The sequence below is a fragment of the Pongo abelii genome, chromosome 13 (assembly GCF_028885655.2).
Source record: "Pongo abelii isolate AG06213 chromosome 13, NHGRI_mPonAbe1-v2.0_pri, whole genome shotgun sequence".
Lineage (NCBI taxonomy): Eukaryota > Metazoa > Chordata > Mammalia > Primates > Hominidae > Pongo > Pongo abelii.
The window spans coordinates 8,738,545-9,315,260 of NC_071998.2; positions in this window are offsets into that span (position 1 = coordinate 8,738,545).

Below are 576,716 nucleotides of genomic sequence, written 5' to 3' on the forward strand. Positions count from 1 at the left end.
ATGTGGAATGGAATGTGGAATGGAATGGAATGGAATGTGGAATGGAATGTGTAATAGAAAGGGCAATAGAATGGAATGGAATGTGGAATGGAATGTGGATTGGAATGTAATGGAATGTTGAATGGAATGCAATGGAATATGGAATGGAATGCAGAGTGGAATTCAATGGGATGTGGACTGGAATGTGGAAAGGAATGGAATGGAAGGAGGAATGGAATGATATGGAATGTGGAATGGAATTAAATGGAATGGAATGGAATGCAGAATGGAATGGAATGGAATGTGGAATAGAATGGCATGGAACATGGAACAGAATGTGAAATGGAATTAGAAATGGAACGTGGAATGTAATGAAGAATGGAATGTTGAAAGGAAATTAATGGGATGTGGAATGGAATGGAATGGAATGTGGAATAGAAGGGAATGGAATGTGGAATGCAATGTGGAACGGAATGCAACGGAATGTGGAATGGAATGTGGAATGGAATGGAATGGAACTTGGAATAGAATGGAACTTAGTGTTATGGAAAGAGGAATGGAATGGAATGTAATGTGGAATGCAATGTGGAATGGAATGCAATGGAAAACGGAATGGAACTTTTAATTGAACTTGGAATGGAAAGTCGAGTGGAACGTAGAATGGAACATGGAATGAAATGTGGAATGGAATGGAATGGAACGTGGATTGGAAGGGAATGGAATGGAATGGAATGCGGAATGGAATGGAATGGATTATGTAACGGAAAGACTGGAATTTGAAATGGAATGCAAATGTTTGGAAACTGGAAGGCAATGGAATGGAATGGCATGTGGAATGTAATGGAATGGAATGTGGAATACAATGGAATGGAATGTGGAATGCAATAGAATGGAATGTGGAATGGAATGGAATGGAAGGTGGATTTGAATGGAATTGAATGTGGAAAGAAATGGAATGGAGTGGAATGGAAGGTGGAATTGAATGGAATGGAATGTGGAATGCCATGAAATGGAATGCAGAATTTAATGTAATGGAACGTGAAATGTAATATGGAATAGAATGGGGAATGGAATGTGGAATGAAATGGAATGGATTGTGGAATGGATTGGAATGGAATGAAATGTGGAATTGAATCGATTGGAATGTGGAATGGAATGAGATGGAATGTGGAATGGAAAGTAATGGATTGTGGAATGCAATGGAATGGAATGTGGAATGGAATGGAATGGAATGGAGAGGAATGTGTAATTGAATGCCACAGAATGTGGAATGGAATGGAATGGAATGGAATGTGGAATGTATTGTGAAATGGAAGAGAATAGAATGTGGAATGGAATGTGGAATGGAAAGGAATGGAATGTGGAATGGAACGTGAAATGGAACGTGGAATGGAACGTGAAATGGAATGTGGAATGGAATGGATTGGAATGTGGAATGAATTGTGGAATTGAAAGGAATGGAATATGGAATGGGATGGGGAATTAAATGTGGAATGGAACGTGGAATGGAATGTGGAATGCAATGGAATGGAACGTGCAACAGAAAGTGGAATGGAATGTGGAATGGAACGTGGAATGGAATGTGGAATATAATGTGGAATGTAAAAGAATGGAATGCGGAAAGGAACGGAATGCAATGTGGAATGGAATGGAATGGAATGTGGAATGGAATATGGAATGGGTCGGAATGGAATCTGGAATAGAATCTGGATAGGAATGGAATGAAATACCGAATGGAATGTAATGGTATGGTATGGAATGAGGAAAGGAATGCAATGGAATCCGGAATGGAATGTGGAATTGAATAGAATGGAACGAGGAATGAAACGTGGAAAGGAACGTGGAATGGAATGTGGAAGGGAATGGAATGGAATCTGGAATGGAAGGAAATGGATGTGGAATGGAATGTGGAATGGAATGGAATTTAATGTGGCATGAAATTCAATGGAATATGGAATGGAATGGAATTCTGTGTTGAATGGAAGGGAATGGTATGTAATGTGGAATGGAGTGGAATGGAATGGAAAGGAATGTGGAATGGAATGGAATATAATGTGGAATGGAAAGGAATGTGGATTGGAAAAGAATGTGGAAATGAATGGAATGGAAAGTGGAGTGGAATGGAATGGAATATGGAATGGAATGTGGAATGGAGTGTAATGGAATGTGGAGTGGAAAGTGGAATGGAATGAAATGTGAAATGGAAAGTGGAATGGAATGTGGAATGGAATGTAATGGAGTGCAGAATGGAATGTGGAATGGACTGTAGAAAGTAATGTGGAATGGAATGTATTGGATTGTAGAATGGAATGTGGAATGGAATGTGGAATTGAATGGAATGGAACGTGGAATGGAATGTGCAAAGGTATGTGGATTGGAACGTGGAATGGAAGGTGGAATGGAATGGAAAGGAACGTGGAATTGAAAGTGGAATGGAATGTGGAATGGAACGTTTGATGGAATGTGGAATGTAGGGGGGAATGGAAAGAAATGGAATTTGGAGTGGAATGAAATGGAATGTGGAATGGAATGGAATGGAATGCAGAGTGGAATGGAATGAATGGTGGAATGCAATGGAATGGAAGGGAAATTGTAATGGAATGGAATGGAATGGAATGTGGAATGGAATGGAATGGAATGCAGAATGGGATAGAATGAAATGTGGAATGCAATGGAAAGGAATGGAACATGGAATGGAATGGAATGGAATGTGGAATAGAATGAAACTGAATGTGAAATGGAATGCGGAATGCAATGGAATGGAATTTGGAATGGAAAGTGGAATGCGATGGAATGGAATGTGGAATGGAATGTGGAATGGAATGTGGAAAGGAATGGCATGGAATGTGGAATGGAATATGGAATGCAAAGTGGAAAGCAAAGGAATGGAATGTGGAAGGGAATGTGAAATGAAATGGAATGGAATGTGGATTGGAATGTGAAAGGGAATGTGGAATGGAATGGGATGGAATTGAAGGTGGAATGGTATGGAATGGAAATTGGAATGGAAAGGAATGGAATTTCGAATGGAATGGAATGGTGTGGAATGTGGAATGGAATGTGCAAAGGAATTTAACGGTATGGGAAATGGAATTTGTAATGGAATGTGAAATGGAATTTGGAAAGAAATGTCGAAAGGAATGGAACGGAACATGGAATATAATGGAATGGAAAGTGGAATGGAACGTGGAATGGAACGTGGAAAGGAACGTGGAATGGAGTGGAATGGAAAGTGGAATGGAATGGAAGGGAATGTGGAATGGAATGCGGAATGGAATGTGAAATAGAAAGTGGAATGGAACGTGGAATGGAATGAGTAATGGAATATGGATTAGAATGGAATGCAATGTGGAATGGAATGTGGAATGTAATGGAATGGAAGGTGGAATGAAATGGAGTCAAATGAGGAACGGAATGTGAAATGGAATATGATATGGAATGTGGAATGGAATGTAATGGAATGTGGAATGGAATGTGGAATTAAATGGAATGGAATGGAATGTGGAATGGAATGTGTAATGGAATGTGGAAAAGAATGGAATGGAAAGTGGAATGGAATGTGTAATGGAATGTGGAAAAGAATGGAATGGAAAGTGGAATGTAAAGTGGAATGGAATGTGGAATGGAAAATGGAATGGAATGGAGTGGAATGTGGAATAGAAAGTGGAAGGGAACGTGGAATGGAAAATGGAATGTACTGGAATGGAATGTGGAATGGATTGTGGAATGGAATGTGGAATGGAACGTGTAATGGAATGTGAAAAGGAATGCAATGGAATGTGTAATGGAATGTGGAATGGAATGGATTGGACCATGGAATGGAAAGTGTAATGGAAAGCAATGGAAGGCGGAATGGAAGGAAATGAGACGTGGAATGGAATGTGGAATGGAAAGTGGAGTGCAATGTCGAATGGAATGTGGAATGGAAAGATATGGAATATGGAATGGAATGTGGAATGGAACGTGGAAAGGAACGTGCAATGGAACGTGAAATGGAATGTGGTATGGAATGTGGTATGGAATGGAATGGAATATGGAAGGGAATGTGGAATGGAAACGAATGGAATGTGAAATGGAATGGAATGGAATGTGGATAGGAAAGGAATGGAATTTGGAATGGAATGGAATGGTGTTGAATGTGGAATGGAATGGAATGGAATGTGAGATGGAATGTGGAATGGAATGGAATGGAATGTGGAATGGAATGTGGAATGGAACGGAATGGAATGTGGAATGGAATGTGGAATGGAATTGACTGGAATGAAATGTGGAATGCGGAATTGAATGGAATGGAATGGAATGTTGAATGGAATGGAGTGGAATGGAATGTGGAATGGAATATGGAGTGGAACGTGGAATCAAACATGTAATGGATTGAGGAATAGAATGCGTAATAGAATGGAATGGAATGGAATGTGGAATGGAGTGTGGAATTGACAGGAATGGAATGTGGAACGGAAAGGAATGGGATGTGGAATTCAAAGAAATCGGGAATGAAATGCAACGTGGAATGGCATGGAATGGAATATGGATTGGAAAGGAAAGCAATGGGGAATGGAATGGAATGGAATGGAAGGTGAAATGGAATGTGGAATGGAATGTGAAGTGGAATGTGGTATGGAATGTGGAATGGAATGAAATGGAACGTGGAATGAACAGTAGTGGAACGTGGAAAGAAATGGAATGGAATATCAAATGGAAAGTGGAATGGAACGTGGAATGGAAAGTGTAATGGAACGTGGAATGGAATGTGGAATGAAATGGAATGGAACGTGGAATGGAATGTGGAATCATATGGAAAGGAAAGGAATGGAATGCAATGTGGAATTGAAAGGAAGGGAATGTGAATTGGAATGTGGAACGGAATGGAATGGAATGTGGATTGGAAGGGAACGTGGAATGGAATGGAATGGAATGTGGAGTGGAATGGAATGGAATGGAATGTGGAGTGGAATGGAATGGAATGTGGAGGGGATTGGAATGCAATGTGGAATGGAATTTGGAATGGATTGCAATGGAATTGAATGCTATGTGGAATGGAGTGGAATGGACTGTGGAATGGAATGGAATGGAATGGGGAATGGAATGGAAAGGAAGCTGGAATGGAATGTGGAATGGAATGCAATGTGGATGGGAATGGAATGGAACGTGGAATAGAATGGAATGGAATGTGGAATGGAATGGAATGGAATGTGGAGTGGATTGGAATGCAACGTGGAAAGGAATTTGGAATGGATTGCAATGGAATGGAATGCAACGTGGAATGGAGTGGAATGGATTGTGGAATGGAATGGAATGGAATGGGGAATATAATGGAAAGGAAGCTAGAATGGAATGTGGAATGGAGTGCAATGTGGATGGGAATGGAATGGAATGTGGAATAGAATGTAATGGAATGTGGAATGGAATACGATGGGATGTGGAGTGGAATTGATTGGAATGTGCAATGGAATTTGGAATGGATTTGCATGGAATGGAGTAGAATATGGAATGGAATGGAACGTGGAATGGAATGGAATGGATTTTGGAATGGATTGTTTAATGGAATGTCGAATGAAATGGAATGGAATGGGGAATGGAACGTGCAATGGAATGGAATGGAGCTTGGAAAGTAATGGATTGGAATGGAATGTCGAATGGAATGGAATGGAACGTGGAATGGAACAGAATGGAACGTGGACTGGAATGGTGTGGAACGTGGAATGGAATGGAATGGAACATGGAGTGGAATGGAATGGAATGGAATGGAACGTGGAATGGAACATGGAATGGAACGTGGAAAGGAATGGAATGGAAATTAATGGAATGTGGAATGGAATGTGGAATGGAATGGAGTGGAATGGAATGGAAGGTGGAATACAATGGAATGTAATATGGAATGGAATGGAATGCAATGCATTGGAAAGTAGAATGGAATGGAATTGAATGTGGAATAGAACGGAATGGAAGGCAATGTGGAACGTAATGGAATGCATTGTGGAATAAATGAAATGGAATGTGAAATGTAATGGAATGGAATGTGGAATGGAAAAGAATGGAATGTGGAATGGAATGCAATGGAATGTGGAATGGAATGGAAAGTATGTGGAATTGAATGGAATGAAATGTGCAATGGAACGGAATGGAACGTGTAGTTGAATGGAATGGAAAGTGGAATGGAATGTGGATTGGAATGGAATGGAAAGTGGAATAGAATACAATGGAATGGTATGTAATGTGGAAAGGAATGGAATGGAATATCCAATGGAATGTGGAATGGAACGTAGAATGGATCGTGAAATGGAATGTGCAATGGAACGGGGAATGGAATGTGGAGTGGAATGTAAAGGGATGTGGAATGGAATGTGGAATGCAATGGAATGGAATGCAGAATATATTGGAATGGAATGCAGAACGGAAAGTAATGGAATGTGGAATGGAATGCATTTCTATGGAATGTGGAAAGAAATGGAATGGAATGGAATGGAATGTGGAATGGAATGGAATGGAACTTGGAGTGGAATGGAATGTAATGTGGAATGGAATGAAATGGAATGTGGAATGGATTGGAATGGAATGTGGAATAGAATGGAATGCAATGTAATGGAATGCGGAATGGAATGGAATGATATGTTTAACGCAATTGAATGGAATAGATCGTGGAATGGAATGGAATGGAATGTGGAATAGAATGGAATGGAATGTGGAATGGAATGTGGAATGGAATATGGAATGGAATGTGGAATGGAATGTGGAATGCAATGTGGAAAGTAATGGAATGTCATGTGGAATGGAATGTGGAATGGAAAGTGTAATGGAATGGAATGGAATGTGGAATGGAATAGAATGGAACATTGAATGGAATGTGGAATGTAATGGAATACAATGGAATGTGGAATGGAATGGAATGGAATGTGGAAATTAAAAAATGGAAAGTGGAATGGAATGGAATCGTATGGAAATTGGTATGGAATGGAAAGGAATGGAATGTGGAATGGAATGGAATGCAATGAAATGGAATGTGAAATTGAATGTAAAGGAATGTGGACTGCAATGTGGAATGGAATGAGAAATGGAATGTGGAATCGAACGCCTTTTAATGTGGAATGGAATGTGGAATGGAATGTGGAATGGATTGTGGAATGGAAACTGTAGTGGAGTGGAATGGAAAGTGTAGTGGAGTGGAATGGAATGTGGAATGGAAAGGAATGGAACGTGGAAAGGAACTTCGAATGGACCGTGGAATGGAACTTGGAATGGAATGTGGAATGGAACGTAGAAAGGAACTTGTAATGAATGGTGCAAGAGAACGTGGAATGGAATGTGGAATGGAACGTGGTATGGAACGGGGAACGGAATGTATAATGGAACATAGAATGGCATGGAATGAAAGCTAGTATGTAACATGGAATGTCATGGATTGGAACGTGGAATGGAATGTGGAATGGAATGTGCAATGGAATGCCGAATGGATCGTGGAATGGAAAGTGGAATGGAATGAAACGCAAAGGGCAATGGAATGTGGAATGGAATTTAATGGCATGTGGAATGGAATGGAATGGAATAGAATGGAAAGGAATGGAGTATAATGGAATGGAATGTAATGTGGAATGGAATGTGGAATGGAATGTAACGTGGATTGGAAAGGATTGTAAAGTGGAATGGAATGGAATGGAATATGGAATGGAATGCAATGTGGAATGGAACGTGGAATGGAAGGGAATGCAACGTGGAATGGAACTTGGAATCCTACATGCAAAGGAACGTGGAATGCAATGTGGAATGCAGCATGTAATAGAATGAGGAATAGAATGTGGAATGGAATGGAATGGAATGTGTAATGGAAAGGAATGGAATGTGGAATGGAATGTGGATTGGAATGGAATGGAACGTGGAATGCAACATGGAAAGGAATGCGGAATGGAACGTGGAATGCAATGTGGAATGGAAAGGAATGAATTGTTTAAATGGAATGGAAAGGAATGTGGAAGGGAATGTGGACTGGAATGGAATCAAAGTGGAATGGAATGTGGAATGGAATGGAATGGAATGTGGAATGGAATCAGAAATGGAATGTGGAATGGAAAGGGATGGATCGTGAAATGGAATGTTGAACAGAATGTGGAATGCAACATGGAATAGCATGGAATGGAACGTAGTATGGAACATGGAATGGCATGGAGTGGAACGTGGAATGGAATGTGGAATGGAAGGTGCAATGGAATGTGGAATGGATCGTGGAATGGAAAGTGGAATGGAATGAAATGCAATTTGCAATGGAATGTGGAATGGAATGGAATGGAATGTGGAATGGAATGGAATGTGGAGTGAAATGTTTCATGGAATGAAATGGAATGTGGAATGTATTGGAATGGAATGTGCAATGGAATGGAATGGAACGTGCAATGGAATATAATGGAATATTTAATGGAATGTGGAATGGGTTCGGTTGCGGAATAGAATAGATTGTGGATTGGAGTGAAATGGAATGGAATGTAGTATGGAATGAAATGGATTGAAAAATGGAATGGAATGGAATGGGATGTGGAAAGGAATGGAACGTAATGTGGAATGCAATAGAAATTGGAACGAAATGGAATGGAACAGAATGTGGAATTGAATGCGTTGGAATGGCATGGAATGTGGAATGAAATGGAATGAAAAGTGAAATGGAATAGAATGTGGAATGTAATGAAAACGAATGGAATGCGATATGGAATGGAACGGAATGTGGAATGGAATGGAGTGGCATGTTGAACGGAATGGAAAGTAATGGAATGGGGACTGGAATGCGGAATGGAATGTGGACTGCAATGTAGAGAGGATTGCAATTGAATGTGTAATGGAACGTGGAGCGGAATGGAATGGCACAGGAAATATATCCTAGAATGGAACGAGGAATGCAACGTGGAATGGAATGTGGAATCGATTAGAATGGAATGTGGAATGCATTGGAATGGAATGTGGAATGGAATGGAATGGAATATGGAATGGAATGTGGAAAGGAATGCAATGCAGAATGGATTGTGGAATTGAATGGAATGTCGAATGGAATGTGGAAATGAATGGAATGGAATGTGGAATGGAATCTGGAATGGGATGAGGAATGGAATGGAATGCAATGTGGAATGGAGTGGAATGGAATGGAATGTGGAAACGAATCGAATATAATGGAATGTGAAATGGAATGGAGTGGAATGTGGAATGGAATGCGTTGGAAAGTGGAATGAAATATGGAATGTAATGGAATAGAAAGTGCAATGGTATGGATTGGAATGGAAAGTGGAATGGAAAATTGGAATGGAATGGAATGGAAGGTGAAATGGAATGTGGAATGGAATGTGGAATGGAATGTGGAATGGAATGGAAGTTAATGGAATGGAATGTGGAATCGAATGGAATGGAATGTGAAATGGAATGTGGAATTGAAAGTGGAATGGAATGTGAAATGGAATGGAATGGAATGTGGAATGGAATGGTATGGAAATAAATGGAATCTGAAATTGAATGGAATGGAATGTGGAATGGAATGTGGAATGGAATGGAATGGAATGGTATGGAATGGAATGTGGTATGGAATGGAAAGGAATGTGGAATGGATAGTGGAATAAAAATGTAATGGAAAGTGGAATGGAATGAAATGTAATGGAATGTGGAATGGAATGTGGAATGCAAAATGGAATGGAATATGGAACGGAATGTGGAATGGAAAGTGGAATGGAATGTGGAATGGGAGAGAATGGAATGGGATGGAATGTGGAAAGGTATAGAAAGGAAGGTGAATGGAATGGAATGTGGAATGGAATGTGAACTGGAATGGAGTGGAATGGAATGGAATGGAATGGAATGGAATGTAGAATGGAATGCGGAATGGAATGGAGTGGAATGCATGGCAATGGAATGCAATGGGGAATGGAACGTGGAAAGGAACATGGAATGGAATACGAAATGGAAAGTGGACTGGAATGCAGTGGAATGGAAGGGAAGTTGTAATGGAATGAAATGCCATGTGGAATGTAATGGAAATGAATAGTATAGAATGGAATGGAGTATAATGGAATGGAATGGAATGTGGAATGGAATGTGGAATGGAATGTGCAATGGAATGGAACGTGGAATGGAATGGAATGGAATGTGGAATGGAATGGAACGGAATGTGTAATGGAATGGAAAGGGATGGAATGGAATGTGGAAAGGAAATTGGAAGGCAACATGGAATGGAACATGGAATGGAACGTGGAGTGGAAAGTGTAATAGGACGTGGAATGGAATAGAATGGAATGAGGAATGGAATGGAATGGAAGGTGGAATGGAATGGAAGGGAATGTGGAATGGAATGGAAGGGAATGTGAAATGGAATGGTATGGAATGTGGAATGGAATGGAATGGAATGTGGAATGGAATGCAATGGAATGGAATGTGGAACATAATCGAATGGAATGTTGAATGGAATGGAATGGAATGAAATGTGCAATGTAATGTAATTGAATGCAATGTGGACTGGAATGAAATGGAATGCAATGGAATGTGGAACAGAATGGAATGGAATGTGGAGTGAAATTCGGAATGGAATGAAATGGAATATGTAACGGAATTGGTCAGAATGTGGAATAGAATGTAATGGTATGTGGAATGGAACGTGGAAAGGAATGTGGAATGGAATATGGAATGGAATGGAATTTGGAAAGGAATATGGAATTGAATGGCATAGAAAGTCGAATGGAATGGAATGGAATGTGGAATGGAATCAAATGGAACGTGGAATGGAAAGTGTAATGAAACGTGGAATGCAATGTGGAATGGAATGTAATGGAATATGGAAATTAATGGAATGGAATGGAAAGGAATGTGGAATGGAATGTGGAAGGGAATGTGGAAAGGAATGAGAAATGCAAAGGAATGGAATGTGGAATGGATTGTGGAAAGGAGTGTGGAATAGAACGCGGAATGGAACAGAATGAAATGTGTAATTGAATGTGGAATGGAATGAGAAATGGAGTTTCGAATGCAATGTGGATTGCAACGGATTGGAGTGTGGGATGGAATGTGGCATGGACCGGAACGGAATGTGGAATGGAATGTAGAATGGAAAGTGAAATGAAATGGAATTGAATGTGGAATTGAACTTGGAATGGAAAGTAATGGGACGTGGAATGGAATGTTTAATAGAACGTGGAACATGATGAAATGGAAAGTGAAATGGAATGTGGAATGAAATGTGGAAAGGAATGGAATGGAATGTGGAATGGAATGGAATGGAATGGGGAATGGAATGGAACGGAATATGAAATATAATGTGGAATGGAGTGTGAAACAGAATGTGGAATAGAATGTGCAATGAATTGTGGAATGGAATGTGGAATGGAACGGAATGGAATGTGGAATGGAATGTGGAATGAAGTGTGGAATGAAATGTGGAATGTAACGGAATGGAATGTGGAATGGAATGTGGAATGGAATGGAAGGGAAAGTGGAGTGGAATGGAATGGAATGTGCAATGGAATGGAATGGAATGGAGTGGAAGGTGGAAAGGAAAGTGGAATGGAACTTTTAACGGAACGTGAAATGGAACGTGCAGTGGAACGTGGAATGGAACGTGAAATTGAATGGAATGGAATGTGGAATGCAATGTGGTGGAATGTGGAAAGTAATGGATTGGAATGTGGAATGGAATGTGGAATGGAATGGAATGGAATGTGGAATAGAATGCGGAATGGAATGTAATAGAATGGAATGTGGTATGCGGAATGGAATGGAATGGATTGGAACGTGGAATGGAATATGGAGTGGAACGTGGAATCGAAAATGGAATGGAATGTGGAAGGGAATGGGGAATAGAATGCGGTATAGAATGGAATGGAATGGAATGTGGAATGGAATGTGGAATGGAATGGAATGGAATCTGGCATGGAATGGATTGGGATGTGGAATGCAATGGAATGTGGAATGAAATACAACGTTGAATGGAGGGCAATAGAATATGGATTGGAACGGAAAGGAATGTGGAATGTAATGGAAAGGAATGGAATGCGAAATGGAGTGTGGCATGGAAAGTGAAATGGAATATAGTATGGAATGTGGAATGGAATGAAATGGAATGTGGAATGGAATAGAATGGAATGGAATGTGGAATGGAATGGAATGGAATGTGGAATGAAATGGAACGGAACGTAGAATGGAATGTGGAATGGAATTCGGAATGGATTGGAATGGAAAGGAATGTGGAATTTAACCGAATGGAATGTGTAAAGGAACGGAATGTTATGTGGAATGGAATAGAATGGATCGTAGAATGGAATGTGGAATTGATTGTTTAAAGGAATGTGGAATGGAATGGAATGAAATGTGGAATGGAATGGAATGGAATGGAATGTGAAATTGAATGCGTAATGGAATGTGTAAACGAATGTGGAATGGAATGAACTGTAACGAGGAACGGAGTGCAGTGGAACGTGAAATGGAATGCAATGGAACGTGGATTGGAACGTGGAATGGAATGTGGAATGGAATGTGGAATGGAATGGAATGTAGTGTGAAATGGAATGTGGAGAGGAATGGAATGGAATGTCGAGTGTAATGTAGAATGGAATGGAATGGAATGTGGAAAGGAATGTGGAATGGAATGGAATAGAACAAGGAATGGAATGTGGAATGGAATGTGGAATGGAATGCAACGGAATGTGGAATGGAATTGAATGGAATGTGAAATGGAATGTGGAACAGAAGGTGGAATGGAATTTGGAATGGAATGGAATGGAATGGAATGCGGAATGGAATGTATAATACAAAGGAATGGAATGTATAATAGAAAGGAATGAAATCTGGAATGGAAAAGAATGTGGATTGGAATGTATAATGGAAAGGAATGGAATGTGTAATGGAATCGAATGGAATGTGAAAAGGAATGTGGAAAGGAAGGTGGAATGGAACTTGGAATGGAATGTGGAATGGAACGTGGAATGCAATGGAATGGAATGGAATGCGGAATGTAATGGAATGGAATGAGAAATGGAATGGAATGGAAATAAAAGTGTAATTGAATGGAATGGAATGTAGAATGGAATGGAATGGAACGTGGAATGGTATGTGAAAAAGAATGAGGAATGGAAGTGGAATAGAATGGAATAGAAAGTGAAATGGAATGGAATGGAATGTGGAATAGAATGGAATGGAATGGAATGTGGAATGGAATGTGGAATGGAATGTGGAATGGAATGGAATGGAATGTGGAATGGAACAGAACTGAATGTGGAATGGAATGTGGAATGGAATGGAACGTGGAAAGGAATGGAATGGAATTTGGATTTTAAATAAATGCAATGTGGAATAGAATGGAGTGTAATGGAATGTGTAATTGAATGTGAAAACGAATGTGCAATGGAATGAATTGGAACGTGGAATGGAGTGTAGTGGAACGTGGAATGGAATGTAATGGAAAGTGGATTGGAACGTGGAATGGAATGTGGAATGGACGGTGGAATGAAATGGAATGGAATGTGGAATGGAGTCTGGAATGGAATGTGGAATGGAATCTGAAATGGAAAGTGGAATGGAACGGAATGGAATGGAATGTGTAATGGAATGGAATATAATTTGTAAAGGAATGGAAGGGAATGGAATGGAATTAAATGGAACTTGGAACGGAATGGAATGAGAAATGGAATGGAATGGAATGAGGAATGCAATGTAATGAAATGTGGAATGAAATGGGATGGAATGTCGAATGGAATGTGGAATGAAATGAAATGGAATTGGAATGGAATGTGTAATTGAATGGAATGGAACGTTGTATGGAATGGAAAGTAATTTGGAATGGAATGTGGAATGGAAAGTGGAATTGAATTTATTGGAATGTGAAATGCAATTGAATGGAATATGGAATGGATTGTGGAATGGAATGGAGTGTGGAATGGATCGTTGAAAGGAAAGTGGACTAGAACGTGTAATGGAACGTGAAAGGGAATGGAATGGAATGTTTGGGAAAGTGGAATGGAAAGTGGAATGGAATGGAGTCGAACGAGAAATGAAATGTTGAATGGAATGAAAAGAGGAATGGAATAGAAATGAATGGAATGTGGAATGGAATGGAATGGATCGTGGAATGGAACATGGAATGGAACGTGAAATGAAATGGAATGAAATGTGGAATGGAATGTCTAATGAAATTCAATGGAATGTGGTATGGAATGAGAAATTGAATGGAATGGAATGTGGAAGGGAATGTGGAATGCAATGAATTGGAATGTACAATGGATTGTGGAATGGAATGGAATGGAACGGAATGTGGAATTGAATAGAATGTGGAATGGAATGGAATGTGGAATTCAATGTAACGGAATGGAATGTGGAAAGGAATGGAATGGAATAGAATGTGGAATGGAATGGAAAGGAATATGGAATGGAATGTGGAATGGAATGGGATGCATTGTGGAATGGACTCTAGAATGGAATGTAATGAAATGTGAAATGGAATGGAATATGGAATGGAATGTAGAATGGAATGGAATGGAATGTGGAATGGAATGCGGAATGGAATGAAATGGGAAGCGGAATGGAATGTGGAATGGATAGGAATGGAATCTTTATTGGAATGCCATGGAATGTGGAATGGAATTAAATGGAATGTGTAATGGAATGGAGTGGAATATGCAATGGAATGCAATGGAATGGAATTGAACGTGGAATGGAATGTGGAATGGACAGTGGAATGCATTGGAATGGAATGTGGAATGGAATGGAATGGAAGGTGAAATGGAATGGAATGGATTGGAATGGAATATGGAATGTAATGGAATGTAATGTGGAATGGAATGGAATGGAATATGGAATGGAATGGAATGGAATGGAATGTGGAAGAGAATGGAATGGAAAGGAATGGAATGGAATGTGAAACGGACTGGAAATTAATGTGGAATGGAACGGAATGCAATGTTGAATGGAATTTGGAATGGAATGGGATGGAATGTGGAATAGAATGTGGAATGGAATACAATGGAATGGAATGTGGAATGGAATGGAATATAAAATATGGAACCAAATGGAATTGAACATGGAGTGGAATGGAAAGGAATGTGGAATGGAATGTATACGGTAATGGAATGGAATGTGGAATGGAATGCAGAATGGAATGGAATGGAATGAGGAATGGAATAGAATGGAATGTGGAATGGATTGTGGAATGGAATGGAATGGAATGTGGAATGGAATGGAATGGAATGGGGAAGGGAATTGAATGGTGTGTGGAATGAAATGGAAAGGAATTTGGAATGATATTGAATGGAATGGTATGCAATGTGGAATGGAATGTGGAATGGAATGTAATGGAATGTGCAGTGGATTGTGGAATGGAATGGATTGCAATGTGACATGCAATACGGAATGGAAAGGAATGGAATGTGGAATGGAATGTGGAATGGAATGTGGAATGGAATGGAATGGATTGAAGAATGGAATATGCAATGGAATGTAATGCACTGTGGAATGGAATGAGGAATTGAATGTGGAATGGAACGTGGAATGCAAAGGAATGGAATGTGGAATGGAACGTGTAATGGTATTGAGTGGAACGTAGAAGTGAACACGGAATGTAATGGAATGGAACTTTGAGTGCAGTGTGGAATGGAATACGGAATGGAATGTGGAAAGGAATGTGGAATGGAATGGATCGGAATGTGCAATGGAATGGAGTGGAACGTAGAATGGAATGTGGAATGGAATGGAACGGAATGTAGAATGTAATGTGGAATGCAATTGAATGGAATGGAAAGTAATGTGTGATGGAATTGAATGGAATGTGGAAAAGAATTTAATGGAATGTGTAATGGATTGTTGAATTCAGTGGAAAGGAATGTGGATTGGAATGTTCAGTAGAATTGAATGGAATGGGGAATGCAATGGTGTTGAATGGAATGAGGAATGCAATGGAAAGGATTGTCGAATGGAGAATGGAATGGAATGGGATGCAATGTGGAATGGAATGTGGAATGGAATGGATTGGAATGTGGAATGGAATGTGGAAAAGAATGAGAAACAGAATTGAATGGAATGTGGAATGGAATGTGGAATGAAATGGATTGAAATGTGGAATGGAATGTGGAATGGAATAGAAAGAAATTGATTGGAATGTGGAATACAATGTGGAATGGAATGGAATGGAATGGAATGTGGAATAGAATGGAATGGAATGTGGAATGGAATGGAATGGAATGGAATCTGCAATGGAGAGGAAAGGATTGCGGAAAGGAATATGGAATGGAATGGGATACAATGTGGAATGGAATCTGCAATGAAATGAAATGGAATTTGGAATGGAATGTGGAATGGAATGGAATGGAATGGAAAATGGAATAGAATGGAATGGAATGGAATGTGGAATGGAATGGGATGGAACAGAATGTGGAATGGAATGCAATGGAATGGATAGTGGAATGGATTGTTGAAAGGAATGGAATGGAATGCGGAATGGATTGTTGAAGGGACTGAAACGGAATGTGGAATGGAATGTGTAGTGGAATTGAATGGAATGTGGAATGGAATGGAGTGGAATGCAATGTGGAAAGGAAAGGAAAGGATTGTCGAATGGAATTTGGAATGTAATGTGATGCAAAGTGGAATGAAATGTGTAAAGGAATGGATTGGAATGTGAAATGGAATGTGGAATAGAATGAGAAATAGAATTGAATAGAATGTGGAATGGAATGAGGGATGAAATGGATTGGAATATGGAAAGGAATGTGGAATGGAATGGAATGGAATGTGGAATGCAATGGATTGGAATGTGGAATTCGATGGAATGGAATGGAATGTTAAATGGAATGGAACGGAATGGAATGTGCAATGGAATGGAAAGGATTGCAGAATGGGATATGGAATGGAATCGCATGCCATGTGGAATGGAATGTGGAATGAAATTTAATGGAATGTGGAATGGAATGGAATGGAATTTGGAATGCAATGGATTGGAACGTGGAATTCGATGGAATGGAATGGAATGTGGAATGGAATGGAATGGAATGGAATGTGCAATGGAATGGAAACGATTGCAGAATGGGACATGGAATGGAATGGCATGCCATGTGGATTGGAATGTGGAATGAAATGGAATGGAATGTGGAATGGAATGTGGAATGTAATGGAATGGAATGTGGAAGGGATTGGAATGGAATGGAATTTGGAATGGAATGGAAAGGAAAATAATGTGGAATGGAATGGAATGGAATGGAAAATAATGTGGAATGGAATGGAATGGAATGGAATGGAATGTGAAATGGAATGTAACGGAATGTAGAATGGAATGTGGAATGGAATGGGATGGAATGTGGAATAGAATGTGGCTGTAATGGAATGGAAAGGAATGTGGAAATGAATGTGCAATGGAATGTGGAATGGAATTGAATGGAATGTGGAAGGTAATGGAATTGAATGTGGAAAGGAATGGATTGGAATGTGGAATGGAACGAATGGAACATGGAATGGCATGGAATGGAATGTGGAATGCAATTGAATATAATGGAATCGAATGTGGAATGTAATTGAATGGAATGTGGAATGGAATTTGCAAAGGAAAGTGGAATGGAATGGAATGGAATGTGGAATGGAAAGTGGAAAGGAATGGAATGGAATGTCGAATGGATTGTTGGATATAATGGAACGGAATGTGGAATTGAATGTGGAGTGGAATTGAATGGAATGTGAAATGCAATGGAATGGACTGACAAAAGGAATGGAATGGAAAGGAATCTAATGTGGAATGGAATGTGGAATTGAATAGAATGGAATGTGGAATGGAATGTGGAATGGAATGGAAACGAATGTAGAATGGAATGGAAAGGTATATGGAATGGAATGTAGAATGGAAAGGAATGGAATGTGGAATGAAGTGCCGAATGGAATGGAATGGAATGCGGAATGGAATGTGGTATGGATTGGAATGGAATGTTTGATGGAATGCCATGGAACGTGGTAAGGAATTGAATGGGATGTGTAATGGAATGGGGTGGAATGTGGAATGGAAATCAATGGAATGTAACGGAATGTGCAATGGAAACTGGAATGGAATGGAATGGAATTTGGAATGGAATGAAATGGAATGTGAAATGGAATGGAATGGAATTTTATGTGGAATAGAATGGAATAGAATGTGGAATGAAACCGAATGGAATACGGAATGGAATGGAATGGAATGGAATGTGGAATAGAATGGAATTGAATTGAATGGAATGGAATGTGGAAAGGAATGGAAATTAATGTTGCATGAAATGGAATGGAATTTGGAATGCAATGCGATGGAATGTGGATTGGAATGTGGAATGGAATCGAATGGAATGGAATGTGGTAAGGAATTGAATGGGATGTGTAATGGAATGGGGTGGAATGTGGAATGGAAATCAATGGAATGTAATGGAATGTGCAATGGAAACTGGAATGGAATTGAATGGAATTTGGAATGGAATGGAATGGAATTTGGAATGGAATGAAATGGAATGTGAAATGGAATGGAATGGAATTTTATGTGGAATAGAATGGAATAGAATGTGGAATGAAACCGAAGGGAATACGGAATGGAATGGAATGGAATGGAATGTGGAATAGAATGGAATTGAATTGAATGGAATGGAATGTGGAAAGGAATGGAAATTAATGTTGCATGAAATGGAATGGAATTTGGAATGCAATGCGATGGAATGTGGATTGGAATGTGGAATGGAATCGAATGGAATGGAATGTGGAATAGAATGGATTATAATGGAATACGGAACCGAATGCAATTGAATGTGGAACGGAAAGTAGTGGAATGAGAATGGATGGTAGAAAGTAGTGGAATGGAATATGGAATAGAATGTGGAATGGAATTGAATGTAATGTGGCATGGAATGTGGAATGGAATGGAATGGTATGTGGAATGGAATGGAATGGAATGTGGAAAGGAATGGAATGGAATATGGAATGGAACAGAATGGAATGTAGAATGGAATTGAATGGAATGTGGTATGAAATGGAAAGGAATGTGGAAAGAAATTGAATGGAATGGAATGGAAAGTGGAATGGAATGTGCAATGGAATGGAATTTGGAATGGATAGTGTAATGGAATGGAATGGAATGTGGCATGGAATGTGGAATAGTAAGGAATGGAATGTGGAATGGAAAGTGGAATGGAATGGAATGGAATCTAGAATGGATTATGCAATGTAATGGAATGGAATGTGGAATGGAATGTGGAATTTAACGTGAAATGGAATGTGGAATGCAAACGAATGGAATGTGGAATGGAATGTGGAATGGAATGCAGTGGAAAGTTTAATGGAACGCCGAATGGAAACGAATGGAAGTTTGAGTGCAATGTGGAATGGAATGTCGAATGGAACACGGAAAGGAACGTGGAATAGATTGGAATGGAACGTGGAATGAAATTTGGAATGGAATGTGGAATGTAATGTGGAAAGGATGTGGAATGGAATGGTATGGAATTTGGAATGGATTCGAATTGAACGTGGAATGGAACGTGAAATGGAACGTGGAAAGGAATGGAACGTAATCTAGAAAATAATGTGGAAGGCAATTGAATGGAATGGAAAGGAATGTGGAATGGAACTGAAGGGAATGTTGAATGGAATGTGGAATGGAAACTGGAATGGAATGGAATGGAATGTGGAATGGAACTTGGACAGGAATGGAATGCAATGTTGAATTGATTGTTGAATGTAATGGAACGGACTGTGTAATGATATGTGGAGTGGAATGGAATGGAATGTGGAATGGAATGGAATGGACTCAGGAATGGATAGGGAGGGAATGGCATTTAATGTGGAATGCAATGTGGAATGGAATGGACTTGCATGTTGAATGGAATGCAATGGAATATGGAATGAAATGGAATGGAATGTAGAATGGAATGGAATGGTATATGGAATGGAATATAGAATGGAATGGAAAGGAATGTGGAATGGAATGCGGATTGAAATGGAATGCGGAATGGAATATGGAATGGATAGGAATGGAATATCTAATGGAATGCCATGGAATGAGGTAAGGAATTGAATGGAATGTGTAATGAAATGGAGTGGAATGTGCAATGGAATGCAGTGGAATGGAATGGAATGTGGAATGGAAAGTATAATGGAAAGTGGAATGGAATGTAATGGAGTGTGGAATGGAATGGAATAGAATGTGAAATGGAATGGAATGAAATGGAAAGTGGAAGGAGATGGAATGGAATGTGGCATGGAATGGAATGGAATATGGAATGTAATGTAATGGAATGGAATGTGGAATAGAATGGAATGGAATGGAATGGAATGGAATGGAATGTGGAATGAAATGGAAATAAATGTGGAATGAAATGGATTGGAATGTTGAATGGAATTTGGAATGGAATGAGATGGAATGTGGAATGGAATGTGGAGTGGAACGGAATAAAATGGAATATGAAACCAAATGCAACTGAATGTTGAACGGAATGGAATGGAATACAAATGGAATGTAGATGCTAATAGAATGGAGTGTAGAATGGAATGTGGAATGGAATGGAATGGAAGGTGGAATGCAATAGAATGGATTGTGGAATGTAATATAATGGAATGTGGCATTGAATGTGGAATGGAAAGTGGCATGGAATGGAACGGAATGTTGAAAGAATGGAATGGAATGTGGAATGGAATGCAATGGAATGTGGAACGGAATGGAATTGAATTTGGAATGGAATTGAATGGAATATGGAATGAAATGGGAAGGAATGTGGAATTAAATTGAATGGAATGTAATGGAGTGCAGAATGGAAAGTGGAATGGAACGGAATGGCACGTGGAATGGATTGTGGAATGGAATGGAATGGAAAGTTTAATGGAATTTGGAATTGAATGTGGAATGGAACGTGGAATGGAATGGAGTGGAACGTGGAATGGATCAGGAATGGGATGGAATGGAACTCTGAGTGCAATGTGGAACGGAATGTGGAATGGATCGTGGAATGGATTGGAATGGAATGTGGAATGAAATGTGGAATGGAACGTGGAATTAAATGTGGAAAGGAATGTGGAATGGAATGTGGAATGAAACAGAATGGAATGTGGAAAGGAAAGTGGAATGTAATGGAATGGAATGTGGAAAGGAATGGAAAGGAATGTGGAATGGATTGTTGAATGGAATGGAAAGGAATGTGCAATGGAATGTAATGTGGAATGGAATGGAATGTTCTGAGGAATGGAATAGAATGGAATGGAATTTATTGTGGAACGCAGTGTGGAATGGAATGGAATGGAATGTGGAATGGAAAGGAATGGAATGCAATGGACTGGAATGGAATGTGGAATGGAATGGAAAGGAATGTAGAATGGAATGGAACAGAATGTAGAATGGATTGGAATATTGAATGGAATGTTGAATGGAATACCATGGAATGTGGAAAGGAATTGAATGGAATGTGTAATGCAATGGAGTGGAATGTGCAATGGAATGGAAGGGAATGCGGAATGGAATGTGGAATGGGATGGAACCGAATGTGCAATGGAATTGAATGGAATGGATTGGAATGTGGAATGGAATGGAATGGAATGTGGAATGAAATGGAGTGGTATATGGAATGGAATCGAATGGAATGGAATGTGGAATAGAATGGAATGGAATGGAATGGAATGAAATGTGGAACAGAACGGAATGGAATGGAATAGAATGGCATGTGGAATGAAATGGAGTGGAATAAGGAATGGAATCGAATGGAATGGAATGTGAAATAGAATGGAATGGAATGGAATGGAATGAAATGTGGAATGGAATGGAAATTAATGTGGAATGTAATGGAATGTAAAGTTGAATGGAATTTGGAATGCAATGAGATTGAATGTCAAATGCAATGTGGAATGGAATCGAATGGAATGGAATTTGGAATGGAATTGAATATAATGGAATATGGAACCGAATGGAATTGAATGTGGAACGGAATGGAATGGAATGTGAAATGGAATGTAGAAAGGAATGGAATGGAATGTGGATTGGAATGTGGAAAGGAATAAAATAGAATGCGGAAAGGAACGTGGAAAGGAAAGTGGAATGGAATGTGCAATAGAATGGAATGGAATATGAAACCGAATGTAGAATTGAATGGAATGGAATGTGGAATGGAAAGTGGAATGAAAAGGAATGGAATGTGGAATGGAATGGAAAGGAATGTGGAATGGAAAGGAATGGAGGGAGGAATGCAATGAGGAATGGAATATAATGTGGAATGGAATGTGGAATGGAATGTGGAATGGAACGTGGAATAGAACTTGGAAATGAATGTGGAATGGAATGTGGAATGGAACGTGGAATGGAACGTGCAATGGAAGGTGGAATGGAACGTGAAATGGAATGGAATGGATTCCGGAATGGATTGGGGAATGGAATGGGGAATGGAATGTGTAATGGAATGGGGAATTGAGTGCGGAATTGAATGGAATGGAACGTGGAATTGATTGTGGAAAGGAATGTGGAATGGAACGGAATGGAATGTGGAATGGAACGTGTAATGTAATGCAATGGAATGTGGAATGGAACGTCGAATGGAAAGAAATGGAATTCAACGGAATTTGGAATGGAATGTGGAATATAATCTGGATTGGAATGTGGAAAGCAATGGAATGGAATGTTGAATGGATTGTGGAATGGAATGGTATGAAATGTGGAATGGAATGCGGAATGGAAGGTAGAATGGAACGTCGAATGGAACGTGTAATGGAATGGATTGGAATGTGGAACGCAATGTGGAATGGAATGTGGAATGGAGTGTGAAATGGAGTGGAATGTGGAATGCAATGTGGAATGGAAAGGAACGGTATGTTTAAATGGAAAGCTATGTGTAATGGAATATGGACTGGAATGGAATGCAATGTGGAAGGGAATGTGGAATGGAATGGAATGGAACTTGGAATGGAACGTGGAATGGAACGTGGAATGGAATGTGGAATGGAATGGAATGGAATTTGTAATGTAAGGGAATGGAATGCGGAATGGAATGTGGAATGGAATGGAATGGAAAGGAATGCGAAGTGGAATGCAATGAAATGGAAAGTGGAGGGGAATGGAAAAGAACTTGGAATGCAATGTGGAATGGAACGTGGAATGGAAGGTGGAATGGAATGGAATGGAATGTGGAATGGAAGAGAATGGAAATTGGAATGGAACGTGGAATAGAACGTGGAATGCCACGTGGAGTGGAATGTGGAATGGAATGTGGAATTGAATGGAATGGACTGTGGAATGGAGTGGAATGGAATGTGGAATGGAATGGAATTTAGAATGTAATGGAATGTAGTGTAATGCGGAGAGGAATGGAATGGAATGTGGAATATAATGGAATGGAATGCGGAATGGAATGGAAGGGAATGTGGAAGAGAAAGGAATGGAATGGAATGTGGAATGGAATGGAATGTGGAACATAATGGAATGGTATGTGGAATGGAATACGGAATGGAATGTGGAATTGAATGTAAGGGAATGTGGAATGGAATGGAATGGAATATGGAATTGAATGGAATGGAATGGAATGGAAGGTGAAACTTAATGTGGAATGGAATGTGAAAAGGAATGTGGAATGGAATGTGAAAAGGAATGTGGAATGGAATGTGCAACAGGATGAAATCGAACGTGGAATGCAATGGAATGGAACGTAGAATGGAATGGAATAGAAAGTGGAATGGAACGTGGAATGGAAGATAGAATGGAACGTGGAATGGAATGTGGAATGAAAGTGGAATGGAATGCAATTGAATGTGGAATGGAATGGAAGGGAATGTGGGATGGAATGTGGAATAGATTGTGGAATGGAACGGATTGGAATGTGGAATGGAAAGTGGAATGGAATGTGGAAGGGAACGCGGAATGTGGAATGGGACGAAATTTAACGTCGAGTGCAATGGAATGGAACGTAAAATTGAATGGAATAGAACGTGGACTGCAACGTGGAATGGAACATAGAATGGAACGTGGAATAGAATGTGGAATGAAAGTGGAATGGAATGCAATTGAATGTGGAATGGAATGGAATGGATTGTGGAATGGAATGTGGAATGTAACGTGGAACAGAATGGAAGGGAAAGTGTAATGGAACGGAATGGAAAGTGGAACGTTATGGAATGGAATTCGGAGTGGAATGTGAAATAGAACGGAATGTAATGTGGAACTGACTGTAGAATGGAATGTGAAAGGGAATGTAGAATGCAATGTGGAATGGAATGTGGATTTTAATGTGGAATGAAATAGAATGGAATGCGTAATGGAACGTGGAATGGAATGTAATGTAATGTGGAATTGACTGTGGAATGCAATGGAATGGAATGTGGAATGGAATGTGGAATTGAATGGAATGGAATTTAGAATGGAATGTGAAAAGGAATGTGGAATGGAATGGAATATGGAATGGAACATGGAATGGAATGTGGAATGGAATGTGGAATGGAATGGAAAGGAATGGAATTGAATGTGGAATAGAATGGAATGGAATGCAATGTGAAATGGAATGGAATGCAATGTGGAATAAATGAAGTTGAATTTGGAATGGAATGGAATGGAATGGAATGTGGAATGGCATAGAATGTGGAATGTAATCAAATGGAATGGAATGTGAAACGGAATGGAATGGAATGTGAAATGGAATGGAATGCCATGTGAAATGGAATGGAATGTAATCGAAAGTGGACTGGAATGTGGAATGGAACGTGGACTGCAATGTGGAGTGGATTGGAATTGAATGTGTAATGCAACGTGCAACAGAAAGGAATGGCATGTGAAATAGGACCTGGAATGTAATCAGGAATGGAACGTGGAATAGAACTTGGAATGGAATGGATAGGAATGTAGAATGGAATGTGGAATGGAATGGAATGGAATGTGGAATGGAAAGTGGAATGGAAAGAAATTGAATGTGGAAAGGAATGTGGAAAGCAGTGTGGAATGGAATGTAATGGAATATGGAATGGAATGTGGAATGGAATGTGGAATGGAATGTGGAATGGAACGGAATGGAATGTGGAATGGAATGTGAAATGGAATGGAATGCAATGTGGAATGGAACGTGGAAAGCAATGGATTGGAAAGTGGAATGGAACTTGGAATTGAATGGGAAGGAACGTGTAATGGAATGTGGAATGGAAAGAGGAATCAACCGTGGAATGGAACGTGGAATGGAATGGAATGGATAGTGGAATGGATTGTGGAATGGAACACGGAATTTTCTATGGAATGTAAAGTGGATTGGATAGGAATGGAATGTGGAAATGAATGGAATGGGATGTGCAGTGGAACTGAATGGTGTGTGGAATAGAATGTGGAATTGAATGGAATAGAATCCGGAATGAAATGGAATGGAATGGTGTGGAATGTGGAATGGAATGGAATGGAATGGATCATGGAATGGAACGTGGAATGGAACATGCAACGAAATGTGGAATGCCATGAAATGGAATGTAGAATCGAAGGGAATGGAATGTGGAATGGAATGTGGAATGGAATGGACTGGATTGGAACGGAATGGAATGTGGAATGGAATGGAATGGAATGTGGAATGGAACTTAATTGAATGTGGAATGGAATGGAATGCGGGATGGAATGGAATGGAATGTGGAATGGAATGTAATCGAATGGAAAGAATGTGGAATTGAATGGAATGGGAAGTGGAATGGAATGGAATCTAATGGGGAACAGAATGGGTAATGGAAAGGAAAGGAAGGTGGAATGGAATGTGAAATTTAATCTGGAATGGAACATGGAATGGAATGAAATGGAAAGTGGAATGCAATGGAATGGAATGTGGAAAGGAATGGTATGGAACGAAGAATGGAACGTGGAAAGGAATGGAATGGAACCTAGAATGGAAATTGGAATGGAATGTGGAATGGCATGTGGAATGCATCGTACAATAGAATGTGGAATTTAATTTGGAATGGAATGTGGAATGGAATTTGGAATGAAATGGAATGGAATGTGGAATGGATTTTGGAATGGAATGCAGTGGATTGGAATGAAGAGTGGATTGTAGAAAGGAATGGAATTTAATTTGTAATGGAATGGTATGAAATGTGGAATGGAATGTGAAATGGAACGTGGAATGGAATGTGAAATCGAATGAAATAGAACGTGGAATGGAATGGAATGGAATGTAAAGTGGAATGGAATGTGGAATGGAACGTGGAATGGAATATAAAGTGGAATGGAAGGTGGAATGGAATTTGGAAACTAACTTTCAATGGAACGCGGAATGGAGTGGAACCCAATGTGGAATGGAATGTGAAATGGAATGGAATAAAATGTGGAATGCAATGTATAATGGAAAGGAATGGGATGTGGAATACATTGTGGAATGGAATGGAATGGAATATGGAATGGTATGTGGAATGGAATGGAATGGATTGTGGAATGGAATGTGAAGTGGAATGGAATGGAATGTTAAATGGAATGTGGGATGGAATGTGGAATGGAATGGAATGTGGAATATAATGGAATGGAATGTGGAATTGAAAGTGGAAATGAATGGAATGGAATGGAATTAGGAATGGAATGTAGAATGGAATGGAATGGCATGTGGAATGCAAAGAAATGGGATATGGAATGGAATGGAATGCCATTTGAAATGGAATGGAATGGAATGGGGAATGAAATTTAATATAAAGTGGAATAGAATGTGGAATGGAATGTGGAATAGAATGAAATGGAATGGAATGGAATGGGAATGGAATAGAATGAAATGTGAAATGCAGTGGAAAGAAATGAAATGAAGAAATGAATGCAATGTAATGTGAAATGGAATGGAATGGAATGTAGAATGGAAGGTGGAGTAGAATGTGGGATTGAATGTGGAATGGAATGGAAAGGTAAGTGGATTGGAATGGAATTGAATGGAATGGAATTTGGAATGGAATGGAATGGAATGGGGAATGCAATGGAATGGAAGGTGGATTGCAATGGAATGGAAAGAAATGTGGAATTGAATGGAATGGAATGCGGAATGGAATGGAATAAAATGTGGTATGCAATGGAATGGAAAGTGGAATGGAATGCGGAATGGAATGTGGAATTTTATGTAGAATGCAATGTGGAATGCAAAGCGATGGATTATTGAATGGAATGGAATGAAATTTGCAATGGAATGTGGAATGCAATGGAATGGAATGTGAAATGGAATGCAATGGAATGTGGAATGGAATGGAATGGAACGTTTAATAGAATGTGGAATGGAATTTGGAAGGGAATGTGGAACGGAATGGAATGGAATGTGGAAAAGAACGGAATGGGATGGAATGGAATGTGGGATATAATGGAAAATTATGTGGAATGGAATAGAATGGAATGTGGAATAGAATGGAATGGAATGTGGAATGGAATGTAGAATGGAATGTGGAATGGAACGGAATGGAAAGTGGAATGGAATGTAATGGAATGTGAAATGGATAGGAACTTGGAATGCAATGGAATTGAATGTTGATTGGAAAGGAATGAAATATGGAATTAAATGGAATTTAACGGAATGGAAAGTGAAATGCAATATGGAATGGAATGTGGAGTGGAATGAAATGGAATGTGGAATGAAATGGAGGGGAATGTGGATTGGAATGTGGAATGGAATGTGGAATAGAATGTGGAATGGAATGTGGAATGAATTGTGGAATGCAATGTGGAATGGAAATGAACGGAATGTGGAATGGAATGTGGAATGGAATGTGGAATGGAATGTGAAATGGAATACTGAATGACATGTGGAATGGAATGTGGTAAGGAACGGAATGGAATGTTGAATTGAACAGAATGGAATGTGGAATGGAATGTGCAATGAAACGTGGAATGGAAGTGGAATGGAATAGAATGGAACGTGGAAAGGAATGGATTGGATCTTGGAATGAAATGTGGCATGGAATGGAATGGAATGAGGAATGGAATGTGCAATGGAGTGTGTAATGGAATGTAATGTAATGTGGAAAGTAATTTGAAGTTGAAAGGTATTGAATGTGGTATGGAATGGAATGGAACGTGAAATTAAACTTGGAATGGAAAGGAATGTTATGTGGAATGGAATGTTGAATGGAATGTGGAATGGAATGTGGAATGGAATGGAATGGGATGTGGAATGGAATATGGAATGCAATGGAAAGGAATCTGTACAGCAATGTGGAATGGAAAGTAATGCAATGTGGAATGGAATGGAATGGAATGAGGAATGGAGTGTGGAATGGAATGGAATGGCATGTGGAATTGAATGGAATGGAATGTGGAATGAAATGGAATGGAAACTGCAATAGAATGTGGAACGGAATGTGGAATGGAATGTGGAATGGAATGAAATGGAATCTGGAATGGAATGAAATGGAATGTGGAACAAAATGGAATGGAATGGATTGGGAATGGAATGGAATGGAATGTGGAATGCAATGGAATGGAATCAAATGAGGAAATGAATGGAATGGAATGTGTAATGGAAATGAATGGAATGTGGAATGCAATGGAATGGAATGAAATGAGGAATTGAATGGAATGGAATGAGGAATGGAATGTAATGGAATGTGGAATGGAATGGAATAGAACGTGCAATGGAATGTGGAATGGACTGGAATGGAATATTGAATGAAATGAAATGGAACTTGGAATAGCATGTGGAATGAAATGTGGAATGGAAAGTGGAATGGGATGGAATGGAACGTGGAATGGAATGGAATGGAATGCAGAATGAAATGGAATAGAATGGAATGGAATGCGGAATAGAATGGAATGGAATGTGGATTGCAATGGAATGGAATGAAATGTGGAATTGAATGGAATGGAAAGTGGAATGGAATGTGGAATGGAATAGAAGGTGGGATGGAATGGAATGGAATGTGGAATCGAATGTTGAATGGAAAGTTGAATAAAATGTAGAATGCAATAGAATGGAATGCGGAATGGGACATGGAATGGAATGCAATAGAACGTGGAATGGAACTTGGAATGGAACTTGTAATGGAACGTGGAATCAAAAGTGGAATGGAACGTGGCATGAAATGTGAAACGGAATGTGGAATGGAATGGAATGGAAGTGGAAATCACAGTCGAATTGAATGGAATGGAACGTCGAATGGAAGGTGGAATAGAATGTGGAATGGAATGTGGAATGGAAAGGGGAAAGGAATGGAATGGATCGTGGAATGTAACGTGGAATGGAATGGAATGCAAAATGTAATGGAATGTGGAATGGAATGTGGAAGGGAAAGTGGAATGGAACGTGGAATGTAATGGAAAGGAACGTGGCATAGAATGGAATGGAACGTGGAATGCAATTTGGAATGGAATGTGGAATGGGACGTGGAAAGGAATGGAATGCAATTTGGAATGGAAAGTGGAATGGAATATCGAATGGAATGAAATGGTATTTGGAATGTAATGTATAATGGAATGTGGAATGTAATGTGGTTTGGAACGGAATGGAATGTGGAATGGAATGGAATGGAACGAGGAATGGATTACGGACTGGAATGTAAACGAATGTGCATGGAATGCGGAATGGAAAGGAATGGAATGTGAATTGGAAAGTGGAATGGAATGAGGAATGGAATGTGGAGAGGAATACAATGGAATGTGGAATGTAATGAGGAATGGAACGGAATGGAATTTGGAATGGAGTGTGAAAAGGAATGTGGAATGGAATGTGGAATGGCATGGAAAGGAATGTGGAATGCAATGTAGAATGGAACGGAATGGAATGTGGAATGGAATGGAATGGAATGTGGAATGGAATGTGGAATGGAAACGAATGGCATGAGGAGTGGAATGGAATGGAATGTGGAATGAAATGGAATGGAACATGGATTAGAATATGGAATGGAATGTGGAATGGAATGTGGAATTGAATGGAATGGAATGTAAAATGGAATGGAATGGAATGTGGAATAGAAAGGAATGGAATAGAACGGAATGGCAATGGAATGGAATGGAATGAGGAATGCATTGGAATGTAAGGAAATGAGGAATTGAATGGAAAGGAATAGGGAATGAAATGAAATGGAATGTAGAATGGAATATCGAATGGAATGAAACAGAATATGGAAAGAAAAGTAATGGAACGTGGAATAGAATGTGGAATGGAATGGAATGGAATGTGGAATGGAATGGAACGTGGAATGGAATGTGAAATGGAATGTGGAATGGGATGTGGAATGGAATGTGGAATGGAATGGAATGGAATCTGGAACTGAACAGAATGGAATGTGGAATACAATGGAATGGAATGGAATGTGGAATGGAATGGAATGTGGAATGCAATGTGGAATGGATTGTGAAATGGAATGCAATGGAAGGTGGTATGGAATGGAAAGGAATGTGGATTGGAATGCAATGTAAAGTGGAATGAATTGGAAAGTGAAGTGGAATGTGGACTGGAATGTGAAATGGAATGTGGAAAGGAATGTGGATTGGAATGTAGAATGGAGTGAAATGAAATGTGGAAAGGAATAGAATGGAACGTTTAATGGAACGAGGAATGGAAACTACAATTGAAAGTGGAATGGAGTGTAATGGAAAGTGGAATGGAATGTGCAATGGAATGTGGAATGGAACGTGGAATTGAACGTGGAAATGTATGTGGAATGGAATGGAATTGAATGTGTAATGTAATGTGAAGTGGAATATGTTATAGAATGGAATGTGGAGTGGAATGTGGAGTGGAATGAAATGGAATATGGAATGGAATGCCGTGCAATGTGGAGTGGAATGTGGAGTGAAATGGTTAGAATGTGGAATGGAATGTGGAATCGAATGTGCAATGGATTGTGGATTGGAAAGTGGAATTGAAAGTGGAATAGAAAGTGCAATGGAAAGTGGAATGGAATGGAAAGGTATGTGGAATAGAACGTGGAATTGAATGGAATGGAATGTGGAATGGAAAGTAGAATGCAAAATTTAATGGAAGGTGGAATGGAATGTGGAATGGAATGGAATGGAATGTGGAATGGAATGGAATGGAATATGGAATGGAATGGCACGGAATGTGGAATGGAATGTGAAATGGAATGTGGAATGGAACAGAATGGAATGTGGAATGGAATGTGGAATGGAATGTGGAATAGAATGGAATGGAATGTGGAATGGAATGTGGAATGGAATTTGTAAAGAACGGAATGGAATGTGGAAGGTTATGTGGAATTCAAAGTGAAATGGAAAGGAATGGAATATGGAATGGAACTTGGAATGAAATGGGATGGACATGGAAGGGAATGTGTAATGGATTGTGTACTGGAATGGAATTGAACGTGCAATGTAATGTGGAAAAGTATGTGGAAAGGAAAGGAATGGAATATGGAATAGAATGTGGAATGGAATGGAATGGCATGTGGAATGAAATGGAATGCAATGTGAAAAGGAATGTGGAATGGAATGTGGAATGGAATATAGAATGGAATGCAATGTGGAATGGAATGTGGAATGGAATGTGAAATGAAATGGAATGGATCGGGGAACAGAATATGGAATGGAACATGGAATGGAATGCAGAATAGAATGGAATGGATTGTGAAATGGAAAGTGCAGTGAAATGGAATGGAATGTGGAATGTAACGTGGAATGGAATGGAATGGAATGAGGAATGGAATGTGCAATGGAATGTGGAGTGGAATGGAATGGAATGTGGAATGGATCGTGGAATGGAATGTAATGGAATGTGGAAAGGAAATTGTAATGGAAAGTGCAAAGGAATGGAAAGGAATGTGTAACGGAATGTAGAATGGAATGGAATGGAATGTGGAAAGGAATGGAATGGAATGTGGAATGGAATATGGAATGGAATGGAATGGAATGTGGAATGGAATGGAATGGAGAGAGGAATGCAATGTGAAATGGAATGTGGAATGGAATGGAATGGAATGTGGAATGGAACGTGGAATGTAATGGAAATGAACGTGGAATGTAACTTGGAAATGAAAGTGGAATGGAATGTGTAATGGAACGTAGAATGAAATGTGCAATGGAATGTGGAAATGAACGTGGAATGGAATAGAATGGATTCTGGAATGGATTGTGCAGTGGAATGTGGATTGTAATGGAATGGAATGGGTAATGGAATGTGTAATGGAATAGGGAATGCAAGGGAATGAAACGTGGAATGGAGTGTGGAATGGAACTTGGAATGGAACTTGGAATATAATGTGGAAGGAATGGGGAATGGAATGGAATGGAATGTGGAATGTAATGGATTGTAATATGGAATGGAATATGGAATGGATTGCAATGGAATGTGGAATATAATGTGGATTGAAATGGAATGCAATGCCATGTGGATTGTAATGGAATGGAATATGCAATGGAATGGAAATGAATGTGGAATGGAATGGAATGGAATGCGCAATGGAATGGAATAGAATGTGGAATGGAATTGATGGGTATGTGAAATGGAATTAAATGGAATGTGGAATGGAATGTGCAATGGAATGTGGAATGGAATGTGCAATGGAATGGAATGGAATGTGGAATGGAATGGAATGGAATGTGGAATGGTATGGAATGGAATGTGGAATGAAATGTTTAATTGAATGGAATGGAAAGTGGAATGGAATGTGGTCTGGAATGGAATGGAAAGTGGAAGGGAATGTGGAATGGAATGGAACGGAATGAAATGGAATTTGGAATGGATTGCAATTTAATGGAATAGAAAGGAATGTGGAATGGAAAGGAATGCGTAACGGAATGTAATGGAATGCGGAATGGAATGGAATGGAATGTGGAATAGAAAGCGCAATGTGTTGTGGAATGGAATGTGGAATGGAACGGAATGGAATGAGGAATGGGATCTGGAAAGGATTCTGGAATGGAATGTGGAATGGAGTGTGGAACGGAATGTTGAATGGAATGGAATAGATTGTGGAATGGAATTTTGAATGGAGTGTGGAATGGAACGGAATGGAATGTGGAATGGAATGTGGATGGAACGGAATGGAATGTGGAATGGAATGTAGAATGTAGTGTGGAAGGGAATGTGGAATGGAACCGAATGGAAAGTGGAATAGAATGTGGAAGGGAATGTGGAATTGAATGGAATGGATTGTGGAATGGAATGGTTTGGAAGATGGAATGGAATGTGGAATTGAATGAGGAATGGAGTGGAATGGAATGTGGAATGGAATGTGCAATGGAATGGAATGGAACGTGGAAGGCAACATCTGATGGAACTTCGAACGGAACATGGACAGGAACGTGGAATGCAATCTGGAAAGGAAAGTAGAATGGAATGGAATGGAATGTGGATGGGAATGGAATGGAATGTGGAATGGAATGTGGAATGCAATTGAATGGAATGTAGAATGCAATGTGGAATGGAATATAATGGAATTTGAAATGGAATGGATTTTAATGGAATGTGGAATGGAATGGAATGGAATGTGAAATGGAATGAGGAATGAAATAAAACGGAATCTGGAATGGAATGGAACGTAATGGAATGTGGAATGGAATGGAATGTGGATTGGAAAGGAATGGAATGTGGAAGGGAATGGAATGGAATGTGGAGTTGAATGGAATGGAATGTGGAAGGCAAAGGAATGGAATATGGAATGCAATGGAATGGAAAGGAATGGAATGCGGAGGTGAATGGAATGGAGTGTGGAATGGAATGCTGAAAGGAATGTGGAATCTTAAGTGGAATGGAATGGAATGGAATGTTGATTGGAATGTGGAATGGAAGGTGTAATGGAATGAGTAATGGAATGAAATGGAATGGGGAAAGGAATGTGTAATGGAATCTGGAATGGAATGTTGAATAGAATGGAATGGAATGTGGAATTGAGTGGTATGGAATGTTGAATGGAATTTGGAATGTAATGCAATGGATTGTGGAAAGTATTTTGGAATGGAATGTGGAATGCAATGGATTAGAATGTGGAATGTATTGTGTAATGGAATGGAACGGAATGTTGAATGGAATGTGGAATGGAAAGGAATGTGGAATGGAATGGAATGTAGAATGGAATAGAATGGAATGTGGAATGGAAAGGAATGGAATGTGGAATTAAATGGAATGGAATGCAATGGAATGTGAAATGGAATGCGAAATGGAATGTGGAATGGAAGGGGGAATGGAAAGTGGAATAGAATGAAATGGAACGTGGAATGGAATGGAATGGAAAGTGGAATGGTATGGAATCGCACGTGGAATGGAAGGTGGAACAGAACGTCGAATGGAATGTGGAATGAAATAGGGAATGGAATTCAATGGAATATGGAATAGAATGTGGAATGGAATGGAATGTGGAATGGAATGGAATGGAATGTGGAATGGAATGTGGAATGGAATGTGGAATGGAATGGAATGGAATGTGGAATGGATTGTGGAATGGATTGGAATGGAATGGAATTGAATGTGGAATGGGATGGAATTGAACTTGGAATAGAATGGTATGGAATGTGGTGTGGAATGAAAGGGAACGTGGAATGGATTGGAATGGAATGTGGAAAGGAATGGAATGCAATGGAATGGAATGCGGAATGGAAAGAAATGTTATGTGGAATGCAATTGAATGGAATGGAACGTGGAATGGAATGGAATGGAATGTGGAATAGAATGGAATGGAATGGAATGTGGAATAAAATGGAATGGAATTTGGAATGGAATGGGGAATCCAATGGAATGGAATGTGGAATGGAAAGTGGAATGCAATGGAATGGAATGTGGAATGGAATATGGAATGGAATGTGGAATGGAATGGAATGGAATGTGGAATGGAATGTGGAATGCAATGTGGAATGGAACAGAGTGTAATACGGAATGGAATGTGGAATGGAAAGTGTAATGTAATGGAATGGAATTGAATGTGGAATGGAATGTGGAATGGAAAGGAATGGAATGTGGAATGGAACGTGGAATGCAATCGAATGGAATGGAATAGAATGTGGAATGGAAAGGAAAGGAATGTGGAATAGAATGTGGAATGCAATGGTTTGCAATGGAATGTGTAATGGAATGGAATGTGGAATTGAAAAAATGGAATGTGGAATGGAATGGAATCATATGGAATGTAGAAACGAATGGAAAGTTTTGGAATGTAGAATGGAATGGAATGGCATGGATTGGAATGTGTACGGGAATGGAATGGAATGTATAATGGAATGGAATGGAATGTGGAATGGAATGGAATGGAATGAGGAATGGAATGGAATGGAATGTGGATTGGAATGCAATAGAATGTGGAATGGACGGAGTGGAATGGAACGGAATGTGCAATGGAATGTGGAAAGGAAATTCAAATGGAATGTGGAATGGAATGAGAAAAGGAATGAATTTAACATGGAATGGAACGGAATGGAACATGGAATGCAATGGAGTGGAACGTGGAATGGAATGTGGAATGGAACTTGGAATGGAACATGGAATGTAATCTGCAAGGAATGGGGAATGGAATGGAATGGAATGTGGAATGTAATGGAATGTAATATGGAATGGAATATGGAAAGGAATGCAATGGAATGTGGAATATAATGTGGAATTGAATGGAATGGAATGTAATGCCATGTGGATTGGAATGGAATGGAATGTGCAATGGAATGGAATGGAATGTGGAATGGAATGGAATGGAAAGGAATGTGGAAAGGAATTGATGGGTATGTGAAATGGAATGGAATGGAATGTGGAATGGAATGTGGAATGGAATGCCGAAATGAATGGAATGGAATGTGTAAAGTAATGTGGAATGGAAGGGAATGGAATGTGGAATGGAATAGAATGGAATGTGAATTGGAATATGGAATGGAAGGTGGAATGGAATGTGGAATGGAATGGAATGGAACGAAGAATGGAATATGGAATAGAATGGAATGGAATGCGGAATGGAATTGAATGGAATATGAAATAGAAGGTGGAATGGAAGTTGCAATGGAATGTTGAATGGAATGCAATGGAACATGGAATGGAATATGAAATATAACTGTATGGAATGTGGGATGGAATGGAATGGAATGTGCAATGGAACGTGCAATGGAACGTGCAATTTAACGTGTAATGGAAAGTGTAATGGAACATGGAATGGAATGGAATGGAATGCGGAATAGAAGGGAATGTGATGTGTAATGTAATGTGGAATGGAATGGAATTGAATGTTTAATGGAATGCAATGCAATGTGGAATGGAATTGTATGGAAAGGAAAGGAATGTGGAATTGAATAGAATGGATTATGGAATGTATTGGAATTGGACATGGAATGGGACGTGGAATGGAACATGGAATGGAAAGTGAAATGGAATGGGCAATGGAAAGTGGAATGAAACGTGGAATGGAAAGTGGAATGAAACGTGGAATGCAATGTTGAATGGAATGGTATGGGAAGTGGAAAGGCACGTGGAATGGAAAGCGAAATGGAACTTGGAATCGAACGTGCAATGGAACATGGAATGGAACGTGGAATGGAATCTGGATTGGAATGGAATGGAATGTGGAATGGAAATTGAAATGGAACGTGGAATGGAACGTGGAATGGAAAGTCGAATGGAAGGTGGAATGGAACGTGGAATGCATCGTGGAATGGAGTGGAATGAAAAGTTTAATGGAATGAAATTGAATGGAATATGCAATGAAATGTGGAATGGAACAGATCGTGTAGTTGAATGGAATGGAATTTGGAATGGAATAGAATGCAATGTGGAATGGAATGTGGAATGGAACGGAATGGAATGTGGAATGGAAAGTGGAATGGAATGGAGTGTAATGAGGAATGGAATGGAATGGAATATGGAATGGAATGGAAAGGAATGTGGAACGAAATGGAAATGAATGTGGAATGGAATGGAATGGAATGTGGAATTCAATGGAAAGGATCATGGAATGGAACATGGAATGGAAAGTGGAATGGAATGGAAAGGAAAGTGGAATGGAAGATGGAATGGAATGCGGAATGGAATGGAAAGTGGAATTGAATGGAATGGAATGTGGAATTGAAAACAATGGAATGTGGAATGGAATGGAATGGAACGTGGAACAGACTGTGGAATGAAATGTGGAAAGAAATGTGGAATGTTAAGGAACGCAATGTGGAATGGAAAGAAATGGAATGTGGAATGGAATGTAACGAGGAATGGAAAGGAATGGAATGTGGATTGGAATGGAATGGAATATGGATTGTAATGGAATGTAATGGAATGGAATATGAAATGGAATGTGACATGGAATTTGGATTGGAATGTGAAACGGAATGTGGAGTGCAATGTAGAATGGAATGAAATGCAACATGGAATGGAATGGAATGGAACGTGGAATGGAATGGAAGGCAACTTGCAATGGAACTTAGAATGGAACGTGGAATGGAATGTGGATTGCAATGCGCAACGGAACGTGGAATGGAATGGAAAGTGGTGGGGAATATGGAATGGAATGGAATGGAAAGTGGAATGGAATGTGGAATGGTATGGAATGCAATCGAATGTCAAATGGAATGTGGAAAGGAATGTGAAATGGGATGTGGATAGGAATGTGGAATAGAATGTGAAATGGAATGTGGAAAGGAATGTGGAATGTAATGAAATGGAACGTCAAATGGAATGTGGTATGTAATGTGGAATGGAATGGAATGGAATGTGGAATGGAATGTGGTATGGGATAAGGAATTGAATGGAATGGAATGTGGAATGGAATGGAATGGAATGTGGAATGGAATGGAAAGGAATGTGAAAGGGAATGTGGAAAGCAATGTGGAATGAAATGTGGAATGGAATGTGGAATGAAATGGAATGGAATGTGGAATGGAATGTGGAATGGAACAGAATGGAACATGGAATGGTACGTGGAATGAAACATGTAAGGGAATGTGGAATGGACCGTGGAATGGAATGTGCAATGGAATGTGGAATGGAACGTGGAATGGAATGCAATGGAAAGTGGAATGGAACTTGGAATGGAATGCAATGGAAAGTGGAATGGAACAGGGAATGGAATGTTGAATGAATCGTGGAATGGAACGTGGAATGGAATGGAATGGAATGTGGAAGGGAATGTGGAATTGAATGTGGAATGGAATGTGGAAGGCAATGGAATGGTATGTGGAATGGAATGTGGAATGGAATGGAATGGATTGGAATGTGGAATTCAAGGTGGAATGGAAAGTGGAATGGAACGTGCAATGCAATGTAAAGGAATTTGGAATGGAATGTCGAATGTTGTGGAATAGAATTTGGAATGGAATGTTCAATGGAATGTGGAATGGAATGGAATGTGGAATGGGAGGTGGAATGGCATGGAATGGAAGGTGTAAATGGAATGGAATGGAATGTGTAATGGAATGTGGAATGCAATGGAATGCAAAGTGGAATGGAAGGTAAGGGAATGTGGAATTGAATGTTTAATGGAATGTGGAATGAAATGCAGAGGGAAATATTTAATGGAACGTTGAATGGAATGGAATGGACCGTGGAATGGAACGTGGAATGGAACGTGGAATGGAAGTTGGAATGGAGAGAGGAATGGAATTGAATGGAACGTGGAGAGGAATGTGGAGTTGAATGGAATGGAATATGGAATGGAATGTGGAATGGAATGGAATTGAACGGAATGTAGAATGGAAAGTGGAATGGAATGGAATGGAATGTGGAATGGAATGTAGAATGGAATGTGGAAAGAAATGTGGAATGGAACCTGGAATGGAATGTAATTTAACGTGTAATTGATTGGAATGAAATGTGGAATGAAATGGAATGGAAAGTGGAATGGATAGTGGAATTTAAAGTGGAATGGAAAGGAATGGAACGTGGGATGGAACGTGGAAAGGAACTTGGACTGGAAAAAGGAATGGAATGTGGAATGGAACGTGGAATGGAATGGAATGGAATGTGGAATGGAAAGTGCTAAGGAACGTGGAATGGAATGGAATGGAACGTGGAATGTAATGTGGAATGGAATGCGGAATGGAATGGAATGGAACATGGAATGGAATGGAATCGAATGTGGAATGCAATGTGGAATGGAATGGAAGGGAATGTGTAACGTTATGTGGTATTGGATGTGTAATGGAATGGAATGGAATGTGGAATGCAATGTGGAATGGAACGGAATGGAATGTGAAAAGGAATTTGGAAAACAATTTGGAATGAAATGTGGAATAAAATGGATTGGAATGTGGAATTTAATGTGGAATGCAATGGAATGCAATGTGTAATGGAATGTGGAAATGAATTGAATGGAATTGGGAATGGAATGTGGAATAGAATGTGGACTGGAATGGAATGGAATGTGGAATAAATTTTGGAATGCAATGCAATGGGATGTGGAAAGGAATGTAGAATGGAATGTGGAATGGAATGGGATGAAATGTGGAGTGGAATGTGGAATGCAATGGAATGCAATGTGGAATGGAATGAGGGATGGAACATGGAACGGAACATGGAATGGATTGGAAAGGAATGTGGAATGGAACGTGGAATTGAATGGAATGGAAAATGGAATAGTATGTGGAGTGAAACGTGTAAGGGAATGTGGAATGGAACGTGGAATGGAATGTGCAATGGAATGTGGAATTGAACGTGGAATGGAATGGAATGGAAAGTGGAATGGATCGTGGAAGGGAATGGTATGGAACGTGGAATGGAACGTGGAAGGGAATGTGGAATGTATCGTGTAATGGAACGTGGAATGGAATGGAATGGAATGTGGAATGGAATGTGGAATAGAATGTGGAATGGAATGTGGAATGCAATGGAATCGTATGTGGAATGGAATGTGGAATGGAATGGAATGGTATGGAATGTGGAATAGAATGTGGAATTGAACGTGGAATGGAAAGTGGAATGGAACGTACAATGGAATGTAACTGAATATGGAATGGAATGTGGAATGCTATGGAATCGAGGGTGGAATTGAATGTGGAATTGAATGTGGAATGGAACGGAAGTTGGAATGGAATGTGGAATGGCATGGAATGGAATGTTTAAAGGGAAAGTTGAATGGAATGGTAGGTGGAATGGAATGCAGAATGGCATGGAACGGAACGTTTAAATGGAATGGAATGGAATGTTATAAGGATGGTGGACTGCAATGGAATGCAATGTGGAATGGAATGGAATGGAATGTGGAATTGAATGTTTAATGGAATGTGGAATGAAATGAGGAGTGGAACGTGGAATGGAACGTGGAATGGAATGGAATGGATCACGGAATGGAAGGTGGAAAGGAACTTGGAATGTAAGATGGAATGGAGCGAGGAATGGAATGGAATGGAACGTGGAATGGAACGTGTAATGTAATGGAATGGAATGTGGAATGGAATATGGAATGGAATGGAACTGATTGGAATGTGGAATGGAATGGAATGGAATGCAGAATCTAATGGTATGGAATGTGGAATGGAAGGTGGAATGGAATGTGTATTGGAATGTGGAATGGAACAGGGAATGGAATGGAATGGAAAGTGTGATGGAATGGAATGGAATGTGGAAGGGAAGGTGGAATGGAAATGAATGGAATGTAGAATGGAACGTGGAATTTATCGTGGAATGGAAAGGAATGGAACGTGGAGTGGAATGTGGAATGGAACTTGCAATGGAACTTGGAAAGGAATGAGGAATGGAACATGAAATGGAATGGAATGGAATGTGGAATGGAACATGGAATGGAATGTGGAATGGAACATGGAAAGGAACGTGGAATGGAACGTGGAATGGAATGTGGAATGGAACATGGAATGGTACGGAATGGAATGTGGAATTGAATTGAATGGAGTGGAATGTGGAGTGGAATGGGACGGAATGTAATGGAATGTGGAATGGAATGGAAAGGAATGTGAAATGGAAATAGAATGGAATGTTTAATGGAATGGAATGGAATGTGGAATGGAATGGAATGGAATGGAATGTGAAATGGAATGTGGAATCGATTGGAATTGAATGTGAAATGGAATGGAATGGAATGGAAATTGGGATGGAATGTGGAATTTAATGTAACAGAATGGAGTTTAACGTGGAATGGAATGGAATGGAATGGAATGTGAAATGGAAATAGAATGGAATGTTTAATGGAATAGAATGGAATGTGGAATGGAATAGAATGTAATGTGGAAAGTAATGGAAAGGAATGTGGTATGGAATGTGGAATGGAATGGAACGGAACGTGGAATGGAATGGAATGGAATGGAACGGGAGGTGGAATGGAATGGAATGGAATGGAACGGGACGTGGAATGGAATGGAATGGAATGGAACGGGACGTGGAATGGAATGTGGAATGGAATGTAATGGTATGTGGAATGGAATATAATGGAATGTAGAATGGAATGGAAAGGAATGTTAAATGTAATTGAATGGAATATGGAATGGAATGGAATGGAATGGAATGTGGACTGGAATAGACTGGAGTTGAATGGAATAGAAAGTGGAATGGATTAGAATGGAATGTGGAATGGAATGGAATAGAATGCCATGTGAAACGGAATGGAAGGGAAGGTTTAATGGGAGGGAGCGGAATGTGGAATGAAATGGAATATGTAATGGAATGGAATGGAATGTGGAATGGAATGGAATATGTAATGGAATGGGATGGAATATGAAATGCAATGTGTAATGCAATGGGATGGAATGTGGACTGGAATGGAATGGAATGTGGAATGGAATGAAACAGAATATGGAATGGAATCGGATGGAATGTTGAATGGAGTGTGGAGTGGAATGGAATGGAATGCAATGTGGAATGGAATGTGGAATGGTATATAACGGAATTTGGAATGGAACGTTGAATGGAATGGAATGTGCAATGGTAGGTAATGGAATGTGGAATGGAATGTGGATTGGAATGTGGAATTTAATGTGTAATACAATGTGGAATGGAAAGGTATGGAATGTGGAATGGATTGGAAAGGAATGGAATGGAATGTGGAATGGAATGGAATGGAATGTTTAATGGAATGGAATGGAACCTGGAATGGAACGTGGCATGGAATGTGGAATGGAACGTGTATGGAACGTGCAATTGAACGTGGAATAGAAAGTGGAATTGAAAGAGGAATGGAATGGAATATAATGTGGAATGGAGAGGACTGGAATGTGGAATGGAATGTGGAATGGAATGGAAAGGAATGTGGAATGTAATGGAATGGAACTTGGAATGGATTGGAAAGGCAAGTGCAATGGAATTGAATAGAATTTAATGTGGAATAGAATATAATGCAATGAGGAATGGACGAGAATGGAATGTGGAATGGAATGTGTAATGGAATGGAATGGAAAGGAATGGAATGTTCCATTTTACGTTCCATTCCACAATACTTTCCATTTTACGTTCCATTCCACAATACTTTCCACTTTCCATTGCACTTTCTATTCCGTTCCTTTCCACAATCCATTCCACATTTTACTCCACATTCCCTTCCACATTCCATTCCGTTAAACTCCAAGTTTCATTGCACATTGCATTCCACATTTCATTCCATTCCATTTCACATTCCATTAAGTTACATTCCACATTCCTTTCCTCATTCCATTCCACATTCCTTTCCATATTTCATTCCACATTCCATTCCATTCCATTCCATATTCCAATCTATTCAACATTAGATTCCATTCTATTCCACATTCGATCCCATTCCATTCCACATTCCATTCCACATTTCATTCCATTCCATTTCACATTCCATTCCATTACATTCCACATTCCTTTCCATATTCCATTCTACATTCCATTCCACATTCTGTTCCATATTCCATTCCACATTTCCTTCCATTCCATTCCATTATCGTTCCATTCCATTCCACTGCATTCCGCATTCCTTTCCATTTAACAATGAATTCCATTCCACTCCACATTCCATTCAACTCCATTCCGCATTCCATTCCATTGCATTCCACATTCCATTCCATTCCACACTCCATTACATTCCATTGAATTACACATTCAATTTCACTTTCCAATCCAGATTCCATTCCATTCCACATTCCATTCCATTGCGTTCCACATTCAATTCCATTCCACATTCCATTCCATTCCGTTCCACATTCAATTCCATTCGGTTCCATATTCCATTATATTCCATTCCATTCCACATTCCATACTATTCGTTTCAATTCCACATTCCATTCCACATTCCATCACTTTCCTTTCCAAATTTCATCAACATTTCATTCCATTCCATTCCGCATTAATTTCCATTCCATTCCCCATTCCAGTCCATTCCATTACATTCCATTTTATTCCACATTCCATTCCTTTTCATTCCATTCCGTATTGCATTCCATTCCATCCACATTCCATCCCACTCCATTCCACATTTCATTCCCTTCAATTCCATTCCATTTCACATTCCATTCCATGCCATTCCACATTCCACTCCATTGTTTACCACATTCGATTCCACATTGCATTCAACATTGTTCCACTTTCCATTCCACATTCCATTCCACATTCCATTCAATTCCATTCCTCTTTCCATTTCAACCCATTCAATTGCATTCCACATTGCATTCCATTCCATTCCATATTCCATTCCTCACCATTCCACATTCCATTCCTCACCATTCCGCATTCCATTCCATTCCATTACACATTCCATTATGTTACGTTCCACATTCCATTCAATTCCATATTCCATTCCACATTCCATTCCATTCCATTCCAAATTCCATTCCATTCCGACCCAAATTCAATTCCATTCCATTCCATTCCACATTCCATTCCATTCCATTACATTCAGATTCCATTCCACTTTCTATCCCTTTCCATTCCACTTTCCATTCTACATCCCATTCCATTCCACATTCCATTCTAAATTCCATTCCATTCCATTCCACATTCCATTCTATTCCATTCCATTCCATTGCACGTTCCATTCCATTCCATTCCTCTCCATTCCATTCCACATTCCTCTGCATTCCATTCCATTCCACGTTCCATTCAATTCCATTCCACATTCCATTCCAAATTCCATTCCATTCCATTCCACATTCCATTCCACATTGCATACGATTGTATTCCACATTCCATTCCACGTTCCTCTGCAGGTTCCATTCCACGTTCTTTTCCACTACATTCCATTCCATTCCTTTCCATTCCGTTCTGAATTCCTTTCCATTCCATTCCAAATTACACTCGACATTCCGTTCCATTCAATTCCACATTCCATTCCATTCCATTCCACTTTCCATTCCGTATTCCATTCAATTCCATTCCATTCCACATTCCATCCCATTGCATTCCACATTCCATTCCATTCTATTCCGCTTTCTATTGCATATTCCATTCCACATTCCATTCCCTTCCATTACATTACATTCCACATTCCACTCTATTCCATTACAAATTTCATTGACTTCCATACCACATTCCATTCCACGCCATTAAACATTCCATTCCATTCCATTCCACATTCCATTCTGCATTCCATTCCATTCCACTCCACATTCCATTCCACATTCTATTCCATTCCATTATACATTCTGTTCCATTTTCCATTCCATTCCTTTCTACATTCCATTACATTCAATGCCAAATTCCATTCCATTCCATTCCTTTCCATTCCACTTTACATTCCATTCCATTCCGCATTCCATTCCATTCCATTCCATTCCATATTGCATTTCACATTCCATTCAATTCCATTGCAGTCCATTCCACTTTCCATACTATTCCTTTACACATTCCATTCCATTCCATTCAACAATCCATTCCCCATTACATTACCTTACATTCGACATTCCATTCCACATTGCATTCCATTCCATTCAACATTCCATTCAACTTTTCATCCCAATCCATTCCATATTCCATTCCACATTCCCTTCCATTCCATTCCACGTTCCATTCCATTCGATTCCATTCCAAATTCCATTCGATTCCATTCCGTTCCATTCAAGATTCCATTCCTATCCATTGCACATTCCATACCATTCCACGTTGCCTTCCATTACACATTCCGTTCCACGTTCCATTCCACTATCCATTTCACGTGCCATTCCATTCCATTTCACAGTCCGTTCCACATTCCAATCCATTCCACTCCACATAACATTGCATTCGATTCCACGTTGTATTCCATTGCATTCCCTTACACGTTCCGTTCCACGTTCCGTTCCACAATCCATTTCACGTTCCATTCCTTTCCATTCCACACCCCTTTCCACATTCCAATCCATTCCGTTCCACATTATATAGCATTCCACATTCCATTCAATTCCATCGCATTCCACATTCCATTCTACATTCCATCCCATTCCATTTCACATTCCATTCAACATTCCATTCCATACCAATCCACATTCCATAGCAGATTCCATTCCATTCTACATTCCATTCCATTCCGTTCCACATTCCATTCCATTCCGTTCGACTTTCCATTCCACTCCATTCCATTCCATTCCATATTCCATTTCATTCCATTACATTCCAGATTCCATTCCACATTCCATCCCATTCCATTCCACATTCCATTCCACATTCCTTTCCAATCAATTAAACATTCCATTCCATTCCATTACGTTCCATTCCACATTCCATTTCATTTCGTTCCTTCCATTCCACATTCCATTCCATTCCATTCCATACCACATTCCATTCCACATTCCAATCCTTTCCTTTCCACGTTACATTGCATTCCATTCCACTTTCCTTTCCATTCAATTCCATTCCTTTTCATTCCACATTCCATTCCATTCCATTCCATTCCGTATTCCATTCCATTCCGTTCCACATTACATTTCATTCCATTCCACATTCCATTCCATTCCATTCCACGTTTCATTTCACATTCCATTCCACATTACATTCATTTCATTCCACATTCTATTCCACAGTCCATTCCAAATTTCATGCCACATTCCATTCCATTCCATTCCACCATCCATTCAACATTCCATTCCATTCCATTCTACATTGAATTCCACATTCCATTCCGTTCCATTCCACTTTCCAATAACCGTTCCATTCCACGTTCCATTCCACTTTCCATTCCATACCATTCCACGTTCCATTCCACTTTCCATTCCATTCCATTCCAAGTTCCATTCCACATTCATTCCACGTTCCATTCTATTCCATTCCATGTTATATTCCACGTTACATTCCATTCCATTCTGCATTCCATTCCACGTTCGATTCCATTCTGTTCCAGGTTCCATTTCATGCCGTTCCACGTTACATTCCACATTTCAATTCACATTCCATTCCATTCCATTCCATTCCACACTCCTTTCCGTCCCATTCCACATTCCATTCCATTCTATTCCACACTTCTTTCCATTCCATTCTTTTCACCATTCCTTTCAATTCCATTCCACATTCCATTCCATTCCATTCTGCATTCCATTTCATTCCATTCCGTATTCCATTCCACCTTCTGTTCCACAATCCATTCCATTCCTTTCAACATTGCATTCCACACTCCATTCCACATTCCATTCCACACTCCATTCCACATTCCATTCCGTTCCATTTCACATTCCTTTCCATATTCCATTCCACATTCCATTCCATTCCATACCACATACCATTCCAAATTCCATTCCATTCCATTTCACATTCCGTTCCATTCCATTCCTCATTCCCTTCCACATTCCATTCCACATTCCCTTCCACATTCCATTCCCCATTCCAATCAACATTATAATCCATTCCATTCCACATTCCGTTCCATTCCATTCCACACTCCATTCCACATCCGATTCCACATTCCTTTCGGTTTCGTTCCACATTCCTTTCCACATTCCATTCCACATTCCATTGCATTTCATTATACATTCCATTAAACATTCCATTCCATTCCATTTCACATTACATTCCATTTCACATTCCATTCCGTTAAATTCCGGATTCCTTTCCACATTCCATTGAACATTCCTTTTCACATTCGGTTCTACATTCTGTTCCACATTCCATTCCAATCCATCTCACATTCCATTCCATTGCATTCCACATTCCATTTCACATTCCATTCCGTTCCATTTCACTTTTCTTTCCCCATTCCTTTCCATATTCCATTCCTCATTTCTTACAACATTCCATTCCACATTCCATTCCATTCAGTTTCACATTCTGTTCCACATTCCATTTCACATTCCATTGCATTCAATTCCTCTTTCCATTCCATTCCACATTCCGTTCCATTCCATTCCCTATTACTTTCCATTCCATTCCACGTTCCATTCAATGATCCATTCCAAGGTCCAATCAATTACATTCCACGTTCCATTCCACATTCCATTCCTTTCCATTCCAGTTTCCTTTCCACATTCCATTCCACATTAAATTCCATTCCATTCCGCATTGCATTCCATTCCATTCCACATTTCTTTCTATTCAATTCCACATTCCATTACACGTTCCATTCCATTCCATTCCACTTCCCATTCCACGTTGCATTCCACTTACCCTTCCAAATTTCAATCCACATTCCATTTCACATTCTATTCCACTCCATTTCACATTCCATTCCACATTCCACTCCATTCTGCTCTATTCCACATTTTATTCCATTCCATTCGACATTCCATTCCACATTCCATTCCACTCCTTTCTGTTCCACATTCTATTCCATTCCATTCCACATTCCATTCCACATTCCATTCCTATTCATTTTATTCCACATTCCGTTGCATTCCAATCCACATTCCATTCCTTTCCATTCCACTTTCCATTCCACATTCCATTCCACATTCCATTCCACGTTCCATTCCACATTCGTTTCCATTCCATTACACATTCCATTCCATTACATTCCACATTTCATTTCACATTCCTTTCCTCATTCAATTCCATTCCAATCATTTCCAAATTCCGTTACATTCCATTCTGCATTCCATTCCATTCCATTCCACTCCACATTCCATTCCATTCCATTAAACATTCCATTCCATTTCATTCCATTCCACATTCCATTCCATTCAATTCGCCATTCCATTCCTTTCCATTGCACATTCCATTCCATTCCATTCCATTCCACGTTCCATTCCATTCTATTCCACTTTCCATTCCATTCCTTTCCACAATGCATTGCACATTCCATGCCATTCCATTCCACATTCCATTCCGCATTCTGTGCCATTCCATTCCATTCCACATTTAATTCCATTGAATTCCAGGGTCAGTTCCATTCCATTCCGCATTCCATTCCATTGCATTCCACATTCCTCTCCAATCCATTCCACTTTCCATTGCAATCCATTCCAAGTTCCATTCCAGTCCATTTCGCATTCCATTACATTCCATTCCACGTTCCATTTCACATTCCATTCCATTCCATTCCACAGTCTTTTCCATTCCATTCCGCGTTCCATTATACATTCCATTACATTTCATACCACATTGAATTCCATTCTATTCCATACCGTATTCGATTCCATTCCATTCCAATCTATTAAATCTTCCATTCCATTGCATTGCATTCCACATTCCATTCCACTACATTCCATTGCACGTTCCATTCCACATTCCATTACACACTCACTTCCATTCCACATTCCATTCCACATTCCATTCCATTCGATTCCTTGTTTCATTACATTACTTTCCACATTCCATTGCATTCCACATTTCATTCGGTTCCATTCCATTGCATTCCGCATTCCGTTCCATTCCTTTGAAATCCGCATTCCATTCCATTCCATTCCTTTCCACATTCCAATCCACGTTCCATTCCATTTCATTAAATATTTCATTCTATTTCCATTTTACATTCCATTACATTCCATTGCATTCCACGTTCCACTCCATTCCGTTCCATTCCTTTCTGCATTCAATCCCACTTTCCATTCTATTCCATTTCACATTCCATTCCATTACATGACACATTCCATTATATATTCCATTACAATCCATTCCAAATTCCATTCCATTCCATTCCACAATCCATTCCACATTCCATTCCACATTCCTTTCCATTCCACATTCCATTCCATTTCATTCCACATTCCATTCCATTCCATTAAACATTCCATTCAATTTCCATTTCATATTCCATTGCATTCCACTCCTTTCCACATTTCATTTCATTCCATTCCATTCCATTCCACATTGCATTCCATTCCACATTTCGTTCCACATTCCATTCCATTCCATTCCACATTGCGTTCCACATTCCAATACATTGGTTTCCACATTGCATTCCCTTCCATTCCACATTCCATTCCATTCTACATTCCATTCCATTCCACAATCCATTCCATTCCACTCCACATTCTCTTCCATTCCATTTCACATTCCATTCCACATTCCATTCTATTCCAATCCACATTCCATTTAACATTCCATTCCACATTCCATTCAATTCCATTCCACAGTTCTTTCCATGTTCTACTCCTCGTTCCACTGCACTTTCCATTCCATGTGCCATTCCACTTTCCATTCCACGTTGTATTCCTTTCCATTCCACATTTCATTCCAATCAATTCCACATTCCTTTCCTTTCCTTTCCACATTGTATTCCATTTCATTCCACTTTCCATTCCACATTCCATTCCATTCCATTCCACATTCTGGTCCACATTCCATTCAACATTCCATTCCATTCCACGACACATTCGCCATTCCATTCCAAGTTCCATTCCATATTCCGTTCCATTCCATTCCACGTTGTATTCCACCTTCCATTCTTTTCGATTCCACATTCCATTGCATTTCATTCCGCTTTCCATTCCACATTCCTTTCCATTCCATTCCTTTCCACAAGCCATGCAATTCCACTCCACAATCCATTCCATCTCATTCCACATTCCATTCTATTCCATTACACTTTCCATTCCACATTCTATTCCACGTTCCATTCCAATCCACGTGCCACTCCACGTTCCATTCCACTTTCATTCCACGTTCCATTCCACGTTCTATTCCATATTTTATTCCATTCCATTTCACATACTTTTCCACGTTCCATTCCGTTCCATTCCACTTTCAATACCAGGTTCCATTCCATTCCATTCCACTTTCCATTCCATTTCATTCCTCGTTCCATTCGATATCATTCCATTCCACATTCCATTCCATGCCATTCCATTCCTTTCCACGTGCCATTCCACGTTCCTTTCCAGGTTCCATTCCACCCCATTCCACATAGCATTGCACATTCCATTCCATTCCTTTCCACATTCCACGGCACATTCCATTCCATTCCATTCCACGATCCATTGCATTCCATTCCACATTCCATTCCACATTCCATTCCATGTTCCATTCCTCTTTCCATTCCACGATCCTTTCCAAGTTCCAGTTCTCATTCCATTCCACCCTCCATTCCACGTTTCATTCCTTTCCATTCCACATTCCGTTACACATTATATTCCATGCCATTCCACATTCCATTCCATTCCAATCAATACCACATTCCATTCCACCCCTTTCCACATTCCGTTCCATATTCCATTCCATTGCATTCCACATTCCATTCCATTCCATTCCACATTCCATTCCACATTCCTTTCCACATTCCATTCCAAGTTCCATCCAATGTTTCATTCCACCATCCATTCCACATTCCATTCCACGTTCCATTCCACATTCCGTTCCAGGTTCCATTCCACGTTCCATTCCATGTTCCATTCCACATTCCTTTGCACATTCCATTCCATTCCAGGTTCCATTCCACGTTCCATTTAACTTTCCATTTCACATTCCATTCCATTACATTCCACATTCCATTCCCCGTTCCATGCCAGGCTATATTCCACGTTCCTTTCCACATTCCACTCCCTTCCATTACACATTCCATTCCACGTTCCACTACATTGCATTCCACATTGCATTCCACATTCCATTCCATTCCATTCCAAATTCCATTCCATTCCACATTCCATTCCATTCCATTTGATATAGCATTCCACATTCCACTCCATTCCATTCCACATTCAATTCCACATTCCATTGATTCCATTCCACATTCCATTCCAGTCGATTTCAAATTCTATTCGATTCCAATCCATTCCTTTCCACATTCCACTCCTTTCCGTTCCACATTCAAATCCATATTACATTCCATTCCATTCCATTCCACGTTTCATTCCATATTCCATTCCATTCCATTCCAGAGTGCATTCCACATTCCTTTCCATTCCATTAAACATTCCTTTGCTTTTCATTCCACATTCCATTCCGTTAGATTCCACATTCCATTCCAAATTCCATTCCATTCCATTCCACATTCCATTCCTTTCCATTCTATTCCACATTCCATTCCACTTTCCATTCCATTCCATTCCATTCCACATTCCATTGCACATTCCATTCCATTCCATTCCATTCATCTTTCCATTCCACATTCCATTCCATTCCATTCCATTCCACATTCCATTGCATTCCATTCCACTTACCATCCCACATTCCATACCATTCCACATTCCATTCCACATTCAATTCCAATCAATTCCACAGTCCACTCCATTCCTATCCACATTCAATTCAACGTTGCAATCCATTCCATTCCACATTCCATTCAATTCCATTCCAGATTCCATTAACATTCCATTCCATTCCATTCCACATTCCATTCCACGTGCCACTCTACGTTCCATTCCACTTTCCATTCCACGTTCCATTCCATCTTCTATTCAACATTTTATTCCATTCCTTTTCATATACCATTCTGCGTTCCATTCCATTCTATTCCACATTCAATCCCAGGTTCCTTTCCATTCCATTCCACATTCCATTCCATTCCATTCCATTCCACAGTCCATTCCATTCGATTCCATTACCCATTCCATTCCATTCCATTCCACATTCCATGCCACATACCTTTCCACGTTCCATTCCACGTTCTATCCCACGTTCCATTCCACCATCCATTCCACATTGCATTCCACATTCCATTCCATTCCTTTCCATTCCTTTCCATTCCACGTTCCATTCCATTCAATTAAACAATCCATTCTGTTTCCATTTCACAGTCCATTACATTCCATTGCATTTCACATTCCACTCCATTCCATTCTGCATTCCATCCCACTTTCCATTCCACTGCATTTCATATTCTATTCCATTACATAACACATTCCATTCCACATTCCATTACAATCCATTCCAAATTCCATTCCATTCCACTCCACATTCCATTCCACGTTCCATTCCATTCCATTCCACATTCCATTCCATTCCATTCCGCATTGCATTCCACATTCCATTCCACATTCCATTCCATTCCATTCCACCTTCCTTTCCAGATTCCATTCCATTCCATTCCATTGCATTCCACATTCCGTTCCACATTCCATTCATTTCCTTTCCATTCCATTCCACGTTCAATTCCACATTCCATTCCATTCTAATCCATATTCCATTCCATTTAATTATGCTTTCCTTTCCACATTCCTTTCCATTCCATTCCATTCCACAAGCCATTCAATTCCACTCCAGAATCCACTCCATTCTATTCCACTTTCCATTCCACATTCCATTCTATTCCATTCCACTTTCCATTACACATTCCATTCCACTTTACATTCCTTTCCTTTCTACATTCCTTTACATTCCAATCTATTCCATTCCACATTGTATTCCATTCCATTACGTTTCACATTCCATTCCATTCCATTTCACATTCCATTCCATTCAATTCCATTCCTCATTCCATTCCATTCCACATTGCATTCCATACCATTCCACATTTCATACCCTTCCATTCCAAATTCCATTCCATTCCTTTCCATTCCACATTCCATTCCATTATATTCCACATTCCATTCCATTCTATTCCACGTTCCATTCCTCATTTCATTACACATTCTGTTCCATTTCATTCCACGTGTCTTTCCATTCCATTCCACATTCCATTCCAAATACCATTCCATTCGTTTCCACATTCCATTCCATATTCCATTCAGTTCCTTTCCACATATCTTTCCATTCCATTCTCTTCCATTCCACATTCCATTGCAAATACCATTCCATTCGTTTCCACATTCCATTCCATATTCCATTCCGTTCCTTTCCACATATCTTTCCATTCCATTCTCTTCCATTCCACATTCAATTTAATTCCATTTCACATTCCATTCAATTCCATTCCCTTCCATTCCAACTTCCACTCCATTCTATTCCACATTCGATTCCATTCAATTCCATTCCGTGTTCCATTCGTTTCCATTCTACGTTCCATTCCATTCCATTCCACTTTCAATTCCATTCCTTTCCACATTCCATTCCATTCCATTCCACATTGCATTCCATTCCATTCCATTCCATTCCACATTCCATTCCATTCCATATTCCAATCCACATTCCATTCCATTCCATTCCATTGCACATTCTATTCCACATTCCATTCCACATTCCATTCCATTCCATTCCACATTCCATTCCACATTCCATTCCACATTCCTTTCCACATTTTATTCCATTGCATTCCACATCACATTTCACATTATATTCCATTCCACAGTCCATTCCTTTCCATTCCACATTGCGTTCCATTGCACTCCATTCCATTCCACGTTCCATTGCACATTTGATTCCATTCCATTCCACTCCATTCCATTCCATGTTCCATTCCACATTTGCTTCCATTCAATTCCACTGCATTCCATTCCACATTCCATTCCATTACACTCCATTCCATTCCATATTCAATTCCACATTCCATTACAAGGCATTCGAGATTCCATTCCACACTATATTCCATTCCATTCCACATTCTATTCCACATTCCATTCCATTCCATTCCACATTCTTTTCCAAGCTTTACACATTCCATTCCATATTCCATTCCTTTCCTTTCCACTTTCCATTACACATTCCATTCCATTCCATTCCACATTCCAATTCATCGCATTCCACATTCCATTCCACATTCTTTCCATTGCATCAACATTCCATTCCATTTCATTCCACATTGCTTTCCGCATTCCATTACATTCCAATCCACATTCCATTCAATTCCATTCCACATTCTATTCCTTTGAATTCCACTTTCATTTCCATTACATTCCCCATTCCATTGCATTCAATTCCAAATTCCGTTCCATTCCAATCGACGTTCCATTCCATTCCATTTCACCTTCCATTCCATTCTATTCCATGTTCCATTCCATTCCATTTCACGTTCCATTTCACATTTCATTCCATTCCATTCCATCCCATTCCACATTGCATTCCATTCCTTTCCATTCCACATTCCATTCAGCTTTCCATTCCATTCCATTCCTCATTCCATTCCATTTCATTCCACGTTCCCTTCCACATACCATTCCACATTCCATTCCATCCAATTCCACATTCCATTCCACATTCCATTACATTCAATTCCACATTCCATTCTGCAGTCCATTCCATTCCATTCAACATTCCATTACCCATTCCATTCCATCCCATTTCACATTCCATCCCACATTCCATTCCATTCCTTTCGACATTCCATTCCATTGCAGTACATATTGCATTCCATTCAATTCCACGTTCCATTCCACATTCCATTCCATTCCATTCCACATTCAATTCCATTCCGTATACCATTCAATTCCATTCCGTATACCATTCCATTCCATTCCATTCCATTCCACATTCCATTCCAGTACACGTTCCATTCCACATTCCATTCTATACCATTACATATTCCATTCCATTCCATTCCACATTCCATTCCATTGCATTTCACATTCCATTCCCCATACCATTCAACATTCCATTCCATTCCATAACACATTCCATTCCAAATTCCATTCCATTCAATTCCACATTCCATTTTGCATTCCATTCCATTCCATTCCACTTTCCATTCCACATTCCATTCCATCCCATTCCGTATTCCATTACACTTTCCATTACGTTGCATTCCACATTCCATTCTAATTCCATTCCTTTCCATTCCACATTAAATTCCAAGTATTCCACATTCCATTCCACATGCCAGTGCATTCCGTTCCACATTCCATTCCACATTCCACTGCATCTCATTCCACATTCCATTTCATTACATTCCACATTCCGTTCCAAATACCATTCCTTTCCACTCCACATTCAATTCCACATTCCATTCTTTTCCATTCCAAATTCCATTCCATATTCCATTCGATTTCATTCCACGTTCCATTCCACATTCCATTCCATTCCATTCCAGATTCCTTTCCATTCCATTCCGCATTCCATTCAATTCCATTCCACATTCCATTCCACATTCCATTCCATTCCATTCCACAATCCTTTACATTCCATTCCACATTCCATTCTACATTGCATTCAATTCCTTTCGACATTCCATTCCATTGCAGTTCACATTCCATTCCATTCTATTCCACATTTCATTCCACATTCCATTGCCTTCCATTCCATATTCAATTCCATTGCGTATTCCATTCCATTCCTTTCCATTCCACATTCCATTCCTTTCCACGTTCCATCCCATATTACATTCTATTCCATTCCACATTACTTACCATTCCATTCCACTTTCCATTCCATTGCATTTAACATTCCATTCGATTCCATTTCAAATTCCATTCCATTCCACATTGCACTCCACATACTATTCCATTCCGTTCCACATTCCATTCCACTTTCCATTCCATCTCATTCCACATTCCATTTCATTGCATTCCACGTTCCATTCCTTTCCATTCCACATTCAATTCCACATTCCATTCCTTTCCATTCCAAATTCCATTCCACATTCCCTTCCATTCCATTCCACATTCCTTTCCGTTCCATTCCACGTTACATTCCCTTCCATTCCACGTTCCATTCCCTTCCATTCCACATTGCATTCCACATTCCAATCCATTTTATTACACATTTCATTCCAGATTCCATTCCATTCCATTCAGCTTTCCATTGCACGTTCCATTTCAGTTTCCATTCCACGTTAAATTCCACATTCCATTTCACGTTCCGTTCCATTCCATTCCATTCCACATTCCATTCCATTCCAATCCACTTTCCATTCCAAATTCCAATCTATTCCATTCTACATTCCATTGCATTCCATTCCACTTTCCATTCCAAATTCCATTCCATTCCATTCCACATTTGATTCCACAATCCTTTCCATTCCATTCCACATTCCATTCCATTCCATTCCGCATTGCATGCCAATCCATTGCACATTCCATTTCAGATTCCATGCCATTCCATTCCATTCCTCATTCCATTCCCTTGCATTCCTCTTTCAATTCCATCACATTCCACATTCCATTGCCTTCCATTCCATTCCACGTTCCATTCTATTCCATTCCATTCCACGTTCCATTCTATTCCATTCCAATTTCCATTCCATTCACTTTCACGTTCCATTCCATCCCATTCCAAGTTCCATTCCATTCCGTTCCATTCCAAAATCCATTCCATTCTATTCCACATTCCATTCCATTCTATTCCAAATTCCATTCCGTTCCATTCCACATTCAATTCTATGCCATTCCTTTCACATTCCATTTTATTCCATTTCACATTCTATTCCATACCATTCCATTGCATTCCACATTACATTCCAAATGCCATTCCACATTCCTTTACATTCCATTCAACATTCCACCCTACATTCCAATCCATTCCATTCCACATTCCATTTCATTCATTTGCGTTCCATTCCACATTCCATTCCATTCCATTGCACCTTTCATTACATTCCCTTCCATGTTCCATTCCACATTCCATTCCACTTTCCATCCCACTTTCCATTCAATTTTCCATTCCCCATTCCATTCCACGTTCCATCACACGTCCCATTCCATGTTCAATTCCAGTCCATTCCACATTCCATTCCATTCGATTCCATATTCCATTCCACTGTATTCCACATTGCATTGCATTGCCTTCCACATTCCATTCCATTCCACTTTCCATTCCACATTTCATTCCATTCCATTCCACATTCCATTCCAAATTCCATTCCATTCCATTCCACATTCCATTCAACATTCCGTTCCAAATTCCATTCCACATTCCATTTCAGAATACATTCATTCCATTCCATTTCATATTCCATTCCCCATTCCATTATATTCCATTTCACTTTCCATTCCACATTCCATTCCATTCCTTTCCATGTTCTATTCTACTCCATTTCAAATTCCATTCCATTTCATTTCATTCCACATTCCATTCCATTTCACTTTCCATTCCATTCCACATTCCATTCCATACCATTCCACATTCCATTCCTTTCCATTCCACATTCTATTTCATTCCATTTCATTACATTCCACACTCCGTTCCACATTCCATTCCTTTCCATTTCACGTTCCTTTCCATTCCATTCCATTCCATTCCACAATCCATTCCATTCTATTCCGCATTCCATTCCTTTCCATTCCGAATTCAATCCCGTTGCATTCCACATTCTATTCCATTCCATTACTTTACACATTCCATTTCATTCCATTCCACATTCCTTTCTATACCACTCCATTCAATTCCACTTTCCAATCCACATTCTATTCCACATTCCATTATATTCCATTACACATTCCACCATATATTCCAATCCATTCCATTCCACATTCCATTCCTTTCATTTCCATTCCATTCCACATTCCATTCCATTCCTGTCCTCCTTCCATTCCATCCCCTTCGATATTCCATTCCACGTTCCATCCCACTTTCCATTCCACGTTCCATTCCATTTTCCATACCACATTCCTGTCCACGTTGCATCCCACATTCCATTCCAATTTCAATTCCAGTCCATTCCACATTCCACTCCTTTCCATTCCATATCCCATTCCATTCCATTGCGCATTGCATTGCATTGCTTTCCACATTCCATTACATTCCATTCCTCTTTCCATTTCACATTCCTTTCCGTTCCATTGCAGATTCCATTCCACATTCCCTTCCAATTTCCATTCCACTTTCCATTCTACATTCCATTCTACATTCCATTCCATTCCTTTCCACATTCAATGCCATTCCATTCCATTCCACATTCCATTCCACATTCCATTACTCATTCCACTATACATTCCATTCCATTGCATTCCACATTCCATTCTATTACATTCCATATTCCATTACAAATTCCATTACATTCCGTTTCACTTTCGATTCCACATTGCATTCCTAATTCCATTACATTCCATTCCACATTCCATTCGGCATTCCATTCCACATTCCTTTGCATTCCATTCCACATTCCATTGCATTCCACATTACATTCCATACCTTTCAACATTCCATTCCTTTCCATTCCAGATTCCATTCCATTCCATTCCACATTGCATTCCACATCCCATTCCATTCCATTTCACATTCTGTTCCACATTCCTTTCCATTCCATTTTACATTCCATTCCATTTCATTCCACAATCCATTCCATTTCTTTCCACATTCCATTCTATTCCATTCCTTTTCACATTCCATTACTTTCCATTCCACAATCCATTGCGGACCATTCCATTCCATTAAACATTCCTTTCCACATTGCATTCCACTTTCCATTCGATTGCATTTCACAATCCACTCTACATTCCAATCCTTTACATTCCACATTCCATTGCATTTCTTTCCATTCCATTCCACATTCCATACAATTTCTTTCCACCTTCCGTTTCATTCTCTTGCACGTTCCGTTCCATGTTCCACTCCAAGTTCCATGCGACTTTCCATTACACTTTCCATTCCCTTTTCCATTCCTCGTTGCATTCCACATTCCTTCCCACATTCCAATCCATTTTCAATTCTGGTCCATTCCACATTCCATTCCATTCCATTCCATTCCACATTCCATTCCACATTCCATTCCATTCCATTCCATTCCATTCTACATTCCGTTCCAAATTCCATTGTATTCCATTTCACATTCCATTCCATTCCATTCCATTCCATTCAGTATTCCATTCCTATCCATTCAAAATTCCATTCCGTTCCATTCCTTTCCACATTCCATTTCTTTTCATTCCACATTCCATTGCAGCCCATTCCATTCCATTCCACATTCCATTCCACATTCCATTCCACATTCCATTCCATTCCATTCCACATTCCACTCTACATTGCAATCCTTTCCATTCCGTTTTCCATTCCATTCCACATTCCATTCCATTCCTTTCCCTTCCATTCCAAACTCCATTCCATTCCATTCCACCCTCCATTCCATTCTCTTCCACGTTCCATTACACGTTCCGTTCCACGTTCCATTCCACATTCACTCCCACATTCCACTTCCTGTTCAATTCCAGTCCATTCCACATTCCATTCCTCTCCATTCCATATTCCATTCGATTCCATTCCACATTGCATTGCATTGCTTTCCACTTTCCATTCCATTCCAAACCACTATCTGTTCCACATTCCACTTCATTCCATTCCATATTCCATTCCAAATGCCATTCCATTCCATTCCACATTCCATTCCATTCCATTCCGCCTTCCATTCCATTCCCTTCCACGTTCCATTCCAGCTTCCATCCCACGTTCCATTTCACTTTCCATTGCATTTTCCATTCCAAGTCCCATTCCACGTTCGACTCCACGTTCCATTCCATGTTCAATTCCAGTCCATTCCACATTCCATTCCACATTCCATCCACATTCTAAACCATTCCATTCAATTCCATTCCACAATCCATTCCGTTCCGTTGCATATTCCATTCCATTCCATACCACATGCCATTCCACTTTCAATTCCATTCCATTCTGCATTCCATTCTAGATTCCATTCCATTCCATTGCACATTCCTTTCCATTCGACTTTCCAATCCACATTCCATTTCATTCCATTCCACAATCCATTCCATTCCATTCCACATTCCATTCCATTCCGTTTAACAATCCATTCCATTCCACATTCCATTTCATTCCATTCCACATTCCATTCCACATTCCATTTCATTCCATTCCACAATCCATTCCATTCTATTACACATTCCACTGCATTCCATTCCATTCCATTCCATTCCATTTCACATTCCTTTCCATTCAATTCCACATTCCATTCCATATTCCATTTCATTCCATTCCAAATACCATTTCGTTCCATTCCACATTCCATTACTTTCCATTCCATTTCGTTCCATTCCGTTCCATTCCATTCCATACCATTTCTTATTCCCTTCCATTCCATTCCATTCCATTCCATTCCACATTCCTTTCCATTCCATTCCATTCCATTCCAATCCTTTCCATTCCACATTCCATTCCACATTCCATTCCATTCCATTTCACGTTCGATTCCATTCCATTCCATTCCATTCCATTCCACAATCCATTCCATTCTATTCCACGTTCCATTCCATTCTGTTCCAAATTCCATTACATTCGAGTCCACATTCCATTCTATGCCATTTCTTTCCACATTCCATTTCATTCCATTCCACATTCCATTCCATACCATTCCATTCCATTCCACATTCCATTCCATTCCATTACACATTCCACCCTACATTCCAGTCCATTCAGTTCCAATTTCCATTCCATTCATTTCACTTCCATTCCACATTCCTTTCCATTCCATTCCACCATCCATTCCATTCCCTTCCACGTTCCATTCCATGTTCCATTCCACTTCCCATCCCACTTTCCATTCCACGTTTCATTACATTTCCCTTTCCCCATTCCATTCCAAGTTCCATCCCATTTTCCATTCCATGTTCAAATCCAGTCCATTCCACATTCCATTCCGTTTCATTCCATATTCCATTCCACTCCATTCCACATAGGATTGCATTGCTTTCCACATTCCATTCCATTCCTGTCCATTCCACATTCCATTCCACATTCCATTCCATTCCATTCCGCATTCCAATCCAAATTCCATTCCATTCCATTCTGCATTCCATTCCTTTCCATTCCACATTCCATTTCATTCCATTTCATTACATTCCACACTCCGCTGCACATTCCATTCCTTTCCATTTCACGTTCCTTTCCATTTCATTCCATTCCATTCCACAATCCATTCCATTCTATTCCACATTCCATTCCATTCCATTCTATTCCACATTCCATTACATTCCATTCCGAATTCAATTCCGTTGCATTCCACATTCTATTCAATTCCATTACTTTACACATTCCATTTCATTCCATTCCACATTCCATTCTATACCACTCCATTCAATTCCACTTTCCAATCCACATTCTATTCCAGATTCCATTACATTCCATTACACATTCCACCATATATTCCAATCCATTCCATTCCACATTCCATTCCATTCATTTCCATTCCTTTCCACATTCCATTCCATTCCTGTCCTCCTTCCATTCCATCCGCTTCGATTTTCCATTCCACGTTCCATTCCACGTTCCATCCCACTTTCCATTCCACGTTACATTCCATTTTCCATTCCACATTCCTGTCCACGTTGCATCCCACGTTCCATTCCAATTCCAATTCCAGTCCATTCCACATTCCACTCCATTCCATTCCATATCCCATTCCATTCCATTCCGCATTGCATTGCATTGCTTTCCACATTCCATTACATTCCATTCCCCTTTCCATTCCACATTCCTTTCCATTCCATTGCAGATTCCATTTCACATTCCATTCCAATTTCCATTCCACATTCCATTCTACATTCCATTCCATTCCATTCCACATTCATTGCCATTCCATTCCATTCCACATTCCATTCCACATTCTATTACTCATTCCATTATATATTCCATTCCATTGCATTCCACATTCCATTCTATTACATTCCATATTCCATTACAAATTCCATTACATTCCGTTTCACTTTTGATTCCACATTCCATTCCTAATTCCATTACATTCCATTCCACATTCCATTCGGCATTCCATTCCACATTCCTTTGCATTCCATTCCACATTCCATTGCATTCCACATTACATTCCATACCTTTCAACATTCCATTCCTTTCCATTCCAGATTCCATTCCATTGCATTCCACATTGCATTCCACATCCCATTCCATTCCATTTCACATTCTGTTCCACATTCCTTTCCATTCCATTTTACATTCCATTCAATTTCATTCCACAATCCACTCCATTTCTTTCCACATTCCATTCTACTCCATTCCTTTTCACATTCCACTACTTTCCAGTCCACAATCCATTGCAGACGATTCCTTTCCATTAAACATTCCTTTCCACATTGCATTCCATTTTCCATTCGATTGCATTTCACAATCCACTCTACATTCCAATCCATTACATTCCACATTCCATTGCATTCCTTTCCATTCCATTCCACATTCCATACAATTTCTTTCCACCTTCCGTTTCATTCTCTTCCACCTTCCGTTCCACGTTCCATTCCAAGTTCCATGCCACTATCCATTACACTTTCCATTCCATTTTCCATTCCTCGTTGCATTCCACATTCCCTCCCACATTCCAATCCATTTTCAATTCTGGGCCATTCCACATTCCATTCCATTCCATTCCATTCCACATTCCATTCCCCATTCCATTCCATTCCATTCCACATTCCATTCCATTCCATTCCATTCCATTCCATTCCATTCCATTCTACATTCCGTTCCAAATTCCATTGTATTCCATTTCACATTCCATTCCATTCCGTTCCATTCCATTCAGTATTCCATTCCAATCCATACAGCATTCCATTCCGTTCCATTCCTTTCCACATTCCATTTCTTTTCATTAAACATTCCATTGCAGACAATTCCATTCCATTCCACATTCCATTCCACATTCCATTCCATTAAATTCCACATTCCACTCTACATTGCAATCCATTCCATTCCGCATTCCAATCCATTCCACATTCCATTCCATTCCTTTCCCTTCCATTCCAAACTCCATTCCATTCCATTCCACGCTCCATTCCATTCTCTTCCACGTTCCATTACATGTTCCATTCCACGTTCCATTCCACATTCACTCCCACGTTCCACTTCATGTTCAATTCCAGTCCATTCCACATTCCATTCCTCTCCATTCCATATTCCTTTAGATTCCATTCCACATTGTATTGCATTGCTTTCCACTTTCCATTCCATTCCAAACCACTTTCCATTCCACATTCCACTTCATTCCATTCCACATTCCATTCCAAATGCCATTCCATTCCATTCCACATTCCATTCCATTCCATTCCACCTTCCATTCCATTCTCTTCCACGTTCCATTCCAGCTTCCATCCCACGTTCCATTTCACTTTCCATTGCACTTTCCATTCCAAGTCCCATTCCACCTTCCACCCCGCGTTCCATTCCATGTTCAATTCCAGTGCATTCCACATTCCATTCCACATTCCATCCACATTCTAAACCATTCCATTCAATTCCATTCCACAATCCATTCTGTTCCATTGCATATTCCATTCCATTCCATTCCACATGCCATTCCACATTCAATTCCATTCCATTCTGCATCCCATTCTAGATTCCATTCCATTCCATTGCACATTCCTTTCCATTCGACTTTCCAATCCACATTCCATTTCATTCCATTGCACAATGCATTCCATTCCATCCCACATTCCATTCCATTCCGTTTAACAATCCATTCCATTCCACATTCCATTCCACAGTCCATTTCATTCCATTCTACAATCCATTCCATTCTATTACACATTCCACTGCATTCCATTCCATTCCATTTCACATTCCTTTCCATTCAATTCCACATTCCATTCCATATTCCATTTCATTCCATTCCAAATACCATTTCGTTCCATTCCCCATTCCATTCCTTTCCATTCCATTTCGTTCCATTCCGTTCCATTCCATTCCATACCATTTCATATTCCCTTCCATTCCATTCCATTCCATTCCATTCCCTTCCACATTCCTTTCCAATCCATTCCATTCCATTCCAATCCATTCCATTCCACATTCCATTAAACATTCCATTCCATTCCATTTCACGTTCGATTCCATTCCATTCCATTCCATTCCATTCCATGCCACAATCCCTTCCATTCTATTCCACGTTCCTTTCCATTCTGTTCCAAATTCCATTACATTCGATTCCACATTCCATTCTATGCCATTTCTTTCCACATTCCATTTCATTCCATTCCACATTCCATTCCATACAATTCCATTCCATTCCAGATTCCCTTCCACATTCCATTCCACATTCCATTCCTTTCCATTACACATTCCACCCTACATTCCAGTCCATTCAATTCCAATTTCCATTCCATTCATTTCCATTCCATTCCACATTCCTTTCCATTCCATTCCACCATTGATTCCCTTCCCTTCCACGTTCCATTCCACGTTCCATTCCACTTCCCATCCCACTTTCGATTCCACGTTGCATTACATTTCCCTTTCCCCATTCCATTCCAAGTTCCATCCCATTTTCCATTCCATGTTCAAATCCAGTCCATTCCACATTCCATTCTGTTCCATTCCATATCCCATTCCACTCCATTCCACATAGGATTGCATTGCTTTCCACATTCCATTCCATTCCAGTCCATTCCACATTCCATTCCACATTCCATTCCATTCCATTCCGCATTCCAATCCAAATTCCATTCCATTCCATTCCGCATTCCATTCCACACTCCATTCCAAATTCCATTCCTCATTCCATTCCAGATTGCATTCACTCCATTCCATTCCATTCCACATTCCATTCCAAACCATCCCATTCCATTCCAGATTCCATTCCACATTCCATTCCACATTCCATTCCATTCCATTCCACATTCCACCCTACATTCCAGTCCATTCCATTCCAATTTCCATTACTTTCATTTCAATTTCATTCCACATTCCATTTCATTCTATTGCACCTTCCATTCCATTCCTTTCTACATTCCATTCCACGTTCCTTTCCACGTTCCATTCCACGTTCCATCCCACCTTCCATTCCACTTTACATTCCAGTTTCCTTTCCCCATTCCATTCCAAGTTCCATCCCATGATCCATTCCATGTTCAATTCCAGTCCATTCCATATTCCACTCCATTCCATTCAATATTCCATTCCACTCCATTCCACATTGCATTGCATTGCTTTCCACATCCCATTCCATTCCATTCCATTCAACATTCTATTCCACTTTCCATTCCATTCCATTAAACATTCCATTCCAAATTCCATTCCATTCCATTCACATTCCATTCCACATTCCATTCCAAATTCCATTCCAAATTCTATTCCACATTCCATTCAAGATTGCATTCATTCCATTCCATTTCGTATTCCATTCCACATTCCATTATATTCCATTTCACTTTCCATTCCACATTCCGTTCCATTCCGATCCACATTCTATACCATTCCATTTCAAATTCCATTCCATTTCATTCCATTCCACAATCCATTCCATTCCACTTTCCATTCCATTCCACATTCCATTCCATACCATTCCACATTCCATTCCATTCCATTTCACATTCCATTTAATTCCACTTCATTACATTCCACTTTCCGTTCCACATTCCATTCCACGTTCCTTTCCATTCCATTCCATTCCATTGCTTTCCATTCCTCATTCCATTCAATTCTATTCCACATTCCTTTCCAATCCATTCTGTATTCAACTCCATTCCATTCCACTTTCCATTCCATTCCATTCCTTTCCACATTCCATTAAAGTCCATTACACATTCCATTCCATACCACTCCATTCCATTCCACTTTCCATTCCACATTCCATTCCACATTCCACTCCTTTCCATTCCACATTCCACCCTCTTTTCCAATCCCCTCCATTCCACATTCCATTGCATTGAAATCAATTCCATTCCACATTCCGTTCCATTCCATTCCACATTCCATTCCATTTCCTTCGACGTTCTATTCGACGTTCCATTCCAAGTTCCATCCCACTTTCCATTCCAAGTTCCGTTCCATTTTCCATTCCACATTCCATTCCACGTTTCATCCCACGTTCCATTCCGTGTTAAATTCCAGTCCATTCCACGTTCCATTCCATTCAATTCCATATGTCATTCCATTCCATTCCACATTGCATTGTATTGCTTTCCACATTCCATTGCATTCCATTCCACATTCCATTCCACATTACATTCCATGTATTTCCACATTCCATTCCAAATTCCATTCCATTAAATTCCACATTCCATTCCACTTTCCATTGCAAATTACATTCGACATTCCATTCCACATTGCATTCCACATTCCATTCTACATTTCATTCCATTCCATTACACATTCCATTCCATTCCATTCCATTCCATTCCACATTCCATTCCACATTGCATTAGTCATCCCATTCCACATTCCTTTCCATTGCATTCAACATTATATTCTTGTCCATTCCACATTCCATTCCATATTCCTTTCCATTGCATTCCACATTGCATTTCATTCCATTCCATTCCGTTCCATTCCACATTCCATTCCACATTCCATTCCACATTCCATTCTATACCATTGCACATTCCATTCCATCCCATTCCACTTTCCATTCCATTCCATTCCATTCCATTCCATTCCTCAGTTCATTCTACATTCCATGCCATTCCACGTTCCATTCCATTAAATTACACGTTACATTCCACTTTCTATTCCATGTTACTTTCCATTACATTCTACGTTCCATTGCGTGTTCCATTCCACTTTGCATTAGATTTCATTCCACCTTCCAATCCACTTTCCTTTAAACATTACATTCCGTTCAATTCCACATTCCATTGCACATTCCATTCTATTAATTTCCACTTTCCATTGCACATTCCATTCCATTCCATTCCACTTTCCCTTCTGTTCCATTCCACATTATATTCCATTCCATTCCACATTCCATTTGACATTCCATTCCTTTCCATTCCACATTCCATTCCACATTCCATTCCATTCCATTCCAATTTGCTTTCCACACAGCATTCCATTCCATTCCATTCCACGTTGCTTACCATTATATTCCATTCCTTTCCACAATGCATTCCATTCCGCTACACCTTCCATTCCACATTCCACTCCAATCCATTCCACATTCCACTCCACATTCCATTCTATTCCACATTCTATTCCATTCCATTCCATTCTGTTCCACATTCCATTCCATTGCATTCCACATTCAATTCCACATTCCTTTCCATTCCATTCCATTCCACATTCCATTCCATTTGACTGCACATTCTTTTCCATATTCCATTCCATACCATTCAACATTCCATTCCACTTCGCATTCCATTCAATTGCTCATTCATTTCCAAATTCCATTCCATTCAAGTCCACATTGCATTTGATATTCCATTTTACATTCCATTCCACATTCCATTCCATTCCATTCCATTCATTTCCACATAACATTCTATTCCATTCCACATTCCGTTCTACTCCATTCAACATTCTATTCCCTTACATTCCATTCCACATTCCATTCCATTCCATTCCACATTCCATTCCACATTGCATTCCATTCCATTGCATATTTCATTCCATTCCATTCCACATTCCATAACATTCAATTCCACATTCCGTTCCATTCCATTCCACATTCCATTCCATTCCATTCCACGTTACAGTCCACATTCCATTCCATTCCATTCCACATTCCATTCTATTCCATTTCATTCCATCCCCACATTCCATTCCATTCCATTCCATTACAGATTGCATTCCATTCCACTCCATTCCACGTTCCATTCCATACCACGTTCCATTCCGCATTCCATTCCACATTCCATTCCACATTCCATTCCATTCAGTTACAATTTCCATTCCACATTCCATTCCACGTTCCATTCCACATTCCATTCCATTCCATTCCACATTCCATACCACATTCCTTTCCATTCCATTCCACATTGCATTCCACATTCCATTCCATACCACGTTCCTGTCCTCATTTCTTTCCATTCCATTCCACATTCCATTCCATGTTCCATTACATTCCATTCCACATTCCATTCCACATTGCATTCCATTCCTTTCCATTCCATATTTTATTCCATTCCATTCCACATTCCATTCGATTCCATTCCATTCCATTCCATTCCACATTACAGTCTAAAATTCTATTCCATTCCATTCCACATTCCATTCCACATTCCATTCCAATTCATTCCACATACCAGTCCACATTCCATTCATTTCCATTCCACATTACATTCCACATTCCATTCCATATCACGTTCCATTCCAAATTCCATTCCACATTCCAATCCAACTTCTTTTCCATATTCCATTCCATTCCATTCCACATTTGATTCCACATTCTATACAATTCCATTCCACTTTCCGTTCCATTCCATTCCACATTGAAATCCGTCTCAATCCAAATTGCATTCCATTCGATTCCACTTTCCATTACATTCAACATTACATACCATTCCGTTCAATTCTACGTTCCATTCCCTTCAATTCCATTCCATTCCACATTCCATTGCTTTGCAGAATCCATTTCACTTTACATCACTCATTCCATTCCAATCCATTCCACATTGCATTCCTCTACATTCCACATTCTATTCCAGATTCCATTCCATTCCATTCCACATTCCGTTCCATTCCATTCCACATTCCCTTCCATTCATTTAAACATTCCATTCTATTTCCATTTCACATTCCATTCCATTCCATTCTATTCCACATTCTGTTCCATTCAATTCCACATTGAATTCCATTCCACATTCCATTCCATTGCATTCCACATTGCGTTCCAATTTCCAATCCATTGCTTTCCACATTCCTTTCCATTGAATTCCACTTTCAATTCCATTCCATTCCATTCCGCATTCCCTTTCATTCCATTCCGTTCCACATGCTGTTACATTCCATTCCATTCCATTCCACATTCCATTCCATTCCATTCCGTTCCACGTTCCATTATATTCCCTTCCACATTCCATTCCACATTCCATTCCATTCCTTTCTACTTCGCATTGCACATTCCCTTCCCTTCCATTCGACTTTCCATTCCACACCTTTCCACATTGTATTCCATACTCCATTCCATTCCACATTCTTTTCCATTCCATTTCACACTCCATTCAATTCTATTGTTTTCCACATTCCGTTCCATTCCATTCCACATTCCGTTCAATTCCATTGCATTCCATTCCACATTCCATTCCACATTCCATTCTACATTCCATTCCACTTTCCATTCCATTCCATTCCACATTCCATTCCATTCCACATTCCATTCCAAATTCCGTTCCATTCCATTCCTCATTGCATTCCACATTCCATTCCTTTCCATTCCACATTCTACTCCATTCCAGATTCGATTCCATTCCACATTCCATTCCATTCCAATCCATTACACGCCACGTTCCATTCCCACATTCCCTTCCAATTCATTCGACGTTGCATTCTATTCCATTCCACCTTCCATTCCATTCCATTCCACATTCCATTCCATTCCATTCCACATTCCATTCCACTTTCCACTGCATTCCATTCCACATTCCATTCCACATTCCATTCCATTTCATTCCACATTCCATTCCCCTTTCCTTTCCTTTCCATTCTAAATTCCATTCCACATTCCTTACCATTCCATTTCAGTCCACACACCATTCCATTCCATTCCATTCCACATTTCCTTAAAATCAATTTCATTACACGTACTATTTAATTCCATTACACATTCCATTCCATTCCAAATTCCATTCCATTCCATTCCACTTTCCATTCCATTCCATTCCACATTCCATTCCACATTCCATTTCACTTTCCATTCCACTTTCCATAACAGGTTCAATTCCACGTGCCATTCCATGTTCTATTACACATTCCATTCCATTCCATTCCATTCCAGATTCCATTCCATTCCAATCAAAATTCTATTCCAATTTGCAATACATTCCATTCCACATTCCATTCCATTCCATTCCACATTGCATTCTATTGCATTCTGTTCCATTCCATTCCAGATTCCATTCCACTCCATTCCACATTCCATTCCACATTTCACTCCATTCCATTACAACTTTCGTTCAATCCCATTCCATTCCACCTTTCCTTCCATTCCATTACAAATTCCATTCCATTCCATTCCAACTTTCATTCAATCCCATTCCATTCCACCTTTCATTCCATTCCATTCCACATTCCATTCCATTCCATTCCACATTCCATTCCATTGCATTCCACATTCCGTTCCATTCCATTCCCCATTCCATTCCATTCCACTCCATTCACCTTCTATTCCATTCCATTCTTTTCCATTCCTTTCCACATTCTTGTCTACATTCCATTTTATTCCATTAGTCATTCCATTCCACATTCGATTCAATTCCTTTCCAAAATCCATTCAATTCCATTGCACAATCCATTCAATTCGATTCCATTTCCATTCCATTCCACTCCACATTACATTGTAATCCATTCCTCATTCCATTCCACTTTCCATTCCACATTAGTTTCCATTCCATTACACAATCCATTCAATGTTACATTCCATTCCTTTCCACATTCTATTCCACTCTGCTATCCTTTCATCCCACATTCCATTCCATTCCATTCCACATTCCATTCCTCATTCCATTCCACCTGACATTCCATTTCACATTCTTTTCCATTCCTTTGCACATTGCTTTCCACATTCCATTCCATGCTATTTCACATTCCATTCCACATTCTATTCCATTCCAATCCACATTTCTTTCCATTCCATTCCATTCCACATTACACTCCATTCCATTTCACGTACCATTCCATTCCATTCCACGTTCCATTCCATTCTCTTCCACTTTACATTGCATTTCCTTCCATGTGCCAATCCACGTTGCATGCCACATTCCATTCCACGTTCCGTTCCACGTTCCATTCCATTCCATTCCACGTTCCATTCCATTCCATTGCACCATCCATCCCATTCCATTCCACTTTCCATTCCATTCCCTTCCACATTCCATTCCATTTCATTCCACATTCCATTACCCTTTCCTCTCCATTCCATTCTAAATTCCATTCCACATTCCATTCCATTCAATTCCAGTCCACACACCATTCCGTTGTGTTCCGTTCCACATTTTCTTCCATTCCATTTCATTACGAATACTATTCCATTCCATTACCCATTCTTTTCCATTCCAAATTCCATTCCATTCCATTCCACATTCCATTCCATTCCATTCCACATTACATTCCATTCCACTCCACATTCCATTCCATTCCATTCCACTTTCCATTCCATTCCAATTCCACATTCCATTGCATTCCTGTACAAGTACCATTCCATTACATTCCACTTTCCATTCCTTTCCATTCCAGATTCCATTCCATTATATTCCTCCTTCCATTCCATTCCATTCCGTTTCACATTACATTCCTTTCCATTCCACATTCCATTCCACATTCCATTGCATTCCATTCCGCATTCCATTCCATTCCATTCCACATTCGTTACATTCCATTCCAAATTCCATTTCATTACATTCCACGTTCCATTTCATTCCATTCTGCTTTCCATTCCATTATATTCCATGTTCCATTCCATTCCATCCCGTTGCACATTTCATTCCATTCCATTCCACTTTCCATTATGTTCCATTTCTTTCCACTTTCCATTCCCACATTCCCTTCTGATTCATTCCACATTCCTTTGCATTGCATTCCACATTCCATTCCACTCCATTCCATATTCCATTCCATGCCTTTCCACATTTCATTCCACATTAAATTCCATTCCATTCCACTTTCCATTCCATTCCATTCCTTTCCAGTTCACATTAAATTCCATCCCATTCCCTTCCAAGTTCCATTCCATTCCATTTTACATTCCGTTCCATTCCATTCAATATTCCATTCCATTCCATTCCATGTTCCATTCATTTCCAATCCACATTCCAATCCATTCCGTTCCACGTTCCATTCCACGTTCCATTCCACGTTCCATTCCTTGGTCCATTCCATTGCATTACACATTCCATTCTACATTCCACTGCATTCCACATTTAATTCCATGAATATCCACTTGCATGTTTTTCAAATAGAATGATGCACAACTTCTCTATGAAAAGGTGTATTCAACTCTATGAGTTGGATGCACACATCACAAAGTAGATTCTTGGAATGCTACTTTCTATTTTTTAGTTGATGGTATTCCCGTTTCCAACAAAGGCTTCAAAGCGCTCCAATTATCCACTTGCAGATCCTAAAAAAAGAGTGTTTCAAATCTGCACTATCAAAAGGAAGGTTTATCTCTGTGAGTTGAATGCACACATCACAAAGAAGTTTCTGAGAGTTTCTGTCGTGTTTTTATGTGAAGATATTTCCTTTTTTGCCAAAGGCCTCAAAGTGCTCCAAATGTCCACTTGCAGATTCTACAAAAGAGTGTTTCAATACTGCTCTACCAAAAGGAAGTTTCATCTCTGTGAGTTGAATCCACTCATCACAAAGAAGTTTCTGAGAATGCTTCTGTCTAGTTTTTATGTGAATTTAATCCCGTTTCCAACCAAGGCCTCAAATCGGTTCAAATATCTACCTTTGAATTCTACACAAAGAGTGTTTCTAAACTGCTCTATCAAAAGGAAAGTTCAATTCTGTGAGTTGAATGCACCCATCACAAGAAGTTTCTGAGAATGCTTCTGTCTGGTTTTTATTTGAAGATATTCCCGTTTCCAATGAAGGATTCAAAGTGCTCCAAATATCCACTTGCCGATTCTTCAAAAAGACGGTTTCAAAACTGCTGTATCAAAAGGAAGCTTCAACTGTGTGAGTTGAATGTACACATCACGAAGTAGTTTCTGAGAATGCTTCTGTCTAGTTTTTATGGGAAGAGATTCCTGTTTCCAATGAAGGCCTCAATATGGTCCAAATATCCCCTTTCAGATAGTGCAAATAGAGATTTTCAAATCTCCTCTATAAAAAGTTATGTTCAACTCTGTGAGTTGAATACACACATCACAAACTTGTTGCTGAGAATGCTTCTGTCTAGTTTTTATTTGAAGATATTCCCATTTCCAATGAAGTCTTCAAAGCACTCCAAATATACACTTGCAGATACTACAGAATGAGTGTTTCAAACCTGCTCCATCAAAAGAAAGTTTAAATTCTGTGAGTTGAATACACACATCACAAAGAAGTTTCAGATAATGCTTCTCTGTAGTTTTTATTTGAAGATCTTTACTTTTCCACCATAGCTCTCAAAGCGTTACAAATCTCTATATGCAGATTCTACAAAAACTGTTTCAAAACTTCCCTGTCAAAAGAAATATTCAACACTGTGAGTTGAATGCACACAACACAAAACAGTTTCTGAGAATGCTTCTGTCGAGTTTTTATTTGAAGAAATTCCCATTTGCAAGGAAGGCTTCAAAGCGCTCAAAATAGCCATTCACAGATTGTACAAAAAGAGTGTTTCAAAACTGCTCTACCAAAAGGAAAGTTCAACTCTGTGAGTTGAAGGCACACATCATAAAGAAGTTTCTGAGAATGCTTCTGAGTAGTTTTTATGTGAAGAGATTTCCCTCACCACCAAGGGCCTCAAAGCACTCCAAATGTCCACTGGCAGATTCTAAAAAAAAAGTGTTAAAAAACTGCTCTATCAAAAGGAAGGTTCAACTCCATGAGTTGAATGTACACATAACAAAGAAGTTTCTGAGAATGCTTCTATCTACCTTTTATGTGAAGATGTTTCCTTTTCCACCAATGGTCACAAAGCACTCCAAATGTCCAATTGCAGATTCTGCAAAAAAAGTGTTTCAAACGTGCTGTATCAAAACAAATGTTCAACTCTATAAGTTGAAGGCGGACATCACAAAAATGTTTCTGAGACTTCTTCTGTCTAGTTTGTATGGGAAGGTATTCCCTTTTCTACCATAGGCCCCAAAGCAGTCCAAATATCCATTTGCAGATTCTACAAAAAAAGTTTTCAAAACTGCTCTATCAAAAGAAAGGCTCAACTCCATGAATTGAATGTGTACATCACAAAGTAGTTTTGGAGAATGCTTCTGTCTAGTTTTTATTTGAAGATATTCCCGTTTCCAATGAAGGATTCAAAGTGCTCCAAATATCCACTTGGAGATTCTACAATAAGAGTCTTTCAAAGCTGCTCTATCAAAAGGAAGGCTCATCACAGTGAGTTTGAATGCACACATCACAAAAAAGTTTCTGACAATGCTTCTGTCTAGTATTTGTGTGAAGATATTTCCTTTTGTACCAAAGGTCTCAAAGGGCTCGAAATGTCCTCTTGCAGATTCTACCAAAAATGTGTTACAAAATTGCTCTATCAAAAGAAAAGTTCACCTCTGTGAGTTGAATACACACATCACAAAGATGTTTCTAAGAATGCTTCTCTCTAGTTTTTATGTGAAGGTATTCCCGTTTAAATTGAAAGCCTCAAAACGGTCAAAATATCCCCATGCAGATTCGACAAAAAGAGTGTTTCAAAACTGCTCTATCAAAAGGAAGCTTCAAATCTGTGAGTTGAATGCACACATCACAAAGAAGTTTCTGAGAATGCTTCTGTCAAGTTTTTATCTGCATATATTCCCTTTTCCAACGAAGGCCTCAAAGTCATCTAAATGTCCACTTGAAGATTCTACAAAAAGAGTGATTCAAAACTGCTCTATGAAACGTTAAGTTCAACTCAATGAGTTTAATGCACACATCACAAAGAAGTTTCTGAGAATGCTTCTGTCTAGTTTTTATGTGAGGATATTTCCTTTTCTATCACAGGACTCAAAGTGCTCTAAGAATCCACTTGCAAATTCTACCAAAAGTGTGTTTTGATACTGCTCTATCAAAAGTAAGATTCAACTCGTGAGTTGAATGCACACATCAGAAAGAAGTTTCTGAGAACCCTTCTGTCCAGTTTTTATGTGAAGATATTTCTTTTTTCAAGAAAGACCTCAAAGCCTGCCAAATATCCAGTTGCAGATTTTACAAAAACAGTGTTTCAAAACTACCCTATCTAAAGGAAAGTTCAACTCTGTAAGTTGAATGCACACATCACAAATAAGTTTCTGAGAACACTTCTGTCTAGTTTTTATGTGAACATATTTCATTTTCTAGCATAGGCCACAAAGCTCTCCAAATATCCACTTTCAGATTCTACAAAAAGAGTGTTTCAAAACCGCTCTATCAAAAGGAAGGTTCAATTCGGTGAGTTGAATGCGCACATCACAAAGCAGTTTCTGAGAATGCTTCTGTCTAGTTTTTATGTGAGGATATTTCCTTTTCCAGCATAGGACTCAAAGTCCTCCAAATATCCACTTGCAGATTCTACAATAACAGTGTTTCAAAACAGCTCTATCTAAAGGAAGGTTCAACTCTGTCAGTTGAATGCCCACAACACAAAGAAGTTTCTGTGACTGCTTCAGTCTAGTTTTTATGTGAAGATATTTCCTTTTCCACTGAAGGCCTCAAAGTGATCAAATGTACACTTGCAGATTCTACAAAAAATGGTTTCGAAGCTGCTCTATGAAAAGTTATGTTCAACTCTGTGAGCTGAATGCACATATCACAAAGAAGTTTCTGAGAATATTTCTGTTTAATTTTCTTTGAAGATATTTCATTTTCCACCATAGCCCACGAAGCGCTACAAATGTCCATTTGCAGATTTGACAAAAAGAGTGTATCAAAACTGATCTATGAAAGGTAATGTTGAGCTATGTAAGTTGAATGAGCACATCAAAAAGCAGTTTTTGAGAATGGTTCTGTCTTGTTTTTAGTGGAAGATATTCCCGTTTCCAATGAAGGTTTCAAAGTGCTGCAAATGTCCAATTGCAGATTCTACAAAAAGAAAGTTTCAAAGCTGCTCTATCAAAAGGAAGATTCAACTCTGTGAGTTCAATGCACACATCACAAAGAAGTTTCTGAGAATGCTATTTTGTAGTTTTTATGTGGAGATATTTCCGTTTCCACCGAATGTCTCTAAGCGCTGCAAACATCCACTAGCAGATTCTACACAAAAAGTGTTTCAGAACTGCTCTAAAAAAAGGAAGGTTCAATTCTGTGAGTTGAATGTGCACATCACAAAGAGGTTTGTGAGAATGCTTCTGTCTAGTTCTTATGTGAAGATATTCCCCTTTCCAACAAAGGCCTCAAAATGGTCCAAATATCCCCTTGCAGATTCTACAAAAAGAGTGTTTCAATCTGCTCTATCAAAAGTAAGGTTGAGCTCTGTGAATTGAATGCACACTCCACAAAGAAGTTTCTGAGAATGTATCTCTCCAGTTTTTATGTGCAGATATTAACGTCTCCAATGAAGGCCTCAAAGGAGTGCAAATATCCACTTGCAGATTCTACGAAAAGAGTGTTTCAAAACTGCTTTATGAAAATCTATGTTCAACTCTATCAGTTGAATGCACACATCACAAAGAAGTTTCTGAGAATGCTTCTGTTTAGTTTTTTTGTGAAGACATTTCCTTTTCCAGCATAGACCTCAAAGCATTCCAAATATCCCCTTGCAGATTCTACTAAAAGTGTGTTTCAAAACTGCCATTTCAAAAGGAAGTTTCAACTCTGTGAGTTGAATGCGCCCATCATAAACAAGTTTCTGAGAAAGCTTCTGTCTGGTTTTTATGTGAAGATATTTCCTTTTCCAGCAAATGCCTCATAGCACTCCAAATATCCACTTTCAGATTCCATTAAAAGAGTATTTCAAACTGCTCTATCAAAAGGAATGTTCAATTCCGTGAATTGAATGCACTCATCATAGAGATGTTTCTGAGAATTCTTCTGTCTAGTTTTTATGTGAAGATATTTCCTTTTCCAGGGTAGGCCTCAAAGTGCTCCAAATATCCACTTGCAGATTCTACAAAAAAGAGTGTTTCAAAACTGTCCTATCAAAAGAAAGTTTCAACTTAGTGAGTTCAATGCAATCATGACAAAGAAGGTTCTGAGAATGCTTCTGTCTAGTTTTTATGTGAAGATATTTCCTTTTCCAGCCTAGGCCTCAAAGGGCTACATATATCCACTTGCATTTTCTACAAAAAGGGTGTTTCAAAACTGCTCTGTCAAAAGGAATGGTCGATTCTGTGAGTTGAATGCTCACATTACAAAGAAGTTTCTGAGAATGCATCAGTCTAGTTTTTATGTGAAGTTATTTCCTTTTCCAGGATAGACCTCAAAGTGCTCAAAATATTCATCTGTAGATTCTACAAAAAGAGTGTTTCAAACCTGCGATGTCAAAGGTAAGGTTCAACTCTTTGATTTGAATGCATAAAGCACGGGGAAGTTTCTCAGAATGCTTCTGTCAAGTTCTTATGTGAAGATATTCCTTTTTCCAGTGAAGGCCTCAAATCACTCCAAATATCCAACTGCAGATTTTACAAAAAGTGTGCTTCAAAACCGCTTTATCAAAACAAAGGTTCAAATCCATGAGTTGAATGCACTCATCACTAAGAAGTTTCTGAGAATGCTTCAGTCTAGTTTTTATGTGAAGATGATATTTTCTTTTCCAGCATAGGCCTCAAAGTGCTCAAAATATCCACTTGCTGATTCTGAAAAAAGGGTGTTTCAAAACTGCTCCATCAAAAATACTGTTCAACTCTGTGAATTGAATGCACACATCACAAAGAATTTTCTGAGAATCCTTTTGTTTAGTTTTTATGTGAAGGTATTTCCTTTTCCAGCATAGGCCTCAATGAGCTCCAAATATTCACTTGCAGATCCTACAAAAAGGGTGTTTCAAAACTGCTCTATCAAAAGGAAGGTTCAACACTTTGACTTCAATGCACTCATCACAGAGAAGTTTCTGAGCATGGTTCTGTCTAGTTTTAATGTAAAGATATTTTCTTTTCCATCATAGGCCTCAAAGCTCTCCAAATATCCACTTGCAGATTCTACAAAAAGAGTGTTTCAAAACTGCTCTTTCAAAAGGAAGGTTCAAGTCCATGAGGTGAATCCACTCATCACAAAATGTTTCTGAGAATGGTTCTGCTTAGTTTTTATGTGAAGATATTTCCTTTTCCAGCACAGGCCTCAAAGCACTCCAAATAATCTCTTGTAGACTCTACAAGGAGAGTGCTTCAAAACTGTTCTATGAAAAAGTATGTTGATCCCTGTGAGTTGAATGCAATCATCAAAGAGAAGTGTCTGAGAATGCTTCCGTCTAGTTTTTATGTGAAGATATTTCCTTTTCCAGCGTAGGCCTGAAAGCGCTGAAATATCCACTTGCAGATTCTACAAAAAGAGTGTTTCAAAACTGTTCTATCAAAAGGAAAGTTCATCTCTGTGAGTTGAATGCACTCATCACAAAGAAGTTTCTGAGAATGCTTTTGTCTAGTTTTTACATGAGGATATTTCCTTTTCCAGCATAGGCTTCAAAGCCCTCCAAATATCTACTTGCAGATACTGCAAAAAGAGTGTTTCAAATCTGCTCTTTCAAAAGGAAGGTTCAAGCCTGTGAGTTGAATGCATAAAGTGCAGGGAAGTTTCTCAGAATGCTTCTGCCTAGTTTTTATGTGAAGACATTCCTTTTTCCAGCATAGGCCTCAAATCTCTCCAAATGTCCACTTGCGGATTCTATAAAAAGGGTGTTTCAAAACTGCTCTATCAAAAGGAAGGTTCTACTCTGTTAGTTTAATGTAGTCATCACAAAGAAGTCGCTGAGGATGCTTCCGTCTAGTTTTTATATGAAGATATTTCCTTTTCGAGTATAGGCCTCAGAGCCTTCCAAATATCCACTTGAAGATTCTACAAAAAGAGTGTTTCAAAACTGTTCAATCAAAAGGATGTTTCAACTCTGTGAATTGAATGCACTTATCACAAAGAAGTTTCTGAGAACACTTCCATTTAGATTTTATGTGTAGATATTTCCTTTTCCATCGTAAGCCTCAAAGAGCTCCAAATATCCACTTTCAGATTCTACAAAAATAGTGTTTCACAACTGTTCTATCAAAAGGAAGGTTCAACACTGTGAGCTGAATGCATTCATCACAAAAAAATTTCTGAGAAGGCCTCTGTCCAGTTTTTCAAACCACTCCAAATATCCACTTGCAGTTTCTACAAAAAGAGTGTTTTAAATCTCCTCTTTCAAAAGGAAGGTTCAAGTCTGTGGGTTGAATGCATAAAGCACAGGGAAGTTTCTGAGAATGCTTCCGTCTAGTTTTTATGTGAAGATAATCCCTTTTAAAGCATAGGCTTCAAATTGCTCCAAATATCCACTTGAAGATTCTACAAAAAGGTTGTTTCAAAACTGTGCTATCAAAAGGAAAGTTTTGCTCTGTTAGATGAATGCACGCATCACAAAGAAGTTTCAGAGAATGCTTCTGTCTAGTTTTTATCTGAAGATATTTCCTTTTCCAACTTAGGCCACAAAGCACACAAAATATCCACTTGCGGATCTACAAAAAGTGTGTTTCAAAACTTCTCTGTCAAAAGGAAGGTTCAAGTCTGTGAGTACATTGCACTCATCATAGAGATGTTTCAGAGAATGCTTCTGTATAGTTTTTAGGCGAAAATATTTCCTTTTCCAGTGTAGGCCTCATAGGGCTCCAAATATCCACTTGCAGATTCTACAAAAAGAGTGTATCAAAACTGCTCTATCAAAAGGAAGGTTTAAGTTTGTGAATTGAATTCACTCATCAATAAGAACTTTGTGAGAATGCTTCTGCTTAGTTTTTATGAGAACATATTTCCATTTCCAGCATAGGCCTCAAAGCACTCCAACTATCCACTTTCAGATTCTATAAAGAGAGTGTTTCAAAACCGGTCTATCAAAAGAAAGGTTCACCTCTGTGAATTGAATGCACTCATCACAGAGAAGTTTCTGAGAATGCTTCTGTCTAGTTTTTAGGTGAAGATATTTCCTTTTTCATCATAGGCCTCAAATCTCTTCAAATATCCACCTGCAGATACTACAAAAAGAGTGTTTCAAAACTGCTCAATCAAAAGGAAGGGTCAAGTCTGTGAGTTGAATGCATAAAGCATGGGGAAGTTTCTGAGAATTCTTCTGTCTGGTTTTTATGTGACGATATTCCCTTTTTGCTGCATAGGCCTCAAATCGCTCCAAATATGCACTTGCAGAGTCTACAAAAAGGGTGTTTCAAAACTGCCCTATCAAAAGGAAGGTTCAAGCCTGTGAGTTGAATGCATAAGGCACAAGGAAGTCTCTGAGAATGCTTCTGTCTAGTTCTTATGTTCAGATATTCCCTTTTTGCAGCATAGGCCTCAAATTGCTCCAAATATCCACTTGCAAATTTTACAAACAGAGTGTTTCAAAATTGTTCTATCAAAAGGAAAGTTCAACCCTGTGAGTTGAATGCACTCGTCACAAAGAAATTTCTAGGAATGCTTCTGTCTAGTTTTTATGTGAAGATATTCCCTTTTCCAGCATAGGCCTCAAATTGCTCTAGATATCCACTTGTAGATTCTATAAAAAGGGTGTTTCAAAACTGCTCTATCAAAAGGAATGTTCAAGTCTCTGAGTTGAATGCACTCATCACAAAATTGTTACTGAGAATGATTCTGCTTAGTTTGTATGGGAAGATATTCCCTTTTCCATCATAGGCCTCAATGCGCTCCAAATAATCTATTGTAGATTCTACAAAGAGAGTGATTCAAAACTCTTCTACCAAAAGGAAGGTTGAACTCTGTGAGTTGAATGCACTCATCACAGAGAAGTGTCTGAGAATGTTTCTGTCTAATTTTTATGTGAAGATATTTCCTTTTCCAGCATAGGTCTCAAAGCACTCCAAATATCCACTTGCAGATTCTACAAAAAGAGTGTTTTGAAACTTCTCTATCAATTGGTAGGTTCAAGTCTGTGAGTTGAATGCACTCATCACAAATAAGTTTCCGAGAATGCTTCTGTCTAGTTTTTATGTGAAGATGTTTCCTTTTCCAACATAGGCCTCAAAGCGCTCTGAATAAACATTTGCAGATTGTACAAAAGGAGTGTTACAAAACTGTTCTATCAAAAGGAACGTTCAAGTCTTCGAGTTGAATGCACTGATCAATGCACTCCAAACATCCACTAGCAAATACTACAAAAAGAGTGTTTCAAAACTGTGCTTTCAAAATTAAGGTTCCTCTTTGTGACTTGAATGCATAAAGCACAGGGTAGTTTCTGAGAATGCTTCTATCTAGTTTTTATGTGAAGATATTTCCTTTTCCAGCATAGGCCTCAAAGAGTTCCAAATGTCGACTTGCAGTTCCTACGAAAAGAGATTTTCAAAACTTTTCTATCAAAAGGAAGGTTCAACTATGTGGATTGAATGCAGAAAGCACAGGGATGTTTCTGAGAATGCCTCTGTCTAGTTTTTATGTGAAGATATTTCCTTTTCCAGTGTTGGCCTCTTTGCACTCCAAATATCCACTTGCAGATTCTATTGAAAGAGTGTTTCAAAACTGCTCTATGAAAAGGAATGTTCAACTCTGTGAGCTGAAAGCACTCATCACAAAGAAGTTTCTGAAAATGCTTCTGCCTAGTTTTCATGTGATGATATTTCCTTTTCCAGCATTGCCATAAAAACCCTTTAAATATCCACTTACACATGCTATTAAAAGAGTGTTTCAAAACTGCTCTATCAAAAGGAAAGTCCAAGTGTGTGAGTTGAATGCACTCATCATGCAGAAGTTTCTGAGAATGCTTCTGTCTCGTTTTTATGTGAAGATATTTCGTTTTCCATCACAGGCCTCAAAGCGCTCCAAATAAACACCTGCAGATTCTACAAAAGGAGTGTCTCAAAACTGTTCTATCAAAAGGGAGGTTCAAGTGTGTGAGTTGAATGCACTCATCACACACAAGTTACTGAGAATGCTTCTGTCTAGGGTTCCTGTGAAGATATTTCCTTTTGCAGTGTAGGCCTCAAATTGCTCCAAATATCCACTTGCAGATTTTACAAAAAGGATGTTTCCAAACTGCTCTATCAAAAAGCAGGTTCAACTCTGTGAGTTGAATGCACACATCACAAAGTAGTTTCTGAGACTGCTTCTGTGTAGTTTGCAGGTGAAGATATTTCCTTTCCCAGCAAAGGCCTCAAAACGCTCCAAATATCCACTTGCAGATTCTACAAAAAGAGTGTTTCAAAACTGTTCTTTCAAAATGAAGGTTCAAGTCTGTGACTTGAATGCACTCATCACAAAGAAGTTTCTGAGAATGCTTCTGTCTAGTTTTTATTGGAAGATATTTCGTTTTCCAGGATAGGCCTCAAATCGCTCCAAACATAGACTAGCAAATTCTACGAAAAGAGTGTTTCAAAACTGCACTTTCAAAAGGAAGGTTCCTCTCTGTGACTTGAATGCATAAAGCACAGGGACGTTTCTCAGAATTCTTCCGTGTAGTTTTTATGTGATGATATTTTCTTTTCCAGTATTGACCTCTTAACACTCCAAATATCCACTTGAAGATTCTACTAAAAGAGTGCTTCAAAAAAGCTATATAAAAAGGAAGCTTAAACTCTGTGAGTTGAATGTGCACATCACAAGCAAGTTTCTGAGAATGCTTCTATCCAGTTTTTATGTGAAGATATTTCCTTTTCCAGCATAGGCCTCAAAACGTTCCAAATGTCGACGTGCAGATTTTATGAAAAGAGTTTTTCAAAACTGTTCTATCAAAAGGAAGGTTCAACTATGTGAGTTGAATGCAGAAAGCACGGGGAAGTCTCTGAGAATGCTTCTGTCTAGTTTTTATGTGAAGATATTTCCTTTTCCAACATAGGCCTCAAAGCCCTCCAAATAAACAGTTGCAGATCCTACAAAAGGAGTGTTTCAAAACTGTTCTATCAAAAGGAACGTTCAACTCTGTGAGTTGAATGCACTCATCATGAAGTCGTTTCTGAGAATTCTTCTGCCTAGTTTTTATGTGATGAGATTTCGTTTTCCAGCATTGGCATAAGACCCCTCCAAATATCGACTTACAGATGCTGCTAAAAGACTGTTTCAAAACTGCTGTATCAAAAGGAAAGTTCAAGTGTGTGAGTTGAATGCACTCATCACACAGACTGTTCTGAGAATGCTTCTATCTCTTTTTTATGTGAAGATATTTCCTTTTCCAGTGTTGGCCTCTTAGCACTCCAAATATCCACTTGCAGCTTCTTCTGAAAGAGTGTTTCAAAACAGCTGTATCAAAAGGAAGCTTCAAATCTGTGAGTTGAATGCACACATCACAAAGAAGTTTCTGAGAATGCTTCTATCTACTTTTTATGTGAAGATGTTTCCTTTTCCAGCATAGGCTACAAAGCGCTCCAAATATCCACTTGCAGACTCCACAAAAAGAGTGTTTCAAAACTGTTCTATCAAAAGAAATGTTCAACTCTGTGAGTAGAATGCACACATCATAAAGGAGTTTCTGAGAACGGTTTTATCTAGTTTTCATCTGAATGTATTTCCCTTTCCACTAGATGCCACAGCGCACCAAATATCCACTTGCAGTTTCCACAACAAGAATGTTGCAGAACTGGTCTATGAAAAGGAAGGTTCAACTTTGTGAGTTCAATCCCCAAATGACAAAGAAGTTTCTGAGAATGCTTCTGTCTAGGTTTTATGTGGAGATATTTCTTTTTGCAGCATAGGTCTCAAATCACTCCAAATATCCACTTGCAGATTTTACAAAAAGGCTGTTTCCAAACTACCCTATCAAAAGGCAGGTTCACCTCTGTGAGTTGAATGCACACAACACAAAGAAGTTTCTGAGAATGCTTCTATCTAGTTTTTATGGGAAGATATTTCGTTTTCCAGCATAGGCCTCAAACCGCTCCAAACATCCTCTAGCAAATTCTACAAAAAGAGTGTTTCAAAACTGCGCTTTCAAAAGGAAGGTTCCTCTCCGTGACTTGAATGCATAAAGCACAGGGAAGTTTCTGAGAATGCTTCCCTCTAGTTTTTATGTGAAGATATTTCCTTTTCCAGTGTTGGCCTCTTAGCCCTCCAAATATCCACTTGCATATTCTACTGAAAGAGTGTTTCAAAGCAGCTATATCAAAAGAAAGCTTCAACTCTGTGAGTTGAATGCCACATCACAAAGAAGTTTCTGAGAATGCTTCTGTCTAGTTTTCAGGTGAAGATATTTCATTTCTCAGCAAAGGCCTCAAAACGCTTAAAATATCCACTTGCAGATTCTACAAAAAGAGTGTTTTCAAAACTGCTCTTTCAAAAGGAAAGTTAAAGTCTGTGAGTTGGATGTACACAGCACAAAGAAGTTTCTGAGAATGCTTCTGTCTAGTTTTTATGGGAATATATTTCGTTTTCCAGCATAGGCCTCAAATCGCTCCAAACATCCACTAGCAAAATCTACAAAAGAGTGTTTCAAAACTGTGCTTTCAAAAGGAAGTTTTCTCTCTGTTACTTGAATGCATAAAGCACAGGAAAGTTTCTGAGAATGCTTCCATCTTGTTTTTATGTGAAGATATTTCCTTTTCCAGTGTTGGCCTCTTAGCCCTCCAAATATCGACTTGCAGATTCTACTGAAAGAGTGTTTCAAAACAGCTATCTCAAAAGGAAATTTCAACTCTGTGAGTTGAATGCCACATCACAAAGAAATTTCTGAGAATGCTTCTGTCTAGTTTTCAGGTGAAGATATTTCATTTCCCAGCAAAGACCTCAAAACACTCAAAATATCCACTTGCAGATTCTACAAAAAGAGTGTTTTCCAAACTGCTCTTTAAAAAGGAAAGTTGAAGTCTGTGAGTTGAATGCACAGAGCACAAAGAAGTTTCTGAGAACGGTTCTATCCAGTTTTCATGAGAATGTATTTCCTTTTCCACTATATGCCTCAATCACACCAAATATCCACTTGCAGTTTCCACAACAAAAGTGTTCCAGAACTGCTCTATGAAAAGGAAGGTTCAACTCTGTGAGGTCAATCCCAAAATAACAAGAAAGTTTCTGAGAATGCTTCTGTCTAGGTTTTATGTGGAGATATTTCTTTTTGCAGCATTGGTCTCAAATCGCTCCAAATATCCACTTGCAGATTTTACAAAATTGATGTTTCCAAACTACTCTATCAAAAGGCAGGTTCAAATCTGTTAGTTGAATGCACACAGCACGAAGAAGTTTCTGAGAATGCTTCTGTCTAGTTTTTATGGGAAGATATTTCGTTTTCCAGGATAGGCCTGAAATCGCTCCAAACATCCATCAGCATATTCTACAAAAAGAGTGTTTCAAAACTGCGCTTTCAAAAGGAAGGATCCTCTCTGTGACTTGAATGCATAAAGCACAGGGAAGTTTCTGAGAATGCTTCCATCTAGTTTTTATGTGAAGATAATTCCTTTTCCAGTGTTGGCCTCTTAACATTCCAAATATCCACTTGAAAATTCAACTGAAAGTGTGTTTCAAAACAGCTATATCACAAGGAAGCTTCAACTCTGTGGGTTCAATGCACACATCACAAACATGTTTCTGAGAATGCTTCTATCTAGTTTTTATGTGAAGATATTTCCTTTTCCAGCATAGGCCTCAAAGCGATCCAAATGTCGACTTGCAGATTCTACGAAAAGAGATTTTCAAAACTTTTCTATCAAAAGGAAGGTTCAACTATGGGTTGAATGCAGAAAGCACAGAGAAGTGTCTGAGAATGCTTCTGTCTAGTTTTTATGTGAAGATATTTCCTTTTCAGTGTTGGCCTCTTAGCACTTCAAATATCCACTTGAAGATTCTACTGAAAAAGTGTTTCAAAACTGTTCTATCAAAAGGAACGTTCAACTCTGTGAGTTGAATGCACTCATCATGAAGAAGTTTCTGAGAATGCTTCTGCCTAGTTTTTATGTGATGATAATTCCTTTTCAGCATTGCCATAAAAACCCTTCAAATATCCACTTACAGATGCTACTAAAAGGGTGTTTCAAAACTGCTCTATCAAAAGGAAAGTTCAAGTGTGTGAGTTGAATGCACTCATCACACAGAAGGTTCTGAGAATGCTTCTGTCTCGTTTTTATGTGAAGATATTTCATTTTCCATCATAGGCATCAAGACGCTCCAAATAAACACCTGCAGATTCTACAAAAGGAGGGTTTCAAAACTGTTCTATCAAAAGCAAGGTTCAAGTCCGTGAGTTGAATGCACTCATCACACAGAAATTCCTGAGAATGCTTCTGTCTAGGATTCCTGTGAAGATATTTCCTTTTGCAGCATAGGCCTCAAATCACTCCAAATATCCACTTGCAGATTTTACAAAAAGGCTGTTTACAAACTGCTCTATCAAAAAGCAGGTTCAACTCTGTGAGTTGAATGCACACTTTGCAAAGTAGTTTCTGAGAATGCTTCTGTGTAATTTGTACGTGAAGATATTTCATTTCCCAGCAAAGGCCTCAAAACTCTCCAAATATCCATTTGCAGATTCTACAAAAAGAGTGTTTCAAAACTGCTCTTTCAAAATGAAGGTTCAAGTCTGTGAGTTGAATGCACTCATCACAAAGTAGTTTCTGAGAATGCTTCTGTCTGGTTTTTATTGGAAGATATTTCGTTTTCCAGCATAGGCTTCAAATCGCTCCAAACATCCACTAGCAAATTCTACAAAAAGAGTGTTACAAAACTGCGCTTTCAAAAGGAAGGTTCCTCTCTGTGACTTGAATGCATAAAGCACAGGGAAGTTTCTGAGAATGCTTCCATCTAGTTTTTATATGAAGATATTTTCTTTTCCAGTGTTGACCTCTTAACACTCCAAATATCCACTTGAAGATTCTACTAAAAGAGTGTTTCAAAACAGCTATATCAAAAGGAAGCTTCAACTCTCTGAGTTGAATACACAAATCACAAGCAAGTTTCTAGGAATGCTTCTATCTAGTTTTTATGTGAAGATATTTCCTTTTCCAGCATAGGGCTCAAAGCGTTCCAAATGTCGACTTGCAGATTCTATGAATCCTCATTCTATTCCACATTCCATTCCACATTCCATTCCTTTCCGTTCCACATTCCATTAAATTCCATTCCATTCCACATTCCACTCCATTCTTTTCCACATTTCATTGCATTCCATTCCATTGCATTCCACATACCATTTCATATTCCATTGCATTCCATTCCACACTGCATTCCACATTCCATTCCATTCCACATTATATACCAATCCATCCTATATTCCATTCCATTCCACTACATTCCACATTCCATTCCATTCCATTCAGTTATACATTCCATTCCATTCCACATACCATTTCACATTGCCTTCCACTTTCCATTCCACGTTCCATTCCAATGCATTCCACATTCCATTTCATTCCATTACACATTCCATTACATTGTATTCCACATTCCATTCCATTCCATTCCAAAATCCACTTTACATTTCATTCCATTACATTCCACATTCCATTCCACATTCCATTCCATTCCATTCCCCATTCCATTCGACAATTCATTCCATTCCACATGCCATTCTGCATTCCAATCAATTCCTTTCCATTCCACATTCCATTCCACATTCCATTACATTACATTCCACATTCCATTCCATAGCATTCCACATTACATTCTATTCCATTCCACGATCCATTCCACTTTCCATTCCACATGCCATTCCATTCCGTTTCATGTTTCATTCCTCATTCCACTCCATTCCATTCCACATTTCATTCCATTCCATTCCACAGTGCAGTCCATATTCAATTCCATTCCATTCCATTCCACATTCCATTCCATTCCACATTCCATTCCATCCCATACTATTCAACATTCCATTCTATTCCATTCCACATTCCATTCCCATCCATTCCACATTCCGTTCCATTCTACTTCACGTTCCATTCCATTTCATTCCATTCCACCTTCCATTCCATTCAATCCCACATTCCATTCCATTCCATTCCATATTCCATTCCATTCCATTCCATTCCATTCCGCATTCCATTCCATTCCACATTCCATTCCATTCCATTCTACATTCCATTCTATTTCATTCCATTCCACATTCTATTCCATTCCACATTCCATTCCATTTCCCTCCACATTCCATTCCATTCCATTCCATATTCCATTGCATTAAATTCAATTCCACATTCCATTCCAACCTATTCCATATTCCACTCCATTACATTCCACATTCCATTCCATTCATTTCCACATTTCATTGCATTCCATTCCATACCATTAAACATTACATTTCATATTCCATTGCATTCCATTCCACATTGCATTCCACATTCCTTTCCTTTCCATTCCATTCCACATTCCTTTCAATTCCATTCCACATTCCATTCCATTCCATTCCATACCATTCCATTCCATTCCATTCCATTCCACATTCCATTCCATTCCATTCCACACTCAATTCCATTCCACGTTCCATTCCACATTCCATTCCATATTCCATTTCATGTTCCATAACACGTTCCATTCCACATTCCTTTAAACGTTACATTTCACGTCTAATTACGTTCAATTCCTCTTTCCATTCCATTCCATTCCACATTGTATTCTACATTCTATTCCACATTCCACTCCACGTTCCATTCCATTCCACATTCCATTACATTTCATTCCACACTGCATTACATTCCATTCCACATTCCATTCCACATTCCATTCCACATTCCATTCCACGTTCCATTCCATTCCACATTCCATTCCATTTTATTACACATTCCATTTTACATTCCATTCCATTCCATTCCATTCCACATTCCATTCCACATTCCATTCCTTTCCGTTCCACATTCCATTAAATTCCATTCCATTCCACATTCCACTCCATTCTTTTCCACATTTCATTGCATTCCATTCCATTGCATTCCACATACCATTTCATATTCCATTGCATTCCATTCCACACTGCATTCCACATTCCATTCCATTCCACATTATATACCAATCCATCCTATATTCCATTCCATTCCACTACATTCCACATTCCATTCCATTCCATTCAGTTATACATTCCATTCCATTCCACATACCATTTCACATTGCCTTCCACTTTCCATTCCACGTTCCATTCCAATGCATTCCACATTCCATTTCATTCCATTACACATTCCATTACATTGTATTCCACATTCCATTCCATTCCATTCCAAAATCCACTTTACATTTCATTCCATTACATTCCACATTCCATTCCACATTCCATTCCATTCCATTCCCCATTCCATTCGACAATTCATTCCATTCCACATGCCATTCTGCATTCCAATCAATTCCTTTCCATTCCACATTCCATTCCACATTCCATTACATTACATTCCACATTCCATTCCATAGCATTCCACATTACATTCTATTCCATTCCACGATCCATTCCACTTTCCATTCCACATGCCATTCCATTCCGTTTCATGTTTCATTCCTCATTCCACTCCATTCCATTCCACATTTCATTCCATTCCATTCCACAGTGCAGTCCATATTCAATTCCATTCCATTCCATTCCACATTCCATTCCATTCCACATTCCATTCCATCCCATACTATTCAACATTCCATTCTATTCCATTCCACATTCCATTCCCATCCATTCCACATTCCGTTCCATTCTACTTCACGTTCCATTCCATTTCATTCCATTCCACCTTCCATTCCATTCAATCCCACATTCCATTCCATTCCATTCCATATTCCATTCCATTCCATTCCATTCCATTCCGCATTCCATTCCATTCCACATTCCATTCCATTCCATTCTACATTCCATTCTATTTCATTCCATTCCACATTCTATTCCATTCCACATTCCATTCCATTTCCCTCCACATTCCATTCCATTCCATTCCATATTCCATTGCATTAAATTCAATTCCACATTCCATTCCAACCTATTCCATATTCCACTCCATTACATTCCACATTCCATTCCATTCATTTCCACATTTCATTGCATTCCATTCCATACCATTAAACATTACATTTCATATTCCATTGCATTCCATTCCACATTGCATTCCACATTCCTTTCCTTTCCATTCCATTCCACATTCCTTTCAATTCCATTCCACATTCCATTCCATTCCATTCCATACCATTCCATTCCATTCCATTCCATTCCACATTCCATTCCATTCCATTCCACACTCAATTCCATTCCACGTTCCATTCCACATTCCATTCCATATTCCATTTCATGTTCCATAACACGTTCCATTCCACATTCCTTTAAACGTTACATTTCACGTCTAATTACGTTCAATTCCTCTTTCCATTCCATTCCATTCCACATTGTATTCTACATTCTATTCCACATTCCACTCCACGTTCCATTCCATTCCACATTCCATTACATTTCATTCCACACTGCATTACATTCCATTCCACATTCCATTCCACATTCCATTCCACATTCCATTCCACGTTCCATTCCATTCCACATTCCATTCCATTTTATTACACATTCCATTTTACATTCCATTCCATTCCATTCCATTCCACATTCCATTCCACATTCCATTCCACATTCCATTCTACCATCCTTTACACATTCCATTCAGCATTCCTTTCCACATTCCATTTCACATTTCATTCCTCGTTGCATTCTACTTTCCATTCCACGTTCCTGTCCACGTTCGATTCCATTCAATTCCACGTTCCATTCCACTTTCCATTCCATTACATTCCACTTTCCTTTCCACATTCCATTCCACATTTCATTCCACATTACATCCTATTGCAATTCCACATTCCATTCCTAATTCCACAGCACATTCGATTAAATTCCACTCCATATTCCATTCAACATTCCACTCCACTTTCCATTACACATTCCATTCCATTCCATTCCGCATTGCATTCAACTTTCTGTTCCATTCCATTCCACATTGCATTCTACATACCATTCCATTCCATTCCACAGTCCATTTCACACTGAATTAAATTCCATTCCATGTTCTATTCCATGTTCCATTCTACATTCCATTCCAAATTCCATTCCACGTTCCATTCCATTCCATTCCAGGTTCCATTCAACACTCCATTCCATTCAATATCACGTTCCCTTCCATATTCCATTCCACATTCTATTCCTCATATCTTTCCACATTCTATTCCACGATACAAACCACGTTCCATTCCACGTGGTATTCCATTCCATTTCACGTTCCATTCCACATTCCATTCCACTTTCCATTCCATTCCATTCCACATTCCATTCCACTTTCCATTCCATTCCATTCCACATTCCATTCCACATTCCTTTCCATTCCATTCCACATTCTATTCCACAATCCATTCCCCATTCCATTGCGTTCCATTCCACATTCCTTTACATATTCCATTCCTCGTTCCATTCTATCTTCCCCTTCATGCTCCATTCCACATTCCATTCCATTGCATTACACCTTTCATTTCATTCCGTTCCACATTCCATTCCGCATTCTTTTTAACATTCCATTCCACATTACACTTCACCTTACATTCCATTCCATTCCAAATTCCATTGCATTCCATTCCACATTCTTTTCCATTCCATTCCACATTGCATTCCACATTCCCCTCCATTCCTTTCTATTCCACATTCCATTCCATTTCATTCCATTCCACATTCCATTCCATTATATTCCACATTCAATTCCATGCCATTCCATTCCATTCCATTCCACATTCGAGTCCATTCCACATTCCATGCAATTATATTCTGCATTCCATTCCAATCGATTCCATTCCATTCCAAATTCCACTACATTCCATTCCATTCCACATTCCATTCCATTCTGTTTGACATTCCATTCCATTCCATACAACATTGCATTCCACGTTCCATTCCACATTCCATTCTGCTTTCCATTCCACATTTCATTCCATTCCCTTCCACGTTCCATTCCATTGCATTCCACATTCCATTCCACCTTCCATTCCACATTCCATTCCACATTCCATTCCATTCCCTTCCACGTTCCATTCCACGTTCCATTCCACAATCAATTTCACTTTCCAATCCACATTCCATTACATTCCACTCCACGTTCCATTCCACGTTCCATTGCCTTTCATTCAACATTCCATTCCACATTCTATCGCACATTCAATTCCACGTTCCAGTCCACTTTCCCTTCCACGTTCCATTCCAATCCATTCCACGATCCCTTCCACGTTCCATTCCATTCCATTCCACGTTCCATTCCACAATCCATTCCATTCCATTCCACATTCCATTCTACATTCCATTCCTCGTTGAATTTCACGTTCCATTCCATGTTCCATTCCACATTGCATTCCCTTCCATTCCACATTCCATTCCATTCAATTCCACTTTCCATTGCGGGTTGCATTCCACGTTTCATTCAGCGTTCCATTCCACGTTCCATTCCTTTCCACTCCTCATTCCATTCCATTACAGTCCACATATCATTGCATTAAATTCCACATTACAGTCCACATTCCATTCCATTCCACATTCCATTCCACATTCCATTCCATTCCATTCCATTCCACATTCCATTCCATTTCATTTTATTCAACGTTCCATTCCATTCCATTCCACATTCAGTTCCATTCCACTTCACATTCCATTCCATTTCATTCCATTCCACAATCAATTCCATTCAACATTCCTTTCCATTCCATTCCACATTCCATTGCATTCCATTCCATTGAATTCCATTCCACATTCCATTCCGTTCCATTCTATATTCCATTCTATTTCATTCCATTCCACATTCTGTTCCATTTTCCATTTCATTCCATTCCACATTCCATTCTATTCCATTCCACATTAGATTCCATTCCATTCCACATTCCATTCCATTCCATTCTAAATTCCATTCCTTTCCTTTTGACATTCCATTCCATTAAAACCCATATTCCATTCCATTAAACATTCCCTTCCATTCCATTCCATTGCAGATTCAATTCCATTCCTTTCCTTTCCACATTCCATTCCACATTCCATTCCATTCCATTCCACTCCATTCCACGTTCTGTTCCATTCCACTCCATTCCACATTCCATTCGATTCCATTCCATGTACCACAGCACCTTCCATTCTAATCCATTGCACATCCCATTCCAAACCATTCCACATTCCTTTCCATATTCCATCAAAATAAATCTCATTCCACATTCATTTCCATCCCATTGTATTCCACACTACATTCCATTCCACATTCCATTGCCACATTCCTTTTCATTCCATTCTATTCCACATTGCATTCGATTCCATTCCATTCCACCTTCCCTTCCGTTCCATTCCACTTTCCATTCCATTCCATGCCACATTCCATTACATTCCACTCCACATTCCATTCCACTGCATTCCACGTTCAATTCCACTTTTTGTTCAGCATTCCATTCCATTCCATCTATTCCCCTTATCATTCCATTCCATTTCACATTCCATTCCATTCCCCATTCCATTCCATTAGAAACCTCATTCTCTTCCATTCCACACTCCACTCCATTACTTTCCATTCCACTTTCCATTCAATTCCACATTTCATTCCATATTTCATTCAATTCTATTCCACATTATATTCCATTCCATTCTATTCCACATTCCATTCCATTCCACATTCCACTCCACATTCCATTCCATTCCGTTTGACATTCCATTCCACATTTGATTCCATTCCATTCCACGTTCCATTTCACATTCCATTCTATTCCAATCCACATTCAATTCCATTCAATTCCATTCCATTCCACATTTCATTCCATTCCATTCCACATTCCATTCTACTTTCCATTCCAATCCATTCCACATTCATTCTGTTCTGTTCCACATTCCATTCCATTCCGTTCCACATTGCATTCGGTTCCATTCCATTCCATTCCACATCCCACTTCATTCCATTCCACATTCCATTCCATTCCATTCCACATTCCATTCCATTCCATTGCTTTCCACACTCCATTCGACATTCCATTCCAATCCACTCCACATTCCATTACACAATCCATTCCACAATCCATTTCACATTCCATTCCACATTACAGTGCATTCCATTGCACATTCCATTCTATTCCATTCCACATTTCATTCTGTCCCATTCCATTCCACATTCCCTTCCATTCCAATCCACAGTCCATTCCATTCCATGCCACGTTGCATTCAATGTTCCATTACACGTTCGATTCCATTTTCCATTACACGTTCCATTCCATTCCACATTCCATTGTACATTCCATTCCACATTGCATTCCACATTCCTTTCCACATTCCATTCCATTCCATTCAACATTCCATTCCTTTCCATTCCACATTCCATTCCACTTTCCATTCAATTACATTCTATATTTCATTCCATTGCATTCCACATTGCATTACATTCCATTCCACTTTCCATTCCATTCAACATTCCAATCAATTCCATTCCATTGCATTCCACATTCACTTCCATTCCATTACATTCCATTCCACTCCAAATTCCATTCCATTCCACTCCACATTCCATTCCATTCCATTCCATTGCACATTCCATTCCCTTAAATTCCACAATCCATTTAATATTCCAGTGAAATGGAATGGAATGGAATATGGAATGGAAGGGAATGGAATGTGTGAAAGGAATGGAATGTTATGTGGAATGGAATGGAATGTGGAATAGAATGGAATGGAATTGAATTGAATTTGGAAAGGAATGTGTAATGGAATGGAATGTGGAATGGAATGGCATTGAATGTGGAATGGAATGCAATGCAACGGAATCTGGAAAGGAATGGAATGAAACGGAATGTAGAATGGAATGGAACGAAATGGAATGCAATGGAATGGAATGGAAAGTTCAACGCTTTTGAATGGTATATGGGATGGAATAAAATTGAATGGAAATTGGAATGGAATGGAATGGAATAAAATGAGGAATGCAATGTGGATTGGAATGGAATGTGGAGTGGAATGGAATGTGCATTGGAATGTGGAAGGGAATGGAATGGAAAGATGAATGGAATGTGAAATGAAATGGGAACCGGAATGTGGAATTGAGTGGAATGGGATGGAATGCGGAATGGAACGTGGAATGGAATGAGGAATGGAATGTGGTAGGAAATGTGGAATGGAATGTGGAATGGAGTGGAATGGAATGGAATGTGCAATGGAATGCGGAATGCAATGTGGAGTCGAATGGAATGGAATGTAGAATGGAAGGTGGAATGGAATGGAATGGAATGGAATGTGGAATGGAATGCACTGGAACGTGGAGGGGAATGTGGAATGGAATGGAATGGAATGTGGAAAGGAATGGAATGGAATAGGTAAAGCAATGTGGAATGGAATGGAATGGGATAGAAGGTGAAATGGAAGGTGGAATAGAATTTGGATTGGAATGTGGAATGGAATGGAAAGGTAAGGAATGTGGAATTTAATGTGAAATGGAATGGAATGGAAAGAGGAATGGAATGTGGAATCAAATATGTAATGGAATGTGGAATGGAGTGGAATGGAATGGAATGTGGAATGGAATGTGGAATGTAATGAGGAATGGATTGTGGAATGTAATGTGTAATTGAATGTGTTATGGAAAGTGAAATGGAATGTGGAACGGAAAGGAATGGAATGTGGAATGCATTGTTGAACGAAAAGTGGAAAGGAGTTTACTGGAATGTGGAATGGAACGTGGAATGGAATGGAATGGAACGTGTAATTGAACATGGAATAGAATGTGGAATGGAATGTGGAATGGAATGGAATGAAAAGTGGAAAGGAAAGTGGAATGGAATGGAATGGAATGTGGAATGGAATGTGGAATGGAATGTCGAATGGGATGAGGAATGGAATGTGGAATTGAATGGGATGGAATGTGGAAGGGAATTGAATGGAATGTGGTATGTAATTTGTACTGGAATGAAATGCAATGTGGAATGGAAAGTGGAATGGAGTGGAATGGAATGTGGAGTTTAATGGAATGGAATGTGAAATGGAATGGAATGGAATATGGAATGGAAAGGAATGGAATGAGGAATAGAATGGAATTGTATGTAATGTGCAATGGAATGGAATGTTGAATGGAATGGGAAGTTATGTGGAATGGATTGGGATGTGGTAGAATGGAATGGAATGGAAGTGAATGGAATGTAGAAAGGAATGGAATGGAATTTGGAATATAATGGAATGGAACGTGGAATAGAAAGTCGAATATAACGTGTAATGGAACGTGGAATGTAAGGTGGAATGGAGTGGAATGTGGAATGGAATTGAATGGAATGTGGAATGGAATGTGTAATTAAATAGAATGGAATACAGAATGGAAAGTGGAATGGAATGGAAAGGAATATGGAATGGAATGGAATGCAGTGTGGAATGGAGTGAAATGGAATGTGGAACAGAATGTGGAATGGAATGGAATAGAATGTGGAATGGAATGTAGAATGGAATGGAATGGAATGTGGAATGGAATGTGGAATGAAATGGAATGGAATGTGGAATGGGATAGAATGGAGTGTTGAAAGGAATGAAATGGAATGTGGAGTGGAATGGAATGGAATGGAATAGAATGTGGAATGGAAACAGAAATGGAACATGGAATGGATTGGAATGTGGAGTGGAAAGGAATGGAATGGAATGGAATGTGGCATCGAAACAGGAATGGAACGTGGAATGGAATGGAATGGATCATAGAATGGAACATGGAATGGAACGTGGAATGGATTGTGAAATGGAACATGGAAAGTAAAGAGGAACGCAAGGTGGAATGGAGCGTGGAATGGAATGGAATGAAACGCTGAATGGAATGTAGTAGGGAATGTTTATTTGAATGTAATGGAATGTGGAGTGCAATGTGGAATGAAATGCAATGGAATGTAGACTGGAATGTGTAATGCAATGGAATGGAATGTGGAATGGAGTGGAATGGAACGTGGAATGGAATGGAATGGAATGAGGAATTGAAATCAATGGAATGGAATGTGGATTGGAATGGAAGGGGCATTGGAATGTGGAATGGAATGGGATGGAATGTGGAAAGGAATGGAATGGAAAGTGGAATGGAATGAGGAATGGAAAGGAACTTGGAATGGAATGGATCGGAATGTGGAATGCAATTTGAAATGGAATGGAATGCAAAATGGAATGAAACGTGGAATGGAATGTGGAATGTGGAATGAAATGCAATGGAATGTGGAATGGAATTGAATGAAATGTGGATGGGAATGGAATTGGATGTGGAATGGAATTGAATAGTTTGTGAAATGGAATTGAAAGGAATGTGGAATGGAATGTGGAATGGAATGTGGAATGGAACGAGGAATGGAATGTGGAATGGAAAGTGGAATGGAATGGAACGTAGAATGGAATATGGAATGGAATGTGGAATTGAACGTGGAACCGACCGTGCAATGGATTGGAATAGAACATAGAATGCAACATGGAATGGAATGTGGAATCGAACGTGGAATGGAAAGTGGAATATAATTTGGAATGGAAAGAAAAGGAATGTGGAATGAAATGGAATGGAAAGTAGAATAGAATGGAATGAAATGTGGAACGGAATGGAAAGGAAGGTTGAATATAATTTGGAATAGAATGGAAAGGAATCCAGAATGGAATGGAAGAGAATGGAATGGAATGGAATGGAACATGTAATGGAATGGAATGGAAAGTGGAATGGAATCGTGGAATGGAATGTGGAATGGATCGTGGAATGGAACATGGAATGGAACGTGTAATGGAACGGAATGAAGAATGGAAGGGGATGGAAAGTAGAATGGAATGTGTAGTGGATTGGAATGGAATGGAATGAAATGCAATCTGGAATGGAATGGAATGGATTGTGAAATGGAATGTGGTATGGAATGTGGAATGGAATGGAATAGTATGGGATGTGAAATGGAACAGAATGCAATGGAATTGATTGTGGAATATAATGGAATGCAATGTGGAATGGATTGGAATCGAATGTGGAATGGAATGGAATGGAAAGGAATGCGGAATGGGAGGGAATGGAATTTGGAATGGAAGATGGAATGGAATGTGAAATGGAATGTGGAATGGAACACGGAATGTATTGAAATGGAACATGGAATGGAATGCAACAGATAGTGGAATGGGATGGAGAGGAAACCGGAAGGGAACATGGAATGTAACGTCTAATGGAACGTGGTATGGAAAATTGAATGAAATGGAATGGAAAGTGGAACGGAATGTGGAATGGAATGTGCAATGTACACCAATGGAATATCGAATGGAACGCGGAATGCAAAGGAATGGAATGTGGAATGGAAATTGAATGGAATGCATCGTGGAATTGAACGTGGAATGGAACGTGGAATGGAATGTGGAAAGGAACTTGGAATGGAAAGCACAAAGGAAAGTGGAATGGAACGTGGAATGGAGTGAAATGTAACGTGGAATGGAATGTGGAATGGAAAGTGGAATGGAACGGAATGGAATGTGTAATGGAATGTGGAATGGAAGGTGGAATTGAATGTGGAATGCAATGGAAAGGAATGTGGAATGGAATGTGGAATGGAATGGAAAGGAATGGAATGGAATGTGGAATTGAATGTGAAAAGGAACGTGTAACGGAAAGTGGAGTGGAATGGAATGGATTGCGGAACGGAATGTGGAATGGTATGGAATGGAGTGTGGAATGGAATGTGGAATGGTATGGAATGGAGTCTGGAATGGAATGTGGAATGGAATGCAAGGTGGAATGGAATGTGCAATGGAATGGAATGGAATGTGGAATGGAATGGAATGGAATGTGGAATGGAATGTGGACTACAATGGAATGCAATGTGGAACGGAGTGGAATGGAATGTGGAACGGAATGTTTAATGGAATGTGGAATGAAATGTCGAGTGGAGCGTGGAATGGAAAGTGGAATGGAATGGAATGTATAGTGGAATGGAAAGTGGAATGCAATGTGGAATGGAAGGTGGAATGGAGAGTAGAATGGAATAGAATGGAACGTGGAAAGGAACGTGGAATGAAATGTGGAATGGAATGTGGAATGGAATGTATTGGAATGTGGAATGGAAAATGGAATGGAACGGAATGGAATGTGGAATGGAATGTGGAATGGAAAAGAATAGAATGTGGAAGGGAATGTGAAATGGAATATAATGGAATGTGATATGGTATGGAATGAAAACTGGAATGGAATGTGGAATGGAACGGAATGGAATGTGGAATGGAATGTGGAATTGAATACAATGGAATGTGAAAGGGAATGTGGAATGGACTGCAATGGAATGTGGCATGGAATGGAATGGAATGTGGAATGCAATGTGGAATGGGATAAGGAAAGGAATATGGAATTGAATGGGGAGGAATGTGGAAGGGAATTGAATGGAATGTGGTATGGGATTTGTACAGGAATGGAATGCAATGTGGAATGCAAAGTGGAATGGAGTGGAATGGAATGTGGAGTTTGATGGAATGGAATGTGAACTGGAATGGAATGTGGAATGGAAAGGAATGGAATGAGGAATAGAATGGAATTGTATGTAATGTGCAATGGAATGGAATAGAATGTTGAATGGAATGGGATGTAATGTGGAATGGATTGGAATGCGGTGGAATGGAATGGAATGGAATTGAATGGAATGTAGAATGGAATGGAATGGAAGTTGGAAAGTAATGGAATGGAACGTGGAATGGAAGGTCCAATGGAACGTGTAGTGGAACGTGGAATGGAATTGAAGGGAATGTGGAATGGAATGTGTAATTAAATAGAATGGAATGTGGAATGGAAAGTGGAATGGAATGGAAAGGAATGTGGAATGGAATGGAATGGAATGTGGAATGGAATGTGAAATGAAATGGAATGGAATGTGGAATGGGATGGAATGGAAAGTTGAAAGGAATGGAATGGAATGTGGAGTGGAATGGAATGGAATGGAGTAGAATGTGGAGTGGAAACCGAAATGGAACATGGAATGGATTGGAAAGGGCAGTTGAAAAGAATATAATGGAATGGAATGTGGAATCGAAACAGGAACGGAACGTGGAATGGAATGGAATTGATCATGAAATGGAACATGGAATGGAATGTGGAATGGATTGTGAAATGGAACGTGGAATGGAAAGAGGAATGCAAGGTGGAATGGAGCGTGGAATGGAATGGATTGAAACGCTGAATGGAATGTAGTAGGGAAGGTTTATTTGAATGTAATGGAATGCAGAGTGCAATGTGGAATGAAATGCAATGGAATGTAGACTGGAATGTGTAGTGGAATGGAATGGAATGTGGAATGGAGTGGAATGGAACGTGGAATGGAATGGAATGGAATGAGGAATTGAAATCAATGGAATGGAATGTGGATTGCAATGGAAGGGGGATTGGAATGTGGAATGGAATGGGATGGAATGTGGAAAGGAATGGAATGGAATGAGGAATGGAATGGGAAATGGAATGTTGAATACAATGTGGAATGGAATGGAATGGAATATGGAATGGAATGTGGAATATAATGTAATGGAAAGTAATGGAATGTGCAATGGAAAGTGGAATGCAACATGTAATGGAACATTGAATGGAAATAGGAATGGAACGTCGAATTGAATCAGGAATGAAATGTGGAATAGAATGTGGAATGGAATGGAATTTAATGGGGAATGGAATAGAATGGAATGGGGAGAGGAAGGGAATGGAATGTGGAATGCAATGCAATGGAATGAGGAATGGACTAGAATGGAATGTGGAATGGAATGAGGAATGGAATGTGGAATGGAATGGAATGGAATGTGGAATGGAAAGTGGAATGGAATGGAATAGAACATGAAATGCAACGTGGAATAGAATGGAATGGAACGTGGAATGGAATGTGGAATGGAACGTGGAATGGAATGTGGAACGTGGAATGGAATGCAATGCAATGAGGAATGGAATGGAATAGAATATGGATTGGAATGGAAAGGAATGTGGAATGAAATGGAATAGTATGTGGAATGCAATTGAATGGAATGGGGATTGGAATGGAATGCAATGTGTATTGGAACATCGAATGGAATGGAATGTGGAATGGAGTGGAATGGAATGTGGAATGGCCTGGAATGGAATGGAAACTGGAGTGGAACGTGGAATAGAATGGAACGGAAACTGGAATGGAATGGAATCTTGAATGGAATGGAGTGGAACGGAATGTGGAATGGAAAGAAATGGAAGGGAGTGTAATGGAATGGAATGGAATGCAATGGAATGTGGAATAGAATGGAATGGAATGTGGAATGGAATGGAAAGTGGAATGGAATGGAATGGAATGTGGAATGGAATGGAATGGAATGTGGAATGGAATGGAATGGAATTGAATCAGGAATGAAATATGGAATGGCATGGAAAGGACTGTGGAATGCAATGGAATGGAAAGTGGAATGGAATGTGGAATGGAATGGAATGGAACGTGCAATGGAATGGAAAGGAAAGTTGAATTTAATGGAATGCAATGGGGAATGGAATGGAATGTAATTTGGAATGTAACAGAATGGAATGTAGAATGGAGTAGAATAGAATGGACTGGAACATGGAAAGGAATGAAATGTGAGGTGGAATGGAATGGAATGAAAGGTGAGGTGGAATATAATGGTTTGGAATGTGGAAGGGAATGGAATGGAACGGAATGGAAAGTGGAATGGAATAGAATGGAAAGTGGTATGGAATGGAATGCAACGTGGAATGTAATGGAATGGAACGTGGAATGGAAAGGAAATAACTTGGAATGGAAAGTAATGGAACTTGGAATGAAATGCACTACAGTGTTGAATGGAATGGAATGGAATGTGGAATGGAATAGAATGGAATGTGGAATGGAATGGAATGGAGGATGGAATGAATTGCAATGGAATGTGGAATAGAATGTGGAGTGGAATGTTGAATGGAATGTGGAATGTTATGGAATTGAATGTAGAATGGTAATTGGAATGGAATGGAAAGGAATGTGGAATGGAATGCAATGGATATTGGAGTGGAATGAAATGGAACATGAAATGGAATACAAAGGAACATGGAAAGGAATGGAGTGAAATGGTGTGGAATGGAATAGAAAGTGGAATGGAATGGAATGTGGAATGGAATTGAATGGAATGTGGAATGGAACGGAGAGTTTAATGGAATGGAATGGAATGTGTAATGGAATGGAATGGAATGTGGGCTGGAATCAAACGGAGTTGAATGTGGAAAGGAATGTGGAATGGAATGGAATGGTAAGTGGAATGGAATGGGGAATGGAATGGAATGTAACGTGGAATGGAATGCAGAATGGAACGTGGATTGGAATTTGGACTGGAATTGAATGGAATGTGGAATGGAATGGAAAGTGGAATGGAATGAAGAGGAATTTGGAATGCAGTGGAATGGAATGTGGAATGGAAAGGAATGAAATTTGGAATGGAATGGAATGGAAAGTAGAATGGAATGGAATGGGATGTCGAAAGGAATGTGGAATGGAATGGAATGGAATGGAATGTGGAAAGGAATGTGGAATGGAATGGAATGGACTGTGAAATGCAATGTAATGGAATGTGGATTGCAATGGAAAGAAACGTGGAATGCAATACAATGGAATCGAATGTGGAATGGAACTGAATGGATTACAATGGAATGGAATGTGGATTGGAATGGAATAGAAAGCAGAATGGAATGTAGAATGGAATGGAATGGAATTTGGATTGGAACGGAATGTGGAATGGAAAGGAAAGAAAAGTGGAATGGAATGGAATGTGGAATGGAATGGAATGGAATGGAGAGAGGACTGGAAAAGAAAGGAATGGAATGTGGAATGGAAGGGAAAGGAAACTGGAATGTAATGTGAAATGGAATGGAATGGAATGTGGAATGGAATGGAATGGAATGTGGAGTGGTATGGAATGGAAAGTGGAATGGAATGGAATGGAATGGAAGGTAGAATGGAATGGAAAGGAACGTGGAATGAAATGGAAAGGAATTGAATTGGAATGGAATGGAATGCGGTATGGAATGGAATGTGGAATAGAATGGAATGGAATTGAATCTGGAATGGAATGGAATGGAACGAAATGTGGAATGGTAAGAAACCGAATGGAATGAAATGGAATGGAATGTGGAATGCAATGTAGAATGGAGTGGAATGGAATGTGCATTGGAATGGAATGCAATGTGGAATGGAATGTGGAATGGAATGGAATTTGGAATGCAACTTGCAATGGAATAAAATGTCCAATGGAATGGAATGGAATGTGGAATGGAATGGAATATGGAATATAATGGAATTCTCTGTGGAATGGAATGGAAAGTGGAATGTAATTGAATGGAATGTGTAATGGATTGGAATGGAATGGAATGGAACGGAATGTGGAATGAAATTTAATGGAATGTAGAATGGAATGGAATGGAATGGAATGTGGAATGGAATGGAATGTGGAATAGAATCAGATGGAATTGAATTTGAAAAGGAGCGTGGAATGCAATGCAATGGAAAGTGGAATGGAAAGTTTAACTTAACGGAATGCAACGTCGAATGGAATCTGGAATGGAATAGAATGGAATTTGGAATGGAATGGAATAGAATGTGTAATGGAATGGAATGGAATTTGGAATTGAATGGAATGGAATATGAAATGGAATGGAAAGGAATGTGAAATGAAATGGAATCGAAAGTGGAATGTAATGGAATGGAATGTGAGATGGAATGGAATGTTATGTGGAATGAAATGGAATTGAATGGAAAGTGGAATAGAATGTAATGGAATGGAATGAAATGTGGAATGAAATGTGGAGTGTAATGTAATGTGGAACGGAATGTTTAATTGAATGGAATTTGTAATGGAATGGAAAGGAATGTGGAATGGAAAGGCATGGAATGTGGAATGGAATGGAATGGAATGTGGCATGGAATGGAATGTGGAATGGAATGGACTGGAATGGAATCTGGAATGGAGTGGTTTCGAATGGAATGGAATGGAACCAAATGGAATGGAATGGAATGGAATGGAATGGAAAGGAATGTGGAATGCTTTGGAATGCTATGAGGAATGGAATGGAATGGAATGGAATGTGGAAGGGAATGGAATGGAATAGAATGTGGAAGGGAATGTGGAATGTAATGGAATGTGCAAAGGTATGTGGAATGGAATGGAATGTGGAGTGGAATGGAATGGAATGTGGAATGGAATGGAATGGAATGTTTACATGGAATGGAATGGAATGCGGAATGGAATGTCCACTGCAAAGGAATGCAACGTGGAATGGAATAGAATGGAATGTAGATTGGAATGTTTAATGGAATGTGGAAGGAATTGTGGAGTGGAAAGTGGAATGGAACGTGCAATGGAAAGGAATGGACTGTGGAATAGAAAGTGGAATGGAACATGGAATTGAAGGTGGAATGGAGAGTTTAATGGAACGGAATGGAATGAGGAATGGAATGTGGAATGGAATGGAATGGAATGTGGAATGGAATGTGGAATGGAATGGAATGGAATGTGGAATGGAATGGAATGGAATGTGGAATTGAAGGTGGAATGGAATGGAATGGAATGTGGAATGGAATGTGGAATGGGATGCAATGGAATGTGGAATGCAATGGAATGGAACGTGGAATGGAATGGAATGGAATGTTGAATGAAAAGTGCAGTGGCACGTGGAATGGAACGGAGTGGAATGTGGAATGGTTGGTGTAATGGAGCGTGGAACAGAATGTGGAATGGAAAGTGGAATGGAATGGAATGGAATGAGGAACTGATCGTGGAATGGAATGAAATGGAACGTAGAATGGAACGTGGAATGGAATTTGGAAAGAAGGTGAAATGGAAAGTGCAATGGAATGTGGAATTGAACGTGGAATGGAATGGAATGGAAAGTGGAATGAAAAGTGGAATGGAATGTAACGGAAAGGGAAGTGGAATGGAAAGTGGAAGGTATTGTGTAATGGAACGCTCAATGGAATGGAATGCAATGTGGAATGGAGTGTGGAATGGAATGTGGAATGGAATTTGGAAAGGAACGTGGAATGGAATGTGGAACGGAATGGAATGGAATGAGGAATGGAATGGAATGGAATGTGGAATGGAATGGAATGAGGAATGGAATGGAATGGAATGTGGAATCGAATGGAATGTAATGTGGAATGGAATCTAATGGAATGTGGAATGGAAAGTGGATTGGAATGTGGAATGGTACGTGGAATGGAATGGAATGGAAACAAATGGATTGTGGAATGGAAAGTGGAATTGAATGTGGAATGGAAAGTGGAATAGAATGGAATGGAATTTGAAATGGAAGTTGAATGGAATGAAGCTTGGAAAGCAACGTGGAATGGAACGTGGAATGGAATGGAATGGAATGTCGAATGGAACGTGGAATGGAATGTGGAAAAGAAAGTGGAATGAAACTTGGAATGGAATGGAATGGAATGTCGAATGGAATGTATAATGGAATGTGGAATGGAATGTGGAATGCAATGGAATGGAATACGTAATGGAAAGTGGAATGGAATGAAATGGAATGGAATGTGGAATGGCAAGTGGAATTGAATCATACGTGGAATGGAATGTGGAATGGAATGGAATGGAATGTGGAATGGAATGGAATGGAATGTGGAATGGAATGTGGACTACAATGGAATGCAATGTGGAACGGAGTGGAATGGAATGTGGAACGGAATGTTTAATGGAATGTGGAATGAAATGTCGAGTGGAGCGTGGAATGGAAAGTGGAATAGAATGGAATGTATAGTGGAATGGAACGTGGAATGGAAAGTGGAATGGAAGGTGGAATGGAAGTTGGAATGGAGAGTAGAATGAAATAGAATGGAACGTGGAATGGAATGTGGAATGAAATGTGGAATGGAATGCGGAATGGAATGGATTGGAATGTGGAATGGAAAGTGGAATGTAATGGAATGGAATGTGGAATTGAATGTGGAATGGAAAAGAATGGAATGTGGAAGGGAATGTGAAATGGAATATAATGGAATGTGATATGGTATGGAATGGAAACTGGAATGGAATGTGGAATGGAATGGAATGGAATGTGAAAGGGAATGTGGAATGGACTGCAATGGAATGTGGCATGCAATGGAATGGAATGTGGAATGGAATGGAATGGAATGTGGAATGGAATATGGAATGGAAAGTGGAGTGCACGTGGAATGGAACAGAGTACAATGTGTAATGGAATGTGGAATGGAATGTGAAATGCAACGTGGAATGCAATGGAATATGGATTGGAAAGAGGAATGGAATGGAATGGAACGTGACATGTATCGTGGAATGGAACGTGGAATGGAATGAGGAATGGAAAGTGTAATGGAATGAAATGGAATGTGGAATGCATCGTGGAATGGAATGGAACGGAACATAGAATGGAACGTGGAATGGAACGTGGAATGCAATGTGGAATGGAACACGGAATGGAATGTGCAATGGAGTGTGAAATGGAACGTGGAATGCAATGGAATAGAAAGTGGAATGGAACTTGGAATGGAATGGAAAGGAACGTGGAATGGAATGTGGAATGGAACGTGAAATGGAACGTGGAATGGTGTGGAATGGAATGTGGAATGGAATGTGGAATGCAATGTGGAATGGAACGTGGAAGGGAATGTGCAATGGAATGTGTGATGGAACGTGGAATGGAAAGGAATGGAAAGTGGAGTAGAACGTGGAATGGAATGGAATGGAAAGTGGAATGGATTGTGCAATGGACTGTGGAATGGAACGCAACATGGAACGTGGAATGGATAGGAATGGAATGTGGAATTGAATGTGGAAATGAATGTGGAATGGAATGCAGGGCAATGTGGAATGGAATGTGGAATGGAATGTAATAGAAGGTGGAATGGAATGTGGAATGTAATGTAATGGAATGTGGAATGGAATGTGGAATGGAATGGAATCGAATGTGGAATGAAATGTGGAATGGAATGGAATTGAATGCGGAAAAGAATGTGGAATGGAATGGAATGGAATGTCGAATGGCACGGAATGGAATGTGGAATGGAATGTGGACTAGAAACTGCAATGGAATGGAATGGAATGAGGAATGGAAGGTAATGGAAAGTGTAAAGGAATGGAATGGAATTGAATGGAATAGAACGTGGAATGGAATGGAATCGAATGTCGAATGGAATGTGGAATGGAATGTGGAATGCAATGTGGAATGGAATGGAATGTAACGCAAACTGGAACGTGCAATGGAACATAGAATGGAGTGGGGAATGTAATGGAATGGAAAGTGGAATGGAAGGGTATGGAATGTCGAATGGAATGTATAATGGAATGGAATGGAATGGAATGAAATGGAAGGGATTGGAATGGAATCGAACGTGGAACGGAACGTGGAATGGAACGTGGAATGGAATGTGGAATGCAATGGAATTGAATGTGGAATAGAAGAGAATGGAATGTGGAATGGAATGTTTAACGGAATTGAATGGAATGGAATGGAACTTGGAATGGAATGCAAAGGAATGTGGAATGGAATGTGGAGTGGACTATGGATTGTAATGTGGAATGTGGATGGAATGTGGATTGTAATGGAATGGAGCGTGGAATTGAATGGAATGCACTGCGGAATGGAATGTGGAATTTAATGGCAAGGAATGGAATGGAAAGTGGAATGGCATGTGAATTGGAATGCAATGGAATGTGGAATGGAATGTAGAATGAAATGCAATGGAATGAGAATGCAATTTGGAATGGAATGTGGAATGGAATGTGGAATGGAATTGAATGGAATGGAATGTGGAATGGAAGGTGGAATGGAATGAAATCAAATGTGGAAAGGAATGTGGAATGGAATGGAATGGAATGTGGAATGGAATGGAATGCTATGTGGGATGGAATGTGGAAAGGAATGGAATGCATTGTGGAATGGAATAGAAAGGAATGGTATGGAGAGTGGAAAGGAATGCAATGGAATGTGGAATGGAATGGAATGGAATATGGAGTGGAATTGAATGGAATGGAATGTGGAATGAAACGCAGTGTAATGGGGAATTCAATGTGGAATGGAAAGTGGAATGGAAAGGAATGCAATGTGGAATGGAACATGGAATGAAATCGAATGGAAAGTGGAATGGAAGGCGGAATGGAATGTGGAACGGAATGGAATGCTATGTGGAATGGAATGTGGAATGGCGTGTGGAATGGAATGGAATGGAGTATGGAATGGAACTCGGAAAGGAATGCAATGGAATGTGGAATGGAACGTGGAATAGAATGGAAAGGAACGTGGAATGGAACGTGGAATGGACCGCGGAATTCAATGGAATGGAAAGTGGAATGGAATCTGGAATGGAGCCTGGAATGGAATGAAATGGAATGGGAATGAAACGTTAAATGGAATGGAATTGAACATGGAATGGAACGTGGAATGGAACGTCGGATGGAATGTGGAATGGAATGTGGAATGGAACGGAATGGAAAGTGGAATGGAAATTGGAATTCAGTGTGGAAAGGAACGTGGAATGGAATGGAATGGAATGGAATGTGAAATGGAACGTGGAAAGGAATCCAATGTAATGTGGAATGGAACGAGGAATGGAAAAGAATGAAATGGAATGGAAATGAATGTGGAATAGAATGTGGAAAGGAATGTGGAATGGAATGTGGAATGGAATGGAAGGAAATGTGGAATGAAATCTGGATTGGAATGGAATGGAATTTGGAATGGAATGGAAGGAAATGTGGAATGCAACTTAATGGAAATTGGAATGGAAAGTGGAATGGAATGGAATGGAATGGAATGTGGAATGGAATGGTATGGAATGTGGAATGGAATGTGGAAAGGAATGGAATAAAATGTGGAAAGGAATGTGGATAGGAATGGAATGGAACGTGGAATGGAATTTAATGCACCGCGTAATGGAATGTGGAATGGAATGTGGAATGGAATGTGGAATGGAATGTGGAATGGAATGGCGTGGAATGGAATGGAAAGTGGAATGGCATGTGAATTGGAATGCAGTGGAATATGGAATGGAACGTGGGATGAAATGCAATGGAATGAGAAAGGAATGTGGAATGGAATGTGGAAAGGAATGTGGAATGGAATGGAATGGAATGCAATCTGGAATGGAAGGTGGAATGGAGTGAAATCAAATGCAGAAAGGAATGTGGAATGGAATGGAATGGAATGTGGAATGGAATGGAATGCTATGTGGGATGGAATGTGGAAAGGAATGGAATGGATTGTGGAATGTAATAGAATGGAATGGTATGGAATGTGGAATGGAATCGAATGGAATGTGGAATGGAATGTGGAATGGAATGTGGAATGGAAAGTGGAATGAAACGGAATAGAATGTGGAATGGAAAGGGGAGTGTAATGGAATGGAACGAGGAATGGAAAGTGTAATGGAACATGGAATGGGACGGGGAATGGAATGGAATGTGGAATGGAACGTGGAATTGAACGTGGAATGGAATGTTGGAATGGAGCGTGGAATGGAATGGGCAATGGAATGTGGAATGGATCGTGGAATGTAATGGAACGGATGGTGAAATGGAACGTGGAATGAAATACAATGGAACGTGAAATGGAATGTGGAATGAATTGTGGAATGGAAAGTGTAATGAAACGTAGAATGGAATGGATTGTAATGTGGAATTCAATCTGGAATGGAATGGAATACAACGTGGGATGGAATGTTGAATGGAATGTGAAATAGAATCGATTGGAATGTGGAATGGAATTGAATGGAATGTGAAATGGAATGTAGACTGGAATGGAATGCAATGTGGAAAGGAATGTGGAATGGAATTCAATGGAACGTGGAATGGAATGTGGAATGCCATGTAGAATAGAATGTAATGGAATGTGGAATGGAATGTGGAATGGAATGTGGAATGGAACGGAATGGAACGTGGAATGGAATTTAATGGAAAGTGAAATGGAACTTGGAATGGAAAGTGGAATGAAACATGGAGTGGAATGTGGAATGCAGCATGGAAGGGAATGTGGAATGGAACGTGGAATGGAACGTGGAATGGAATGAAATGAAACGTGCAATGTAATGTGGAATGGAAATTGGAATGGAACGTGGAATGGAATGGAATTTAACTTGCAATGGAACGTTTAATAGAATTTGGAATGGAATACGGAATGTTATCTGGAACGTAAAGTGGATTGGAAAGGAATCGAATGTGGAATTGATTCGAATGGAATGTGGAATGAAATGGAATGTTATGTGGAATAGAATGTGGAATGGAAAGGAATGGAATTAGGAATGAAATTGAATGGAATGGTATGGAATGTGTAATGGAATGGAATATAACATGGAATGGAATGTGGAATGGAACGTGCAATGGAATTTGGAATGGAATGGAATGGAATGTGTATTGGAAGGGAATGGAATATGGAATGCAATGTGGAATGGAATGGAATGGATTAGAATGGAATGGAAAGTGGAATGGAATGGAATAGAATGTGGAACTGAATGGAATGGTATGGAAATTGGAATGGAATGGAATGGAATGGAATGTATAATGGAATGGAATGGAATGTGGAAAGGAACTGAATGGAATTTGGAATGGAATGGAATGGAATGGAACAGATTGAGGAATGGAATGGAACGTAATGTGGAATGGAATGTAATGGAATGGAAAGGAATGTGGAATTGAATGGAATGGGAAGTGGAAAGGAATGGAAAGGAAAGTGGAACAGAATGGGGAATCGAAAGGAATGGAAGTTGGAATGTAATGTGAAATGGAAGGGGTAATGTATCATGGAATGGAATGAAATTGAACGTGGAATGCAAGGGAATGGAACATGGAATGGAATGGTATGGAACGTGGTATGGAACGTGGAATGGAATGGAATGGAACATGGAAAGGATCGTGGAATGGAATGTGAAATGGAATGTGGAATGGAACGTGGAATGGAATGTGGAGTGGAATGTGGAGTGCAATGTGGAATGCAATGGAATGGAATGTGGAATGCAAAGTGGAATGCAATGGAAAGGAACGTGAAATGGAAGGTGGAATGGAAAGGAATATACAATGGAATGTGGAACGCAGTTCATTGGAATGTGGAATGGAATACCACGGAATGTGGAATGGAAGGGAATCGAATGCAACGTGGAATGGTATGTCGAACGGCATGTGGAATGGAATGTGGAATGGAACGTGGAATGGAATGGAATGCAATGAGGAATGGAATGTAATGGAAATTGGAATAGAATGGAACGGAATAGAATTTGGAATAGAATGTGGAAAGGAATGAGGAATGGTATGGACTTGAATGTGGAAAGGAAAGGAATGGAATGTGGAATTAATTGTGGAATGGAATGGAATAAAATGTGGAATAGAATGAGGAATGGAATGTGGAATATAATGTAGAGTGGAATGAGAAATGGAATGGAAGAGAATGTGGAATGGAATGCGGAATGGAATGTGGAATGGCATGGAATGGAACGTGGAATGGTATTTGGAAGGGAATGTGAAACGAAATGGAATGCAACATGGAATGGAACGTGGAATATTACGTGGAATGGAATGTGGAATGTAGTATGAAATGGATCATGAAATTTAATGGAATGGAATATTGAATGCAACGTGAAATGGAATGGAGTGGAATGTGGAATGGAATGTGGAATGGATTGTGGAATGGAATGTGGAGTGGAACGTGGAATGTAATGGAATCGAACGTGGAATGGAGTGTACAATTGAATGGATTGGAATATGCATTGCAATTTGTGGAAAGGAATGTGAAATGCAACGTGGAATGGAGTGGAATGGAATGTGGAATGGAAAGTGGAATGAAATGGAATTGAATGTCAAATGGAATGTGAAATGGAAAGTGGAATGGAATGTAATGGAATTTGGAATGGAAAGTGGAATGGAATGTGGAGTGGAACAGAATGTAACTTGCAATGGAATGTTGAATGGAATGTGGAAAGGAAATTCGAAAGGAATGGAATGGAATGTGGAATGGATGATCGAATTGAATGCAATTGAACGTGGAATGGAAAGTGGAATGGATCATGGAATGTGATGAGGAATGGAAAGTGGAAAGGAACGTGGAATGGAATGTGGAATGGAATGTGGAATAGAATGGAATGGAAATCGGAATGGAATGGAACGGAATGTGGAAAGGAATGGAAAGCAATGTTGAATGCAAGGTGGAAAGGAATGGACTGGGTTGTGGAATTGAATGGAATGGAATGGTATGGAATGTGCAATGGAATGCGAAGGAACGTGGAAAGGAATGTGGAATGGAATGTGGAATGTAAAGTGGAATGTAATGGAATAGAATGTGGAATGGAACAGGGAATCGAACGTGGAAAGGAACGTGGAATGGTAAGCGGAATGGAATGTGGAATGGAATGGAAAGGAATATGGAATGGATTGTGTAATGGAACTTGGACTGGGAAGTGGAATGTAATGGATTGGAATGTGGAATGGAATCTGCAATGGAATGGAATGGAAAGTGGAATGGAATGTGGAAAGGAATGTGGAATGGAATGGGTTGAAATGTGGTATGGAATGGAATGGGATGTGGAATGGAATGTGGTCTGGAATGGAGTGCAATGTAGAATGGAATGTGGAAAGGAATGCATTCCACATTCCATTCCACATTCCATTCCATTCCATTCTTGGAATGTGGAAGGCAATGTGGAATGGAATGTAATGGAATGTGGAATGGAATGTGGAATGGAACAGAATGGAATGTGGAATGGAATGTGGAATGGAATGGAATGCAATGTGGAATGGAACGTGGAATGGAATGGAATGGAACGTGGAATGGATCTTGGAATGAATCTTGGAGTGTAACGTGTAATGGAAAGTGGAATGGAGCGTGGAAAGGAAAGTGCATTGGAATGTGGAATGGAACGTGGAATGGAATGGAAAGGAATGTGGAATGGAACGTGGAAAGGAAAAAAATGAAACATGGAATAGAATGCAGAATGGAACACAGAATGGAACACAGAATGTTATGTGGAATATAATGTGGATTGGAAGTGAATGGAATGAGGAAATGAATGGAATGGAATATGGAATGAAATGGAATAGTATGTGGAATAGAATGTGGAATGGAATGGAATGGAATCCGGAATGAAATCGAATGGAATGGTATGCAATGTGGAATGGAATGGAGGGGAAAGTGGAATGGAAAGTGGAATGGAACGTGGAATGGAATGTGGAATGTAATGAGATGGATTGTGGAATGGAAGGGAAGAGAATGTGCAATTGAACGGAATGGTATGGAATGTGGAGTCGAGTGGAATAGAATGTAGAATTGAAGGGAATGGTATGGAATGTGGAATGGAATGAAATGGAAAGGAATGTGTAATGCAATGGAATGGAATGTGGAATAGAATGAAATAGAATGGAAAAGAAGGTGGAATTGAATGGAATGGGAAGTGGAATTGAATGGAATGGAATGGGAAATGGAATGGAATGGAATGGAATGGGGAATAGAATGGGGAATGGAAAGAATGGAAGGCAGAATGTTATGTGAAATGGAATGTTCAACGGAACATGGAATGGGATGAAATGGAATGTGCAATGCAATGGAATGGAAAGAGGAATGGAATGTCATGGAACGTGGAATGGAACGTGGAATGGAATGGAATGGAATGTGGAGTGGAACTTGGAATGGAATGCGGAATGACATGTGGAATGGATAGTATAATGAAATGTGGAATTGAATCTGGAATGGAATGTGGAATGGAATGTGGAATGCAATGGAATGGAATGTAGAATGCAATGTGGAATGGAACGGAGTGGAATGGAATGTACAATGGAATGTGGAATTGAATGGAATGGAATGTGTAATGGAATGTTATGGAATGCAGAATAGAATATAGAATCGAAGTTGGAATGGATTGTGGAATGGAATGTCCAATGGAATGTGGAATGGAATGTAGTACAATGTGGAATGGAATGGAATGGAATGTGGAATAGAATGGAATGGAATAGAATGTGGAATAGAATGTGGAAAGAAATGTGGAATGAAATGGAATGGAAAGTGGAATGGATTGGAATAGAATGTGGAAAGGAATGGAATGGAATGGAATGTATAATGGAATGTGGAATGAAATGTGAAATGGAATGTGGAATGGAATGTGGAACGGAATGAAATGGAAAGTGGAATGGAATGGAATGGAAGATGTAATGGAGTGGAATGGAATGTGGAATTGAAAGTGGAATGGAATGGAATGGAATGTGGAATGAAATGTGCAATGGAGTGGAATGGAATGTGGAAAGGAATGTGGAATGGCATGGAATAGAAAGTGGAATGGAATGTGGAAAGGAATGTGGAATGGAAAGGAATGGAATATGGAAAACAATGGAAAGGAATATGGAATGGAACATGGAATGTAATGTAATGGATCATGGAATGGAACGCGGAATTGAACGTCTAATGGAACGTGGAAAGGAAGGTGGAAAGGAAAGAAATGGAAAGTGGAATGGAATGTGGAATGGAGTATGCAATGGAAAGTGGAATGCAATGTGGAATGGAGGGGAATCCAATGTGGAATGGAATGTGAAATTGAATGGAATGAAATGTGGAATGCTATGTGGAATGGAATGGAATTGAATGGAATGTGGAATGCAATGTGGAATTGAATGGAAAGGAATGTGGAAGGGAATGTGGAATGGAATGGATTGGAATGTGGAATGGAATGGAATGGAATGTGGAATGGAGTGGAATGGAATCTGTAATGGAATGTGGAATGGAATGTAATGGAATGTCGAATGTAATGTGGAATGGAATTGAATGGATTGTGGAAAGGAATGAAATGGAATGCGGAATGGAATGTGGAATGGAATGGAATAGATTGTGGAATGGAATGGAATGGAACGGTATGGAATGTGAAATCGGATGGAATGCAATGTGGAAAGAGTGTGGAATGGAATGGAATTGAACGTCGGATGGAACGTGGAATGGAACATGGGATGGAATGGAATGGAATGTGGAATGGAAGAGATTCGAATATGGAATGGAATGTATAATGGAATGGAATGGAATGGAATTTGGAATGCAATGGAATGGAATGGAATCTGGAATGGAATGGAATGGAATGTGGAAAGGAATTGAAAGGAATGTGGAATGGAATGGAATTGAATGGAATTTGGAATTGAATGGAATGTGGCATGGAACGTGGAATGGAATGGAATGGAATGTGGAATGGAACGTGGAATGGAACGTGCAATTTAACATGGAATGCAATGTGGAATGCAGTGTGGAATAGAATGTGGAATGGAATGTGCATTGGAATGGAATGTAATGTGGATTGGAATGGAAAGGAATGTGGAATGGAATTTGGAATGGAAAGGAATTTAATGTATAATAGAATGTGGAATGGAATGGAATGGAATGGAATAGAATGGAATGTTATGTAATGTGGAATGGAATGTTATGTAATGTGGAATGGAATGGAATGGAATGTGGAATGGAACGTGGAATGGAGTGGAATGGAACGAGGAATGAATTGTTGAATGGAATATGGAATGGAATGGAATGGAATGTAGAATAGAATGGAATGGAAGGGTATGTGGAATAGAATGGATTGGAATGTGGAATGAAGTGTGGAATGCAATGCAATGGAATGCAGAATGGAATGTGGAATGGAATGGAATGGAATGTGGAATAGCATGCAACGGAATGTGGAAAGTAATGGAATGGAACGAGGAATGGAATGTGGAATGGAATGGAATGGAATGTGGAATGGAACATACAATGGAATGTGGAAAGGAATGGAATGGAATATGGAATAGAACGAGAAATGGAATGGATTGGAATATGGGATAAAGTGTGTAATGGAATGGAGTGGATCGTGGAATGGAATGTGGAATGGAACGTGGAATGGAACGTGGAAAGGACTGGAATGGAAAGTGCAATGCAATGTGGAAGAGAATGGAATTGAATCTGGAATGAAAGGGAATGTATGTGGAATGGAAGGTGGAATGGAATAGAATGGATTGTGGCACGAAATTCCATGGAATGTGGAATGGAAAGGAATGGAATGTGGAAAGGAAGGGAATGAAATGAAATGTGGAATGGAATGCAATGGAATGGAAAGGAAAGTGGAATGGAATGCAATGGAATGTGGAATGGGATGAAATATGGAATCAAACGGAATGTGGAATGCAGTGGAAAGGAATGTGGAATGGAATGGGATGGAATGAGCAATTGATTGTGAAATGGAGTGGAATGGAATGTGGAAGGGAATGTGGAATGGAATGGAATGGAATGCGGAATAGAATGTGGAACGGAATGTGGAATGGAATGGATAGGAATCTGTAATGGAATATGGAATGGAATGTGGAGTGGAATGGAATGTGGAATGGAACGTGGAATGGAATGTGGAATGGAACGTGGGATGTAAAGTGGAATGGAATGGAATGGAACGCGGACTTGGAAGTGGAATGGAATATGGAATGGAACGTGGAATGGAGTGTGGAATGGAATGGAATGGAACGTGGAATGCAATGTGGAATGAAATATGGAATGGGACGTGGAATGGAAAGTTGAACGGAATGGAATGGAACGTGGAATGGAGAGAAGAATGTATTGTCGAGTGGAACGTTGAGTGGAATGTGGAATGTAATGTGCAATGGAAAGGAATGTGATGTGCAATGGAATGGAAAGGAATGTGAAATGGAATGGAATTGAATGCGGAATGGAATGTGGAATGGAATTGAATGGAATGTGGAATAGAATCTGGAATGGAATGGAAAGGAATATGCAATGGAATGGAATGGTATGGAATGTGGAATGGAATGGAATGGAATCTGGAACGGAATGTGGAATGGAATGGAATGGATCATTAAATGGAAGGAGGAATTGAATGTGGAAGGGAATGGAATGGAATCTGGAATGGAAGGGAATTTATGTGGAACGGAATGTGGAATGAAATGGAATGGAAGGTGGAATGAAATTCAATGGAATGTGGAATGAAAAGAAAAGGAATATGGAGTGGAAGGGAATAATAAGGAATGTGGAATGGAATGAAATGCAATGTGGAATGGAATGGAATGGAATGTGGAATGGAATGGAATGCAAAATGGCATGGAATGTAATGTGAAATGGAATGTAGAATTGAATATGGAATGGAATGGAATGGAATGTGGAAAGGAACGTGGAAAGAATTGAGTGGAACGTGGAATGGAATGTGGAATGGAAAGAAATGGAGTGTGGAATTAAATGGAATGGAAAGTGAACTGGAATGTGGAATGGAATGTGAAATGGAATGTGGAATGGAATGTGGAATGGAACGGAATGGAATGTGGAATGGAATGTGGAAAGTAACGTGCAAAGGAATGTAGTGGAATGTGGAATGAAAGGTGGAATGGAATGGAATAGAACATGGAATGGATCGTGGAATGGAACATGGAAAGCAACGTGGAATAGAAGGTGGAATGGAAGGGAATGGAAAGTGGAATGGAACGTGGAATGGAATGTGGAATCGAACGTGGAGTGCAATGTAGAATGGAATGTGGAATGGAAAGGAATGGAATGTGGAATGGAATGTGGAATGGAATGGAATGGAACATGGAATGGGACATGGAATGGAATGGAATGGAAGGTGGAATGGAAAGGAATGAAACGTGGAATGCAATATGGAATGGAACGTGGAGTGCAATGTGGAATGCAATGTGGAATGGAAAGGAATGGAATGTGGATTGAAATGTGGAATGGAATGTGGAATGGAAAGGAATGGAAAGTGGAGTGCAATGTGGAATGGAATGTGGAATGGAAAGGATTGGAATGTGGATTGAAATGTAGAATTGAATGTGGAATGGAATGTGGAATGTGGAATGGAAAGGAATGAAATGTAGATTGAAATGTGGAATGAAATGTGGAATGGAATGTGGAATGGAACGTGGAATGGAACGTGTAATGGAATGTGGAGTGGAGTGTGGAATGGAATGTGGATTGGAACCCAATGGACAGTGGAATGGAATCTGGAATGAAATGTGCAATGGAAAGTATAATGGAATGGAAAGGAATGTGGAGTGGAACGTGGAATGGAATGTGGCAAGGATAGGAATGTGAAAAGTAATGGAATGGAATTTGGAATGGAATGTGGAATGGAATTCTATGGAATGTGGAATGGAATGTGGGATGGAATGGAATGGAATATGGAATGGAATGTGTAATTGAATGGAATTGAATGTGGAATGGTATGTGGAAGGGAATGTGGAATGGAAGAGAATGGACTGTGGAATGGAATGTGGAATGGAAATTGGAATCAAACGTGGAGTGGAATGTGGAATGAAATGCAATACATTGTGGAATGGAATGAAGAACGGAATGTGGAATGGAATGGAATGCAATGTGAAATGGAACTTGGAAAGAATGTGGAATGGAATGGAATGGAACATGGAATATAATTCAATGGAATTTAATGGAACATTGAATGCAACGTGGAATGGAATGTGGAATGGGATGGAATGGAATATGGAATGGAATGCAGAATGGAATGGAATGATATTTGGAATGGAATGGAATGGAATGTGGAATGGAATATGGAATGGAATGGAATAGAATGTGGACTGGAATGTGGAAAGGAATTTGAAATGGATTGTGCAATGGAATGGAATTGAATGCGGAATGGAATGGAATGGAATGTGGTATCAAATGGAATGGAATGTGGAATGGAATGTGGTAGGGAATGGAATGGAATATGGAATGGAATGTGGTATATAATGGAACAAAATGCGGAATGGAATGTGGAAGGAATGAAATGGAACTTGGAATGGAATGGAATGAAACGTGGAAAGGAACGTTGAATGGAAAGTGGAATGGAATGTGGAAGGAATGAAATGGAACGTGGAATGGAATGGAATGAAACGTGGAATGGAACGTTGAATGGAAAGTGCAATGGAATGTGGAATGGAATGGAATGGAAAGTGGAATGGAATGTGGAATTAAATGGAATTTAATGTGGAAAGAAAGGACGAATTGAATGTAATGGAATGTGGTTGGAAAGCTGAATGGAAGGGGGAATGGATTGTGCAATGAAATGTGGAATGGAATGTGTAACGGAACGGAATGGAATGTGAAATGGAATGTGGAATGGAATGGAATGGAAAGTGGAATGGAATGTGGAATGGAATGAAATGGAATGTGGAATTGAATGTGCAATGGAATGTGGAATGGAATGGAATGCAATGTGGAATGGCATGTGGAATGGAATGGAATGGAATGTGGAGTGGAATGCAATGGAATGGGGAATTGAATGTGTAATGGAAAGGAATGAAATGTGGAATGGAATGTGGAATGGAATTTAATAGAATGTCGAATGGAATGTAGAATGTAATGTGGAATGTAAAGGAATGTAATGTGGAATGTAATTTGGAATGGGAAGTGAAATGGAAGGGAATGGAATGTGGAATGGAACGTGGAATGGAATGGAATGGAATGTGGAGTGGATCATTGAATGGAACGTGGAAGGGAACGTGGAATGGAATGAAATGTGGAATGGAATTTAATGGAATGTGGAATGAAATGTGAAATGGATTGTGCAGTGGCAAGTTAAATAGAACTGAAAGGAATTTGGAATGGAATGTGGAATGGAATGTGGAATGAAATGTGGAATGTAATTGAATGGAATGTGGAATGGAATGGAATGTGGAATACAATGGAATGGAATGTGGAAAATAATGGAATGGAATGGGGAATGCAATGTAATTGAATGGAAAGTGAAATTGAATGTAATGGAATGTGGAATGGAATGGAATGGAATGTGGAATGGAATGGAATGGAATGGAATGGAATGTGGAATGGAATGGAATGGAATGCGGAATAGAATGTGGAATGGAATGACATGGAATGTGGAATGGAATGGAATGGAATGTGGAATGAAATTGAATGGAACTATAAATGGAAAGAGAAATGCAACGTGGAATGGAATGTGGAAGGGAATGGAATGGAATCTGGAATGGAAGGAAATGTATGTGGAATGGAATGTGGAAGGGAATGGAATGGAATCTGGAATGGAAGGAAATGTATGTGGAATGGAATGTGGAATGAAATGAAATGGAATGTGGAATGAAATTCATTGGAATGTGGAATGGAATTCGACGTTCCATTCAACGGTCCATTCCACGTTACATTCCATTCCATTCCATTCAATTCCATTCTGGATTCCTTTCCATTCCATTCCACATTATATTCTTATTCCATTCCATTTCATTCCACATTCCATTCCATTCCATTCCATTCCACATTCCATTCGATTCCATTCCACATTCCATTCCATTCCATTCCACATTCCATTCCATTCCATTCCACATAACATTCCACTTTCCATTACACATTCCATACCACATTACAATCTATGTTCCATACTACATTCCACTATATGCCATTCCACGTTCCATTCCGTGTTCCATTCCACGTTCCTTTCCACGTTCCATTCCATTCCTTTCCATTCCATTCAACGTTGCATTTCACGTTCCATTCCGTAACCTTCCACATTCCATTCTATTCAATACCGTTCCATTCCATTCCACATTCCATTCCACATTCCATTACCTTCCATTACACATTCTTATCCATTCCATTCCACATTCCATTCCATGTTCCAATCCATGTTCCATTTCGCGTTCCATTCCACATTCCGTTCCATTACACATTCCATTCCGTTCCATTCCACTTTCCATTGCACGTTCCATTCCACATTCCATTCCATTCCATTACACATTCCATTCCGTTCCATTCCACTCTCCATTGCACGTTCCATTCCACCTTCCATTCCACATTCCATTCCGGTCCATTCCATTACAAGTTTCATTCCACATTCCATTCCATTCCACATTTCATTCCATTCCACTCCACATTCCATTCCTTTCCATTCCACATAGCATTCCACTTTCCATTACACATTCCATACCACATTTCAATCTACGTTCCATAATACGTTCCACTCCATTCTATTCCACGTTCCATTCCGCGTTCCATTCCACGTTCCATTCCACGTTCCATTCAGTTCCATTCCATTCCATTCAGCCTTGCATTCCACATTCCATTCCATATCTTTCCACATTCCATTCCATTCAATTCCGTTCCATTCAATCCCACATTCCGTTCCACATTCCATTACCTTCCATTCCACATTTTTTACATTCCATTACACTTTCCATTCCACGTTCCAATCCACGTTCCACTTCGCGTTCCATTCCGCATTCCATTCCGTTCCATTCTACTTTCCATTTGACGTTCCATTCCACATTCCATTCCACATACCATTCCGTTCCATTCCATTACATTCTACGTTGCATTCCACATTCCTTTCCGCATTTCATTCCGTTCCATTCAATACTCCATTCCACATTCCTTTCCACGTTCCATTCCACGTTCCATTCCATTCCATTCCACATTCCATTGCACATATCATTCCACATTCCATTCCTCATTCCATGCCATTCCATTCCACATTCCATTCCATTCCATTCCACATTCCATTGCATTCCATTCCACATTCCATTCCACATTCCATTCCATTCCATTCCACGTTCCATTACACATTCCATTGCATTCCATTCCACATTCCATTCCACATTCCATTCCACGTTTCATTCCGTTCCATTCCTTGCTCCAATCCACCTCCCATTCCTCGCTCCACTCCATGTTCCATTCCATGATCCATTCCATTCCATTCCCCGCTCCATTCCATGTTCCAGTCCACATTTCATTCCACATTCCATTAAACATTCCATTACTCATTACCATCCATTGCAGCCCTCATTACGTTCCACATTCCATTCCATTAGACTTAAGCTTTCCTTTCCTTTCGATTCCACATTCCATTCCACCTTCCATTCCATTCAACATTCCATTCAACTTTCTATTCCACATTCCATTTCACACTCCATTCCATGCAATTGACATTCCATTCCACACTCTATTCCATATCATTCCACATTCCATTCCGTTCCATTCTAGTTTCCATTTCACATTCCATTCCACATTCCATTCCATTCCATTCCATTACTTTCCACATTGCATTCCACATTCCTTTCCACATTTCATTCCGTTCCATTCAATATTCCATTCCACATTCCTTTCCACATTCCATTCCACATTCCATTCCATTCCATTCCTTTGCATTACACTACACATTCCATTCCGCATTCCATTTCACATTCCCTTCCATTCCATTCCACATTCCATTGCATTCCATTCCACATTCCTTTCTACATTCTATTGCACATTCCATTCCATGTTGCATTCCACATTGTATTCCATGTTCCATTCCACATTCCATGCCATGTTCCCTTCCATTCCATTCCACAATCCATTCCACATTCCACTCCATTCCATTCCGCTTCCCATTCCACATTCCATTTCATGTTCCATTCCGCATTCCATTACATTGTAATCCACGTTCCATTCCACATTCCATTTTATTCCACGTTCCATTTCACATTCCATTCCACATTCCATTCCACATTGCACTCCGTTCCATTCCACGTGCCTCTCCACATTCCCTTCCACATTCCATTCCTCATTCCATTCCAGTCCATTCCACATTCCACTGCATTCCTTTCCACATACCATTCTTCATTCCATTCCCTTCCATTCAACATTCCATTACACATTCCATTCCACTCCATTCCACATTCCATTCCACATTCCATTCCACATTCCATTCCATTGCATTCCAATCCATTCCAAATTGCAATTCGCATTCCTTACCACATTCCATTCCATTCCATTCCACGTTCCTTTCCACCTTCTATTCTACGTTACTTTCCATTCCACTCCACTTTCAATTCCACTTACCATTGCATTCCATTCCACGTTCCATTCCACATTCCATTGCACATATCATTCCACATTCCATTCCACATTCCATTCCGTTCCATTCCACACTCCATTCCATTCCATTCCACATTCCATTGCATTCCATTCCACATTCCATTCCACATTCCATTCCATTATATTCCACGTTCCATTACACATTCCATTCCGTTCCATTCCACATTCCATTCCACATTCCATTCCACGCTCCATTCCGTTCCATTCCACGCACAAATCCACCTCCAATTCCTCGTTCCATTCCATGTCCCATTCCACGATCCATTCCATTCCATTCCCCCATCCATTCCACGTTCCAGTCCACATTTCATTTCACATTCCATTAAACATTCCATTATACTTTGCATTCCATTGCAGCCCTCATTCCATTCCACATTCCATTGCATTCCATTTAAATATTCCATTCCATTGGATTCCACATTCGATTCCACCTTCCATTCCATTCAACATTCCATTCAACTTTCTATTCCACATTCCATTTCACACTCCATTCCATGCATTTCACATTCTATTCCACACTCTATTCCTTATCATTCCACATTCCATTCCACATTCCATTCCATTCCATTACATTACATTCCACAATCCATTCCACTTTCCTTTCCGTTCCATTCCACGTTTCATTCCACATTCCATTGCTCATTCATTCCACGTTCCATTACACGTTACATTCCAATCCGTTGCACGTTCCTTCCACTTTCCATTCCATTCCATTCCACGTTCCATTCTACATTCCGTTGTACATTCCATTCCATGTTCCATTCCACATTCCATTCCGAGTTCCATTCCACATTCAATTCCACGTTCCATTCCATTGAAGTTCCAATCCACATTCTAATCCATTCCGTTCCACATTGCATTCAACATTCCATTCTACGATCCATTCCACATTCCATTGCACATTGCATTCCACGTAACATTCCACATTCCATTCCACGTTGCATTCCACATATCATTCCATGATCCATTCCATTCAATTGCACTTTCCATTCCACATTCCATTCCACTGCATTCCACGTTCCATTCCACATCCCATTCCACATTCCATTCCACATTCCATACCATTCCATTCCATATTCCACTGCATTCCTTTCCACATTCCAATCCTCATTCCTTTCCATTCCATTCCACATTTCATTACACATTCCATTCCATTCCATTCCACATTCCATTCCACATTCCATTCCATTCCTTTTCACATTCCATTCCACCTTCTATTCCACAGTCCATTCCATTCCATTCCATTCCATTCCAAATTCCATTCCACATTCCTTACCACACTTCATTCCATTACATTCCACATTCCATTCCACATTCCATTCCACCATCTATTCCACATTCCATTCCATTCCATTCCTTTGCATTACACTACACATTCCATTCCACATTCCATTCTACGTTCCATTCCACATTCCATTCCATGATCCATTCAACATTCAATTACACATTGCATTCAATGTAATATTCCACATTCCATTCCACGTAGCATTCCACATTCCATTCCATGTTCCATTGCGTTCAATTACACGTTGCATTACACATTCCATTCTACTCCATTCCACGTTCCATTCGACATCCCATTCCACATTCCATTCCATTCCACATTCCGTTCCACATTCCATTCCATTCCATTCCACATTCCATTCCACATTCCATTCCATTTCATTCCACATATCTTTCCACATTCCATTCCATTCCATTCCAGATATCATTCCACATTCCATTTCATTCCATTCCACATTCAATTCCACATTCCTTTCCAATCCATTCCACCTTCCATTCCACATTTTGTTCCATTTCATTCTACATTCCAATCCACATTCCATTCCACATTGCATTCCACATTCCCTTTCACATTCCATTCGACATCACATACCACATTCCATTCCACATTCAATTCCATTCTATTCCACTTTCCATAACACATTCCATTCCATTCCATTCCACGCTACATTCCATTCCATTCCACATTCCATTCCATATTGCGTTCCACGTTCCATCCCATTCCATTCCATGTTACATTCTACTTTCCATTAGACATTCCATTCCATTCCATTTCACTTTCCATTCTATGTTCCATTAGAGGTTCCATTTGGTGTTCCATTCCACATTCCATTCCATTCCATTCCACGTTACATTCCGTATTCCATTCCATTCCATTAAACATTCCATTCCTTTCCATTCAACATTCCATTCCATTCCATTCCACGTTCCATTCCACGTTCCATTCCACTTTCCATTCCATTCCATTGCACCTTCCATTCCATTCCTTTTCTCGTTCCGTTTCCTTCCATTTCACTTTCCATTCCAGGTTCAATTTCACATTCCATTCCACCTTCCATTCCATTCCATTCCATTCCACATTCCATTTCAATACATTCCACTTTCTATTTCATTCCATTCCACATTCCATTCCATTGAATCCCATTCCATTCCACATTCCATTGCATGCCATTCTGCATTCCATTGCACTCCACTCCATTCCATATTCGATTCCATTCCATTCCATATTCCATTCCATTCCATTCCACATTCCTTTCCACATTCCATTCCATTCCATTTCACATTCCATTGCCTTCCATTCCTCATTCCATTCCATTCCTTTCCATATTCTATTCCACGTTCCATTCAACGTTCCATTCCACGTTCCATTCCATTCCCTTCCATTCAATTCCATTCTGGATTCCTTTCCATTCCATTCCACATTATATTCGCATTGCATTCCATTCCATTCCACATTCCATTTAAATCCATACCACTTTTCATTCCGTTCAATTTCACATTCCGTTCCATGCCATTCCATTCCGCATTCCATTGCATACCATTCTGCATTCCATTGCATTCCACTCCATTCCATATTCGATTCCATTCCATTCCACATTCTATTCCTTTCCATTCCACATAACTTTCCACTTTCCATTACACATTCCATTCCATATTACAATCTACGTTCCATACTATGTTCCACTCCAATCCATTCCACATTCCATTCCTCGTTCCATTCCGATCCATTCCATTCCATTCAACGTTGCATTCCACATTCCATTCCGTAAACTTCTACATTCCATTCCATTCAATTCCGCTCCATTCCATTCCACATTCCATTCCAGGTTCCATTACCTTCCATTCCACATTCTTTTCCATTCCTTTCCACATTCCATTCCACGTTCCAATCCACGTTCCATTTCGCGTTCCATTCCACATTCCATTCCATTCCATTCCACATTACATTCCGATCCATTCCACTTTCCATTGCACGTTCCATTCCACATTCTTTTCCACATTCCATTCTTTTCCATTCCATTATATTCCACGTTCCATTCCACATTCCATTCCATATTCCATTCCACAATTCATTCCATTGCATTCCACATTGCATTCTGCATTCCATTGCACATTCCATTCCACGTTCCTTTCCACATTCCATTCCACGTTCCATTCCACGTTCCATTCCACGTTCCTTTCCATTCCATTCCACGATCCATTACACAGTCCACTCCATTCCACTCCACTTTCCATTGCACATTCCATTCCATGTTCCATTCCGCGTTCCATTACATTGCAATCCACGTTCCATTCCACATTACATTTTATTCCATGTTCCATTTCACATTCCATTCCACATTGCACTCCGTTCCATTCCACGTGCCACTCCACATTCCATTCCACATTCCATTCCATTCCATTCCACGTTCCACTGCATTCCATTCCACATTCCATACCTCATTCAATTTCATTCCATTCCACATTCCATTACACATTCCCTTTCGTTCCATTCCACTTTCCATTCCACATTCCATTCCATTCCATTAAATTCCATTCCAAATTCCATTCCACATTCCTTACCACATTTCGTTCCATTCCATTCCACTGTCCATTCCACATTCCCTTCCACATTCTATTCCACGTTCCTTTTCATTCCATTCCACTTTCAATTCCACTTTCCATTCCATTATATTCCACGTTCCATTCCAAATTCCATTAAACATACCATTCCACATTCCTTTCCATTCCATTCCACATTCCATTGTATTCCATTCCACATTCCATTCCACATTCCATTCCACGTTTCATTCCATTCTATTCCACATTCCATTCCACATTCCTTTCCATTCCATTCCACATTCAATTCCACCTCCCATTCCTCGTTCCATTCCACGATCCTTTCCACCATCCATTCCATTCCATTCCCCGATCCATTCCACGTTCCAGTCCACAATTCATTCCACTTTCCATTAAACAACCCATTCCACATTCCATTACATTCCATTCCAAATTGTATTCCATTGCAGCCGGCATTCCATTGCACATTACATTCCATTCCATTTAAACATTCCATTCCATTCCATTCCACATTCCATTCCAACTTCCATTCCATTCAACATTTCATTCAACATTCCATTACACATTCCATTCCACACTCCATTCCATGCATTTCACGTTCAATTCCACATTCCATTCCACATTCCATTCCATTCCATTCCATTCCACATTCCATTCCACATTCCATTCCACATTCCACTCCATTCCATTCCACGTTCCATTCCACGTTCCATTCCACATTCATTCCAAGTTCCATTCCACGTTACATTCCAATCCATTCCACGTTCCATTCCACTTTCCATTCCATTCCATTCCATGTTCCATTTCACATTCTGTTGTACATTCCATTACAATTTTCTTTCATCTTTCCATTCCACGTTCCATTCCACATTCAATTCCACGTTCCATTACACGTTCAATTCCATTCAACTTCCATTTGAAATTCTATTCCATTCCATTCCACGTTGCGTTCAATATTCCATTCCACATTCCATTCCACGATCCATTCCACATTCCATTCCACATTGCATTCAACATAACATTCCACATTCCATCACAAGTTCCATTCCAAATTCCATTCCATGTTCCATTCCATTCAATTCCACGTTCCATTTGACATTCCATTCCACTCCATTCCGCGTTCCATTGCACATCGCATTCCATATTCCATTCCACATTCCTTTCCATTCCATTCCATTCCACATTCCGTTCCACATTCCATTCCATTCCATTCCACATTCCATTCTATATTCCATTCCATTTCATTCCACATAATATTCCACATTCCATTCCATTCCATTCCAGATATCATTTCACATTCCATTTCATTCCATTCCACATTCCATTCCACATTCCTTTCCAATCCATTCCAACTTCCATTCCACATTCCATTCCATTTCATTCCACATTCCAATCCACATTCCATCCCACATTGCATTCCACATTCCCTTTCACTCTCCATTCGACATACCATACCACATTCCATTCCACATTCAATTCCATTCTATTCCACATTCCATAAAACATTCCATTCCATTCCATTCCACACTACATTGCATTCCATTCCGCATTCAATTCCACATTGCATTCCACGTTCCATTCCATTCCATTAAAACGTTCCATTCTACTTTCCATTAGACGTTCCCTTCCATTCCATTTCAGTTTCCGTTCTACGTTCCATTAGAGGTTCCATTCGGCACTCCATTCCACGTTCTATTCCATTCCATTCCACATTACATTCCATATTCCATTTCATTCCATTCCACGTTCCATTCCACGTTCCATTCCACTTTCCATTCCATTCCTTTGCAAGTTCCATTCCATTCCTTTTCACGTTCCATTTCCTTCCATTTCACGTTCCATTCCAGATTCAATTTCACATTCCATTCCACCTTCCATTCCATTTCATTCCACTTCACATTCCATTTCAATACATTCCGCTTTCCATTTCATTCAATTCCACATTCCATTTCATTCCATTCCACATTCCATTGCATACAATTCTGCGTTCCATTGCATTCCACTCCATTCCATATTCGTTTCCATTCCATTCCAGATTCCATTGCATTCCACTCCACATTCTTTTCCACATTCCATTCCACATTCCTTTGCCTTCCATTCCACATTCCATTCCACATTCCATTGCCTTCCATTCCTCATTCCATTCCATTCCTTTCCACATTCTATTCCACGTTCCATTCAGCGTTCCATTCCATGTTCCATTCAATTCCATTCTGGATTCCTTTCCATTCCATTGCACTTTATATTCACATTTCATTCCATTCCATTCCACATTCCATTTCAATCCATTCCACTTTGCATTCCATTCAATTCCACATTCAATTCCATTCCATTCCACATTCCTTTGCATACCATTCTGCATTCCATTGCATTCCACTCCATTCCATATTCGATTCCATGCCATTCCTGATTCCATTCCATTCCATTCCACATTCTTTCCACATTCCGTTCCACATTCCTTTGCATAGCATTCCACATTCCATTCCACATTCCATTGCCTTCCATTCCACTTTCCATTCCATTCCTTTCCACATTCCATTCCACGTTCCATTCAACGTTCCATTCCTCGTTCCATTCCACGTTCTATTCCCCGATACATTCCGCGTTCCATTCCATTCAATTCCAAGTTCCATTCCACATGCCATTCCATTCCACTTTCCTTCCCACATTCCATTCCACATTCTATTCCACATTACATTCTGTTCCACTCCACATTCCATTCGACATTCCGTACCAGATTCCATTCCATTCCATTTCACTTTCCATTCTACGTTCCATTCAACATTCCATTCTACATTCCATTCCATTCCATTCCACATTCCATTCCACGTTCATTCCATTACATTCCAAATTGCATTGCACATTCCTTTCTATTCCATTCAACACTCCATTCCACAATCGATTCCATTCCATTCTGCATTCCATTCCACTTTCTCTTCCAGATTCCGTTCCACATTCCATTCAACGTTCCATTGCATTCCATTCCAGTTTCCATTCAATATTCCATTCCATTCAATTTCACGTTCCATTCCACACTTCATTCCACATTCCATTCCACATACCATTCCATGTTCCATTCCATGATCCATTCCACATTCCATTCCATTCCACATTCTATTACATTCCATTCCAGATTCCATTCCTCATTTAATTCCATTCCATTCCACGTTCCATTACACGTTCCATTCCACAATCCACTCCACTTTCCATTACATGTTCCATTCCATTCCATTCCACGTTCCATTACACTTTCCATTCCGTTCCATTCCGGGATCCATTCCACGTTCCATTCGACTTTCCATTCCACGTTCCATTCCATTCCACTCCCCATTCCAGTCCACATTATATTCCATTTTATTCCACTTTCCCTTCCACATTCCATTCCACATTCCATTCATTTCCATTCCACATTCCATTCCATTCCATTCCATTCCAATCCACAATCCATTCCATTCCTTTCCAGATTCCATTCCACACTGCATTCCATTCCATTCCACATTCCATATCATTCCATTCCATTCCATTACAGAATCCATTCCATTCCATTCCACATTACTTTGCACGATAAATTCCACATTCCATTCCTCGTTCCATTCCATGTTCTATTCCACGATACATTCCACGTTCTGTTCCATTCTATTCCAACTTCCATTCCACGTGCCATTCCATTCCACTTTCCTTTCCACATTTCATTCCACGTTAAATATTATCCACTCCACAGTCCATTCCACATTCCATTCTATTCCATTTCACTTTCCATTATATGTTTCATTTCATTCCATTCCACATTCCATTCCAAATTCCATTCTATTACATATTCCTTTCCATTCCATTCCACATTCAATTCCATTCTATTCCACATTTAATTAAATTCCATTGCATTCATTATTACATTCTATTTCATTCCACATTCCATTCCATTCCATTCCATTCTATTCCAGATTCCATTCCACATTCCATTCCATTCCATTCCATTCCACATTCCATTCCATTCCTTTCCACATTGCATTTCATTGCATTCCATTACATATTCCATTCCATTGCACATTCCATTACATTGCATTCCTTTCCACATTCCATTCCACATTCCTTTCCACATTCCATTACACATTACTTTCCACATTCCATTCCACATTCCATTCCATTGATCTTCCCATTCCACATTCCATTACATTCAATTCCATATTCCATTCCATTGCATTCCACATTCCTTTCCATTGCATTACACATTCCATTCCTTTCCCTTATACATTCAATTCCATTCCTCATTCCATTCAATTCCTTTCCATTCAAATCCAAATTCCATTCCAAATTCCCTTCCATTCCGTTCCACATTTCATTCCATTCCTTTCCATTCTATTCTAAATTCCATTCCACATTCCATTAAACATTCAATTCCTTTCCAGTCCACATTCCTTGCCATTAAATATTCCATTCCATTCCATTCCACTTTCCATTCCATTCCATTCCATTCTACATTCCATTCCATTACTTTGCACATTCCATTACATTCAATTCCACTTTCCATTCCACTCCATTCCACATTGCATTCCATACCATTCCATTCCACACTTAATTACATTCCATTCCATTCCACATTCCATTCCATTCCATTGCATATTGCATTCAATTCCATTCCATTCCACCTTCCATTCCATTCCATTCCACATTCAATTCCATTCCATTCCACATTCCATTCCGTTCCATTCTATTCCATTCCATATTCCATTCCATTGCATTCCACATTCCATTTAATTCCATTCCATTCCATTACACATTCGATTCCACATTCCATTCCGTTTCATTCCACATTCCATTCCATTCCATTCCACATTCATTTCCATTATATTCCACATTGCATTCCATTCCATCCCTTTAAACATTCCATTCCAAATTACATTCTATTCGATTCCACATTCGATTCCATATTCTATTCCATTCAGTTGTACATTCCATTCAACATTCAACATTCCTTTCCTCATTCCATTCCACATTCCATTTCATTCCATTTCACATTTCATTCCACATTACATTGCCTTTCATTCCACATTACCTTCCACATTCCATTCCACGTTTCATTCCTCGTTCCATTCCACATTCCATTCCATAACATTCCACGTTCCATTCCATTCACTTCCACGTTCCATTTCATTCTATTCCACGTTCCATTCCACAGTCCATTCCACATTCCAATTCGCAATCCGTTTCACATTCCATTGCATTCCATTCCATTCCATTCCACATTCCATTCCACATTCCATTCCGCATTCCACTTCGCATTCTATTTCTGATTCCATTGCACTCCATTCCATTCCATTCCATTCCATTCCACTTTACATTCCACTTTCCATTCCAGATCCATTCCACATTGCATTCCATTCCGTTCCACATTCCATTGCACTTTCCATTCCACATTCCATAGCACGATCCGTTCCGTTGAATTCCACATGCCACTCCACGTTGCATTCCACATTCCATTCCACATTCTATTCCACATTCCATTCCACATTCCATTGCATTCAATTTCACTTTCCTTTCCATATTTCATTCCATTCCATTCCACTTTCCATTCCACATTCCTATCCTGTATATTCCATTCCACATTCAGTTCCGCATTCCATTCCGCAGTCCATTCCACATTCTATTCCAATTTCCATTCCTCGTTCCATTCTCATTCCATTTAATTTCATTCCACATTCCATTGCATTTCGTTCCAACTTCCATTCCACAATCCTTTGCATTCCAATTCACATGCCATTCCATATTCCATTCCATACCGTTCCATTCCATTCCACATTCCATCACACACTCCATTCCACATTCCATTGCGCAGGCCATTCCATTCCATTCTACTTTCCATTCCATTGCAATCCACGTTTTATGCCACTTTTCATTCCATTACATTCCACATTCCATTCCACATTCTATTCCACGTTCCATTCCACATTCCATTCCATTCAATTCCAAATTCCATTCCACATTCCATTCCATTGCACATTCCATTCCACGTTCCATTAAATTCCATTCCACATTCCATTCCATGATCCATTCCATTCCATTACACATTCCTTTTCACATCTCATCCCTCATATCTTTCCATTCCATTCCATTCCACATTCCATTTCATTCCACATTCCATTCCATTCCACATTCTATTCCATCCCATTCCACATTCAATTCCCTTCTGTTCCACATTTCAATACACATTCCATTCCTTTCCACATTCAATTCCATTACACATTCCTTTCCATTCCACATTCCATTCCATTAGATTCCATTCCACATTACATTCCTTTGCGTTCCACATTCCATTCCATTCCGTTGCATTTCACGTTCCATTCCACATTCCATTCCACTTTCCATTCAGCATTCCTTTCCACTTTCCATTCCATTACATTCCACATTCCCTTTGTATTCCATTCCATTCCCTTCCAAATTCAATTCCATTCCATTCCATTCCATTCCACATTCCATTCCACTTTCCATTCCTCTTTCCTTTCCGCATTCGATTCCACATTCCATTCCATTCCATTCCACACTCCATTCCTATTCCATTCCGTTCCTTTCCACACTCCATTCCATTCCCTTCAACCTTCCTTTCCACATTCCATTCCATTCCGTTCGACATTCCATTCCAAAGACCATTCCAATTCCTTTCTATTCCATTCCACGTTCCAGTCCACTTTCCATTCCATTCCAATCCACATTCAATTCCACGGTCCATATAAAATTCATTACATTCTATTCCACATTCCACTCCACATTCCATTCCACATTCCATTCCATTCTATTCCACATTCCATTGCAGATTGCATTTCATTCTATTCCACAATGCATTCCACATACCATTCCATTCCAATCCACATTCCATTTCACATTCCTTTCCATTTAATTTCACTTTGCTTTCCATCCCTTCGAAATTACATTCCATTCAATTCCATTCCACATTCCATTCAATTCCATTCCACTTTCCATTCCATTGCATTCCAAATTGCATTAAATTCCTTTCCCATTCCGTTCCATTCCACATTCCAATCCATTCCACATTCCATTCCGTTCCATTCCATTCCCTTTCAATTATATTCCATTACACTCCATTTCACTTTCAATTCTATTCCTCATTCCAATCCATTCCATTCCAGTCACTTTCCATTTCATTCCATTCCACATTCCTTTCCATTCCACATTCCATTCCATTCAGTTCCACATTCCATTCAATTCCTTTGCTTTCCTCTTTCCATTCCATTCCACATTCCTTTCCATTCCACATTCCATTACACGTTCCTTTCCACGTTCCATTCCATGTTTATTTCCATATTCCATTCCATTCCATTCCACATTCCATTCAATTCTCTTCCACCTTTCCTTCCATTCCATTGCATTCCACTTTCCAGTACATTCCTTTCCATTCCACTTTCCATTCCACGTTCCATTCCACGTTCCAGTCGGCATTCCACACCACCTTCCAATCCATTACTTTCCAGGTTCAATTCTGCTTTACATTCCATTTTATTCCACATTCCATTCCTATACATTCCACATTCCATTCCATATTCCGTTCTATTACATTCCACATTCCTTTCCACATTCCATTCCAATCCATTCCACTTTACATTCCATTCCATTCCACATTCCATTCCACATTCCTTTCCATTCCATTCCACATTCCATTCCACGTTCTATTGCATTCCATTCAATTCTACATCCCATTCCATTCCATCTCACATTCCATTCCATATTCCTTTCCACATTCCATTCCATTCTATTCCACATTCCATTCCATTCCATTCCACATTCGATTCCACAGTCCATTACACGTTCTGTTACTTTCCATTACATTCCAAATTCCATTCCATTCCATTTCACATTCCATTCCATTTAACATTCCATTCTACGTTCCATACCATCCCATTCCACTTTCCATTCCTCATTCCATTACATTTCATTCCACAGTCCATTTCAAATACCATTGCATTCCAGTCTACATTCCATTCCATTGCATTTCACATTCCATTACATTTGCCATTTCATTCCATTCCATTCCACATTCCATTCCGTTATGTTTCATTTCATTCCACATTCCATTCCATTCCATTCCACATTCAATTCCATTCCTTTGCCTTTCATTCCACATTCCATTGCATTACATTTGACATTCCATTACACATTCCATTCCACACTACATTTCACATTCCATTCCGTTCCGTTATACATTCCATTCCACACTCCATTCCACATTCCATTCCACATTACATTTCACATTCCATTCCATTCCGCATTCCATACCACATTCCATTCCACATTCCGTTCCATTCCACTCCACTTTCCATTTAACATTCCATTCTATTCCACTCCACATTCCATTTCAAATTCCAGTCCATTCCATTCCACATTCCATTTCACAATCCATTTAACATTGCTTTCCATTCCACTCCACATTCCATTTCACATACCAGTCTATTCCATTCCACATTCCATTCCTTTCCATTCCATTCCGTATTCCATTACATTCCAATCCACATCGATTCCATTCCATTCAACGTTTCATCCATTCCAGATTCCATTCTATTGCATTCCACATTCCATTCCATTCCATTACACATTCCATTCCATTCCACATTCCATTCCACATTCTATTCCATTCCATTCCACATTTCATTCCATTGCATTCCACATTCCTTTCAACCTTCCATTCCATTCCATTCCACATATCATTGCATTCCATTTCACATTCCATTCCATTCAATTCCACATTCCATTCCATTCCATTACATTCCTCATTCCATTCTATTCCATTCCACATTCTGTTACATTACATTCCTTTCTAATCCACATTGTTTTCCATTCCATTCGAGATTCCAGTCTACATTCCATTCCAAGTTATATTCCACATTACCTTCCATGTTCCATTCCACTTTCCATTCCACATTCCATTCAATTCGATTTCACATTCCATACAATTGCATTCAATTTCATTACACATTCCATTCCATTCCATTCCGCATTCCATGCCATTCCATTCCACTTCATTCCACATTCCATTCCATTCCATTCCACATTCTAATCCACATTCCATTCCATTATACTCCACTTTCCATTCCTTTCCGTTGCACTTTCCCTTCCACATTACATTCCACATTCCATTCCACATATCATTCCACAATCCATTCCACGTTGCATTCCACGTTCCATTCCTAGCATTCCACGTTCCATTCCACGTTGTATTCCATTCCATTCCACGTCCCATTCCAAAATCCATTGCACATTCCGTTCCATGTACCATTCCACATTCCATTCCAAGTTCCATTACACTTTTCGTTCCATACCAATCCAAGCTCCATTCCACATTCCACTCGATTCCATTCCACGTTCCATTCCACACTCCATTCCGCATTCCGTTCCACATTCCATTTCACATTCCATTCCAATCCGTTTCACATTCCATTTCACATTCCATTAAACATTCCATTCCATTCCACTCCACATTCCATTTAACATTCCATTCAATTTAACTCCACATTAAATTTCACATTCCAGTCCATTCCATTCCACATTCCACTCCACATTCCATTTAACATTCCATTCAATTTAACTCCACATTAAATTTCACATTCCTGTCCATTCCATTCCACATTCCATTCCGCATTCCATTCCATTCCATTCCACTATCCATTTCATTCCAATCCATGTTCCATTTCATTCCATTACACATTCCATTCCACATTCCATGCCACATTCCAATTCTTTCCATTCCACGTTCCATTCCACATTCCATCCCTCATTCCATTCTATTCCATTCTATTCCATTCCACATTCCATTCTATTCCATTATACATTCCATTCCAAGTTCGATTCCATTTCATTCCATTAAACTTTTCATTCAATTCCATTCCACATTCCATTCCAGGTTCCATTCCATGTTCCATTCTACGTTCCATTTGACGTTCCATTCCACGTTCCATTCCAGGTTCCATTCCACGTTCCATTCTACGTTCCATTTGACGTTCCATTCCACGTTCCATTCCAAGTTCCATTCCACATTCAATTTCATTCCATTCCACATTCCATTCCACGTTCCATTCCAGGTTTCGTTGCACGTTTGATTCACCTTCCATTTCACTTCCCTTTCCATGTCCCATTCCACGTCCCTTACCATTCCATTCCACATTCCATTCCACCTTCCATTCCGCGTCCCATTTCACGTCCAATTCCAATCCATTCCATATTCCATTCCATTCAATTCCACATTCCTTTCCATTTCTTTCCATTCCTTTCCACATTGTATTGCATTCCATTCCATTCCACATTCCATTGCATTCCCTTAAAAATTCCATTCCGTTCGATTCCACATTCCATTCCACATAACATTCCCTCCTATTCCACGTTCCATTCCATTCCATTAAAAGGTTCTGTTTCCCGTTCCATTCCACGTTCAATTGCACGTTCCATTGCACGTTCCATTCCATTCCATTCCACTTTCTATTGCATTCCATTCCATCTTCCGTGCCATTACGTTCGACGTTCCATTCCATGTTCCATTCCACATTCCATTCCACATTCAATTCCTTTCCATTCCACATTCCATACCATTCCATTCTATATTCCATTCCACGTTCCTTTCTATTGCATTCCACATTCCATTCCACGTTCCATTCCACATTCCATTTCACATTCCATTCAAATCCATTCCATATTCCATTCCTTTCCATTATTCATTCCATTCCACATTCCATTAAATTCCATTACGTATTCTATTCCTCTTTCCATTCCATTTCATTCCATTTCACGTTCCATTCCACTTTCCATTCCATATTGTTTTACACATTCCATTCCATTCCATTCCACATTCCTTTCCACATTCCATTCCATTACGTTACTCATTCCATTCCACATTCCTTTCGATTGCATTCCACATTCCATTCCATGTTCCATTCCACGTTGAATTCTATTTCATTATTTTCCAATCCACTTTCCAATTCATTCCATTCCACATTCCATTCCACATTGCATTTCACATTCGTTTCCAGATTACATTTCACATTCTATTCAATTTCACTCCACATTCCATTCCACGTTCCATTACACGTTAAATTCCATTCCATTCCATACCTTTCCACTTTCCATTTCATTCCATTCCGCATTCCATTCAGCATTCCATTTCACATTCCTTTCCACATTCCATTTCACCTTCCATTCCACATTCCATTCAACATTCCATTTCACATTCCTTTCCACATTCCATACGACATTCGATTCCAATCCATTCCATTCCACATTGCATTTCATTCCATTCTACATTGCATTTCACATTCCGTTTCACATACCTTTCCAAAGTCCATGTCACCTGCCATTTCATATTCCATTCCTTTGCATTCCATTACTTTCCACATACCATTCCATTCCAATCCACATTCCATTCCTTTCCATTCCACGTTACAATACATTCCACATTCCATTCCTTTCTATTCCACATTCCTTTCCACTACATTCCACATTCCATTCCACGTTTCATTCCATTCCATTCCACATTCCATTGCATTCCACTCCACATTCCACTGTATTCAATTCCACATTCCATTGCAATCCATTTCACCTTCCATGCCATTCCATTCCATTCCATTCTCTTCCTTGTTCCTATCCATGTTCCATTCCAATTTCCTTTCCATTCCATTCCATTCCACGTTCCATTCCATTCCGTTCCATTCCAATCCATTCCATTCCATTCCACGTTGCATTCTATGTTCCATTCCAAGTTCCTTTCCTTTCCACTCCACATTACATTTAACGTTCCAATCCACGATCATTTCCAGTGAATTTCACATTCCATGTCATTCCATTCCACGTTCAATTCTATTCAGTTCCACATTCCATTGCATTCCATTCCATATTCCATTACATTAAATTGCACATTCCATTCCATTCCATTCCATTCCATTTTCCATTCAATTCCATTCCATATTCCATTCCATTCCTTTCCACATTAAATTCCATTGCATTCCATTCCATTCCACGTTGCTTTCCACATTCAATTCCATTCCATTCCACATTCCATTCCATTCCATTCCATGTTCCATTCCATTCCCTTCCACATTTCATTCTATTGGATTCCACATTGACTTCCATTACATTCCATTCCACATTCCATTCCGTTCCATTCCACATTCCATTGCATTCCACATTCCATTCGATTACACATTCCATTCCATTACACATTCCATTCCATTCCATTCCACATTCCATTCCATTCCACATTCCATTCCATTCCACATTCCTTTCCATTCCTTTCCATTTAATTCCAAATTACATTCCACATTCCATTCCATTCCATTCCCCATTCCATTAGATTCCAATCCACATTCAATTCCATTGCATTCCACTTTCCATTCCATTCCATTCCACATTCCATTCCATTCAATTCCACATTCCATTCCATTCTTTTCCACATTGCATTCCATTCCACTCCGTTCCACATTCCATTCCACGTTCATTTCCATTCCATTCCACATTCCATTCCACCTTCCATTCCACATTCCATTTTGTTCCATTCCACATTCCATTCCACATTCCATTCCATTCCATTCCACAATGCATTCCGCATTCCAAATTGCATTACATTCCATTCCACCTTCCATTCCACGATCCATTCCATTCCACGTTCCACTCTACATTCCATTCCTTTCCACATTCCATTCCACATTCCAATCCCTTCTATTCCACATTCCGTTCCATTCCATTCGATTCCATATTCCATTCCATTCCATTCCACATTGCATTCGATTCCATTCCATTCCACTTTCCATTCCACATTCCAATTCGCGATCCATTCCATTCCAGCATTTCTTTCCATTCCATTCCACATTCCATTCCACATTCCACTCCATTCCATACCACATTCCTTTCCTTTCCACTCCATGCCACATTCCATTTGACATTAATTCCATTCCATTCCACATTCCATTCCATTCCATTTCATTCCACATTGCATTCCTTTCCACTCCATTCCACATTCTATTCCATTCCATTCCACATTACACTGTGTTCCTTTCCACATTGCATTCCATTCCATTTCTTTCCACATTCCAATCTATTCCTTTCCATATTCCATTGCATTCTATTCGAAATTGCATTTCATTGCATTCCATTCCACATTCCATTCCATTGCAGTGCACATTCCATTCCATATACCATTAATTTCAATACCACATTCCATTCCATTCCATTACATATTCCATGCCATTCCACATTATATTCAGTTCCACTTTCCATTCCATTCCTTTCCATTGAAATCTATATTCCATTAAACATTGCATTTCATTCCATTCCTCATTCAATTCCATTCCATTCCACATTCCACTCCATTCCATTCCTTACCATATTCCATTCCATTGCATTCCACATTCCATTCCATTCCATTCCACATTCCACTCCATTCCATTCCACATTCCATTCCATTCCAATCCATTCCACATTAAATTTCATTCCATTCCACATTCCATGCCATTCCCTTCCATTCCACATTCCATTCCATTCCATTCCTTTCCATTCCACATTCCTTTCAACATTCCATTCGATTCCATTCCACGTTCCATTCTACATTCCATTCCATTTCATGCCTCATTCCATTGCTTTCCATTCCGCATTCCATTCCACATTTCATTCCATTCCATTCCACGTTCCATTCCACATTCCTTTCCATTTCATGCCACATTACATTCCACATTCCATTCCATTCCATTCCACATTCCATTGCATTCCATTCCACATTGTATTCATTCCATTCCATTCCTCATTTCATTCCGTCCAATTCAATTCCATTGCACATTCCGTTCCACTTTTCATTACATTCCATTCTACATTCCATTCCATTCCATTCCACATTAAATTCCATTCCACATTCCATTCCATTCCACCTTCCATTCCATTCCACATTCCATTTCATTCATTTCCACTGAATTCCAAATTCCATTCCACATTCCATTCTACGTTCTGCACCCTTCCATTCGATATTTCACTCCATTCAATTCCAAATTCAATTCCCCATTCCATCCCAGTTTCCATTCCTTTTCCATTCCATCGCATTCCACATTCCACTCCACAATCCATTCCAGATTCCATTCCATTCAATTCCACACTCTACTAGTCATTCCATTCCCCATTCCATTTCACATTCCATTCCACCTTCCATTAAACAATCCCTTCCAAATGCCATTCCAACCCATTCCATATTCCATTCCATTCCATTCCACGTTTCATTCCATTTCACTTTCCATTACATTCCACATCCCATTCCGTTCCATTCCGCATTCCATTCCATTCCTTTCCACATTCCATTCCACATTCCATTCCATTCCATTCTATTCCACTTTCTATTCCACATTACATTCAACATTGCATTCCATATTTCATTCCAGGTTCCACTCCATATTCCATTCCACGTTCCATTCTATTCAATTCCATTCCACATTCCGTTCCATTCCATTCTGCTTTCCACATTCCATTCAATTCCGTTCCATTCCACATTCCATTATATTCCATTACACATTCCCTTCCATTCCATTCCACATTCCATTCCATTCCATTCCACATGACATTCCACATTCCATTCCATTCCATTCCATATTCCATACCATTCCATTAAATTACAAATTCCATTCTTTCCATTCCACGTTCTATTCCATTCCATTCCATTCCACATTCTATTCAATTCCATTCCACATTCCATTCCATTCCATTCCACGTTCCATTCCAAATTAAATTCCAGTCCATACCACATCTCATTCGACATTCCATTCCACGTTCCATTCCACTTTACATTCCACCTGCCATTCCACATTCCATTCCATTCCATTCCACAATCCATTACTTTCCATTCCACATTCCATTCCACGTTGCATTCCACCTTCCATTCCACATTCCATTCCACGTTTCATTCCCTTCAATTCCACCTTCCATTCTATTCCATTCTACGTTCCATTCCATGTTCCATTCCATTCCATTGCAGTTTCCATTCCACTTTCCATTCCATTACATTCCACTTTCATTCCACGTTACATTCCACCTGCCATTCCACATTCCATTCCATTCCAATCCACATTCCATTCCTTTCCATTCCACATTCCATTCCGCATTGCACTCCATGTTCCTGTCCACATTCCATTACACGTTTCATTCCCTTCCATTCCACCTTCCATTCCATTCCACTCCATTCCTCTTTCCATTCCATGTTGCATTCCATTCCATTCCACTTTCCATTCCACATTCTATTCCATTCCATTCCACATTCCATGCCACGTTTCATTCCACATTACATTTCACGTTCCATTCCATGTTCCATTGCACAATCCATTCCACGTTCCATTCCTTTCCATTCCAAGTTCCATTCCATTCCATTCCACCTTCCATTCTACATTCCATTTCACATTCCATTTCACATTGCATTTCACATTCCATTCCATTCCATTCTACATTCCATTCCTTTCCATTCCACATTCGATTCGACTTTCTATTCCTTTCCATTCCACATTCCATTCCACGTTCCATTCCACGTTCCATTCGACTTTCCATTGCAAGTTTCATTCCATTCCATTCCACTTTGCATTCCACATTCCATCCCATTCCACATTACATTCCATTCCACATTCTATTCTGTTCCTTTCCATTCAATTCCAAATTCCATTCTACATTCCATTCCATTCCATTCCCCATTCCATTGGATTCCTCTCCACATTAAATTCCATTCCAATCCACATTCCATTCCATTCCATTCTAATCCATATTCCATTCCATTCCATTCCACATTCCATTCCATTGATTTCCACATTACCTTCCATTCCATTCCATTCCACATTCTATTAATTTCCATTCCACATTCCATTCCATTTCAATCCACATTGCATTCCATTACGTTCCATTCCACATTCCATTCACATTGCATTCCATTCTATTCCACATTGCATTCTGCATTCCACATTCCACTGCATTCCATTCCACTTTCCATTCCGCGATCCATTCCATTCCACATTCCACTCTACGTTCCTTTTCTTTCCACATTCCATTTCACATTCCAATGCATTCTATTCCACATTCCATTCCATTCCATTCCATGTTCCTTTAAACATTCCATTCCACATTCCATTCCGTTCAATTCCACATGCCATTCCAATTTCCATTCCACATTCCCTTCCACAGTCCATTACATTGCATTCCACTTTCCATTCCACATTCCGTTCCATTCCACGTTCCTTTCCACATTCCATTCCATATTGCATTAGATTCGATTCCACATTCCATTCCAAATTCCATTCCATTCCACACCACTTTCCATTCCACATTCCAATGCATTCCATTCCACGTTCCTTTAAACATTCCATTCCACATCCCATTCTGTTCCATTCCACATGGCATTCCAATTTCCATTCCACATTCCATTCCGCATTTCATTCCTTTCCATTCCATTCCTCATTTCATTCCACATTCTATTCCACATTCCATTCCATATTCCAATCGATCTCATTCCACATTCTATTCCACATTCCATTCCATTCCATTCCACATTCCATTCCACTGCTTTCCAAATTCTATACTATTCCATTCCGCATTCCTGTCCACATTTCATTCTAATCCATTTCACATTGCATTCCACATTCCATTCCATTCCATTTCACATTCCATTCCGCATTCCACTCAACGTTCCATTGCATTCCATTCCACGTTGCATTTCACGTTCCATTCCGCGATCAATTCCATTCCATTCCATTCCACGTTCCATGCCATTCCATTCCACGTTCCATTCCATTCCATTCCATGCCCCATTCCACCTGTAATTCCACGTTCCATTTAACGATCCATTCCATTCCTTTCCATGTTCCATTCCATGTTCCACTGCATTCCATTAACTTTCCATTCCAAATTTCATTATATTCCATTCCACATTGTATTACACATTGTATTCCATTCCACTCCACATTCCATTAAACATTACATTACATTACATTTAACAATTACTTTCCATTCTATTCCACATTCCATTCTACGTTCCATTCCATTCCACATTCCATTCCACTTTCCATTCCATTCCATTCTGCATTCCACTCCACATTCCGTTCCTTTCCATTCCACAATCCATTCCACTTTCCATTCCACAATCAATTCCTCTTTCCATTTCACATTTAATTTCATTACTCATTCCATTCCAGATTCCATTCCATTGCATTCCACATTCCATTCCGCTTTCCATTCCACTTTCCTTTCCACATTCCATAGCATTCCACTCCATTCCATTCCGTGTTCCATTCCATTCCATTCCACATTTTTTTCCACATTCCATTCCATTGCATTCCACATTCCATTGCATTGCATTCCACATTCTATTCCTTTCCATTCCACATTCCATTCGTTTCCATTCCACATTACATTCCACATTCCAATCCACGTACCATTCCACATTCCATTCCACGTTCCATTCCAAATTCCATTCCACGTTCCATTCCACGTTCCATTCCATTCCAATCCACGTTCCATTCCAAGTTCCATTCCATTGCATTCCACGTTCCATTCCGCATTCCATTGCACATTCAATTCCATGCTCAATTCCACCTCCCATTCCATTTTTCTTTCCACATTCCATTTCACATTCCATTCCGTTTCATTCCGTATTCCATTAAATTCCATTCTATTGCATTCCATTCCTTTCCATTACACATTCCATTCCACATTCCAATCCCTTCCTTTACACATTCCATTCCATTCCATTCCACATTCCATTCCACGTACCATTCCACTGTCCTTTCCACTTCCAATTTCATTACATTCCCTCCATACCATTCAGGCTTCATTTCCATTCTATTCCACATTATATTCGACATTCCATTTTATTCCATTCCACATTCCATTCCATTCCATTCCACATTCCATTCAATTCCATTTCACATTCCATTCCTTTCCCTTCCACAATACTTTCCACTTTCCTTTCCATATTCCATTCCACATTCCATTCCACGTTCAATTCTGTGTTCCAATCAATTCCATTCCACGTTCCTTTTCACGTTCCATTACACATTCCATTCCATGTTCCATTCCTCGTTCCATTCCTTTCCATTGCACTTTCCATTCCATGTTCCATTCCATAACATTCCACATTCAATTCCATTCCATTCCTTTCCATTCCATTCCACATTCCATTCCACATTCCACTTACTTCCATTCCAAATTCTTTTCCATTCCATTCCACATTCCGTTCCATTCCATTCCAGATTCCATACCATTATCTATTCCATTCCATTCCATTCCACCGTCCATTCTACATTCCATTCAATTCCATACCACTTTCCATTCCATTCCATTCATCATTCCATACAATTCCTTTCCACGTTCCATTCCATCCCATTCCAAATTCCATTCCATTCCATTCCACATTCCATTCCATTCCATTCCATTCCCTTTCCATTGCATTCCGTTCCACTCAATTCCACTTTCCATTCCATTCCATATTCCGTTCCATTCCATTGTATTCCCTTTCCGTTCGATTCCATTTAACATTCCATTCCATTCCACATGCCATTCCATTCAATTCCACATTACATTTAATTCCATTACATTCCTATTTCCATTCCATTCCACATTCCTTGCCATTCCACATTCCATTCTACTTTCCATTACACGTTCCATTCCACCTTCCATTCGATATTCCATTTCATTCCATTCAACTTTCCATTTCATTCCGTTACACATTCCATTCCATTCCATTCCATTAAACCATCCATTACATTCCATTCCAGTCCGCGTTCCATTCGACATTCCTCTCCACCTTACAATCCTATCCATTCCAGTTTCAATTACGCATTCCATTCCATTCCATTCCACGTTCCATTCGAATCCGTTACACATACCATTCGACATTCCAGTCCATTCCATTACAGATTCCATTGCACATTCCATTCCATTCCATTCCACATTCCATTCCACGTTCTATTCCTTTCCATTGCATTCCACATTCCATTCCATTCCATTCCATTTCACATTCCATTCCAAATTCCATTAGACATTCCATCCCATTCCATTCCTCTTTCCATTCCATTCCATTCCACATTCGATTGCACATTCCATTCCACGTTCTTTTACTTTCCATTCAATTCAAAATTACATTCCATTCCTTTCCACATTCCGATCCACATTCCATTCCATTCCACATTCCATTCTACATTGCATTCCATTCCATTACATATTCCATTCCTCATTCCATTCCATTTCATTAAACAGTCCATTTCAAATTCCATTGCATTTCATTCCACATTGCATTCCACATTCCAATCCATTGCATTCCGCTTTCCATTTCACATTCCATTCCATTTCATCCCACATTGCTTTCCATTCCATTGTATTTCATTCCATTCCATTCCATTCCACATTAGGTTCCATTCCATTCCATTCCGCTTTCCTTTCCATTGCATATGGAATTCCAATCCTTTCCATACCACATTCCATTCTTCATTGCATTCCTTTCCTGTCCAGTTTCCATTGTACATTCCATTCCACATTCTGTTCTACAATCCCTTCCATTCCATTCCACATTCCTTTGCATTCCATTCCACTTTCCATTCCACGTTCCATTCCATTCCATTCCACATTATATTCCATTCCATTGCACATTCCATTCCATTCCACTTTCCTTTCCACATTCCATTTCATTCCATAGCACATTCCATTCCACATTCCATTCCGTGCTGCATTTCACATTCCATTCCATGTTCCATTCCACTTTCCATTTCAAGTTCCATCCACGTTCCTTTACATTCCATTCCAATTGACATTGCACATTCCATTCAATTTCATTCCACAATCTATTCCACATTCCTTTCCACTCTCTATATCACAATCCATTCCGATCACTTCCACATTCGATTCCACATTTCATTCCACATTCCAGCACATTCCATTCCACATTCCATTCCATTCCACTCCACATTCCATTACACATTGCCTTGCATTTAATTCCACATTCCATTCCACAGTACATTCCACATTCCATTCCAATTCATTGCACGTTCCATTTCACGTTCCACTCCACAGTCCATGCCACATTCCATTCCAGATTCAATTCCATTCCATTCCACGTTCCACTCCACTTTCAATTCCTTTCCACTTCACATTCCATTCCACATTCCATTGCACATTCCATTCCACGTTCCATTCAATTCCATTGCACGTTCCATTCCATATTACATTCCACATTCCATTCCACGTTCCATTCAGTTCCATTCTGTTCCATTGCACATTCCATTCCAGATTCCATTCCACATTCCATTCCATATTGCACTCCATTCCATTGCACGTGCCACACCACATTCCATTCCACATTCCATTCCATTCCATTCCTCATTCCATTCCATTCCGTTCCACATTCCATTCCACATTCCATTCCATTCCATTCCGCATTCTATTCCACATTCCAATCCATTCCATTCCACATTCCATTCGATTCCATTCCACATTCCATTCCACATTACATTCTACTTTCCAATACTTTCCATCCCACGTTCTATTCCACATTCCATAACATTCCATTCCACATTCCATTCCATTCCAATCCATATTCCAAACCATTCCATTCCATTCCACTGTGCATTCCATTCCATTCCATACCACATTGTATTCCACATTTCATTCCATTCCATTCCACATTCCATTCCACATTCCATTCCACATTGCATTCCAAGATCCATTCTACGTTACTTTCCATTCCATTACACGTTCCATTGCACAATCCATTCCATTCCATTCCACTTTCTATTCCACATTCCATTCCACTTTCCATTCCACATTACATTCCTTTCCAGTCCACATTCCATTCCATTCCAGATTTCATTCCATATTCCCTTATATTCCATTCCACATTCCATTCTACTCCATTCCACATTCCATTACACATTCCCTGGCATTACATTCCACATTCCATTCCACATTCCATTCCACATTCTATTCCAATACATTCCACTTTCCATTTCACTTTCCATTCCACAGTCCATTTCACTTTACATTCCATGATACTTTCCCTTCCATTCCTTTCCATTCCACGTTCCATTCCACATTCCATTGCACATTCCATTGCACATTCCATTCCATGTTCCATTCCACGTTCCATTACAACCCATTCCACGTTCCATTCCATTCCATTCCAAGTTCCATTCCACATTCCATTCCACATTCCATTCCACAATCCATTCCGTTCCATTCCATTCCATTCCCCATTCCATTCCACATTGCATTCCACATTCGATTCCACATTCTATTCCGTTCCATTCCACATTCCTTTCTATTCTATTCCCTTCCATTCCACATTCCATTACATTCCATACTACATTCATTTCCATTCCATTCCTTTCCAAATACTATTCTATTGGTTACATTCCACATTCCATCAATTCCATTCCACATTCCATTCCATACCATTTCACATTCCATTCCATTCCATTCCGTTCCATTCCACATTCCATACCATTTCATTCTATTCCACATTCCATTCCTTTCCATTCAACATTCCATACCATTCAATTCCATTCCACATTGCATTCTTTCCATTATATATTCTATTCCATTCCATTCCATTCCATTCGACTTTCCTTTCCATTCCATTCCACATTCCATTTCACATACCATTTCACATTGCATTCCATTCCATTCCACATTCCTTTCCACATTCCATTCCACCTTCCATTCCATTCCATTCCATATTCCATTCCATTCCATATTTCATTCCATTCCATTCCACATTCCATTCCATTCCACATTCATTCCACTTTCTATTCCTCGTTCTGTTCCACATTCCATTCCAGGTTTGATTGGAATCCATAGCATGTTCCATTGCACGTTCCAATCCACGTTCCTTTCCATTTCATTCCACTTTCCATTCCACTGTACATTCCATTCCATTCCACTGTACATTCCATTCCATTCCACTTTCCATTACATATTCCTTTCCATTCCATTCGATGTTCCTATCCACATTCAATTCCATATTTCATTCCTCATTGCATTCCATTTCATTCAACGTTCCATTACACATTCCATTCCACATTCCACTCCATTCCACTCCATTACATTCCACTTTCCATTCCACATTTCAATGCACGTCCCATTCAACATTCCATTCCATGTTCGATTCCATGTTCCATTCCACGATCCATTCCACTTTCCATTCCATATGCCATTCCTTTCCATTCCACATTCCATTCCATTCCATTCCACATTCTGTTTAACATTCCATTCCATTCCATTCCACATTCCATTCCACATTCCATTCCACATTCTGTTTCACATTCCATTCCTTTTCATTCCACATTCCATTCCATATTCCATTCCACATTCCATTCTCATTTCGTTGCATTTCATTCCACATTCCATTCCACATTCCATTGCATTCCAATTCACATTCCATTCCACATTCCATTCCATTCCATTCCAGTCCGCATTCCATTCCACATTCCTTTCTCATTCCATTGCATTTCATTCCACATTCCACTCCACGTTCCATTGCATTCCAATTCACTTGTCAATACACTTTCCATTCCATTTCATTCCGTTCCATTTCAGATTCCCTTCCACATTCCATTCCATATTGCATTCCGCAGTCCATACCATTCCATTCCACATTCCATTCCATTCTTTTCCACATTCCATTCCAAATTCCATTCCACATTCCATTCCATTCCATACCACATTCCATTCTTTCTATTCTGCTACATTCCATTCCACGCTCCATTCCACTTTCCATTAAATTCTATTCCACATTGCATTCCTTTCCATTCCACATTCCATCCCATTCTACACCAGATTCCCTTCCATTCAATTCCATTCGACGTTCCATTCCACTTTCCATTTAATTCTAATCCACATTCCATTCCATTCCATTCCACATTCCATTCCATTACAATCCACATTTCATTCCACATTTCATTTCATTCCATTCCACATTCGATTCGACTTTCCATGCCTTTCAATTCCACATTCCATACCATTGCTTTCCATTCCATTCCACATTTCATTCCATTCCATTCCATTTCATTACATTCCACGTTCCATTCCTAATTCCATTCCATTCAATTCCACGTTCCATTCCACCGTCAATTCCACATTCCATTACACATTCCATTCCGTTCCATTCCACATTGCATTCCACATTCCATCCCACGTTCAATTCCACATTCCATTCCACGTTCCTTTCCACGTTACATTCCATGTTCCTTTCCATTCCATTGCAAGTTCCATTCCACATTCCATTGCATTCCATTCCATTCCAAGTTTCATTCCATATTCCATTCCAGTTTCCATTCCATTGAATTCCACTTTCCATTCCGCATCGCATTCCACATTCCATTCCATTCCATTCCACGTTCCATTCCACATTCCATCGCATTGCATTCCAAGTTCCATTCCACAGTCCATTCCACATTCCATTCCACATTCCATTCCGTTCCATTCCACATTCAATTCCACAATCCATTCCACTATCCATTCCACATTCCATTAAACTCCATTCCACATTCCACTTCACATTGCATTCCACATTCCATTCCATTCCTTTCCACATTCCATTCCACATTCCATTCCACATTTCATTCCACTTTCCATTCCACGTTCCAGTAGATTTAATACCATGTTCCATTCCACATTCCATTCCACATTGCATTCCATATTCCATTCCACATTCCATTCCACAATCCATTCAGTTCCATTCCACATTCCTTTCCACATTCCATTCCACATTCTGATCCATTCCATTCCACATACATTCCACATTCCATTCCATTCCATTCCACATTCCATTCTCATTCCATTGCATTCAATTCCACATTTCATCCCACATTCCTTTCCATTCCATTCCTCATTCAATTCCATTTTAAATTCCAGGTTCCATTCCATTCCATTCCACGTTCCATTCCATTCCAATCCACGTTCCATTTCATTCCGTTCCACATTCCATTCCACATTCTATTTCACTTTCCATTCCACATTCTATTTCACATTCCATTCCATTCCATTCCATTACACATTCTATTCCATTCCATTCCGTTTCACATTCCTTTCCACATTCCATTCAATTCCATTCCCTTCCACATTCCATAAAATTCTTTTCTATTCCACATTACATTTCTTTCCATTAAACCTTCCATTCCATTGCATTCCTTTCCACATTCCATTCCCTTCCATTCTACATTCCTTTCCATTACATTCCACATTGGATTCCGCATTCGATTCCGCATTCCATTCCATTCCACATTCCATTCCATTCCAGTAAATTTCACATTCGATTCCATTCCATTCCACATTCCACGCCAGTCCATTCCACATTCCATTCCATTCCACTCCATTCCTTTCTACGTTCCACAACTTTCCACTCTATTCCACATTCCATTGCTTTCCATTCCACAATCCAAACCATTCCATTCCATTCCTCATTACATTCCTTTCCATTCTACATTCTATTCCATTCCATCCCAAATTCCAATCCATTCCATTCCACATTCCATTCCCTTGCATTCCACATTCCTTTCCATTCCATTCTACATTCCATTAAACGTTCCATTCTACGTTACATTCCATTCCATTCCACGTTGCATTCCACTCCGTTCCACATTCCTTACCTTTCAATTCTGCATTCCGTTACATTCCATGCAGCATTCTGTTGTCATTAAATTTAATTCCATTCCACATTCAATTCCACATTCCATTCCACACCATTCCACATTCCGTTCCATTCCATTCCATTCCATTCCATTCCACATTCCATTCCTTTCCATTCCACACTGCCTTCCACAATCCATTCCAGTTTACATTAGAGGTTTCAGTCCTAGTTCCATTCCATGTTCCATTCCATTCCATTCAACGTTCCACTCCGCATAACATTGCATTGCATTATACTTTCCATTACACATTCCATTCCACAATCCATTAGACATTCCATTGCATTTCTTTCCACATTCCATTCCAAAATCCTTTCCACATTTCATTGCGTTACTTTGCACATTCCATTTCACATTCCATTTCACATTCCATTCCACGTTCCATTCCATTCCATTCCACTTTCCTTTCCAATTTCCATTAAACATTGCTTTTCACATTCCATTCCATTCTGTTCCACATTCCATTCCACATTGCCTTGCATTCCAATCCACTTTCCTTTCCACGTTACGTTCCATTCCATTTAATCATTCCAATCCATTCTTTTCCACATTCCATTACACATTCCATTCCATTCTATCCCATTTCACATTGAATTCCACATTCCATTCCACATTCCATTCCACATTCCATTCCATTCCATTACATGTTCTATTCCACGTTCCATTCCATATTCCATTCCACATTCCATTCCGCGTTCCATTCCATTCCATTCCACGTTCCATTCTACATTCCATTCCATTCCATTCCACATTCCATAACATTCCATTTCATTCCACTCCGCATTCCATTCTTTTCCATTCCACATTCTGTTCCGCATTCCATTTCATTCCATTCCACATTCCGTTCCACATTCCATTCCATTCAATTCCACATTCTATTCCATTCCATTCCACATTCCATTCCACGTTCCATTGAACGTTGCATTTCACATTCCATTCCACTTTCCTTTCCACGTTCCATTCCAAGTTCCATTCCACTCCATTCCACGTTCCATTGCACATTCTATTCCATTCCATTCCCCTTTCTAATGCACATTCCATTCCACATTCCATTCCACATTCCATTCCAATACAGTCTATGTTCCATTTCACGTTCTATTCCACAGTCCATTCCACATTCCATTCCCCGTTCCATTCCATTCCATTCCATTCCATTTGATACCACATACTTTTCCACATTCCATTCCATTACATTCCTCATCCCATTGCACGTTCCGTTCCATTCCATTCCAAGTCCCATTCCATATTCCATTCCACATTCCATTCCATGCTCCATTCCACATTCCATACCATTCCATTCCATTCAATTCCGCATTCCATTCCATTCCCTCCCACATTCTATTCCACATTTCATTCCATTCCATTCCACATTCCATTCCATTCCTTTCCACATTTCATTGCATTCCATTCCCCATTCCATTTAGTATTCCATTCCACATTGCATTCCACATTCCATTTCACGTTCCATTCCACGTTGAATTCCAAGTTCCATTCTACGGTACTTTCCATTCCATTCCACGTTCCATTGCACAATCCATTCCATTCCATTCCACTTTCTATTCCACATTCCATTCCACATTACATTCCTTTCCAATCCACATTCCATTCTATTCCAGATTTCATACCATATTCCATTATATTCCATTCCACATTCCATTCCATTCCATTCCACATTCCATTCCACATTCCCTGGCATTACATTCCACATTCTCTTCCAATACATTCCACTTTCCATTTCACTTTCCATTCCACAGTCCATTTCACTTTCCATTCCACCGTCCTTTTCACTTTCCATTCCACGATAGTTTCCCTTCCATTACTTTCCATTCCACATTCCATTCCACATTCCTTTGCACATTCCATTGCATGGTGCATTCCATGTTTCATTTCACCTTCCATTACATCCCATTCCTCGTTTCATTCCATTCCATTCCACATTCCATTCCACATTCCATTCCATAATCCATTCCATTCCATTCCATTCCATTCCACATTCCATTCCACATTGCATTCCGCATTTGATTCCACAGTCTATTCCGATCCATTCCACATTCCATTCTATTCTATTCCCTTACATTCCACATTTCATTACATTCCATTCCGCATTCAATTGCATTCCATTCCATTCCACATTCCATTCCGTTCGGTTAAATTCCACAATCCATGAATTCCATTCCACATTCCATTCCATTCCATTCCACATTCTATTCCATTCCATTCCTTTCTCTTCCACATTCCATATCACTTCATTCTATTCCACATTCCATTCCTTTCCATTCCACATTCCATACCATTCCATTCCACATTGCTTTGCTTTCCATTATATATTCTATTCCATTCCATTCAACATTCCATTCCATTCCATTCGACTTTCCATTCCATTCTATTCCACATTCCATTTCACATACCATTCCACATTGCATTCCATTCCATTCCACATTCCGTTCCACATTCCAATCCAACTTCCATTCCATTCCATTCCACATTTCATTCCATTCCATTCCACATTCCATTCCATTCCACATTCCATTCCACTTTCTATTCCTCATTCTATTCCACATTCCATTCCACGTTTGATTGCAATCCATACCATGTTCCATTCCACTTTCCAATCCACGTTCCTTTCCATTTCATTCCACTTTCCGTTCCACTGTACATTCCATTCCATTCCACTATCCATTCCATTTTCCTTTCCATTCCATTCAACTTTCCTCTCCTCATTCTATTCCATACTCCATTCCACATTGCATTCCATTTCATTCAACATTCCATTACACATTCCATTCCAAATTCCGTTCCATTCCACTCCATTCCATTCCACTTTCCATTCCACAAACCATTGCTCGTCCCATTCCATGTTCCATTCCATGTTCGATTCCACGTTCCATTCCACGTTCCATTCCACATTCCATTCCATTCCATTCCACATTCCATTCCATTCCATTCCACATTCTGTTTCACATTCCATTACATTCCATTCCATGTTCTCTTTCACATCCCATTCCATTCCATTCCACATTGCATTCCACATTCCATCCACATTTCGTTCCATTTCCTTCCACATTCCATTCCACATTCCATTGCATTCCAACTCACATTCCATTCCACATTCCTATCCATTCCATTCCAGTCCACATTCCATTCCACATTCCTTTCTCATTCCTTTGCATTTCATTTCACATTCCATTCCACGTTCCATTGCATTCCAATTCACATGCCAATACACTTTCCATTCTATTCCATTCCATTTCAGATTCCATTCCACATTCCATTCCACGTTCCATTCTGCAGTTCATACCATTCCCTTCCACATTCCATTCCATTCTTTTCCACATTCCATTCCAAATTCCGTTCCACATTCCATTCCCTTCTATACCACATTCCATTCTTTCCATTCCATTACATTCCATTCCATGCTCCATTCCACTTTCCATTAAATTCTATTCCACATTGCATTCCTTTCCATTCCACATTCCATTCAATTCTACACCACATTCCCTTCCATTCAATTCCATTCGACGTTCCATTCCACTTTCCATTAAGTTGTAATACACATTCCATTCCATTTCATTCCACATTCCATCCCATTCCAATCCACATTTCTTTCCACATTTCATTTCATTCCGTTCCACATTCCATTCCACTTTCCATGCCTTTCAATTCCACATTCCATTCCATTTCTTTTCATTCCATTCCACATTTCATTCCATTCCATCCCATTTCATTCCATTCCAAATTCCATTCCAAATTCCATTCCATTCAATTCCATGTTCCATTCCACACTCAATTCCACATTCCATTTTACATTGCATTCCGTTCCATTCCACATTCCTTCCCACGTTCAATTCCACAATCCATTCCACGTTCCTTTCCCCGTTACATTCCATGTTCCTTTCCATTCCATTTCAAGTTCCATTCCACATTCCATTGCATTCCGTTACATTCCAAGTTTCATTCCATATTCCATTGCAGTTTCCATTCCATTGAATTCCACTTTCCATTCCATATCGCATTCCACGTTCCATTTCATTCAATTCCACATTCCATTCCACATTCGATTGCATTGCATTCCAAGTTCCATACCACAGTCCATTCCACATTCAATTCCACATTCCATTCCGTTCCATTCCACATTCCATTCCACCATCCATTCCACATTCCATTCCACTATCTATTCCACATTCCATTAAATTCCACTCCACATTCCATTTCACATTGCATTCCACATTCCATTGCATTCCTTTCCACATTCCATTCCACATTCCATTCCTCATTTCATTTCACTTTCTATTCCACGTTCCAGTAGATTTAATACCATGTTCCATTCCACATTCCATTCCATTGCATTCCACATTCCATTCCATATTCCATTCCACATTCCATTCCAGAATCCTTTCAGTTCCTTTCCACATTCCATTCCACATTCCATTCCACATTCCGATCCATTCCATTCCACATACATTCCACATTCCATTCCACTCCATTCCACATTCCATTCTCATTCCTTTGCATTCTATTCCACATTTCATCCCACATTCTATTCCATTCCATTCCTCATTCAATTCCACTTTACATTCCACGTTCCATTCCACCTTCCATTCCATACCATTCCACGTTCCATTCCATTCCAGTCCACGTTCCATTTCATTCCGTTCCACATTTCATTCCACATTCTATTTCACTTTCCATTCCACATTCTATTTCACATTCCATTCCATTGCACTCCATTCCACATTATATTCCATTCCATTCCCTTCCGTTCCACATTCCATTCAATTCCTGTCCGCATTCCATTCCATTCCATTCCTTTCCACATTCTATTCCATTCCATTCCATTCCATCTTCCATTCCATTCCATTAAATTCCACATTCCTTACCATTCCATTCCACATTCCATTCCATTCCATTTCGCATTCCTTTCCACGTTCCATTCCATTCAACTCCCTTCCACATTCCATACAATTCCTTTCTGTTCCACATTCTATTTCTTTCCAGTAAACATTCCATTCCATTACATTCCATTCCACAATCCATTCCCTTCCATTCTACATTCCTTTCCATTCCATTCCACATTCCATTCCACATTCCATTCCATTCCATTCCATTCCATTAAATTTCACATTCGATTCCATTCCTTTCCACATTCCATGGCAATCCATTCCACATTCCATTCCATTCCACTCCATTCAATTCTTTGTTCCACACCTTTCCTCTCTATTCCACATTCCATTGCTTTCCATTCCACATTCCAAACCTTTCCATTCCATTCCTCATTGCGTTCCTTTCCATTCTGCATTCTATTCCATTCCATCCCAAATTCCAATCCATTCAATTCCATTCCATTCCACATTCCATTCAATTCCATTCCACATTCCTTTCCATTCCATTCTACATTCCATTAAACGTTCCATTCCACGTTCCATTCAATTCCGTTCCACGTTTCATTCCACTCTGTTCCACATTCCTTACCTTTCCATTCCTTTCCATTCCGCATTCTGTTACATTCCATTCAGCATTCTGTTGTCATTACGTTTCATTCCATTCCACACTCAATTCCACATTCTATTCCACACCATTCCACATTCCATTCCACACCATTCCACATTCCATTCCATTCCGTTCAATTCCATTCCACATTCCATTCCTTTCCATTCCACATTACCTTACACAATCCATTCCAGTTTATATTAGAAGTTTCAGTCAAAGTTCCATTCCACGTTCCATTCCATTACATTCAATGTTCCATTCCGCATAACATTACTTTGCATTATACTTTCCATTACACATTCCTTTCCACAATCCATTCTACATTCCATTGCGTTTCATTCTACATTCCATTCCACATTCCTTTCCACATTTCATTGCGTTACATTGCACATTCCATTCCACATTCCATTTCACATTCCATTCCACGTTCCATTACATTCCATTACACATTCCTTTCCACTTTCCATTAAACATTCCTTTTCACATTCCATTCCATTCCATTCCTCATTCCATTCCACATTGCATTCCATTCCAGTCCACATTCCATTCCATTCCATTTAAGCATTCCAATCCATTCCTTTCCACGTTTCTTTCCACATTCCATTCCATTCTATGCTATACCACATTCTATTCCACATTCCATTCCACATTCCATTCCTTATTCCTTTCCACATTCCATTCCACATTCCATTCCTTATTCCATTCCACAACCCATTCCATTCCATTACACGTTCTATTCCACGTTCCATTCCATATTCCATTCCACAATCCATTCCACGTTCCATTCCATTCCATTCTACGTTCCATTCTACTTTCCATTAGACGTTCCAATCCATTCCATTTCACTTTCCATTCTACTTTCCATTTGAGGTTCCATTCGGCGTTCCATTCCCCGCTCCTTTCCATTCCATTCCATGTTACATTCCACATTCCATTCCATTCCATTACACATTCCATTCCTTTCCATTCAACATTCCATTCCATTCCATTCCACGTTCCATTCCACGTTCCATTCCACTTTCCACTCCACGTTTCATTCCACTCCATTACACGTTCCATTCCATTCGTTTTCACGTTCAATTTCATTCCATTTCACATTCCATTCCAGATTCAATTTCACATTCCATTGCAACTTCCATTGCATTCCATTCCATTCCACATTCCATTTCAATCCATTCCACTTTCCATTCTATTCAATTCCACATTCCATTCCATTCCATTCCACATTCCGTTGCATACCATTCTGCATTCCATTGCATTCCACTCCATTCCATATTCGATTCCATTAGATTTCAGATTCCATTCCATTCCATTCCACATTCTATTCAACATTCCATTCAACATTCCATTCCATTCCATACCACATTCCATTCCATTCCATTCCACTTTCCACTTAATTTCATTCAACATTCCTTTCCATTCCGTTCCATTCCACATTCCAAACCATTCCTTTGCACATTTCATTCCTTTCCATTCCACATTCCATTACATTCCTTTCCACTTTCCATTCCATTCCATTACACATTCCCTTCCACGTTCCATTCCCTTCCAATCCACATTCCTTTCCATTCCATTCCACGTTCTATTACACGTTCCAATCCACATCCCAATCCACTTTCCATTTCAAGTTCCATTCCATTCCAATCCACCTTCCATTCTACATTCTATTCCGTTCCATTCCACATTCCATACAATTCATTTGCGTTCCATTCCACATTCCATTACTTTCCATTCCACATTCCAATCCATGGCATTATGCATTGCATTCCAAATTCCATTGCATTCCACTTCCCATTCCACATTCCATTCCATTCCATTTCACATTACTTTCCACTTTCCTTTCCACTTTCCGTTCCATTACATTCCACGTTCCATTCCACATTCCATTCCATTCCTTTCCACATTCCATTGCACAATCCATTCCTCATTCCATTCCATTCCATTCCACGTAACATTCCACATTCCATTCCATTTCATTGCACTTTCCATTCCACAGTCCATTACATTCTATTCCACATTCCATTCCACATTGCATTCCAAGTTCCATTCCACATTCAATTCCACCTTCCAGTCCATTTCATTCCACGTTCCATTCTATTCCATGGCATAACATTCCATTCCATTCCATTCCACTTTCCATTCCATTGCATTCCATTCCATTCCACATTCCGTTCCATTCCATATTGAATTCCATTCCATTCCATTCCACATTCCATTCCACATTGCATTCCGTTGCATTCCAGATTCCATTGAACATTCCATTTCGCATTCCTTTCTAAAATCCCTTCCGTTCCATTCCACATTCCATTCCTTTCCATTCCACTTCCCATTCCACATTCCATTCCATCTCATTCCACAGTACGTTTCAAATTCCATTGCATTCCATTCCACATTCCATTTCGCATCCCATATCACGTTCCATTCCACGTTCCATACCTTTCTATTCCACATTCTATTCCATTACATTCCACATTCCATTCCATTCCATTCAATTCCATTCCACACTCCATATCATTCCATTCCACATTCCATTCCATTCCATTCCACATGCCGTTCCACATCCCATTTATTTCCAGTCTACCTTCCATTCCACATTCCATTCCATTCCATTCCACATTCCAATACATTCCAATCCACATTCCTTTCCACGTTCCATTCCATCCCATTGCCCATTCTATTTCACATTCCATTCTACATTCCATTGCATTCCGTTGAACATTCCATTCCAGAATCCATTCCATTACATTCCACGTTACATTCCACGTTCCATTCTACATTCCTTTCCAGGTTCCATTCAGTTCCGTTTCCCATTCCATTCCACATTCCTTTTCATTCCATTCCACATTCCATTCCATCCCACTCCACATTCCATTCCACATTCCTTTCCATTCCATTCCACATTCCATTCCACGTTCCATTCGATTCCAATTTACGTTCCATTCCACGTTCCATTCCACATTCCATTCCACATTCCGTTCCACATTCCATTGCGTTCTATTCTACATTGCATTCCACATTGCATTCCACATTCCATTCCACTTTCGATTCCATTACATTGCACTTTCCATGCCACATTGTAATCCATTCCATTCCACATTCCATTCCAAAATCCATTAGACATTCCAATCCATTCCATTCCACATTCCATTCATCATTCCATTCCACTCTATTCCACATTCGATTCCATTCCTTTCCACATTCCATTTCACTTTCCATTCCACGTTTCTTTCCCCATTGCATTGCATTCCATTCCACATTCCATTACACATTCAATTCCACATTCCATTCCACATTCCATTCCATTCCATTCCACATACCATTCCACATTCCATTCAATATTCCATTCCCCTTTCCATTCCATTCAGTTCCACATTCTATTCAATTGCATTCCATTCCATTCCACATTCCATTGCATTCCATTCCACATTCCATTCTATTCCATTCCGCATTCCATTCCATTTCATCCCACATTTCATTACACTTTCCATTACATTCCATTCCACATTCCATTCCACGTTACATTCCATTCCATGTCACTTTCCATTCCCCGTTCCATTGCAACTTCCACGCCATGTTCCTTTCCACGTTCGATTCCACATTCCATTCCATTCCATCCTATATTCCAGACCATTCCATTCAATTCCATCCCAAAATCCATTCCATTCCATTTGACATTCCATTCGCATTCAACTCCACATTCCATTTCGTTCCATTCCACATTCCAATCCACACTCCATTCCACATTCCATTCCACATTCCATTCCGTTCCATTCCGGATTGCATTCCACATTCCATTCCACATTCCATTCCACATTCCATTTTGCATTCCATTCCTTTCCATTCCATTTCATTGCACATTCCATTCCATACCAATCAATATTCCGTTCCATTCCATTCAAACTTGCATTCCATTCCACATTCCAATGCATTGCCCTTCCCATTCCATTCCATTCCACATTCCTTTCCACATTACACACCATTCCATTCAAGATTCCATTGCACATTCCATTCCTTTCCATTACACATTCCATTTAACTTTCTATTCCAAATTCCATTCCACTTTCCATTCCACAGTCCATTCCACATTCCATTCCATTCCATTCCACTTTCCTTTCCACAGTCCATTCCACATTCCAATCCATTCCATCTCACCTTGCATTCTATTTCATTCCATTCAACATTATATTCCATTCCACATGCCATTCCATTGCATTCCATGATCCATTCCACATTCCATTCCACATTAGATTCCCTTACATTCCACATTCCATTCCACATTCCATTCCACATTCCAGTACACATTCCATTCCTTTCCTTTCCACATTCCATTCCACATTCCATTAATTTCCATTACAAATTCGTTTTCACTTTCCATTCCACGTTACTTTCCACTTTCCATTGCACATTCCGTTCCACATTCCATTCCATTCCATTCCACATTCCATTCCACATTCCATTCCATTCCATTCCACATTCCATTCCATTCCATATTCCATTCCAAATTCCATTTCATTTCATTCCACATTCCATTGCTCATTCCTTTCCACATAACATTCCATTCAATTCCACATTGCATTCCCTTCCATTCCACGTTATATTCCTTTCCATTCCTCATTCAATTGCACATTCCCTTCCACATTCATTTACATTACATTCCACTTTCCATTCCAGATTCTCTTCCATTCCGTTACACATTCCATACCACAATCGATTCCCTTCTACTCCACGTTACTTTCCATTCCATTCCGCATTCCATTCCACATTGCGTTCCACGTTCCATTCCATTCCATTCCTAGTTCCATTCCACCTTCCATTTGACGTTCCATTCTGTGTTCCATTCCACTTTCCATTCCATTCCATTCCAATTTCCATTGCACATTCCATTCCATTAATTATTCCATTCCATTCCATTCCATTCCATTCCATTCCAGATTTCATTCCATTCCATTCCATTCCAATTTCCATTCCACATTCCATTCCATTAATTATTCCATTCCATTCCATTCCATTCCAGATTTCCTTCCATTCCTTTACACATTCCATTCCTTTCCTTTCCACATTGCATTCCATTCTATTCTAATTTATATTCAATAGCATTCTATTCAATTGCACATTCCATTCCCCTCCATTGAGAATCCTATTCCATTCCATTCCATTCTGTTCCATATTCCATTAAATTTCATTCTGTTCCACATTCCATTCCCTTCTATTACACATTCCATTCCATTCCATTTCACATTCTATTAAATTCCATTCCACATTCCATTCCACAATCCATTGCATTCCATTCCACATTATATTCCATTCCATTCCACATTTCATTCCACTTTCCATTCCATTCCATTCCACATTTCATTCCAGGTTCCATTCCATTCCATTCTGCATTCCTTTCCACATTCCATTCCACATCCCATTCCATGTTCCATTCCAGGTTCCATTCCACTTTCCATTCCATTCCATTTCACCTTTCACTCCATTCCATTCCACGTTATATTTCATTCCATTCCACATTGCATTCCACATTCCGTTTCACCTTCCATTCCATTTCATTCAATTCCATTCCACGTTCCATTCCATTCTATTCCGCATTCCATTATATTCCATTCCACGTTCCATTACATTCCATTCCACATTCCATTCCATATACCATTCCACATTCCATTCAATATTCCATTCCCCTTTCCATTCCATTCAGTTCCACATTCCATTCCATTGCATTCCATTCCATTCCACATTCCATTGCATTCAATTCCACATTCCATTCTATTCCATTCCTCATTCCATTCCATTTCATCCCACATTTCCTTACACGTTTTATTCCATTCCATTCCACATTCCATTCCGCGTTCCATTCCACTCCATGCCACTTTCCATTCCATGATCCATTGCGAGTTCCAAGCCATGTTCCTTTCCAAGTTCGATTCCACATTGCATTACATTCCATCCTATATTCCACACCATTATATTCGATTCCATTACGCAGTACATTCCATTAAATTTGACATTCCATTCACATTCAATTCCACATTCCATTTCATTCCATTCCACATTGCATTCCACATTCCATTCCACATTCCATTCCACATTCCATTCGATGTTCCATTCCTTTCCATTCCATTTCACATTCCATACCATTCCATTCAAAATTCCATTCCATTCCATTCCACATTCCATTGCATATTCCTTTCCATTCCATTCCATTCCACCTTTCATTCCACTTTCTTTTCCATTGCATTCCACATTCCATTCCATATTCCATTCCACATTGCTTTTCACATTTCATTCCCTGTAATATTCCACATTACATTCCACATTGCATTCCACGTTCCATTCCACGTTCCATGCCATAACTTTCCACGTTTCATTCCATTCCATTCCACTTTGCATTTCATTCTATTCTAGGTTCCATTCCACATTTCATTTCCCCATTCTAATCCCCTTTCCATTCCGTTCCATTCAACTTCCAATTCCATTCACTTCCACATTACTTTCCATTCCATTACATTCCATTCTACATTCCGTTACATTCCATTCAACATTCAATTCTATTCCATTCCATTCCACATTCTGTTAAATTCCATACCACATTACCCTCCATAGCATAACACATTCCATTCCATTCCATTCCATTCAAGTCCACATTCTATAACATTATATTCAATTCCACATTCTATTCCATTCCATTCCACATTCCATTCCATTCCAATTCATTCCATTCCACATTCCATTCCATTCCAATTCATTCCATTCCATACCACATTCCATTCCATTTCACTTTCCGTTCCATTCCATTCCATTCCATTCCACATTCCATTCCATTCCATTCGACAATCCATTCCTCATTCCATTGTGTTCCATTCCACATTTCATTCCACATATTTTTCCACATTTCCTTGCGTTACGTTGCCCATTCCATTCCACATTCCATTTCACATTCCATTCCACCTTCCATTACATTCCATTCCACATTCCTTTCCCCTTTCCATTAAACTTTCCTTTTCACATTCCATTCCATTCCATTCCACATTCCATTTCACATTGCTTTCCATTCCAGTCCACATTCCACTCCGCATTCCATTCCATTCCATTTCATTCCACATTCCATTCTACCTTCCATTCCATTCCATTCCACGTTCCATTCCACATTCCATTCCATTCCATTCCACATTCTATACCATTCCATTTCATTCCACTCCACATTGCATTCTATTCCATTCCACATTCTATTCCACATTCCATTCCATTCCATTCCACATTCCGTTCGACATTCCATTTCATTCCATTCCATTCCACTTTCTATTCCATTCCACTCCACATTCCATTCCACGTTCTATTCCACTCCGCATTCCACATTCCATTCCACTTTCCATTCCACGTTTCATTCCACGTTCTATTCCAGGTTTCATTTCATTCCATTCCAAGTTCCATTGCACATTGCATTCCTTTCTATTCCCCTTTCTGTTTCACTTTCTTTTCCACATTCCATTCCACATTCCATTCCAACACATTCCACGTTCCATTTCACCTTCCATTCCACCGTCCATTCCACATTCCATTCCACGTTCCATTCCATTACATTCCACATTCCACTCCACTTTCCATTCCTTTCCATTGCACGTTCCATTCCTCATTCCATTGCACATTCCATTCCACGTTCCATTCCATAATCCATTCCATATTCCATTCCACTTTCCATTCCATCCCATTCCACGTTCCATTCCGCATTCCATTCCATTCCAGTCCACCTTCCCTTCCATTCCATTTCATTCCATTTGGTTTTCCATTCCATTCCATTCGACCTTCTATTCCACATTCCATTCCATTCCATTCCAAATTCCATTCTACATTCCATTCCATTCCATTCCAGATTCCATTCCATTCATTCCACATTCCATTCCACATTCCATTGCAAATTCCATAACACGCCGCATTCCACATTCCATTCCATGTTCTGTTACAAATTCCATTCCATGTTCCATCCCATTCCATTCCAGATTACATTGCGCATTTCGTTCCATACCATTCCACTTTCTATTCCACATTCCATTCCACATTCCATTCCACATCCCATTCCGTTCCATTCCACATACCATTCCACTTTGATTTGCATTGCATTCCATATTCCATTCCACATTACATTACAATACTTTCCACGTTCCTTGTCACGTTCCTTTCACAGTCCATTCCACATTCCATTCCACTTTCCATTCTATTCAATTCCACGTTCCATCCACTTTCCATTCCTTTCCATTCCACTTTCAATTCCACATTCCATTGCATGTTCCATTCCACGTTCCATTACACAGTCCATTCCACGTTCCATTCCATGTTCTATTCCACATTCCATTCCATTCCATTCCACCTTCCATTCCACATTGCATTCCCTCCCATTCCACGTTCCAGTCCATTCCATTTCACGTTGCATTCCACATTCCATTCCACATACTATTCCACAATCCATTCCTTTCCACTCCATTACATTCCACTTTCCATTCCACATTGCATTCCACATTAATTTCCACATTCCATTCCATTCCATTCCACATTCCATTCCACATTCCTTTCCACATTCCATTCCAGATTCCATTCCATTCTACATTCCTTTCCACATTCCAATCCATTACTTTCCACATTCCATTCCAAATACCATTCCACATTCCATTCCAATAATTTCCACGTTCCATTCCTCTTTCCATTCCATTCCATCCCCTGTTTCATTCCACATTCCATTGCACATTCCATCCCACGTTCCATTCCACGTTCCATTCCACATTCCATTCCATTCCATTCCACTTTGCTTTCCATTCCACGTTCAATTCCACATTCTATTCCACATTCCATTCCACATTGCACTCCATTCCTTTCCACATGCCACTCCACATTCCATTCCACATACCATTCCATATTCCATTCCATTTAATTCCACCTTACATTCCATGCCATTCCACATTCCATTCCGCATTCAATTCCTTTCCATTCCACATTCCATTCCACATTCCATTTCATTCCATTCAATATTCCATCCAACATTACAATCCATTCAATTCCACAATCCATTCCATTCCATTCATATTCCATTCCACATTCCATTCCACATTCCATTCCATTCCTTTCAACGCTCCATTCGTCCTTCCATTCCACGTTCAATTTCACGTTCAATTCCACTCCATTCCACCTTGCATCCACGTTCCATTCTACGTTCCACACCATTCCATTCTATTCCATACCGCATTCCATGCCATTGCATACCACATTCTATTCCGCAATCCAATCCATTCCATTCTCATTCTTTCCCCTTCCATTACACATTACATTCCACATTCCATTCCACCTTCCATGCCACGTTCCATTCCACATTCCATTTTGCTTTGCATTCCATTCCATTCCGTTCCATTCCGGATTCCAATCCATTCCGTTACACATTCTATTCCACATTCCATTCCATTCCATTCGACTTTCCATTCCACATTACTTTCTATTCCATTCCATTCGATTCGACATTCCATTCAACATTACATTCTATTGCATTCCACATTCCACTCTTTTCATACCACATTCCTATCCTCTCCATTCCTCGTTACATTCCACTTTCCATTCCACCTTCCATTCAACATTCGATTCCACTCCGTTCCAAATTCCATTCCATTCCATTCCACGTTCCATTCCACACTCCATTCCACATTCCATTCCATTCCATTTGATTACACATTCCATTACATTCCACTTTCCATTCGAATTTCCATTCCACATTCCTTTCCACTTTCCATTCCACGTTCCAGTCCATGCCATTCCATGTTCCATTCCATTGCATTCCACTTTCTATTCCACTTTCCATTCCACATTACATTCCACAATCCATTCCATTCCATTCCATTCAATTTCAAGTGACATTACACATTCCATTCCACATTTCATTCCGTTCCGTTCCACATGCCATTCCACATTCCTTTCCACATTCCATTCCACATTCCATTCCTTTCCATTCCATTCCACATTACATTCCGCATTCCATTACACATTACATTCCACATTCCATTCCACATTGCATTCCATTCCATTGCACTTTCCATTCCATTTCATTCCACGTTCCATTCCACGTTCCATTCCTCATTCTATTCCACATTACATTCCACTTTTCATTCCATTCCATTCCACATTCCATTCCTTTTTCCATTCCATTACATACCACGTTCCATTCCAAATTCCATTGTCCATGCCATTCGAAGTTCCATGCAACATGACATTTCACTTTCCATTAAACGTTACTTCCAAGTTCCATTCCGTTCCATTCCACTTTCCATTGCACTTTCCATTCCACATTCCGTTCCACGTTCTGTTCCACGTTCCCTTCCACATTCCGTTGTACATTCCATTCCAATTTCCATTCTGCATTCCATTCCACTTTCCATCCCAAGTTCCATTCCACGTTCCATTCCGTTCAATTACATTCCCATTTCCGTTCCATTCCATTCCAAGTTCCATTCCACATTCCTTTCCACATTTCATTCCACGTTCCATTCCACATTCCATTGCACATTCCATTCCACATTCCCTTCCACATTCCATTTCACATGCCATTCCATTCCATTCTATTCCACTCCATATTCCATTCAATTCCATTCCAAATTCCATTCCATTCCTTTCCACATAACATTCCATTCAATTCCACATTTCATTTCACATACCATTCCACATTGCATTCCATTCCATTCCACATTCCTATCCACATTCCATTCCACATTTCATTCCATTCCATTGCACATTCCATTCCATTCCATTCCACATTCCATTCCACATTCCGTTACATTCCACATTCCTTTCCACTTTTAAATTGTAGTTCCATTCCTCATTCCATTCCACGTTCCATTCCAATCCATTCAATGTTCCATTCCACGTTCCTATCCACGTTCCATTCCGTTCGATTCCACTTTCCATTCCACATTCCTTTCCATTCCCTTCGACGTTCCACTCCACATTCAATTGCATTTTCCATTCCACATCTATTCCATTTCATTCAACATTCCATTCCACATTCCATTCCCCATTCCATTCCATTCCACTCCATTGCATTCCACTTTCCTTTCCACATTCCATTGCCCATCCCATTCCAAGTTCCATTCCATGTTTGATTCCACGTTCCATTCTACATTCTATTCCGTATCCATTCCACATTCCATTCAATTCTATTCCACATTCCATTCCACATTCCATTTCATTCCATTCCACATTCTATTCCACATTCCATTCCACATTCTATTCCACTTTCCTTTCCATTCAATTCCACGTACCATTCCACTTTGCATTCCAACCCTTTCCACGTTCCATTGCACATTCCATGCCACGTTCCATTACACATTCCATTCCACCTTCCATTTCACATTCCATTCCACATTCCATTCCATTCCTTTCCACGATGCATTCCATAATCCATTCCATTCCATTCCGCTTTCCATTCCATACTCCATTGCACATTCCATTCCGCGTTCCATTCCATTCAAATCCACGTTCCATTCCACATTGCATTCCATTCCATGTTCCATTCCACATTCCATTCCACATTCCATTCCACATTGCACTTTGTTCCATTCCACGTGCCAGTCCACATTCCATTCCACATTCCATTACACATTCCTTTGTATTCCATTCCACATTCTATTGCATTCCATTCCACATTCCATTTCACATTCCATTCCATTGCGTTCCACATTCCATTCCACATTCCATTCCATTCCATTCCACATTCCAATCCATTCCATTCCACATTCCATTCCATTCCATTCCACATTCTAGTCCACATTCCCTTCCACATTCCATTCCATTACATTCCACCATCCATTCCATTCCATTCCATGTTCTATTCCACGTTCCACTCCAGATTTCATGCCACATTCCATTAAACATTCCGTTCCACATTCCATTCCATTCCATTCCACATTGCATTCCACTGCAGTCCACTTTCCATTCCACATTCTGTTCCATTTCATTCAAACATTCCAATCTATTCCATTCCAAATTCCATTCCAACTTCCGTTCCATTCCACTTTCCATTCCACATTCCATTCCACACTCCATTCCACACTACATTCCATATCATTCCATATTCCATTCCACATTCCATTCCATTCCATTCCACGTTCCATTCGACATTCAATTCCACATTCCATTCCACATTCCATTCCACATTCCATTCAGTTCCACATTCTGTTCCACATTCCATTCCATTGCATTCCACATTCCATTCCACATTCAAATCCACATTCCATTGCACATTCCATTCAATTCCGTTCCACGTGCAATTCCATTCCATTCCATTCCACATGCCATTCTACTTTAAATTCCCCATTCCATTCCACTTTCCATTCAACATCGCATTTCATTCCATTCCACTTTCCATTCCACATTCCGTTTTACACTCCATTCGAAGTTCCATTCAACATTCCATTCCACGTTCCATTCCACTTCCCATTACATTCAACTTCCATTTCACTTTCCATTTTATTCCATTCCATTCCACATTACATTCCAAATTCCATTCCACATTCCATTCCCCGTTCCATTCCACATTCCATGGCCCATTCCATTACACGTTCCATTTCACATTCCATTCCATGTTCCATTCCACGTGGCATTCCATGTTCCATTCCAATCCGTTCCACCTTAAATTCCATTCCATTCCAATTTCCATTCCACATTCCATTCGACATTCCTTTCCATTGCATTCCACATTCCATTCCACATTCAATTCCATTCCATTCCATATTCAATTCCATTCCATTCCACATTACTTTCCAAATTCCGTTCCATTCCATTACACTTTCCTATCTACATTCCATTCCATTTTATTCCACTTTCCATTTCACATTCCATTCCACATTCCATTCCACATTGCATTCCACATTCCCTTTCACATTCCATTCCGTTTCATTCCACATTCCATTCCACATTCCATTCCATTCCATTCCACATTCCATACCACATTCCATTCCATTCCATTCCATTCCATTCTATGTTCCATTCCATTACATTCCACATTCCATTCCACACTCCATTCCGCGTTCCATTCCATTCCATTCCACGTTCCATTCTACTTTGCATTAGAAGTTGCATTCCATTCCATTCCACGTTCCATTCTACATTCCATTAGAAGTTCCGTTCCACGTCCCATTCCACGTTCCATTCCATTGCATTCCACATTACATTTCATATTCCATTCCAGTCCATTCAACATTCCATTCCATTCTATTCAATATTCCATTTCATTCCATTCCATTTCATTCCATATTCCATTGCATTCCATTCTATTCCACATTCCATTCCATTCCGGTCCAATCCACTTTCCATTCAACGTTCCATTCCACGTTCCATTCCATTTCATTTCACTTTTCTTTCTATTCAATTCCATTCCATTCCACATTCCATTCCACATTCCATTCCCTTCCATTCCACATTCCATTCCATTCCATTCCACATTCCATTCCATGTTCCTTTGCAAGTTCCATTCCATGTTACCTTCCAGTACATTCCATTCCATTCCATTCTGAATTCCTTTCCATTCCATTCCAAATTATATTCGAGATTCCATTCATTGCATTCCACATTCCATTCCATTCCATTCCACATTCCATTACTTTCCATTCCACATTGCATTCCAGGGTCCATTCCTCATTCCTTTCCACGTTCCATTCTGCGTTCCACTTCATGTTCCATTCTACGTTCCTTTCCATTCCATTCCAAGTTCCATTCCATTCCATTCCACGTTCCATTCTACTTTCCATTAGACCTTATATTCCATTCCATTCCAAGTTCCTTGCTACTTTGCTTTAGTGCTTCCATTCCACGTTCCATTCCATGTTCCGTTCCATTCCATTCTACGTTCCATTCCATTCCATTCCAAGTTCCATTTCATTCAATTCCACTTTCCATTCCACATTCCATTTCACATTCCTTTCCACCATCCATTACATTACATTCCGTTCCACATTCCATTCCTTTCGTTTCCACTTTCCATTCCTTTCATTTCCAAATTCCATTCGATTCCATTACATTGCATTCCACTTTCCGTTCCATACCATTCCACATTCCATTCCATTCCATTCCACTCCACACTCGAATCCATTCCATGTTCCATTCCACGTTCCATTCCAGTTTCCATTATATTGCATTCCATTCCATTCTGGTGTCCTTTCCATTCCATTCCAAATTATATTCAACATTCCGTTCCATTCCATTCCACATTCCATTCCTTTCCATTCCAAATCCCATTCCATGTTCCATTGCACTTTCCATTCCACGTTCCATTCCACATTCCATTCCATTCTATTCCACGGCCCATTACACTTTCCATTCCATCTTCCAATCCACGTTCCATTCCATAACATTCCACATTCCATTCCATTCTATTCCATTCCACATTCCATTCCACATAGCATTATCTTCCTTTCCACATACTTTTCCATTCAATTCCACATTCCATTCCATTCCTTTCCATATTCCATTCCACATTTCATTACCGTCCTTCCCACATACTTTTCCATTGCATTCTACATTCCTTTCCATGTTCCATTCCACGTTCCATTTTGCGTTCAATTCCATTCCATTCCATTGAATTCCATTCCGAATTCCGTTCCATTCCATTCCAGATTCTATTCTACAATCCATTCCATTCGATTCCACATTCCATTCCACATTCCTTTCCATTCCATTCCATATTCCACTCCGTTCCATTCCACATTGCATTCCTTTCCATTCCACGTTACATTCCACATTCCATTCCACCTTCCATTATACATTCCATTCCATTGCATTCCAAATTCCATTCCTTTCCATTCCACATTCCATTCAAATTTCCATTCCATTAAATTCCACTTTCCATTCCACATTTCATTGCCCATGCCATTTCACATTCCATGCCACATTCCATTTCATGTTCCATTCCACGTTCCATTAAGAGTCCAATCCATTCCATTCCACGTTCCATTCCACATTGCATTGCTTTCCATTCCACATTCCATTTCATTTTCCATTCCACATTCCATTTCATTGTATTCCGCATTCTATTCCACATTCTATACTATTCCATTCCACATTCCATTCCACATTCCATTCCGTTCCATTCCACATTCCAGTTCCTTCCATTTCACATTCCATTCTACATTCCATTCCACTCTGCAGTCCCCATTCCTTTCCACTTTCATTTGCATGTTCCATTCCAAGTTCCATTCCACGTTCCATTCAATTCCATATGACGTTCCATTGCACATTCCATTCCATTCCACTCCAATTTCTATTCCACATTCCATTCCGTTACATTCCAATTCCATTACATTCAATTCTGCATTCCATTCCACATTCCATTCCACTCCAATGCATATTCCATTCCACATTGCCTTGCATTCCATTACACATTCCATTCCACATTCCATTCCAATACTTTCCACGTTTCATTTCACGTTCCATTTCACAGTCCATTCCACTTTACTTTCCACGTTCCATTCCATTCCATTCCACGTTCCACTTCAGTTTCCATTCCTTTCCATTCCACGTTCCATTCCACATTGCATTGCACGTTCCATTCCACGTTCCATTCCGTGTACCATTCCACGTTCCATTCTATGTTCCATTCCACGTTCCATTCCCTTCCATTCCACGATCCATTCCACTTTCCATTCCATTCCATTCCACGTTCCATTCCACATTGTATTCCATCCCATTCCTAGTTCCATTCCATTCCATTACACGTTCCATTCCTCATACCATTCCACATTTGATTATACAATACATTCCATTCCATTCCATTCCATGTTCCATTCAGCATTCCATTTCACATTCTATTACTCATTCTATTCCGTTCCTTTTCACATTCCATTCCACATTCCTTTCCTCATTCCATTGCACATTCCATTCAATTCCATTCCATTCCATTAAATTCCATTCCATTCCTTTCCACATTCCATGCTACATTCCATTTCACAGTCCTTTCCACATTCCTATCCATTCCATTGCACTTTCCATTCCACATTCCATTCCACTTTACATTCCACTATCCTTTCCATTCCATTCCACTTTTCATTCCACTTTCCATTCCATTCCTTTCCACGTTCCATTCCACATTCCATTGCACATTGCATTCCACGTTCCATTCCACATTCAATTACATGTTCCATTCCACGTTGCATTCCATTCTATTTCACAATCCATTACACGGTGCCTTCCATTCCATTTCACTTTCCATTCCACATTCCACTGCACGTTCCATTCCACATTCCATTGCATGTTCCATTCCATTCCATTCTGCATTCCATTACACATTGCATTCCATTACACATTCAATTTCCCATTGCATTCCACATTCAATCCCACATTGCACTCCTTTCCATTCCACGTGCCACACCACATACTATTCCACATTCCATTCCACATTCCATTCCATTTCATTCGACATTCCATTCCATTTCATTCCACATTCCATTGCATTCCATTCCACATTCCATTCTGTTCCATTCCACATTCCATTCCACATTCCAATCCATTCATTTGCACATTCCTTTCCATTTCATTCCACATTCCATTCCACTTTCCATTCTATGTTCCATTTCATTCCATTCCAGTCTCCATTCCACCTTCCATTCCACGATCCATTCCATTACATTCCACCTTCCCTTCCACGTTCCATTCGAGATTTCATGCCACATTCCATTGAACATTCCATTCCACATTCCATTCCATTCCATTCCACATTCCATTCCACATTTCATTCCATTCCAGATTCCATTCAAAATTCCATTCCACATACCATTACACAACCCATTCCATATCATTCCACATTCCATTCAGCATTTCATTTCATTCCATTCCACGTTGCTTTCCACATTACTTTCCACATACAATTCAACATTCCATTTCACATTCCATTTCATTAAATTCCATTCCATTCCACTTTCCATTCCATATTCCTTTCCACATTCCTTTCCATTCCATTCCACTTTCCATTCCACATTCCATTCCACATTCCATTCCATGTTCCTTTGCATTCCATTCCACTTTCCATTCCATTGCTTTCCACATTCCATTCCACGTTCCAGTCAACGTTCCAGTACACTTTCTATTCCATTCCATTACATGTTCCATTCAACGTTACATTCCACGTTCCATTCCATTTCATTCCATTCTGGATTCCTTTCCATTCCATTCCACATTATATTCGCATTCCATTCCACATTCCATTTCACATTCCATTCCAATACTTTCCACGTTTCATTTCACGTTCCATTTCACAGTCCATTCCACATTACTTTCCACGTTCCATTCCATTCCATTCCATGCTCCATTGCACATTCCGTTCCATTACATTTCACATTCAATTCTACATTCCATTCCACATTCCATTCCAGATTCCATTCATCATTGCATTCCACATTCCATTCCATATTCCATTTCATTCCATTCCACATTCCATTCCACAGTCCATTCCATCCCACATTGCATTCCATTCCATATTCCTTTCCTTTCCATTCCACATTCCATTGCACATTCCTTTCCATTGCTCATTCCATTCCAATCCACATTCCGTTCCATTCCATTGCACATTCCGTCCCGTTCCATTTCACATTCCATTCCATTCCACTCCACTTTTCATTCCATTCCAGATTCCATTGCATTCCATTCCACATTTCATTCCATTCCATTCCACATTGCCTTCCATTCCATTCCAAATTCCATTCCATTAAATTGCACATTCCATTCCACATTCCATTCCATTCAATTGCACATTGAATTCCCCATTCCATTCCCTTCCATTCCACATTATATTCCATTTCAATCCATTCCATACCTCATTCCATTCTATACCAATAAATTCCACATTCCATTCCTTTCCATTTCACATTCCATTACATTCCATTCTATTCCATTCCATTGCACATTCCATTGCATTCCACATTCCATTCCTTTCCACTCCATTCCACATTCCATTCCACATTCCATTTCATTCCATTCCACATTCGATTCCATTCCATTCCACATTCCATTTCATTCCATTCCATATTCCATTATACTTTGCATTCCATTCCATTCCACATTACGTTGCACACTCCATTCCATTCCATTCCATTCCACATTCCACTCCATTCCGTTCCACATTCCATTCCATTCCATTCCACTTTCCATTTCTTTCCTTTCCACATTACATTCCACTTTCCATTCCACGTTCCATTCCACAATCAATTCTACGTTCCATTCTATGTTCCATTCCAAGCTCCATTCTACATTCCATTTCTTTCCATTCCACGTTCCATTCCATTCCATGTCACGTTCCATTCCACTTTCCATTAGACGTTCCATTGCTTTCTATTCCGCGTTCCATTCTACATTCCATTAGAGGTTCCATTGCACATTCCATTCCAGATACCATTCAACTGCATTCCATTCATTTCCATTCCATTCCACTACACATTCCATTCCATATTCCGTTCCCGTCCATTCCACATTCCTTTCCATTCCACATTCCATTCAACATTTCATTCCACATTCCATTCCATTCCACTTAAATTTTCCATTCGTTTCCATTCCACCTTCCATTCCATTCCACATTTCATTCTACCTTCCATTCCACATTCCATTTCACATTCCATTCCAAACCATTTCACATTCCATTCCACATTCTGTTCCATTCCATTTCACCTTCCATTCCATGTTCCATTCCACATTTAATTCCACATTTCATTCCGCATTCCATTCCATTCCATTCCACTTGCCATTTAAAATTCCATTGCATTGCATTCCACATTCCATAACTTTCCATTCCATTCCACGTTTCAAACCATTCCATTCCATTCCACATTCCATTTTTTCAATTCCACAGTCCTTTCCATTATATTCCAAATTCAATTGCATTCCATTCCATTCCGCAATCCATTCCACGTTACTTTCCCTTCCATTCCACATTCCATTCCATTCCATTCCATTCCTATCCACATTCCATAGCATTGCATTCCATTCCACATTCCATTCCATTCCATTCCACATTCCATTACACATTCCATTCCACATTCCATTCCGCAGTCCATTCCATTCCATTCCACTTTCCATTCCATTGCAATCAACGTTTCATTCCACATTTCATTCAATTCCATTCCACATTCAATTCCACATTCCATTCCACATTCCATTACATACAATTCCTTTCCATTGCACATCCCATTCCATTCCATTCCACTGCATATTCCATTCCATTCCATTCCACTTCCAATTCCTTTCAATTCCACATTCCATTCCATTTCATTACTTTGCATTCCACATTCCAGACTATACCATTCCGCATTCAATTCCATTCCATTCCATTCCATATTCCATAACGTTCCATTCCACATTCCATTCCATTCCATTCCTTTCCACATTCCATTCCATTCCACTCCATTCCATTCCACTTTCCACATCATTCCATTCCATTCCACATTCCATTAGTTTCCATTCCACATTCCATTGCATTCCATTCCACGTTTCATTGCATTCCGTTCCATATTCCATTCCACATTCAATTCCCTTCCATTCCACATTCCATTCGATTCCATTCAGCATTCCATTCCACGTTGCATTCCTTGTTTCATTTAATGTTCCATTCCATTCCATTCAAGATTCCAGAACACAACGTTCCTTTCCATTCCGGAATCCATTCCATTGCATTCCACATTCTGTTCCTCATTCCATACCATTCCATTCCATATTCCATTCCACATTCTATTCCATTCCATTCAACTTTCCATTCCATTCCATTCCACATTCTATTCCTTTCCTTTCCACATTTCATTCCACATTCCATTCCACGTTCTATTCCTTTCCATTACACATTCCATTCCCCTTTCCATTCCATCTCATTCCACTTTCAATTCCACATTCCATTGCCCATGCCATTCCACGTTCCATTCCACATTCCATTGCACATTCCATTCCAAGTTACAATCCAAGTTCCATTCCATTCCAATCCCGATTCCATTCCACATTCCATTCCATTCCAGGTTGCATTCCATTACACTCCATTCCATTCCACTTCACATTCCATTCCACATTCTATTCCACATTCCATTCCATTACATTCCACTTTCCTTTCAATTCCATTCCACGGTACATTCCCTGTTCCATTCCACGTACCATTCCATTCAATTCCACATTCCATTCCGTTACATTCCACGTTCCATTTCACATTCCACTGCACATTCCATTTCATTTTCCTTTGCATTCCATTCCACATTCCATTCCATTCCTTTCCACATTCCATTCCATCCCACATTGCATTCCATTCCATCCGCATTCCATTCCTTTGCTTTCCACTTTCCATTCCCTTCCACAATCCATTCCACATTCTATTCCACATTCCATTCCATTCCACTCCATTCCATTCCATTCCATTCCGCATTCCATTCCACTCCATTCCATTCCACATTCCATTCCATTCCATTCCACATTCCATTCTTTTCCATTCCGCATTACATTCCACTTTCCATTCTACGCTCCATTCCGCATTCCATTCCACGTTCCATTCTACGTTCCATTCCATTCCATTCCACTTTCCGTTACCTTCCATTGCATTTCCATTACCTTCCATTCCACATTTTTTTCATTCCATTCCACATGCCATTCCACATTACCTGACCATCCATTCCACATTTTTTCCATTCCATTACACATTGCATTCCATTCCATTCCACTTTCCATTCCACATTCCATTACCTTCCATTCTCATTCTTTTCCATTCCATTTCACATTCCATTCCACCTTCTATTTAACGTTCCACATTCCACATTCCATTCCATTCCATTCCGCATTCCATTCGACATTCTTTTCCACATTCCATTCCATTCCATTCTATTCCACATTCCATTATATTCCATTGCTCGTTGCATTCCATTCCATTCCATATTGCATTCCACATTCCATTCCACATTCCATTCCACGTTCCATTCGTTTCCATTACATTCCACTTTCCATTCCCTTCCATTCCACATTCCATTCCATTCCATTCCATATTCCATTTGACATTCCATTCCATTCCACATTCCATTTCACAATCCATTCCATTGCATTGCACAGTGCATTCCACTTTCCATTCCACATTCCATTCCACACTCCATTCCACGTTCCATTCCACATTCCATTGCCTTCCAATTCACATTCCATTCCACATTCCTTTCCATTCCATTACAAATTCCATTTCACATTCCAATCCTTTCCATTGCATTCCACATTCCATTCCGCATTATATTCCCCATTCCATTCCACATTCCATTCCACTTTCCATTCCACGTTCCATTCTCATTCCATTGAATTTCGTTCCACGTTCCATTTCATTTCGTTCCACATTGCATTCCACAATCCATTGTATTCCAATTCACATGCCATTCCACATTCCATTCCATCCCATTCCACATTCCATTACACTTTTCATTCCACATTCTATTCCGCCATCCATTCCATTCCATTCCACTTTCCATTCCACTGCAATCCACATTTCATTCCACATTTCATTCCATTCCATTCCACATTCCATTGCACATTCCATTCCACATTCCATTCCACATTCCATTCCATTCCATTACATAATCCATTCCACATTTCATTCCATTCCATTCCACATTACATTCCATTGCATTCCATTCCATTCCACATTCCATTCCATTCCATTCAATTGCACTTTCCATTCCAATTTCCTTTAAATTCCATTCCACATTCCATTCTATTCGATTCCACATTCCATTCCATTCCAATCCACGTTTCATTCCACATTTCATTCGTTTCCATTCCACTTTGCATTCCACACTGCATTAAAATTTCCTTACCAGGTTACATTCCACATTGAATTCCACATTTCATTCCACATTCCATTCCACTGCACATTCCACTCCGCATTCCATCCCATTCCACTCCACATCCCATTCCTCATTCCATTCCATTCCTTTCCACATTCCATTCCGCATTCCATTCCACTTTCCATTCGGTTCCATTCCATGTTCCATTCCACATTCCATTCCATTCCATTCCACATTTCATTCCATTCCATTCCACATTCCATTGCACATTCCATTGCACATTCCATTCCACATTCCATTCCATTACATTACATAATCCATTCCACATTTCATTCCATTCCATTCCACATTCCATTCCATTGCATTCCATTCCATTCCACATTCCATTCCATTCCATTCCACATTCCATTCCACGTTCCATTGCACTTTCCTTTCCACAATCCATTCCATTCCTTTCCACGTTCTATTCCACATTCAATTCCACATTCTTATCCACATTCCATTCCGTTCCGTTGCACATTCCATTCCACATTCAATGCCACCTTCAATTCCTCCTTTCTTTCCAGGTTCCATTCCACGTTCCTTTTCGTTCCATTTCACGTTCCATTCCATTCCATTTCAACTTTCATTGCACATTTCAATCCACTTTCCATTCCACGTTCCATTCCATTCCATTCCATGTTGCATTCGATTCCATTCCACGTTCCATTCGACATTCCATTGCATTCCATTTCAAGTTCCATTCCACATTCCATTCCACATTCCATTCCACCTTCCATTCCGTTCCATTCCACATTCCATTCCAGAATCCATTGCACATTTCATTCTACTTTGCATTCCACATTCCATTAAAGTCCATTCCACATTACATTCGGTTCCATTCTACATTCCATTCCACATTCCATTCCATTCCGTTCCATATTCCATTCCATTACACTCCACATTTCATTGCACATTTCCTTCCATTCCATTCCACATTTAATTCCAAGTTCCATTCCATTCCATTCCACGTTCCTTTCCACGTTTCATTCCACTTTCCATTCCACATTCCCTTCCGTTCCATTGCGCATTCCTTTCCACATTCCATTCCACATTCCATGTCAGTCCATTCCATATTCCACTGTCATTCCACTGCATTACATTCCACATTCTATTCCACATTCCATTCCATTCCATTTCACTTTTCATACCACATTCCATTCCATTGCATTCCACATTCCATTCCACATTCCATTCCATGTTCCATTCCGCGTTAAATTTTACGTTCCATTCCATTCAATTCCACGTTCCATTCCGTTCCATTCCACGTTCCATTTCATTCTGTTCCACATTCCATTCCACATTCCTTTCCACATTCTTTTTCAATTTCCTTTCCATTCCATTCCTTTCCATTCCACATTCCATTCAATTTCATTCCACATTCCTTTCCACATTTCATTCCTCATTCATTTCCATTCTATTAAACAAACCATTAAACAAAAGAATCCATTCCACATTCCTTTCCACATTCCATTCCATGTTTCATTCCATTGCATTCCATATTCCAATCCATTCCATTCCACATTCCATTCCATTCAAATCAACATTCCATTCCATTGCATTCCCTTCCATTCCAAATTCCATTCCATTCCATTCTACTCAATTCCACAATCCATTACATTGCATTCTGCATTCCATTCCATTCCATTCCTTTCAATTCCACAATCCAGTCCATTCCTTTGCATTTCACCTTCCATTCCATTCCATTGCACATTCCTTTCCATTCCTTTAAACAATCCATTCAACATTCCATTCCATGTTCCATTCCGTTGCATTCCGCATTCCAATCCATTCCATTCCATTCAAATCCACAATCCATTCCATTGCATTCCATTCCATTCCACATTCCATTCCATTCCATTCCATTCCATTCCACATTCTATTCCATGGCATTCCACATTCCTTTCTATAACATTCCATCCAATTCCACATTCCAGTCCATTCCATTGCATTCCACATTCCATTCCATTCCATTCCACAATCCATTCCATTCCACAATCCATTCCATTACATTCAATTCCATTCCATTCCACATTCCATTCCACTTTCCATTCCACGTCACATTCGATGTTTCATTCCACGTCCCATTCCATATCCCATATTCCATTTCTTTCTATTCCTCATTCCATTCCATTCCATTACAAATTCCATTCCATTCCATTCCACATTCCTTTCCACGTTCATTCCATTCCATTCAACGTTCCATTCCATTCCATTCAAAGTTCCATTCCATGTTCCATTGCACATTGCATTCCTTTCCATTCCACATTCCATTCCATTTCATTCCACATTGTATTCCATTGCATTTCACATTCCATTCCACGAACCATTCCACGTTGAGTTCCATGTTCCATTCCACGTCACATTCCATGATCAATTAATTTCTGTTACAGATTCCATTCCATTTCATTCAGCATTCCCTTCCATTTCATTCCACGTTCAATTCCACCTTCCATTCCACTTTCCATTCTACATTGCATTCCAAATTCTCTTCCATTTCTTTCCACATTTCATTCCATTCCATTCCAGGTTCCATTCCACGTTCCATTCCACGTTCCATTCCACATTCCATTCCAGATTCAAATCCCTATTCCATTCCATACTTTCAAAGCACCATCCCACAATTTCCAAATTCCATTCCACTTTCGATTCCATTCCATTCCACGTTCCATTCCATATTCCATTGCTCATTCCACTCCACATTACATTGCTCGTTCCATTCCATTTTCAATTCCACATTCCTTTCCATTCCATTCCACATTCCATTCCTTTGCATTCTACATTGAATTCCACATTCCTTTCCATGCCATTCCACATTCCTTTCCATGTCATTCCACATTCCCTTCCGCATTCCATTCCACATTCCATTCCATTCCATTCCACGTTCCATTGCATTTCTCTCCACATTCCATTCCATTTTCCAATTCACATTCCATTCCTTTCCCTTCCACATTCCGTGCACATTCGTTTGCATTCCAGTCCATATTCCATTCCTCATTCCATTCCATTCCATTCCACATTCCATTCCATTCCAAATCACATTCCATTCCATTCCATTCGACATTCCATTCCACATTCCATTCCAAATTGCATTCCACTTTCCATTCCACATTCCATTCCACTATCTATTCCTCCTTCCATTTGACGTTCCTATCCATTCAATTCGACTTTCCTTTCCACTGCCATTCCATTCTATTCCACTTTCCATTCCACATTCCATTGCACACTTCATTCCAGTTTCCATTCCACATTCCACTCCACGTTTCATTACACGTTCCATTCCAAGTTCCATTCCACGTTCCATTGCATTCCATTCTGCGATCCATTCCGCATTCCATTCTATTCCATTCTACATTTTATTCAACATTCCAGTCCATATTCCATCAAATTCCATCCCACCTTGCATGCCATTCCACATTTCATTCCATTCAATTCCACATTTCATTCCTTTCCATTGCAATCCACATTCCATTAAATTCTATTCTGCTTTCCATTCCATTCTATTCCATTTCATTCCGCATTCCATTCCATTCTATTCCATTTCATTCCACATTCCATTCAATTCCATTCCACATTCCATTCCGTTCCATTCCACTTTCCATTGCACATTTCATTCCACATGCTATTCCAAGTTCCATTCCATTTCATTCAATATTCCATTTCAGTCCATTCCACTTTCCATTCCACGTTCTATCCCATTCCATTCCACATTACATTCCATTCCATTCCACATTACATTCCATTCAATTCCTCATTTCATTCCATTCAATTGCATTCCACATTCCATTCCATTCCATTACACATTCCATTAAGTTCAATTCCGCATTTCATTCTATGCCATTGCATTCCACATTCCATTACATTCCATTCCCATTCCATTCCATTCTATTCCATTTTGTTCCACATTCCATTTCATTCCATTCCACATTCAATTCCATTCCATTCCACATTCCATTCCGCATTCTATTGCACTTTCCATTCCATTTCAGTCCACATTCAATTCCATTCCATTCCACCTGCCATTCCATTCCATTCCACATTCCACTCCTTGTTCCATTCAATTCCTTTCCACATTACATTCCTTTCCATTGCACATTGCATTCCGCATTCCATTCCATTCCATTCCACATTCTATTCCACATTCCATTCCATTCCATTCCACATTCCATTCCACATTCCATTCAACATTCCATTCCACATAACATTCCCTTCCATTCCCAATTTAATTTCACATTCCATTCCATTCCATTGCACACTCCATTACACTTTCCGTTCCTCATTCCTTTCCCTTCCATGCCACATTACATTCCAAGTTCCAATCCATTCCTTTCCACGTTCCATTATATTCCATTCCAGTCCACTTTCCATTCCACGTTTCATTCCACATTCCATTCCACATTCCATTACGTTCAATTCAACATTCCATTCCTTAACATTCCACTTTCCATTCCACATTACATTCAGTATTCCATTCCACAATACATTCCACATTCCATTCCACATTCCTTTCCACATTCTATTGGATTCCACTCCACACTCCATTCCACAAATAATTCCACATTCCATTCCACTTTCCATTCCACATTCCATTCCACATTCCAATCCACATTCCATTCCATTCCATTCCACATTCCATTACATTCCATTCCACATTCCATTCCAAATTCCATTTCATTTTCCATTCCATTAAATTCCATTCCTTTCCATATTTCATTCATTTCCAATCAACATTGAATTTCATTGCATTCCATGTTCCATTCCATTTCACATTCCATTCCATTCCATTCCAATTTCCATTCCATTCTATTCCACATTCTATTGTACATTTCATTCCACATTCTATTCCCCATTCCATTCCACATACCTTTGCATTATATTCCGCATTCCATTCCATCCCAGTCTGTTCTTATCCACATTCCATTCCATTCCATTCCAAATTCCCTTCCAAATTCCATTCCACATTCTATTCCATGTTCCATTCCTTTCCATTCCACATTCCATTGCATTCCATTCCAGTTCCCATTCCATTCCATTCCTCATTCCATTCCACATTTCATTCCATTCCACTGAACTATCCATTCCATTGCATTCCACATTCCATTCCACATACCATTCCCCATTCCATTCCACATTCCATTCCACGTTCCATTCCATTGCATCCCACATTTTATTAAATTCAATTCCACATTCCATTACATTCAATTCCACATTTCTTTCCATTCCATTGCAATCCACATTCCATTCCATTGCATTCCCCATTCCATTCCATTACACATGACATTCCATTCCGTTCCACTTTCCATTCCATTCCATTTTGCTTTCCATTCCACATTCCATTCCACATTCTACTCCACCTTCCATTCTACATTCCATTCCACTGCATTTCACATTACATTCCATTCAATTATTCATTTCATTGTACTGCATTGCATTTGAAATTTCATTCTATTCCATTCCCATTCCGTTCCATTCAATTCCATTCTTTTCCAAATTCCATTCCATGCCATTAGGCATTCCATTCCATTCCACATTCCATTCCCCATTCTCTTCCACTTTCCATTAAATTTCATTCTGCATTCCATTCCATTCCATTCCACATGGCATTCCATTCCATTCCACATTCCATTCCATTCCATTCTACATTCCATTCCTCATTCCATTCCATTCCATTCCACATTCCATTCCATTATATTCCACATTTCATTCCATTCCACATTCCATTACACACTACATTTTATGTTCCGTTCCATTCCACTTCACATTCCATTCCACAGTCTATTCCATTCCATTCCACATTCCATTCCATTCCATTCCACGTTGCATTCCACATCCCATTCCATTCAATTACACATTGCATTCCACATTTCATTCCATTCCATTCCACGTTCCATTCAACGTTCCTTTCCACATTCCATTCCATCTTCCATTCCACTTTACATTTCATTACACATTCCATTCCACATTCCATTCCACATTCCATTCCACATTCCATTCCTCTTTACATTCCATTCCATTCCATCCACTTTCTATTTCATTCCATTCCACATTGCATTCCTTGTTTCATTCCACATTGCATTCCACATTTCATACCATTCCATTACAAATTCCATTCCATTCCTTTCTACATTCTATTGTTCATTCCATTCCACTCCATTCCATTCCACATTCCATTCCACTTTCCATTCCATTGCATTCCACATTCCATTCCACTTTCCATTCCATTGCATTCCACATTCCATTCCACATTCCCTTCCAAATTAAATTGCACATTCCATTGTACGATGCATTCCACATGCCACTCCACGTTCCATTCCAATTTCCATTCCAGGATCCATTTCATTCCATTCCACGTTCCATTCTACGTTCCATACCATTCCATTCCACTTTCCATTCCATTGCATTTCACGTTCCATTTCATTCCATTCCATGTTCCATTCCAGATTCCATTTCACATTCCATTCCAGCTTCCATTCCTTTCCATTACGCATTCTGTTCCCCATTCCTTTCCATTTCATTCCACCTCACATTGTATTCAATTCCACATTGTTTCCATTCGATTCCATTTCATTCCACATTCAATTAAGTTCCATTCCACTTTTCATTCCCGTCCATTCCACATTCGATTCCGTTCCAATCCATTCCATTCCATTCCACATTCCATTCCCTTCCATTCTACATTCCATTTCATTGCGTTCCACATTTCATACCATGTTCCATTCCACGTTCCATTCCATGTTCCATTCCATTCCATTCCACATTCCAAACCAATCCATTCCATTTCATTCCGGATTCCATTCCATTCCATTCCTCATTCTTTTCCAAACACCATTCCATTCCACTCCACATTCCATTCCATTCATTTCCACATTCCATTCCTTTCCAATCCACATTATATTCCACATAACATTCCGTGTTCCATTCCACAGTCCATTACACGATCCATTCCATTCCATTCCACGTTCCATTCCACGTTCTATTCCTCTTTCCATTGTACATTCCCGTACACGTTCCATTCCATTCCATTCCTAGTTCCATTCCATTTTTCAATCCATTGCATTCCACGTTCCATTCCACATTGCATTCCATTCTATTCCACATTAAATTCCATATTCCATTCCATATTGAATTACATTTTATTCCACATTGCTTTCCACATTCCTTTCCACATTCAATTCCATTCCATTCCACTTTCCATTCCAGATTGCTTTCCACTCCAGACCACATTCCATTCCACATTCCATTCCATTCCATTACAAATTCCATTCCACATTGCAATCCATTCCATTCCACCTTCCATTCCTCGTTCCATTCAAGGTTCTATTTCACATGCCATTCCGTTCCATTGCACATTGCATTACACATTCAATACCAATCCACTCCACATTGCAATCCACGTTCCATTCCACATTCCAGTCCAATTTCGATTACATTCCATTCCATAATACATGGCGTTCCATTCAATTTCACATTCCATTCCATTCCGTTTCACATTCCATTCCATTTGATTACATTCCACATTCTATACCATTCCATTCCACATTCTATTCCATTCCATTTCATTCCAAATTCCACTTTATTTATTCCACATTGAATTCCATTACATTCCACATTGCATTCCATTCCATTTTACTCCACATTCAATTCCATTCCTTTGCATTCCATTCCAAATTCCATTCCAGATTCCATTCCATATTCCATTCAATTCCATTCCATTCCATTCCACATTCCATTTGACATTCCATTCCACATTCCGTTACATTCAATTCCACATTCCATTCCACATTCCTTTTCATTGCATTCCACAGTCAATTCCACATTCCATTCCATTCCATTCCACATTCCATTCCGCATTCCATCCCATTTCATTCCACATTTAAGTCCACATTCCATTCCACATTGCATTCCAAATTCCCTTTCACGTTCCATTCTACAGTCAATTCCTCATTACATTCCAATATATTTCACAGTCCATTCCGAATTGCATTCCATACCATTCCAGTTTCCATTCCATTCCTTTGCACGTTCCGTTCCATTCAATTCCACGTTCCATTACACATTCCATTCCACATTCCATTCCACAATCCATTCCGTTCCATTACATTCCATTCCACGTTCCATTCCACATTCCATTCCACATCCCATTCCACATTCCAATCCATTCCATTCCACATTCTATTCCACATTCCATTCCACATTCCCTTCCACATTCCTTTGCATTGCATTACACATTCCATTCCACGTTCCATTCTATGTTCCATTCCACGTTCCATTCCAAGTTCTATTCCATTCCATTCCCCGTTGCATTCCATTGCATTCCACGTTCCATTTCATCCCGTTCCACATTTCATTGCACATTCCTTTTCACATTCCATTCCACATGACGTTTCTCCTTCCATTCCATTCCATTCCATTCCATATTCCATTCCATTCGATTCCACATTCCCTTGCATTCAATTCCGCATTCCATTCCATATTCCATTCCACCTTCCATTCCATATTCCACATTCCACATTCCATTCCATTCTTTCCATTCCATTCCACATTCTATTCCATTCCTTTCTCTTCAAAATTCCATTCCTTTCCATTCCACATTCCATTCCATCATATTCCACATTCCATTCCATTCCATTCCACATTCCACTACATTCCATTTCATTCCAAATTCAATTCCATTGTACAGTCCATTCCATTCCATTCCAAATTCTTTTCCATTCAATTACACAGTCCATTCCACATTCCACTCCACGTGGCATTCCACGTTCCATTCCTCGTTCCATTCCACTTTCCATTCCCTTCCATTCCACATTCCATTAAATCCCATTCCACTTTCCATTCCACGTTCCATTCCACGTTGCATTCCGCGTTCCATTCCTTTCCACTCCACATTCCATTCCATTTCATTCCACATTTCATTCCTTTCCATTCCACTTCATTCCACATTCCATTCCGCATTCCATTCCCTTGCATTACAGATTCCATTTCATTCCATTCCACATAACATTCCACGTTCCATTCCAGTTTCCATTCCAAGTTCCAATCCATTCCATTCCACATTCCATTCCACACTGCTTTCCATCTCAGTCCATATTCCATTCCACATTGCATAACATTCCATTTAAACATTCCATTCCATTCCATTCCACATTGCAATCAACCTTCCATTACATTCTACATTCCATTCCACATTGAAATTCGTTCCATTCCAGATTCCATACAAAACAATTCCATTCCATTTCACATTCCATTTCATTCTATTACGCATTCCATTACACATTCCAATCCATTCCATTCCACATTGCATTCCACCTTCCATTCCACTTTCCATTGCATTCCACTTTCCTTTCCACATTCCATTCCATTCCATCCCACATTGCATTCCACATTCCATTCCATTCCTTTCCACTGTCCATTCCATTCCATTCCACTTTCCATTCCACATTCCATTGCATTCCATTCCACTTTCCATTCCAACTTCCTTTCCAAATTCCTTTTCACATTCCATTCAATTTGATTCCATATTACATTCCTTTCCATTATACATTCCATTCCACATTCCATTCCATTACCTTCTACATTCCATTCAACATTCCATTCCATTCCGCTCCATGTTCAATTCTATTAGGTTCCATATTCCATTATATTCAATTCCATTCCACATTCCTTTGCATTCTATTCCATTGCACATTTTATTCCACTTTCCATCCCATTCCATTCCAAATTCTATTCAACATTGCATTCCGCTCAATTCCACATTAATTTCCATTCCATTCCACATTCCATTCCATTCCATTCCATTCCATTCCATTCTCTTCCACATTCCATTCCATTCCATTGCAATCCATGTTCCATTCCATTCCATTCCACTTTCCACTCCATTCCGTTAAACATTCCATTCCAAACCATTCAATTCCTTTTCACCTTCCTTTCCATTCCATTCCACATACCATTCCATTGTATTCCACTTTCAATTCCACATTCCATTCCACGTTCCATTCCATTCCATTGCATTCCATTCCATATTCCACTCCGTTACATTACGCATTCCATTTAATTCCATTCAACATTCCATGGCATTCCTTTAAATATTCCATTCCAATCCATTCAACATTCTATTCCGCATCCCATTTCATTCCATTCTTCATTCCATTCCACATTCCTTTCCATTCTATTCTATGTTCCATTCCATATTCCATTCCATTCCACATTCCATTCCATTCCATTCCAGAGTCTATTGCAGATTGCATCCCATTCCATTCCACGTTCCAATACACAATCCTTTCCATTCCATCTCACATTCCATTCCATTCCATTCCATTCCACAATCCGTTCCATTACATTGAATTCCACGTTCCAGTCCATTACATTGAATTCCACATTCCATTCCATTCAATTCCACATTCCATTCCATTCCATTCCATTCCACATTCCATTCCACATTCCAATTCATTGCATTCTATATTCCATTCACATTCCATTCCTTTCAATTTCTCATTCCATACCACATTCGATTCAATTACATTCCACATTCCATTCCACATTTCATTCCATTCCATTCCACTTTCCATTCAATGTTTCATCCCATGATCCGTTCCATTCCATTCCACATTCCATTCATTTCCATTCCGTTGCACATTTCATTCCATTCAACATTCCATTTCTCATTCCACTCCATTCCATTCCACATTCATTTCCACTTTCCTAGCCTTTCCATTCCATTATGTTCCACATTCCATTAAACGTTCTAGTCCACTTTCCTTTCAACTTTCCATTCCACACTCCATTCCATTCCATTCCTCTTTCCATTCCATGTTTCATCCCATGATCCATTCCTTTCCGTTCCACATTCCATTCATTTCCATTCCATTGCACATTTCATTCCATTCAACATTCCATTTCTCATTCCACTCCATTCCATTCCACATTCATTTCCACTTTCCTAGCATTTCCATTCCATTACGTTCCACATTCCATTAAACATTCTAGTCCACTTTCCTTTCAACTATCCATTCCACACTCCATTACATTCCATTCCACATTCCATTCCATATTCCATTCCATTCCATTCCACATTCCATTAAATTCCATTCCACATTGAATTCCATTCCATATCCATTCCATTCCACATTCCATTCCATTTCATTCCACATTCCATTCCACATTTCATTCCACATTCCATTACATTGCATTCCTCATTCCATTCCATTCCATTCCATTTCCCATTCCATTCCGTTCCAAGTTCCATTTACATTCTACATTCTACATTCCATTCCACATTCCATTCTACATTCCATTCCACATTCCATTCCTTTCCATTGCATATTCCATTCGACTTTCCATTCTATTCCATTCCACATTCCATTTCACATTCCATTACTTTCCATGCCACATTCCATTCCTTTCCATTCCATTCCATTAAACATTGCATTCCACTTTCTGTTACTTTCCATTCCACGTTCCATTCAACATTCCATGTAACATTCCATTAAAATCCATTCCACATTCCATTCCATTCGATTCCACGTTCCATTCCGCATCGAATTCCTGTTTCCATTCCAAGTTGCATTCCATTCTATTCCACGTTCCATTCCGCATCGAATTCCTGTTTCCATTCCAAGTTGCATTCCATTCTATTCCACGTTCCATTCCATCTTCCATTCCATTCCATTCCATTCCACATTCCATTCAACATTCCATTCCACATTCCATTCCACGATCCATTCCATTCCACCATCCATTCCACATTCCATTTCATTCCATTCCACCATCCATTCCACATTCCATTTCATTCCATTCCACATTCCATTCCACATTGCACTCCACATTCCACTCCACATTGCTCTCCACATTCCATTCCATTCCATTGCAATTTCCATTACACTTTCCATTCCACATTCCATTTCATTCCATTCCACATTGCACTCCACATTCCATTCCATTCCATTCCATTCCAATTTCCATTCCAATTTCCATTCCACATTCCATTCCACATACCATTCTTTTCCATTCCACGTTACATTCCACGTTCCATTCCATTCCATTCCACTTTCGATTCCACATTCCATTCCACTTTCCTTTCCATTCCACATTCCATTCCAAATTCCATTGCATTCCTGTCCACATTTCACTCCACTTTCCATTGCATTCCATTCCGCATTCCCCTCCATTTAAATGCACATTCCTTTCCACATTCCATTCAATTACATTGCTCATTCCATTCCACATTCCATTCAATTCCATTCCACATTTCGTTCCACTTTCCATTCCATTGCATTCCACATTCCATTCCACGACCAATTCCACATTCCATTACACGTTCCTTTCCATTCTATTCCACTATTATTTCCAAGTTCCTTTCCATTCCATTCCACGTTCCATTGCGCATTCCATTGCACATTCAATTCCACCTTCCATTGCACCTTCCTTTCCACGTCCCCTTTCATTTCATTCCACGTTCCATTCCATTCCACTCACGTTCCATTTCACTCAATTCCACGTTCCGTTCTACATTCCATTTCACATTCCATTCCACATTCCATTTCAAATTCCATTCCATTCCATTCCATTTCATTCCATTCCACATTACATTCCATTCCAATTCACTTTCCCTTCCATTACATTCCACATTCCATTCCACGTTCCATTCCACGTTCCATTCCACTTTGCATTCCACGTTCCATTTCACTTTCCGGTCCATTAAATTCCACATTGCATTCCACATCCAATCCCATTCCATTCCACATTCCACACAAACCAATTCAATTCCATTCCACATGCCATTACATTCCATTCCACATTCCATTCCACATTCCAGTCCATTCCATTCCACATTGCATTTCATTTTCCATTCCACATTCCATTGCATTCCAATTTCCATTCCACATTCCATTCTATTCCATCCCACATTGCATTATACATTCCACTCCATTCCTTTCCACATTCCTTTCCATTCTATTCCACTTTCCATTCCACATTCCACTGCATTCCATTGCACGTTTCATTCTACGTTCCATTCCACGTTCCATTCTACCTTCCTTTTCACATTCCATTCCGTTCATTTCCACGTTGCATTCAACACCATTCCACCTTCCACTTCATTCCATTCCACATTCCAATCCACATTCCATAAAACTTTCCATTTCTCCTGCATTACATTCCATTCTATTCCATTGCACATTTCATAAAATACCATACCGCATCACATTCCACATACCATTCAATTCCATTCCACATTCCATTCCATTCCATTCCATATTTCATTGCATTCCATTCCAAATTCCATTCCATTTCATTCCACATTCCATTCCATTCCATTCTATTCAACATTCCATTCCATTCCTTTCCACTTTCCGTTCCACATTCAAGTCCATTCCATACTACATTCCATTCCACATTGAACTCCACGTTCCATTCCACATTCCATTCTACGTTGCATTCCATTCCATTCCACGTTCCATTCCATTCCATTCCACGTTCCATTCCATGTTCTCTTCCATTCAATTCCACATTCGATTCCACATTCCATTCCATTCCATTCCACATTCCATTGAACATTCCTTTCCTTTCCACTTCACATTGCATTTCACTTTCCATTCCATTACATTCCATTCCACATTCCATTCCACATTCCATTCCACTTTTCATTCCACGTTCCATTGCATTCCTTTGAGCGTTCCACTACCCTCCATTCCTCGTTCCAATACATTCCATTGCACATTCATTTCCACATTCCGTTAGACTTTCCATTTCACATTCCATTCCATTACATTCTAATCCACATTGCAATCAATTCCAATCCACATTCCATTCGCTTCCATTCCACGTTCCATTCCATTCCACATTCCATTCCATTCCATGCCATATTCCATTCAGTTACATTCCACATTCCATTCTATTCCATTCCACATTCCATTCCACATTCCATTCCACATTCCATTCCACATTCCATTCCACATTCCATTCCATTCCATTGTATTCAACATTCCATTCCATTCCATTTCACTTTCCATTCCATTCTTTTCCACATTCCATTCCATATTCCATTTCACATTCCATTCCACGTTCCATTCCTTTCCATTCTACATTCCATTCCATTCAATTCCAAATTCCTTTCCATTCCATTCCATTCCTCATTCCATTCCATTCAATTCCGCCTTCCATTCCATTACATTGTATTCCATTCTGCATTCCATTCCATTCCATTCCACGTTCCATTCCACATTCCTTTCCACGTACCATTCCACGTTCCATTCCACGGTCCATTTCACGTTGCATTCCACATTCCATTCCATTCCATTCCACGTTAAATACCATTCCATTCCATAGTCCATTCCACTTTCCATTCAATTCCATTCCACTTTCCATGCCTTTACATTTTACATTCCATTTCACTTTCCTTTCCATTTCATTCCATATTCCATTCCTCATTCCATTCCATTAAATTCCACATTCCATTCCACCTTCCATTCCACATTCCATTTCACATCCCTTTCAATTCCAATCCACTTTCCTTTCCATTACTTTCCACATTCCGTTCCACATTCCATTCCATTGCATTCCACATTCCACTCAACATTCCATTCCATTCCATTCCACATTCCTTTCCACATTCCATTCCATTCCATTACACATTCCATTCCACGTTCCATTCCAATTTAAATTCCATTCCGTTCCATTCCGTTGCACTTTCCATTTCATTCCATTCCACATTCAATTCCACGTTCCATTTCACATTCCATTCCATTCCATTCCACATTCCATTCAACATTCCATTCCACATTCCATTTCTTATTCCTTTCCACCTTCCATTTCCCATTTGCTTCCATTACATTCCATTCCACATTAAAGTCCATTTTCCTTTCCATTCCATTCCACATTCCAGACGACTTTCCATTCCATTTCATTCCACATTCCATTCCATGTTCCCTTCTATGTTCCATTACACGTTGTACTCCATTCCATTCCACATTCCATTCCATTCCATTCCATGTTGCATTTCATTCCATTCCACGTTGCATTCCACATTACGTTTCACATGCCGTTCCAAATTCCATTTCACATTCCACTCCATTATATTGCATTACCATCCACATTCCATAACATTCCAATGCACATTCCATTCCTTTCCATTCCACGTTACATTCCATTCCACATTCCATTCCATTTCATTCCACATTCCGTTCCATTGCATTCCACATTCCTTTTCACATTACATTCCGCATTCCATTCCACTCCATTCCACATTCCACTCCATTCCATTTTGCATCCCATTCTATTCAATTCCACATTCCATTCCATTCCATTCCAATCTGAATTCCATTCCAATTTAAATTACACGTTCCATTCCATTTCATTCCACCTTCCAATGCAATCCATTCCACTTTCCAGTGAATTCAATTCCACATTCCTTTCCATTCCATTCCATTCCATTCCATTCCATTGTGCAATCCATTCCCTTCCATTCCGCATTGCATTCCATTCTATTCCATTCCATTGCCTTCCAAATTCCATTCAATTCAATTCCATTCCTTTCCATTCCACATTCCATTGCATTCCATTCCACATTCCATTCCATTCCATTCCACATTCCATTCCATTCCATTCCACATTCCATTCCCTTCCATTCAATCCCATTCCGCATTCCATTCTGTTCCATTCTGCACTCCATTTCATTCCATTCCTTTCCATTCTAAATTCCGTTTCATTCCATTCCATTCCACAGTCCATTCCATTCGTTTCCACATTCCATTCCATTCCTTTCCACAATCCATTGCATTTCATTCCAAATTCCATTCAACATTCCATTCCATTTCATTTAATTATCTTCTATATTCCATACCATTGCATACCATATTCCATTCCATTCCATTCCACATACCTTTCAAATCCACTGCACATTCCATTCCACTTTCCTTTACACATTCCATTTCACTTTCTATTCCACGTTCCATTCTGCATTGTATTCCGTTTGAATCCACATTCCATACCATTCCCTTCCATTACATTCCACATTCCATTTCATTCCATTCCATTCCAAATTCCATTCCATTCCATTCCATTCCATTCCATTCCATTCCATTCCATTCCAGATTCCATTCCATATTCCATTCCATGTTCCATTCCACATTCCATTCCACGTTCTTTTCCACGTTCCATTCCAGGTTCCATTCCGCATTCTATTTCACATTCAATTCCATTCCATTCCATGTTCTATTCAACGTTCCATTCCTCATTGAATTCCAGTTTGCATTGCACGTTCCATTCCATTCCATTCCACGTTGCATTCCATCTTTCATTCCATTCCATTTCATTCCAGATTCCATTCCATATTCCATTCCATGTTCCATTCCACATTCCATTCCACGTTCTTTTCCACGTTCCATTCCAGGTTCCATTCCGCATTCTATTTCACATTCCATTCCATGCCTTTCCACATACCACTCCACATTCCATTCCTTTCTATTCAGTATTCCATTCCACATTCCATTCCCCAATCCATTCAATTCCACATTCCATTCCATTCCATTCCATTCCATTCCACATTCCATTCCACATTGCACTCCACATTCCATTCCATTCCATTCCTTTCCAGTTTCCATTCCACTTCTCATTGCACATTCCTTTCCCCATACCATTCCGTCCCATCCCTCTTTACATTGCCCGTTCCATTCTATTCAATTCCACTTTCGATTTTGCATTCCGCTCCACGTTGCTTTCCATTCCACTTTCCAATTCCAATTTCCATTGCATTCCTGTCCACATTCTATTCCACTTTCCATTATATTCCATTCCACATTCCCCTCCATTCCAATCCACATTCCATTCCACATTCCATTCGATTCCTTTGCTCATTGTATTCCACATTCCATTCCATTCCATTACACATTCAATTCCACATTCCATTGCATTCCTTTTCACATTCAATTCCAAATTCCATTCCATTCAATTTCACTTTCCATACCATGACAATTTCCACATTCCATTACACGTTCCTTTCCATTCCATTCCACGATCCATTCCACGTTCCATTCCAATGCATTCCACGTTCCATTCCGCATTCCATTGCACATTCCATTCCATGTTTCATTCCAACATCAATTCCACGTCTCATTTCATTCCATTCCACATCCAATTTCATTCCATTACACGTTCCATTCCATTTCATTCTACGTTTGGTTTCATTCAATTCCAAATTCCATTCTACATTCCATTTCACATTCCATTCCACATTCCATTTCACATTCCATTCAATTCCATTCCATTCCATTCCACATTCCATTGCATTCCAATCCACACTCCCTTCCATTACATTACACATTCCATTCCACGTTCCATTCCAATTTCCATTCCACGTTCCATTTCACTTTCCATTCCATTCCATTCCACATTCCATACAAACAAATTCCATTCAATTCCACATTCCATTACATTCCATTCCACATTCCATTCCGCATTCCAATCCATTCAATTCCACATTGCATTCCACTTTCCATTACACATTCCATTGCATCCAATTTCCTTTCTCCATTCCATTCCATTCCATCCGTCATTGCCTTCCACATTCCGTTCCATTCCTTTCCAGATTCCATTCCATTCTATTCCACTTACCATTCCACATTCCATTGCATTCCATTCCAGTTTCCATTCCGCATTCCATTCCATTCCAATCCACATTCCATTCCATTCTTTTTCACGTTCCATTCTGCGTTCCATTCCATCTTCCATTCCAGAATCCATTCCATTCAATTCCACGTTCCTTTCCATACCATTCCGCATTCCACTTCATTCCATTCCACCTTCCAATCCACATTCCATTACACACTCCATTCCACATTTCATTTTGCATGCAATTTCATTCCATTCTATTTCATTGCACATTCCATTCAATTCCATTCCACATTCCATTCCAAATACGATTCAATTCCATTCCACATTCCATTGCATTATATTCCACATTCCAATCCACATTCCATTACACACTCCATTCCACATTTCATTTTGCATGCAATTTCATTCCATTCTATTTCATTGCACATTCCATTCAATTCCATTCCACATTCCATTCCAAATACGATTCAATTCCATTCCACATTCCATTGCATTACATTCCACATTCCAATCCATTCCATTCCAAATTCCATTCCATTCCATTCCATTCCACATTCCCTTGCATTCCATTCCACTTTCCATTCCACACTCAATTCCATTCCATACCACAATCGTTTACACATTGCACTCCACGTTCCATTCCACATTCCATTCCACGTTTCATTCCATTCTATTCCACTTTCCATTCCCTTCCATACCACGTTCCATTCCATGTTCTATTCCATTCCATTCCACATTCGATTCCTCATTCCATTCCCTTTCATTCAACATTCCATTCGACATTCCATTCCATTTCACTCCACATTCCATTTCACATTCCATTCCATTCCATTCCATTCCACATTCCATTCCACATTCCATTCCACATTCCAATCCACGTTCCATTGCATTCCATGCCACGTTACATTACACTCTCGTCCACGTTCCAATTCATTCCACTGCACATTCGTTTTCACATTCAATTACACATAGCATTTCACATTCCATTCCATTCCATTCTATTCCACATTGAATTCAATGCCAATCCACATTCCATTCTATTCCTTTCCACGTTCCATTCCATTCCACATTCCATTCCAAATTCCATTCCCTTCCATTCCCCATTCCATTCCATTCCATTCCACATTCCATTCCACATTCCATTCCATTCCATTCTATTCCACATTCCATTCCATTCCATTTCACTTTCTATTCCATTCTATTCCACTTTCAATTCCACATTCCATTTCACATTCCATTCCACATTCCATTCCTTTCCATTCTACATTCCATTCTATTCAATTCCGCATTATTTTCCATTCCGTTCCATTCCTCATTCCATTCCATTCCATTCCGCATTCCACTCCATTGCATTTTATTTCACTCCACATTCCTTTCCAATCCATTCCACTTTCCATTCCACATTCCATTCCACGTTGCATTGCACGTTCCATTCCACGTTCCATTCAATGTTCCTTTCCACATTCCATTCCATTCCCTTCGACATTTCACACCATTCCATTGCATAGTCCATTCCACGTTCCATTCCATTCCATTCCACGTTGAATTCCACCTTCCTTTCCCCATTCCATTTCACATTCCATTCAATTCCATTCCACATTCCACTCCTTTCCATTATACATTCCATTCCACATTCCATTCCATTCCATTCCATTTTCCATTCTTCGTTCCATTCCATTGCATTCCACATTTCATTCCACCAAGTATTCCGCATTGCATTTCATATTCCATTCCATTCCATTCTATTCCACACTGCATTCAATTCCAATTCACATTCCATTCCTACTACTTTCCATTCCATTCCACATTCCATTCCACGTTCCAATCCATGTACCATTCCATTCCATTCCACGTTCCACTACACTCCATTCCACGTTACAATTCATTCCATTCCACATTCGTTTCAACATTCCATTACACATTCCATTTCACATTCCATTCCATTCCATTCTATTCCACATTGCATTGAATTCCAATCCACATTCCATTCCATTCCATTTGACTTTGTATTCCATTCCACATTCCATTCCATTCAATTCCACATACCATTCCGTTCCATTCCACGTTCCATTATATTCCATTCCACATTCCATTCCACATTCCAGTCCATTTCATTCTATACCACATTTCATTCCATTCCATTCCACTTTCCATTCCATTCTATTCCAAATTCCATTCCACATTCCTTTTCACATTGCATTCGACGTTCCATTCCATTCAATTCTACATTCCATTCCATTCAACTCCAAATTCCGTTCCATTCCACTCAATTCCTCATTCCATCTCATTGCATTCTGCTTTCCATTCCATTCCGAATTCTATTCCACATTTCATTCCAGTTTCCATTCCATTCCATTCCACATTCCATTCCACGTTTCATTCCACATTCCATTCCATTTCATTCCACATTCCATACCACCTTCTTTTCCGCATTCCATTTCACATTCCATTCAATTCCATTCCACATTCTGTTCCATTCCATTCCACATTCCAATCCACATTCCATTCCATTCCGTTCCACTTTCCATTCAACATTCCATTAGATTCTATTCCACTTTCCATTCCACATTAAATTTCACATTCCTTTCTACTTTCCATTTCGCATTCCTTTCCATTCCATTACACATTCCATTGAATATTACATTCCACATTGTATTTCACATTCCTTTCATCATTCCATTTCACATTTGATTCCATTCCATTCCATTCCACATTCCATTCCACCTTCAATTCCACTTTCCTTTCCACATTCCATTCCACGTTCCATTCTATGTTCCATTACACGTTGCATTCCATTCCATTCCACTTTCCATTAAATTCCATTCCACGTTGCATTTCTTTCCATTCCACATTGCATTGCACATTTCGTTTCACATTCCATTCCAAATTCCATTTCACATTCCGTTACACATTCCATTCTATTACATTGCATTAGAATCTGCATTCCTTTACATTCCAATCCACATTCCATTCCTTACCATTACACGTTACATTCCATTCCACATTCCATTCAATTGCATTCCACATTCCATTCCATTCCATTCCACATTCCTTTCCAGATTCCATTCCACATTCCATTCCACGATCCATTCTATTCCATTCTACATAACATTGCATTCCATTACACATTCCATTCCATTCCTTTCCACTCTCCATTCCATTCCATTCCACATTCCATTCCAAATTCCATTCCGTTCCATTCCACATATCATTCCACACTTCATTCCACATTCCATTACATATTCCATTCCATTCCATTCCACATTCCATTCCACAATTCATTCCACATTCCTTTGCACTTTCCATTTCACACTCCATTCCACATTACATTTCATTTTCAATTCCATTCCATTGTCCAATACATTCCATTCCATTCCACAATCCATTCCACATTCCATTCCTTTCCTTTCCACATTCCTTTGCACATTCCATTTCACTTTCCATTTCATCACATTCTGAGTTCCATTAAACGTTCCGTTCCACGTCCCATTACTTTCCATTCCACGTTCAGTTCCACATTCAATTCAATTTCATTTCACTTTCCATTCAACTTTCCATTCCACATTCCATTCCGGTCCATTCCACAATGCATCCCACACGGCAATCCGTTCCATTCCACATTGCATTCCAAATTCCATTCCACATTCCATTCCACATTCAGCTACACATTCCATTCTGTTCCATTCCACATTGCATTCCACACTCCATTCCACATTCCATTCCACATTCCATTCGGTTGCATTCCTCATTCCTTTCTGCATTCCATTCCACAATCCATTCCATATTCCTTTCCATTCCATTCCATTCCACATTCCATTCCATATTCTTTTCCATTCCATTCCATTCCTTTCCACATTCCATTCCCTTCCATTGCACATTCCTTTCCACATTGCATTCCAGGTTTCATTCCAATTTCCGTTCCACGTTCCATTTCATTCCATTCCACATTCCATTCCATTCCATTCCGCATTACATTCCATTTAATTCTACATTCCATTTCACATTCCATTCCATTCCATTCAACATTCCATTACACATTCAATTCCACATGCCATTCCACATACAATTACATTCCATTCCAGATTTCATTCAATTCCATTACATATTCCATTTCATTCCAATCCGCATTTCACTCCACATTCCATTCCATTCCATTCCACATTCCATTCCATTCAATTCCATCCCACATTGCATTCAAATGCATTACATTGCACATTCCATTTCATTTCATTCCATTCAACATTCTGTTCCATTCCATTCCACATTCCAATCCATTGCATTCCATTCCACATTCCATTCCATTCCATTCCAGATTCCATACCATTAAATTTCACATTCCCTTCCATTCCATTCCACATTCCACTCCATTCCATTCCTCATTCCATTCCATTCCATTCCATTCCACATTCTATTCCACGTTCCACTCCACGTTACATTCCATGTTCCATTCCTTCTTCCATTCCACTTTCCTTTCCACATTCCATTCCATTCCATTTCATTCCATTACACATTCCATTCCATTCCATTCCATTCCACGTTCCAGTCCATTCCACATTCCATTCCACATTGCATTCCACTTTCCATTCCACATTCCATTCCACTTTCCATTCCACATTCCATTCCATTATACTCCATTCCATTGCATTCTATTCCATTCCATTTCATTCCACATTGCATTTCATCCCATTCCAACGTCCCTTCCATTCCACTGCATTCCAGTCCACATACCATTTCGCATTCCATTCCACGTTCCTCTCCACTTTCCATTCCAGGTTGCATTCCATTCCATTACATTCCATTCCACATTCCATTACATTCCTTTCCTTTCCATTACGCATTCCATTCTACTTTCCATTCTATTCCATTCCACTCCATTCCACTCCATTCCATTTCAAATTCCATTCAACTTTCCATTCCATTCCATTCCACCTTCCTTTCTATTCCATTCCACATCCCATTCCACTCCATTCTCTTCCATTCTACATTCCATTCCACTTTCCAGTCCCCATTCCATTCCACATTCCAATACATTCCAATCCATTACACATTCCATTACATTTTTCTTTCCACAATCCATTCCACATTCCATTCCATTCCATTCCACATTCCATTCCATACCTTTCCATTCCATTCCATTTCAAATTCCATTCTAAATTCCATTCTATTCAATTTCACATTCCATTTCATTCCATTCCATTCCATTCCACATACCATTCCATTCAATTCCACATTACTTTCCACTTTCAATTCCACATTCCATTTCACATTCCATTCCATTCGTTTCCACATTCCATTCCATTTCCTTCCATTCCATTCCGCATTCCATTCCACGTTCCATTTCACATTCCATTACATTCCATTATAATTTTCCATTCCATTTAGCAATTCAATCCATTCAATTCCACATTCCATTCCATTCCATTCCACATTCCATTCCACGTTTCATTATACTTTCCATTCCACTTTCCATTCCACTTTCCGTTTGACATTCCTTTCCATTCCTTTCCACGTTCCACTCCTGTGCATTCCACGTTCCATTTCATTCTATTCCACATTCTATAACACATTCCATTTCACATTCCAATCGTCATTCCATTTCGCATTCCATTCCTTTCCCTTACATTCCACATTCCTTTCCATTCCAATCCATATTCCATTCCATTCCATTCCACGTTGCATTTCATTCCATATTTCATTGCATTCCACATCCCATTCCATTCCATTCCACATTCCATTCCTTTCCTTTCCATGTTCCATTCCACATTCCATTCCATTCCTTTCCATTACACATTCTATTCTACATGCCATTACATGTTTGATTCCATGTTCCAGTCCACATTCCATTCCATGTTCCATTCCATTCCATTCCATTCCATTCCGCATTCCACATTCCATTCCATTCATTTCCACTCAACATTCCATTCCACATTCCATTCCATTCCATTCCACGTTCCATTCCACATTGCATTTCATTCCATTCCACTTCCCAGACCATTCCATTCCATTCCAAATTCCATTCATTTCCATTCCACTTTCCATTCCATTCAATTCCACATTCCATTGCATTCCATTCCACATTCCATTCCATTCCATTCCACATTCCATTCCACGTTCCATTCCACATTGCTTTCCACGCTCCATTCCACGTTCCACTCCTATCCATTCCACTTTCCATTCCACCTTTCATTCCACTTTCTATTCCATATTCCACTCCATTCCATTCCACGTTCCATTCCACATTCCATTCCACTTTACATTCTACATTCCATTCCATTCCTTTCCACATTCCATTCCACATTCCATTCCACATTCCATTCCACTTTCCTTTCCATTCCATTCCATTCCACATTCCATTCCACATTCCATTCCACATTCCGTTCCTTTCCATTACACATTCCATATCATATTCCGTTTCACATTCCATTCCTCATTTCACTCCATTTCATTCCACCTTCCATTCCATTATACTGCACATTCCCTTCCATTTTGCATTCCATTCTTTTCCATGTTCCATTTCTCATTCCATTCCGCGTTCCATTCCACATTCAGTTTCACATTCCATTCCACATTCCATTCCATTCCATTCCATATTCCATTCCACATTCCATTGCATTCCATTCCTCTTTCCATTCCACTCCATTCCACGTTCCTTTCCGTGTTGCATTCCACATTCCGTTCCACTTTCCAATCCATTACTTTCCATGTTCCATTCCATTCCTTTTGACATTTCTTTCCACATTCCATTTCACATTCCTTTCCAAATTCCATTTCCCATAACGTTACTTTCCCTTCCACATTCAATTCCACATTCCACACCATTCCATTCCATTCCAAATTCCATTCCTTTCCATTCCACGTTCCATTCCATACCATTCCAAATTCCATTCCATTCCATTCCACATTGCGTTCCACATTCAATACCATTCCATATCACATTCCATCCACAATCCATTCCAGGTTCCATTGCATATTCCATTCCACGATCCTTTCCACATTCCCTTACACATTCCATTCCATTCCATTCCACATTCCATTTCTTTCCGTTCCACATTCCATTCCACACTGCACTCCATGTTCCATTCCACATTCCATTCCACGTTTCACTCCCTTCCATTCCGACTTCCATTTCATTCCATTCCACCTTTCATTCTATGGTCCAATCAATTCCATTCCACATTCCATTCCATTCCATTCCACATTCCATTCCACGTTCCATTCCACATTCCATTCCACGGTCCATTGCTCGTTCCACTCGATTACATTCCACATTACATTCCACGTTCCATTCAACATTCCAATCCATTCCAGTCATTGTTCCATTCCACATTCATTTCCACCTTACATTCCACATTTCATTTCATTCCTTTCAACATTCCATTACACATTCCATTCCATATTCCTTTCCATTGCTTTTCATTCCATTCCTTATTCCATTCCACATTTCATTCCATTCCATTCCATTCCATTCCACATTCCATCCCACATTCCATTGCATTCCATTCCACTTCCACATCATATGCCATTTTACATTCCATTCCTCATTTCACTGCATTTCTTTCCATCTTCCATTCCATTCCATTCCACATTCCATTCCACATTGCATTCTGTTCCATTCCATATTCCATTTCTCATTTCTTTCCACGTTCTATTCCACACTCCATTTCACATTCCATTCCACATTCCATTCCATTCCATTCCACTTCCCATTCCATTCCATTCCACATTCCTTTCCACTCCTTTCCACGTTGCTTTCCACTTTCAATTCCACTATCCATTCCACGTTCCATTCCATTACATTCCATGTTAATTTCCATTCGTTTTAGCATTTCTTTCTACATTCCATTTCACATTCCATTCCAAATTCCATCTCACATACCGTAACATTCCCTTCCACATTCCATGCCACATTCCAATACATTCCATTCCACATTCCATTCCACATTCCATTCCACTCCATTCCACATTCCGTTCCATAGTACATACTATTCCATTCCACATTACATTCCACGTTCCATTCCACTTTCCATTTCATTCCGTTCCACATTCCATTCCACGTTCAATTTCACATTCCATTCCATTCCATTTCATTCCACATTCCATTCTACATTCCATTCCATATGACTTTCCATTCCATTCCACATTACTTTTCCTTCCATTTCATTCCATTCCACATTCCCATCCACATTCCACTAGACATTCTATTCCATTCCATTTCAGATTCCCTTCCACATTCCGTTCCACATCCCATTCCGTTACATTCCACATTCCATTACACACTGCATTCCACATTCCATTCCACATTCCATTCCATTCTATTCCACATTCCTTTCCACATTCCATTCCATATTCCCTTCCTTTCCATACCATTCCACATTCAAATTTCAGATTCCGTTCCGTTCCATTTCACATTCCATTCTGTTCCATTCCACATTCCTTTGCACAATCTATTCCACATTCCATTGCATTCCATTCCGCATTCCATTCCACATTCCATTCCACATACCCTTCCATTCCATTCCACATTCCATTCTATATTCCATTCCACATTCCATTCCATTGCTTTCCACTTTCCGTTCCACATTCCATTCCACATTCCATTTCATTCTGTTCCACATTCCATTCCATTCCATTCCACATTTCATTCCATACCATTCTACATTCCATTCCACATTCAATTCCATTCCATACCAAATCCCATTCCACATTCCATTCCACGTTCCATTGCACGTTCCATTCCCAGTTCCATTCCACATTTCATTGCACATTCCATTACATTCCATTTCACATTCCATTCCTTTCCATTCCACATTTCATTCCTCATTGCACTCCACGTTCCATTCCTTATTGCACTCCACGTTACATTCCGTTCCATTCTGCCATCCATTGCATTCCATTCCAAGTTTCATTCTATGTTCCCATCCATTCCATTCCACATTCCATTCCACATTCCATTCCACGTTCCATTCCACATTCCATTCCACGTTTCATTCCACGTTCCATTCCATTCCATTCCATTCCACGTTCCATTCCACGTTACATTCCACATTCCACCCCATTCCATTCCACTGTCCATTCCACATTTCATTCCGCCGTGCATTACACATTCTATTCCATTCCTTTCCACATTCCATTCCACATTCCATTCCACATTCCATGCCACTCCACTCTATTCCATTCCACATTCCATTCCAAATTCCTTTCCATTCCATTCCACATTCTATATCATATTCCATTTCCCATTCCATTCCTCAATCCTTTCCATTTCATTCCACTTTCCATTACATTCCTTTCCACATTTCATTCCGCATTGCATTCCGTTCCATTCCATATTCCATTTCCATTCCATTCCACGTTCCATTCCATATTCCATTTCACATTCCATTCTACATTCCATTTCATTTAATTCCACATTCCATTCTACATTCCGTTCCATTGCATTCCACGTTCCTTTCCACTTTCCATTCTACCTTCCATTCCAAATTCCATTCCATTACATTCCACGTTAAATTCCATGCCTTTTGACATTTCTTTCTACATTCCATTTCACATTCCATTCCAAATTACATTTCACATACCGTTACTTTCCCTTCCACTTTCCATTCCACTTTCCAATCCATTCCATTCCACAATTCATTCCACATTCCATTCCATTCCATTCCGCATTCCATTCCATATTTCATACCATTGCATTCCACATTCCATTCTACTTTCCATTCCACTTTCCATTTCATTCCATTCCACATTACATTCCACTTTCCACTTCCCATTCCATTCCACATTCCATTCTAATTTCCATTCCACTTTCCATTTCATTCCATGCCACCTTACATTCCACTTTCCATTTCACATTCCATTCCACATTCCATTTCACATTCCATTCCATTCCATTCCATTCCACATTCCATTCCACATTCTATTCCATGTTACATTCCACGTTCCATTCCACGTTACATTCCATTCCATTTCAAGTTGTATTCCATTGCATTCCACGTTCCATTTCATGGTGTTCGACGGAACTTTCCACATTCCATTTCTCTATCTAATCCAATCCACATTCCATTCCAGTCCAATCCAAATTCCATTCCATTCCTTTCCAGTCCAATCCAAATTCCATTCCATTCCATTCCACATTCCATTCAACATTCCATTCCACATTCCTTTCCACATTCCATTCCTTTACACTCCACATTGCATTCCAAACTCCATTACACATTCAATTCCACATTCCATTCCATTTTCCATTCCATTCCATATCACCTTCTATTCCATTGCATTTCACATTCCTTTCTACATTCCATTCCACATTCCATTCCAATCCATTCCACATTCCATTCCACTTTCCATTCCACGTACGATTCAGTTCCATTCCACATTCAATTCCATTACATTCCATTCCATTCCACATTCCATTCCATTCCATTCCATTCCATTCCAAATTCCATTCCACATTCCATTCCAATCCATTCCACATTCCACTCCACTTTCCATTCCATATACGATTCAGTTCCATTCCACTTTCCATTCCACATTCCATTCCACATTCCATTCCATTCCATTACACATTCCATTCCACATTCCATACAAAGAAATTCCATTCAATTCCACATTCCATTACATTCCATTCCACATTCCATTACACATTTCATACCATTCCATTCCACTTTCCATTCTACTTTCCATTCCACTTTCCATTTCATTCAATTCCACATTACATTCCACTTTCCATTTCACATTCCATTCCACATTCCATTTCACATTCTATTCCACATTACATTCCACGTTCCGTTCCACGTCACATTCCATTCCATTCCATGTTGTATTCCATTGCATTCCACGTTCCATTTCATGCCGTTCCATGTTCCTTTCCACATTCCATTTCGCATTCTATTCCAATCCACATTCCATTCCTTTTTCCATTCCATTCCATTTCACATTCCATTCCATTCTATTTCACATTCCTTTCTACATTCCATTCCACATTCCATTTCAATCCATTCCACATTTCATTCCACATTCCATTCCACATACGATTGAGTTCCATTCCACATTCCATTCCACATTCCAGTCCACATTCCATTCCATTCCACATTCCATTCCACATTCCATTCCACATTCCATTCCACATTCCATTCCATTCCATTCCACATTCCATATCATATTCCATTTTACATTCCATTTCTCATTCCTTTCCATTTCATTCCAAATTCCATTCCATTCCATTCCACCTTCCTTTCCATTCCATTCCACATTCCATTCTGCATTGCATTCCGTTCCATTACATATTCCATTTCCCATTCCATCCACGTTCCATTCCACATTCCACTTCACATTCCATTCCACATTCCATACCATTCCATTCCACATTCCATTCTACATTCCATTCCATTCCATTCCACATTCCTTTCCACGTTCCATTCCATGTTCCGTTCCACGTTCCATTCCATTATATTCCCAGTTTAATTCCATTACTTTCGACATTTCTTTCCACATTCCATTCTAAATTACATTTCACATTCCGTTATCATCCCTTCCACATTCCATTGCACATTGCAATCCATTCTATTCCACATTTCATTCCACATTGCATTCCATTCCATTCCACATTCCTTTCCATTCCAATCTAAATTCCATTCCATTCCACATTCCTTTCCATTCCAATCTAAATTCCATTCCATTCCATTCCACAATCCATTACACATTCCTTTCCACATTCCATTCCGTTACATTCCACTTTCCTTTCCTCACTCCATTTCAAATTCCATTCCACATTCCATTCCATATTCCATTCCATTCCATTTCACATTCCATTCCGTTCCATTTCACATTCCTTTCTACATTCCATTCCACATTCCTTTCCATTCCATTCCAAATTCCATTCCACATTCCATTCCACATATGATTCAATTCCATTCCACATTCCATTCCGTATTACATTCCACATTCCATTCCATTGCATTTCACATTCCGTTCCACATTCCATTCCACATTCCATTCCATTCTATTCCACATTTCATTCCACATTCCATTCCACATTGCATTTCACATTACATTCCATACCACTCCCCATTCCATTCCATTCCACATTCCATACCATTCAATTCCATTTCATTCTGGATTCCATTCCATTACATTCCACTTTCTAATCCACCCACCATTTCATTCCACTCCACATTCCATTCCATTCATTTCCACATTCCATTCCTTTCCAATCCACATTATATTCCACATAACGTACCGTGTTCCATTCCACATTCCACTCCACGTTCCATTCCATTCCGTTCCGCATTCCATTGCATGTTCAATTCCACTTTCTATTCCACATTTCATTACGCTGTTCATTGCATTCCATTACAAGTTCCATTCCACTTTCTGTTCCATTCCATTCCACGTTCCATTCCACATTGCATTCCATTCCATTCCACATTCCGTTCCAAATTCCTTTCCGTTCCATTTTATATTCCATTCCACATTCCATTCCACATTCCATTAAATATTCCATTGCATTCTATTCCACATTGCATTCCTGATTCCATTCCACATTCAATTGCATTCCATTCCACTTTCCATTCCACATTGCATTCCATTCCAGACCACTTTGCATTCCACATTCCATTCCATTCAATTCCACATTCCATTCCAAATTCCAATCCATTCCATTCCACGTTCCATTCCATGTTCCATTCCACAGTCCATTCCAGATTCCATTCCACGTTCCATTCCATTCCACGTTCCATTACACTTTCCATTCCACATTCCATTCCACATTCCATTGCCCATTCCATTCCACTTTGCATTGCACATTCCATTCCACATTCCATTCCACGTTACATTCCACGTTCCATTCCAAGTTCCATTCCACTTTAGATTCCAATCCATTCCACGTTCCATTCCACCTTCCATTGCCCCTTCCATTCCACGTTCCATTCCACATTCCATTCTACTTTCCATTCCATTCCATTCCCCATTCCATTCCACATTATATTCCAATTTATTGCAATTTCCATTCCACATTCCATTCCACGTTCCATACCATTCCATTGCACATTCCATACCATTCCTTTCCATTCCATTCCACCATCCATTCCGTTCCTTTCCACATTCCATTCCACTTTGCATTCAATTCCATTCCACATTCTGTTCCATTCCATACCACATCCCATTCCATTCCTTTCTATTCCACATTCCATTCCACATTGCATTCCGCGTTCCTTTCCACATTCCTTTCCTCTTTACATTCCACGTTGCATTCCTCTTTCCATTCTACGTTCAATTCCTTTCAATTCCAAGTTGAATTCCACATGCTATTCCACTCCACTCCACTTTCCTTTCCACATTGCATTCCACATTCCATTCCATGTTACATTCTCTTCCACTCCACATTCCATTCCACATTCCATTCCGCATTCCATTCCATTCATTTCGACGTTCCATTCCACATTCCCTTCAACTATCCATTGCACATTCCATTCCATTCCTTTCCACATTCCATTCCACATTCCATTCCATTCCATTCCACGTTGTATTCCACATTCCAATCCATTCCTTTCCATATTGCTTTGCACATTCCATTCCATTCCATTCTACCCTCCATTCCACTTTCGATTCCATTACATTCCTAGTTCCATTCCGCGTTCCATTCCACATTCCATTCTGCAATCCTTTCCACGTTCCACTCCATTCCATTCCACGTTGAATTCAACATTCCATTCCATTCAATTTCACGATCCGTTCCATATTACATTCCAGATTGCATTCCAAATACCATTCCACGTTCTATTTGGGGATCCATTCCACGTTCCATTCCACGTTGCATTCAATTCCATTTCGTGATCCGTTCCACATTCCATTCCACGCTCCATTCCACATTCCATTCCATATTCCATTCCACATTCCATTCCATTCAATTCCATATTTCATTCCACATTGCATTCCATTCCATTCCACCTTCCATTTCATTCCATTCCGCATTCCATTTGACATTCTATTCCACATTCCATTCCATTCCATTCTATTCCACATTCCATTACATTCCATTCCTCATTGCATTACATTCCATTCCTCATTGCATTCCATTCCATTCCACATTCCATTGCACATTCTAATCCACATTCCATTCCACTTTCCATTCGATTTCATTCCATTCCACTTTCCATAACATTCCAGTCCACATTCCATTCCATTCCGTTCCATATTCCATTGTACATGACGTTGCATTACATTCCATTACACATTCCATTTCATAATCCATTCCATTGCATTCCACATTGCATTCCACCTTCCATTCCACTTTCCATTCCAAGTTCCATTCCATTCCATTCCATTCCACTGCATTCCATGTTCCATTTCATTAGATTCCGTGTTCCATCGTACCTTCCATTTCACATTCCATTCCACTTTCCATTCCTTTTCAGTCCCCATTCTATTCCCCATACCATTCCATTCCTTTCTACTTCCCATTCCTTTCAATACCACATTACTTTCCATTCCATTACACTCCATACCACATTCCATTCCATTCCATTCCGCATTCTATTCCATTCCATTCCTTTCCATTCCACATCCCATTAAGTTTGATTCCACATTCCATTCCATTCCATTACACATTCCATTCCATTCCATTCAATTCCACATTCTATTCCATTTAATTCCACATTCCATTCCGTTCCAATCCATTCTATTCCATTCCACATTCCATTCCACATTCCATTCTCTTCCATTTCACATTCCATTCCATTCCATTCCACATTCCATTCGTCATTCAATTACACGTTCCATTCCACGTTCCATTACATTCCATTCCACATTCCATACCATCGCATTCCATTTCATTCCGTATTCCATTCCATTCCATTCCACATTCTATTCCAAATACCATTCCACTCCATTCCACATTCTATTTCATTCAATTCCACTTTCCGTTAATTTCCAATCCACATTAAATTCCACATATCATTCCGTGTTCATTTCCACATTCTATTAAACGTTCCATTCCACGTTCCATTCCACTTTCCATTCCACATTCCATTCCATTCCATTGCACATTCCAATCCATTGCATTTCACATTCCATTTCACATTCCATTCCACATTCCATTCCATTCCTTTCCAGTTTTCATTCTACATTACAATGCATTCCATTCCACGTTCCATTCCATGTTTGATTCCGCAGTCCATTCCCAATCTCATTCCATGTTCCATTCCATTCCATTCCACGTTCCATTCCACTTTCCTTTCCATTACATTCCCCGTTACATTCCACGTTCCATTCCACTTTCCATTCCACGTTTGATTCCATTCCATTCCAATTTCCATGCTATTCCATTCCATTAAGCGTTCCATTCCTTTCCATTCCACACTCAATTCTATTCTATTCCACATTCCATTCCATTCCATTCCACATTCCATTCCACATTCAATTGCACTCCACACCACATTCCGTTTCACATTCCATTCCACGTTCCATTGCAAGTTCCATTCCACTTTCGATGCCCCTTTCAATTCCACGTTCTATTCCACATTCCAATCCAAAGTCCATTACATTCCATTCCACAATCCATTCCTTTGCATTCCACATTCCATTTCACATTGCACTACACTTCCCATTCCACTTTCTATTCTATGTTTCATTCCCTTCCATTCCAATTTCCATTCCATTCCATTCCAAATTCAATTCAATTTTCCATTACATTCCATTCCACATTCCATTCCAATCCATTCCACATTCCATTCCAATCCATTCCACATTCCATTCCACGTTCTATTCCACATTGCATTCCGAGTTCCAGTTCACCTTCCATTTCACTTCGTTCCACGTTCCACTCCATGTTCCCTTGCACGTTCCAGTAGACGATCCACTCCACGTTCCATTCCATTCCATTCCACGTTCCATTCCTTTCCATTCCACCTTTCATTAAACATTCCCTTTCACATTCCATTCCACATTCCATTTCACATTCCATTCCATTCCATTCCACTTACCATTCCATTCCATTCCACATTCCATTATACATTACACTACTTTCCATTCCACTTACCATTCCATTCCATTCCACATTCCATTCTACATTCCACTCCATTCCTTTCCTCGTTCCATTCCACATTCCATTCCACAACCCATTCCATTCCACTCCACATTCCATTCCACAATCCATTCCATTCCATTCAACATTCCATTCCATTCCGCATTCCATTCCATTCCATTCCACTTTCCATTCCATTAAATTGCATTCCATTGCACATTCCAAACCAATCCCTTCCAATCCAAATTCCATTCCTTTCCATTCCACAGTCCATTGAATTTCATTCGACATTCCATTGCATTCTATTCCACATTCTATTCCACATCAATTCCTTTATATTACAGATTCCATTCCATTCCCTACCACATTCCATTCCATCCCATTCCACATTCAATTCCGTTCCACATTCCATGCCATTCCATTCCGTGTTGCTTTCCATTCCTTCCAGATTGTATTCCACATTCCCTTCCATTCCATTCCACATTCCATTCCATTCCATTCCACATTCCATTTCTTTCCATTCCACATTCCATTACATTCCATTCCACATTCCATTTCATTCCATTCCACATTCCATTCTATTCTGTTCCACAGTCCATTCCATTCCTTTCCTTTTCATTCCACATTCCATACCCCTCCGTTCCATTCCACATTGCATTCCTTTCCATTCCACATTCCATTCCATTTCTTTGTACATTCCATTCCATTCCTTTCCATTCCATTCCATATTCCACTCCACATTCCATTCCCTTCCATTCCACCTTCTATTCCATTCCATTACACGTTCCATTCCATTCCATTCCACGTTCCATTCCACATTCCATTTCAATTTCCATTCCATTCCATTCCATTCAACTTCACATTCCATGCCATTCCTTTCCGCATTCCATTCCACGTTGCATTTCACTTTACATTAAACATTCCATTCCACATTCCATTCAACTTTCCATTACACATTCCATTTCATTCCGTTCCACATTCCATTCCTCATTCCATTTCACTCCATTCCACATTCCATTCCATTCCACTCTACATTCCTTTCCACATTCCATTCCATTCCATTCCGCATTCCATACCAAATTTCATTCCACAATCTATTCCCTTCCATTCCGCATTCCATTCCACATTCAATTCCATTCCAGTCCACGTTCCATTCCACGTTTCCTTCCACATTCCATTCCATGATCCATTTCACTTTCCTTTCCATTGCATTCCATGTTCCATTCCACTCCATTCTATGTTCCTTATAATTCCATTTCACATTCCATTCCACATTGCATTTCATATTCCATTCCATTCCACATTCCTTTGCATTCCATTCCAATTCATTCCACATTCCATACCATTCCATTCCTTTCCGCATTCCATTCTTTCCATTCCACATTCCATTCAATTGCATTCCACATTCCATTGCATTCCATTCCGTTCCACATTCCATTCCACATTCCATTCCCTTCCATTGTACATTCCATTCCATTCCATTCTTTCCGTTCCACGTTCTGTTCCACTTTCCATTCCACATTCCATTCCAGAGTACATTCCATTCCATTCCACACTGCTTTCCACATTCCATTCCACAATCCACTCCATTCAATTCCACATTCCGTTACACATTCCATTCCACTTTGCATTCCATTGCATTTCACATTCCAATCCACATTCCATCCCGTTCTATTCCACATTAGATTCCACGTTCCATTCCTATCCGTTGCATTTCACATTTCATTCCATTACGTTCCGCATTCCAGTCCATTCCATTTTATTTCATTCCACATTCCATTCCACTCCATTCTATTCCATATTTAATTTCATACTATTCCACATTCCATCCCTTTACATTCCAAATTCCATTCCATTTCATTCCACATTCCGTTTCACTCCATTCCATTCCATTCCACATTCCATAGCATTCCATTCTTTTCCACACTCCATTACTTTCCGTTCAGCATTCCGTTCCTTTGCATTCCACATTGCATTCCACATCCCTTTCCATTCAGTTTCACATTCCATTCCACATTCCATTCCACTGCATTCCACATTCCATTCCATTCCTTTCCATTCACTTGCACATTCCAATGCACATTACATTCCATTCAATTGCACATTCCATTCCACATTGCGTTCCCTTCCATTCAACATTCCATTCCATTCCAATCCATTTTATACCACATGCCATTACGTATTCCATTCCATTCCTTTCCACATTCCATACCATTCCATTGCATTCCATTCCTCATTTCATTCAATTACATTCCATATTCCATTTCTCATTCCATTGCATTCAAATCCACATTCCATTCCATTCCATCCAACATTCCCTTCCATTCCACTTTCCATTCCATTCCATTCCACATTCCATTTCATTAGATTCCACATTCCATTCCATTCAATTCCACTTTACATTCCACATTCCATTCCACAATCCATTCCATTACATTCTATTCCACATTCCATTCCATTTCACATTCCTTTCCAATCCATTCCAGATTCCATTCCACATTCCATTCCGCACTGCATTTCATGTTGCGTTCCATTCCACTCCACATTCCAGTCATTTCTTTCCACGTTCCATTCCACATTCCAATCCTTTCCGTTCCATTCCACATTCCATTCCGCAGTCCATTCCACAGTCAATTCCACCTTCCATTCCACTTTACATTCCACGTTCCATTCTGCAGTGCATTCCACATTCCATTCCACTTTCCATTCCACGTTCCTTTCTCATTCCATTGAATTTCTTTCCACATTCCATTGCATGTTGTTCCACATTCCATTCCACAATCCATTGCATTCCAATTCACATGCCATTTCACATTCCATTCCATACCATTCCATTCCATTCCACATTCCATTCCACATTGCATTACACATTCCATTCCGAAGTCCATTCCATACCACTCCAATTTCCATTCCATTGCAATCCACGTTTTATTCCACTTTTCATTCCATTACTTTCCTCATTCCATTCCATATTCTATTACACATTCCATTCCACGTATCATTCCATTCCATTCCATATTGCATTCCACATTCCATTCCATTCCATTCCACATTCCATTCCATTCCATTCCACATTCCATTCCATTCCATTCCATTCCATATTGCATTCCACATTCCATTCCATTCCTTTCCACATTCCATTTAATTCCATTCCATTCAAATGCACGTTCCATTCCAATTTCCATTAAATTCCTTTCCACATTCCATTCAATTCCATTCCACATTCCATTCCATTCCAATCCACGTTTCATTCCACATTTCATTCCATTCCATTCCACATTGCATTCCACATTCCATTCCACTTTCCTTTCCACGTTCCATTCCACATTGAATTCCACATTCCATTCCACATTACATTCAATTCCACATTCCATTCCACATTCAATCCCATTCCATTCCACGTCCCATTCCACTTTCCATTCCATTCCTTTCCAGATTCCCTTCCATTCCATTTCACATTTCATTCCCCCTTCCATTCCACTTTACTTTCCACAATCCATTCGATTTCATTCCATGTTCCATTCCACATTCCATTCCATTACATTCGACTTTCCACTTCACATTCTGTTCGACATTCCATTCCACACTACATTCCACATTCAATTCTCATTCCATTGCATTTCATTCCACATTCCATTCCACATTCCATTGCATTCCAATTCACAATCCATTCCACATTCCATTCCATTCCATTCCATACCACATTCCATTCCACATTCCATTCCGCAGTCCATTCCAAATTCCTTTCCACACTCCTTTCCACATTCCATTTTCATACCACTGCATTTCTTTCCACTTTCCGTTCCACATTCCACTGAATTCCAATTCACATGCTATTCCACATTTCAGTCCATTCCATTCCATTCCATTCCACATTCCATTCCATATTCCATTCCACAGTCCATTCCATTCCATTCCACATTCCATTCCTTTCCAATAAACATTCCATTTCACAATTCATTCCATTCAATTCCACGTTCCATTCAATTCCATTCCACGTTCCATTTCATTCTCTTACACATTCCATTTCACATTCCATTTCACATTCCGTTCCACATTCTTTTTCAATTTCCTTTCAATTCCATTCCTTTCCATTCCACTTTCCATTCCATTTCATTCCGCATTCCTTTGCACATTCCATTCCACATTACATTCCATTCAATTCTATTCCACATTCCATTCCATTTCATTAAATAATCCATTCCACATTCCATTCCACATACCATTCCACGTTCCATTCCGTTGCATTCCATATTCCAATCCATTCCATTCCACATTCCATTCCATTGAAATCCTCATTCCATTCCATTGCATTGCATTCCATTCCACATTCCATTGCATTGCATTCCATTCCATTTCATTCCATTCCATTCCACCTTCCATTCCATTGCATTCTGCACTCCATTCCATTGAATTCAACATTCTAGTCTATTCCATTGCATTCCACATTCCATTCCATTCCATTCCACATTCCACTCCATTCCATTAAACAATCCATTCCACATTCCATTCTACATTCCATTCCTTTGCATTCCACATTTCAGTCCATTCCATTCCACATTCCATTCCACTCAAATCCACATTTCATTCCAATGCATTCGGTTCCATTCCACCTTCAATTCCCTTCCATTCCATTCCATTCTACATTCCATCCAATTGCATTCCGCATTCCATTCCATTCCATTCAATTCCACATTCCAGTCCATTCCGTTGCATTCCACATTCCATTCCATTCCATTCCACAATCCATTCCATTCCATTCTATTCCACATTCCATTCCACTTTCCATTCCTTGTCACATTCGATGTTTCATTCCATGTCCAATTCCAAGTTCCATTCCTTTCCATTCCACGTTCCATTCTATATCATTCCAAATTGCATTCCATTCCATTCAACTTTCAATTCCACGTTCCACTTCACATTCCATTCCACATCACATTCCTCCTTCCATTCTATTCCATTCCACGTTCCATTCCACGTTTCATTCCACATTGCCTTCCTTTCCATTCCACATTCCATTCCATTCCATTCCACATGCCAATCCATTGCATTCCACATTCATTTCCACGGTCCATTCCACGGTGTGTTCCATGTTGCATTCCACGTCCCATTCCACGTTGAATTAATTACCATTGCAGATTCCATTCCATTCCATTCCAGATTCCATTCCATTTCATTCCACGTTCAATTCCACCTTCCATTCCACATTCCATTATACATTGAATTCCAAGTTCTATTCCATTCCTTTCCACATTCCATTCCATTTTATTCCCCGTTCCATTCCACGATCCATTCCACATTGCATTCCACATGCCGCTCCTTGTTCCATTCCATGCTTCCAAAGTTCCATTCCACATTCCAATGCACATTCCAATCCTTGTTCCATTCCGTACTTTAAAAGTTCCATTAAACTTTCCATTCCGTTCCATTCCACGTTCCATTCCACTTTCCATTGCCCATTCCATTCCACGTTACATTCCTCGTTCCATTCCATTTTCAATTCCACATTCCATTCCACCTTCCATTCCATTCCATTCCACTTTCCATTCCACTTTCCTTTCCAGATTCCTTTCCACATTCCATTCCATTACATTACACATTCCATTGCACATTCCATTCCTCATTCCATTCCATTCCACGTTCCTTTCAACATTCCATTCCATTCAATTTCACGTTCCATTCCATATTCCATTCCACATTCCATTACACATTCCATTTCACTTTCCATTCCCTGATCAATTCCACATTCAATTCCACGATACATTGCACGTTGCATTCCACATTGCATTCGATTCCATTCCTTTCCAGGTTCCATTCTGCATTGCATTCCATTCCGTTCCATTCCATTTCACATTACATTCCACAGTGCATTCCACATTCGAATCCATTGAATTCCACATTCCATTGCACATTCCTTTCCATACCTTTCCACATTTCATTCCACATTCCATTACGCATCTCATTCCACATTCTATTCCATTCCATTCCACATTCCATTCCATTCCATTCCATTCTATATTCTATTCCAGATTCCATTCCATTCAATTCCACATTCTATTCCACATTCCATTCAATTCCATTCTACATTCCATTCCATTCCTTTTCATTCTTGTCCATTCCGCATTCCATTTCTCATTCCATTCCTTTCCATTCCACATTCCATTCCACGTTCCATTCCATGTTCCATTACATTCCATTCCACATTGCATTACATTCCATTCCACATTCCATACCATTCCACATTGCATTCCATTCCATACCACATTCAATACAATTCCATTCCATTCCATTCCGCATTCCATTCCATTCCATTCCAGATTCCTTTCCATTCCATTTCAGAAGCAATTCCACATTCCATTCAATTCGATTCCACTTTCCATTGCACTCCATTCCACATTCCATTAAATTCCACATTCCATTCCATTCCATTCCATTCCGCATTCCATTGCATTGCATTCCTCATTGTATTCCTCATTCCATTGCATTCCATTTCACATTCAATTCCACAATCCATTCCATTCCATTCCACATTCCATTCCATTCCATTGAACATTCCATTCATTTCCACTCCACCTTCCATTCCACTTTCCATTCCACGTTCCATTCCACTTTCAATTCCACGTTCCATTCCACTTTCCAGTCCATTCCATTCCACCTTCCATTCCATGTTCCATTCCACATTCCATTCCACATTCCGTTCCTTTCTTTTCCATATTCCTTACCATTGCATTACATTCCTTTCCGCATTCTATTCCTTACCATTCCACACTCGACTCCACTTTCCACACCATTCGATTCCACATTCCATGCCAGATTCCATTCCATTCCATTCCACATACCATTTAATTAATTTCCACATTCCATTCCATTCCATTCCACGTACAATTCCATTCCTTTCCAAACTGTATTCCTTTCCATTACACATTCCATTCCTCTTTGGTTTCCACTTTCTATTCCACATTTCATTCCACATTCCAAACCACATTCCCTTCCATTCCACATTCCACTACACTTTCCATTCCATTCCACAGTCCACTCCACTTTACATTCCACGATCCATTCCACATTCCACTCCACGTTCCATTCCATTCCATTCCATGTTATATTCCACTTTCCATTCCATTCCTTTCCAAGTTCCATTACACATTCCATTCCGCATTCCATTCCATGTTCCATTCCACTTTCCATTCCGTTCTATTCCACATTCCATTCCACATTCCTTTCCACATTCCATTACACATTCCATTCCATTCCACATTCAATGCCACATTCCATTCCAAATTCCATTCCACATTCCATTCCACATTTCATTCCACATTCCATTGTCTTTCCAATGAATTTCATTCCACATTCCATTCCACATTCCATTGCATTTCAATTCACATGCCATTGCACATACTATTCCAATTTAAATTCCATTATATTCCCTATTCCATTAAACATTCTATTCCACATTCCATTCCGAAGTCCATTCCGTTCTCTTCCACAATCCATTCCATTCCAATCAACATTCCATTCCACATGTCATTCCATTACCTTCCACTTCCCATTCCACATTCCATTCCACATTCCATTCCATTCCATTGCACATTCCATTTAATTCCATTCCATTCCATTCCACGTTCCATTCCAGTTTCCATTAAATTCTGTTCCACATTCCATTCCACATTCCAGTCCATTCCATTCCACATTCCATTTCATTCCAACCCACATTTCACTCCACATTTCATTCCATTCCATTACACCTTCCATTCCAAATTCCATTCCAGACCATTCCACATTCCATTCCACTTTCCATTCCATTCCATTCCACATTCCATTCCGTTTCATTCCACGTTCGATTCCACATTCCATTCCATTCCATTCCACATTCCATTCCACACTCAATTTCACATTTCATTCCACATTCCATTCCGTTCCATTCCACATTCCATTCCACATTCCACGCCGCGTTCAATTCCACATTCCATTCCTCGTTCCATTCCAAGTTACATTCCATGTTCCATTCCATTCCATTTCACGTTCCATTCCACATTCCATTCAATTCCATTCCAAGTTCCATTCCATATTCCACTCCACTTTCCAATCCATTCCATTCCACATTCCATTCCATGTTCCATTCCACGTTCCATTCCAATCAAGTTACATTCCAAGTTCTATTCCATTCCGTTCCACTTTCCATTCAACATTCCACCCTACATTCCATTCCACTATCCATTCCACGTTCCATTGCACATTGCATTCCACGTAACATTCCACAATTCATTCCACGTTCCATTCCACATTCCATTCCATGTTCTATTCCGTCGAATTCCACGTTCCATTCCACATTCCATTCCACTCCATTCCACCTTCTATTCCACATCTCATTCCACGTTCCGTTCCACATTCCATTCCATTCCATTCCACATTCCATTCCATTTCATTCCACATAACATTCCACATTCCTTTCCATTCCATTCCAGCTATCATTCCACATTCCATTTCATTCCATTCCACATTCCATTCCACATTCCTTTCCAATCCATTCCACCTTCCTTTCCACATTGCATTCCATTTCATTCCACATTCCAATCCACATTCCATTCCACATTGCGTTCCACATTCCCTTTCACACTCCATTCGACATCCCATACCACATTCCATTCCACATTCCATTCCAGTCTATTCCACATTCCATAACACATTCCATTCCATTCCATTCCACGCTCCATTCTATTTTCCATTTCACGTTCCATTCTACGTTCCATTAGAAGTTCCATTCCGCGTTCCATTCCACGTTCCATTCCTTTCCATTCCATGTTACTTTCCATATTCCATTCCATTCCACTCCACATTCCATTCCTTTCCATTCAACATTCAATTCCATTCCATTCCAAGTTCCATTCCATTCCATTGCACGTTCCGTTCCATTCGTTTTGACGTTCCATTTCATTCCATTGCACTTTCCATTCCAGATTCAATTTCACATTCCAATGCGCCTTCCATTCCATTCCATTCCATTCCACATTCCATTTCAATTCCACTTTCCATTCCGTTAAATTCCACATTCCATTCCTTTCCATTCCATTCCATTCCATTCCACATTCCATTGCATAACATTCTGCATTCCATTGCATTCCACTCCATTCCACATTCGATTCCATTCCATTCTAGATTCCATTCCAATCCATTCCACATTCTATTCCACATTCCATTCCACATTCCATTCCATTCCATTCCACATTCCATTCCACATTCTTTTGCCTTCCATTCCTCATTCCATTCCATTACTTTCCACATTCTATTCAACATTCCATTCAATGTTACATTCCACTTTCAATTCCATACCATTCCATTCCATATTCCATTCCACGTTCCATTATGTTCCATTCCATATTCCTTTCCACCTTGCATTCCACATTCCATTTCACATTCCATTCAAATCCATTCCACATTCCATTCCTTTCAATTATTCATTCCATTCCACATTCTATTAACTTCCATTACATATACCATTCCCCTTTCCATTGCATTCCATTCCATTCCACGCTCCATTCCACTTCCAATTCCACATTCTTTTCCACATTCCATTCCACATTCCATTTCATTACATTACAAATTCCATTACACTTTCCTTTCGATTGCATTCCACATTCCATTCCATGTTCCATTCCACATTAAATTCTATTCCATTATATTCCATTCCACTTTCCAATCCATTCCATTCCACATCCCATTCCACATTGCATTTCACATTCCTTTCCATATTCCATTTCACATTCCATTCCATTCCACTTCACATTCCATTCCACGTTCCATTCCACGTTAAATTCCATTCCGATCCATACCTTTCCACTTTCCATTTCATTCCAATCGGTATTCCATTCCACATTCCATTTCACATTCCTTTCCACATTCCATTTCACGTTCCATTCCACATTCCCTTCAACATTCTATTTCACATTCCTTTCCACATTCCATATGACATTTGATTCCCTTCCATTCCATTCCACATTCCATTCCACATTTAATTCCATTCCATTCCACATTCCACCCCACATTCCATTCCATTCCATTCCACGTTCCATTTCACATTGCATTCCGCATTTCATTTCACGTTCCATTCTACGTTCCATTACACATTGCATTCCACATTCCATTCCATGTTCCATTCTGCATTCCATTCCACGTTGCATTCCATTCCATTCCACGTTCCATTACTTTCCATTCCACATTGCATTTCATTCCATTCTACATTGCATTTCACATTCCGTTTCAGATTCCTTTCCGAAGTACATGTCACCTGCCATTTAATATTCCATTCCATTCCTTTACATTACATTCCATATTCTATTCCATTCCAATCCACATTCCATTCCTTTCCATTGCACGTTACATTCCATTCCACATTCCATTCCTTTCCATTCCGCATTCAATTCCACTACATTACACATTCCTTTGCACATTCCATTTCACGTTCCATTAAACATTCCATTCCATTCCACTCCACGTTCCATTCCACGTTCCTTTCCACGATCCATTCCACGTTCCATTCCATTCCATTCCAAGTTCCATTCCATTCCTTTCCACCTTCCATTCCACATTCCATTTCACATTCCATTTCACATTTCATTTCACATTCCATTCCATTCAATTCCACATTCCATTCCATTGCATTCCAGACTCTATTCCATTCTATTCCACATTCGATTCCACTTTCCATTCCTTTCCATTCCACATTCCATTACATTCTACTCCACATTCCATTCCACTTTCCATTTCACGTTCCATTCGACTTTCCATTGCACGTTTCTTTCCATTCCATTCCACTTTCCATTCCACATTCCATTCCATTCCATTCCACTTTCCATTCCACATTCCATTCCATTCCACTCCACTTTCCATTTAACATTCCATTCCACATTCCATTCAACATTCCATTCCACATTCCATTCAACATTCCATTCCACATTCCATTCCATTCCATTCCACATTCCATTCCTCATTCCATTTCATTCCATTCCACATTCCGTTCCATTTCACTCCACATTCCATTCCACATTCCATTCCATTCCATTCCAATTTCCATTCCAAAATGCATTCTAAATTCCATTCCATTCCATTCCACATTAAGTTCCACGTTCTATTCCATTGCCTTCCACGTTACATTTCACGTTCCATTTCACGTTCCATAGAATAAAACATTCTATTCGGTTTTATTCCTAATTCCATTCCACATTCCCCTCTACATTCCATTCCATTCCATTCCTCATTCCATTCAACAGTCCATTCCATTCCTTTCCACATTCCATTCCAAATTCCATTCCATTCCTTTCCACATTCCTTCCACATTTCACTTCATGTTCCATTCGAAGTTTCACTCCATTCCTTTGCATTCCACATTTCTTTCCACATTCCATTAAACGTTCCATTCCACATTCCATTCCAAGTACCATTGCATTCCATTCCTTGTTCCATTCTATTCCATTCCAAGTTGCATTCCCGTTTCCATTCCACATTCCATTCAACAATCCATTCCATTCCGTTCCATCTTCCATTCCACATTCCATTAAACATTCCATTGCAATCCATTCCACATTCCATTCCACATTCCATTCCATTGCATTATACATACAATTCCACTTTCCATTCCATTCCATGCCACATTCCATTCCACATTCCGTTCCATTCCATACCACATTCCAATTCCAAACCATTCCACATTCCATTCCACATTCCATTCCATTCCATTCCACATTCCATTCCAAATTCCACTCCAAATTCCATTCCACGTTCCATTACTTTCCATTCCAACTTCCGTTCCACATTCCATTCCACATTCTATTCCATTCCATTCCACTTTCTATTCCACATTTCATTCCACTTCCCTTTGTATATTTCATTCCATTCCATTCCATATTCCATCCCAAATTCCATTCAATTCCATTTTACATACCAATCCTTTCCATTCCATATTGCATTCCATATTTCAGTCCATTCCATTCCACGTTCCATTCTACGTTCCATTCCACTTTCCATTTAATTCCACTGAATTACATTTCACTTTCCATTTTATTCCATTCCACATTCCTTTCCACGTTCGATTTCACATTCCATTGCATATTACATTTCACGTTCCATTCCATTCCATTTTACGTTCTATTCCACATTCCATTCCTCATTCAATTCCACGTTCCATTCCACTTTCCATTCCCCATTCCATTCCACGTTCCATTCCATTCTATTCCAGGTTGCATTCCACATTCCGCTGCATTTGATTCTACATTCCATTGAACATTCAATTCCACATTCCATTCCACTTTCCATTCCATTCCATTCCATCTTCCATTCCACATTCCATTCCACATTCCTTTCCAATACATTCCACATTCCATTCCAGATTCCATTCCATTTCATTATACATACAATTACACCTTCCATTCCATTCCATATCACATTCAATTCCACATTCCATTCCATTTCATACCACATCCCAATTCCATTCCATTCCACGTTCAACTCCGCGTTCCATTCCACATTCCATTCAATTCCATTCCACATTCCATTCCAAATTCCATTCCGCATTCCATTCCACAATCCATTCCGTTCTATTCCACATTCCATTCCGCATTCCACTCCATTCCATTCCAGTTTCCATTTCACATTTCATTTCACATACCTTTGCACATTCCATTCCATTCCATTCCACATTCCATTCCACAATCCATTCCATTCCATTTTACATGCCATTCCTTTCCATTCCACTTTCCATTCTATATTTCATTCCATTCCATTCCGCATTCCATTCCACGTTCCATTCCACTTTCCATTAAATTCCATTCAGTTACATTCCACTTTCCATTTTATTCCATTCTACATTCCTTTCCACGTTCAATTTCACATTCCATTGCACATTACATTTCATGTTCCATTCCATTCCATTCCACATTCCATTCTTCATTCCATTCCACATTACGTTTCATTCCATTCCACATTCCACCCCACGTTCCATTCCGTTCCATTCCACTTTCCATTCCACGTTCCATTCCACATCCCATTCCACATTCCACTCCATTGTATTCCACATTCCATTCCACAGTCCCTTGCATTCCTTTCCACATTACCTTCCACATTCCATTCCACGTTCCATTCCACGTTCCATTCCATAACTTTCCACGTTGCATTCCATTCAATTCCACCTTTCATTTCATTGTATTCAACGTTCCACTCCACATTCCATTCATCATTCCACTTCGCATTTCATTTAGCAATCCATTGCATTCCATTCCATTCCATTCCACATTCCTTTCCATTCCATTCCACTTTCCACACCATTCCACAGTGCATTCCATTCCATTCCACATTCCATTCCACATTCCGTTCCTTACCATTACACATTCCATTCTATTCCATTCCATTCCATACCATTCCACATTCCATTCCACGTTCTTTTCCATTCTATTCCACATTCCATTCCACGTTCTTTTCCATTCTATTCCACATTCCATTCCACGTTCCATTTCACATTCCATTCCACGTTCCATTCCACTTTCCAATTGACTTTCCATTTCTTTCCTTTCCACCTTCCTCTCCTTTGCATTCCACGTTCCATTTCATTCCATTCCACTTTCCATTCCTCATTCCATTTCACATTCCATTTCGCATTCCATTTCGCATTCCACTCCATTCCATTTCACATTCTATTCCACATTCCATTCCACATTCCATTCCATATTCCTTTCCATATTCCATTCCAAGTTCCATTCCATATTCCATTCCACGTTCCATTTCATTCCATTCCTTTCCAAATTCCATTTCATTCCTTTCCGCATTCCACATTCTATTCCATTACATTGCATTACACAATCCATTGCATTCCCTTCCATATTCCATTCCATTCCATTATGCATTCCATTCCATTGCATTCCAAATTCCATACCATTCCTTTCCATTCCACATTCCATTAATTTCCAGTGCACTTTCCATTCCATTCCATTCCACATTCCATTCCTTTCCATTCCACGTTCAATTCCACATTCCACTCCACGTTCCATTCCACTTTCCATTCCACATTTCATTCCCTTCCATTCTATCTTCCATTTAATTCCATTCCACTTTCCATTCCATGTTCGCTTCCATTTCATTCCAAATTCCATTCCACATTTCATTCCATTGCATTCCACATTCAATTCCAAGTTCCATTCCATGATCCATTCCACGTTCAATTCCATTCCATTCCACGTTCCATTTCATGTTCGACTCCAAGTTCCATTCCGCGATCCACTTCACGGTCAACTCCAATCCATTCCATGTTCCGTTCCATTCCATTCCACATTCCATTTCACATTCCATTTCACATCCCATTCCACATTTCATTTCACATTCCATTCCATTCCATTCCACATTTCATTACATTCCATTGCACATTCCATTCTACTTTCCACTGAATTCCTTTCCTCGTTCCATTCCACATTCCATTCCATATTCCATTCCATTCGACTCCACATTCCATTCCATCCACATTCCAATCCATTCCACATTCCATTCCATTCCATTACATTAAACATTCCGTTTCATTTATACCACATTGCATTCCATTACCTTCCACATTGCATTCCATTCCATTCTATTCCACATTCAATTCCATTCAATTCTACATTCAATTCCATTCCATTCCACATTCCATTACAATGCATTCCATTCCATTCCATATTACATTCCATTCCATTCCACATTCAATTGCATTCCATTCCACGTTCCATTCCACATTCCATTCCTTTCCATTCCATTCCTTTCCACGTTCCCTGCTACTTTCCATTCCACATTTCATTCCGTTCCACGTTCCATTCCATTCCATTCCGTGTTCCATTCTAATCCATTCCACGTTCCATTCCATTCCATTCAAATTTCCATTCCGTTCGACATTCCATTCCAAACCATTCCGTTCCACATTCCATTCCATTCCATTACACGTTGCATTCCATTCCATTCCACGTTCCATTCCATTCCATTCCAATTTCCACTAAATTCCATTTCCAATTCATTCCACATTCCATTCCGTTCCATTTCATTCCACTGTCCTTTCCTGTCCATTCCATTCCATATTGCATTCCATTCCGCAACCCGTTCTGTTCCACTTTCCTTTCCATTCCACCTTCCATTCAGTTCCACGTTCCATTCCATTCAATTCCACATTACATTCCACATTCGATTCCGTCCCACATTCTATTCCATTCCACATTCCTTTCCATTCCATTCCATTTAACATTCTATTCCATTCCAGATTCCCTTCCTCATTCCATTCTATTCCTTACCGCGTTCCATTTCATTCCATTCTACGTTCCATTCCATTCCATTCCACATTCCATTCCATATTGCATTAAACGTTCTAGTCCACGTTCAATTGCAGTTTCCATTACGCATTCCATTCCATTCCATTTCACATTCCTTTACACATTCCACTCCATTCAATTCCACACACAATTTCACATTCCATTCCATTCCAGTCCACATTCCATTCCATTCCATTCCATTGGATTCCATTCCAATAAATTCCATTCCACATTAAATTCCATTTCACATTCCATTCCTCATTCCATTCCACATTCCATTCCATTGCTGTCCACAATGCATTCCATTCTACCTTCCCTTCATCATTCCATTCCATTCCATTCCATTCCTGTCCACATTGCATTCCATTCTACATTCCCTTCCTCATTCCATTCCATTCCATTCAACATTCCTTTCCCCTCCACATTCCATTCCACTCCTGTCCACATTGCATTCCATTCTACATTCCCTTCCTCATTCCATTCCATTCCATTCCACATTCCATTCCATTGCACATTCCATTCATTCGATTCCATTCCACATTCCATTCCATTCAGAATTCCGTCCCTCTTTCCATTACATTTCTTTCCACATTCCATTCCACATTCCATTCCATATTGCATTCCACGGTCTAGTCCACGATCCATTCCACTTTGTATTACACATTCCATTCCATTTCATTTCACATTTCATTGCAAATTCCACTCCATTCAATTCCACATTCCATTCCATTCTATTCCACATTCCATTCCATTCCATTCCACATTTCAGTCCTCATTCCATTGCATTCCATTCCACATTCCATTCCGTTACATTCTACTTTGCATTCCAAATTCCATTCCATTCCATTCCACATTGCATTCAGCTTTGCTTTCCACATTCCATTACATTCAATTCCAGATTACATTCCCCATTATATTCCATTCAGTTCCACATTCCATTCCCCATTCCATTTGACATTCCACTCCCCATTCCATTCCATTCCATTCCTCATTCCATTCCACAATCCATTCCACATTCCATTCCATTCTATTCCACATTCTCTTCCCCATTCCATTACACATTCCATTCCCCTTTCCATTCTATTACTTTCCACATTCCACTCCACAATCCATTCCACAATCCATTACATTACATTCCACGTTCCTTTCCACATTCCATTCCCCATTCCATTCTTATCCACATTCCATTCCACATTCCATTGCACATTCCCATCTACTTTCCATTCCATTCCATTCCACATTCCATTCCATTGCATTCCACATTCCATTCCACGTTGCATTCCGTGTTCCATTCCCCTTTCCATTGCACGTTTCATTCCATTGCATTCCACTTTCCATTGTACGTTCCATTCCATTGAATTCCACCTTCCATTGAATTCCATTCCACCTTCCATTTCACATTCCATTAAACATTCCTTTCCATATTCCATTCCATTCCGTTCCACTTTCCATTCCTCATTCCATTTCACTCCATTCCACATTCCATTCCATTCCAGTCCACATTCCATTCCACATTCCATTCCATTCCATTACACATTCCATTCCAAAATCCATACCAAATTCCTTTCCATTAAATTCCACATTCCATTCCATTCCTTTCCACGTTCCATTCCACATTCCATTCTACATTCCATTCCTCATTCCATTCTGTTCTATTCCACTTTCCATTCCTCACTCCATTCCGTTCTGTTCCCCATTCCATTCCACATCCCATTCCACATTCCATACATTCCATTCCTCATTCCATTCCACTGTCCTTTGTCTTCCTTTCCCCATTCTTCTCCACATTCCATTCCATTCCATTCCACATTCCTTCCACATTTCATTCCACCTTCCATTCCAAGTTCCTTTCCACGTTCCGTTCTTCACTCCATTCCACATGCCATTACATATTTCATTACATTCCGTTCCACATTCCATACCATTCCATTACATTCTATTCCACTTTCCATTCCATTCCATTAAACATTCCATTCCAAATTGCATTCCATTGTATTCCACAATCCATTCTATACCATTCCACATTCCACTCCATTCTATTCCAAATACCATTCCTTTCCATTCCACATTTCATTCCACTTTCCATTCCACATTCCATTCCACATTCCTTTCCACCTTCCTTTCCATTCAATTACAAGTTTCTTTCCAATTTCCATTCCGTTGCATTCCACATTCAATTCCACTTTGCATTCTACATTACATTCCATGTTACATTCCATGTTGCATTGCACATTCCATTCCTCGTTCCATTCCACATTCCTTTCAACTTTCATTCCAAATTCCACTGAATTCCATTCCACATTTCATTCCATATTCCATTCCACATTCCATTACACATTCCATTCCATTCCATTCCACATTCCATTCCACATTCCATTCCATTCCATTATACCTACCATTCCACATTCCATTCCACATTCCATTCCATTCCATTATACCTACCATTCCACATTCCATTTCATTCCATACCACATTCCATTCCACATTCCATTCCATTCCATACCACATTCCATTCCATTCGATTCCACAATACATTACACATTCCATTCCATTCCATTCCAGGTTTCATTGCAAATTCCATTCCACATTCCATTCCATTCGATTCCACAATCCATTCCACATTCCGTTCCATTCCATTTCACATTTCATTCCAAATTCCTTTCCACATTCCATTCCACATTCCATTCCATTCCACATTCCATTCCAATCCATTTCACATTCCGTTGCACATTACATTCCACATTCCATTCCATTACATTCCAGATTCCACTCCACATTCCTTTGCACATTCCATTCCATTCCATTCCACATTCCATTCCATTCCATTTTACATACCATTCCATTCCATTTCACATTCCATTCTATTCCTTTCCACATTCCTTTCCACATTCCATTCCACGTTCCATTAAATTCCTTTGCATTAAATTCCACCTTCCATTTCATTCCATTCCACATTACTTTCCACGTTCCATTTCACATTGCATTGCACATTCCGTTTCATGTTCCATTCCATTGCATTCCACATTCCATTCTTCATTCCATTCCACATTCTATTCCATTCCTTTCCACGTTCCATTCCACATTGCATTCTACATTCCATTCCACATTCCATTTCATTCCTTTCCACATTCCATTCCACTTTTCATTCCACTTTCCATTTGACGTTCCAATCCTTTCCATTGCACGTTCCACTCCTTAGATTTCCACATTCCATTTCATCCCATTCCACAATCCAATTCACATTCCATTCCACATTACATTTCGCATTCCATTCCATTCCATTCCATTCCATTCCAATCCATATTCCATTAAATTCCATTCTGCGTTGCATTCCATTCCACATTCCATTGAATACCACATCCCATTGCATTCCACATTCGATTCCATTCCATTCCACATTCGATTCCATTCCATTCCACTTTCCATTCCACATTCCATTGCATTCCATTCTATTCCACATTGTATTCCACATTCCAATCCACATTTCATTCCACATTCCATTCCACGTTCCGTTCCCTTCCATTCCATTTCACATTCCATTCCATTCCATTCCACATTCCACATTCCATTCCATTCCACTTTCCATTCCATTACATTACACTTTACATTCTATTCCATTCCACATTCCATTCCACATTCCATTCCACATTCCATTCCATTCCATTCCAAATTCCATACTATTCCATTCTGTTAAGCATTCCATTGCTTTCCATTCCACACTCCATTCCATTCCATTCCACATTCCATTCCGTTCCATTCCACATTCCATTCCACATTGAATTGCATAACACATGAATTTGCATTCCACATTCCATTCAACGTTCCATTGCACGTTCGTTTCGTCGTTACATTCCACTTTCCATTCCACGTTCCTTTCCACATTACATTATACATTCCATTGCATTCCATTCTACCTTTCGTTCCCTTGCATCCCACCTTCCCTTCCATTCCATTCCACTTTCAATTCCATGTTCCATTCCATTACATTCTACATTCGATTCCACCTTCCATTCCACATTGCATTCCAAGTTCCATTCCACCTTCCATTCCATTCCATTCCATGTCACATTCCATGTTCCCTTCAACGTTCCATTAGACGATCCACTCCACGTTCCATTCCTTTCCATTCCACATTCCATTAAACGTTCCATTTCCCATTGCATTCCACATTCCATTTCACATTCCATTCCATTCCACTTTCCTTTCCATTTAATTCCACCTTCCATTCTGCATTACACTACATTCCTTTCCTTGTTCCATTCCACATTGCATTCCACTTAACATTCCATTCCATTCCACATTCCATTCCACAATCCATTCCATTCCATTCCACATTCCATTCCATTCCACATTCCATCCCATTCCATTCCACATTCCATCCCATTCCATTGCATTCCATTCAACATTCCATACCAATCCCTTCCAATCCACATTCCATTGCTTTCCATTCCACATTCCATTGAATTTCATTCCACATTCCATTCCATTCTATTACACAGTCTACTCCACCTCCATTCCCTTCCATTCCAGATTTCATTCCATTCCCTTCCACTTTCCATTCCACGTTCCATTCCATTCCATTCCTCATTCCATTCCAAATTGCATTCCATTCCATTCCACATTCCATACTATGCCTTTCCAATCCATTCCGTCTTTCTTTCTGTTCCATTCCAGATTGTATTCCACATTCCATTCCATTGGATTCCACATTCCATTCCATTCCACATACGATTCCATTCCATTCCACTTTCCATTACTTTCAATTCCACATTACATTCTACATTGCATTAAACTTTCCTTTCCACATTCCATTCCACTTTCCACTCCACGTTTCTTTCCATTGCATTCCACGTTCCATTCCACATTTCTATCCACATTCCTTTCCACAGTCCATTCCATTGTATTCCAGTTTCCTTTCTAGATTCCTGTCCACTTTCCATACCGTTACATTCCACACTACATGCCACATTTCATTCCATTCCATTCCACATTCAATTTCATTCCATTCCACTTTCCATTCCATTCCATTCCACATTACATTCCACATTGCATTCCACATGTCATTCCACATTCCTTTCCGTTCCATTCCTCAATCCATTCCACAGTCCTTTCCATTCCATTCTACATTCCATTCCATTCCATTCAACTTTCCATTCCATTCCATTGCACATTCCATTCCACATTCCATTCCACGTTCCATTCCGCGTTCCAATCCTCGTTCCATTCCACGATCCATTCCATTCCATTCCACGTATCATGCCATTCCTTTCCACGTTCCATTTCATTCCATTCCACTTTCCTTTCGACATTCCATTTCACATTGCTTTCCAATTCCATTCCATTCCATTCCATTCCATTCCATTCCGTTCCATTCCGCTTTCCATTTCTCTCAATTCCACATTCCATTCTATTCCATTCCATTCCATTCTATTCCATTCCATGCCACTTTACATTAGATAACATTCCGCATTTCATTTTATTCCATTCTATTCCATTCCACTTTCGTTTCCATTCCCTTGCGCATTCCATTCCATTCCATTGCACATTCCATTCCACATTCCATTCCATTCCATTCCATTCCACATTCCATTCCGCATTCCATTCCACATTCCATTCCATTCCACATTCCATTGCATTCCATTCGATTCAATTCCACATTCCTTTCCACATTCTATTCCCTTCCATTCCACATTCCATTGCATTCCATTCCATATTCAATTCCACGTTCCATTCCATGTTCCATTCCACTTTCCATTCCCTTTCATTCCACGTTCCATTCCATTTCATTCCTTTCCATTCCATTCCATTCCATTCGATTTGATTCTGAAGTACTTTCCATTCCATTCCAAATTATATTTGACATTCCATTCCATTTCATTCAACATTCCATTCCATTCCATTCCACGTTCCTTTCTACATTCCATTCTGCGTTCATTTCCACGTTCCATTCCACGTTCCATGCAATTCCATTACACGTTCCATTTATTTCCATTCTATTCCAATTTCCATTCCACCTTCCATTTCACATTCGATTCCAATTTCATTCCATTCCATTCAAAACCAATCCACATTCCATTCCATTCCATTCTGCTTTGCATTCCATTCCATTCAATTCCACATTCCATTCCATTCCATTCCATTCCATTCCATTCCAATTTCCATTCGATACCCTTCCACATTCCATTCCATTCCATTCCACTTTCATTTCCTTTCCCTTGCACATTCCATTGCATTCCATTCCAAATTCCATTCCACATTCCACAGCATTTCATTCCATTCCACATTCCATTCCTCATTCCATTCCTCACTCCATTCCATTCCATTTCACATTCCGTTCCACATTCCATTCCACTTTCCATTCCACAATCCTTTCCACGTTCCATTTCACATTCCATTCCATTCCTTTGTACTTTGCATTCCACGTTCCATTCCATAACATTCCACATTCAATTCCATTCCATTCCGTTGCATTCCATTCCACATTCCATTCCACATTCCATTCCACATTCCGTTCTACATTCCACTCCATTCCATTCCTCGTTCCATTACATGTTCCATTCCACATTCCATTCCAGATTAACTTCAATTCCACATTATTTTCCATTACATTCCACATTCCATTCCATTCCATTCCACATTCCATTCCAGATTCCATTACCTTCCATTCCACATTCTTTTCCATTCCATTCCAAATTCCATTCCGTGTTCCATTCCACGTTCAATTTCGCGTTCCATTCCATTCCATTCCATTCCATTCCATTCCATTCTGGATTCCATTCCAGTCTGTTCCAAATTCTATTCCACGTTCCATTCTATTCCTTTCCACATTCCTTTCCATATTCCATTCCATTAAATTCCACATTCCAGTTCATTCCATTCCACATTCCATTCCTTCCCATTCCACATTCCATTCCAAATTCCATTCCATCTTCCATTCCACATTCCACTGCATTCCATTCCAAGTTCCATTCCATTCCTTTCCACATTCCATTCCACATTCCATTCCATTCCATTCCACGTTCCATTCCATGTTCCATTCCATATTCCATTCCACATTAACTTCCATTCCACGTTATTTTCCATTCCATTCCACATTCCATTCCATTCCATTCCACATTCCATTCCAGATTGCATTACTTTCCATTCCACATTCTTTTCCATTCCATTCCAAATTCCATTCCGTGTTCCATTCCACGTTCAATTTCGCGTTCCATTCCATTCCATTCCATTCCATTCCATTCTGGATTCCATTCCAGTCCGTTAAAAATTCTATTCCACGTTCCATTCTATTCCATTCCACATTCCTTTCCATATTCCATTCCATTAAATTCCACATTCCATTTCATTCCATTCCACATTCCATTCCTTCCCATTCCACATTCCATTCCAAATTCCATTCCATCTTCCATTCCACATTCCATTGCATTCCATTCCAATTTCCTTTCCATTCCTTTCCACATTCCATTCCACATTCCATTCCATTTCATTCCATTCCACGTTGCATTCCATGTTCAATTCCCAATTCCATTCCACATTCCTTTCACGTTCCATTCCATTCCATTCTACATTCCATTCCACTTTGCATTCCATTACATTCCACTTTCCTTTCCACATTGCTTTGCCCATGCCCTTCCATGTTCTATGCCACATTGCATTTCACGTTCCTTTCCACGTTCCATTACAAGTTCCATTCCATTCCATTCCACGTTCCATTCCACATTCCATTCAATTCCATTCCACGTTCCATTCCACATTCCATTCCACATTCCTTTCCGTTCCCTTCCACATTTTATTCCATTCCATTCCATTCCATTCCACATGCCACTGCAAATATCATTCTATTCCATTCCACATTCCATTTGATTCGATTCCAGGTTAAATTACACATTCCGTTCCATTCCATTCCACTTTCCATTCCACGTTACATTTCATTCCATTCCACTTTCCTTTAAACATTCCATTCCACATTCCATTCCGTTCCATTCCACATGCCATTCCAATTTGCATTCCACATTCCCTTCCACATTCCATTACATTGCATTCCACGTTCCATTCCACATTCCATTCCATTCCACGTTCCTTTCCACTTTCCATTCCACATTCCATTAGATTTGATTCCACATTCCATTCCACATTCCATTCCATTCCATGCCAGTTTCCATTCCACTTTCCATTCCATTCCACGTTCCTTTAAACATTCCATTCCACATTCCATTCCGTTCCATTCCACATGGCATTCCAATTTCCATTCAACATTCCATTTCACATTCCTTTCCATTCCATTCCATTCCACATTTCTTTCCACATTCTATTCCACATTCCATTCCACTTTCAAATCCATTCCATTCCACATTCCATTCCCCATTCCATTGCATTCCATTCCAGATTCCATTCCACCCCTTTCCACATTCTATTCTATTCCATTCCACATTCCAGGCCACATACCAGTCTATTCCATTTCACAGTGCATTCCATATTCCATTCCATTCCATTTCACATTCCATTCCACATTCCACTCAACGTTCCATTCCATTCCATTCCACGTTCCATTCTACATGCCATTCCACGTTGCATTCCACTTTCCATTCCACGATCCATTCCATTCCATTCCACTTTCCATTCCATTCCATTCCACGTTGCATTCCACTCCATTCCACGCTCCATTCCACCTATAATTCCACGTTCCATTCCATGATCCATTCCATAAGTTTCCATGTTCAATTCCACGTTCCACTACATATTTCATTCCTCTTTCCATTAACTTTCCATTCCACATTCCATTATATTCCATTCCACATTGCATTCCACGTTGCATTCCATTTCACTGCACGTTCCATTACACATTCCATTGTATTACCTTTAAATATTTCATTCCATTCCATTCCACATTCCATTCTACATTCCATTCTACTTTCCATTCCTTTCCACATTCCATTCCACATTCCATTCCATTTCATTCCACATTCCAATCCACATTCCTTTCCTTTCCATTCCATGTTCCATTCCACGTTCCATTCCACTTTCCATTCCACAATCAATTCCACATTCCAATTTACATTTCATTCCATTCCTCATTCCATTCCATATTCCATTCCATGGCATTCCACATTCCATTCCACTTTCCATTCCACTTTCCTTTCCACATTCCATAGCATTCCACTCCATTCCATTCCATGTTCCATTCCATTCCATTCCACATTCTTTTCCACATTCTATTCCATTACATTCCACATTCCATTCCTTTCCATTCCACATTACATTCCACTTTCCAATCCACTTACCATTCCACATTCCTTTCCACGTTCCATTCCAAGTTCCATTCCACATTCCATTCTGGAACGCTCCATTCCAATTTCCATTCTATTCAATTCCACGTTCCATTCCGCTTTCCATTGCACATTCAATTCCATGCTCAATTCCACCTCCCATTCCAGGTTTCATTCCACTTTCCATTTCACATTCCATTCCGTTTCATTCCACATTCCACTCCATTCCATTGCATTCCATTCCATTCCATTCCACATTGCATTCCACATTCCATTCCATTCCATTCCACATTCCATTCCATTCCACCTTCGATTCCACATTCCATTCCACGTTCTATTACTTTCCATTCCATTCCAAATTACATTCCATTCCATTCCACATTCCAAAGCACAGTCCATTCCATTCCACATTCCAGTCTACATTCCATTCCATTCCATTACACATTCCATTCCTCATTCCATTGCATTTCATTCCACAGTCCATTTCAAATTCCATTGCATTTCATTCCACATTCCATTCCACATTCCGTTCCATTGCATTCCACATTGTGTTCCACATTCCATTCTATTTCATTCCACATTGCTTTCCATTCCATTGCATTCCATTGCATTCCATTCCATTCCTCATTAGATTCCATTCCATTCCATTCCACTTTCCATTCCATTGCATATGGAATTCCAGTCCATTCCATTCCACATTCCATTCTCCATTGCATTCCTTTCCATTCCAGATTCCGTTGCACATTCCATTCCACATTCCATTCGACAATCCCTTCCATTCCATTCCACATTACTTTCCATTCCATTCCACTTTCTATTCCACATTCCATTCCATCCCATTCCACATTATATTCCATTCCATTCCACATTCCATTCCATTCCACATTCGATTCCACATTCCATTGCATTCCATAGCACGTTCCATTCTAAATTACATTCCTTGCTGCATTTCACATTCAATTCTACGTTCCATTCCACTTTCCATTTCACGTTCCATTCCACGTTCCTTTACATTCCATTCCCCTTTCATTGCACATTCCATTCAATTTCTTTCCACTATCTATTCCACATTCCTTTCCACATTCTATACCATAATCCATTCCATTCGATTCAGCCATCCATTCCACATTCCATTCCACAGTCCATTCCACGTTCCATTCCAGATTTCATTCCATTCTATTCCACGTTCCACTCCACTTTCAATTCCTTTCCATTTCACTTTGCATTCCACATTCCATTGCACATTTCATTCCATGTTCCTTTCCATTCCATTGCACATTCCATTCCATATTCCATTCCACATTCCATTCCACGTTCGATTCCATTCCATTTCATGTTCCATTCTATATTCCATTCCACATTCCATTCCACGTTCCATTTCGTTCTATTCTATTCCATTGCACTTTCCTTTCCAGATTCCATTCCACATTCCATTCCACATTGCACTCCATTCCATTCCACGTGCCACAAAACGTTACATTCCACATTCCATTCCATTCCATTCCACATTCTATTCCATTCCATTCCACATTCCATTCAATTCCATTCCACATACCATTCCACAATCCATTCCATTCCATTCCACATTCCACTCCACATTCCATTCCATTCCATTCCACATTCCATTCCACATTCCACTCCACATTCCATTCCATTCCATTCCACATTCCATTCCATTCCATTCCACATTCCATTCCATTCCATTCAACTTTCCATTCCACATTCCATTCGATTCCATTCCACATTGCATTCCACATTACATTCGTCTTTCCAATACTTTCCATTCCATGTTCCATTACACGTTATATAACATTCCATTCCACATTCCATTCCATTCCAATCGATATTCCAAACCATTCCATTCCATTCCATTCTGCATTCCATTCAATTCCATACCACATTCTATTCCACATTCTATTCCATTCCATTCCACATCCCATTGAATGTTACATTCCATTCCATTCCACGTTCCATTCCATATTCCATTCCACATTCCATCCCACTTTCCATTCCATTCCATTCCACATTCCATTCCACATTGCCTGGCATTACAGTCCACATTCCATTCCACATTCCCTTCCAATACATTCCGCTTTCCATTTCACTTTCCATTCCACAGTCCATTTCACTTTCCTTTCCACGATCCTTTCCCTTCCATTCTTTCCATTCCACGTTCCATTCCTCGTTCCATTGCACATTCCATTGCAGGTTCCATTCAATGTTCTGTTCCACGTTGCATTCCATGTTCCATTCCTCGTTCCATTCCATCCCATTCCACGTTCCATTCCATTCCATTAAACTTTCCATTCCACAGTCCATTCCACATTCCATTCCTCAATCCATTTCGTTCCATTCCATTCCATTCCACATTCCATTCCACATTCCATTCCACATTCCATTCCACAGTCCATTCCGTTCCTTTCCACATTCCATTCTATTCCATTCCCTTCCATTCCACATTCCATTACATTCCATTCCGCATTCAATTCCATTCCATTTCATTCCACATTTCATTCCATTCCGTTAAATTCCACATTCCGTCAACTCCACTACACATTCCATTCCATTCCACTCCACATTCCATTCCATTCCATTCCATTCCACATTCCATACCGTTTCATTCTATTCCACATTCCATTCCTTTCCATTCCTCCTTCCATACCATTCCATTCCATTCCACATTCTATTCCTTTCCATTATACATTCTATTCCATTCCATTCCACATTCCAGTCCATTCCATTCGACTTTCCATTCCATTTCATTCCACATTCCATTTCACATACCTCTCCACATTTCATTCCACTCCATTCCACATTCCTTTTGCACATTCCATTCCACCTTCCATTCCATTCCATACCACATTCCATTCCATACCACTTTCCATTCCATTCCATTCCACATTCCATTCCATTCCAAATTCCATTCCACTTTCTATTAATCGTTCTTTTCCACATTCCATTCCACGTTTGATTCCAATCCATTCCATGTTCCATTCCACGTTCCAAACCACGTTCCTTTCCATTTCATTCCACTTTCCGTTCCACTGTCCATTCAATTCCATTCGACTTTCCAGTCCATATTCCTCTCCATTACATTCAACGTTCCTCTCCACATTCAATTCCATATTCCATTCCACATTGCGTTCCATTTCATTCAACATTCCATTACACATTCCATTCCACATTCCGTTCCATTCAACTCCCTTCCTTTCCACTTTCCATTCCACATTCCATTGCACGTCCCATTCCACGTTCCATTCCATGTTTGATTCCACGTTCCGTTCCACGTTCCATTCTACGTTCCATTCCACATTGCATTCCATTCAATTCCACATTCCATTCCATTCCATTCCACATTATATTCCACATTCCATTCCACTCCATTCAACATTCCATTCCACATTCCATTCCACATTCTATTCTCATATCGTTTCATTTCATTCCACATTCCTTTGTATTCCAATTCACATTCCATTCCAAAATCCTTTCCATTCCATTCCATTCCACATTCAATTCCACATTCGATTCCGCAGTCCATTCCACATTCCATTCCGCATTCCATTCCACGTTCCATTCTCGTTCCATTGCATTTCATTTCACATTCCATTCCACGTTCCATTGCATTCCAGTTCACATGCCAATACACTTTCCATTCCATTCCATTCCAGATTCCATTCCACATTCCATTCCGCAGTCCATACAATTCCATTCCACATTCCATTCCATTCCAATCCACATTCCATTCCATATTTCATTCCATTCTTTTCCACATTCCATTCCACATTCCATTCCATTCCATACCACATTCCATTCTTTCCATTGCATTCCATTCCATTCCACGCTCCATTCCTCTTTCCATTAAATTCTATTCCACATTGCATTCCTTTCCATTTCACATTCCATTCCATTCTATACCACAATCCATTGCATTCAATTCCGTTCCACGTTCCATTCCACTTTCCGTTAAATTCTAATCCACATTCCATTCCATTCCATTCCACCTTCCATTCCATTCCAATCCACATTTCATTCCACATTTCATTTCATACCATTCCACATTGCATTCCACTTTCCATTCCTTTCAATTCCACATTCCATTCCATTTCTTTCCATTTCATTCCACATTTCATTCCATTCCATTCCATTTCATGAAATTCCACGTTCCTTTCCAAATTCCATTCCATTCAATTCCATGTTCCTTTCCACACTCAATTCCACATTCCATTCCACATTCAATTCCGTTCCATTCAACATTCCATTTGACATTCCATCCCACGTTCAATTCCACATTCCATTCCACGTTCCTTTCCACGTTACATTCCATGTTCTTTTCCATTCCATTTCAAGTTCCATTCCACATTCCATTGCATTCCATTCGATTCCAAGTTCCATTCCACATTCCATTTTTTGTCCATTCCATTGAATTCCACTTTCCATTCCACAACGCATTCCACATTCCATTCCATTCCATTCCACGTTCCATTCCACATTCCATTGCATTGCATTCCAATTTCCATACCACAGTCCATTCCACATTCCATTCCACATTCCATTCTGCTCCATTCCACATTCCATTACACAATCCATTCCACATTCCATTCCACTATCCATTCCACGTTCCATTAGTTTCCATTCCACATTACATTTCACATTGCATTCCACATTCCATTCCATTCCTTTCCACATTCCATTCCACATTCCATTCCACTTTCCATTCCATGTTTCCGTCGATTTAATTCCATATTCCATTCCAGATTCCTTTCTATTCCATTCCACATTCCATTCCACCTTCTAATCCACATTCGATCCCGCAATCCATTCAGTTCCATTCCACATTCCATTCCACATTCCATTTCACTTTCCGATCCATTCCATTCCACATACATTCCATATTCCATTCCATTCCATTCCACATTCCATTATCATTCAATTGCATTCTATTCCACAGTTCATCCCACATTCCATTCCATTCCATTCCTCATTCAATTCAACTTTACATTCCATGTTCCATTCCTTGTTCCATTGCAAGTTTCTTTCCATTCCATTCCACGTTCCATTCCATTCCAGTCCACGTTCAATTTCATTGTGTTCCACATTCCATTCCACATTCGATTTCACATTACGTTCCACATTCTGTTCCACATTCCACTCCATTCCATTCCATTCCACATTCGATTCCATTCCATTCCCTTCCATTCCACATTCCATTCAATTCCAGTCCGCATTCCATTCCATTCAATTCACGTCCACATTCTTTTCCATTCCATTCCATTCCACCTTCCATTCCATTCCATTAAATTCCACATTCCTTTCCATTCCATTCCACGTTCCATTCCATTCTTTTTCACATTCCTTTCCACATTTCATTCCATTCAATTCCCTTCCACATTCCAAACAATTCCTTTCTAATCCACATTCCATTTCTTTCCATTAAACATTCCATTCCATTGCATTCCATTCCACATTCCATTCCCTTCCATTCTACATTCCTCTACATTATATTCCACATTCCATTCCATTCCACTTTCCATTGCATTCCATTAAATTACACATTCGATACCATTCCATTCCACATTCCATGCCAATCCATTCCACGTTCTTTTCCATTCCACTCCATTCCATTCTTCGTTCCACACTTTTCCATTCTATTTCACCTTCCATTGCTTTCCATTCCTCATTCCAAACCATTCCATTCCATTCCTCATTGCATTCCTTTCCATTCTACATTCTAATCCATTCAATCCCACATTCCAATCCATTCCATTCCATTCCATTCCACATTCCATTCCCACCCATTCCACATTCCTTTCCATTCCATTCTACATTCCATTAAACTTTACATTCCATGTTCCATTCCATTCCATTCCACATTGCATTCTACTGCATTCCACATTCCGTACCATTCCATTCCTTTCCATTCCGCATTCCGTTACATTCCATTCAGCATTCTATTGTCATTCCATTTCTTTCCATTCCACATTCAGTTCCAAATTCCATTCCACACCATTCCAGTTTCCATTCCATTCCATTCCATTCCATTCTATTCCACATTGCATTCCTTTGCATTCCACATTACATTTCACAATCCATTCCACGTACCATTAGAGGTTTCTTTCCAAGTTCGATTCCACGTTCCATTTCATTGTGTTCCATGGTCCATTCTGCATAACATTACATTGCATTATACATTCCATTACACATTCCATTCCATAATACATTCCACATTCCATTGCGTTTCATTCCACATTCCATTCCACTTTCCTTTCCACATTTCGCTGTGTTACATTGCACATTCCATTCCACATTCTATTTCACATTCCATTCCACATTCCATTCCACATTCCTTTCAACTTTGCATTAAACATTCCTTTTCACATTCCATTCCATTCCATTTCACATTCCATTCCACTTTGCATTCCATTTCATTCCACATTCCATTCCACATTCCATTCCATTCCATTTAAACAATGCATTCCATTCCTTTCCACATTCCATTTCACATTCCATTCCATTTTATTCCATTCCATTCCGCATTCCTTTCCACCTTCCATTCGATTCCATTCAACATTCCATTCCACATTATATTCCTCATTCCATTCCACATTCCATTCCATTCCACTACACGTTCTATTCCACGTTCCATTCCATTTTGCATTCCACATTCCATTCCACCTTCCATTCCATTACATTCCACGTTCCATTCCACATTACATTCCATTCCATTCCACATTCCATACCATTCCATTTCATTCAACTCCGCATTCCATTGTATTCCATTCCACATTCCTTTCGTCATTCCATTCCATTCCATTCCACATTCCATTGCACATTCCATTCCATTCCATTCCACATTCTATTCCATTCCATTCCACATTCCATTCCACATTTTATTCTATGCTGCATTTCACATTCCATTCCACTTTCCATTCCACGTTCCATTCCAAGTTCCATTCCACGTTTCATTCCATTCCATTCCACGTTCCATTGCACATTCCTTTCCATTCCGTTCACCTTCTATTGCACATTCCATTCCACATTCCATTCCAATACATTCCACGTTCTATTTCACGTTCTATTCCAAAGTCCATTCTACATTCCATTCCACGTTCCATTCCATTACATTCCACATTCCTCTCCACTTTCCATTCCTTTGCATTCCACGTTCCATTTCGCATTCCATTGCACATTCCATTCCACGTTCCATTCCATATACCATTCCAAGTTCCATTCCATGTTTCACTCCATTCATTTCATTCCTATCCATATTCCATTCCATTCCATTCCACATTCTATTCCACATTGCATTCCATTCCTTTACAAATTCAATTCCACATTCCATTCCATTTTATTCCATATTTCATTGCATTCCATTCCACATTCCATTCCACATTCCATTCCATGCTGCATTCCACGTTCCATTCCACGTTCCATTCCACTCTCCCTTCCAAGTTCCTTTCCGTGTTCTGTTCCATTCCATTCCACGTTCCATTGCACATTTCATTCCATACCATTCCACTTTCTATTCAACTTTCCTTTCCACATTCAATTGGACATTCCTTTCCATTCCATTCCACATTCCAATACACATTGCCTTGCATTCCATTCCACATTTAATTCCACATTCCATTCCACATTCCATTACAATACATTTCACGTGCCATGTCAAGTTCCTTTCACAGTCCATTCCACATTCCATTCCACTTTCCATTCAATTACATTCCGCATTCCATCCACTTTCTATTCCTTACCATTCCACTTTCCATTCCACATTCCATTGTACATTCCATTCCACTTTCCATTCCACATTCCATTGTACGTTCCATTCCACTTTCCATTTCACTTTCCATTCCACGTTCCTTTCCATGTTCTATTCCACGTTCCAATCCATTCCATTCCACGTTCTATTCAACATTCCATTCCACATTCCATTCTGTTCCACTCCATTCCATTCCACTTTCCATTCCACCTTCCATTCCACTTTAAATTCCAAATTCCTTTCCATTCCATTCCACAATCCATTCCAAATTCCTTTCCACATTACATTCCGCCTTCCATTCCACTCCATTCCATTCCACATTCCTTTCCACATTCCATTCCATTACTTTCCACATTCAATTCCACATACCATTCCACATTCCATTCCATTCCATTCCACGTTCCCTTCCATATTCCATTCCATTCCATTCCACGTTCCATTCCACATTCCATTGCACATTCCATCCCACGTTCCATTCCACATTCCATTCCACGTTCCATTCCACGTTCCATTCCTCCTTACATTCCACGTTCCATTTCACATTGCATTCCATTCCATTCCATTCCATTCTGGATTCCATTCCATTCTATTTCACATTCTGTTCCACATTCCATTCCATTCCATTCCACATTCAATTCCAAATTACATTCTATTCCATTCCACATTCCATTGCTTTCCATTCCATATTCCATTCCTTTCCATTCCACATTCCATTCCTTTCCATTCCATGTTACATTACACATTGCATTCCATCTTTCATTCAACAATCGATTCCACTCCATTCCAAATTCCATTCCATTGCATTCCAGATTTCATTCCACAGTCCATTCCACATTCCATTCCATTGAATTGCCCATTCCATTCCATTCCACTTTCCATTCGACGTTCCATTCCACATTCCATTCCGCTTTCCATTCCACTTTCCATTCCACGTTCCAGTATATACGTTTCCACGTTCCATACCATTGCATTCCACTTTCTTTCCACATTCCATTCCACATTACATTCCACAATCCATTCCATTCCATTCCATTCCACGTTCCATTCCACATTTCCTTCCACATTTCATTACTTTCCATTCCACTTTCCCTTCCATATTCCTTTCCACATTCCATTACACAATCCATTCCTCATTCCATTCCATATTGCTATCCATTCCATTCTGGGTTCCATTCCACATACCATTCTATTTTCCATTCCACATTCCATTCCGCGTGCCATTCAACATTCCATTCAACGTTCCATTCCATTCTTTTTCACGATCCTTTCCACATTCCATTCCATTCCGCTTTCCATTCCACGTTCCATTACAGGTTCCATTCCACGTTCCAATCCGTTCCAATCCACGTTCCATTCCACATTGCATTCCGTTCCACGTTCCATTTCACATTCCATTTCAACTTCCATTCCATATTGCACTCCGTTCCATTCCACGTGCCACTCCACATTCAATTCCACATTCCTTTCCACGATCCATTGTGTTCCGTTCCACATTGCATTCCATTCCATTCCACGTTCCATTGCGTTCCATTCCACATTTTATTCCACATTGCATCCCATTACATTCCACATTCCATTCCACTTTCCATTCCGTTCCATTTCACATTCCATTCCACATTCCAATCCCTTCCATTCCACATTCCATTCCATTCCATACCACATTCTATTCCACATTCTATTCCACGTTCCATTGCATTCCATTCCACGCTTCATTACCCCTTCTATTCCATGTTCCATTCCACGTACCATTCAACGATCCATTCCATTCCATTCCACGTTGCCTGCCACTTTCCACTCCAGATTAGATGCCACATTACGTTAAACATTACATTCCACATTCCATTCCATTCCATTCCACATTGCATTCCATTGTAGTCCACATTCTATTCCACATTCCATTCCATTTCATTTAAACATTCCAATCTATTCCATTCCACATTCCATTCCACTTTCCATTCCATTCAACATTCCATTTGACACTCCATTCCTCACTCCAATGCTTACTATTCCATATTCCATTCCACATTCCATTCCATTCCATTCCACGTTGCATTCCACTATCCATTCCACATTCAATTACACAATCCATTCCACATTCCATTCCATTCCACATTCCATTCCACATTACATTCCATTGCATTCCTCATTCTATTCCACATTCAAATCCACATTCCACTGCACCACCCATTCCACTCCATTACACGTTCCATTCCACGTTCCATTCCATATTCTATTCCACTTTCCATTCGAAGTTCCATTCCATTCCATTCCACATTCCATTCAACTTTCCATTCCATTCCATTCCACTTTCCATTCCACATTCCATTGTACATTCCATTCCAAGTTCCATTCAATATTCCCTTCCAATTTCCATTCCATTCAAGTTCCATTTCACATTCCATTCCATTCCTTTAGACATTCCAATCCGTTACACTTTCCTTTCCATTCCACATTCCATTCCATTCCAATCCATTCCACATTCCGTTCCATTCTACGTTCCATTCCATTCCATTCGATTCCACATTCCATTCCATTCCACATCCCATTCCATTGCATTCCTTTGCTTATTCTTTTCCACTTTCCAATCTACGTTCCAGTCGACATTCTATTCCATTCCATTCCATTCCACATTCCATTCCATTGAATTCCACATTCGTTTGCATTCCATTCCACATTCCATTCCATTCCATTCCACATTCCAATCCATTGCATTCCACATTCCATTCTATTCCATTCCATTCCACCTTCCATTCCACGTTCCATTCCACTTTCAATTCCATTACATTCCACACTCTATTACACATTCAATTCCATTCCATAGCACATTCCATAACATTGCATTCCATTCCATTCCACAATCCATTCCATTCCTTCCCACATTCCATTCCGTTCCATTCCACGTTCCTTTCCATTCCGTTCCATATTGTGTAATACATTTCATTCCATTCCATTTCACATTCCATTCCACATTCGATTCCACTCCATTCCACGTTCCATTCCATATTCCATTCCACATTGCATTCCACGTTACATTCCGTTCCATTCCACGTTCCCTTCCACTATCCGTTAGACGTTCCTTCCACGTCCCATTCCATTACATTCTACGTTCCATGCCATATTGCATTCCATTCCATTGCACATTCCATTCCATTCCACATTCCATTCCACAAACCATTGCATCCCATTCCACATTCCATTCCATTCTGCTCCACATTTCATTCCACGTTCCATTCCATTGCTTTCCACATTCCTTTCCACATTCCATTCCACCTTCCTTTACATGTTCCATTCCATGTTCCATTAAAAGTTTCATTCCATTCCACTCCAACATCCATTCCATTCCTTTCCATTCCATTCCATTGCAGATACCTTTCAATTCCACTCTATTCGATATTCTATTCCATTCCACACTCCATTCCTTTCCATTCCAAATTCCATTCCATTCCATTGCAAATTTCATTACATTCCATTCCAAATTAAATTCCATTCCACAATCGATTCCATTCCACATTCCATTCCCATTCCATTCCACATTCCATTAGACTTTCCATTCCATGTTCCATTCCACGTTCCTTTCCACATTGCAATCCACGTTCCATTACACATTACATTCCATGTTCCATTTCAGTTTCCATTGCACGTTCCATTCCATTCCATTCCACATTCCATTCCATTAAATTATACATTCCATTCCAGTTTCCATTCCATTCGATTCCATATTCCATTCCACATTCCATTCCATTCCATTCCACATTCCTTTCCATTCCATTCCATTCCACTTTCCATTCCATATTCCATTCCATTCCATTCCACATTGCATTCCACATTACATTCCACATTACATTCCACATTCCATTCCACATACCATTCTACATTCCATTCGATTCCATTCCATTCCACTTTCCATTCAGCATTCCATTCCATTAAACATTCCATTGTGCATTCCGTTCCATTCCACATTCCATACACATTTCCATTACATTCCTTTCCACTTTCCATTCCATTGCATTCCACTTTCCTTTCTAATCTATTCCACGTTCCATTCCACTTTCCATTCCACATTCCATTGCATTACATTCCTTACTCCATTCCACATTCCATTCCAAGTTGCATTCCATTCCATTCCATGTCCCATTTAACATTCAATTCCACATTGCATTCCACTTTCCATTCCATTCTATTCCACGATGCTTTCCATTCCATTCTACGTTCCATTCCACTTTCCATTCCACATTCCATTCCACGTTTCACTCCACAATGCATTCCATTCCATTCCATTCCACGTTCCATTTGACCTGTCATTCCATTTCATTCCACATTTCATTCCATTCCATTCCACATTCCTTTCCACTCAATTCCACATCTCATTCCATTGCATTGCATTCCACATTCTCCTTCATTCCATTCCGCATTCCATGCCATTCCATTCCATTCTATTTCACTTTTCATTACATTCCATTCCACATTCCAATCCATTCCATTCCACTTTCCATTCCACATTCCATTCCACATTCTATTCCACATTCCATTCCATTTCATTCCATTTTCTATTCCTTTCCAATCGACATTCCATTCCGCGTTCCGTTCCACGTTCTATTGCATTCCATTCCACCTTCCATTCCACATTCCACCCCACGTTCTATTCCACTTTCCGTTCCAATCAATTCCACGTTCCATTCCACCTTCCATTCCATGTCATTCCGTGTTCCATTCCACATACCACTGCACATTTCATTCCACGTTCCATTCCACATTCCATTCAACGTTCCATGCTACGTTCCATTCCACGTTCCATTCCACTTTCCATTCCATTCCATTCCACGTTCCATTCTACATTAAATTCCATTCCATTGCACATAATATTCAACATTCCATTCGATTCCACGTTCCATTCCACATTAAATTCCATTCCATTCCACATACTATTCAACATTCCCATTCCACATTCCATTCCACATGCCATTCCATTGCACTCCACATTCCATTCCACATTGCATTCCATTCCTCATTCCATTCCTCATTCCATTGCATTCCATTCCACATTTCATTCAATTACACTTCACATTCCATTCCAGATTCCATTACATTCCACTCCGAATTTGATTGCACATTCCATTCCACATTCCATTACATTCCATTCCACGTTCCATTCCATTCCACATTCCATTCCACGTTCCATTCCAGTCCCTTCCATTTTCCATTCCACTTTCCATTCCACATTGCATTCCACATTCAATTCCACATTCCATTATGTTCCATTACACATTCCATTCCTCATTTCATTCCACTATCCATTCCACATTCCATTCCACATTCCAACGATATTCCATTCCTTTCCATTCCTCATTCCATTCCACATTCCATTCCATTCCATTCCACGATCCATTTCATTCCAATCCACTTGCAATTTCACATTCCATTCCACAATCCATTTCACATTCAATTCCACATTCCGTTTCACTTTCCATTCCATTCCATACCATTCAATTTCACATTCCATTCCATTGCAATTAACATTCCATTCCATTCCACGTTCCATTCCGTTTCACATTCCATTCCATTCCATCCCATTCCATTCCACATTGCATTCAATTCCATTCCACATTCCATTCCATTCCATTCCACATTATGTTCCATTCAATTTCACATTCCATTCCATTACATTGCAATCCACTTTCCATTCCATTAGATTCCACATTCCATTCAATTCCATTCCATTCTATTCCACATTCCATTCCATTTCATTTTTTTCTACATTCCATTCCATTCCATTCCACATTCCATTCAATTACTTTCCATATTCCATTTCACATTCTCTTCCACGTTCGATTCCATTCCATTCCATATTCTATTCCATTACATACCACACCATATTGCATTCCATTCCACATTCGTTTCCACATTCCATTCCACATTTCATTCCATTCCATTTCACATTCCATTGCACATTCCATTCCATTCCATTTCACTTTCCATTCCGTTCCATTCCACATTGCTTTCACATTACTTTCCACATTCCATAGCACATTCTGTTCCACATTTCATTCCACACCCCATTCCACATTCCATTTTACATTCCATTCCGTTCCATTCCACATTCCTTTCCACATTCAATTCCACATTCCATTCCATTCCATTCCACATATCATTCCACTTTGCATCCCATTCCATTTCACATTCCATTCCATTCCATCCACATTTTTTCCACATTCCATTAATCATTCAATTCCACATTACATTCCATAATCAATGGCATTCCGTTCCCGATTCCAATCCTCATTCTATTTCATTCCATTCCACACTACATTCCATTCCACTCCACATTCCACTCCACATTCCTTTCTATTCCATTCCAAATTCCATTCCACATTCCATTCCATTCCATTTCGCATTCTCTTCAACTTTCCATTCCATTCCACTCCACTTTCCCTTCCACATTCCATTTCTTTCTATTCCACATTCCATCACACATTGCATTCCACATTCCATTCCACATGCCATTCCACATTCCTTTCCATTCCATTCCTCAATCCATTCCACAGTCCTTTCCATTCCATTGCACATTCCATTCCACGTTCGATTACATGTTCCATTCCTCATTCCATTCTACTTTCCATTCTATTGCATTCCATATTCCATTCCATTCCAGTTCACGTTCCTTTTTATTCCGATTCGCATTCCTTTCCACATTTCATTTCACATTCCATTCCACATTCCATTTTTCTTTCCATTCCATTCCATTCCACATTCCATTCCATTCCATTCCACATTCCATTCCACGTTCCATTCCATGTTCCACTCCACTTTTCAATGCACATTCCATTCCATTCCATTACACATTCCATTACACATTCCATTTCACATTCCATTCTATTCCGTTGCACGTTCCATTTCTCATTCCATTTCATTCCATTCCACATACCATTCCATTCCACTCTACATTTCATTCCACATTCCTTTCCATTCAATTCCACATTCCTCTCCAAATTCCATTCCAAATTCTATTCCATTCCATTCCGCATTGTTTTCCACGTTCCATTCCATTCCACTCCACGTTCAATTCCACATTCCATTCCACATTCCATTCCGTTCTATTGCACATTCTATTCCACATTTCATTCCACATGTCATTCCACATTCCATTCCATTCCATTCCTCATTCCATTCCACAGTCCATTACATTACATTCCACATTTCATTCCACATTCAATTCCTTTCCTTTCCACATTCACCCCACATTACATTCCACGTCCCATTCCAAGTTCCATTCCACGTTCCATTCCACGTTCCATTCCATTGCATTCCATGTTCCATTCCATTCGATTCCACGTTCCTTTTCACTCCGTTTCACATTCCATTCCACATAGCATTTCACAATCCCTTTCACATTCCTTTCCACCTTCCATTCCATTCCACATTCCATTTCACATTCCATTCCTTTCCATTTTACGTTCCATTCCATTCCATTCCACATTCCATTCCTTTCCATTCCATATTCCATTCCATTTAATTCCACATTCCATTCCAATCTTTTCCACATTCCATTCCATTCCTTTCCATTCCCTTCCACATTCCATACCATTCCATTCCATTCCACATTCCATACCATTCCATTCCTTTCCGCATTACATACCATTCCATTCCATTCCACATTCCATTCTTTCCATTCCACATTCCATTCTATTACATTCCACATTCCATTGCATTCCATTCCATTCCACATTCCATTCCACATTCCGTTCCTTTCCATTGTACATTCCATTCCATTCCATTCCTTTCCATTCCATATTCCATTCCACTTTCCTTTCCTCATTCCATTCCATTCCATTACACATATTCCTTTCCACATTCCATTCCATTACATTCCACTTACCATTCCACTTTCCATTCCTCATTACATTCCGCTACATTCAAAATTGCATTCCACAATCCTTTCCACATTCCATTCCATTCATTTCCACATACCGTTGCAGATTCCATTCCACATTCCATTCTGTTGCATTCCACTTTCCATTCCCCATTCCATTCCATTGCATTACACATTCCAATCCACATTCCTTTCCATTCTATTCCACATTCCATTCCATTCTACGTTCCATAGCATTCCATTGCATTCCACATTTCATTAAATTCAATTCCTCATTCCATTACATTCCATTCCAATACATTCCACATTCCATTCCATTCCATTCCATTCCATTCCACATTCCATTCCACCTTCCAGTCCTGTCCATTCCACGTTAAATTCCACATTCCACATTCCATTCCACGTTCCAATCCATGTTCCATTCCACTCCATTCCACATTGCATTCCATTCCTTTCCACGTTCCATACCATTGCATTCCACATTCCATTCCATTGCATTCCGCCTTCTGTTCCAGATTCCATTCCATTCCACTCCACATTCAATTCCAAATTCCATTCCATTCCTTTCCACATTCCATTCCATTCCTTTCCAATCTGCTTTCCATTCCATTGCACTCCACATTCTAATCATCATTCCTTTCCATTCCATTCCACATTCAATTCCACATTCCTTTCCACATTCAATTCCACATTCCATTCCTTACATTCCACATTCCGTTCCAATCCATTCCACATTACATTCCATTCAATTCCACAGTACATTCCACATTCCATTCCATTCCATTCCACAAACCATTCCATTCCATTCCACATTCAATTCCACATTCCATTCCACATTCTATTTCACATTCTATATCACTGCATTCTATTCCATTCCACAATCCATTCCATTCCTTTCCACATTCCATTCCACATTCCATTCCACATTCGGTTCCCTTCCATTCCACATTCCTTTCCATTCCAGCTTCCCTTCCAAATTCCATTCCACATTCCATTCCTCATTCCATTACACTTTCAATTTCATATTCTATTCCACATTCCATTCCATTCCATTCCAGATTCCATTCCACATTCCATTCCATTCCATTCCACATTCCATTCCACTTTCCATTCCGTTACATTAAGCATTCCATTCCGCGTTCCATTAAATGTTACATACCACGTTCCATTCCACGTTCCATTCCATTCCATTTCACTTTCCATTCCACACACCTTTCCATTACATTCCACTTTCCACTGCACTTTCCATTCCACATTCCATTCCACATTACATTCCTTTCCATTCCAATTTCCATTCCACATTAAATTCCTCATTCCATTCATATTCCATTCCACATTCCATTCCTTATTCCATTCCATTCTTCTCCACGTTCCCTTCCATATTCCATTCCATTCCATAACAAATTCCATTACACATTCCATTCCACGTTCCATTCCGCATTCCGCTCCTCATTCCATTTCATTCCATTTCACATTCAATTCCACATTCCATTACACGTTCCATTCCACATTAAATTCCACATTACATTCCGTTCCATTCCACATTCCATTACACATTCCTTTCAATTCAATTCAACATTCCATTCCATATTCTATCCCATTGAATTCCAAATTATTTTCCACTTTCCATTCCACGTTCTAATCCACGGTCCATTCCACTTTATATTCTATTCTATTCCACATAACATTCCATTCCTTTCCACGTTTCATTTCACTCTATTCCACATTCCCGTACACATTGCATTCCAAATTCCATTTCACATTCCAGTCCACATTCCACTTCACTTTCCATTCCATTCCACATTCCATTCCGTTCCAGTCCACATTCCATTCCATTCTATTCATCATTCCATTCCACATTACATTCCACATTCCATTCCTTTCCACATTCCATTCCAAATTCCGTTCCATTCTATTCTATTCCACATTCTATTCCATTCTATTCCACATTCCATTCCACATTCCAGTCCACATTCTATTCCATGCCATTCCACATTCCATTCCACATTGCATTCTATTCCAGTCCACATTCCATTCCACATTCCATTCTATTCCATTCCACATTCCATTCCATTCCATTCCGCATTCAATTCCATTCCATTCCATTTTCCATTCCGCATTCCATTCTGCGTTCCATTCCACTATTCATTGCACGTTCCATTCCATTCCATTGCACTTTCCATTCAACATTCCATTTCACATTCCATTCCATTACATTTGACATTCCATTCGACATTCCATTCCATATTCCATTCCATTCGGTTCCACATTCCATTCCTCATTCCATTTCAATCCATTCCACAATCCATTCCATTCCACTCCATATTCCATTCCACATTCCATTCCAGTCCATTCAACTTTCCATTCCAAAATTCCATTCCACATTCCATTCCATTGCATTCCCTATTCCCTTCCACTTTCCATTCCATTACTCTACACATTCCATTCCACATTCCATTCGGTTCTATTCCACATTCCATTCCACTTTAATTTCCACATGCCTTTCCACATTCCATTCCATTCCATTCCTCATTCCATTCCACAGTCCTTTCCATTGCATTCCACATTCTGTTCCACATTCCATTCCATTCCATTCCACATTCCCTCCATATTCCATTCCACGTTCAATTCCATGTTGAATAACGTGTTCCATTCCACGTTGCATTAAACTTCCCATTCCATTGCATTCCGTGTTCCATTCCCTTCCATTCCACGTTCCTTTTCATTCCGATTCGCACTCCATTCCACATTCCATTTCACATTCCATTCGACATTCCATTTCGTTTTGCATTCTATTCCATTCCATTCCATTCAACATTCCACGCCCTTCCATTCCACATTCCATTCCACATTCTATTTCACATTCCAGTCCACATTCCATTCCACATTCCTTTTTACTTTCCTTTGCACATTCTATTCCATTCTGTTCCACATTCCATTCCTCATTCCATTTCATTCCACATTCCATTCCAAATTCCATTCCACAATCCTCTCTATTCCATTCCACATTCCATTCCACTTTCAATTCTATTCCAGTACACGTTCCATTCCACGTTCCACTCCACATTCCATTTCAAGATCTACTCAACGTTCCTTTCCACGTTCCATTCCATTGCATTCCATGTTCCATTTCATTACGTTCCATGTTCCTTTTCATTCCATTTCACATTCCATTCCACATTGCATTCCACATTCCATTCCATTCCATTCCACATTCCATTCCACATTCCATTCCACATTCCATTCCATATTCCTTTCCATTCCATTCCCCATTTCAATCAACATTCCATTCCATTCTATTCCACATTCCATTCCATTCCATTCCACTTTCCATTCCATTCCATTGCATTTCACAATTCTTTGCATTCCATTCCGAATTCCAGTCCATTCCATTACATTTCATTCCACATTCCTTTCCATTCCCTTCTATTCCACATTCCATTTCATTCCATTCCACATTCCGTTCCGTTCCATTCCAAATTCCATTCCATTTCATTCCACATTCCATTTCATTAAATTCCTTTCCATTCCACATTCCATAGCATTCCATTCCTTTCCACATTCCATTTCTTTCCGTTCCACATTCCATCCAATTGCATTCCACACTCCATTCCACATCCCTTTCCATTGCATTTCACATTCCATTGCACGTTCCATTCTACGTTCCATTCCACATGGCATTACGTAATCCATTCCATTCCTTTCCACATTCCATACCATTCCATTGCAATCCATTCCACATTCGATTCCATTACATTCCACATTGAATTCCACATTCCATTGCATTCAAATCCACTTTCCATTCAATTCCATCCAACCTTCCATTCCATTCCACAATCCACTCCATTCCATTCCACATAACATTTCATTAGATTCCTCATTCCATTCCATTCAATTCGACATTACTTTCCACATTCCATTCCGCTTTCCATTCCATTGCATTCTATTCCACATTCCATTCCATTCCACATTGCTTTCCAGTCCATTAAAGATTCCATTCCTCATTCCATTCCACACTCCATTCCACGTTCCGTTCCTTTCCGTTAAACATTCCATTCCATTCCATTCCACATTCCATTCTATTACATTTCATTCCATACCACGTTCCATTCCACTATCCATTAAGTTCTTTTCCACATTCCATTCCACTTTCCAGTCCATTCCATTCCGCATTCCATTCCATCCAAATCCACGTTTCATTTCATATTTTATTCCATTCAATTCCACATTACTTTCCACATTCCATTACACAATCCCTTCCACATTCCATTCCATGCCATTACACATTTCATTCCACATTCCAGTCCATTCCTTTCCACATTCCATTCCATTCCATTCTATTCCATTTCACGTTTCATTCCACATAGCACTCCATTCCATTCGACGTTCCATTCCACACTCAATTCCACATTCAATTCCACATTCCATTCCGTTCCATTCCACTTTCAATTCCACATTCCATGCCACATTCAATTCCACAATCCATTCCATGTTGTAGTCCACGTTACATTCCATGTTCCATTCCTTTCCATTTCACGTTCCATTCCACATTCCATTCCATTCAATTCCACGATGCATTCCACAATCCAACCCACATTCCACTCAACTTTCCATTCCACAATCCATTAAAGTCCATTCCACATTCCATTCAGCATTCCATTCCATTCCATAACACACTCCATTCCACATTCCATTCCACACTCCATTCCATTCCTTTCCCCATTCCATTTCACTTTCCATTCCACATTCCATTTCACATTCCATTCCACATTCCATTCCATTCCATTCCACTTTCCATTCCACTTTCCATTGCATTCCATTCCACGTTCCATTACACGTTCCATTACACATTCCATTCCATTACATTCCACGTTCCATTCCACACTCAATTCCACATTCCATTCCACATTCCATTCTGTTCCAATCCACATTCCATTCCACATTCCATTCCATTCCATTCCACTATCTATTCCACATTCCATTCCACATTCCACTCCACAGTACATTCCTTTCCATTCCATATTCCATTCCACATTGCATTCCATTCCCTTCCACATCCCATTCCTTTCCACTCCACTTTCCATTCCGCATTCCCTTCCATTCCATTCCACATTCTATTGCCAGTTCTATTCCATTCAATCCCACGATGCATTCCACCTTTCATTCTACAATCCATTCCGCAATTCATTCCACTTTCCATTCCACATTCCATTAAACTCCATTCCACATTCCATTCCGAATTCCACTACTTTCCATTCCACAGTCCATTCCTTTCGACATTCCTTTTCACTTTCCATTCCTCTTTGCATTCTACATTCCATTCCACATTACATTCCGTTCCATTCCACATTGCATTCCACACTCCATTGCATTCCATTCCACATTCCATTACACAATCCATTCCATTCTATTCCACATTCCATTCCACGATTCTTTCCACAATCCATTCCACATTCCATTCCACATTCCATTTCACGTTCCATTCCACATTACATTTGAGATTCCATTCTACATTCCATTCCATTCTATTCGACATTCCATTTCACATTGCATGGCACATTCCATTCCATTCCATTCACATTCCATTCCACATTCCATTCCACCGTACTTTCCATTCAATCACACATTCCATTACACAATCCATTCCATTCCAATCCACTTTCGAATGAACATTCCATTCCACATTCCGTTCCATTCCACTTTCCAGTCTGCACTCCATTCCACATTCCATTCCACATACCATTGCTTTCCATTCCACATTCCATTCCTTTCCATTCCCCATTCCGTTGCATTTCATTCCACATTCCTTTCCAAATTCCATTCCGTACCATTCCACATTCCATTCCATTAAATTCCGCTTTCCTTTCAACATTCTATTCCACATTCCATTCCACATTCCTTTTCATTCCATTCCACATTGCATTCCATTCCATTCCACGTTCCATTCCATTCTTTTCCACGTTCTATTCCACGTCCCTTTCCATTACATTCCACGTTCCATTCCACATTCCATTTCACTTTCCTTCACACTTTACATTGCTTTCCTTTCCATATTCCATTCCACATTCCATTCCTCATTCCATTGTGTTCCATTCCACATTTCATTCCACATCCCATTCTACATTCCATTACATACCATTCCACATTCCATTCCAGTTTCCATTCCATTCCATTCCACATTCCATTCCACTTTCCATTCCACATTCCATTCCATTGCATTCCAGATTTCATTCCACAATCCATTCTATTCCTTTCCATATTGCATTCCACATTCCATTCAACAATCCTTTCTCATTCCATTGGATTTCATTACACATTCCATTCCACATTCCATTACATTCCAATTCACATTCCATTCCACATTCCATTCCATTCCATTCCAGATTCGATTCCACATTCCAATCCTTTCCATTCCATTCCACTTTGCATGCTGCAGTCCATTGGGCAGTCCATTCCACATTCCATTCCACTTTCCATGGCATTTTCCATTCTCATTCCATTGAATTTCGTTCCACATTCCATTGCTTTTCGTTCTGCATTCCAACTCACATGTCATTCCACATTCCATTCCAATCCATTCCATTCCATTCCACATTCTATTACTCATTCCATTCCACGTTCCATTCCGCAGTCCATATCATTCCATTCCACTTTCCATTCCATTGCCATCCATGTTTCATTCCGCATTTCATTGCATTCCATTCCACATTCCATTCCACATTCTATTAAACATTCCATTCCACATTCCATTGCATTCCATGCCATATTCCATTCCAAATTCCTTTCCATTACATTCTACATTCCATTCCATTCCATTCCATTCCATTCCATTCTAATACACGTTCCATACAAATTTCCATTAAATTCCATTCCACATTCCATTTTATTCCATTCCACATTCCTTTAAATTCCAATCCACGTTTCATTCCACATTTCATTCCATTCCATTCCACATTGCATTCCACATTCCATTCCACTTTCCTTTCCACGTTCCTGTCCACATTGAATTCCACATTCCATTCCACATTCCATTCCATTCCACATTCCATTCCACATTCCATCCTATTCCATTCCACATCCCATTCCACATTCCATTCCATTCCATTCCACATTCCCTTCCATTCCATTCCACATTGCATTCCACTTTCCTGTCCACGTTCCATTAGATTTCATTCCATGTTTGATTCCACATTCCATTCCATTCTATCCCACTTTCCATTCCACATTCCGTTCGACATTCCATTCCACATTACATTAAACATTACATTCTCATTCCACTGCATTTCATTCCAGATTAAATTCCACATTGCATTGCATTCCAATTCACAATCTATTCCACATTCCATTTCATTCCATTCTATAACACATTCCATTCCACATTCCATTCCACAGTCCATTACAAATTCCATTCCACATTCCATTCCACATTCCATTTTCATATCATTGCATTTCTTTCCACTTTCCATTCCACATTCCACTGCATTCCAATTCACATGGCATTCCACGTTTCAATCCAGTCCGTTCCATTCCATTCCACATTCCATTCCACATTCCAGTCCATTCCATTGCACATTCCATTCCATTCCCATCCACATTTCTTTGCACAATTTGTTACATTCCATTCAACATTCCCTTCCACATTGCATTCCACATGCCATTCCATTCCATTCTATTCCACATTCCATTCTATTCCATTAAACCATCCATTCCACATTCCATTCCACATTCCATTCTATTCCATTAAACCATCCATTCCACATTCCATTCGACATTCCATTCCACGTTCCATTCCTTTGCATTCCATATTCCAATCCATTCCATTCCAGTTTCCTTTCCATTCAAACCCACATTCCATTCCATTGCATTCCATTTTATTCCACATTCCATTCCTTTGGATTCCATTCCATTCCATTCCATTCCATTGCATTCCACATTCCATTCCATTGCATTCTGCACTGCATTCCATTCGATTCCATTCAATTGCAAATTCCAGTCCATCCCTTTGCATTCCACATTCCATTCCATTTCATTCCACATTCCATTCCATTCCATTAAATAATCCATTCCCCATTCCATTACACATTCCATTCCACGTTCCATTCCCTTGCATTCCAGATTCCAATCTATTCCATTCCACATTCTATTTCATTAAATCCAAATTCCATTCCATTCCATTCCATTCCATTCCATTCCATTCCATTCCACATTCCATTCCATTCCATTCCATTCCACATTCCATTCCATTGCATTCCACATTCCATTCCATTCCATTCCATTCAATTCCAAATTCCAGTCCATTCCATTGCATTCCAAATTCCATTCCATTCCATTCCACAATCCATTCCATTCCATTCCATTCCATTCCATAAGATTCCACATTCCATTCCACTTTCCATTACACGTCACATTCGATGTTTCATTCCACGTCCCATTCCATGTTCCATTCTTTTCTATTCCACTTTGCATTCCATTCCATTCCAAATTCCATTCCATTGCATTCCACATTCCATTCCACCTTCCATTCCATTCCATTCAACGTTCCATTCCATTCCATTCAATGTTCCATTCCACTTTCCATTCCACATTCCATTCTACCTTGCATTCGATGTTCCATTCCATTCCATTCCACTTTCCATTCCACGTTGCATTCCATTGCATTCCTCGTTCCATTCCATGTTCCATTCCACATTGCATTCCTTTCCATTCCACATTCCATTCCATTCCATTGCACATTCCATTCCATTGCATTCCACTTTCCATTCCATGATCCATTCCAGATTCCATTCCATTCCATTCCACTTTCCCTTCCTTTGCATTCCAAATTCCATTCCTTCATCCATTCCACGTTGAATTCTGTGTTCCATTCCACGTCCCATTCCACGTTCAATTAATTTCCATTCCAGATTCCATTCCATTCCATTCCACATTCCTTTCCATTTCATTTCACGTTCAATTCTACCTACTATTTCACCGTTCATTCTACATTGCATTCCAGGTTCTATTCCATTACTTTCCACATTCCATTCCAGTCCATTCCACGTTCCATTCCACTTTCCATTCCACATTCCATTCCACATTCCAATCCTTGTTCCATTCCATACTTTCCAAGTTCCATTCCACTTTCCATTCCGTTCCATTCCACCTTCCATTCCACATTCCATTGCCCATTCCATTCCACGTTACATTCCTCGTTCTATTCCATTTTCAATTCCACATTCCATTCCACATTCCATTCTACGTTCCATTGCACAATCCATTACATTCCATTCCACTTTCCTTTCCAGATGCCTTTCCACACTGCGTTCCATTACATTCCACATTCCATTTCATATTCCATTCCTCATTCCATTACTCATTCCATTCCATTCCACATTCCATTCAACATTCCATTCCCTTAAATCTCACGTTCCATTCCATATTTCATTCCACATTCCATTTCACCTTCCATTCCACGATGAATTCCACATTCAATTCCATGATACATTGCACGTTGCATTCCACATTCCATTCCATTCCATTCCATTCCATTTTATTCCACATTCCCTTCCGGATTCCATTCCACATTCCATTCTACGTTCCATTTCACATTCCTTTCTACGTTCCATTCCACGTTCCATTGAATTCCATTCCACCTTCAATTCCCCATTCCTTTCCATTCCATTCAACTTTTCTTTGCAGATTGCATTTCACATCCCATTCCACGTTCTATCCCATGTTCCATTCCACGTTCCATTCAACGTTGCATTCCATTCCATTCCACGTTCCAATCCATTCTTTTCCACGTTCCATTCCACGTCCCTTTCCATTACATTCCACGTTCCATTCCACATTCCATTTCACATTCCTTCACACTTTCCATTGCTTTCCATTCCGTATTCCTTTCCACATTTCATTCCACATTCCATTCCGTTCCATTCCACATTGCATTCCGCATTCCATTCCACATTCCATTCCATTCCATTCCACATTCCATGCCACTTTCGATTCCACACTCAATTCCACATTCCATTACACGTTCCATTCCACATTCCATTCCACATTCCATTCCAAAGTCCATTCCGTTTTATTCCACATTCCATTCTATTCCATTCCCTTCCATTCCACAATCCATTCTGCATTCCATTCCACTCCATTCCGTTCCACATTCCATTTCATTCCGTTAAATTCCACATTCCATTCATTCCATTCCACATTCCATTCGATTTCATTCCATATTCCATTCCATTGCATTCCATTCCGTTCTACATTCCATACCTTTCCATTCTATTCCACTTTCCATTCCTTTCCATTCCACATTCCATTCCATATTCCAGTCCATTCCATTGCACATTCCATTCCATTCCCATCCACATTTCTTTGCACAATTTGTTTCATTCCATTCAACATTCCCTTCCACATTGCATTCCACATTCCATTCCATTCCATTCTATTCCACATTCCATTCTATTCCATTAAACCATCCATTCCACATTCCATTCGGCATTCCATTCCACGTTCCATTCCTTTGCATTCCACATTCCAATCCATTCCATTCCAGTTTCCTTTCCATTCAAACCCACATTCCATTCCATTGCATTCCATTTTATTCCACATTCCATTCCATTGGATTCCATTCCATTCCATTCCATTCCATTGCATTCCACATTCCATTCCATTGCATTCTGCACTGAATTCCATTCGATTCCATTCAATTGCACATTCCAGTCCATCCCTTTGCATTCCACATTCCATTCCATTTCATTCCACATTCCATTCCATTCCATTAAATAATCCATTCCACATTCCATTCCACATTCCATTCCACGTTCCATTCCCTTGCATTCCAGATTCCAATCTATTCCATTCCGCATTCTATTTCATTTAAATCCACATTCCATTCCATTCCATTCCACATTCCATTCCATTCCATTCCATTCCACATTCCATTCCATTGCATTCCGCATTCCATTCCATTCCATTCCATTCAATTCCAAATTCCAGTCCATTCCATTGCATTCCAAATTCCATTCCATTCCATTCCATTCCACTCCATTCCATTCCACAATCCATTCCATTCCATTCCATTCCATTCCATTCGATTACACATTCCATTCAACTTTCCATTACTCGTCACATTCGATGTTTCATTCCACGTCCCATTCCATGTTCCATTCTTTTCTATTCCACTTTGCATTCCATTCCATTCCAAATTCCATTCCATTGCATTCCACATTCCATTCCACCTTCCATTCCATTCCATTCAACGTTCCATTCCATTCCATTCAATGTTCCATTCCACTTTCCATTCCACATTCCATTCTACGTTGCATTCGATGTTCCATTCCATTCCATTCCACTTTCCATTCCACGTTGCATTCCATTGCATTCCTCGTTCCATTTCATGTTCCATTCCACATTGCATTCCTTTCCATTCCACATTCTATTCCATTCCATTGCATATTCCATTCCTTTGCATTCCACTTTCCATTCCATGATCCATTCCACATTCCATTCCATTCCATTCCACTTTCCCTTCCATTGCATTCCAAATTCCATTCCTTCATCCATTCCACGTTGAATTCTGTGTTCCATTCCACGTCCCATTCCACGTTCAATTAATTTCCATTCCAGATTCCATTCCATTCCATTCCACATTCCTTTCCATTTCATTTCGCGTTCAATTCTACCTACTATTCCACCGTTCATTCTACATTGCATTCCAAGTTCTATTCCATTACTTTCCACATTCCATTCCAGTCCATTCCACGTTCCATTACACTTTCCATTCCACATTCTATTCCACATTCCAATCCTTGTTCCATTCCATACTTTCCAAGTTCCATTCCACTTTCCATTCCGTTCCATTCCACCTTCCATTCCACATTCCATTGCCCATTCCATTCCAAATTACATTCCTCGTTCTATTCCATTTTCAATTCCACATTCCATTCCACATTCCATTCTACGTTCCATTGCACAATCCATTACATTCCATTCCACTTTCCTTTCCAGATGCCTTTCCACACTGCGTTCCATTACATTCCACATTCCATTTCATATTCCATTCCTCATTCCATTACTCATTCCATTCCATTCCACATTCCATTCAACATTCCATTCCATTAAATCTCACGTTCCATTCCATATTTCATTCCACATTCCATTTCACCATCCATTCCACGATGAATTCCTCATTCAATTCCATGATACATTGCACGTTGCATTCCACATTCCATTCCATTCCATTCCATTCCATTTTATTCCACATTCCCTTCCGGATTCCATTCCACATTCCATTCTACGTTCCATTTCACATTCCTTTCTACGTTCCATTTCACATTCCTTTCTACGTTCCATTCCACGTTCCATTGAATTCCATTCCACCTTCAATTCCCCATTCCTTTCCATTCCATTCAACTTTTCTTTGCAGATTGCATTTCACATCCCATTCCACGTTCTATCCTATGTTCCATTCCACGTTCCATTCAACGTTGCATTCCATTCCATTCCACGTTCCAATCCATTCTTTTCCACGTTCCATTCCACGTCCCTTTCCATTACATTCCACGATCCATTCCACATTCCATTTCACATTCCTTCACACTTTCCATTGCTTTCCATTCCGTATTCCATTCCACATTTCATTCCACTTTCCATTCCGTTCCATTCCACATTGCATTCCGCATTCCATTCCACACTCCATTCCACATTCCATTACACGTTCCATTCCACATTCCATTCCACATTCCATTCCAAAGTCCATTCCGTTTTATTCCACATTCCATTCTATTCCATTCCCTTCCATGCCACATTCCATTCTGCATTACATTCCACTCCATTCCGTTCCACATTCCATTTCATTCCGTTAAATTCCACATTCCATTCATTCCATTCCACATTCCATTCGATTTCATTCCATATTCCATTCCATTGCATTCCATTCCGTTCCACATTCCATACCTTTCCATTCTATTCCACTTCCCATTCCTTTCCATTCCACATTCCATTCCACATTCCAGTCCATTCCTTTGCACATTCCATTCCATTCCCATCCACATTTCTTTGCACAATTTGTTGCATTCCACTCAACATTCCCTTCCATATTGCATTCCACATTCCATTCCTTTCCTTTCTATTCCACATTCCATTCCGTTCCATTAAACCATCCATTTCACATTCCATTCGACATTCCATTCCACGTTCCATTCCTTTGCATTCCACATTCCAATACATTCCATTCCAGTTTCCTTTCCATTCAAACCAACATTCCATTCCATTGCATTCCATTTTATTCCACATTCCATTCCATTGGATTCCATCCCATTCCATTCCATTCCATTGCATTCCACATTCCATTCCATTGCATTCTGCACTGCATTCCTTTCGATTCCATTCAATTGCAAATTCCAGTCCATCCCTTTGCATTCCACATTCCATTCCATTTCATTCCACATTCCATTCCATTCCATTTCATTCCACATTCCATTCCATTCCATTAAATAATCCATTCCACATTCCATTCCACATTCCATTCCACGTTCCATTCCCTTGCATTCCAGATTCCAATCTATTCCATTCCGCATTCTATTTCATTTAAATCCACATTCCATTCCATTCCATTCCATTCCATTACATTCCACATTCCATTCCATTGCATTCCGCATTCCATTCCATTCCATTCCATTCAATTCCAAATTCCAGTCCATTCCATTGCATTCCAAATTCCATTCCATTCCATTCCACAATCCATTCCATTCCATTCCATTACATTCCATTCGATTCCACATTCCATTCCACTTTCCATTACACGTCACATTCGATGTTTCATTCCACGTCCCATTCCATATTGCCTTCTTTTCTATTCCACTTTGCATTCCATTCCATTCCAAATTCCATTCCATTGCATTCCACATTCCATTCCACCTTCCATTCCATTCCATTCCACATTCCATTCCTTTCCATTCTTCATTCCATTCCATTCCACTCCACATTCCATTCCATTCCATTCGACTTTCCATTCCATTCCATTACATATTCCGTTTCACATACCATTCCACATTGCATTCCATTACATTAAACATTCCTTTCCACATTCCATTCCCCTTCCGTTTCATTCCATTCCACATTCCTTTCCATTCCATTCCACATTCCATTCTATTCCTCATTCCTTTCCACATTCCATTCCTTTCCACATTACATTCCTTTCCACATTCCATTCCACTTTCTATTCCTCGTTCTATTCCTCATTCCATTCCACGTTTGATTACAATCCATTCCATGTTTCATTCCACGTTCCCATCCATGTTCCTCTGCATTTCTTTCCACCTTCCATTCCACTGTCCACTCTATTCCGTTCTACTTTCCATTCCATGTTCCTATCCATTACACTTGACGTCCCTCTCCACATTTAATTCCATATTCCAGTCAACAATTCATTCCACTTCATTCAACGTTCCGTTACACTTTCCATTCAACATTCCGTTGCATTCCACTCCATTCCATTCCACTTTCCATTTCACATTCCATTGCAAATCCCATTCCACGTTCCATTCCATGTTTGATTCGACGTTCCTTTCCACGTTCCATTCCACGTTGCATTCAACATTCCATTCCATTCCATTCCACATTCCATTCCATTCCATTCCACATTCTATTCCACATCCTATTCCATTCCATTCCACATTCCATTCCACATTCCATTCTCATTTCGTTGCATTTCCTTCCACATTCCATTCCACATTCCATTGCATTCCAATTCACATTCCATTCCAGAATACATTCCATTCCATTCCATTCCATTCCATATTCCATTCCACATTCCATTCCACATTCCATTCCGCAGTCCATTCCAAATTCCATTCCGCATTCCATTCCAGATTCCATTCTCATTCCACTGCATTTCATTCCACATTCCCTTCCACGTTCCATTGCATTCCTTTTCACATGCCTATACAATTTCCATTCCATTCCATTCCAGATTCCATTCCACATTCCATTCCACATTCCACTCCGCAGACCATACCATTCCATTCCACATTCCATTCCATTCCAATCCACATTCCATTCCATATTTCATTCCATTCTTTTCCACATTCCATTCCAAATTGCATCCCACATTCCATTCCATTCCATACCACATTGCATTCTTTCCATTCCATTCCATTCCATTCCACGTTCCATTCCACTTTCCATTAAATTCTATTCCACATTGCATTCCTTTCCATTCCACAATCCATTCCATTCCGTTCCACATTTCATTCCATTCCAATCCAAATTTCATTCCACATTTCATTTCATTCCATTCCACATTCCATTCCTTTCAATTCCACATTCCATTCCATTCCTTTCCATTACATTCCACTTTTCATTCCATTCCATTCCATTCCATTCCTTTTCATTCCATTCCACGTTCCTTTCCACATTCCATTCCATTCAATTCCACATTCCGTTCCACACTCGATTCCACATTCCATTCCATATTCCATTCTGTTCCATTCCATATTCCGTTTCACAATCCATCCCACGTTCAATTCCTCATTCCATTCCACGTTCCATTCCAATTTCCATTAAATTCTAATCAACATTCCATTCCATTGCCCTCCACATTTCATTCCATTCCAATCCACATTTCATTCCACATTTCATTTCATTGTATTCCACATTCCATTCCTTTCAGTTGCACATTCCATTCCATTGCTTTCCATTCCACTCCACATTTCATTCCATTCCATTCCATTCCATTTCATTCCATCCCACGTTCCATTCCACATTCCATTCCATTCAATTCCACGTTCCATTCCACACTCGTTTCCACATTCCATACCACATTCCATTCCGTTCCATTCCATACTCCATTCGACAATCCATCCCACGTTCAATTTCACGTTCCATTCCACGTTCCTTTCCATGTTACATTCCGTGTTCCTTTCCATTACATTTCAAATTTCATTCCACATTCCATTTTATTCCATTCCATTCCAAGTTCCATTCCGCATTCCTTTCCACTATCCATTCCACGTTCCATTAAATTCCATTCCACATTCCATTTCACATTGCATTCCACATTCCGTTCCATTCCTTTCCACATTCCATTCCACATTCCATTCCACATTCCTTTCCACTTTCCATTCCACATTCCAGTCGATTTAATTCCATGTTCCATTCCACATTCCATTCCATTCCATTCCACATTCCATTCCACAATCTATTCATTTCCATTCCACATTCCATTCCGCATTCCATGCCACATTCTGATCCATTCCATTCCACATACCTTCCACATTCCGTTCCATTTCATTCCACATTCCATTCTCATTCCATTTCATTCTATTCCACATTTCCTCCCACATTCCATTGCATTCCATTCCTCATTCAATTCCAGTATACATTTCACGTTCCATTCCAGTTTCCATTCCACGTTCCATTCCATTCCATTCCGCGTTCCATTCCACATTCCATTCCATTCCATTCCACATTCCATACCATTCCATTTCATTCCACTCCGCATTCCATTCTGTTCCATTCCACATTCTCTTCCACATTCCATTCCATTCCATTCCACATTCTTTTCCACATTCTATTCCATTGCATTCCACATTATATTCCATTCCTTTCCACATTCCTTTCCACATTCTATTCCACGCTGCATTTCATATTCCATTCCACTTTCTATTCCGCGTTTCATTCCAAGTTCCTTTCCACTTTACATTCCATTCCATTCCACGTTCCATTGCACATTCCAATCCATTACATTCCCCTTTCTTTTGCACATTCCATTCCACATTCCATTCCACATTCCATTCTAATACATTCCACGTTCCATTTCACGTTCTATTCCACAGTCCATTCCACATTCCACTCCACATTCCATTTCACGTTCTATTCCACAGTCCATTCCACATTCCATTCCATGTTCCATTCCATTACATTCAATATTCCACTCCACTTTGCATTCCTTTCCATTCCACTTTACATTCCGCATTCCATTACACATTCCATTCCACGTTCCATTCCAGGTTCCCTTACACGTTCCATTCCACGTTCCGTTAAAATCCATTCCAAGTTCCATTCCACACTAAATTCCATTCCATTCCACCTTCCCTTCCATTCAATTTTATGCCAATCCATATACCATTACATTCCATTCCACATTCTATTCCTCATTCCATTCCATTCCTTTCCAAATTCCATTGCACATTCCATTCCAATCCATTCAACATTCCATCCACTTTCCATTCCTTTCCATTCCACTTTCCATTCCACATTCCATGGCACGTTCCTTTCCACGTTCCATTCCACTTTAAATTCCACATTCCATTCCATGATCTATTCCACGTTCCTTTCCATTCCATTCCACCTTCCATTCCACATTGCATTCCATCCCATTCCACGTTCCACACCATTCCATTCCTCCTTCCATTCCACATTCAATTCCACATTCCATTCCGCAATCCATTCCTTTCCACTCCATTCCATTCCACATTCCATTCCACTTTCCATTCCACATTCCATTCCGTTCCATTCTGCATTCCATTCCAGATTTCATCCCACATTCCATTACATTCCATTCCACATTCCATTTCACATTCCATTCCATTCCATTCCACATTCCATTCCACATTGCCTGGCATTCCATTCCGCATTCCATTCCACATTCCACTCCCCTTTCCATTCCTTTCCATTCCACCTTCCATTCCACATTCCATTGCACATTCCATTCCACATTCCATTCCATTCCATTCGACTTTCCATTCCATTCCATTACAGACTCCGTTTCAAATACCATTCCACATTGCATTCCATTCCATTACACATTCCTTTCCACATTCCATTTCACCTTCCATTTCATTCCATTCCTCATTCCTTTCCATTCCATTCCACATTCCATTCTATTCCACATTCCTTTCCACATTCCGTTCCTTTCCACATTCCATTCCACTTTCTATTCCTCGTTCTATTCCTCATTCCATTCCACGTTTGATTCCAATCCATTCCATGTTCCATTCCACGTTCCAATCCACGTTCCTCTACATTTCTTTCCTCTTTCCATTCCACTGTCCACTCTATTCCATTCCACTTTAGATTCCATATTCCTATCCATTCCATTCGACGTCACTCTCCACATTCAATTCCATATTCCATTCCACAATTCATTCCACTTCAATGAACATTCCGTTACACTTTCCATTCAACATTCTGTTACATTCCACTCCATTGCATTCCACTTTCCATTTCACATTCCATTGCACATCCCATTCCACTTTCCATTCCATGTTTGATTCGACGTTCCATTCCACATTCCATTCCATGTTGCATTCCACATTCCTTTCGATTCCATTTCACATTCCATTCCATTCCATTCCACATTCTATTCCACATTCTATTCCATTCCGTTCCACATTCCATTCCACATTCCATTCTCATTTCGTTGCATTTCCTTCCACATTCCATTCTACATTCCATTGCATTCCAATTCACATTCCATTCCAGAATCCATTCCATTTCATTCCATATTCCATTCCACAATCCATTCCACATTCCATTTCGCAGTCCATTCCAAATTCCATTCCGCATTGCATTCCACCTTCCATTCTCATTCCACTGCATTTCATTCCACATTCCCTTCCACGTTCCATTGCATTCCTTTTCACATGCCAATACACTTTCCATTCCATTCCATTCGAGATTCCATTCCGCTTTCCATTCCACATTCCATTCCGCAGACCATACCATTCCATTACACATTCCATTCCATTATAATCCACATTCCATTCCATATTTCATTCCATTCTTTTCCACATTCCATTCCAAATTGCATTCCACCTTCCATTCCATTCCATACCACATTCCATTCTTTCCATTCCATTACATTCCATTCTACGTTCCATTCTACTTTCCATTAAATTCTATTCCACATTGCATTCCTTTCCATTCCACAATCCATTCCATTCCATTCCACATTTCATTCCATTCCAATCCACATTTCATTCCACATTTCATTTCATTCCATTCCACATTCCATTCCACATTCCATTCCTTTCAATTCCACATTCCATTCCATTACTTTCCATTCCATTCCACATTTCATTCCATTCCGTTCCATTCCATTCCATTTCATTCCATTCCACGTTCTATTCCACATTCCATTCCATTCAATTCCACGTTCCATTCCACACTCGTTTCCACATTCCATTCCACATTCCATTCCGTTCCATTCCATACTCCATTCGACAATCCATCCCATGTTCAATTCCACGTTCTATTCCACGTTCCTTTCCATGTTACATTCCATCTTAATTTCCATTACATTTCAACTTTCAGTCCACGTTCCATTGCATTCCATTCCATTACAAGTTCCATTCCGCATTCCATTCCACATTCCATTCCACTATCCATTCCACATTCCTTTAAATTCCATTCCACATTCCTTTTCACTTTGCATTCCACATTCCGTTCCATTCCTTTCCACATTCCATTCCACATTCCATTCCACATTCCATTCCACATTCCCTTCCACTTTCCATTCCACATTCCAGTCGATTTAATTCCATGTTCCATTCCACATTGCATTCCATCCCATTCCACATTAAATTCCACATTCCATTCCACATTCCATTCCATTCCTTTCCACATTCCATTCCACATTACATTCAAGATCCATTCAGTTCCATTCCACATTCCATTCCACATTCCATGCCACATTCTGATCCATTCCATTCCACATATATTCCACATTCCGTTCCATTTCATTCCTCATTCTTTCTCATTCCATTGCATTCTATTCCACATTTCCTCCCACATTCCATTCCATTCCATTCCTCATTCAATTCCAGTATACATTCCATGTTCCATTCCAAGTTCCATTCCATGTTCCATTGCATTCAATTCCACGTTCCATTCCACATTCCATACCATTCCATTTCATTCGTCTCCACATTCCATTCTATTCCATTCTACATTCTCTTCCACATTCCATTCCATTCAATTCCACATTCCGTTCCACATTCTATTCCATTACATTCCACATTCTATTCCATTCCTTTCCACATTCCTTTCCACATTCTATTCCATGCTGCATTTCATATTCCATTCCACTTTCCATTCCGCGTTTCATTCCAAGTTCCTTTCCACTTTCCATTCCATTCCATTCCACGTTCCATTGCACGTTCAATTCCATTACATTCCCCTTTCTTTTGCACATTCCATTCCACATTCCATTCCGCATTCCATTCCAATGCATTCCACGTTCCATTACACTTTCTATTCCACAGTCCATTCCACATTCCATTCCACGTTCCATTCCATTACATTCCATATTCCACTCCACATTCCATTCCTTTCCATTCCACTTTCCATTCCACATTCCATTACACTTTCCATTCCATGTTCCATTCCATGTTCCCTTCCACGTTCCATTCTACTTTCCATTCCACATTCCATTCCATTCCTTTCCAATTTCCATTACACATTCCATTCCAATCCATTCAGCATTCCATCCACTTTCCATTCCTTTCCATTCCACTTTCCATTCCACATTCCATTGCACATTTCCATTCCATATTCCATTCCACTTTCCATTCCACATTCCATTCCCTGATCTATTCCACGTTCCTTTCCATTCCATTCCACCTTCCTTTCCACATTGCATTCCATCCCATTCCACGTTCCACACCATTGCATTCCTCCTTCCATTCCACATTCAATTCCACGTTCCATTCCACAATCCATTCCTTTCCACTCTATTCCATTCCACTTTCCTTTCCACTTTCCATTCTACATTAAATTCCACATTCCTTTCCTTTCCATTCCACAATCCATTACACATTCCTTTCCACATTTCATTCCACATTCCATTCCATTCCAAATTCCATTCCGTTCCACATTCCATTCCATTTCACATTCCATTCCACATTCCATTCCATTACATTCCATATTCCATTTCTCATTCCATTACACGTTCCATTCCGTTCCATTCCACATTCCATTACACATTCCAATCCATTCCATTCCATATTCCATTCCGTTCCATTCCACCTGCCATTCCATATTCCATTCCACGTTCCGTTTCACGTTCCATTCCATTCCATTCCACGTTCCATTCCAAGTTCCACTGCAGATTTCATGCCACATTCCATTAAACATTACATTCCACATTCCATTTCATTCCATTCAACATTGCATTCCACTGCAATCCATATTCCATTCCACATTCAACTCCATTTCATTTAAACATTCCAGTCTATTCCATTCCACATTCCTTTCTACCTTCCATTAAGTTCCACTTTCCATTCCACTCTCCGTTCCTCACTCCATTCCATAAGATTCCATATTCCATTCTTCATTCCATTGCATTCCATTCCCCATTCCATTCCACTTTCCGTTCCACATTCAATTCCACATTCCATTCCACACTCCATTCTATTCCACATTCCATTCCACATTCCATTCCGTTGCATTCCTGAATTCATTCCACATTCAAATGCACATTCCATTGCACATTCCATTCCATTACATTCCACGTTCCATTCCACATTCCATTCCACTTTCCATTCGAAGTTCCATTCCATTCCATTCCATTCCACATTCCATTCAACATTCCATTCCAATCCATTCCACTTTCAATTCCACATTCCATTATACAATCCACGCCAAGTTCCATTCAACATTCCATTCCATGTTCCATTCCACTTTCCATTCCATTCAAGTTGCATTTCACATTCCATTCCATTCCATTCCACGTTCCATTCCAAATTCCATTCCACATTTCATTCCACGTTCCATTCCACATTCCATTCCATTCCATACCATTCCACATTCCATTCCACGTTCTTTTCCATTCTATTCCACATTGCATTCCACGTTCCATTTCACATTCCATTCCACTTTCCATTCCACGTTCCATTCCATGTTCCATTCCATTCCATTCCATGTTCCTTTCCACCTTGCATTCCATTCCATTCCAAGTTCCATTCCACATTCCCTTCCACTTTCCATTCCACATTGCATTCCATTCCATTCTGCATTCCATTCAGCATTCCTTTCCACATTCCATTCCATTCCATTCCACACTCGTATCCACATTCCATTCCACTGTATTCCACATTCCATTCCTTTCCATTACACATTCCATTCCACATTCCATTCGATTCCATTCCGCACTCCATTCTATTCCATTCTACATTGCATTCCAATGCATTCCACATTCCAATGCATTCCTTTCCACATTCCATTCCACGTTACACTCCATTCCATTCCACATTCCATTCAACTGCATTCTACATTCCATTCCATTCCATTCCACATTCCATTCCATTCCATTCCATTCCACATTCCATTCCATTCCATTCCATTCCATTCCATTCCATATTCCATTCCATTCCATTCCATTCCATTCCACATTGAATTACACATTCCATTCCATTGCATTCCGCACTCTATTCCATTCCATTCCACATTCCATTCCGTTCCATTCCATTTCATTCCGCATTCTATTCCATTCCATTCCACATTCCATTCCATTCCATTCCAAATTCGATTCCATTCCATTCCATTCCGTTCCACATGCCACTGCAAATACCATTGCATTTCATTCCACATTCCAAGATTCGATTGAACATTCCATTACACATTCCGTTCCATTCCATTCCACTTTCCATTCTACGTTACATTTCATTCCATTCCACTTTCCTTTAAATATTCCATTCCACATTCCATTCCGTTCCATTCCACATGCCATTCCAATTTCCATTCCACATTCTCTTCCACATTCCATTACATTGCATTCCACGTTCCATTCCACATTCCATTCCATTCCACGTTCCTTTCCACTTTCAATTCCACATTCCATTAGATTTGATTCCACATTCCATTCCACATTCCATTCCATTCCATGCCACTTTCCATTCCACATTCCATTCCATTCCACGTTCCTTTAAACATTCATTTCCGCATTCCATTCCGTTCCATTCCACGTGGCATTCCAATTTCCATTCTACATTCCATTCCACATTCCATTCCATTCCATTCCATTCCACATTTCTTTCCACATTCTATTCCACATTCCATTCCACTTTCAAATGCATTCCATTCCACATTCCATTCCCCATTCCATTCCATTCCATTCCAGATTCCATTCCTCCCCTTTCCACATTCTATTCTATTCCATTCCACATTCCAGTGCACATACCAGTCCATTCCATTTCACATTGCATTCCACATTACATTCCATTCCGTTTTACATTCCATTCCGCATTCCACTCAACATTGCATTCCATTCCATTCTACGTTCCATTCCACATTCCATTCCACGTTGCATTCCACTTTCCATTCCACGATCCATTCCATTCAATTCCACTTTCCATTCCATTCCATTCCACGTTGCATTCCATTCCATTCCACGCTCCATTCCACCTATAATTTCATGTTCCATTCCATGATCCATTCCATAACTTTCCACGTTCAATTCCACATTCCACTACATATTTCCTTCCTCTTTCCATTAACTTTCCATTCCACATTCCATTATATTCCATTCCACATTGCATTCCACGTTGCATTCCATTTCACTGCACATTCCATTACACATTCCATTGTATTACCTTTAAAAATTACATTCCATTCCATTCCACATTACATTCTACTTTCCATTCCTTTCCACATTCCATTCCACATTCCATTCCATTTCATTCCACATTCCAATCCACATTCCTTTCCTTTCCATTACACATTCCATTCTACTTTCCATTCCACAATCAATTCCACATTCCAATGTACATTTCATTCCATTCCTCATTCCATTCCATATTTCATTCCATGGCATTCCACATTCCATGCCACTTTCCATTCCACTTTCCTTTCCACATTCCATAGCATTCCACTCCATTCCATTCCGTGTTCCATTCCATTCCATTCCACATTCTATTCCACTTTCTATTCCATTCCATTCCACATTCCATAACTTTCCATTCCACATTACATTCCACTTTCCAATCCCCTTACCTTTCCACATTCCATTCCGCATTCCATTCCACTTTCCATTCGACATTCTATTCTGGAACGTTCCATTCCAATTTCCATTCTATTCAATTCCACGTTCCATTCCGCATTCCATTGCTCATTCAATTCCATGCTCAATTCCACCTCCCATACCAGGTTTCATTCCACATTCCATTTCACATTCCATTCCGTTTCATTCCACATTCCTTTCCATTCCATTGCATTCCATTCCATTCCATTCCACATTCCATTCCACATTCCATTCCATTCCACTTTCCATTCCATTCCATTCCACGTTCGATTCCACATTCCATTCCAGGTTCTATTACTTTCCATTCCATTCCAAATTACATTCCATTCCATTCCACATTCCAATCCACATTCCATTCCATTCCACATTCCAGTCTACATTCCATTCCATTCCATTACACATTCCATTCCTTATCCATTCCGTTTCATTCCACAGTCCATTTCAAATACCATTGCATTTCGTTCCACATTCCATTCCACATTCCTTTCCATTGCATTCCACATTCTGTTCCACATTCCATTCCATTTCATTTCACACTGGTTTCCATTCCTTTGCATTCCATTCCATTCCATTCCATTCCACATTAGATTCCATTCCATTCCATTCCACTTTCCATTCCATTGCATATGGAATTCCAGTCCATTCCATTCCACATTCCATTCTACATTGCATTCCTTTCTATTCCAGATTCGGTTGCACATTCCATTCCACATTCCTTTCTACAATCCCTTCCATTCCATTTCACTTTCCTTTCCATTCCATTCCACTTTCCATTCCACATTCCATTCCATCCCATTCCACATTATATTCCATTCCATTCCACATTCCATTCCATTCCACTTTGCTTTCCACATTATTTTGCATTCCATAGCACGTTCCATTCTAAATTACCTTCCATGCTGCATTTCACATTCAATTCTACGTTCCATTCCACTTTCCATTACAAGTTCCATTCCACGTTCCTTTACATTCCATTCCACTTTCCATTGCACATTCCATTCAATTTCTTTCCACTATCTCTTCCACATTCCTTTCCGCATTCTATACCATAATCCATTCCGTTCGATTCCACGATCCATTCCACATTCCATTCCACAATCCATTCCACGTTCCATTACAGATTTCATTCCATTCTATTCCACGTTCCACTCCACTTTCAATTCCTTTCCATTTCACTTTGCATTCCACATTCCATTGCACATTTCATTCCATGTTCCTTTCCATTCCTTTGCACGTTCCATTCCATATTCCATTCTACATTGCATTCCACGTTCAATTCCATTCCATTCCACGTTCCATTCCATATTCCATTCCACATTCCTTTCCACTTTCCATTCTGTTCCATTCTATTCCATTGCACTTTCCTTTCCAGATTCCATTCCACATTCCATCCCACATTGCACTCCATTCCATTCCACGTGCCACACCACATTACATTCCACATTCCATTCCATTCCATTCCACATTCCATTCCATTCCATTCCACATTCCATTCCATTCCATTCCACTTTCCATTCCACATTCCATTCCATTCCACTTTCCATTCCATTCCATTCCACGTTCGATTCCACATTCCATTCCAGGTTCTATTACTTTCCATTCCATTCCAAATTACATTCCATTCCATTCCACATTACAATCCACATTCCATTCCATTCCACATTCCAGTCTACATTCCATTCCATTCCATTACACATTCCATTCCTTATTCCATTCCGTTTCATTCCACAGTCCATTTCAAATACCATTGCATTTCGTTCCACATTCCATTCCACATTCCTTTCCATTGCATTCCACATTCTGTTCCACATTCCATTCCATTTCATTTCACACTGGTTTCCATTCCTTTGCATTCCATTCCATTCCATTCCATTCCACATTAGATTCCATTCCATTCCATTCCACTTTCCATTCCATTGCATATGGAATTCCAGTCCATTCCATTCCACATTCCATTCTACATAGCATTCCTTTCTATTCCAGATTCGGTTGCACATTCCATTCCACATTCCTTTCTACAATCCCTTCCATTCCATTTCACTTTCCTTTCCATTCCATTCCACTTTCCATTCCACATTCCATTCCATCCCATTCCACATTATATTCCATTCCATTCCACATTCCATTCCATTCCACTTTGCTTTCCACATTATATTGCATTCCATAGCACGTTCCATTCTAAATTACCTTCCATGCTGCATTTCACATTCAATTCTACGTTCCATTCCACTTTCCATTACAAGTTCCATTCCACGTTCCTTTACATTCCATTCCACTTTCCATTGCACATTCCATTCAATTTCTTTCCACTATCTCTTCCACATTCCTTTCCGCATTCTATACCATAATCCATTCCGTTCGATTCCACCATCCATTCCACATTCCATTCCACAATCCATTCCATGTTCCATTACAGATTTCATTCCATTCTATTCCACGTTCCACTCCACTTTCAATTCCTTTCCATTTCACTTTGCATTCCACATTCCATTGCACATTTCATTCCATGTTCCTTTCCATTCCTTTGCACGTTCCATTCCATATTCCATTCTACATTGCATTCCACGTTCAATTCCATTCCATTCCACGTTCCATTCCATATTCCATTCCACATTCCATTCCACTTTCCATTCTATTCCATTGCACTTTCCTTTCCAGATTCCATTCCACATTCCATCCCACATTGCACTCCATTCCATTCCACGCGCCACACCACATTACATTCCACATTCCATTCCATTCCATTCCACATTCCCTTCCATTCCATTCCACACTCCATTCCACAATCCATTCCATTCCATTCCACATTCCACTCTACATTCCATTCCATTCCATTCCACATTCCATTCCATTCCATTCCACATTCCATTCCATTCCATTCCACTTTCCATTCCACATTCCATTCGATTCCATTCCACATTCCATTCCACATTCCATTCGTCTTTCCAATACTTTCCATTCCACCTTCCATTAAACATTATATAACATTCCATTCCATTCCAATCCATATTCCAAACCATTCCATTCCTTTCCATTCTTCATTCCATTCATTTCCATACTACATTCTATTCAACATTCCATTCCATTCCATTCCACATCCCATTGAATTTTACATTCCATTCCATTCCACTTTCCATTCCATATTCCATTCCACATTCCATCCCACTTTCCATTCCATTCCATTCCACATTCCATTCCACATTGCCTGGCATTACAGTCCACATTCCGTTCCACATTCCATTCCACATTCCCTTCCAATACATTCCACTTTCCATTTCACGTTCCATTCCAGAGTCCATTTCACTTTCCATTCCACGATCCTTTCCCTTCCATTCTTTCCATTCCACGTTCCATTCCTCGTTCTATTGCACATTCCATTGCACGTTCCATTCAATGTTCCGTTCCACGTTGCATTCCATGTTCCATTCCTCATTCCATTCCATCCCGTTCCACGTTCCATTCCATTCCATTTAACGTCCCATTCCACAGTCCATTCCACTTTCCATTCCACAATCCATTTCGTTCCATTCCATTCCATTCCACATTCCATTGCACATTCCATTCCGCATTCGATTCCACAGTCCATTCCGTTCCATTCCACATTCCATTCAATTCCATTCCCTTCCATTCCACATTCCATTACATTCCATTCTGCATTCAATTCCATTCCATTTCATTCCACATTTCATTCCAATCCGTTAAATTCCTCATTCCAACAACTCCATTACACATTCCATTCCATTCCACTCCACATTCCATTCCATTTCATTCCATTCCGCATTCCATACCGTTTCATTCTATTCCACATTCCATTCCTTTCCATTCCTCCTTCCATATGATTCCATTCCATTCCACATTCCATTCCTTTCCATTATACATTCTATTCCATTCCATTCCACATTCCATTCCATTCCATTCGACTTTCCATTCCATTTCATTCCACATTCCATTTCACATACCTCTCCACATTGCATTCCATTCCATTCCACATTCCTTTCCACATTCCATTCCACCTTCCTTTCCATTCCATACCACATTCCATTCCATTCCATTCCACATTCCATTCCATTCCAAATTCCATTCCTCTTTCTATTAATCGTTCTATTCCACATTCCATTCCACGTTTGATTCCAATCCATTCCATGTTCCATTCCACGTTCCAAACCACGTTGTTTTCCATTTCATTCCACTTTCCGTTCCACTGTCCTTTCCATTCCATTCCACTTTCCATTCCACATTCCTTTCCATTCCATTCAACGTTCCTCTCCGCATTCATTTCCATATTGCATTCCACATTGCATTCCATTTCCTTCAACATTCCATTACACATTCCATTCCACATTCCGTTCCATTCCACTCCCTTCCATTCCACTTTCCATTCCACATTCCATTGCACGTCCCATTCCACGTTCCATTCCATGTTCGATTCCACTTTCCATTCCATGTTCCATTCCACGTTCCATTCCACATTGCATTCCATTCAGTTCCACATTCCATTCCATTCCATTCCACATTATGTTCCACATTCCATTCGACTCCATTCAACATTCCATTCCACATTCCATTCCACATTCCATTCTCATTTCCTTGCATTTCATTCCACATTCCTTTCCACATTCCTTTGTATTCCAATTCACATTCCATTCCAAAATCCATTCCATTCAATTCCATTCCACATTCAATTCCACATTCGATTCTGCAGTCCATTCCACATTCCATTCCGCATTCCATTCCACGTTCCATTCTCATTCCATTGCATTTCATTTCACATTCCATTCCACGTTCCATTGCATTCCAATTCACATGCCAATACACTTTCCTTTCCATTCCATTCCAGATTCCATTCCACATTCCATTCCACCTTCCATTCCGCAGTCCATACAACACCATTCCTCGCTCCATTCCATTCCAATCCACATTCCATTCCATATTTCATTCCATTCTTTTCCACATTCCATTACACATTCCATTCCATTCCATACCACATTCCATTCTTTCCATTCCATTACATTCCATTCCACGCTCCGTTGCTCTTTCCATTATATTCTATTCCACATTGCATTTCTTTCCATTTCACATTCCATTCCATTCTATACCACAATCCATTGCATTCAATTCCGTTAAATGTTCCATTCCACTTTACATTAAATTCTAATCCGCATTCCTTTCCATTCCATTCCACATTGCATTCCATTCCAATCCACATTTCATTCCACATTTCATTTCATACCCTTCCACATTCCATTCCACTTTCCATTCCACGTTCCTTTGCATGTTCTATTCCACGTTCCAATCCATTCCATTCCACGTTCCATTCAACATTCCATTCCACATTCCATTCCACAATCCATTCCGTTCCACTCCATTCCATTCCACTTTCCATTCCACTTTCCCTTCCACATTAAATTCCAAATTGCTTTCCATTCCATTCCACAATCCATTCCAAATGCCTTTCCACATTCCATTCCGCATTCCATTCCATTCCATTCCATTCAAATTCCTTTCCACATTCCATTCCATTACCTTCCACTTTCAATTCCACATACCATTCCACATTCCATTCCATTCCATTCCACGTTCCCTTCCACATTCCATTCCATTCCATCCCACGTTCCATTCCACATTCCATTGCACATTCCATCCCACGTTCCATTCCACATTCCATTCCACGTTCCATTCCACTTTCCATTCCACCTTACATTCCACGTTACATTTTGCATTGCATTCCATTCCATTCCGGATTCCATTCCATTCTATTTCACATTCTATTCCACATTCCATTCCATTCCATTCCACATTTCATTCTACATTACATTCTATTCCATTCCACATTCCATTCCTTTCCATTCCATATTCCATTCCTTTCCATTCCACATTACATTCCTTTCCATTCCATGTTATATTACCCATTGCATTCCATCTTTCATTCAACAATCGATTCCACTCCGTTCCAATTTCCATTCCATTCCATTCCAGATTTCATTCCACAGTCCATTCCACATTCGATTCCATTGCATTGTGCATTCCATTCCATTCCACTTTCCATTCGACGTTCCATTCCACATTCCATTCCGCTTTCCATTCCACTTTCCATTCCACGTTCCAGTACATCCCTTTCCACGTTCCATACCATTGCATTCCACTTTCTTTCCACATTCCATTCCACATTACATTCCACAATCCATTTCATTCCATTCCATTCCACGTCCCATTCCACATTTCATTCCACATTTCATTCCTTTCCATTCCACATTCCTTTCCATATTCCTTTCCACATTCCATTCCACATTCCATTACACAATCCATTCCTCATTCCATTCCACATTGCTTTCCATTCCATTCTGGGTTCCATTCCACATACCATTCCATGTTGTATTCCACTTTCCTTTCCATTCCATTCCACGTACTGTTCCACTTTGCATTCCATTCCTTTCCACGTTCCATTGCACATTCCTTTCCATTTTCCATTCCTCACTCCATTCCGCGTGCCATTCCACATTCCATTCCACGTTCCATTCCATCCCTTTCCACGATCCTTTCCACGTTCCATTCCATTCCATTCCACATTCCATTCCACATTCTGTTACCTTCCATTCTCATTCTTTTCTGTTCCATTCCACATTCCATTCCACGTTCCATTCCATGTTCCATTTCGTATTGCATTCCATTAAATTCCATTCAATTCCGGATTCCATTTTATACCATTCCACTTTCTGTACCACATTCCATTCCATTCCATTCCACATTCCATTACACATTCCATTCCTTTCCATTCCACATTCCACTCCCTTCCATTCCACATTACATTCCTTTCCATTCCACGTCACATTCCACATTCCATTCCACCTTCCATTCCACAATCCATTCCATTCCATTCCAAAGTCCATTCCATTACAATCCACTTTCCATTCCACATTCCATTCCACATACCATTCCACGTTCCATTCCAAATTCCATTCCACTTTCCATGAGACATTCCATACCACTTTCCATTCCATTGCATTCCACATTCCATTCCACCTTCCATTGCCCATGCCATTCCAAGTTCCATCCCACATTCCATTTCACGTTCCATTCTACCTTCCATTCCAAGTTCCATTCCATTCTATTCCAATTCCCATTCCACATTCCATTCCATGCCACATTCCATTCCACATTCCAATCCACATTCCATTCCATTCCATTCCACATTCTATTCCACATTCCATTCCATTCCATTCCACATTCCATTCCACGTTACATTACATTTCATTCCACTCCACATTCAATTCCATTCCATTCCATTCTACTTTACATTGCACATTACATTCCACGCAGCATTCCACATTCTGTTCATTGTTCCATTCCACGTTCCATTCCAAGTTCCATTCCACATTCCATTCTATTCCATTCCACGTTCCATTTCACATTCCATTCCATTGCACCTTCTATTGCAGATTCCATTCCATTCTGCATTCAATTCCACATTCCATTCAACCTTATGTTCCATTCCATTCCATTCCACGTTCCATTTCACATTCCTTTGCCCATTCCATTCCACGTCCCATTCCACGTTGCATTCCACATTCCATTCCATTCCATTCCTCAACCCGTTCCACAGTCCATTCCATTCCATTCCACATTCCATTCCACTTTCCATTAAATTCCATTCCACATTTCCTCCACATTGCATTCCACGTTCCATTCCAAGTTCCTTTCCACGTTCCATTCCACATTCTATTCCATTGCATTCCATGTTCCATTCTTTTCCATTCCACGTTCCTTTTTTTACGTTTCACATTTCATTCCACATTCCATTTCACAATGCATTCCACATTCCACTTCACTTTCCATTCCTTTCCATTCCATTCCATTCCACATTCCATTTATTCCACTCCACATTGCATTCCACGTTCCATTCCGCGTTCCATTCCACTTTTCAAGGCACGTTCCCTTCCATTCCATTCCACTTTCCATTCCACATTGCATTTCACATTCCATTACACATTTCATTTCACATTCCATGCCATTCCATTCCACATTCCATTCCATTTAATTGCACATTCCATACAATTCCTTTCCATTCCACATTCCATACCATTCCACTCCATTCTGAATTCCATTATTTCCATTCCACATTCCATTCCATTCCATTCCACATTCCATTGCATTCCATTCCATTACAAATTCCATTCCACTTTCCATTCCCTTCCATTGTTTATTCCATTCCACTTTCCATTCCCTTCCATTGTTTATTCCATTCCATTCCATTCCCTTCCATTCCAAGTTCTGTTCCACTTTCCATTCCATTTTCCATTCCACGTTCCATTCCATTTCATTACACATTCCATTCCACATTCCATTCCATTCCATTACACTTTCCATTCCACATTCCATTCCATTCCATTACACTTTCCTTTCCACATTCTGTTCCACATTATATTCTGTTCCATTCCACATTGCATTCCATGTTCCATTCCACATTCCATTCCATTTTGCGTTCCTTTCCACATTCCATTTCACAATCCATTCCGTTGCATTCCACATTCCATTCCACATTCCATTCCATTGCATTCCACATTCCAATCCACATTCCATTCCATTCTATTGCACATTACATTCCATTCTACTCCACATACTCTTCCATTCCATTCCACGTTCCATTCCATTCCATTGCATTCCACATTTCATTCCATTCAATTCCACATTCCATTCCATTCCATTCCATTCTATTCCAAATTTAATTTCATTACATTCCACATTCCATTCTGTTCCATTCCAAATTCCATTGCATTCCATTCCACATTCCATTTCATTCTATTGCATTCCATTCCACATTCCACAGCATTCCATTCCTTTTCACATTCCATTACTTTCCGTTCCGCATTCCGTTCCACATCCCATTCCATTCCTTTCCACATTCCATTCTATGTTCCATTCCACATTCCATTCTATGTTCCATTCCACATTCCATTACTTATTCAATTCCATTCCTTTCCACATTCCATACAGATCCATTGCATTCCATTCCACATTCCATTCCATTCCATTCCACATTCCATTCCATATTCCATTCCATTCCATTCCACTTTCCATTCCAAATGCCATTCCATTCCACATTCCATTCCACATTCAACACCATTCCAATCCACATTCCATTCCATTCCACCCAACCTTCCATGCCATTCCACATTCCATTCCATTCCATTCCATTCCACGTTACATTCCACATTCCATTCCACATTCCTTTCCACTGCATTCTATTACACATTCCATTCCATTACATTCCACATTCCATTCCATTCCATTCCAGATTCCATTCCACATTCATTTCCACATTCGATTCTACGTTCCATTCCATTCCATTCCACATTCCATTCCATTGCATTCCACATTCAATTCCATCGAATTGCGCATATCATTCAATTCCATTGAATTCCACGTTCAATTCCATACGATTCCGCCTTAAATTGCACTCCATTCCATTCTATTCCACATTCCTAAACATTCCATTCCACATTCCATTCCACATTATATTCCGCTTTCCATTCCATTTCGTTCCACTTTCCATTCCATTCCATTCCACATTCCATTCCACATTCTATTCCGATTTCTATTCCATTTCTTTCCACACTACACTCCATTCCATTCCACATTCCATTCGACGTTCTATTCCATTCCATTTCACATTCCATTCGTTTTCCACTCCACATTCCATTCTATTCAATTGCTTATTTCTTTCCATCCCATAGCATACCACTTTGCATTCCATTCCATTCCTATTCCATTCCATTCCATTCCATTCCATTCTACATTCCTTTCCATTCCATTCCACTTTCCATTCCACATTCCATTCCACATTCTATTCCAATTTACATTCCATTTCATTCCACATTCCATTCCATTCCATTCCATTCCACATGACTTTCCATTCAATTCCACATTCCTTTCCACATTCCATTCCACATTCCATTCCACACTCCATTCCACATTACATTCCACATTCCATTCCATTCCATTCCACTTTCCTTTCAACATTCCATTACACATCCCATTCCATTCCATTCCTCACTCCATTCCACATTCCATTCAGTTCCATTCCACATTCCATTCCACATTCCGTTCTACATTCCATTCCCTTGCATTCCTCATTCCATTGCATTCCATTGCACATTCCTTTCCACATTCTCCTCTGTTCCATTCCACGTTCCTTTCCATTCCATTCCACATTACATTAAACATTCTATACCACATTCCATTTGATCTTCCATTCCATTCCATTCCAGTTTCCTTTCCACGTTCTATTCGATCCATTCCACCTTCCATTCCATTCCGTTCCACATTCCATTCCACATTCCATTCCATTCCATTCCACATTCCATTCCATTGAATTCCACATTCCCTTCCAAGTTCCATTCCATTCCATTCCACTTACCTTTCCACATTCCATTCCACATTCCATTCCACATTATATTCTGTTCCATTCCACATTCCATTCCACATTCCATTCCACATTCCCTTCCATTCCATTCCACATTCCATTCCAGTACATTCCACATTCCATTCCACGTTTCTTTCCATTCCATTCCACTATCCATTCTATTCCGTTCCACATACCTTTCCACATTCCATTTCACATACTATTTCATTCCATTCCTCATTCCATTGCATTCAATTCCACATTCCTTTCCATTCCTTTCCACGTTCCATTCCTTACCACATTCCATTCCAGTTTACATTCCATGTCACATTCCATTCCATTCCACGTTCCATTCCATGTTCCATTCCATCATCCACTCCATTCCATTCCACGTTTCATTCCAAATTATATTCCATTGCATTTCAAGATCCCGTCCACATTCGATTCCACATTCCATTCGACTATCCATTGCGTTCCATTCCACATTCCATTCCACACTCCACTTGACATTCCATTCCACATTCCTTTCGACTTTCCATTGCATTCCATTCCACATTCCATTCCACACTCCAGTCGACATTCCATTCCACAATGCATTCCACATTGCATTCCACATTCCAGTACAGATTCCATTCCATCCCATTCAACATTAAATTCCACTTTCCATTACACATTCCATTCCACATTCCATTCCATGTTCCATTCCACCTTCCATTCCATTCCATTCCTCGTTTCATTCCACATTCAATTCCATTACATTCCACTTTCTTTTCCACAATCCATTTCACATTCGATTCCACATTACATTCCGTTCCATTCCACATTCCATTTGACAATCCCTTCCACTTTCTAATACATTCCATTCCACATTTCGTTGCACGTTCCATTCAACATACCATTCCACACTCCATTCCTTTCGATTCCACATTACATTACAAATTCCACTCCATTCCTTTCCACATTCCATTAAATATTCCATTCCAGATTCCATTCCATTCCTTTGCACATTCCATTCCACTTTCCATTCCATTCTATTCCACTTTCCATGCCACGATACATTCCACTTTCCATTCCATTCTATTCCACTTTCCATGCCACGATACATTCCACTTTCCATTCCACATTCCATTCCACATTCCATTCCACATTCCATTTCACATTCCATTCCAAATTACATTTAACATTACATTCCACTTTCCATTTGACATTACATTCCATTCCATTTCACAATCCATTACACATTCCATTCCATTCCATTCCGCATTCCATTCCATTCCATTCCATTCTGTGTTCAATTCCACATTCCATTCCACATTCTTTTCCACGTTCCATTCCATTTCATTCCACATTCCATTCCTTTCCATTCCACAAGCCATTCCATTCGATTCCGAAATCCTTTCCACATTCCATTCCACATTCCATTCCACATTCTATATGATTCAATTCCACATTTCATTCCACATTTCATTCCATTCCATTACACTTTCCTTTCAACATTCCTTTCCACATTCCATTCCATTCCATTCTACATTCCTATCCATTCCTTTCCACACTCCTTTCCACATTCCATTCCATTCTACATTCCTATCCATTCCTTTCCACACTCCTTTCCACATTCCATTCCTTTCCATTCCACATCCTATTCCACATCCCATTCTACATTCCATTCCGTTGCATTCCTCATTCCATTGCATTCCATTCCACATTCCTTTCCACATTCTACCCCATTCCATTCCATGTTCCTTTCCATTCCGTTCCACATTACATTCCACATTCTGTTGCACATTCCATTTCACCTTTCATTCCATTCCATTCCAGGTTCCTTTGCACGTTCCAGTCCACAATCCATTCCATTCCATTCCACATTCCATTCCACATTCCATTCCATTCCATTCCACATTCCATTCCATTCCATTCCACATTCCATTCCACATTCCATTCCTTTCTATTCCACGTTCCTTTCCATTGAATTCCAAGTTCCATTCCTCGTTACTTTCCATTCCATTCCAGTTATTTTCAACATTCCATTCCACATTACATTCCGTTCCATTCCACATTCCATTCCACATTCCATTCCTCATTACATTCCATTCCATTCCACATTCCTTTCCACATTCCATTCCCTTCCATTCCACATTCCATTCCACATTCCATTCCATTCCATCCCACCTTCCATTCAACGTTCCATTCGAGTCCATTCCACTTTGCTTTCCGTTCGATTCCAAATTCCATTCCACATTCCATTTCACATACCATTCCATTCCATTCCACATTACATTGCATTCCATTCCACATTACATTGCATTCCATTCAACATTCCTTTCCATTCCTTTCCACGTTCCATTCCTTTCCACATTCCCCTCCACATTACATTCGATGTTCCATTCCATTCCATTCCACGTTCCATTCCACGTTCCATTCCATGCTCCACTGCATTCCATTTCACGTTGCATTTCACATTCCATTCCACACTCCACTCGTCTTTCCACTCCACATTCCATTACACATTCCATTCAAGATTCCTTTCTAAGTTCCATTACCCGTTCCATTCCACCTTCCATTCCATTCCATTCCTCCTTTCATTCCACATTCCATTACATCACATTCCACTTTCCATTACACATTCCATTCCACATTACATTCCACATTTCATTCCGTTCCATTCAATATTCCATTCCACATTCCATTCCACAATCCATTCCATTCCATTCTATTTTCCGTAGCACATTCCATTCAACATTCCATTCCACAGTCCATTCCTTTTGATTCCACATTCCATTCCACATTCCCCTCCATTCCATTCCACATTCCATTAAACATTCCATTCCACATTCCATTCCTTTCCTTTCCACATTCCGTTACACGTTGCATTCCATTCTATTCCAGGTTAAATTCCACGAGTCATTCCACATTCCATTCCACTTTCCATTCCACATTCCATTTCACATTCCATTCCTCATTCCATTTGATATTCCATTCCATTCCATTACACATTCCATTCCACAATCCATTCCATTCCATTCCACAGTGCATTCCACATTGCATGCCACATTCCTTTACATTCTATTCCACATTCCATTCCACATTCCATTCCTCAGTCCATTCCATTCCATACCACATTCCATTCCACATTCCATTCCATTCCATACCGTGGTGCATTCCACGTTCCATTCCACGTTCCATTGCACGTTCCCTTTCACATTCTATTCCATTCCTTTCCACATTCCATACCATTCCATACCATTCAATTCTGCATTCCATTACATTCCATTCCACTTTCGAATCCACATTCCTTTCCACATTGCATTCTGTTCCATTCCACATTCCATTCCCCACTCCATTCCACATTCCGTTCCACATACCATTCCGTTCCATTCCACTTTCCATTCCACATTCCATTCCACATTCCATTCGGTTTCATTTCACATTCCATTGCATTCCTTTCCACATTCCTTTCCACATTCCATTCCATTACATTCCAGATTCCATTCCATTCAATTCCATCTCACATTCCACATTCTACTCCACATTCCATTCCACATTCCATTCCATTCCACATTACATTCCACATTCCCTTCCTCATTCCAACACATTCCATTCCACTTTCCATTCCACACTCAATTCCACATTCCATTCCACATTCCTTTCCGTTCCATTCCACATTTCGTTCCACTTTCTATCCCAAGTTCAATTCCACATTACATTCCACATTCCATTCCACATTCCATTCCATGTTCAATTCCACTACATTTCACGTTCCTTTCCACATTGCATTCACTTCCATTCCAAATTCCATTCCAGATTCCATTCATATTTCCATTCAATTCCATGCCACATACAATTGCACATTCAATTCCATAGCATTCCACGTTGCATTCCACATTCCATCGCATTCCATTCCATGTTCCATTCCACAATCCATTCCACTTTCCTTTCCACTCTCCATTCCACATTCCATTCCACATTCTTTTCCATTCCATTTCACATTACATTCCGCAATCCATTCCATATTCCAATCCACTTTCCATTCCACATTTCATGTAATTCCCTGCCACATTCCATTCCACATTCCATTCCATTCCAGTCCACATTCAATTCCACATTCGATTCCACTTTCCATTCCACTTTCCATTCGATTACATTCCATGTTCCATTCCACATTCCATTCCATGTCATTCCACTTTCCATTCCACATTACATTCCACATTACATTCCTTTCAATTCCACTTTTCATTCCACATTCCATTCCATTCCGTTCCACATTCCATTCCATTACACTCCACATTTCATTAAACATTCCATTCCATTCCATTCCACATTCTATTCCGTTCCATTGCACAATCCACTCTACATTCCATTCCACATTCCATTCCATGTTCCATTCCATTGCATTCCACATTCCAATCGATTCCTTTCCTCATTCCATTCCATCCAATTCCACATTCCATTCCATTCCAATCCACATTCCATTCCATTCAATTCCCTTCCATTCCACATTCCATTCCATTGCATTTCGCATTCGATTCAATTCCATTCCATTCCACATTCCACTCCATTCAATTCCATTCAACATCCCATTCCATTTCATTCCACATTCCATTCCATTCCATTCCACATTCCATTCCACGTTCCATCCCACCTTGCATTCCATGATCCATTCCACGTACCATTTCAAGTTTCATTCCTTTCCATTCCACATTGCATTCCATTCCATTCCACATTCCATTCCATTACATTCCACATTCCATTCCACATTCCATTAAAAGGGACATTCCACGTTCCTTTCTATTTTGCATTGCATTCCATTCCACGTTCCTTTTAACGTTCCTTTCCATTCCATTCCACTTTCCATTGCACTTTCCATTCCACATTCCATTCCACATAACATTCCTTTGCATTCCACATTCCATTCAACATTCCGTTAAACATTCCATTCCACATTCCATTCTCTTCCATTCCACATTCCATTCCTCATTCAATTCCATTCCATTCCGCATTCCATTCCACATTCCTTTGCCTTCCATTCCTTATACCATTCCATTCAACTCCACATTCCATTTTACTTTCCATTCTATTCCATAACAAATTCGATTGCACCTTCCATTCCACATTCCATTCCATTCCATTCCACATTCATTTCACGTTCCATTCCACGTTCCATTCCACATTCCATTCCACAGTCCAAACCATTCCATTCCACATTCAATTCCACGTTCCGTTACACATTCCATTCCACATTAATTTCCACATTCAATTCCAAGTTACATTCCGTTCCATTCCAAATTCCATTGCACATTCCTTTCCATTGCATTCCACATTCCATTCCATATTCCATCCCATTCAATTCCACATTCCATTCCACTTTGCATTCAACGTTCTATTCCACGTTCCATTCCATGTTCCATTCTATTCCATTCCACGTTACATTCCATTCCTTTCCACGTTTCATTTCACTTCATCCCACATTCCACTTCACTTTCCATTCCATTCCACATTCCATTTCATTCCAATCCACATTGCATTCCATTCCATTCCACCTTCCATTCCATTCCATTCCACATTTCATTCCACATTGCATTCCACTTTCCACTGTTTCCACATTCCATTCCACATTCCATTCCAATCCATTCCACATGCCATTCCATTCCATTCCGCATTCCGTTCCACATTTTATTCCGTTCCATTCCACGTTCCATTCCAGTTTGCATTCCACTTTCCATTCCGGATTCAATTCCGCTATCCATTCCATTCCATTCCAGTTTCCATTTCACTTTCCATTCCATTACATTGCACGTTACTTTCCACATTCCATTGCACATTTCATTCTACATTCCATTCCACGTTCCATTCCACCTTCCTTTGAAGGTCCATAGCATTCCATTCCACGTTCCATTCCATTCCATTAAATGTTCCATTACACATTCCATTCCACATTCCATTCCGTTCCTTCCCACATTCCTTTCCACATTCCATTTCTGGTTCCATTCCACATTCCATTACACGATCCATTCCACTTTCCATTCCACTCAATTCCACGCTCCATTCCACAATCCATTCCATTCCTTTCCACTTTCCATTGCACATTCCATTCCACATTACATTTCACATTGCATTCTGTTCCATTTTACATTCCATTCCAATTCCCTTTCCACATTCCATTTCATTCCATTCCACATTCCATTTCATTCCATTCCAGATTGCTTTCCACATTCCATTCCACTTTCCATTCTATTCCATTCCATTACATTCCACATTCCATTCCACATCCCATTCCGTTACATTTTACGTTCCATGCCACATTCAATTCCACATTCCATTCCAGATTCCATTACACTTTCCATTACATTACATTCCACGTCCCATTCCACTTTTCATTCCATTCCTTTCCTCTTAACATTACACGTTCCATTGCACATTCCATTCCATTCCATTGCAGCTACCATTCCATTCCACAATTCCATTCCACATTCCAATCCATTCCATTCGACATTCCATTTCTTTCCATTCCACTTTCCCTTCTATGTTCCATTCCATTCCCTTCCACGATCCATGACACCTCAAATTCCATTCGATTGCACGTTCCATTCCACTTTCCACTCCACATTTCATTCCTCATTCCATTAAACATTCCATTCCACATTCCAATCCATTCCATTACACAGTGCATTCCATTACAGTCCACATTCCATTCCACATTCCATTCCATTCCATTTAAACATTCCATTCCACATTCCATTCAACCTTCCATTCCATTCCAGATTCCATTCCACATTCCATTCCACACTTCACTCCATACTACTGCACATTCAATTCCAGATTCCATTCAATTCCATTCCACGTTCCCTTCCACGTTTCATTCAACATTCAATTCCTTATTCCATTGCATATTCCATTCCACTGCATTCCACATTCCATTCCACTTTCCATTCCATTGCATTCCACATTCCATTCCACATTCCATTCCATTCCACGTTCCATTCTAAGTTTCAGTCCATTCCGTTCCACGTTCCATTACACTTTCCATTCCATTACATTCCACATTCCATTGTACATTCTATTCCAAGTTCTATTCCACATTCCATTCCACGTTCCATTCCACGTTCCCTTCTACGTTCCATTCCATTCCATTCCAGACTCCATTCCACATTCCATTCCATTCCATTCCATGTTCCATTACGCATTCCATTCCACATTCAATTCCACGTTCCATTCCACATTCCATTACACATTCCATTCCACGTTCCATGCCACTTACCGTTCCACGTTACATTCCACGTTCAATACCATGTTCCATTCCATCCCATTCCACGTTCCATTGCACATTCAATTCCATTCCATTCCACGTTCCATTCCACATTGCATTCCTCATTCCATTGCACATTCCATTCCACTTTCCATTCCATTGCTTTCCACATTCCATACCACGTTCCTTTCCATTCCATTAAACGTTCCAATCCATTCCATTCCACACTCCATTCCACATTCCCTTCCTTTCCATCCCACGTTCCTTTCCATTCTATTCCGCATTCTGCTCCATATTCCCTTCCTTTCCATTCCACATTCGATTCCATTCCATTCCACATTCCATTCCACATTTCCTTCCTTTCCATTCCACATTCCATTGCATTCCATTCCACATTCCTTTCCACGTTCCATTCCACATTCCATTCCACTTTCCATTTGATGTTCCATTCCATTGCATTCCATGTTCCACTCCTTTGCTTTCCACACTCCATTTCATTCCATTCCACATTCCATTCAACATTCCATTTCACATTGCATTTCACATTCCATTTCGCATTCCATTCCATTCCATTCCATTCCACATTCCATTCCATTCCAATCCATATTCCATTCCATTGCATTCCACGTTGCATTCCATTCCACATTGTATTGAATTCCACATCCGATTGCATTCCACATCACATTCCATTCCATTCCATATTCCATTCCTTTCCATTCCATATTCCATTCCTTTCCATTCCATATTGCATTCCACATTTCATTGCATTCCATTCTATTCAACATTGTATTCCACATTCCATTCCAAATTCCATTCCATATTCCGTTCCACTTTGCATTCCATTCCATTCCACATTCCATTACATTACATTCCGCATTCCACATTCCATTTCATTCTACATTCCATTCCATTCCATCACAAATTCCATTCCATTCCAAATTCCATTCCACATTCCATTCCATTCCATTCCATTCCACATTCCCTTCCATTCCAATCCATATTCCATTCCATTCCATTCCACGTTGCATTCTATTCCACATTCCATGAAATTCTACTTGCCATTGCATTCCACATACCATTCTATTCCATTCCACATTCCATTGGATTCCATTCCACATTCCATTCCATTCCATTCTATTCCACATTCCATTCCATTCTATTCCACATTCCATTCCGTATTCCATTCCACGTTGCATTCCATTCCATTATATTCCACATTCCATTCCATTACATTCCGCATTTCACTTTCCATTCCATTACACACTCCGTTCCATTCCATTACATATTCCATTCCATTCCACTTTCCATTCCACATTCCATTCCATTGCATTCCAATTTCCATACTATTCCATTCCATTAAGCATTCCATTCCCTTCCATTCCACACCCCATTCTAGTCCATTCCACGTTCAATTCTATTCCATTCCATGTTCCATTCCACATTCAATTGCATTCCACATCACATTCCATTCCACATTCCATTCCACGTTTCATTGCACGTTCCAATCCATGTTCCATTCCACTTTCCATTCCACGTTCCATTCCACATTCCATTCCTTTCCATTCCACATACAATTCAACATTGAACTCCACGTTCCATTCCACATTCCATTCTCCGTTTCATTCCCTTCCATTTCAACTTCCATTACATTGCGTTCCACATTCCGTTCCATTGCATTCCACTTTCCATTCCACATTCTATTCCACATTGCATTCCAAGTTCCATTCCACCTTCCATTCCATTCCGTTCAACGTTCCATTCCATATGCCCTTCCACGTTCCATTAGACGGTCCACTCCACGTATCATTCCATTCCATTCCACGTTCCATTCCTTTCAATTCCACGTTCCATTAAACATCCCATTTCACATTCCATTCCACATCCCATTTCACATTCCATTACATTCCGTTGCACTTTCTATTCCATTCCATTCCACGTTCCATTCTACGTTCCATTCCATTCCTTTCCTCGTTCCATTCCACATTCCATTCCACATCCCATTCCATTCCATTCCATTCCATTCCACATTCCATTCCACAATCCATTCCATTACATTTCACATTCCATTCCATTTTGCATTCCATTCCATTCCATTCCACATTCCATTCCACTAAATTGCATTCCATTCCACATTCCATACCAATCTCTTCCAATCTACGTTCCATTCCTTTCCATTCCACAGTCCATTGAATTTCATTCCACATTCCATTCCATTCTATTCCACATTCTGTTCCACATCCATTCCCTTCCATTACAGATTCCAGTCCATTACCTTCCCCATTCCATTCCATTCCATTCCGTATTCCATTCCATTCCATTCCACATTCCATACCATTCCATTCCATTCCGTTCCACGTTCTATCACATTCGATTCCATTTACCATTCCAGATTCCATTCCTCTCCATTCCATTCCACATTCCATTTCATTCCATTCCACATTCCAATCCTTTCCATTCCACACTACATTCGACATTCCATTAAACGTTCCATTCCACATTCCATTCCACTTTCCATTCCACGTTGCTTTCCATTCCATTCCACGTTCCATTCCATGTTCCATTCCACATTCTTTGCACAGTCCATTCAACGTTCCATTCTGTTCAATTCCACATTCCATTCCGCATTCCATTCCGTTCCATTCACATCCTTTCCACTTTCCATTCCATTCCTTTCCACATTTCATTCAATGTTCCATTCTACGTTCCACTCCACGTTCCATTCCACGTTCAATTAAACGTTCCATTCCACTTTCCATTGCATTCTATTCCACATTACACTCCACATTCCATTCCATTCCATTCCCCATTCCATACCATTAAATTCCATTCCATCCCACGTTCCATTCCATACCATTCCACATTCCAATCCACATTCCGTTGCATTCCATTCCACATTCCATTCCGCATTCCATTCCCTTCTATTCCACATTCCATTCCATTCCATTCCACATCCCATAAATTTCCATTCAACATTCCATTCCACCTTCCATTCCACCTTCCATTTCACATTCCATTTCACATTCTGTTCCACGTTCCATGGCATTCTAGTCCACATTCCTTTCCATTACATTCCACTTTCCATTTCATTCCATTTAATTCCATTCCACATTCCTTATCATTCCATTCCATTTTCTATTCCATTCCTGTCCACATTCCATTCCATATCCCATTGAATTCCAGTCTGCATTCCATTCCACATTCCATTCCATTCCATGCAACATTCCATTACATTCCAATCCACATTCCCTTCCACATTCCTTTCCATTCTATTGCCCATTCTTTTACACATTCCATTCCACATTGCATTCCATTCCATTGCACTTTCCAGTCCACATTCCATTCCATTCCATTCCACCTTCCATTCCACATTCCATTCCACATTCCATTCCACATTCCATTCCTCGTTCCATTCCAGCTTCCATTCTACGTTCAATTCCACATTCCGTTTCACTTTCCATTCCATGTTCCAATCCACATTCCATACCACGTTCCATTCCACTTTCAATTCCAAGTTTCATTCCACTTTCCATTCCCTTCAAATCCACGTTCCATTCCAAATTCCACTATATTCCATTCTATTCCGTTTCATTCCATTCCACATTCCCTTCCATTCCATTCGACTTTACATTTCATTCCATTCCACATTCCATTCTGTTCCATTTCAATTTCAATTCAATTCCATTGCACATTCCATTCGATTCCATTCCATTCCATTATTTTCCATTCCATTCCACATTCCATACCATTCCATTGCGTTAAACATTCCATTCCTTTCCATTCCACATTCCATTCCTTTCCATTCCACTTTCCATTCCATTCCATAACGCATTCCATTCAATTCCATTCCACATTCCATTCCCAATTCCATTCCACATTCCATTCCATTCCACATTCCATACAATTCCATTGCGTTAAACATTCCATTCCTTTCCATTCCAAATTCCATTCCTTTCCATTCCACTTTCCATTCCATTCCATAACGCATTCCATTCAATTCCATTCCACATTCCATTCCATTTTTTTCCAATTTCCATTCAAATTTCCATTCCATGTTCCATTGCTCCTTCATGTCCAAGTTCCATTGCACGTTCCATTCCATTCCATTCCACCTTTCATTAAACGTTCCATTCCACGTTCCATTCGGTGTTCCGTTCCTCCTTCCATTCCATGTACAATTCCACGTTTCATTCCATTCCATTCAACATCCTTTTCCATTCCATTCCACCTTCCATTCCATGTTGCACTCCATTCCATTCCACATTCCATTCCACATTCCAGTCCATTCCATTCCACCTTCCATTCCACATTCCACTCCATTCCATTCCATTCCACATGGCATTCCATTCCATTCCACAATACATTCCACATTGCAGAACATTCCATTTCACATTCCATTCCACATTCCATTATATTCCATTCAAACTTCAATTCCACATTCCACAACATTACATTAAATTTCACATGCCATACCACATTCCATTCCATTCCATTCCACATCCCATTCCAGTCCATTCCACATTCTGTTCCATTCCATTCCATTCCATTCCAACTTCAATTCCACATTCCATTCCATTCCATTCCATTCCACATGCCATTCCACATTCCATTCCATTCCATTCCACATTGCATTCCATTCCATTCCACATTGCATTCCACATTCCATTCCACCTTCCCTTCCACATTCCTTTCCATTCTATTCCACTTTCCATTCCACATTCCATTCCATTCCATTCCACATTCAATTCCACATTCCATCCCACATTCTATTCCATTCCACTCCACATTCCATTCCAGTGCATTCCACATTCCATTCCATTCCATTCCACATTCTATTCCACATTCCATTCCACATTCCTTTCCATTCCGTTCCCCATTCCATTCCACCTTCCATTCCTCATTCCATTCCATTCCACTCCACATTCCAATCCACATTCCCTTCCACAATCCATTCCATTCCAATCCACATTCCCTTCCACATTCCATTCCATTCCATTCAACATTCCATTCCATTCCATTCCATTCCATTCCATTCCACATTCCATTCCATTCCATTAGACATTCCATTCCACTTTCAATTTCATTCCGTTCCACATTCCATTCCACATTTGATTACATTCCTTTCCACGTTCCATTCCATTCCATTCCATTCCACATTCCATTCCACATTCCATTCCACCTTCTATTACATTCCATTCCACGTTTCATTCCAATTTCTATTCCACGTTCCTTTCCACTGCCCATTCGAAGTTCCACTCCATTCCGTTCCACGTTCCATTCCAACTTCCATTCCACATTCCTTTGAATTCCGTGCCACAATTCATTCCACATTCCATTCCACATTCCATTCCTCGTTTCATTCCGCATTCCATTCCTTTCCATTCCATTCCATTCCATTCCATTCCACATTCCATTCCATTCCATTGCATTGCACATTCCATTCTGTTCCATTCCACATTCCATTCCACATTCCATTCCGATCCATTCCTATCCATTCCGCATTAAATTCCACATTCCATATTCCATTCCACGTTCCATTCCATGTTCCATTCCATTCCTTTCCACATTACATTCCATTCCTTTCCACATTACATACCATTCCGTTCCGGAATCCATTCCATTACATTCCACTTTCTATTCCAGATTCTATTCCACTTCACATTCAATTCCAAACTCCTTTCCATTCCTTTCCAATTTCCATTCCACTCCTTTCCATTGCACATTGTATTCCTCATTCCATTCCATTCCATTCCACTTTCAATTCCATATTCCATTCCAATCCATTCCGCAATGCATTCAATTCCAGTGATCATTCCATTCACTTCCATTCCACATTCCATTCCACATTCCAGTCCATTTCTTTCCACATTTCATTCCGCATTCCATTCCACATTCCTCTGCACATTCCATTCCACATTCCATTACGCATTCCATTCAATTCCATTGCACATTCCATTCCACATTCCATTCCATTCCATTCCACATTCAATTCCATATTCCATTCCATTCCATTCCTGTCCTTTCCACATTAAATTCCACATTCCACATTCCATTGCACGTTCCATTCTATTTCCCATTCCACTCCATTTCACATTGCATTCCATTCCATTCCAAATTCCATGCCATTCCGTTTCATGCCATTCCGCATTCCATTTCATTTCATTCCACATTCTATTCCAGATTCCATTCCATTCCACTGCACATTCAATTCCACATTCCATTCCATTCCATTCCGCATTCCATTCCATTCCATTCCATTCCGCATTCCATTCCATTGCATTCCACATTCTATTCCTCATTCCATTCCATTCCATTCCACATTGAATTCCATATTCCATTCCATTCCTTTCAACATTACATTCCACGTTCCATTCCAAATCCCATTCCTTTCCTTTCCATTCCATTCCACCTTTCACACCGCATTCTATTCCAGATTCCATTCCATTCCATTCCACATTCTCTCCCACATTCCATTCTATCAAATTCCACATTTCATTTCACATTCCATTCCATTATATTCTACATTACATTCCACATTCCATTCCGCATTCCCTTCCACAATCCATTCCATTCCATTCCACATTCCATTCCACATTACAATCCATCCCTTTCCACATTCCATTCCACATTCGATTACATTTTTTCCACATTGCATTCCATTCAATTCCACATTCCATTCCACGTTTCATTCCACATTCCACTTCACATTCCATTCCACATTCCATTCCATTCCATTCCGCATTCCATTACACATTCCATTCCACTTTCCAATCCATTCCATTCCACATTCCATTTCTCAATCCATTTCATTCCATTCCATATTCCATTCTCATTCCATTGCATTACATTCCACTTTCCATTCCACATGCCATTGCATTCCATTTCACGTTTCATACCACATTTCATTCCATTGCATTTCACATTCCATTCTACATTCCATTCCACATTCCATTCCATGTTCCATTCCGCGTTAAATTCCACTTTCCTTTCCATTCAATTCTACGTTCCATTCCATTCCATTCAACGTTCCATTTCATTCTTTTCCACATTCCATTCCACATTCCATTTCACATTCCGTTCCACATTCTTTTTCAATTTCCTTTCCATTCCATTCCTTTCCACTCCACATTCCATTCCATTACATTCCACATTCCTTTCCATATTCCATTCCACATTCCATTCCATTCCATTCTATTCCACATTTCATTCCATTCCATTAAAGAATCCATTCCACATACAATTCCTCATTCCATTCCATTAAAGAATCCATTCCACATTCCATTCCACATTCCATTCCACGTTCCATTCCATTACAATCCATTCCACGTTCCATTCCATTACATTCCACATTCCAATTCATTCCATTCCACATTCCTTTCCTTTCAAATCCACATTCCATTCCATTGCATTCCATTCCATTTCTCATTCAATTCCATTCCATTCCATTCCATTTCTCATTCAATTCCATTCCATTCCATTCCATTCCATTCCATTCAATTCAAACTTCGAATCCATTCCTTTGCATTCCACATTCCATTCGATTCCATTCCACATTCCATTCCATTCCATTAAACTATGCATTCCACATTCTGTTCCACATTCCATTCCACGTTCCATTCCTTTGCATTCCACATTCCAATCCATTCCATTCCACATTTCATTCCATTCAAATCCACATTCCATTCCATTGCATTCCATTCCATTACACATTCCATTCCATTCCATTAAATTCCATTCCACATTCCGTTCCATTTCATTCTGCATTCCCTTCCACTCCATTCCATTCAATTCCACATTCCAGTCCATTCCATTACATTACACATTTCATTCCATTCCATTTCACAATCCATTCCATTCCATTCCATTCCATTCCACATTCCATTCCACTTTCCATTCCATTTCGCATTCCATGTTTCATTCCACGTCCTATCCCACGTTCCATTCCTCTCCATTCCACATTCTATTCCATTCCATTCCAAATTCCTTTCCATTCCCTTCCACATTCCATTCCACGTTCCATTCCACGTACCATTCCACATTCCATTCTACATTGCATTCCAAGTTCCATTTCATTCCTTTCCACTTTCCATTTCACGTTACGTTCCATTCCATTTCACGTTCCTTTCCACATGCTTTTCTTTCCTTTCCACATTCCATTCCTTCAGACTCCACATTCCATTCCACATGCAATCCTTTCCTTTCCACATTCCATTCCATTGGATTCCACATTCCATTCCACTTTCCCTTCCATTCCATTCCATATTCCATTGCAAGTTCCATTCCTTTCAATTCCACAATACATTCTACCTTTCATTCCACATTCCATTCCACATTTCATTCCACATTTCATTCCACATTCAATTGCGTTGCATTACACATTCTATTCCACATTCCATTCCATTCCATTCCATATTCCATTCCACATTCCATTCCATTCCATTCCACAATCCATTCCATTCCATTCCATTCAAATGCACGTTCCATTCCAATTTCCATTAAATTCCATTCCACATTCCATTCTCTTCCATTAAACATTCCATTATATTCCAATGCACGTTTCATTCCACATTTCATTCCATTCTGTTCCACATTGCATTCCACATTACTTTCCACTTTCCTTTCCATGTTGCATTCCACATTGAATTCCACATACCATTCCATATTCCATTCCATTCCACATTCCATCCCATTCCATTCCACATCTCATTCCACATTCCATTCCATTCCATTCCACATTCCATTCCATTCCAATCCATTCCATACCACATTCCATTTGATTCCATTCCATTTCACATTCCATTCCACATTGCATTCCACATTCCATTCCATTCCATTCCATACCACTTTCCATTCCACATTCCATTCCACATTCCATTCCATAATCCATTCCACATTCCATTCCACATTCCAATTTCGTACCATTGCATTTCTTCCCACATTCCATTTCCACATTCCACTACTTTCCAATTCACATGCCATTTCAAATTTCAATCCATTCCATTCCATTTTATTCCACATTCCATTCCACATTCCATTCCACATTCCATTCCACAGTTCATTCCTTTCCGTTCCACATTCCATTCCATTGAAATCAACTTTGCATTTCACATTTCATTTCATTCCATTCCACATTCCATTCCAAATTCCATTCCTTTCCTTTCCACATTCCATTGCATTCCATTCCGTTCCATTCAAGTTCCATTCCACTTCCCAGTAAATTCTATTCCACATTCCATTGAACATTCCAGTCCATTCCATTTCACATTCCATTCCATTCCAATCCACATTTCATTCCACAATTCATTCCATTCGATTCCACATTCCAGTCCACATTCCATTCCACATTCCAGTCCACATTCCATTCCACATTCCATTCCATTCCATTCCATTCCATTCCATTCCATTTTAACTTCCATTCCACATTCCATTCCACATTCCTTTCCAAATTCCATTCCTTTCCTTTCCACATTCCATTGGATCCCATTCCATTCCATTCGAAGTTCCATTCCACTTCCCAGTAAATTTTATTCCACATTCCATTGCACATTCCAGTCCATTCCATTGCACATTCCATTTCATTCCAATCCACATTTCATTCCACAATTCATTCCATTTGATTCCACATTCCAGTCCACATTCCATTCCACATTCAATTCCATTCCATTCCATTCCATTTTAACTTCCATTCCACTTTCCATTCCATTCCATTCCACGTTCCATTTGCAAGTTCCATTCCACAATCAATTCCATTCTTTCCACGTTCCATTCCACACTCAATTCCTCATTCCATTCCACATTCCTTTCAGATGCATTGCACTTTCCATTCCACATTCCATGCCACGTTCAATTCCTCATTCCTTTCCAGGTTGCATTCCACATTCCTTTCCATTCCATTTCGCATCCGATTCCTTTCCATTTCAAGTTTCATTCCACATACCAATCCCCTTTCCATTCCACATTCCATTTCATTCCATTCCACGTTCCATTCCACTTTGCATTCCATTATATTCCACATTCCATTCGACATTCCATTGCATTCCATTCCAAGTTCCATTCCACACTCCATTCCACATTCCATTCCACCTTCCATTCCGTTCCATTCCACATTCCATTCCACAATCAATTGCACATTCCATTCCACATTCCATTCCACATTCCATTCCATTGCATTCCAAATTCCATTCCACTTTCCTTACCACATTCCATTCCATTCCATTCCACATTCCATTAAAGTCCATTCCACATTACATTCGGTTCCATTCCACATTCCATTCCACATACCATTCCATTCCGTTCCACATTCCATTCCATTACACTCCACATTTCATTCCACATTCCCTTTCATTCCATTCCACGTTCTATTCCAAGTTGCATTCCATTCCATTCCACGTTCCAATCCACATTGCATTCCTTTCCATTCCACATTCTATTACTTTCAATTCCACATTCCATTCCATTGCATTCCACATTCCATTCTACGTTCCATTCCACGTTGAATTCCATGTTCCATTCCACGCCCCATTCCAGGTTCAATTAATTTCCATTCCAGATTCCATTCCATTCCATTCCACATTCCATTCCATTTCATTCCACCTTCAATTCCACATTCCATTCTACATTGCATTCCAAGTTCTATTCCATTCCTTTCTACATTCCTTTCCATTACATTCCACGTTCCATTCCACGTTCCATTCCACATTCCATTCCACATTCCAATCCTTGTTCCATTGCATAATTTCCAAGTTCCATTCCAGTTTCCATTCCATTCCATTCCACATTCCATTGCCCTTTCCATTCCACATTTCATTCCCCGTTCCATTCCATTTTCAATTCCACATTCCATTCCAAATTACATTCCTTTCCTTTCCACGTTCCATTCCACATTCCATTCCATTCCATTCCACTTTCCCTTCCAGATTCCTTTCCACATTCCATTCCATTACATTCCACTTTCCATTCCACATTCCATTCCTCAATCCATTCCATTCCACGTTCCATTCAGCATTCCTTTCCATTCAATTTCACGTTCCATTCCATATTCCATTCCACATTCCATTTCACCTTCCATTCCACGATCAATTCCACATTCAATACCATGATAAACTGCACGTTGCATTCCACATTCCATTCCATTCAATTCCATTCCAAATTCTCTTCCACATTCCATTCCACATTCCATTCTACGTTCTACTTCACATTCCTTTCTCAGTTCCATTCCATGTCTCATTCCACGTTCCATTCCATGTTCCATTCCACTTTCCCTTGCAAGTTTTATTCCACATTCCATTCCACTTTCCATTCCGTTCCATTCCATTACATTCCACATTCCATTCCACATTCCACTCCACATTTCATTCCGTTCCATTCCACATTCCATTCCACATTCCTTTCCACATTCCATTCCACTTTCCGTTACATTCCATTACATTACATTACACATTCCATTCCACATTCCCTTCCACATTCCATTCCACATTCCATTCCATTCCACATTCCATTCTACATTCCATTGCACATTCTATACCACGTTCCTTTCCACATTCCATTCCACTTTCCATTCTACATTCCACTCCATTCCTTTCCTCGTTCCATTCCACATTCGATTCCACATAGCATTCCATTCCATTCCACATTCCATTCCACTTTCCATTCCACGTTCCATTCCATTCCATTCCACGATCCATTCCTCATTCCACTCCATTCCATTCCGCTTTCCATTCCACATTGCATTACACGTTCCATTCCTCGTTCCTTTCCATTGCAATCCACGTTCCATTCCACATTGCATTTTGTTCCTCTTTCCATTTCACATTCCATTCCACATTCCATTCCACATTGCACTCCGTTCCATTCCACGTGCAACTCCACTTTCCATTTAACATTCCAGTGTACATTCCATTCCAGTCCATTAAACATTGCACTGCATTCCATTCCACATTCCATTCCTCATTCCATTCCATTCCACATTCCATTCCATTCCATTCCACATTCCATTCCACTTTCCTTTCCACATTCCATTCCATTTCATTCCATTCCTTTCCAAATTCGATTCCACATTCCTTATCACATTCCATTCCATTCCATTTCACGTTCCATTAAAGTCCATTCCACATTACATTCGGTTCCATTCTACATTCCATTCCACATACCATTCCATTCCGTTCCACATTCCATTCCATTACACTCCACATTTCATTCCACATTCCCTTTCATTCCATTCCACAGTCTATTCCAAGTTCTGTTACATTCCATTCGATGTTCCATTCCACATTGCATTCCTTTCCATTCCACATTCCATTCCATTCAATTCCACATTCCATTGCATTGCATTCCACATTTCATTCCACGTTCCATTCCACGTTGAATTCTATGTTCCATTCCACGCCCCATTCCACGTTCATTTAATTTCCATTCCAGATTCCATTCCATTCTATTCCACATTCCATTCAATTTCATTCCACACCCCATTCCACGTTTATTTAATTTCCATTAGAGATTCCATTCCATTCTATTCCACATTCCATTCCATTTCATTCCACGTTCAATTCCACATGCCATTCTATATTGCATTCCAAGTTCTATTCCATTCCTTTCCACATTCCATTCCTTTCCATTCCACTTTCCATTCTACGTTCCATTCCACATTCCATTCCACATTCCAATCCTTGTTCCATTACATAATTTCCAAGTTCCATTCCAGTTTCCATTCCATTCCATTCCACATTCCATTCCACATTCCATTGCCCTTTCCATTCTACATAACATTCCTCGTTCCATTCCATTTTCAATTCCACATTCCATTCCTTTCCTTTCGACGTTCCAATCCACATTCCATTCCATTCCATTCCACTTTCCCTTCCAGATTCGTTTCCACATTCCATTCCATTACATTCCACTTTCCATTCCACATTCCATTCCTCAATCCATTCCATTCCACGTTCCATTCAACATTCCTTTCCATTCAATTTCACGTTCCATTCCATATTCCATTCCACATTCCATTTCACCTTCCATTCCACCATCAATTCCATATTCAATTCCATGATAAACTGCACATTGCATTCTACATTCCATTGCATTCAATTCCATTCCACATTCCCTTCCACATTCCATTCTACGTTCCACTTCACATTCCTTTCTAAGTTCCATTCCACGTCTCATTCCACGTTCCATTGCATTCCATTCCACGTTCAATTCCACGTTTCATTCCATTCCATTCAACTTTCAATTCCAGATTGCATTGCACATCCCATTCCACATTCCATTCCATGTTCCATTCCTCTTTCCATTGCACGTTGTATTCCACATTCCATTCCATATTCGATTCCGTTCCATTCCATTACATTAGACATTCCATTCCACATTCCACTCCACATTTCATTCCGTTCCATTCCACATTCCATTCCACGTTCCTTTCCGCATTCCATTCCACATTCCATTACATTCCATTACATTATATTACACATTCCATTCCACATTCCATTCCATTCCATTCCACATTCCATTCTACATTCCATTGCACATTCTATTCCACGTTCCATTCCACATTCCATTCCACTTTCCATTCCACGTTCCATTCCATTCCATTCCACGATCAATTCCACATTCCACTCCATTCCATTCCGCTTCCCATTCCACATTCCATTCCACGTTCCATTCCGCGTTCCTTTCCAATGCAATCCACGTTGCATTCCACATTGCATTTTATTCTTCTTTCCATTTCACATTCCATTCCACATTGCATTCCACATTGCACTCCTTTCCATTCCACGTGTCAGTACACATTCCATTTAACATTCCAGTGTACATTCCATTCCAGTCCTTTAAACATTCCACTGCATTCCATTGCACTTTCCATTCCTCATTCCATTCCATTCCATTCCACATTCCATTACACTTTGCATTCCATTCCATTCCACATTCTATTCCACTTTCCATTCCATTCCATTCCATTCCAAATTCCATTCCACATTCCTTACCACATTCCATTCCATTCCATTCCACGTTCCATTCCACATTCCATTCCACATTCTATTCCACGATCCTTTCCATTCAATTCCACTTTCAATTCCACTTTCCATTCCATTCCATTCCATGTTCCATTCCACATTCCATTGCACATACCATTCCACATTCCATTCCTCATTCCATTCCATTCCTTTCCACCTTCAATTCCATTCCATTCCATATTCCATTGCATTCCATTCCACATTCCATTCCACCTTCCATTCCATTCCATGCCACATTCCATTCCACATTCCATTCCATTCCATTCCACATTCCATCCCACTTTCCATTCAATTCCATTCCGTGCTTCATTCCACCTCCCATTTCTAGTTCCTTTCCACGTTCCATTCCATGATCCATTCCATTACATTTCACGATCCATTCCATGTTGCAGTCCACATTTCTTTCCACATTCCTTGAAATATTCCATTCCACCTTCCATTACATTCCATTCCACATTCCATTACATTCCATTCCACATTGCATTCCATTCCACATCCATTACATTCCATTCCACATTGCATTCCATTGCATCCAACATTCCATTCCACATTCCATTCCATTCCATTTCAACATTCCATTGCATTCCATTCCACATTCCACTCCACCTTCCATTCCATTCAACATTCCATTCAACTTTCCATTCCACATTCCATTGCAAACTTCATTCCATGCATTCCAAACTCCATTCCACACTCTACTCCATATCATTCCACATTCATTTACACATTCCATTCCGCATTCTACTCCATTCCATTCCATTACATTCCATATTCCATTCCATATTCCATTCCACATTCCATTCCATTTCATTCCACATTGCATTCCACGTTCCATTCCACATTCATTCCACGTTCCAATGCACGTTACATTCCAATCCATTCCACGTTCCATTCCACTTTCCATTCCATTCCAATCCAAGTTCCGTTCCACATTCCATTGTACATTCCATTCCAAGTTCCATTCCACATTGCATTCCACGTTCCATTCCACGTTCAGTTCCACGTTCCACTCCACGTTCAATTCCATGTTCCATTCCACATTCCATTCCGTTCAAGTTCCATTCCATATTCTGCTCCATTCCATTCCAGGTTGCGTTCAACATTTCATTCCACATTCCATTCCATGATCCATTCCACATTCCATTGCACATTGCATTCCATGTAACATTCCACATTCCTTTCCACTTTGCTTTCCTCATTCCAATCCATGTTCCTTTCCATTCAATTCAATGTTTTATTCCACATTCCTTTCCACTCCATTCCACGTTCCATTCCACATCCCATTCCACATTCCATTCCACATTCCATTCCATTCCATTCCATTCCACATTCCGTTCCACATTCGATTCCCTTCCACTCCACATTCCATTCCACATTCCATTCCATTTCATTCCACATAACATTTCACATTCCATTCCATTCCATTCTAGATATCATTCCACATTCCATTTCATTCCATTCTACATTCTATTCCCCATTCCTTTCCAATCCATTCCACCTTCCATTCCACATTCCATTCCATTTCTTTCGACACTCCAATCCACATTCCATTCCATATTGCATTCTACATTCACTTTCACATTCCATTCGACATCCCATACCACATTCCATTCCACATTCCATTCCATTTTATTCCACATTCCATAACACATTCCATTCCATTCCACGCTACATTCCATTCCATTCCACATTCTATTCTACATTGCATTCCGTGTTCCATTCCATTATATTCCACGTTGCATTCTACTTTACTTTCGACGTTCCATTGCATTCCATTTCACTTTCCATTCTACGTTCCATTAGAGGATCCATTTGGCGTTCCATTCCACGTTCCATTCCATTCCATTCCACGGTCCCTTCCTTTCCATTCAACATTCAATTCCATTCCATTCCACGTTCCATTCCACGTTCCATTCCACGTTCCATTCAACATACCTTTCCATTCCATTGCGCGTTACATTCCATTCCTTTTCACGTTCAATTTCATTCCATTTCACCTTGCATTCCAGATTCAATTTCAAATTCCATTCCACCTTCATTCCATTCCATTCCATTCCACATTCCATTTCAATCGATTCTTCTTTCCATTCCATTTAATTCCACATTCCATTCCATTCCATTCCATATTCCATTCCATTCCATTCCATATTCCATAGCATACCATTCTGCATTCCATTGCATTCCACTCCATTCCATATTTGATTCCATTCCATTCCAGGTTCCATTGCATTCCATTCCACATTCTATTCCACATTCCATTCCACATTCCGTTCCATTCCATTCCACGATCTATTACACATTCCATTGCACATTGATTCCACCTAACATTCCACATTCCATTCCACGTTCCATTCCACATTCCATTCAGTGTTCCATTCCATTCTATTCCACGTTCCATTCCACCTTCCATTCCACTTTCCATTCCACATTCCATTGCATTCCATTCCATTCCACATTCCTTTCCACATTCCATTCCATTTCATTCCACATTCCATTCCACATTCCATTCCACAGTCCATTGCTTTTCTTTCCACATAACATTGCACATTCCCTTCCATTCCATTCCAGATATCATTCCACATTCCATTTTATTACATTCCACATTCCATTCCACATTCCTTTCCAATCCATTCCACATTCCATTCCATTTCATTCCACATTCCAATCCACTTTCCATTCCAGATTGCATTCCACATTACCTTACACATTCCATTCGACATCCCATACCACATTCCATTCCACATTCCTTTCCATTCTATTCCACATTCCATAACACAATCCATTCCATTCCATTCCACGCTTCATTCCATTACATTACACATTCCATTCCACATTGCCTTCCACGTTCCATTCCATTCCATTCCACGTTCCATTCTACTTTCCATTTGACGTTCCATTCCATTCCATTTCACTTTCCATTCAACGTTCCTTTAGAGGTTCCATTCGGCGTTCCATTACATGTTCCATTACATTCCATTCCACTTTACATTCGATATTCCATTCCATTGCATTCCACATTCCATTCCTTTACATTAAACATTCCATTCCATTACATTTCACGTTCCATTCCACATTCCATTCCACGTTCAATTCCATTCCATTGCACGTTCCATTCCATTCCTTTTCACGTTCCATTTCATTCCATTTCACATTCCATTCCAGATTAAATTTGACATTCCATTCCACCTTCCATTCCATTCCATTCCACATTCCATTTCTATCCATTCCACTTTCCATTCCATTCAATTCCACAATCCATTCCATTACACATTCCATTTCATACCATTCTGCATTCAATTGCATTCCACTCCATTGCATATTCGATTCCATTCCATTCCAGATTCCATTGCATTCCATTCCACATTCTATTCCACATTCCATTCCACATTCCATTCCATTCCATTGTACATTCCATTCCACATTCCATTGCCTTCCATTCCTCATTCAATTCCATTCTTTTCCACATTCTATTTCACGTTCCATTCAACGTTCCATTCCACATTCCATTCCATTCCATTCCATTCAATTCCTGTCTGGATTCCATTCCATTTCATTCCACATTATATTCGCATTCCATTCCATTCCACATTCCATTCCATTCCATTCCATTCCATTCCACATTCCATTCCATTCCATTCCATTCCATTCCACATTCCGTTGCATGCCATTTTGCATTCCATTGCATTCCACTCCATTCCATATTCGATTGCATTCCATTGCAGTTTCCATTTCACATTCTATTCCACATTGGATTTCACATTCTATTCCATTCCATTCCACATTCCATTCCATATTCCATTCCATTTCATTCCATACTCCATTCTATTCCATTGCATATCATTCCATTCCATTCCATTCCACATTCCATTCCATTCCACCTTCCATTCCATTCCATATTGAATTCCATTCCTTTCCATTCCACATTCCATTCCATTCCACCTTCCATTCCATTCCATATTGAATTCCATTCCTTTCCATTCCACATTCCATTACACATTGGATTCCGTTCCATTCCATATTACGTTGCACATTGCATTCCACATTCCATTCCACAATCCCTTCCGTTCCATCACACATTCCTTTCCATTCCATTCCACTTTCCATTCCACATTCCTTTCCATTCCAACTTCCCTTCCATTCCAGTCTACATTCCATTCCACATTCCACTCCATACCATTCCACATTCCATTCCACTTTCGATTACATTCCATTCCAGATTGCATTCCATTCCATTTCACATTCCATTACACATACCATTCCATTGCATTCCATTCCACATTGTATTCCACATTACATTCCATTCCATTCCACATGGCATTCCATTCCATTCCATTCCACTTTCCAGTCCACTTTCCATTCCATGCCTTTCCGCATTACATTCCACATTCAATTCCACATTCCATTGCACATTCCATTCCACTTTCCATTCCATATTTCATTCCATTCCAGTCCACATTCCATTCCACATTCCATTCCACCATTTATTCTGTTCCATTCCACAATCCATTCCACGTTCCATTCCTTCCATGTTCTGTTGAATTGCATTCCACATTCCATTTCATTCAATTCCACATTCCATTCCATTTCATTCCATTTCATTCCACATTCTATTCCATTCCAATCCACTTTCCATTCCGTTCCATTCCACATTCCATTCAATTCCATTTCATATTCAATTCCATTCTATTCCACGTTCCAGTACATTCCATTTCACATCCCATTCCATTCCATTGCATTCCATTACAGTTTCCATACCTTTCCATTCCCTTCGATGTTCCATTCATGCCATTACACATTCCATTACATTACATTCCACATTCCATGCCATTCCATTCCCTTCCATTCAACATTCCATTCCATTCCATTCCACATATCATTCCATGTTCCATTCTTCGTTCCATTCCATGTTCCATTCCACGTTCAATTCCACGTTCCATTCCACGTTCCATTGCATTACATTCCACATTCCATTCCACATTCCGTTACATTCCATTCAACATTCCATTCCGCATTCCATTCCATTCTATTCAACATTCAATTACATTCCATTCCGCATCCCATAACTTTCCATTCAACATTCCATTCCACATTCCATTCCACGTTCCATTCCACATTCCATATCACATTCCATTCCACTCCACGTTCCATTCCATTCCGTTCCACATTCCATTCCACGTTCCATACCATTCCATTACACTTTCCGTTCCGCATTCCATTCCACATTACATTCCGCTTTACATTACTTTCAATTCCACAATCCATTCCATTCAATTCCATATTCCATTCCACATTCCAATGCGTTCCATTCCACATTCCATTCCATTCCACTCCACATTCCATTCCACAATCCATTCCGTATCTATCCGCATTCCATTCCACTTTCCACTCAACGTTCCATTCCACTTTCCACTGAGCATTCCATTCCACATTCCATTCCATTCCATTCCACATTCCATTCCATTCCTCATTCCATTCCTCATTCCATTGCATACCATTCCACATTTCATTCCATTCCACTCCACATTTCATTTCACATTCCATTCCATTCCACTCCACATTCGATTGCACATTCCATTCCACATTCCATTCCATTCCATTCCACGTTCCATTCCATTCCACATTCCATTCCAAGTTCCATTTCTGTCCCTTCCATTTTCCATTCCACTTTCCATTCCAGTTTCCATTCCACATTCCACTCCACATTCCATTATGTTCCATTACACATTCCATTCCTCATTTCATTCCACTATCTATTCCACATTCCATTCCACATTCCAACGATATTCTGTTCCATTCCATTCCTCATTCCATTCCACATTACATTCCATTCCATTCCATGATCCATTTCATTCCAATCCACTTGCAATTTCACATTCCATTCCACAATCCATTTCACATTCCACTAATCATTCCACTCCACATTCCTTTCCATTCCATTCCAAATTCCATTCCACATTCCTTTCCATTCCATTTTGCATTCTCTTCCAATTTCCATTCCATTCCCCTCCACTTTCCCTTCCACATTCCCTTTCTTTCTATTCCACATTCTATCCCACATTGCATTCCAGATTCCATTCCCCATGCCATTCCACATTCCTTTCCGTTCCATTCCTCAATGCATTCCACAGTGCTTTCCTTTCCATTCCACATTCCATTCCACGTTCGATTACATGTTCCATTCCACGTTCCATTCCAATTTCCATTCTATTACATTCCATATTCCATTCCATTCCAGTTCACGTTACTTTTTATTCCGTTTCACATTCCATTCCACATTTCATTTCACATTCCATTCGACATTCCATTTTTCTTTCCATCCCATTCCTTTCCATACCACATTCCATTCCATTCCATTCCACATACCATTCCACATTCCATTACACTTTCCATTCTATTCCGTTGAATATTCCATTTCTCATTCCATTTCATTCCATTCCACAAACCATTCCATTCCACTCTACATTTCATTCCACATTCCTTTCCATTCCATTCCACATTCCATTCCAAATTCCATTTAAAACTCCATTCTATTCCATTCTGCATTCCTTTCCACGTTCCACTCCATTCCACTCCACGTTCAATTCCACGTTCCATTCCACATTCCATTCCACATTCCATTCCATTCTATTGCACATTCCATTCCACATTTCATTCCACATGTCATTCCACATTCCATTCCATTCCAATCCACAGTCCATTACATTTCATTCCACATTTCATTCCACATTCAATTCCTTTCCATTCCACATTCACTCCACATTGCATTCCACGTCCCACTCCAAGTTCCATTTCACGTTCCAATCCACGTTCCATTCCATTGCATTCCATGTTCCATTCCATTCCATTGCACGTTCCTTCTCACTCCATTTCACGTTCCATTCCACATAGCATTTCACATTCCCTTTCACATTCCATTGCACATTCCATTCCATTCCACATTCCATTTCACATTCCATTCCATTCCTTTCCACGTTCCATTCCATTCCATTCCACATTCCATTCTATTCCATTCCACATTCCATTCCATTTAATTCCACATTCCATTCCAATCTTTTCCACATTCCATTCCATTCCTTTCCATTCCATTCCACATTCCATACCATTCCATTCCATTCCACATTCCATACCATTCCATTCCTTTCCGCATTCCATACCATTCCATTCCATTTCACTTTCCATTCTTTCCATTCCACATTCCATTCTATTACATTCCACATTCCATTGCATTCCATTCCATTCCACATTCCATTCCACATTCCATTCATTTCCATTGTACATTCCATTCCATTGCATTCCTTTCCATTCCATGTTCCATTCCACTTTCCATTCCTCGTTCCATTCCATTCCATTACACATTCCATTCCACATTCCATTCCATTCCATTCCACTTTCCATTCCACTTTCCATTCTTCATTACATTCCGTTACACTCCACATTGCATTCCACAATCCATTCCACGTTCCATTCCATTCCTTTCCACATTCCATTATAGATTCCATTCCACATTCCATTCTGTTTCATTCTACTTTGCATTCCACATTCCTTTCCATTGCAATCCACATTCCAATCCACATTCCATTCCATTCTATTCAACATTCTGTTCCATTCCATGTTCCTTTGCATTCCATTGCATTCCTCATTTCATTAAATCCAATTCCTCATTCCATTCCATTCCATTCCATTCCATTTTCCATTCCATTCCATTCTATTCCACATTGAATTTCATTCCATTCCACATTCCATTTCGATCCATTCCATACTCCATTCCATTCCATTCCACATTCCATTTCATTCCATTCCATTCCATTCACATTCCTTAGCATTCCATTCATTTCCTCATTCTATTAATTTCCATTCCGCATTACATTCCATTGCATTCCACATTATACTGCACATCCCTTTCCATTTCTTTCCACATTCCATTCCATGTTCCATTGCACGTTCCTTTCCACGTTCCATCCTATGTTGCATTCCACATTCCATTACATATTACATTTCATTCCTTTCCACATTCCATACCATTCCATTGCATTCCATTCCACATTCCATTCCATTCCATTCCACATTCCATTCCATATTCCATTTCATTCCATTCCACATTCCATTCCAAATTCCATTCCATTCCATTCCACATTCCATTCCATTATATTCCGCATTCCACTCCACATTCCTTTCCAACCCAATTCACATTCCGTTCCATTCCATCCAACCTCCCGTTCCGTTCCACATTCCATTCCGTTGCATTGCACATTACATTCCACATTCCATTCCACATACCATTCCATTGCATTCTATTCCTCATTCTATTCCATTCCATTCGAGATTCCATTCCACATTCCATTTCACATTCCTTTCCAAGATCCATTCCATTCCATTCTACATTCCATTCCATTCCTTTCCACTTTCCATTCCATTGAATTCCACATTTCATTCAATTCCTTTGCATTCCACATTCCATTTCTTACCATTCCGCATTAAATTGCGTTCCCTTCCATTTTATTTCACATTCCATTGCATTCCATTCCACATTCCACTAAACATTCCATTCCACATTCTATCCTGCTTTCCATTCCAATTCATTCCACATTTGATTCCCTTCCATTCCGCATTCGATTCCACGTTCTATTCCAATCCATTCCACATTCCATTCCATTCCATTCCACATTCCATTCTTTTCAATTGCTTTTTTCTTTCCATTCCATTGCATTCCACATTCCATTCCACGTTCCATGCCATTCCATTCCACATTCTGTTGCATTCCATTCCAAATTCCATTCCATTCAATTCCACATTCCATTCCATTCCATTCCATTTCATTCCAGATTCCATTAAATTCAAATCCACATTTCATTCCATTCCATTCCACATTCCTTTCAATTCCACTTCACATTCCATTCCATTCTATTACATATTCCAGTACATTCCATTTGACATTCCATTGCAATCCATTCAATTCCAGTTTCCATACCTTTGCATTCCATTCCATATTCCATTAATTCCATTACGCAGTCCATTACATTCCATTCCACATTCCATTCCATTCCATTCACTTCCATTCCACATTCCATTCCATTCCATTCCACATATCATTCCAAGTTCCATTCTTCGTTCCCTTCCATGTTCCATTCCACGTTCAATTCCACATTCCATTCTACGTTCCATTGCATTCCATTCCACATTCCATTCCACATTACATTTCATTCCATTCCGCATTCCATACCAGTAAATTCCATTCCATTCCATATTGCATTCCATTCCCTTAAACATTCCATTCCACATTCCTTTCCGCAATCCATTCCACATTCCTTTGCATTCCATTCCACATTCCACTCCGCATTCCATTCCATTCTATTCCACATTCCTTTATATTCCTTTCCACATCCCATAACTTTCCATTCAACATTCCATTCCACATTCCATTCCACGTTCCATTCTACATTCCATTTCACATTCCATTCCACGTTCCATTCCATTTCATTCAATTCCATTCCACATTCCATAGCATTCCATTCCAGATTCCATTACATTCCAGTCCACATTCCATTCCACATCCTATTGAATTCCAGTCTACATTCCATTCCACCTTCTATTCCATTCCATGTTCCATTACATTGCAATCCCCATTCCATTCCACATTCCATTTCATTCTATTGCCCATTCTATTACACATTCCGTTCTACATTCCTATTCATTCCATTGCACATTACATTCCACATTCTATTCCATGGCATTGCACGTTCCATTCCTCCTTCTGTTCTACATTCAATTCCAAGTTCCAATCCACGTTCCACTCCACATTCCATTTCAAATTCTATTCCACGTTCCTTTCCACAATCCAATCAATCCCATTCCACATTCCCTTCTATTCCATTCCACATTCGATTCCACATTCTATTCCATATTACATTCCACATTCCATTCCATTCCATTACACATTAAATTCCACATTCCATTCCATTCCATTCCACATTCTCTTCCCCATTCCATTCCTCCTTCCATTCCATTCCATTCCATGATCCATTCCACCTCCTGTTCCTTTCCATTCCATGTTCCCTTCCACATTGCATTCCACATTCCATTCCACAATCCATTCCACATTCCATTCCACATTCCTTTCCATTCCATTCAACATTCCATTCCACATTCCATTTCACATTCCATTCCATATTCCCATACATTCCATTTCTCTTTTCATTTCATTCCACGTTTCCGTCCACGTTCCATTCCACGTTCCACTCCATGTTCCATTCCATTCCATTCCACGTTCCATTCCACATTCCATTCCATTCCATTAAACTTTACATTCCACATTCCATTCCACATTACATTCCTTTCCATTCCATATTCCATTCTATTCCATTCCATTCCATTCCACATTCCAATGCATTCCATGCCACATTCCATTCCATTCCACTCTACATTCCATTCCGCATACCATTCCGTTTCTATCCACATTCCATTCAACATTCCACTCAAAATTCCTTTCTACGTTCCGTTCCATTCCATTCCACATTCCATTCAATTCCTCATTCCATTCCACATTCCTTTTCACTCCATTCCACATTCCATTCCATTCCACTCCATATTCCATTCCATTCCATTCCACGTTCCATTCCATTTCACATTCCATTCTACGTTCCATTCCATTCCCTTCCATTTTCCATTCCACTTTCCGTTCCACAATACATTCCACATTCTATTCCACATTCCATTACATTCCATTACGCATTACATTCCTCATTTCATTCCACTATCCATTCCACATTCCATTCCACATTCCATTCCACATTCCAACGACATTCCATTCCATTCCTTTCCTCATTCCATTCCACATTCTATTCCATTCCATTCCACCTTCCATTTCATTGCAATCCACTTTCAATTTCACATTCCTTTCCACAATCCATTTCACATTGCATTCCACATTCCGTTTCACTTTCCATTCCATTCCACAATCCATTTCACATTCCATTCCACATTCTGTTTCACTTTGCATTCCATTCCATTCCATTCAATTACGCATTCCATTCCATTGCAATCAACATTCCATTCCATTCCACGTTTCATTCCGTTTCACATTCCATTCCATTCCATTCCATTCCACATTTCATTCCATTCCATTCCACTTTCCATTCCATACCATTGCACATTACATTCCATTCAATTTCACATTCCATTCAATTACATTGCATTACACATTCCATTCCTTTAGATTCAACATTGCATTCAATTCCATTCCATTCTATTCCACATTCTATTCCATTTCATTTTATTCCACATTCCATTCCATTCCATTCCACATTCCATTCAATTACTTTCTACATTCCATTTCACATTCTCTTCCACGTTCGATTCAATTCCATTCCATATTCTATTCCATTATATACCACCCTATATTCCATTCCATTCCAATCCACAGTATATTCCATTCCATTCCACATTCATTTCCACATTCCATTCCACATTCCATTCCATTCCATTTCACATTCCATTGCTCATTCCATAGCACATTGTGTTCCATATTGCATTCCACACTCCATTCGTCATTCCATTCCACATTCTATTCCATTCCTTTCCACTTTCAGTTCCACATTCCATTCCTTTCCATTCCACATATCATTCCACATTGCATTCCACTCCATTTCACATTCCATTCCATTCCATCCCACATTCTTTCCACATTCCATTCCACCTTCAATTCCACATTACATTCCATAATCCATGGCATTCTGTTCCCGATTCCATTCCTCATTCCATTTCATTCCATTCCACATTCCATTCCATTCCAATCCACATTCCACTCCACATTCCTTTCCATTCCACATTCCATTCCAAATTCCATTCCACATTCCATTCCATTCCATTTCGCATTCCCTTCAACGTTCCATTCCATTCCACTCCACGTTCCCTTCCACATTCGGTTTTGTTCTATTCCACATTACATTCCACATTCCATTCCACATGTCATTCCACATTGCTTTCCGTTCCATTCCTCAATCCATTCCACATTCCTTTCTATTCCATTCCACATTCCATTCCACATTCCATTCCATTCCATTCCATATTCCCTCCAGATTACATTCCACATTGCGTCACATGTTACATTCCCTGTTCCATTCCACTCTCCATTCTATTGCATTCCATGTTCCATTCCATTCCAGTCCACGTTCCTTTTCACTCCGTTTCACATTCCATTCCACATTTCGTTTCACATTCCATTCCACATTCCATTTTACTTTCCATTCCGTTCCATTCCATTCCACATTCCACTCCACGTTCCATTCTGCGTTCCATTCCACTTTTTAATGCACATTCCATTCCATTACACATTACATTCCACATTGCATTTCACATTCCATTCTATTCCGTTCCACATTCCATTCCTCATTCCATTTCATTCCATTCCACATTCCATTCCATTCCGTTCTGCATTCCATTCCACGTTCCATTCCATTCAACTCCACTTTCAATTCAACGCTCCATTCCACATTCCATTCCCCATTCCATTCCGTTCTATTCCACATTCCATTCCGAATTCCATTCCACATGCCATTCCACATTCCATTCCGTTCCATTCCGTTCCATTCCTCTTTCCATTCCACAGTCCATTACATTACATTCCATATTTCATTCCACATTCAATTCCTTTCCATTCCACATTCACTCCACATTCCATTCCTCGTTCCAGTCCATGATCCATTCTACGTTCCATTCCGCGTTCCATTCCATTGCATTCCGTGTTCCATTCCATTCCATTCCAGGTTATTTTCACTCCGTTTCACATTCCATTATACATTGAATTTCACATTCCCTTTCACATTCCATTCAAAATTCCATTCCATTCCACATTTCATTTCACATTCCATTCCATAGATTCCTTTGCATTCCATTCCATTCCACATTCCATTCCATTCCATTCCACATTCCATTCCATTTCATTCCACATTCCATTCCATTCCTTTCCACATTCCTTTCCATTCCATTCCATTCCATTCCATTCCACATTCCATACCATTCCATTCCATTCGACATTCCATATCATTCCATTCCATTCCGCTTTCCATTCTTTCCATTCCACATTGCATTCTATCACATTCCACAATCCATTGCATTCCATTCCATTCCTCATTCCATTCCATGTTCCATTCTCTTCCATTGTCCATTCCATTCCATTCATTTCCTTTCCATTCCATATTCCGTTCCACTTTCCATTCCACTTTCCATTCCCCGTTACATTCCATTGCATTACACATTCCATTCCACATTCCATTCCATTCCTTTCCTCTTTCCATTCCACGCTCCATTCCACATTACATTCCGTCACATTCCACATTGCATTCTACAATCCATTCCACATTCCATTCCATTCCATTCCACATTCCATTACACATTCCATTCCACATTCCGTTCTGTTGCATTCCAGCTTCCATTCCACATTCCATTCCATTGCATTCCACATTCCAATTCACATTCCAGTCCATTCTATTCCACATTCCATTCCATTCCATTCCACGTTCCATTGCATTCCATTGCATTCCATATTTCATTCCATTCAATACCGCATTCCATTGCATTCCATTCCATTTCATTCCACATTCCATTCCATTCCATTCTATTCCACATTGAATTTCATTCCATTCCACATTCCATTCCGTTCCATTCCATATTCCATTCCATTCCATTCCACATTCCATGTCATTCCATCCCATTCCATTCCACATTCTGTAGCATTCCATTCATTTCCAAATTCTATTAATTTCCGTTCTGCATTACTTTCCATTGCATTCCACGTTATATTGCACATCACTTTCCATTTCTTTCCACATTCCATTCCATGTTCCATTCCACGTTCCTTTCCACGTTCCATTCTACATTCCATTCCACATTCCATTACATATTACATTACATTCCTTTCCACATTCCAGTCCATTCAATTACACATTCCATTCCATATTCCATTCCATTCCATTCCACATTCCATTCAAAATTCCATTCCATTCCATTCCACATTCCATTCCATTGCATTCTATTCCTCATTCCATTCCATTCCATTCTACATTTCTTTCCATTCCATTCCAGATTCCATGCCACTTTCCATTCCACATTCCTTTCCACGTTCCATTCCATTGCATTCCACATTCCATTCCATTCCATTCCACATTCCAATTCGCATTCCATTTCGCATTCCATTGCATTCCATTCCATTCCATTCCACGTTCGATTCCACATTCCATTCCGCATTCCACTTCGCATTCTATTTCGGATTGCATTCCATTCCATTCCACATTCCATTCCATTCCAATCCACATTCCATTACATTCCATTCCACTTTCCTTTCCATACCACAATCCATTCTATTACATTCCACGTTCCTTTCCATAACACAATGCATTCCATTCTATTCCACAATCCATTCCACATTCCCTTCTTTTCCATTCCCTTTCCATTCCATTCCATTCCGCATTCTGATCCATATTCCCTTCCTTTCTATTCAACATTCCCTTCCTTTCCATTCCACATTCCATTCAATTTTATTCCACATTCCATTCCACATTACCTTCATTTCCATTCCACTCCCCATTCCCTTCCTTTCCATTCCACGTTCCATTCCATTCCATTCCACATTCCTGTCCACGTTCCATTTCACATTCCATTCCACTTTCCTTTTGACATTCCATTCCATACCATTCCATGTTCCACTCCATTCCATTCCACATTCCACTCCTTTTCTTTCCACATTCCATTTCATTCCAATCCACATTCCATTCCACATTCCATTTCACATTCCATTTCACATTTCTTTTCGTATTCCATTCCATTTCAATGCATTCCTCTTCTCATTCCATTCCATTCCACATTCCTTTCCACTCCATTCCTCATTCCATTCCACATACTATTCCATTCCATTCTATTCCACATTCAATTCCATTCCATTGCACATTCCATTCCACATTCCATTCCATTCCATTCCATTCCACTTTTCTGTCCATTCCCTTGCATTCCACATTCCATTCCATTTCATTCCAGATTCCCTTCCACTCCATTAAGCAATTCATTCCATATTCCATTCCACATTCCATTCCACGTTGCATTCCATTGCATTCCACATTCCAATCCATTCCATTACACATTCCATTCCATTCAAATCCACCTTCCGTTCCATTGCATTCCTTTCCATTCAACATTCCATTCCATTCCATTCTATTCCATTCCATTAAATTCCATTCCACATTCCTTTCCATTGCATTCCACATTAAATTCCATTCCATTCCATTCAATTTCACATTCCAGTGCATTCCATTGCTTTCCACATTCCGTTCCATTCCATTCCACAATCCATTCCATTCCATTCCATTCCATTCCATTCCACATTCGATTCCACGTTCCATTCCACGTCGTATTCGATGTTTCATTCCACGTCGCTTTCCACGTTCCATTCCTTTCCTTTCCACATTCCATTCCATTCCATTCCAAATTCCTTTCCATTCCATTCCACATTCCATTCCACGTTCCACTGCATTCCATTCAATGTTCCATTCCATTGCATTCAACGTTCCATTCCACGTTCCATTCATCATTCCATTCCACATTGTATTCAAAGTTCCATTCCATTCCATTCCACTTTCCATTCTACTTTACATTAAATTCTGTTAGACATTCCATTCCACATCCAGCGCATTCAATTCCCCTTTCCATTCCATTCCATTCCACATTCCATTCCATTCCATTCCACGTTCCATTGCACATTCCATTCCATTCCATTCCACGTTCTATTCCATTTTCCATTCCACGTTCCATTCCACACTCAATTCCTCTTTCCATTCCACAATCCTTTCCGTTCCATTCCGCATTCCATTCCACATTCCATGTCACGTTCAATTCCACATTCCATTACACGTTCCATTCTACGTTCCTTTGCACGTTCCATTCCATGCCATTCCACGTTGCATTCCACATTCCGTTGCATTCCATTCCAAGTTCCATTCCACATTCCATTACACATTCCATTCCACATTCCATTCCGTTCCGTTACACATTGCATTCCACAATCCATTCCACATTCCATTCCACTTTCCATTCCACATTCCCTTAAAATCCATTTCACATTTCATTCCACATTCCATTCCATTCCATTCCACACTCCATTCCACATTCCATTGCATTCCTTTACACATTCCATTTCACTTTCCTTTCCACTTTCCATTCCACATTCCGTTCCATTCCATTCCACATTGCATTCCATTCCATCCCACTTTCCATTACACATTCCATTCCATTCCACATTGCATTCCACATTCCATTCCACGTTTCATTCCATTAGATTCCACGGTCCATTCCACCACCCATTCCTCGTTGCATTCCACGTTCCATTCCACGATCCTTTCCATTCCATTCCCAGATCCATTCCACGTCCTAGTCCATGTTTCATTCCGCATTCCATTGAACTTTCCATTCCACATTCCATGACATTCCATTCCCCATTCCATTCCATGATCCATTCCATTCCATTACATATTCCATGTTGTGTTCCACTTTCCATTCCACTTTCCATTCCCCGTTCCATTCCATTCCATTCCATTACACATTTCATTCCACATCCCATTCCATTGCATTCCACTTTCCATTCAACTTTCCATTCCACATTACTTTCCGTTACATTCCACATTGCATTCCACAATCCATTACACATTCCATTCAATTCCATTCCACATTCCATTACAGATTCCATTCCACATTCCATTCTGTTGCATTCCACTTTCCATTCCACATTTTATTCCATTGCATTCCACATTCCAATCCACATTCCATTCAATTCTCTTCCACATTCCATTCCATTCCATTCCACATTCCATTGCATTCCTTTGCATTCCACATTTCATTCCATTCAATTCGGCATTCCGTTCTATTCCATTCCATTTCATTCCACGTTCGAATCCATTTCATTCTATTTCACGTTGAATTTCATTCCATTCCACATTCCATTTCGTTCCATTCCATATTTCATTCCATTCCATTCCACATTCCACTTTATTCCTTTCCATTCCATTCCAAATTCCATAGCATTCCATGCATTTCCACATTCTATTAATTTCCGTTCCACATTTCATTCCATTGCATTCCACATTATATTGCACATCCCTTTCCATTTCTTTCCATATTCCATTCCATGTTCCATTCCACGTTCCTTTCCACTTTCCATTGTACAATCCATTCCACATTCCATTACATATTACTTTTCATTCCTTTCCACATTCCATACCATTCCATTGCATTCCATTCCACATTCCATTCCATTCCATTCCACATTCCATTCCATATTCCGTTCCATTCCATTACACATTCCATTCCAAATTCCATTCAATCTCATTCCACATTCCATTGCACATTCCATTCCATTATATTCTGCATTCCATTCCACATTCCACCCCAATCCAATACACATTCCATTCCATTCCATTCAAACGTCCGTTCCATTCCACATTCCATTCCATTAGATTCCACATTCCATTCCATTGCATTCTATTACCCATTCCATTCCATTCCAGATTCCATTCCACTTTCCAATCCACATTCCTTTCCACGTTCCATTCCATTCCATTCCACATTCTATTCCTTTCCATTCCATATTCCCTTCCATTGAATTAAACATTTCATTCAACTCCATTGCATTCCACATTCCATTCCATACCATTCCGCATTAAAATGAGTTCCATTCTATTCTATTTCACATTCCATTCCATTCCATTCCACATACCATTAAACATTCCATTCCACATTCTATTCCGCTTTCCATTCCAATTCATTCCACTTTCCATTCCATTCCATTCCACATTCCATTCCACGTTCTATTCCATTCCATTCCACATTGCATTCCATTACATTCCACATACCATTCTTTTAGATTGCTTTTTTCTTTGCATGCCTTTGCATTCCACTTTCTATTACATTCCATTCCAATTCCATTACATTCCATTCCATTCCATTCCACATTGCATTCCCTCCATTCCACGTTCCATTCCACATTCCATTCCACATTCTATTCCATGTTTCATTCCATTTCATTCCATATTCCGTTCCATTCATTTCCACATACCATTCCATTCGATTACACATTGTTTTCCACTTTCCATTCCACATTCCATTCCATTCTATTCCACGTTCCATTCCACAATCCATTCCATTACATTCCATTTTTTTTCACATGCCATTCCACATTCCATTCCACATTCCATTTCTTTCCGTTCCTCATTCCATTGCATAGCATTCCACATTCCTTTCCACATTCTAATTCCTTCCATTCTACATTCCATTCCACATTCCATTCCATTCCATTCCACATTTCTTTCCATTGAATTCCACGTTCCTTTCCACATTCCATTCCATTCCATTGCACTATTTTTCCTCATTCCATTCCACTTTCCATTCCATTCCATTTCTCATTCCATTCCATTCCATTCCACATTCCATTCCGTGTTCCATTCCACATTCTATTCCATTCCATTCCACATTCCATTGCATTCCTGTCCACATTCCATTGCAGATTCATTTCCATATTCCATTCCTTTCCATTCCAAATTCCGTTCCACATTTCTTTGCATTCCTGTCCACATTCCATTCCAAGTTCCATTCCATTCCATTCGACATTCCATTCTATTCTAAACCATATTCCATTCCACATTCCATTCCACATTCCATTCCACATTCCATTCCATTCCATTCCATATTCCATTCCACATTACTTTCCAAGTTGCATTCCATTCCATTCCACGTCACTTTCCTCCTTCCATTCCACATTGCATTCCACTTTCCATTCCATTTTATTCCACGTTGCTTTCCATTCCTTTCTATGTACCATTGCATTCCTCTCAACATTCCATTCCACATTCCATTCCATTCCATTCCGCATTCCATTCCACTTTCAATTCCACATTCCATTCCACGATCCATTCCACGTTCCATTCCATTCAATTCGACGTTCCATTCCACCTTCCATTGAATTCCATTCCTCTTTCCATTCCAAATACCATTGCACATTTCATTCCATGTTGCATTCCACATTCCATTCCACTTTACATTACACTTTCCATTCCATGTTCCATTCCACTTTCCATTCCATTCCATTGCACATAATATTCTACTTTCCATTCCACATTCCATTCCACATGCCATATCATTGCATTCCACATTCCATTCCACTTTGCATTCCAGTCCATTCCACATTCCATTCCACATTCCATTACATTAATTTTCACATTTCATTCCACATTCCATTGTGCTTTCCATTCCACGTTCCATTACTCGTTGCATTACACTTTCCATTGCACGTTCCTTTCCAAAATCCATTCCACGTTCCATTCCACGTTCCATTCCACGTTCCATTCGGTGATCAGTTACATTCAGTTCCATGTTCCATTCCACATTCTATTCAACTTCCCATTCCACGTTCCAATTCTTTACTTCCTACCTTCCAATCCATTCCGCATTCCATTACACATTCCACTCCACATTCCATTCCATTCTACATTCAATTCCATTCCATTCTACAACATTCCACTCCACATTCCATTCCATTGCATTCCACATTCCATTCCATTGCATTCCACATTCCATTTCACATTGCATTCCATTCCATTCTATTCCATGTTCCATTCCTTTACGTTTAAAATTCCATTCCATTTCATTCCACATCCCATTCCACATTCCATTCCTCGTTCCATTCCATTCCATTCCACATTCCATTCCACGTTACATTCCATTCAATTCCACATTTCACTCTATTCATTTGCATTGCACATTCTATTCCATTCCATTCCACATTCCATTCCATTCCATTCCACATTCCACTCCATTCCATTCCACATTCCATTCCATTCCACATTCCATTCCATGTTCCATTCCACGTTCCATTACATGTTGAATTCCATTCCATTCCACATTCCATACCATTTCATTGCATTCCATTCGGGATTCCATTCCATTCCAATCCACTTTCGATTTCACATTCTTTCCTTTCCATTCCAGATTGCATTCCACATTCCATTCCATGTTCCATTCCACATTCCATTCCACGTTACATTCCAAGTTCCATTCCATTCCATTCCACGTTCCATTCCACGTTCCACTCCATATTCCATTCGATGCTCCATTCCACCTTCCATTCGGTGTTCCATTCCACGTTCCATACCAAATTCCATTCCACGTTCCATACTATTTCATTCCACATTCCTTTCGACATTCCTTTCCAATCCATTCCAATTTCCATTCCACATTCCATTCCATATTCCATTTCACATTCCATTCCGTTCCATTCCACGTTGCATTCGACACTGAATTCCACATTACAGTCCATTCCATTCCACATCCCACTCCACAATCCATTCCATTACTTTCCACATTCCATTCCATTCCACGTTCCATTCCACATTCCATTCCGCATTCCATTCCACGCTCCATTCCACGTTCCATTCCACCTTCCATTCCACTGTTCATTTCCTTTGATTCGACGTTCCATTGCATGTTCCAGTCCACATTTCATTCCACATTCCATTACACATTCCATTCCACATACCATTCCATTCCATTCCACATTCCATTCCATTCCATTGCAAATTCCATTCAATTACTTTAACCATTCTTGTCCATTTCATTCCATATTCAATTCCATTCCATTCCACCTTCCATTCCATTCCTTTCCACATTACATTCCACATTCCATTCTATTCCATTCCTCATTCCATTCTATTCCTTTCCACTTTCCTTTCCACATTCCATTCTATTCCATTCCACATTCCGTTCCACATTCCATTCCACATTCCATTCCATTATCTTCTACATTCCATTCCACATTCCATTCCATTACCTTCTATATTCCATTCCACATTCCATTCCATTCCGTTCCACATTCAATCCCATTCGGTTTCATATTGCAGTATATTCCATTCCATTCCACATTCCATTCCATTCGATTCCATTCCACATTACATTCAACCTTCCATACCATTCCATTCAAAATTCCATTCAACATTACCTTCCATTACTTTCCAAATTAATTTCCATTCCATTGCACTTTCCATTCCATTCCATTCCATTCCATTCTATGCCACATTCTATTCCATTTGATTCCTTTCGGTATTCCTGTCCATTCCATTCCAAATTCCATTGCATTTAATTCCACATTCCAATCCATTCCATTCCATTCCATTTCACATTCCATTCCATTCCATTCCACTTTCCATTCCATTCCATTCCACTATCCCTTCCACATTCCATTCCACATTCTATTCCATTCGATTGCATTGTATTCCATTCCACCTTGCATTCCATTCCACTTTGCTCTCCATTCCATTACACATTCCATTCAATTCCTTTCCACATTCCGTGCCATTCCATTAAACCTTCCATTTCAAATCATTCACTTTCCATTCTGCATTCCATTCCATTCCCTTCCCCATTCCCTTCCGCATTCCATTCCATTCCATTCTACTTTCCATTTCACATTCCATTCCTTTCCATTCTACATTCCTTCCCATTACATTCCACATTAAATTCCATTCCATTGCATTCCATTCCATTCCATTCCGCTTTCCATTCCATTCCATTCCACATTGCATTCCAGATTAAATTCAATTCCATTCCATTAGATTCCTCAGTCCTTTCCATTCCATTCCACATTCCATTCCATTGCACTCCACATTCCATTGCACATTCCGTTCCATTTCATTCAAAAGTGCATTCCACATTCCATTCCATTTCTTTCCACATTGCTTTCCACATTGCATTCCATTGCATTCCACATTCCATTCCAGATTCCATTCCACATTCCAGTCTGTTCCATTCCACATTCCATTCCACTCCATTCAATTGCATTGCACTTTGCATTCTACATTCCGTTCCATTCCATTCCACATTCCATTCTACGTTCCATTCCACGTTCCATTCCATTGTTTTCCACATTTCATACTATTACATTCCACATTCTTTCCACATTCCATTCGACATTCCATTCCTCATTTCATTTTACGTTCCATTCCAATCCATTCCACGTTCCATTTCACATTTCATTCCACATTGCACTCAAAGTTCAATTCCATTCCATTTCGCTATCCATTCCACATTCCCCTCTATTCCATTCTATGTTCCATTCCATATTCCATGCATTTGCATTCCACATTCAATTCCACATTCAATTCCACATTCCATTCCACTTTCTATTTTATTCCATTGCATAATCCATTCTTCATCCCATTCCATTCAATTCCACATTCCATTCCACATTCCATTCCATTTCATTCCACAATCCTTTCCACGTTCCATTCCATTCCATTCCACATTGCATTCCGCATTCCATTCCATTACATTCAATTTCATTCCACATTCCATTCCATTTCATTCCACATTCCATTCAATTCCATTCCATTCCATTCCACATTCCTTTCCATCCCTTTCCACATTCCGTTCCATTCCATTCTACATTCCATTCCACATTCCATGACACATTTCATTATATTCCATTCCACATTTCATTCTATTCCATTCCACATCAGATTCCATTCCATTCCACATTACATTTCACATTCCATTCCATTATCTTCTACATTCCATTCGCATTCCATTCCATTCCGTTCCACATTCTATTGTATTCAGTTCCATATTCCATTACATTCCGTTCCATTCCATATTCCATTCCATTCTATTCAATTCCTCATTCCATTCCACATTCCATTTCATTCCATTCCAAATTCCATTCAAGATTCCATTCCATTTCATTCCACATTAATTTCCATTCCATTCCACATTCCATTCCATTCCATTCCATTCCATTCTATTCCACATTCCATTCCATTCCATTCCATTCAATATTCCATTCCATTCCATTTCACATTCCATTGCATTTCATTCCTCTTTCCATTTCTTTCCTTTCCATTTCACATTCCATTCCTTTTCATTCCACCTTCCATTCCATTCCATTCCACTTTCCATTCCAGATTCCATTCCATTCCATTGCATTCCATTCTGCATTCCACTCCGTTCCATTTCGCATTCCGTTCAATTCCTTACCACATTCTATGGCATTGCATTAAGCATTCCATTCCAATCCGTTCCACATTGCATTCCACTCCGTTCTGCATTCCATTCCACATTCCATTCCAGACGATTCTACATTCCATACCATATTCCATTCAATTCCATTCCACATTCCTTTCCATTCTATTCCACATTCCCTTCCATTCCATTCCACATTCCATTCCTTTCTATTCCACATTGCATTCCTCATTAAATTCTGTTCCATTCCATTCCATTCTTCAGATCATTCCATTCTTCAGACCATTCCATTCCATTCAACATTCCATTCCATTCCACTCCACATTCCATTTCACATTCTGTTCCATTCCATTCAACAATCCTTTCCACTTTCCATTCCATTCCTTTCCACATTCCTTTCCACATTCCATTCCATTCCATTCCACTTTCCTTTCCATATTCCATTCCACATTCAATTCAGTTCCATTCCACATTCCATTCCAGTTCGTTCAATTGCATTCGACATTACATTCTACAATCCGTTCCATTCCATTCTACATTCCATTTCACATTCCATTCCACGCTCTGTTCCATTCCTTTCCACTTTCCATACCATTCCATTCCAGTCTTTCCACAGTCCATTGCACATTCCATTCCTCATTCCATTCCACAATTCTTTCCACGTTCCTTCCCAATCCATTCCACGTTCCAATCCATGATTCATTCCACGTTCCATTCCACATTGCTCTCAAAGTTTCATTCCATTCCATTCCACGTTCCATTAAACATTCCATTCCATTCCGTTCCACATTCAATTCCACATTCCATTGCTTTGCATTCCACGTTCCATTCCACATACGATTCCATTCCATTCCACTTTCCATTGCATTCCATTAAACATTCCATTCAACGTTCCATTCCACGTTCAATTCCACGTTCCATTCCACTTTCCATTCCATTCCATTCCACTTTCCATTCCTCATTCCGTTGCCCATTCCATTCCACGATCTATTCCTCATTCCATTCCACTTTCTATTCCATTCTATTCCCCATTCCATTCCACGTTTTATTCCAATTCATTGCAGTTCCCATTCCACATTCCATTCCACGTTCCATTTCACGTTCCATTCCATCTTCAATTTCATTCCATTCCACTTTCCATACCATTCCATTCCACATTCTTTCCACAGTCCATTCCACATTCCATTCCACATTCCATTCCACGTTCCATCCCAAAGCATTCCACGTTCCAATCCATGTTCCATTCCACGTTCCATTCCACATTGCACTCAAAGTTTCATTCAATTCCATTCCATGTTTCATTTAACGTTCCACTCCTTTCCATTCCAATTTCAATTCCACATTCCATTACTTTGCATTCTGAGTTCCATTCCACATTCGATTCCATTCCATTCCACTTTCCATTGCAGTCACTTAAAGATTCCATTCAATGTTCCATTCCACGTTCCATTCCACGTTCCATTCTGCTTTCCATTCCATTCCATTCCAGATTCCGTTGCCCATTCCATTCCACAATCCATTCGACATTCCCTTCCACTTCCAATTCCGTTTCATTCCCCATTTCATTCCACGATTTTTTCCAATTGATTCCAGTTTCCATTCCACATTCCATTCCACATTCCATTCCATTGCAAATTCCATGCCATTCCATTCCATTCCATTCCACAATACATTCCATACCTTTCCACATTCCATTCCAGATTGCATTCCATTCCATTTCACATTCCGTTCCATTCCACTCCACATTCCATTCCATTATATTCCACATTCCATTCCACATCCCTTTCCACATTCCTTTCCTCGTTACATTTCTCTTTCCATTCCACTTTCCATTCCACATTCAATTCCATTCAATTCCAAGTTCCATTCCCCTTGCTATTCCATTCCATTCCACTTTCCTTTCCACATTCCATTCCATATTCCATTCCACGTTACATACTGTTCCACTCCACATTCCATTCCAAATTCCATTCCATTCCATTCCAAGTTCCATTACACATTGCATTCAACTTTCCATTCCACATTCCATTCCACGTTACATACTGTTCCACTCCACATTCCATTCCACATTCCGTTCCACATTCCATTCCATTCCATTCCACGTTCCATTCCACATTCCATTCAACTTTCCATTCCACATTCCATTCCATTCCATTCTACTATCCATTCCACATTCCATTCCATTCCATTCTGCGTTGCATTCCACATTCCTTTCCATTCCATTCAAACTTGGTATGCACATTCCATTCCATTCCATTATACACTCCATTCCACATTCCATTCCACATTCCATTCTACGTTCCATTGGATTCCATTCCATTCCATCCCATTCCATTAAATTCCATTCCATATTATATTCTGTTCCACAATCCACTCCTCATTCCATTCCATTCTACATTCTTTTCCATTCCATTCCACATTCCATTGCATTCCACATTCCTTTCTTCATTCTATTGCATTCCATTCAACATTCCATTCCGTTCCACATTCCATTCCACAATCCATTCCATTCCATTCCACATTGCATTCAACATTCCATTCCCCATTCCATTCCATTCAATTCCACATTACAGTCCCGATTCCATTCCATTCACTTCCACATTCCATTTCACATTCCATTCCACAATCCATTCCACATTCCATTCCATTCAATTCCAGATTACATTCCCCATTCCATTCCACATTCCTTTCCCCATTCTATTCGATTACCTTCCACATTCCATTCAACAATCCATTCCACAATCCATTCCATTATACTCCATGTTCCATTCCACATTGCATTCCACTTTCCATTCCTATCTATTCCGCATTCCATTCCACATTCCACTCCACTTTCCATTCCTTTGCATTCCACATTCCTTTCCATTCCATTCCACATTCGATTCCACTTTCCATTCCATTCCATTCCACATTCCATTCCATTGCATTCCACATTCCATTGCACGTTCCATTCTTTCTTCCATTCGACTTTCCCTTGCACGATTCATTCCATTCCCTTCCACTTTGCATTCCACATTTCATTATACTCCTCTCCACTTTCAATTTATCATTCTATTCCACTTTCCATTCCATTCCATTACACATTGCATTCCACATTCCATACAACATTCCATTCCGCATTGCATTCCATTCCGTTCCACATTCCATTCCTCATTCCATTTCATTCCATTCCACATTCCATTCCATTTCACTCCACATTCCATTCCACATTCTATTCCATTCCATTCCACATTCCATTCCAAATCCGTTACAAATTCCTTTCCATTCCATTCCACATTGCATTCCACGTTCCATTCCATTCTTTCCACGTTCCATTCCACATTCCATTCCACATTCCATTCCGTTCTATTCTACATTCCATTCCACATTTCATTCCACATTCCATTCCGTTCAGTTCCTCATTCCATTCAACAGTCCCTTCTATCCTTTCCACATTCAATTCCACATTCCATTTCATTTATTTCCACATTCTTTCCACATTACATTCCACGTTCCATTCGAAGGTCCTTTCCACGTTCCATTCTATGTTTTATTCCTTTGCATTCCATGTTCCATTCCATTCCATTCCACGTTCCTTTTCATTCCGTTTCACATTCCATTCCACATTCCAATTTAGATTACTTTCCACATCCCATTTCACATTCCATTACACATTCCATTTCAGATTCCTTTCCACATCCTCTTTCACATTCCATTGCATTCCATTCCATTCCACATTCCATTGCATTCCAATCCACATTCCATTCCATTCCTTTCCACATTCCATTATATTCCATTCCACATTCCATTACATTCCATTCCACATTCCATTCCATTCCAATCCATTACATTCAACATTCCATACCATTCCATTCTATTCCACATTCCATTGCATTCCATTCCATTCCATATCCCATTAAACATTCCTTTGCTTTCAATTCCAGATTTCATTCCAGATTCCATTCCATTCCATTAGATTCCATTTTGCTTTCCATTGGACATTGCATTCCACTTTGTATTCCACGTTCCATTCCATTCCATTACAAATTCCCTTCCACATTCCATTGCACAATACATTATGTTCCATTCCATTCCATTCCACATTCCATTCCATATTCCAATCCACATTCCATTCCACATTCCATTCCATATTCCAATCCACATTCCATTCCATTGCATTCCACATCCCATTCCAAATTCCATTCCGCATTCCATTCCACATTCGATTCCAATCCATTCCACATCCATTCCACATTCCACACCATTTCATTATACATACAAGTCCACATATCTTTCCATTCCATACCACATTGCATTCCACATTCCATTCGATACCACATCCCAATTCCATTCCATTCCACATTCCATTCAAGTCCATTCCACATTAAATTCCAATTTCCATTCCACTTTCCATTCCACATTCCATTCCGTTCCATTCCACTTTCCGTTCCACATTCCATTCCAAATTCCATTCCATTCCATTCCGCTTTCCATTCCACGTTTCATTTCACATCCCATTGCACAATCCATTCCATTCCATTCCACATCCCATTCCACATTCCATTCCATTCCATTTTACATACCATTCCTTTCCATTCCATATTCCATTCCATATTTCATTCCATTCCATTCCACGTTCCATTCCATGTTCCATTCCACATTCCATTAAATTCCATTGCATTACATTCCACTTTCCATTTTATTCCATTCTACATTACTTTCCACGTTCGATTTTAGATTCCATTGCACATTACATTTCACGTTCCATTCCATTCAATTCCATATTCCATTCTTCGTTCCATTCCACATTCCATTCCATTCAATTACACATTCCACTCCACGTTCCATTCTGTTCCATTCCGTTCCATTCCACTTTCCATACCACTTTCCATTCCACATTCCATTCCACATTCCATTCCACTTTCCATTCCACTTTCCATTCCATTGAATTCCACATTGCATTCCACATTCCATTGCATTCCATTCCACATTACCTTACACATTCGATTCCACATTCCATTCCATTCCATTCCAGATTCCATTCCATTCCATTCCACATTCCATTCAATGTTCCATTCAACATTCCATTCCACGTGCCTTTCCATGTTCCTTTCCACATCCCATTCCACGTTCCATTCCATTCCATTCCATTCCACATTCCATTCCATTGCATGCCACATTCCATTCCATTTCATTCCACGTTGAATTCCACCTTCCATTCCACATTCCATTCCACATTGCATTCCTGTTCCTCCTTGTTCCATTCCACTTTCCATTCCATTCCATTCCATGTTCCATTCCTCATTCCATTGCCCATTCCATTCCAGATTACATTCCTCGTTCCATTCCTCTTTCAATTCCACATTCCATTCCATTCCAATCCACATTCCATTCCACAATCCATTCCAGATTCCATTCCACTTTCCATTCTACATTCCATTAAAGTCCATTCCACATTCCATACCACATTCCATTCCATTCCATTCCACACCATTTCCACATTCCATTCCACATTCCTTTCCATTCCATTCCATATTCCACTCCATTCCATTCCATTGCATTGCACTTTCCATTCCACATTCCATTCGATTCCATTCTACGTTCCGTTCCACCTCCCGTTCCACATTCCATTCCATTCCATTCCACGTTCCATTCCACACTCAATTTCACATTCCATTCCTCATTCCATTCAGTTCCAGTCCACATTCTATTCCACATTCCGTTCCATTAATTTGCAGTTTGCATTCCACATTCCATTCCACATTACATTCCACATTACCTTCCGTTCCATTCCACATTACATTCCACATTCCATTCCATTCCGTTTTACATTCCATTACTTTCCACTCTTCTTTTCATTCCACTTTCCCTTCCATTCCATTCCACATTCTATTCCCAGATCCATTTCATTCAATTCCACGATACATTCCACGTTTCATACCACATTCCATTCCACATTCCATTCCACATTCCATTCCACGTTCCATTCCAAATTCCATTCCACATTCGAATGCATTACATTCCACATTCCTTTACACATTCCTTTCCATTACATTCTACATTTAATTCCATATTCAATTCCACATTCTTTTCCACATCCCATTCCGTTCCATTCCGCATTCTATTCCATTGCATTCAACATTTCTTTCCCCATTCCAATCCGCATTCCTTTCCATGTTGCATTCCATTCCATTCCACATTCCATTCCGCATTCAATTCCATTCCATTCCTGTCCATTCTGCATTCCATTCCACTTTTCATACCTTTCCATTCCCCATTCCATTCCACGCTAAATTCCAAGTTGCATTCCATTCCATTCCACATTGCATTCCATTCCATTCCACTTTCCATTCCATTCCATTCCATTCCACTTTCCATTCCATTCCATTCCATTCCACATTCCATTCCATTTCATTCTGCCTTCCTTTCCACACCCTTCCACATTCCTTTCCACATTCCATTCCATTCTATTCCACATTACGTTCCATTCCATTCCGCATTCCTTTCCACTCAATTCCATTCCACGTTCCATTCCATTCAATTTGGCGCTGCATTCCATTCCATTCCACATTCGATTCCAATCCATTCCACGTTCTATTCCTTTGCATTCCATTCCATTCCACAATCCACTCCACATTCCATTCCATTCCACTTTTCATTCCACATTCCATTCAACATTCCACTCCATTCTACATTCCAGTCCACTCCACGTTCCAGTCCACTTTCCATTCCACGTTCCGTTCCACACTTCATTCAATTCCATTCCACGTTCCACTGCACATTCCATTCCACGTTCCTTTGCACATTCCATTCCATTCCATTCCACGTTGAATTCCACATTCCCTTCCACAACCCATTCCACATTCCATTCTATTTCACGTTCCATTTCACATTCCATTCCCCATTCCATTCCATTCCACGTTCCATTCCACGATCCATTCCACATTCCATTCCATTCCATTCCACACTTCATTGCATTCTCTTCCACGTTCCATTCCACATTGCATTCCATTTCATTCCACGTTCCATTGCACATTTCATGACATTCCACGCCACATTCCATTCCATTCCATTTCACTTTCTTTCCACATTCCATTCCACTTTCTTTCCACATTCAATTCCATTCTATTCCACATTCCACTACACATTCCATTCCATTCCATTCCACATTCCATTGCACTCCATTTCACATTCCCTTAAATTCCATTCCATTCAGTTCCACATTCCATTCCAATTACATTTCACGTTGCATTCCAAGATCCATTCAACGTTCCATTCCACGTTCTATTCCATGTTCCATTCCACATTTCATTCCATTCTATTTCGTATTCCATTCCACATTCCATTCCATTGAATTCCACATTGCATTCCATTCCATTTCATTCCAGATTTCATTCCATTCCATTCCATATTCCATTCCATTCCACATTCCATTCCATTGCATTCCACATTCCATTTCATTCCATTGCATTCCACATTCCATTGAATTCCATTCCACTTTGCATTCCTTTGCACATTCCCTTCCAACCCATTCCACATTCCATCCCATTCCATTCCATTCCAAAAACCATTCCACATTCCACTCCATTCCACGTTCCATTCCACATTCCTTTCCACATTCTATTCCATTCCATTACACATTCCATTCCAATCCACATTCGATTCCATTCCATTCCACCTTCCATTCCATTCCATTACATACCAGTCCACATTTCATTCCATTCCATAACGTTCTCCTTTGTAATCTACTTTTCATTCCACCTTCAATTCCATATTCCAATCCCTGACATTCCACTTTCCATTCCACGTTCCCTTCCAAATTCCATTACATTCCTATCCACGTTCCATTCAACGTTGCATTCCACGTTCCATACCACGATCTATTCCATTAATTTCCACTTTACATTCCACTTTCTATTCCATGTTACATTCCATTACATTCCACGTTTCATTGCCCTTTCCATTTCACATCACATGCCATTCCATTCCACATTCCACTGCACATTCCATTCCTTTAAATTCCACCTTCCATTGCAGATTGCATTCCATTCCTTTCCATGCCACTTTCCTTTCCATCCCATTCCATATTCCATTCCATTCCATTCCATTCCATTCCACATTCCATTCCACAAGCAATTCCACTCCATTTCACATTCGATTAAATTCCGTTGCATTCCCTACCAAATTCTCTTCCCATTCCATTCCACTTTTCTGTCCACGTTCCATTCAAAGTTCCGTTCCACTCTCCATTCCACGTTCCATTCCACATTTCATTTCATTCCATTTCATTTTCCATTCCACATTTCATTCCATTCCATTCCACATTCCATTCCACTTTCCATTCCATTCCATTCTCCACTCCGTTCCATTCCATTCCAAATTCCATTCCATTCCATTCCATTCCATTCCATTCCATTCTACATTCTATTCCATTACATTCCATATTAAATCCCATTTGATTACACATTCCATTCCATTCCGTTCCACTTTCCATTCCACATTCCATTACTTTCCATTCCACATTCCATTCCACATTCCATTCGATTCCATTGCATTCCACATTCCATTGCATTCCATTCACATTCCATTCCACAATCCGTTCCACATCCATTCCATTCCACTCAATTCCGTTCCATATTCCATTCCACATTCCATTCCATTCCACTCCTTTCCATTGCACATTCCTTTCCACAATCCATTCCATTCCATTCTTCATTCCATTCCACATTCCATTCCGCATTCCATTCCATTCCATTCCACATTCCGTTCCGTGCCATTCCAGTTTCCTTTCCATACCATTCCACATTTCATTCAATTCCATTACACATTCTATTCCATTCCATTCTACATATCATTGCATTCCTTTCGGCATTCAATTCCATTCCATTCCACCTTCCATTGCATTCCATTCCATTTCAAATTCCATTCCATTCCATTCCACATTCCATTCCATTCCATTCCACATTCCATTACACTCTTTGCAGGTTCCATTCCGCATTCCATTCCATTCAGTTTAACTTTCCATTCCACATTCCATTCCACTTTCCTTTCTATTCCTTTCCACATTCCATTCCTTTCCATTCCACATTCCTATTCAACATTCCATTCCACATTCCCTTCCATTGCATTCCACATTGCATTCCACATTCCATTCCATTCCACATTCCATTATTTTCCACATTGCATGCCATTCCACTACATTCCATTGCACATTCGATTCCATTCTATTCCACTCCAGTCCATTCCACATTTCATTCCATTCCACTCCATTCCGTTTCGTATTCCAATCCACCTTCCATTCCATTCCATTCCAAATTCTTTCCACATTATATTCCGTTGCATTCCACATTCCATTCCACATTCCATTCCATTCCATTCCACATTACATTCCATTCCATTTCACATTCCATTCCATTCCACATTCCATTCCATTCCACATTCTCTTTCATTCCATTCCATTCCACTTTCCATTCCACTTTCTATTACACATTCCATTCCATACCACGTTCCATTCCAAATTCTATTCCGAATTGCATTCCACTTTCCATTCCACATTCCATTCAATACCACATTTCATTCGACATTCCATTCCATTCCTCCATTCCACATTTCATTCCCCATTTTATTCCTTTCCTCCATTCCACAATCCATTCCACATTCCATTCCATTCCATTCCACATTCCATTCCATTCCATTTTACATTCCATTCATTTCATTGCATTCCATTACATTCCACATTCAATAACATACCACTTTGCATTCCACATTCCATTCCACGTTCCATTTTACTTTCCATTCCATTCCATTCCACATACCATTGCGCATTCCATTCAATTCCATTCCTGATTCCATTCCACGTTCTATTCCACATTCCAATCCATTCCAATCCACATCCCATTCCATTCTAATCCCCATTCCATTCCATTCCATGTTCCATTCCACATTCCATACCATTCCATTCCACTCCACATTCCATTCCACATTCTTTCCATTGAATTCCACATTCTATACTCCATTCTATTCCATTCCACATTCCATTACTTTCCATTGCACATTCCATTCCATTCCATTCCACTCTCCATTCCATTCCTTTACATTCCAGTCCACATTCCATTCCATTCAATTCCATTCCACATTCCATTCCGCTGCATTGCACACTCCATTCCATTCCATTCAATATTCCATTCCATTCCATTCCACTTTTCATTGCATTCCAATCCACGTTCAATTCCTTTCCTTTCCACTTTCCATTAAACGTTCTATTCGATTTTCCGTTCCACTTTCCATTCTGTTCTATTCCACATTCCATTCTACATTCCATTCCATTCCATTACACAATCCATGCCACATTCCATTCCATTGCATTCCACTCCACATTCCATTCCACATTCAGTTAAATTCCATTCGAGTCCGTATGCATTCCATGGCATTCCATTCCATTTCCATTCCTTTCGATTCTACATCCCATTCCATTCCGTTCCAAATTGCATTCCATTCGATTACATATTCCTTTCCATTCCACATTCTATTCCATTTCATTCCATTCCTCTTTCCATTCCATTCTACATTCCATTCCACATTCCATTCCATTCCATTCCGCATTCCATTCCCTTCCATTCCACATTCAACTCCATTCCATTCCACATTCCATTCCATGTTCCATTCCACGTTCCATTCCTCATTCCTTTCCATTTCATTCCATTCCATTCCATTGCATTCCGAATTCCTTTGCACTCCATTCCAAATTATATTCGACATTCCATTCCATTCCTTTCTATACTCCATTCCATTCCATTCCATATTCCATTCCTTTCCATTCCACATTACATTCCACTTTCCTTTCCACGTTCCATTCCACATTCCATTCCACGTTACATTCTACGTTCCATTCCACGTTCCCTTCTACATTCCATTCCATTGCATTCCACGTTCAGTTACATTCCATTCCATGTTGCATTCTACTTTCCATTAGGCGTTCTGTTCCATTCCATTCCACGTTCCATTCTACGTTCCATTAGAGGTTCTTTTCTACGTTCACTTCCTCGTTCCTTTCCATTCCAATCCACGTTACATTCCATATTCCATTCCATTTCATTCTATATTCCATTCCATTCCATTCAACATTCCATTGCATTGCATTGCCCATTCCATTCCACTTTCCCTTCCGCGTACCTACCCACATTCCATTCCACGTTCCCTTCCAATACATTCCACTTTCCATTCCACTTTCCTTTCCCTTCCATTCCACGTTCCTTTCCAACCCAATCCACTTTCCATTCCATTACATTCCACATTGCAGTTCATTCCCTTCCACTTTCCATTCCACATTCCATTTCTCATTCCTTTCCACCTTCCATTACATTCCATTCCATTTCATTCCACATTACATTCCATTCAATTCCACTTTCCATTCCATTTAGTTCCACAATCCATTCCATTAAATTCCATTCCATTCCACATTCTATTCCATTCTATTCAAATCCACATTCGATTCCATTCCATTCCACTTTCCATTCCATTCCATTGCACATTCCATTCCATTCCATTGCACATTCCGTTCCATTCCATTCCACATTCGATACCATTTAATTCCATTCCACATTCCATTACACCTTCCATTCCATATTCCATTCCATTCCATTCCCTTCCATTCCATCTTTCATTCCATTCCATTCCACATTCCATTCCGCATTCCATTCCAATTTCCATTCCACATTCAATTCCATTACACTCCATTCCATTCCTTTCCAATCCATTCCGGATTCCTTTCCATTCCATACTATTCCACATTCCATTCCATTCCATTCCACATTCCAGTCCATTCCATTCCACATTCCATTCCACTTTCCATTCCACATTTATTTCCCTGTTGAATTCCTTTCAATTCCATTCCAAATTCCATTCCATTCTATTAAAATCCACATTAAATTACATTACATTCCAATCTCAATTTCTTCCCACATTCCATTCCATTCTATTCCACATTCCATTCCACATTCCATTGCACATTCACTTCCATTCTATTCTATTCCACATTCCATTCCATTCAATTCCACATTCCATTCCCCGTTCTATTCCATTCAATTGCACGTTCCATTCTTTTCCATTCCATTCAATTCCACGTTCCAGTGAATTCCATTGCACATTCCATTCCATTGCATTCCACATTCTATTCCATTCCATTCCGCATTCCATTCCATTCCATTCCCATTCCATTCCACATTCCATTCCATTCCATTCCAATTTAAATTCCATTCCATTCCATTCCATTCCACATTCCAATCCACATTGCAACACATTCCATTCCCCATTCCATTCCATTCCATTCCATATTCCATTCCACTCCATTCCACTTACCATTCCACATTTGATTCCACTTTCCATTACATTCCTCGTTTCTGTCCACTTTACATTTCGCTTTCCATTCCATTTGATTCCACGTTCCACTGCACATTACATTCCATTAAACATTCCATTGCACATTCCATTCCATTCCATTCCACGTTCTATTCCACATTCCACTCCATGCCTTTTCATTCCATTCCACTCCATTCCACATTCCTTTCCATTCCGTTACACATTCCATTCCATTCCACTTTCCATTCCATTCCTTTCCACATTCCATTCCATTCCATTCTATTCCACCTTACTTTCCATTCCTTTCTGTTCCATTCCATTCCACATTCCATACCACATTCCATTCCACTCAACTCCACTTTCCATTCTATTGCTTTCCTCATTTGTTTCCATTCCATTCCACGTTGCATTCCATTCCATTGCATTCCACATTCCATTCCCCTTTCTATTCCACAATCTATTCCAATCCATTCCCCATTCTATTCCGTTCCGATTCACATTCCATTCCATTTCATTTCATTCCATTCTATTTCAGAATCCATTCCATTCCATTCCATTTCACATTCTATTCCATTCTTCTGCACATTCCATACAATTCCATTTCACGTTCCATTCCATTCCATCACGTTCCATGCCACATTCCATTCCACATTGCATTACATTCCATTCCACTTTCCATTTCACATTCCATTCCATTCCATTCTGGCTTCCATTCCATTCCATTCCATTCCATTCCATTCCACATTCCATTCCATTCAAATCCACATTCCTTTCCATTCGTTTCCTTTCCACATTCAACTCCGTTACATATTCCATTCCATTCCATTCCTTTTACCACTCCATTCCATTCCATTCCCCATTCAATTCCATTCCATTTCACATTCCCTTCCATTCCATTCTTTCCATTCCACATTCCTTTCCACATTCAATTCCACCTTCCATTCGTATCTTTTCCACATTCCATTCCACTCCATTCCACATTCTATTCCACTCCATTGCACATTCCATTCCATTCCACTCCAAATTCCATTCCATTCCATTCCATGTTCCACATTACATTCTAATTTCCAAACCACGTTGCATTCCACATTCCATTCCATTCCATTCCAAGTTCCATTCCATAAGCCTTTCAATTCCCTTACATTCTAAATTCCATTCCATTACATTTTATTTTCCATTCCGTTCCACATTCCATCCCACATTGCATTCCTTTCCATTCTCTATTCCATTCCACTTCCCATTCAATTCCATTCCACATTTCATTCCATTCCATTCCACATTCCACATTCCATTCCATGTTCCATGCCACGTTCCATTCCATTCCATTCCACGTTCCATTCCATTCCATTCCACATTCCTTTCCATTCCATTCCAGGTTCCATTACACTTTCCATGCCACGTTCCATTCCATGTTCCATTCCTCATTCCATTCCATTCAATTCCACATTCCATTCCACGTTCCTTTCCATTCCATTCAACTTTCCATTCGAAGTTCCATTCCACGTTCCATTCCATGGTCCAATACATTCCATTCCACATTCAATTCCATGCCATTCCACATTCCATTCCACATTCAATTCCATGCCATTCCACATTCCATTCCACATTCAATTCCATGCCATTCCACATTCCATTCGACATTCCATTCGTTTCCATTCCACATTCCATTCAATTCGATTCCACATTCCATTTAATTCCATTCCATATTCCATACCACATTCCATTCCATTCCATTCCACTTTCCATTCCACTTTCCATTCCATGCCATTCGAGTTTCCATTCAACATTCCATTCCTTTTTACTCCACTTTCCATTCCATTCCATTCCATTCCATATTACATTCCATTCAATTCCATTCCATATTCTATTCCATTCCATTCCACTTTCCATTCCGCATTCCATTCCATTCCATTCCACTTTCAATTCCCTTCGTTTCCTCATTCCATTCCATTCCATAGCAGTGCACGTTCCATTCCATTCCATTCCATTCCATTCCACATTCCATTCCATTCCATTCCACATTTCATTCCATTTCTTTTCTCGTTCCATTTCATTGCAATCTGCGTTCCATTCCGTGTTCCATTCCACATTCCATTCCACGTTCCATTCTATTACATTCTACTTTCCATTCCACATTCTGTTCCACGTTCCACTACATCCCATTCCACTTTCAATTGCACGTTCCATTCAACGTTCTATTGCACTATCCATGCCATTACATTCCGCGTACAATTCCACTGTCCATTCCATGTTACATTCCATTGCATTCCACGTTTCATTCCACGTTCCATTCCATTCCGTTCCATATTTCATTCCACATTGCATTCCATTCCATACCATTCCACATTCCATTGCATTCCATTCCGCAGTCCATTACATTCCAATCCACATTCCATTCCATTCCACATTCAATTCCATCCCATTCCACGTTCCATTCCATTCCATTCCACGTTCCATACCACTTTCCATTCCACGTTTCATTCCACGTTCCTTTCCACGTTCCATTCCAGTTGAATTTCGCGTTCCGTTCCGTGTTCCAATAAATGTTCCAAATCCCCGTTCCATTTCACATTACATTCCATTCCGTTCCACATTCCTTTCTACATTCCATTCCATTTCATTCCACATTCCATTACATATTCCATTCCATTTCATTATTTTCCAGTTTCCATTCCACATTCCTTTCCATTACATTCTACATTCCACTACACTCCAATCCATATAGCATTCCATTCCATTAGATACCACTCCATTCCACATTCCATTCCATTGCATTCCACATTATATTCCATTCCATCCCATTCCCTTCTACATTCCATTCCATATTCCATTCCATTCCATCCCACTTTCCATTCTGTTCCATTCCACATTCCATTCCACATTCCATTCCATTCCATTCCACATTCCCTTCCATTCCATTCCTCATTCCATTCCATTCCTTTCCACATTCCATACCATTCCATAACACATTACACATTCCCTTTCACTTTCCATTGCACGTTCCATTTCACATTCTATTCGAATTTCCTTTCCACATTCCGTTCCCTTCCACTTTATGTTCCATTCCATTCAATTCCACCTTCCATTCCACATTCCATACCTTCCCATTTCACCTTCCAATTGATTCCATTCCACATTCTATTCCACATTCCATTCCATATTCCATTCCATTCCACTTTGTATTCCGTTCCATTCCACAATCATTTCCATTCCACATTCCTCTCCATTCCATTCCATTTTCCATTCAACATTAATTTCCATTCCACATTCCACTCCACTCCATGCACTTTCCATTCCACATTCCATTCCATGCCTTTCCAGATTCCGTTCCAAGTTCCATTCCTTTCCAATCAACATTCCATTCCATTCCATTCCACATTCCATTCCATTCCATTCCACTTTCCATTCCATTCCATTCATCTTTCCATTGCATGTTCCATTTCACATTCCATTCCATTCCATTCCACGTCCCATTCCACATTCCAATATATTCCTTTCCACGTGACATTCCACTTTCCATTCCTCTTTCCATTCCATTCCATTCCACATTCCGTTCCATTCCATTCCACATTCCCTTCCTCATTCTATTCCATATTCCATTCCACACTCCATTCCATTCCATGCCGTGTTCCCTTCCACATTCCATTCCACATCCCATTCCACATTCCATTCCACATTACTTTCCACCTTCCATTTCACATTCCATTAAATATTCCATTTCAATTTCCGTTCCATTCAATTCCATTCCATTATATATTCCATTCAATTGCAGTCCACTTTCCACTCCATTCCATTCCATGTTCCATTCCGTTCCACATTCCTTTCCTTTCCGTTCCACATTCCATTCCATTACATTCCAGTTTCCATTCCAATCCACTCCACATTCCATTCCATTCCCCTCCACATTCCATTCAAATCCATTCCATTCCACATTCCATTCCATTCCATTCCACAATCCATTCCACATTCCGGTGAAATGGAATGGAATGGAAAGTGGAATGGAATGGAATGGAATGGAAAGAGGAATGGAATGGAATGGAATGGAATGTGGAATGGAATGGAATGTTATGTGGAATGGAATTGAATGTAATGGTATGTGGATTAGAACGCAATGGAAAGGAATGGAATGATTAATGGAATGTGGAGTGCAATGGAATATGTAATGGAATGAAATCTTGAATGTAATGGAATGGAATGTGGAATGTAGTAGAATGGAAGATGGCATGGAATTTAATGTGGAATGGAAGGGAATGGAATGGAATCTGTAATGGAATGGATTTGAACGGAATGTGGAATGGAATGGAAAGTAATGGAATGGAATGGAATGCAATGGTATGGAATGGAATGGATTGTGGAATGCTTAGGAATGATATATGCAATGGAATTGAATGGAATGGAAAGTGGAATGGAATGGAATGGGATGGAATGTGAAATGGAAATTGGAATGGAATGTAATGTGTAATGGAATGTGTAATGTAATGGAATGTGGAGTGGAATGGAAGTGAATGGAGCGTGGATTAGAATGGAATGTGGAATGGAATGTAATGGAATGTGGAATGGAATGTGGAATGGAATGTGGAATGGAAAGGAATGGAATGAAGAATGAAACGTGGATTCGAATGGAATGCAATGTTGAATGGAACGTGGAGTGTAATGTTTAATGGAACGTGGAATGCAATGTGGAATGTAATGGAATGGATTGTGGAATATAATGGAATGGAAAATGGAAGGGAATGTGAAATGAGATGTGGAATGGAATATGGAATGGAATGGAATGGAATGTGGAATGGAAGTTAATGAAAGTGGAAAGGAATGTGTACTGGAATGCAATGTAATGTTGAATTGCATGGAATTGTATGTGAAATTGAATGGAATGGAATGTGGAAGGGAAAGGAATGGAATGAAATATTATGGAATGGAATATAGAATGTAGCATGGAATGGACTGGAATGCAGCATGGAATTGAACATGGATTGGAACGCGGAAAGGAACGTGGAAAAGAACGTGGAATGGAATATGCAATGGAATGTGGAATGGACTGTGTTTTGAATGGAAAGGAAAGTGTAAAGGAACGTGGAATGTAATGGAATGGAACTTGGAATGGAACGTGGATGGAATGTTGAGAAGAACGGAAAATGCAATTTGGAATGGAATGGAATGGAAAGTGGAATGCAAATGAATGGAATGCGGAATGGAATATGAAATGAAATGGAATGGAATGTGGAATAGAATGTGGAATGTAATGTGGAATGGAAAGTGGAATGCAACGTGGAATGAAGCGTGGAATGGAACAGAATGGAAACTGGAATGGAGCATGGAATGGCATGGAATGTGGAATATAATGTTGAATGGAATGGAATGGAATGGAAGGTGGAATGCAATGTGGAATGGAATGGAATGGAATGGAATGGAATCTGGAATGGAAAGGAATGGAATGTGGAATGGAATGTGGAATGGAATGGATTGTGGAATGGAAAGGAATGGAAAGAGGAATGGAATGTGGAATGAAATGTGGAATGGAATGTGGAATGGAGTGGAAGGGAATGGAATGTGGAATGGAATGTGAAATGGAATGATGTATGGAATGTGGAATGAAATGTGGAGTGGAAAGTGGAATGGAGTGTGATGGAATGGAATGTGCAATGGAATGTGGAATGCAATGTGGAATGTAATGGAATGGAATGTGGAATGGAATGTGGAAAGGAATGTAGAATGGAATGGAAGGGAATGTGGAATGGAATTGAATGGAATGGGGAAGGAATGTGGATTAGAATGGAAAGGAATGTGGAATGGAATGTGGAATAGAATGTGGATTGGAATGTGGAATGGAATGGAATGAGGAATGGAATGGAATGGAAAGAGGAATGGAATGTGGAATGCAATGCGGAATGGATTGTGGAATGGAATGAGGAATGGAAAGTGAAATGTAAAGTGGAAAGGAATGGAATGCAATGTGAAATGGAATGGAATGTAAATTGGAATGGTATGTGGAATGGAATGTGGCATTGAAAGTGGAATGGAATGAGGATTAGAATGGGCAAAGTATTGTGGAATGGAACGTGGAACATAGTGGAATGGAAAGTGGAATGGAAAGTGGAATGGAATGGAAAGGAAGGTGGAATGGAAGGTGGAATGGAATGTGGAATGGAACGTGGAATGGAAAGTGGAATTGAATGTAATGGAATGTGGAACGGAATTGAAAGCAATGTGGAATGGAATTTGTAATGGAATGGAATGTAATCTGGAATCGAAAGTGGAATGGAGTGGGATGGAATGTGGAATCGAATGTGGAATGCAATGTGGAATAGAACGTGGAATGTAATGAAATAAAACGTGGAGTTCAAAGGCATGGAACGTGGAATGGAGTGTGGAATTCAATGTGGACTGGAACATGGAATGGAACGTGTAAAGGAATGGAGTGTAATGAGGAATGGAATGTGAAACGGAATGAAATGGATTGCGGAATGGAAAGTGGAATGGAATATGTAGTGGAATGCAATGGTACGTGGAATTGAATGGAGTGGAAAGTGGAAAGGAATGTGGATTGGAATGGAATGCAATGTGGATTGCAATGTTAAATGTAATGGTATGGAATGCGGAATGGAACGTGGAATGGAATGTAATGGATTGCAGAATGGAATATGGAAAGAAATGTGCATATGGAATGTGCAATGGAATATGGAAAGAACGTGGAATGTAATGAAATAAAACGTGGAGTTCAAAGGCATGGAACGTGGAATGGAGTGTGGAATTCAATGTGGACTGGAACATGGAATGGAACGTGTAAAGGAATGGAGTGTAATGAGGAATGGAATGTGGAATGGAATGTGGAATGGAATGTGGAAAGCAATGTGGAATGCAATGTGGAATGGAATTTAAAGGAATATGCTAAGGCACGTGGAATGAAAAGGAATGGAACGTGGAATGGAACGTGGAAAGGAATGGGGAATGGAAGGTGGAATGGAAAGGGCAATTGAATGTGGAATGGAAAGTGGAATTGAATGGAATGGAAAGTGGAATGGAATGTGGAATGGAAGGTGGAATTGAAAGCAGAATACTATGGAAAGGAACAAGAAATGGAATGTGGAATGGAAAGTGGAATGGAAAGTGGAAATTAATGGAATGGAATGTGGAATGGAATGTCTAATGGAAATGAATGGGACGTGGAATGGAAAGTAATGGGATGTGGAAAGGAATGGAATGGTATGGAATGTGGAATGGAATGGACTGGAGTGGAAAGGAATGTGGAAATAAAAGGAATTGGAAGTGGCATGGAATGGAATGGAAGGTTGGGTGGAATGGAATGGAATGGAATGTGGAATGGAAAGGAATGGAGTGTAATGAAAGGTGGTATGGAATGTGGAATGGAATGGAATGGAACGTGTAATGGAATGTAAAGTAATGTGGAATGTAATGTGAAATGATTGGAAAGGAATGTGGAATGTAAAGTGGAATGGATCGTGGAATTCAATGGAATGGAACATGAAGTGGAACGTTCAATGGAACTTGGCATGGAACATAGAATGGAATGTGGAATGCAATGGAATGGAATGTGGAATGGAATGTGGAATAGAATGCGGAATGGAATGTGGAATGGAATGGAAATGAATGGAATGTGGAATGGAACGGAATTGAATGTTGATTGGAATGGAATGGAACATGGAATGGAATGTGGAATGGAATGGAAAGGAATGTGGAAAGGAATGGAATGGAATGCGGAATGGAAAGAATGGAACCTGGAATGGGACGTGGAATGGAACATGGAATGTGACGTGGAATGGAGTGTGGAATGGAAGGTGGAATGGAATGGAATGGAATGTGGAATGCAATGGAAAGAAATCTGGAAAGGAATGGAATGGAGTGGAATATGGAAAGGAATGGAATTGAATGGAATGCGGAATGCAATGGAATGCAATGTGGAATGGAATGGAATGCAATGTGGAAATGAATGGAATGGAATGGATTGGAATGTGAAATGGAATGGAATCGAATGTGGAATGGAATGTGGAATGGAAAGTGGAATGGAATGGAATGCAATAAGGAACGGAATGTGGAATGGAATGTGGAATGGAACGGATTTGAATGAGGAATGGAATGTGGAATGGAATGGAAAAGAATGTGGAAAGGAAAGGAATGGAATGAGGAATAGAATGGAATGAAATATGGATTGGAATTTAATGGAATTTAATGTGGAAAGGAATGGAATGGAATGGATTGTAATATGGAAAGGAATGTGGAATGGAATGTGGAATGGAACGGAATGGAATGAGTATTGGAATGTGGAATGGAAAGTGGAATGGAATGTGGCATTGAATGGAATGGAATGTGGAATGGAACATGGAATGAAATAGAATGGAACGTGGAATGGAAAGTGGATTTCAATGTGTAATTGAATGTGGAATGGAATGTGGAAAGGCATTGAATGGAATGTGGAATGGAATGTGGAATGGAGTGTGGAATGAAATGGAATGGAATGTGGAATTGAATGGAATGTGGAATGGAATGTGAAATGGAGTGTGGAATGGAATGGAATGGAATGTGGAATTGAAAGTGTAATGGAATTGAATGGAATGTGGAATGGAAAATGGAAAGGAATGTGGTATGCATTGTAAGATGGAATGTGTAATGGAACTTATTGGAATGTGGTATGGAATGTGGAATGGAATTTGGGATGGAATTCAACTGAATGTGGAATGGAACGTGGAATGGATTGGAATGGAACGTGGAATGATACGTGGAATGGAACTTGGAATGGAATGGAATGGAACATGGAATGGAATGAGGAATTTAACTTTGAATGGAATGGAATAGAATATAGAATGGAACGTGAAATGGAATGTAATGCAACGTGGAATGTAAAGTGGAATGCATCCTGGATTGGACGTTCAATTGAACGTGGGATGGAATGTGGGATGGAATGTGGAATGTAAAGTGGAAAGGAACGGAATGGAATCTGGAATGGAATGTGGAATTCAGTGTGGAATGGAACGTAGAATGCAATGTGGAATGGAATGTGGAATTGAACGTGGGATGGAATGTGGAATGGAATGTGGAATGCAATGGAATCGAATGTGGAATGGAATGTGGAATTGAGTGTGGAATGGAACGTGGAATGTAATGGAATGGAAAGTGGAATGGAACATGGAATGGAATGGAATGGAAAGTGGAAAGGAATGCAATCAAATGAGCAATGAAATGTGGGTTGGAATGGAATTGAATGTGGAATGGAATGGAAAGGAATGTGGAACAGAATTTAATGGAAAGAGGAATGGAACGTGGAATGGAATGGAATGGAAAGGAATGGGATGAGCAATGGAATGGAATGGAATGCAATGGAATGTGGTATGAAACGTGGAATGGAATGTGGAAAGGAGCGTGAAATGGAAAGTAATTGAACGTGGAATTTAACAAAGAATGGAACGTGGAATGGAATGTGTAATGGAATGTGGAATGGAACGGAATGGAATGTGGAATGGAATGTGGAATTGAGTGTGCAATGGAACGTGGAATGGAATGGAATGGAATGTGGAATGGAATGGAATGGAATGTGGAATGGAATGTGGCATGGAATGTGCAATTGAATGTGGAATGGTGTGCAATGAAATGTGGTATGAAATATGTATTGGAATAGAATGGATTGTGGAATAGAATGAAATGGAATGTGGAATGGAATTTAATGGAAATTGGAATGGAAAGTGGAATGGAATTGAATGGAATGGAATGCAATGTGGAATGGAGTGGAATGGAATGCGGAATGGAAGGTGAAATAGAATGTGGAATGGAACGGAATGGAATGGAATGTGGAATGGAATGTGAATTGGAATGCAATGCAATGTGGAATGGAATCTGAAATCCAACACAGTGAAATGAGAATGGAATGTGGAATGCAATCTGGAGTGGAATGGAATGAAATGTGGATTGGAATGTGGATTGGAATGGAATGGAATATGGAACGGAATGGAATGGACCGCGGAATGGAATGTGGAACGGAATGTGGATTGGAATGGAATGGAATGGAATGGAATGTGGAAAGGCATGCAAATTGGAATGCAATGGAATGCGGAAGGGAATGTGGAATGAAATGAAATGGAATAAGAATGTAGTGTGCAATGGAATGTGGAATGGAATGTTGAATAGACAGCAGAATGGAATGCGGAATGGAAGGTGGAATGGAATGTGGAATGGAATGGAATGGAATGTGGAATGGAATGTGAATTGGAATGCAACAGAATGCGGAATGGAATGTAGAATGAAGTGCAATGGAATGAGAATGGAATGTGGAATGGAATGTGGAATGTAATGGAAGAGAATGCAGAAAGGAATGTGCAATGGAATGTGGAATGGCAGGAGGAATGCAACAGAATGGAATGTGGAATGGAATGTGGAATGGAATGTGGAATGGAATGGAATGGAATGTGTCTTGGAACGTGGAAAGGAAGGTGGAATGGAACATGGAATGGGACACGGAATGGAACGTGAAATGGAATGTGCAATGGAATGTGCAAAGGAAAGTGGAATGGAATGGAATGGAATGTGGAATGAAATGGAATGGAATGTGGAATGGAACGTGGAATGGAAGGGAATGGAATGTGGAATGGAATGTGCAATGGAATGTGGAATGCAAGGTGGAATATAATGGAATGGAAAGTGGAAAGTATCGTGGAATGGAATGGATTGGAGAGTGGAAGGCAACGTGGAATGGAACGTTGAATGGAACCTGGAATGGAATGGGTAATGGAATGTGGAATGGAACGTGGATTGGAACATGGAATGGAATGGGCAATGGAATGTGGAATGTAATGCGGAATGTAATCGAATGGAAAGTGGAATGCGAAGTGGAATGGAATGTATTGGAATGTGGAATGGCACCCCGAATGGAATGTGGAATGGAACCTGGAATGGAACGTGGAATGGAATGGAATGGAATGCGGCATGGAAAGTGGAATGGAATGCAATGGTTTGTGGAAAGAAATCTGGAATGGAATGTGTAATGGAATGGAATGGAATGTGGAAATGAATGGAATGGAATGTGGAATGGGATGTGGACTGCAATGGAATGCAAAGTGGAATGGAATGGAATGGAATGTAGAATGGAATGTGGAATGGAATGGAATGGAATGTGGAATGGAATAGAATGGAATGTAGAATGGTATATGGAATGGAATCTGGAATGGAACTGAATGGAATATGGAATGGAAAGTGGAATGGAATGGAAAGGAATGTCGAATGGAACATGGAATGGATCGGAATGGAATGTGGAATGGAAAGTGGAATGGAATGTGGAATGGAAAGTGGAATGTAATGCAATGGAATGTCGAATGGAACATGGAATGGAATGGAATTTAATGTGGAACGGAATGTGGAATGAAATATAGAACGTAAAGTGGAATGGAATGGAATGGAATGTGGATTGCAATGGAAAGGAAGGAAATGTGTAATTGAATGGAATGGAATGTGGAATGGAATGGAATCGAATGCGGAATGGAAACAAATGTAATGTGGAATGGATTGTGGAATGGAATGTGGAATGGAACGGAATGGGAGGTTGAATGGAATGGAATGGAATGTGGAATGGAATGTAATGGAATGCAATGTGTTAGCGAATATTGAATGGAATGTGGACTTGAATGGAATGGAATGTGGAATGGAATGGAATGCATTGTGGAATGGAATGGAATGGAAAGTGGAATGGAATGGATTGGAATCTGGAATGGAATGGAGTGGAATGTGGAACGGAATGAAATGGAAATTAGAATAGAATTTGGAATGGAATGTGGAATGGAATGGAATGGAATTTGGAATAGAAGGACCGGAATGGAATTGAATGTGGAATGGAATGGAATGAAATGTGGAATGGAATGGAATGGAATGTGAAATAGAATGGAATGGAATGTAGAATGGAACGTGGAATGGAATATGGAAAGGAATATGTAATGGAATGTGGAATCAAATGTGCAATGGAATGTGAAATGGAAACGATTGAAATGTGGAATGGAATATGGAATGAAATGTGACATGGTATGTGGAAGGGAATGGAAATGAATGTGAAAATGAACGGAATGGAATGTGGAAAGGAATGTGGAATGGAATGTTGAAAGAATTTTGGAATGCAACGTGGAATGGAAAGGAATGGAAAGTGGAATGGAATTTGGATTTGAATGGAAAGGAATGGAATGGAATGTGGAATGGAATGGAAAGTGGATTGGAATGGAATGTGGAATGGAATGGAATGGAATGTGGAATTGAATGTAATGGAATGTGGAATGGAAAATGTAATGGAATGAAAGGTGCAATGGAATGGATTGGAATGGAATGGATCTTGGAATGGAATGGAAAGGAATCCAAAGTGGAATGGAATAAAACGGAATGCAGACTAATAGGGAGCGGAATGTGGAAAGGAATGTAATGGAATGCAATTTGGAATGGAATGGAATGGAATTCAATGTGGAATGGAATGCAATGGAATGTGTAATGGAATGTAATGGAATGGAATATGGAATGGAATGGAATGGAATGCAATGTGGAATGGAATAGAATGGAATGTGGAATGGAAAGAACGGAATGTGTAATGGAATGGAATGGAATGTTTAATGGAATGTGGAATGGAACGGAATGGTGTATGGAATGGAATGGAATGTGCAAAGCAACGGAATAGAACGTGGAATGGAATGTGGAATGCAATGGTATGGATAGTGGAATGGAACGTGTAATGGGATGGAATGGAATGGAATGTGGAATGGACTGGAATGGAAGGCAGAATAGAATGGAAAGGAATGTGGAATGGAATAGAGTGTAATGTGGAATATAACGGAATGGAATGTGGAATATAATGTGGAATGGATTGGAATGGAATGGAATGTGGAAAGGAAAGGAATGGAATGTGGAACGGAATGGAATCGTATGTGGAATGGATTGGAATGGAATATGGAATGGAATGGAATGGAATGGAAGATGGAATGTGGAATGGAATGGAATGGAATGTGGAATGGAATGTGGAATGCAATGGAATGGAATAGAATGGAATGTGGAATGGAATGGAATGCAATATTGAACGGAATGGAATCGAATGCAATGTGGAATGGAATGGAACTGAATGTGGAATGGAATGGAATAGAATGTGCAATGGTATCAAATGGAATGTGGAAGGCAATGGAATGGAATGTGGAATGTAATGGAATGGAATGTGGAATGGAATGGAAGAAAATGTGGAATGGAATGCAATGGAATGTGGAATGGAATTTTTAATGGAATGGAATGGAATGGAATTTTTAATGGAATGGAATGGAATGGAATGTGGAATGGAATGGAATGGAATGTGGAATGGAATGTGAAATGGAATGGAAAGGAATGTCGAATGAAATGTGGAATACAACGTATCGTGTAGTGGAATGTAACGGAAAGTGGTATGGTATAGAATGGAATTTGGAATGGAATATGCAATGGAACGGAATGGAATGTGGAATGGATTGTGGAATGGAATTGAGAGGAAAGTGGAATGGGATGGAATGGAATATGGAATGGAACACAATGGAAAGTGGAACGGAATGGAATTGAATGTGGAATAGAATGGAATGGAATGTGGAATTCAATGGAAAGTATCGTGGAATGGAAAGTGCAATGGAACGTGTAATGGAATGGAAATTAACGTGGAATGGACCATGAAATTGAATGGGTAATGGAAAGAAATGGAGTGAAATGGAATGGAATGGAATGGAAGGTGGAAGGGAATGGAATGCAATATGCAATTGAGTATAACGGAAAGTGGAATGGAATGGAATGGAATGAAAAGAATGCAATGGAACGTGCAATGGAATGTGGAAAGGAGTATAAAATGTAATGTAATGGAATGAGGAATGGCTAGGAATGGAATGTGTAATGGAATGGAATGGAATGTGGATTGTAATGCAAAGTAATGGAATGAATGCGAAATGGAATGTGAAATGGAATTTGGAATGGAATGTGAAATGGAAAGCGGAATGCAATGTGAAATGGAATGAAACGCAACGTGGAAATTGAATGGATTGGAAAGTGGAATGGAATGGAATGCAACGTGTAATGGAACGTAGAATGGAATTTCGAATGGAATGTGGAATGGTATGTGGAATGGAATGGAATGGAATGTGGTATGGAATGTGGAATGGAATGGAAAGGAAACTGGAATGGAATGTGGAATGTAATGGAATGGAATGTGAAATGGAATGTGGAAAGGAATGTGAAATGGAATATGGAACGGAATGTGGAATTGAATGAAATGGAGTGTGTAATGGAAAGGAATGGAATGGAATTTAACAGGGAATCGACGTGGAATGGAAACTGGAGTGGAATGGAATGAATGTGAAATGGAATGTAGAAAGTTATGTGAAAAGGAATCTGGAATGGAATGTGGAATGGAATGAAATGGAAAGTTGAATGCAATGGAAAGGAATGGAATTTAATGTGTAAAGGAACGTGGAATGGAATGTGGAATGTAATGGAATGGAATGTGGAATGGAATGTGGAATGGAATGGAATGTGGAATGCAATGTGGAATGCAATGGAATGGAATGTGGAACGTAGTGAGGAATGGAATGTGGAATGGAAAGTGGAATGGAATCTGGAATGGAATGGAATAGAAAGGGGAAAGGAATGGAACGGAATGTGTAATGGAATGGAATGGAATGTGGAATGGAATGGAATGGAATATGTAATGGAACGGATGGGAAAGTGAAATGAAATGGAATGGTATATGGAATGGAATGTGGGATGGATTGGAAAGGAAAGTGGAATCGAATTTGGAATGGAATGGAATGCAGTGGAATGGAACGTGGAATGGAATGGAATGGATTGTGGAATGGAACGGAATGCAATGCAAAGTGGAATGGAAAGGAATGGACTGCAGAATCGAATGGAATGGAATACGGAATGGAATGGAATGTGGAATGGAAAGGAATGGAAGGTGGAATGAAATTGAATGGAATGTAGAATGGAAAGTGGAATGGATTGGAATTGAAAGTGGAATGGAATGTGGAGTGGAATGGAATGGAATGTGGAATGGAATGCAATGGAACATGGAAAAGAATGTAAACGAATGTGGAATGGAATGCGGAATTGAATGGGTTGGAATGAGGAATGGAAGGTGGAATGGAATGGAATGGAATGTGGAAGGGAATGTGGAATTCAATGTGGAATAGAATGTGGAATGGAATGAAAATGAATGTGGAATGGAATGTGGATTGGAACTTCAAATGGAGTGGAATGGAACGTGTATTGCATTGTGGAATGGAATGGAATGGAATGCGGAAGGGAATGTGGAATGGTCTGTGAAACGGAATGGAATGGAATTTGCACTGGAAAGTGGCATGGAATGGAATGGAATGTCGAGGGGAATGTGTAACGGAAAGTTGAGTGGAATGGAAGGAAACGTGGAATGCAATGTGGAATGGAATGGAATGGAATGTGGTATGAAATGTGGAATGCAATGGAATGGAATGTGGAAAGGAAAGTGGAATGGAATGGAATGGAATGTTGAATGCAACGTGGAATGGAATGGAATGGAATGGGGAAAGCATTGTAGAATGGAATGGAATGTAATGTGGAATCGAATTTGGAATGCAATGGAATGGAATGTGGAATGAAAGGTGGAATGCAGTGTAATGCAACGTGGAATTGAATGGAAAGGAAAGTGAAATAGAACGTAGAATGTAACGGAATGCAACGTGGAATGAAACGTGGAATTGAACGTGGAATGGAATGGGCAATGGAATGTGGAATGGAACGTAGAATGGAATGGAATATGAAGTGGAATGGGATGTGGAATGGAATGTAAAGTAATGGAACGGAATGTGGAAGGTCATGTGGAATGGAATGTTGAATGGAGTGTGGAATGGAACACAATGCAATATGGAATGGAACGTGGAATTGAATATGCAAAGGAATGTAGAATGGAATGGATTGAATGGTGGAATGGAACGTGCAATTGCAGGGAATGGAACATGGAATGGATCGTGGAATGGAACACGGAATGGAACGAGAAATGTAATGAGGAATGGAATGTGGAATGGAACGGAATGGAATGTGGAATGGAATGTGCAAGGGAATGTGGAATGGAATGTGGAATGTAATGGAATAGAACGTGGAATGGAACGTGGAATGCAATGGAAAGTTTCGTGGAAGGGAACGTGGAATGGAAAGTGAAATGGACACTGGAATGGAACGTGGAATGGAATGGACAATGGAATGTGGAATGTAATGTGGAATGTAATGGAATGGAAAGTGAAATGGAAAGTGGAATGGAATGCATTGGAACGTGGAATGGAACCTGGAATGGAATGTGGAATGGAACTTGGAATGAAACGTTTAATAGAACGGAATGGAATATGGAATGAAATGTGGAATGGAATGGAATGGCATATGGAATGAAATCTGGATTGGAATGTGTAAGGGAAAGGAATGGAATGTGGAATGGGGTGTAGACTGGAATGGAATGCAATGTGGAATGGAATGTGGAATGTAATGAAAAGGAATGTGAAATGGAATGTGGAATGGAATGGAATGGAATGTAGAATGGAAAGCAATGGAATGTAGAATGGAATGTGGAATGAAATGTGGAATGGAATGTGGAATGGGAATTAATGGAATGTGTAATATAATGTGGAATTGAAAGTGGAATGGAAAGGAATGGAATGACGAATGGAATGTGGAATGCAACGGAATGGAATGTGGAATGGGAATTAATGGAATGTGTAATATAATGTGGAATTGAAAGTGGAATGGAAAGGAATGGAATGTCGAATGGAAAGTGGAATGCAATGGAATGGAATGTGGAATGGAATATGGAATGGAAAGTGGAATGCAATGGAATGGAATGTCGAATGGATCGTGGAATGGAATGGAATGGAACGTGGAATGAAACTTGCAAAGTGTAATGGAAAGGAATGGAATGTCGAATGGAACGTGGAATGCAATGGAATGGAATGTGGAATGGAATATGGAATGGAAAGTGGAATGTAATGGAATGGAATGTCGAATGGATCATGGAATGGAATGGAATGGAACATGGAATGAAACTTGCAATGGAACATTGAATGGAACGTGGAATGGAATATGGAATGGAGCGTGGAATGGAATATGGAATGGAAAGTTTAATGGAACGTGAAAGTGAATGGATTGGAATGTGGAATGGAACGTTTAATGGAATGGAATGGAACGTGGAACGGGAGGTGGAATGGATTGTGGAATGGAACGTGGAATGGAAAGGAATGGATCGTGGAGTGGAACGTGGAATGGAACGTGGAATGAAACATGGAATGGACTGTGGAAAGTAATGTGGAAAGGAAAGGAATGGAATGTCGAATAGAAGGTGGATTGGCATGGAATGGAATCAGGAATGGAATGGAATTGAATGGAATGGTATGGAATGTGGAATGGCATGGAATGGAACATGGAATGGAAAGTGGAATGGAACGTGGAATGCAATGTGGAATGGAATGTTATAGAATGTGGAATGGAATAGAATTGAATGGAACTGAATATGGAATAGAATGGAATGGAATGTGTAATGGAATGGAATGGAATGGAATGCAGAATGGAATGAAATGGAATCTGTATTGGAATGTTATGAAATGGAATCTGTATTGGAATATAATGAAATGGAATGGAAAGTGGAATGGTAAGAAATGGAATGGAATGGAATGTGGAATATAATGGAATGGAATGTGGAATGGAATTGAATGAAATGTGGAATGGAATGGAATGAAATATGAAAAGACATGTAGAATGGAATGAAACGTTATGGAATGGAAAGTGAAATGGAATGGAACATTGAATGGAGTGGAATGGTACGTGGAAAGCATGAGGAATGCAATGGAATGGAATGTTGAAAGGAAAGGAATGGAATGTGGACTGTAAAGTGGATTGGATTAGAATGGAATGTGAAATAGAATAGAATGGAAAGTGGAATGGAATGGAAAGAACTGGAGTGGAATGTGGAATGAAATGGAATGTAATGGAATGTGAAATGGAAATAGAATGGAATGTTTAATAGAATGGAAAGGAATGTGGAATGGAATTGAATGAAATGTGGAATGCAATGGAATGGAACGTGGAAAGGAATGTGGAATGGAATAGACTGGAATGTGGAATGGAATGGAATGGAATGTGGAAAGGAATGGAATGGAATGTGGAAAGGAATGGAATGGAATGGCATGTGGAATTCAATGGAATGGAATGGAATGGAATGGAAAGTGGAATGGAATACAATGAAATGTGGAATGGAACGTGGAATGGAAAGGAATGGAATGGAATCTGGAATGGAATGCAATGAAATAGAATGTGGAATAGAATGGAAGGTAATTGAATATGGAAGGGAATGGAATGGAATGGAATGTGGAATGGCATGGAATGGAATGTGGAATGCGACTTGGAATGGAATGGAAAGGAACGTGGAATGTAAAGAAATGGAATGTGAAATGGAATGTGTAATGGAATGGAATGGAACATGGAATGGAACGGAATGGAACGTGAAATGGAATGGAATGGAATGTGAAATGCAATGGAATAGAACTTGGTATGGAATGGAAGGGAATGTGGAATGGAATGGAATATGCAATAGAATAGAATGGAATTTGGAACGGAATGGAAAGGAATGTGGAATGGAATGAAATAGACTGTTGAATGGAATTGAATGGAACGTGGAAAGGAACGTGGAATTTAATGTGGAATGGAACGTGAAATGCAATGGAATAGAACTTGGTATGGAATGGAATGGAATGTGGAATGGAATGGAATATGCAATAGAATAGAATGGAATTTGGAATGGAATGGAAAGGAATGTGGAATGGAATGAAATAGACTGTTGAATGGAATTGAATGGAACGTGGAAAGGAACGTGGAATTTAATGTGGAATGGAACGTGAAATGGAAAGTGCAATGGAATGCGGAAAGAAATGGAATGGAATGTGGAATGTAAGTTTAAAGGAATTTAGTGGAATGGAATAAAATGTGGAATTGAATGTCGAATGGAATGGAATGGAATGGAATGGAACCGAATGGAATTTGAAATGGAATGGAACGGAATGTGGATTGGAATGGAATGAAATTTGGAATGGAATGGAATGGAATGTGGAATGGAATGGAACGCAATTTGGAATGGAATAGTATGAAATATGAAAAGGAATGTGGAATGGAATGGAATGGAATGGAATGTTGAGTGGAATGGAATGGAACGTGGAATGGAATGTGGAATTTAACGTGGAATGGAACGTGAAAAGGAAAGTGAAATTGAATGCGGAATGGAATGGAGTGGTATGTGGAAGGTAATGTGGAATGGAATGGAATGGAATAGAATGTGGAATGGAATGTGGAATGCAATGGAATGGAATGGAATGGAATGGAATATGAAATTCAATGCAATGGAATGTGGAATGGAATGTGGAATGGAATATGAAATGGAATGGAATGGAACGTGCAATGGAACGCGGAATGGAATGTGCAATGGAAGGTGTAATGGAACGTGGAAAGGAATGCAATGCAATGTGGAAAGGAATGGAATTTAAAGTGGAAAGGAAAGGAATCGATAGTGCAGTGGAATTGAGTGGAATGTGGAAAGGTAGGTGGAATGCAATGGAATCAAATTTGGAAAGAAATGTGGAATGGAATGGAATTTAATTTGGCATGGAATATGGAATGGAATTTTATGGAATGTGGAATGGAATGTGGAATGGAGTGGAATGAAATTAGAAATGGAATGTGAAATGGAATGTGAAATGGAGTGGAATGAAATGTGGAATGGAATGGAATGGAATGTGGAATGGAATGGAATGGAAAGGAATGTGGAATGGAATGTGGAATGGAACGGAATGCAATTGAATTTGGAATTGAATGGAATGGACTGGAATGTGGAATGGAATGGAATGTGGAATGGAATGGAATGAATTGTGGAAAGGAAAGGAATGGAATGTGGAAAGGAAAGGAATGGAATGTGGAATGGAATGGAATGGAATGTGGAATGGAAATTGGAATGGAATGGAATGGAAAGGGGAACAGAACGTGGAATGGAAAGTGCAATGGTACGTGAGGTGGAGCGTAGAAGGGAAAGTGGAATGGAAGGGAATGGAATGTGGAATGGAAAGGAAAGAAATGTGTAATGGAATGTGTAATTGAATGGAATGTAATGTGGAATGGATTGTGGAATGTAATGGATTGGAACGTGGAATGGAACGTCGAATGGAAAGTGGAATGGAACGTGGAGTGGAATGGAGAGTGGAATGGAAGGCGGAACGGAATGGAATGGAATGTGGAATGGAAGTTGGAATGGAATGGAATGGAACGTAAAATGTAACATGGAATGTAACGTAGAACAGAACATGGAGTGGAATGTGGAACGGAACATGTAAGGGAAAGTGGAATGGAATGAGGAAAGGAAAGTGGAATGGAAGGGAATGGAATGTGTAATGGAATGGAATGGAATGTGGAATGAAATGTGGAATTGAATGGAATGTGGTATGGAAGGGAATGGAATGTGGAATGGAATGGAATGGAATGTGGAATGGAATGTGGAATGCAATGAGGAATGGAAAGTGAAATGGAAAGTTGAATGGAATGTGGAAAGGAACGTGGAATGGAATATGGAATGGAATGGAATGGAATGCGTAATGGGAAGGATTGAAATGAAGTGGAATGGAATGGAATGGAATGAAATGTGAATTGGAATGGAAGGGAATGTGGACTAGAATGGAAAGGAATGTGGAATGGAATTGGGAATGGAACTGAATGTGCAATGGAGTGGAATGTGGAATGGAATGGAATGGAATGTGGAAACGAATGCAATGCAATGTGGAATGGAATGGAATGTAATGGAATGTGGAATGAAATGTAACGTGGAATGGAAGGGCATGGAAGGAGGAATTGAATGGAGTGGAGTTTGGGATGGAATGTGGAAAGGAAGGGAATGGAATGTTGAATGGAATGGAATGTGGAATGGAATGTGGAATGGAATGAGGAATGGAAAGTGGAACGGAAAGTTGAGGGGAACGTGGAAAGGAACATTGAGTGGAATGTGGAACGGAAAGAGAAATGGGAGGTGGAATGGATCGTGGAATGGAATGTGGAACGGAATGAAATGGAATGTGGAATGGAAGGAAATGGAATGGAATGGAATGGTATGTGAAATGGAAACGAATAGAATGTGGATTAGAATGGAATGGAATGTGGAATGGTGTGCAAGGAAATGCGAAATGGAATGTGGAACGGAATGTGGAATGGAATGTAATGTAATGGAACGGAATGTGTAATGGAATGTAATGGAACGGAATGGAATGTGGAATGGAATGGAATGGAAGGTGGAATGGAATGGAATCGAATGGAATGTGGAGTGGAATTCAATGGAATGGGGAATGGAATTGAATGTGGAATGCAATGTAATGTGGAATGGAATGGAATAGAATCTGGATAGCAATGGAATGGAATGTGGAATGAAAAGGAATGTAATGGAATGTGAAACGGAATTGAACGGAATGTGGAATGCAACGCAATGGAACTTGGAATGGAATGTGGAATGGAATCGAAAGGAAAGAGGAAAGGAACGTGGAATAGAACGTGAAATGGAACGTGGAATGGAATTTAGAATGGAATATAGAACGGAAGGGAATGGAAAGTGGAATGGAATGGAAGGAAATGTGGAACGGAAAGAAACGGAACAGAATATAATGTGGAATGGAATGGAATCAAATGGAATGGAATGGAATGGAATGTGGAATGGAATGTGGAATGGAAAGTGAAATGGAATGCAATGGAATGTGGAATGGAATAGAATGGAATGAAATGGAATGCAGTGGAATGGAAGGTGAAATGGAATGGCAAGGAATGTGGATTAGAATGGAAAGGAGTGTGAATTAGAATGGAAAGGAATGTGGAATGGAATGGAATGGAAAGTGGAATGGAATGTAGAAAGGAATGTGGAATGGAATGGAATGTGGAATGTATAGGAATGGAATGTGGAATGGAAAGGAATCTAATTGAATGTGGAATAGAATGGAATGGAATGGGAAATGGAATTGAATGTGGAATGTAATGTAATGTGGAATGGAAAGGAATTGAATGGGGAATGGAATTGAATGTGGAATGGAATGAAATTTAATGTGGAAAGGAATGGATGGAGTGTGGAATGGAATCGAATTGAATGTGGAATGGAATGTGTAATGCATGGAATGGAATATGTAATAGAAGGGAATGGAATGTGGAAAGGAATGAGGGATGGAAAATGGAATGGAACGTTGAATGGAACGTGGAACGGAACGTGGAATGGAACGTGGAACGGAACGTAGAATGGAACGTGAAATGATATGAAATGGAATGTGGAATGGATGGGAATGCAATGGAATGGAATGGTATGTTAAATGGAATGGAAAGCCATGTGGATTAGAATGTAATGGAATGTGGAATGGAATGCAAGGAAATGTGGAATGGAATGTGGAACGGAATGTGGAATGGAATGGAATGGAATGCAATGCAATTTGGAATGCAATGGAATGGAATGTGGAATGGAATGGAATCGAATGGAATGTGGAATGGAATGGAATGGAATGGGGAATATAATTCAATGTGTAATGGAATGGAATATGGAATTTAATGGATTGGAATCTGGAAAGCAATGGAATGGAATGTGGAAAGGAATGGAATGGAGGGGAATGTCAAATGGAATTGAAAGGATTCTGTAATGCAACATTTAATGGAGAGTGGGACGGAACGTGGAACGCAATGTGGAACGGAATGTGGAATGAAAGGGAATGGAAAGTGGAATGGAATGGAAGGTAATGTGGAATGGAACTGAATGGAATGGAATGGAATGTGGAATGGAATGGAATGCAATGTAGTGGAATGGAATGGAAAGTGGAATGGAATGTGGAATGGAACGTGGAATGGAAGGGAAGTGAATGTGGAATGGAATGGAATGGAAAGGTATGGAATGCGAAACGGAATGTGGAATTAAAAGGAATGAGGAATGGAATAGAAGGGACTGAGAAATGGAATGTGGAATGGAATGTGGAATGGAATGGAATGTGGAATGTAATTGAACGGAATGTGGAATGGAATGTGGAATGGAATGTGGAATGGAATGGCTTGGAAAGGAATGGAATGTGGAATAGAATGTGTAATGGAAGGTGAAATGGAACTGAATGGAAAAGAATGGAATGGAGTGGAATGTGGAATGCAATGTGGAATGGAACGTGCAATGGAATGGAATTGAATGTGGAAGGGAATGTAGAATGGATGGGAATGGAATGTGGAAAGGAATAGAATGGAAAGTGGAATGGAACGTAGAATGGAAAGGAATGGAACGTGGAATGGAATGGCCTGGAATGGAATGTGGAATGCAATGGAATGGAATGGAATGGAATGTGGAAGGGAAGGTTGAATGGAATGGAATGGAATGTGGAATGGAAAGTTGAATGGAATGGAATGGAATGGAATGTGAAATGGAATATGGAATGGAATGTGGAACGGAATGTGGAAAGGAAAGTGGAATGGAATGTGGAATGGAATGGAATGGAATGTGGAATGGAATCTGGAATGGAAAGTATAATGGAATGGAATGGAATGTGGAATGGAATCTGGAATGGAAAGTATAATGGAATGGAATGGAATGGAATGGAATGTGGAATGGAATGGATTGGGGAAGGGAATATGGAATGGAACGTGGAATGGAAAGGAATGGAACTTGGAAAGGATTGGAATGGACAGTGGAATGGAATGGAACGTCGGATGGAGTGGAATGGAACGTGGAATGGAATGTGGAATGGAATGGAACGGAACCTAATGCAAAATGGAATGGAATGGAACGTGGAAGGGAATGTGGAATGGAATGGAATGGAATGTGGAATGGAATGTGGAATGTGACGAAACGGAATGTGGAATGTAATGTGGAATGGAATGTAATGTGGAATGGAATGTGGAATTTAATGGAATGGAATGTGGAAACCAATGGAATGGATTGTGGAATGGAACGTGGAATGGAATGGAATGGAATGGAATGTGGAATGGAAAGTGGAATGGAACGTGGAATGTAATGGAATGTGGAATTGAATGTGGAATGGAATGTAATGGAATGTGTAGTGCACTGGAATGGAAAGTGAAATGGAATGTGGAATGGAACGTGGAAAGGAATGGAATGGAATGGAATGGAATGTGGAATGGAATGTGGAATGTAATTTAATGGAATGGATTGCAATGTGGAATGGAATGTGGAATGGAAAGTGGAAGAGATTGGTATGGAATGGATTGTAACGGAATGTGGAATGGAATTTGGAATGGAAAGTGGAATGGAATATGGAACACAATGGAATGGAATGTGCTATGGAATGGAAAGGAATGTAGAATGAAATCGAATGGAATTGAATGTGTTACGCAATGGAATAGAATGGAATTGAATGTGTTACGGAATGGAATAGAATGGAATGGAATGGAATGTGCAATGGAATGTGGAATGGAATGTGAAATGGAATGTGGAATGGAAAGTGGAATGTAATGAAATGGAACGTGGAATTAATAGAATGGATCGTGGAATGGAACGTGGAATGGAACGTGGAATGGAAAGTGGAATTGAATTCGGAAAGGAATGGAATGGAATGAAGAATAGAACGTGGAATGGAAAGGAATGTAATAGAATGGAATGGAATGGAATGTGGAAAGGAATGGAATCGAATGGAATGTGCAATGGAAAGGAATGGAATGGAAATTGAAACGGAATGTGGAATGGAATGTGAAATGGAATGCGGAATGGAATGTGGAATTGAAAGTAGAATGAAATGAAATGGAACGTGGAATGGAATGGAATGGATCATGGAATGGAATGAAATGAAACATGGAATGGAATGGAATGTATTGTGGAATGGAATGGAATGGAACATGAAAAGGAATGTCGAATGGAACGGAATGGAATGCCGAATGGAATGTGCAATGGAATATAGAATGGAATGGAATAGAATATGTAATGAAATGTAGAGTGGAATGGAATGGAATATGTAATGGAATGCAGAGTGGAATGGAATGGAATGCAATGGAATTTGGAAAGGAATGTGGAATGGAATGGAATGTTGACTGGAATGTGGAATGGAATGTGGAATGAAATGGTATGGAATGTGCAATGGAATGTGGAATGGAATGTGGAATGGAATATTGAATGGAATGTGGAATGGAATGTGCAGTGGAATGGTTTGGAATGTGGAATGTAATGGAATGGAATGTGGCATGCTATCGAATGGAATGAAACCTGGAATGGAAAGTGGAATGTAATGGAATTGAATGTGGAATATAATGGAATAGAATGTGGAATGGAATGGAATGGAATGCGGAACGGAATGAAATGGAATGTGAAACGGAATGGAACGTGGAATGGAAGGGAGTGGAATGTGGAATGGAATGCAAAGGAATGTGGAATGGATTGGAATGGAATGGAGAGTGAAATGGACTGTAGAATGGAATGTGAAATGAAATGAGGAATGGAATGTGGAATGGAAAGTGGAACGGAATGAAATGGAACTTGGAATGGAATAGAATGGATCGTGGAATGCAACATAGAATGCAACGTGGAATGGAATGGAACGGAACGTGGAATGGAATGTGGAATACAATGTTTAACGGAATGGAATGCAACGTGGAATGGAATGTGGAATGGAACGTGGAATGGAATGGAATGGAATGTGCAATGGAATGTTGAGAGGAATGTCGAATGGAATGTGGAAAGGAATGGAATGGAACATGGAATTGATTGTGCAGTGGAATGGAATGGAATGGAATGTGGAATGGAAAGGAATGTAATGTGGAATGTAATGTGGAATGGAAAGTGGAATTTAAAGTGGACTGGAATGGAATGGAATGTGGAATGGAACGTGGAATGGAATGGAATGGAATGTGGATTGGAACGTGGAATGGAACATGGAAGGGAAGGTGGAATGTAATGAAAAGTGGAATGGAATGTATACGAATGTGTAATGGAATGTGAAATGGAATGTGGAATGGAAAGTTAAATGGAATTTGAAAAGAAATGTGGAATGCAATGGAAAGGAATGTTGAATGGAATGTGGAAACGATTTTCCAATGGAATGTGGAATGGAATGTGGAAGGGAACATGGAATGGAAAGGAAAGGAATATGGAAAGGAATGGGGAATAGAATGTGGAATGGAATGTGGAATGGAATGGAATGGAATGTGGAATGGAATGTGTAATAGAATGTGGTATGGAATGTGCAATGAAATTGAATGGAATGTGGAATGGAATGGATTGGATTGTGGAAAGGAATGTGGAATGGAATGCAATGGAATGTGGAATGGAACGGAATGGAATGTGGAATGGAATGTGGAATGGAATGGAATGGAATGTGGAATGGAATGAGGAATGGAGTGTGGAATTGAATGCAGAATGTAAAGGAATGGAATGTGGAATGGAATGTGGAATGGAGTTTGGAATGGAATGTGGAATTGAACGAAATGGTATGTGGAATGGAACGTGGAATGGAATGTGGAATGGAATGGAATGCATTGTGGAATGGAAAGGAATGGAATTTTATGTAATATGGAATGGAATGGAATGGAATGTGGAATCGAACGTGGAAAGGAACGTGTAATGGAACATGCAATGGAACGTGGAATGGAAGATGGAATTGAATGGAACGGAACGTGGAATGGAATCTGGAATGTAATGGAATGGAACTTGTAGTGGAATGTGGGATGGAATGCAATGGAATGTTGAAAGGAAGGTTGAATGGATTGTGTAAGAGAAAGCGGAAAGGATTGTAGAGTGGAATGTGGAATGTAATTGAATGGAAAGTGGAATGGAATGGAATGGAATGTGGAAGAGAACGGAATGGAATGGAAAGTGGTACAGAAAGCAATGAAATGTGGAATGCAATGTAAATGAATGGATTGTGAAACTGAATGAAATGGAATGTGGAATGGAATGGAATGGAATGTAGAATGGAATGGAATGGAAGGTAGAATGGAATGGAATGCAATGTGGAATGGAATGTGGAATGGAATATGGAGTGGAATGGAATGGAATGTGGAATGGAATGTGGAATGGAATGGAATGAAAGGTAGAATGGAACGTGGAAAGGCATAGAATGGAATTTGGAATGGAATGGAATAGAATGGAATGTGGAATTGAAAGAGGAATGGAATGGAATGGAATGTGGAATGGAATGGAATGTGGAATGGAATAGAATGGAATGCGAAATGGAATGGAATGGAATGTGGAATTGAATGGAATGGAATGGAAGGGAATGTGGAATGGAATTAAATGGAATGTGGAATGGAATGTGGAATGGAATGTTGAATGGAATGTGGAATAGAATGTTTAATGGAATGGAATGCAATGGTGAAAGGAATGTGCAATGGAATGCAGAATGGAATGTGGAATGGAATGAAATGGAATGTGGAAAGGAGTGGAACGGAATGTTGAATGGAATGGAATGGAATGGAATGTGGAATGGAATGTAGAGTGGAATGAAATGGAATGTGGAATGGAATGGAATTTTGAATGGAATGCAATGGAATTTGGAAAGGAATGTGAAATGGAAAGGAATGTTGACTGGAATGTGGAATGGAATGTAGAATGGAATGGAATGGAATGTGGAATGGAATGTGGAATAGAGGGTGGAATGGAATGTTGAATGGAATGTGGAATGGAATGCGCAATAGAATTGTATAGAATGTGGAATGTAATGGAATGGACTGTGGCATAGAATGGAATGGAATGAAACCTTGAATGGAATGAAATCTGGTATGGAATGTGGCATAGAATGGAATGCAATGAAACCAGGAATGGAATGTGAAATGTAATGGAATGGAAGGTGGAATGGGATGGAATGGAATGCGGAACGTAATGGAATGGAATGTGCAACGGAATGGAACGTGGAATTGAATGGAATGGAATGTGGATTGGAATGCAATGGAATGTGTAATGGAATCGAATGGAATGGAAAGGAGAGTGAAATGGACTGCTGAATGGAATGTGAAATGGAATGTGGAATGGAAAGTGGAATGTAATGAAATGGTACGTGGAATGAATAGAATGGATTGTGGAATGGAATGTGGAATGGAACGTGGAAAGGAATGTGGAATGGAATGCGGAAAGGAATGGAATGGAATGGAATGGAATGTGGAATGGAATGGAATGGAATGGAATCGAATGGCTTGTGCAATGGAATGCAATGGAATGGAATGGAATGGAAAGTGAAATGGAAGGAGGAATGGAAAGTGGAATTTAAAGTACAATGAAATGAAATGGAATGTGGAATGGAGTGGAATGGATCGTGAAATGGAATGAAATGAAACGTGGAATGGAATGGAATGTATTGTGGAATGGAATGGAATATATTGTGGAATGGAATGGAATGGAACGTGGAATGGAATGTCGAATGGAACGGAATGGAATGCCGAATGGAATGTGCAACGGAATATAGAATGGAATAGAATGGAATGTATAGTGGAATGTAGAGTGGAATGGAATGGAATATGGAATGGAATGGAATGGAATGTGGAATGGAATGCAATGGAATTTGGAAAGGAATGTGGAATGGAATGGAAAGTTGACTGGAATGTGGAATGGAATGTGGAATGAAAAGGTATGGAATGTGCAATGGAATGAGGAATGGAATATTGAATGGAATGTGGAATTGAATGCGCAATGGAATGGTTTGGAATGTGGAATGGAATGCAATGGAATGTGGCATACAATGGAATGGAATGAAACCTGGAATGGAAAGTGGAATGTAAGGGAATGGCATGTGGAATATAATGGAATGGAATGTGGAATGGAATGGAATGGAATGGAATGAGGAACGGAATGGAATGGAATGTGAAAAGGAATGGAACGTGGAATGGAAGGCAATGGAACGTGGAATGGAATGCAATGGAATGTGTAATGGAATGCAAGGGAATGGAATGGAGAGTGAAATGGACTGTGGAATGGAATATGAAATGAAATGAGGAATGGAATGTGGAATGGAAAGTGGAACTGAATGAAATGGACCGTGGAATGGAATACAATGGATCGTGGAATGGAACGTGGAATGCAACGTGGAATGGAATGGAACGGAATGTGGAATGGAATGTGGAATACAATGTGGAGAGGAATAGAATGGAACGTGGAATGGAATGTGGAATGGAAAGGAATGGAATGTGGAATGGAACATGGAATGTAATGGAATGGAATGTGCAATGGAATGTTGAGAGGAATGTCGAATGGAATGCGGAAACGAATGGAATGGAGTGTGGAATTGAATGTGGAGTGGAATGGAATGGAATGGAATGTGGAATGGAAAGGAATGTAATGTGGAATGTAATGTTTAATGGAAAGTGGAATTTAAAGTGGAATGGAATGGAATGGAATGTGGAATGGAACGTGGAATGGAATGGAATGAAAAGTGGATTGGAACGTGGAATGGAACATGGAAGGGAATGTGGAATGTAATGAAAAGTAGAATGGAATGTATACGAATGTGTAATGGAATGAGAAATGGAATGTGGAATGGAAAGTTAAATGGAATTTGAAAAGAAATGTGGAATGGAATGGAAAGGAACGTTGAATGGAATGTGGAAAAGATTTTCGAATGGAATGTGGAATGGAATGTGTAAGCAAACATGGAATGGAATGGACTGGAATGTGGAATGGAATGGGGAATAGAATGTGGAATGGAATGTGGAATGGAATGGAATGGAATGTGGAATGGAATGTGTAAAAGAATGTGGTATTTAATGTGGAATGAAATTGAATGTAATGTGGAATGGAATGGATTGGATTGTGGAAAGGAATGTGGAATGGAATGCAATGGAATGCGGAATGGAACGGAATGTAATGTGGAAAGGAATGTGGAATGGAATGAGGAATGGAGTGTGGAATTGAATGCAGAATGTAAAGGAATGGAATGTGGAATGTAATGTGGAATGGAGTGTGGAATGGAATGTGGAATTGAACGAAATTGTATGTGGAATGGAACGTGGAATGGAATGTGGAATGGAATGGAATGCATTGTGGAATGGAAAGGAATGGAATTTTATGTAATATGGAATGGAATGGAATGTGGAATCGAACGTGGAAAGGAACGTGGAATGGAAGATGCAATGGAACGTGGAATGGAAGATGGAATTGAATGGAACAGAACGTGGAATGGAATCTGGAATGTAATGGAATGGAACTTGTAGTGGAATGTGGGATGGAATGCAATGGAATGTGGAATGGAAGGTTGAATGGATCATGGAAGAGAAAGCGGAAAGGATTGTAGAGTGGAATGTGGAAATTAATTGAATGGAAAGAGGAATGGAATGGAATGGAATGTGGAATAGAAAGGAATGGAATGGAAAGTGGTATAGAAAGCAATGGAATGTGGAATGCAATGTAATTGAATGGATTGTGAAACTCAATGAAATGGAATGTGGAATGGAATGGAATGGAATGTAGAATGGAATGGAATGGAATGTGGAATGGAATGGAATGGAATGTGGAATGGAATGTGGACTGGATTGCATTGGAATGTGGAATGGATTGTGGAATGGAACTTGGAAAGTAATGTGGAAAGGAATGCAATGGAATGTGGAATGGAATGTGGAATTGAACATGGAATGGAATGTGAAATGGAACGTGGAATGGAATGTGCAGTGGAATGTGGAATGGAACGGGGAATGTAATGGACTGGAACGTGTAATGGAACGTGGAATTGAATGGATGGAAGTTGGAGTGGAACGTGGAATGGAATGTGGAATGGAATGTGGAATGGAATATGGAGTGGAATGGAATGGAATGTGGAATGGAATGTGGAATGGAATAGAATGAAATGTAGAATGGAAGGTGGAAAGGCATAGAATGGAATTTGGAATGGAATGGAAGGGAATGTAATGTGGAATTGAAGGAGGAATGGAATGGAATGGAATGTGGAATGGAATGGAATGGAACGAAATGTGGAATGGAATGGAATGGAACGAAATATGGAATGGAATGGAATGTGGAATGGAATAGAATGGAATGTGGAATGGAATGGAATGGAATGTGGAATTGAATGGAATGGAATGTGGAATAGAATTCGGAATGGAATGGAATGCAATGGTGAAAGGAATGTGGAATGGAATGCAGAATGGAATGTGGAATGGAATGAAATGGAATGTGGAAAGGAGTGGAATGGAATGTTGAATGGAATGTGGAATGGATTTTGGAATGGAATGTGGAATGGAATGGATTAGAATGTGTAATTGAGTGTGCAATGGAATGGAATGGAGTGTGAAATGGAATGTGCAATGGAATGTGGAATGCAATGTGGAATAGAACGGAATGGAATGTGGAATGGAATGTGGCTTGGAATTTGGAATGCAACGTGGAATGGAATGTTAATTGGAATGGAGTGGAATGTGGAATGGAATATGGAATGGAATGGAACGGAATTTGGAATAGAATGTAGAGTAGAATGGAAGGGAATGTGGAATGGAATGAAACAGAATGTGGAATGGAATGGGGAACAGAACTGAAAGGTATCTGGAATGGAAGGTTGAATGGAATGTGAATGGAATTTGGAGTGGAACCTGGAATGGAACGTGAAACGGAACATGGAATGCAACGTGGAATGGAGTGTGCTATGGAATAGAATGGAATGTAGAATGGAATTGAATAGAAAGGAATTTGGAATGGAATGTGGAATGGAATGGAATGGAATGGAATAAAATGTGGAATGGAATGTGGAATGGTATGGAATGGAATGTGGAATGGAATGGAATAGAATGTGGAATTGAATTTGCAATGGAATGGAATGTGGAATGGATAGGAATGGAATGTGGAATGGAATGGAATGGTATCTGTAATCGAATGTAATTGAATGTGGTATGGAATGTGGAATGAAATATAATGTAGATGAAAGTGGAATTGAAATTGGGATGGAATATAATGGAATACGAAATGGAATGTGTATTGGAAAGGACTGGAATGTGGAATGGAATGGAATGCAATGTGGAATGGAATGGAAAGAAATGGAATGTGGAAAGGAAGGTGGAATGGAAGGGAATGGAATAAGGACTGGAATGTAATGGAATGTGGAATGGAAAGTGGAATGGAATGGAATGAAATGCTGAATGGAATGAGGAAAGGCATAGAATGGAATTTGGAATGCAATGGAATGGAATGGGTTGTGGAATTGAAGGAGGAATGGAATGGAATGGAATGTGGAATGGAATGGAATGAAATGTGGAATGGAATGGAAGTGGCATGGAAAGGAATGGAATGTGGAATGGAATGGAATGGAATGTAGAATGGAATGGAATGGAATGGAATGGAATGGAATGTGGAATGGAATGGAATGGAATGTAGAATGGAATGGAATGTGGAATTGAATGGAATGGAATGTGTAATGGAATGTTAAATGGAATGTGGAATAGAATGTGGAATGGAATGGAATGCAATGGTGATAGGAATGTGGAATGGAATGCGGAATGGATTCTGGAATTGAATAGAATGGAATGTGGAAACGAGTGTAATGGAATGTTGAATGGAATGTGGAATGGAATGGACTGGAATGTGGAATGGATTTTGGAATGGAATGTGGAATAGAATGGATTAGAATGTGGAAAGGATTATGCAATGGAATGGAATGGAATGTAAAATGGAATGTGGAATGGAATGTGGAAATCAACATGGAATAGAAAGGAATGGAATGTGGAATGGAATGTGGAATGGAATATTTAATGCAATGTGGAATGGGAAGTGGATTGGAATGGAATGGAACGTGGAATGGAATGTGGAATGGAATGGAATGGAATGTGGAATGGAATGCAGAGTAGAATGGAATGGAATGTGGAATGGAATGAATAAGAGTGTAGAATGGAATGGGCAACAGAATAGAAAGGTATCTAGAATGGAATGTTGAATGTAATGTGAATGGAATTTTGAATGGAACATGGAATGGAACTTGAAACGGAAAGTGGAAGGAACTTTGAATGGAATGTGGAATGGAATAGAAAGGAATGCGGAATGGAATGGAATGGAAGGGAATTTGGAAAGGAATGGAATGGAATGTGGAATGGAATGGAACGGACTGTGGAAGGGAATGTGGAATGGAATGGAATGGAATGTTAAATTGAAGTTAGAATGGAATGGAATGGAATGTGGGATGGAATGGTATGGTATCTGTAATGAAATGTAATGTAATGTGGTATGGAATGTTGAATGTAATGAAATGTAGGGGAATGTGGAATTGAAGTTCGGATGGAATATAACGGAATATGGAATGGAATGTGGAATCGAATGGACTGGAATGTGGAATGGAATGTGGAATGGAATTGAATGCAATGTGGAATGGAATGGAATGGAGTGGAATGTGAAATGGAAGGTGGAATGGAATGGAATGGAATGTGGAATGGAATGTGGAATTGAATGGAGTACAATGTGGAATGGAAGTTGGAATGGAATATAATGGAATGTGGAATGGAATGGAATGGAATGTGGAATGGGATGTCGAATGCAACGTGGAACGGAACAAGGAATGGAACATGGAATGGAACGTTTAATGGAAGGTGGAACGGAATGGAATGGAACGTGGAATGGAACTTGGAATAGAAGGTGGAATGGAACGTGGAATGGGAGGTGGAATGAAATGAGGAATAGAATGGAATGGAATGTGGAATGGAATGGAATGGAATGTGGAATGGAATGGAATAGTATGAAATGTGGAATGGAATGGAATGGAATGGAATGTACCAAGGAATGAAATGGAATGGAATGTGGAATGGAGTAGAATGGAATATGGAGTGGAATGAAATGGAATGTGGAATGGAACGGAAAGAATGGAATGTAGAATGGAATGCAATGAAATAGAAGGGAATGGAATGGAATTTGGAATGGAATGTGGATTTGAATGTAATGGAACGTGGAATGAAACGTGGAATTGAAAGTGGAATGGCAAGTGGTATGGAATGTGGAATGGAACGTGGAATGGAATGTGAAATGGAATGTGGAATGGAACGTGGAATGGAACCTGGAATGGTATGTGGAATGGAACGTGGAATGGAACGTGGAAGGGAAGGGAATGGAACGTGGGATGGAATGTGCAATGGAACGGAATGGAATGTGGAATGGAATGTGTAACAGTATGGGCAATAGAATGGAATGGAATGTGGAATGGAATGTGGAATAGATTGGAATGGAATGTGGAATGGAATGAGGAATGGAATGCAATGCTATCTGGAATAGAATCTGGAATGGAATGCAATGGAATACGGAATGGAATGGAATGGTATGGTATGGAATGTGGAATGGAATGGAATTGAATCTAGAATGGAATGCGGAATTGAAAAAAATGGTACGTGGGATGGAACGTGGAATGGAACGTGGAATGGAATCTGGAAGGGAATTAAATGGAACCTGGAACGGAGGGGAACGGATGTTCAATGGAATGTGGAATGGAATGGAATGGAATGTGGCATGAACTTCAATGGAATGGGGAATGGATAGGAATAGTGGGTGGAATGGAAGGGAATGTTATGGAATGTGGTATGGAGTGGAATGGAGTGGAAAGGAATGTGGAATGGAATGGAATGGAATGTGGAATGGAATGGAATGTGAAATGGAATGGAATGTGGAATGTTATGGAATGGAAAATGGAGTGGAATGGAATGTGGAATTGAATGTAGAATGGAGTGGAATGGAATGTGGAATGGAATGTGGAATGGAATGGAATGGAATGTGGAATGGAATGTTGAATGTAATTGATTGGAATGCGAAATGGAATGTGGAATGGAAGGTGGAATTGAATGGAATGGAACGTGGAATGTACTGTGGAAAGTTATGTGGAATGGAACGTGGAATGGAATGGAAAGGAACGTGGAAAGGAAAGTGGAATGGAATGTGGAATGAAACGTTATATGGAATTTGGAATGTAATGTGGAATGGAAAGGAAGGAAATGTGGAATGGAATGGAATGGAATGTGGAATTAAATGGAATGGAATGTGGAATGGAATGGAATGGAATGTGGAATGCAATCTGGAATGGAATGGAAAGGAATACGGAATGAAGTGGAATGGAATCTGGAAAGGAATGTATAATGGAATGGAATGGAACGTGGAATGGAACGTAGAATGGAACGTGGAATGGAATGTGGAAGGGAATGAAATGGAATCTGGAATGGAAGGGAATTGATAGGAATGAAATGGAATGGAATGTGGAATTAAATTCAATGGAATGTGGAATGGAATGGAATGGAATGCGGATTGGTAGGGAATGGTATGGAATGTGGAATGAAATGAAATAGAATGGAATGGAAAGTGGAATGGAGTGGAATGTGCAAAGGAATGGAATGGATTGTGGAGTGGAATGTGAAATGGAATGGAATGGAATGTCGAAAGGAATGTGGAATGGAATGGAATGGAATGTGGAATGGAATGGAATGGAATGTGGAATGGAACATGGAATGGAATGGAATGGAATTGAATGCAATGGAATGTGGAATGGAATGGAATGGAATGCAATGTGGAATGGAATTTGGAATGGAACGTGGAATGGAATGGAATGGATTGGAATGTGGAATGCTATGGAATGGAATGGATTGGAATGTGGAATGGTATGGAATGGAATGTGGAAAGGAATGGTATGGAATGGAATGTGGAATGGAAACGAATGGAATGGAATGGAAACTGGAATGGAATGGAAAGTAGAATGGAATGGAATGGAATGGCCTGTGGAATGGAATTGAAAGGAATGGAATTTGAAATGGAATGGAATGGACTAAGGAATGGAATGGAAAGTAGTGGAATGTGAAATGCAATGGAATGGAACCTCCAACATTGTGCATATGTTGGACGTTCCTTTGCACTTCCATTTAATTGTATTGCACGTTCCTATACATTCCATTCCATTCCATTCTACATTCCATTCCAAATTTCATTCCATTCCATTCCACGTTCAATTCCTCATTTCATTCCATTCCATTCCACATTCCATTCCATTCCATTCCGCATTCCATTCCACTTTCCATTATATTCGATTCCATTCCATATTCCATTCCATTCCATTCCAAATTCCATTCCATTCCACATTCCATTCCACATTGCATTCCGTTCCATTCCACATTCCATTCCACATTCCATTCCATATTCCATTCCATTCCATAAGGCATTCCATTGCATTCCATTCCACATTCCATTCCATTCCACATTCCACATTCCATTCCACTTTCCATTCCACGTTCGATTCCACATTTCTTTCCACGTTCCATTCCACCTTCCATTCCATTCCATTCCACGTTCCATGCCACGTTCCATTCCATTCCATTCCTGGTTCCATTCCACATTCCATTCCATTCTATTCCACGTTCCAAGCCATGTTCCATTCCATTCCATTCCACTTTACATTCCACGTTCCATTCCATTCCATTCCACGTTCCTTTCCACGTCCATTCCATTGCATTGCACATTCCATTCCGTTCCATTCCACAATCCGTTAGATTCCACATTCCATTACACATTGCATTTCACTGCATTCTACAATCCATTCCACATTCCATTCAATTCCATTCCACATTCCATTCCATTCCGTTCCACATTCCATCTCATTCCAATCCACATTTCATTTCATTCCATTCCAGATTCCATTCCATTCCATTCCACATTCCTCATTCCATTCCACGTTCCATTCCACGTACAATTCCACGTTCCATTCCACGTTCTATTCCATTCCATTCCACGTTCCATTCCATGTTCCATTCCAGATTGCATTACTTTCCATTCCACATTAAATACCATTTCATTCCATAACACTCCAAATTCCATTCCATTCTATTCCACGTTCCAATCCATTCCATTCCATCACACTTGGCATTCCATTCCATTCCACCTTCCATTTCACATTCCAATGCATTCCATTCCACATTCCATTCCATTCCACATTCCACATTCCCTTCCACATTCCATTCCACTATCCAGTCCACTTTCTGTTAAACGTTCCATTCCATTACATTCCACGTTCCATTCCACGTTCCATTCCACGTTCCATTCCACGTTCTATTGCATTCCATTCCACGTTGCATTCCACGATCCATTCCATTGCATTCTACGTTCCTTTCCACTCCATTCCATTCCATTCCACATTCCATTCCACATTTCATTCCATTTTCCTTTCCACATTCGATTCCACCTTCCTTTCCAAGTTCCATTCCACATTCGATTCCACCTTCCTTTCCACGTTCTATTCCACATTCCATTCCATTCCATTTCATGTTCCATGCCACTTTCCATTCCATTCCATTCTACATTCCATTACACGTTCCTTTCCACATTCCATTTCATTCCACTGCACGTCCCATTCCGTTGCATTCCACATTCCATTCCATTCCACATTCTATTCCACATTGCATTCCATTCCATTCAACATTCCATTCCACATTCCATTCAATTCCATTCCACATTCCTTTCCATTCCATTCCACATTCCATCCCATTCCAATCCACATTCAATTTCATTCCATTCCAGATTCCATTTCATTCCTTTCCACATTCCTCATTCCATTCCACGTTCCATTCCACGTTCAATTCCACGTTCCATTCCACGTTCTATTCCATTCCGTTCCACGTTCCATTCCATGTTCCTTTCCACATTGCATTCCTTTACATTCCACATTCCATTCCTTTCCATTCCACATTCCATTCTATGCCATTCCACATTCCATTCCCCATTCCATTCCACCTTCCATTCCATGCCATTCTAGTTTCCATTCCACATTCCGTTCCATTCCAATGCACATTCCATTCCATTTCATTCCCTTCCAGTTCACATTCCATTCCATTCAATTCCATTCCACATTCCATTCCGTTCCACATTCAATTCCAATACATTCCACTATATATTCAATTCCATTCCAAATTCAATTCCATTCCATTGCATTCCACATTCCATACCATTCAATTAGACATTCCATTCCATTCCATTCCACGTTCCATTGCATTCCATTCCACGTTCCATTCCACGTTCCATTCCACTTTCCATTGCACTTTCCATTCCATTACATTCCCCTTTCCATTACACTTTCCATTCCACGTTCCATTCCACGCTACATTCCATTCCATTCCGTGTTCCATTCCGCATTCCTTTGCACTTTCCATTCCATTCCATTCCATCTTCCTTTCAACTTTCCATTCCACATTCCATTCCATTCCACTCCACATTTTAATCCTTTCCATTCCACATTCCATTGCAAATAACATTCCATTCCACTACACATTCCATTCCTCATTCCATTCCACTCCCTTCCACATTGCATTCCACATAGGATTCCATTCCATTCAAGAATCCATTCTATTCCACTCCCTTCCACATTGCATTCCACATAGCATTCCATTCCATTCAACATTCCATTCCATTCCAGTCCACATTCAATTCCATTCCATTCCAGATTCCATTCCATTCCATTCCAAAACACTGGAAATTCCATTGCATTCCATTCCACATTCCAATCCATTTAATTCCATTCCACATTGCATTCCATTCCATTTCACATTCCATTTCACATTCCATTGAATTCCATTCCACATTCCATTCCATTCCACATTGCACATTACATTCCACATTCCATTCCACTATCCAATACACTTTCTGTTCCATGTTAAATTCCATTCCATTCCACGTTCCATTCCACGTTCCATTCCACATTCCATTCCACGTTCCATTGCACGTTCCATAGCACGTTCCGTTCCACATTCCATTGCATTCCATTAAATGTTGCATTCCACTTTCCATTCCAGTGTATTCCACGTTCCTATCCATTCCATTCCATTCCATTCCACATTCCATTTCACATTTCATTCCATTCCATTCCACGTTCAATTACACATTCCATTCCATTCCATTCCACATTCTATTCCACATTCAACTCCATTCCATAAGGCATTCCATTGCATTCCATTCCACATTCCATTCCATTCCACATTCCACATTCCATTCCACTTTCCATTCCATGTTCGATTCCACATTTCTTTCCACGTTCCATTCCATGTTCCATTCCATTCCATTCCACGTTCCATGCCATATTCCATTCCATTCCATTCCTCGTTCCCTTCCACGTTCCATTCCATTCCATTCGACGTTCCATGCCACTTTCCATTCCATTCCATTCCACATTCCATTCCACGTTCCATTCCATTTCATTCCACATTCCTTTCCACATTGCATTCCATTGCATTCCCCATTCCATTCCGTTCCATTCCACATTCCATTCCATTCCATATTCCATTCCACATTGCATTCCACTGCATTCTACAATCCATTCCAAATTCCATTCAATTCCATTCCACGTTCCATTCCATTCTGTTCCATATTCCATCCCATTCCAATCCACATTCCATTTCATTCCATTCCAGATTCCATTCCATTCAATTCCACATTCCTCATTCCATTGCACGTTCCATTCCACGTACAATTCCACGTTCCATTCCACATTCTTTTCCATTCCATTCCACGTTCCATTCCACGTTCTATTGCATTCCATTTCACGTTCCATTCCATGTTCCATTCCAGATTGCATTTCTTTCCATTAGACATTCCATACCATTCCATTCCACGTTCCATTCCATGCCATTCCAGTTTCCATTCCACATTCCATTCAATTCCAATCCACATTCCATTCCATTTCATTCACTTCCAGTCCGCATTCCAATCCTTTCAATTCCATTCCACATTCCATTCCATTACATTACATATTCAATTCCATTCCATTCCACATTCCTTTGAATTCCGTTCCAAATTCCATTCCATTCCACATTCCATACCATTCCATTCCCCATTCCATTCGATGGCTTTCCACGTTCCATTCCATTCCATTCCACGTTGCATTCTACCTTCCATTCCACTTTCCATTCCATTACATTCCACTTTCCACTCCACGTTCCATTCCACTTTCCATTCCACATTACATTCCATTACATTCCGTGTTCCATTCCACGTTCCATTGTACTTCCCATTCCATTTCATTCACCCTTCCTTTCCACTTTCCTTTCCAAATTCCATTCCATTCCACTCCACATTTTATTCCTATCCATTCCACATTCCTTTGCAAATAACATTTCATTTCATTCCGCATTCCATTTCTCATTCCATTCCACTTCCCTCCACATTGGATTCCACGTAGCATTCCAGTGCATTCCACATTCAATCCCATTCCATTCCACTTTACATTCCATTCCATAAAAATACAAATGCCATTCCAGTCCATTCCACATTCCAATCCATTCCATTCTATTCCACATTGCATTCCATTCCATTCCATGTTCCATTTCACATTCCATTGATTTCCATTCCACGTTCCATTCCATTCCACATTCCACATTCCATTCCACATTCCCTTCCACTATCCAATCCACCTTACATTCCACGTTCCATTCCATTCCATTCCACGTTACATTCAACGTTCTATTCCAGATTCCATTCCAAATTCCATTCCATTCCATTCTATATTCCATTCCAAACCATTCAACATTCCAAGGCACATTCCCTTCCATTCCACATTCCATTCCACTTTCCATTCCATTTCACATTCCATTCCATATTCCATTCCACTCCACATTCTATTCCACATTCCATTCCATTCCACTCCATTCCATTCCACTTTCCATTCTATTCCATTCCATTTCATTCCACATTCCATTCCATTCCACTCCACATTGCATTCCATTCCACCTTCCATTCCACAATGCATTCCCTTCCTTTCCATTACACATTCCATTCCAGATTCAATTCCCCGTTCCATTCCATATTCTATTCCAGTCCATCCCATTCCATTCCATTCCACATTGCGTTCCGCTTTCCATTCCATTATTATCCATTCAATTACATTCAAGCCCACATTCCATTCCATTCCACATTCCATTCCATTCCATTCTACATTGCATTCCATTCCATTCCATTCAATTCTTTTCCACATTACTTTCCACAATCCACTCCACATTCCATTCCATTCCATTCCATTTTCCATTCCGCATTCCATTCCATAATCCATTCCGTTCCATTCCATTCCATTACACGTTCCATTCCACACTCCATTCATCATCCCATTCCATTAAATTCTTTCCATTACACTTTCCATTCCACATTCCATTCCACATTCCATTCCATTCCATTCCACATTCCATTCTACACCATTCCATTCCATTGCATTGCACATTCCTTTCCATTCGATTCCATTCCTGTTTCCATTCCTTTCCATTCTATTTCCATTTCAAATTTCATTCTATTTCCGTTTCACATTCCATTCCATTCCGCATTCCATTCCATTACATTCCACTTTCCATTCCACATTCAATTCCATTCCATTCCACGTTCCATTCCATTCCCATTTGCATTCCTTTCTGTTCCTTTCGAATCCACATTACATTCAACTTTCCATTTCCCTCCATTCCACTTTCCATACTATTCAATTACACGTTCCATTCCAATTTCTATTCCATTTCATTAAACATTCCATTCCACATTCTTTTCCATTCCATTCCATTCCATTCCTCATTTGCTTCGATACCATTCCGCATTGCGTTCCATTCCATTCCATTCCACATTCCCTTCCATTCCACATTCCATTCCATTCCATTCCACATACCATTCCATTCCATTCCACATACAATTCCATTCCATTGTATTCCACATTCCATTCCACATTCCGTTCCACATACCATTCCATTCTGTTCCACGTTCCATTCCATTCAATTCCACTTTCCATTCCATCCCATTCCACGTTCCATTCCACGTTCCATTCCAAGTTCCATTCCACATTCCATTCTATTCCATTCCACCTTCCGTTCCTCATTCAATTCCACGTTCCACTCCATTCCATTCCACATTCCATAACTCATTCCATTCCACGTCCATTGCATTCCGTTCCACGTTCCATTCCACGTTCCATTCCATGATCCATTCCACGTTCCATTGCATTCCAATCCACGTTCCATTGCCCATTCCATTCCACGTTGCATTCCATTTCATTTCACATTCCATTCCACATTCCATTACACATACCACTCCACGTTCCATTCCACGTTTCATTCCATTCCATTCCACGTTCCTTTAATCATTCCTTTGCACGATCCAATCCATTCCATTCCACAATACAGAACTCATTCCATTCCACGTTCCATTCCATTCCATTCCACCTTCCATTTCAATTTCCATTCCATTTTCCATTTCATGTTCCATTCCACTTTCCATTACATTCCATTCCACGTTCCATTGCTCACTCCATTCTACGTTCCATTCCATTCCATTCCACATTCCATTCCATACCATTCCACATTCCACTCCATTCCATTACACATTCCATTCCACATTCCATTCCTTTCCATTCCACATTCCATTAAAAGATTCATTCCACTCCATTCCATGTTCCATTCCTTTTTCCATTACATATTCCATTCCATTCCATTCCACATTCCATTCCACATTGTGTTCCACGTTCCATTCCATTCCATTCCACATTCCATTCCATTCTGTTGCACATTACTTTCCACATTCCATTCCATTCCATTCTACTTCCCATTTCTCATTCCACTACATTTCATTCCAAATTCATTTCAATTCTATTCCATTCTGTTCCTCATTCCATAACACATTCCCTTCTATTCCATTCCACGTTGCGTTCCATTCCATTCCACCTTCCATTTCACATACCATGACATTCCTTTCCACATTTCATTCCGTATTCCATTCCATTCCATTCCAGATTACATTCCTTTCCATTCCATACCATTCTACATTCCATTCCATTCCATTCCACATTCCATTACACATTCCATTCCATTCCATTGCACATTCCATTTAACATTCCATTCAATTCCATTCCACATTCCATTCCATTCCATTCACATTCCATTCTATTTCCATTTCACATTCCATTCTATTTCCATTTTATATTCCATTACATTCCACATTCCTATACACTTTCAATTCCATTCCATTCCACTTTCCATTCCATTCCATAACAATCCAAATTCCATTCCATTCCATTCCACATTCCAATCCATTCCATTCTATTCCACATTGCATTCCATTCCATTCCACGATCCATTTCACATTCCATTGAATACCATTCCACGTTCCATTACATTCTACATTCCACATTCCATTCCACATTCCATTCCACTATCCAATCCACTTTCCATTCCACGTTCCATTCCATTCCATTCCACGTTACATTCAACATTCTATTCCAGATTCCATTCCAAATTCCAGTCCATTCCATTCTACATTCCATTGCAATCCATTCAACATTCCATTGCACATTCCCTTCCATTCCACATTCCATTCCACTTTCCATTGCATTTCACATTCCATTCCGTGATCCATTCCATTCCACATTCTATTCCTCATTCCATTCCATTCTATTCCACATTCCATTTCACATTCCATTCCATTCCACTCCATTCCATTCCACTTTCCATTGTATTCCATTCCATTCCATTCCACATTCCATTCCATTCCATTCCACGTTGCATTCCATTCCACATTCCATTCCACATTGCATTCCCTTCCTTTCCATTACACATTCCATTCCATATTCCATTCCATTCCATTCCATTCCTGTCCACATTGCCTTCCGCGTTCCATTGCATTGTTATCCATTCAATTACATTCCAGTACACACTCCAATCCATTCCACATTCCATTCCACTCCATTCTTCATTCCTTTCCATTCCTTTCCATTCCATTCTTTTCCACATTACATTCCACAATCCACTCCACATTCCATTGCATTCCATTGCATTCCATTCCATTCCATTCCATTCCACTCCATTCCACTTTCCTTTCCACATTCCATTCATCTTTCCATTCCATTCCATTCCACTTTGCATTCCTTTCCATGCCATTCCATTCCACATTCCATTCCACGTTCTATTCCTCTCCATTCCACTTTCCATACTGTTCCATTCCACGTTCCATTCCACTTTCCATTCCATTCCATTAAACATTCTATTCCACATTCTATTCCAACCCATTCCATTTCACATTCCATTTCATTCCACATTAAATTTCATTCAATTCTGCATTCCATTCCATTCCATTCCACGTTCCATTCCATTCCATTCCACATTCCGTTCCATTCCATTCCACATTCCATTCTCTTCCATTCGACATTCCATTCTATTCCATTGCATTCCACATTCGATTCCATTCCATTCCACATTCGATTCCATTCCATTCCACATTCCGTCCCAAATTCCATTCCATTCCATTCAACGTTACATTCCACATTGCATTCCACATTCCATTCCACTTTCCATTCTCTTCCAGTCCTTTCCATTATACGTTCCATACTACATTCCCTTCCACATTCCATTCCATTCCATTCCACATTCCATTCCACATTCCATTCCATTCCATTCCACATTCCATTCCTTTCCATTCCATTGCATTCCACATTCCATTTCACTCCATTCCATTCGACTTTCCATTCCGTTCCATGCCACATTCCATTCCATTCCATTTCAAATTCCTTTCCACATTCCACTACGTTTCCTTCCACGTTCAATTCCACATTCCATTCCATTCCATTCAAATGAATTCCACATTCCATTCCATATTCCATTCTATTTGAATTTCACGTTCCATTCTGTTTCCATTTCACATGCCATTCCATTCCATTCCACATTCCCTTGCATTGCACTCCACATTCCATTCCATTCCATTCCATTCCATTCCACATTCTATTCTATTCCATTCCAAATTCCATTCCACATTCCATTCTACTCCATTCCTCGTTGCCTTCCATTCCATTCCACATTCCATTCCACTCCACCTTCCATTTCACATTGCATGCCATTCCATTCCGCATTCCATTCCATTTGATATTCCATTCCATTCCATTCCATTCCAACTTCCATTCCACATTCCATTCCATTCGATATTCCATTCCATTCCATTCCATTCCACCTTCCATTCCACTTTCCATTCCACGTTCCATTCCGTTCCAACCCATGCCTTTCCACGTAACATTCCACATTCCATTCCTTTCCATTCCATTCCATTCCAAGTTCCATTCCACATTCCATTCCACTTTCCATTCCATTCCATTCCACATTGCATTTCATTCCGTTCCCTACCATTCCACATTCCATTCCATTCTATTCCAAATTTCATTCCATTGCATTCCATTCCACATTCCTTTCCATTCCAATCCACTTTGCATTTCATTCCAATCCATTCAATATTCCATTCCACATTCCATTCCATTCCATTCCAAATTGCAATCCATTTCATTCCACGTTAAATTCCATTCCATTCCACATTCCATTCCATTCCATTCCACATTCCATTCCATTCCATGCCGTATTTCATTCAATTACATTCCACATTCCATTCCTTTCCAGTACACATTGCATTGCATTCCATTCCATTCCACATTCCATTCCCCATTCCATTCCTTTCCATTCCACATTCCGTTCCATTCCGTTCCACTTTCCATTACATTCAATTCCCTTCCAATCCAAAATCCATTCCATTCTATTCCACATTTCATTCCATTCCATTCCATTCCACATTCCTTTCCATTAAATTCCACCTTCCATTCCATTCCAGTCCATTCTGTTTTCCATTCCACATTCCATTACATTCAATTCCAATTTACATTCCATTCCTTTCCACACTACATTCCATTCCATTCCACATTCCAACCATTCCGATCCACATTCCATTCCCTTCCATTCCATGTTCCATTCCATTCCTTTCCATTCCAAATTCCATTCTATTCCATTCCATATTCCATTCCATTCCTTTCCACTTTCCATTCAATATTCCATTCCATTCCATTCCATTGCATTCCACGTTACATTCCACATTCCATTCCACATTCCATTCTGTTCCTTTCCACAATCCACTCCACAATCCACTCCACTTTCCACTCCATTCCATTCAATTCCATTCCATTTCATTCCACTTTCCATTCCAAGTTCCATTCCTCATTCCATTCCATTCCATTACACGTTCCATTCCATTCCAATTTGCGTTCCTTTCCATTCCATTCCATTCCATATTCCAAGAATATTCCATATTCTTCTCCATTCCACTTTCCATACTGTTCCATTCCACGTTCCATTCCACTTTCCATTAAATTCCATTAAGCATTCTATTCCGCATTCTATTCCATTCCATTCCATTCCACATTCCATTCCATTCCACATTATATTTCAATCAATCCCGCATTCCATTCCATTCCATTCCACATTCCATTCCATTCCATTCCACATTCCATTCCATTCTATTCCACTTTCCATTCCCTTCCATTCCACATTCCATTCTATTCCATTGCATTCCACATTCGATTCCATTCCATTCCAAATTCCATTCCGTTCCATTCCACATTCCGTCCCACATTCCATTCCATTCCATTCAATGTTACATTCCACTTGGCATTCCACATTCCATTCCACATTCCATTCTCTTCCAGTCCTTTCCATTATACGTTCCATACCACATTCCCTTCCACATTCCATTCCATTCCATTCCACATTCCATTCCACATTCCATTCCACTCCATTCCACATTCCATTCCTTTCCATTCCATTGCATTCCACATTCCATTTCACTCCATTCCATTCGACATTCCATTCCCTTCCATTCCACATTCCATTCCATTCCATTTCACATTCCTTTCCACATTCCACTACGTTTCCTTCCACGTTCAATTCCACATTCCATTCCATTCCTCCTTCCATTCAATTCAATTGAATTCCACATTCCATTCCATTCCATTCTATATTCCATTCTATTTGAATTTCACATTACATTCTGTTTCCATTTCACATGCCTTTCCATTCCATTCCACATTACATTCCATTGCGCTCCACATTCCATTCCATTCCGTTCCATTCCACATTCTATTCTATTCCATTCCACATTCCATTCCACATTCCATTCTACTCCATTCCACGTTGCATTCCATTCCATTCCAAATTCCATTCCACTCCACCTTCCATTTCACATTGCATGCCATTCCATTCCACATTGCATTCCATTCGATATTGCATTCCATTCCATTCCATTCCATTCCACCTTCCGTTCCACTTTCCATTCCACGTTCCATTCCGTTCCAACCCATGCCTTTCCACGTAAGAGTCCACATTCCGTTCCACATTCCATTCCTTTCCATTCCATTCCATTCCAAGTTCCATTCCACATTCCATTCCACTTTCCATTCCATTCCATTCCACATTGCATTTCATTCTGTTCCCTTCCATTCCACATTCCATTCCATTCTATTCCACATTTCATTCCATTGCATTCCATTTCACATTCCTTTCCATTCCAATCCACTTTGCATTTCATTCCAATCCATTCAATATTCCATTCCACATTCAATTCCATTCCATTCCAAATTGCAATCCATTGCATTCCACGTTAAATTCCATTCCATTCCACATTGCATTCCATTCCATTCCACATTCCATTCCATTCCATGCCATATTTCCTTCAATTCCATTCCACATTCCATTCCTTTCCACTACACATTGCATTGCATTCCGTTCCATTCCACATTCCATTCCCCATTCCATTCCTTTCCATTCCACATTCCATTCCATTCCATTCCAAATTCCATTACATTCAATTCCCTTCCAATCCAAAATCCATTCCCTTCTATTCCACATTTCATTCCATTCCATTCCATTCCACATTCCTTTCCATTCCATTCCACCTTCCATTCCATTCCAGTCGATTCTGTATTCCATTCCACATTCCATTCCATTCCACATTATATTTCATTCAATTCCGCATTCCATTCCATTCCATTCCACATTCCATTCCATTCCATTCCACATTCCATTCCCTTCCATTCCACATTCCATTCCCTTCCATTCCACATTCCATTCTATTCCATTGCATTCCACATTCGATTCCATTCCATTCCACATTCCTTTCCATTCCATTCCACATTCCGTCCCACATTCCATTCCATTCCATTCAACGTTACATTCCACTTTGCATTCCACATTCCATTCCACATTCCTTTCTCTTCCAGTACTTTCCATTATACGTTCAATACGACATTCCCTTCCACATTCCTTTGCATTCCATTCCACATTCCATTCCATTCCATTCCACATTCCATTCCTTTCCATTCCATTGCATTCCACATTCCATTTCACTCCATTCCATTCGACATTCCATTCCCTTCCATTCCACATTCCATTCCATTCCACATTCCATTCCATTCCACATTCCATTCCATTCCATTCCTTTCCACATTCCATTCCACATTCCATTCCACATTACATTCCACTTTCCATCCCATTCCATTTGACATTCCATTCCATTCCATTCCATTCCACATTCCATTCCAATCCATTCCACATTCCATTCCACATTCCATTCCATTTCATACCACTTTCCAGTCCACTTTCCATTCCAGATTCCATTCCATTCCATTCCATACATTCCACGTTCCATTCCACATTGCATTCCATCCCATTCCACATTCCATTCCATTACATTACATTGCATATTCCATTCCATTCCGTTCCTTCCATTCCATTCCACATTCCATTCCATTCCATTCCATTCCACATTCAATTCCGTACCATTCCACGTTCAATTCCGTTCCATTCCACATTCCATTCCACATTTTATTCCACATTCCATTCCATTCGATTCCATTCCACTTTCCTTTCCATTCCATTCTTCTTTCCGTTCCATTCCATTCCACATTAGATCCTATTCCATTCCACAGTCCATCCAGCAATCCATTCTATTCCATTCTACATTAGATTCCACATTCCTTTCCACTCCATTCCATTCCATTCCACGTTCCTTTCTACATTACATTCCACTCCATTCCACATTCCATTCCACGTTCCATTCTACATTACTTTCCACTCCATTCCAAATTCCATTCCATTCCATTCCACATTCCATTCCATTCCATTCCACATTCCATTCCATTCCATTCCATATTCCTTTTGATTCCATTCCACATTCCATTCCACGTAACATTCTATTCCATTCCACATTGCATTCAATTCCATTCTACATTCCATTCCGTTAAATTCTATTCCACCTTCCATTCTAGTCCACATTCCATTCCACATTCCATTGCATTCCATTCCATTCCTGTCGACATTCCATTCCATTCCATTCCACATTCCATTCCACATTCCATGCACGTTGCATTCCATTTTCCATTCCACATTCCATTCCACTTTCAATTCCAGTCCAAATTCCACTCCATTCAATTCCCTTCCACATTCCATTCCATTCCACATTCCATTCCACATTACATTCTGTTCCATTCCACATTCCTTTCCACATTCCAATCGGTTGCATTCCATTCCTATCCATATTCCATTCCATTTCATTCAATTCCATTCCACATTCCATTCCATTCCATTCTAAATTCCATTCCACATTCCATTCCTCGTTTCATTCCACGTTCCATTCCACGTTCCATTCCACATTCCATTCCACATTCCATTCCATGTTCCATCCTGCATTACATTCCACATTCCGTTGCATTCCACATTCAATTACACATTCAATTCCACTCCATTCCACATTCCATTTCACATTCCATTCCATTCAATTCCTTTCCACATTCCTTTCCATTCCATTAAATTCCTTTCCACATTCCATTCCACGTTGCATTCCACCTTCCTTTCCACGTTCCATTCCATGATGCATTCCACATTCCATTCCACGTTCCGTTCCACGTTCCATTCCACATTCCATTCCACATTCCATTCCACGTTCCATTCCACATTCCATTCCACGTTCCATTCCATGTCCCATTCCACGTTCCATTCCATTCCATTCCATTCCCCATTCCATTCCACATAATATTGCATTCCATTCCCTCCACATTCCATTCCATTCCATTCCACGTTCCATAACATTTCACTCCACATTGCTTTCCATTCCATTCCATTCCATTCCACATTGCATTCGAATCCACATTCCATTCCATGCCATTCCATTCCACATTCCATTCCGATTCCCATTCCTTTGCATTCCAAGTTGCACTCCATTCCATTCCATTCGACATTCCATTCCATTCCATTCCACATATCATTGCATTCCACATTCCTTTCCGCATTCCATTCCATTCCATTCCTCATTCCTTTCCACGTTCCATTCCATTGCTTTCGACATTCCATTCCACATTCAATTCCATAAAATTCCACATTCCATTCCATTACATTCCCCGTTCCAGTACGCTCCATTCCACATTCCATTCCATTCCATTCTATTACACTTTCCACTGCATTCCATTGCATTAATTTCCATTGCACGTTCCATTCCGTTCCGTTCCATTCCATTCCACTTTCCATTCCATTCCATTCTACTTTCCATTCCATTCCATTCTATTCCATTCCACGTTGCATTCCATTCCACATTCCATTCCAATCCATTCCACATTCCATTCGATTCCATTACACATTCCATTCCGCTTACCTTTCTATTCCATTCCACATTGGATTCAATTCCATTGCGCATTCCATTCCTTTCCACATTCCATTCCATTCCATTCCAGTCCACATTCCATTCATTTCCACATTCAATTCGACATCCCATTCCTTTCCATTCCACCTTCCATTCCACATTTAATCCACATTCCTTTCCATTCGATTCCATTCCACATTCCATTCAATTCCATTCTGCTTTCCATTCCATTCCATTCCACATTCAATCCTATTACATTCCGCATTGCATTCAACAGTCTATTCTCTTCCATTCCACATTCCATTCCACTTTCCATTCCACATTCCAATATATTCTATTACATTGCACATACCACTCCATTCTGCATTGCATTCCATTCCATTCCACATTCCATTCCATTCCATTCAATTCCATTCCAATCCATTCCACTTTCCATTCTACATTCCTTTCCACTCCATTCCACATTCCATTGCCTTCCATTCAATTCCATTCCACATTCCATTCCATTCCACTCAACATTCCTTTTCACATTCCATTCCACGTTCCATTCCATGTTCCATTCCACGTTCCATTCCACATTCCATTGCACGTTCCATTCCACGTTCCATAACATTCGGTTCCACGTTACATTCCATTCCATTCCTCGTTCCATTCCATTCCATTCCATATTCCATTCCATTCCACATTCCATTCCGTTTGACATTCCATTCCATTCCACATTCCATTCCATTCCACATTCCATTCCACTACATTCCACAATCCATTCCAATCCATTCCACAGTCCATTCCAATCCATTCCACTTTCCATTCCATTCCACATTCTATTCCATTCCACATTCGACTCCATTCCGTTCCATTCCACGTTGCATTCCATTCCTTTTCACCTTCCATTCCATTCCATTCCATGTTCCATTGCATTCCACTCTACATTCCATTTCAAATTCCATTCCATTCCATTCCTCATTCCATTGCATTCCATTCCACAATCCATTACATTCTATTCCACATTCCATTCCACATTCCATTTCATTCCACATTCCATTCAACGTAGCATTCCATTGCATTACACATTCCATTCCACATCCAATTCCATTCCAAATTCCATTCTGCGTTTCATTCCATTCCACATTCCATACCACGTTCCATTCCATTCCACTTCAGATTCCATTCCACATTCCATTCAACTTTCCGTTACATTCGATTCCATTCCACTTTCCATTCCACTTTCCAATCCATTCCTTTCGACATTGCATTCCACATTCCATTCCCTTCCACATTCCATTCCACATTGCAATCCATTCCCTTCCACATTCCATTCCACATTCCATTCAGTTTGACATTCCATTCCATTCCACATTGCATTCCACATTGCAATCCATTCCCTTCCATATTCCATTCCACATTCCAATCCATTCAATTTCATATTCCATTCCATTCCATTCCACATTAAATTCCGTGCTATTCCACATTCCATTCCATTTCATTCCACATTCCATTAAATTCAACATTGCATTCAATTCCATTCCATTCCACTGTCCTTTCCATTGCATTCCTTTACATTCCATTCCTCTCCACTTTCCATTCCATTCCATATTCCATTCCAATCCATTCCATTCCACATTCTATTCCATGACATTCCAAATTGCATTCCATTCCGTTCTGCTTTCCATTCCATTTCATTCCATTCTATTCCACATTCCATTCCATTCCGGTCCACATTCCATTCCACAGTCGATTCCACATAACATTCCCCATTCCATTCCATTCCATTCCACATTCCATTCCATTCCATTCTACGTTCCATTCCATTCCATTCCACGTTCCATTCCTTTCCATTCCACGTCCAATTCCATTCCATTCCACGTTCCATTCCATCCGATTCCACGATCCATTCCACTTTCCATTCCACTTTGCATTCCACTTTCCATTCCATGTTCCTTTCCATTTCATTGCACTTTCTATTACTTATTCCATTCCGCATTCCATTACGTTCCATTCCGCATTTCATTCCACATGCCATTCCTTATTGCATTCCCTTCCATTCCACATTCCATTCCATTCGATTCCATTAGATTCTACTTCACATTCCATTCCACTTTCCATTTCATTCCATTCCACGTTCCCTCAAACAATCCACTCCACATTCCATTTCATTCCGTGCCATTCCATTCCTTTCCATTCCATTCCACGTTCCATTCCACATTCCATTCCACATTCCATTCCGTTCCAATCCATTCCATTCCACGTTCCATTCCACATTTCATTCCACATTCCAGTCCATCCCAGTCCACGTTCCATTTCACATTCCATTCCATTCCATTCCATTCCTTTACACATTCCATTAAATTTCATTCCATTCCATGGCATTCCACTTCCATTCCAGTCCATTCCATTTAACATTCTGCTCCATTCCACATTCCATCCCATTCCATTACTCATTCAGTTCTATTTCCATTTTACATTCCATTCTATTGCCATTTCACATTCCATTGTATTTCCATTTCACATTGCATTCCATTCCACATTCCATTGCAAATTGATTGCATTCCATTCCAAATTCCATTCCACATTCCATTCCATTCAATTACACATTCCATTGCTTTGGAATCCACATTCCATTCCATTCCATTCCTTTCCTTTCCACATTCCATTTCATTCTATTCCAAATTCCATTCCATTCCATTCCACAATCCATTCCATTCCATTCCACATTCCATTCCATGTTGCTTTCCATTCCGTTCCACATTTCATTCCATTCCATTCCACATTGTTTTGCATTCCATTCCACATTCCATTATTTTACACATTCCAATACACATTCCTTTCCATTCCATTCCACATTCCATTCCATTCCATTTCACGTTCCATTCCAGTCCACATTCCATTCCACTCCTTTCCATTGTGCGTTCCACTCCATTCCACTCCACCTTCCATTCCATTCCAATCCACGTTCCATTCCACATTCCATTCCATTACATACCATTCCATATTCAGTCCATTCCATTCCAGTTTCCATTCACTTCCATTCCACATTAAATTTCACATTCCATTCCAATCCATTCCATATTCCATTCCACTTTCCATTCCATTCCATTCCACATTCCATTGCACATTCCATTCCATTCCATTCCACACTGCTTTCAATTGCATTCCATTCCATTCCACATTCCATTCCATTCCATTGCACTTTCCATTCCATTCCAATTTGCATTCCATTCCGTTCCATTCCATTTCACATTCCATTCCACGTTCCATTCCATTCCATTCCACTTTGCATACTTTACAATTCCACGTTCCATTCCATTAACTTACACTTTCCATTCCATTCCATTTCACATTCCATTCCATTCCACGTTTCATTCCATTCCATTCCACGATCCATTCAACGTTCCATTTCACGTTAAATCCACGTTCTATTCCATGTTACATTAAATTCCATTAAACGTTCCATTCCTCATTCCATTCCACATTCCATTCCATTCCATTTCAAATTCCATTCAACGTTCCATTCCACTCCATTCCGCATTCCATTCCATTCCACGTTCCATTCCAATCCATTCCATGATCCATTCCACTTTCCATTCCACGTTGCATTCCACTTTGCATTCCACGTTCCATTCCATTGCATTCCACATTCCATTACACATTCCATTCCACATTCCATTCCATTCCATTCCACATTCCATTCCACTCCACATTTCACTCCATTCCATTCCAAATTGCGTTCCATTCTACTCCATTCCATTCCATTCGTCATTCCATTCCACATTCCATTCCATTCCATTCCACATTCCATTCTATTTCCATTTCACATTCCATTCTATTTCCATTTCACTTTCCATTCCATTCCACATTCCATTCCACATTGCATTCCGCATTCCATTCCATTCCATTCCATTACATTCCATTCCATTCCACCATTCTTACCTTTCCATTCCATTCCACATTTCATTCTATCCCATTCCACATTCCATTCCATTCGCCTTCATTCCATTCCACATTCCATTCCAGATTCCATTCCACATTCCTTTCCACATTCCCTTGCATTCCATTCCATTCAATTCCATTCCATTCCTTTCCATGCCATTCCACATTCCATTCCACATTCCATTCCATTCCATTTCATTCAACTACATTCCATTCCATATTCATTTCCATTCCGCTTTCCATTCCATTCCATTCCACATTCCATTTCATTCCGTTCCATTCCATTCTATTCCACATTCCATTCCATATTCCATTCCATTCCATTCCACATTCCATTCCATTACATTCCATTGTATTACATTCCTTTCCATATTCCATTCCATTCCATTCCACATTGAATCCCATTCCATTTCAATACAGATTCCATTTCATTACACATTCCATTCCATTCTTTTCCACTCCACATTCCATCCCATTCCATATTCCATTCCACGTTCCATTGCACTCCATTGCATTCCGTTTCCTTCCACATTCCATTGCATTTCGTTCCTTTCCATGTTCCGTTCCACATTCCATTCCACTTTCCATTCCATTCCATTCAATTACATTCCATGTTCCATTCCACATTCCATTCCATTCCGCTTTCCATTCCATTCCATTCCACATTCTATTCCATTCCACATTCCATTATATTCCATTTCACATTCCGTTCCATTCCACATTCCATTTCAATCCACATTCAATTCCACGTTTCATTCCCTTCCAGTTTTCATTCCATTCCATTCCATTCCATCTCACTTTCCATTCCATTCTGTACCATTCCTTTCCACATTCCATTCCACCTTTCATTCCTCCCCATTCCACGTTCCATTCCATTCCATTCCACCTTCCATTCCATTCCACGTTCCTTTGAATTCCATTTCACAATCCATTCGAATCCATTCCACGTTCCATTCCACATTCGATTCCACATTCCATCCTATTCCCTTCCATACCATTCCACGTTCCATTCCACATTCCATTCCATTCCGTTCCACATTCCATTCCATTCCATTACACTTTTCATTCCACATTCCATTCCATTCCGTTCCACTTTCGATTCCATTCCACATTCCATTCCACAATCCGTTCCGTTCCATTCCACATTCCATTCCATTGTGTTCCACATTCCGTTCCACTTTCTGTTCCATAACACTTTGCGTTCCATTCCGTTCCATTCCGTTCCATTCCATTCCCCATTCCATTCAGCTTTCCACTCCATTCTATTCCAGGTTCCATTCCATTCTATTCAACGTTCCAATCCATTCCATTCCATGATCCATTCCATTCCACGTTCCATTCCATTACATTCCAAGATCCACTCCGAATTCCATTCCACGTTCGATTCCATGATCTATTACGTTCCATTCCACGTTCCCTTCCTCATTCCATTCCACTTTCCATTCCTTTCCATTCCACATTCCATTCCATTCCATTCCACGTTCCTTTCCATTCCACTTTCCATTGCCTTCCATTCCACGTTCCTTTCAATTTCACTTTGCATTCCAATACATTCCTCGATCCATTACATGTTCTATTGCACTTTCCATTCCATTCCATTCCACGATCCATTACTTATTCCATTCCACATTCCATTCCATTCCATTCCCTTCCACATTCCATTCCATATTCCATGCCAAATTCCATTCCATTCAATTCCGTTCCATAACACATTGCATTCCATTCCATTCCATTTAAGTTTCCATTCCATTCCACATTCCATTCCTCATTCCATTCAATTCCATTCCACATTCCACTGTTACATTCCATTTCACTCCATTCCACATTGCATTCCATTCCATTCCATTCCACTTTCCATTCCATTCCACTTTCCATTCCCCATTCCATTCCATTCCATTCCACTTTCCAGTCCATTACATGCCACATTCCTTTCCATTCCATGCCACCATCCATTCCATTGCACGTTTCATTACATTCCAATTCGCATTACATTCTATTCCATTCCACTTTCCACTGCGTCCCATTCCGCACTCTATTCCATTGCGTTCTATTCCATTCCACTCAATTCCATTCCATTCCATTCTACTCCACGTTCCATTCCATTCCATTCCTCATTCCATTCCATTCCATTCCACATTCCATTCCATTCCAAATTCCATTCCATTCGATTCCAAATTCCATTCCACATTCCATTCCATTCCATTGTACGTTGCATTCCATTCCATTCCACATTTCATTCTGTTCCATTCCACATTGCATTCCACTTTCCATTCCATTCCATTCCGCATTCCATTCCATTCCATTCCACATTCCATTGCATTCCAGTCCACATTCCATTCCATATTACATTCCGTTCCATTCATCATTCCAATCCATATTATATTCCGTTCCATTCCACTATCCATTAAATTCCATTCCACGTGCAATTCCATTCCATTTCCATTCCATTCCATATTCTATTGCATATTCCATTCCATTTCATTCCATTTTCCTTTCCACATTACATTCCATTTCATTTCAATTTCCATTAATTTGCATTCCTCATTCCATTCCATTCCATTTCTCGTTCCATTCCATTCCACTTTCCAGTAAACTACATTCCATTACTTTCCATTCATTTCCAAATCCTATTACATTCCGTTCCACATTCCATTCCATTCCATTCCATTCCATTCCATTCCTTTCCATTCCACATGAGAGTATAATTTTCATTTCATATTCCATTCCTCATTCCATTCCATTCAATTGCATGCTCCATAATACTTTCCATTCCATTCTATACCACATTCCATACCACATTCCATTCCACATTGCATTCCTTTCCATTCCACATTCCATTCCATTCCATTCCATTCCATTCAACATGTCATTCCAAATTCCGTTACATTCCATTCCACATTCCATTAAACATTCCATTCCACATTCCATTCCATTATATTCCATTCCATTCCAATCCACGTTGCTTGCCACATTCCATTCCATTCCACTCCACATTCCATGACGTTACATCCCACGTTCCATTCCATCCCATTTCACATTAATTTCCACATTCCATTCCCTTCCATTCCACGTTCCATTCCACATTCCATTACTTTCCATTCCTCATCCCATTATGTTCCGTTTCACATTCCATTCCACTCCACGTTTCATTTATTTCCATTCCATTCCATTCCATTCCACATTCCATTCCATTTCATTCAACACTCCGTTACATTCCATTCCTCATTCCATTCCATTCCATTTGAAGTTCCAATCCATTCCACATTCCATTTAATTCTATACCTTTCCATTCCATTCCAGATTCCATTCCATTCCATTCCACATTCCATTCCACATTCCATTCCATTCCATTCCACATTCCATTCCACATTCCATTCCATTCCATTCCACTTTCCATTCCACGTTCCATTCCACGTTAAATTCCTTTACATTCCACATTCCATTCAACTTCATTCCACATTACATTCCACAATCCATTCCATTCCTTTCCACGTTCCTTTCCACGTTCTATTCCACGTTCCATTCCATTTCATTTCACATTCCATTCCATGTCATTCCACATTCGATTCCACGTTCCATTCCCCTTTCCTTTCCTCATTTCATTCCCATTCCATTCGAACCCGTTCCACTTTCCTTTCCACATTCCCTTACCCATTCCATTCCACATTCCATTCCATTCCGTTGCATTTTCCATTCTACAATCCATTCCATTCCTTTCCACATTCCATTCCACATTCAATTCCTTTCCATTCCTCGTTCCATTCCATTCCATTCCATATTCCATTGCATTCCATTCCACATTCCTTTCAATTCCATGCCATGTTACATTCCATGTTCCATTCCACGTACCTTTCCATTCCATTCCACATTCCCTTCCATTTCATTCCACTTTCCATTTCATTCCATTTCACATTCCATTCCACAGTGCTTTTTACATTCCATTCCACTATCCATTTCACATTCCATTCCATTCCATTCCATTTCATTCCAAATTCCATTCCATTCCATTCCATATTACATTCCAATCCACATTCCATTCCATTCCATCCACATGACAGTCCATTGCATTCAGCAATCCTTTCCATTCCACATTCTATTCCACATTCCATTACATAATCCATTCCATTCCATTCCATTCCACATTCCTTTCCATTCCATTCCGCATTCCATTCCATTCCTTTCGATTCTACATTCCATTCAATTCTTTCCATTGCATTCCACATTCCATTCCATTTCATTCTATTCCATTCCCTTCATTTTCACATTCCATTCCATTACATTCCAAGCCACATTCCATTTGATTACATTACAGTCCATATTCCAATTCATTCCATTCCATGTTCCATTCCATTCCATTCCACAGTCCATTCCATTCCATTCCACATTCCATTCCATATCCATATTCCATATTCCATTCCACATTCCTTTCCGCATTACAGTCCCTTCAATTCCACATTCAATTATTTTCATTTCAATTTCCTTTCCATTCCGTTAAGCGCTCCATTCCATTCCAGATTGCATTCCATTCCATTCCACATTGCATTCAAATCCATTCCACATTGCATTCCATTCCACATTCCATTCCATTCCATTCCCCGTTTAATTTCAATTTACATTCCATTCTTTTCCACGTTCCTTTTCATTCAATTAAACGTTCCACTTCATTCCATTCCACATTCCATTTCACATTCTATTGCACATTCCATTCCGCAATCCATTCCATATTCCATTTCATATTCCTTTCCACATTCCATTCCACATTCCATTTCATATTCCACATTCCATTCCATTCCATTTCAGGATCCATTCCACTGCACATTCCACTCCCTTCCTATCCACATTTCATTTCATTCCATTCTACATTCCATTCAATTCCATTCCACATTCCGTTCCACATTCCATTCCATTGCATTCCATTCCACCTTCCATTCTATTCCATTTCACATTCCATTCCATTCCATTCCATTCCATTACACATCCCATTACACATTCCTTTCCATTCCATTCCTTATTCCATTCCATTCCATTCCACGTTCCATTCCATTCCATTCCATTGCACATGCCATTCCATTTCATTCCACTTTCTATTCCATTACATTCCACATTCCATTCCATTCAATTCCACGTTCCATTCCTCTTTCCATCCCATTCCGTTCTACATTCCATTCCATTCCATTCCTCATTCCATTCCACTTTCCATTCCACGTTCCGTTGCACTTTCCTTACCAAGTTCCATTCCACGTTCCATTCCATTCTAATCCACATTCCTTTCCACATCACATTCCTTTCCATTCCAAATTCCATTCCTTTCCTTTCCATGGGATTCCCCATTCCATTCCCTTCCATTCCACATTCCATTCCACATTCCATTCCATTCCATTCCACATTCCATTCTATTCAATTAGACTTTCAATAAAATTCCATTCCATTCCATTCCACATTCCTTTCCACTCAATTCCACATTCCATTACACATTAAATTCCACATTAAAATCCACATTCCATTCCACATTCCATTCTCTACCATTTCACATTCCATTGCATTCCATTCCCTTCCACGTTCTATTCCACCTTCCATTATATTCCATTCCACAATCCTTTCCACATTGCGTTTCATTCAATTCCACATTCCATTCCACATTCCATCCCATTCCATTCCATATTCCATTCCATTGCATTCCACATTCCATTCCATTCCACTACACATTAAATTCGAATCAATTACACCTTACGTTCCATCCCACTTCCACGTTTCTTTCCACCTTCCTTTCCACATTCCATTCCATTCCATTCCATATTCCCTACTATTTATTTCCATTCCTTTCCACATTCCATTCCATTCCTTTCAACATTACATTCCACATTCCTTTGCATTCCATTCCACATTCGATTCCATTCCACTCCACATTCCATTTGTCATGCCGTTCCATTAAGTTCCACATTCCATTGCACATTCCATTCCTCTTTCCATTCCATTCCGTTCCTCATTCCATTCCACTTTCCATTCGATTCCGTTCCGCATTCCATTCCACATTCCATTCCATTCCTTTACACATTCCATTACACTTTCCATTCCACTTTCCATTCGATGTTCCATTCCACTTTCCATTCCATTCCATTCCTCGTTTCATTTCAATCCATTCCTCTTTCCATTCCAGATTCCATTTCACTTTCCATTTCACGTTCCATTCCACATTCCATTTCACTTTCCATTCCATTTCATTCCACATTCCATTCCATTCAAATCCGCATTTCGTTCCATTCCATTCCATGTTGCATTCCGTTTCACATTCCATTCCATTCCATTCCAATTTTAATTCCATTCCATTACACAGTTCATTCCATTCCATTCCAGTTTTAATTCCATTCCATTACACATTTCATTCCATTCCATTCCACATTCCATTCCACATTCCATTCCATTCCATTCTCTTCCAGCTTCCATTACATTCCATTCGACATTCCATTCCATTCCATTCCATTCCACATTCCATTCCACATTCCATTCCATGTTCCATTCGAAATTCCATTCCATTCCATTCCACGTTCCATTCCATTCCATTAACATTCTATTCCATTGAATTTCACATTCCATTCCATTATATTGTGTTCCACATTCCATTCAATTCCATTCCGCATTCCATTCTGTTCCATTCCATTCTATTCCTCCTTCCATTCCTTTCCATTATACTCCACATTCTGCTCTATTACGTTCCACATTCCATTTCATTCATTTTCTCATTCCATTCCATTACATTGCATTCCACTTTCCATTCCATTCCATTCCACTTTCCATTCCACTCCATTCCATTCTATTCCAAATTCCATTCCGTTCCATTATATTCTACCTTCCATTGCATTCCATTCCACATTCCATTCAAGGTTCCATTCCATTCCATACCACGTTCCATTGCACTTTCCATTCCACGTTCCATTCCATGTCCTTTCCACGTTCCTATCCACATTCCATTCCATTCCATTCCATTCCATTGCACAATTCATTCCATTCCATTCCACATCCCATTCCACACTCCATTCCACATTTCATTCCACAATCCATTCCTTTCCATTCCACATTCCATTCAACAACCTATTCCACATTGCATTCCGTTCCATTCTACATTCCATAGCGGTACACTCCACATTTCATTCCATTCCATTCCACATTCGATTCCATTCTATTCCACATTCCATTCCACATTGCATCACATTCCATTCCATATTCAATCACTTTCCATTGCATATTCCATTCCACATTGCATTCCATTCCATTCCACATTCTATTACATGCCATTCCATTCCATTCCATTCCACATTCCATTCCGTTCCATTGAAAACCTCATTCCTTTCCATTCCATTCCACATTCCATTCCATTCCATTCCACATTTCACTCCAGATTCCATACCATTCCATTTCACATTCCTTTCCATTCCTTTCCATCTTGCATTCCACATTGCATTCTATTCCATTCCATTCAACATTCCATTCCATTCCAGATTCCATTCCATTCCATTAAATTCAATTCCATTCCACATTCCGTTCTATTCCATTCCATTCCACGTAATTATATATTCCGGGTTCCATTCCAAGTTCCATTCCACATTCCACTCCACATCCCATTCCATTGCATTCCAAATTCCATTCCGCAATACATTCCAATCCATTCCTCATTCCATGCCATTCCATTCCACACTCCTTTCCACCTACCATTCTGTGAAATTCCCCTTTTCGTTTCACATTCCATTCCACGTTCCATTCCACATTCCTTTCCACATTCCTATCCATTGCATTCCACATTCCATTCCACATCCCATTCCATTCAATTCCACCTTCCATTCAACATTCATTCCATTCCACATTCCATTCGACATTCCATTCCACATTCCATTTCATTCCATTCCACATTCTATTCCACATTCCATTCCATTCCATTCCATATTCCCTTCCATTCCTTTCCCATTCCATTCCATTCCATTCCACATTAGATTACATATTGCATTCCATTTCATTCCATTCCACATTAGATTACACATTGCATTCCATTTCATTCCACATTCCATTCCTTTCCATTCCATATTCCATTCCATTCCACATTAGATTACATATTGCATTCCATTCCATTCCATTCCACATTAGATTACACATTGCATTCCATTTCATTCCACATTCCATTCCTTTCCATTCCACATTCCATTCCATTCCATTCCACATTCCGTTGCATTCCATTCCACATTTCTTTCCAATACCTTCTACATTCCATTCCACATTCCATTCCATTCGATTCCACATTCCAATCCATTCCATTGAATTCCCCATTCCATTCCATTCCATTGCATATTCCATTCCATTGCATTCCCCTCCACGTTCCATTCCACATTCCGTACCACATTCAATTCCATTGCATTCCACATTACATTCCATTCCATTTAATTCCACATTCCATGCCGTTCCATTCCACATTCCTTTACAATCCTTTACATTCCACATTCGAATCTACATAACAATCCATTTGATTCCACATTCCATTCCACATTCCATTCCATTCCATTCCATTCCATTCCATATTCCATTCCATTCCATTCCGTTGCATTCCATATTCCATTCCTTTCCATGTTCCATTCCATTCCATTCCAGATTCCATTCCATTCCCTTCTGCATTCCATACGATTCCATTCCATTCCATTCCACATTCCATTCCATTCCATTCCACATTCCATTCCACATTCCACTCCACATTCTATTTCACATTCCATTTCATTCCATTCCACATTCCATTCCATTCCATTCCACATTACATTCCATTATATTCCAAATTCCACCCCATTCCATTCCAATTTCCATTCCATTCCACATTCCATTCCTTTCCATTGCACTTTCCTTTCAATTCCATTCCATTCCACTTTCCATTCCATTCCATTACCCTTTACATTCCACTTTCCTTTCCATCACGTTCCACATTCCATTCCACATTCCATCCCATTCCCTTCCAATTCCTTCCATTCCATTCCACATTCCATTCCACATTCCATTACATTCCAATCCACTTTCCATTCCACAGTCCATTCCATTGCACATTGAATTCCTTTCCACATTCCATTCCACATTCCTAGCCATTCCATTCCACATTCCATTCCACATTCTATTCAACGTTCCTTTTCACTTTCTATTCCATTCCATTCCACATTCCATTCCACATTATATTGCAATCCACATTCCAGTCCACATTCCATTCCATTCCATTCCACATTCCATTCCTTTCCATTCCACGTTCCTTTCCACATTCCATTCCATTCCTTTCCACATTCCATTCCACATTCCATTCCATTCCATTCCACATTCCATTCCATTCCACTTTCCATTCAACTTTTAATTAAATTCCATTCTATTCAATAGTCCATTCCATTCCATTCCATTCCGTTCCATTCCATTCTGTTGCATTCCACATTCCATTCCATACCATTCCATTTCACATTCCATTTCATTCCTTTCCATTCAACCTTCCATTCCATTTCATTCCATTCCACAATCCATTCCATTCCATTTCACATTCCTTTCCATTCCATTCCATTCCATTCCTTTCCACAATCCATTCCATTCCTTTCCACATTCCATTCCATTCCACATTCCATTCCATTCTATTCAACATTCCATTCCATTCCATTTCAAATTCCATTCCATTCCATTCCACGTGCCATTCCATTCCATTCCACATTACCCTCCATTGCATTCCACATTCCATTCCACATTCCACTCCATTCCATACAACTTTCCATTCCACTTTCCATTCAACAGTGCATTACATACCTTTCCACATTCCACTCAATTACATTCCATTCCACTTTCCATTCAATTCCATTCCACATTCCATTCTATTCCCTTCCACATTCCATTCCTTTCCATTTCAAATTCTATCCCATTCCATTCCTTTCCATTCCACATTCCATTCCATTCCATTCACCATTACATTCCATTACATTCCATTCCACATTCCATTCCATTCCATTCCACGTTCCATTGTACGATGCATTACACGTTCCATTCCACATTGCATTCAATTCCATTCCATTCCACGTTCCATTCCACATTCCTTTCCATTCAATTCCACTTTCCATTCCAAATTCCGTTCCATTCCATTCCGCATTCCATTCCATTCCTTTTCAAATGGAATTCCGTATTCCATTCCATTCCATTCCACATTCCATTCCATTCCATTCCACATTCCATTCCACGTTCCATTCCACATTCCTTTCCACATTCCGTTCCATGTTCCATTCCAGTTTCAATTGCACGTTCCATTACTCATTCCATTACACATTCTACTCCATTCCATTCCACATTCAATTCCACATTGCATTCCATTGCATTCAACATTCCACTCCACATTTCATTCTCTTCCATTGCACATCCAATCTACTTTCCATTCCATTTTCCTTTCCACATTCCATTCTACGTTGCATTCCATGTTCCATTCGACGTTCCATTCTATTTAATTGCACGTTCCATTGCACATTCCATTCCATTCCATCCCACTTTCCATTCCACTTTCCATTCCATTCCATTGCACTTTCCATTCCACAATCCATTCAATTCCATTCCTCATTCCATTATATTCCATTCTATTCCATTACACATTCCATTCCATTCCATTCCGCTTTCCATTCCACATTCCATTCCATTCCATATTCCATACCACATTCGATTCCATTCCACATTCCTTTCCACATTCCATTCCATTCCATTCCACATTCCTTTCTGCTTCATTTCGCATTCCGTTCCATGCTATTCCACATTCCGTTGCATTCCACATTCCGTTTTATTCCATTCCACATTCAATTCCTTTCAATTCCGTTCCACATTCCATTCCATTCCATTAGGTGTTCCATTCCATTCCATTCCAATCTCTTCGACATTCCATTCTACATTCCTTTCCATTCGATTTCACATTCCATTGAATTGCTTTACATTCCATTATATTTTACTTTCCATTCCATTCCATTCCACATTCCATTTCATTCCATTTCATATTCCATAATATTCCATTACATTCCATTCCATTCCATTGCACATTTCATTCCCCATTCCAATCCTTTCCACAATATATTCCACATTCCATTCCATTCCATTCCACATTACTTTCCTTTCCATTCCATTCCACACTCCGTTCCACATTCCATTCAATTCCATTCCAATTTCCATTGCACATTCCATTCCGCACTCCATTCCATTCCATTCTAGATTCCATTCCACATTCGATTCCTTTCCATTCCACATTCCATTCCGTTCCTTTCCACATTCAATTCCATTCCACATTCTATTCCATTCCGTTCCGTTCCACATTCCATTTCATTCCATTCCAATTTCCATTCCATTCCTTTCCACATTCCATTCCATTCCATACCATTCCACTTTCCATTCCACATTCCATTCCTTTCCATTTCACTTTTCATTCCATTCCATTGCATTCCATATTCCAAACCACATTCCATTCCATTCCATTCCACATTCCATTCCATAATACATTCCATTCCATTGCATTCCATTCCACATTCCAATCCTTTGCATTCCATTCCACATTCTATTCCATTCCATTGCATTCCACTTTCCATTCCACATTCCTTTGTATTCCATTCCACATTCCTTTGTATTCCATTCCAGATTCCATTCCATTCCATTCCACATTCCAATCCATTCCTTTCGATATTCCATTCCATTACATTCCACATTCCAATCCATTCCATTCGACATTCCGTTCCATTCCACATTCCACTGCATTCCATTTGACAACCCATTCCATTGCAATCCACTTTCATTTTCACTGCATTCCACATTCCATTCCACTTTCCTTTCCATTGCATTCCACATTCCTTTCCACCTTGCTTTACATTTAACTTTTCATTCCATTCCATTCCATTCCACATTCCAATCCAGATTGCATTCCATTCCATTCCACATTCCATTCCATTCCACATTCCATTCCACATTCCAATCCTTTGCATTCCTTTCCTCATTTCATTCCATTCCATTGCATTCCGCTTTCCATTCCACATTCCATTCCACATTCCAATCCTTTGCATTCCTTTCCTCATTTCATTCCATTCCATTCCATTCCACTTTCCATTCCACATTCCATTGAATTCCATTCCACATTCCATTCCATTGCATTACATTGCACATTCCAATCCATTCCATTCAACATTCCATTCCTTTCCATTCCATTCCACATTCCACTACATTCTATTCCACATCCCATTCCATTCTATTCCACTTTCCATTCCATTTCATTCCAGTTTCCATTCCACTTTCCATTCCATTGCATTCCATATTCAATTTCACATTCCTTTCCACATTGCTTTCCATTCCACTTTCCATTCCATTCCATTTCACATTCCATTCCATTCCCCATTCCATTCCGTTCCATGGCATGTCACATACCATTCCGTTCCATTCCATTCCACAATGCATTCCAAATTGCATTTCATTCCATTCCAGAATCCATTCCATTCCGTTGCCCATTCCAGTCCTATCCATTTCATGCCACATTCCATTCCAATCCATTCCACATTCCATTGCATTACATTCCTCATTCCATTCCTTTCCTTTCCATTCCAATCCCTTCCATTACGTTCCCCATTCCATTCCTTTCCATTCCACATTCCATTCCACATTCCATTCCATTCCATTTGACATTCCATTCGACATTCCATTCCATTCCACATTCCATTCCATAGTCCATTCAATATTCAATTCCATTCCACATTCCATTCCACATTCCATTCCTTTCCATTCCACATTGTATTCCACATTCCATTCCACATTCCATTCCATTCCATTCCATTCCATTCCACATTCCCTTCAATTCCAATCATTCCAAATTCCATTTTGTTCCATTCAACATTCCATTCCACAATCCATTCCATTTCATTCCACATTCAATTCTACATTCCATACCATTTCATTCCACATTCCTTTTCTTTCCATTGCATTCCATTCCACATTCCCTTCTCCATTCCATCTCATTCCATTTCACATTCCATTCCATTCCATTCCATTCCAATCCATTCTACATACAATTCCATTCCATTTCACATTCCTTTCCTCCTTACATTCCTTTCCATTTCACTTTCCATTCCATTCCATTCCACTGAATTCCACATTCCATTCCTCATTCCATTCCAATCCAAAATCCATTTGACATTCCATTCCATTCCATTCCACATTCCATTAAGTTCCATTCCATTCCTTTCCACTTTCCATTACACATTCCATTCAATTCCATTACAAATTCCATTCCACATTCCACTGCACATTCCATTCCATTCCATTCCATATTCCATTCCATTTGATTCCCAATTTCGTTCCATTGCATTCCACTTTCCATTCCTTTCCATTCCACATTCCATGGCATTCCCTTCCACATTCCATTCCATTGCACATTCAATTGCATTGCATTCTACTCCACATTCCATTCTATTCCATTGCATTCCATAGTGCATTCCATTCCATTCCATTTCAGATTCCATTCCATTCCATTGCATTCCACATTCCACTCCATTTCATTCCATTCCACATTCCATCCCATTCCATTACACATTCAATTTCATTTCATTCCTTTCCACTTTACACTTCATTCCATTCCACAATCCATTCCATTCCCTTCCACATTCCATTCCACATTCCTTTCCATTCCCATCCACATTCCCTTCTATTCCCTTCAACATTCCATTCCACATTCCGTTCCACTCCATTCTACATTCTTTTCCATTCACTTCCACTTTCCTTTCCATTCTATTCCATTCAAGGTCACTTTCCATTCCATTCCATTCCATTTTACATTCCATTCCATTCCATTCCTGTCCACATTTCATTCCATTCCTTTCCATTACACATTCAATTCCTTTCCTTTCCACATTCCATTCCATTCCATTCCACATTCCATTCCACGTTCTATTCCATGTTCCATTACATTCCATTCCAAATTCCATTCCATTCCACTCAATTCCACATTCCTTTCCACTCCATTCCACACTCCATTTCATTCCATTCCTCATTCCACACCATTCCATTACAGATTCCGTTCCATTTCTTTCCACATTCCATTGCATTCAATTTCAGTCCACATTCCATTCCACTCCATTCCATTCCTTTCCGTATTCTATTCCTCTCCAATCTACATTCCATTTCATTTCATTCCACATTCCATTCCACTGTCTATTTCACGTTCTTTTCCTTTCCATACCAAACTGCATTGTATTCCATTCCAGTCCACATTAAATTCCATTCCATTTCATTCCACAACCCATTCCTCTCCATTCCACATTCCATTCCAGTCGATTCCCCGTTCCATTCCATATTCCGTTCCAGATTCCATTCCACATTGCAGTGCATTATATTCCATTCCATTCCATTCCACATTCTATTACATTCCATGCCATTCCAAATTCCATTTCATTCCAGTCCACTTTCCATTCCTTTCCATTGCATTAAATGTTTCATTCCTTTCCATTCCACATTCCATTCCATTCCATTGCATTCCGATCCACATTCCATTCGATTCCATTCCACATTCCTCTCCATTCCATTCTATATTCTATTCCGCCTTCTACTCCATTCCATTCCAAATTTTATTCCACATTCCATTCCATTCCATTGCACACTCCACTCCTTTCCATTCAATTCCACATTCTATTCCGTTCCACCCCACATTCCTTTCCATTCCATTCCACATTCCATTCCCTTCTATTCCATATTCCAGTCCACATTCCATTCGATTACTTTCTACATTCCATTCCATTCAATTCCACATTGCATTCCATTCCATGCCACCTTCCATTCCATTCCATTCCATGTTATACTTCACATTCCATTCCAATCCATTCCACTTTCCATTCCATTCCATTCCATTCTACTTTCCATTAAACTTGCCATTCTATTCCATTCCTTGTTCAATTCCATTCCATTGACATCCATACCACATTCCATTCCATTCCCTTCCACATTCCATTCCATTCCACATTCCATTCCATTCCCTCCCACACTCCATTCAACTCTTTGTCCAATTACATTACACATTCCTTTCCACATATCATTCCACATTCCATTCCACATTCCATTCCATTCAATTCTACATTCCATTCCATTCCATTCCACATTCTGTTCCGCATTCCATCCCATTCCATTCCACATTCCATTCCATTCCATTCCACATTCCATTCCACATTCCATTCCATTCCATACCAAGTTCCATTCCATTCCATTCCACATTCCATTCCATTCCACTCCACATTCAATTCCACATTCCATTCCATTCCATTCCACGTTCCATTCCATTCCATTCCACATTCCATTCCATTCCTTTTCAAATTCCATTGCATTCCATTCCAGATTCCATTCAACATTCCATTCCATTTCATTTCACATTCCATTCCCTTCCATTCCACTTTCCATTCCATTCCATTCCTCGTTCCACTTCATTCCATTCCACATTTCATTCCACCTTCCATTGCATTTCTTTCCACATTCCATTCCACATTCTTTCCATTCCATTCCACATTCCATTCCATTCCTTTCCACATTCCATTCCTCATTCCTTTCCATTCCACTTCCTGTTCCATTCCATTCTACATTCCATTCCACATTCCATCCCATTCCAGTCCAAATTCCATACCACATTCCGTTACATACCATTTCAAATCTCGTTCATTTCCATTCCATTCCACGTTCCATTTCATTTCATACCACTTTCCATTCCACATTCCATTGCATTCCATTCCACATTGCATTTCACCCCATTCCACTTTCCATTCCTTTCCATTCCACATTCCATTAAACATACCATTCCATTCCATTCCAGTTTCCATTCCATTCCATTCCCTTCCATTCACATTCCATTCCCTTCCACTCCACATTCCATTCCATTCCATTCCATTCCGCATTCCATTCCATTGCACATTCCATTCCATTCCATTCCACATTCCTTTCCACTTTCTATTCCACATTGCATTCCACATTCCATTCCTTTCCATTCCACATTCCATTCCATTCCTTTCCAAATACCATTCCCTTCCATTACACATTCCCTTCGACATTCCAGTCCATTCTATTCCACATTCCATTTCTTTCCATTCCACGTTCCACTCCATTCCATTCCACATTACATTCAACTTTCCATTCCATTCCATTCCAGGTTCCATTCCACATTGCATTCCATTCCCCATTCCATTCCGTTCCATTCCACATCAAATTCCATTCCATTCCCCATTCCATTAAATTCCATTTCATGCCACATTCCATTCCATTCCATTGCACATTCCATTCCATTCTATGCCTCTTTCCATTCCTTTCCATTCCATTCCACTCCATTCCACATTCAATTCCAGGCCGTTCCACATACTATTCCACTTTCCATTCAGTTCTATTCCAAATTCCATTCCACATTCCATTCCACATTCCATTCCATTCCATTACATATTCCATTACACATTCCATTCCACATTCCATTCCATTCCACATTCCATTACATTCCATTTAATTCCACATTCCGTTCCATTCCATTCAACATTCCGTTCCATTCCATTCCACTTTCCATTCCATTCCATTCCGCATTCCATTCAATTCCGTTCCATTCCATTCCAAATTCCATTATACATTACATTCCATTCCGTTTCACATTCAATTCCACTAAATTTAATTCCTTTCCACTCTACATAGCATTCTATTCCATTGCACATTCCATTCCATTCAATTTCAGTCCACATTCCCTTCCATTGCATTCCATTCCGCATTCCATTCCTTTCCATTCCTCATTCCACTCCATTTTTTTCCGCATTCCATTCCACGTTCCAGTCCACATTCCATTCCATTCCATTCCATTCCATTCCACGTCCCATAACATTCCATTCCAAGTTCCATTCCATTCCACATTCCATTCCAAGTTCCATTACACATTCCATTACACATTCCATTCTGTGTTCCTTTCCACATTCCATTTCATTCCATTCCAAATTCCATTCTACATTGCATTCCATTCCATTCCACCATCCCTTACATTCCATTCCTCCTTCCATTGCATTCCATGCCATTCCGCATTCCATTAGATTCCATTCCATTTTCCATTCCATTGCAATGAACTTTTGATTCCATTCCATTCCATATTCCATTCCATTCCATTGCATTCCGTTACACATTCCATTCCATTCCATTCCACATTCCATTCCACATTCTATTCCACATTCCATTCCATTCCATTCCAAATTCCATTGCACATTCCATTTCATTCCACTCAACATTCCTTTCCATTCCATTCCACATTCCTCTCCATTCCATTCTACATTTCATTCCGCATTCTACTGCATTCCATTCCACATTTCATTCCACATTGCATTCCATTCCATTCCACATTCCACCTTTTTCCATTCCATCCCATTTTCCATTTCATTCCATACCACATTCCATTCCATTCCATTCCACATTCCATTCCCTTCTGTTCCACATTCCACTCCACATTCCATTCCATTCCATTCCACATTCCATTCCATTGCATTCAATTCCACTTTCCATTCTTTTCCATTCCCCATTCCCTTCCACTCCACATTCCATTCCATTCCATTCCACATTCCATTCAATTTCTTTCCACATTCCATTCCATTCCATTCCACATTCCATTCAATTTCTTTCCACATTCCATTCCATTACATTCCACATTCCATTGCACCTTCCATTACATTCTATTTCAAATACCATTCCATATTCCATTCCATTCCGTTCCACATTCCATTCCACATTTCATTCCATTCCATTCCTTTCATTTAAACATTGCATTCCATTCCATTCCACATTCCATTCCACATTCCACTCCACATTCTATTTCACATTCCATTTCATTCCATTCCACATTCCATTCCATTCCATTCCACATTACATTCCATCATATTCCAAATTCCACCCCATTCCATTCCACTTTCCATTCCATTCCATTCCATTCCACATTCCATTCCTTTCCATTGCACTTTCCTTTCAATTCCATTCCATTCCGCTTTCCATTCCATTCCATTACCCTTTACATTCCACTTTCCTTTCCATCACGTTCCACATTCCATTCCACATTCCATCCCATTCCCTTCCCATTCCTTCCATTCCATTCCACATTCCATTCCACATTCCATTACATTTCAATCCTCTTTCCATTCCACATTCCATTCCATTGCACATTGAATTCCTTTCCACATTCCATTCCACATTCCTAGCCATTCCGTTCCACATTCCATTCCACATTCTATTCAACGTTCCATTTCACTTTCTATTCCATTCCATTCCACATTCCATTCCACATTATATTGCAATACACATTCCAGTCCACATTCCATTCCATTCCATTCCACATTCCATTCCTTTCCATTCCACGTTCCATTCCACATTCCATTCCATTACATTCCACATTCCATTCCACATTCCATTCCATTCCATTCCACATTCCATTCCATTCCACTTTCCATTCCATTTCACTCCATTCCAGTCCATATTCCATTACAATACATTCCATTACACTTTTCATTCCACTCCCTTCCAAGTTCCATTCGATTCCATTCCACATTCCATTGAATTCCATTCCACATTCCATTCCATTCCATTGCATATTCCATTCCATTGCACACTCCATTCCACATTCCATTTCACATTCCTTTCCATTCCAATCCACTTTCCATTTCACATGCCATTCCAAATTCCGTTCCACATACCATTCCATTCCATTCCACATTGCATTTCATTCCATTCCAGTCAATATTCCATTCCACTCCATTCCATTCCACATTCCATTCCATTGCATTCCACATTGCATTCCATTTCCTTCCACGTTCCATTCCATTGCATTCCACATTCTATTAGATTCCTTTGCACATTCCATTCCATTCCTTTCCAGATTACATTCAATTCCATTTCACATTCCATTCAACATTCCATTCCATTTCTTTCCACATTCCATTCCACATTCCATTCCATTCCTTTCCACATTCCATTCCACATTCCTTCCCATTCCACTTTCCATTCCATTCCATTCCACATTCCTTTCCATTCCACTTTGCATTCCATTCCATTACACATTCCCTTACGCATTCCATAACATTCCAGTCCACGTTCCATTCCACATTCCATTCCATTCCATTACAAACCTAATTCCATTCCATTCCTCTTTCCATTCAATTTCATACCACTTTCCATTCCACATTCAATTGCATTCCATTCGAAATGGCATTCAAACCCATTCCACGTCCCATTCCATTCAATTCCACACTCCATTAAACATTCCATTCCATTCCATTCCACTTTCAATTGCATTCCATTCCCTTCCATTCCAGATTCCATTCCTTTCCATTACACATTCCATTCCATTCCCTTCCACATTCCATTCCATTCCACTTTCCGTTCCATTCCATTTCACATTCCATTCCACTTTCCATTCCACATTGCATTCCACAATCCATTCCACATTCCATTCCTTTCCATTCCACATTCCATTCTATTCCTTTCCAAATTCCATTTCCTTCCATTGCACATTCCATTCGGCATTCCATTCCACTCTATTCCACATTCCATTTCATTCCATTCCACATTCCATTCCACTCTATTCCACATTCCATTACTTTCCATTTCATTAGACATTCTTTCCATTCCATTCCAGATTCCATTCCATTCCATACCATTCGACATTCCATTCCTTTCCATTCCTGATTCCATTCCATTCCATTTCAGTCCACATTCCACCCCATTCAATTTCTTTCCACATTCAATTCCATTCCATTCATCTATCCATTCCATATTCCACTCCATTTCATTCCACATTCCATTACACGTTCCATTCCACGTTCCATTGCATTGCATTCCAAACTGCATTCCATTCCATTCCAGTCCACATTCCATTCCATTCCATTCCATTCCGCATCCCATTACTTTCCATTCCACATTCCATTCCATGTTCCATTCCACATTCCATCTCACCTTCCATTCCACGTTCCTTTCCAAATTCCATTTCATTCCATTCCATATTCCATTCAACATTCCATTCCATTCCATTCCACATTCCACTCCATTCCATTCCTCATTCCATTGCATTCCATGCCATTCCATGCCATTCCATATTCCATTCGATTCCATTCCTGTTTCCATTCCATTCCATTGAAAGTTTAATTCCATTCCATTCCATGTTGCATTCCATTCCACACTGCATTCCATTCCATTCCAAATTCCATTCCTTTCCATTCCATTCCATTCCACATTTCATTACTTTCCATTCCATTCCACTCCGGAATCCATTCCATTAGATTCCAATCCGCATTCCATTCCATTCTACATTCTATTCCTTTCCATTCCATTCCATTCCACTGCATTCCACATTGCATTGCATTCCATTCTACTCCTCGTACCATTCCATTCCATTCCTTCCACATTCCATTCCATTCCTTTTGACATTCCATTCCATTCCATTCCATTACACATTCCATTCCATTCCTTTCGATTCCATTCCACATTCCATTCCATATGCTATTCCATTCCATTTCACATTGCATTGAATTTCATTCTATTCCATTCCACATTTCCTTCCAGTTCATTCCATATTCCATTCCACTCCATTCGTCATTCCATTCCATTCCATTCCACGTTGCATTTCATTGCATTCCACATTCCATTCCGTTCCATTCCACATTCCATTCCATTCTCCATTCCACATTCCATTCCATTCCATCACATCTTCCATTGCATTCCATTCCGTATTGCATTCCATTCCATTCCACGTTCCATTCCACTTTCCATTTCGTTTCCGTTCCTCTTTCCATTCCACGTTCCATTACACTTTCCATTCCAAGTTCCATTCCACATTCCATTCCACATTCCATTCCACATTCCATTCCACGTTCCAGTACACGTTCCATTTCACATTCCAATGCACGTTCAATTCCAAGTTCCATTCCACGTTCCATTCCGCGTTCAATTCAACATTCCATTCCTTTCCATTCCACATTCCACTCCTTTACATTCCACATTCCATTCCATTCCATTTCAAATTCCATTCCATTCCATTCCAATCCATTCCAAATTCAACTCCATTCCAATCCATTACACATTCCATTCCATTCCACATTCCATTTCATTCCATTTCGAATTCCATTCCATGTTCCGTTCCACGTTCCATTCCATTGCATTCCACATTCCATTTCCCATTCCATTCTATATCATTCCACTTTGAATTCCACATTCCATTCCATGCCATTCCACTTTCCATTCCATTCCATTCCACACTCCACTCCATTCCATTCCACATTCCATTACACATTCCATTCCATTCCTTTCCACATGCCACTCCATTCCATTCCCTATTCCTTTGCATTCCATGCCATTTCACATTCCTTTCGATTCCATTCCATTTTCCATTCCATTCCGTTTTATGTTTCATTCCATTCCATTCAATGTTCCACTCCATTCCATTGCTTTCCTTTCCACATTCCATTCCATTCCATTCCATTCCATTCCACATTTCATTCCACATTCTATTCCACATTCCATTCCATTCCATTCCAAATTCCATTGCACATTCCATTCTATTCCACTCCAGATTACTTTCAATTCCATTCCACATTCCTCTCCATTCCATTCTACGTTCCATTCCACATTCTACTGCATTCCCTTCCACATTTCATTCCACATTCCATTCCACTCCATTCCACATTCCACTCCTTTCCATTCCATCCAACTTTGCATTACATTCCTTCCCACATTCCATTCCATTCCATCCCACATTCCATTCCCTTCCATTGTAAATTCCATTCCACATTCCATTCCATTCCACTCCACATTCCATTCCATTCCATTCCACATTCCATTCATTTCCTTTTCACCTTCCATTCCATTCCGTTTCAAATCCTGTTGCATATTCCTTTCCATTCCGTTCCACATTCCATTCCACATTCCATTCCACGTTGCATTCCATTCCATTCCATTCACTTCAACATTGCATTCCTTTCTATTCCACATTCCATTCCACATTCCACTCCACATTCCATTTCCATTCCGTTCCATTCCATTCCTCATTCCATTCTATTCCATTTCACATTCCATTCCATTCGATTCCACATTCCATTTCATTCCATTCCACATTCCATTCAATTCCATTCCATTCCACATTCCATTCCATTCCATTTCACTTTTCTTTCACTTCCATTCCATTCCACTTTCCATTCCATTCCATTGCACTTTACTTTCCACTTTCCATTCCATTCCATTCCACATTCCATTCCCATTCCATTCCATTCCATTCCACATACCATTCCATTCCACATTGCATTCCATTGCATTCCACATTCCATTACACATTCCATTCCATTCCACTTTGAATTCCTTTCCACATTCCATTTCACATTCCAAACCATTCCCTTCCACATTCCATTCCACATTCCATTCCACGTTCCATTTCACTTTGCATTTCTTTCCACTCCTCATTCCTTTCCATTCCACGTTCCATTCCATTGCATTCCACATTCCATTCCAAATTCCATTCCATTCCACTTTGATTTCCTTTCCACATTCCATTTCACATTCCAAACCATTCCATTCCACATTCCATTCCACATTCCATTCCACGTTCCATTTCACTTTCCATTCCATTCCATTCCACATTCCATTCCACATTATATTGCAATTCACATTCCAGTCCACATTCCATTCCATTCCTTTCCACATTCCTTTCGATTCCATTCCACTTTCCATTCCACATTCTTTTCCATTCCATTCCATGTCCCATTCCATTCCATTTTATTTCCATTCCATTCCACTCCATTCCTGTCCACATTCCATTACAATACATTCCATTCCAATACATTCCATTCCACATTCCATTCCATTCCATTCCATGTTCCATTCCATTCCATTCCCCATTCCATTGAATTCCATTCCACATTCCATTCCATTCCATTGCACATTCCATTCCCCATTCCATTCCATTCCATTCCACGTTGCATTTCACATGCCATTCCGCGTTCCATTCCACCTGCCTTTCCATTACATTCCACATTGCATTCCATTTCCTTCCACATTCCATTCCATTCCATTCCACATTCTATTACATTCCTTTGCACATTATATTCCATTCCTTTCCACATTCCTTTCCATTCCATTCCATTCCACATTCCATTCCACATTCCATTCCACATTCAATTCCGTTCTATTCCACACTCCATTCCATTACATTCCACATTGCATTCGATTTCCTTCCACTTTCCATTCGATTCCATTCCACATTCCACTACATTCCTTTGCACTTTCCATTCCATTCCTTTCCACATTCCACTCCATTCCATTCCACTTTCCATTCCACCTTCCATTCCTCATTCTATTCCATTCTATTCCACTTTCCATTCCATTCCATTCCACATTCCATTCCACATTACTTTCCTTTCTATTCCACATTCCATTAAATTCCATTCCATATTCCATTCCATTCCATTTCACGTTCCTTTCCACATTCCATTCCATTGCATTCCACATTCCATTCCACTTTCCTTTCCTTTCCATTCCATTGCTTTCCACATTCCATTCCACTTTCCGTTCCATTCCATTCCATTCCACCTTCTATTCCACATTCCTTTCCATTCCACTTTCCATTCCACATTCCATTCCATTCCATTCCATTCCATTCTACATTTTATTCCACATTCCTTTCCACTCCACGTTCCATTCCACATTCCATTCAATTCCATTCTACATTCCATGCCATTCCATTCCATTCCATTCCACATTCCATTCCATTCCTTTCCACAGTCCTTTCCATTCCGTTCCACATTCCATTCCATTCCCAATTCCTTTCCACATTCTATTTCATTCCAATCCACATTCCATTCCACTTTCCATTCCATATTCCATTCCAATCCATTTCATTCCATGTTCCATTCCCCTTTCCATTCCATTCCATTCTACATTCCATTCCACTTTCCATTCCACATTCCATTCCATTCCATTCCATTCTACTTTCCATTCAACATTCCATTCCATTCCATTCCACATTTCATTCCACTCCATTCCATTCCAGTCCATATTCCATTCCATTCCATTCCATTCCATATTTCATTCCATTCCATTCCACATTGCTTTCCATTCCATTCCACATTCCATTCCACATTCCATTCCACATTCCATTCCACCCTCCATTCCATTCCACTCAATTCCACCTTCCATTCCTCATTCCATTCTATTCCATTCCACATTCCATTCCATTCCTTTCCACATTTCATTGCATTCCATTCCACATTCCATTTCATTCCACTGCACTCCACTCCATTGCATTCCTTTCCACTCCTCTCCATTCCATTGCATTCTCCTCAATTCCATGACATTCCTTTCCAGTCCACTCCAGTCAATTCCACTCCATTCCACTCCACTCTATTACACACAGCTTCGTTCCATGAAATCCATTCCATGACACCCCTCAAATCTCGACTCCACTCCATTCCTATTCATTTCATTCCATTTTACTCCAATCCATTGCACTCCCCTCAAATCCACTCCACTCCATTCCATTGTACTAAATTCTACTCCGTTTCTTTCCACTTTACTCCAATCCACTCAACTCCACTCCATTACACCCCACTCCATTCCATTCCAATCCATTAGATTCCGCTCCAATCCACTCCGTTCCTTTCCATTCCACTCCGTTCCATTCCATTCCATTTCAATTCATTCAATTCCGTTCCCCACCATTCCCATACATTCCACTCCATTCCAGTTCACTCCACGGAATTATATTCCACTGCATTCTGCTGCATTCCATTCCACTGTATTCCACTTGACTCCTTTGCATTCCGTTCAAATCCACTGCACTCCAATCCATTACATTTAATTCTGCTCCACTCTGTTCAATGCCATTCCTCTCCATGCCACTCGAGTCCATTCCTCTGCACTCCTTTCCCTTTCATTCCATTCCATTCCACTCCACTCAGTTTCTTTCCACTCCACTCCTCTCCACTGCACTTGACTCCAGTCCATTGCATTCCATCCTGTTCCATTCCAAGCCATACCACTGCGTTAGATTCAATTCCATAACATTCCAGTCCGCAACATTATTTTTCACTCTACTCCACTCCACTCCACTCCACTCCATTCCATGCCATTCCATTCCTCTCCACTCCATTCTATTCCATTCCTCTTTATTCCATTCCATTTCGTTCCACTTCACTCCACTCAAATCCACTCCATTCCATTCCATTCCTTTTCACTCAACTCCATTCTATTCCAATCTTTTCCACTCCACTCAACTCCATTACACTCCATTCCATTCCATTCCATTCCACTCCATTCTACTCTTTTCCATTTTAATGCAGTCATATCCATCGCACTACATTCCATTTCTTTCCATTCAACTCCATTCCTCTCCACTCAACTCAATTCGACTCCAGTCCACTCCATTCCTTTCCAATTTGTTCCACTCCACTCCATTCTACTCGACTCCTCTTCATTCACCTCTGCTCTATTCCATTATATTAAATTCAATTCCATTCCATTCCATTCCACTCCACTTCATTCCATTCGACTCCACTCCTTTTCTCTCCATTCCAAGCCACTCCTCTCGAATTCATTCCATTCTATTCCACTCTACTCCATTCCACTCCGATACATTCCATTGCACCCCATTCCAGTCCAGTCCACTCCACTCCCCTGCACTCCACTCCATTCTATTCCTTTCCACTCCACTCCATTCCATTGCATTCTTCTCCATTCCATGACATTCCTTCCCACTCCACTCCATTCCACTCCACTCTATTACATTCAAGTCTATTTCAGCAAATCCACTCCATGACACCCAAAGAATCTCCACTCCACTCCATTGCAATCCATTTCATTCCATTTCACTCCAATCCACTGCACTCCACTCAAATACCCTCCTCTGCATTCCATTCTACTGCAGTCTACTCCGTTTCTTTCCACTTTACTCCAGTCCACCCAACTCCACTCTATTACAACCCAGTCCATTCCATTCCACTCCATTAGATTCAACACCAGTCCACTCCATTCCATTCCACTGCACTCCATTCCATTCCTTTCAATTTTACTTCATTCAATTCCATTCCACACTGTTCCCGTACATCCCACTCCATTCTACTTAAATCCATTCAATTATGTTCCTCTCCATTCCACTGCATTCCATTCCACTCTATTCCACTCCACTCCATTCCATTCTGTTCCACTCCACTCCACTCCATTTCATTCCGCTCCATTCACTTTGATGCCATTCATCTCCATGGCACTCCAATCCATTCAACTGCACTCCATTCCCTTTCATTAAATTCCATTCCACTCCACTCAGTTTCATTGCACTTCTCTCCACTCCATTCCACTCCACCCCTGTCCATTCCATTCCATTCTATTCCATTCCACTTCATTCCTCTGTATTAGATTCCACTCCACTACATTCCAGTCCACAACATTCCTTTCCACTCTACTCCACTCCACTCCACTCCACTCCACTCCATTCCATGCCATTCCATTCCACTCCACTCCATTCTATTCCATTCCCCTTCGTTCCTTTCCGTTCCATTCCACTTCACTCGACTCAAATCCACTCCAATCCATTCCATCCCTTTCCACTCAACTCCATTCCAATTCAATCCTTTCCACTCCACTCCATTCCACTCCATTCCATTCCATTCCATTCCACTCCATTCCATTCCACTCTTCTCCATTCTACTCCAGTCAAATCCATTCCACTACTTTCCATTTCTTTCCATTTAACTCCATTCCTCTCCACTCATTTCAACTCCAGTCCACTCCTTTCCATTCCATTCTATTCCCCTCCACTCCATTCTACTCGACTCCACTCCATTCAATTCTACTCCATTCCATTAGATTCGATTCCATTCCATGCCATTCCATTCCACTCAACTCCATTCCATTCCATTCCACTCCACTGCATTCCACTCCAATCCATTCCATTGCACTCTATTCCAGTCCAGTCCACTCCACTCCACTCCACTGCACTCCACTCCATTCTATTAATTTCCACTCCACTCCAATCCATTGCATTCTACTCTGATCCATGACATTCCTTTCTACTTCACTCCATTCCACTCCAGTCCATTACACTCCATTCTATTACACTCACCTCCATTCCATCAAATTCATTCCATGACTCCCCACCAATCTCCACTCCACTCCTTTCCAATCCATTTCATTCCATTTCCCTCTAATCCTCTGCACTCCACTCAAATCCACTCCAATCCACTCCATTATAATCCAGTCTACTCCGTTTTCTACCACTTTACCCCAATCCACTCAACTCCACTCCATTACACCCCACTCCATTCCATTTCACTCCATTAGATTCCCCTCCAGTCCACTCCATTCCATTCCATTCCTCTCCATTCAATTCCACTCCATTTCACTTCATTTTATTCCATTCCACACCATTCCCGTATATTCCACTTAACTCCACTCAATTATATTCCACTGCATTCCACTGCATTCCATTCCACGCTTTTCCACTCCACTCCATTCCATTCTCTTCCAATCCACACCTCTCCAATCCATTCCATTTCATTCTGCTCCATTCATTTCGATGCCGTTCCTCTCCATGTCATTCTAATCCATTCCACAGCACTCCATTCCCTTTCTTTCCATTCCATTCCACTCCACTCAGTTTCATTCCACTCCACTCCACTCTATTCCATTCTTCTCCAGTCCATTCCATTGCATTCTATTCCATTCCACTCCATTCCTCTGCAATAGATTCCATTCCACTATATTCCAGTCCACAACACTCCTTTCCAATCTACTCTACTCCACTCCACTCCACTCCATTCCATGCCATGCCATTCCACTCCACTCCATTCTATTCCATTCCCATTCATCCCATTCCATTCCATTCCACTTCACTCCACTCAAATCCACTCCATTCCATTCCATTCCTTTCCACTCAACTCCATTCCATTCCAATCCTTTCCTCTCCACTCCACTCCATTCCACTCCATTCCATTAAATTCCATTCCACTCCATTCCACTCCATTCCACTCTTCTGCATTCTACTCCAGTCAAATCCATTCCACTACATTCCATTTCTTTTCATTCAACTCCATTCCTCTCCACTCCACTCAATTCAACTCCAGTCCACTCCATTCCATTCCATTCTATTCCACTCCACTCCATTCTACTCGACTCCACTCCATTCAACTCCACTGCATTCCATTCCATTCGATTCCATTCCACTCCATTCCATTCCACTCCACTCCATTCCATTCCACTCCACTCCATTTCACTCCATTCCACTTCACTCCTCTCCATTCAACTCCATTCCACTTCACTCCTCTCCATTCAACTCCATTCCAATCCATTCCACTCCACTGAATTCCAATTCAATCCCTTCCATTGCACTCCATTCCAGTCCTCTCCACTCCACTCCACTCCAGTGCACTCCACTGCAATCTATTTCTTTCCACTCCGCTCCATTCCATTGCATTCTTATCCATTCCATGGCATTCCTTTCCCCTCCACTCCATTCCACTCCACTCAATTCCACTCCACTATATCATACTCACCTCCATTCCATGAAATCCATTCCATGCCACTCCACTACAATCCATTCCATTTCATTCTGCTCCATTCAGTTTGATGCCATTCCTCTCCACGCCAATTCAATCCATTTCTTTTCGTTTCGCTCCAATCCACTGCACTCCACTCAAATCCACTCCACTCCATTCCATTCTACTGCATTCAACTCCGTTTCTTTCTACTTTACTCCAATCCACTCAACTCCACTCCATTACACCCCACTCGATTCCATTCCACTACATTAGATTCCACTCCAGTCCACTCCATTCCATTCCATTCCACTCCATTCCATTCCATTCCATTTCACTTCATTGAATTCCATTCCACACTGTTCCCGTACGTTCCACTCCATTCCACTTTACTCCACTCAATTATATTTCAGTCCATTTCACTGCATTCCATTCCACTCTACTCCACTCGACTCCATTCCTTTCTTTCCAATCCACTCCAATTCAATCCATTCCATTTCATTGTTCTCCATTCAGTTCGATGCTATTCCTCTCCACGCCACTCCAATCCATCCCACTGCACTCCATTCCCTTTCATTCCATTCCATTCCACTCCACTCAGTTTCATTCCACTCCACTCCACTCCATTCCACTCCACTCCAGTCCATTCCATTCCATTCTTTTCCATTCCATTCCATTCCTCTGCATTAGATTCCATTCCACTACATTGCCGTCTGCAACACTCCTTTCCACTCTACTCCTCTCCACTCCACTCCTCTCCATTCCATGCCATTCCATTCCACTCCACTCCATTCTATTCCATTCTCCTTCATTCCATTCCATTACTTTCCAGTTCACTCCACTCTAATCCACTCTATTCCATTCCATTCCTTTCCACTCAACTCCATTCCATTGCAATCCTTTCCACTCCACTCCACTCCATTCCACTCCATCGCATTCCATTCCATTACACTCCTTTCTATTCCATTCCACTCTTCTCCATTCTATTCCACTCAAATCCATTCCACTACATTCCACTTCTTTCAATTCAACTCCATTCCCCTCCACTGCACTCAATTCAACTCCAGTCCACTACATTCCATTCCATTCTATTCCACTCAACTCCATTCAACTCGAGTCCACTCTGTTCAACTCCACTCCATTCCATTACATTCGCTTCCATTCCACAACATTCCTTTCCACTCCACTCCATTCCATTCCACTCCACTCCATTTTACTCCAATCCAATCGATTGCACTCCCTTTCAGTCCACTCCATTCCACTGCACTGCACTCCACTCCATTCTATTCCTTTCCACTCCACTCCATTCCATTGCATTCTACTCCATTCCATGACATTGGTTTCCACTCCACTCCATTCCACTCCACTCCATTCCTCTCCACTCTATTACACTCAACCCCATTCCATCAAATCCATTCCATGACACCCCAACCATCTCCACTCCACTCCATTCCAATCCATTTCATTCCATTTCGCTCCAATCCACTGCACTACAGTCAAATCCACTGCACTCCTTTACATTCTACTCCATTCTACACCGTTTCTTTCCACTTTACTCCAATCCACTCAACTCCACTCCATTACACCCCACTCCATTCCATTCCGCTCCATTAGATTCCACTATAGTCCCCTCCATTCCATTCCATTCCACTCCATTCCATTCCTTTACATTACATTTCACTTCATTCAATTCCATTCCACACCGTTCCCATACATTTCTCTCCATTCCACTTAACTTCACTAAATTATTTTCCACTCCATTCCACTGCATTCCATTCTATTCTATTTCACTCGACTCGATTCCATTCCTTTCCAATCCACTCCACTACAGTCCATTGCATTTCATTCTGCTCCATTCAGTTCGTTGCCATTCCTTTCCACGACACTCAAATCCATTCCACTGCACTCCTTTCCCTTTTATTCCTTTCCATTCCACTCCACTCAGTTTCATTCCACTCCACTCTACTCCATTCCAATCCACTCCAGTCCATTCTATTGCATTCTATTCCATTCCACTCCATTCCTCTGCATTAGATTCCATTCCACTACATTCCAGTCTGCAACACTCCTTTCCACTCTACTCCACTCCACTCCATTACACTCCACTCCATTTCATGACATTCCATTCCACTCCACTCCATTCTATTCCATTCCCCTTCATTCCATTCCGTTCAATTCCATTTCACGCCACTCAAATCCACTCCATTCCATTCCATTCCTTTCCACTCAACGCCATTCCATTCCAATCCTTTCCACTCCACTCCACTTCATTCTACTACATTCCATTCCACTCCATTCCATTCCATTCCATTCCATTCCATTCCATTCCATTCCATTCCATTCCACTCCATTCCATTCCATTCCACTCTTCTCCATTCTACTCCAGTCAAATCCATTCCACTACATTCCATTTCCTTCCATTCAACTCCATTCCTCTCCTCTCCACTCAATTCAACTCCAGTCTACTCCATTCCATTCCATCCTATTCCACCCAACTCCATTCTACTCGACTCCACTCCCTTCAACTCCACTCCATTCCATTACATTCGATTCCATTCGACTCCATTGCATTCCACTCCACTCCATTTCATTCCATACGACTCCATTTCACTCCATTCCACTCCACTCCTCTCCACTCAACTCCATTCCATTCCAATCCACTCCACTCCATTACACTCCAATCCATTCCATTGCACTCCATACCAGTCCACTCCACTCCACTCCACTCCACTGCACTCCACTGCATTCTATTCCTTTCCACTCCACTCCACTCCCTTGCATTCTACTGCATTCCATGACATTCCTTTCCACTCCACTCCATTCCAATCCACTCCATTCCACTCCACTGCATTCCACTTGAATCCATTCCATTGCACTCCATTCCAGTCCACTCCACTCCACTGCACTCCACTCCATTCTATTCCTTTCCACTCCACTCCATTCCATTGCATTCTACTCCATTCCATGGCATTCCTTTCCACTCCACTTCATTCCAATCCACTCCATTCCACTCCATTCTATTACACTCTACTCCATTCCACGAAATCCATTCCAGGACACCCCTCCTATCTCCACTCCAATCCATTCGAATCCATTTCATTCCATTTTGCTCCAATCTACTGCACTTTACTCAAATCCACTCCACTCCATTCCATTCTACTCCATTCTACTCCACTTCTTTCCACTTTACTCCAATCCAGTCAACACCACTCCAGTCCACTCCATTACATTCCACTCCAGTCCACTCCATTCCATTCCACTCCATTCCATTACATTCCATTTCACTTCATTCAATTCCATTCCACACCATTCCCTTACATTCCACTCCATTCCACTTAACTTCACTCAATTCTATTCCACTCCATTCCACTTCATTCCATTCCACTTTATTCCACTCTACTCCCTTCCATTCTGTTCCAATCCACTCCACTACAATCCATTCCATTTCATTCTGCTCCATTTAGTTCGATGCCATTCCTCTCCACGACACTCCAAACCATTCCACTGCACTCCATTCCCTTTCATTCCATTCCACTCTACTCAGTTTCATTCAACTCCACTGCACTCCATTCCACTCCACTCCAGTCCATTCCATTCCATTCAATTACATTCCACTACATTCCTTTGCATTGGATTCCATTCAACTACATACCAGCCCACAACATTCCTTTCCACTATACTCCACTCCACTCCACTACAATCCACTCCATTCCATGCCATTCCATTCCACTCCACTCCTTCCTATTCCATTCTCTTTCATTCCATTCCATTCCAATCCACTTCACTCAACTGAAATCCACTCCATTCCATTCCATTCCTTTCCACTCAACTCGATTCCATTAGAATCCATTCCACTCCATTCCATTCTACTCCACTCAATTCCATTCCACTCTTCTCCATTCTACTCCAGTCAAATCCATTCCACTACATTCCATTTCTTTCCATTCAACTATATTCCTCTCCACTACACTCAATTCAACTCCGGTCCACTCCATTCCATTCCATTTTATTACACTTCACTACATTCTACTCGATGCCACTCCATTCAACTCCACTCCATTCCATTACATTCGATTCCATTCCACTCCATTCCATTCCACTCCACTCCATTTCACTCCATTCCACGCCACTCCTCTCCACTCAACTCCATTCCTTTCCATTCCACTCCACTCCATTCCAATCCTCTCCACTCCATTTCACTCAATTCCACTCCACTCCTCTCCACTCAACTCCATTCCATTCCATTCCACTCCACTCCATTTCACTCCAATCAATTCCATTGCACTCCATTCCAGTCCACTCCACTCCAGTCCACTCCACTCCACTGTACTCCACTCCATTCTATTCCTTTACACTCTACTCCTTTCCATTGCATTCTACTCCATTCCATGACATTCCTTTCCACTCCACTCCATTCCACTCCACTCCATTGCACTCCACTTTATTACATTCAACTCCATTCCATCAAATCCATTCCATGACACCCCACCAATTTCCACTCCACTCCATCCCCATCCATTTCATTCAATTTCGCTCCAATCCACTGCACTCCACTCAAATCCACTCCACTCCATTCCATTCTACTCCATTCTACTCCGTTTCTTTCCACTTTACTCCAATCCACTCAACTCCACTCCATTACACCCCACTCCATTCCATTCCACTCAATTAGATTCCACTCCAGTCCACTCCATTCCATTCCATTCAACTCCATTCCATTCCATTCCATTTCACTTCATTCAATTCCATTCCCCACCGTTCCCGTACATTCCACTCCATTCCATTTAACTCCACTCAATTATATTCCACTCCATTCCACTGCATTCCATTCCACTGTATTCCACTCGACTCCATTCCATTTCGTTCCAATCCACGCCACTCCAATCCATTCTACTGCACTCCATTCTCTTTCATTCCATTCCATTCCACTCCACTCAGTTTCATTCCACTCCACTAAACTCCAATCCAGTCCATTCTATTCCATTCTATTCCATTCCACTCCATTCCTCTGCATTAAATTCCATTCCACTGCATTCCTGTCCACAACACTCCTTTCCACTCTACTCCACTCCACTCCACCCCACTTCACTCCATTCCATGTCATTGCATTCCGCTCCACTCCATTCTATTCTATTCCCCTTCATTCCAATCCGTTCCATTCTACTTCACTCAAATCCCCTCCATTCCATTCCATTCCTTTCCACTCCACTCCATTCCATTCCATTCCAATCTTCTCCATTCTACTCCAGTGAATTCCATTCCACTACATTCCATTTCTTTCCTTTCAACTCCATTCCTCTCCACTCCACTCATTTCAACTCCAGTCGCCTCCATTCCATTCCATTCTTTTCCACTCCACTCCATTCTACTCAAATCCACTCCATTCAACTCCACTCCATTCCATTACATTCGATTCCATTCCACTGCACTCCGTTCCATTCCACTCCACTCCATTTCACTCCATTCCACTCCACTCCTCTCCACTCAACTCCATTCCATTCCATTCCACTCCAATCCATTCCATTACACTTCATTCCATTCCACTCCACTCCACTCCATTCCATTCCCTTCCATTCCATTCCACTCCATTCCAGTCCACTCCACTCCACTCCACTACTGTCCACTCCACTCCATTAGATTCAATCCCATTCCATTCCACTCCACTCCACTCTACTCCACTCCATTGAATTCCATTCAATGTCGTTCCATTCCACTGCATTCCACTCCAAACCTGTAAACTCTAATCCACTCCACTCCACTCCACTCCATTCCATTCCATTCCATTCCATTCCATTCCATTCAAATTTATTCCACGCCATACCTTTATTTTGACAGGATATCACTTAGTCAAACAGTCCAGAGTGCAGTGACACAATCTCAGTTCCCATTTCATTTCACCATTCCTTTCCATTCCATTCAATTTCATTCCATTCCAACCCACTCCATTAAAATCCACCCAACTCCAATCCACCTCAATGCATTCCATTCCATTCCACTCCACTCGAGTCCACTCCACTCCAATCCACTCCATACCATCTCATTTCATTCCACCCTACTCTACTCCATTCAACTCCACTCCATTCCACTCGATTCCACTCAATTCAATTCCACTCCACACAATTCCATTCCACTCCACTTCATTTCATTCCACTCCACTCCATTCCACTCCACTCCACTCACCTTCATTTCTTTCCACTCCACTCCATTACATTCCACTCCATTCCACTGGACTGCACTCCACTCCACTCCATTCTACTCCATTCCACTCCACTCCATTCCATTCCTTTCCGCTTCACTCTACTCTACTCCATTTTATTGCACTCCATTCAAATCCACTCCATTCCATTCCATTCCATTCCACTCCATTCCATTCCATTCCACTCCACTCTGCTCCATTCCATTCTACTCCAATTGACCACTTCCACTCCACTCCAATGCACCACACTCCATTCCATTCCGCTCTACTCCATTCCACTCCATTCCACTCCACTCCACTGCACTACAAGCCTCTCCATTCCGCTCCACCTCATTTGTCTCCACTCCACTCCGTTCCACTCCATTCCATTCCATTCCTTTCCAATCCACTCCACTCAATTCCCCTCCACTGCATTCCATTCCAGTCCATTCTACTCTGCTCCATTCCACTCCACTCCATTACACTCCACTCCATTCCACTCCTTTCCACTTCATTCCATTCTACTACACTCCAATCCATTCTTTTCCATTCCATTCCATTCCATTCCCCTGCATTCCGTTCCACTCCTCTCCATTCCAGTCTACTCCACTCCATTACACTCCACTCCACTCAACTTCTTTCCATTCCATTCCATTCCATTCCACTCAATTCCACTACACCCCATTCCACTCCACCCCACTCCACTCAACTTCTTTCCATTCCATTCCATTCCATTCCGCTACATTCCACTACACCCCATTCCACTCCATTCCACTACATTCCACTCTAATCCTGTCCACTCCACTCCACTTCACTCCAAGAACTTCCTTTCTGCTCCACTTTACTCCGTTCCATTCCAATCCTTTCCAATCCACTGCATTCCATTCCACTCCACTCCACTCCGTTCCAGTCCACTCCACTGAACTCCACTAAACTCAATTGCATTCCATTCCCTTCCATTCCACTGCACTCCACTCCCTTCCACTCCATTCCAATCCATTCCATTCCATTCCATTCCACCTCACTCTATTCCATTGCTCTCTAAACCATTCCTTGTCGTTCCATTCCATTCCAATCCATTTCACTCAACTCCATTTCACTCCACTCAATTCCACTCCCTTTCCTTCTATTCCAATCAAATGAATGACACTCCACTGAACTCTGCTCCACTCCACTCCAATCCATTTCATTCCACTTCTCTCCTATCCACTCCACTCCACTCTATTCCACTCCACTACATTCCATTCCATTATATTCCACTTCACTTCACTCCATTCCGTTCCCTTCCACTCCTTCCAATTCCATTACTTTCAACTCCATTCCAAACCATACCATCCATTCCAGTCCATTCCACTCCATTGCACTCCACTCCTGTCCACTCCATTCCACTCAATTACATTCCATTCAATTCCACTCCACTCCATTCATTTATACTCCATTCCATTCCACTCATTTCCAGTCCACTCCTGTCCATTTCATTCCACTCCATTCCACTCTATTCCATTCCACTCCTTTCCACTCCACTCCATTCCATTCCACTCCACTCCAATCCATTCCTCTCTACTCCAATCCTTTCCATTCCACTCCACTCCACTCCATTCCATTTCATTCCGCTCCATTGTTTTCCCTTCCATTCTCCTCCACTCCTCCAGATTCTACTCCACTCCACTCCATTCCATTCCATTCCTGTCCACTCCACTCCCTCCGTTTCAATGCACTCCACTCCACTGCATTCCACTCCATGGCACTCCACTTCAGTCCATTCCTTTCCATTCCATTCCATTCCACTCCACTCCATTGCATTCCACTGCAGACCTTTCCACTACACTCCGTTATATTCCATTCCACACCACTCCATTATACTCCACTCCAATCCATTCTATTACATAAAATTCTTTTTTACTCCATTCCATTCATTCCAATACATGCCAATCCACTATACTCCATTCCATTGCACTCCACTCCACTCCAATCCCCTCCACTCCACTCCATTCCATGCCATTGCATTCCACTCCAATCCATTCAATTCCATTCCACTGCATTCCATTCCACTCCATTCCAATCCAGTACTCTCAACTCCACCCAATTCCACTCCTTTCCTTTCCTCTCCACTCCATTCCATTCCATTCAACTCCATTCCACTCCATTCCACTCCATTCCAGTCCATTCCATTACAATCCACTCCACTCCATTCCATTCCATTCTACTCCACTCCACTCAATTCCACTCCACTCCATTCCACTCCACTCTACTCCATTCCATTCCATTCCTCTCCACTCCACTCCATTCCATTCCATTCCACTGCATTCCACTCCACTCCTCTCCATTCTATTCAATTCCATTCCAATCCATTCCACTTCGTTCCGTTCCACTGCATTCCACTCTATTCCAATGCATTCGAGGCCACTCAACTCCTCTGCACTCCACTCCATTCCTTTCCATTCCATTCCATTCCACTCCATTTCCCTCCATTCCATTCCATGCCATTCCACTACATTCCAGTGCATTCCAGTCCACTCCACTCCACTCCAATCCATTCCATTCCATTGCACTGCACTCCACATTTCATTCCAATTCATTCCACACCAATCCATGCCATTCCACTCCAGTCAACTCCACTCCAAACCATTTCATTCCACTCCATTCCATTCCAATCCATTCCGCTGCACTCCACTCCTTTCCACTCCACTCCATTCCATTGCATTCCACTCCACTCCTCTCTATTCCGTTCCATTCAACTCCACTCCATTCCAATACACTCCACTCCTTTTTTTACACTTCATTCCATTCCTCTTCACTCCACTGTATTCCACTCCTTTCCACTTTAACCCAATACATTCCATTCCATTTCTTTCCACTCCAATCCCCTCGACTCCAATCCATTCGATTCCCCCACCCTGCACTCCACTAGACTCCATTCCACACCACTCCATTCCACTTCACTGCATTCTATTCCATTCATTCCATTGAACTGCATTATACTCCACTCCGTTCCCCTCCATTCCAGTCCACTCAACTCCATTCCAGTCCACTCAGCTCCCCTCCACTCCATTCCATTCCATTCCATTCGGCTGGACTCCACTCCATTCGATTCCAATCCATTCCACTCCACTTCATTCCGTTTGACTCCACTCCACTCAACTACATTCCATTTAATTCGACTTCATTTCATTCCACTATATTCCATTCTTATCCGCTCCATTCCTCTCCACTGCATTCCATTCCAGTCCATTCCACTACACTCCATTCCATTCCACTCCATTACACTCTACTCCACTCCATTTCATTCCATTCCATTCCACTCCACTCCACTCTATTCCAATCCATTCCACTCCATTCTACTCCAAGATGCTCCATTCCATTCCATTCAATTACTTACCACTCTACTCCACACCATTCCATTCCACTCCACTCCATTCTGTTACATTCCACTCCATTTCACTCCATTCCATTCCACTCCACTAGATCGCAGTCCACTCCACTCCATTCCACTCCACACCACTCGAATATATTCCATTTGTCACCACTCCATTCCACTGTACTTAACTCCATTCCATTTCATTCCATTCTTCTGCACTCCACCACTTCCTCTCCAATCCACTCCATTCCAATCCATTGCACTGCATTCCACTCCACTGCACTCCATACCACTCAACTCCACTCCACTCCAGTCCACTCCACTCCCTTGTATTACACTCCATTCCATTTCTCTACATTCCACTGCACTCCTATCCATTCCATTCTATCCCATTCCTTTCCATTCCATTTCTTTCCACTCCAATCCCCTTGACTCCATTCCATTCCATTCCACCACCCTGCACTCCCCTACACTCCATTCCACACCACTCCATTTGACACCACTCCATTCCATTCCATTCCATTGCACTGCATTACATTCCACTCCTTTCCCCTCCATACCAGTCCATTCAACTACATTCCAGTCCACTCAGCTCCCCTCCACTACATTCCATTCCATTCGATTGCACTCCACTCCATTTGATTCCAATACATTCCCCTCCACTTCATTCCATTCGACTCAACTCCACTCCACTCAACTCCATTCCATTTAATTCTTCTTCATTTCATTCCACTCTATTCCACTCCTCTCCACTCCATTCCACTCCACTGCATTCCATTCCAGTCCATTCCACTCCACTCCATTCCATTACACTCCATTCCACTCCACTCCACTTCATTTCATTCCATTCCATTCCACTCCACTGCACTCCATTCAAATCCATTCCACTCCATTATACTCCACGAAACTCCATTCCATTCCATTCTATTCCATTCCATTCCTTATCACTCTACTCCACACCATTCCATTACATTCCACTCCATTCTATTACATTCCCCTGCATTTCACTCCATTCCTTTCCACTCCATTCCATTTCAGTCCACTCCACTCCATTCTACACCACTCCACAAGAAAGCATTCCATTTCACACCACTCCATTCCACTCTACTTAACTGCATTCCATTTCATTCCATTCGACTGAAATCCTACCCTTCCACTCCGCTCCATTCCAATCCACTTCACTCCATTCCATTCCACTCCACTCCATTCCATTCCATTCTACGACACTCCACTGCATTCCACTTCACTCCATTCCACTCCACTCCTCTCCATTCCATTCCATTCCATTCCTCTCCACTCCATTCCATTCCATTCCTCTCCACTCCATTCCATTCCATTCCACTCTACTTTGTTAAACTCCACTTTGATCCGATCCATTCCATTCCTCTCCACTTCTCTCCATTCCAATCCATTCCACTCCATTCCACTCCACTCCAATGCATTCCATTCCATTCCCTTCCATTACACTCCATTCCGTTCCATTCCACACTATTCCGTTCCACTCTACTCCATTCCACTCCACTCCATTCTATTCCTTTCCTTTCCACTCCATTCCATTCCACTCCAGTCCATTCCAGTTTACTCCACTCCATTCCACTCCTCTGCACTGCAGTCAACTTCTTTCCATTCCATTCCATTCTATTCCAATCCATTCCACTCCTCCCCATTCCACACTATTCCACTCCATTCCATTCCATTCTGGTCCACTCCACTCCACTCCACCCCATTCCCATCCATTCTGCTGCACTCCACTCCATTACATTCCAATCCATTCCAATCCACTGCATTCCATTCCACTCCACTGCACTCCATTCCAGTCCACTCCACTGAACTCCAATCCATTCCTTTCCAACCCACTGCACTCCACTCTACACCACTCCACTACACTCCATTCCTTTCCACTCCTTTCCACTCCTCTCCATCCCGTGCCATTCCTTCCCACTCCATTCCGTTCCACTCTACACCATTCTATTGCATTCCATTCCACTCCAGTCAATTTCACTCCACTCCATTCCACTCCACTTATTTCCACTCCCCTTCATTCTATTCCAATCCATTCCATGACATTCCACTAAACTCCACTCCACTCCACTACACTCCATTTCATTCCACTTCACTCCAATCCACTCCACTCAATTCCATTCCACTCCACTACATTCCATTTCACTCAATGCCATTCCACTTCACTCCACTCCATTCTATTCCCTTGTGCTACATTCCATTCCATTCCATTCCACTCCATTCCATTCCATTCCACTCCATTCCTTTCCATTCCACTCCAGCCCAGTCCATTCCACTTCATGGCACTCCACTCCAGTCGACTTCATTCCACTGCATTCCAATCCATACCATTCCACTCCATTCCACTCCACTCCATTCCATTCGATTCCACTCTGTTCCATTCCATTCCGCTCTACTCCAATCCATTCCACTCCACTCCACTACATTCCATTCCATTCCGCTCCATTGTATTCCCTTCCATTCTACTCCACTCCACCACATTCTACCCCACTGCATTCCATTCCATTCCATTCCATTCTATTCCATTCCTTTCCAGTCCACTCCACTCCACTCCACTCCATTTCACTGCACTTCACTCCACTCTATTCCACTCCATTCTACTACACTTCATTCCATTCCATTCCATTCCATTCCCCTCTTCTCCATTGCATTCCACTCCACACAATTCCATTCCACTTCTTTCCATTCCGTTCCACTCCACTGCATTCTCACGTACTCTAATCCATTTTATTACTTTACATTACATTTTACTCCATTCCTTTCCATTCCAATCCATTCCAATCACCTACACTCCATTCCACTTCACTCCACTCCACTCCAGTCCAATCCCCTCCACTCTAATCCATTCCATGCCATTGCATTCCCCTCCATCCATTCCATTCCATTCCATTCCATTCCATTCCTTTCCAATTCTTCCACTCCCCTGTACTCCATTCCATAACACTCCACTCCTTTCCATTCCATTCCATTCCATTGCACTCCATTCCATTCCACTCAAATCCATTCAACTCTACTCCCCTCCATTCCACTCCACTCTACTACATTCCATTCCACTCCACTCCTTTCCATTCCATTCCATTCCATTCCATTCCACAGCTCTCCACTCCATCCACTCCACTCCACTCCATTCCACTCCATTCCATTCCATTACATTCTACTCTAATCCACTACACTGCATTCCACTCCACTCTACTCCATTCCATTCCATTCAAGTCCAGTCAACTCCATTCCAGTCCATTCCAATCCGTTGCTCTTCACTCCACTATTTTCCATTTCATTACATTCCTTTCTACTGTATTCCATTCCATTCCATTCTACTCCATTCAACTCAACTCCATGCCTCTCCATTCCCCTGCATTCCATTTTATTCCACACCATTCCATTCCACTCCACTCCATTTCAGTCCACTCCACTCCATTCGACTCCACTCCACTCGAATCCACTGAACTCCATTCCATTCCATTCCACTCCATTCCATTCCACTCCACTCCATTCCATTCCACTTCATTCCAGTGCGCTACACTCCATTCCACTCCACTCCTTTCCAGTCCGTTCCATTGCACTCCATTCCAATCCATTCCACTCCATTTCATTCCACTCAATTCCAATCCACTCCATTCCATTGCACTCCATTCCACTCCATTCCATTCAACTCCATTCCTTTCCATTCCACTCCACTGCACTCCATTCCATTCCACTCTATTCCACTCCATTCCATTACACTCCATTCCATCACATTCCATTCCACTCCATTTCATTCCATTCAATTCCATTCCATTCCACTCCACTCTACTACATTCCATTCCACTCCAATCCACTCCTTTCCATTCCACTCCTATCCACTCCACTCCACCACACTCCATTCCATTCCATTCCATTCCACTCCACTCCACTCCTTTCCACTCCATTCCACTCTATTCCACTGCAGTCCACTCCACTCCATTCCATTCCACTCCATTTGTCTCTGTTCCACTCCATTCCACTCCACTCCATTCCATTGCACTCCATTTGTCTCTCCTCCACTACATTCCACTCCACTCCCTTCTATTCCACTCCAAACCTCTCCATTCAATTCCACTGCATTCCACTCCACTCTTCTTCATTCCACTCCATTACTTTCAAATCCGGTACACTCCATTCTAATCCATTCCACGCCATTCCAGTTGACTCCATTCCATTCCACTCCATTACATTCCTTTCCATTCCACTCCATTCCATTCCACTCCACTCCTTTCCAGTCTACTCCCCTCCTTTGCACTCCACTTCCCTCCACTCAACTTCTTTCCATTCCATTCCATTCCACACTATTACTCTCCACTCCATTCCACTCCTTTCCACTGCATTCCAGTCCACTCCACTCCACTCCACTCCATTCCATTCCATTCAAGTGCACTCCTCTCCATTCCATTCGAATCCATTTCACTCCACTCCATTCGATTCCACTCTAATCCAATCCATTCCTCTCCACTACGCTACAGTCCTGGGCTCTCCATTCCACTCCACTCTACTCCCTTCTTTTTCATTCTATTCCACTCCATTCCACTGCATTCCATTCTACTCTTACTACACTCCCCTCCATTCCATTCGAATTCACTGCCCTCCACAACATTACATTCCAAACTATTCCACTCCACTCCATTCCATTCCTCTCCAGTCCACTAAACTCCACACCATTTAATTCCCCTCCATTCCATTCCATTCTACTCCAATCCACTCCAGTCCACTCCATTCCACTCCACTCCATTTCATTCATTTCCTTCCTCTCCTTTCTAAGCCACTCCTCTACATTCCACTCCATCCCACTCCATTCCGTTACATTTCTTTCAATTCTGGTCCTCTACATTCCGTTCCCTTCCACTCTATTCCATTCCACTCCATTCCATTCCATTGCACTCGATTTTAGTCCATTACATTCCATTCCTTTCCATTCCATTCCACTCCATTCCATTGCATTTTACTCCAATCCATTCCATTCCATTGCACTCCATTCCACTGCACTCCACTCCTCTATACTTCAGTTCCCTCCACTCCACTCCATTCCATGCCATAGCATTTCACGCAAATACATTTCATTCAGTTCCACTGCATTCCATTCCATTCCATTCCATTCCACTTCACTATGCTACACTACACTCAACTCAGCTCAATTCCACTCCATTCCTTTCCATTCCATTCCACTCCACTCCATTCCATTCCATTCCATTCAACTCCAATCCACTCCATTCCACTTCAATCCACTACTCTCCATTCCATTCCACTCCAATCCAATCCATTCCACTCCACTCCATTTCCTTCCTTTCCATTCAATTCCTCTCCTTTCCACTCCAGTCCTCTCCATTCTGCTCCAATCCACTCTACACCATTCCCTGCTCTTCCGTTCCACTCCAGTCCATTTCACTCCACTCCATTCCACTCCACTCGATTCCACTCCCCTTCATTCTATTCTAATCGATTCCATGTCACTGTACTAAACTCCACTGTACTCCACTCTATTTCATTCCACTTCACTCCTATCCACTCCACGCAACTCCATTCCACTACACTACATATAATTCCACTCCATTCCATTCAACTTCGCTCAACTCCATTCTGTTACCTTCCACTCCATTCCATTCAATGCCATTCCATTCCACTCCATTCTACTTCCATCTAGTCCACTCCATTCCAATTCTTTTCCACTCCATTCGAGTCCATTCTACTCCATTCCACTCCACTCCAGTCCACTCCATTCCACGCCATTCCACTCCACTCCAGTCCACTCCATTCCACGCCATTCCACTCCATTCCATTCCACTCCATTGCACTCCATTCCACTCAATTCCATTCCACTCCATTCCACTCCACTCCATTTCATTCCTCTCTACTCCAATCCAATCCACTCCACTCCACTGCATTCCATTCCATTCCCCTCCATTGCATTCCCTTCCATTCTACTCCACTCCCTTCCATTCCATTCAATTCCATTCCATTCCACTCCACTGCTCTCCACTCCATTCCACTGCACTCCTCTCCACTCCATTCTTCTCCATTATACTCCACTCCATTCCGTTCCATTCCATCCCTCTCCACTCCATTCCATTTCACTCCACACCACTCCACAGCACTCCATTGCATTCAGTGCTGCAACACTCCATTCTACTCACTCCAATGCATTCTATTATATTCCATTCCATTTTACTCCATTCCATTCCATTCCTTTGCATTCCAGTCCACTAAACTCAATTCCACAGCACTAAACTCCACTCCACTTCATTTCCTTCCACTCCACTCCATTCCGTGCCATTGCAGTCCACTCCACTCCCCTCAATTCCACTGCATTCCATTCCAGTCCATTCCACTCAACTCCATTCCATTCCATTCCACTACATTCCACTCCATTCCACTCCATTCCACTCCATTCCACTCCACTCCACTCCCTTCCATTCCATTCCATTCCATTCCATTCCCTTCCATTCCATTCCACTCCTTTGTACACCAGTTCGCTCCAATCCACTCCATTCCTAGCCATTCCATTCCATTCCACTCCATTCCAATCCATTCCTTTCCATTCCACTGCATTAAACTCCATTCCATTCCATTTCCCTCCATTCCACTCCACTGCAGTCCTCTCTGCTCCATTCCATTCTATTCCACTGCATTCCATTACTCTCTATTCCATTCCACTCCCCTCCAGTCCACTCCACTCCATTCCATTCCATTTTATTCCACTCCAGTGCCGTCCACTCCACTCCACTGCATTCCTTTCCGTTCCACACCTGTCCACTCCACTCCTTTCCACACCAGTACGTTCCAGTCCTCTCCACTCCAATCCTCTCCACTCCACTCCTCTCCGCTCCATTCCATTCCATTCCATTCCATTGCACTCCACTCCTTTCCACTCCACTCCACTCCATTTCATTCCATTCCATTCCACTCTACTCCATTCCAGTCCTCTCCACTCCATTCTACTCCACTCCTCTCCACTGCATTCCATTCAAATCCAATCCATTCCATTGAACTTAACTCCATTCCATTCGATTTCTTTCCATTGCACTCCACTCCTTCTACTCCACTCACTCCATTCCATTCCACTCCATTTCACTTCACTCCATTCCATTCCATTCCATTCCACTCCACAGAATTCCATTCCTCTATTTCTCTCCACTCTGCTCCATTCCATTCCTCAAAACTCCATTCCATTTCTTCCACTCTACTCCATTCCACTCCACTCCACTCTGATCCGTTCCATTCCTCTCCACTCCACTCCATTCGTTTCCATTCCATTCCACTCCATTCCATTCCCCTCTACTCAATTCCTCTCCAATCCATTCCACTTCACTCCATTCCATTCCACTCCACTCCATTTCAGTCTACTCCACTCCATTCCACTCCACACCTCTCCATTCAACTTCTTTCCATTCCATTCTATTCCACTCCATTCCACTCCAACCCATTCCACACCATTCCACTCCATTCCACTCCATTTCAGTCCACTCCATTCCACTCCACTCCTTTCCCTTCCATTCTGCTGCACTCCACTGCATTCCATTCCAATTAATTCCAATGCCCTCCATTCCATTCCACTCTACACCACTCAATTTCAGTCCACTCCACTCAACTCCACTCCACTCAACTCCATTCCATTCCATTCCATTCCACTGAACTCCACTCCACTCCACTCCATTCCACTCCATTCTAGTCCATTCCATTCCTCTCCACTCCGTTGCATTCCATTCCACCCCACTGCATTCCATTCCACTCTGCACCATTCCATGCCATTCCATTCCACTCTAGCCCATTTCACTACACTCTATTTCACCCCACTCAATTCCACTCCCCTTCATTCTTGTCAAATCCATTCCGTGACACTCCACTAAACTAAACTCCACAACACTCCATTTCTTTCCACTGCAGTCCAATCGACTCCACTCAACTCCATTCCCATCCACTACATTTCATTCCACTCCATTCCATTCCACTTCACTCCAATGCATTCTGTTCCTTTCCACTCCTTTCTATTCCATTACATTGCACTCCATTCTATTCCATTCCACGCCATTCCAGTCCATTCCACTCCATTCCATTCCATTCCATTCCACTCCATTCCATTCAATTTTACTCCATTTCATTCCATTCCAATCCATTCCCGTCCACTGCACTCCATTCCACTGCACTCCACTTCCCTCCACTCCACTTCTTTCCTTGCCATTGCGTTCCAATCAACTACATTCCATTCAATTCCACTGCATTCCATTCCATTCCATTCCACTCCACTTCACTCAACTTGACTCAATTCCATTCCATTCCATTCCATTTCATTCCATTCCTTTCCACTGAACTCCGTTTCATTCCATTCCACTCCTTTCCACTCCATTCCACTACAATGCACTCATTTCCATTCCATTCCATTCCATTCCTTTGCACTCCAATCCACTCCATTCTACTCCAATCCACTCTACACCATTCCAAGCCTTTCCGTTCCACTCCAGTACATTTAGTCCATTTCACTCCACTCTATTCCACTCCATTCAATTCCACTCCCCTTCATACTTTTCCAATCCATTCAATGACACTCCACTCAACTCCTCTACACTCCACTCCATTTCATTCCACTTCAGTCCAATCCACTCCACTCAACTCCTTTCCACTCCACTACATTTCGTTCCAATCCATTCTATTCCACTTCACTCCATTCCGTTCCCTTCCACTCCATTTCATTCCATTCCATTCCACTCCATTCCATTCCATTCCATTGCACTCCATTCCAGTCCGTTCCACTCCATTACACTTCCATCCAGTCCATTGCATTCCACTCCATTCCACTCCATTCCATTCCATTCCATTCCATTCCTTTCCACTCCATTCAATTCCGTTCCACTCCATTCCACTCCACTCCAGTCCACGCAATTCAATTCCAATCCACTCCATCCCATTCCACTCCTTTCCAATCCTCTGCATTCCATTCCATTCCACTCCACTCCATTCCATTCCACTCCACTCCATTCCATTCCAATCTACTCCAATCCATTCCACTCCACTCCCCTCCATTCCATTCCATTCCGTTCCATTGCATTCCCTTCTGTTCTACTCCACTCCACTCCATTCTACTCCATTCCATTCAATTCCATTCAAATCCATTCCATTCCCTTTCACTCCACTCCACTCCACGCCATTCCACTGCACTGCACTCCACTCCACTCCATTCCACTCCATTCTACTCCACTCCATTCCATTCCATTCCACTCCAATCCATTCCATTTAACTCCACACAATTCCACTCCACTCCATTCTACCCCACAACACTCCATTCCACTCCACTCAAATCCATTCTGTTATATTCCATTACATTTTACACCATTCCATTCCATTCCAATCCATTACAGTCCACTACACTCCATTAAACTGCACTAAACTCCACTATACTTCACTTCCCTTCACTCCACTCCATTCCATGCCATTGCATTCCACTGCAGTCCACTCCATTCCATTCCACTGCATCACATTCCATTCCATTGCACTCCACTCCACTACACTACACTTTTCTCCACTGCAGTCCACTGCATTCCCATCCATTCCATTCCACTCCATTCCATTCCCTTTCACTCCATTCCACTCCATTCCACTCCACTCCCTTCCATTCCATTCCCTTCCACTCCTTCCCAATCCTATCCACTCAATTCTACTCCATTCCAATCCATTCCATTCCATTCCACTCCATTCCATTCCATTCCGTTCCATTCTATTCCATTCCATTCCACTCCATTCCCCTCCCCTCCAATTCACTCCACTACATTCCACTGCACTACACTCCATTCCCCTGTATTTCCCTCCATTCCACTCCACTCCAGTCCACTCCACTCCACTCCATTCCATCCCACTCCATTCCGTTCTTCTCTATTCCTCTCCACTCCACTCCATTCCACTCCACTCCATCCCATTCCATTATATTTTAATGCAATCCACTCCAGTACACTCCAATCCACTCCACTGCATCCCATTCCCTTCCACGACAGTCCACCGCATTCCACTCAACTACATTCCACTCCACTCCACGCCACTCCTCTCCACTCCTCTCCTCTACACTCCATTGCATTCCATGACATTCTATTAAACAGCACTCCATTCCATTCCACTCCAAACCATTCCACACCACTCCATTCCATTCAACTCCACAACACTGCATTCTACTCTACTCCAATCCATTCACTAACATTACTTTGCATTTCACTCCATTCCATTCCATTCCAATCCATTACAGTCCACTACACTCCAATACACTGCGCTCCACTCCACTCCACATCCCTCAACTCCACTCCATTCCATGCCATTCCATACCATTCAACTCCATTCCATTTCATTCCACTGCATTCAATTCCATTCCATTCCACTCCATTCCATTTCATTCCACTGCATTCCATTCCATTCCATTCCACTCCACTCTACTCCACTCCACTCAACACCACTCAATTCCACTCCATTCCATTCTATTCCATTCCACTCCATTCCATTCCATTCCATTCCACCCCACTCCACTCCATCCCACCCCACTCCACTCCCTTCCATTCCCTTCCATGCCATTCCATTCCACTCCATTCCACCTCATTCTACTCCAATCCACGCCATTCTCTGCCATTCCATTCCATTTCACTCCATAACAATCCGCTCCATTCCATTCCATTCCACTCCATTGCAGTCCATTCCATTTCAGTCCATTCCATTCCATTCCACTCCATTACACTCCATTCCAATTAATTCCACTACATTCCACTGCACTACACTCCATTCCACTCCATTTCCCTCCATTCTACTCCACTCCACTCAACTCCGTTCTATTCCAGTGCATTCCATCCCTCTCCATTCCACTCCACTCCATTTAACTCCATTCCATTCCATTCTAAACCATTTTATTCCACTTCACTCCAGTCTGCTCCAATCCACTCCATTCCATTCCATTCTATTCTACACCAGTCCATTCCACTCCATTATACTCGACTACATTCCACTTCTCTCCATTCCACTCCTCTCCACTCCATTCCATTCCATTCCACTCCATTCCATTCCATTACACTCTACTACATTCTACTCCACTCCATTCCACTCCACTCCATTCCATTCCATTCCATTCCACTGCTTTCCTCTCCACTCCGCTCCATTGAACTTCACTCCACTACAGTCCATGCCATTCCATTCCATTCCTCTCCATTCATTTCCATTCCACTCCATTCCAGTCCATTCCACTACGGTCCCCTGCATTCCATTCCATTCCATGCAATTCTAGTCCATTCAACTCCATTCCATTCCACTCCACTCCATTCCTCTCCATTACCTTCCATTCCTCTACATTCCGTTCCACTCCATTCCATTCCTCTCCATTCCATTCCATTACACTGCAATCCACAACACCCGATTCCATTCCACTCCATCCCACTCTGCTTCATTTCATTCCACTCCATTCGAATACAATCCACTCCACTCCATTCCATTCCACTCCAATCCGTTCCTTTCCATTCCTCTCCACTATACTCTATTCCACTACACTCCATTGCATTCCATTCCATTTCATTCCACTCCACTCCACTCCAGTCCACTCAAGTACATTCCATTCCTCTCCACTGCACACCACTCCACTCCATTCCACTTCACTGCATTGGAATGCACTCCATTCCATTCCACCACCTTCCACTCCATTCCACTCCACTCCACTCCATGCCACTCCACTCCGTTCCATTACATTACGTTCAATTCCATTCTATTCCATTCCATTTCATCCCACCCTTCTAAATTCCACCCCACTCCATTCCACTCCACTCCATTGCACTTCATTCCATTCAACTCCATTCCACTCCAATCCCTCCATTTCACTCCTCTCCATTCCATTCCCTTCCATTCCATTCCACTCCATTCAACTGTACTCCAGTAATTTCCACTCCATTTCGTTCCACTCTACTCCACTCCATTCCATTCCATTCCACTCCATTGCATTCCATTCCAATCCATTCCATTCTACTCCATTGCATTCCATTACAATCCATTCCATTCCATTCAATTCCATTCCATTCCTTTCCCCTCCTTTCTATTCCACTCTACTCCAGTCCATTCCATTGCACTCCATTAAACTCTACTCCACTCCATTCCACTCCATTCCTTTCCATTATATTCGACTCCATTGTATTCCCCTCCACTTAATCACATTCTATTCCATTTCACTCTACTCCAGTCCATTCCACTTCTCTCCATTCCACTCCACTCCACTCCATTCTATTCCACTCTACTCCATTTCATTCCCTTCCGTTCCACTCCATTCCATTCCATTCAATTCCAGTCCACTCCACTCCATTCCAATCCATTCCACTCCATTCCACTCCAATCCACTCCATTCCATTCCATTGAATTCCATTACATTACACTCCACTCCAGTCCATTCTACTATTTTATACTCCACTACAATCCGTTGCAATCCCATGCCTACCAGTCCAGTCCTTTCCGTTCCAGTCCTCTCCACTGCATACCATTCCACAGAATTCCAATCCATTCCACTGCATTGCACTATACTCCACTGCATTCCGTTTCATTCCATTACACTCCACTCCATTCCATTCCTTTCCACTCTACTCCATTCAACTCCACTCAATTCCACTCTTCTGCATTCCATTCCACTGCGCTCCACTCCAATCCACGCCACTCCATTCCATTCCAATCTATTAAATTCCTCTCATATCCACTCCACTCCACTCCCTTCCACTCCACTCCATTCTATACCATTCCACTTCATTCCACTCCACTCCACTCTACACCACTCCATTCCACTCCATACAATTTCATTCCACTCTACCCCATTACCCTCCACTACACTTCATTCCATTCCTTTCCATTCCAATCCACTCCATTCCACTCCAGTCTACTCCATTCCATTCCACTACACTCCATTCCTTTACATTCCATTCCATTCCCCTTCATTCCAGTCCACTCCACTCCACTCCACTCCATTATACTACACTCCATTCCACTCCACTCCATTCCATTCCACTCCATTTCTTTCCTTTCCGTTCAACTGCATTTCATTCAATTCCACTCAACTCCACACCATTTCATTCCAATCCACTGCACTCCACTCCATTCCACTTCACTCCACTCCACTCCATTCCACTCCATTCCATTCCACTCTACTCCATACCATTCCATTCCACTCCATTCCAATCCACTACATTCCACTCCATTCCATTCAACTCTTTTCCACTCTACTCCACTCCATTCCACTCCTCTGCTTTCCAGTCCACTCCACTCCATTCCAATACACTCCATTACTTTACACTCCTCTCCGTTCCATTCCACTCCACTCTATTCGATTCCACAACACTCTTTTCCAGTACATTCCATTTCTCTCCACTCTATTCCATTACACTCCACTCCTTTCCACTCCATTGCATTCAACAGCACTCCACTCCACTCTGCTGCACACTTTTCCACTCCATTCCTTTCCAGTCCATTCCACTCCACTCCACTCCACTCCATTCCACTCCATTCCAATCCACTCCACTCCACTCCACTCCGTTCCATTCCATTCCGTTCCATTCCATTCCATTCCACTCATCTCCACTCCACTCCACTGCACTCCATTCCATTCCATTCCATTCCACTCATTTCATCTCCACTCCCCTCCACTGCACTCCATTCCATTCCATTATACTCCACTACACTCTATGAAATTCCATTAAATTCCAATCAACTGCACTCCATTCTATTTCAATCCTTCCATACCTTTCCATTCCAGTTCACTCCATTCCACTCCACTCCATTCCATTCCATTCCATTTCATTCCACTCCACACCTTACCACTGCAATCCACTCCACGCAATTCCATTCAATTCCTCTCTATCCCATTCCACTCCACTCCATTCCACTCCACTCCACTCCTTTCCACTCCACTCCACTCTGTTCCACTCCACTCCACTCTGTTCCACTCCATTCCACTCCAATCCACTCCATTCCACTTCTATCCACTCCACTCCTTTCATTCGAAACTACTCCATACCATTCCAGTCCATTCCATTCCATTCCACTCCACTGCATTCCACTCCACTCCATTCCACTCCACACCTTTCCATTCCATTCCATTCAACTCCATCAGCTCTATTCCACTCCTTGCCACTGCACTGCACTCCATTCCATTCTATTCCACTCCACTCAACTCCATTTCCCTCCATTCTACTCCATTCCTCTCCACCACACTCCATTTCTTTACATTCCATTCCATTCCACTCCATTGCATACCACTCCACTCCACTACATTCCATTACATTGCACTCCATTCCACTCCAATGCCTTCCATTCCACTGCATTATTTTCCATTCCGTTCGACCCCATTCCATTCCATACCACTCAACCCCACTCCAATATTCTCTACCCAAATCCATTCCATATCACACTACTCCATTCCCTTCCATTCCATTCCCCTTCATTCCAATCCTCTCCATTCCTTTCTTTACACTCCAGTGCAATCCATTCTAGTCCACTCTACTCCACTGCACTCCATTCCACACCATTCCACTGCACTGCACTGCACTCCTTTCCATTCCAATCCATTCCACTCCACTCCATTCCATTCCAGTCCAGTCCACTACATTCCATTTAATTCCATGCCATTCCATTCCACTCCACTAAACTCCAAGCCCCTACGCTCCATTCCATTCCACTCCATTCCACTCCACTCCACTTCATTCCATTCTTTCAATAACCCTCCACTCTATGCCTCTCCACTCTACTCCATTCCACTCCACTCCATTCCACTCCACTCCACTCCATTCTTTTACATTGCGTTCCATTCCCCTCCACTCCACTCCACTCCACTCCATTATATTACACTGCATTCCACTACACTCCATTCCATTGCACTCCATTTCTTTCCTTTCCATTCACCTCTATTCCATTCCCTTCAACTCAACTCCACTCTATTCCTTTTAATTCCACTCCATTCCATTCCTCTCCATTCCACTCCACTAATCTCCATGCCCCTCCACTCCATTCCATTCCATTCCATTCCACTCCACTCCACTCCATTCCACTCCATTCCATTACTTTTCATTCCACTCCACTCCACTCCTCTCCAATCCACTCCACAGCATTCCTTTCCACACTGTTTCATTCCTCTCCTTTCCACTCCACTCCACTCCATTCCATTCCTTTCCACTCTACTCCATTCCACTTCAGTCCATTCCACTCCACTCCATTCTATTCCATTCATTCAGCTGTATTCCACCACACTCCACTCCGTTCCTCTCCACTCCACTCTGTTCCATTCCATTCCATTTGACTCCACTCCATTCCACTACACTCCATTCATTCTACTCCACTCCACTCCGTTCCATTCCATTCCATTTCACTCCACTCCCTTCCACTATACTCCACTTCATTTCACTCCACTCCACTCCGTTCCATTCCATTCTATTCCACTTCATTCATTCCAATCCACTCCGTTCCATTCCATTCTATTCCACTTCATTCATTCCAATCCACTCCATTCCAGTCCTCTCCACTGCACTCCATACCACTCCACTACATTCCACTCCTTTTCGTTCCATTCCATTCTACTACGCTCCATTCTATGAGATTCCACTCCACTCCATTCCACTCAACTCCATTAGTTTCCACTATGCTCCATTCCATTCCACTCCATTCCACTCCATTCCATTCAATTTCATTCCACTCCACCCCACTCCACCCGATTCCATTCCATTCCACTCCCATGCACACAAGTTCACTGTGTTCCACTCTAGTCCATTCCACTGAGCTCAATTCCATTTCATTCCTTTCCATTGCATTCCACTCCTCTCCTCTCCACTCCACTCCGTGCCCCTTCACTGAACCCCATAGCATTTCATTCCATTCCATTCCACTGCATTCTACTTCATTCCACTCTACTCCATTCCACACCACTTCCTTCCACTCCACTCCACTCGATCCCATTCCATTCAGATCTAATCCACTCCACTCCACTCCGTTCTATTCCATTCCATTCCACTGCATTCTATTTCTTTCCACTCTACTCCATTCCACTCCACTTCATTCTACTCCATTCCATTCCATTCCATTCCATTCCATTCAGCTCTATTCCACTCCAATCCACTCAATTCCACCCTACTCCACGCCATAAAATTCAATTCCGTTCCATTCCACTCAATTCCTTCGAATCCACTCCATTCCCTTCCACTCCACTGCACCCCACTACACTCAACTCAATTCCACTCCATTCAGTTTCACTATATTCCACTCACGTCCATTCCGTTCGATTCCACTCCACTCCACTCCATTTCATTCTACTCCACTCCACTCCCCTATATTGCACTCTATTCCATTCCACTCTACTCCACTCCACTCCACTCCTTTCCAATCCTTTCCATTCCTCTCCATTCCACTCCACTCCATTCAACTCCATCCCATTCCATTCTAATATATTTTATTCCACTCAACTCCACCCCAGTCCGTTAAATTCCATTCCACTCCCCTGCACTCCACTCCATTCTACTCCACTCCAATCCGCTCCTTTCCATTCCATTCCATTCCACTCTTCTCCATTCCATTTCATTCCAGTCCTTTCCACTTCATTCCATTCCACTCCAATCCTTTCCATTCCATTCCATTCCACTCCATTCTACTCCAATCCACTGCATTCCGTGCCATTCCATTCCATTCCACTCCACTCCAAACCATTCCATTCCATTCCATTCCATGTCATTCCTTTCCATTCCATTCCGCTCTATTCCACTACATTCCAAACCATTCCTCTACATTCCCTTGCACTACACTCCATTCCACTCCATTTCCCTCCCTTCCACTCCACTCCAGTCCACTCCACTCAAGTCCATACCTTTCCACTCCATTCCATTCCTCTCCATTCCACTCCACTGCACTCCATTTAACACCACTCCATTCAATTCCATTCTATTTTATTCCACTCCACTCCAGTCCACTCCAATCCTCTCCATTCCATTCTGTTCAATTGCACACCAGTCCACTCCACTCCATTCCAGTCCACTACATTCCACTCTTCTCCACTCCACTCCACTGCTCTCCAGTACAATCCATTCCATTCCACTCCATTCCATTCCATTACACTCTACTACATTCCAATCCACTCCATTCCATTCCAGTTCATTCCAGTCCTTTCCCCTCCACTCCGCTCCATTCAACTCCACTCCACTCAATTCTATGCAAATCCATTCCATTCCATTCCTCTCCATTCCATTCCATTCCACTCAATTCCAGTACATTACACTCCACTACACTACATTCCATTCCATTCCATTTCACCCCATTCAAGACCATTCCACTCCATTCCATTCCACTCCACTCCATTCCACTCCATTCCCATCCTTTCACTACATTCGTTTCCAGTCCATTCCACTCCACCCCCTTCCATTCCATTACACTACTATCCACTCCACCAGATTCCATTCCACTCCATCCCACTGTGCTTCATTCAATTCCACTCCAGTCGACTCCACTCTACTCCACTCCATTTCCTTCCACTCCATTACTTTCCTCTCCATTCTACTCCACTGCACTCCATTCCACTCCACTCCGTTGCATTCCATTCCATTTCATTCCACTCCACTCCACTTCAGTCCACTGAAGTCCATTCCATTCCTCTCCACTGCATGCCACTCCACTACCTGCCACTTCACTTTATTCGAATCCATTCTATTCCATTCCACTACATACCTCTCCATACCACTCCACACCCCTCCATACCACTCCACTCCACTAACTTCCATTCCATTACATTCAATTCCATTCTATTCCATTCCACTCCATTCCATTTCATTCCACTCTACTCTATTCCACCCCACTGCATTCCAGTCCACTCAATTCCATTTCATTCCATTCATCTCCATTCCTCTCCATTCCACTCCATTTCACTCTTCTCCACTCCATTCCCTTCCCTTCCACTCCACTCCATTCAACTGTACTCTTCTAATTTCCACTCCAATTCGTTCCACTCCACTCCACTCCACTCCATGCCATTTCATACCATTCCATTCCACTCGTTTCTATTCCACTCCACTCCACTCCATTCCATTGCACTCCACTCCACTCTACTCTATTTTTTTATTCGACTCCATTCCATTCCACTCCATTCCACTCCTCTACAATCCATTCCACTCCATTGCATTCCAGTTGATTCCACTCCAATCAACTCCATTCCACTCCACTGCATTCCACTCCACTCCATTCCCTTCCATTCAGTTCCACTACACTCCACTCTAATTCATTCCAATCCATTCCACTCCATTCCACTCCAAATCCACTCCCTTCCATTCCATTGCATTCCATACCATTACACTCCATTCCAGTCCATTCCAGTATTTTCCAATCTACTACACTCCATTCCACTCCCATTCCACTCCATTCCGTTCCACTCCGTTTCACTCCATTCCATTCCACTCCATTCCAATACATTCCACTCGATTGCACTCCACTCCACTGCATTCCATTTCATTCCTTTACATTCCACTCCATTCCATTCCATTCCAGTCTACTCCATTCAACTGCACTCCATTCCACTCTTCTCCATTCCATACCACTACACTCCGTTCCAATCCATGCCACTCCATTGCATTCCACTCTATTAAATTCCTTTCCTTTCCACTCCACGCCACTGCATTCCACTGCTCTCCATTCTATACTTTTACATTTCATTCCACTCCACTCCAATGTACTCCACTCCATTCCACTCTATTCCGTTCCATTCCACTCTAATCAATTCTACTCCACTACACCCCATTCCATTCCTTCCCATTCCACTCCACTCCATTCCACTCCACTCTACTCCATTCCACTCCACTGCACTACATTCCTTTACATTGCATTCCATTCACCTCCAATCAATTCCAGTCCACCTCACTCCATTATATTGCACTCCATTCCACTAAACTCCATTCCATTCCACTCCATTCCTTTCCTTTCCGTTCGACTCCATTCTATTCCATTCCACTGAACTCCACACCATTTCATTCCACTCCAGTAAACTCCACTCCATTCCACTTTTTCCACTCCTCTCCACTCCTTTCCAGTCTACACCATTCCATTCCGTTCCATTCCACTCCATTCCACTCCACTCCATTCCACAGCTTTCCATTCAGCTCCATTCCTCTCCACTCCACTCCATTACACTCCTCTCCATTGCCTTCCACTCTAATCCATTCCAATACACTCTACTACTGTACAGTCCACTCCATTCCATTCCACTCCACGCCATTCCATTCCACAACACTCCTTTCCACTACATTCCATTCCTTTCCACTCTATTCCATTCCACTACATTCCATTCCATTCCACTGTATTCCATTCCACTCCACTCCTTTCCACTCCAATCCATTCTACAGCACTCCACTCGTTTCCGCTCCACACCATTCCTTCTCCATTCCATTTCACTCCATTCCACTCCACTCCATTCCATTCCATTCCACCCCACTCCATTCCACTCGTCTCCACTCCATTCCATTCTATTCCGTTCCATTGCACTCATTTCCACTACACTCCACTCCATTGCACTCCACTGCACTCCATACCATTCCATTATACTCCAATCCACTCCACGACATTCCATTAAACTCCATTCCACTCCACTCCATTCTATTTCGCTCCTTCCTTTTCTCTCCATTCCAATTCCCTCCACTACATTCCAAACCACTCCCATCCATTCCATTCCATTTCATTCCACTCCACTGCTCACCACTCCAGTCAACTCCACTCCAGTCCATTCCATTCCACTCCACTGCACACCACTCCACTCAACTCCATTCCACTCCATTCCATTCCTCTCTACCCCATTCCACACCACTCCATTCCACTACACTCCACTCCATTCAACTCCACTCCACTCCGTACCACTCCATTCCACTCCAATCCTCTGTATTCCACTTCAATTCACTCCACTCCATTCATTCCAACCACTCCATGCCATTCCACTCCATTCCATTCCATTTCACTGTTGTCCTTTCCACTCCACTCCAATCCTCTCCACTCCTTACCATTCCATTCCATTCAACTCCATTCCACTCCATTCCACTCGTTTCCACTTCACTCCACTGCATTCCATTTTATTCCTTTCCGCTCCACTCCATTCCCCACCATTCTACTCCATTCCTCTGCACCACACTCCATTTCTTTACATTCCATTCCATTCCACTCCATTGCATTCCTCTCCACTCCACTCCACTCCATTACATTGCACTCCATTTCACTCCACTGCATTATGTTCCACTGTATTCCTTTCCCTTCCATTCGACACATTCCTTTCCATTCCACTCAATGCCACTCCAATCCCCTCCACTGCATTCCATTCCATTGCACTCTAATCCATTACTTTCCATTCCATTTCCCTCGATTCCACTCCACTCCTTTACACTCCATTGAAATCAAAACCAGTCGGCTCCACTCCACCCCACTCCATTCCACTCCATTCCACTTCACTCCACTCCATTCCCTTCCAGTCCACTACATTCCACTCCATTGGGTTTTATTCCACTCCATTCCATTATCTATATTCCACTCCACTAAACTCCATACACCTCTGCTCCATTCCATTCCATTCCATCCCACTGCATTCCACTCCACTCCTCTATTCCGTTCCTTTCCATACCACTACACTCCACTCAACTCCTCTCCACTCCGGAGACTCCACTACATTCCATTCCAGTGCATTCCATTCTTCTCCATTCCAGTCCATTCCACTGTATTCCATTCCACTGCATTCCAATCCACGGCATTCCATTCCATTCCACTGTACTCCATTCCACTCAAATCCATTCTACTCCACTCCATTCTATTCTATTCATTCAACTCTATTCCAATACACTCCTCTCAGTTCCACTCCACTCCACTGTGTTCCATTCCATTCCATTTGACTCCACTCCATTCCACTACACTCCATTCATTCCACTCCACTCCAATCCTTTCCATTCCATTCCATTTCAGTCCACTGCCTTCCACTACACTCCACTTCATTCCACTGCACTCCACTCTGTTCCATTCCATTCCATTCCACTCCTTTCATTCCTTTCCACTCCATTCCATTCCACTCCACTCAACTCCATACCACTACACTCCATTCCACTCCTTTCCATTCCATTCCATTCCAGTACAGTCGATTCTGTGAGATTCCACTCCACTCCACTCCACTCCGTTAATTTCCACTATGCTCCATTCCCTTCCACTCCACTCCACTCCATTCCACTCCATCCCACTCCATTCCATTCCATTTCATTCCAGTCCACTCCACTCCACCCCATTCCATTCCATTCCACTCCCATGCACACCACATCACTCCATTCCACTCCAATCCATTCCACTGAACTCAATTCCATTACATTCCTTTCCATTGCATTCCACTACTATCCTTTCCACTCCACTCCACACCGTGCCTTTTCACTCAAATCCGTACCATTGCATTGCATTCCATTCCTTTCCATTCCACTCCATTCCACTGCATTCTTTTTCACTGCACTCTACTCCATGCCTCCCCAGTTCTTTCCACTCCACTGCCTTCCATTCCATTCCATTCAGCTCTATTCCACTCCATTCCACACCTCTCTACTCCACTCCATTGCATTACATTCCCTTCCATTCCACTCAAATCTTTCACTCAAATCCGTACCTTTTCACTCAAATCCGTACCATTGCATTGCATTCCATTCCTTTCCATTCCACTCCATTCCACTGCATTCTTTTTCACTGCACTCTACTCCATGCCTCCCCAGTTCTTTCCACTCCACTGCCTTCCATTCCATTCCATTCAGCTCTATTCCACTCCATTCCACACCTCTCTACTCCACTCCATTGCATTACATTCCCTTCCATTCCACTCAAATCTTTCCACTCCACTCCATTCCAGTCCACTCCACTCCAGTCCACTCAACTCCATTCCACTCCATTCCATTCCTCTCCATTCCACTCCACTCCATTACATTCGATTCCACTCCACACCACTCCATTCCATTTCATTCTACGCCACTCTACTCCACTATGTTTGACTCCATTCCATTCCACTCCACTCTACTCCACTCCACTCCATTCCTTTCCATTCCATTCCATTTCATTCCACTCCACTCCACTCCACTCCATTCCACTCCATCCCATTCCATTCTATTACATTTCATTCCACTCCACTCCACTCCAATCCATTAAATTCCTTTACACTCCCCGACACTCCACTCCATTCCCCTCCAATCCAATCCACTCCACTCCACTCCATGAAATTCCATTCCAGTACAAGTCACTCCAATCCACTCCATTCCCCTCCACTCCATTCTCCTCCACCCATTATATTCCATTCCTTTCCATTCCATTACAATCTTCTCCATTCCACTCAACTCCACTTCATGCCACTCCCCTCCAATCCACTCCATTGCTTTCCATTCCATTCCATTCCATTCCTTTCCATTGCATTCCATTCCATTCCACTCTACTCCATTCCACTCCACTAGTCTCCACTCCTCTCCATTCCATTCCACTCCATTCATCTCTATTCCTGTCCACTCCACTCTGATCCACTTTGCTCCTCTTTGTTCCATTCCATTTCATTTCACTCCACTCCATTAAACTCAACTCCACTCCATTCCACTCCACCTGACTACATTTCAGTCCACTTCACTCCACTCCACTACACCCCATTCCACTCCATTCCATTCCACTCCATTCCACACCACTCCATCCATTCGATTCCACTCCACTTCACTCCATTCCCCTCTACTCCATTCCACTCCACTCCACTGCATTCCATTGCATTCCACTCTACTCATTTCCAATCCATTCCACTCCACTCATTTCCAATCCATTCCACTCCATGCCACTTCACCCAACTACATTCTATTCCATTCTATTCCATTCCACTCCATTCTATTCCACTCCAATCCAGTCCATTCCACTCCGTTCTTGTTCACTCCACTCCACTCTATTCCATTCCTATCCACTGCACTCCACTCGATTCAATTCCAAACCATTTTACTCCCCTCCATTCCATTCCACTCCACTCCATTCAAAATAATTCCACTCCATTCCATTCCACTTCATTCCATACCATTCCACTTCATTCCACTCCACTCCACTCCATTCCACTCCACTCCACTCCAGTCCATTCCATTTGATTCCACTCCTCTCCACTCTTTTCCAATCCATTCAACGCCTTTGCACTCCAATCCACTATATTCCATCCCATTCCATTCCATTCCATTCCAATCCGTTCCACTCCAGTCCACCCCAATCCACTCCACTCCACTCGAATCCATTCCATTCCATTCCATTACATACCTTTCCATTCCACTCCATGCCATTCAAGTCCACTCCACTCTATTCCACTCCACTCCACTTCACTACATTCCTTGCCACTCCACTCCGTTCCACCCCACTCCATTCCACCCCACTCCATTCCACTCGACTCCACTCCATTTCAGTCCTCTGCACTCCAGTCCACTCCATTCCTCTACTCTCCATTCCACTCCATTACAGTCCATTGCAATCCATTCCAGTCCACTCCACTCCTCCCCACTCCATTCCACTCCATTCCAATGCACTCCACTCCATTCCATTCCAGTCCACTCCACTCCATTCCCCTTCATCACACTCCATTCCATTCCATTTCATTCCACTCCACTCCACCGCATTCCATTCCATTCCACTCCATTGCACACCACATCACTGCATTCCACTCCAGTCCATTCCACTGAACTCTTTTCCATTTCATTCCTTTCCATTGCGTTCCAATCCTCTCCATTATACTCCACTCCGTACCCCTTTGAACAACTCCATACCATTCCATTCCATTCATTCTATTTCATTCCACTCTACTCCATTCCATTGCACTTCATTGCACTCCACAGCATTCCATACCATTCAATTCAGCTCTATTCCACTGCACTCCACTCCATACCACTCTACTCCACTCCCTTCCATTACATTCCGTTCCATTCCACTCAATTCCTTCCACTCCACTCTATTCCAGTCCACTCCACTCCACTCCAGTCCACTCAACTCCATTCCACTCCACTCCATTCCATTCGATTCCACTCCACTCCATTCCATTTCATTCCACTACACTCCACTCCACTACATTCATCTCCATTCCATTCCACTCCACTCCACTCCACTCCATTCCTTTCCACTAAATTCCATTCCTATACATTCCACTCCACTCCACTCCATTCCACACCATCCCATTCCATTTTATTCCATTTCATTCCACTCCACTCCACTCCTATCCATTAAATTCCATTCAACTCCCCTGCACTCCACTCCATTCCCCTCCGCTTCAGTCCACTCCTCTCCACTCCATTAAATTCCGTTCCACTCCTCGTCACTCCAATCAACTCCATTCCCTTCCACTCCATTCTACTCCACTCCGTTCCTTTCCATTCCTTTCAATTCCATTCCACTCTTCTCCATTCCACTCTACTCCACTTCATGCCACTTCCCTCCAATCCACTCCATTCCATTCAAATCCCTTCCATTCCATTCCTTTCAATTCCATTCCATTCCATTCCACTCTACTCCATTCCACTGCACTTCTCTCCCCTCCACTTCATTCCATTCCACTCCATTCAACTCTATTCCAATCCACTCCACTCGATTCCACTCCACTCCTCTCCGTTCCATTCCATTCCATTTCACTCTACTTCATTAAACTCCACTCCACTGCATTCCACTCCACTTGACTACATTTCATTCCACTGCATTCCACACCACTCCACCCCATTCCACTCCATTCCATTCCACTCCTTTCCACGCCACTCCATCCATTCGATTACACTCCACTTCACTCCATTCCCCTCCACTCCGTTCCACTCCCCTCCACTCCATTCCATTCCATTCCACTCTACTCATTTCCAGTCCATTCTACTCCATGCCACTACACCCAAATCCATTCTATTCCATTCTATTCCATTCCACTGCATTCCATTCCATTCCATTCCACTCCATTCCAGCCCATTCCACTACATTCTTGTTCACTGCACTCCATTCTATTCCACTCCAATCCGCTGCACTGAACTCCATTCAATTCCAAACCATTTTACTCCCCTCCATTACATTCCAATCCACTCCACTCCACCCCATTCCATTTAATTCCACTCAAGTCCATTCCACTTCATTCCATTCGACTTCATTCCACTCCACTTCATTCCACTCCACTCAACTCCTTTCCACTCCACTCCAATTTATTCTATTCGATTCCACTACTCTCCACTCTTTTCCAATCCATTCCACTCCTTTTCACTCCAATCCACTAAATTCCATTCAATTCCATTCCATACCATTCCATTCCATTCCACTCCATTTCAATCCTTTCCACTCCACTCCACTGCAATCCACTCCACTCTGCTCGATTCCATTATATTAAATTCCATTCCAGACCTTTCCATTCCACTCCATGCAATTCAAGTCCACTCCACTCCATTCCACTCCACTCCACGACAGTACATTCCATGCCAATCCATTCCGTTCCACCGCACTCCATTCCACTGCACTCCACTCCATTTCAGTCCACTGCACTCCAATACGCTCCATTCCACTCCACTCCATTCCAATCCATTCGACTCCTCTCCGTTTGATTCCACTCCACATCACTCCATTCCCTGCCACTCCATTCCACTCCATTCCACTCCTTTCCATTCCATTCCATTCCACTTTACTCATTTCCGTTCCATTCCACTCCATCCGACTTCACTCCACTCCATTCTATTAGATTCCATTCCATTCTATTCCATTCCACTCCACTCCTTTCCACTCCACACAATTCCAATGAACTCCATTCCATTCCACTCCTATGTATTCCATTCCACTCCGCTCCTTTTCACCCCACTCCACTCCATGAACCTTCACTCCACTCCGTACCACTCCATTCCATTCCTTTCCGTTCCATTTTATTCCACTACATTCCATTTCTTTCCACTCTACTACATTCCACTCCACTCTATTGCACTCCACTTCATTCCATTCCATTCCATTCAACTCTATTCCACTCCATTTCACTCCATTCCACTCAACTCCACTCTGTTCCATTCCATTCCATTCACTACACTCCATTCAACTCAGCTCCACTCCATTCCACTACACCCCACTCCATTACATTACATTGCGTTCCTTTCCAGTCCATTCCTTCCACTCAACTCCATTCCACTCCACTGCACTCCACTCCACTCCACTCCACTCCTTTCCTCTCCATTTCATTCCTCTCCATTCCACTCCAATCTATTCCTTTCGATTCCACTCCAATCCACGCCACTCCATTCCCTTCTATTTCATTCTTTTCCACTGCACTCCACTCCTTTCCATTCCATTGCATTACATTCCACTCCACTCCATTCCATTCCACTCGATTCCACTCCACCTCACTCCATTAAATTCCATTTGATTCCACTCTAATCCTTCCCACTCCACTCCATTCAATTCCATTTCATTCAACTCAATTCTAATCTATTCCACTCCATTCCGTTCCACTTTGTCCCGGCTACTCCACTCCATTCCAATACTCTGCACTCCTCTACACTCCACTCCATTCCATTTCACTCCATTCCATTCCATTCCACTACGCTTCATTCCATTCCAGTCCATTCCATTCCATTCCACTCCATTCCATTCCATTCCACTCTACTCCATTAAACTACATCCCATTCCATTCCATTCCATTTCTTCCCACTCCACTCCACTAAACCCCATTCCATTCCATTCCTCTCCCCTGCACTCCACTCCACTCCATTCCACTCCACACCATTCCACTGAACTCCGTTCCATTCCATACCTTTCCATTCCATTCCACTCCTCTCCCGTCCACTACACTCCACTCATGGCCCTTCCCTCCACTCCATATCATTCCATTTCATTCCACTCCACTCCATTTCATTCCATTCCATTCAACTTCATTCCACTCCACTTTACTCCATTCCACTCAACTCCACTCTGTTCCATTCCATTAAATTTCACTCCACTCCATTCCACTCCACTCCATTCACTGCACTCCAGTACATTGCATTACATTGCACTCCATTCCACTCCACTCCTTTCCACTCCATTCCATTCCACTCCTTTCCACTACACTCCATTCTATTCGATTCCACTCCACTGCACTCCATTCCATTTCATTCTACTCCACTCTACTAAACTCCTTTCCACTCCATTTGATTCCACCCCTCTCCACTCCACTCCACTCCATTCCATTCCAGTCCATTCCATTCCCATCCATTCCACTCCACTCCACTCCATTTATTTCCATTCCATTCCATTCAATTCCACCCCACTCCACTCCATTCCACTCCACCCTTTTCCACTCCACTCCACTCCATTCCACTCCATTCAATTCCACTCCACTCCACTCCATTCCATTTCATTCCACTCCATTCCACTCCACTCCAATCCATTCCATTCCATTGCATTCAATTCCATTGCACTCCATTACATTGCATTCCATTATACTCCACTTCTCTACACTCCATTACCCTCCAAGGCCCTCCATTCCACTCCATCCCATTCCATTCCATTCCACTCCGTTCCATTCCAATTCATTCCACTCCATTCCACTGCACTCCAATCCTTTCCATTCCATTCTACTCAACTTTACTCCACTCCAATCCACTCCATTCCATTCCATTCCGTTTCACTGTTCTCCATTCCTCTACACTACACTTCATTACACTCCACTCCTGTCCCTTTCATTCAATTCCATTCCATTTCATTCCACTGTATTCCACTCCATTTCACTCCATTCAATTCCATTCCATTCCACTGTATTCCACTGCATTCTACTCCATTCCATTCCATTCCATTCCATTCCATTGCATTTCAATCCATTCCACTGCATTCCACTCCATTCGACCCTACTCCATTCCACTCCATTCCATTCAACTCCACTCCATTCCATTCAATTCTATTCTACTCCACTCCACTCCTTTCGAATCCACTCCACACCTTTCCATTCCATTCCATTTCACTCCAATCCGTTCCACTCTACTCCACTCCATTACAGTCCACTCCAATCCATACCATTCCATTGCCTTCCATTCCGTTACTCTCCATTCCTTTCCATTCCACTGTATTCCACTCCACTCCACTCCATTCCACTCCAACATCCTCCATTCCACTCCATTCCACTCCACTCCATTCCGCTCCACTCCATTCCATATAATTACTCTCCACTGAACTCCACTAAATTCCATTCCACTCCATTCCACTTTTCTCCATTCCATTCCACTCCACTCCAATACACACCAAACCATTCCATTCCACTCTATTCCATTCCTCTTCTTTCCATTCCACCCCACTCCCTTCCACTCCACTACATTCCATAGCATTCCGTTTCATTCCACTCCACTCCAATCCATTCCATTCCACTTCATTCCATTCCATTCCTCTCTAATCCATTCCTCTTCACTTCATTCCATTCCGTTCAACTCTACTCCACTCCAATCCACTAAATTCCATTCCACTCAGTTCCAGTCCACTCCACTCCATTCCAATACTCTCTGCTCCTCTACACTCCACTCCATTCCATTTCGCTCCACTCCATTCCATTCCAATACACTCCATTCCATTCCACTCCACTCCATTCCATTCCATTCCACTCCACTCCATTCCACTCTATCCCATTCTATTCCATTCCATTTCATTCCACTCCAATCCACTCCACCCCATTCCATTCCATTCCACTCCTCTGCACTCCACTCCATTCCACTTCACACCATTCTACTGAACTCCCTTCCATTCCATTTCTTTACATTCCATTCCACTGCACTCCTTTCCACTCTAATCCAATCCATGCCCCTTCACTCCACTTTGTAAAATTCCATTTCATTGCATTCCATTTCATTCCACTCTACTCCATTCCACTACAATCCATTCCACTCCACTCCATTCCATTCCATTCCATTCAACTCTATTCCATTCAACTCCTCTCTGTTCCATTTTATTCCATTTCACTCCACTCCATTCCTCTCCACTCCACTCTATTCCACTGCTCTCCACTACATTGCATTATATTGCGTTGCATTCCACTCCATTGCTTCCACTCCACTCCATTCCAGTCCACTCCACTCCACTCTACTCCAATGCTTTCCACTCCATTCCATTCGACACCATTCCTCTACACTTCATTCCATTCGATTGCACTCCACTCCACTCCACTACATTTTGTTCTGTTCCAGTCCTATAAACTCAGTTCCACTCCATTTCATTCCACTCCACTCCACTCCACTCCATACCGTTCCACTCCATTCCATTCCCATCCCTTCCACTCCACTCCTCTCCATCCCTTTCCATTCCATTTCCTTGCACTTCACTCCACTCCATTCAATTCCATTCTACTCCATCACAGTATACTCCACTCCATTCCATTCCATTCAATTTCACTCTGCTCCACTCCATTCCAATCCATTACACTCCGTTCCACTCCACTCCATTCCATTCCATTGCATTGCATTCCATTCCATTCCATTGCATTCCATTCCGTTACACTCCAATCCCCTCCATTCCACTCCATTCCACTCCGTTCCATTCCAATCCATTCCAAAGCATTCCAATCCATTCCACTTCACTCGACTCCATTACATTTCATTCCATTCCATTCGACTCCATTCCATTCCATTCCACTCTACTCCATTCTTCTACAATCCATTCCACTCTTTTCGATTCCATTCCACTCCACTCCACTGCATTCCACGTCAATCCATTCCATTCCACTCTAATCCATTCTTTTCCTTTCCACTCCACTCCACTCTATTCCACTAGACTCCATTCCATACCATTCCATTTCGGTACCTCCAAACTCCTCCATTCCATTCCATTCCACTCCATTCCATTCCATTCCCCTCTCCTCCATTCCACTCCACTCAATTACGTTTCATTCCACTCCACTCCTTCTCACTCATCTGTATTCCACTCCATTCCATTCCATTCCACTGCACTCCACTCCACTCCATTCCACTCCACTCCATTCTACTCCACTGCATTCAATTCCATTCAACTCTACTCTATTTCACTCCCTTCCATTCCACTCCACTACACTGCATTCCATTCCACTCCACTCCACTCCATTCCACTCAAATCCTCTCCATTCCACTCAACTTCACCGCACTCTATTCATTCCATTCCATTCCATTCCACTGCATTCCATTTCAATTTCCCTCTACTCCATTCCACTCCACGCCTTTCCACTCCACTGCATTCCATCCCATTACATTCACGTCCATTCCACTCCCTTCCACTCCATTCCAATCCATTCCACTACATTAAATTCCATTCCATTGCTGTCCACTCCTCTCCACTCCACTCTACTCCAATCCAATCCACTACACTCCCATCCCTTACATTCCATTCATTCCGGTGCATTCGATTCCACTCCACTCCACTCCATTCCACTCCATTTCAGTCCACTCCACTCCACTTCACTCTACTCCATTCCAGTCCACTACAATCCAATCCTTTACATTCCATTCCAATCCACTTCATTCCATTCCACTCCACTCCACTCCATTCCATTGCACTTCATTCCACTCCACTCCATTCCATTCCACTCCATTCCGTTCCATTCCATTCGACTCTGTTACATTCCTTTCCACTCAACTCCACTCCATTCCATTCCACTCCTCTCCTCTCCACTCCATTGCATTCCACTCTACTCCATTCCGTTTCCTTCCATGCCACTCCATTCCACTATGTCACACTCCATTGCAATCCATTCCATTCCACTCTACTCCACCCCTATCCATTCCACTCCAATCCACTGCATTCCATTCCATTCCATTCCATTCCATTCCATACCTTTCCTCTCCAATCCACTCCATTCTACTCCAATTCACTCTTTTCCCTGCCATTCCATTCCATTCCACTCCATTCCATTCCATTCCATTCCATTCCATTCCAATCCATTCCAGTCCATTCCACTCCATTTCACTGCACTATACTCCATTCCTCTCCATTCCCCTCCGTTCCACCACACTCCAGTCCACTCCACTGTATTCCATTCCACTCCTTTCCATTACTCACCATTCCACTCCCCTCCACTCCATTGCATTCCATTCCATTTCTTTTAACTCCACTACACGCCACTCCACTAAAGTCCATTCCATTCCTCTCCACTGCACACCACTCCATTCCACTCCATTCCACTTGACTGCATTCGAATACACCCCATTCCATTCCATTCATTTCCACAACACTCCACTCCATTTCACAACACTACACTCCATTACATTCCAGTGCAATCCATTCCATTCCATTACATTCCATTCCATTCCACTCCAATATTTTCCATTCTATTCCATTCCACTCCAATCCATTCTACTCCACTCCATTACACTCCACTCCATTCCATTACTTTCAAGTCTATTCCAATCCACTTCACTCCATTCGTATCAATTCCAATCCCTTCCATTCCATTCTATTTCACTCCACACCATCACACTCCAATACACTCCATTCCACTCAACTCCACTCCATTCCATTACGCTCCGTTCCATTCTACTCCATTCCTTCCACTCCACTCCATTTCAGTCCACTCCACTTCCATCCACTCCACTACACTCCACTGCAATTCACTCCATTCGGTTCGACTCCATTCCATTCTCATCCATTCCACTGCACTCCACTCCATTCCTCTCCATAATATTCGTTTCTATTCCACTTCATTCCAATCCACTCCGCCGCTCCAGTCCATTCAATTCCACTCCATTCCATTCCATTTCACTGTAATCCATTCCACTCCACTTCATTCCATTCCATTCAAATCCAGTCCTCGGCACTCGACTCCATTCCATTCCACTCCACTCCATTCCATTCCACAACACTCCTTTCCACTCTATTCCATTAAACTCCACTCCATTCCATTCCACTACAATCCTTTCCTCTCCATTCCATTCCACAGCAGTTCGCTCTACTCCACTCTACTCCTCAACTTTCCACTCCATTCCATTGCACACCATTACACTCCACTCCATTCCATTCCACTCCACTCCACTCCATTTCACTCCACTCCATTCCACTCCACTCTGCTCCATTCCATTCCATTCGATTCCAATCCTTTCCATTCCAATCCATTCCATTCTACTCCACTGCACTCCATTCCATTTCATTATACTCCACTCCACTCCACGCCATTCCGTTAAACACCATTCCACTCCACTCCATATCATTCCATTCCATTTCATTCCACTCCAGTCTTCGCCACTCCAACAGACTACACTCCACTCGATTCCATTCCAGTCCACAGCACTCCACTCCTCTCCATTCCACTCCACTGCATTCCATTCTATTCTTCTCTTCTCCATTCCACTCCACTCCATTGCACTCCACTCCATTGCATTCCACTCCACTCCACTCCACTCCCCTCCACTCCATTCCACTCCACTCCACTCCATTCATTGCATTCCATTCCATACCATACCACTGCATTCTACTCCACTCCACTCCACTCCATTCCATTGCATTCTATTCTATTCCATTCCTCTAAACTGCATTCCACCTCATACTACTACACACCACTAAACTCCGTTCCACTCCATTCAATTCCACTCCACTCAAATCCACTCCACTCCATTCCGTTGCTTTCCACTCAATTCCACTCCCATCAATTCCAGTCCACTCCACTGCATTTCAAAGCATCCCATTCCATTCCATTCCATTTCATTAAACTCCACTCCTCTCCACTCCATTCCATACCATTCCATTTCATTCCACTCCACTTCACTCCACTCCGTTCCATTACTCTCCATTCCATTCCATACCACTGTAAACCATTCCATCCCAATGCATTCCATTCAACTCCATTCCACTCTACTCCACTCCATTCCACTCCACTCCATTGCAGTACACTCCATTCCATTCCACTCCATTGCAGTACACTCCATTCCATTCCAATACTCTCCATACCTCTACACTCTACTCCATTCCACTCCACTTCTTTCTACTCCATTCTATTAAACTCCACTCCATTCGTTTCCACTCCCCTGCTTTACTCTCAATTCCATTCCACTGTATTCCACTCCACTCCACTCCACAGCATGCTACTCCATTCCATTCCACACCATTCCACTACACTACATTCCTTTCCACTCCATTCCATTCCATTCCACTCCACTGCACTACATTCCACTCCATGCCACTCCACTCCATTCCATTCTATTTGACTCTTCTCCATTCCATTCCACTCCATTCCACTCCACTCTACTACATTCCGCTCCACTCCACTCCACTCCAGTTCACTCCATTCCACTCCACTCCACTCCATTCCATTCCTTTGGAATCCATTCCAATCCATTCCATTCCACTCTAGCTCATTCCTCTCCACTCCACTCATTTCCATTCCATTGCATTTCTCTCAAATCCATTCCACTGCACTGCAGTCCATTCCACTCCACTCCACTCCACTCCATTACTTTCCATTCCAGTCCATTCCATTAAATTCTATTCCATTCCAATGCTTTCCATTCCACTGCTTTCCAATCTATTCCACTCTACTCCATTCCACTCCTTTCCATTCCACTCCACTCCATTCCATTCAACTCTATTCTATTTCCCTGTACTCCTTTCCACTCCACTGCACTCCACTCCATTCCATTTCACTCCACTCCATTCCACTCCACTCCACTCCACTATATTCCATTCCATTGCATTCCATTCCTTTACAGTCCTTTCCAGTCCATTCCACTATATTCCTCTCCACTCCAGTCCATTCCACTCCAATCCCCTTTTTCCACTCCATTATATTCCCCTCCTTTCCAGTCTACTCCATTCAATTCCTTTACTCTCCACTCAATTCCACTCCATTCCTTTCCACTCCCTTTCACTCTTCTCCATTCCATTCCACTCCACTCCACTCCAATTCACGCCATTCCTTTCCATTCCACTCTATTGCATTCCTCTCCTTTCCACTCCACTCAACTCCATTCCACGCCACTCCATTCCGTACCATTCCATTTCATTCCACTCCACTCAACTCCACTCCACTCCATTCCATTCCACTCCATTCCATTCCATTCCACTCTTCTTCCTTCCACTCCACTTCATTCTATCAGATTCCATTCAGCTCCATTCCACTACACTCCACTCCATTCCACTAAACTTCATTTCAGTCCACTCCAATCCATTCCAATACACAACACTCTTCTACACTCCACTCCATTCAATTCCACTCCACTCCATTCCTTTCCACTCCACTCCTTTCCACTCCTTTCCATTCCAGTGCACTCCACACCATTCCACTCCATTCCATTCCACACCTTTCCACTCCAGTCCTTTCCATTCCATTCCATTCCACTCCACTCCACTCCAATCCATTCCATTCGATTCCATTCTTTTCCAAACCACTACAATCTATTCCACTCCACTCCACTCCATTCCACTCCTCTCCATTCCACTCCACTCCTCTGCTTTCCATTCCATCACATTCCATTTCATTCCATTCCATTCTATTCCACTGCTTTCAACTCCACTACACTCCATTCCTCTCCACTCCACTCCACTCCATTAAATTACGTTCCAATCCCCTCAACTCCACTCCATTCCACTTCTCTCCTTTCCAATCCACTCCATTCCATTCCATTCGTTTCCTTTCCATTCCACTATTCTCCATTTCTCTCCACTTCTCTCCACTCTGTTCCATTGCATTACGCTCTAATCCATTGCAGTCAACTCCATTCCACTCCATTCCCCTCCATTCCAATCCATTCCTCTTCATTTCATTCCAGTCCACTCCATTCCAGTCCGCTCCACTCCCCTCCACTCCTTTCCTCTCCACCCCATCCCACTCCACTCCATTCATCTCCATTCCATTCCACTCCACTCCATTCCAGTCCACTCCTCTTCACCTCACTCCGCTCCACTCATCTCCATTCAATTCCACTCCACTCCATTCCTTTCCACTCCACTCCTTTCCACTCCATTCCATTCCAGTGCACTCCACACCATTCCACTCCATTCCATTCCACTCCTTTCCACTCCAGTCCATTCCATTCCATTCCACTCCACTCCACTCCACTCCAATCCATTCCATTCCATTCCATTCTTTTCCAATCCACTACATTCTATTCCACTCCACTCCACCCCATTCCACTCCTCTCCATTCCACTCCATTCCTCTGCATTCCATTCCATTACATTCCATTTCATTCCATTCCATTCTATTCCTCTCCTTTCAACTCCACTACACTCCATTCCTCTCCACTCCACTCCACTCCATTAAATTACGTTCCAATCCCCTCAACTCCATTCCATTCCACTTCCCTCCTTTCCAATCCACTCCTTTCCATTCCATTCTTTTCCATTCCATTCCACTATTCTCCATTCCTCTCCACTTCACTCCTCTCCGTTCCATTCCATTACGCTCTAATCCATTGCAGTCAACTGCATTCCACTCCATTCCCTCCATTCCAATCCATTCCTCTTCATTTCATTCAAGTCCACTCCATTCCAGTCCACTCCACTCCCCTCCACTCCTTTCCTCTCCACTCCATCCCACTCCACTCCTCTCATCTCCATTCCTTTCCACTCCAATCCATTGCAGTTCACTCCACTTCACCCCAATCCGCTCCACTCGTCTCCATTCCATTCCACTCCACTCTATTCCATTCCACTCCACTCCATTCCATTCCACTCCATTCCACTGCACTTCACTCCACTCCACTCCACTCCATTCGACTCCACTCCATTCCATTCCACTCCATTCCATTATATTCCATTCCACTCCATTCCCTTCCATTCCACTCCACTTCACTTGATTGGGTTGCAATCCACTCCACTCCACTCCTTTCCCCACAACTCCACACCACTACAACACAGTCCATTCCATTCCACTCCACTCCACTTGATTAGGTTGCAATCCACTCCACTCCACTCCTTTCCCCACAACTCCACACCACTACACCACACTCCATTCCATTCCATTCTAATGCATTGCATTCAATTCCATTCAATTCCACTCAATTCCACTCCTCCACTTTTCACTCCATTCCACTCCATTCGAATCCATTCCAGTCCACTCCACTCCTCTCCATTCCATTCCATTCTATTCCACTGCACTCCACTCCACTCCATTGCATTCCACTTTATTCTACTGCACTTCATTCCATTCCACTCCATTTCATTCTTTTCCATTGCCCTCCACTCCTCTTCATTACACTGCACTCCATTCCACTCCACTCTGCTCCGTTCCATTACATTCAATTCCAAACTTCTCCACTCCAGTTCAATCCATTCCACACGTTTCCACTACACCCCACTCCATTCTATTCCATTCCATTCCATTCCACTCCATTCCATTCCACTCCATTCCACTCCATTCTACTACACTCCACTCCACTCCACTCCACTCCATTCCATTCCACTCCATTCCGTTCCATGCCATTGCACTCCACTCCATTCCATTCGAATCCGTTCCACTCCACTCCATTCCATTCCATTCCCCCCCACTCCATTCCACTCCATTCCACTGCATTACAGTCCGCTCTACTCCACTCCACTCCACTCCATTCCATTCCATTACTCTGCACTCCATTCCATTCCATTGTAATCCATTCCACTCCACTCCATTCCTCTCCAACCCATTCCACTCCATTCCCCTGCATTCCAGTCCACTCCACTCCATTCCATTCCATTCCACTGCACTCCACACCATTCCATTCCAATCCATTCCACTCCACTCCAGTCCACTCTACCCCATATCATTTAATACCACTCCATTCCATTCCACTCCTTTCCACCCCACTCCTCTCCATTGCACTCCACTTTATTCCATTCCATTCCACTCCACTCGTCTCCACTCCACTCCACTCCACTGCACTCCAGTCCATTTGACTCCACTCCCTTCCATTCCTCTACATTCCATTCCACTCCATTCCATTCCTCTACATTCCATTCCACTCCAATCCATTCCACTCCCTCCCGTTCCATTCCACTCCATTCCACTCCATCTCATTCCATTCAGTTCAATTACATTCCACTCCACTCCACTCCAACCCATTCCATTCAGTTCAATGACATTCCACTCCACTCCACTCTATTCCATTGCATTCCAGTCCTCTGCCCTCCAGTCCACTCCATTCCACTACACTCAATTCCACTACACTCCATTCTAATCTGTTCCATTCCATTCCAAATCTCTCCATTCCTCTCCACTCCACTCCATTTCACTGCACTCCACTCCAATCCATTCCGTTCCATTCAAACCTATTCCACTCCAATCCTCTCCATTCCACTGCACTCCACTCCGTTCCTTTCCATTCCGTTTCACTCCACTCCATTTCACTACACTCCTCTCCATTCCACTCCAATCCACTCCATTCCATTCCATTCCACTGCATTCCATTCCATAACATTCCTTTCCATTCCACTCCATTCTATTCCATTCCACTGCATTCCTCTCCGTTTCACTCTACTCCATTCCATTGACTGCATTGTATTCCATTGCATTCAGCTGTAGTTCTCTCAACTTCACTCCATTCCACTCAACTCCACTCTGTTCCATTGCATTCTATTTCACTCCATTGTATTCTACCCAACTCCATTCCATTCCACTACATGCCGATCCATTGCACTCCCTTCCACTGGACTGCATTCAAGTCCATTCCACTCCACTCCACTCCACTCCATTCCACTCCATTCCATTCCACTCCATTCCCCTCCACTCCATTGAATTCGATTCCACTCCGCTCCACTCCACTCCATTCCATTTCATTCTACTCCACTCCACTAAATTCCGTTCCACCCCATTCCATTCCACTCCACTCCACTCACTCCATTTCTTTCCACTCCATTCCATTCCATTCCATTTCATTCCACTCCACTCCACTGCACTCCATTCAATACCACTCCATTTCATTCTACTCCACTTCACTCCGCTGCATTCAATTTCATTCCACTCCAATCCTCTCCACCCCATTCCATTCCATTCCACTGTAATCCATTCCACTCCTTTCCATTCCATTCCATTCCATTCCATTCAACTGCATTTCACTCCACCCCACTCCATTCGACTCCACTCCATTCCAGCCCACTGCACTGCATTCCAATACACTCCAGTCCTCTACACTCCACTCCATTCCATTCCACGCCATTCCTTTCCATTCCATTCCATTCCACTTCACTCCATTCCGCTGAATTCCACTCCATTTCATTCCTTTCCATTGCGTTCCACTCGTTTCCTTTCCACTCCACTCCACTCCATGCCCCTTCACTTCACTCCATACCATTCCATTCCGTTCCACACCGTTCCCTTCCATTCCATTCCACTGCATTCCTTTCCATTCCATTCTACTACATTCCACTCCACTCCACTCCATTCCATTTCATTCTGCTCCACTCCACTAAACTCCGTTCCACTCCATTCCATTCTACTCCAGTCCACTCCACTCCACTCCATTCCATTCCAATCCATTCCATTGCATTCCATCTCATTCCTCTCTATTCCACTCCACTCCACTCCATTCCATTTCACTGTACTCCTTTCTAAACCACTGCAATTACATTCCTCTCCATTCCAATCCACTGCATTCCATTCCAGTCCACTTCTTTCCATTCCATTCTATTTCATTCCACTCCACTCTTCACCACTCCATTCCACTCCACTCCACTCCATGCCATTCCACTCAACTGCTCTACACTTCACTCCATTCCACTCCATTCCGTTGAACTCCACTACATTCCATTCCATTCCACTCTTTTCCATTGTACTCCACTGCATTCCACTCCACTCCAATCCATTCCACTCCACTCTACTCCACTCCACTCCATTCCACTGCTATTCACTCCATTCCATGCCACTAGAGTCCACTCCATCTCCATTCATTCCATTCCATTCCATACCATACCAATCCATTTCATTGCATTCCACTCTACTCCATTCAACTCCACTCCATTGGACTCCACTCAATTCCCTTCCATTCCATTCAACTCCAATCCACTCCACTGCAATTCATTCCATTCCACTCCATCCATTTCATTGCATTCCATCCCATTCCACTCCACTCCATTACACTCCAATCTACTCCGTTCAACTCTACCACACTCCATTCCTTTATATTCCATTCCATTACATTCCACTCCATTCAATTTAATTCCACTCCATTCCATTCCATTTTATTCCACTCCATTCCATTCCACTCCACTCCCTCCCAGTCCACTCAACTCCATTCCTCTCCACTCACTTCCACTCCACTCAACTCCATTCCATTCCACTGCACTCCATTCCATTCCACTCCATTCCATTCCATTCCACTCCATTGCACTTCACTCCACTCCACTCTACTGCACTCCATTCCAATGCATTCCATTCCACTCCATTCCATTCAACTCCATTCTATTGCATTCTGCTCCAATCCACTCCACTCCATTCCATTGCACTACATTCCTCTCCCCTCCATTCCATTCGTCTCCATTCCATTCCATTACATTCCTCACCATTCCCTTCCATTCCTCTCCTCTCCACTCGTTACCATTCCCGTCCACTCCACTCTTTTCCACTGCACACCACTCCAGTCCACCCCACTACATTCCATTCCACTCTACTTCATTACATTCCCTTCCATTCCACTTCACTCCTTTCCACTCCATTCCTCTCCATTCCAGTCCACTCCACTCCACTCTATTCCATTCCTATGCACCTCATTCCAGGCCATTCCACCGCATTCCACTCCAGTCCATTCCATTCCACTCCATTTCTCACCAATCCACTCGATTCCACCCCTCTCTCTTCCATTCCATGCACTTCACTCCACTTCATTCCACTACACTCCTTTCCACTCCACTCTGCTCCATTCCATTCCATTCCACTTTATTCCATTACAATCCACTACATCGCAGTCCACTCCACTCCACTTCACTCCACTCAAATCCATTCCATTCCACTCCACTCCAATCCATTCCACCCAACTCCATTCCATTCCACTCCATTCCAATGCACTGCACTCCTCTCCACTCCACTTAACTCCACTCCACTCGACTCCACTACATTCCACTCAATTCCATTCTACTCCTTTCCACTCCATGACATTCCAATCCTTTTCACTCCCCTCCAATCCCCTCCGTTCCATTGCACTACATTCGACTCCCCTCCATTCTATTCCACTTCATTCCCTTCAATTACATTCAACTCTATTCCTTTCCATTCCAATCCACTGCACTAGATTACATTCCACTCAACTCCACTCCTGTCCAATCCACTCCACTCCACTCCACTTCAGCCCACTCCATTCCATTCCACTCTACTCCATTGAATTGCATTCCATTCCATTCCATTGCATGCCACTCCACTCCTTGCCATTCCATTCTACTCCATTCCATTCCATTCCAGTCGACTCTACTCTACTCCATTCAATTCCATTCCACTGCACTCCACTCCAGTCCATTGCATTCCCTGCTTTCCACTCTACTCCATTCCACTCCACTCTATTCCATTTCATTCCACTCCACCCCACTTCATTCCACTCTACCCCACATCATTCCACTCCATTCCATTCCACTCCACTCTGCTCCTTTCCATTCCATTGCATTCCACTCCACTGCATTTCCTTCGTTCTCCATTCCAATCCACTTCACTCCATTCCACTCCAGTCCATTCCAATCCACTCCATTCCTTTCAATTCCACTCTTCTCCATTACACTCCACTTCATTCCACTCCTCTCCACTCCATTCCACTCCACTCCACTCCAATCCTCTCCATTCCACTCCACTCCACTCCACTCCATTCTATCCATTCCACTCCATACCATACCACTCCATTCCATTCCATTTCACTCTTTTCCATTCTACTCCACTCCATTGCACTCTATTCCATTCCATTCCATTCCATTCAACTCCATTCCACTCAACTCCACTTCATTCCACTCCTCTCCACTCCACTCCATTCCATTCCATTCCATTCCACTCCACTCCATTCCACTATACTCTACTCCATTCCACTCCACTCCACTCCGTTCCTGTATATTTCATTCCATTTCACTCCATTTCATTCCTCACAACTACACTCCACTCCAATCCTTTGCACACCATTCCACTCCATTCCATGCCATTCCACTCCGTTCTTTTTCATTCCATTCGACTCCATTCCATTCGTTTCCATTCCTCTCCATTCCATTCCACTCCATTGCATTCCACTCCATCCCATTCTAGTCCACTCCTTTCCACTCCTTCCCTTTCCATTCAATTCCATTTCGTTACACTCAACTACACTCCTTTCCATTGCATTTCACTCCCCTAAAGTCCAGTATGCTCCATTCCACTCCACTCAATTCCACTCCACTCCATTCCAATAGATTCCATTGCATTCCACTCCTCTCCATTGCACTCCACTCCACTCCTTTCCACTCCATTCCATTACATTCCATGCCATTCCATTCAATATTATTCCACTCCATTCCACTCCATTCCACTCCGCTCCACTCTATTCCATTCCATGTCATTCCAATCCACTGCATTCCCGTCCATTCCGTTCCATTCCATTCAGTTCCATTCCACTGCATTCCATTCCATTCCATTCCATTCCATTCCACTGCATTCCATTTCATTCCATTCCATTGCATTCCATTCCATTCCATTGCATTCCATTCCATTGTATTCCATTCAATGGCATTCCACTTCATTCCACTCTGCTACATTCCATTCCATTCCACTCCAATCCATTCTATTAAACTCTATTCACCTCCACCCCATGCCTCTCCACTCCACAGCACTCCATTCCATTCCATTTCACTCCACTCCTTCCCATTCCACTCCACTCCATTCCACTCCACTACTCATCATTCCATTCCATTGCATTCCATTCCATTACACTCCATTCCAGTCCGTTCAACTATATTCCCCTCCACTACACTCCATTCCACTCTAATCCCTTCCATTGAACTCCATTAAATTTCCCTCCTTTCCACTCAACTCCCTTCCATTCCATTATACTCCACTCAAATCCACTCCATTCCATACCATTCCATTCCTCTCTTCTCCATTCCTTTCCACTCCACTTTATTCCAATCCACGCCACTCCATTCCTTTCCACTGTATTGCATTCCTCTCCTTTCCACTCATGTGCACTCCACTGAACGCCACTCCATTACTTACCATTCCATTTCATTCCACTCCACTCCACTCCACTCCACTCCACTCCATTCCATTCCACTCCACTCCATTCCTTTCCACTCTACTCCATTCCACTCCACTCTATTCCATTCCATTCCATGCAAGTCCATTCCACTCCACCCCACTCCATTCCACTGCACTTCATTTCAGTCCACTCCACTTCCTTCAAATACAGCCCACTCCTCTACACTCCACTCCATTCCATTCTACTCCACTCCATTCCATTCTACTCCACTCCATTCCTTTCCACTCCACTCTTCTGCAATCCATTCCATTCTACTGCACTCCACTCCACTCCACTACACAATATTCCACTTCATTCCACTCAATTCTGCAACACTCCATTCCATTCCACTCCACTCCATTCCACTCTGCTCCATTCCACTCCACTATGCTCCTTTCCATTCAATTCCATTGCATTCCACTCCACTCCATTTCATTCCACTCCACTTCATTCCACTCCACTTCATTCCTCTCCACTCCTCTCTGTTCCTTTCCATTCCATTCCATTCTTTTCATTTCCACTCCACTCACCTCCATTCCACTCCACTGTACTCCTTTCCATTCCATTCTATTCCACTCCTCTCCATGCCATTCCATTAAACTCCATTCCACTCCATTCCATTCTGTTCCACTCTATTCCATTCCTCTCCCTTCTAGTCCACTCCACTCCATTCCACTCCACTCCATTCCATTTCATTCCACTCCACTCCTCATCACTCCAATCCATTCCACTCCACTATATTCCATTCCAGTCCACTGCACTCCACTCCACTCTATTCCATTCCATTCCACACTGCTCCATTCTACTGCACTCCACTCCACTTCACTCCACTCTGTTCCACCCCTCCCCACTCCAGTCCACTCCGTTACATGCCATTCCATTCCAAACCACTCCCTTCCCCTCCACACCGTTACATTCCACTCCATTCCTTTCCAATCCATTCCACTCCATTCCATTCCATTCCACGCTACTTCATTCTACTGCACTCCGTTGCACTCCACTGCACTCCGTTCCACTCCAATCTGCTCCAATCTGCTCCATTCTATTCCACTACAATCCATTCCGTTGCACTCTCCTCCACTCCATTCATTCCATTCCATTCCATTCCATTCCATTCCAATGCATTTTACTAAACTAAATTCCATTCCTTTCCATTCAACTGCATTCCACTCCACTCCATTCCAGTCCACTCCAGTCCATTCAACTTGAGTCCATTCCATTCCATTCTATTTCACTCCAATCCATTCCAGTCCACTCTACTCCATTCCACTCCAACACACTCCTTTACTTTTTATCCCATTCTGTTCCGCTACATTCCATTCCACTCCAACACACTCCTTTACTTTTTATCCCATTCTGTTCTGCTACATTCCATTCCATTTAATTCCTTTTCATTCCATTCCCCTCCACTCCACTCCATTCCATTCCCCTCCATTCCATTCCACTCCAGTACATTGCAATGCATTCCACTCCACTCCATTCCTTTCTGATCCATTCCTTTCCATTCCGTTCGACTCCATTCCATTCCACTCCACTCAAATGCAATCTTTTCCATTCCAATTCTCTCCACTCCATTCCACTCCACTCCACTCTCTTCCATTCCACTCTACTCCACTCCATTCCATTCCATTCCACTCCATTCCATTACATTCCATTACACTCCATTCCAGTGAACTCCATTCCACCCCACTCCATTTCACTCCATTCCACTGCATTCCACTCAATTCCACTGCATTCCACTCCATTTCATACCAATCCATTCCACTACACTCCCTTCCATTCCACTCCACTCCACTCCACTCCATGCCATTTAATTCTTTTCCATTCCTTTGCACTCCATTCCACGCCACTAAACTCCGTTCCAACGCACTCCATTCCATAACATTCCACTCCACTCCACTTCACTCCACTCCATTCCACTCCACTGCACTCCATTCCATTCCTTTCAACTCCACTCCACTCCAATCTACTCTTCTCCACTCCAGTCCTCTCCATTCCATTCCACTCCATTCCATTTTCCTCCACTGCACTCCAATCCACTCCATTCCATTAACTGCATTTCATTCCATTCCACTCTACTCCATTCCACTCCACTCCATTCCATTCCATTCATTCAACTCTATTCCACTACACTACACTACATTCCATTCCACTCCACTCCACTCCGTTCCATTCCGTTCCATTTCACTCCACGCCATTCCACTCCTCTCTGTTCCATTCAATTCCATTCCATTCCACTCCATTCATTCACTCCACTCCATTGCAGTCCACTCTACTCCAATCCACACCACCACACTCCGTTCCACTCCACTCTATTCCATTCCATTCCACTCCATTCCATTCCATTCGATTCCATGCCAAACGACTCCATTCCACTCTACTCTTTTCCATTCCACTACACTCCATTCCATTCCATTACATTCCACTCCTCTCCTCTCCATTCCACCTCATCCCATTCCATTCCATTCCATTTCATCCCGCTCCACTCCACTCCACCCCATTCCGTTCCATTCCACTCCCCTGCACTCCACTCCACTCCATTCCACTCCACTCCATTCCACTGAACTCCACTCCATTCCATTCCTTTCTAATCCACTCCACTCCATGTCCCTTCAATCGACTCCATAGCATTCCATTCCATTCAACTCCATTCCATTCCATTGAATTCCATTTTATTCCACTCAACACCATTCCACTCCACTCCATTACACCACTCCATTCCACTCCATTTCACTCCACTCCACTGCACTCCATTCCATTCCACTCCATTCGATTGCTATACATTCCACTCCACTCCACTGCTTTCCACTACATCCCATTACATTCCATTCCATTTAATTCCACTGCACTCCACTCCAATTCATTCCATTCCAATACACTGCACTCCACTCCAGTCCATTCGACTTAACTTCATTCCACTCCATTCCATTCCATTCCTTTCCATTTCATTCCACTCTTCACCATTCCACTCAACTCCACTCCATGCCACTCCACTCTCCTCCATTCCATTCCATTCAACTCCACTCCGTTCCACTCCACTCCATTCCAATCCATTCCATTCATCTCTATTCCACTCCACTCCAATCGTTTCCACTCCCCACCACTCTGTTCCATTCCATTCCATTTCACTCCCTTCCATTCCTCTCCACTGCACTCCACTACACTGAATACCATTCCATTCCATTCCACTCATTTCCACTCCAATCCACTCCAATCCACTCCAATCCATTCCATTCCACTCCAATCCATTCCATTCCATTCCATTCCTTTCCACTCCACACCATTCCATTCCATTCCACTCCATTGCAGTCGACTAAAACCGGTCCATTCCACTCAAGTCCACTGCACTCCGCTCTATTCCCCTCCATTCCACTCCATTCCGTTCCACTCCATTCCACTCCATTCCATTACATTACATTAGAATTCACACCACTCCACTCCATTCCATTCCACTCCATTCCACTGTTCTCCTTTCCGTTCCACTCCACTCCATTGGACTCCACTCCACTCCATTGCATTCTACTTCATTCCATTCCATACCATTCCACTCCACTCTACCCCATTCCACTTCTCTCCACTCCATTCCATTCCATTCCACTCCTTTCCATTCCATTCCAATGCATTCCTTTGCACTCCATTCCTGTCTATTCCACTACATTCTTCTCCACTCAACTCCAGTCAATTCCACTATATTCGATGCCACTGCACTTCACTCCATTGCATACCATTCCGTTCGATTCCACTCCAACCCACTCCATTCCATTCCATTCCATTCTATTCCATTCAATTCCATTCCATACCTTTGAACTCCACTCTACTCCGTTTAACACCACTTTAGTTCATTCCATGTCGTTTCTTTCCTTTCCGCTCAATTCCATTACATTCCACTCCATTCCAGTACATGCCACTCCACTTCACTCCATTCCATTCCATTCCATTTCACTACCTTCCATTCCATTCCACTCCATTCCATTCCATTTCAGTCCATTCCAGTACATTCCACTCCAGTCCTCTCCATTACATTAAATTCCATAGAATTCCACTACAATGCATTCCATTCCAGTCCACTCCACTCCACTCCACCACTCCATTTCTTTCTGCTATATTGTATTCCACTCAATTCTACTCCACTCCACTAAATTCTACTCCACTCAATTCCTTTCCTTTCCCCTCCACTTCACTCCACTCCATTCCATCCCACTCCATTCCACTGCACTCCATTCAATTCCACTCCATTCCTTTCAACAGATATCCACTCTGATCCATTGCATTCCACTCCACACCACTCCATTTCATTCCACTCCACTCATCTCCATTCCACTGCACTCCACTCCAATCAACTCCACTCCACTGCCCTCCATTCCATTCCACTCTAATCCATTCCATTCCACTTCATTCCAATCCACTCTATTCCACCCCATTCTATTCCACCACATTCTTGTCTACTCACCTCCACTCAACCTGATTCCTTTCTATTCCACTGCACTCCACTCCATTCCATTCCATTCCATTCCACTCTATTCCAATCCACTCCACTCCACTCGATTCCAATCCTTTCCACGCTACTCCATTCCATTCAATTTCACTCCATTCCACTCCATTCCACTCCACTCCACTCAATTCCATTCCATTCCATTGCATTTCATTCCATTCCGTTCCATTCCATTCCACTCCATTCCACTCCAATCAACTCCATTCCACTCAAATCCATTCCATTCCATTCCATTGCATTCCACTCCATTCCATTCCATTCCATTACATGGCAGTCAACTAAATTCTGGTCCATTGCACTCAATTCCACAGCACTCCACTCTACTCCCCTGGTTCCACTCCATTCCGTTCTACTCCATTCCACTTCGTTCCTTTACAATACATTACAATTCACACCACTCCACTCCATTCCATTCCACACCATTCCACTGTACTCCTTTCCATTCCACTCCACTCCAGTACACTCCACTCCACAACATTCCATTCTACTCCATTCCATTCCATTTCATTCCACTCTAATCTACTCCATTCCACTCCTCTCCACTCCATTCCATTCCATTCCACTCCATTCCATTCCATTCCACTCCATTCCATTCCACTCTTCCATTCCATTCCAATCCATTCCATTCCACTCCACTCCAATCCTTTCCACTCGATTCCATGCCAATCCACTCCACTCCAATGCCTACCATTCCATTCCATTCCACTCCAATCCACTCCATTCCATTCCTTTCCATTCCATTACTCTCCATACCACTCCACTCCACTCCAATCCATTCCATTCCATTCCGTTCCACAAAACTTCCCTGCATTCGATTCCATTCCAATGCATTCCTTTCCACTGAAATCGATTCCATGCCACTCCATTCCAGTCAATTCCACTACATTCCACTCGACTCCACTCCACTCTATTCCACTCCTATCCAGCCCAATCGGCTCTATTCTTTTCCACTCAATTCCACTCCACTCCCCTCCATTTCATTCCACTCCTTTCCACTCCACTCCATTCCACTCCAGTCTATTCCATTAAATTCCTCTTTAATCCGCTTAACTCCTTACCACTTCACTCCATTCCATTCTATTCCACTCCATTCCACTCCATTCCATTGCACTCCACTCCGTTCCACTCCACTCAATTCCATTCCATTACACTCTACTCCACTCCCCTAAATTCCACTTCATTCCACTCCATTCCACTCAATTCCGCTCCATTCTTCCCCAATCCACTCCACTTCTTTCCACTCCAAAGAATTCCATTCCATTCCATTCCATTCCACTCCCTTCCACTCTACTGCATTCCACTCCCCTTCACTCCATTCAACTCCACTGCACTCCATTCAATTCCATTCCCTTCCATTCCATTCCTCTCAATTCCACTCCACTCCACTCAACTCCACTACTCTCCATTTCATTCCATTCTATTCCACTCCACTTCCTTTCATTCCACTCCGTTCAAGTCCATTCCACTCCAATTCGTTCCACTCCATTCCGTTACATTTCACTCCACTCCATTCCACCTCACTCCATTCTATTCCATTTCAGTAAACTCCACTACCATCCATTCCATTCCATTCCAATACACTCCATTCCATTTTTTTCCACTCCAGTCCACTCCTCTCCATTCCATTCCATTCGACTCCACTCTATTCCACTCCAATCCACTTAGTTCCTCTCCATTCCATTCCATTCCATTCCATTCCATTCCATTTCATTCCATTCCATTCCACTCCATTCCTCTACAATCCACTCTATTCCACTCCACTCGATTCTATTCCATTCCATTCCTCTCCATTCTATTCTATTTCACTGCATTGCAGTACATTCCACTCCATTCCACTCTACGTCACTCCACTCCATTCCACTCCACTGCATTCCAATCCATTCCATTCCACACCATTTCACACCACACCCCCCCATTCCACCACACACCAATCCTCACAATTCCATTCAAATCCACTCCACTCCACTTTAATCCTCGCCGTTTCATTCTACTCCACTGCACTCCACTCCACTCACCTCCATTCCATGCCACTGCATTCCATTCAATTACATTCCACTCCACACCACTCCACTTCTCTCTGTTCCATTCCACTGCACTGCACTCCACTACATTTCTTTCCACTCCACTCCGTTCTATCCCATTCCATTTCATTCCATTCTACTCCACTCCACTCCACTGCATTCCATTTCATTCCATTCCATTCCACCCCACTCTACTCCATTCCATTCCATTCCTCTCCATTCCAGTCCACTCCACTCCAGTCCACTCCACTGCATTCCATTCCATTCCACTGCACTCCATTCCCTTGCTTTCCACTCCATTCCGTGCCATTTCATTCCATTCCACTCCACTCCACTCCACTCCATTCCTCTCCACTCCATTCCACTACACTCCATTCTATTCAAATCCATTCCATGCCACTCCAGTAAATTCCACTCCACTCCACTGTATTCCTTTCCCATCCATTGTATTACACTCCATTCCATTCCAGTCCACTCCACTCCATTCTCTTCCATTCCACTCCATTTTATTCCATTCCATTTATTCCATTCCTTTGCTATCCATTCCAGTCCATTCCACTCCATTACACTTGTCTCCACTTCACTCCATTCCACTCCATTCCACTCCTTTCCATTGAACTCCATTCCACTCCTCTCCTTTTGACTCCATTCTACTCCATTCCATTCCACTCCTTTCTACTCCACTCCACTCCATTCCTCTACACTACAATCCATTCCATTGCATTGAATTCCATTCCATTCCACTACACTCCACTCCACTCAATTCCACTGCATTCCCCTCACCTTCACTCCATTCAATTCCACACGACACCGTTCCATTCCAATCCATTCCATTCCAATCCACCCCATTCCATTACACTCCACTCGGTTGCACACCATTTCATTCCATTCCATTCTATTACACTGAATTCCATTCCATTCCTCTCCACTCCAGTCCACTACACGCCATTCCCCTCCACTCCACTCCACTATACTCCAATCCATTCCATGTCAGTCCATTCCTCTCCACTCCACTCCATTCCATTCCACTGCCTTCCATTTCATTCCATCTCACTCCAGTCCACTCAATTCCGCTCCATTCTATTTCATTCTATTCCACTCCACCCCATTCCATTTAATTCCGTTCCATTCCATTCCACTCCCCTCCACTCCATTCCACTCCACTCCAATCCATTCATTTCCACTTCATTCCACTTTACTCCATTCCATTCCACTCCACTGCAGGCCAATCCACTCCACTCCATTCCATTCCACTCCATTCCATTCCTCTCCATTCCACTTCACTCCTTTCCACTCCACTCCACTCCACTCCCTTCCTTTCCTCCAAAATCCACTAAACTCCATTCCACTCCATTACATTCCACTGCACTCCATTCCATTCCACTCCACACCACTTCATTCCTCTCCATTCCTTTCGATTCCATTCCGTTCCATTCCATTCCACTCCATTCCTCTACAATCCACTCTATACCACTCCACTCAATTCTATTCCGTTCCATTCCTCTCCATTCCATTCTATTCCACTGGATTGCAGTACATTCCACTGCATTCCACTCTACGTCACTCCACTCCATTCCACTCCATTTCACTCCTTTCCATTCCAATCCATTCCATTCCACACCATTCCACACCACACCCTCCATTCCACCACGCACCATTCCATACCATTGAATTCCATTCCCTACCATTCCACACCACACCCTCCATTCCACCACGCACCATTCCATACCATTGCATTCCATTCCACTCCAATCCACTCTATTCCTCCCCGTTCCATTCCACTCCACTGCACTCCACTCCATTCACCTCCATTCCACGCCACTCCAATCTATTCAATTCCATTCCACTCCACTCCACTTCTCTCTGTTCCATTCCACTCAACTGCACTCCACTACACTTCTTTCCACTCCACTCCATTCTATTCCACTCCATTCCATTCCATTCCCTTCCATTCCCCTCCACTCCACTCCATTCCATTTCATTCCATTCCATTCCACTCCACTCCTCTCCATTCAATTAAATTCCTTCCCATTCCATTGCACTCCATTCCATTCCTCTAATTTTCAGTACACTCCAGTCAACTCCACTCCACTCCACTCCATTACATTTCATTCCACTGCACTCCATTCCATTGCTTTCCACTTAATTCCATGCCATTTCATTCTATTCCACTCTGCTCCACTCCACTCCATTCCCCTCCACTCCAATACACTACAATCCATTCTATTCCAACCCATTCCATGCCACTCTAGTAAATTCCACTCCTCTCCACTGTATTCCATTCCTATCCATTGAATTACACTCCATTCCATTCCAGTCCACTCCACTCCATTCTATTCCGTTCCACTCCATTTTATTCCATTCCATTCCATTCCATTCCTTTTCTATCCATTCCAGTCCATTCAACTCCATTACACTTGTCTCCAGTCCACTCCATTCCACTCCTTTCCATTGCATTCCATTCCATTCCTCTCCATTCGACTCCATTCCACTCCATTCAATTCTGCTCCTTTCTACTCCATTCCACTCCATTCCACTACACTCCAATCCATTGCATTCCATTGAATTCCATTCCTTTCCACTCCACTGCACCCCACTCCACTCCATTCCACTACATTCCCCTCACCTCCTCTCCAGTCCATTCCACTCGACACCAGTCCATTCCAATCCATTCCATTCCAATCCACTCCATTCCATTACATGCCACTCAATTGCACGCCATTCCATTCTATTACGCTGCTTTCCATTCCATTCCTCTCCATTCCAGTCCACTACACGCCATTCCCCTCCACGCCACTCCACTCCACTCCAATACATTCCATTTCAGTCCGTTCCTCTCCACTCCATTCCTTTCCATTCCACTGCCTTACATTTCATTCCATCCCATTCCAGTCCACTCAATTCTGCTCCATTCCATTTCATTCCATTCCACTCTATCCCATTCCATTCCATTCCATTCCATACCATTCCATTCCATTCCACTCCATTTCACTCCATTCCACTCCACTCCACTCCATTCAATTCCACTCCATTCCACTCTACTCCATTCCATTCCACTCCACTGCAGTCCACACCACTCCTCTCTATTCCATTCCACTCCATTCCATTCCTCTCCATTACACTCTACTCCACTCCACTCCATTCCCTTCCTTTCCTCCAAAATCCACTAAACTCCATTCCACTCCATTACACTCCACTCCACTCCATTCCATTCCATTCCATTCCATTCCATTCCATTCTATTCCATTCCATTCCACTCCACTGCACTCCATTCCTTTCCTCTCTAATCCTTTCCATTCCATTTCTTTACACTCCTTTGAATTCCATTCTACTCCACTCCATTCCAATCCACTCCACTCCATTCCAATCCACTGCACTCCATTCCATTCCCTTCCATTCCATTCCATTCCATTCCATTCTACTCCATTCAAGTCCACTCCATTCAATTTCTTGCCATTCTATTCCATTCCACACCATTCCATTCCATTCCTCTCCGTTCCAGTCCATTCAAATTCACTCTCCTCCATTCCATTCCGTTCCATTCCATTCCATTCCAGTCCAGTCCATTTTGGTTCATTTCATTTCATTCCATTCCATTCCAGTCCATTACACTCCATTCCCCTCCATTCCACTCCACTCCATTCCACTACACTCCTTTCTACTCCAGTCCACTCCATTTCACTCCACTACATTCCACCCCACTCCACTCAATTCCAATCCATTCCATGCCATTCAACTCCATCCCATTCCAATCCACTCCATTCCTGTGAACTCCACTCCAATCCAGTCCACTCCACTCAACGCCATTGCATTCCACCCCACTCCATTCCATTCCACATAACTCCATTCCAGTCCATTCCATTCCACTGCACTACACTCCACTCCATTCCACTCCATTCCATTCCACTGCATTCCACTCCAGTCCGTTACATTCCATTCCACTGCATTCCATTCCATTCCACCCTACACCATTCAAAGCCATTACATTCCATCCACTCCATTCCTCCACTACATTCCACTCCACTACATTCCACTCCACTACATACTATTCTAATCGATTCCATGACACTCTTCTTAATTCCACTGAACTCCACTCCACTCCATTTCATTCCACTTCACTCCAATCCACTCCTCTCCACTCCATTGCACTCCACTGCATTCCATTCCACCCCATTCCATTCCACTCCACTCCATTCCTTTCCATTAGACTCCATTCCATTCCATTCACTTCCACTCCTTTCCTGTCCACTACCCTCCACTCCACTCCATTCCATTCTACTCTATCCCATTCCACTCCATTCCACTCCATTCCACTCCACTCTGTTCCACTCCTTTCCACTCCACTCCACTCCCTTCGTTTTCATTCCACTCCACTCCATTCCACTCCAATGCATTCCATTCCTTTTCATTCCTCTCCACTCCATTCCATTCCACTCCTCTCCACTCCATTCCTTTCCATTCCATTACACTAATTTCCATTCCTTTACACTCTAATCCACTCCATTCCATTCCATTCCACACAACTCCATTCCAATCCATTCCATTCCACTGCACTGCACTCCACTCAATTCCACTGCATTCCATTCCACTGCTTTCCACTCCACTCCATTAGTTTCCATTCCACTTCACTGCATTCCATTCCACTCTACACCATTGCACGCCATTACATTCTACTCCACTCCATTCCACTCCACTCCATATTGTTCCAATCCATTCCATGACACTCCACTAAATTCCACTCCACTCCACTCCATTTCATTCCACTTCACTCCAATCCACTCCACTCCACTCCATTGCACTCCACTACATTCCATTCTAACCCATTCCATTCCACTCCACTCGACTCCATTCCATTCCATTAGACTCAATTCCACTCCATTCTATTCCACTCCATTCAAGTCCACTCCCCTCCACTCCCTCCATTCCATTCAACTCTACCCCTTTCCATTCCATTCCATTCCATTTCACTCCATTCCATGCCATTCCACTCCATTCCACTCCAATGCATTCCATTCCTTTCCATTCCTCTCCACTGCATTCCATGCCACTCCTCTCCACTCCCTTCCTTTCCATTCCATTCCTCTTAATTCCATTCCCTTCCACTCTAATCCATTCCATTCCACTCCACTCCATTCCACTCCATTCCATTCAATTCCATTCCAATCCATTCCATTCCAATTCTTTCCACTTCAATCCACTCCATTCAACTCCACTCCCCTCCGTTCCACACCATTACATTCTATTGCACACCGTTCCATTACATTCCTCTCCATTGCATTCAATTCCACACCATGCCAGTACATTCCACTAAATTTCATTTCACTCCACTCCATTCCACTCAATTCCCCTCCATTATAGTTCATTCCATTACATTCCCTTACACTCCAGTCTATTGCTTTCCACTGCACTCCACTAACTCCACTCCACTCCATTCCATTTCACTCCATTCCATTCCTCTCCATTCCACTCCACTCCTCTATATTCCACTGCATTCCATTCCATTCCATTCTATTCCATTCAATTCCATTCCAATCCTCTTCATTCCATTCCACTAACTCCACTCCATTCCACTCCACTCCATTCCATTTCCTTCCATTCCATTCCACTCCACCCCATTCCATTCCATTCCACTCTACTCCATTCTTCTCCTCTCCATTAGACTCCACTCCATTCAATTTCATTCCATTCAAATCCATTCCACTCCACTCCACTCCATTCCACTCCACTCCACTCCATTCCATTTCATTCCACACCAGTACATTCAAATCCACTCCACTCCATTGCACTCCAATCCATTCCACTCCACTCCACTCCATTCCATTCTACTCCATTCCACTCCATTGAATTCTTCTCCACTCCATTCCAGTCCACTTCACTCGAATCAACTACACTCCACTGCACTTCGCTCAACTCCATTCCATTCCACTCCTCTCCATTACATTCCACTCAACTCCATTCCATTGCATTCCATTCCACTACCCACCACACCACTCCACACAACTCCTCTCCATTCCATTCCATTCCACTCCATTCGATGCCACTATATTGCATTGCATTCCACTCCACTCCATTCCATTCCACTCTACACCATTTCCTTCCATTACATTCCTCTGCACTGCACTTCACTCCCCCTCCATTCCTCTCCACTCCTTCTACTCCACTCCATTCTATTCCAATCCATTCCATGACACTCGACAAAACTCCACTTCAATCCATTTTATTCCATTTCAATCCAATCCACTCCATTCGACTCCATTCCACTCCACTCCATTGCATTCCATTCCACTCCATTCCATTCCATTCCATTCCACTCCATTCCAGTCCATTCCACTCCGTTCCACTCCACTCCAGTCCAGTCCAGTCCACACCATTCCACTCCATTCCATTCCACTCCATGCCAGTACACTCCATTCCATTCCATTCCACTCCAATCCACTCCACTCCAGTCAACTCAACTCCAATCCATTCTACTCCCGTCCATTCCATTGCGTTGCATTTCTTTCAACTCCACTCCACACCATTCTACTCTACTCCACTCCCTTGCATTCCATTCGTTTACATTTTACTCCATTCCATTAAATTGAAATCCATTCCAGTCCTCTACACGCCATTCCACTGCAATCCACTCCAGTCTTCTCCATTCCATACCATTGCATTCCACTTCACTCCATTCCATTCCTTTGCACTGCATTCCCTTCCATTCCATTCCACTCCACTCCACTCCCCTCCACTCCACTCCATTACACTACAATGCATTTCATTGCATTCCACTCCACTAAAATCCATTCCATTCCACTCCATTTCACTCCCTTCCACTCCACTCCACTGCACTCAATACCACTTCATTCCATTACATTCAATTCCACTCCAATCCATTCCTTTCCATTACACTCCGTTCCATTCCATTCCACTACTTTCCACTCCAATCCACTCCATTCCACTGCAATCCACTTCATTCAATGGCATTCCATTCCATTCCATTCCATTCCGTTCCGTTCCGTTCCGTTCCGTTCCATTCCGTTCCATTTCATTCCATTCCATTCCATTCCATTCCATTCCATTCCGTTCCACTCGATTCCATTCCATTCTTCTCCATTCCATTCCAATTCACTACACAACACTCCATTCCATTCCAATCATTCCTCTCCATTCCAGTCCATTCAACTCCATTGTACTGCACTCTACTCCATTCCACTCCATTCCCCTCCATTCCACTCCATTACGCTACACTCCTTTCCACTCCATTCCATTCCATTCCATGACACTCAATACCTCTCCGCTCCATACCATTTGACTCCAATCCAGTCCACTCCACTCCATTCAGTTCCATTCCACTCCATTCCATTACTGTCCATTCCACTCCATTCCACTCCACTCCACCCCATTCCATTCCATTTCTTTCCAGTCCACTCCACTCCACTCCACTCCATTCCATTCCACCCCACTCCTCTCCACTCCATTACACTCCACTGCATTCCCTTCCACTCCATTGCATTCCATTCCATTCCATTCCACTGCACTCCACTCCATTTCATTCCAATGCATTCCATTTCATTCCACTCTACTCCATTCCACTCCATTCCATTCCACTCAACTCCATTCCATTCCATTCCATTCCTCTGCTTTGATCTCCACTCTACTCCATTCAACTCCACTCCAATCCTTTCCATGCCATTCCTTTCCTTTCCACTCCATTCCCTTATAATCCACTCCATTCCAGCACATTCCACTCCACTCCACTCGATTCCATTCTGTTCCATTACACCGCCTTCCATTCCATTCCACTCCATTCCATTCCATTCCACTCCATTCCAGTACATTCCACTCCACTCCACTCCATTGCATTCCACTCCACTCCACTCCATTGCATTCCATTCCTCCACATTCCATTCCTTTCCACTGCACTACAATACAGCACTCCATTCCATTCTGCTCCATTGCATTCCACTACATTATACTCAGGTATACTCCTTTCTATTCCACTCCATTCCATTCCATCCCACTCCATTCGACTCCACTCCATTCCATTCCACTGCGTTCCATTCCATTCCAATCCACTCCATTCCATTCCATTCCACGCCACACCACTCCATTCCATTCCACTCCACTGCACTCCTTTAAACTGCACTCCACTCCATTCCACTCCACTCCACTGACCTACATTCCATTCCACTCCAATCCATTCCATTCCACTTCATTCCACTTCACTCCATTCCACTCCATTCCAGGCTACTCCAGTCTGCTCTACTTGATTCCTTTCTATTCCACTGCACTCCACTACACTTCATTCCACTCTACTCGACTCTATTCCTTTCCACTCCACTCCATTCCAATCCTTTCTATTCCATTCTATTCCATTCCATTCCACGCCTTTCCACTCCAATCCAATCCATTCCACTCCACTCCAATCCATTCCAGTCCATTCAACATCATTACAGTCCACTCCACTCCACTCCATTCCATTCCATTACGTTACATTCCAGTCTACTCCATTCTAATCCATTCCATTCCATTCCAGTGCACTCCACTTCATTCCCCTCCATTCCACTCCATTCTGTTCCACTCCATTGCACTCCATTTCTTTACATTACATTACACTCCACACCAATCTATTGTGTTCCACGCCATTACACTCCATTACATTACATTACATTGCCCTCCACACCACCCCACTCCTTTGCATTCCACTCCATTCCACTCTACTCCTTTCCATTCCAGTCCACTCCAGTGCACTCCACTCAACTCCTTTCCATTCTACTCCACTCCATTCCATTCCATTCCATGACACTCCAATCCACTCCATTCCACTCCTCTCATCTCCATTCCATTGCATTCCATTTCATTTCATTCTATTCCTTTCCACCCCATTCTAGTCCATTCCAATCCATTCCACTCCACCCGACTCCAATCATTCCACTCCATTCCACTCCATTCCATGGCACTCCATTTCATTTCACGCCATTTCATTCCATTCCAGACCACTCTACTCCTCTCCATTCAATTACACTTCAATAAATTCCGTTCCATTCTACTCCATTCCATTCCACTCCACTCCATTCTTTTCCATTCCATTCCATGCCGCTCCACTCAAATGCAATCCAATCCAGTTCATTCCACTCCATTCCATTCCATTCCATTCCATTCCACTCCTAACCACTCCACTCCACTCCAATCCATTCGATTCCACAAAACTCCACTGCATCCAATTCCATTACAATCCATTCCATTGAACTCCATTTGATTCCATGCTACTCCATTCCACTCAATTCCACTCCATTCTACACCACTCCACTCCACCCCATTCCACTCCTATCCACCCAAATCCACTCCATCCCATTCCACTCCATTCCACTCCACTCTCCTCCATTCATTTTCACTCCATTCCACTCCACTCCTTTCCACTCCACTCCATTCCACTCCACTCCACTCCATTCCATTCCATTCCATTTCATTCATATTTGATCTACTGCACTCCTTTCCACTCCACCCTATTCCATTCCAATCCACTCCATTCCATTCCATTCCATTCCACTCCATTCCACTCCGTTCCACTCTAGTACATTGCACTCCACTCCGTTCCACTCCACAACATTCCATTCCATTATACTCCACACCACTCCCCTCAATTTGACTCCATTCCACTCCATTCCTCTCCTCTCCATTCCATTCCACTCCACTTCATTCTTCGCCCATCCACTCCACTTCTTTCCACTCCACACAATTCCATTGCATTCCACTCCATTCCAATCCACTCCAGTCCATTCCACTCCACTCCATTCCTCTCCATTCCATTCCATTCTATTCCACTCCATTCCCTTCCATTCCACTCCATTCCAGTCCATTCCACTCCACTCCATTCTACTCCCTTCTGCTCCATTCCACTGCATTCCACTCTACTCCATTCCATCTCACTCCATTCCATTCCATTCCACTCCACTCCACTACCCTCCATTCCATTACACTCCATTCCACTCCGTTCCATTGCATTATAGTCTATTCCACTCCACTCCACTCCAATCCTCTCTATTGATTCCTTCCCATTCTGTTCCTCTGCACTCCACTCCACTCCTCTCCTCTCCATTCCTCTCCATTCCGTTCCATTCCATCCCATTACATTCCATTACACTCTGCTCTACCCCATTCCATTCCATTCCAATCCTTACCATTCCATTCAACACCATTTCAATCCACTCCACTCCACTACATTCCATTATATCCGATTCCCTTCCACAGCATAGCACTCCTCTCTACTCCACTGCAATCCACTCCACTCCATTCCACTCCATCGCATTCCATTCCACTCCATTCAACTGTACACCTCTCCACCCGTCTCAAATCCACTGCATTCCATTCCATTCCATGCCATTCCTTTCCTCTCAATTCCGCTCCACTCCTCTTCAGTCCACTACACTGCACTTCACTCCAATCCATTCTATTCCATTCCATTCCATTCCACTGCATTACATTCTATACTTTTCTTTCGAGAGTATCTAAGTCTGTCACTCAGCCTGGAGCACACTGGCACAATCTCAGATTCCTTTACATTCCTTTCCATTACACTCCATTCCATTCCACTCCACTCCACTCCATTCCAATCCACTAAACTCCACTGCACTACTTTCCATTCTATTCCATTCCACTCCACTCCATTCCATTCCACTCCATTCCACTCCACTCCACTCCACTCCACTCCACAACACTCCATTCCATTCCACTCCATTCTACTCCATTCCACTCCAATCCAGTCCATTACTTTCCTTTCAGTTCCATTCCATTCCATTCCCCTCCATTCTATTCCATTCCACTCAAATCCACTCCCTTTCATTCCACTCCACTCAACACCGTTTCTCTTCTCTCCACTCCACTCCAATCCACTACGCTCCATTCCATACCGTTCAATTCCATTCTATTCCACTCATTTCCATGCCACTCCATTGCACTCCATTCCAGTCCATTCCGTCCTAATCCACTCCATACCATTCTTTCTATGCCACTCCTCTCCACTACCTTCCATTCCATTTCAGTCCACTCCATTCCATTCCACTCCACTCTACCTCATTCCATTCCATTCCATTCCACTCCATTCCTCTCCACTCCACTCCACTCCAATCCATTCCACTCCACTCTATTCCATTCCAGTCCAATCCATTCCATTCTATTCCACTCTATTGCCATCCTTTCCAATCCATTCCACTCTACTCCACTCCACTCCATTCCTCTCCATTCCACTGTCTTCCATTCCACTCCATTCCAATCCACACCATTACAACCCACTACACTCTATTCCACCACACTCCATTGCATTCCATTACATTCCACTCCACTCTACTCCACTCGTCGCCATTCCATTCCACTCCACTGCACTCCACTCCACTCACCTCCTTTCGACTCCACTCCATTCCCTTCCATTCCATACCACTCCACTCCAGGCCACTCCCCTTTTCTGTGTTCAATTCCACTCCACTGCACTCCACTCCACTCCTTTCCACTCCATTCCATTCCATTCCATTCTACTCCACTTCATTCCATTACGTTCCATTCCATTCCAACCAACTCCAGTCCTTTCAATTGCATTCCTTTCCATTCCGTTCCACTTCATTCCATTTCATTTGACTCCATTCCAGTCCCCTCCACTCCACCCCACTCCATTCCTTTCCATTCCACTCCACTCCATTCCGTTGCATTCCACTCCATTCCATGATATTTCATTCCACTCCCCTCCATTGCACTCAACTACATTCCACTCCACTCCATTCCACTCCACGCCATTCTATTCCAATCCATTCCATGCCACTCAATTAAATTCCACTCCACTCCACTCTTTTCCACCCTAATCCATTGAATTACACTCCTTTCCATTCCAGTCAACTCCACTCCATTCCACTCCTTTTCACTCTGTTTTATTCCATTCCATTCTTATCCATTCCATTCCAATACATTTCAGTCCATTCCACTCCATTAGACTTCACTCCACTCAACTCAATTCCAGTCCATTCCACTCCATTCCAACCCACTACATTCGACTCCACTTCATTCGACTCCTTTCCACTCCATTCCATTACACTCCTTTCTTCTCCACTCCACTCCATTCCACTACACTCACTTACATTCCATTCCATTGAATTCAATTCCATTCCACTCCATTCCACTTCAATCTACTCCATTCCGCTCCATTCCACTGCACTCCATTCCAATCCATTCCACTCGACTGTATTTCATTCCAATCCATTCCATTCCACTTCACTCCATTACATTACACTCCAATCCACTGCATTCCATTCCATTAAGTTCCATTACGCTGCATTCTATTCCATCCCACTCCGTTCCCGTCCACTACACTCCATTCCACTCCATTAAGTTCCATTACGCTGCATTCTATTCCATCCCACTCCATTCCCGTCCACTACACTCCATTCCACTCCACAAAACTGTATTCCCTTCCATTAAGTTCCATTACACTGCATTCTATTCCATCCCACTCCTTTCCAGTCCACTACACTCCATTCCACTCCACTCCACTCCACAACACTCCACTCCATTCCATGTCATCTCATTCCTCTCAACTCCATTCCACTCCATTCCATTCCATGTCATTCCATTCCTCTCAATTCCATTACACTCCATTCCACTGCCTTCCATTCCATTCCATTCCACTCCTCTCCACTCAATACCTCTTCATTCCATTTCGTTCCGTTCCACTCCATTCCATTCCATTCCATTCCACTCCATTCCATTCCATTCCATTCGACTCCACTCCACTCCATTCCACTAACCTGCACTCCATTGCACTCCACTCCATTCCATTCAGTTCCATTCCATTCCATTCCACTCCATTCCACTCCATTCAATTCCATTCTTCTCTACTCCAATCCACTCCACTGCAATCCACTCCACTCCTTTCCATTCCATACGATTCAACTACATTCTTATCCACTCCACTCCATTCAACTCCACTCCATTACATTCCACTCCACTCCATTCTACTCTACTCCTCTGCATTCGATTCCATTCCATTCCATTCCATCCCATTACATTACATTATATTCCACTCCTTTCCACTCCACTCCACTCCATTCCATTCCACTCCACTACTTTCTATTCTTTTCCACTCCATTCCACTCCACTCCACTCCACTACATTCCATACCTTTCCTTTCCACTCCATTGCATTCCTCTCCACTTCATTTCAGTCCACTCCACTCCATTCCACTCCACTCCACTCCTCTCCACTCCATTCCATTCTGTTCCATACCACCCCATTCCACTCCACTACATTCCAGTCCATGCTATTCCACTCCATTCCATTCAACTCCACTGCACTACACTCCATTCCATTCCACTCCATTCCACTCTACTCCTTCCCATTCCATTCCATTCCACTACACTCCATTGCATTCCACTCCATTCTACTCCACTCCACTCCACTGCACACAACTCCAATCAATTCCACTCCATTCCACTCCATTCCATTCCAATTCATTCTGGTCCACTCCACTCCATTCCACTCCACTACACTCATTACATTTTAATCCTCTCCATTCCAATATATTCCATTCCTTTCCCCTCCATTCCATTCCATTCCACTTCGATCCACTCCATTCCTCTCCACTCCACTCCACTCCATTCCTTTCCAATCCACTCCACTCCAAACCACTACGTTCCATTCCATTCCTTTCAATTCCATTCCATTTCACTCATTTCCATGCCACTCCATTGCAGTTTATTCCACTCCATTCCAGTTCATTTCATTCCAATTCACTCCACTCCATTCTGTTCTTCTCCACTGCACTCCATTTCATGCCATTCCATTCCCCTCCACTCCATTCAATTCCACTCCACTAAACAGCATTCCATTCCATTCTATTCCATTCCATTACATTACACTGCATTCCTCTTCACTCCCCTAAATTCCACTCCACTAAACTCCATTTCATTCAATTCCATTCCAATCCACTCCACTCCACTCTATTCCACTGTACTCCACTCCACTCCAATCCATTCAACTCCCCTCCATTACATTCCATTCCACTCCAGTCCATTCCGTTCCAATTCACTCCACTCCATTCCGCTGAACTCCACTCCACTCCATTCAGTTCCATTCCATTCCATTCCATTCTACTCCATTCCACTCCTTTCCACTCCATTCCACTCGACTCCACTCCATTCCTTATCATTCCATTCCATTCCAATCCATTCCATTCCATTCCACTCCATTCCATTCCATTCCACTTCTTTCCATTCCATTCCACTCCACACTACTCCATTCCATTTCATTCTATTCCTCTCTATTCCACTCCATTCCATTTCATTCTATTCCTCTCTATTCCACTCCATTCCACTCCACTCAATTACATTCCATTCCTTTCCATTCCACTCCATTGAATTCCTCTCCACTCCATTTCTGTCCACTCCACTGCATTCCACTCCACTCCTCTCCGTTCCATTGCACTCCACTGCACTCCACTCCACTCCTTTCTACTCCACTCCATTTCATTCAATTCCATTCCATTCCACTCCGCTCCACTCACCTCCGTTCCATTCCATTCTATTCCTCTCCTTTCCTTGCCAGTCCATTCCACTCCTTTGCACTCCTTTCCAGTTCTCTCCATTCCATTCCAATCCTTTCCATTCTATTCCACTCCACTCCACTCCACTACATTCTATTCCATTCCACTCCACTTCATTCAATTCTATTCCACTCAACACCATTCCATTCCATTACACTCTGTTCCTCTCCACTCCACTAAATTCCACTCCACTCCATTCCATTCCATTCCATTCCACCTCATTCTACTCCATCCACCACACTCCTTTCCATTCCATTTCATTCCATTCCACTCCACTCCACTCCACTTCTCTCCGTTCCATTACACTCCACTGCACTCCACTCTACACCGCTTCTTTCGGCACCACTCCATTCCATTCGATTCCATTCCATTCCACTCCACTCCACTCCTCTGCGTTCTTTTCCATTCAATTCCATTCCACTCCACTCCATTCCATGCCTTTCTATTCCACTCCTTTCTGAACCACTCCATTCCACTCCATTGCACTCCATTCCATTCCTTTCCATTCCACTCCTCTCCTTTCCATTTTATTACACTCCTCTCCACTCCACTACTTTCTATTCCATTGCAATCCACTCCAATCAATTCCATTCCATGCCACACCATTCCTTTCAATTCCATTGAATTCCATTCCATTCCACTCCATTCCTCTCCACTCCACTAAATTCCACTCCACTCCACTCCACTCCATTCATTTCCATGCCAATTCACTCCACTCCACTCCACGCCATTCCACTGCAATCCACTCTACTCCAGTCCATTCCACTCCAATCCATTCCGCTCCAGTCCACTCCACTCCATTCGATTCCAATCCATGCCTCTGCATTCCACTACACTCTACTCCAGTACTTTCCATTCCATTCCATTCCATTGAATTCCCTTCCACTCCATTCAATTCCATTTAATCGATACCAATACACTACACTCCATTCCACTACACTCCACTCGACTCCACTCCACTCCGTTCCAAGCCATTGCTTTCTACTACACATCCTTCCATTCCATTCCACTGAATTGCATTCCATTCCATTCCTTTCCACTCCACTCCACTCCACTCTAGTAAATTCCACTCCATTCTGTTCCATTCCACTCCACTCCATTCCATTCCACTCCATTGCCCTCCACTCTACTCCATTCCATTGCACTCCATTGCCCTCCACTCTACTCCATCCCATTCCATTCCATTCCATTCCACTACATTCCATTCCATTCCATTCCAATTCATTCCATTCCACTCCATTCCAGTCCATGTCACTACATTGCACTCCACTCCACTCCACTCCATTCTGCTCCATTCCACTCCATTCCATAACAACCCATTCCACTCCACGCCATTCCATTCCGTTCCAGTCCACTACACTGTTCTCCATTCCATTCCACTCCTTTCCATTCAATTCCTTTCCACTCCGTTCCATTCCATTCCACTCCATTCCACTCCACTCCATTCCATTCAATTCCACTCCATTCCATTCCTTTCCATTCCTTTCCATTCCATTCCATTCCATTCCATTCCATTCCATTCTATTCCATTCCATTCCATTCCATTCCATTTTTCTCCAAACAACTCCACTCCATTCCACTCCACTCCATTTCATTCCGTTCCACTTCATTGCACTCCACTCCATGACATTCTATTTCACTCCAGTCCACTCCCCTCCATTCCACTCCGTTCCACTACTCTCCATTCCATTGCGTTCCACTCCATTCTTCTCCAATCTCCTCCTCTTCTTTCCATTCCGCACAATTCCATTCTGTTCCATTCCATTCCACTTCGTTCCACTCCACTCCATTCCACTCCACTCCAGTCCTTTCCACTCCTCTGCACTCCATTCCATTTCATTCCACTCCACTCCAGTCCATTCCACTCTAATGCACTCCATTCCATTTCATTCCATTCCTTTCCACTCAATTCCCTTCCATTCCACTACATTACATTCCATTCCAATCCACTCCTTTCCACTTCATTCCCCCACATTCCACTCCACCCCATTCCACCTCACTTCATTCCATTCAATTTCACTCCACTCCACTACCCTCCATTCCATTCCACTCTATTCCACTCCTTTGCATTCCATTCCTGTCCTTTCCACTGCACTGCACTGCAATACTCTCCATTCCATTCCGTCCCATTCTGTTCCTCCGCACTCCACTCCACTCCTCTTCTCTGCAGTTCTCTCCATTTCATTCCATTCCTTCCCATTCCATTCCATTACACTCCACTCCACTCCATTCCATTCCATTCCATTCCAATCCTTTGCATTCCATTCAACACCATTCCACTCCACTCCACTCTACCACATTCCATTACTTCCGATTCCATTCCACTGCATTCCACTCCTCTCCACTTCACTGCACTCCACTCCAATCCCCCCATTCCACTCCATCTCATTCAATTAGGTTCCATTCCTCTGTACCGCTCTCCACCAGGCTCCACTCCACTTCATTCCATTCCATTCCATGCAATTCCATTCCTCTCAATTCCAGTCCTCTCGACTACAATCCACTCCAGTCCACTCCAATCCATTCCGTTCCATTCCACTGCATTGCATTCCATACCTTTCGTTCGAGTGTATCTAACTCTGTCACTGACCCTGGAGCGCAGTGGCACAATCACAGATTCCATTCCATTCCTTTCCATTCCACTCCATTCCGCTCCACTCCACTCCACTCCACTCCAGGCCATTCCACTGCATTCCATTCCAATCCACTCCCCTACACTCCATTCCATTCCACTCCACTACATCCCATTCCATTCCACTCCACTCCTTTCCATTCCACTCCATTCCACTCCACTCCACTCCACTCCACACCACTCCATTCCTTTCCACTCCATCCCATTCCAATCCATTCCAGTCCACTACACTGCATTCCACTCCCCTGCACTCCATTATATTCCATTTCTCTCCATTCCATTCCCTTCCATTCCATTCCACTCCATTCCATTCCATTCCATTCCAATGCACTCCATTCCATTCTACTCCACTCGATTCCTCTCCACTGAACTCCACTCCAAACCACTACTCTCTATTCCATTCCAATCAATTCCACTCCATTTCACTCATTTCCTTGTCACTCCATTGCGCATCATTCCACTCCATTCTAGTCCATTGCATTCCAATCCACTCCATTCCATTCTGTTCCACTGCACTACACTCCACTACATTCTTTTCCATTCCACTCCACTGCATTCAATTCCATTCCACTTCACACCGTTCCATTCCATTCCATTCCTCTTCACTCCACTAAATTCCACTCTTCTAAACTCCATTCCCTTCAATTCCATTCCAATCCACTCTACTTCAATCCACTCCACTCCATTCCACTGCACTCAACTCCACTCCAATCCATTGCATTCCACTCCATTCCATTCTATTCCACTCCACTCCATTCCATTCCAATCAACTTCACACAATTTCACTCCACTCCACTCCATTGAGTTCCATTCCTTTGCATTTCACTGCATTCCATTCTATTCCTGTTCATTCCAGTCCACTACACTCCAATCCACTACACTACACTCGACTGCACTCCACTCCATTCCATGCCATTGCATTCCAATGCACACCATTCCATTTCATTCCACTGCATTCCATTAAATTCCATTCTAATCCACTCCACTCCACGCCACTCCAATGTAGTCAATTCCACTCCATTACATTCCAATACACTGCATTCCATAACATTACAGTCCATTGCTCTCCACTCTACTCCATTCCATTCCATTCCATTCTTTTCCAATCCAAGCTGGTCCACACCAGTCCATTCCACTCCACTCCAATCCATTGCATTCCATTCATCTCCATTCCATTCCATTCAATTCCACTCTACTCCAAACCAGTCCATTCTTCTCCACTCCACTCCACGGCAAACCACTAGGCTCTATTACATTCCATTCAATTTCATTTCATTCCACTCATTTCCATGCCACTCCATTGCACTCCATTCCACTCCACTCCAGTCAATTCCATTCCAATCCACTCCATTCCATTCTGTTCCACTCCACTCCACTCCTCTATATTCCATTCCTTACCACTCCACTCCATTCCTTTCAACTCCACTACACTTCGTTCCATTCCACTCCATCCCATTCCATTCCATTCCGCTCCATACCTCTCCACTCCACTCCATTCAAGTCCACTCCACTCTATTCCGTTCCATTCCGCTTCATTCCATTCTATTCCACTCCATTCCTGTCCATTCCACTCCATTCCACTCTATTCCACTCCACTCGATTCCAATCTATTCCACTCCATTCCATTCCACTCTTTTCCATTCTTCACCATTCCACCCCACTCCACTACATTCCACCACACTACATTCCATTCCATTCCATTTCACTACCTTCCACTCCACTCCTCACCGTTTTATCCCACTCCATTGAAATCCACTCCACTCCCCTCCATTCCACTCCATTCCATTCCATTCCATTCCAGTCCACCACACTCCATTTCTCTCTGTTACATTCCACTCCACTGCACGCCACTCCACTCTTTTCCACTCCACTCCTTTCCATTCCATTCCACTCCACTCCACTCTGTTCCATTCCATTCCATTCCATTCTAACCCAATGCACTCCGTTCAATTCCATTCCTTTCTATTGCATTCCACTCCACTGCATTCCATTCGACTCCATTCTAGTACACTCCCCTCCACTCCATTCCATTCCATTCCATTGCATTCCAATCCATTAAATGCCATTTCATTCCACTCCACTCCATTCCACTCAACTCCATTCCACTCCAATCCATCCCACTCCACTCCATTCTATTACAATCCATTCCATGCCACACCAGTAATTTCAACTCCATTCCACCCTGTTCCACTTCAAACCATTGAATTACACTCCATTCCATTCCAGTCCACTCCACTCCTTTCTGTTCCATTCCACTCCATTTTATTCCATTCCATTTTATTCCATTCCATTCCAATCGATTCCAGTCAATTCCACTCCATTCCACTTCAATCCACTCCACTGCATTCCACTCCATTCTTTTCCACTCTATTTCACTCCACTCCTTTCGACTCCATTCCACTCCATTCCATTACACAACTTTCTACTCCACTTCACTCCATTCCACTACACCCCGTTCCATTCCATTCTATTGAATTCCATTCCATTCCATTCCACTCCACTCCATTCCACTCCATTACACTGCAGTCCAATCCAATCCATTCCACTCGACTCCATTCCATTCCAATTAAATCCATTCCCTCCGCACCATACAATTACACTCCAATCCACTCCACTCCATTCCATTTCATTCCATTCCATTACGTTGCATTCCATTCCATTCACTCCATTCCAGTCCACTTCACCCCATTCCACTCCACTGCACTCCACTCCACTCCACTGCATTCCATGTCATTCCTTTCCTCCCCACTCAATTCCATTCCATTCCACTGCCTTCCATTCCATTCCATTCGACTCCACTCTACTCAGTTCCATTTCATTCCATTTCATTCCATTCCAATCAATCCAATTCCATTCAATTCCATTCCATTCCATTCCTCTCCCCTCCACTGCATTCCACTCCACTCCTCTCCATTCCACACCACTCCATTACATTCCGTTGCATTCCATTCCATTCCAATTCATTCCATTCCATTCTTCTCAGCTCCAATCCACTCCACTTCAATCCACTCCACTCCTTTCCATTCCATTCCATTGAACTCCATTCCTATCCACTCCAATCCATTCCACTACACTCCACTGCATTCCACTCTACTCCATTCCACTCCACTCCTCTGCAATCCCTTGCATTCTATTCCATTTCATTCCATTCCATTCCACTCTATTCCACCCTGTTCCACTCCATTACACTCCAATCCACTCTATTCCATGCCATTCCATGCACTTCCGCTCTATCCCTTTCCATTCCACTCCACTCCACTACACTTCACTCCTTTCCATTCTATTCCTCTCCATTCCACTCCATTCCACTCCACTCCAGTACATTCCATTCCTTTCCTTTCCACATCCATGGCATTCCTCTCCAATCCATTTCAGTCCACTCCACTCCATTCCACTCCACCCCACTCCTCTGCATTCTATTCCACTCCACTGCACTCCACTCCACTCCTTTCGAATCCACTCCATTCCATTCAATTCCATTCCATTCCACTCCACTCCACTCCACTCCCTTCTGTTCCGTTCCATTCCTTTCTATTCAACTCTGCTCCATTCCATTCCATTCTATTCCACTCCTTTCCTTGGCACTCCATTCCACTCCTTAACACTCCATTCCAGTCCTCTGCATTTCATTCCTCACTTTTCCATTCTATTCCATTCCACTCCACTCCACTACATTATATTCAATTAAACTCCACTTCATTCAATTCCTTTCCACTCCAAACCATTCCATCCCATTCCACTCCATTCCATTCTATTTCATTCCATCCCTTTCCACTCCATTCCTCCCCACTCCACTAAATTCCACTCCACTCCATTCCATTCAAGTCCATTCCATTCCACCCCACTCCATTCCATCCACCACACTCTAATCCATTCCATTTCATTCCATTCCATTTCATTCCTCTCCACTCCACTCCATTCCACTCCACTCCACTCCATTCCACTCCACTCCACTCTATTCCATTCAATTCCATTCCATTCCACTCAATTCCATTCTATTCTACTCCATTCCAGTCCATTCTTCTCCATTCCACTCTACTCCACTCAACTCCATTCCATTTCACTCCATTCCATTCCTCTCAATTCCATTCCACACCATTCCACCCCACTCCTCTCCATTCCACCACCCTCCATTTCATTCCATTCCATTCCATTCCATTCCATTCCATTGCTCTCCACTCCATAACTCGCCATTCCATTTCTCTCTGTTGCACTCCACTCCACTCCCCTCTTCCACTCTACTGCATTCCATTCCATTCCATTCCATTCCACTCCAATTCACTCCTCTCCACTTCTCTCTTTTCCATTCCACACCGCTGCAACCCACTCCACTCCTTTCCTCTCCACTACACTCTATTCCATTCCGTTTCAGTCCACTCCACTCCATTCCATTCCGTTCCATTCCATTCGACTCCAATAAATTCCATTCCACTCCATTCCAGTCCACTCCACTCTACTCCACTCCATTCCATTCCATTTCACTACCCTCCATTCCATTGCATTCTACTCCATTCTATCCCATTTCATTCAACTTCACTCAACTTCATTCCACTCCACTCCATTCCACTCCATTCCACTCTACTCCATTCTATTCCAATCCATTCCATGCCACTCTTCTAAATACCACTAAACTCCATTCAATTTCTCTCCACTCCATTGAATTCCACTCCATACCCTTTCAGTCCACTCCACTAAATTCTATTCCATTCCACTCCATTTTATACCACTTCAATTTATTCCATTCCATTCCAATCCATTCCAGTCCATTACACTCCATCCCACTTCAACCCACTCCACTCCACTTCACTCCACTCCACTCCACTCCATTTCACTCCATTCCATTCCACTCGATTTCATTCCTCTCTGTTCTGTTCTACTCCACTCCATGCCACTCCACTCCATTCCATTTAATTCCACTCTATTTCATTCGAAGCAGTTCCACTCCACTCCACTCGATTCCATTGCAGTCCATTCCATTCCATTCCACTCCACTCCACTCCGCTCCTTGCCATTCCACTCCTTTCCATTCCACTCTAATACTCTCCACTACATTTCAATCCATTCCACTCCACTCCATTTCATTCCATTGCACTCTGCTCCACTGCATTCCACTCCATTCGAGGACACACCACTCCACTTCATTCCATTAAATTCCACTGCACTCCACTCCTCTACTTTCCATTCCAATCTATTCCACTCCACTCCATTCCCCTCCATTGTACCCACGCCACGCCATTCCACTCCACTTCATTCCATTCCATTCCATTTCTTTGTACACCACTCCAGCCCATTCCATTTCATTCCAGTCCATTCCATTTCATTCCAATCCATCGCAGTTCATTCCACTCCACTGCATTACATTTCATTCCATTCCAGTCCACTCCATTCCTCTCCACTTCATTCCCCTCCACTCCACTCCACTCCGTTGCATTCCACTCTAATTCGTTCCATTCCATTCCATTCCTCTCCATTCCACTCCACTCCATTAAACTCCATTCCAATTCATTTCACTCCATTCCAGTCCACTCCACTCCCCTCCATTCCATTTCAGTCCATTCCAATCCACACAATTCCATTCCATTCCACTCTAATCCACTCCCCTCCACTCCAATCCATTCCATTCCCCTCCATTCAATTCCACTGCATTCCACTCCACTCCACTTTATTCCACTTCTCTCCATTCAACTCCACTGCGCTCCATTCCAATCCATTCCACAACATTCCACTCCAATCCACTCCATTTCATTCCATTATATTCCATTCCGCTCCATTCCACTCCACTCCATTCCACTCAATTTCACTCCATTCCACTCCATTCCAGTCCTCCCCACTCCACTCCTTTCCATTCCATTCCACTGCACTCCACTCCATTCCATTCCAATCCATTCCACACCACTCCATTCCATTCAACTCGACTCCACTACATTCCTTTGATTTCCACTACATTCCATTACACTCCATTACACTCCACATCACTCCATTTCACTCCACTGCATTCCATTCCATTCCACCGCATTCCGTTACAGTCCGTTCCACTCCACGTCACTCCTTTCCACTCCACTCGACTCCATTCCATTCCACTCCACTCCACACAACTACACTCCAGTTCATTCTATGACATTCCATTACTCTCCACTCCATTCCATTCCATTCCACAATTTTCCATTCCATTCCATTCCACTCCACTCCACTCATTTCCACTCCATGCCATTTCGTTCCATTCCACTCCATTGCATTCCATGCCATTCCATTTCATTTCATTCCTCTCCACTCCCCTCCAATCCATTCCACTCCACTCCACTCCATTCCACTCCATTCCACACCATTCCACTCCACTCCATTCCGTTCAGTTCCATTCCATTCCATTCCTTTCTTCTCTGTTGCAATCCTCTCCACTGCAGTCCAATCCACTCCTTTCCATTCCATTCCATTCAACTCCATTCCTGTCCACTCCACGCCATTCAACTCCACTCCTCTGCATTCCGTTCCATTCCATTCCATTCCATTCCATTCCATTCCGTTCTATTCCTTTCCACTCCACACTATTCCATTCCACTCCACTGTACTCCGTTCCATGAGATTTCATTCCATTCCACTCCATTCCATTCCATTCCACTCCATTCCATTCCATTCTTCTCCACTCCACTCCATTCCACTCCATTGTATTCCACTCCATTCCACTGCTCTCCACTCCACTCCACTGCCTTCCATTCCTTTCCATTCCACTCCATTGCATTCCTCTCCATTCCCTTTCAGTCCACTGCACTCCATTCCACTCCTCTCCACTCCATTCCATTCCAATCCACTCCAATGTATTCCATTCCATTCCACTCCACTACATTCCGTTCCATCGTATTCCACTCCACTCCACTCCACTCCATTCCTCTCCATTACATTCCACTCGTTTCCACTTCACTCCAGTCCATTCCACTCCATTCCATTCCACTCCACTCCATTACATTCCACTCCATTCCAGTCCACTCCACTCCTTTCCACACCACTCAGTTCCATTCCACTCCACTCCATTCCAATCCATTCCTGTCGACTTCACTCCATTCCACTCCACTCCGCTCCATTACATTCGATGCCTCTCCAATCCATTCCCTTCCTTTCCTCTCCATTCCATTCCATTCCACTCGAATCCACTCCATTGCATTCCACCCCACTACACTCCATTCCTGTCGACTCCTCTCCACTCCAATCCACTGCAATCCAGTCCATTCCATTCCATTCCACTCCTTTCCATGCCACTCCATTGCTCTCCCTTCCACTCCCTTCCAGTCCACTCTAATCCATTCCGCTCCATGACATTCCAGTCCACTCCACTCCATTCCATCTCATTCCACTCCATTACATTCCATTCCATTCCCTTCCATTCCATTGCTTTCCTTTGCACCCCATTCCTCTCCACTCCACTTCATTCCACTACACTCCACTCTATTCCATTCCTTTTCATTCCATTCCCCTACATTCCATTCCGTTCCACGCCATTTCAGTCCAATCCCCTCTACTACAATGCACTCCATTCCACTCCATTCCACTCCATTCCACTCCTCTCCATTCCATAAAATTCCATTCCACCCCACTCCACTCCAACCACCACACTCCATTCAATTCCATTTCATTCCATTCCTCTCCACTCACTTCACTCCTTTCCGTTCCATTCCACTCCACTGTACTGCACTCCACTTCACTCCTTTTGACTCCTCTCCATTCCATTCGATTCCATTCCATTCCACTCAACTCCACTCCATTCCACTTCTCTCCCTTCCACTCCATTCCATTGAACTCCATTCCTTTCCATTCTATTCCACTCCTTTCGATGCCACCCCATTCTACTCCATTGTACTCCATTCAAGTCCTCCCCATCCCACTCCACTCCATTCCACTCTATTCCACTCTACTCCACTCCACTACATTCTGTTACTTTCCACTCCACTCCATTCAGTTCCATTCCACTCCAAACCATTCCATTATATGCTATTCCCTTCCGTTCAATTGCACTCCATTCCTTTCCTCTCCACTAAATTCCAGTCTACTCAACTCCATTCCATTCAATTCCATTCCAATCCACTCCACTTCTCTCCACTCCACTCCATTCTGCTGCATTCTTCTCCACTCCAATACTTTCCACTCTTCTCCATTCCATTAAAATCCACTCCACTGAATTCCATTCCAATCCGCTCCTCTCCATTCCGCTCCTCTCCACTCCACTCCTTACCATTCCATTCCATTCCATTCCAATCCGTTCCAGTCCACTACACTCCATTCCACTACTCGCCTCTCGACTCCCCTCCACTCCATTCCATGCCATTGTATTCTGCTGCGCACCATTCCATTCCATTACACTGCATTCCATTCCATTCCATTCTAATCCACTTCACTCCACTCTAGTCAATCCCACGCCATTCCATTCCACTCCAATCCATTCCATTCCATTCCAATTCATTCCACTCTACTCCACTCCATTCCATTCCATTCCATTCCATTCCACTCCAATCCATTCCCTTTCTTTCAATTCTATTCCATTCCACTCCTTTCCACTGCACTCAGCTCCAGTCCACGCCATTCCATTTCACTTGATTACATTCCTCTCCATTCCACTCCACTACACTCCATTCCATTTAATTCCACTGCATTCCATTCCAAACCGTTCCTCTCCACTCTACTTCATTCCACTCCACTCCATGCCATTTCGCTGCACTCCACTCCAATAGTTTTCACTCCACTCCATTCCATTCCTCTCTAATCCTCTCCACTCCATTCTAATCCATTCCATTCCACTCCATTCCATTCCACTCCACTCCGCTCCACTGCATTCCACTCCATTCCACTCCATTCCAGGACACTCCACTGCACTTCACTCCATTCAATTCCATTCCACTCCTTTCCAATTCACTCCACTCCATTACCATCCATTCAACTCCGTTCGTTCCAGTACATTCCTATCCACTCCATGCCATTCCATTCCATTCCACTCCCTTCCAGTACAATCCACTCCATTTAACTCCATTCCATTCCATTACATTATATTCCACTCCATTCCAGTCCATTCCACTGCATTCCATTCCACTCCACTCCATTCCATTCCAATTCATTCCAGTACATTCCACTCCACTCAACTCCATTCCATTCTATCCCATTCCATTCCACTCCATTCCAGTCCATTCCACTCCATTCCATTCCATTCCAGTGCAATCCACTCCAATCCACTCCACTCCACTAAATTCCACTCCATTCCACTCCTTTCCAATCTACTTCACTCCACTACATTCCTTTCAATTCAATTGGACTCCATTCCACTCCATTCCACTCCATTCCTCTCCACTCCACTCCAATACACTCCACTCCACTCCAATACACTCCACTCAACTACAGTCCACTCCTTTCCACTCCATCCCATTCCACTCCATTCCACTCCACTCCACTCTGTTCCATTCCACTCCACTACACTCCATTCCTCTCCACTCCACTCCACTCATATCCACTAAATTGTATTCCATTCCACTCCACTCCATTCAATTCCATTCCACTCCATTCCTCTCCACTCCACTGCACTCCAATCCATTCCACTCCATTCAATTCAACTCCATTCCAAACCAATGCACTCCACTCCACTCCACACCATTCCACTCCACTCCACTCCATTCCACTCCTGTACATTCCATTCCACTGCAGTCCACTCCATTCTGCTCCACTCCACTCCACTCCATTCCAATCCACTCCATTGCACTTCACTGCACTCCTTTGCATTCCATTCCAATCCATTGCCGTCCAGTACACTGCAATCCACTACACACTACTCCAATCCACTCCACTCCATTCTGTGTCATTGCATTACACTCCACAACATTCCATTCCATTCCACTGCATACCATTAGATTCCATTCCATTCCACTCTACTCCCCTTCACTCCACCCTAGCCAATTCCACTCCATTCCATTCCAGTGCACTCCATTCCATTCCATTCCACTCCCCTCCACTCCACTCCATTCCACTCCATTGCACTCCACTCCACTCTACTCCATTGCTTTCCATTCCATTCCACTCCACTCCATTCCATTCCATTTCTTTCAATTACGTTCCATTCCACTCCGTTCCACTCAACTCCAGTCCACTCCTCTCTACTCCATTCCATTCCACTCGATAGCAATCCTGTCCATTCCACTCCACTTCACTGCATTCCACTATACTCTATTCTATTCCATTCCACTCCACTGCACTCCACCTCATTCTATTCCATTCCATTCCACTCCATTTCACTACACTCCACTCCACTGCACACCATTCCACTCCACTCCAATCCACTCCACTCCACTCCACGGTACTCCATTGCAGTCCACTCCTCTCCATTCTTTTCCATTCCACTCTACTCCACTACACTACACTCCACTGCACTCCATTCCATTCCATTCCATTCCACTCCATTTCATTCAATTTCACTCTACTCCATTCCACTCCACTCCATTCCTCTCCACCCAATTCCAATCCATCCTGTTCAACTCCATTCCACTCTACTCCACTCCATTCCACTCCACTCCACTCCATTCCACTCTATTCCATTTCACTCCACTCCAATCCATTCCACTCCATTCTACTTCATTCCATTACATTCCCTTACATTAAACTCCATTCCATTCAACTCCACTCCATTGCATTCGACTCTACTCCATTCCATTTGAATCCGTTCCATTCCATTCCACTCCACTCCATTCCATGCAACCTCATTCCTTTCCATTCCATGCCACGCCACTGTGTTTCATGCCATTGCTTTCCTCTCCACTCCGTTCTATTCCATTCCACTGTATTTCATTCCATTCCGTTCCTCTCAACTCCACTCCACTCTACTCCACTCAATTGCTATCCATTCCATTCCATTCCATTCCATTACACTACACTCCATTCCTTACCATTCCACTCCTCTCCACTCTTTTCCATTCCACTGCATAAGACTCCAATCCAGTCCATTCAATTCTATTCCTTTTCATTCCACTCCAATCCATTCCACTCCATTACATTCCTCTCCATTACACTGAACTTGAATTCTTTCCACTCCACTCCTTTCCATTCCACTCCATTCCACTCCACTCCACTCTATTCCACTCCACTACCTACCCCTCCATAACATTCCATTCATTTCCATTCCACTCCATCCCAATCGACTCCACTCCACTCCATTCCACTCCACTCCATTCCATTCTATTCCATTCCATTCCACTTTTTCCCATTCCTTTCCTCTATACTCCTTTCAATTCCATTTCTTTCAACTCCACCCGAATCCCTTCCATTCCCTTCAACTCCATTCCGCTCTACTCCCCTTCATTCCCCTCCACTCCACTCCATTCCATTCCTTTCCATTCCATTCCACTCCACTCAAATCCACTCCACTCCAGTCCATTCCACTCCATTCTACTCCATTCCATTCCTTTCCATTCCATTCCATTCCATTAAACTCCGTTGCATTTCTATCCACTCCATTCCAGTCCACTCCAATACATTCCACTCCACTGCACTCAACTCCATTCCATTCATTTCCATTCCACTGCACTCCATTCCATTCCACTATTCTGCATTCCATTCTTTTCAATTCCTCTGCACTCTACTGCTCTCCACTCCACTCCACTCCGTTCCACTCCATTCCACTGCACTCCGTTCCATTCCATTCCACTGCCACTCCATTCTACTACAGTCCATTCCATTCCACTGCATTCCTGTCCATTCCATTGAACTCCATTAGATTGCATTCCACTCCACCCCACTCAAATTCATTCCACTGCACTCCAGTCCAATCCACTCCTCTGTACTCAACTTCGTTCCACTCCATTCCAATCCATTTCACTCCATTCCTGTCTACTCCACTCCCCTCCACTCCATTACATTACATTATACTGCAGTCCATTCCACTCCACTATACACCATGTCATTCCATTCCGTTCCATTAAATTTCATTCCATTCCTCTCCTCTTCATTGCAGTCCACTCCACTGCATTCCATTCCATTACATTCCATACCACTCCACTCCATTCCATGCCACTCCACTCCACTCCACTCCTCTCCATTCCACGCCACTCCATTCCAGTCCACTCCACTCCATTCCTCTCCACTCCACTCCACCTCACTCAACTGCATTCCCTTTCACTCCATTCATTCCATTCCATTCCATTCCACACCATTGCATTCCATTCCAAACCATTCTTCTCCACTCCTTTCCAGTCCATTCCACTACATTTTCCACGTCTCTACTCCACTTCATTCCATGCATTCCACTCCTTCCCATGCCACTCCATTCCACTCCACTCCATTCCATTCCATTCCACTCCACTCCACTCCTCTCCATTCCATGCCACTCCATTCTATTCATTCCCATTCCACTTCATTCCATTCCACTCCACTCCACTCCATTCCATTCCATTACATTCCTTTCCACTCCTCTTCATTCCATTCCATTCCATTCTTATCCACTCCATTCCTCTCCGTTCCATTCCATTCCCTTCCATTCCATTACAATCCATACCACTCCACTCCACTCCAATCCATTCCACTCCCCAAAACTCCACTGCATTCAATTCCATTCCTTTACGTTCCGTGCCATTCCATTCCACTCTATTCCATTCCTTTCCACTTCATTCTTGTTAGTTCCACTCCATTCCACTCCAGTCCACTCTTCTGCATTCCACTCCTATTCACCCCATTCCACTCCATTCCATTCCACTGCATTCCACTCCACTCCCCTCCATTATATTCCACCCCATTCCACTTGACTCCACTCCACTCCTCTCCATTGCATTCGATTCCAATGCAAGACACTTCCCTTCATTCCAGTCTTTTTCACTCCGCTTCATAACATTCCATTCCACTCCATTGCTCTCTAATCCACTCCAATCCTTTCCAATCCACTCCATTCCATTCCATTTAACTCCATTACCCTCCACTCCATTCCACTCCTCTAAATTCCACTCCACTCCATTCCATTCCTTTCGTCTCCCTCCCTCTCCACTCCATTCCATTCCACTCCATTCCAAGCCACTCTCTTCCATTCCATTTAACTCCACTCCTCTCCCCTCCGTTCCACTCCTTTCCCCTCCATTACACTCCTCACTTTCCATTCCATTTCACTCCATTCTCCTCCAATCCACTCCACTCTGTTCCACTCTACTCCATTCCTTTCGATTCCATTCCACTCAATTCCACTCCACTCCATTCCACTCCACTCCACTCTATTTCACTCCACTGCACTCCATTCCATTCCCTTCCATTCCACTCCATTCCACTTCACTCCATTTCATTCCACTCCACTCCACTCCATTCCATTCCATTCCATTCCATTCCATTCCATTCCACTCCATTCCTTTCAATTCCACCCTATTCCAGTCCACTGCATTCCACTCCATTTCATTACACTCCACTACCCTCCATCCCATTCCACTCCATTCCATTCCCTTCCTTTGTACTCCACTCCCCTCCATTCCACTCCACTCCCTCCATTGCATCTCATCCCACTCCATTCATCTTTATTCCACTCCACTCCATTCCAGTCCACTCCAATCCTCTCCAACCCATTCAGTTCTATTCTATTCCTCCACACTCCATTCCACACCTCTACCCTCCTTTCCACTCCTATCCATTGTATTCCATTCAATCCCATTCATTTCCATCCCATTCCATTCCTTTACACTTCACTCCATTCCATTCCATTCCTTTACACTTCGCTCCATTCCATTCCATTCCATTCCATTCAAATCCATTCCATCCAACTCCCTTCCACTCCACTTCATTCCACTACATTCCATTACATCTGATTCCATTCCGCTCCACTCCACTCCTCTCCACTCTGCTGCACTCCTCTCCACTCCATTCCACTCAATCTCATTCCATTTCGCTCCATTCCACTGTACTTCTCTCACCCTACTCCATTCCACTTAATTCCATTACATTCCATGCTATTCCATTCCTCTCAATTCCATTCCACTCCCCTTCAGCGCACTCCAATCCAGTCCACTCCAACCATTCCATTCCATTCCATTACATTGTACTGCATTCCATTCCATTCCTTTCTTTCGAGACTATCTAACTCTGTCACTCAGCCTGTAGCGCAGTGGCATAATCTCAGCTTCCATTCAATTCCATTCCATTCCACTCCACTCCACTCCACTCCACTTCATTCTGTTCCACTCCATTTCACTCCACTCCATTCCATTCCACTCCACTCCTCTCCATTCCCTTCCAATCCACTCCACACCACTGCACTACATTTTATTCCATTCCTTTCCACTCCACTACATTCCATTCCACTTCATTTCAGTCCACTCCACTCCACTCCATACTACTACATTCCATTCTACTCCATCCATTCCAATACTTTGTGGTCCACTCCACTCCATTCTATTCCACTGCACTCCATTACATGCAATTCCTCTCCATTCCTTTCCATTCAATTCCACTCCATTCCATTCCGGTCCACTCACATCCAATCTATTCCATGCCACTCCACTCCACTCCACTCCATTCCACTACACTCCACTCCACTCCATTCCATTTCCTTCCATTCCATTCCATTCCTTTCCATTCCACTCCTTTCCATCCCACTCCATTCCAGTCCATTACTGTCCACTCCATTCCAATACACTCTATTCCTTCCTATTCCACTCCATCCCCTCCACTACATTCCCTTCCATTCCATTCCACTCCACTCCCCTCCATTCCTTTCCATGCCATCACACTCCGTTACACTCCACTCCATTCCATTCCATTAAACTCCACTCCATTCCACTCCATTCCATTCCACCCCATGCCACTCTACTGAATTCCACTCCACTCCACTCCATTCCATTCTTCTCCATTCCAATCCACTCCATTCCACTCCACTCCATTCTATTCCATTCGATTTAGTTCCACTCCATGACACTCCACTTAAGCCCACTCCATTCTATTCATCGCCACTGCATTGCACTCCTCTCCATTTCAATCCACTCCATTCCACTCCACTCCATTCCATTCCATTCCACTCTTGTCCAGTCCATTCCACTACACTGCACTCAATTCCAATCCACTCCTCTCCACTCCATCCCATTCCATTCCCTTCCAATCTTCTCCTTTCCATTCCATTCCATTCCACTCTACTTCATTCCACTCCACACCAGTCCACTTCACTCATTCCATTCCACTCCATTCCATTCCACTCCACTCCATTCCAGTCCACTCCACTCCATTCCACTCCACTCCACTCAACTCCTTACCATTCCACTCCACTCATTCCATTCCTTTCCATTCCATTCCACTCCGTTCCATTCTCTTCCAATTCATTCCATTCCCCTCCATTCCTGTCCATTCCACAACATTCCCATCCACTCCACTCCACTCCATTCCACTCCATTCCAGTCCATCCCATGCCGCTCCAATCTACTCCACACCTGTCCATTCCATGCCACTCCAATCCCCTCCACACCAGTCCATTCCATTCCAGTCCACTCCACTCCTCTCCATTCCATTCCACTCCATTCCTTTTGATTCCCTTCTGTTCCACTCCACTCCACCCGTTCCATTCTCTTCCATTCCATTACACTCCGTAGCACTCCGCTCCACTGCAATCTGTTCCATTCCGTTCCCCAAAATTCCATTACATTCGATTCCTTTCCATTCCATTCCATTCCAATCTATTCCATTCCATTCCACTCCATTCAAGTCAATTCCACTCCATTCCACTCCACTCCACTCCATTCCATTCCATTCCACTCCAGTCCACTCCATTTCATTTCATTCCATTCCATTCCACTCCACTCCCCTCCATTCCATTCCATTCCGTTCCATTACACTCCATACCACTCTACTTCCCTCCAATCCATTCCATTCCATTCCCCAAAATTCCACTACATTTGATTCCATTCCATTCCATTCCACTCTATTCCATTCCCTTCCACTCCATTCCAGTCAATTTCACTCTATTCCACTCCAATCCACTCCACTCCATTCCACTCCTATCTTCCCCATTCCGCTCCATTCCATTCCAGTACATTCCACTCCACTCCCCTACAATGCATTCCACTTCATTCCACTCCACTCCATTCCACTCCAATCTATTCTTCTCCACTCCATTCCAATCAATTCCAACCCACTCCACTGCTGTTGTTTCCACTCCTTTCCCCTGAATTCCACTCCTCTCCATACCATTCCATTCCACTCCATTCCTCTCCAATCCTCTGCACTCCTTTCAACTCTACTCCATTCCATTCCATTTAAGTCCAATCCATTCCACTCCATTCCACTTCACTCCATTCCACTCCAATCCATTCCATTCCGTTCTACTCCACTCCTCTCCACTCCTTTCCATCCCATCACATTCCCTCCAACTCTATTCCACTCCACTCCTCTCCACTCCACTCCAATCCTCCCCATCCCATTCCATCCAATTATATTCCTCCGCACTCCATTCCACTCCTCTCTCCTCCTTTCCTCTCCTCTCCATTCCATTCCATCCCATTCCATTCCATTCCATTCCATTCCATTCTATTCAAATCCATTCCATTCCATCTAACTCCCTTTCACTCCACACCATACCACTACATTCCATTACATCTGATTTCATTCCACTCCACTTCACTGCATTACTGCATTCCACTCCACTCCATTCCACTCACTTTCATTCCATTCCACTCCATTCCACTGTACTCCTCTCCACCCTACTCCTTTCCACTTCATTCCATTCCATTCCACGCTATTCCATTCCTCTCAATTCCATTCCACTTCACTTCAGTGCACTCCAATCCAGTTCACTCTACTCCCTTCCATTCGATTCCAATCCACTCCACTCCCCTTCATTCCACTCCATTCCACTACACTCCATTCCACTCCACTTAATTCCATTCCATTCCATTCCACTCCACTCCATTCCACTCCACTCTATTCCATTCCATTAAACTCCTCTCCACTCCCCTCCATTCTACTCCAATCCACTCTATAACACACCTCACTTTCCATTCCATTCCACTCCATTCTATTCCAATCAACTCCCCTTTTTCCACTCTGCTCTATTCCATTCCATTCCATTGCATTCCACTCCATTCCACTGCCCTCCATTCCAGTCCACTCCACTCAATTCCTCTCCAGTGTACTCCATTGCATTCCATTCCATTGCATTCCGTTCCATTCCATTGCATTCCTTTAAATTCCACTCCATTCCACTCCACTCCACTCCATTACACTCCACTCCACTCCTCTGCATTCCATTGCATTACATTCCACTCCATTCCCTTCAATTCCACTCCATTTCAGTCGATTGCACTCCACTCCATTCCAGTCCATTCCTCTCCATTCTGCTACATTCCACTCCGCTCTTTTCCATCTCATTCCATTCCATTTCATTCCACTCCACTCAACTAACCTCCATTCCATTCCACTCCATTCTACTCCATTGCATTCCATTCAAATCTACTCCACTCCACTCCAGTCCACTCCACTCCACTCCATTCCATCTCATCCCATTCCATTCAACTCTATTCCACATCACTCCACTCCACTCCACTCCTCTCCAATGCTCTCCATCCCTCTCCTTCCAATTCTATTCGTCCACACTCCACTCCACTCCTCTCCTCTCCTCTCCAATCATCTCCATTCCATTTCATTCCATCCCATTCCATCCCATTACACTGCACTCCACTACATTCCACTCCATTCCACTCCTCTGCACTCCATTCAATTCCATTCCTTTCCATTTCATTACAATCCAATCCATTCCATTCCACTCCATTCCAGTCCACTCCACTTCACTCCATTCCACTCCATTCCATTCCATTGCATTCCACTCCAATCCATGCCATTGCATTCCATGCCACTTGATTCCACTCCATTCCCTTTCCACTCCACACCCTTCCACTTCACTCCATTCTATTCCAATCCATTCCATGACACTTCACTAAATTCCACTCCACGCCACTCCATTCCACTCCACTCCACCCCATTATTTTCCATTGCACTCTGTTTTGTTCCATTCCATTCCACTCCATTCCATTCCATTCTATTCCTCTCCGTTCCATTCCATTCCCCTCCATTCTATTCCACTCCACTTGTCTCCACTCCATTGTACTCCACTGCACTCCACTCCACTCCACTCCATTCCATTCCACTCCATTCCACTCTAATCCATTCCCTTCCATTCCACACCACTCCAATACATTCCTTTCCATTCCATTCCATTCCAATCCACTCCATTCCATTCCACTCCATTCCAATCCACTCGACTCCCCTCCACACTACACCATTCCATTCCACTCCATCCATTCCCATACATTGTGGTCCACTCCACTCCACTCCACTCCATTACAATCAATTATTCTCCATTCCATTCCATTCCTTTCCACTTCACTCCATTCCATTCGACTCCTCTCCACCCCCTCCACTCCACTGCCTTCCATTTCATTCCTCTCTACTCCATTCCACTCCACTCCTCTCCATTTCCCTCCACTTCAATAAACTCCACCTCATTCCTTTCCATTCCATTAAACTCCATTTCTCTCCACTGCACTTCATGCAAATCTACTCCACTCCATTCCATTCCATTCCATTCCACTCCACTCCATTCCACTCCACTCCATTCCATTCCATTCCACTCCACTCCATTCCACTCCACTCCATTCCATTCCATTCCACTCCATTCTATTCCATTTCATTCCATTCCATTCCATTCCTTTGTACAGTGGCACAATCTCAGCTCACATTTCTTTTCAACATTCCATTGCATTCCATTCCATCCCAATCTTTTCTATAAAATTTCACTCCACCCCCTGCACTTCACTTTATTCCATTCCTCTCCATTGCTTGCCATTCCATTCCATTCCCCTCCAATTCACTCCATTACATTTCATTCCATTCCATTTCACTCCATTCCGTTTAGTTCCACTCCATTCCAGTACATTACACTGGATTCCACTCTACTCCACTCCACTCAATTACACTCCATTATACACCATTCCATTCTTCTCCATTTAATTCCACACCATTCCTCCCCACTCCACTCCATTCCACTACACTCCAATCCCTTGCATTCCATTACATTCCACTCAACTCTACTCCACCCCGCTCCACTCCTATCGGTTCCATTCCAATCCACTGCAATCCACTCTACCTCACTCCTTTCCACTCCAGTCCATTTCATTCAATTCCATTCCATTCTACTCCATTCTGCTGCATTCCATTACATTACACTCCACTCCACTCCATTCAATTCCATTCCTTTTGATATCATTAAACTCCATTCTTTTCCATTTTACTCCATTCCAATCCACTCCACTCCACTCCATTCCATTCCATTCCACTCCAATCCATTCCATTGCATTCCACTCCACTTCATGCCATTGCATTTCACTCCACTCCATTCCTTTCCTCTCCACACCATTCCACTTCCCTCCATTATTTTCCAATTCCATGCCACTCCAGTAAATTCCACTCCACGCCACTCCATTCCACTCAAATCCACGCCATTCTTTTCCATTCCACTCTATTTTGTTCCATTGCATTCCACTGCATTCCTTTCCATTTCACTCAATTCCATTCCATTCCACTCAATTCCATTCCATTCCACTCAATTCCTTTCCATTCCACTCAATTCCATTCCATTCCACTCCATTCCATTCCATTCTACTCCATTCTATTCCACTGCACTCCACTCTACTCCATTGTACTCCACTCCACTCCACTTCACTCCACTCCACTACCCTCCACTCCATTCCATTCCACCCCACTCTACTCCGTTCCATTCCATTCCATTCCATTCAATTTCTTTCCATTCCATTCCACTACATTCCATTCCATTCCACTGTTCTCCATTGCCCCCCAGTCCATTCCGCTCCACTCCATTCCATTCAGTTGCATTCAACTGCATTACACTGCACTCCCGTCCATTCCACTCAACTGCACTCCATTCCGTTCCATTGCATTCCACTCTTCTCCACTCCACTCCATTCAATTCCACTCCACTCCATTCCAATCCTTTCCATTCCATTCCACTCCACTCCACTCAGTTCCCGTACACTCCACTTCAATCCATTCAATTCCCTTACATTCCACTACTTTCCATTCCATTCCACTCCTTTGCAGTCCACTGCACTCCATTCCACTCGACTCCACTCCACACCACTACACTGCACTCCATTCCATGTCTTTCCATTCCACTCCACTCCATTAAATTGCATTCCACTGCAATCCATTCCATTCCACTCCCGTCCACTAAATTCCACTAAATTCCATTCCATTCCATTCTGTGCACTCCACTCCATTCCATTCCACTCGACTCCACTCCTCTCTCCTCCACTCCTTTCCGTTCCATTCCACTCTACTCCATTCCACTCCACTCCAATCCTCTCCATTTCATTCCATTCCAACCAATTAAACTCTATTCCTCTCCACTGCAGCCCATTCAAGTCTACTCCACTCCATCCCATTCCATTCTATTCCACGACACTCCATTCTACTCCACTCCACTCCATTCCACTGCACTCATCTCCATTCCATTCCATTCCACTGCATTCCATTCCACCCCAATCCATTCCTGTCCACTCCAGTGCATTCTACTCCATTCCACTCCACTACACTCAACTCCATTCCATTCCATTCCATTCCACTCCACTCCATTCCACTCCATTCCATTTCATTCCATTCCCTTCCATTTTAATGCATTACACTCCACTCCACTCCACTCCATTCCACTCCATTCCATTCCGCTCCATTCCACTCCATTCCATTCCACTCCATTCCACTCCACTCCATAAAATTCCATTCCACTCTACTCCACTCCATGAAATTCCATTCCACTCCATTCCACTCCACTCCATTCCATTCCACTCCATTCCTGTCAATTCCATTCCATTCCTTTCCATTCCATTCCACTCCACTCCATTCCATTCCACTCCATTCCACTCCACGACACGCTATTACACTCCACTCCACTCCTTTATACTCCTTTCAACTTCATTCCATTCCATTCACCTCCATTCCAATCCACTCCACTACACTCCAGTCAATTCCACTCCTCTGCATTCCGTTTCATTTCATTGCATTCCATTCCATTCCATTCCACTGCACTCCACGCTATTCCAATCCATTCCTTTCCACTCCACTCCACTCCACTCCACTCCACTGCACTACACTACACTACACTACATTCCATTCCACTACTTTCCATCCCATTCCTTTATTTTCACAGGATCTCACTCTGTCACAAAGGCTGGAGTGCATTGGCACAATCACAACTCACATTTATTTTCACCATTCCTTTGCATTCCATTCCGTTCCATTGCATTCCATTCTATTTCACTCCATTCCCATTCCATTCCATTCCTTCTCATTCCATTCACCTCCAATCCACTCCACTCCCCTCACCTCCACTTCACTCCACTCCATTCCATTCCATTACATGCCATTTCACTCCATTGCATTCCATTCCTTTCATTCAACAGGATATCACTGTGTCACCCAGGCTGGAGTGCAGTGGCACCATCTCAGCTCACTTTACTTCTTAACTTTCCATTTCATAGCATTGTATTCCATTGCTTTCCATTGCCTTCCATTCCACTCCATTCCATTCAATTCCATTCCATTCAACTCAGTTCCACTGCCCTCCACTCCACTCCACTCCACTCCACTAAATTCCATTACATCCGATTCCATTCCACTCCATTCCACTTCACTCCATTCCTCTGCAGTCCACTCCAGTCCATACTCCTCCATCCCATCCCTTTCCCCTCCATTCCACTCCAATTCACTCCACTCCACTCCGATAAATTCCATTTCATTCCATTCCATTTCACTCCACTGTATTCCATTCCTTTCTTTTGACAGGTTATCACAGTGCCACCCAGCCTGGAGTGCAGTGGCAGAATCTCAGCTCAAATTTCATTCCAATTCCAATCTATTCCACTCCATTCCAATCCATTGCACTCCAGTCTACTGCATTCCATTCTAGTCCACTCCACTCCTTTCCATTCCATCCCCTTCCATTCCACTCTTTTCCACTCCACTCCACTCCATTCCATTCCATTCCACTGCAATCCATTCCTCTCCATTCCATTCCACTCCATTCCATTCCATTCCACTCCATTCCATTCCATTCCACTCCACTCCACTCTATTCAACTCCACTCCACTCTATTCCACTCCACTCCACTCCAGTCTACTCCACACCATTCCATTCTACTCCACTCCATTCTTGTCCACTCCACTCGACTCCATACCACTCCTGTCCTCTCCATTCCAAACCACTCCATTCCATTCCACTCCACTCCAAACTATTCCACTCCACTGCATTCCATTCCACTCCAGTTCATTCCATTCCTCTGAAATCCATTCTATTCCATACCACTCCATTCCTGTCTTTTGCGCTGCATTCCGTACCATTCCACTCGACTCCATTCCACTTCACTGAATTCCACTCCACTCTATTCCTCTACCCTCCACTCCTCTCTTCTCCACTCCAGTCCTTTCCATTCCATTCTACTCCATTGAACTCCACTCCAGTCCACTCCAATCCATTCCATTCCACTCCACTCCATTCCAGTCCACTTCACTGCTTTTCATTCCACCCCATTCCATTTCACTCCTTTCCACTGCAATCCACTCCACTCCTCTCCACTCGAATCCATTCCATTCCATGCCATTCCATTCCATTCAATTCCATTATTTTAACTGGTTCTCTCTATCACCCAAGTTGGTGTGCAGTGGCAAGATCTCAGGTCATATTTCTTTTCACCATTCCATTCCATTTCATTCTATTCCATTCCATTCCATTCCATTTCATTCCACTGCACTCAATTCGATTCCTCTCAACTCAACTCCATTCCGTTCCATTCCATTCCAGTGCATTCCATTCCATTCATTGCTTTTGAGAGTATCTCACTCTCATCCAATATGGAGCGCTGTGCCAGAGTCTCACCTTCCATTCCATTCCATTCCATTCCATTAAATTCCATTCCACTGCATTAGATTGCATTCCACTCCTCTCCATTCCATTCCACTCCACTCCATTCCACTCTACCCCATGCCATTCCATTACCCTCCACTCCATTCCACTCTACTCCATTCCTCTCCAATCCACGTCATTTCGCATCACTCCACTCCCCTTCATTCCACTCCATTCCATTCCAATCCATTCCTTTCCACTCCATTCCTTTCTATTCCACTCCACTGCACTTTACTCCATTCCATTCCACTCCATTACACTCCACTCCACTCTATAGTACTCTATTCCATTCCATTCCTTTCACTGCATTCCATTCCATTCCACTCCACTCCATTCCATTTCACTCCACTCTACTACACCCCACTCCACTCCATTACATTCAATTCCATTTCATTCCATGCCATTCCTTTCCATTACTTTCCACTCCGTTCCATTACAATCCACTCCATTCCATTCCATTCCTTTGCACTCCATTCCACTCCACTCCATTCCACTGCATTCCACTCCATTCCACTCCATTCAAGTCCACTGCATTCCACTGCACTCCACTCCATTCCATTCCTCTCCACTCCACTCCATTCCATTCCACTCCATTCTGCTCCAGTTCATTCCATTCCACTCCACTCCACTCCACTCCACTACATTCCACTCCAATCCATTCCACTCCACTCATTACATTCCATTCCATTCCGCTCTGATCCACTCCAATCCACGCCACCCCATTCCAATCCACTCCATTCCATTCCATTCCTTTCCAATCGAATCCACTCCATCCCATTCCACTCCAGTACATTCGACTCCAATCAACTACATTCCATTTCACTCCATTCCACTCCACTCCAGTCTATTCCACACCACTCCACTCCATTCCGTTCGACTGCACACCATTCCATTCCATTCCATTACACTCCATACCATTCCATTCAGCTCCATTCCACTGCACTCCACTCCACTCATCTCCACTCCATTCCTTTCCACTCCATTCCACTCCACTCCAATCCATTCCACTCTGCTCCACTCCTCTCCACTCCATTCCACTCCACTACATTCGAGTTGAATCCACCACATTCCATTTCACTCCATTCCAATCCACTCCATTACACTCTATTTCACTCCACTCCACTCCATTCCTCCCGACTGCACTCCATTTCATTCCATTCCACTCTATACCATTCCATTCCGCTCCATTCCACTCCACTCCTTTCCACTCCACTCCATTCCACTTCATTAGACTCCACTTCAATTCATTCCACTCCACTCCACTCCACTCCACTCCACTTCACTCCATCCCTTTCCACTGCTTTCCATTCCATTCCTTTCTTTCCACACGATCTCACTCTTTCACAAAGGCTAGAGTGCAGTGGCGAAATCACAACTCACATTTCTTTTCACCATTCTATTGCATTCCATTCCATCCCATTCAATTCCATTCTGTTTCACTCCACTCCACTCCACTACATTCTATTTCACTCCATCCCTTTCCATTACAATCCATTCCACTCCACTCCATTCCTGTCCTCTCCACTGCACTGCACTCCATTCCACTCCGTTCCATTCCATTTCAGTCCATTGCATTCCATTCCTTTCATTCGACAGGATATCACTGTGTCACCCACCCTGGAATGCAGTGGCACAATCTCAGCTCACATTACTTGTCAACTTTCCATTGCATTGTATTCTACTCCATTGCATTCCATTCCATTCCATTCCATTCCACTGAGTACCACTGCACTCCACTCCCCTCCACTCCACTAAATTCCATTACATTCTGTTCCATTCCAATCCATTCCACACCAATCCACTCCACTGCCCTCCACTCCACTCCATTCCACTACATACCTTTCCTTTCCCCTGCATTCCACTTCACTCCTCTCCACTCCCGTCCATACCATTCCGTTCCATTCCAGTTCCGTCCATTGCATTCCATTCCTTTCTTTCGACAGAATATCACAATATCACCCAGCCTGGAGTGCAGTGGCACAATCTCAGCTCACATTTCATTTCACCATTCCATTCCATTCCTTTCCATTCCATTCCACTCCACTCCACTCCACTCAAATCCATTCCACTCCACTCTTCTCCAGTCCATTCCGCTATACTCCATTCCATTCCTGTCCACTCCACTCCTTTCCATTCCATCCCATTCCTTTCCACTCCTTTCCACCCCACTCCACTCCATTCCACTGCACTCCACTCCATTCCATTTCATTCCATTCCATTACTTTCTTTTGAAAGGATCTCACTCTATCACCCACGCTGGTGTGCAGTGACACAATCTCAGCTCACATTTCATTTCAACATTCCATTCCATTCCATTCCATTCCTTTCCATTCCATTCCATTCCATTCCATTCTACTGCACTCCACACCACTCAATTCCACTTCACTCTACTCCAATTCTTTCTATTCCATTTCATTCCAATCCCTTCCATTCCACTCCTTTCTTTCTACCGGATCTCCCTCTGTCACACAGGCTGTAGCGCAGTGGCACAATCTCAGCACACATTTCTTCATTCCATTCCATTCCATTCCATTCCATTCCACTCCACTCCATTCAAGTCCACTCCACTCCACTCAACTGAACTCCACTCCATTTCACTCCACTCCTTTCCATTTCACTCCATTCCATTCCACTACATTCCTCTCCACTCCTCTCCACTCCCCACCATTCCACTACACTCCATTCCACTCCACTCCCCTCCACTCCACTGCATTCCATTCCATTCCACTCCATTCCTTTCCATTACATTCTTTCCACAGGATCTCACTCTGTCACAAAGGCTGGAGTGCAGTGGCACCATCTCATCTCACATTTCTTTTCACCATTCCTCTGATTTGCATTCCATCCCATTCCATTCCATTCTATTTTGTTGCACTCCATTTCACTCCCCTCCATTCCACTCCACTCCATCCTATTCTGTTCGACTCCCTTCCACTCTACTTCACTCCACTCCACTCTACTGCACTCCATTCCATTCCATTCCATTGCATTCCTTTCCATTCCATCCCATTCCATTCCATTATTTCACTCCATTGCACTCCAATCCTTTGTTTCAACAGGATATCATTGTGTCACCCTGGCTGGAGTGCAGTGGTACAATCTTAGCTCACATTACATGTGAAGTTTCCATTTCATTGCATTTTAATCCATTGCATTCCAATGAATTAGATTCCATTCTTTTCGATTCCATTCCACTCCATTCCACTCCAATATTTTCCACTCCACTTCACTACATTTCATTACATCTGATTCCACTCCACTCCATTCCACTCCTCTCCACTCCTCTGCAATCAACTCCACTCCATTCCACTCCATCCCATTCTATTCCACACCATTCCACTGCATTCTACGGCACCCCACTCCACTCCAATTCATTCCATTCCATTCCATCCCATTCCATTCCTCTCCATTCAATTCCACTCCTCTTCACTCCATTCCACTCCATCCTCTCCACTCCATTGCATTCCATTGCATTCCACTTCATTCCATCTCATTCCTTTCTTTCAAGAGTATCTCACTCTGCCACCCAGCCTGTGGCGTAGTGGCACAATCTCAGCTCCCGGTCCATTCCATTGTGTCCCACTCTGCTCCCTTCTGTTCCGTTCCATTCCATTCCACTCCAATATGTTCCGTTATATCAGATTCCATTCCACACCTGTACACTCCACTGCACTCCACTTCACTCTATTTCACTGGATCCCATTCCATTCCACTCCATTCCACTGCACTCCACTCCAACCCTCTCAACTCCACTTCATAACATTCCATTCCATCCTATTCCTTTCCTCTCCATTCCACTCCGTTTCACTTCACTCCCCTCCTCTCCTCTCCACTCCAATCCATTCCATTCAATTCCATTGCACTGCATTCCATTGCATTCCTTTCTTTGGAGGGTATCTCACTCTATCACCTAGCCTGGAATGTAGTGGTAATATCTCAGCTTCCATTCCTTTCCAATCCATTCCATTCCATTCCATTCCATTCCAATCCATTCCTTTGCATTCCATTCCATTCCATTCCATTCTATTCTATTCCATTCCTTTCTATTGCATTCCATTCCATTCCATTCCATTCCATTCCATTCCATTCCATTCCATTCCATTCCATTCCGTTCCATTCCATTTCACTCCACTTCTCTCCACTCCATTACCCTCCACTCCATTCCATTCCATTCCATTCCATTCCACTCCGTTCCCTTCCACTTCATTAAACGCCATTCCATTCCATTCCATTCGACTCCTTTCCAACCCAGTCCATTTCATTCCATTCCATTCCATTCTACTCTACTCCATTCCATTCCATTCCACTCCATTCCAGTCCAATCCATTCCACTCCACTCTACAACACTCCATCCTATTCCACTCTATTCCATTCCATTCCACTCCAATCCATTCCACTCCAATACATTCCATTCCATTGCATTCCATTACACTCCACACCAATTCTGTCCACTAAGCTCCATCCCATTGCATTCCACTCAACTCCACTCAACTCCACTACACTCCATCCCATTCCACTCCACTCCAATCCACTCCAATCCACTCCATTCCACTCCATTCCATTCCATTACGTTCCAATCCATTACATTCCCTTCCACTCTATTCTACTCCATTCCACTCCACTCCAGTCCATTCCACTAAACTCCTCTCAATTCTATTCCACTCCTGTAAATTATACTCCACTCCATTCCACTCCACTCCTCTCCATTCTATTCCATTCCATTCCAGTCCACTCCATTCCATTCCATTCCACTCCATTCCACTCCAATCCACACCACTCCACTCGACTCCCTTCTACTCCACTCCCCTCCATTCGACTCCACTCCATTCTATTCCACTCTATTCCATTCCATTCCACTCTACTCCATTCCATTCCACTCCATTCTTCTCCACACCATTCCACTCCACTTCACTACACTACACTACATTCCACACCACTCCACTCGACTCCCTTCTACTCCACTCCCCTCCATTCGACTCCACTCCATTCTATTCCACTCTATTCCATTCCATTCCACTCTACTCCATTCCATTCCACTCCATTCTTCTCCACACCATTCCACTCCACTTCACTGCACTACACTACATTCCACTCCACTCCACTCCAGTCCGTTCCATTCCACTACTTTCCATTCCATTCCTTTCTTTTGACGCGATCTCACTCTTTCACAAACGTTGGAGTGCAGTGGCTAAATCACAACTCACATTTCTTTTCACTGTTCCATTGCATTCCATTCCATCCCATTCCATTCTATTCTGTTTCACTCCACTCCACTCCACTCCATTCAATTCCAATCCATCCCATTCCATTCGAATCCATTCCACTCCACTCCACTCCTCTCCACTCCATTCCACTCCATTCCATTCCATTCCATTTCACTCCATTGAATTCCATTCCTTTCTTTCGACATGATATCACTGTGTCACCCATGCTGGAGTGCAGTGACACAATCTCAGCTCCCAATACATGTCAACTTTCCTTTGTATTGCCTTCTATTCCATTTTCTTTCATTGCATTCCATATCATTCCAGTCCATTCCTTTCAATACCATTCCATTCCACTTATTTCCACTGCACTCCACTCCACTCCAATAAATTCCATTACATCCTATTCCATTCCATTCCATTCCACTCCACTCCACTGCCCTCCACTCCAGTCCATTCCACTCCTTCCTATTCCATTTAGCTCCATTCCACTCCACTCCAGTCCACCCCACTTCATTCCACTTCATTCCATTAGATTCCATCCCATTCCGGTTCTCTCCATTCCACTCCATTCCACTTCCTTCCACTAAAGTCTATTCCATTCCACTCCATTTCATTCCATTCCATTCTATTCCACTGCATTCCATTCCATTCCTTTATTTGGAGAGTATCTCATTCTGCCACCCACACTGGAGCACAGTGGTACAAACTCAGATCAAATTCCTGTCCCTTCTATTCCATTCCATTCTGTTCCTTTCCATTGCACTCTTCTCCAATCCGCTCCATTCCATTCCATTCCATTCCATTCCATTCCATTTCCTTCCATTCCAATCCATTCCATTCCATTCCATTCCATTCCATTCCCTTCCATTCCACTCAATTCCACTTTGCTCAACTCCAATCCATTCTATTCCATTCCTTTCTTTTGGCAGGATCTCCCCCGTCACACAGGCTGCAGCACAGTAGAACAATCTCATCACATATTTCTCCATTCCATTCTGTTCCGTTCCTTTCTGTTCTGCTCTGTTCCGTTCCGTTCCATCCCACTCCACTCCACTCCCCTCCATTCCATTACATCTGATTCCATTCCACTCCATTCCACTTCTCTCCACTCCACTGCTCTCCACTCCACTGCACTCCAATCCAATCCATTTCACTCCATCCCATTCAATTCTTCTCCATTCCAATGCACTCCACTCCAATCCATTCCGCTCCACTTCATTCCATTCCAATCCATCACATTCCATTCCTCTCCATTCCAGTTCAATCCACTCCACTCCACTTCTTACCATTCCAATAAATCCCTTTCCATTCCTCTCCCTTCCACTACACTCCCCTTCACTCCACTCCACTCCAGTCAACTCCATTCCATTCCATTCTATTCCACAGCATCCATTCCATGCCTTTCTTTCTAGAGTATCTCTCTGTCACTCAGTGTGGAGCGCATTGGCACAATCTCAGGTCACATTTCCTTTCACCATTCCATTCCATTCCACTCCACTACACTCCACTCCACTCCACTCCACTCCAATCCATTACAGTCCACTCCATTCCACTCAAATCTATTCCACTTCACTGCACGCCACTCCACTCCAGTCAACTCCACTCATTTCCATTCCATCTCATTACATTCCACTCCTTGTCACTCCACCAGAATGCACTCAATTCCTCTCCATCCCATTACATTCCACTCCATTCCATTTCATTCCTTTCCACTAATTTCCATTCCATTCTTCTGAGAGGATCACACTCTGTCAACCATCCTGGAGTGCAGTGGCACAATCTCAGCTCACATTTAATTATTCCAGTCAGTTCCATTCCATTCCATTGCATTCCATTCCATTACATTACGTTCCATTCCACTCCACTCCACTCCATTCCATTCTATTCCATTCTGTTCCATTCCACTCCACTCCTTTCCACTCCATTCCATTCAATTCCCGTCCACTCCATTCCACCCCACTCTTTTCCATTCCATTCCACACCACTCCACTCCACTCCATTCCATTTCACTTCACTCCATTCCACTCCACTGCACGCCACTCACTTCCAATCAACTCCACTCCAATCCACTCCATTCCATTCAATACCGCTCCACTCAATTCCATTCCAATCCACTATATTCCATTCCATTCCATTCCATTCCCTTCCATTACACTCTAGTCCATTCCAGTCCACTCCACTCCATTCTATTCCACTCCACTCCATTCTATTCCATTATGTTCCACTTCATTCCTTTCTGTTCCATCGCATTGCATTCCACTCCACTCCACTCCATTCCTTTCCACTCCATTCCACTCCATTTCATTCCACTCCACTCCACTCCACTCCATTCCACTCCACGCAATTCCACTCCATTCCATTCCACTCCACTCCAATGAATCCACTCCACTCCACTCAACTCCATTCCACTCCACTCCAATCCATTCCACTCCACTCCATTCCGTTCCGTTCCACTCCATTCCATTCTATTCCATTCCATTCCATTCAATTCCACTACATTCCATTCAATTCCACTCCACTCTGTTCCACTCCACTCCATTCCACTCCACTCCACTCCACTCCACTGCATTCCATTCCATTCCTCTCCTTTCCATTCCATTAATGTCTTTCCACAGGATCTCACTCTGTCACAAATACTGGATTGCAGTGGCACAATCTCAGCTCTCACTTTTTCACCATTCCATTGCATTCCTTTTCGTCCCAATCCATTCCATTCTATTTCATTCTAATCCACTCCACTCCACTCCATTCCATTCCTATCCATCCCATTCCATTACACTCAACTTCACGCCACTCCAGTCTATTCCATTCTATTTCACTCCATTGCATTCCACTCCTTTCTTTCGAGAGAATATCACAGTGTCACCCAGGCTGGAGTGCAGTGGCACAATCTCAGCTCACATTATATGTCAACTTTGCATTGCATTGCATTCTATACCATTGCATTCTATTCTCGTCCATTCATTCAATTCCATTGCATTCCATTCCGTTCCATTCCACTCTGCTCCACTCCACTGCATTCCATTACATCCGATTCCACTCAACTCCATTCCACTCCTCTCCACTCCACTGCACTCCACTCCACTCCATTCCACTCGATCCCATTCCATTCCACTCCATTCCACTGAACTGCCCTCCACCCCACTCCACTAAACCTCATTCTATTCCATTCCATCTCATTACATTTCTCCCCATTCCACTCCACTCCACTTCACTCCACTCCACTGCACTCCATTCAACTCCATTCCATTCCATTCTATTGCATTCCATAGCATTCCTCTCTTTTGGGAGTATCTCACTCTGTCACCCAGCCTGTAGCACAGTGGCACAATCTCTGCTCACATTCCATTCCGTTCCATTCCATTCTGTTCCATTCCATTCCGTACCATTCCGTTCCGCTCCAATCCAATCCGCTCCATTCCATTCCATTCCATTCCATTCCATTCCATTCCATTCTATTCCACTACATTCCATTCCATTGCATTCCATTCCACTCCACTCCATTCCATTCCACTCCACTCTACTCCACTCCATTCCACTCCATTCCATTTCACTCCACTCAACTCCACTCCATTCCACTCCATTCCATTCCATTCCAGTCCATTCCAGTCAACTCCATTAAATTCCATTTCACTCCATTCCACTCCATTCCATTCCACTCCACTCCACTCTACTCCATTCCACTCCATTCCACTCCAGTTCATTCCACTCCACTCCTCACCTCTCCTCTCCAATCCACTCTATTCCATTCCACTCCACTCAATTCCTTTCCACTCCTTTCCATTCCATTCCATTCCATTCCACTCCTCTCCATTCCATTCCACTCCACTCAATTCCATTCCACTCCTTTCCATTCCATTCCATTACATTTCATTCCACTCCTCTCCATTCCATTCCACTCCACTCCCTTCCATTCCATTGCATTCCACTCTGCTGCATTCCTTTCCATTCCATTACATTCCACTCTGCTGCATTACATTCCACTCCACTCCATTCCACTCCATTGCTTTCCACTCCTATCCATTCCACTCCACTCAGTTCCATTCCACTTCAATCCACTCCACTCCATTGCACTCCTCTCCACTCCATTCCACTCCCCGCCATTTCATTCCACTCCTCTCCATTCCACTCCACTACACTCTTTTCCACTCCCCTCGACTCCATTCCACTCCACTCCATTCCATTTCTCTCCACGACATTCCATTCCACTCCAAACCACTCCACTCCATTCCACTCCCCTAGACTCCATTCCACTCCAATCCATTCCATTCCTCTCCGCTACATTCCATTCCACTCCCCTCAACTCCTCTCCACTCCACTCCATTGCATTCCTCTCCACTACATTCCATTCCACTCCAATCCACTCCACTCCATTTCACTTCCTTCAGCTCCATTCCACTCCCCTCGACTCCATTCCACTCCACTCCATTCCATTCCTTTTCACTACATTCCATTCCACTCCACTCGACTATATTCCACTCCACTCCATTCCATTCCACTCCACTCCACTCCATTTAATTCCACTCCAATGCACTCCATTCCACTCCATTCATTTCCATTCCACTCCACTCCATTGCATTCCATTCCACTCCATTCCATTCCATTCCACTCCTGTCCATCCCGTTCCACTCCACTCCATTCCACTCCATTCCATTTCACTCCCATCCATTCCACTCCACTCCACTCCACTCCATTCCATTCCATTCCATTCCATTCCTTTCTTTCCACGGTATCTCACTCTGTCTCAAAGCCTGGAGTGCAGTGGCAAAATCTCAGTTCACATTTCTTTTCACCGTTCCATTGCATTCCATTCCATCCCATTCCATTCCGTTCTGTTTCCCTCCACTGCCCGCCACTCCACTGCATTCCATTCCACTCCATCCCATTCCATTCAACTCTATTCCACTCCACTCCACTCCACTCCATTCCATGACATTCCACTCCATTTCAGTCCATTGCTTTCCATTCCTTTCTTTCGAGAGGATATCACTGTGTCTCCCAAGTTGGAGTGCAGTTGCACAATCTCTGCTCACATTACATGTCAACTTTCCATTGCATTGCATTCTATTCCATTGCATTCCATTGCATGCCATTCCATTCTATTCCATTCCATTCCATTCCATTCCATTCCATTCCTTTCCATTCTATTCCACTCAATTCCACTCTGCTCCACTGCAATCCTTTCCATTCCATTACATTACATTCCACACTATTCTTTCGACAGGATATCCCTCTGTCACACAGTTTGTAGTGGAAAGGCACAATCTCAGCACAAATTTCTCCATTCTGTTCCGTTTCGTTTAATTCCATTCTGTTCCATTCCATTCCAGTACATTCCACTCCTTTCCACTCCACTCCACTCCACGCCACTCCTCTCCATTCCATTCCATTCCACAATATTCCATTCCTTTCTTTTGACAAGATCTCACTCTGTCACCCTGGCTGGTGTGCAGTGGCACAATCTCAGCTCACATTTCATTTCACCATTGCATTCCATTCCATTCCATTCCGTTCCACTGCACTCCACTCCATTCAATTCCACTCCAATCCATTCCATTCCATTCTATTCCAATATCTTCCTTTCCACTCTTTTCTTTTGACAGGATTTCTCTCTGTCACACAGGCTGTAGCACAGTGGCACAATCCCAGCACACATTTCTTTTCTCCATTGCAATCCATTACATTCTATTCGATTCCATTCCATGGCACGTCATGCCATGCCACGTCATGCCACTCCACTCCACTCTGCTCCACTCGATTCCACTCCACTCCACTCCATTCCATTCCACTCCACTCCACTCCACTCCATTCTGTTCCACTTTACTCCATTTTACTCCAATCCACTCCATTCCGTTGCATTCCATTCCACTCCACTCCACTCCATTCCATTTCACTCCACACCATTCCACTGCATTCCACTGCACTCCAATGCACTCCACTCAGCTCCACTCCACTCCACTCAGCTCCACTCCACTCCACTCCATTCCATTCCATTCCAATCCATTCCAATCCATTCTACAGCTTTCCACTCCACTCCACTCCACTCCATTCGATTCTGACCCATTCCATTCCACACCATTCCACTCCACTCCTCTCCATGCCATTCCACTCAACTTCATTCCTTTCCATTCCATAACAATCCAAACCACTCCATACCACTCCAGTCCACTCCACTCCACGCCACTCCACTCCACTCCATTCCATTCCATTCCTTTCTAAATCCATTCCATTCCACTCCTTTGTTTTGACAGGATCTCACTCTGTAATCCAGACTGTAGTGCAGTGCACAGTCTTAGCTCACGTTTCATTTCAACATTCCATTCCATTGCATTCCATGCCACTCCGCTCCACTCCACTCCATTCAATTCCATTCCTTCCCATTCCGTTCCACTCCACTCCATTCCACTCCACTCAACTCCACTCCATTCAATTCCATTCCCCCCCATTCCATTCCACTCTATTCCACTCCACTCCACTTCACCACATTCCATTTCATTACATTCCGTTCCATTCCATTATGTTCCTTCCTTTCGACAGGATCTGACCCTGTCACACAGCCTGGAGTGCAGTGGCACAATCTCAGTTCACATTTCATTTCACCGTTCAATTCCATCCTATTCCATACCATTGCATTCGATTCCATTCCATTCCTTTCCATTATATTCCATTCTATTCCATTCCAATTGACTCCACTCCACTCCATTCCATTGTATTATATTCAACTCCTCTCCACTCCACTCCACTCGTCCTCATTCCATTCCATCCCATTCTATTCCACTCCTTTCCACTGCATTCCACTCCTCTCCAATCCACTCCACTGCACTCCATTCCAAGCCGTTCCCGTTCATTCCATTCTGTTCTATTCCATTCCACTCCATTTATTTCCATGCCTTTCTTTCGACAGGATCTCACTCTGTAAACCATGCTGGAGTACAGTGGCACAATCTCAGCTCACATTTCTTTTCACCATTACATTCTATTGCATTCCTTTGGATTCTTATCCATTGCCTTACATTCCATTGTATTCCATTTCATTCTTGCTATTCCATTCCATTCCATTCCACTCCACTCCACTCTACTCCACTCCACTCCACTCCATTCCATTCTATTCAATTCCATTCAGTTAAATTCCATTCCATATCATTCCATTGCATTCCATTCCACTCCACTCCACTCCTCTCCACTCCACTCCATTCCATTCCATTCCATTCTATTCCACTCCACGCCACTCCACTCCACTCCACTCCATTCCATTCCATTCCATTCCATTCCATTCCATTCCATTCCTCTCCATTCCACACACATCAGAAAATTATTTCTCAGAATGCTTCTGTTTAGTTTTTATGAGAAGATATTTCCTTATCCACAGGAGGCTGCAATGCACTCCAAGCATCCCTCTTTAGATTCTATAAAAAGACAATTTCCAAACTGCTCAATCAAAAGAAAGTTTCTACCCTGTTAGAAGAATGCGCACATCACAAATAAATTTCTCAGAATGTTTCTATCTGGTTATTATATGAAGATACTTCCTTTTCCACAATAAGACTCAAAGAGCTCCAAATATCCATGCAGATTATACAAAAAGAGGGTTTCAAAGCTGTTTAATCAAAACAACGGTTCAGCTCTGGGAGTTGAATGCACACATCACAAAGTAGTTTCTCAGAATGCTTCTTTCTTGTTTTTATTTGAAGATATTTCCTTTTCCACAATAGGCATCAAAGTGCTCCAAATGTCCACCTGCAGATTCTACACAAAGAGTGTTTCCGAGCTACTCAATCAAAAGAGAGGTTCGACTCTGTGAGATGAATGCACACATCACAACGAAGTTTCTCAGAATGCTTCTGTGTAGTTTTCATGTGAAGATATTTCCTTTTCCACCATAGGCCTCAAAGCACACCAAATGTCCATTTGCAGATAGTACAAAAAGAGTGCTTCAAAACTTCTCAATCAAAAGTAAGGTTCAACTCTGTAATATGCATGCACATAACACAAAACATTTTCTCAGAATGATTCCTTTTATTTTTTAGTGAAGGTATTTCCTCTTCCACCAATGGATGTTTGGTGCTCCAAACGTACACTTGCAGATTCTACAAACAGAGTATTTCAAAACTGTTCTATCGAAAGAAAGGTTCAACTCTATGAGATGCATGCACCCATCACAAAGAATTTTCTCAGAATGATTCTGTCGAATTTTTATGTGAAGATATTTCCTTTTCCAACATAGTCGGCAAAGCCCTTGAAATGTCCAATTGCAGATTCTAAAAAAGAGGGTTTCAAAACACCTCAATCAAAAGAAAGTTTCAATTATGTGAGATGAATGCACACATCACAAAGAAGTTTCTCGGAATTCTTCTGTCTAATCCTTAAGTGAAGATATTTCCTTTTACACCATAGGTCTCACAGTGCTTCAAATGTCCACTTGCAGATTCCACTAAAAATGTGTTTCAAAGCTGATCAACCAAAAGAAAGGTTCAACTCTGTGACATGAATACACATATCAAAAAGATGTTTGTCAGAATGCTTCTGTCTAATTTTTATTTGAAGATATTGCGTTTTCCATCAAAGGCCTCAAACTACTCCAAATTTCCATATTTAGATAGTACAAAAAGGGTGTTTCAAAACTGCTCAATCAAATGTAAGGTCCAACTCTGTGAGATGAATGCATGTATCACAAAAAAGTTCATCAGAATTCTTCTGTCTAGATTTTATGTGAAGATATTTCCTTTTCAACCATAGGCCTCAAAGTGCTCCAAATATCCACTTGCAGATTCCACAAAAAGAGTGTTTCAAAACTGCTCACTCAAAAGAAAGTTTGAAGTCTGTGAGATGAATGCACACATCACAAATAATTTTCTCATAATCATTTTGACTAGTTTTCATGTGAAGATATTTCCTTTTCCACCATTGGTCTCAAAGTGCTCCAAATGTACATTTGCAGATTCTACAAAAAGAGTGTTTGAAAACTGCTCAATGAAAAGAAATGTTCAACTCTGTGAGATGAATGCAAACATCACAAAGAAGTATTTCAGCATGTTTTTGTATAGTTTTTATGTGAATATATTTCCTTTTCCACCATAGGTAGCAAAGCCCTCCAAATGTCCAATTGCAGATTCTACAACAAGAGTATTTTAAAACTGCTAAAGCAAAAGAAATGTTCAACTCTGTGAAATGAATGCACACATCAGTAAGAAGGTAATCAGAATGCTTCTGTCTACTTCTGAAGTGAAGATATTTCCTTTTCCCCAATAGTCCTCAAATCGCTCCAAATGTCCACTGGCAGATTCTACAAGAAGAGAGTTTCGAAACTCCTCATTCAAAAGAAAGGTTCATCTCTGTGTGACGAATGCACACATCACATAGTAATTTGTCAGAATGCTTCTGTCTAGATTTTATGTGAAGATATTTCCTTTTCCACCATAGGCTTCAAAGCCCTCCAAATTTCACAGAGTTCAAACTTTCTTTTGATTGAGCAGCTTTGAAACACTCTTTTTGTAGAATCTGTAAGTGGACATTTGGACTGCTTTGAGGCATGTGGTGGAAAAGGAAGTATCTTCACATAAAATCTAGACAGAAGCGTTAGGACAAGCTTCTTTGAGTTGTATACATTCATCTCACACAGTTGAAATTTTCATTTGATAGAGCAGCTTTGAAACACTCCTTTTGCAGCGTCTGCAAATGGACATTTGGAGTGCTTTGAGGCCTATTGGGGAAAAGGAAATATCTTCACATAAAAACTAGACAGAATCATTTTGACAAACTTCCTTGTGATGTGTGCATTCATCCTCAGAGTTGAAACTCACTTTTCATTGAGCAGTTTTGAAACACTCTTTTTGTAGAATCTGCAAGAGGACATTTGGAGCGCTTTGAGGCCTATCTTCAAAAAGGAAGTATCTTCACATAAAAACTAGACAGAGGCATCCTGACAAACTTCTTTGTGATGTGTGCATTCATCTCACAGCTTTGAAACTTACTTTTCATTGAGTACCTTTGAAATACTCTTTTTGTAGAATCTGCAAGTGGACATTTGGAGTGCTTTGATGCCTATGGTGGAAAAGGCAATATCTTCACCTAAAAGCTAGACAGAACCATTCAGACAAAGTTCTTTGTGATGTGTGCATTCATCTCACAGACTTGAAACTTTCTTTTGATTGAGCAGCTATGAAACACTCTTTTTGAGGAATCTGCAAGTGGAATTTGGAGCGCTTTGAGGCTACGGTGGAAAAAGAAGTATCTTCACATAAAAATTAGAAGCATTCTGACAAACTCCTTTGTGATGTGTGCATTCAGCTAACAGAGTTGAACCTCATTATTCACAGGGGAAAAGGAAAGATCTTCACATAAAAATTAGAGAGAAGCATTCTTATAAACTTCTTTATGATGTGTGCTTTCATCTCAAAGAGTTGAAACTTATTTTTCATTGAGCAGTTTTGAAACACTCTTTTTGTAGAATCTGAAAGTGGACATTTGGAGTGCTTTGTGGCCTATGGTGGAAAAGGAAATATCTTCATATGAAAACTAGACAGAAGCATTCTGACACACACCTTTTTGATGGGTGCATCCATCTCACAGAGCTGAACATTTCTTTTGATTGTGCAGTTTTGAAACACTCTTTTTGTAGAATCTGTAAGTGGACATTTGGAGTGCTTTAAGGCCTATGGTGGAAAAGGAAATATCTTCGTATAAAAACTAGGGAGAAGCATTCTGACAAACTTCTTTGTGATGCGTGCATTCATCTCACAGAGTTGAAACTCACTATTTATTGAGCAGTTTTGAAACGCTCTTTTTGAAGAATCTGCAAGAGGACATTTGGAGTGCTTTGATGACTATGGTGGAAAAGGAAATATCTTCACATAAAAACTAGACAGAACCATTCTGGCAACCTTCTTTGTGATGTGTGCATTCATCTCACAGACTTGAAACTTTCTTTTGATTGAGCAGCTTTGAAACACTCTTCTTGAAGAATCTGCAAGTGGACGTTTGGAGCGCCTTGGGGCCTATGGTGGAAAAGGAAATATCTTCACATAAAAATTAGACAGAAGCATTCTGACAAACTTCCTTGTGATGAGTGCATTCATCTCACAGAGTTGAAACATTCTTTTGTTTTGGTTGAACATGCAAATGGACATTTGGAGCACATTGAGGCCTAGGGTGGAAAAGGAAATATCTTCACATAAAATCTAGACAGAAGCAATCTGATAAACTTCTTTGTGATGTGTGCATTCATCTCACAGAGTTAAATCTATCTTTTGATAGGGCAGTTTTGAAACTCTCTTCTTGTAGAATCTGCAAGTGGACATTTGGAGCGCTTTGAGGCCTATGGTGTAAAAGGTAATATCTCCCATAAAAGCTAGACAGAACAATTCTGAGAAACTACTTTTTGATATGTGCCTTCATCGCACAGAGTTGAATCTTTGATTTGATTGAGCAGTTTGGGAACACACTATTTGTAAAATCTGTAAGTGGAGATTTGGATCGCTTTGTGGCCTATGGTATAAAAGGAAGTATGTTCACATAAAATCTAGACAGAAGCAATCTGAGAAACTTCTTTGTGATGTGTGCATTCATCTCACAGAGATAAATCTTTTGATAGAGCAGTTTTGGAACTCTCTTTTGGTACAATCTGCAAGCGGACATTGGGTGCGCTTTGAGGCCTATGGTGGAAAAGGAAATATTTTCACATGAAAACAAGACAGAAGAATTCTGAGAAACTTCTTTCTGATGTTTGCGTTCATCTCACCGAGTTGAACCCTTATTTTGCTTGAGCAGTTTGGAAACAGTTTTTGAAGAATCTGCAAGTGGACATTTTGATAGCTTCGTGATCTTTGGTGGAAAAGGAAATATCTTCACAAAACAACTATACAGAAGAATTCTGGGAAACTTCTTTGTGATGTGTGCGTTAATCTCACAGAGTTGAACCTTTCTTTTGATTGTGCAGTTTGGAAACACTCTTTTTGCAGAATCTTCAATTGGGTATTTGGAGCGCTTTTATGCCTGTGGGAGAAAAGGAAATAACTTCTCACAAAAACTACACAGAAACATTCTGACAACCTTCATTGTGACATGTGCATTAATCTCATGTTGTTGAACCTTACTTTTTATTGAGCAGTTTTGAAACATCCTTTTTGCACTATCTGCAAGAAGACATTTTGAGTGCTTTGAGACCTAAGGTGGTAATGGACATATCTTCATAAAAACTAGACAGAAGCATTCTGACAAACTCCTTTTTAATGTGTGCATTCATCTCACGGAGTTGAACCTTTCTTTGAATTGAGCAGCTTTGAGACACTCTTTTTCTTGAATCTGCAAGAAGACAATTGGAGCATTGTGAGGCCTATGGTGGGAAAGGGAATATCTTCATATAAAAACTAGACAGCAGCATTCTGACCCACTTCTTTTTGGTGTGTGCATTCATCTCACAAAGTTGAACCTCACTTTTCCATGAGCAGTTTTGAAACAATCTTTGTAGACTCTGCAAGTGGACATTAGGAGTGTTTTAAGGCTATGGTAGAAAAAGAAATAACTTCACATAAAAACTAGACCGATGCATTCTCAGGAATTTATTTGTGATGTGTGCATTCATCTCACTGAGATGAATATTTCTTTTGATTGAACAGTTTGGAAACACTCTCTTTGTAGAATCTGCAAGTGGACATTTGGAGCGCTTTTAGGCCCATGGTGGAAAAGGAAATATTTTCACATAAGAACTAGATAGTAGCATTCTGACAAACTTCTTAGTGACGTGTACATTCATCTCACATAGTTGAACCTTACTTTCCATTGAGCAATTTTGAAACACTCTTTTTGTAGAATCTGCCAGTGGACATTTGGAGCACTTTGAGACCTATGGTGGAATTGGAAATATCTTCACATAAAAACTAGACAGAAGCATTCTGACAAACGTCTTTGTGATGTGTGCATTCATCTTACAGAGTTGAACCTTTCTTTTGATTGAACAGATTTGAAACACTCTATGTAGTATCTGCATGTGGACATTTGGAAAGCTTTGAGGCCTAAGGTGGAAAAGGAAATATCTTCATATAAAAACTAGACGGCAGCGTTCTGACCCACTTCTTTCTGATGTGTGCATTCATCTCACAGCATTGAACGTTAGTTTTCATTGAGCAGTTTTGAAAGACCCTTTTTCTACTATCTGCAAGGGGACATTGGAAGTGCTTTGTGGCCTATAGTGTAAAAGGAAATATCTTCACATGAGAACTAGACAGAAACATTCTGAGAAAATTCTTTTGAGATTGTGCATTCATCTCACAGAGTTGAATCTTTCTTTAGTATGAAAAGACTGAATCACTCTTTTTGTAGAATCTGCAAGTTGACATTTGGAGCTCTTGAGGCCAATGGTGGAAAATGAAATATCTTCGTATAATAACAAGACAGAAGCATTATGAGAAACTTCTTTGAGATGTGTGCATTCGTCTCACACAGAGTTGAAACCTTCTTTTGACTGACCAGCTTTGAAACACTCTTTTTGCAGAATCTGCAAGTGGACATTTGTAGTGCTCTGAGGTCTATGGTGGAAAAGGAAATATCTTCACATAAAAACTAGAGAGAAGCATTCTGAAAAACTTCTCTGTGATGTGTGCATTCATCTCACAGAGTTGAAACTTACTTTCCATTCAACAGTTTTGAAACACACTCTTTGTAGAATCCACAAGTGGACATTTTGAGCGCTTTGAGGCCTATGGTGGAAAAGGAAATATCTTCACCTAATAACTATAGAGAAGCATTCTGAGAAACTTCTTTGTTATGTGTGCATTCTTCTCGCTGTGTTGAACCTTTCTTTTCACTGAGCTGTTTTGAAACACTCTTTTTGTAGAATCTGCAACTGCACAATTAGAGTGCTTTGAGGCCTATGGTGGAAAAGGAAATATCTTCACATAAAAACCAGACGGAAGCATTCTGAGAAACTTCTTAGTGATGTGTGCATTCATCTCACAGAGTTGAATCTTACTTTCCATTGAGCGGTTTTGAAACACTCTTTTTGTAGAATCTGCAAGTGGACATTTGGAGTGCTTAGACGTCTATGTTGGATAAGGTAATATCTTCACATAATAACTAGACAGAAGCGTTCTGATGAACTTCTTTGTGATATGTGCATTCATCTCAAAGTGTTGAACATTTCTTTTGATTGAGAAGCTTGGAAACACATTTTTTGTAGAATCTGCAAGTGGACATTTGGAGTACTTTGAAGCCTATGGAGGAAAAGGGAATATCTTCACTTAAAAAGTATACAGAAACATTCCGTCAAATTCCTTTGTAATGTGTGCATTCATCTCACCGAGGAGAACTTTTCTTTCATTAAGCAGTTTTGAAACACACCTTTTGTAGAATCTGCAAGTGTATATTTGGAGTGTTTTGAGGTCTATTGTGGAAAGGGAAATATCTTCACATAAAAACTAGACGGAAGCATTCTGAAAAACTTGTTTGTGATATGTGCTTTCATATCACAGCATTGAATCTTTCTTTTGATTGAGTAGTTCTTAAGGACTCTTTTTGTAGAATCTGTAAGGGGATATTTGGAACGAATTGTGTCTATGCTGGTAAAGGAAATATCTTCACATAAAATCTAGACAGAAGCATTCTGAACAACTTCTTAATGATGTGTGCATTCAACTCATGGAGTTGAACCTTTCTTTTGACTGAGCAGTTTTGAAACACTCTTTTTGTAGAATGTGCAAGTGGATATTTTGAGCATTTGATGCCTATGCTGGAAAAGGAAATATCTTCACATAAAAAATAGACAAAAGCATTATGAAAAACTTCTTTGTGATGTGTACATTTATCTCTCAGACTTCAACATTTCTTTTGATTGAGCAGCTTTGAAACACACTTTTTGTAAAATGAGCAAGAGAATATAAAAAGGGCTTTGTGGCCTATTGAGGAAAAGGAAATATCTTCACATAGAAACTACACAGAAGCATTCTGAGAAACTTCCTTGAGATGTGTGCATTCATCTCTCACAGTTGAAATTTCCTTTTGATTCAGCAGTTTTAAAACAATCTTTTTGTAGAATCTGCAATTGGATATTTGGAGAGCTTCCTGGCCCATTGTGTAAAGAGAGATATCCTGATGTAAAAATTACTTAAAAGCATTCTGAAAAACTTCTTTGATTAGTGCATTCAACTCACAGAGTGCAACCTTTCTTTTGATTGAGCGGTTTTGAAACACTCCTTTTGTAGCATCTGCAAGTGGATATTTGTAGCACTTTGGGGCCTATGGTGGAAAAGGAAATATCTTCACATAAAAACTAGACAGAAGCAGTCTCAGAAACCAGTTTGTGATGTGTGCATTCTTCTCAAAGTTTTGAACCTTTCTTCAGATTCAGCAGTTTTGAAACACTCTTTTTGTAGGATCTGCAAGAGGACATTTGTAGCACTTTGAGGCCTTTGGTGGAAAAGGAAATATTTTCACATAAAAACTAGACAGAAGCATTCTGAGAAATCTCTTTCTTATGTGTGCATTCATCTCACAGAGTTGAACCTTTCTTTTGATTGAGCCGTTTTGAAACCCTCTTTTTGTAGATATTGCAAGTGGACATTTGGAACGCTTTGAAGCCTATGGTGGAAAAGGAAATATCTTCACATAAAAACTAGACAGAAGCATTCTGAGAAACTTTTGTGATGTGTGCATTCATTTCACAGAGTTTCTCATTTCTTTGGATGGATTTGTTTTGAAACACTCTTTTTGTAGAATCTGCAAGAGTATATTTGGAGCACTTTGCAGCATAAAATGTAAAAGGGAATATCGTCACATAAAAACTAGACAAAAGCATTCTGAGAAACTTCTTTGTTATGTGTGCATTCAACTAACATAGTTGAACCTTACTTTTGGTTGAGCAGTTTTTAAACACCCTTTTTGTCGAATCTGCAAGTGGATATTTGGAGAGCTTTGTGGCCTATAGTGGAAAAGGAAATATCTTCACGTAAAAATTAGACAAAAGCATTCCCAGAAACTAGTTTGTGATGTCTGCATTCTTCTCAAAGTGTTGAACCTTTCTTTGGATTCGGCAGTTTTGAAACACTCTTTTTGTAGAATCTGCAAGTGGACGTTCGTAGCACTTTGGGGCTTATGGTGGAAAAGGAAATAATGTCACATTAAATCTAGACAGAAGCATTCTCAGAAACTTCTTTGAGATATGTAGATTCATCTCAACGAGTTGAACCTTTCTTTTGATTAAGCAGTTTTGAAACTCTTTTTGTAGGATCTGAAAGTGGACAGTTGGAGCACTTTGTGGCCTATGTTGGAAAAGGAAGTATGTTCAAATGAAAACTAGACAGAAGCATTCTGAGAAACTTATTTGTGATGTGTGCATTCATCTCACTTAGTTGAACATTTGTTTTGATTGAGCAGTTTTGAAATACTCTTCTTTAAGGATCTGCAAGAGAACATTTGGAGCGCATTGTGGCCAATGAGGGTAAAGGAAATACCTTCACAGAAAAACTTGACAGAACCATTCTGATAAATTCCTTTCTGATGTGTACATTCATCTCAGAGTTGAAATTTTCTTTTGATTGAGAAGTTTTGAAAGACTCTTCTTTTTGTAGGATCTGCAAGTGGACAATTGAGGCGATTTCTGGCCTACAGTGGAAAAGGAAATATCTTCACATAAAAACTAGATAGAAGCATGCTGAGAAACTACTTTGTTATGTGTGCAATCATCTCACAGAGTTGAACCTTTCTTTTGATTGAGGTGTTTTGAAACCCTCTTTTTGTAGAATCTGCAAGTGGACATTTGGAACGCTTTGAAGTCTATGTTGGAAAAGGAAATATCTTCACATAAAAACTAGCCAAAAGCATGCTGAGAAACTTTTTTGTGATGTGTGCATTCATCTCACAGAGTTACTCGTTTCTTTGGATGGAGCTGTTTTGAAACCCTCTTTTTGTAGAATCTGCAGGTGGACATTTGGAATGCTTTGAAGCCTATGTTGGAAAAGGAAGTATCTTCACATAAAAACTAGACAGAAGCATTCTGAGAAACTGTTTTTGTGATGTGTGCATTCATCTCACAGCCTTGCTCATTTCTTTGGATGGAGTTGTTTTGAAACACTCTTTTTGTAGAATCTGCAGGTGGATATTTGGAGTGCTATTATGCGTATGCAGGAAAAGGAAATATCTTCACATAAAACTAAACAGAAGCATTCTGAGAAAATTCTTTGTTATCCGTGTGTTCACCTCACAGAGTTGAAACTTTAATTTGAATGAGCAGTTCGGAAACTGCCTATTTATAGAATCTGCAAAGGGATCTTTGGATCCCTTTGCAGCCTCTTGTGGAAAAATAAATATCCTCTCACAATAATTAGACGGAAGCATTCTGAGAAACTACTTTGTGACGTGTGCACTCTTCTCACAGAGTTGAACCTTCCTTCTTATTGAATAGTTTTGAAACCCTCTTTTTGTAGAATCTGAAAGTGGACATTTGGAGTGCTTTGTTGCCTATGGTGGAAAAGGAAATATCTTCACATAAAAACTAGACAGAAACATTCTGACAAACTTCTTTGTGATGTGTGCATTAGTCTCACAGAGTTGAACCTTTTTTCTGATTGAGCAGTTTTGAAACACTCTTTTTGTAGTATCTGCAAGTGGACATTTGGAGCCCTTTGAGGTCTATGGTGAAAAAAGAAGTATCTTCACAAAAAACTAGACAGAAGCATTCTTAGAAAATACTCTGTGATGTGTGAATTCTTCTCACTGAGTTGAACCTTTCTTTTGACAGAGCAGTTTTGAAGTACGCTTCTTGAAGAATCTGCAAGAGGATATTTGGAGCGCTTTATGGCCTATGATGGAAAAGGAAATGCCTTCACATGAAAACTTCACAGAACCAATGTGGGAGCCTTCTTTGTGATGTGTGAATTCCTCTCACAGAGCTGAGCCTTTCTTTTGATTGAGCAGTTTGGCAACCCTCCTTTGTAGAATGTGCAAGTAGACGTTTGGAGCATTTTGGGGATTATGGTAGAAAGGGAAATATCTTTACATAAAAACTAGATGGAAGAATTCTGCCAAACCCCTTTGTTATGGGTGCATTCATCTCACAGAGTTGAACCTTTCTTTTGTTTGTGCAGTTTTGAAACTCTATTTTTGTAGAATCTGCAAGTGGACTATTGGACAGCTTTGAAGTTTATGGTGGAAAAGGAAATACCTTCACGTAAAAACTAGACATAAGCATTCTGAGAAACTTGTTTGTGGTGTGTGCATTCATCTCACAGAGTTGAATCTTTCTTTGTATTGAGCTGTTTTGAAACACTCTTTATGTAGAATCTGCAAGTGGACATTTGGAGCGTTTTGGGGCCTATGGTAGAAAAGGAAATATTTTCACATAAAAACTAGACAGAAGCATTCTGAGAAATCTCTTTCTTATGTGTGTATTCATCTCATAGAGTTGAACCTTTCTTTTGATTGAGCAGTTTTGAAACACTCTTTTTGTAGGATCTGCAGGTGGACATTTGAAACACTTTGAGGCCTATAGTGGAAAAGGAAATATCTTCATATAAAAAGAAGACAGAAGCATTCTGAGAAACGTCTTTGTGATGAGTGAATTCATCTCACAGATTTGAACCTTCATTTTCATTGAGCAGTTTTGAAACAATCTTTTTGTAGAATCTGCAAGTGGATATTTAGAGCACTTTGAGGCCTATCATGGAAAAGGAAATATCTTCACAGAAAATCTAGACAGAAGCATTCTCAGAAACTTCTTTGTTATATGTGCATTCATCTCACAGGGTTGAACTTTTATTTTGATTGAGCAGTTTTGAAACACTGTTTTTGTAGCATGTGCAAGTTGATATTTGGAGCACTTTCAGGCCTATGGTGGAAAAGGAAGTATCTTCATATAAAACACAGACTGAAGCATTAAGATAAAATTCTTTTTGATGTGTGCATTAATCTCACTGGTTTGAAACTTTCTATTGATTGACCAGTTTTGAAATATTCTTTTTGAAGAATCTGCAAGACTACATTTCGTGAGCTTTACAACCTATGGAAGAAAAGGAAACATCTTCACATAAAAACTACACCGAAGCGTTCTGAGAAAATTCTTTGTGTTGTGTGCACTCATCTCACAGAGATGAACCTTCCTTTTGATTGAGTAGGCCTGAAACACTCTTTTTCTTTTGCAACTGCATGTGGACATTTGGAGCGCTTAGAGTCGTATGTTGGAAAAGGTAATATCTTGACATAAAAACTAGACAGAAGCATTAGGAGAAACTTCTTTGTGCTGTGTGCATTCATCTGACAGAAATGACCCTTTCTTTTGATTGAGCAGTTTGAAAACAATCTTTTTGTATTATCTGCAAGTGGACATTTGGAGCCCTTTGAGGCCTATTATGGAAAAAGAAATATCTTCATCTCCCACAGAATTGAAATTTCTTTTGATTGAACAGTTTTGAAACACTCTTTTTGTAGAATCTGCAAGTCGATATTTGGAGCTCTTTGAGGCCTATGTGGAAAGGGAAGAATCTTCTCATAATAACCAGACAGAACCATTCTGAGAAACTTCTTTGCAATGTGTGCATTCATCCCACAGGGTTGAAAGTTTCATTCATTGAGTAGTTTGGAGATTGTCTGTTTATAGAATCTGCAGAGTGATCCATGGAGTGCATTGCGACCTCCTGTGGAAAATGAAACATCCTCTCATAAAAACTAAACAGAACCATGCTGAGAAACAACTTTGTGAGGTTTGTGGATTGGAGTGGAATGGAATGGAATGGAATGGAGTGGAGTGGAGTGGAGTGGATTGGAGTGGAGTGGAATAGAGTGGAGGGGAATGGGATGGAAGGTAATGGAGTGGACTGGTGTGTATTGAAATGGAAAGGAAAGGAATGGAATGGAGTGGACTGTATGGTATTGAAATGGAATGGAAAGGAATGGAATGGAGTGGACTGCAGTGGAGTGGAATGGAATGTAATAGAATGGAATAGAATAGAATCAAATGCAGTGGAATGTAATGGAATGGAATTGAAAGCAATGGAATGCAGTGAAACGGAATGGTGAAAAGAAATATGAGCTGAGATTGTGCCCCTGCACTCCAGCCAGGGTGACAGAGTGAAATCCTGTCGAAAGCAAGGATTGGAATGGAATGTAGTGGAAAGGAATGGAATGGAATGGAATGGAATGGAATGGAGGGAAATAGAGTGGAGTGGAGTGGAGTGGAAAGGAGTGGAATGGAATGGGATGGAATGGAATGGAGGTGATTGGAGTGGTGTGGAGTGGAATGGAATGGAATGGAATGGAGTGCAGTGGAGTATAGTGGAGTGGAGTGGAGTGAAATTAAATGGAATGGAATGGAATAGAATGCAATTGAATGGTGAAATGAAATGTGAGCTGAGATTGTGCCACTGCACTCCAGCCTGGGTGACAGTGTGAGATCCTGTCGAAAGAAATGAATGCAATGGATTAGAGTGGATTGGAATGGAATGGAGTGGGGTGGAGTGCAGTGGAGTGGATTGGAGTGGAATAGAGTGCAATGGAATGGCATGGAATGGAATGGAATGGAGTGGAGTGGAGTGGAGTGGAATAGAATGGGATGTAATGGAATGTAGTGGAGTGGAATGGAGTGGAAAGGAATTGGATGGAATGGAATGGAGTGGAGTGTAATGGCGTGGAGTGGAATAGAATGGAATGGTGAAATGAAAAGTGAGCTGAGTTTGTGCACTGCACTCCAGCCCAGGTAACTTAGAGAGATACTGTCGAAAGAAATGAATGGAATGAAATTGAGTGGAATGGAATGGAATGGAAACCAGTGGAGTTGAAAGGAGTGGAGGGGAGTGGAGTGGAGTGGAATGGAATGGAATGGAATGGTTAAATGAAAAGTGAGCTGAGATTATACCACTGCGCTCCAGGCTGCGTGACAGAGTGAGATACTGTCGAAAGAAATGAATGGAATGAAATTGAGTGGAATGGATTGGAATGGAAACGAGTGGAGTTGAAAGGAGTGGAGGGGAGTGGAGTGGAGTGGAAAGGAACGGAAAGGAATGGTTAAATGAAAATTGAGCTGAGAGTGTGCCACTGCACTCCAGGCTGCGTGACACAGTGAGATACTCTCGAAAGAAATGAATGTAATGAAATTGAGTGGAATGGAATGGAATGGAAACGAATGGGGTTGAATGGAGTGGAGTGGAGTGGAGTGGATTGGAGTGGAATGGAGTGGAATGGAAAGATACGAACGTAATGGAATGGAATGGAGTGGACTGGAGTGTAGTCGAGTTGAGTGGAGAAGAGTGGAGTGGAATGGAGTGGAATGGAAAGAGATGGAATGGAATGGAGTTGAGTGGAGTGGAGTGGAGTGGAGTGTAGTGGAATGGAGTGGAACGGAATGGAATGGAATAGAATGGAGTGGAGTGGAATGGCATGGAATGGAATGGAATGCAATGGAATGGAAAGGAATGTTGAAATGCAATATGGGCTGCACTACAGCCTGTGTGACAGAGTGAGATCCTTTTGAAAGAAAGGAATGGAATGGAATGGAGTGGAATGGAAAGGAATGGAGAAGAGTGTAGTGGAGTGGAATGGAGGGTAATGGAATGGAATGGAATGGAGTAGTATGGTATGGAATGGAATGGAATGCAATGGAATGTTGAAAGGAAACATGGCTTGAGATTGTGCCACTGCACTCCAGCCTGGGTGATAGAGTGAAATCCTATTGAGAGAATCGAATGGAATGGAATGAAGTGGAATGGAAAATAATGGAATGGAATGGAGGGGAGTGGAGTGGAGTGGAGTGGAATGGAGTGGAATGGTATGTTGTGGAGTGGAGTGGAGTGGAGTGGAGTGGAATGGAGTGTAATGGAGTGGAGTGGAATGGAATGGAATGGAAAGGTGCAATGTAATGTGAGCTGTGATTGTGCCATTGCACTCCAGCCTGGATGACAGAGTGGTATCCTGTTGAAAGAAAGGAACGGAATGGAATGGATTGGAATGGAATAAAATTGAATAGTGTGGAGTGGAGTGCAGTGGAGTGGAGTGCAGTGGAGTTCAATGGAGTGGAGTGGAGTGGAGTGCAATGGAGTGGAAAGTAGTGGAGTGGAATGGAATAGAATGAAATTGAATAGAATGGAAAGAAGTCTAGTGTTGTGCACTGTAGTGGACTGGAACGGAGTGGAGAGGAGTGGAGTGGAGTGGAATGGCATGGAATAGAATGGAATGAAATGGAATGGAATGAAATGGAATGGGTTGGTAAAATGAAATATGAGCTTGGATTGTGCCACTGCTCTCCAGCATGTGTGACAGAGTGAGATCCTGTCAAAAGTAAGGAATGGAACGGAATGGAATGTAGTGGAGTGGGGCAGAGAGGAGTAAGTGGAGAGGAACTGAATGGGATGGAGTGAAATGGAGTGGATTGGAGTGAAGTGGAATGGAACGGAATGGAACGAATGGAATGGAATACAATGGAATGGAATGCCATGGATTACATGGATTGGAATGGTGAAATTAAATGTGAACTGAGATTGTGCCACAGCACTCCAGCCTTGTTGACAGAGTGAGATCCTTTCAAACGAAAAAATGGCATGGAATGGTTTGCAATGGAATGGAATGGAGTGGATTGGAGTGGAGTGGAGTGGAATGGGCAGGAGTGGAGTGGAGAGAAGTGGAGTGGAAGGGAGTGGAAAGGAAAGGAATGCAGTGAAATGGAATGGAGTGGAGTGGGATGGAGTGGAGTGGAGAGGAGAGGAGTGGAATGGAGTGGAATGGAATGGGATGCAATGAAATGGAGTGGAGTGGAATGGAGTGGAGTGGAATAGAATGGAGTGGAATTGAATGGGATGGAATGGAATGGAATGGAATGGTATGAAATGGAATGGAATGGAACGGAATGGTGAAATCAAATGTGAGCTGATGTTGTGGTACTGCACTCCATCCTGGGTGACACAGTGAGTTCCTGTCAAAAGAAAGAAATGGAATGGAATGCAGTAGAAAGGAATGGAATGGAATGCAATGGAATGGAATGGAGTGGAATGGAATGGAATGGAATGGAATGGAATGGAATGGAATGGAATGGAATGGAAGGGAATGGAAAGGAGTGGAGTGGAGTGGAGTGGAGTGGAATGGAGTGGAAAGGAATAGAATGCAATGGAGTGGAGTGGGGTGGATGGGAGTGGAGTGGAGTGGAATGGGATGGGATGAGATGCAATGGAGTGGAGTGGAAAGGAGAGGAATGGAATGGAATGGAAGGGTGAAATGAAATGTGAGCTGAGGTTGTGCCACTGCACTCCAGCCGGGGTACAGAGTGAGATCCTGTGGAAAGAAGAAATAGAATGGAATGCAGTGGAATGGAAAGGAATGGACTGGAATGGAATGGAGTCCAGTGGACTGGAATGCAGTGGAGTGGAGTCGTGTGGAGTGGAATTGAGTGGAATGGAATGGGATGGAATGAAATGGAATGGATTTGACGGGATTGGTGTGGAGTGGTTTGGAGTGGACACGATTGGAATGGAATGGAGTGGCATGGAGTGGAGTAGAGTGAATTGGAGTGTACAGGAATGGAATGGAAAGGCATGGAAAGGAATGGAAGGGAAAGGAATAGAACGGAATGGAATGGTGAAATGAAATCTGAGCTGAAATTGTGGCACTGCACTCCAACCTGGGTGACAGAGTGAGATCATGTTGGAAGAAAGGAAGGGAATGGAATAGAGTGGAATGGAATGGAATGGAATGGAATGGAATGGAGTGGAGTGGAGTGGAGTGGGGTGGAGTGGAGTGGGGTGGAGTGGAGTGTATTGGAATGGGATGGAATTGAATGGAGTGGAATGGAATGGAATGGAATGCAGTGCAATGGAATGGAATGGTGAAATGAAATGTGAGCTGAGATTTTGCCACGGCACTCCAACCTGGGTAATAGAGTAAAATCCTATCAAAAGAAAGGAATGTAATGGATTGGACTAGAATGCAACGGATGGACTGGAATGGAGTGGAGAGGAGTGGAATGGAATGGAATGGAATGGAATGGCATGGAATGGAATGGAGTGGAGTGGAGTGGAGTGGTGTGGATTGGAATGAAGTGTAATGGAATGGGTTAGAATGGAGAAGAATGGAGTGGAGTGATGTGGAGGGGATTGGAGTGGAGTGGAGTGGAGTGGAATGGAGTGGATTTGAATGGGATGGAATGGAATGAAGTGGAGTGGTGTGGAGTGGAGTGGAAAAAAGCAGAATGGAACTGAGTGGAGTGGAGTGGAGTGGCATGGAGTGGAAAAGAAGGGAACGGAATGGAATGGTGAAACTTAATAATAGCTGAGATTGTGCCACTGAACTCCAACCTGGTTGACAGAGTGAGATCCTTCCAAAAGAAAGGAATGGAAAAGAATGTAGCGGAATGGAATGAAACGGAATGCAATGCATTGGAGAGGAGTGAAGTGGAGTTGAGTGGAATAGATTGGAATGGTATGTGATGAAATGGAATGGAGTGGAGTGGAGTGGAGCTGAATGCTGTGGAATAAAATGGGATGGAATTGAATGCAATGGAGTGGAGTGGACGGAGTGGAGTGGAATGGAATTGATTGGAACGGAGTGGAATGGTAAAATGAAATGCGATCAGGGATTGTGCCACTTCACTCCAGCCTAGATGACAGAGTGAGATCCTGTTGAAAGAAAAGAATGGAATGGAATGGAATGGAATGGAATGGAGAGGAGTGGAGTGGAATCGAGTGGAAAGGAGTGGAATGGAATGGGATAGAATGGAATGGAAAGGAGTGGAGATGAATGGAGTGTTGTGGATTGCAGTGGAGTGGAATGGAGAGGAATGGAATGGGATGGAATGGAGTGGAGTGGAGTGGAGTGGATTGGAATGGAGTGGAATTGCATGGAATGGTATGGAATGTAATGTAATGCAATGGAATGGAATGGAAAGATGCAACTGAATGGAATGGTGAAATGAAATGTTAGCTGTGATTCAGCCACGGCACTCCAGCCTGGGTGACACATTGAGATCCTTTTGAAAGAAGGGAATGGATTAGAATGGAGTAGAATGGAATGGAATGGAGTGGATTGGAGTGGGGTGGTGTGGAGTGGAATGTAGAGGAATGGAATGGGATGGAATGGAATGCAATGGAGTTGAGACACGTGGAGTGGAGTTGAGTGGAGTTGAGTGGAATGGAGATGTATGGAATGGGATGGAATGGATTGCAGTGGAATGGAGTGGAGTGGAATGGACTGGAATGGAAAGGAGTGGACTCGAGTTGAGTGGTGTGTAGTGGAGTGGAATGGAATTGACTAGAGTGTAGTGGAGTGCAATGGAGTAGAAAGGAATGCATTGGAATGGAATGGAGGGGCATGGAATGGAATGGAATGGAATGGAATGGAATGCTGAAATGAAATGTGAGCGAAGATTGTGCCACTGCACACCAGACTGTGTGACAGAGTGAGATCCTGTGGAAAGAAAGGAATGGATAGGAATGGTGTGGAACGGAATGGAGTGTAATGAAATGGAGTGGAGTGGAGTGGAGTGGAATGGAGTGGAAAGGAATGGTTTGAAATGGAATGGAATGGAGTGGAGTGGAGAGGAGTGCAGTGTAATGGAGTGGAATAGAGTGGAATAGAATGGGATGGAATGGAATGGAGTGGAGTGGAGTGGAGTGCAGTGGAGTGGAGTGGATGGAATGGAATGGAATGGAATGGAATGGTGAAATGAAATGTGAGCTGGGATTATGTCACTTTACTACAGCCTGGGTGACAGAGTGAGATCTTGTCGAAAGAAAGGAATGGAATGGAATGGATTTGAATAGAATGGAATGGAATGGAGTGGAGTAGAGTGGAGTGGTGTGGATTGGAGTGGAATGGAGTGTAATGGCATGGGATGGAATGGAATGGAGGGGAGTGGAGGGGAGTGGAGTGGAATGTAGTGGAATGGTATTTGATGGAAGGGAATTGAGTGGAGAGGAACGGAACAGAGTGGACTGGAATGCAATGGGTTGGAACTGAATGGAATGGATTGAAATGCAATTGAATGAAATGGAATGCAATTGAATGCAATGGAATGGAATAGAATGCAATGGAATGGCACAGTGAAATGAAATGTATGCTGAGACTGTGCCACTGCACTCCAGCCTGTGTGTCACAGTGACATCATGTCAAACGATATGAATGGAATGGAATGGAGTGGCATGGAATGGAGTGTAGTGGAATTGATGGGTTGGAATGGAATGGAATGGAGTGGAGTGGAATGGAATAGAATGGAATGGTGAAATGAAATGTGACCTGAGATTGTGCCACTGCACACCAGCCTGGTTGGAGTAGAGTGGAGTGGAGTGGAATGGAGTGGAAAGGAATGGGATGCAATGGAATGGAATGGAGTGCAGTGGATTGGAGGGTAGTGGAGAGGAGTGGAGTGGAAAGAAGTGGAATGCAATGGGTTTGAATGGAATGGAGTGAAGTGGAGTGGAGTGGAGTGGAGTGAAATGGAATGGGAAGAAAGGGGTTGAAATGCACTGGAATGCAGAGGAGTGGAGTGGACTAGAGTGCAGTGGAGTGGAGTAGAATGGAATGGAATGTTATGGGATTCAGGGGAGTGGAGTGGAGTGGAGTGGAATGGAGACTGATGGAATGGAATCAAATGGGTTGGAATGGAAAGGAATGGAATGGAGTAGAGGTGAGTTTAGTGGAGTGGAGTGGAGTGCAGTGTAATGGAGTGTAAAGAATGGAGTGGAATGGAATCGTTTGGTGTGTAGTGGAATGGACGGGAATGGGATGGAAAGGAATGCCATGGAAGGGAAAGGAAGGAAATAGAATGGTGAAATGAAATGTGAGCTGAGATTGTGCCACTGCACTCCAGCCTGGGTGTCAGAGTCAAATCCTGTCAAAGAAAGGAATGGAATGGAACGAAGTGGAATGGAACGGAATGGAATGGAATGGAAAGGAGTGGAATGGAGAGGAATGGAGTGCAGTGGAATGTAATGTAATGGCATGGAGTGGAACGGAATGGAGTGGAGTGGACTGGAGTGAAGTGAAGTGAAGTGGAGTGGAATGGAATGGGTAGGAAAGGAGTGGAATGGAATGGAATGGAATGGAATGCGGTGGAATGGAAGGGTGAAATGAAATATGAGCTGACATTGTGCCACTGGACTCCAGCCTGTGTGACAGAGTGAGATCCGGTCAAAACAAAGGAATGGAATGGAATGGAGTGTTATGGAATAGCATGTAGTGGAATGGAATGCAGTGGAGTGGAGTGGACTGGAGTGGAGTATAGTGGAGTTGAGTGGAGTGGAATGGAGTGGAATGCAATGGAATGGAGTGTAATCGGGTTGAGTTCAGTATAGTGGAGTGGATTGGAGTGGAGTCGAATGGAGTGTAATAGAATGGAATGGAATGTAGTGGAGTGGAGTGGCATGGAGTGTAATAGCATGGAATGGAATGTAGTGGAGTGGAATGGCATGGAATGGAGTGGAATGGAATGGAATGGAATGGAATGGAATGGAATGGAATGGAATGGAATGGAATGGAGTGGAGTTGAGTGGAGTGGAGTTGAGTGGAATGACGTGTAAAGGAGTAGAATGGGGTAGGATTTAATGGAGTGGAAAGGAGTGGACTGGTGTGGGGTGGAGAGGACTGGAGTGGAGTGGAATTGACTGAAATACAATGGGATGGAATGTGATTGAGTGGAGTGGAGTGGAGTGCAGTGGAATGGAATGGAGTGGAGTGGAGTGCAGTGGAGCGGAGTGGAGTGCAGTAGGGTGGAGTGCAAAGGAATGCAGTTCAATGGAATGGAATGGAGTGGAACAGCATGGAATGGAATGGAATGGTGAAAAGAAATTTGAGCTGACATTGTGCCACTGCACTCCAGCCTGTTTGACATAATGAGATCCAGTTGAAAGAAAAAATTCGAATGGAATGGATTGGAATGCAATGGAATGGAATGGAATGGCGTGGAGTGGAGTCAAATGGGGTGGAATGTAATGGGAAGGAACGGAATTGAACAGAGTGGAGTAGAGTGGAATGCCGTGGAGTGGAGTGGAATGGAGTGGAATGGAAAGGGATGGAAGAGGTTGAAGTGGAGTGGTGTGGAATGGAATGAAGTGTAATGGAATTGAATGGAATGGAGTTGAGTGGAGTGGAAAGGAGTAGAGTGGAGTGAAATGGAATGGAATTTAATGGAATGGAATAGAATGGAATGGTGAAATTAAATGTGAGGTGAGACTGTGCAACTGCACTCAAGCCTGGGTGAAAGAGTGAAATCATGTCAAAAGATTGGAATGGAAGGGAATGGATTGGAAAGGAATAGAAGGGAGTGGAATGGAATGCAGTGGAGTGGAATGGAGTGGAATGGAATGGTATGGAATGGAAAGCAATGGAATGGAATGGAATGGGATGGAAACATGGATTGGAATGTTGCAATTAAATGTGACCTGAGATTGTGCCACAGCACTTCAGCCTGGGTGACAGAGTGAGATCCTGTTGAAAGAAAATATGGCATGGAATGGATTGGAATGGATTGGAATGGAATGGAGTGGATTGGAGTAGAATGGAGTGGGCAGAAGTAGAGTGGAATGAAGTGGAGTGGAAGGGAGTGGAATGGAAAGGAATGGAGTGTAATAGAGTGGAGTGGGTTGGAATGGAGTGGAGAGGAGTGGAGTGGAATGGGGTGGAATGGAATGAAGTGGAGCAGAGTGGAGTGGAACGGAATGGAATGGAATGGTGAAATGAAATGTCAGCTGAGACTGTGTCACTGCACTCAAGCCTTGGTGACAATGTGAGATTCTTTCAAAAGAAAGGAATGGAAAGGAATGGAGTGGAATGGAATGAAATAGAAAGGAATAGAGTGGAGAAGAGTGCAGTGCAGTGGATAGGAGTGGAGTGGAATTGACTGGAGTGGAGTGGAGTGGAGTGGAATGGAGTGGAATGGAAAAGAATATAATTAAATGGAATCGAGTGGAGTGGAGGGGAGTGGAGAAGTTTGGAGTGGAATGGAGTGCAATGGAATGGAATGGAATGGAGTGGATTGGGGTGGAGTGGATTGGAGTGGAGTGGAATTTAGTGGAATGGAATGGAATGGAATTGAATGGAATGGAATGGTGAAATGAAATTTGAGTTGAGATTGTGCCACTGCATTCCAGCCAGGGTGACAGTGTGAGATCCTGTCCACAGAAAGGAAAGGAATGAAATGAGGTGGAATGGAACGGAAAGGAATGCACTGGAATGGAATGGCATGGAATGGAGCTAAGTGGAGAAGTTTGGAGAGGAGTGGAGTGGAGTGGAGCAGATGGATTGCAAAGGAATGGGATTTAATGGATTAGAATGAAGTGTAGTGGAGTGGATGGGAATGGAGTGGAGTGGAGTGGAGTAGAGTGGAGTGGAATGGAATGGTACGGAATGGGATACAGTGGAGTGGAGTGGAATGGACAGAGTGACATTCTGTAAAAAGAAAGGAATGGAATGGAATGGAGTGGAGTAGAATCAAGTGGAATTAAATGGATCCTGTTGGAAGAAAGGAATGGAATGGAATGAAGTGGAATGGAATGGAATGAGATGGTGCAGAATGGAATGGAGTGGAGTGGAGTGGAATGGAATGGAGTGGAATATAGTGGAATTCAATGGATTGGAATGGAATGGAATGGTGAAATGAAATGTGAGCTGAGATTGTGCCATTGCACTGCAGTCTGGGTGACAGAGTGAGATCCTATCGAAAAAATGGAATGGAATGGTGTCGAATTTAATGGAATGGAGTGGGGTTGTGTGGAGGAAGGGGAGTTTATTGGAGTGTAGTGTAGTGGAATGGAGTGGAATGGAAATGGAATGGAATGGAATGGATTGGAGTGGAGTGGATTGGACTTGAGTGGAATGGAGTAGAACAGAATGGGATGGAATGGAAAGGAATGGAGTGGTGTGAATTGGAGTGGAGCGGAGTGAAGTGGAATGGAGTTGAATGGAATGAGATGAAATGGAATGGAGTGGAGTGGACTGCAGTGAAGTGGAGGCGAATGGAATGTAGTGGAGTGCAGTGGAGTGGAGTGAAATAGAATGGAAAGGAATGGAATGGAATGGGTAAATGAAATGTGAGCTGATAATGTGCCACTGCACTGCAGCCTGGGTGACAATGTGAGATGCTATCAAAAGAAAGGAGTGGAATGGAAAGGAGTGGAATGGAACGGATTGAAATGGATTGGAATGGAGTGGATTGGAGGAGTGGAGATGAATAGAGTTGATAGAATGGATTGGAAAGGAATGGGATGGAATGGAATGGAATAGCGTGGAGTTCAGTGGAGAGGAGTGGACTGCAGTGGAATGGAATGGCATGAAATGGAATGCAATGGAATGGTGAAATGAAATGTGATCGGAGATTTTGCCACTGTAATCCAGCCTGTGTGACAGAGTGATTTCCTGTTGAAAGAAAGGAGTGGAATGGAAAGGAAAGGAGTGGTGGAGCAGAGTGGAGTGGATTGGAGTGGAATATGGTAGAATGGAATGGGATAGAGTGGAATGAAATGGAGTGGATTGGATTGGAGTGGAGTGGAATGGAATGGAGTGGAATGGAATGGGATGCAATGGAATGGACTGGAGTGGAATGGAATGGAAAGGAGTGGATTGGAGTGCAGCGGAATGGAGTGGAGATCAATGGAGTGGAGTGGATTGGATTGAAATGTAGCGAAATCGAATGGAATGGAGTGTAATGGAATGGAGGGAGGTGGAATGGAGTGGAGTGGAGTGGAGTGTAATTCAAAGGGATGGAATGGAAGGGAGTGGAGTGGAATGAAGTGCAATGAAGTGGAATGGAATGGAATGGAATGGAATGGAGTGGAGTGGAGTGGATTGGAATTCAACAGAATGGAATGGAGTGGAGTGGAGTGGAATGGAGTAGAATGGAAAGGGATGGAATGGAGTGGAGTGGAGTTGAATGGAATGTAATGGAAAGGAATGTAGTAGAATGGAGTGTATTTGAGTGGAATCAAATGGAATGGAATGGAATGGAAAGGAATGGAATGGACAGTAATGGAATGGAATGCAATGGAATGGAATGCAACAAAAGGCAATGGAATGGAATGGTGATTTGAAATGTGAGCTGTGATTGTGCCACTGCATTCCAGCCTGGGTAACAGAGTGAGATCCTGTCGAAAGAAAGGAATGGAATAGAATGGAATGGAGTGGAGTGGAGAGGAGTGGAGTGGAGTGGAGGGGACTTTAATGGAGTGGAGTGGAATGGGATGGAGTGGAATGGAATGGAGTGGAGTAGAGTGAAGAGGAGTTGAATGGAGTGTAATGGAAAGGGATGGAATGGAATGGAGTGTAGCAGAGCGGAGAGGAGCTGACTAGAATGGAATTGAATGGATTGGAGTAGAGTGGAGTGGAGTGGAGTGGAGTTTAGTGGAATGGATGTAACAGAATGGAAAGGACTGGAATGGAATGATGAAATGAAATCTGACCTGAGATTATGCCACTGTGCTGCAGCTAGTGTGACAGAGTGAGATCTTGTTGAAAGAATGGAAAGGAGTGGAATGGAATGGAACAGAGAGGAGTGGTGAGGAGTGGGGTGGAGCAGAATGGAGTGGATTGGAATGGGATAGAATGGAGTGGAATGGACGTCAGTGAGGTGGAGTGGATTGGAATTGGTTGGGATGGAATGGAATGCAGTATAGTGGAGTGGAGTGGAATGGAATGGAATGGAATAGAATGGTGAAATACAATGTGAGCTGAGATTATGCCACTCCACTTCAGCCTGGGTGACGGAGTTAAATCGTGTTGAAAGAAAGGAATGGAATGGAAAGAGATGGAATTTAATGGAGTGAAATGGAGAGGAGGGGATTGGAGTGGAGTGGAATTGAGTGGAATGGGGTGGAATGGAGTGCATTTTAGTATAGTGGAGTGGAGTGGAAAGGAATGGAATGGAATGGAGTGGAAAGCAATTGAGTGGAGTGGAATGTAGTGGAATGGTATGGAATGCAGTGGAGTGTAGGAGAGTAGAGTGGACTGTAGCAGAGTGGAATGGAGTGCAAAGGAATGGTATTGAATGGAATAGAATGTAGTGGAATGGAATGGAGTTCAGTGGAGTGGGACGGAGTGGAGTGGAGTGGAGTGGAATGGGATAGGATGAGATGGAATGCAGTGGAGAGAAGAGGAGTGGAGTGGAATGGAATGGAATGGAATGGAATGGAATGGAATGGAATGGAATGGAATTGTGAAATGAAATGTGAGCTGATGTTGTGCCACTGCACTCCAGCCTGGGTACAGAGTGAGATCCTGTGGAAAGAAGAAATGGAATGGAATGGAGTGGAATGTAATGGAAAGTACTGGACTGCAATGGAGTTCAGTGGAATGGATTGCAGTGCAGTGGAGTCGTGTGGAATTGAATTGAGTGGAATGGAATGGGATGGAATGGAATGGAATGGATTTGATGGTAGTGGTGTGGAGTGGATTGGAGTGGACAGGATTGGAATGGAATGGAGTGGAGTGGCGTGGAGGGGAGTAGAGTGAGTTGGAGTGTAGAGGAATGGAATGGAAAGGCATGGAAAGGAATGGAAGGGAAAGGAATAGAATGGAATTGAATGGTGGAATGAAATCTGAGCTGAAATTGTGGCACTGCACTCCAGCCTGGGTGACAGAGTGAGATCATGTCGGAAGAAATGTAAGGAATGGAATAGAGTGGAATGGAAAGCAATAGAATGGAATGGGGGACGGAATTGAGTGGAGTGGCATGGAATGGAATGGAATGCAATGCAATGAAATTGAATGGAATGGTGAAATCAAATGTAAGCTGAGATTTTGCCACTGCACTCCAGCCTGGATGATAGAGTGAGATCCTGTGGAAAGAAAGGAATGTAATGGATTGGAGTGTAATGAAACGGAATGGAGTGGAATGGAGTGGAGAGGAGTGGAATGGAATGGAATTGAATAGAATGCAGTGAAGTGGAGTGGACTGGAGTGGTGTGGAGTGGAATGGAGTGGTGTGGAGTGGAATGGAGTGGAATGGAATGGTTTAGAATGGAGAGGTATGGAGTGGAGTGACGTAGAGGGGATTGGAGTAGAGTGGAGTGGAATGGAGTGGATGGGAATGGGATGGAATGGAATGAAGTGGAGTGGCGTGAGGTGGAGTGGAGTGTAATAGAGAAGAATGGAATGGAGAGAAGTGGAGTGGGGTTGAATGTAGTGGAAAGGAAGGGAAGTGAATGAATGGTGATATTTAATCAGAGCTGAGATTGTGTCACTGAACTTCAACCTGGGTGACAGAGAGATCCTTCTGAAAGAAAGGAATGGAAAATAATGGAGTGGAACGGAATGAAACGGAATACAATGGATTGGAGTGGAGCGAAGTGGAGTGGAGTGGAATAGATTGGAATGGTACATGATGGAATGGAATGGAGTGGAGTGGAGTGGAGCTGAATGCTTTGGAATAGAATGGGATGGAATTGAATGCAATGGAGTGGAGTGGAGTGGAATGGAATGGAATGGAATGGAGTGGAATGGTAAAATGAAATGTGATCAGGGATTCTGCCACTTCACTTCAGCCTAGGTGACAGAGTGAGACCCTGTTGAAAGAAAAGAATGGAATGGAATGGAGAGGAGTGGAGTGGAGAGGAATTGAGTGGAAAGGAGTGGAATGGAATGGGATAGAATGCAATGGAATGGAGTGGAGCTGAGTGGAGGGGAGTGGATTACAGTGGAGTGGAATGGAGAGGAATGGAATGGGATGGAATGGAATGCAATGGAGTTGAGACACGTGGAGTGGAGTTGAGTGGAGTTGAGTGGAATGGAGATGTATAGAATCAGATGGAATGGATTGCAGTGGAATGGAGTGGAGTGGAATGGACTAGAATGGAATGGAGTGTATTGGAGTTGAGTGGTGTGTAGTGGAGTGGAATGGAATTGACTAGAGTGGAGTGGAATGCAATGGAGTAGAATGGAATGGATTGGAACGGAATGGAGTGGCATGGAACAGAATGGAATGGAGAGGAATGGAATGCAATGGAATGGAATGGAATGGAATGCTGAAATGAAATGTGAGCAGAGATTGTGTTACTGCACTGCAGCTCCATTCCATTCCATTCCATTCCATTCCATGAAACTCCATTCCATTCAATTCCAATCAATTCCAATCCACTCCACTCCACCTGATTCATCTCCACTCCTCTTCATTTAACTCCACTCCATTCCATTCCATTCCATTCCACAACATTCCATTCCATTCCAATCCATTCAATAAGGTAAACTCCATTACACTCCACTCCACTCCACTCCTCTCCATTCCAATCCACTCCATGCCATTGCATTCCACTACAAACCATTCCATTCCATTCCACGACATTCCATTCCATTACACTCCTCTCTACTCCACTCAATACCAATCCATTCAATTCCAATCCATTCCACTCCACTCCATTCCATACCAGTCCACTCCACTCCATTCCACTCCACTCCATTGCACTCCACTCCATTCGATACCACCCTACTAAACTAAACTCCACTCCATTCCACTCCACTCCATTCCATTGCATTCCATTCCACATCATTCCATTCCATTCCAATCCATTCAATAAAGTACACTCCATTACACTCCACCCCACTCCACTCCACTCCTCTCCACTCAAATCCATTCCATGCCATTGAATTCCACTCCAAAGCGTTCCATTCCATTCCACTGCATTCCATTCCACTCCATTACACTCCACTCAATTCCAATCCATTCAATTACAATTCATTCCAATCCACTCCATTCCATTCCACTCCACTCCACTCCATTCCATTCCACTCCACTGCATTCCACTCCATTCCATACCACTCTACTGAACTAGACTCCACTCCACTCAACTCCACTCCACTCGATTCCATTTAATTCCATTCCACATTATTCCATTCCATTCCAATCCATTCCAGTAAACTACTCTCCATTACACTCCACTTCACTCCACTCCACTCTAATCCATTCCATGCCATTGCATTACACCCCAAACCATTCCATTCCATTCCACTGCATTCTATTCCATTCCATTACACTCCATTCCACTCCACTCAATTTCAATCCATTCCACTCCACTCCATTCCATTCCACTCCACTCCACTCATTTCCATTCCACTCCATTACACTGCACTCCATTCCATTCCATTCCATTGCTTTTCACTCCATACAATTACACTCCACTCCACTCCATTCTTCTCCACTCCACTCCAATCCCCTCCTTTCAACTCCATTCTACCCTATTCCTCGTCATTCCATTATATTCCACTCCATTCCATTCCATTACACTCCATTGCATTCCATTCCAATCAATTCCAGTCCGTTCCACTCCTCTCCACTCCATTCCATTCCATTCCATTCCTTTACACTCCATTCCAGTCCATTCCACTCAATCCCACTGCACTCTGCTCCATTCCACTCCATTTCCCTCCTTTCTATTCCATTCCTTTCTAGTGCATTCCACTCCATTCCATTCCATTCCGTTATACTCCACTCCACGCCATTCCATTCCATTCCATTCCATTCCATTCCATTCCTTACACTCCATTGCACTCCACTCCATTCCACTCCACTGCATTCCATTCCATTGCATTCCATTACACTCCATTGCGCTCCACTCCTTGCACTCCCTTCCACTCCATTCCAGTATACTCCAATCCAATATCTTTCATTCCATTCCACTGCACTCCAATCCATTCGATTCCTATCTCTTGCTGTCCACTCCATTCCATTCCACTCCACGTCATCCACTCCATTCCATTCCATCCCACTTCAATACATTCCATTTGATTCTAATCCCTTACACTCCACTCCATTCCATTCCACTCCACTCCACTCCATTCCATTTACTTCCACTCCATTCCACTCCACTCCATTCCACTCCTCTCCATTACATTCCATTCCACTCCACTCCTCTCTCCTCCACTTCACTCCATTGCACTCCACTCCACTCTAATCTATACCATTCTATTTCTGTCCACTCCACTCCATTCCAATCCATTCCATTCCATTCCAATCTACTCCACTTTATTGCATTCCATTGCATTCCATTCCATTCCACTCCATTCCAGTCCATACCACTATATGCCACTCCACTTCACTCCATTCCTCTGAATTCCAATCCACTCCACACCACTACATTCCACTCCACTCCATTCCACTCCACTCCTCCCCACTCCATTCCATTAAACTCCAATCCAGTCCCCTCCATTCCATTAAACTCCAATCCAGTCCACTCCATTCCATTCCAATCCATTCCAGTCTACTCCATTTCATTCCACTCCACTCACCTCCACCCCATGCCACTCCATTCCTTTCCACTCCATTCAATTCCTCTCCTTTCCCCTCCACTCCATCTCATTCCACTCCACTCCACTCCAATCCATTCCATTCCATTCCACACCATTCCATTACATTCTGCTCTACTCCATTCCGTTCCACTGAATTCCACTCCAATCCATTCCATTCCATTCCATTCAACTCCATTCCACTGCACTCAACTGCATTGCACTCCACAATACTCTAATCCATTCCATTACTTTCCACTCCATTCTATTCCACGCCACTCCACTCCACTCCATGCCACACCACTCCATTACATTACATTCCAATGCATTCCATTCCACTGCATTCAATTCCAGCACACTCCGTTCCAGTCAACTCCACTCCATTTCAATGCACTCCAGTCTTCTCCACTCCACCCCTTTCCATTCCACTAAACTCCATTCCATTCCACTCCACTGCATTCCATTCCATTCCATTGCACAGCACTCCAATCCACTCAACTTCAATCAAATCCATTCCGTTCCATTCCACTCCATTCCACTCGAATCCGCTGCATTCCACTCCAATCCACTCCACTCCAATCCATTCAATTGCACTGCTTTCCGCTCCACTCCATTCTATTCCACTCCATTCCATTCCTTTCCATTCCACTCCATTCCATTCCAATCCACTCCAGTCCGTATCATTTCACTTCACTCCTTTCCATTCTTCTCCACTTCACTCCATTCCACTCCATTCCATTCCACTCTACTCCATTCCATTACATTCCTTTCCATTCCATTCCATTCCACTCCACTCTATTCCATTCCATTCCATTGAATTCCACTGCACTCCACTCCAATCTACCCCACTCCATTCCATTCCACTGCACTCCATTCTATTCCATTCCATTCCACTCTATTGCAATCCACTGCAATCCACGCCATTACACTCCGTTCCAATCTACTCAACTCCACTCCAGTCAATCGCACTCCATTCCACTCTACTCCGTTCCTTTCCACTCCATTCTTTTCCGTTCCATTCCACTACATTCCATTCCATTTCACTCCACTCCACTCCATTGCATTCCAATCCACTCGACTCCATTCCTCTCCCCTCCGCTCCATTCCATTACACTCTACTCCATTCCATTCCATTTCACTCCATTCTTCTCCATTCCATTCCACTCTACTCCATTCAGTTCCATTTCACTCCATTCTATTCCACTCCATTCTACTCTATTCTACTCCATTTCACACCACTGCACTCTGTTCCACTCCACTCGACTGCATTCCACTCCACTCCACTGCATTGGAATTCCATTCCATTCCACTTCACTCTACTCCATTCCACTCCCATCCACTCCCTTCCAATACATTTCATTACATTATATATTCCCCCATTCCATTCCACTCCATTCCACTCTATTTCACTCCACTCAACTCCACTGCACCACATTCCATTCCACTCCACTCCATTCTATTCCTCTACACTCCTTTGCATTCCTTTCCATTCCACTACACTCCCGTCCTTCCCCTCAACCTCACACAAATCCATCCCATTCCAATCCTATCCATTCCATGCCAATCCGTTACACCCAGTCCGCTCCACTCCACTCCATTTAATTACATTCCATTGTATACCACTCCATTCCATTCAACTCCACTGTATGCCATTCCTCTACACTCCATTCCACTCCACTCCATTCCATTCCATTCCACCCTACTCCATTCCATTCCATTCCAATACATTCCATACACTCCACTCCACTCCACTGCACTCCACTCCATCCACTCCGTTCCATTCCACTACATTCCTCTCCACTCCATTCCATTCCACTTCATTCCATTCCTTTCCATTCCACTCCGTTTCTTTCAGTAAAACTCCACTCCACTTCGTTCCATTCCACTTTACACCACTCCTTTCCACTCCACTCTAGTCCACTCCACTCCACTCTAGTCCACTCCACTCCACCCCACTCAATGCCATTTCGCTCTACTCCATTCCATTGCATTCAATTCCATTCCACTCGACTCCACTCCACTCCATTATAGTCCATTACACTACATTCCACTCCATTCAAGTCCATTCAACTCCATTAGACTCCACTCCACTCCATTCCATTCCATTCTACTGCACTCCACTCCCCTCCAATCCACTGCATTCCATTCCACTTCACTCCTTTCCATTCCATTCCATTCCTTTCATTTCCATTCCACTCCTTTCATTTCCTTTCCACTGCATTCCGTTCCACTCTAACTACTCCACTTCATTTCACTCCACTCTACTCCACTCCACTTTGCTCCACTCCACTCTATTCCATTCCACTTCAGTCGACTCCATTCTGTTCCATTCCATTCCACTCCTTTCACCTCGATTCCACACCATTACACTCCATTTCAATCCACTCCACTCCACTCCAGTGTTTTGCATTTCACTACAATTCACTCCATTCCATTCCATTCCATCCAATCCATTCCACTCCACTCCATTCCATTCCACTCCACCCTACTCCATTCCATTCCACTCCGTTCCACTCCACTCTGGTGTATTCCACTCCATTCCATGCCATTCCTTTACATTCCACGCCACTCCATTCCATTCCACTCCACTCCATTCCATTCATTTTTCTTCCACTACCCTCCACTCCACTCCACTGTGTTCCAATGCATGCCATTCCTCTCCATTCCACTCCACTCCACTGCGTTCCAATGCATGCCATTCCTCTCCATTCCACTCCACTCCATTCCATTCAATTCCACTTCACTCCACTCTATGTGACTCCAATGCTTTCTGCACCACTCAGCTCCATTACATTCCAGTCCACTCCACTACATTCCAATCCATTCCACCCCATTCCGCTGCACTCTGCTCTATTCCATTCCAATTCATTCCTCTCCAATACACTCCACTCCACTTCATTCCACTCTATTCCACTCCATTCCACTCCATTACAGTCCACTCCACTCCACTCCGTAACATTCCATTCCACTGCAACCGATTCCACTCGATTCCTATCCATTCCACTCCTCTCCGCTCCATTCCACACCACTCCGCTACATTACAATCCATTCCACTACATTACCCTCCTATCCACTCCATTCCATTGAATTCCATTCCATTGCATTCCATTCCATTCCACTCCTTTACACTCCGATCCACTCCATTCCACTCCACTCCACTCCATTCCATGCCATACCATTCCATTCCATTCCAACTATTGCATTTTATTTCTCTGCATTCCTTTCCATTCTACCCCATTCCAAGACTTTGAACTCCACTGCACTCCATTCCATTCCATTCCTCTTCATTCCAGTCCATTCTAATCTGTTCCACCTTTTTATTCCTGTCAATTCAACTCCATTCCAATCCATTACACTCAATTCCATTTCCTTGCACTCCTCTCCACTCAACTGCATTTCACTGCAATGCACTCCACTCCTCTCCATTCCAGTCCACTCCATTCCACTCCTGCACATTTCATTGTAGTACATTCCGCTCCAATCCATCCAGTCGAATCCAATCCATTCCACTACACTCCACTGCATTCCATTCCATTTCATTCTTCTCCATTCCAATCCATTCAAATCTACTCCATTCCACTCCATTCCAATCCACTACTCTCCACTCCATTCCATTCCATTCCACTCAACTCCATTCCACTACACTCCACTTAATTCCACTCCACTCTACTCCATTTCATTACATTCTATTCCACTTCATTCCATTCCACTCCACTCCACTCCATTCCACTTCATTCCACTCCACTCCACTCCACTCCATTCCTTTGCAGTCCACTCGATTACATTTAATTCCATTCCATTACCCTCCATGCCATTACACTGCACTCCATTCCAAACCACAACACTCCATTCCACTCCACTCCACTTCATTTCACTGGACTCCACTCCATTCCAATCCACTGTACTCCATTCTCTTCCATTCCATTCCACTGCACTCCATTCCACTCCTCTTCATTCCATTGCATTCCACTCCATTAAATGCCGTGGCATTCCACTCTAATCCATTCTACTCCACTCAGTTCCACTGCTCTCCATTCTATTCGAATCCATTCCATGCTTATCCACTATATTCCACTCCACTCCACTTCGTTCCACTCCACTGCTTTCCATTCCACTCTATTCCATTCCACTCCACTCCTCTCATTCCATTCCACCCCTTTCGATTCCACTCCACTCCACTCCACTCTTTCCATTCCACTCCATTTTATTCGATTTGATTCCATTGCATTCCATTCCATTCCAATCCATTCCACTCCATTCCACATCACTCCACTCCAATCCATTCCCCTATTTTCCACTCCATTCCATTCCTCTCCATTCCACTGCATTTCAGTCCATTCCATTCCATTCCATTCCATTCCATTCCCCTCCACTCCACTCCTTCCCACTGCAATCCCGTCCATTCCACTCCACGCCACTCCTTTCAATTCCATTCCATTCCACTCCATTCCATTCCATTCCACTCTGATCCATTCCACTCCAATCCTTTCCACTCCATTCCATTCAATTTCATTCCACGCCAATCCACTACATTCCACTCTGATGCACTCCTATCCATTCCATTCCATTCGACTGCACTCCATTCCACTACACTCTATTGCATTGCATTCCACTACATTCCATGTCATTGTATTCTACTCCACTCCATTCCACTCCAATCTATTCCACTCCACTCCATACTATTCCAATCTATTCCATGCCACTCCACCAAATTCCACTTCACTGCACTCCATTCCAGTCCACTACATTCCATTCCACTCCATTCGATTCCATTCCACTCCACTCCCTTCCATTCCATTCCACTAAACTCCACTTCACTCCACTCCACTCCATTGCATTCCATTCCACTCCACTCGATTCCATTCCACGCCATTCCTTTCATACCATTCCACTCCATTCCATTCCATTCTACTCCACTCCAATCCATATAATTACACTCCACTCCACTCCATTCCACTGTACTCCACTCCATTCCATTCCATTCTACTCCATTTCATTCCATTCCATTACACTCCATTCCTCTCCACTCTATTCCACTCCATTCCACTCGATTCCAGTCCACTCCACTCCACTTTATTCCATGGCATTCCAGTGCACTCCACTCCATTCCAATTCATTCTACTCAATTCAATTCCAGTCAGCTCCACTCCAATCCACTCCATTCCATTTAATTGCACTCAATTCCATTCCACGCCATCCCACTTGACTCCTCTCCATTCCACTCCACTCCATCCCATTCCATTCCTCTGTGTTCCATTCCCCTCCATTCTACTCCACACCTTTCCATTACATTCCACTCAACTCCACTCCACGACATTGCCCTCCATTAGACTCTACTCCATTCCATTCCAATCCATTCCTTTCCTTTCTATTCCACTCCATTCCATTCAATTCCTCTGCACTCCACTCCATTGCATTCTACTCCACTTCACTGTTTTCAACTCCACTGCAGTCCATTCCATTCGACACTACTCCATTCCATTCATTCCATTACACTCCATTCCACTCCACTCCAGTCCACTACATTCCACTCCATTCCACTCCATTCCATTCCTCTCCACTGCACTCCACTCCAGTGCTTTCCATTCCAATGCACTTCACTTCATTCCACTCCAATCCAATTCACTACACTCCAATACATACCCCTCCACTCCACTCTACTTCAATCCACTCCATTTAATTCCACTCCATTTAATTCCACTCCATTCCATTCCACACAACTCCATTCCACTCCACTCCATTCCATTCCTTTCCACTCCAGTGTACTCCATTCCAATCCAGTCCATTCCACTCCAATCCACTCCAGTCCCTTCCATTCCTTTCCAAACCACTCCACTCCATTCTAATCCATTTCACTACATTCCACTGCACTCCGTACCATTCCATTCCTTTCCATTCCAGTCCTGTCCACACCACTCCACTCCATTCCACTCCACTCTACTCCAATCCTTGCCATTCCATCCCATTCCAGTCCATTCATGACATTCCATTCCTTTCCATTCCATTCCACTCCATTTCAGGCCATTCCACTCCAATCTATTAAATTCCATTGCATTCCACTCCATTCCATTCCATTCCATTCCATTCCATTCCACTCCATTCCAGTCCATTCCATTCCATTCCTCTCCTATCAAATCCTTTCCAGTCCGTTCCATTCTACTCCATTGCACTCCACTCCGTTCCATTCCATTACAATTCACTTCACTCTACTCCATTCCATTCCACTCCATTCTTTTCTTCTGCATTCCATTACACTCCATTCCACTCCACTCCATTCCATTCCTTTCCTCTGCACTCCACTACATTCCATTACTATCCATCCCACTCCACTCCGTTCCATTCCACTCCACTCCACTGCATTCCACTCCGCTTCGCTCCAATAAATTCCAATAGACTCCATTCCATTACAGTCTACTCCATTCCATTCTATTCAATTCCTCTTGATTCCACTCCACTCCATTCCACTCCATTCGACTGCATTCCCGTCCAATTCACTCCACTCCATTCCATTCCCTTCCACTCCATTCCACCCCATTCCATTCCGTTCCACTGTTTTCCACTCCACTCCACTCCATTCCACTCCATCCACTCCATTCCGTAACATTTCATTCCATTCCAATCCACTCCATTTCATTCCACTCCAATCTATTCCATTCCTCTCCATTCCAGCCCATTCCTCTCCACTCCGCTCCATTCCATTCCATTCAATTCCATTCCAGTCCATTATAATCCATTCCTCTCCACTCTGCTCCAATCAACTCCATTTCCCTGCATTCCATTCCATTTCACTGCATTCCACTCCTCTCCCTTCCATTATATTACACTCCACTCCACTTCATTCCATTCAATTCCAATCCAGTCCACTCTACTCCATTCCATTCCTCTCCACTCTATGCCATTCCACCTCATTTCATTCCTGTCTTTCCACCCCACTCTGCTCCATTGCACTCCACTGCAATCCACTCCATTCCATTTCATTCAATTCCATTCAATAGCATTCAATTCCATTCCATTCCATTCCATTCCATTCCACTCCACTCCACTGCATTCCATTCCACTCCCCTCGATTCCGCTTCATTCACTTCCACTCTACTCCATTCCATTCAATTCGTTTTCACTCTAATCCACTGCATTGCACTCCACTCCACTCCAATCTATACCATTGCATTCCACTGCATTCCACTCCAATCAATGCCATGGCATTCCACTCCACTGCATTCCACTCCACTCCAATCCACTCCACTCCATTCTATTCCAATCTATTACATGCCACTCCACTATTTTCCACTCCACTCCACTCCGTTCCACTCCACTCCTTTCAATTCCTCTCCATTGCATTCAACTCTACTCCACTAAATTCTATTCCATTCCACTCGATTTTATTCCTTTCCATTCCATTGCATTCCATTCCATTCCAATCCAATCCACTCTATTCTCTTTCAATCCACTCCACTCCATTCTATTGCATTCCATTCCATTCCATTCTACTCCATTCCACTGCAATCCTTGCCGTTGCATTCCATTCCATTCAATTCCACTCCACTCCATTCCAATCCAATCCACTACGTTCCACTCTACTCCTTTCAATTCCATTCCATTCCACACCATTCCACTCTTCTCCATTCCACTCCACTCCATTCCATTCCACTCCATTCCATTCCACAACATTCCATTCCAATCCATTATACTCCATTCCCCTCCACTCCACTACAATCCACTCTGATCTACTCCACTCCATTCCATTCAATTCCACTGTACTCCATTCCACTCCACTACATTGCTTTGCATTCCACTCCATTTCATGCCATTGCATTCCATTCCACTCCATTCAACTCCACTCTTTTCCACTTCCCTCCATTCTATTCCAATTCATTCCATGCCACTCCACCAAATTCCACCCCACTTAACTCCATTCCACTCCACTCCATTCCATTCCACTCCATTGCATTCCACTCCACTCCATTCCATTCTATTCCATTCCACTCCATTTTATTATATTCCATTCCATTCCATTCCATTCTATTCCATTCCAATCCATTCCATTCCATTCCATTCCATTCCAATCCATTCCAGTCCATTATACTCCATTCAACTTCACTCCACTCAATTCAATTTCAATGCATTTCATACCACTCCATTTCATTCCACTCCACTCCATTCCATTCCACTCTACTCCATTCCATTCCATTACACTGCACTCCACTTCATCCACTCAACTCTACTCCACTCCACTCCATTCCCTTCAACTCGATTCCACTATGTTCCACTCCACTCCACTCCATTCAATTCCATTCCACTCCACTCCACTCCACTCCATTCCACTCCACTCCACTCCCCTCCACTCCAATCCTCTCCATTCCCTGCCATACCATTCCACTCCACTCCATTCCTCTGTACTCCACTCCATCCAATCCAGTCCACTCCAATCCATTCCATTTCCTTCCACTCCACTCCTTTCCAATCCATTCCACCCCAAACCACTCCTCTACACCCATTCAATTCCATTCCATTCTTTTCCACTCCATTCCATTCCATTCCAATGTACTCCATTCCTCTCCACTTCATTCCACACCATTCCATTTTTTTCCTTTCCATTCCACTCAATTCCATTCTATTCCACCTCAGTCCACTCCACTGCTCTCCACTCTACTCCATTCCACTCCATTGCATTCACTCCATTTCACTCAACTCCATTCCACTCCAATCAGCCTCACTCTCCTCCATTCAAATCCATTCCACTCCTCTCCATTCTGCAACTCTGCATTCCATTTCTTTCCTTTCAACTCAATTCCACTCCACTCCAGTTCATTCCACTCCACTCCAATCCATTACATTCCACTCCATTCCTCTTTATTCCACTCCACTCCACTCCATCCCACTCCACTCAATTCCACTCCACTCCATTCCATTCCATTCCATTCTGTTCCACTCCATTCCATTCCACTCCACTCCATTCCAGTCCACACCACTCCATTCCACTCCACTCTAATCCACTCCACTCAACTCAACTCCATTCAGTTCCACTCCATTTCGTTCCATTCCACTATACTTCATTCCATTCCACTGCACGCCACTCCACTCCACTTCACTCCATTCCATTCCACTCCATTCCACTACACTCCATTCCATTGCATTCCTTTCCATTCAAATGCATTCCATTTCATTCCACTCTATTCCATTCCTTTCCAATCCTTTCCATTCCACTACATTCCATTGCACAACACTCCTCTCCTCTCCACTCCCCTCCACTCCAATTAATGCCACTGCATTCCACTCCACACCATTCCTTTCCATTCAATTCCTCTCAAATCCATTCGACTCCACTCTGCTCCACTCCACTCCAGTCCACTCATTTCCATTACATCCCATTCCATTCCAGTTCATTCGAGTCCACTCCACTTCATTCAACTGAAGTCCACTCCATTCCATTCCATTATTCTCCATTCCATTCCTCTTCATCCCATTCTATTCCACTTCACTTCACTCCATTCCATTCTTCTGCACTCCACTCTATTCCTCTCCACTTCACTTCTCTCAAATCCACTCTGCTCAATTCCATTCCATTCTATTTCATTCCTCTCCTCTCCATTCCTTTCCTTTCCTTTACATTCCATTAAAGTACATTCCATTTAATTCCTTTCCATTTCAATCCATTAAACTCCGCTGCATTCCATTTTTTCCACTCCACTCCACTCCACTACATTGCATTCCATTCCACTCCACTCCATTCCGTTCCACTCCAATCCACACCACTAAATTACATTCCATTCCACTCCATTCCATTCCATTCCATTCCACTCCACTCCATTCCATTCCACGCCACTCCACTCCATTCCACTCCACTCCACTCCATTCCACTCCACTCCACTCCCTTCAATTCCGTTCCATTCAATTCCATTCCACTGAATTCCATTCCATTCCGTTCCACTCCACTCTACTCCAATCAATTCCACTGGATTCCATTCCATTCCATTCCAATCCACTCCATTCCATTCCATTCCACTCCACTCCATTCCATTTCATTCCACTCCACCTCACTCCACTCCTTTCCATTCCACTCCATTACACTCCACTCCACTCCATTCCATTCTATGCCACTCCATTGTACTTCACTCCACTCCATTCCATTCCTTTCCATTTCATTCCATTCGATTCCATTCAATTCGATTCCATTCCATTCCATTCCACTTCATTCCATTCCATTTCTTTCAATTTCATTCCATTCCAACACGTTCCACTCCACTCCACTCCAATCCAAATCCATTCCATTCCACTCCACTTCAATCTATTCCATTCCATTCCACTCTATTCCATTCCACTCTACTCCATTAAACTCCACTCCATCCACTCTACTCCATTCCGTTCATTCCATTCCTTTCCACTCCCTTTCATTCCACTCAATTCCACTCCAGTACACTCCACTTCATACCACTCCACTCTCTCCAATCAAAGCCAGTTCTCTCCAATCAACTCCATCCCATTCCACTCAAGTCCACTCCACTCCTGTCCATTCCATTTCACTCTATTCCACTCTATTCAATTCCATTCCACTCCTCCCTATTCCATTCAACACCATTCCATTCCTCTCCATTCCACTCCACTCCTTTCCATTCAATTGCACTGCACTCCACTGCACTCCACTCCACTCCATTCCATTCAACTCATCTCCACTCCAATAAAGCCCATTCCGTTCCAGTCCACTCCATTACATTCCACTTTATTCCATTCTATTCCAATCCACTTCATTCCATTCCATTCCTTTCCACTGCATTCCATTACATTCCACTACTCTCCATTCCATTCCACTACACTCCATTGAATTCCATTCCAGGCGACTGCATTACATTCCACTCCACTCCATTCCCATCCATTCCACTCCACTCCATTCCATTCCACTATACTCCATTACATTCTATTCAATTCCACTGCGTTCCAATCAATTCCATTACACTCCATTACACTCCGTTACACTCCATTCCAGTGCAATCCAGTCCCCTCTACTGCAGTACACTCTATTCCACTGTATTTCATTGCTCTCCACTCCACTCCATTCCATTACATTGCTTTCCATTCCACTCCATTCCATTCCATTACACTCATTTCCATTCCCTTCCATTCCACTCCATTCCATTCAATTCCACTCCACTCCACTGCATTCTATTCCTTCCATTCCATTCCACTCCACTCTACTCTACTCCACCCCTCTCTATTCCATTGCACTCCATTCCATTCCACTAAAATCCACTCTGCTCCACTCCATTCCTCTCCTCTCGATTCCACTCTATTTCACTCCAATGCATTCCAATCCACTCCACTCAATTCCATTCCACTCCAATCCATTCCGTGCTATTCCACTCCACTCCACTCCATTCAATTACATTCCACTGCATTCCATTCTATTCTATTCCATT